This window comes from Manis pentadactyla, chromosome 11, assembly GCF_030020395.1.
Source record: "Manis pentadactyla isolate mManPen7 chromosome 11, mManPen7.hap1, whole genome shotgun sequence".
In the NCBI taxonomy this organism is placed as follows: domain Eukaryota; kingdom Metazoa; phylum Chordata; class Mammalia; order Pholidota; family Manidae; genus Manis; species Manis pentadactyla.
Window position 1 is genome coordinate 13,131,616 of NC_080029.1, and position 531,917 is coordinate 13,663,532.

General features: G+C 45.3%; 4 protein-coding genes and 3 long non-coding RNA genes across 12 annotated transcripts; 4 read left to right on the plus strand and 3 right to left on the minus strand.

The window, feature by feature from the left end:
- The first annotated feature begins 23,555 nt into the window (after positions 1 to 23,555).
- Positions 23,556 to 29,481, plus strand: LOC118910790 (uncharacterized). Its single transcript, XR_005024162.2, has 3 exons — positions 23,556 to 23,724; positions 24,152 to 24,406; positions 26,004 to 29,481. It is a non-coding gene; the product is annotated as an uncharacterized LOC118910790 (long non-coding RNA).
- A 3,347-nt stretch (positions 29,482 to 32,828) lies between these two features.
- Positions 32,829 to 34,110, plus strand: LOC130679642 (uncharacterized). Its single transcript, XR_008992694.1, has 2 exons — positions 32,829 to 33,684; positions 33,765 to 34,110. It is a non-coding gene; the product is annotated as an uncharacterized LOC130679642 (long non-coding RNA).
- A 5,624-nt stretch (positions 34,111 to 39,734) lies between these two features.
- TTC7B (tetratricopeptide repeat domain 7B) lies at positions 39,735 to 285,435 on the plus strand. Of its 5 annotated transcripts, XM_036882090.2 has the most exons (22): positions 39,735 to 39,974; positions 60,018 to 60,172; positions 65,298 to 65,466; positions 101,499 to 101,629; positions 114,110 to 114,231; positions 141,290 to 141,368; positions 154,607 to 154,779; positions 162,408 to 162,471; positions 166,254 to 166,391; positions 184,052 to 184,135; positions 185,121 to 185,225; positions 187,026 to 187,143; positions 189,208 to 189,265; positions 194,757 to 194,829; positions 197,741 to 197,901; positions 217,520 to 217,636; positions 223,830 to 223,927; positions 228,196 to 228,357; positions 230,685 to 230,735; positions 238,625 to 238,765; positions 253,042 to 253,244; positions 284,491 to 285,435. In XM_036882090.2, exons 1-22 carry the CDS (start codon positions 39,854 to 39,856, stop codon positions 284,710 to 284,712), a joined length of 2,745 nt encoding a protein of 914 aa, XP_036737985.2. In that variant the 5' UTR covers positions 39,735 to 39,853; the 3' UTR covers positions 284,713 to 285,435. The 5 variants fall into 5 exon arrangements, with proteins under 5 accessions (XP_036737985.2, XP_036737986.2, XP_036737989.2 ...); XM_036882091.2 differs by lacking the exon at positions 230,685 to 230,735; XM_036882094.2 differs by lacking the exon at positions 228,196 to 228,357 and having other exon boundaries at positions 39,736 to 39,974.
- LOC130679469 (uncharacterized) lies at positions 210,232 to 223,818 on the minus strand. Its single transcript, XR_008992416.1, has 3 exons — positions 217,745 to 223,818; positions 217,074 to 217,145; positions 210,232 to 216,849 (listed from the first exon to the last, which is right to left on the minus strand). It is a non-coding gene; the product is annotated as an uncharacterized LOC130679469 (long non-coding RNA).
- A 97,066-nt stretch (positions 285,436 to 382,501) lies between the features above and the next one.
- Positions 382,502 to 391,430, minus strand: CALM1 (calmodulin 1). The gene is made up of 6 exons (XM_036882017.2): positions 391,204 to 391,430; positions 388,371 to 388,401; positions 387,246 to 387,389; positions 384,155 to 384,261; positions 383,599 to 383,734; positions 382,502 to 383,421 (listed from the first exon to the last, which is right to left on the minus strand). The coding sequence occupies exons 1-6, from the start codon at positions 391,204 to 391,206 to the stop codon at positions 383,393 to 383,395; spliced, it is 450 nt and encodes a 149-aa protein (XP_036737912.1). The 5' UTR covers positions 391,207 to 391,430; the 3' UTR covers positions 382,502 to 383,392.
- A 51,184-nt stretch (positions 391,431 to 442,614) lies between these two features.
- On the plus strand, positions 442,615 to 496,630 carry NRDE2 (NRDE-2, necessary for RNA interference, domain containing). Of its 2 annotated transcripts, XM_036882536.2 has the most exons (15): positions 442,615 to 442,753; positions 455,866 to 455,974; positions 458,106 to 458,339; positions 461,371 to 461,520; positions 466,732 to 467,182; positions 467,993 to 468,398; positions 469,744 to 469,877; positions 471,195 to 471,329; positions 472,291 to 472,411; positions 482,954 to 483,129; positions 485,185 to 485,571; positions 486,385 to 487,313; positions 488,318 to 488,456; positions 493,288 to 493,359; positions 493,883 to 496,630. In XM_036882536.2, exons 1-15 carry the CDS (start codon positions 442,690 to 442,692, stop codon positions 494,006 to 494,008), a joined length of 3,633 nt encoding a protein of 1,210 aa, XP_036738431.2. In that variant the 5' UTR covers positions 442,615 to 442,689; the 3' UTR covers positions 494,009 to 496,630. The 2 variants fall into 2 exon arrangements, with proteins under 2 accessions (XP_036738431.2, XP_036738432.2); XM_036882537.2 differs by lacking the exon at positions 471,195 to 471,329.
- PSMC1 (proteasome 26S subunit, ATPase 1) lies at positions 495,724 to 507,619 on the minus strand. Its single transcript, XM_036882538.2, has 11 exons — positions 507,531 to 507,619; positions 504,306 to 504,359; positions 503,621 to 503,717; positions 501,986 to 502,110; positions 501,576 to 501,761; positions 501,254 to 501,382; positions 500,330 to 500,426; positions 498,461 to 498,650; positions 497,785 to 497,936; positions 497,025 to 497,179; positions 495,724 to 496,084 (listed from the first exon to the last, which is right to left on the minus strand). Exons 1-11 carry the CDS (start codon positions 507,531 to 507,533, stop codon positions 495,950 to 495,952), a joined length of 1,323 nt encoding a protein of 440 aa, XP_036738433.1. The 5' UTR covers positions 507,534 to 507,619; the 3' UTR covers positions 495,724 to 495,949.
- Between the last annotated feature and the right edge of the window lie 24,298 nt (positions 507,620 to 531,917).

A 531,917-nucleotide genomic window follows, 5' to 3' on the forward strand; every position in this document is an offset into this window, starting at 1 on the left:
TGGTCAATATATCCATGATTGAGAATGTAATTGACTCATTGTGAATATTGGAAGTGAAGGGGTTTCGTTTGCATTTCTTTTCTTTGCCTCCTCTTTGGATGGACTTAACAAAATGAAATCAGGCCAAGTAAGAGAAGGGAAGGGAAGGCTAACTCATCAACTGGTGAGCCTCCCTGAACGATCTAGGGTGGGCTCCTGAGAAGACCTCAGAGACACTCAGAGTGGTGCCCTCTCGTCACATTTTCTATCCTTGCCCTCATCAATACCAGAAAGACAGCATTTGGCACCATGTGCCGCAGCCAGGTTGTGTGCAGGCTGATAGTATACTGTGTGCTTTCCTGTAGTCACATCAGAAATAAACTAAGGAATAGTTCATATGGAAATGTTAAATGAAAGGACTCTATTTTAGTATTAGGAGTAAAGCAGAAGTAGATCTAAGACAAACCAATATATACATTAAGTTCTCTTCATAATATTAACTTTGGAGATGGAGCCACATTGTTCCTTCCCTTCTTCCCTTACTGATTTTATTGTGTATAGATTTCGTACCATCATAAATCCTGATTCATGTAATATAGTTCATAACTACATATGGCTGAGAAGCAGGAATGAGAAAAGGAGGAAGGAAACCAATTTTAGAAGACTAGGTTCTCATAATTACTGTGCCAGATCCTATGGCTGAATGAGTTAAATTAACTATTTCAAAATTCATTAATTATTCCAAATCACTATAAAATAATAAATCACTGAACCACTAGAACAGAAAATCAAGTCCCCTGAGTTAATTTCAACATGCTTGTCTTAGAGTTACAAATTCACTTACCCATGAAAAAGCTGCCTTTAATTTATTTTTATATTACAGCCAATTTCTTAAATAACTATGTAAATGGCTACATTTTTACATATAAGGTAAGTTATTTTAAAGACCCCCACTAGGATAGCAGTGACTGTTTTTTTAATGAGGGAATTCCTTTTGTATCCTTTTTTTTAAATTTCTCAAATACTTTATAAAAGTATGCAATTTATTGTCTACTTGTTCACCTTGCCCCATTTCAAATGCTGTTATTGTCATATTTATTAACATCAGGGTACTTCAAAATGGTGAGGATTTCCAAATTATTGGCCCTATATGTGCCTTAGACCACCTGATCACATTGTTATCCCAGTGACCAATAATAAGAGTATGATTTGGGTGTTTGTCTTATACTTGTTATGTTCTTTAAGATCTAAGCAAATAAGTTAAATTCTGACATGACACTTACACTATATCAAAATAATCATCTTATAGATGAGTCACTGCAGCGTAATGAAATATCTTAAAATGATATGACTTTTGACCCCTCAAACATCTTATACCATAGCACCCCAATTTCTGGCCTTTAATTAAGTATATGCCCCACATGCATGTGCGTTTTCTTTTGATACCTTTATCTGGCACTAAAATGGATATAGCAGACCCCAATGCAATCCAGAATTTAAAAGTGACTTGCTGTAAAACTCAAAAAATGGAAAAGATATCATCAGATAACAGAAGTAGTATGCATAAATAAATATTTTAAGTGTAATCTACCCGAAGAGAATAGCTGCTACAGCAACATAAAGGTTTTATTTGCTGTCTTATTAAGGAACTTGCCTTCCAATTGTGGCATTCTTCAGAGAGAATATTTTTCTTAAGAGTAGTTGCTCAGATTTTCTTTTTATGGGAAGAAAGCATATTTTCAAGGGTGCAACATTTTTCATCATAGGAACACCTGGTTAGTCTGGTCTCAGTTCTCACCTTCAGCATTACATAGCTTTGAGCTCTCGCAATATTTCTTCTGAGCCCTTCTCTTTTTTGTGCCCAGCTCCCCATTATGTAATTAAGCTATTGATGCCTCCTGTCCTCAAAGCAATTGTTCACCTGTGAGTTCATGAATTTGTGAATCAAGCAGGCAGCGGTATTTTGTATTTTCTACCAGGACACTGGAAAGGAGTAAGAAACTAAAGTGGCTCCCAAATATATCTGTCTTGACTTCTTCATCCTAATGCAAAACAGGTACTGTTTATTGCCAGCCATTTCTTTTCTTTTTTTTAATTAAGGTACCATTGATATACACTCTTATGAAGGTTTCACAAGAAAAGCAATGTGGTTACTACATTCACCCCTATTATCCAGTTCCCCCCACCATACCCCATTGCAGTCAGACTGTCCGTCAGTATAGTAAGATGCCACAGAGTCCCTATTTGTCTTCTCTAAGCTACACTGTCTTCCCCGTGACCCCACACACACCATGTGTACCAATCATGATACCCCACAAACCCCTTCTCCCTCCCTCCCCACCCCTCCCCTTTGGTAACCGCTAGTCCCTTCCTGGAGTCTGTGAGTCTGCTGCTATTTTGTTCCTTCAGTTTTGCTTCGTTGTTATACTCCACAAAGGAGGGAAATCATTTGGTACTTGTCTTTCTCTGCCTGGCTTATTTCACTGAGCATAATACCCTCCAGCTCCATCCATGTTGTTGCAAATGGTAGGATTTGTTTCTTTCTTATAGCTGAATAATATTCCATTGTATATATGTACCACCTCTTCTTTATCCATTCATCTACTGATGGACACTTAGGTTGCTTCCATATCTTGGCTATTGTAAAGTCCTGCAATAAACATAGGGGTGCCTATGTCTTTTTAAATCTGAGAAGTTTTCTTTGGGTAAATTCCTAGGAGTGGAGTTCCCAGGTCAAATGGTGTTTCTATTTTTAGTTTTTTGAGGAACCTCCATATTGCTTTCCACAATGGTTGAACTAGTTTACATTCCCACCAGCAGTGTAGGAAGGTCCCCTTTCTCCACATTCTCACCAACATTTGTTGTTCCTAGTCTTTTCTATGGTGGCCATCCTAACTGGTGTGAGGTGATAACTCATTGTGGTTTTAATTTGCATTTCCCTGATAATTAGTGATGTGGAGCATCTTTTCGTGTGCCCGTTGGCCATCTGAATTTATTTTTTGGAGAATTGTCTGTTCATATTCTCCACCCATTTTTTAATAGGGTTATTTGCTTTTTGGATGTTGAGGCATGTGAGTTCTTTATATATTTTGGATGTTAATCCCTTGTCAGATATGTCATTTATGAATATATTCTCCCATACTGTAGGATGCCTTTTTGTTCTACTGATGGTGTCCTTTGCTGTACAGAATCTTTTTAGCATGATGTAATCCCGTTTGTTGATTTTTTATTTTGTTTCCCTTGCCCGAAGAGATGTGTTTAGGAAAAAGTTGCTCATGTTTATATTCAAGAGATTTTTGCCTATGTTTTCTTCTAAGAATTTTATGGTTTCATGACTTACATCCAGGTCTTTGATCCATTTTGAGTTAACTTTTGTGTATGGGGTTAGACAATAATCCAGTTTCATTCTCTTGTATGTCACTGTCCAGTTTTGCCAACACCAGTTGTTGAAGAGGCTGTCATTTCCCCATTGTATATCCATGGCTCCTTTGCCAGCCATTTCTTTCCCATGATAACTTCTGACCACGTGGTAAGAAGCTTGATATTTTGCATTTAGAGGGAGACTTGTATCAAAAGACAGGATTTGTGGTAGTTATTCATCAGGCTTTCTGCTGAGATTGGTAGAAGGGCATTTTATAGTATTTTTCTAGTTAGAATGGAGCTTAGGTTATCATAAGGAGTTGAATGCTTCAAATAGGTCAAGTTCATATTTAATGCAGCAAGTTCTTCCCAGAGCACAGGAAACTGGGATAATATTAGCCATTATGTTGTTTCCATTCTTTTCCATTGCATGGCATTTCTAATTTGTATGGTTTTATAAAAATTGTCTCTTCACTACAAAAAAAAAATCCAGTTTCATTCTGGTTCCTTCCCATATTAGAGTTTTTATCTTTTCATTTATGTTTTGAAGTCCTCCTATATTAAAAAAGAAGAAAACAGGAAGAACAAAAATGTGTCATGGCTTAGAAAAGGAAATTTAAGTTGTATGACCAGAATACTACAGATATATTTTCTGGCATTTCTGCTTATAGTTAGATTGGAAAAATCATTGTTTCTCCTGTTCTCTTTGTTTTAAAATCTAGTAAGGTTGAGGAACTTGAGGTACTTAGCTGCAGTTTTGTCTTTCATTTTATAATTCACGTAAAATGTGCACTGTTGAGCTGAAAAGGACGTCTGTCTGACGGTTATCCTCATCAAGGCCTGTTGCTATGGTAGACATTTGCTTTTTGGTAACAGTTTATTTTGGGTACTCCAGTACCGTCTTCTTTGCTCAAATTATAAATGCTGCTGAAAGATTGGATGTACACTAATTCTCATTCTTCTGATGAATAAGAAGGGAACAATACAGGTGCTACATTACACACAAAGTTAATGCTTTAGTTACCAAAGTTTTGAAAACTATCCCTTAAAAAAATCCCCTTTTAAAAAGAAGAAGAAACTACTATATACATACTTAGAAGAATTTTTTAAAGACTGGCATTTTAATGTAGAGTTGTTCTACTTCTGTCTAAAATGGTATGTGTACCCTTAGGCATGGAATTGAAAACTTGTTGAATGTGATGTAAGCTGCAAATCTATGTAGGTATGTGAATTCTACAGCTTTACATAAAAGGTAAGAATTTGTCTTACTAGAAAGAAAATAGAAGATAAAAAGATGAAAAACATTGTCTGTCTTCTGTTCTGTGTGGACAATTAAAAGTACAGTCGAGCCACAATCCATACGAACACCCTTCCTATCTTTGCCGTCCTTGTGTTCATTACCCACAGCAGTTGGACGTTCTCCTGCATTTTGTTCCAGTTGCAGGACCACACACACTGGTGTATTGCTGCACTGATACTGCGCCCACTACTTCTTCATGTGCCCATGGACTGGCTGAGGTTACAGATTATAATTAAGACCAGTGAAATAGAGACATCATTAGAACAGAGAAGGGAAGATTTGGGGATGAAAATTGTGTAGGAATAAGGAATTAATGAGTGCCCTTATACCCGAGACATGAACATTTGGTGTGAACATACAGAGGGCTACTTAACAAAAATACTATTTCAGTAGCCATATAAATAAATCTGTTTTAATAATTTTGCCTACTGTGTGGATAAATGAACTTATTTAACAAGGCTACACAGGCTTTGTAAGGTGGTTAGTTTCTTTTCAGAGGCACACATGATAACTTCCTCCTCTCTGTTTCCCTGCCCCCTCCTCAACTTCTCCTTCTGCCTTCTGCCCAGACCACAGACTATGGCCAAAGAGACTAGTCCAAATGGAGCACTAAGTCTCCATATAAGTAGTAAACTTTTTTTTAATGCAGTATAACGTATAATGCACAGATATTAAGTGGGCAGCTCAATGAATTTTTACTTCATATATACATATAACCATCACTTAGTTCAAAAGGAAGCTCCCAGTCCATACTCAAACATAACCACTGTTCTTTTGTCATCATAGATTAGTTTGCCTGTTCTTGAACTTTCTGTAAACGGAATTTTAGTCTAGTTTTATGTTTTTAATTTTATTTGACCATCACTACGTCTATGCAATTTGTCTCCTGTGTTGCATATTTGCTCTTTTTCATTACTGTGTAGTATTCCACCAGGTGGCTATCACAATTTATTTCTTCATTCTGCTGTTGATGGTCATTTGGGTTGTTTGTAATTTTTAGCTTTGATGTCTGAAGCTGCCATGAAAATTCCTGTACATATCTTTCAGTGGACATGTGTACACATTTCTCTTGGTTTTCTATGGAAGAATGAAACTACTGAATTATAGAATGGATATATATTTAGCTGTAGAAGATATTGCCAGATAGTTTCAACAGTGGTTGTACCAATTTATGCTCCCACCAACAAATGTATGCAAGTTCCCGATGCTCTACTCCTCATCAGTACTGGGTGCCACCATCACTATTAGTTTTAGTTCTGGCAAGTGAATTTCATTTGGTTTTAGCAAATTTCACTATTAGTTTTAGTCTGGCAAGTGTGGATTTTATTGTGGTTTTAATAGCATTTCTTTGAGAAGTAAAGATGTGTGGAATCCCCTTTTTATATCTTTATTAGCCATCTCACTTGTTAAGTGCCTGTTCAAGTCATTTGTTCATATTTATTGTATTTATCCTTTTCCTGTTGATTTGCAGGGTTTCTTGGTATTTTATGGACATGAGTTTTTTTGTCTGACATATTACTATAAATATCTTCTCTTTGGTTTGCTTTTCTACTTTTCATATGGAGTCTTTTGATGACCATAAAGCCCTAATTTTTATGAAGTCCAATATACCAATCTTTTATTTTATGGTTAACAATTGTATATCCTGTTTAATAAAACTTCACCCCAAGATTATGAAGATATTCTTCTTCAAAAAGCTTTATTGTTTTATCATTCACATCAGGCCTATCATCCATCTAGCACTGATATTTTATATGCTGTGAAATAGTAACCAAGAGTTCATTCATTCCATATGGATATTCACGTGGCCTAACACAAGGTGTGAAAACCTCAGTGCCCTCCAGCTGCAATTTTTATCAAGTCTTCACATCTGGTCATGTAAGACCTCTAACTCTGATCTGCTTTCAGATAGTCTTGGCTACTCTTAACCCTTTGTGTTTCTGTATACATTTTAGAAAAACCTTGTCAGTGTGGGGGAAGAAATGGACGTGATCCCTGCTTGTGTTTAATTGGTATTGCATTGAATATATAAATCAGTTTCAGGAGAATTTGTATCTTCTCAATTTTGAGTTTTATAATCCATAGGCATGTTATATCCCTCTACTTACTTAAATCTTCTTTAACTTGTCTTAGTGACGTTTTAAAATTTATACATAGAGGTTAGATTTATTTGTAGGTTTTTGATGTTTGTATTATCTAATTCTTTGCTGTTAGTATAAGAAATATAATGGATTTTTTTTTATTGCCTTTCCATCTAGGAACCTTACTGATAGTTCTGAAGATTCTTTTGTATTTCTTCAAGTATACACTCATACCTTCTGTCAGCAATAATAGTTTTATTTCTCTCTGTCCAGGTTTTCTTTTCTTGTTTTATTAAGCTGACCAGGCCTTTTAGCAAAATGTTGAGTAGAAGTGGAGCAGCAGATCTCTTTGATTTGTTCCTGAACTCAAAATAAAAATTCTGTTTTACCATTTAATATATTTGCTGTAAGTTTTTTATTAGATGCTATTTTCCAAGTTGTGTTTTTTTACTCCTAGTTTTCTGAGTTTCTATTAAATGTTTTTTCTGCCCCTATTGAGACACTCATATGGTTTTTCTCCAGTATTCTCTTCTATCAATGAATTACTCTGATTTTCAAATGCTGCTTTCCTAGAATAAACCCCATTTGGTCATACTGTATTATTCCTTTCATACATCAGTTGATTCAGTGTGCTAATATTTTGTCTAAGATTTTTGAGTTGTCTTTTATTTGGAGTATCTAGTCCATTTACAATTAATGTGGTCATTAATTATTCGCTTAAGGCTACCATCACACAGTTTGTTCTCTATTTGTCCCATTTCTTCTTTGTTCCTTGGTTTCTCCTTTTCTCCCTTCTTTTGAATAAACCAAGAATTCTCTACTACCCATTTTTTCCCCACTATGTTAGCTTTCTGGATTTTTTTAAAAATTCATTTACCATTAAACTTAGAGATTACAACATGCATCTCTGACTTACCACAGTCTATTTTAAATTGGCACATAGCCATGTCCCATCAACAGAAGAACTTTTTCTCAATGGAAATCTGTTTACCCACCCCATCCTTTTGTATTATTAGTGTTATGTATTTTACTTCCATATTCTATATATATTTTAGGTTTAAAAACTACATTTCATGTGTATCCTATAGGCTTTTTTTTTGTTTTCCATTTTTATTTTTCCCTGTTCAATCTTTGTTATTTTTACTAACCTTCTTCCTTATAATGATAAACAGTTCATTTATCCTCTGTTCTATTGGATGTATTGAATTTTCATTTTCATTTCATGTATTTTCAGATCTAAAATATTCATTAACTCTCTTACAGATTCCAGGTCTCTACTGAAACTCTCAATCTTCTGTGTTCTCAAACACATTAATCACAGTAATATTAAAGTTCTTGTCTAATAAGTCTAGTGTTTAAAGTACTCTCTATTGGTTGTTTCTGTTGTCTATATATATTTTCTTTTGGTTTTCGATCTTTGGTCCTGTTCTTTAGAGTGCCTCAGAAGTTTGGCTGAACACTCGCCATTGTGTGTTAAAGATTGTAGAGGCTCTGCATGATGTTATCTTCCTCATGAGACGGTTATGTTCTCCTCTGGCAGGTAGGTAGAGTATAGGCAGATAACCATAACTGATGGAGAGTTGATTCTAGACTTTGGAAAGGCTGATCTCATACTGCTTATTTCTAGCACAGGACCTCTCTGGGTTCTCAGCTGAAGATCCGGAGTGTTTATAAGAGCCACCTCTCCGTGGTGGCCTTTGAGCACCAACCTCCGTCTCCTCAGCACCCAGAGTTGACAGAGTACGAGCAGCAGCTCAGCTCTGTAGCCTCCTCGCTGCTGCTGTTTGCTGGGCTTCTGGAGGCCTCCCTGGTGCACACAGTCTAGGATCAGCAAGCACCTCATGGAGATACTGAAGCAGCATCTCGGGCTCACTTCCTGAGGTTTTCTACTCGCTGGGTGTTTCGCCCATCAAGGCTTGGGTCCTCTGGCAGCCCAAGTTCCAACCTTTGTCTCTTCAGCCAGGTGGGATTGCCGCTTCCTGCTAGGGGTTTGCTTCCCTGTGTCGTGAGTCTGCAGAGCCGTCAGAGAAGCTGCAGTAAATGTGGAGCTCACCCAGTACACTCCCCTCTTTCAGGGATTACAACCCCTTGGATTCTGCCTGCGTTGCTCTGCTCTGTGTCCATGAACAGACGTTACCTACTTCATTTAGCTCTCATAGCTGTTTTCAGTGGGAGAGTTGGTTCTAATCACAAGCTGCTGTGTTGTGGCCGAAAGCAGAAACCTGGCAGTAATCATCTTCAATCCCCATTGTTACTTCCCGGCAGTGGCTTCTCGCAGCGACAGCTTGGCCGCCACAGGCTCACGCGGGAGGGCACCGAGGTCACTCACTCGTTCCTTCGTGCGCTGGACATTGCTTAAGTTCCTGCTCAGGCCGGGTGCTACTCTAGACACAGGTGACAGAGCAGTGAATGAGGGAAGCTCTCGGCCACTGTGGGACTTAGAGCCTCTTATTTCATAAAAAAATACTGAAGAGATTCTGTGTCATATTTGTACTAATTACAGACTTTTACATGTGGATGAGAGAGACAGAGGCCAAGACCTTTTGGATGATGACACCTTCCTACTTTACACAAATAATTTTAGGCTTCTAAAAAATTCTGTGGAGATTAGCCTGGTTCACAGTTCACACACAATGTATCAATACTTGTCCCACCTCTGACAGCTAAGACATTATGCTTAATTCCCTCTCCATGAGTTTCTACATCATACAGACCAGACAGACACATGAAAAACTCACTTTGGAGGACAATTTTATGAAAATTTGAGTTCAAGCTCCAGGAGCTAATTTACAGAGAACAAACAGCTCTGAAATCAGCTCTTTCTGTGACTGTCAATGTGAGATCTGTTAAAGAATAAGCCTACTTGTGGCTTCTCATTTTAAGTTCAGTCTCTAAAGAACATTTCACCTGCTACAAAGCACTTATTAAATGCTTTGAGATACCAAAAAAGTGGTGTGGTGTCCCCAGTCACCCAAAACAGTTTAAATGTCACTGTTATCAAGAGAAAAATGTAACCTGGGCACATGTCACTGTTAAGATACTGTAGCCAAATCAGACTTTTACTCCGCTATTCTTTGTTATTCTTTCTCACTTCAGAAACTTTGTATATTCCAGAGGTGATCATGTGTATTTCGAAGTACAATCCATCTTCATGTTATTGAAGTCAGAGAACTGGAACAACATTGTATAGCTAGCAGCTCTGGAGCAGCTGGGCACACTCAGGACAGGCCAGGAATTGAGCACCTGTGGTTTGGTGTCTTTTGCAATGGTTTAAAAATTGCCAGTGCAAGTGGATAAGGCCAGACGCAAAAGGCCACATATTGTATGATTCCATTTGCATAAAATGTCCAGAACAGGCATGCCCATAGAAACAAAAAGTAAATTAGTGGTTTCCAGAGGATGGTGGGAAGGAGAAATGGGGGAGTGACTGCTTAATGGGTGTAGGTGATGAGGTTTTGGGGTGATTAAAATGTTCTAGAATTAAGTAGTAGGTAATGGTTGTACAGCACTAAAACCACTGAATTGCACACTTAAAATGGTGAGTTTTATGTTATGTGAATGTTATCTTAACTTTTAAACACATACACACGGAGAGCTGCCAGGTAGGAAGGTAAAGTCACTTTAAGGAAGGCAGGTCTAACACCTGCTATTCAGAGACTACCATCCCCAGCCACCCTTATTTTGGCAGCAACTCTGTTTGAAGTGTAATTGACATTGTGGTTGGAAAATCTTCTCTTCCAAACAGAAATTAAGTTCCTGGATGAAGTGAGTTTGTTTCTTGCAGGTAACATGAAGTTGCAGCCTAGCAGAGAAAGGGCACCTCCGCTGATCACATGTTCCCAGGGTTGCATAATGTTTGGATAGATATCACGGTGCCATCTGTTTGAATGGTGACCACATCCAGCTTATGATTGTTTTTCTCTCTGCTCTAAATGTCAATCCCTCGCTTTTATCCTCATGTCAAAGAGGGACCACCAAGCTCTTGATTTACATACATTTATTTTCTTCAGTGAATCCTTTTCTCAATCTCTTTTATCCTACCTGTATTAACTTTCTCTGAGAAGCAAGTTCATTTGTGCAGTTAACTGAAATATCATTTTTAGTCATGAAGTCATTTGAAGCAATTGTCTTTTTCTCAAACATAATACCACGGAAATAACCAGAAAACTATGTTATTCAGGACTTGGCCATTTTACTAAATAGTCAGAGACTATATTGTCTCCCTTAACTCCACCAGTTAAGATATCTTTATCCCTGAGCATTTATTTATACTCATTGAATAACACCATACAGTTAAAATATCTTTATCCCTGAGCATTTATTTATACTCATTGCATGCAAAAGCATTTTCAACATGAGAGTGATTACAGATCTTATTTACTGATTGAGATATCATATGAAATTTTGCTTTTGTTCCTAGCAAAGATGAATTGTATTGAAGAAAATTAGACTGAAATTTTCAAAATACTTTCATAGTAATATAAGCAAAGTTGTTTGAAACTGCAAATTGTTTTACATAAAAACTTATGTGAAGACATATATTACAGCACAATAAAGTCACTACTTTTACACATTTTGAATAGTAAATGTTTTGAAGGTATTTTTAAATAATAACTAGCCACTGAAAATTCTTTCTTAAAATATTTAGAATAAGGCACACCTAAATGTTTGAATTGGTGTATTTTATTGTATTATTAGTCTAATTATATATATGCTTTAAACAAGAATGGGCTAGAAAGAAAGATGTGTTGATACATAAGAGTGATTCTGATATATCTTTTAGATATTTGAGTAAAGTCTTCTGTCAAAATTCTCCAGAAGTTTTTATTTCAGTGCACTTGCTTTTGAGCCTAATATGGCTTTCTAATGTCAGAGTGATCAAACCTGACTCACCTAATACCCAGACAACTTTCTCTAATGATGGATACATTCAGGGAAAAACCTGAGTCTTGAAAACTTCTAATTAGAGTTTAAACTGACTTATTTGGGCCCTATGTATATTATGAAACCTGAAAAGATAACTCTTTGTGACTATTAGATTTAATGTATAATCTTCACTATGTAAGCTTTTTTAAAATTAGTTTTTACACTGGTTTCATGTTAAAGTTTTCAAATGTTAATGGATTATAGTGGCTAGGGTAAAGGATTTCGTTTTAAATCTGGCAGCATGTTTAGGAATTACTCAATTACATTCCAGTTTGAATCTTTATACTTGCATTATTACTTAAAATTAGGTGGCATTAATAATATATTTAAATATGTACCATAGTTTGGAGGAAAATAATATTTTCTACTTACTTAACAATTAATTTAATTGTTAATTAATGAATACATTTCAGTATTGTGAAATGTACCCGTACATGTGCATGTCCGTGTACACACACACACACACACACACACACACACACACACACACATATATTTGGGGCTTATAACAAACACCCATAACACTCATTCCTTAAACTGATTATCTGCCCTGCTGTGGCCCCACCTGTACTAAAGTAATCTCTAATAAGAATGTTCAGTCAGTCAAAGGATGTGAGTGAGGTATCTAGGTAGTTTCTTTTTAAAACAAAGATGTGGACACAAATAGTTCAAACTAGTAACACCAGATTGGTTTCAGAAAGCACTAACCTAGTTGAAACCAGTGGTAAGATTCAGGGTTCCAGGTTTATTTCAGTATAGTTTTAAAGATGGTTAGGATTTTGATTCACTACAAAGACTTCATTCAGAGTGCTATACTTTGGGTATGTAAAACATCCAAAGTAGGAGGTATTGTTTGTTTTTTTAAAGATTAAGGAATGCTTTTTATTTACATGGTTGATTTTGTCTAGACATTATAAATGTGACATTTATTTTTTTTTTTATCAGTTACTTCACTGTTGGTGTCTTAATGGGAAGTTTTAGTTTGATTAATCAACTCTTTCTGGTAGGTTTTGGTTTTTTTAATTTATTTTGTTCGGTTGATTTTGAATTTTGGGGGTGGGAACAATGATAACCTTAGAAGTTTTGCAATAGAGAATACCGTGAAACCACATATGAAGCTATGGCCTCTAGGGGAATTTTCAAAGCCTACGTTGGGAGAGAGGCAAATTAGGCAGAGCATCATAGTGATTTATTTTTTTTTCCATAGTGAATTCATCTTATGTATAGAATGAATGTCAAGCATATTTAGCTCTTTTTGCTAACATTCTGGACTTCTTTTCATCATGACTGGTTTGCAGATTTTTAATGTTCCTCCCTGACAAGCAGCTAACTGACTTTGTTTAAAGAGAAATGTTTTTAATACAGAGAAAATGAGTTGCATGTATGCCTCTCATGGCAAACTAGACGAGTGGTCCTCCACTGCAGCGTTAGATACTAACCATTCAACAATGGGCAGATCTACTGTTTTTCACTAAGCTTGGTGTTTTACATTGAAAGTATTTTCAAATCAGATCTTATTGGAGTGGGTTTCATGTGATTGGACTAATGCATAAATATTTGCTTCTTTGAAGGTAATTTGACAGTGGAAATTAACGGTTTGCTTGTGAACCATAGATTTGAGGAACTATTTTAGAGGAAATTTCCATTCTTAACATTTTTGTAGATGACTTGCTTGGGCATAATGCTGTGTTTGTATGTTTTAGGACTATTACTGAAGAGTACTATTTTATTTCTTTATTTCAACAAACATATTACTAGATTAGCTCTTTTCTGCTCAGAAGAGCAGGGAGGTGACTGGGAACATGGCGTGGAGTTATGTGCAGAGTTGACTGATGCACCGTGAGCCTCTGCAGGGAGAAGCCTCGGCAGGCTGTGAGTAATGACACATACAGCCCGTCATTCTTGTTGAGCTTAGTCAGCCCAGCCTTTTTTCTCAGCATCACGTTTTTAATAATTATACATACCAGCATCTGCAGAAAAGTCCGTTTGTTGTCTGAAAGAAAGCCAGATTACCCAAAAGAAGCTCACTTTATTCCTTGTTTCTTCCCTGAACCCTTGGCTTTCGTCAAAGAGTAAAAGGTATTTTGTGTGACACTTTCCGTGAGTATTGCTGGTAAGTTTGTGAAGAGGCGAGTAGGCGGTTTTTAGTTTTGTATTTCCAGTCTGGCCACAGACTCAGCGACCCTCAGCTTCTCTGTATCTACCTTTGTTCACCTGTAAACTGGCAATATTTATACCCATCCTTCCCTCTCCCATCAGCATACTGAAGGGTCAATTCAAGAAGAGGAAATAATCTGTAAGGTGCATTGATCTCAAAGATGGGCAGAATATAGATGCAGCTGTTGTTTGATAATGAAGACATTCTTTTGTATTGCAAGTTAAGTTCGAAAGTGTCTTTGATTCTGAATCATGAATATCAACTGGCATTTTGAAGTAGAAATTGAGAATAGGCAGGCTTAAAATTAAATACATTTTTAATATTTATTTATGATCATCAAATAGTATTAGTAAAACTTTTACAACATATGTTTATAGGTCTGCATGTGGATTTAAAATATATCATTGCACTCCACTAATTTGTAGAATGCCTTATTATTTGAGCCAGCTTATTTCAGAGGGCTACATAGCTGATTACATCAAACCATAGTCAGCAGTATTTTTAGTATATCCTAGAATCTTAGCATTTAGGAGCCTCAGAGCTCTCCCTGAAATCCCTACGGGAAGCAAGGATCCTTCCTGGTGACATCACTGACAGGTGCTCTGTGGCCTCCTGCAAAAAAGGAGAAAGTACTTTTCCAAGTTTTGGGAAAGTAGTGAAGTCACTACTTTAGTGTGTACCTTTTGTTCAGGAATCTTCCAAAACTTGGAACTAGTCATATGTTACATTAGAAGATGCAAGCATTTTAAATTTTGAATTGAATACCGTCTTATTTAAAGGGCCTATGTTTGTGATATTTCAGGGTGTTGTTTTTTTTTTCATGGTTCCACGATTGACTGGGTTGTTCTCTCCAGTTTCTTAATAATTTGAAAATATGTTCTTCCCTTTTTATTTGTATCTTCTTCCATTTAGCATTAATCGTGGCAAGAAGGGCAGGGGAGCCTACTTTTTAAAAGGACTGAAATCATGACTTCTGTTCTTTTACTATGACAACTGGATTGATTTCAATCTCTTATTTAAAGGTCCTTCAAAACTAGCTGCCACTTCTTTCAGGTAAATGCCTGGTAAGTCATGTCAGGAGCTCTGGGAAAGGAGAAGCTGATGGGACCGCAGAGTAGAGAACAGTATCCAAATATCCTGAAACTCCTTCCTTCTATGGAGCCTACTTGGGAGGGACACCAGTGTTCTAGCGTAGCGCCAGCTGCCAGGTAAGAAGTCTCTGAAACGGTGGGTCAGTTTTGCTTTGACAGGTCGGGTTTGGGGCATCACCTAGCCTGGATGTTTAACTCCACCCTTTGTTCCATCTTTAGGAAATGATAGCACCTCCGTTTTGTCACCGGCCCAAATTTGCATCAACAAAGTAAATGACTTTAGTTGTATCTTTTCTTTTGCTTTTCATTGCGCCCTCGGCCTCTCCCTTCCCTCCAGCTCCCTCCGTCTCTCCCTCCCCTTCTCTCTCCCCCCTCTCTCCTCTCTCCCTCTCTCCCCTCACCCCTCTCTCTATCTCCCTCACCATGCCATTCCTTCTGCTTCCTCCCACTTTTCCAAGGGAAGCCGTGCCTGATGTTGCTGCAATTCCAGTTACCATGTTAAGACGAATCAGCCTTAGACTCTAAGCCCTATAAACAGGGATTAGTTGCATGTAGCCACCAAATTAACTATTTTAGACAGTTTTAAACAGCTAATGGCTGTCGAGTCACGTGAGCCGTGTAGCAGTCCAGGGTGGCCTTTTGAGCAGAAGAAACCCACCACAGTGGATACGTTTCTAAAAGACCTGTAGTCAGTGCTCCTTTTTAGAAATGTGGGTGGGTGCATGTTCATCTCTGGCCAAAACGTCCATCTCCAGTTTCAAAAGGGCTGGTTTGAAGATGCCTTTGTAACCATTTTTTCTGGCTCTGTTAGTGGCCTGATAAGCAATAGCTAATTCATCATTCCCTGACTATGAGAGGAACATCTATTCCTCTCCGCCCCGGGCTGCCTGTGCAGGCTCATCTGACTAGGACCAGGTCCTCTTCATCACCAAGGGAGGGAATTCTTCTATTTGCAGAAGCTTGCTTGCATTTTTCTTTCATTGCTCTTTGCTGTATTCTGCCTGGCTTGATGAGGTGCTTCACCTGCCTATCTAACTTTCTTTCCCATTCTCACCCCCAATTTTACAATATGGAAAATTTATTTTTATTCCAGAAAGAGGCAAAAAATTCTCTTAAGTGAAGTCTGTAGATAGTGTTTACTTGGGAGTAGATGATTTCTTATTCTGCTTGTAAACATCAATTTGGATGGCAATTAAGAACGGGTTTTTAACCTCTCTGAAAAAGCCCTTCTGGGACAAACCTTGGACAAAGTCACTAAATTGGCATATAATTAGAATTTTATTTGCATGGTTTTTTCTTCCTAAATCTCTCCAGAAGAACATAACACATTCTTAAAATGCATGAAATAAAATTATTCTCACATCAAAGATCAATTTTATATCTGCCTTTTATGCCATTTTCCATCATTTTTATTAATATTAATCCAGCATTAATTCTCCCTGGCTTTTTTTTTTCTTTGATGCCTCCCTCATTTAGTAAGTAGTAATTTATAATGAATTTTCCCTCTCCTGAGATTATTTAGAAGAAATAAAGGTTACATGTTTCTTTGTTGCTGTAAATATGCAGTTATTTTAATGTTCTCTGAATGCTTTATTGTAGTGACAATCAGTACTGCCACTGATTGAAGGTAAATTATATGGAGTTAGCAACTTTTATACTATGAGTTATTTATTGAGAAGTTTCAGAACTCCATAGCTACTTGTCTTTAACTCTTAAAAGAGGCATGTACTTTTTCCCTTTGTGGTCTTAAAGTTACTTTTCTCTTTGTTCAGACAGGTCTAAGTGACTTGGATAGACTGAAAAACACACATGTATTAAAAAGTGGGTGCAGTGGGGAACTGGGATGTTTTCTTGCTTTGGGAGTTTGGCCGGGAAGTTTTATGTACAGGTTTTCTTTTTAACAAAGCAGTAAGGGCTTACTTTTTACCGACTTCTGTGTGTGTAAAGATATATTTGTTCAAGGTTTAAGAAAAGAATAAACCTGTGAGTGTACAACACCTGATACCAGATTTGGATTTGTGGGACTTTTTGTGGGGGAGGGGGGGAGTTGTTTCTTGAAATTAGTAAGATTATTAAAGAAACACAACAGTGGACGTTAGTAATATGTCTTAGAATAATGACCCAAATGAACTTGCTTGTATCAAAATCGCCTGTAGGTACTGAATGCAGTTTCCTGTTGAGCTGCTCTGCTCTGCTCTGCAGAGTCTTGACGACAGGAAGCTTTCCTCTGCCCATCATTCTCTAAAGGTCTTGCTTCTCATTGCCCAGCCGTGCTCTTCTCCTGGACCCTTGGCATGTGACCTGAGGGCTCCAGCAGAAACCCACCCAGAGGGTCACAAGGAAGAGTGCCAGGGTCTTCATTATTACCTCAGTCCATGGCTGCTGGTTCCCAGGCTTCTGCAACTTAGGTCCCCCTGACAAATGACTCTGCCTGCTGCTACCTTGGGCACTTGCCCTTTACTTTTATCCTCTGAAACTCACCCATCCTCCATGCCTCAAGGCCAGCTTCCCTCAGTCTTCCAAAGAATTCATGGCCTCATTTGATTATTTTGGAAGGAGCAGCAGTTGACGGAATGAGCCCAGGCACAGGTACTGTATAAGTTCCCTCGTGCTGCATAACAAACAGCCCCCAAACTTAGGGGCTTTAAATAATACCATCTCTTATGTCAGAATTCCTGTGGGTCAAAACCTCAGGAGCAGCTTAGCTGGATGTTTCTGGCTCAGATGAGAGTCCCTCCCATGTTTCAATCAGGATAATGATATTGGCTGGGGCTGCCAACATTTAACACTTGACTGGGGCTGGCAAGTCTGCCTCCCAAGTTGGCTCACATGGCAGGAAGTTTTCCACTCCAGCTTCTCAAAAGGGCTGCTTGAGGGGCCTTACAGTATGATAACAGGCTTCCCCTGAGCTAATGGTCCAAGAGAAGGCAAGGAGGAAGCCACAATTCCTCTGTTGTCCCGGTCTCAGATGTCACAGACACTGCCTTCTCCAGAAGCCAGCAACCAAGTACATCCACACTGACGGGAGGAGTACTAAAGATTTTGCAGACGTATTTTTAAGTCTCCACAGTGTAAAACCTTACTCCCCCATAATACTAACCATGTAATGTTGGGTGAGTTACACTCCCAAGCCTTAGTTTCATCCTCTCTAAAATGAGTATAACACTTTCTCCTCAAAGGATAGTCATATGGACTCAAGACGTTTAAAAGATCTTAGCACGATCATGCCTCATGCATGGTAGGTCTCCCATAAATGGCAGTTTTTGTTATCTAGGCTCGGGAAGAAGAACAAGGTCAGAGTCTCTGCTAATATATAAGTAAAGGTGGAACCCCAGCATGATGGTGAGGCAGTGTTGGGGGAAAGACATGCCGCAGACAGCCGTACAGTACAGGACACTTCCCCTGAAGCCATACCCTGTGCAGGGAATGGGCCGAACTGGGCATTAGTATGAAAGCGCCGGCCTCTGAGCTCCACCACTTTTTCGGTCTCTGCTTCTCAACCTGTAGTAGACGACAGAATAATCTCCCTCCCCAAATGGCCACATTCTAATTGCAGAATGTGTGAATATGGAGACTTCCTGATGGGATTCAGCTAACGATCTTGAGACGGGAGATGATCCTGGATTATCCAAGTGGTCCCAGTGAAATTGTAAGGGTTCTTAGGAGAGAGAAGGTGTTATTAGGCGGCTGGCTTTGAAGAGGCAGGAAGAGCCCATGAGCTCAAGGATGAACATGGTCTCCGGAAGGGGGAGGAAATGGACTCTCCTGAGAACCTCCACAAAGAGCCAGCCCTGCCAACACCTTGAGTTAGAGCAGTGAGATTGATTTGGGACCTCTGACCTCCAGCGCAGCGAGATGGAAACTCCTTTCCAGAAGGCACAGCCAGGAACACAGGGCTCCCTCTCCTCCAGCTCCCAGCTGGAGGGCAGCCTTCCCAAGACAGGCAGGATGTCCACATCTCTCAACCTGCTCCAGCGCCCTATTGCTGCGGCACATTCTGTGCAAGTACAGATGGGAGCTGGGGGCTTCTGTCCTCTGCCCAACCCCCATTTGTGGGATGGAGGCTCAGATGACCTGAGGCTGCTGCCCACCGCCAGCCCCACCAGCACTGAGCTCCTGAGGCAGGGGTGTCACTCCCCCCACCCCACGGCGGAGCTGGGACCACAACTCTGTGAATACACTGAAAACCACTGAATTGTACACTTTAAGAGTGGGAATTGTATGGTAGGCAAATTATATCTGAACAAATCTGTTTTATAAAAGAACCAATAAAAAATAAATTCATGTTGTTAAAGGTCCCTGCATTTGTGATAACAGCAGCAACAGGAAACAGAATCATCCCCCTGTAGCCACCATGGATTTGGCCCTGAGATGATGGCTGACCCCACTGCTTGGCGTCCCCGCTGTGCACGCTCTCCTAGCACAGGCCCTGGTCCTCCGTGGGGGGTGATCAGCACTTGGGGAAGATGCTTTGTTTACTTGGGGGAGACAAGCTTTACTTCACACCAAGATGAACAACACAAAAGGGACAAAGCAGTGCCATCTCCCAGGGCCCTTAGGTGAGCAAACCTCTTCCCCTTTCCACCTCCTTCCAGGAATGGCCCTGCTTGGGACCAAGACATCGCCATCTTGAGCTCAACCAGCTGAAACAAGAATTGGGAGTGAAATACAGGTGTCCTCAATTTAGAAGCTTACGTCAATATTTGGCCCAAGAGTAAAATCTCATTTGCCTACAGCTCATTTTGGATTTCCTGCAGCCAGGCTATGTCCAGTGCACTATTTGTTAATATTTTACATCGAGTTTGAAACTGCAGGACATCTTTTCTAAGGCTTTGTTTTAAGCTAGATGCATCAAAAGGAGCACTGGGTTTTATTTACTGAGAAGAAGCCTGTCCATCGGCTGTTCACACAACTGGCACTTCCCGCACTCAGTCCTTTTTCATTTCTTGAAAATTTTGGCCCAACGTCTTGTTTCTTGAGCCCTTGTTCTCAATTCTTATCCCCTCTCCTCCTCCTCTCTGAGCCCTGAAACCTCCTGACCGAACAGAAGTCTACTTTCACCTCAAAGAGTTCAGAGAGCGGTGGCATCCACAGCTGGGGGCCTGTGACAGGCGGAGGTGACATGGGGTCACACAAACAGAATTGGGTCTTGAGGACCATTCTTAGTGTGTTTCACTCTTTGACCAATTCTCAGGTCCAGCCACAGACTCAAAGCTGGGCTTGCACTTCACAGTTTGTGTCTCTTTAACTTTGGTCAGCTAGGCTGCCTGTGCTGTCAGTGCCAATTGAGGCAGACATCTCTGAAATCTCAGAGCCAACCCCACGGATTAACAGCTAACCCTGGCCTGTGTTTGACTACTTGTAAGACAAAGAAATAATCCCCAGGGTATAACCAGGTGATCCTGAAGGCGGGCTCTTAGCTGCCAGGTGGAGGTGTATCCTTGGACTGCCCGATCGCCTGGGTGGGGCTCTGGCTTGCAGCTCCCCACCTGTGTCCGTGCTCTGCAGCTGACTGGGCTGCAAAAGATGCTGAGCCACGTACTCAGAGTGAGTCAGGAATCTCATTTTTGTAAGATAATGTATGTTAAGCATGCATGGATGTTTCTCGTAAATATTATTAGTGTTTATTCTATCAGACTTTCACAGTCCCAGAGCTGAGCAAAACCACCAGTCATTACTTCCACACTGCACGTTGTGGATATTTGAGCCTGTGGCTGGTATTGATGTGGAACTCACAAGAAACTGATTAGGGTCACCTGGGATCCCACCAATGAACAATGTGATGTGACCACAAGTGACCAAAACAACCAAAAGGATGGATGGACATGTCTGGCCAAAAAAAAAACACCCCAGAATCAGCCATGGTGGAAGGTCTGGGCATATGTCTGCCTCAAAATCCCACCTTCTCCACAAGTTTGATGCTGCCGCTCAATGCTGCCTGAGTTCTGACCAGTGGAGGGTCAGATTCTCTGGGCCTCAGTTTCCACACCTGCAAAATATGGATATAAAGTGATCACCGTCCTCTAGTCACAGAAGACCGGAACATTCTCTGGGGTAATATTTTATGCCATAAAGTCTATTTAAGTGTCTGATACATTTGGAATGCTCAGAAGTTATAGTAGTTATTGATAGATTACAAATACTGGAAGAGGATCTAAGCCACTAATACACTGGGCAGCGTGAAGGGGGGCCCAGGGTGGGAGGAGCACCATGCCCAGGAGCTGCACGGGGTGGCTCCCCAGAGGCCTGGGCATGGGTGATGCTTCACAATTCCAGCCCCATCAGTACCCCTGACCTCCACCGCATGGTTATTATTAGGATGAAACCAAACACAGTGGGCTGAAGTCAAAATTTCAACTCAACCCACAGGCCTGCCCACATTGATCTTGCTACTGGTGGCTCTTTGGATGCAGAAAAATACAGCGATAATGATAATAAGTGTTAGCAATCTTCGAGACCCATAGAGACTCTCCATTATCTCACCAGACCAGACACAGAAGCCATGTTTCCCTGTCACCCGCTGTGCATTGCTGAGCAAGTTGCAAAGCTCTGCTTTAGACTGGGGCTTGTTAAGTGGGTGTTTGCATAGGAGGCTCCAGCTGTTTTTTTTTTTTAATTGCAGTATCATTGATAAACAATCTTATGAAGGTTTCACATGAACAACATTGTGGTTTCAACGTTCACCCATGTTATCAAGTCCTCGCCCCCGCCATTGCCGTCGCTGTCTATCAGCATAGTAAGATGCTATGGAGTCATTACTTGTCGTCTCCAGGTCCAGCTATATTTCTAATGTTTTGCCTCTTGAACTGAATGGTAGTACTCGGGCCTTCATTATAGTGTTCCTTATGCCTTTTTGCATGTCAGAAATATTTCTTGATTTTTTTAGAGGACAATGTAGGCCTAGTCCCGCCAGCAAAGAGCAGTCAGTTCTTGCTCACATGGCCCAAGGAGAGGAACAGGGGTGCAGTGAGAGGAAGCACCATAAGCAGCAGACTGGCGTGCCGCCCACTTGGGCCAACTGGTTTTGAAACATTCCCTAAACTTCCCTGAGCGTGCTGGATGGTGAAAGCAGGCCCCTGAGGATGGGGTGAGTAAGCAGAGGGTACAAAGTTCAGCTGGAGGAGCTGTGCACACACTCATGCAGCCCATCAGGCCTCTGGGGGGCCTGGGCGCTTGGCAGAGTGAGTGGCCTATGGTCTGAATCCACCCACAGGTCCCCCTGTGGGACGTCCCATACTGAGCATGCAGGGGGTAGGCGGTGGGGAGCAGAGAGGAGGTGTTAAGATCTCTGTTCACCCAACCAACACAGAAGGGTTTCTTGCTTTCCATGCTGAGTAGCCTTGCTTCTACTCTGAGCTCACAGCTGCGGGGCCAGCTTCTCTCTGCCGGGCTCTGGGCTCTGTTGAGCTCTCCTGTCCACCTTCCTGAGTGCTGGCCAGGTTTTTAATCTATTCTGACTCTGAGGGACATAGAAATTATTTGCCAGTGTCCCACTCAGGTTCTTTGTTTACAAGCAAGAAGCACAACATCTGAATAACTTTAGTAAAAATGGGACTGGATGACAGGAAACAGAGCCACAGGGCCAAAGCAGCAGAGAAGCCGGCTAAGGGCCGCTTCGTCCGGGCCTCAGTGCTCAGCAGAGCTTGGCATAATTTGGGGGAGTGGGTGTGGGCATGCAAGTGTGTTAGCGAGTGTGTGAGTGTTTCTTTTTCCGTTTATCCCTGTGTCCCTCCAGGCAAGACTAAACCACCCGGGAGGGAGGGTCCCATTCGCCTTGACTAGAGGAGGGTCGGGCATCTCCCCTGACTGCATAGGTGCCAGTTGGGGTCATTCCTCAGCAGCCATCTGGGAGCATGACCAGAAGGCAGGAGACTGGACCCGGAGGGAAACATCGAAGGCTCGCCCCCAGGCATCTGCTCTGCCTTGTTTTCTCGCCTTTTTAACAACCCATCTGTCCCCCCAGCAGATCCTGAACATCAGGAACATTTTCCTCCACTTTTGTTTCCTTGGGAAGGGCTGGAAGCCGGGTGTGTGTGTGTGTGTGTGTGTGTCACCATCCCGAACACTTAGTAGCTGCTTAATGACTACTTAGGGAATTGAACTCAGTAAAATCTGAGAGAAGAAAAATGGAAATGCAGATCTTTTCAGAGTGCTTCTGGCGGTTCAGAACATCTCTGTACCCTAAGATAAAGTGGCAAGCACTGGCTGTGTGGAGCTGGCTTTGTCTTCTCTACCCTGGGACCTACCTTTTGCTCATCCTCCCCTTCACCCACCCCAGGCCGGATGATGCTCTGTGGTGGTGCAGAATAACAGAATGATTTTGCTATATATTGTCAAGACATTGCATCCAACAATGAGGGTTTTATTCTGATGCAGAGTCTGAAAAAAAAAAGTCTCAGTAGATGCCAAAATTAATTTCCATCCTTGAGAAAAAAAGGAATGCAAAGTACAGCAAAGTTATTGATTCAATCAGCCTGTCGATGCTGGAGCCTCCCTCCCTCTACAATTCGAAAGAGCAGGACTCATTGCACCTTACTTTCTGAGACGTGATATGTAGCCACTGGGATTAGGGGCCATTTCTCGTCTCTGAGAGATCCTCAGGGCAAACCCGGGGCCAGCCTTCATGGGAGCAAGCTGATCTGCTTATCACAGTCCATGTGTGAAATAATAAGCTTTCTTATTTTCTCTGTGAAATCAAGCCTACTGAGCACCATCTGCCTCTCGTGTGTTAAACAGCTGAAGGTCATACTTAGACTATTGTCAGGAACATGGAAGAAAAACCTGCAAACTCCTGTGTCATCATGCAGTTTTATACTTTTCATTCCAAAGGTATCTAAAAAAACATTCAAACAAACGAACAGAACTCTATTCCCTGATGACTGCCCTTTGATCCATGGGTGTTTTCCTGGGCCTCAGGCGGGGACCTGAGCCGCTCTGTGATGCGGGGGACAGAGGGCAGCGGCTGGGCAGCTTGGGGCCTGCTCCTCTGCATCCACACGACACACCCCAGGTGAAACCTGTCAGGTGACCGGGAGGCCCAGGGTTTCATGGACTCGAGTTTCTGGACACTGCACATTTGGCCCTGACCAGGCATCCAGACATGCCCTCTCTGAGATAATTTGGTGTCAAAAAAATTTTACAAGAAAACTGAGGCTCAGAAAACTTAAATAAGTCTCCCATAGTCTTGGGGAAAGACCCCCAGAGATGGCTCCACACTAGACATCATGATTTTGTTTTTTTGTGTTTGTTTTTTCAGAAATTTTCCCAAGAGAGACAGACATCCTTCCCAGCCGTATATAGAGACACCAAAATAAACAGGCCATGAGAAAGAGCATGAGTGATGCGGAGCCCAGCTTCTTGGCGAGGGATGGGTCTCAGAGCTGATTTCGTCTGTTCTGCAGCTCTGCTCACGTGGTGCAGACATTAATAATCAAGGAGATGGGCTGAGCTCTGAGGCCTTCTGCCCTTGCTGCTGGACCCCGTGACCTGAGCACTCCACCCTTGTCAGAAGGTGGGTCTATAGCTTTTCTGAGATTTCTGAGAGGTGGAGAGAAGGCCTGGGAGAAAATGGTACTTCTGCCTCCCAGGGACAAGTCAGAGCCAGCCAGCCTGGAAATGCCCCTGCGTGCTCTGGTGCTCCTGGGTCTGCAGCTCAGAAAGGGCCAGACCGGGGTGCCCCCAGGAAGCCAAGGAAGCTCAGGGCCAAGCATGGGCTTCAATGTCCCTTATTAAGTGAATGAAGCTTGAGCTGGGAATTGTACACAGGGCCACTGATCTGCTTGCAGAAGAGGGCAGTTGTCTCCCCCAAGGTTTTCCTGGGTGGTGGCTCCAGGGGTGGGGCCCTGGGCTTCAGCAGTGGGCCCATGGTCAGGGCTGTCACCTTGATAACCATCTGAACATTCAAATCTGATCATGACATGTTCCCAACTGCTCCTGGGAAAAAGCCCCAGAGCCCCGTGCGGTCCCCGCTCACCTCTGCACCTCCTTGTGGGACAGGGCCTGGGCCCTGAGCTCCTTGCCCTTCCCACTCCTCCCTGACCCCTTCCTGGCCAGACCCCGCATCCCCACCCTTAGCTGGGGCTGCAGATGTCTAGCCTCCCTGCGGGAGCCTACCACAATCCCATGCCGGGTGGATAGGCCCGGTTCAGCACCCCACATATCTAATATAACCAGCAGGTGCAAGTGGCTGTATAGCCATCTAATGGACGCAGCTCCTCCCCATGAGGCTACCAGCTCCCAACTGCATGTCCCCACATCCAGCTTTGTCCCCAGCACCTAGCAGGCAGTGAATATGGAGTGATCGCCTGGCTGTGGCAGAGAGGTGCCCTGCAGAGAAAGCAGCCGGGCCCTGGGCTCCTGTCTTCCCTCTGGCAAGCTGACTTCCTCACTGCAGATGCAGATGCCCCGACCTGCTTTCCTCCTCTGTGCAGTTTGACCCTCTGCTCTCTAAGGATTTCCTTCACCTCGGACAGTCTTTACCACTGGACTAGGTCAGGGCTGGTCTCAGAAAGTTAGGATGTCAGTGACGGCGGCGACCCCCACACCTGGCCAGGCCACAAGGCCTCTGCCCTTCCCTCCCTCCCCTGCTCCTCTCACAGCCACCTGCACGCTCCTCTGCCAGGAGCAGCTGCCTGCCAACAAGAGGAAGCGAGTTCAGAAGCAAATGTGAGCTAGTGGGCAGTAGCGTCTGTATTTTCTGCAGACCTGTTTGCACGTTAGTAGGCGCCTGTCCAAGGCAAGACTCGCTAAGGACTGTGGGGGAAGAAAGGTGAGACCTTTGGGTAGAAGCCTTTTTTTGGGTGACCTTCAGACCCTGGGGGTTATTGTTTGCCTGGATAACTTGATCATTTAGGCAACAAAAGTATTTGAGGCCCCACGTGTGAAAGCCAGGTCATTATTGGCTTTGTTAATGTGGTGAAGGTTCCCGAGGCTTTAGTTGGGAGCATTTGATGAACAATCAGGCCTGGGGTGCGAAAGAAGCCCTGGGAAATTGCACCCCAGCTGGGGCCCAGAAATTCTGGCAATCATGCAGAAGATAATCCTACGAGGAAATGGGCCTTCATCCCCCAGAGTCTCAGAGAAAAAGCAAAGCTCTTCTCTGATTTCAGGAACCAAATGCCCCAGGGGCCACTGAAACCCTGCAAATCCAGCTCCTGGGCTGCTTTCAAAAATACCAACTCCACAGAGACTAAGGGACAAAAAGAAGCAAACAGGATGAGATGTAATATTTTCAAGATGTCAATACTTACCAAATTGATCTACAAATTCAAGACAATCCCTATCAAAATCCCAGCTGCCGGTTTTTGCAAAAATGGACAAACTCCTGATGCAAATTTTAATACGAAAATGCAAGGGACCCTTGGTGGTCAAAACAACCTTGCAAAAAGAAAAACAAAATTAAGAACTCATATTTCCCAATTTCAAAAGTTACTACGAAACTGCAGTAATCAAGAGAGTGTGATACCGACATAAGAATAGGCATATAGACCTATAAAATAAACATCAGAGTTCAGAAATAAACCCTTTATGGTCAGTTTATGGTTAGTTGATTTTTGATAAGGGTGCCAATATCATTCAGTGGGGGATAGAATCGTCTTTTCAATAAATGGCGCTGGGACAACTGGATATCCAGGTGCAAAGAATTAATTTGAACCCTACCTCACACCATATATAAAAATTAATTAAAAATGGATCATAGACCTAACCAATAAGAAATAAAACTATAAAATTCTTGGAAGAAAACAGAGGTGTAAATCTTTATGACCTTGGATTAAGCAATGATGTCTATAATATCAAAAGCACAGATGACAAAAAAAATTAGCTAAATTGGATTTCATCAAAATTGGAAACATTTGCAGTTCAAAGGACACTTTGAAAGTGCAAGGACAATCCACAGAATGGGAGAAAACATTTGCAAATTGTATATCTGATAAGAGATTAATATTTAGAATATAGACAGAACTGTCACAACTTAATAATAAAAAGAAAAATAACTCAATTTTAAAATGGGCAAAGTATCTGAATTCTCTAAAGAAGACAGACAAATGGCCAGATAAAAAGTTGCCTAACATCATTAGTCATTAGGGAAATGCAAATCAAAACCACCAGGAGATATGTTTCACATACACTAGAACAGCTAGAATCAAAAGGACAGCTGATAACAAGTGTTGGCGAGGATGTAGAAGAATTGGAACCTTCATGCATTGTTGGTGAGAATGTCAAATGGAGCAGCTGTCTGGAAAACAGTTTGCCAACTCCTCAAAAGATTAAATGTAGAGTTACCATATGACCCAATAATTCCACTCCCAGGTATATATCTGAGCCACACAATATATATGTCCAAATAAAACTCTGCACACAAATGTACATGGCAGTAACCTTCACAACAGCCAAAAAATGGAATCAGCTCCATGTCCACAACTTAGGTGTAAATGAATAAAATGTAGTATCCACACGATGGAACATTATTCGTCATAAAATTGAACGGATGGCTGATACATGCTACAGTTGGAAGAAACTTGAAAACATGCTAAGTCAAAGAAGCCAGTTATAAAAGACCACATATTGTATGATTCCGTTTATATGAAATGGCCAGAATAGGTAAATCCATAGGGACAGAAAATCACTTCGTGTTTGCTAGGGGCTGGATCAAGAAGGGCCAGGAGTGACTGCCAATGGGTCAGAGGGTTCTTTTTTGGGGTGACAAAATGTTCTAAAATTGTGGTGATGCTTGCAAAACTGTGAATATATTAACAACTATTGTTGGATTGTATACTTTGAGATGCTATGTGATTTATATCTCAAACCTTTCAAAGAAATCACTCGTTTTAACACACTGCACTGATGTTATGGGGGGTAGCTGGCCCTCAGGATGACAGTTCCATTCAGTCGATGTTTCTTGATTTGCAACTGTTGCACACCAACCAGGTGCCAGATGTGAGGGTGTTGAAGTGACCAAGACCCAGTCCTGGTCTTTCTGAGACTCACGGTCTGTTCAGAGAAGCAAATACATATACCCAAATGCTTCCAATGGGGGAGGGACTGTGGGTACCTGTTACAGTTAAAGCACAAAATGTGAGAAAAGATGACAAGAGCTGGAAATCCCAACTGCTCCTTCCTCTCGGGAAAGGAAGTGAGCCTGGTGAAGGGGGAGACAGTTCATTGGCACCTTCTCCTTCCTGGGGGGTGGGCTCTCCAGACACCCCCACTGAACAGATGGGTGAACAGATGAGAACTTGTTGAGCCCTGGGGTGGCTGGGTGTCCTGGGGGATACACGGAGAGCTAAGGCATGGCCCAACTAAGAGCCATGGCCTCCCAGGCGGGGACACACAGAGCTGGTGACCTGCAGGAGGGTGCAGGCGGCAGACACCCAGGATGGCAGTGCTGCAGGAGGGCCACGTCCTGCTCCCGCTCCTTCCAGATTGTGCTCCTTAAGCCACCCATCCTGGGCCTATCCACAGGGCCCTGCACATAGGGCTGTGGGACAGTGATGGTTTAAACTGGGGTTGGGGGTAAGATGACAGACCACAGCCCATCCCTGAGAGCAGAGGAGGGAGGCCTGTCTGGAGCCACCTGACTCTGCCCCAGCCTTCTAGAACTTTTCCCTTCTCCTCCTCCTCCATGTCCAAGTACCTGAGCTGCTCCAAGAAAGGACTGGCTCCCTGCCCCACGGTGTGCATCAGCACCTCCCCATGTGGGGTGAAGCCCCCGCTGGGGGGCCCTTAAGCTGCATGGGCAGTGGGCCTCCAGACTGGCCCGTAAGCCGAATGCACACAGAGCGGCAGGGCCCATCTCAGCAGAATGAGTTGCTCCCATCAAAGGCATCAATGTAACAGCCCTGCTGGAGGTGCGGGGTGGGTATTTTAAGCCTTATCTTTTGTCATGAAGTCCACCCCTAGTTAAAATAGTATTTCAGTGAAGGACTGAGCTTTCTGGGCTCGAGGAGGGGGAGCACCCTGAGGCCTCCCGTTGTGCCCAAGAAGCCGCCTGGGGGGATGAAGTAGTGTACACTTGCCCTCCTATCAGGCGAGAAAGCTCGGAAAGAAGCCAGACTTGCAGGAAACTCCTCCCACCCGGTAATGATTCCTGCGACCCTTTGTGACCCTGTGAGGAGCTGAAGGACCCATGGCCGACCCTCTGTGTGACTCACTTCCCTGTGCACAGCTCGTGACTTGGTCTGAAGGACAACAGTGCTGCAGTAGCTCTCCCTGCTCAAGTGCCATTTCCCCTCCCCGGGCGCCGCACCCTCTTCCTGCCCCCCAGCACCTGGCCCTCCTTCTGGAAGCCTCCTCCCTCAGTCCTGTTCTCTGGTACAAGCCACATAAACCAGCCCTGGCTGATTTAGGTAGAAACAGAATTAATCTCAAACTCTTCCTGATCTCTGGGAGGACAGATGCCAGGCTGAGAAGCTGGGCAGCCAGCAGCAGAGGCTGGAAATCCCACTCAGGATGGTCTGGCAAGGATGGAGGGCACTGCTGGGCTTGGGCACCAGGGGTGCCTGGACCAGCTCCGCATACGGCTACTGGAACATCCGGACAAGTGGGATGCAGCTATTGCCAGACTCTGAGTGGTGCCTGCCCAGCAGAGCTGAGGTTAACCAGCCCACTTAGCCAGAGGGAGTCTGGCCTGAGAGTGCCTGGCCTGGCATTTTCAGCCTCTCCAGTGGGAGAGGCTCATCAGGTGGGTGAGGGGGTCTCCAAATATAGGAAAGGAGATAAAGATCCCAGGTGGCCACAAGGCATGACAAATGGCTATTCTGCCTCCCACAAGTAAAGGCATCAAATCCCACTTCTAGCTCCTGGCCTTCCGTGACCAGCACTCTCTGAGTCTGGTAGTAGTCACTCAGGCAGTCATGGCTGAGTCAGCCATCAACCCTTACTTGTTGAGGTCTCAGGCCAAGTCCAAGGTTATGTTTCCTTGGGAAAGATCCTTAGAAGAGTGTTCGGCACACAGTAGTGAGGACTGCGTTTTTCTCTGGACAGAAGGGTCAGATTTCCTGGACTGCAGCAAAACAGAAGCTGTAATATAAAACATAAAGATCTCTTTAAAAAGATGTCCTTTTCAGGGATGAAAATATGGCATAGGGAATAGAGTCAGTAATATTGTTACATCTTTATATGGTGATGGATGGTAACCACTTATTGTGGTGAGCATTTAGTGATGTATATAACTGCCACATCCCTATGTTGTATGCATGAAACCAATATGATATGGTATATCAATTATATTTCAATAAAAAAGTTAAAAATACCTTTTGCATTTTTTTAAATTGAGGTATCATTGACATATAACTTCATATTAGTTTCAGGTATACAACATAATGATTTGCTGTTTGGATATGTTGTGACATGATCACCACAATAAGTCTAGTTAACATCTGTTATCATACATAGTTACAGTATTTTTTATTATGATGAGAACTTTTAAGATTTACTCTCTTAGCAACTTTCAAATATAGTATTATTAACTATAGTTGCCATGCTGTACATTATATCTCCTTATTATATATATAAGTTATATATATATTATATATATAAGTTATATATATATTATATATATATATATAAGTTATATAAGTTATATATAAGTTATATATATATATATATATATAAGTTATATATAAGTTATATATATATTATATATATAAGTTATATATATATTATATATATAAGTCCTTATATAGGACTTATTTATAACTGGAACTTTATACCTTTTAACCCCCTTCATGCATTTTGCCCACCTCCCACCCCTGGCCTCTGGCAACCACTGATCTGTTCTCTGTATCCATGAGCTCAGTTTTGTTTTATTTTTTTAGATTCCTCATACTTGGTACTTGTCCTTCTCTGTCTGACTTATTTCACTTAACATAATACCCTCTAGGTCCATCCATCTTGTCACAAATGGCAAGATTCCATTTTTTTTATGGCCAAATAGTATTCCATTATACCATTTAAAATACATACATGTGTGTGTGTATATTTGTATTTTCCATTATATATATATATGTATATATATATGTATATTATATGTATTACATATTCTTTATCCATTCATCCATCTGTGGACACTTAGGCTGTTTTCATATGTTGGCTTTTGTAAATAATGCTGTAATAAATATGGGGCTGCATATATCTTTTCAAATTAATGTTTTTGTTTTCTTTGGATAAGTAACCAGAAGTGGAGTTGCTGGACCATATCTTTTACATCTTAAAAAAGAAATCCGGGTGGCATGAGGACCAGTGTAAATTCTGTCATGTTCCTTCAGCAAGAGACATTCAAATCAGCCACTCCCTTTATAGTTCATCAGAAAATACAATAACTTCAGCATCTATCTGCTGACCACAGACTATTCTGGGCAGTATTTTGAAAATGAAACTGATTTACTAAAAGCTTGCAACAGGAGGCAAAAAGGTTTGGGGTTGACTTGACTGTCCTGCAACGGGGAGATCCATGTGCTGTGAGCCAAGGTCATGAGGGTGAATCCCCTGGGGATGCAGCAGTGGCCTGAAAGCTTAGTTCTCTTGTACCCACTGTCCCACTCACTGACCACATAACCCTGGGCAAGTTACCTGGATCTCCGTTCCCTTGTCTGTAAAAGAAAGCTGAGCTCCTCAGGAGTCCTTGGGCAGAAAATACCAGGAATGCACGTGAGTCAGCCAGGAGGGGCGTGTGTGATCAGGGAACACAGGCTGAGAGTCTCCTGCAGCCTATGGGCTAGAAGGCAGCTGGGCCTTGGGAAGGTTGCAAAAGTGACCTTTTCTTCAGTAGTGCTTGTTGAGCTACCACTCTACGTGCCAGGCTGTGTTTAAGGCCCTGGAGATCCAGTGATGATCCACAGGGCTGCTGCTCTCAAGGAGTTAATGGTGAACCAGTAAGCAAATGAATACATGGGACAGCTCTGAAGATGACACATGCCATGAAGACTTGAAAGCAGGCTGATGTGACAGAGTGGCTGGAGCAGGGGATGCTTTGGTGTGTCACTGTCGGACATTTAAGAACATTCCTGATTGTCAGAAAGCTGGGAACGAGGGGACAAGAGTTCCAGGCAGAGGGAACAGTGTGCACAAAACCTCAGGCAGGACCGTGCTAAGTTGGCTTGCAGACCAGTGTGCCTGGAGTCCCGTGAGCCAGAGCCAGCAGCCTGAGTTAAGTCTGAGGAGGCGGGGGCCTGGAGGGCTTCTTGGAATGGATTTTCTTCCCGCCTCCCAGCTCTGGGCCTGTCTGTCTGCTTCAGTCTTCCTTCTGCAGACTGGTTTCCTCTGCTCCCAGGCCAGCGGGCAGAACAGGGCTGCCCTTAGGCACTAAGTTCACCCTTTGGTTCTAGTCACTCACAGGGACCATCTCAATATCCAAATGACCGAACTGCATCTCTAATCCTTACCAGGAGCCCTGGTCAATCCCAGCAGGTCCGTGGTGAGAACTAGGCAGGCACTTCAAAATCATCTGCCTCAGAAGCGACTGGACTAGGACACCTCCTTCCAGCCCTAGGATTCTGAGAATGCAGGGGCGAACGGACTGCAGAGTAACTTTTCAGATTTTCAGAATGAAGGTCACAGAAGTTAAATCAGTTCTCAAACGAGTGTGCATCAGGACCACTGGGAGGGCTTCTTAAAGTACAGATGGCTGTCCCTCCACCTCGAGTTTCTGATTCAGTAGGTCTGGGGTGGCACAGCCTGACAATCAATGTTTCTAACAAGTTCTGATGGTGCTTAAATGCTTTGGTTCCTTAAGTGGGCCACATTCGCGGGCCTGCCAGTTCCTACACCCTGCAATTTCTAGAGTCAGAAGGACTGGAGACAGGGGATGGGGCCCCAGTGGGTACAGCCAGCATCCTGGATCCCTCTGCAGACCAGGGCTTGGGAATCATGGTTTTAAAATATTTCAAAACTTCAGAAATGTCTTTGTTCCCAACCTTGAGTGTCACCGTGGGGAATAAAAGGTGACCAAGCCAATGGCTGTTTGCTCAGTGACCTTAAGTAGTTAAAGTGGTTAATTAATCATTGTGTTTGAATTAATACAGAACAAATCCTCCATTTTCACCAAAGGAAAAGAGGGATCCCCCAGAATCCATCCTCTCGGGTGGGTAAGAGCTCTTTATTCTGGGCATTTTCATTTCTCGCTACAGGAAGAGACTGCGTTCGACCCAACGCGTGGCTCGCGGCTTGGGGTGTAAACGGCGCTGCAAGTTTGGAGCCTCCGGCGGCCCGGCCGCCCCGCCCTGCGGTTGGAGCGGGAGCCTCTGCGCGATTCGCCAATGAAACCCCGAGGAGCTCCATGACCTCATCAGAAGACTCTCTCATTGGCTGCCGCTGCCACGCGGCCCTGCCCTTGCCTTTAAGGCGCTGGGAAGCTGCGTGGGCTCCGCTCCCCAGGTGGGTACAACCTCATGGCAGATTGAGTTCCTTACCTAGTCCGCAGGACTGGAGGGCTTCTCTTCAAATGACAGGTCACTCAGGGAAGTTTCTGCTTTCTGACAGAGACCTGCAGGTGCGTTTCCGCCAGCCAAAGTACTGGCTTCCTGTGCTGACCTCTGACCGGTGTGTTATTGGGGGGTAGCTGGTGCCTTCCTCCTTTCCTGGTGCCTTCCTCCTTTACTGTACCTGGCTGATCACACTTATTCCCACTTACTTTAATCACGTGTGTTAACAGGTATTGTCTTGCTTCTCAGTGGATGAATTTCTCAAGCCCGACCTTACTGTGGAAAGCCTGTGATTATCTCTCTCAGTTTTAACCTGGGAATTAACTGACGCCCAGAGAGGGAATATGACTTTCCCAAGGTCACACAGCAGGTTAGTTCAGAGATGAAAATCAGATCCAGGGCTCCTAACTCCAACTGCAATGTCGCACACTTTTTTCTTCTGTTCCTCAGCCTGCTACCTGAGAACTCAGAATGGCGTTGCAGTCCAGGAACCTCACCCTGAACAACCACACACCAGTAAGGGCTAACCTGGGCTTCTTCACGTTCTAGCAGCTGCCTCTCACTTTGACAGGCTGGAGTCACAGACCGGAGCCTGGCAACCTCCTAGGGAAGAGCCCTCGTTTTACGAGTGAGGACACTGAAGGATACCTGGCTATAAACCTCATGGTGATGGACAGAGGCAGGACTTGAACCAAGCCTCCTGCTTGTCTCTTCCAGTAATGATGCCCAAATGCTGGAAGAAACAATGTCCACGAGTCCCCTGGGAAAGGTCTGAGTGATAAACATGGTTTCAGTACTGCAAGTACCTGATTTGGGGTTAAGAAAACAATCCTAAGTGTTGATGTGCTTCTCTGGCTGGTTAACAGGTCAGAGGAGCCCCCCTGTATCACCCTAACAGGTGCTTTGCTACAGAAAAGGAGACCAAGCTGTGTTTTTCTCATCGGATTGTGGGGATGATCTGGGACTTGATGTGTCTGAATGCTATGACTCTATTTAGAGTCCAGGTTTTTGAAAACTCAGGACCACTCTGTTAGATGGAGAGTAGGTGAGCAGAAGTAGACCTGAAGTCCTTTTTCAAGGCTTGGCTCAGAGGATACCTCCTCCAGGAAGACTTCCTGGAACCTTTCCATCCAGGTACTCATCTGAGCCCAACTGCAAAGGCTGTTGTTCACTTTTTTGTCCCTTTTCCCAGCAAGACTGTGAGTTCCCCAAGCTATGGCATCACACTTTGTACAGTCTTGTACTCAAGTCCTAACACCATCTGGCCCATAACAGATGCTCAGTAAGTGGGATCAGAAATAGGAACAAGTCAGCCATGGAGCTTTTCCAGGGCCTGGATGATGACCTTCTTGAGACCTTCCCCTTCCTGGTTTCAAGTCCATGCTCCCCAAGCAACTTCCTAAGAACCACTTCAGCTCTATATGCAGGGAATGGGGAACCGGGTCCCAGGTATGGGACAGTGGGGGAATGGCTTCCAACAGAAATGAGAGCTGGTATGGGGTATAAACAGTGGTCTCTGGTGGGCTTCATTAGTGGGAGTAAGTGGGGCACCCCGGAGCACCCAAGTGTTTTTGGACTTGCAAAGCTGAAGGCCATCCTAACAGCATGGTCCCCACACGTGGGCCGTGCCATGCCCAAGCCTTTCTTGAGCAGCCAGTGGCCCCCTATATCTGCTCTCCCTCTCAGATGACAACAAATGGTAACTTAGAAATAAAAGCCAGCTTTAGTGCCCCCAGCGGAGTTCCCAGCAAGGTTCCCATTGGTTTGTCCCTGCAGTGGGAACTGTGGCACCAGCAGCAGCAGGTGGCCCTGGGGAAGAAAGTCAGGGGTCCCCAGGGTACTTCAAGGCAGAGGGGCCCAAAGCCCTTCTGGGTCATCTTCAGAGACCCAGCTCAAAACACAGCCACTGATGCAGCTTTTATAAACAGCAGCCTTGTTCATAAAATCGAACGTGGGCACCGGAGGTTTGATAAGCCTGAGGAGTGCTGATTCACGTGTGGTACAGTCACGCAATGGAGGGTTACAATCCGGAGGAAGGAAGGACCGCAGCCACATGCAAAACGGACAAGCCCAAGAACAGAAAGAGCAAAAAAGCAATTTACAGAACATGACACCATCTTTAGAAAGTGCAAAACCAGACAATATCATATATTGGATTACATACTATACTCTTATTACAAGCAGTAGCAGAAAGCGAGTTTGGTGATAAAGCTGCTTAAAAAACAAAGCAAGAGTATAATAAACACAAAACTCAAGACGGTGGTTAACTCTGGGATAGTCAATAGGTTCCCAAGTGTTCATTTTATTATTTTATTACACAGGCACCTCTTATCTATGTTTCTGTATGTATATCAAATATTTCATAATTAAAAGCCATCTAAAGGCACTAATGACCCCGCAGGCCCGCAGGTGTAGTGTGGTTTCCAGGTGCCTCACAGGCTGGCTGCTCCCGGCTCACGCCTGCCTGTGGCTCAGGCAGCCGGATGACAGGGTGCTGCCTGGCATGGTGAGGTCAAAGGTTAGAAGTGGTTCTGTTAGCACACCGAGCTCCCTGCCCTTTCCTATGTCTGGATTTCCATCTTCCTCTTTACCCTGACCCCTCTGCTTCAGCAGGCTGATTTCCACTTCTCTGTGGGCCTGTCCTCTAGGATGCCCAGGCCTGGGGTCCAAACCCGGCCCACCACCTCCCGTCTACTCATCCATCCAGTCAATAAATATTTATGGAGCACCTCCTCCGCGCCAGGCAGTGTTTTCAGTGCTGGGGATGCAGCAGTGATCAACACCGAACAAAACTCTCTGCCCTCAGGGAGCTTTCATTCTAGTGAGGGAAGACAGAAAGAAAACACTAAATTAGTAAATATGAATCGGGTGACGGCAAGCAGAAACCCACAGCAGAGTACAGGGACAGGGGGTGAAAGGGAAGGCTTGGATAACAGGTCTGGAACCGGTGGTCGGGGAAGGTCTCCCTGAGGAGTCAGCCTTGGGGCAGAAATGACCTTGGTGCCGAGAGCTAAAGGAAGGGAGGGGATGTCTGGGGAAGGAGCTTTGGGCTGAGGGAGGCATAGGGCAAGGGCCCCACTCCTCTCACTGTGTCCTTCCCCCACCCCACGCTGCCCATAGTCTCTCTCCAGCCCTCTCGCACTCTGCCTCCCCTCCCCCTGTTCTAGGTGTGCAGCAGCCCCAGGGTTTCAGGGGAAGAGGCCTGGGAGGTTTCCAGACCACAGAGGCACTGACCTTTGACACTGACCTTTGCTCTGATCCTACAGCCTGGGTCCACCGCTCCTGGCAAACCAGATTTTCTCAAGGAATTCACCTTGGGGTCAGCTTGGAGCTTCTTCTACGCTTCTTCCTGCCAGGCACCGCCAGGCCTCAAGGATGGATTCAGCCTATTATACACTGTGATTTTTCACATCTTTGTCAAGCCTGTAATACTAATACCTAGAAAAAAGTGCTGGCTTAATTCCTATTATTGGCATGAATGATTTTCTACTCCTAAATTTCCCTGAGTGCCACCTGCAGATAAATTCACCCAGAAAATCGTGTGGGGACCTTCTCTGCATGCAATCATTTGTCCGTCTCTAGGGCTGCTGTGGCAGCTGCCAGAGCCGCCCGGGCAATGGGCAAAGATCAAAACATCACAGATTTGGGAATGAGCCTAGACGTCAGGGGACCCAGTCTTGGGCTCCACACAATGAAAGCCCAGAAGATTATTTCTCTGTGCTGGGTCAGGCTGACATTGTCAGTTTCTGCTCCCAACCCCTGCACCCCAGCAACCTCAGAGCTCAGGCAAATGGTCTCCAGGGCTCTAGTGGGTGTCTGCCACTTGTAGGGTAGCCTGCAGTCAAGGTGGAAGCCTCAAGTGTAGTCACATAGACTTCCCGTGTGTTAAATCCTACAGGAACACATTTGCAGGCTTTTTCTAGACCTCGGATACCTCCAGACTCTCATTCATTCCTTCATTTTTCATTCACCGAAGCTCCTACACTGCACCATGCCCTCCAGTACTGGGTGCAAAGGGTACAGAGACACAGAATGACAACTCACACTTTTTGCGCCCTTATGGTGTACCAACCCCATTCCTAGTGCTTTGCCTGTATTTCCTCATTTAATTCTCAACCAACCCTATGGGGTAGGGGTGGCAGCTGAGGCACTGCAGGCCTGTGAGGCACGAGAGGTTTACTGCCACTGCCCAGGCTCCACATGCCAAGTCAGGGGGAGAGCACCACTCTGCCATCAGGAAGACACAGGCCCTGTCTTGGAACTTAGCAGCTAGGGGGGCAGAAGAGGGGCACCAATAATTTACGTTGCAGTGTGGCAACGGAGGCAGCTACACATTAAGTGAAACATAAGTCATTCCTATGACGACGTTCGTTACTAGAAGCCCCATCACAGGGGGAAATCACACTGCTGTGGGATCCCACAGGATCTGTCGGGTGTTGAGCAAAGCTTCTGGGCCACCTTTGCCCTGGTTCTCAAAGAATACATGGGGATTTCTCTCTTGGACCAGAGGGAAGAGAATATTCCAGGCAAACATGTGCAGTGACAGACCTCCATGCTGGGCTTGAGAGACCAGGAGGATTTGATGGAGGGGGTAGTATCTCCCGGGAGAGTCCTTCTCCTTCCCTTCAGCTTCCCTCTTGGTGCCGCCACACCTAGCACCAAAGGGTCCCCTGTTAGAACTTTAACTTCCTACTTCCCCTCTCCCTGGGCTGTCCACAGTGTCAGGCCAGCCCTCCTCACCTCGCAGGTCACAGGGGTGCCTGAAGGTTTTGCTGGGCATGTCAGATGGCATCTCCTAATGTTACCCCTTCACCAGCTCTGAACGTCTGGGTTTCGGCCTCCTCATTGGTAAACGGGACCACAGCATCTGTTCTTCCCAAGAACAGCCCCAGAGATGCTGAGGGCATGAGAGGTGCACCTGTGTGCAAGAACTCTTGGAAGTCGGAGAAAGGTACCTGGAAGGGATGCTGCTGATGAGCACTGGGTGCCTCCCCATATGTGGCGTTCCAGAGGGCCAGCTCCATTCGCCGTACCGTGACCCTCACCCCCACCACAGTTCTCACCCTGGGCCGTCCACCACCACCTCCTGAACACTGACAGTACTCTCAGCACTGCAGCCACAGTGATAGTTCTAAAATGCAGGTTAGAATATGACCCTATTTTGTGAAAAGTCCTGCATGGACATCCCAGTAAAAGCCAAGTCTTTCTAATGGCCCACGAGGCCACCTCCTCCTACCTCTGAGCTCTCTGCTTCGCCTCCTCTCCCTCACTCCAGGTCACCCTCACTGGTCTCATTGTTGTTCCTCCCACTCACCAAATATGCTCTCACCCCAGGGTCTGTACACTTATTTGCTGTTTCCTCTGCCAAGAATGCTCTTCTCCCAGAGACATACTCACGGCTCTCCCCTTCTAAAAGTCTTTGTCACATGTCACTTCAGTGAGGTCATCCCTGACCATCCGAGTTCAAATGGCAACACCCTCCACCACTCAACTCTTTATTCTGTTTCTACAAATAGCCATTTTCACCTTCTAATTTACTGCTTGATTTTGCTTATTTATTCTCCTGACCAGAATGTAAGGTCCACCAAGGCAGGAGTGTCATCTATTTAGTTCTCTGCTGTGTCCCCAGCACCTAAAACAGTGCCTAGCACACAGCAGGTGGTCGCTGCAGAGATCCCAAATAACTGAAAGAATTCGCAGCTTGGACACCTGCCCCCAGCCCTCAGTCCACAAGGCCAAGACAAGGAAGCCCCACTGGTTATTTTGCATCAGAGGGCAAGGTTGCTGACATCTAGGCTGGCACCAGTTCTTGTCTGGCTCAACCCAACTCAGCAGACACTTATGGGGCCCCTGGGCAGGTGCTGTGCCCGCCTGGAATGGATGCCTCTCCGCCCACCTCGGGCTGGCCGGGGGCTAAGGCTGATCAGGCAGAGGGGGCCTCCTACGGGGCAGAGGCCAACCCAGGTCAGACCAATCAATCTGCTTGAAACCTGAGCGGGCGGGACAAGCTCGGGCAGGCTGCCCCTTCACGCTGGCCGCATACCAGGCCCCTACAGTCCTGCCTGGCCAGTGACCTTCCCCGGGTCACCGCCTTTTTACAGACCCTATTCCGCCCCCCTCCCGGTCCCTCCCTCCGCTCTCTCCCTCCCGCATGCCCCCCTCCTGCAGGCCCCTCCACCCGCACGCCTGCCCCCAGCCCCTCCGCCCCCAGCCCCGCCCCCGCACGGGGGTCCCGCTCCCGGCCCTTCCTCACCCTCCCTGGCCTTCCCCGGGCCTCGCCCTGCCCCAGGCGGCCCGGCCCCGGCCCCCGCCTGCGCTGCGGCTCCGGCCCTGGCCGGCAGGGGCCGCTCCTCCAGGCGCCCGGGGCCCCGCCGCCGCCCGCCTCCCGCCCCTTCCTCAGCCGGCGCTCCCTTTACGCCGCGGAGCCGGGAGCCGCAGCCCGAGCCCGCGGCGGCAGCGGGCGGCGGCGGCGGGGGCGCCCGGGCGGCGGCGGGGCCTGCGGGGCCTGCGGGCGGGCGGCCGGGCCCGGCCAGGCCGCGATGGCGACCAGGAAGGCGGGCTCGCGGCTGGAGACGGAGATCGAGCGCTGCCGCTCCGAGTGCCAGTGGGAGCGGATCCCCGAGCTCGTCAGGCAGCTGTCGGCCAAGCTCCTCGCCAGCGGTACGCGCCGGGCGCGCCGGCCTGGGCTCGGGGGCGCCGCGGGCTCCGCCGGCCGGGCCGCGGCGCGCGGGCAGGGGCGCGGCCGGGATCGAGGGCGCCGCGGCCCGGGGATGGGCGCGGGACCAGGGCCCGCGCGGCGGGGGCGCCCAGCGGGCGAGGGCTGGTGCCGGCGCCGCAGAGGTCCGGCGTGCAGGCGGGCTGCCGCGCACTCGGGGTGTTGGGGGGCTCAGGGAGCCGGCTGCTGTGCCCGGGGCCCAGGGGGTCGGGGGCCGGCCTGGGGGTTCTGAGAAGTTGGAGGCGACGGGCGGAGGGTGCTCCCTGCGGGCCTGGCCGTGAGCGTGCCGGGGCTTACAGGGTGTGTGTATGGTGGGCTCAGGGAGTCAGGCTGTATCTGCAGGGGTCCTGCAAGTGAGGTGTTGAACAGAGACCCCTGGGAAACACGGGTTGTAAACATATGGCGTTCAAGGGGCTCCAGGTGGAAGCTCAGACTTGGAGTGTGTGTGGGGAGGGTGGGAAACAGGTTGAGATGTGTGTCTTGGGGTGCAGAGTGTAGGATGTCAAAGCTGTGGACCTAGAGAGGTCAGGTTTGGGAATATAGGGGAAACAGAGTCAGGAGGGAGAAGTGGAAATGTGGTTGAAGAATGTTGGGAGACGGGATTGGGTGGGCAAGGGACTTGGTGCCTAGGGAAGAAGGGGTTCTGCGGGAGCCACTGAGTGGGGACCTGGTGCCAGGAGTTAGTCCGATAACCCCCACTGACTGAGTTGGTTCTTGTGCCCAACCGAATCAAAATTGCATCCAAAATCCCACTTCAGAGCATAGCTCCACGTGGCCTTATTTGTTTTGGAAGCAAGTGTCGTTAATATTGGCTTGTCTTTTAGTACCGCCAAAACTGCGGGCACCAATGGACTGGCGAGAGGGCAGAGGTTTTGTCTTATTTCATCTCCGGCTTCCTGAGGCTGGGTAAGCACAAGCTGGCTAAACAGATTAATGCAATAATGAATGAATGAATGAATGACACTGCTCTAAGAAAGGACATCGGCACTATTTTTAACCTTCTCACCTCAAACTGAAGCGGGATGCCACGTGTCCTCAAGAATGGTCTATGTTCGTGCCTCTTAGGGCAGTAGTGCCTTGAAATAAGAACTTGGTTTTGTACACGGTCAACTATGGCAGCTTGCTTTGGGCAGGCGTTTCCTGGGTGAATGCAGTGCCACGGGCATCTCAGGGACGTGGAGGAAGCACAGATCTGCCTGGGCTCAGCTTCATCGACAATGTTGACCTTTCTCTGTTCATTCAGAATTTGAGGAAAAGGTGTTCGGTCCCATGGGCCTCCGTGGCAGGTTGACCTTGCCCTCCCTGTAAGGCTCGCCAGCTCGTCTTCTTGCTTCTCCTCTCTTTACCTGCAGCATTTTTTCATTTCTTCCTGGTGTTGGACAGTCTTGGGTCTCCTGTGTCACTTCCCAGCCATGTGGGCGTGTAATACCTTCAGGGCAGGTTGATGTTAGGATTAGATGGTTCATTTGTGAGCTCCTTGGTTCTTTCCTTCAGAACCCACTTTTTTTTCCTGCTTTATTTACTCATTCATTACACCAATATTTGGGTGCCCATCTGTGCCAGGCGTAGAGCAGAGGTGAGCAGACTGACTGATCTCCTATCGTTGGGTTCTCAGCTTCCTCTGAGGAGACAGGTGATAGCCAATATGGAAATCAATAAACGGGGTAGCTGCTGGTAGTGAGAAATGATTTAAAGAAAACGGATGAGGTGATGTGACTAAGGATGACAGGTAGGGTAGGAGGGCTGACTCAAACTCCACCAGGCTCTGGAACGAGAGGATAGATGGGCTGTCTGTGGCATGGGCCCATCTCTCCTTCAGGAACCCCCAAGGCTCAGCTCTCTACCCAAGGCCTGGGCCCTGGGGCCTAAGCCACAGTCATTAATGGGATTTCGGGGGGGGAGTGGGTCCTGCAGGGCACAGTGGTCCATGGTCTGTATGTAAGGTTGGTTCTAGGAAACTCATGGGAGATAGGTTTCGGCCCCATAACCCATAGGTGAGCAGGACCACTGATGGCAGAAGGTCATCCAGATTTGAAAAAGTCAAAGAGATTTCTCAGGGGGGGAGATAAAAAAAATAAAGCAAAGAAAAAAGATGAAACAAAACCAGAATTATTGCGGCTCTTCTTTGGGGTTAAGTGTTTGAAGGCGGGTCCTTCCCTTGCTTTGGCTGACGGTGGGACCTCCTCCTTGCTTTGGAGATACCACCTCCCCCTTAAATCCTTTTGGTTACACTAGACATCAAGTTCTGGGCATATTTGGCAAAATCCTTAAGCTAAAGCATTTGTTTCTAAGAATAAGGAAAGCAAGTTAATGTCACATGTGTTGCACTAAGACAGTTTGAAAGCAGCCACAGGCAGAAAAGACCATCATGTTTGGAACCAGCCAGACCAATGCCTGAGTCCCTGCCTCTTCCTAACTGTGTCCTTAGCCAGACCCTTCACCACTCTGAACCTCACTTTCCTCATCTTAGAATGGAGAGTTAAAGACTTTGTCTGGGTTGTTAGGAGGATCAAAGGAGCTAATGAATCTCAGAGGCAAGAGTCTGATGCCTTAGTAGGCAAGCCATTCATTCATTCATTCATTCGTTCCACAATAGTGAGTACTTGCTATGTGCTAGTCACTGTTTTGGGCCCTGGGAATATAAAAGTGAACAAAACAGACAGAACTGACAAACATCCCTGCCTTATGAAGCACACATTCCAGTGGGAAAGGGGTAGGGAGACAGATAAATCAAATCATTCAGTCAGATTTACAGGATGTGAGATGGTGGTTAGTGGTAGCAAAGGAATAAAGAGGGGAGGAGAGACAGTGCTTTGGGAGTGTGGTGGGGTGGGAGTACAGGACTACTGGTTTAAATAGGGTGGTCAGGAAGGGCCTCACTAGGAGGGCAGCATCTGAGATAAGACCTAAGGTGATGGAGAAGTGTGTTCCAGGGAGGGGGCCTCAAGGGCAGAGGCCTGATGAGGGCAGCGGGGTGGCAGGGCCAGGTCACCTGGGGCCTCAGAGGTCATGGTCAAGTGTTTGGCTTTTCTGTGAGTGAGGTGGGAGCCACGGGAGGGTTCTGAGCAGAGGAAGCACTCAGTCCCCATGCTGCTGCTAGCAGTAGCCGCCCCCCCAGCAGCCTCAGCCTCCTAGGGAAGGGGGCTGGCAGTCCCTCCCCATGAGGGCTCTAAATAGCGGACACTGTCAGAGCGTGCTGCTCCAGCCTGACTCCTTGGAGATAAACAAGTTTAGACAGTTTTGCCAAGAGGTGGATAAGGAAGAAAAGGGCAAATGCCAAGCTGAAAACAGAACCCAGAAATCCCTTCTCTGCCTCATACTTGCCCATGGTCACCCCTTTAATCACTCCTCAAAACACCAAAATGTGCGGCAGCTTTATGCCAGGCCCCGGTGAGTTCCAGCAAGAGTGTCATCACACAAGTTAAGGGGATGGTGGGAGAAAATTCCACTCAAGACTAGGTCCCAGCTGCCCTCTTTCCCCAGAATGTCACCCTCCAGCCTCCCAGTGGCGAGGTTCGTTGCCCTGTGAGAAACTGTATTACTGAATTCCGACTCTACCTATAGCTGGCTGGGTGACCTTGAGCCGGCCACTAAACCCGTCAGAGCCTGTGTTTCCCCATGGGTACCATAGGGTTAGTGATCCTGATCCATTAGGGTGGCTGTGAGGATGCAATGGGTTGATATATGTAAACCTTGGTACATGCAAAATACTGGTGTTTGCTTCCTTCCGCCGACTCGCCGTAACCCAGGCAAGGCAGGCCAAGTCCTGGATGTCATCTGGCTGGGAGAAAGACCTGGCTAGAAGTGACACACCTGAATTCATGCCTCCCACATATTTCAGTAACAGAAACAGGCATCTTGGAGGCCTGAGCCAGCCTCTACAGCCAGCCACTCCCTTCTGAGGCAGCAACTGCTTCTTTCTATCTTTGCCCGTCTGTTAATCTTCTTACAGGAGCTCAGTTAGTGAGCTCCCTGAGAGCAACTAGGCCCCAAATGGTAGTTTCTCCTTTAAGGGATCATTGCCCTTCTGATTAGGCATGATTATGAGACACTTTAATTACCTCTTGGTGATGGGTAGGTAGGGAAATGGTGCCTGAAACAAAGAATATTTCTAGGGCAAAGTTTGGTTACAAAATGTATTTAGACCATTGAGTGGGAGTGAAGTTCTTGCATTTGCCAATAGCTGATACTCCCTATGGCACTGTTGCCAGCCCTGGGGCTCCCCTCCTGGAGGCAGGCTGGGCTCCTGGACCACCTCTGGCCTCACTAAGGCCTCTGGAGCCTTCCCAAAGAGGGAAAAATTAATGGTGGATGGGGGGCTCCCCACAAGCATGAAGGGCTTCTTTGGAAACAGCCAGAGAGTCTGCGGGGCTGAGAAGGTGGCACTGTTGGTTAGAATGGCTTCTGGACCTTCCTGGGCTGCTGCGGACTCCTGGGAGTCATACTGTCCCCAGACAGTGGGAAGGACACCAGTGAGACCTTGGTGGCCCTCCACCCTGGCCTGCCCAGGGCAGCCGTCCTGCTCTTACCCCATGCTGCTGTCCTCTGAAAAACATGTCTTCGTGGCAGACCCTATGTTCTGATTTTTGGAATCACAAGATTCACTTATTTGACAATAACATTGATGGCTCTGAGCTAAGCTTTGGGGCTCGTGGTTGCTGTACGGAGGGCAGAAGGACTGTGAATTTGTGGTTGCACACAGTGGGGCCGGGCTGCTCAACTTGTCTCCTGGCCTCCTGTTTGGAGGAATTTCAGGCTCCAAGTGGTAGGGAAGAGGATTCCTGACATTCATCTGCCTGATCAGCCAACCTTTCCAGCATGTCCTCCTATCACCTTGGCACATGAACTCCCCTGGCTGGCCTGGCCTCCCGGAACCTCTCACACATCTTACTGTCTTTCCACCTGCATACATGCTGTTTGGCTCTAGATTCCTCTCTGCAGGTCAGAAGCCTGTCCGTCTGTCAGGGTCTGTTCAAGTTCTTTCCAGGTGCCCTTCTCTCACGGAAAAGGCTGTTTGCTTCGAGAAGACAACCATATAATGATGGAACCAGATGGCCCCAAAAGATCACTGCATAGCAGTTTTCAAACTGTGCTGTTGAGGAGCCCGTCTGGGAACACGCTTTCAGAGCCTGGGGCTGGGCAGGCCCTGCTCACTGGAGCAGTGGCACTTTTCCTTAAGGTGTCCTTGAAGGAAGGGCTGATCGGCTTTAAACCACATTTGAAAGCCACTTATCCAGTCCAAGCTCCCCATTTTACAGATGAGAAAACAGGTGAGGTCCACAGAGGGGGGTGTCTTCCTTGAAATCACCAGTCGGTGAGTGGTGGAAGCACAGTGGGTCAGAGCTCTGGCCTGTGAGCTCAGTTGCTTAGTTCCAAGTGTGGTTCTGCTGTTTCCTAACTAAGAGAGTTGCTTCACCTTCTGTAAAGTGGTGACACACACCCTCAGTCCCTGTTCTGAAACCCCTGGGGCCAGATGTGTTTCTGAATGCAGAATTTTCAAGGATATGGAACATATACTAGATATTATATGGCACTGCTGGTGGGGTTCAGGGGCTGCACTGCATAATAAAACGTGTCACTATTTCTGCATCAAAACGTACGAGCAGTCATTGCAGAAGGGGTAAATAGATCATAAATAATCTTGTTTTGGTTCAGTTGAGGCTTTGCTGCCCAATAAATTAACAGCAAAATCAGCTTTTGGTTTTTAGAGAGTTCTGGATTTTGAAAATTATGGATAAGGGATTATGAACCTGTAATAACAGTGCCAACATCAGAACATGACTCCTGACAACATCGTGCCAAACTTGTAGGGTGGTTGTAAAGACCAGATGAGAGGAAGGGAAAAAACCCCAACTAGCACCCCCGCCTAGAAGTGCCCATCAGGTGCCTGTTACGGGGAAGGCCTTCAGCCGCCGGCTTGTGGTGGGTGTTGTCATCTCCCATCTCCCAGTTCAGGGCTGTTTCTCCTCCCTGATACCGCCCATCTCATTGTGTGCCTTGTTTCCTCACCCAGGTGGCCAGTGTTGAGAGGACAGAGGGCTGTGTTTGTGCGGTCATGAGCTGTCAGGCTCACACTTGAGGTGCTGTGCTAACTGGCCCACAGGACTTTCTCTAGAGGAGGCCTCAGCCATTGGAATAGGCTTAGAGAAGTGAGGCCGGCCTTCCAGAATGGAAGTGAGGGCCAAAGTACAGGTGGTGGCTGCCCCTGAGAAGTGGTGTCCTGCGAGGGCTGGTGTTTACCTCTGGGGCTGGTGTTGTCAGGTGGCCTGGGGACAGCCACAGGTCCCCCGGTTGTCAGTCCAGCATTTTCCACTGCACTCAATTTCCTCCTCCCTGACTGAGCCCAGGTTTGCTCAGCTCTCAGCCCCTCCAGTTGCCTCCCTTGTGCTTCACTGTAGGTGGCCCTGGGCTCTGGCCTCATGGCTCCACTCCCTTGCCTGGGATTGGTTGATGCACGAGTATGTGACTTAGTTCTAGCCAATGAGACGTTAGAGGCATTTGTGGAAGGAGGGGGCTCCATACATGCCTAAGAGGGAAGAAGGATGGTTTTTCTTTTTCCTCTGGGAATGTTGTTCCCTTTTGGGACCTGGAGCTGCAGCCGTCTCGTGGCCATGTGGGCACCTGGCCTAGGAGTGAGGCTGGTCTGTGGAGGGTGGGTAGTGCAGGGTCATAAGAACATGACTCCTGACAACATCGCTGAGCTGCTGGTGGCCCCATGCCTGGAGCGGTTCCCCCCTGGACTTTCTTTTGTGTGAGAAGATGCCTTCTTGTTGAAGACACACTGAGTGGTATTCAGTCATTATTTGCTGCTGAAGGCACTCTAACTGGGGCACCCCCAGCTGCCAGGCCAGCTTTGAACTGGGCACTCTGTCAGGAAGCACGGGTTAGATGAGGGCCACGTAACACATAAAGGCAGCCACAGGCACAGGAAACCCAACGGTTTTCCTGTCCCTGTCACCCTCCTGTTTTGTCCTTCCCTGTTCATCAGGCATAGCAGAGGGTGCCGGTGTCGGAACTAAGTAGAATAGGTGTTTTAGTCCTTTCAGACGCCTGCCAGGGGTCAGAGTCCATGTGCATTTGCCCTCTGAGTGACCTTGTACGATCACTTGATGCTCTGAGACCTTAGTTTTCCTGACTTCACAGGTGTTAAAATAGTGTCAGTAGGAAAAAAGAATGAGCAAGCATTTCTTGAGCTTTTGCTGTGTGCCATTTTATGGACATGAACTTATACATGATTAATCATCACAACTGCATGAGGAACAGGGTCAAGGTCTTAGTGCTCGGCCAGGGCATGAGCAGGTAAGGCTTGGAGATGTTCTGAGCCGATTCTACCCACTTCCAACTCTAGCACCATTATTCTTTCTACTGCACTAATACTTTCCTAAACTGGTTGGATCCAAGACTCACCAAGCCGGTTTGCTAGAACCCAGATGTAGGGTCACACTGCCTGGGATTCTGATGCAGCAGGTCTGGGGCAAGGCCTGCGCTTCTGCATTCTCAAGAAGCTCCCAGCTGATGCTGATGTTGCTGGTCTATGGACAGGTGCAGAGTAACACCGAACTAAGGGAGCCTGGCCATTACAGTTTCTCAGGCCTCTGCTCTGGCGTGGTGGGTCTCGGGCCATGGTAGGGGTGATCTGCGTCCTTAAATCGAGCCTTGGGTGGTTTATGTGATCAGTCAGGTCTGGAAGCCCTTGCGTTTAATCATAAGCGTGCGTTTGGTGAGCACCAGAAGGAAGCTTCCAGCTTGAGGCAGTCATTCGGCCCCAGGCAGCTGAGTCACCTGACGGCTGGTAAGCAGCTCAGGTTCCCAGGCTGGGCTCAGCTTCTGCCTTGGGGGGTCTTTGTGGGGCTGGAGTTCAGGAAGCAGGATTGTTAACTAGCTCCCAGGTGCTTGTGGCTCGGGGAGTCCCAGGACTAGACCGTGAACATGACTGTGCAAGTGGTGGGACAGAGTGCCTCCCTGAGAGCAATGGCAGTATCGTTTACAGGGCTACAGGGTGCAGCTGGGTTCCTGGGGGGCTAAGGTTTGGGTGGGTTTAGGTGGCAGTGGGTAAGGCCTGGCAGAGCACCAGGAGGAGGGCCCTGGGCAGAGTTGAGGCTTTAGGATGACTGACTTGTCCTAGTTGGCCCGAGACTTCCCCGGTTCTAGTCCTGAAAGTCCTTCGCCCTGGGATCCCCCTCAGCCCTGGGCAAGCTCACGCTGTTGGGTGGATGGAGGCATTGTAGCAAAGGGGAAAGGAACACGGTGCAGGAGAAAACAGTGGGCTTTGTCCTGTTAGACCCAGGCTCCCATTCCAGGTCTGCTACTTACTGCTCGTCTGGCCTTGGGTGAGGTAGGCAGCTTCTCCCAGCCTCTATCTCAAAGGTTGCTTTGAGGAATAAATGAGGTGATGCTGTTTCGGGCACCAGCGTTGTCTGAAGCAGCCTGACTGATGGAAAGGTCCAGATACTCAGTCCTGTACAGGGGGAGGAAGTGGGCAGGGCAGCAATGGCCGTGGGGATGCCAGGGTGGGGTGCGGACGGGCTTCTGGTGCACTGCATGAGGCTTACGGCCTGCATCTGATGACAGTCAGTGTTAGCTGGGCTCAGAACTAGTCAGTGCAGAGCCAGGCCTTTGACCCAAGTCTGAGACCCACCCCCAACAGTCCTCTCCCAGCCATTCATTCTGCCTCAGTGAGCCTGGCATAGGGGGTGGGGGCGCTGTGATGTGTGATGAGGACACGGGGCTGTCAGCCCCAGGAGGGCAGGACTCTTCTGCTCTTTTGCTCATGGCTATATAGCAAGCACCAATAATATGTCCAGCACACAGTAGGTTCTCAATTAATTGTTAAAGGAACAACTCAGTCTCGGCCCTTAAGGACTTAACTTAGATTCATTTACTCATCAGATACCTGCTGAGCCCCCACTGTGTGTCAGCCCCTGTCCTGAGGGCCTGGAATGCAGTGATCGCTAAGACCGTCCTTATTCTCAAGTCTAGGACACAGAGACTGGGCATACATGTGTCAGGGCTGGCAGTGGTAGAGGACAAGGGCTGTGGAGGTCACCTGAGATGCTGGGACTCTTGGTGTCATCCCTAGGGGAGCTGTGTGGGGCCCTGCCCTCCTGGGGCTGGGTGGCTGATGGATTGCTATTTGGGCTGACTGAACACCCATGACCTTCTCTGCTCATGTCTTTTGTGCACTGCGGGGTGGACCCTTGCTGAGCGGCCCTTCCCAGGGGCGTTCTGGGCCTCCTCTCCTCTGCTGACCATCCCTGTCCTGCTCTCCTCACATACGGGTGGCTCAGCCCCTTTGTTGTGAGGCCTGCTCCCTGAGACCTGCCCTCACTGGCCCTTGCAGGTTCCAGCCTAACAGGAAGCGGTGTTTTCTGTCAAGGCAGCTGGGTGTAGTGGGGGCGTCCAGCTCGGTGAGGTGACAGTGCTGGGGGTGCCAAGCCAGGGCCTTGCAATAAACACCACTCCCTTCCCATTGTCCACTGGGCCAACGGAGTCAGCTCTTGAAAGTGGGTCCCTCAGTCCCTTCACAGCTGCCCACATCCTTTGGTGGCCTCCGTCCTGCCCCTGTTCCACCACACACACCACTTGTGTCCAGGCTCCCTTCTGCCTGAAGTCTCGCTTGGAGAAATCCCTCAAGCCCGGCTCAGACCTCACTTACTTCTGACACCCTTCTGAGTGTCCTGGTGGCCTGTCCACACCCTCAGGCCAGGACTTGTTGAGACCTCTCTCCCTGTAGATCACACTCTTTGAGGGCAGGGACTGAACTGGGGCTTTGAGTCTTCACGAGATGCTTGTTGACTCATGTGGGTGTCCATGTAACTTGTCTGAGTGGAGCTGGCTTCCTGAGAGGGCCCTTTCCTAGCCTTCTGGGCTGGCCTGATAACATCCCCCTTGCCCTGCTGGAGTCACTTCCTGCCTTGCTGAGCTCTGGGGACGGGCCAAACCAGCTCCAAGCTAATGGCTTTAAGTTACCTTTTCTTTTTGTAAACTAGGTTTCTCTAGGGGAAGCGTGTGTGTGTGTGACCAGTGTACTTGTCTATTCTGCCAGCTCAATGCAAGTATTGTCTTCTGTTCCCATAGTTTACCCTCCCACCCTGTCCTTCCAGCTTCTCCAGGTGTATGGACAAGGGGGGGAGGCTTTGGCATGAAGCCTGGACTCTGGCTACCAAGGTTTTCCCAGAATATTGTTTCGCTGACTTCTTTTGAGCTCCTTAATTTTTGATGTGTGCCCTCCTTGCCTTTCAGGCAAGAGTTCCAGATAGCCAGGCCCCGTGAACTGGGTCAGAATTTAAATGGAGATCATAGAGGGGGAGCACTGGAGACCCTGAGGTAGGAAAGGGAAGGCCCGTGTCCGGCCCACAGCCGTGCTCTGACTATGTCAGGCAGCCCAGGGGAAAGCCGAGACTCCTCGGACTGAGGTGCTTGGTTGGGCCCAGTCCCTGAAGGGACACGTACTGACTGATTGATTCCCTCCAGAGGCATTCATGGAACACCGACTCTGTGCCGAGCACTGGACTTAGAGCACGGGAGTAAGAGTGATGGGTGGAGGTAGAGCCAGGGGCAGGTACAGGGTTTGGGCTTTCACGCTGGGGTGAGGGGGAGCCACTGGGGGGTCTGAGGAGAGGGGTGACAGGATGCGACTTACATGTTAATACAAGTGTGGGGCCAACTGATCTGTTTCTAGTCGAGGTGTGTGCCCTTCCCTTGTCCAGCCTGTGCCCCTGCCCTGGCTAAACCAGTTCTCCGCCTGCCATGCATGCGGCTGAGCAGTGGCTCGCTGCCCGAGGATGCCTCAGTCTTGCTGACCACCCACACTTGATGACCACTGACCTCAGAGGCACTGCCACTTTTCCAATTCCTGCTTTCCAAGACGTCTAGTGTACCTATTCTCTTAGAACTTGTACATCCTCTGCATGCCATCCCGTTACTCCTCGCTCATGACCTTGCCTCGGACTTTACAGAGGGAACAGAAATTGTTAGGAACCCCCCCAACTTGTGTCCTTCAGCCTTGTCTGGCCAATTTCCCTCCTGTCCCTGTGTGGGAGCTTCAGCTCCTTTCAGGCCTACAGCCCCTTGACCTTTGCTCAGAATCCCTTCCATTCACACTTTCTCAGGACTTTGCTGCTGCAGACATCTCTCTCCTGGATCGTTCCCTGAAGGATACACAAATGCCCTAGGATTTCCTGTTAAACCTTCCTTCACCCTACATAGCCATCTAGTCACTGCCCCATCTCTCTGTTCCCTTCCGGCAGGGCCTCTTCAGAGAATCGTCATCTCCTCAGCCCACTCTGGTTGGGCTTGTGTTCCTCACACGCCCAAGACTTCTTGTGTCAAGGTCACCCTCTGACGTTGCCTCCATGTTGCCAAATCTAATGGCTCTGTTTGTGCTGTCTTCCTTGATACTACAGTTGCTTTTAACACACTTGACCACTCCCTCTTTCTGGAAACTTCCTAATGTTGGTTTCTCTAACAGACACGGTTGTGGTTTCTCTTCCCTGGGTCTTCCTGTGCAGTCCCCTTCAGCTTTGATCTGGGCCTCCACCCACTGATTTGGTCTCTCTATCTGGACATCAAATGTCATTTAACTTGGTCAAAACAGTTTTGTTCCTCTTCACCTCAGTAAATGGCAAAATGGTACCACTGTCCACTCCATGTGTAATTGAAAATCTAGGATTTATCTTCAATCCTTCTCCTCTCTTCACCCTCCTGCATGAGTTTCCTTTTGCTGTTGCAAAAAAAAAATTATCACAAATTTACTGGCTTAAAGCAGCGGGCATTTGCCTTTTTACATCTCTGGAAGTCAGAAGTTGCGAATGGGACTCACTGGGCTAAAATCAAGTGTCAGCAGGGCTGCGCTCCCTCTGGAGGCTCTGGGGAGGAGTCTGTGTCCTTGTCCTTCCAGCCTCTGCAGGCAGCCAGCCTGCCTTGGCTTGTAGCCTCCTCCATCTTCAGAGCCATCGATGCAGCATCCCCCAGGCCCCGTCTTGTTATGACCCTGCTTCTGTCAGCACACCTCCACCCACTCTGACCCCCTCCTTCCTTCTTCTGAGGACCCATAATCCTCCCTGAGATAATGCCCCATCTCAAATCCTTAATCTCATGTGCAAGGTCCTTTCTGCCACATAAGGTGACATAGTCCCAGGTTCCAGCAATTAGGATGTAGTCACCTCTGGAGGCTGTTATTCTGTCTATTGCACCTCCAACCTAATCCATTAGTAAGTCTTATTTATTTTACCTCCAAACTGTGTCCTCATTCAGTCTATTTTTCCCTTCTGCACTGTTTCTTACGTCCCAGCCCCATCTCTGGCTGGACCACTGCAGTAACCTTCCAACTGTTTCTGCTGCCGCCTCACCCTGCTCCGACCCCGAGTTCATTCTCCACATGGCAGACAGAGGGGCCTTTTCAAAACCTAAATCAGATCATTTCATGCCCCTGCTTACACACTCCCCTGCCCTCTTCTGAAACCACCACTTGCACTTAGACTGAAAGCCAGACTCCTTACTACCTAATACGAGAATGTTCTTGGTCTGCCCTGCCCACCTCGCTGACTACCCTGGCTGATCCGCTCCGTCTGCTCCAGCCACATGAGCCTTCTTGCTGTTCCCAGAAGACCCCAGCTGTGCCCGCACCCCAGAGCCCTGACACAGGCTGAGAGAATGCTCTTCCCTCAGCCACTGGCACGCTGACTCTGTCTCATCATCCACATATCAAACGCCTCTCCAGGGAGACTCACTCCCTGGCCTGACTGCACAGTCTCAAGTAATCACCCAGTCACTCGCTGTCATTCTGTCCTGCTTCCATTCTCTTTACATCTCTTACCACTCTCTAGCCATTTCTGGCTTGTCTGTCTGTCTCCCCTGTCTGGAATGAAGCTTCATGAGGGCAGAGACCTCATCTGTCCCCTACTGTGAGTTCCAGGGACTAGCAGGTGCTAAAGAAATGCAGGCAGATGAGTGAATGTGCAAAGCTCTGTGAGGAACGTTAACTCAGGAAGGTTAACTCAGGCCCAGAGAGTGGGGAATGTGTCTCCAAGGTGACCCTGAAATGGATCTCCTACGATGCCTGGGATTTTGGCAGGAGAAGGAATCCTCAGGTGAGACCGAGTGCCGTGGCCTTGGAAGGATGCTGAGGGTCTGGGGGAGTGTGCCTGACACGCTGGTGGCCAGGGAGAGTGGGTGATGAGCTCACAGAAGTAACTTCAGACTTAAAATTCTTTCATTTGGTTCTGAGTGATGGACTCGGTTGCATGACCCCCTCCGTGGGTGACTCTCCACAGTGGATTCAGGGCACACTGTGATGCAGCTGTCCTTTATCTTTTTAAATTAATTGGGTAATGTTTTATGTTGGTAATGAGTGTACATGGTTGCAAAACCCAAATAATACAAAAGGGTAAATGTTGAAAAATAACTGCCTTCCTGCATCATCTCTGTGTCCTGTTGCTCCCTTCCACGGAAGCAAACACTCTTAGGACTTTCCTGGGCATCCTTTCAGAAATGCCATACATCTGTACATTTATAAGGAAGGATAGTGTTGATTTTTGCTTTTTTACCCACAGTGGTTACATACTGTAGGCCCTATTTATCTGTCTTTGAGATTGCTCTCTATTGCTGTGTAACAAACCATCCCCAAATGTAGTACCCTAAAACAACCAGCTTTATAATTTTTCATGAAGCTGGATTTGCCCAGGCTCGCTCCTGCATTTGCAGCCAGCTGTGGGTCTGCTCAGTGCCGTTGCCACTCGGGCTGGGCTCTCTTATATGGCTGATCCTTGACTGAGACCGCCGGCTCTGTTCCATGCGGCCTTTCCGCCTCCTAGTTCCGGGGTCGCCCCGCACATTCTCACTGTGGTCACGGAGAAGCAGGAGGGGAGCAGAAGTGAGGTAGCCCTTTTCCAAGCTGCTATGCACATCAGATTTGCTACTGTGCTGTCAATCAGAGCAAGTCATGTGGCCAAGCCCAGGGTCAGTGTGAGAGGCCACAAAGCATGTGGATTCAGGGAAGCAGGAAGACCTGCAGCCATTTGTGCCATCAGGCTACCATGGAGTTGTATTTAGATCTGTGCCCATGGCTTCTTGGACACACTATGTCCCATCCCATGGGGTACACTGGAATTCATTTAACAGGTCCCCTGTTGAGGACCCTCTAGGTTGTTTTCTATCCTTTGCTATTACCATGAGGACTGTGTGTAGTAAACATCCTTAATGTACATCTTTGTGTTCAAGACTGCATGTATCTATGGGATAAGTTGCTACAACTGGAATTTCTGGGTCAAATGGTACAGGTACATAAATTGCTCAATACCTTCATTCATACCAGTTTATACACTTATCTACGCTATCTGGTAGTGTCCATTTCCTGTCCACACTCTTTGCGAGGTGGACAGATGGCAAGTACTATGAAAGTTAAGCTAACTGTGACTTGGAAAAAGCCAAATAAACAAGGGGGGGAATTCACTGAGGTCATGCTGAGACGAAGAAGCGAGACCCTGGCTGGCTTTGCTATATAACAAAGGAGGCACTGAAGAACCAGTTGCTACTTGAACAGGGGTTTGTTTTTTCCTCTGGGATCAGAGCCACAGCAAGAACAGTTTAAATAGACCTAAATGCTTCTCTATTGTTGTGTAAACCGAGTTGTTGAGATTTTTTTTGTATTGATATCAAGTACTACCTGGACTAGAGTAGAAACCCTAGTGTTTGTTTTTTGTTTTGTTTTACCACTGATCATATGTCTGGGTGTCAGCTGCTTATCCTGCAAGGGAGAAAGAAGGCTGTGAGGAAGGGACAAGTTACCTCAAGAGGCAAAGGCCACAGCCCCTCCCTCCCTGGGGGTCAGGCGGACCAGCCGTGAGGCTCATGGATGTTTGCAGATGAGCCAGAGGACCAGCTAATGCCCCTTACTCTTCTAGGTGAGGGTTCTGCTCTCTATTCGGCTTCAAGCTTTGTCTCTGTATAAATCACTGGGGAGCTGGTTTCTGCAGCCTCATTTAAACCCCAAAAAAAAAACCCCTGGGAGAGGGGAAATGAGCTCCGGGTGTCCCAGAGCCCCTCCTCACTCTGGCCACCTGAGAATCCTGGCAGGTGGAGTAGGAGAGTGACGTAGAAACAGCTTGTTTGGCCCTGCAGTGGACGGGTTAAGTGGCTTGGCCAGGGTCACATGGCTGGTTAGGAGCGAACTCCCCCGCTTCTCTCAAAGCTGATGTCCACATGGTTCATGCCTGGCTTACTGGGTGATGTCACAGGGACATGGCCTGGGTTCAGATGCCAGCTTTAGGACAGACTGGCTCTGTGACCTTTGGTGTGTTGCTTCACCTCGCATACCTGGTTCCCTGTCTGTGAGAGGATAATAATGGTGTCAATGTCCTGGGGTCACGTGGAGAACTAACAGGAGGAGGTAAATTGCTGTGCACACTGCATGGCGTTTAGTAAGAGCTCAGTATGGCTCTGCTAGAAATGAATATCGTACAACATTCATGTCATCCTACAAGATTGTAGGCCTTTTGAACACAGGGATTTTGTCCCATAGAGCTTTCTGGCTCCTCTAGATCCAACATAACAATAACATTCTGGGAAATAGTAAGCCCACAATGAATTAAAGTAACAGTGACAGTAACTAACATTTATTCAGCAACTGCTCAGTAGCCAGTTGAGGAGACTAAGGCTCAGAGAGGTTAAATTACTTGCCCAATGCCGCACAGCTTGTAAGTGAAGGAACTGGGATTCAAACCCAGGGTTGCCTGAGGCCAGAGCTCTTCCTTCCCCAGGGTACTGCTGGGCTTTTCCATTCTGGAAAGTACATGGATAGCCCGACTTTGCATTCCTGCTGCTCCACTGCAGCGGGTAATGCCCAGCTGGACTCTACTCTGTGTCTGGTGAGTGTGAGAAGGTGAGCAGGGAAAGAGACACTCAGATTTGAGTCTTCATGAGGCCTGACTGTGATGTAAGGTCCTGGTTCTGTCTGCAGCCAAAACGCTCAGGGACAGTCCTGGGGCTCAGCCTGTTTGCTCCCCAGTTCTCAGGGATTTCTTTGTTCTGTTGCCTGATGTCCAGTGTCTTAAAAAATGTTTTTTCATATATTCTGTCTTGCTATTGTGGTTATTTCATATAGGAGGGTAAATTCATTCCATCTTGGCTGGTAGTGAAAGTCTATTTTTGACATTTTGATCCTCCTTTATTTCACATTTAATTCTTTAATCCAGCTGGAATTAATTTTCTCATATGCCCCATGGAGCCTGTTGTCCTTGTGCCCCTCTGTCCCAGCACATAGCTGGATGCCCTCTGGGCACTAACAGCAGGTTAGGTGCCAGTGGTTTTTGAATTGGGAGCCTGTGATGTCGTTGACAAGGGCATCCAGTGCCCAGGGACGTTGGCCAGGCTGCCGAGCACCCTCCCTCATGAGGACTGAGCCTTGCAGCCTCTGTCAGATTTCCCTAACCTGAACTCATTGATGTTTTATGATCTTTGCCCTCCTGGTTGGGACAATGAGTGGCAGGGACCTCTTTAGAAGGGGTACAAAGAAAACGTAATTTGCTTGAGGGATAATTTGGAGGCTGGAAATTTAAAACATTTCGAAGGGTATTTTGGAGGCACCATGGCTAAGTTCCAAATTAAATTGGAAGTTCTCTGCTTCCAGAACTGGGGAACTGATCCTTGCCTACCTGGCAGGAAACTCTCCCAACTGTTCCCTTCTTCCTTTCCCTGCCCTTCATGGTTCATCTCTAACAAACTACCTGGAGTTACTCAAACAACTAAGCTGTGTCATGCCTTTGCATATTCTGATCCTTCTTCCTGAAATGCCTTTCCCCACACTTTTCACTTTGCAAATGTATACCTGTAACATAATTGGTGAAGGCTTTGTCTCCTCCTCCATCCATCTGGGATTATGTACATCTCACTAGAGCTGCATCATGTTGAATGATCTTGAAGGACTAGAACCTCCATGAAGGAAGGGATTGTGTCTCCTAATTCTAAGGACAGTGTCTTCCTCCCAGCTGAACTTTGCCCTGCGTCCTCTGGGTTGTTCTGACAGAGCTGGGCTCTGTGTGTCTTGGCCGCATGACTCTGGTTTTTCCCCTCAGTGTCAGGAGATGAATAAACTAAAAGGCTGTAATCCTATGAAGCACTCAGGTGGTGGTTTTACATTCCTCTTTATGCAGCCCTTTGTTTAAATAAACATTTTTGCAAGCCTAGGATGTAAAATCAATGAAATAGGAGAGATGAAGAGACTGGGGGTTGTGCCAAAGCCCCGAGTTGGGTTCTGGGGAATTCTGTTTAGAAATCAGTGAGCCTGAGAGTGGGGGTGGGTGAGGTGTTCTCAGATGGTGGTTCTCAATTTAAAGCCTGTTTCATGTTTGGGAGAACTAGTAAGGGTGCCAGTGAGGCCACGGTAGCAAAGGTCAGAATAACAGGGACTTAAGTAAGAACAAGGTAGAAGTTCACGTTTCTTTCTCATGTAATATTTGATCATAAGCAATCCAGGGCCTGGGGAGACTCATTATGTGTACGTTACGTCTCTCGAGGCTCGTTATGTCATGCTGCTCTGCCATCCTCAGTAGACTGGCTTCGGTCCCGTGGCCAAGAACAGATGTGCCATTTTCCACCAGCACCACCATGTTCCAGCTGGTGGGGTAGGGTGAAGAGGAGCTGGAGGGCAAGCTGGTTCCCTTCCAGGGCACAGCCCTGTTGCTGCACATAATACCTGCTCACATCCTTCAACACTGAGGTTAAATCCTAGGGCCAAAGTCACAGAGTGACAAACTGGGATTTAAATCTAGAAGTCTGAATCTCGTTTTATTTATTTTTTGGAAATTTGAAATATATAAAAAAGAAATTCAGCGTAGACTGGTAGTCTTACCACTCAGAATAACCACTGTGAATGTACTGATATACATCCAGTGTTTAAAGAAGAGTTACAGTTTTTTCTAAAAGTAATATAAATGATTCTGCTGAATAAAAATAATTCAGACTACAGAGATGAGAATTAAATTATCCCAAATCCTATCATTCAGAAATCTGTGTCATTTACTCTATGTAATAGGCATCCTAGAACAGCTTTCTAGGGACATAGACATAAATGAAGATAAATAACATACAGCTACTAAAATTTTTTAAATAACTCTATGTGGCTTGCATATATTTCTATTGGGCAGCAGTCCTTTATTTAAAAAATAAAGTATTAATAAGTATTATTGGGAAAAAAGAAACCGAAGTGCATCTAAAGGAGGAATTGTCAAGCCCCACATAAACACTTTACCACATAACATCATTTCCTAAAAGAATCCAGTAAAGTTGAAAAAAGACTGGAGTCATTTTTTTTCTTTAAACATATATAGGATGTTTTGAAAGATGAGGACATAGCCTTCTGAGGCTCCTGCCAGTTTGGGATACGTTATTATTTTTGCATTGAGTTTGTTTTAATAAGCTGCATTCTGTCTACAGCTGTAATTCTTGTGGGCATGTGTTTTCTGCATGTCAGCTGCTCTGATCCTCTCTGGCCTTGTCTATGCATCCTTCATTCCTGAGTCCTGCGTTTCTTTATTAGCTGGGTGTCATTCTCCAGAAGGGCTCATGCTTCTGGCAGGGTGCTGCTTGCTGCTTTTGTACCTGTGGGTGTTTTGATGGGGTCCAGTCGCTGAGGTTGCACTTTGTGCCCCTGGCCTCTGCAGACATGGCTCTGGGGTCTTCCGGTGTAGCATGCTGCCACAGGGTGGAGGGAGGGGGGCTGCCTGAAGCACTCCTGAGCTTGTAGGTGACTCGCTTTTTCTTCTGGGACAACTAAAGAATCCTTGTGTTCTTTAACTTAACTCAGCCCTGTTTTGGCATTGCTTGGCTCCTCCCAGGACCCAGGTCTCATGTCTAAAAGGTTATTTTAGGCTTCCCAGTACACAGGCAGAGGCACTGCTGAGAGTATAGATTCAGCTGCTTTGGTTCTTGACTGGAGGCCCTGGAGAGGCTCTCATTACAGCTCTCAGTGGACCTGCCACTCCAGATCTCAGTGGGTCCTCCGAGAATATCTTTTGAGTTAATTTTAGATTGCACAAATAATAGGCACATCTGTTCTCCTTTCTGGAACCAAAATATTAAGGATAAAGCTAAAGTCCATTTTCGCCACTAACCCCCTCTGAGGTCTTCCTGCCCTGCATCCCAGCGGTAACTGCGGTCATGGATATGAGGACTATCCTTCCAAACCTTTCAGCATTGCTCTTGTATTTTAATACAATTATGTCTAATCACAGGAAAACTAGACTGGGCTCAGGCTGATGTATGAATTTTCTGAGTTTATTAGGAACATCTGAATGTAGATGTGTGGAATCCAAAGAGCTGCTCCTGGGGCGAGCTTTTTATTCTAATTAACAAACCAACTCAGAAATCAACAAAGTTTTAACTATGAGTAGTATACTCTTAGGAGGAAAACCTTACAAACATTCCCAGTGTTTGTATAAGTGTCTGTCAGGTTTTGACTTTAGGCAGAAACAGACTGCATGCCGTCAGCTCATTTAGACACAAACTCGTTTTGATAATCAACTGTACAAGACATTCTACCAGCTCATATCCGTGGATTAGGCCAGAGATCACAAAAGAGCCAGGTGGTTTCATCGCATCACTCTTAGAAAATACATAGATAGCACTGAGTTTTGTATGTGTTTTGTAAAGATCATACTGAATAAATCATAAGACAACTTTGCTTTTTCAGCCTGACCTTGAGCTCTCTCCATGTTAATATGTGTCCATCTTTCTAGATTCAGTGTATGTGTGACAAAGGAATGACTGAATGCTTGAGTTGCCTCCTGTTTAAGTAATACTCCTGGGAAATGGTTTCCAAGTGAACAGGAGTCAACATAGGATGGTGCCTTCTTGGACTCCATCTAAGGTTATGAAGTTCCAGAAGGGCCTGCTGGTGGCATGGTGCACGAGTGTGGTGGTCCTGACGTCCTCGGGGGTCCTGGCACAGACCATTCCTGGCTGCCATTGAGCTTCTCGCTTTGTCCTGGTAGATGACATGGCAGAGCTGCTTCTTGGGGAGTCGAAGCTGGAACAGTACCTGAAGGATCAACCACTGCGGCAGGGCACCAGTCCGCGAGGCCCCAGGCCCCAGTTGACGGAGGTCCGCAAGCATCTGACCGCTGCCCTGGACAGAGGGAACCTCAAGGTACCGTGGGTGTCTGGGGGGAGGGGGCCAGTGGGGAGGTGCTGGCCTCACCTTGCTGGGCAGTGTGTGGGTGGGAAAGGTGCCCAGCGCTGAGCAGGGCTGTGCTGGGAGCGCGTCTGCACACTGCCAAGGCCTGTCTCCCAGAGCAGGCCAGTGCCTGTGTCCTGAGTGTCAGCCTCTGGGCTGGCTGACTGCCTTCAGGGAGCCTCTGGCCCAATAGGGTCTCTCTAGTGAGAGCCTTCAATGGCACATTATTCTGAAAAGTGGCGCTAATCTTCCTCAGGTGCTTGGAATAAAGCTGTTGTACATACTCCAGACCTCAACCTGACACCTTGTCTCATTGTCAAAAAAAGCAGTTAATTACGAGTGTGACCACACAAGTTTCTGCCTAACATATGCAGCTCATGAATGTCCCAGGCTGCTCTGGTCCAGCGTGGTGTGGGGTTTCATCCTGGTGACGGCAGGCCCAGTATCTTGGTGTGGGAGGCAGCCCCAGCAGGACCTTCCCTGGGCCTGAGCAGTGACCCTAACCCTCACGACACAGGAGACCGTAGCGCTGCCCTTCTGTCCATCTGCCCTGGTCTCTGGTCTCTTGTTATACTCAGCTTTCCGTCCCCCTCTCCCCTCTTCCCTTTCTTGCCTCTTTTGAATCCCGTTTTACCTGGTCTTTACTCCCGGCTGCCCACCTCACCTGCAGCTCACTGCCTCGGCTCTTACTGCTTTCCTGACGTCGCTCTTGTACAGGCAGCTGACTGCATCCCCGCCCCAGGGCCGGGAGCTTCTCAGGGTCTTCTTTATTAGGATGTTTGGTCTACTGAGGATGTGCAGTCTTCAGTGAACTTCTGAGCTCTTTTTTCTCCTTCATTACCTCCTTCCAACTGTGGTAAAGCACGCACAACATAAAATTTACTGTGTTAACCAGTTTTAAGTATTCAGTTCAGTGGCATTACATACATTCACATTGTGTGACCATCACCACCATCTATCCCATAACCATTTCATCATTCCCAAGGGAACTTCTTCCCATTAAACACTAATTCCCCAGGCCCTGGGAACCACCATTCTACTTTCTGTCTGAATGAATTTGACTGTTCCAGGTCCCTGATGTAAGTGGAATCATATGCAATTTGTACTTTTGTGACTGACTTATTTCTCTAGCATAATGCCCTCAAGGTTCATCCATGTTGTAGCATATGTCAGAATTTCCTTCCTTTTAAGGCTGAATAATAGTCCATTTTATGTATAACCCACATTTTGTTTATCCGTACACCCGTCAGTGGACATTTAGGTTGCTTCTGCCTTTTGGCTCTTATGAATAACGCTGCTATGAACATGGGTTTACAAATAGCTTTTCAAGAACCTGTTGTCAATTCTTTGGACACATACCCGGCAGTAGAATTGCTGGATCTTATGGTAATTCTGTTTCATATTCAGAGAAATCACCAAAGTATTTGCGCAGAAGCTGCACCATTTTACATTCTTACCAACAGTTCACAGGGCTCCAGCTTCTCTACATCCTCGCCAGCATTTTTCTTTTTATCCTCTATTTTTTTGTTTTTGTCTTTGTTTTTTTCAGTATTAGCCATTCCAATAGTTTGAGGTGGTATCTCCTGGCGGTTTTGATTTGCATTTCCCTGATGATTGGTGATGTTGAGCATCTTTTCATGTGCTTATTGCCATTTGTGTATCTTCTGTGAATAAATATCTATTTAAGTTCTTTGCCCATTTATTAATTGGGTTGGTTTTATTGTTGTTGGTGTTGAGTTGTATCTCTTTCTGTTTAACCTTGATGGTTTCTCTTTTGTTTTTCTTCTCTTTCTGTCTCAGAATTACCTGGGGCTGCTTCTGTGGACTTCACTCTCACGTTCGTGTACATTTCCCCCAGAGAAGCTATATTTTTCTCAGCTTTCCCTTTCCTCTCCATACCGGGGACTCGTGCCTGTCCCCAAGCTGCTGTGTGACCCCGAGGAGGTCACTTCTCTCTTTGGGGCTTAGTGTCTGTAGGTTTGAATGGGATGGGCCTTGGAGGGCTGGCTGGGACCCTCCCACCTCCTGCTTCCCCCCACACCTGTGGGTTTCCATTCTGAGACATCCTTCTCTGTCATCTGGCCACCTCCAGGGCCCGGACCTGGCCAGCATTGGAATAAGGGAGGTTGGGGCCCGTCAGTTGTGCAGCTGCAGGCTTTTGGAAACCCTGACAGAGAGCCACCTTTCAGATGGCCTTTGTGTGTGTCTCCACTGGCCACAGCCCTGGGCCCCTCAGAGGCTGGCTCGAGAGCATTGCTTTAGTGTAGGAAGTCCAGTTTCTTAAGGACTTGGCGGAGCCTTTGGGGCCTTAAAAATAGTGCTCTCTCTTTCCATTTCTTTCAAAGGCTCCACCATGCTTTCCTCCACAATTGGGGAACAGTTGTCTGTGTGATCTTGGGTCTTTGTCAGCTGGAAAGGATGGAGGGACAGTGGCAAATGGGGCCACGCCTCACAGTGACAGCCAGTCAGACTCAAAGGTCCCTCCAGGAGGTGCAAGGGTGTGACTTTGGGTGAGGGGAGGAAGATGGGGGGGTCACTGCTCCTGACGCTTGGCTAGTTTCTTTCCTACTCCGACCCCCATTTCTTCTCGAGGCTTTAACCTCGTGTTTTCCAGGTACTGGTAGCTGGCTCTCCCTGCTCTGCAGCCCACTTGGGAGTAGGAATGTTGAATTTCAAGTTAGAATTCCTGAGTTTAAGCTCACTCTGGATTTATAAGCTATGTGATTGGGGAAGTTACTTAACCTCTCTGAGCTTCTCATCTTTCATCTGTAAGCAAACTTAGCTCAGGGTTGATTTGAGGCTCAGAGGTGGCAGTTTCTTCACAACTACACAGCGCTAGATATGTGTCATTTATTGCTCTCCTATTGGTTCTACCTGGAGAGTTTGTCTCCTGTTGCCATTTTTAGCCTCCTCCACCTTGTAATGTTCCAGAGTCACAGAGTCACACAGGTGTGCTGTGCAGGCACAGGTGCACTGCCCTGCGACACTGGCTAATGTGAAACTTCCTCTCTTCTTGACCATAAGCTGGGCCCTCACTCAAGCTTAGCACAGACATAGGTGCCCACGAGACACAAGTGACTGAGGCTGGGAGGGCTGGAGCAAGGTAGCAGTGCCCTGGGGCAGAAGGAGCTGGGTTAGGAGTCGGGGGACCTGCTTCTGATCCAAGTCAAGAGAGCTGCTTGTCATGGGCGAGGCAGCGTGGCGCTGCCCTGGAGCTGTCCTCCCAGCACCGCAGCCCAGGGGCCTTGACTGAGCTGGTCCCTCCTCTGCCCGATGCTGCCCATGCTGTGCCCTCACATTTGTAATTTTCTCCAAGCTCCTGCATCTCTTCTATCTGGCCCTTTGGTTCACTTTTTTTTTTTTTAACTTAAATTTATTTTCAAGTTTAATTAGGCGTTTTTTTTCTTTGGTAAAATATATTTAACACAAAGTTTGCCACTGTACCCATTTTAAAGTGTGCAGCTCAGCGGCATTGTGTTCACATTGTGGTGCAGCCATCACACCGCCCGTCTCCAGAACCTCTTCACCCCAAACTCAGGCTTTGTACGTATTAAACCCTAAGTCCCGTCCTCGTCCCTCTTCAGTTTGCTTTTAGGCCAGTGGTTCTCGGTGCTGGAGAGCTTAGGGAAGGAAGGAGGACACTGCACAGTCTCCTAGGAAGCCTTCTCAGGATACCCAAACCTGCTTTGGCCCAGACCTGAGGCAGCAACCCCTTGGCCGGGTGCTTTTTTGCCACTTAATGTCTTTTCTTATGCCTGCTTTGATTTCTCTGTTGTGAATATAATTCTGATTTCTTGCATTGGTACCTTTCCCTCCAGCCACTCATAAAAGCTGTTTTGCAACCTTCAGTCCCTGTTGCCCATCCTACCATCCTTTCCAGTGCTGCCTGTTGCCCCGTTCCCTTTCCAGAAATGCCTGGAAGCAGACCACATTGGCCGAAACAGCTGCTTAGCCACGCTGGCTGCTTACCTGTGTCTTACCCACCCCTCCCAGCTGCAGCTCAGAGAAGAGTGCAGCTCCAGGGCGTGTTTCTCTCAGCTGGGAAATCTAGCCTTGTATAGCTAGGGTTCTAAGGAGCAGGTCTGGGAGAGGGTGATAAATCTGTTTCCTTATATAGATGCTGGGGTTGCCTCTTTCTCGGCTGATGAGTGGTGGGGGGAGGGAGGGCAGAGGGTGAGGCTGGTGGGTGTGGACTGGGGAAGCCAACCACTCCTGGCTGGCCAGCAGAGGCCTGGGGGAACTTGCAGCTTTAGGGGAGGGGGCCAGAGGTCAGCCACCTTAATAAGCTGCAATGGTTCAGTGAGAAAAGTTAGCCCCTAAAAAGAAGGCAACTCTGGCACTTTGTACCGTTAGAAAGCTTCTCTCCTGGGGTTAGGTGGGCTGTAGTCTTGTGGTATACCCCCCAGGGCAGTGGGTGGGACCTTCCAGAATGGCTTTGTTGAGGCAGGTGCTTTGTTCATAAAGCATCCTTCTGTTGTTGGCCCAGGGGTCTGAGGGGAGCCTCAGCATTTTCATTTTGTTGTTTTGTTCTGCAACACCTTTACTGAAATATAATTCACCTATTTAAGATGTACAATTTGGTGGTTTTTAGTATATTCACAGAGGTGTGCAATGGTTACCTCAGTTTTAAAACATTTCCTCACCCCAAAAATAACCCTGTAACCATTGCAGCCACCTCCCATCCCCCACCCTCCCAGCCCTAGGCCAACACTAGTCTACTTTCTGCCTCTGTAGATGTGCCCATTCTGGCCATTTCCCGTAAGTGGAAACCTACAATATGTATGTGGTTTTGTGATAGGCTTTCTCACTTGGTGTAACATCCTTGATGCTCATCTGTCTGCATGGTAGCCGGGTCAGTGCTTCATTCCGCCCTGTGGCTGGGCAGTATCCAGGGTGTGGCTGCCCCCCACACGGCTCACCCCTTCACCAGCTGATGGGCACTCGGGTGGGTTCCACTTTGGGGCCCTTGCAAGCAATACCGCTGTGAACACCTATGCACACAATTTTGTGTGGCTTTGTGGCAGCTGGTGGCTGGGCCCCAAGGGAGCATCAACACCTAATATTCCCGGAAATGTTTTTTCTCTCCTTTTCCTTCTAGTCAGAATTCCTACAAGAATCTAGTCTGATCATGGCCAAGTTGAATTATGTGGAAGGCGATTACAAAGAAGCGCTCAACATCTACGCCCAGGTGGGCCTGGACGATGTGCCGCTGACAGCCATCCCTCCTTCCCGGTTGCGGGTCATTGCCGAGGCGCACGCTACCAAAGGTGAGGCCCGCGCCTGCGCTCCCGCGGAGCACCTTCCCCCCTCCGGCCCCCAGGCCCGCTGTTGGGAGCCAGCAGAGCCTCCCTGTGCCTGCGGTTTGACCCCGGTGCCCTTGGCTGGCGACCCACTCCAGCGACCCCCCGCAAGGCCGCTGCATCCGCCCGCTCACCGATCGGGGGGTTTCAGGCCCAGCCACATGTTGTTTCCACAGGGCTTGGCTCCTCAGTTATCACCCAAGGAATGAAGGAAACACATTTCGGTAGAGCCTGCTGATAGTTAATATGCAACCTAAGCAGGGGTTTTTCTTGGTGATTAAGATACTGCACAGCACATACGGGATTCTTACGGCCAGCTGGCCCATGGCTGACCACTGTTGATTCATTAATGCCACCAATGGGCTAATTAAGGCTGCTTGGTCGCCGCATGTGGAGACACCATAACAGTCAGTCGTCCAGGGTCTGACCATGGGCCTGGGTGCTCGGAGGATGGAAGGAAGTGTGAGTAGCTCCCCCGTTGCCATGAATTTGTGATCTGATGCATCTAGAGACGCAGTCCCATGGGGACACAAATGACAGAGAGGCAGGAGACACATATTATTTGAATTTGCCAAGCTGCCACTTCCTTATCTGTGAAATGGGTATGATCATATCACCTCAGAGTTATTAGAAGGATTAAGTCAATAATGTATATAAAGCCCTTAACACAGTACCTGGCACATACTAAATGCTTACTAAATGATATTTTAAAACATCAGCAAGGCAGCAAATGGTAAAGCTGGGCTGGGTAGCAGCTTTCCAGAGGCAGGAGAGGTCACCAGAGGCCAGAAAAGCTCAGAAGACTTCCTGGAGGCAGACGGACACTTTGAATTCTAACAGCCCCAGTAAGAAGAGCACCTTTTGAAGCAGGTCCTCTTCTTCCTGCCACCTACTGTCCAAACCATGCACTGTGACTGGCTATGGCTGGCGCAGCCGCCTGGGCCCTGGGTGGCTTCGGAAAGCAGTGTCAGTCACTCATGTGCTGCCAGCTGTCTGACTGTCTGTCCACAGCAATGCTGAATGAAGACCCAGTCTGTGGCATATGTAAGAGCTTTGTGCCGGGGCGACATAGTCATCCATTTCCCTGGGGAGCCTTGAGTACTGCCTGGTTCATCTAATTAATCTTCTAAACATCCCTGTGGACTGGGAAAACAGCTGTCCCTCTTGACAGGACGTTCTGGTGGTTTAGTGGGCACAGTCCTTTGAGGCTGTCCCCAGTGGTCCTGAGTATGCTTGGCCTGAGCCCTGGGGTGTGCTGGGGTCTCTGCCCTCCTCTCTCTGGTGCTCGCTCAGCCACCCCATGTGCCTTGGACCTACGGGAAGTGTGAGTGTAAAAGAGAGAGAGAGAGAGATCGAGAGAGAGAGAGTGTGATGTCAGGCCAGGAACAATTCTCCACACAAAGCTTCACCTGGTCACTCCAGTCACTCAACTGGCCTGGGGCCTGGTGGGTTGTAGCCAGGAGGTGGGGTGCTAGCTGGGGTTTGGAGGTGGCTCTGGGGCCTGCTTATCACCAAGAGCTCAGGCCTTTGTACTCACTCGAGACAGCCTAGTAGTGGCAGACTGTCTGCGGGCTGCACCGCTGGCTTGGTCTCTGCACACCAAGCAGGCAAGCGGGACAGGAGACCCGGTCCCTGAGACTGGTCCTGAGTGATAGATGGTTAGCAGTGGGCTCCAGCCATGGAGTGAGGCAGCTGACCGTTGGGACAGGCTGGCTGGCCACGGAGACCTGGCCCTGGAGGGTTTCTGACTTCTGCAGGCATGTGCAGAGTCACAGGTATACAGGGAGAGGGAAGGTCACCTCAGCTAGAGGGAGAGGACCCAGACCCAGACAGCCTGCTGGCCAAGTGAGAGGCAGTGTGGAGTGATGGGTACGAGCACCAACACTGGCCCATCTGCCTGGGTCCAGCTCTCATCTCTGTCATGTACAGGCTGTGTGACCCTGTGTGCAAGCTCTTAACCCCTGCGTACCTCAGTCTCCGCATCGATCAAGTGCTTACTGGGTTGTCGTGGGGATTACATGAGGTAGCACATGTAAAATGCCTGAAACAGTGCCTGGCACGTTGTGAGCATGGTATAAATGTTAGCTTGAAAGATAAGTGGCGGGGGGACCATAAGCAGCCACTTACAATAGCAGAGAGAACTTGTCCCTTTCATTCATGGGGATGCCAGAGAAGGCCAGTTCTCCAAGAAGGTTAAGGGGCTCTTGACCTTGACCCTGTGAAGGAATATTCTTGTCTCTTCTTTCTTCATCAACATCCTTGAGAATTTCTAAGGGGAGGTGGCTGACAAGGACTCAGTGAGTGCTGGTGTACAGGGTGCTTTTAAGTCAGGAGCTGTGAGCCGCTAGCCTGACGGCACCTGAGCAGGGTTTGTTTGGTTGGCTCAGTGTTTCCAGTGCTTCTGAATTACTTGCTAACATTTCCAAATGGGGACCATCCAGTTAAAATTTTGGTGTTCTGGCTTGTCGGAAAGAGGGGGAGAGCTGTCCCCTCATTTCCCCAAGACAAAACCAGGCTGGAGCCAAGCGCAGCTGTCCCCTGGATGGGCATGTGCCCAGCCCACGACCCTTCCCTATGCCACTTGCCTGCTGCCGTGGGCAGTGGAATTGTCTGCACACTTCGAGAGGTCGCCTAAACTTTTCCATGGTCACCTGAGGTCTGACTTGACCAGGGCTCTTGGCCAGAGCCTGGAGATGTCAGTGAACTTCCAGCCATGGCTGGGAGCTCTTCCCCCCGCTAGGTGAGGCTAACTTGGCTTACTGGGACTCAGAAGCTGACGTCATTCAGTTGCCGAGAACCTCCGATGGGCCAATGCGTGGTAGTGCTTTACTGTCTCTGTAATCCACCAAACCCCTAATTTACCAACAAAGGAAATGAGGCTGAGTGAGGTTACTGGAATGATATCAGTGCCTACTGTGTGCCAGGCACTGGGCCCTTTGTTTGGGTACCTCAGCCAATCTTTACAACCACCCTATGAGGTAGGCGCTCTTATTTTTTCCAGATAAGAAAGAACAATATCATTTTACAGATGAGAAAACCAAGGCACAGGTTGACTAGACAAGCTGCCCAGGGTTCTCCATCTGGAAGTGGGAGGGCCTGGACTTGAGTCAGAGACAGGTCCCAGAGCCGTGCTCCCCACTGAGTGGCAGGAGGGCTCAGTCTGCAGAGTGTTCAAGTCCACACCCATCTCCTTATTCCCTCTTCTCTTCTGGCATGTGGATCAGAACGGCTTGGGCCAGTGAGGTTTCCTCAGGTGGAAGGCATTCGGGTCACTGGAGGACATCCTAGATTTGCACTTGTGCCCCTTTTCTCAGCCTCACCCTCCTGATCCCCCACCTTGACCCCTCGCCCTTGCCCACGTTTCTTCCTGAAGGTTCTGTCCCTCATGCTCACATGTCCCATCTTCTGTGAGGCTGTCTGGGACTCACCCAGTCAGTCGGTCCTATCTGGTGCTGTCAGAGCACAGTAGATTAGGATTACGTGAAAATTGTATTGGAATTAGTTGTCCCACTATCAGACTCCACTGCCAGTCTGTGAGTCCCTTGGAAGGAAGAACGGCTTTGTTTGTTTGCCCTCCTCAGAACTGAGCACAGCATCTGGCACATGATTGGTGTTCAATTATTGAACAAAGCTTATAAAAGTTCCCTTGCTCAGATTTCTCCCAAGATGCCCATCATGTAATTCCGGTGATCCTGGGTGCCTTTGCTCCTAGCCTGCCATGGCCGGATGCATTTTCTTTGCTTATAGGTACATGCTGAGAGTATTTCGATGATTCAGAGTCATTCCCTGCTAGTCTGGGTAATACCTGTAAGAGCATGCTGGCGTCACACCTTAACAGAGACCGATGTGGATCTCCTTCCCAAAGGTTGTAATTTCAGTTCATTTCCATTACTGGAGCTCTTAAGTGGATCTCAACTGCCCCCACTGCCCTATGCTTTCTTCCTCTCTCTTAAACCTTAGTAGAGAAACAGAGCGGGAATAGAAGAAATGGAGAAACTCTTGAGTTTCTGGTAGTGTCAGGTTAATCAAATGAGTAGAGATCTTTGCTCTAGGATACAGATTGAGATGTTAGATGAAATCTCCAGGACATAACGTGGCCACAGATGTTCTCTTCCCAGATGGAGAGGCTTGGCAACAGTGAACATATGGCCATGGTCTATTTTGGGACTTAGATCTACTGGTCATGGGTGACTTTCTGCAGCTAGGACAGTGAGAGCTGGCTGTGGCTTGCCTTCCTACAGATGTCCTTATAAATAGCCTTGGTATGTCCCCTGTTTTAATAAAGTAAAAAAAACATGCATTGGCTTCAATATGAAGGAAGTCCTGTAATTGTCCAGCTGGTCAGGGCTAATGGGACAGCTGTGTTCTCTGAGGTTACTGTTCTTCCCCATCCATTAGGGCACAGTCCTCATGTGTGATTGAAGCTGGGTTACTGGTGTGTTGCAGCTAATGGAAGGGGGGAAAGAGAGAGATGTCTGGGGTGAGCAAAAGTAACATATTCATTCTGCTGACAGTCCATTGGTGAGAAGTCACTGTAGGACCATGGCCTCCAGCACCTGGGAGAAAGAAGGGAGTTGGGGATGGGTGAGCCTCTGATGAGACCTGTGCATTAGCAATTGGTCTTTGGCCCAGGTGGGACCTGTTGGAGGGTGCCGAGAGAAAACAGTTGTCTGTACTCAGGTGCATGAAAGGAACGTAGGTCCCGAGGCTTGGGATTGGTGCCCAAGAGGAGGGGAGTGATGAACTGGAAACAGTGGCGTGGTATTAAACTTCCTTTCCGCATTGCATGGTGCCAGAGCGGAGAAACTTGCCTCCAAGAGCAAATGGGGCCTTCACATTCATCTCTCATACACACCTTTTATTTTCCACTCAGCAGACTGTTCCAGACAGGTTAAGGGACCTGCCCTGTGACACACACTAAACTGGAGGCCGGGCCAGGATGAGGGGGTGAGACTTCCCTGTCAAGCTGTGCGACCTCTGTGCCCAGGTGGAGAAGGTGGCACGGTGCTGGGAGCTCTCGGCAGCCTCCTCCCCTTTCCCTGTTCCTCCTGTGCTCCTGGGTTTGTAACTGTGCCTGATGCCCTGCTTAAGAGCACGGGGTTTTGGAGGCAGACTGGGCAGGTTTGAGCTCTAGCTTTGTCACTTTTAGCTATAGGATCTTATGCAAATTACGGTCACCTCGCTGGGGTCAGTTTTTTCATCTATAAAATGGAGATAATAATACTATCTACATTAGAGGGTTATTGTAGAGAGTGAGTGAACACATGTAGAGTATTAGCATAGTACCTGGCAGATCAGCAAGGTTAGCTATTTTTATTCACGTGTATCCCTTGGTTTTGGCCTCGGTGGATAGACCTCTGCAGAAGCCCCAGGTGACATCCATGATGGGGACAGGGGAGAGCTGCCCTAGTGGATCTGCTGTGTCTGGCAGAGGGTTTGGCTCTCAGAGTGGGGCCTGGGACCAATATGTTTAGAAGTGAATCTTAGGGGGAGATGAGGCAAAGATTTGAGGCCTGGAGTGCAGCTTACAGAGGGAGAGCTGGTGGTGTGGTGGCGGACGGGGGAGCACCCAGTGGTCGGGGCAGGTGGAGAGGTTGCCCAAATGTGGTTGCTTGAGGGTGGGGCCTCGGACATACTTCATCATGCATTCACCAGGCTTCCCCGGCTGACCGGAAGGTCAGAGGTCTTTGGAGTTTGGCCCACGTTAAGGGTTCTATCACTAAAGGCCATTCACATGGGAACTGATCCGTTGATTCGAGAGTGTTTAAGAGGCAGGAACAATTCATACAGTTCTCAGACAGCTGTCTTCCTAAGGAACGTGCTGAATACATTGGCTGATAAGAGGGGAGATGGCAGAGGAGGGGAAGCCGTCTCTTGGTCAGGCTCCAGAGAGCAAGGCTTGTCTCTTCGGATGGGACTTCCTTCCTAGCCAGAGCCCTGGGCTGGCCCCCCTAAGGACCTCCCCTTATCTAGAGTCTGCAGAGGTCAGGGGCCTCCCAGGCTTCTCAGAAGGGTGGGTGCCATGAAGAATAGCAGAGGGGAGGTGGTAACTGAATTAAGTAATGACTTCCCAAAAACGTTATATCCTCTTTTGCCTCCTGGTATAAAGGTGGCCCTAGAGCTCTGTTTGGATTGCCTGTCGTGTGTGTCATGAACATCCCATCTCAGGGCACAGTGTCAGAGAAGGGACAAAGACGCCTGCCTTTTGAAATGGGCAGTGGGGAGGGGCAGCGGAGCTCCCAGGGGAGGCTTTTCAGAAGTGCTGCCTGTTCCCCAGAGCTCAAAAGCACTAATCTTTAAGTATAGAACCTATCTCCAGAAAGGTTTGGCTCTTAGCCTGGCTCTCTCCAGCTTGACAACCGAGTGTCTGCACATACCCACAGACCTCAGCTTAGCATAAGCGGTCATTAGGCCAGAGGACGTCCAACATCCCCTGACAAAATGTTTTGGGAAGAGGTACTGGTAATTGCTTGCTGTCTTCTGTGGCCTCTTACAGAGCAAACTTTGGATAAATGAGCATGAGGGACACAGTGCATTGATGGTAGGTGTTGCCCATGTTCCTCCACCATAGTTTGCTTGTCCTGGGAAGCTGGGCAGTATAGAAAAATGCTTGAAAAAACTGAACTGGAAAGTCTTCTGCCAGTGGGGTGGTTATGACTCGAGTATTTATCATACTCCCAAAGGGCTGTCACATATTGAGACCACAGAGGAAGCATATATCTTTAATGAGGGGTTTCTCCCCATGAACTATGAAAGGAGGAGGAGGGTGTATCGCTGTCTCTCCTTCAGGGGCTAATTCTGACAGTGCTGTGTGTCCAGGGGAGGCCAGGCCTGACCAGGTGAGTAAAGGAAGCAGTTTCCTGGGAGGCGGTTTACTTTTCTGCTTCAAAACTCACTTCTCCATCTTGGAATATCGTCTCCCAGGAGCAGCCCCAGTTTCCACCAGGGAAGTGGAGACATGTTTATTGGGGTGGCCCTGCTGGGGGTACCCCCCTGGAGGATGGTAGTTTGCTGTCCCAGGGGAGCCCGGGTGTGGTGGGTTGGCTCCAGGCTGGCTGTGCTGCACCTCAAAGCTTCTGGGGTCTACCCTCACACAGAGGGCCCCTGCGCCCTCCAGGCCGTGGGGTGAAGTCTTCTGGGCCAGGTGGTGCTTTTGCTCAACTGACAGCCTCAGGCCTGGGCTTGCGACCAGAGCCTGTCTGTTGAGCTGCAGGAGGAGGCGCACTGAGAGGGCTGAGGCCACTCGTGTGCTCGGAGGGAGAGGTGTGACGGCTGTGGGGACGCAGGAGCAGGGAGGGGCTGACGAAGTGGCGGTGTGTCCCTGTCGTCTGCTCTGCCCAGCCCTGGCCAGCTGTTCGGCAGACAGAGTGAGCGGATGCGTTTTGGTTACAGAGAGGATGGCCATGCAAATCCAAGCCGGCAGCCACATGTCCATCCAGTGAAGCTTTCTGGTGGTGGGGAAATGCAGACCAGGAAGCTGTGATGGGGAGCTGACCTCCCGCCCCAAGCTGGAGCCTCATTTTCAAATTTTGCCAAGATTTGTGGTTTAGGGCCCTTTCAGTTGTAAGTGAAGGAAAACCCAACCCAATCTAATTTCAGGGGCAGCTGGACTCAGGGCTCAAAGACAGATTCTTTCCTTCCACTGCTCAAGTCGTCTTCTCCTGTGTCAGTTCCCATTTCAGGCTCCAGGGGGCTGGTGCGGCTGCTCACTCTGTTTTTCTTGGGTGTAAGTCTCAGGAATTGCAGCCACTCTCTCATTGTGTTTCGCTGACCCTGGCTGGGCCACATTCCCATCTAGTGACCTGTCGTCCTGTGCCTGGCTTAGGCCTTGCATGACTGTGGCAATGAAGAGGGGATGGTCCCATCCGGAGGATCAGCAGGAGGGCTAGCGTCCATGACAGACATCCCCAGGGGTGGCTCCTCTGAATAGAAGCCCTACTCTCAAAGAGGCCCCGGGGCCTTTATGCCCTTTTCTCCTGGAGGCAGTCTCCTTGCAGGGGACAAGGGGAAGGGACAACTGGGGAGAAGCCAGGCGACCACTGTGTGACATAGTCACAGTGGACTGGAGATGGCCTTGGGACCTGACCACAGCAGGCTGGTAAGCACTGAAGGAGCAGTGCTTTTTGGAAAAGAGCAGTCTCCAGGGATGGAAGGGCCAGCCTCATGCAGGTAGAGGGCTGTTGGGGGTAGAGAGACTTCGCTGGTCTGGCCTGAGGGACAGGGCCAAAGCCAGAAGGTGGAAACTGCACTAAGTCCAACATAGTCCTGTGCCTGGAGGTCTTTCCAACAGCAACAGCTGCCTCCAGGTTGGGCTGCCTGAGAGGTGGTGGGGGTTCCTGTTGGGTTAGCGTTGATGGAGCCTTGCCCAAAGGATCAGACGTGATGATTGGCAATTTACCTGCATGATTGCACTTTGTTCCAAGAGCAGTCTGTGCCCTGGGGATTACCATTCCCTGCAGAATAGAGACAGAATTTCAGAGGTGAGGGGGGATTCAAAGCAAGGCCTGTGGACTCCAGAATCCCTCCTCTTCCTGCTTTATAGAGCTGCTTTTCAGCTGGAGCATAGCTTCTCATTTGGAATGAGAATGCTGGTAAAAGTCAGGTGTCAGATAACATGTGAACCCTTGCTTCTATTTTGTGGTTCTTAAGTAACGTAATCCAAATCTTGCTTTTCTTATCTGCAAAGTGGGGATAATAATGCTTTGATAAGAGTCTCAAGAAGACTGAATGAGACAAAATGGGAAAAGGCTTTGAAATACATCAACCTGAGGTCAACAGAAAGGGGTTTGTGTCGTCTGAGCCCACGCCCACCTGAGTTTGGGAGCAGCCCTGCTGTGAGGCCGTCTGTCATGCTTCTTCGCTTGGGCGGCCAGTGGTGCTTCTGGCTGTCCTGGGGTTGACCCCTGCCCCCTCACCCATGATTTTATTTTATTGTTCTTAACATAGACAAAGTATATGTGCATTATATAAAAATAAGAAATACAGCAGTCAAAAGAACATAAAAATGTCCATCACCTGGTCTACCCAGAGCCAACTTCTGTGAACATTTTAGTATTTCCTTCCAGATCTTCTCCATATTTATATATGTGAATTTGTTTTTATAAAAACAAGATTATACCATATATATTGCTTTTATGATCTGCTTTTTTTGCTTCACTACATATCATAAGGAATTCCTATGACAATAGATGCATTTCTGCAACATTTCAGCAGCTGTACAGCATTTCATTGTGTGGACAAGCTATTATATGTTTCACTAAAAAGCCTCTATTTTTGGACCTGTAGGTTGTTTTCAGCTTTTTACTGTTACACATAAGACAAACGCCTTCTCAGCCTGGTCTTTGTGCTTTTTCCTAATGATTTCTCTAGGAGAGATTTCCAGAAGTGGAGTTTCTGGGTCCAAAGAGACGTATTGTCAGACTGCCTGCAGAATGGCTGTACGTTTGTACCTTCCTGGCGGCAGTGTGTGGGGCCAGCCACCTCATTCTGGCCAACACTGAATAGAGTCTCTTTGATCTGAAAGTGAACTTTTATTCTTCAGTTATGTAGCAATTGTAGGCTATTTGGAAAGTAAAGAAAAATGTAAAGCAGAAAATAAAATCAGTCACCATATTGCCACTGAGCTAGTTAACCACTATTAAAGATAAATATCTTCAACTATATAAAATTTACAAATATAAAAAATATAAATTATAGGTACTTATATATTTTATATAATATATAATATATATTTATATAATATTTTATACACAGTTAAAATTATTCTATATGTGCTATTTTATATTCTGCTTTTTTCACTATGGCATATATGTGCACGTGTACAATTATTTTTCCAGTGTCATTAAGTATTTTTGAAAACAGTTTTAAATAAGTGCACAGTGGTGTGCCTTATGGGTGTTTTTGAACCAGTTGCCTGTGGAACATCTGTGTTGTTTCAGGTTTTCATATTACATAGATGCTGTATAACTTCTAAAAAAACTTTTATTGAGATAAATCACATTCCATAAAGTACATTTTAAAGTGTGCAATTCAGTGGTTTTTCAGAGTTGTATGGCTATCACCACAATTTTAGAGTATTTTCATCAACCCAGAAAGAAAGCTGGTCTCATTAAAAGTCACTTCCAATTACCTAATTAATGCCCCTCTTCCCAGCCCTAATCAACCACTAATCTACTTTTGTCCCTATAGATTTGCCTATTCTAGACATTTTATATAAATAGAATCATATAATATGCGATGTTTTGTGTCTGGCTTTCACTTACCATACTATTTTCAAGGTTCATTCATGTCACAGGATGAATCAGTGCTTCATTCCTTTTTATGGATGAATGATATTCATTGTATAGATGCACCACATTTTGTTAATCCACAGATTGCTTGATGATGGGGTTGTTTCCCCTTTTGGCCATTATCAATAACGCTGCTGTGAGCATTTGTGTACAAGAGTTGGGCTGGATATATGTTTTCATTTCTCTTGGGTATATACTTAGAAGTAGGGTTACTGGGTCATGTGATAACTCTGTTTAACTTTTTAAGGAACTGCAAACTGTTTTCTGAGGCAGCTGCACTACTCTGAAGGTTCCTGTTTCTCCACATCCTTGTCAACCCTTTATTATCTGTCCTTTTGATTACAACCCTTCTAATGTGTTTAAAGTGGCCTTTCATTGTGGCTTTTATTTGTGTTTTCCTAATGAATAATGATAACGGCCATTTTTTCATGTGCTTATTGGCCATTTGTATACATCTTTGGAGAAATGTCTCTTCATATCTCATGCCCATTTTTTAGTTGGGTTATTTGTCTTTATATTATTGAGTTGTAATAGTTATTCACTTATTCTTGATACAAGTCCTTTTACAGATACATTGTTTTAAAATATTTTCTCCCATTCTGTGGGTTGTCTTTTCATTTTCTGATGGTGTTCTTTGAAACACAAAATCTTAAATTTATTAAGTTCAGTTTTTTTTCTTTTGTCACTGTTCTGCATTTGGTGTTCTAGCTATGAAACCATTTCCTAATCAAGGGCACAGAGATTTACTCCTATGTTTTCTTCTAAGAGTTTTATGGTTTTAACTCTTACATTTAGGTGTGTAATCTACTTTGAGTTTTTTGTATATAAAGTATGAAGTAAGGGTACAACATTATTCTTTTGCATGTGGCTATTCACTTATTCCAGCACCATTTATTGAAAAGATAATTATCCCTCCCTCCCCCTGATTGAATTCTTGACATTTTTGTTGAAATTAATTGAACTTAGTGTAAGGATTTATTTCTGGATTCTTAATCCTATTCCATTGATTTGCATGTCTGTCCTTATGTCACTGCCACACTGTGTTTATTACTGTAGTTTCATAGTAAGTTTTGATGTGGGGAAATATGAGTCTTCCAACTTTGTTCTTTTCCAAGATTGTTTTGGTCTTTCTGGATCCCTTACATTTCTGTATAAATTTTAGGATCAAATGGTCAATTACTGCATAAAAAGAAAAAGGCTTGCTGGTTTGATAAGGATTCTGTTGAATCTGTAGATCAATTTGGGGAGTATTGCCATCTTAATGATAATAAGTCTCCCAATCCATGAATATGGTATGTCTTCTTTAATTTCTTTCAAAAATGTTTTGTAGTTTTCAGTATACAAGCCTCATATTCCCTTTGTTAAATTTATTCCTAAGTATTTTATTCCTTTCCTCTCTAACTTGGAGCATTTTATTTTGTTTTGCTGCCTAATTGCATTGGCTACAACTTGCAGTACAATGATGAGCAGAAATGAGCAGAGCAGAGATCTTTCTCTTTAGGGGAAAGCTTTTAGTCTTTTGCCATTAAGTATGATGTTAGCGGTGATTTTTTTGTAGATGGCCTTTATCAGGTTGAAGAAGTTTTCCTTAGTTTCTAGTTTGTTAAATGTTTGTTTCATGAAAGTGTCAGATTTTGTCAAATGCTTTTTCTGAGATACTCATGTAATTTTTGTGCTTTATTCTTTAAAAATGTTTATTACATTGATTTTCATATATTAAACCAGCCCTGCATTCTTGGGATAAATCCTGCTTGGTCATGATCTGTAATCCTTTTTATATGTTGCTGGGTTTGGTGCACTAATATTTTGTAGAGGATTTGTACATTTATATTCATAATGGATATTGGTGTCATTTTCTTGTGATGTCTTTGGTTTTGGTACCAAAGTAATACTGGTCTCATACAGTGAAATTTGAAGTATTCCTTCTTCTACTTTTTGGACAAGTGTGTGAATGATTGGTGTTAATTCTTTGAACATTTGGTAAATTTCACCAGTAAGCCATCTGAGCCTGGGATTTTTCTTTGTAGGACATTTTTTGATTACCGACTCAATCTCGTTACTCTGTTATTTTAACAGATTCCAATAGCCTTTACTTGTTCTCCACTTTCTTCTACGTGGCATCTTGTCATCGAATCCCTGAGCCTCTCAATCATGGCAAACAACCCTAATCAGAAAGGAGTGATCTTTAGCTAGTTAGCAGTTTCAGGGTGGATGACTTACTTGGAGGAATAGCCTCTGTTTCCTTCTGCAGTAATGTCTTGAGTAATAGCTCACCCCATGTTATAAACTCAGTACATGTTGTAGTCAAGGGGAGCAGCACTTCCTATATTTGCAATTGATTTACAAAATCAGCCTAGTGGACGAGTTGTTTTTTCTTGCCAGGAAACTGCCAACCATGGTCATGTTATAAGCAGGAGGAATGACTTAAGTTTATAAGCAAGAAAGATCTTTCTGGCACAAAGGGAGCATTGATTAGAAGAAATTAAAGATTATGGGGAAGGAGACTGGTTGGGAGGTGAGCTAGCTTTGGGCCCTTCCCCTCTGTTGTTCTGCATTTCAGGGGGCCTGACTTCTGCAGGCTGTTTCCGAGGTGTCCTCGTCAGTTGGTTTCTGCCTGGGTTGGGCCAACAGGAAGCATCGGCAGGAAACTGGAGGACAAGAGGAGAGAGAAGCAGGCATTTTTCTGTCTCTCTTCCCCAGGTGGCACCCTTGACAGCAGTTTCATCTGTTCAGTTGCTCCAGCTGCAGTCAGATAAACCTTCCCTGTGTGGTTTTGGCTGCCACGAGGGAGATTGCTGGGTTCCATCTCCCACCCAGCAGCCCAGCTTCTGGGCTGCTTCTCTTCTGTCCTCTCCAGCCCTAGAGATGTTAAGAGGCCTGCTGCTGTGGGATTCTGGGATGTGATACCATCTGTTTGGTTTTTCACCTGTTTTATCCTCCATGTAGACAATTCGATACATTAAGTCTCCTTTATTTGAACGAGCTAGAGGGATTCCTTTGTCCAAATAGATCCTGACAGATCTATGTGTAAAAGCTTGGATTGTAGCAGACCATGGAGTTGGTATGTGTGTTGGGGAGTTGGAATGGGAAGGTGGTTGAGGGAGGAATCAAGGTTTTTAGCCCAGCTAAGTGGGCAAGTAACGATGTGGAGCCAGGTAAGGATTGCAGGAGGAGGAGCCGATTTTCCCTGGCTGGAGGTGGGCGGGGGTGGGTACAGGGTTTCAGCTGAGCATGGTGATACCTCTGTGACCACAAGGGGGTGCTGTGCAGGGATCTATTCTAATTGTTGGGCTGCTGCTGCTCAGCATAAGGGTCTCCAGGCCATGGGTTTGTTGCTTAGGACTCAGGAACTGACCGTGTGTAGATTTAGTGACAACCCAGGAGTGACTGAAGCTAACTCAGAGTCCCACAGAGAATGGGGAGGGCGAGAAGTAAGCCCCAGCAGGTAAGAGGGGAGTACTGTCGTAGGCAGAGTGCTGGCCAGGGCTTGAGGATAATGAGGCGGAGGAGGGACGTGGATGACACAGAGCTTTTTCCTGGGGTTTATAAGGCCTAAAACACCTGAGCATTTGTACATTTGTGGCAGATTTATATTCGTGAAGTATGGTGAAGGCAGTAAGTAGACAGAGGCCTGAGTGTCAGGATGAGTCCGTTTGAGGTTCAATATGCCATGGAAAACTCCACCCTGAGGGGACCAAGAGTGGGCCACCCCTATCCCCCTGCAGACGTCATCTTTCCCCTTACTGCTGAAGCTGGGCTCCCGATGAGTCCTCGGGTCTAGGTATGGCTGAACATTTCTCCCGATTCTGGAGGCTGTATCCTGGTCTTGCCAGGCTGGCCCCACGTCCTGCTCTATCCTAGCCTCGCTCTGCTCCAGGCTGCCTGCGGCCCGCCCGCCCACCTGCCCTTGCCCCTACCAGGCCCATTCCCCACCTCTGCTTGTCTTCTCCCCCCAACTTGGAGTCTTCTCCTTTTCCCCGTGAGGAGTCCACTCTAGGCGACACCTCAGTGACAACCTCTCCGGCTGTTGTCCACTTCAATCTCTCCCCTCTCAGAGTCCGTCTCTGTTTATAGGTGGTATCATCCAAACTGGCATTCAGTTTTTAATTATTCCACATCTGTCACAGCCTCTCTCAAACTAGATCATATGATTAATTAATTCATTCAACCAAATATGTAAGTGCCGACTCTGGGGTGGGCTCTGAGGCTGTGTCATATCTAAGCTGTCTGCTTTGTGTCCCTACATTTGGAATGGTTCTTTAAACATTTCCCCTGGCATCCAGGGGCTCACCATCGGAGATAAACACCCCCTGAGGGACATACAAGTCACTTAGGCAAAAGCTCAGTGTTTTCAGTGTATTCTGAAATCCTCCCCATTTTAGGTGAAAATAGATTTTGTTTGGGGCCTGATAGAAAATAGTCTTGTCTCTAATTCCTCCTGTACTCCAGCCACACTCGGTTGAACTATTCTAATTTGCAGACCGTCTCTCAGGTGGTTTGGCTCTGAAGAGCCCATCTCCCACGGCTCATTTTCTTTGAAAGCAAATGACTATTTGGGCTTCCTTATTAATGCAGTTTTCTTCTTTGCATTGTGTGCTGGCTGCTGTATTTTTCACTCTTAGGATTTGGGTCCTTAACTTCTAGGATCTCCTTGGGGCTAGGTTTATACAAAGCTGGCCAGGTAAGGAAGATCACCTGGTCTGGATTCCTGATGGATAGGAAAGCCAGACCTCCTGACTCCTCACACAGTGCTTGTCCTGCCACCACCTATCACTTGGCTGCTGTCATTTCCAAACCGTGTCTGGTGTTCCTTTTCTTCCCCCAAATGTTCCTGATGCTTTGGGAATGAAAAAAGCATCCATATTTGGAAAGCTCAGAGCTCTCTGGGGGCGGGAGCAGAGCACAGACTGTTCTGTGGAGAAGGAGGGTGTCAGAGCTGGCGCTCCCGGTTCACTGTTGCACTGGGGCTGGTGAAGAGGAGCAGGAAGCTGTGGTGGGCCCTGGCTCAGCCTCCCAGCCCGGGGCCTTGACCCGTCAACCAGGCAGCGGCCCGCAGTGCCCTGCAGGGCACAGCACAGCCTCCTAAGACAGGGAGAGAGGAACTCAGTTTGTTGAATGTCTACTCTGTGCCGGGTTCTAAAATAATAATAGTAAATTATTAATGATTATTACAGTATTAAAAATACTTCCTTTTAAACACCATTCTAAGTACTTGTCCCTTAATGCCCTTAATCTTGACAACCAGCCTGTGGGTTAGAAATGCGTTGAGTCGCCATTTAAGAGGAGGAGTGGAGGGCTATCCCCTGTTCCGTATCCCTGGCCCTTTTTCTCCTCTGCTGCCAAGTGCTGGCCCCACAGGCTGGCTGGCACATCGTTTGTGTAGGAACTCTCAGTACAGAGACTGCCGCAGCCGGACTCAGAGGCTGTGTCGACACTGGGTGCCTTGTTTGTGTTGAGCGGTGCCCAGAGCCAGTGTGGATGTTGCAGAAGGAAAACTTCCTTCTCCCAGAACAACATAGACAGCACTCGGGATGCTTACGTAAGCGTATGGTTCTTTAGTACTGAGGGCACGTTGCTGAACCGGAATTCCACGAAGGCCTCTGAGCAGCCCAGTGCCCCAGGCTCTGTGCTGGGCGACACCAACTGGGACTCTAGGCTCCCCGCAGCTGCCGGCCGCTGCCACCAGGGGGCGCGGAAGCCGCGTCCTGCCTGGGGCCTGTGGGCGCGCATGCGCCGAGCCTCCCCGACGCCCCGCGCGTCCCGCGCGATCCCACGGGGTGGCTCTCTGCCCCGGAGGCCGGAAATTTGAGTCATTCCGAGATTCCACGCGAGGTCAGGGATCGGGGAAGGGCAAACTTGCCAGCCATCATCATTAACCTAAGGTCAGCGAGCCTCTTAAGGACTCCTGGGACGTTTCTAGAAAGCCGCGCTTTCCCAGGCTTTATGCACGGGCCTGGACTGTGCCTAGGCCAGAGACAGTTGCTATTAACGTGCCTTTATTCTCCGCGAGCACATTTTGCAGACCCTTCCGGAATTGACAATGTTTAATACATTAAACATTCAGTGCATGGATCACTAGAACAGAGGAAGGATTTGCAAATATGTATTCTGGTAGGGGGGTTAACATTCCTTTTTTTATGAACCAAAATATCAGTAATAAAGACTGTAGAAGCCCATGGAGGATTTTCCTGGAGTATTCTTGGTAGATAAATGTTCAAGCCTTGAAGTGACAGTCTGATTCTGACCCTTATGAATGGGATATTTGCTGATGACTGTGACTTCTAGGCATCCTGGAGCTTCAGCACAGACAAGTAACCACTGACAGTGTTTCTTTGGCAGAAACCTTCGCCAGTCTGTTGGGGGCTGTGTCCCAACTATGTGGACCTGCTCAGGTAGTTAGCTCATTGGATTAGGGCTCAGAGTTGGCGCTAACAATGCCCTCTGTATGACCTTGGTCAAGTCAGGAACTCTCTGAGCTTAAATTTCCTCATCTGCAGAAGAAGAGAAGAGAAGGGATTCTTTTTTTTTTTTTGCCTGGAAAACTGCTTTTCATTTTTTTGAAGACTTGAGATCTCTCTGGGTTCAGAAAGAAAGTAGTTTTAAAGACAACTCCCCGAGGGAGGGAATAGGGTGGTGGAGGCAGAGCCAGGAGAATCTCTGCTGAGTGGTTCCTTTTGCCAATGGGCCAAACCCAGAAAATGTGGGGCAGGGGTGTGAGAGTGGGAGGAGCTGCTGGGCAAGCCTCCCACCGCTGTGTGTCTCAGACTGATCTTCAGGCCTCTTCCCATCTAGATTTAGCAATTCTGTGAGTGGCGGGAGGCTGGATGCTGCTTTGCATGTAGCCACTCTTCTCAGGTTGCTGGTGGAAGCTTCCTGTTTATATTTAGATGGTGTAAGAAGAGTAAGAGCCCTTTTATTGCCATGACCCATATTCATATTTAATGTTGGTTGTGTTAATAGGCCCCTCATTAGTTCTCTCTATGGAAGCAAAAAGACACTCAGACCAAAGAAAGTTTTGGGGCTGGAGCCTTAGGTGAAGGTCCCTTGAGGTGCTTGATCTTAGTTCTTCTGTGTACCATGTCTGTCTCAGGCACTGCACTTTATACATTGTTTTGACAATGTGTTTCTCCTCCATTCCACTAGAGGCAGAGCTTCTCAAGGGAGAAGCTGTCCTATTCTGTGAAGCCCAGCTCACCAGCACACAGTTGGTGCTCAGTGAGACTTGGCATGAGGAAAGGCCAGGTGCACCTGTTCACGCAGCCCACTCCCAGCTGTAGGTGGGGCAGCCAGGCAATCTTGCACTGTAGGCAGCCAGTAGGGCAATGAGTCCATTATCCTTAAGAGAGAAACTAGAGCCAAGACCAAAGTTTACATGGCGTCATGAATTATTAAGGCAGAGGGTCTGTGCCCAAATGTTAACTGTGTTTAATTCTGAGTGGGAGGCATATGAGAGATTGTTATTTTCTTATCCATGTTTTTCTGTATTTTTGAGATGACATTCAAAAGAATTGATGAGGCTTGTCATGGCCCCCAGGAAAGGTAATGTTGATAATTAGTTAATATTTATTAAGTACTTACTTTACTGTATGCCTGGCTTAGACTATAAGCCTCATAATAATCACTTGGAGTGGGTGCTGTTATTCTCATTTTCCTGATGAGGAAGCCATGGGTCCGGGCTGTTGAGTAACTTGCTCAAAGTAACAGAACTAGTAAATAGAGAAGCAACAATGTGATTGCATGTCTGTTTATTGAAAAGCCCATGTACTTTCACTTCTTAACATTTTACTCAAAAGTTTGGCAGTTAGATAGTAGACGTGATTTTTAGAACAAAGATTAAATATAATATAATATAGGATTACCACATGACCTACCAATTCCATTCTAGGTGTATATCCAAGAGAATTGAAACTGTGCATCATGCAAAACCAGTACATGAATGTTCATAGCAACATTCTTCATGATATCCAAAAAGTATAAACAACCCAAAATGTTCAGCTGATGAATGGATAAATAAAATGGGTTATGCAATGGAATATTATTCAGCAATGAAAAGGAATAGAGTGTTTTTAACTAGAGATGTGGGTTGTACAATATAATGACTGTAATAAATGTTGCTGGATTGTTAAAGAGTGGATAATTTGATGTTATGTGAATTTCACCTCAGCTTAAAGAGAGAGAGAATGAAGCTCTATGCTTGCTATAACAGATGTGACCCTTGAAAACATTGTGCTGAGTGAAAGAAGCTAGATGCAAAAGGTCACATATTGTATGATCCCATTTACATGAAATGGAAAGTGGATTGATTAGTGGTTGCCAGTGGAATGGGGAGAAACTGCTAATGGGCATGGGGTTTCTTTTTGGGGTGATGAAAATATTCTGGAATTAGTTGTGATAGTTCCACAACTATGTGAATACACTAAAACCACTGAACAGTACACGTTAAACAGGTGAATTTTGTGGTATGTGAATAATGTGTCAGTAAAGCTGTTATTAAAATACATATAAAAATAATATAATGAATAAAATGCCCCCCACTTGGAGATCTTCCAGCCTGCTGTTACCTAAAGATAATAGTGATATAAGGAATGATCATGATGGTTACTATTTTTTGAGTACTAACTGTGCCTAGTACTGTTCTAGCACTTAGCATTTTGTACATGTAAAGTCATCTGTGGATTAGAAACCAGCAAGTGTGTCTCCCAAGACCACATTCTTAGCCACTGCATAGTCCTGCCTTACATATAAAGACAGATAAATCAGAGACGTGGGAGAGTGTAATGTAAAGGCTAAGAGCAAGAACTCAGAGTCAGGGTTCCTGGGGTGGAATCCTAGCTCTGCTACTTACTGGTTGTGTGAGTGACTTAACCCTCCAGAGCCCCAGTTCCCTCATCTCTAAAATGGGGGTGATAGCAAATCCCCACTCCTAAAGTTCTTGTGAAGGTTGGATGAATTACCTCAGAAAGGTGGCTGGCCTATAGTTGGAACTCACTACTCTTTGTTATTACTATTATATTACTAAATAGAGACTTAAAGAACATAAATTTGGATTGCAAACTCTCATTTAGGGAGGGTTTCAGGTTGAATTAGCATCTCATTTGCTCACAGCTTTATGGAAGGGACATTGAAAGATCATCAGCTCTAGCAGGTGAATGTCTAATTCAGGGTCTCTTCTCTTATGAGTGGTGTGTGTGTGTGTGTGTGTATGAGTGGTATATGTGTGTGTGTAGGTGCACACCTCCCAAAAGGAATATGCTGACCCTGAAAGGAAGACAGCATTTTCTTCTCTTTTCCTTTATTATTTAAGACCTTTATTAACAGGTGCTTGTCATTTGTTTGTTTTTTTTTTAAATAATTATTTTTTATTGAAGGGTAGTTGACACACAGTATTGCATTACATGAGTTTCAAGTGTACAACACAGTGGTAGAACATTTATATACATAATTCTAGGTTCCAGCTATCACCCTACCAGGCTGTTACAATATCTTGACTATATTCCTTATGCTATACATTACATCCCGGTTACTAATTTATTTTACCATTGGAAGTCTGTCCTTTTTTTTTTTTTTTTTTGTGAGGGCATCTCTCATATTTATTGATCAAATGGTTGTTAACGACAATAAAATTCTGTATAGGGGAGTCAATGCTCAATGCACAATCATTAATCCACCCCAAGCCTAATTTTTGTCAGTCTCCAATCTTCTGAGGCATAACAAACAAGTTTTTACATGTAGAACAAATTCTTACATAATGAATAAGTTACATAGTGAACAGTACAAGGGCAGTCATCACAGAAACTTTCGGTTTTGCTCATGCATTATGAACTCTAAACAGTCAGTTCAAATATGAATATTCATTTGGTTTTTATACTTGATTTATATGTGGATACCACATTTCTCTCTTTATTATTATTATTTTTAATAAAATGCTGAAGTGGTAGGTAGATACAAGATAAAGGTAGAAAACATAGTTTAGTGTTGTAAGAGAGCACATGTAGATGATCAGGTGTGTGCCTGTAGACTATGTGTTAATCCAAGCTAGACCAGGGCAATAAAACATCCACGTATGCAGAAGATTTCTCTCAGAACGGGGGGGTGAGGTTCTAAGCCTCACCTCTGTTGATCCCCAATTTCTCACCTGATGGCCCCCCTGCGACTGTGCCTGTCTTAGGTTGTTCCTCCCTTGAGGAATCTTACCCGTCTCTGGCTAACCAGTCATCTTCCGGGGCCATACAGGGAAATGTGAAGTTGGTAAGTGAGAGAGAAGCCTTATTGTTTGAAAAAGTTAGCTTTTTACTTCTTTGCATATTTATGCCCTGTGGCTTCTATGCCCAGCATTTGTCTTGAGGTATCTTTACCACTTGGAAGAATTATGATACTCGGTAAATTTGATATGAGGCACGAATTCTATTTAAGGGTTGTAATTAGGAAGGAAGAAGAAAAGCTATAGAAGTAGCAGGCGGAAGAAAACATGGGAAGATTGATTATTTCTTTGATATATCTTCTTGTAGAGTAACTTCAGCATGTATAGGTTTTAAGCTACTACTTAAATTGCACACACACATTAACATAATAGGAGTATAGTTACATAACCAAAGCATATCTGTAATTACCAGCCATCTGCAGTGAAACCAAGAAAACCAGTTAGGCACCTTAGGCATTTGTGAAAACTTATCTATGATATGGTGGATATTGTCCAACTGAACTTGAACAGTCTGAGAGAAATCAGACAAATTAAAACAACCCATTCCTGGGGACTGTTCACATGCCATATGTTCTTTTAACAGTAAATAGTTTGTAGTTGTAAGACTTTGGAGCGCTACAATTTGCACTTCTCCAAATTCTTGGTTGAGGTCCAACAGTATAGATCCAGTCCAATTTTGTTGTTTTACTGTATGCACAGGCCAGCTTAGATATCTCCTTCCTCATTCCCATGGCAAGTCCAGGAACTGGTGGGATGAGTGCATCTACAGCTGTAGCAGTGCGTGGATCTTTGTTGGGGTTTTTTGATGATCATCTTCTGGCATGAGTCTTCCAGAGAGTGCAGATGTTGGAAGTTCTTTTTCATATCGTATCTTAGTTCATTTTCGGGGTAGCCCAATTAGGCTTTGATCCTCTGTATAAACACAAACAGACCCTTTGCCTACACTTTTATATGCCCTTTATACCCTTGTGTAGAACTCGTTGGAGGTTACCACACAGGAACTGCCCTTTTTTTTTTTTTGCTATCACTAATCTACACTTACATGACGAATATTATGTTTACTAGGCTCTCCCCTATACCAGGTCTCCCCTATAAACCCCTTTACAGTCACTGTCCATCAGCATAGCAAAATGTTGTAGAATCACTACTTGCCTTCTCTGTGTTGTACAGCCCTCCCTTTTCTCCTACCCCCCCATGCATGCTAATCTTAATACCCCCCTACTTCTCCCCCCCTTATCCCTCCCTACCCACCCATCCTCCCCAGTCCCTTTCCCTTTGGTACCTGTTAGTCCATTCTTGAGTTCTGTGATTCTGCTGCTGTTTTGTTCCTTCAGTTTTTCCTTTGTTCTTATATTCCACAGATAAGTGAAATCATTTGGTATTTCTCTTTCTCCGCTTGGCTTGTTTCACTGAGCATAATACCCTCCAGCTCCATCCATGTTGCTGCAAATGATTGGATTTGCCCTTTTCTTATGGCTGAGTAGTATTCCATTGTGTATATGTACCACATCTTCTTTATCCATTCATCTATTGATGGACATTTAGGTTGCTTCCAATTCTTGGCTATTGTAAATAGTGCTGCAATAAACATAGGGGTGCATCTGTCTTTCTCAAACTTGATTGCTGCGTTCTTAGGGTAAATTCCTAGGAGTGGAATTCCTGGGTCAAATGGTAAGTCTGTTTTGAGCATTTTGATGTACCTCCATACTGCTTTCCACAATGGTTGAACTAACTTACATTCCCACCAGCAGTGTAGGAGGGTTCCCCTTTCTCCACAGCCTCGCCAACATTTGTTGTTGTTTGTCTTTTGGATGGCAGCCATCCTTACTGGTGTGAGGTGATACCTCATTGTAGTTTTAATTTGCATTTCTCTGATAATTAGCGATGTGGAGCATCTTTTCATGTGTCTGTTGGCCATCTGTATTTCTTTTTTGGAGAACTGTCTCTTCAGTTCCTCTGCCCATTTTTTAATTGGGTTATTTGTTTTTTGTTTGTTGAGGCGTGAGAGCTCCTTATATATTCTGGACGTCAAGCCTTTATCGGATGTGTCATTTTCAAATATATTCTCCCATACTGTAGGGATCCTTCTTGTTCTATTGATGGTGTCTTTTGCTGTACAGAAGCTTTTCAGCTTAATATAGTCCCACTTACTCATTTTTGCTGTTGTTTTCCTTGCCCGGGGAGATATGTTCAAGAAGAGGTCACTCATGTTTATGTCTAAGAAGTTTTTGCCTATGTTTTCTTCCAAGAGTTTAATGGTTTCATGGCTTACATTCAGGTCTTTGATCCATTTTGAGTTTACTTTTGTATATGGGGTTAGACAATGGTCCAGTTTCATTCTCCTACATGTAGCTGTCCAGTTTTGCCAGCACCACCTGTTGAAGAGACTGTCATTTCGCCATTGTATGTCCATGGCTCCTTTATCAAATATTAATTGACCATATATGTCTGGGTTAATGTCTGGATTCTCTAGTCTGTTCCATTGGTCTGTGGCTCTGTTGTTGTGCCAGTACCAAATTGTCTTGATTACTATGGCTTTATAGTAGAGCTTGAAGTTGGGGAGTGAGATCCCCCCTACTTTATTCTTCTTTCTCAGGATTGCTTTGGCTATTCGGGGTCTTTGGTGGTTCCATATGAATTTTTGAATTATTTGTTCCAGTTCATTGAAGAATGTTGCTGGTAGTTTCATAGGGATTGCATCAAATCTGTATATTGCTTTGGGCAGGATGGCCATTTTGACGATATTAATTCTTCCTAGCCACGAGCATGGGATGAGTTTCCATCTGTTAGTGTCCCCTTTAATTTCTCTTAAGAGTGACTTGTAGTTTTCAGGGTATAAGTCTTTCACTTCTTTGGTTAGGTTTATTCCTAGGTATTTTATTTTTTTTGATGCAATTGCGAATGGAGTTGTTTTCCTGATTTCTCTTTCTGTTGGTTCATTGTTAGTATATAGGAAAGCCACAGATTTCTGTGTGTTGATTTTGTATCCTGCAACTTTGCTGTATTCTGATATCAGTTCTAGTAGTTTTGGGGTGGAGTCTTTAGGGTTTTTTATGTACAGTATCATGTCATCTGCAAATAGTGACAGTTTAACTTCTTCTTTAACAATCTGGATTCCTTGTATTTCTTTATTTTGTCTGATTGCAGTGGCTAGGACCTCCAGTACTATGTTAAATAACAGTGGAGAGAGTGGGCATCCCTATCTAGTTCCCGATCTCAGAGGAAATGCTTTCAGCTTCTCGCTGTTCAATATAATGTTGGCTGTGGGTTTATCATAGATGGCCTTTATTATGTTGAGGTACTTGCCCTCTATTCCCATTTTGCTGAGAGTTTTTATCATGAATGGATGTTGAACTTTGTCAAATGCTTTTTCAGCATCTATGGAGATGATCATGTGGTTTTTGTCTTTCTTTTTGTTGATGTGGTGGATGATGTTGATGGACTTTCGAATGTTGTACCATCCTTGCATCCCTGGAATGAATCCCACTTGGTCATGGTGTATGATCCTTTTGATGTATTTTTGAATTCAGTTTGCTAATATTTTGTTGAGTATTTTTGCATCTACGTTCATCAGGGATATTGGTCTGTAGTTTTCTTTTTTGGTGGGGTCTTTGCCTGGTTTTGGTATTAGGGTGATGTTAGCTTCATAGAATGAGTTTGGGAGTATCCCCTCCTCCTCTATTTTTTGGAAAACTTTAAGGAGAATGGGTATTATGTCTTCCCTGTATGTCTGATAAAATTCCGAGGTAAATCCATCTGGCCCGGGAGTTTTGTTCTTTGGTAGTTTTTTGATTACCTCTTCAATTTCATTGCTGGTAATTGGTCTGCTTAGATTTTCTGTTTCTTCCTGGGTCAATCTTGGAAGGTTATATTTTTCTAGGAAGTTGTCCATTTCTCCTAGGTTTCCCAGCTTGTTAGCATATAGGTTTTCATAGTAGTCTCCAATAATTCTTTGCATTTCCGTGGGGTCCGTCGTGATTTTTCCTTTCTCGTTTCTGATACTGTTGATTTGTGTTGACTCTCTTTTCTTCTTAATAAGTCTGGCTAGAGGCTTATCTATTTTGTTTATTTTCTCGAAGAACCAGCTCTTGGTTTCATTGATTTTTGCTATTGTTTTATTCTTCTCAATTTTATTTATTTCTTCTCTGATCTTTATTATGTCCCTCCTTCTGGTGACCTTAGGCCTCATCTGTTCTTCTTTTTCCAATTTCGATAATTGTGACATTAGACCATTCATTTGGGATTGCTCTTCCTTTTTTAAATATGCTTGGATTGCTATATACTTTCCTCTTAAGACTGCTTTTGCTGTGTCCCACAGAAGTTGGGGCTTAGTGTTGTTGTTGTCATTTGTTTCCATATATTGCTGGATCTCCATTTTGATTTGGTCATTGATCCATTGATTATTTAGGAGCGTGTTGTTAAGCCTCCATGTGTTTGTGAGCCTCTTTGCTTTCTTTGTACAGTTTATTTCTAGTTTTATGCCTTTGTGGTCTGAAAAGTTGGTTGGTAGGATTTCAGTCTTTTGGAATTTTCTGAGGCTCTTTTTGTGGCCTAGTATGTGGTCTATTCTGGAGAATGTTCCATGTGCACTTGAGAAGAATGTATATCCCGCTGCTTTTGGATGTAGAGTTCTATAGATGTCTATTAGGTCCATCTGCTCTACTGTGTTGTTCAGTGCTTCCGTGTCCTTACTTATTTTCTGCCCAGTGGATCTATCCTTTGGGGTGAGTGGTGTGTTGAAGTCTCCTAGAATGAATGCATTGCAGTCTATATCCCCCTTTAGTTCTGTTAGTATTTGTTTCACATATGCTGGTGCTCCTGTGTTGGGTGCATATATATTTAGAATGGTTATATCCTCTTGTTTGACTGAGCCCTTTATCATTATGTAGAGTCCTTCTTTATCTCTTGTTACTTTCTTTGTTTTGAAGTCTATTTTGTCTGATATTAGTACTGCAACCCCTGCTTTCTTCTCACTGTTGTTTGCTTGAAATATGTTTTTCCATCCCTTGACTTTTAGTCTGTACATGTCTTTGGGTTTGAGGTGAGTTTCTTGTAAGCAGCATATAGATGGGTCTTGCTTTTTTATCCATTCTGTTACTCTGTGTCTTTTGATTGGTGCATTCAACCCATTAACATTTAGGGTGACTATTGAAAGATATGTACTTATTGCCATTGCAGGCTTTAAATTCGTGGTTACCAAAGGTTCAAGGTTAGCCTCTTTAGTATCTTACTGCCTAACTTAGCTCGCTTATTGAGCTGTTATATACACTGTCTGGAGATTCTTTTCTTCTCTCCCTTCTTGTTCCTCCTCCTCGATTCTTCATATGTTGGATGTTTTGTGCTGTGCTCCTTCTAGGAGTGCTCCCATCTAGAGCAGTCCCTGTAAGATGTTCTGTAGAGGTGGTTTGTGGAAAGCAAATTCCCTCAGCTTTTGTTTGTCTGGGAATTGTTTAATCCCACCGTCATATTTGAATGATAGTCGTGCTGGATACAGTATCCTTGGTTCAAGGCCCTTCTGTTTCACTGTATTAAATATATCATGCCATTCTCTTCTGGCCTGTAGGGTTTCTGTTGAGAAATCTGACGTTAGCCTGATGGGTTTCCCTTTATAGGTGACCTTTTTCTCTCTAGCTGCCTTTAACACTCTTTCCTTGTCCTTGATCTTTGCCATTTTAATTATTATGTGTCTTGGTGTTGCCCTTCTTGGATCCTTTCTGTTGGGGGTTCTGTGTATTTCCGTGGTCTGTTTGATTACTTCCTCCCCCAGTGTGGGGAAGTTTTCAGCAATTATTTCTTCTAAGATACTTTCCATCTCTTTTCCTCTCTCTTCTTCTTCTGGGACCCCTATAATACGGATATTTTTCCTTTTAGATTGGTCACACAGTTCTCTTAATATTGTTTCATTCCTGGAGATCCTTTTGTCTCTCTGTATGTCAGCTTCTATGCGTTCCTGTTCTCTGATTTCAATTCCATCAATGGCCTCTTGCATTCTATCCAATCTGCTTATAAACCCTTCCAGAGTTTGTTTCATTTCTGCGATCTCCTTTCTGGCATCTGTGATCTCTTTCCGGACTTCATCCCATTTTTCTTGCGTATTTCTCTGCATCTCTGTCAGCATGTTTATGATTCTTATTTTGAATTCTTTGTCAGGAAGACTGGTTAGGTCTGTCTCCTTCTCTGGTGTTGTCTCTGTGATCTTTGTCTGCCTGTAGCTTTGCCTTTTCATGGTGATAGGAATAGTCTGCAGAGCTGGGACGAATGACGGCTGGAAGGACTTCCTTTCTTGTTGGTTTGTGGCCCTCCTCTCCTGGGAGAACAGCGGCCTCTAGTGGCTTGTGCTGCGCAGCTGCGCGCAGACAGGGTTTCTGCTTCCTGCCCAGCTGCTATGGAGTTAATCTCCGCTGTTGCTGTGGGCGTGGCCTGGCTCGGGCAGCTACTCCAAAATGGTGGAGTCGCATTGGAGCAGGAGCTGCTGGGAGGCTATTTATCTCCGTAAGGAGCCTCCCTGCTCCCTGCAGCCCAGGGGTTAGGGTGCCCAGAGATCCCAGATTCCCTACCTCTGGATTAAGTGACCCGCCCTGCCCCTTTAAGACTTCCAAAAAGCACCCGCCAAAACAAAACAACGACCACAAAAAAAAATAAGAAAAAAAATTTTTTTAATTAAAAAAAAAAAATTTTTTTTAATTAAAAAAAAAAAGGTGGTCGTTCGTTTTTCTTTATTCTCCGGTGCCAGCCTCAGGCCTCTGCTCACCGGTCTTTCTGCCCTGTTTCCCTAGTATTGGGGTCCCTATCCCTTTAAGACTTCCAAAAAGTGCTCGCCAACACAAAGCAGCAAAAAAGCAAAAAAAAAAAAATGGTCGCGCGCTTTTCTTATGTCCTCTGTCGCCCAGCCTCCAGTGCCTGCTCACTGTTCTTGCTGCCCTGTTTTCCTAGTATCGAGCGCCCTGCACTCTGGCCCGGATGGCTGGGGCTGGGTGCTCGGCAGCCCTGGGCTCCGTCTCCCTCCCGCTCTGCCTGCTCTTCTCCCACCGGGAGCTGGGGGGAGGGGCACTCGGCTCCCGCGGGGCCGGGGCTTGTATCTTACCCCCTTCGCGAGGCGCTGGGTTCTCTCAGGTGTGGATGTGGTCTGGATATTGTCCTGTGTCCTCTGGTCTTTATTCTAGGAAGGGTTGTCTTTGTTATATTTTCATAGATATATGTTGTTTTGGGAGGAGATTTCCGCTGCTCTACTCTCGCCGCCATCTTCCGCCCCTCTCCCCATTTGTTGACTTTTTTGAAATAATCAAGTTGTAAAATTTTGAGGAAGACAGCCTTTCCAAAAGCATCCAGAAGGGGCGGACCATGGCTCCCAGCCCAGAGGCCACTGAAAGTCATAGACTCTGGATTGACAGGGACCTAACAGGAGACCTCGGCCAGCACCCCCACCCTTAACCCCAGAGTTTGGTGGTTCCCATTGGCTCTCTCCTCGCTGCACCCTGTGTAGGGGCTTGTCCTCCCAGTAAGTTGACATCTGACACCTGTGGGAGCCCCACCATTCTGGAGGTGACAACTAGGACCAGCCTTCTGGGGCCGCCTTTGCCAGGATTCTGCTTTGAGGATCTTGAATCTCTTTTCTTGAGTTTCTTGTCAGCCTTGGAAATTGAGACCCCTGGAAATTGTCTTACTGTCTTTGAAGTCCATACCACAGGGCTGGATTATCTGAGACATGCTTTTATAAAAAAGGTTTTCTGGCATTTCCAGTTGTAAACTCCCCTGTGGGTCAGGTTACAGCAAAGCATCAGTGTGTACCTGTCCCGGGACTGGCTTCCAGAGATGCGGTTAAGATAAATGAGGACTCAGTGCCCAATGTTGTAACATACAGTTCATATAATTATATTTTACAGCTTCTACCGTGTTGCATAACTTCATAAGAAATTAATTCCTTGTTCATTTTAATGTGATTTAAAAAGTCAAAGTATTTGTTTTGGCTGTTGGTCTCCTAAAGTTGTACAGCTCAGGATGGTGTCCCAGTAGTTCAACCCTTGGTGACACAGACAAGAAGAGGGAGGGCTGGGGATCGGGGGGATTGCCTAGGTGTATGAAGCTCTTGGTGGGAGGGAAGATCAGTGCCCCAGGGCTCTCGGCTTTGATTTCTATTCCTTTATAATTCGAAACTCAGTTTTATGGTCATTACTGTTATCAGACACTGAGTAGGCTCTCAGCAGCTCAATGAGACAGGATATTGTGTAGTCCGATAGACCAGGGGTCAAATGACTTCATCTTTCACTAGCTGTAGAGCCCTAAATTCAGTCTTATCTGTAAGGTACTGTTAACACCCCCTTTGTAGGGTGGCTGTGGGGATTATAAATTGTGCATGTCAAAATCCAGGTATCTTGCTGGGTGCTGAGTGGGGTCTTGATACATGAACCTTTATTATTATTGAAACTGTTCAGTCTTACAGATCCAGATCAGGCTTCTAGCTGAGGGATCTCAAATTTAGACAATCCCGAAAGAATTTGGGGTGCTAACCCCTCCATGATCACGGACGCTTTAGACAATGAGATGTGTAGCTCTCCACTTCCTCAGCCAACCCTCCAAGGATATGTAGCAATTGGGGAAATAAAATGGAGCTCCCTTTCAGGGATGACGAGACCTCAATGTAGAGGGAAATAAAGGGTGGAGAGTCCGATTTGCTATTTTATGTTTTGTAAGTCACACCTAAATAGAGCAATTCAGAGGTGGGTGCATATGAGCTTTTGAAAGTGCCCAGGTCCTTAGCCTGCTCAGCTGTGTAGTGCCCTCCTGCCCAGATGTGATGTCCCCCTGGTCTACTGGTATGTCTGTATAGCACCTTTGCTTTTGACACTCTAACCTGCATCAGACTCAGCAGTCCTTGTTTCTCCTCTTAGAACATTTCCTAGGGCAGGACCGTTTGCCCCAGCTTCTGGGTTCCCTTATAATTTCTAGTTCTGGCGTCTGCACAGACCTTAGGCAAGTCATTTAACTCTTCTGAGACTGTGTTTCTTTTTCCACATGATTGGGAGAGGTAGTGCCATTCAACAGGACCAAACAGGCTAATGCACATGGAAGAGCTTTCAAAGCGATCAAGTGTGATCTAAGTAATTTTATTATCATTAATTTATTAAAATGTGTTACTCTTCATCAAAAGGACCTTTTATCAGTGAGTCTGTCTTTGAGAATTCCCTCTGTGTGGCAGGGAGACAAACTTGGGATCCAGTACCTACTCTGTATTCTTTAATTCACAGCATATGATCAGCAACATTTTTCACCCATGCTTTAAAGTTGGCCTTGGTGATTGGTCATGGAGCACCTACTTTCTGCTCTTTGTACAGCTTTGATTTGAAGATTCAGATCTTACTGAGGTGTTCATTAGGTATTGCTGCCACACCAGCTATTTGTCAGGTCCATTTTTCACTTTTTTTGTCATGCATTTTTCTGGGAAAAGGAAAGTAACTAAAAACATTATTGATGATCGCTTTCCAAACTGACAAGGTGTCATCTGACCTGTTAACGGGGGCCAGTTTGGGCCGTGACCTCAGGATTCTGCTTCTCAGACAGTGCTGATCTGATCCCAGACACTTGAAAATTTATAGTCCTGTCCAGAGGTCCTGTAATCAGCTTCTGACAGTGTACGCTGGGGGAAAAATAAGTTCCCAGCCCAGGGCAAATTACCTTTGTAGCCAAAATCAGTCAAAGGGAGAAATAAAGTGGGAGAAACCTATTTATTGCCTAGAAGCAGTCGTCCACTTCTGCTCACCGGTGTCTCTTGCAACTCAGCTGTAAAAAGGGCCCCCACCAAACCTCTCTGGTCCAGGTACACCCTCGCTCCCCTCACCCTTGCAGTCACCTACTGATATGGGTGATATGGACTACTTCTGTCTACCCCTTGGAAACACCTACTGATACGGAGATGTAGTAAGGTCAGGCGAGAAATTCTGGAAATACTGCAGTTTTACCCACAGACAGAGAAATAAATATTCTGGAACTGAGCTGCATAGCCACAAATTCACTGTGGTAAATCAAGACTCTGCTGTTGCCCTGAGATGTGCCCAGTGGCACACGGAATGAATGTCATAGCATTTGGTAGAAGGAAAGGAACAATATTTACCATGAAGGGCCTCCTACCCAAGAATAGACTCCATGCTGGGGACCCATTTGCTAGACCAGACCTTGGGTGTCCACATGTCTTCCCAATTAGAACACAAACCCACAGGAAACACCAGTCGTCTGTCCTGGCCATGGATTGTAACCCGGGATGACTGGATTTCAAGGACTTCAGACTCACAACACAGTTGATAGACTAACAGTGTTGAACTAGATGTGGCTTTTCTTTCATTCAGTGGGCTTGGCAGGCCCCTGAGGGCCTTTGTCATCTTCCTGAACATTAGGGGTCAGAGTGCAGCCTGCAGTGGTGCATTCACAGTGCCAAAGAATAGACCCCTTTGTTTTCCCGGCTCTTTGACGGGCTCTGGAAAATGTGTTTTCTTTATATTAAATCCCCAGTATCAACTTGCACATTATTTGGTTGCTTCTCATACAAGCAGAAGGCAGATATGAAACTGTTTATCTCTTTTTGTTGTTTTCTGGTGACTTAAACTTTGCACAAGTGAACACTTAAAGTACATTTAGGGAGCTCCAGTCAAGTGCTTGCTTTTGAGTTGTTCTGGAGTTGTTCTACCAAATGGTGAATTTGTTCTTTTTTTTGTTTTTTGAGTATAAGACAGTTTGTTATGATAGTAATATTTTAATAGTAATAACAGCAAATATTTGTTAAGTGCTTTATATAAATAAACTTGACTAGTAATTCTACTGAATTTGTTCAGCTTAACTTGTGGTCTCCTTCAAATAAAATTTTTAGAGGTTGTTACAAGTTCACACTGGAGAGGCTGCTAAGTGACTTTCTTGCAACTGAATAAACAACTTGGACTCTCAATGGAAAGGGAATGAATATTGAGCATCTAGTCCTGAAGGGATATTAGAACAGTCACTGCAAGTATATTCCTTCTGTTTAAAAGGTTAAGTAGAGATATGGAAGATAAAAATAGACCTAAATCAAATTTCTAGAGATGAAAATTACAAGGTCAGATGAAAAATACACTGGATGTGATTAATGGCAGGCTAGACAATGAAGAAAAGATTAGTGAACTTGAAGACACAGCAATAGAAATACCTAAAATGAAACAAAAAAATGTTTTTTAACTGGAAAGAGTATAAGTAAGCTGTGCGATAAATTCAAGTGGCCTAATATATGTGTAATGAGAGTCCTCTAAGGAGGGGGAAAGGTAACATTTTTTTGAAGAAATTATCACTGACCTTCTTTCAAATTTTATGGAAACGGTAAGCCTTCAGGTCCAGGAAGCTCAGTGTAGCCCAGGCACAAGAAACATGAAGAAAACTAAACCAAAACACTTCACAATCCAAATTGCTCACCATCAGTGACAATGAGAAAATCTTAAAAGCCACCAGAAAAAAAGACAATCACATGCATATGAACAAACAAGGGTGATGGCAGATTTATTGTCAGAAACCATACAAGTGAGAATACAGGGGAGCAGTCCCTTTAGAGTACTAGGGGGACAAAAGCAAACTGTGAGCCTTGAATTGCATACTCAACAAAAATATCTTTCAGAAATGAAGGCCAGGTAAAGCCTTTTTCAAACCCACCATGGCTGAAAGAAATCATCATCAGGTGAATTGCCTTACAAGAACTGTTAAAAGAATCCCTTTAGGTAGGTGGAAAATGATACCAGAAGGAAATATGAATCTAGGAATGAAGGGCACTGGAAATAATAACTGTATTAGTGACTATATGGGCTGTTCCTTATTATTTAAATGTCTTGAAAAGATAATAAACCATTTCAATGAAAATAATAACCATGTAGGGTGGGATTTATATCCTATGTAAAAATAAAATGTATATAATAAGAGTAAAGATTGGAAAGAGAAATGGAAGTATACAATTGTAAAGGTGTTATATTATATGAGAGGTGGTATAATATCATTTGAAATAGACTGTGATAAGTTAACCCTAAAGTAACTACCAACAGTTCAGCTCGAAGACTTCAGTATCTGTTTCAATAAGTGACAGAACAAGTAGACAGATGATAAGTAAGGATGTAAAACTCTAGAACAACACGATCTACCAATCTGACTTAATTGACATTTATATGACACTCCATGCAGCAACAGAATACACATTCCTTTCAAGTGTAATGGAACACTTACTAAGATTGACCATATTCTGGGCCAGAAGCAAGTTTCAACAAACTAGAAGGGTTTAAGTATGTCTCTGACCTGCGTCAGGGATTCCCAAGACAATCCTCATGTCAGGGATTCACTAGAAAGACCCACAGAGCTCAGAAAAGCTGTTATACTTATAGCTACCATTTATTACAACAAACAGCTATAGATTAAAATTAGTAAAGTCAAAGGCACTTAGGGCAGAGTCCAGGAGAAACCAGACTTAAGCGTTAGTGGCCTCCTGGTGGGGCCATATAAACTTAATTCTCCCAGCAGTGATGTCGGCCACCACTTCCCAAGTATTGCTAATCAGGGAAGCTCACTTCAGCCTTGGTGTCTAGGGTTTTTATTGGGGGTCAGTTATATAGATATGCAAGTGGCTTTAATTATTCAGTTTCTAACTGGTCAAACTAATATAGTATGGCCCAAGGAGTCTACCATAAATTACACTGTAAATCTACCTGTCATAGATTTTATAAAATCTAACCCAGGCCCAGATGTGTAAAGACATTCTTATTAGGTAGGATATTCCAAGGTCTTAGAGGTTACCTCCTAGGAACTGCTCAAGGGCCAGTCCTTTGTTTAGAATGTGCAGAATTTGAATGTCCCAAGCCTGTTTGGTCTTTACTGTATAGACCATAATGGAATTAATTTAGAAATCAATAACAGAAAAATCTTTGGAAAATCTCCAGGTATTTTGAAGTTAAATAGCACATTTCTAAGAATTAATAAAAAGTTAAGTTAGGAAGTATTGTGAACTGAATGAAAACACGACATATCAAAATTTGTAGGATACTGGTAAAGCAGAACTTAGGAAGAATTTTTATAACCAAATTCCTATATTAGAAAAGATAAAAAGTCTCAGATTTATACTTTAGCTTCCATCTTAAGAAACTAGAAAAGGAAGAGTAAATAAATCCAGTGAACACAGAAGAAAGGAAATAATAAAGATTGAGCAGAAATAAATGAAATAGAAAACAGAAAGACAGTAGAGAAAAACCAGCAAAACCAAAATAAGTGAAATCAAAATATCTTTATTGAGAATTTCAATAAAACTGATAAGCCATTAGCCAGACTATTCAGGATAAAAAGAGAGGACATGAATTGCCCATATCAGAATTGCCTTCACCAGAGATTCTACAGATATTAAAAGGATTCGGGAATATTATAAATAACATGGCACCAATAAATTCGACAACTCAGAAGAACTGAACAAACTACCTGAAAGATAAAAACTGCTAAAGTTCACATAGGATGAAAGAGATAATATGAACAACCCCTTATCAAAGAAATTGAATTTATAGTTTAAAAGCTTCCCACAAAGAAATCTCCAGGTCCATATGGCTTCATGTAAATTGTACCAAACATTTAAGAACAAATAATAACAATTCTATACAAACTCTTCCAGGAAATTGAAGAGGAGGGACTACTTTTTAAGTCATTTTACCCTTGTACTGAAACCAGCCAGAAACATTACAAGGGAACTACAGACAAATAATCCTCATGAACATAGATAAAAAATGTTCCAAGCAAAATTTTAATGAATCCAATCTTACAGTGTAAAAAAAGATAAAACATTGTGGTCAGCAGGGTTTATCTCAGTAAATAAGTTTGGTTTAACATTTGAAAATCAATGTAATTCATGAGATTAAAAAAACTGAAAGAAAAGCCATATTATTCTCATAATGGACACAGAAAAGGGACTTGAGAAAACCCAGCATCCATTCTTGATATACACTTGTAATAAAGTTGGTACAGAAGGGATTTTCCTCAAACTAATAAAGAACATTATGAAAAACTTGCAGTTTACATCCAACTTAATGGTGAAAGACTAATGCTTTCTCCCTAAGATCAGGAATGAGATAAGGATGTCTGCTCTCACCACTTCTATTCAACATTGTACTGGAGGTTCTTAGTGTAGTAAGGCAATGAGGCAATAAATAGAAATAAAAAGCATCCAGATTGAAAAGGAGGAAGTAAAACAGTTTTAATTTGCAAGCAGCATGAAACAGCACGGTAGTCTGTGTAAATTCTGATGGAATCTACAAAGCACGGTAGCAGAAATGATAGGTGAATTTAGCAAGGTTGCAGAATAGAAGATCAGTACTCAAAAATCTATTGTATTTCTTTATACTGGCAATGAACAAAAGGAAACTGAAATTGAAACTACTATTTACAACAGCATAATACATATGAAATGCTTAAGGGTAAATCTGAGAAAAGGTTTGCAAGGCGTGTACACTGAAAACTACAAACCCTTACTGAGAGATGCTTAAAACCTGCATGGCTGAAGGGACATACTTTGTTCATGGGTCAGGAAATTCAATATTGTTAAGATGCCAGTTTTCCCCAAATTGATCTGTAATTCAACATAATCTCAATCAAAATCCCAGCCAACTTTTAGAAATGTACAAGCACATTTTATGCTATGGACTAAATAGCCAAAAAAAGTGAAACGTAAGAATAAGATTAGAGCACTAACACCACTTTCAAGATAAATAAAGATACAGGGGGCTCTTTAGTCAAGACGGGGAATGTTGGCATAAATGTAGACAAACAGGTCATTGCAACAGAATAGAGAATCCAGAAATAGAATCACATGTTTATGCCCATCTGATTTTTTACGAAAGTGTAAAGGCAATTCAGTGGAGAAAGGAAAATCTTCACTGAGCAGTACTGGAACATTTGGATATCTATTTGCAAAGAAGTAGACTTCATACCTTGCAACATATACAAAAATTATTTTAAAACTGATCGTAGAAAGCCTTTGTAACCTTGGATTAGGCAAAGATTTCTTAGATATGAAACCACTGAGATTCCTGAAACCTTTCCATTTTTTTTTAATGTTCAGTTGGTTAAGTGTACATTTCAAGGCAAGAAGATGCTCTGTGCTTAGTGTTTGTGCTATGAGCCTGTCTTTACTTATTGTAAAGATCTTGGGACACATTTGAATGGAAAGTTCTGTTAGGTCTGAATGGGATCATGGTGAAGCACCTAATCAAGTTCTCAACCTGGGTATCGAAGTCCGATGGTGCTCTCTGTATATTTAGGGGCATCTTTCACCTGTAACTACTGGATATTCTTTTTGGTGCTCCATTGTGGTGTTCCATTTTGTCCTTAATGAGAGAAGGCAGAGGGCAGAGAGTCTGCTTCTCTGACAGCTTGTGATATCCTGGGACCATTTTATGGCCCTCTAGAGCAATATTAAAAAAGTAAGCCCCATGAGAAATAACTCACCTGGTTTTTGTACGTTTGATTTTGTTTTTTAGGACTTTGTTTAGAGAAGTTGCCTATTTCCTCTTCTACCAGTGATCTTCATGTGGCCCGGGAACAGGAAGTCATTACGTGCTATGAGAAGGCCGGGGACATCGCACTCCTGTACCTCCAAGAGATAGAAAAGGTAAGTGAGGACCATGTGTTTGTTCTAGTTGATCATCTTTAAAAATTGCAAATCAGATCATAGAGAAGTGGGGTCAGCCTCTGGAAAACCTTCAACCAGTCTGCCTCTGGGCTCAGAGCTTTACTTATATTCTTTAATGCCAAGGAGAAGATGGTGGTGATCATGGCACTTTGTGAAAATAGATGTGTCAGTGTTTAGGACACATTTCAACATCCTGAGAGAGGAAACGATAGTATGCCCTGTAGGTGGCTAATCACTCTTGCCCTCCTGTGCTGAACGGGTTGAACTTCCTTTGCACTTGCATGGACAGTATTCTAACGTGGTGTGCATCTGGGTTTGGGAGGCTTTAGCTCTCTGGTTATGAAAAGGTCTGCTAGGGACTGTCACCGACCTGCTTGGATCAGGTTGTGTGCCTGGAGCCCATCTGGGATGGTGCTCTCTGAGCAGTCAGGGGTTTGCCTTTGGTATGACAATGAAACCAGAGAAAGCAAGTGAGCAAGGTATCCTGAGCTCAGGCACAGGAAGCCGGAGGCCACTTAGAACCCTTATTTTGCACCTTCCTCTCCAACTGTTGTCCTGCCCCGTCACGTTGGGGCTGTTTTCTGCTGCTTGGAAGTAAAGAGATTCGTCTGTTCCGTGTGTCTTTCACGATGTGGGAACTGGCAGATCTGGACGTACTTGTTGTGTTCATTTGTCACCATCTATCCTCCATTGGGTTCTTTAGACTTTCCAAGAGATATATACAGTGTTTTGGGAAAACAGTGACCATAAGATGTTAGATTTTTGAGAAGAAAATGGAGGCCCTAAAAGGGAGGACATACAGGAATTTAGGGCCAAGCTAGGATTAGATTTCAACCCTTCTGACACCAAGTCCACGGCTCACTCACCTCATTACCCCAGGCTGCTGCAAACAAATACAGAATCATGTGGTTTCCCACACCCTTACACAGAAAATGTTCAGGAAGTACTTGACCACATGAGCCATAGCTCTTCCTAGCATGTGGGGGCAGTCTCTGCTTGGGGTTTGATCTGAGGGCATATAGATGACTTCCACATTTCTGGCTCTGGTTTCCAGGATGACTTTTCCGTTATGGGAAACTGCTTTGGGCCTCCCCAGATCCAGCAAGCTGAGATGTTAGCAATGAGAGAGACTGAATGAACCAAACTGTTTTAACTGTTGCAGGTGCTTAAGAAATTATCTGTTGATTGATGAGAAGTCCAGGGGAAAATGACCTTCCTTAAGTAACCACTGGACCTGGTGGACATTCAAGGGTTTTTATGAGGCAGGATAATGGGTGCCATGCAGAAGATACCTGCTTGGCTTCTTTTTTTTAAATTTTGAACTTAAATCACTTCTAAGAATTATGCTAAATTGGGAACAGTCATGTTAGAGAAATAGAAATAAAAGACTGGTACAAGCTTAGATAAATAGGGCTTTGTTTTTCTAGATAGGCAGGCAGCCCTTATAAGTAGAAAATCCCCCACACTCCATTCTTGTACTTGTTCTCCTGGGCCGAGGCAGCAGGTTACCCCCTTGTTTACCAGCCATTCTATAGTGGAGAAATTTCTGGTCACCAGGACCTCTTAGTATTTTATTTATTAGTGTTGACTCTTAACTTCATTCATTAGCGAGCATAAAACTTGGGGAGAACTTTTGAGGACACTGGAGTGCCACGGTACATGTTTTTTCATCATCTGGAACCACCAAATCATGTTCCTGGGGCAGCCCCATTCTCTGAATTTCACTAATAGCAGGTACGTTCAGTGATGTTAGGTTTGTTTCCTTCCTGAAGGGCAGTGACTCTTCAGAAAAAGGGCTGACCTTGGCTTCCCCCGAGGCAGCTAACTTAAGCTGTGGGAGGCAGCAGAGCACAGCAATAAAGCACCTGCCAGTGCTGGGATCCTGTGCTTACCACCTTTTAGCTGTGGGACTTCAGGCGAGTTACTCAACCTCTCTGTGCCACCTCAAGATCCTCATCGGCAAAATGGCAATAATAATTCCTATAAGGCCATTGTAAGGATAAAATGGGTTAACCCCTGCTCTTCCTAATCCATGGCCAGCATACAGTAAATGTTAGTTTTGTTGTCATTATCTATAACTGTGTCACCTGGCAGTGGAATCTTCCCACTGTCAGATGATTTCAGGTATTTAGATTGGAATCTGGAATATTATAAACATACTGTTTTATTAAAAATGTTAAAGAACTTTTAGGGGAATGTTTATGGAATAATTTTTTCAGGAGGATTTGTTTTTTCCTTTGTTGTGCAGAAGCTAATTCTTGCTTGGAGTCCTGATATCATATCTGGGCTCCAGACTTCTGTTCACTCCTGACTGTTTGACCTTGGCCCAATCATTTGCTTCTGTGTATTTCCACTTTCCATTTTCATGGTGCGGCTAATATTGCCTGGCTTGTCGGGGCCAGAGAACCAGTAAGCCATCAGTGTCTTCCGCCCAGTATGACAGGAGCTTTCTATGTGTTATTGTTCCAAACGTGAAATCAGGGCCAAGGAAAATTTGAAAACTTGAAAGCTGTGTCCATTAATAGTTGTTTACTGTTGTCCTTGCTTTATTAGGGTTATACAAAGACATCTAATTTTCTCTGATAGTTTGTCTCAGAAGGGGAAAAAAAGATGCCTCTAATATTGTGCACATAAAAAATTTAATCAAATAAATCTAATTAGAGCCAATAGAATTAGAAATGACAAGGGTTGGCCTTGATTAGTTTATCTTCAGATGGTGGCTTTATACCAACAGTAAATCAAGTTATTTGTCCCTCAAGGAGTTTCTAGTGGTGCAACGATAGAAATAAAGATGACTTCATCCTTGAACATCATAATATGAGCCCTGCTTTTGGCAAATGAAATCATCCTGTCTCTGTCCTTTGCATGCATCAGCCAACCGGCTGGTTATGGCTTTCTTGAGCAGAAGCAGTGCCAGGGTGGAACTTTACCTTCTGCTGACAGTTCATTTCTTTATACCCTATTTTAGAAAAGAAGTTAATGCTAAATTATGGGACATCCATAGACTTTTTATGGGCAGCTTTAGTGCTAAAGTTTTGAGAAGAAACAACTGATCGTCAAATACTGCAGGGCCAAACCCATATTTCCTGTTCGTCAACGAGCTGTTCGCTGGTCAGCATGGGTGTGCCTTGAGTTTATTACATCCTCCCTCCAGGAAGAACTTGCAGTGACACAGCTGAGGTGTTGGATTGAGAGCTGGATTAGATTAAGGTTACTGAGTATCTTGAGTTCAAATCAGATGTCCTAGGAAAAGTACTCAGTGTTGCTGATGAGGTCTGAGTAGTTTGGCTTTAAAATGTGAGACAATATGAACAAGACAGATTCTTCCTTTCTTTCCCCTTTCCAATTCCTACCATGTCACTTGAGCCAAAGCAGCAGGTTACAGTTCATAGCTTAATATAGTATATCTGAGTGAATTACTTCCTTAAAGAAATGGTAAGAGGCTAATTGGCCAGGACGTGTGTTCTGACTTTGAGCCTGCTCTCTAACTAACGGGGATAGGAAACTGCAACACTCTTAAAAGTGAGTTAGAAAAGTCTGGAAACCAGAAAAGAAACATAGCTTGTTTTAATTTTCAATATTCCTGGTCAGTCTTTGCCCTTATAATTTTATAGCACTAAAGGGTTTATATCTGTCTTTTTTCATTCAACATTTTGTCAAAACTTCTGAGTGTTTTCATGGCTATATAATATTTCATTAAGTGGATGGCCTCTGTGATATGATTAATTTATTGTTGGGTCTGAGCTGTAGTTATATATAATCATGCGATGCCAGCTTCCTTCAGGTCACTTCTTCCCTTGTTTTGCATTGTTTCCTAAGGGAAAGTCCCAGAAGTGGGGATATTTGTAGCATTCTTGTTAGTATACATTGCATGTACAATTGTGTGTCCAATTGCTTTCTACCAGTCATACTAGCATCTTGTACCTTTGGCGGTACAAAAGGGTAATAGTTGTTTTGCAGTCTTGACAGAATTGCTTGACAGAATTATGTAAAAGTGAGTTTCCTGATTTGTTTGGTGAAAATGGTCTTGCAGTTTTAGTTGTCATTTCTCAGACTATCAGGTTGAAATTTTTTTGATTTATTTGCTTACTAGTTATATTTCTTTTGTTTTTTAAACAAGTTACATTATTGAGAAGTAATTCACGTACTCTATAGTTCACCCATTTAAAGTGTTTTCAGTTTACCCATTGAATTAGACAATTCAGTGGCTTTTAATATATTCACAGAGTTGTACAACCATCACCAATATTTAATTCCAGAACATTTTTGTCACCCCAAAAGAAACCCTGTGCCCATTAGCAGTCATTCCCTAGCTATCTGCCATATCCCCAGTCTCTATAGGTTTGTATATTCTGGGTATTTCATATAAACAGAACCATACAATATGCCATCTTTTATGCCTGGCTCCTTTGGCTTAGATAATGTTCTTGAGATTCATCCATGTGACAGCAGCATGTATCAGCACTTCATTTCTTTTTGTTGGCAACAGTGTGCCATTGTATGCCTATACCACATGGTGTTTATCCATTCATCATTTTATCATCTAAGAGTTGTTTCCAGTTTTTGGCTATTACAATAATGTTACTATAAATATTCATATACGAGATTTTTTGTAGACTGATGTTTTCATTTTTCTTGGGTAAATACCCAGAAGTGGAATTACTGAGTCATAGGGTAACTTTATGTTTAACCTTGCTACATTTTTTTTTGGTTATAATTTTTGGATGTAGTATTTCTTCTTATAATTTGGTTATATGTATGAATATGTTAACTCTTTATCTTATTTGTTCTGAATGTTTTCCTAATCAGTAATTTTCCATTTTTAAGTTGCTCATAAACTTTAAATCTACATATAAGTAAATCTGATTTGTTTACAGATTTCAGGAGATTAATTTTATTCCCAGATCTTTTCTATTTATATTGCTTTGTGGATAGGATCATTATTTTTTTCATTATATTTTCACATTTAGCAATGCTTTTAATTTTTTAATTTACTTTATTATATTTATTCATTTTAAAGCTGAAATATTTAAACCTCTCTATTTTAAAAGTTTAAGAAGTTTTAAACTAGTTTCCATATTTTTATGGAAACAACTTTTAATTTCCAAATCTTGGGATTTATTTTGGTGTATATTTGAAATGACTCTAAATTAATGTTTTTCCCAAATTTCAGTGCCACCTTAAAATGATCTTATCTCTTTCATATTTTCTTTTGTATATTGTAAGTCATTCCATTAAAGTTTAGACACAACAGTAAGTTCTGACTTTCCTATTTTGTTCTGCTAACCTTTATTTGCATCGGTATGACCCTGTTCAAAAGTACTTCTTTATGATGGGTTTTAGCATCTGTAAGGATTAGTAACTACTTATTACTCTTATTTTTCAGAATATCCTTTGTCTTTTTCTGCTGATACTCCTAGATGAACTTTAGAATAATTTTGATGGGTTTTAGAAAAATCTTATTATGATTTGGTTGAATTTTCATTAATTCTGTACATTAATTTAGGGAATTGTTATTTAGTCTTTTCTCATCTATGACCGTGATATCTGTCCATTTTGGAAGACTTTTTGTTTACAGATTTCAGGAGATTAATTTTATTCCCAGATCTTTTCTATTTATATTGCTTTGTGGATAGGATCATTATTTTTTTCATTATATTTTCACATTTAGCAATGCTTTTAATTTTTTAATTTACTTATGCAAACATTTATTGAGTGCCTTCTATGTTCTGCACACTGTGCTTGACATCGGGGGCAATAGAATGAATATGCCACAGAGCATATCCTTAGGCAACTCAAGATCTCATGAGGACCCAGGTCTCTACCAGTGAGGAGCACTTTGGTGGGAACACTTAGAGGCCAGTGCAAGCCCAGAGAAGGGTCTTAGACGAAGCCCAGGGATGGCTCCTGGAAGAGGTGACACCTGAGCTGAATCTTGGACAAGGATAGCAAAATAGGGTTATTAGCTACAGTGCTAAACTCCTCTATAAAAATAGAGCAGATTTTTCATTTTTCTAAGAATACAAATATATGGTAGAGGAATGATTTTTGTTGTTTTTTCTTCCTTTCTAATATTTTCCATCTTATCCCTGTCTTCAACTTTATAAAAGAGTGTTAAAATATAAAGATGGTGGAAAATATTCTTATTTTGTTCCTATTTGAATGTAACTCATTAATGCATTTCTATTAAGGATTATAATGCTTATATGCTCATTAAGTATCTCATTTGCAATGCATAACAATTATGTATGTGAGGTATATATTGATATCCCATTAGTGTGAGGACAGTGAAGATCTGAGAAATCAAAGGAGTTGTCCTAAGTTCACACTTACTGAGGAGTGTCAGAAGCAGACCTGGACCCAGGGTCTTTTGGCCTAAAGTCTTTGTTTCCTGCTGCCTTGCTACCATGCTTCCTCAGTCACTGGGTGTGTGCATTTGCCAAAGCAGGATGCACTTGTTAAGGATACTTGTTGGCAGTCCTGTGTTGGGGAAGTGCTTATCCACAGAACAAGTGGTGGCTTTGACGCTGCCAAACAATGCTCCTGCCCAGGCCCATGTGTTAGGGGCTGTTTGTGAAGAAGGGATTAATGCAAGGGGCATAAACTTCAGGGTAAACCCTAAGCTAAGCTATTCCCTCGGTCTCCTGCCTTGCCTCCTTCCCATTCTTCCCATTTATAACCTAAAGCCTCATCCTGGCAGCCTCTTGTCTTTTGGACTTCGTTCTGCAAGCAAACACAGACTGACAGGGCAAAGGGGATGAGCTGGAGTGCAGAGTCAGGTGGGCCTGAGTTTAACACCAGCCCTACCACTTGCTAGCCACGTGATTTGGGCAACTCACTCAATGGAGCAGTCTTAGTTGCCCCTTCCCCTTCAGTAAAGAGAGGATAATAGTGTGTATCTGAGAGGGTTTTGGGGGGGGGGAATAAATAAGATAGCTTATGTGTTTATATACTGTCTAATGCATATAGGTTACTTTCTTACTGCTTTTTTCCTGCATTTCTGATTGATCTTGCAAATTTATTCATTCATTCATTTACTACATATATTGAATGCTTACTCTGCATCATACACTTCAGTGGACACTGGATTCATTAGTAAATTAACTAGATGTAGCCTCTGACTCTGTAGAAGTTGCAGCACCATGGAGGGGAGATAGCCAGTAAGCAAGTAAGAACACACCTTGATAAATGCAATAAGGGAATAGAAGAGGATGCAATGAGAGGGAATAATAGAGGCAGGCGTACTTTATCTTTTTTATTTTTTTGAGGCAGGCTTACTTTATGGTAGGTGGTCAGGGAAGGCCCTTCTGAGAAGTTGAAATTAAAGTGATATCTGAGAGGTGAGAAAGAGCATAAGAGTAACATCATCCAGATTGTGTTACAAAAAAAATCAGATTGCTTGTGGAGAGTGGAAGGGAAGTAAAGGAGCAGAAGAGGACATGGAGACTCCATTTAGGAGGCTATTGTAGAACTCTAGCAAGAAGTGATGGTAGCTTAGATGAAGGTTATGGATGCAGAAATGGATAGATACAAACGTATTTGAGGAATAATTAGGAGGGAGGGACATGGTAATAGGTTAGATATGAGAGAGTATCAAGGTGTCAAGGATCACTCCCCAGTGTCTGATTTGGGTGGCTGTGTGGATGACATTATTTATTAAGATGGAATGGTAATAGAGATTTCAGTTTGGGCCTGAATCTGGACTCTTTAGGAGTGTAATCATGCCTGAAGTTTTCCTGGGGGTGGGAGTTAGGTAGCTTTTGTTTCAGGAAGACATTCTAGGAGTTAGGAGAGAGATTCCCAGAAAGGGCTTGAAGATAAGCCCCATCCCTAAGGTCCAGGTATACTGACCCTTCCTAAGACTAAGGCTGGACCAGAAGAACTAAGAATTTCTCCCTCCTGCCACCAGACTTATAACAGACACAGCACTAAGTAACAAGTAATAGCAGAATGGTGCTGGGAAAGGGATATGAGCATGGAAAGAGACTCCCTGTGTAGCACAAGAATACAGGTACTAATGAAAACAAGATGGAATAGAAACACTGAGAAAAACTCTGTGGCATCTCAGGTCCCACAGTAAACACAAGTTAGCAGGCCACTCCTTGAGGAATTTGACATCTATGGTTCATCGGAGGTAATTATAGAAACAACAAAAGTCCAACCTCAACTGCTGACTAGATTGACTCAATCCCTACTAAATACAAAAGAATAAAAATAATAGTTATGGCAGACTAATCATCAGAAATTAAGGCCTGATAGAAGAGGAGGGGTGCCCATTTTAAGGTGTAGCTATTATCTACCTCAGTTGTTTTTCTATACACAATCTTCAACATTAAATTTAAAAAGAGAGATAGATGCACAAACAGGAATAAATGAACTATTGTGAAGAGCAATGAACAAAACCAAACCTAGAAGTGACCCAGGTGTTGGAATTATCAGATAGGAACTTAAAAATATCCATGAATATTATATTACACGATATTGTGGAAAAGGTATAAAACATGCATGAACAGATGGAACGAGATGGGAACTATTTCAGTGGAGAAATGTAAACTATAAAAAAGTAAAACTGAAGTGCCAGAAATAATAAAACAGGACATAAGAGATGAAAAACTTTTTATATGGCTTATTAGAATACTGGACACAGCTGAAAAAAAGAAAAAAAAACTTTATGTTGAAGATAGGCTAATACTGATTATTTGAACAGAAACACAGAAGGAAAAAAAGAAAGAATGAGGGAAAGAAACAGAACAGAGCATACAAAAGCTTTGGAAAAATATCATACACATATATGGTGTCCCAAAAGGAGAAGAGAGAGAAATTGGAACAGAAGAAAAATTTGAAGAAAATGGCTGAGTATTTTTCAAAATTACTATAACAAGCAAACCACATATCCAAGAATCTCAGAGAACCCCAAGCAGGATAAATACAAGCACATACTTAGACATATCATCAAACTGTTGAAAACCAAAGACAAAAATCTTGAAGGCAGCCAGAGAAAAGAAACTAAATACAAAAGAATAAAAATAATAGTTACAGCAGACTAATCATCAGATATTATGCAAGCCAGAAGATACTGGAGAGGTGCCTTTAAAGTACTGGATAAAGAATTCTAAAATGCCTTTCAGAAAAAATGACATAAAGACTTTTTTTTTAAGGACAAATAAAAGTTGAGGGAATGCATTGCCAACAAATCTGCTTTATAAGAAATGTTAAAGAAGTTATTTGCAGAAGAAAATAGATCCATACAGTGAAATCAAGATCATCATAAATGGTGACAATGAGGGTAAACACAGAAGATTTTCTCTTCTAATTTCTTTAAAAGATAATTGACTGTCTAACCCAAAAATAGTAACAATGCATTATGGGATCCTTAACATAGAAATAAAATATTTGACAACAGCATAAAGGGATGGGAGAAGAAGTGGAAATATACTGTTATAGGGTGTTTATACTATATATGAATTTGTGTAATATTATTTGAATATAGGTTGTGGTAAGCTAAAGAGCTATGTTGTATAGCCTTGGACATCCATTAAAAAATAATAATAAAACAAGAGACATAATTAACCAGTCATTAGTAGAAACAAAATGGACTCATTAATCCAAAAAAAAAGAGAAGCAGAATGAGAGAGAAAAAGGAAACAAAGAATGGATGGGACAATAAAAAACAACTAGCAAGATGGTTCCAATCATGTCAAAAATTATATTAAGTGTAAATGGTCTAAACAATTAAAAGAAAGAGATTTTAAGATTGGATGGAAGACTGGTTTGTAAGACCTAACAAAATGCTATCTGCAAGAAAGCCGTTTTACCAATTTTACCAATAAGAAAGCTGAGCTTTAGAGAAGTTGTGACATACTCAAAGTGGTGGAGCTGGGTTTTGAACCCAGAATGGCAGCCTGACTCCAGTGCATTCCTTTATACTACAGATCTGAATTTATAGGTTGAGAGTTCCCCCACTGTGTTCTAAGAACAGTTGACACAGAATGATGACTGGCAGAACAATTCCTGGTAGATTTTGTAGACTTCAGGGGAAAAAGGATTGTTCTTTGCAGATCATCTACAGGGAGAACAGCAAGGCTGGCTTCTGAGTTCCCCCCAGCAACTTTTAGTGTCAGAAGACTGGAGTATAATCTACCATGTTCTGAGGAAAGGAAGTGTGAAATCCAAGTGTCATATTCAGTGAAGTTTAGAGGAATAGAAGCAAGAGACAGACATTCGCAAACATAAAAGAATTCAGGCCTCATAACATCCATGATCCCATTTGGCAATATTCTCCCAACCAAGAAGTGATTCAAAATAAGGAATTCAAGAAACAATAAGTGCATTTTAATACAGAACTGATGTAAAACAATTATGGAGTAGAACATCATTTTTAGGAAACTTGGCAATATAAAAATAGTAAGATAACAAAAGTAGGAGGTTGATGAGAAGGCAAGGTAGAAGGTAGCATGAATGTGTTAATTTCCTCATCTTTATTATGGGTCAATAAATGTTGTATAAAGTTGAAATGTAAAATGTAAGTAAAAGAATGACCTACTTCTCCCCCTCCATTTTGTGTCTCTATCTCTTTCTCTCTTTGTGTATATGCGTACATACATGTATATATATATACATATATACATACATATAATAAATATAATATATTTTTAACTTTAGAGAGACCTTTTATGAACTATGTGCAAAAACTCCACATTTTTCTAAAGTTGAGTGATTGCTTTGGTCACACTTCAGTTTCTCCTGTTAAATTAAAATTAATTTTAATGTAATGGTTTAAATTTAAAACTAACATACATAACACAATTTCACTTTTTGTAAAATGGTATTTATCTTTCTCATCTTTTGGTACATATGCATAGAAGTCACTTGAATTATTGTTCAATACAGGTTAACTGGTTATTTCTGTGGTGGAATTTTGAGATGACTTAACTTTCTTGTACTGTACTGAATTGTTTTTGCTTTAAAATAATCCCGGCATTAAAAAAAATTAAAACAATTTTCAAAAGCAAATGAGGGAATAATTTTTTTAACAGTTTCAGTCTTGAGCCTCAAAGTGGAGCTGTCAAGGAAGTAATTGGATATATGAGTCTGGGATTCAGCAGGAAAGTCTGGACTAGAGATTATAAATTTGGGAGTTGGCAGCACATAGATGATTTTTGAAGCTTAGAGGAATGGATGAGATCATCTTGAGAGAGACCTAGGAGGGAAAGGACAAGTACCCAGGACCGCACTCTGTACGTCTCCAACACTTACGAGGAGGCTGGGGGAGGAGCATGCAGTAGAACCAAAAGTGATGGCTCCCAGGGGTAGGAGGAACACCTCCCTCTTAGCACTTGCAGAGCCAAGTGCTAAGTCGGGAAGGAGCCAGGCTGTTTTGATAAGATGCTGAGATGTAGTCAATTCAAATGCAAGGGTTGCCCACCACTTGGATTTTATTTCACAGCGTCTCGTTCATTGTGTGCTTTCTTCTTTTCTCTTTCCCGAAGCTTGCAAGTTAGAGAAGCAGCAGTTGCTTCAACTCCACTTGGAGAATAATTTCAAGACATCTAGGATGTTGGGGTTTGGCTAACAGCTGGGTCTTTGAAGAGCTGGTGACTTTCAGCAAATGTGGACAGCACGTTTGGGGAACACTTGTATGGTTTTTAAATGGGCCACGGTAGCTTCTGTTTGATAAATGCTTTATTTGGCTTGTGAGTTTAAAGAAAGTAGCCTCTGTAATAGTAGATACATGTTTACACTTCACTATAACCCCTTCAACTTGCAAGTCTTTCTCCTAATTAGCTGGTAGTGTTTGTTGAAGGGCTAAAAATGTAAACCATTAAAACCTTGTTATCTGTTGACAAGAGGTCCAGTTTTCGGAGAGAGTTGCTTAGGTTGTTTTCTGCCAGCTCTCTCCTTGAGGGTAAATGGCTGCTGCGCAGTCCACAGGCCTCAGCTTTGAAGCCTGGAGAGTTGGCTCTCCCTGGTGAATTCTAGGGCCAGTGCCAATCACGGCGGTGCTCAGCTCTTGTTGGAGCTCGCCAGGCTCACATACGGCTGGAGCTGCAGTCAGCCCATGGGTGAGCCTTGGCGAACCTCAGCTGTTGGGGGGTGATGACTGTTCCTGCCTGTGCCCAGGACCTGCTCCCTTGTCACCCGGCCTCTCTGTCAACTCCCCAGCCTTCAGCACAGCCACTCCTGCTCTGACGCCTCTCCTGGTACCAGGTGCTCACCCGTGCCCTTCGCTCCTCAGCCCCAGGGCCAGCAGGGCTGCGCATGCCCCTGGTTGCTTGGCTGCTCCCTGTCTGATCAAAGTCATCCTCTCTGTTTTCCTAACCCTTGCACTTCTGCACAAGTCCTCTTGCAGTGATGTTTGAAGTTGATTTTTCAAGTCGTGCAGCACATTTAGAGATAGGGTTTGAAGGAAGGTGGCTTGGATGTGGATCTGATTAGTTTTCCAATTTTCTCCCCTTCTAGGTAATACTTACTAATATTCAAAACAGAAGCCCTAAGCCTGGCCCTGCTCCCCACGATCAAGAACTAGGTTTTTTCCTAGAAACAGGACTTCAGAGAGCCCATGTCCTCTATTTCAAAAATGGGTAAGCCTTCTTCATTTTTTAAATCAAGTTCCTAAAGAAGGAAAATAGCCTTATAATGCTGTCTCCAGTTTAGTTATTATAATAAAGCAGTTTTAAATACGAACTATGATTGGAATATTTTTAAGGAATCGACATAGGCTCTTTGTCTCTTCTCCACCTGCCCTCCCGCTTTCCCATGAGATCTGAAGGTAGGTGAAGGGAGGGGAGGGCCTCTGTGTGAGTACGAGTCTCAGGTGTGGAGCTCCTGGCCGAGAGGCCATCTGGTGGCAGCCGCACTGCACGCTACCCTTCCTCCGTGGGATGGCATTGCATAGCCCTCCACTTTGTTGGGGGAAATGTTAAGAATTAGAAACTGGTACACAGGATGAGCTCCCTTTGAATGGCTGATCGGTTCAGAGAACTGTATTTGCCAAATCGCAGGTGGTTTTTATGAAAGGAGTGTGGCTATGATGCCACCTAAGAGCATTTTCTACTTGAGCTGCCTTTGCAAGGGGCATAAGAAAGCTTTGTTAGTTTGGCTGTAAGAGCTGGCTGTCTAATGCATTTGATGTTTGTTTTCCTTTTTGTGTTGCTATCTGAGAAATGCCAATTCTGTTCCAAATCTCTTCAGCTGTCCCTTGTTCTGACTTTGTGCTGCAGGATAGATGTACACGAAGACCAACAGTAGGTATTTGATTCCTCTGTAGCTCCTCCTAGGCTGTGCACGGGAGGCCCTAGAGGCCTGTTCCCTTCCTCTAGGAATAGTCACTAGTGCTTTGAATGGCAGAGGGGACCCAAGTCCCAGCCTTTGAATTAATGAACAATGGAGTTGCTCCTTCTTCATTTTTAAGAGCTTCAAACCTTGGGGTGTAGCTCATGGAAGTGGGATTTCATCTCCCTGGTGGCTCGGAGCCATATGCGTGCATTTTCCATTTGTTGGGAGTAAATGCTTATTTTCCAAATCCTATTAAACTGTGGAGAAGGCCTGCTTAGCTCCAAAGGCCACTGGTTCAGCTTGGCACGGCCCATGGAAGGCAGTAGGAATGCCCCCAGGTGTGGGTGGCCTGGTGGCTTTGGCACAAACATACTCTTAAATGTGACCTCATCTACCACGACCGAGACCGTCTGAGCCATACCGCATGATGTCACCTACGCTGAGTTTTGAGTTCTGTTTTCTTTGCTCTTATAAGTAAAGGGAGGGAGAAGGGAGGGAACATGGAATATTTTTCCAGTAATCTTTTTCTTCTCCCATTTCACAATAAATGGTGGTCCTCAGAGAGGAGCCCCAACCTTTGCTGTCCCTCTAACCCGTGCATGTATGTAATTGTGCTCGCTTACAGAAGTACACAGACAGAAATTAGTCCCCTTGGGGCCCCACGGTGCCAAACCAATGCCGTCCATGGAAATTGTTTGTGTGGGATTGGTAAGGGTGGGTTGGATAACTACGTCTACCTTGAAGCCTATTTGATGAGGAAGCAGAGGCAGGGCCATGGGAATGGCTGCTCACTGGAATCCAGCTGAAAATTCATAATGATGAGAGGTTTGCATTACATGACGGATCAAATGCCAAGAACTGCTTATTGGCTCATTTCTTACTTTATTTTACCCACGTTGAAGGAGATTCCCACTGAAGTAACCAAATTTGAGAGCCTGCCTACCTTTGAAGCCCTTTCTCCTTTTTCCTTTTCTTCATGCTCTTCTCTCTGGGCTCTGAAGACCAGTGACGGGATAGGGCCGGCTGCCCCAGAGGGCCCTGGGCAGCTGCAGTGTTCTGAGGCCCAGGCTGTGCAGAGAAGCGAGAAATTTCTTTGGAGTAGGTGGAAGTGAAGGCCAGTTTTGAGACCACAAAATGTGGGTGTACGGAGAGAAGGCAGTGGGAGGGTTTGGACACGCCAAGGGCCGCCTGACTTAAACCAGGGGGTTACTCAAGGCCCGTGGGCCGCACTTGGGGGTCACGTGTCACAGGATGCCCACAGCCGGCACCTCTCAGCCGGCACCTCTGTGGAGTGAGTGGGGACAGAGGGACGTGGCTTCTGTCCCCGAGCACAGTGGCTTCCTAGAGTCTCATATGCTAATGTGTTTGCTCCTGCCTTGCTTTTCTCTTTTTTTGTTTCTCTGCACTTCTAAAAATATGTATCTGGAAGGGTATAATGGATGGGGTTGGACTCATTTTTTAAGGATAAGAAAAGGCATCATAGAAGAGTTTTGCAATAAGAGATGGAAATTGATAAAGCACGTTTTTCTTTAGAAATATACTTAAACATATTCAGCTTTTTAGTTGTCATCCCTGAGGACTTAATGTGTTTCAGTAACTAATTTTATTCTTTTACAATTCTCCGATCTTTTCCAAAAGCGAGTGCCAAACTGGTGAGCTTGGCTGTCTTCGAGGAGGAAGCCAAGCCCAGAACCTTAGAGCCCAGTGACGTAGAGCCCAGTGCCCTGGGGGGCTGGTGGCCGGGGTGCTGCTCTGTGTGTGTAGCAACCATGGCCAGGCTCTGACTCGGCTCCCGCCGCCTGTACGGCTGCCCTGGCAATGCCGGCGCTCCTGGGAGGGGCTCGGCCCCACCCTCAGACGGTGGCCTTGCCCGTTGCCCTGCCTCTCTGTGACCCCCCAGCGCCAGGTGATGCCAGGGCAGTTCCCACTCTTCTCTCCTTGCTGTTTTCTTACCACACTTCTCCTCATGTCTCACCTACAGCGTGTCACACTCATCGGTTTCTTCCTCTCCGCGCCGCCCCCCCGGCCCCTCCCTCCCTCCCCTCCTTTTCTCTTCCTCGCCCTCCTTCCCCTCTGCCTGGCCCCTCCTGCGCTCTTTCCTCCCGGAGGGAGGGAATACCGCTGCACCCCCAGCACCGAGTCATGGGCATGGTCTGCTTGGGAGCACCGCCACGTCTCTTTCACATCTGTTTCTTTTATCCCTCTGGGTGGCAGTAGCAAGCTTGTTAAGGATGGAAAAAACATCTTGTTCAGGCTCTGCAGAGGGTGGAATCAGAGAGCAGTAGCCTGCGAGGGCCAGAGCTGCTGCCTCTAAGGGTTCTCGAGTGGCCTTTCCCAGGCAGGTGCTTGGACAAGGGGCAGCTGGGGCATTGGAGCCAGACGTCCTGGATTTGGAGCCTCCCTTCTCCTCAGAGGTCTCGGTTTCCTTTCCTGTGAAGTAGGGCTAATGCCACCAACCTCACGGAGCTATGGGAGGCACAAACAGGACAGTGCCCGTGGAAGCACTCTGTGATGAGTCAAGGCAAGCACCAGGTGGTAAATTGTAATTTGCAGTGATGGTGATGCACGGCTGACTTTCCAGCTAGACGTGGGGCCAGATGAAGGTCAGACTCCAGTTGAAGTGGAAGTTTGAGCAGCAGGCATCACTCATTTGATCACTGAGCCTCACACCACAGATTTTTCAAGGAAGAGCATTAGTGGTTGAGGTGAGCTCTGCTCAGATGTGTAACAGCTGGTATACCACCCAGTAACGATGGCCATGTCGGTGTTTTAGGGAAGGCAGGTGGGCTGGTGGGCTGACGCAGTAGCACTGGGTGTTATCCATGAGCAGCAGCTAGTGGTGGAGAAATGGCCTCATCCGGGGACTCTCAGCCTTCTAAGGAGAAGAGAAATGTTGCTCCCCACTTGAGTCCTTGCCAGAGAAGCTCAGGTTTAGGACGCCAGTTACCTGCTGCATGCTGTTTTAGAGATATTTAACCATCTCTAGTAAGCCACGGGTAGCAAGCATCCCAAGTAACCTTGCTTCTTGTCAGCCACATCAGGTGTTCAGGGTGAGCAAAATGGATTCCAGTGTGTGCCTCCCGAGCTCTGAATTGGCTTGCTAATTCAGGTAGGGTGAGGATAAATCAAACAGGAAGGCAAATGACCATGACACCTGGGAGAGATGAGCCCACGGGTTGCACTTTGCTAGGGTACATCATGGAGTTCTGCTTGGGAGGCCCTGGCTCAGAAAAAGGCAGGCAGGCAGTGTGGTCAGACTGGGTTCCTCAGAGGTCCTGGGAGCCAAGCCAGGGAATAAAGTGACGGGAAGGGGTTTTTGGAGTTCTGTTCATACATATAGTCAAATGAATAGACCACTGATCACCACTATGCACTGGCTTTAAAAAGTTTCTAGACTTTCCTGGTGATCTTGCAGACTTTTGCAACTGTTCAAGCCTGCTCACTGGAGCCTAGACTTAGAAGGCAGAAAAGGGGGCTGTGAGGGCTTCAGTGTCCCATGGGCTGCTGGGAGGAGGTGCTTCCTGGGTTTACGGCCTCAGAGAGCAGAAACAGCAGACAGGCTCCCATAGCCCATGTGATCAGGGGCGGGTGCTGGCCAGGAAGCGGGGGAGCTTGCCTGATGCACTGGCCTCCCCTGGCACTGGAGCGGCCTGGCCTTGGCCTTTGCATTCTGGCATTCAGGCTGGCTTCCTCATAGCAGTGATAAGAAATTTCACTTTTTATAAACTGCACACCAGTTTTTATATTATGAGTTAAATGCAGTGAACATGAGAGAATTCAGGCACATTTCCAGTAAGCATCTAATATGTATCAGCTTTTTGTACATGACATTCTTCAAGAGATTCAGAGATTTTAAAAAATATGGGCCTGTACTCTGGGAGATAGTAGGAAAAAATAAAATAGGTAAGACATGAACTTTTGTGACTTCAGAAGTGACAATATGGTTGTATAGAAGAGTGAACAGTGAAAGAATAGTGAAAGATTGCCCTAACTGAGCTGATGTTCCCAGGACCCTTTATTCGTTCATTCAGTAAGATCATTCATTCATTCATCCATTCAATGAAGATGAATTGCATGTTAGATACCAGACCCTGTCTCAGGCACTGGGGATATAATAGTGCAGAGGAGGGACAAAGTCCTGGCCTCCTAGAACTTACAGTCTCTTGGGGAATTAAGGTTTAAAACGAGCAGTTTCAGGATAGCTTATACATGTTCTGACAGGGCAAGTCCAGGTTGCCACAAAAGCAAATAAGAAAGCTGCCATATTACAACCACTGCATGATTTGGAAAGGGGAGTAAAGCTTTGGGTAGGTGAGCTTGAAATGATGTAGATGCAGACAGACAGGGGACGAGCCAAGGGCAACGTCCACTTAATGGGTAGAAGTAAGGAGTTAGAACTCAACTCGCTGTTGTCTATATTCTGCACAGTATGAGGAGACCAGTCTGGCTGGACAGAGGGTGTATATAGGAGTCTGTGGATTCTTCTATAAACTTCTCAGCACAGGTCCTGGCAGGCAGTACATTTGGTCAGTCATCCATCCTGTATTTATTGAGTTCTGCTATGTGCCAAGTACTGGGCTTGCTTCTATATGGGTGAACAAGAGACATAGTCCAGGCTTTCAGAGAGGATCCAGTCTAGTGAGGGAGACACACAATGAACAAGGAAGCCAGTGTACATAATTACAAATTGTCCTAGGTGCTAGGACATGAATGGCCGTGAGGAAAGCAAATAATGGTGGGCACCTATATAGCTAGGGTGGTCAGGCCAGGCCTCCTGAGAAAGTGACATTGAGATCAAGACCTGAAGGGTGAGAAAGAGGTAATCAAGCCAAGAGCAGGAGAAGGCGTTCTAAGCAGAGGGCCCAGTATGTACAAAGGCCTTAACCTAGGAAAGCGCTTGATGTGTTTAAGAATCTGAAAGGAGTCCGTGTGGCTGGAGCTCAGTTGGAAGGGGAGAGTCACAGACTCCGTCTGCCGTACCCTGAAGAGGGCAGGTCTACTGTGGAAGTAAACAGTGAGAGGGTAATGATTGTCCAGAGACACATCCTCGAGTCACCAGAACAAAGGGCAGGTGATAGTAGGTGGGTGAGACATTAGATGCTCAGCTCAAAATGACAGTGGTAACAGGGACCAAGAGAAGTGGGTGGATTTGTGATGTATGTTAGGACTACTGGTGTTAGGACAGATGATGAACTGGATTTGGGGAGGGAGAGAAGGGGGAAATCAGGGATGACTCCCCAGTTTCAGTCTTGGGCAACTGGTTAGATGCAGTGGGGACAAGGAAAGGATCAGATTTGGAAAAGGGGAAGTCAAGGATCTGCCTTTGGATAGGTTGTGTTTGGGATGCTTGTGAGATGCCCAACTGGAGGTATGTGAGCACAGAGGGGAGGCTGGAGTTTTGGTATATTAGTTATAGTCAAAGTCCTGCACAGGCTGAGATGAGTGAGGGACAGAAGGGAGAGTGAGAAGAGAAGACAGCCCAGGACCCAGCTCGGAGAGCTGCAGGAGTGGAAGCTGGGCCAAGGAGGAGCTGCCAGAGGTGGGAGGGAAACCACAAGGGGGTGTCCTCCGCAAGCCTGCAGGGGAAGGTGCACGCCGCAGGAGGCAGGGATCACCAGGGTTGAATGCTGCTGGGATGTTAATGAGGGTAAAGACCAAAGTGTGACCCTTGGATCACATAACACAAGACATTTGGGACATTGAGAAGACTTTTGGTGGGATGGTCAGTTGGAGTAGGTGAGGAGCAAACCCTACAGGAGGAAGTGGCAGCATTGTATATAGGTCACGTTCAATAGATGTGATTTCCCTTTCCATTTTCTTTTCCAAGGTAGAGTTCATGCCAGAAGGATGGATGATAGTGGAAGACTAAAAACCAGGCTAAGGAATAGATAATTCATCCCCCTGGGTGTGGAGAAGCCATTGAATCACAGGGTGGGGCTTGGGAAAGGGGCTGGAACAGGGTAGTCTACTGAGCGGGAGTCTGGCACCAGCATCATGTCCACCATTTCAAGGTGGACTTGGTTCATTTTAACTGGCTTTTGGCCACAGGCTGCACTCTGACCTCAGTGGGAACCACTCGAAGTTAAGCTATTACTGAGGGAAGGTGGGGCAGCGGAGGGAGTGAGGGAGGGGAAAGGGGGTCTGTGTTCAGGGGCCCCTTCCTCTATAGCAGCAGCTTCAGAAGGGGAGGTGATGCAACAGAGTGGGCGTAGAGCACCTTCCCACAGCCTGGCCAGGCAGGGCCACGCTGACGATGCCACATATCACACAGGCAGTCATGTGTCTGGAAGACTTCTGATCAGCCTAGGCCACCGTGCTACATACTTCACTTGAGTCATTTCACTACTAAGGAAAATTTTCATAATAGTTGAACCAATCTATTCCCTGAAAATCCTGGAGCTTAACTGTGTTAGATCACATTTGTTTCAGTCACTGCCCTTCATACATGAGCAATATGAGGTCCGGAGAAATCACTTTCATCATTCAATGAATGTTTATCAAGAACCTTACTAGGCTACTTACTAAGGCCCAACACTGTTCTAAATGACCCAGTCAGATGCTGCCTATTGGAGTTTATTGGTTGGAGAAACAGTCAGTAAGCAAGGCCATATGGTCATTCAGGGTCACACAAGCAGGTGGTAGAGCTGGCAGCTGCACCTCCTCCTCTGGACACTCAGCCCAGTTGTCTCACCACTCGGACCATATTGACCAAGCCCCTTCGTACCCTCTTCTTGGGAAGGGAGTGCTGAGCAGCATAGTTCAAGTGAATGCATTACACTTAGAAAATAAGGACTTTGAAAAGCCCGTCTAGATGTTATGTAATAAAAAGCATCAGCCAAATCTTCTCTGTTTTGTTTAACTGTAGGCTAGGTCTGGCTAATTCCTTAATGCCATCAAAACTTCAGTATGGAAACAAAGGAATCTTTGTCAGTTTTAATTATGAAACTTCAAGACCACTTTCAGTGATGAATTACTGAGGACAAGTAATTGCTTTCAGTGTCCTTCCTAAGTGCTAGCTCTTAATGAGCATCGGAGTCCTGTGCCCTGAAACTCCTATGCGCAGTAAGTCTTGTGTTCAGCAAGGTGGGTGCATCCATGCTGCTCTGTCCTTGGCTTCAGCAGGACAGCATAAGTCATTTTAGGGTTCCTAAGGGCAGGGGTGGAGGAGAGTGGCAGGAACTAGTGAGTTAATCGGTAGTTAATTGCATCTCACAAATCCCCTGCCCCACATGGTTTTATTCAGCTGTCTGCTGCCTCCTTTAGCCACCGTTCAGCATTGGAATTCCCTGAAAGATGGACTGGTACAGGATTTTATTCCAGTTCTTCACAACAGATCTTCTAGGGTGATGATTTTCTATTTTAATGGGGGCAGGAGGGTAGGAGAGATTCTTTGTTTATTCATTCACTCATTTATTCATCCATCCAGTATTTGTGTACTTAGAACTAGGGTTGAGAGAGCAAATGAGCCCTCTAGATTTTCTAATCCAGCAGGAAAATAATTACAAGTGGGCTGATCCTTAGGAAAGGGGGAGAAGACAATGCTACTTTTTTTTTTTTTTTTAAATAATTATTTTTTATTGAAGGGTAGTTGACGCACAGTATTACATTACATGAGTTTCAAGTGTACAACACAGTGGTAGAACATTTATATACATAATTCTAGGTTCCAGCTATCACCCTACCAGGCTGTTACAATATCTTGACTATATTCCTTATGCTATACCTTACATCCCGGTTACTAATTTATTTTACCATTGGAAGTCTGTCCTTTTTTTTTTTTTTTTTTTTTGTGAGGGCATCTCTCATATTTATTGATCAAATGGTTGTTAACGACAATAAAATTCTGTATAGGGGAGTCAATGCTCAATGCACAATCATTATTCCACCCCAAGCCTAATTTTTGTCAGTCTCCAATCTTCTGAGGCATAACAAACAAGTTTTTACATGTAGAACAAATTCTTACATAATGAATAAGTTACATAGTGAACAGTACAAGGGCAGTCATCACAGAAACTTTCGGTTTTGCTCATGCATTATGAACTCTAAACAGTCAGTTCAAATATGAATACTCATTTGGTTTTTATACTTGATTTATATGTGGATACCACATTTCTCTCTTTATTATTATTATTTTTAATAAAATGCTGAAGTGGTAGGTAGATACAAGATAAAGGTAGAAAACATAGTTTAGTGTTGTAAGAGAGCACATGTAGATGATCAGGTGTGTGCCTGTAGACTATGTGTTAATCCAAGCTAGACCAGGGCAATAAAACATCCACGTATGCAGAAGATTTCTCTCAGAACGGGGGGGTGAGGTTCTAAGCCTCACCTCTGTTGATCCCCAATTTCTCACCTGATGGCCCCCCTGCGACTGTGCCTGTCTTAGGTTGTTCCTCCCTTGAGGAATCTTACCCGTCTCTGGCTAACCAGTCATCTTCCGGGGCCATACAGGGAAATGTGAAGTTGGTAAGTGAGAGAGAAGCCTTATTGTTTGAAAAAGTTAGCTTTTTACTTCTTTGCATATTTATGCCCTGTGGCTTCTATGCCCAGGACAATGCTACTTTTTAAAAAGTTAGCCTTTTACTTTGCCAGTTTTCCTAAAAAGAGACAGTTGTATAATATGGTGTCTAAAAGTCAAAGTAAACTTTTTTTGTATTTCCCAATACTTCCTGATATGGCTGGAGATTGATCCTTGGGAATTACCGATGTAGACAGCAGTATATTTGCAGAGCCACTCTTGGGTCATGCTCTGGATGCGAGTAGCTGAATAAACAGAAACACAGCAGGAACACACTGTGGTATGAGGAATACCACCACTTCTGTTTGGTTTTAGATGATATGTTATGACAGCATTTGTTCTGCCAGCATTTATTCAGCTCCTACTCTGTGCCAGGCATTCTTCAGGTGCTGGGGAGAAAATGGTGAGCCGCCAGATAGGCTTCTTGCTCTCTGAGAGAAATCAGATCACTACATTCTTGGATGTGTAACTAGAGATAGTGCTCAGGAGGAAAGGTACCCATTTCTATGAGAGTCGGTTTTAAAGTGGAATTGACCTAGATTTGGAGGTTAGGGGAGGTTTTCTGGAGGAAGTAACTATGCAGAAGTCTGGAGAGGAATCAGTGAATGGGAGCTAACTAGGAAAGGTAAGGTGGGGTAGGAGGTGCTCCTTGTTTACCCCTGAAAGGATCCTCAGGCATCTTGTCCAAAAAACCCATTCTTTTTCTCCACTTTATTTTTCTCCTTAACATTTAACTGGCATCAAATACACTATGAACAATGCCTACCAGGTGTCTTCTTAGGTTTAGTTCAACATTCCATCTCATAAGACTCTCCTCAGCCACACTTGACATGCATCTCTTTAGAAAGATCTAGAACCAAACCATAAACTGCCAGCTGGATATTGTCAGGGGTTTCTCCTTGTGTCAATCATGCACTCGACAGTCCATGCAGCCACCCAGGAGCTGTTCTCTTTGTACTTCCCTGCTCAAATGACAGCTTGGGTGCTAGAGAACGAGCCTCACATTTAGTAGGTGTGGGACAGGCCCCGAGTGTTCAGGGTCCCCAAGGGATGTGCTCATCACATTCAGGGAAGCCCAAAGCCACAAAGTCCCCATCAGATATTTATAGTTCCTTCCTGTCCAGATGCAAGTTATCAATCAGAGGTCATTTTTATCATAAGCAATGTTGCCTAGTAACATAATTGACATTTTATCTTCATTAAGTTTTCCAGGGAAACAGAACTGGAAAGTTAACCTAAGGTCAAATTCTCAAGCAGAAGAGCAAAGAAATTTGTTAACCCTTTGCCCACATTGTATTTTTTCTTTATCTAATTTGTTTATTGTCTGTCTCCCATCACTGGAATATGAGTTCCAGTCTAGAAGGAATTTTTGTTTTTTTGCTTGGGGTAGGGCTCTGTTCCTTGAGCAGTATCTGGCCAGGAATTACACAGGAATGAATGAATGAGTGCATTAACTCATTTTCAGCTTAGATGGCTATGGCTCACAGATACCCAACAGTTGTGTGTTTTCTTTAAAATTAGCTAATGCAGAACATACTTGTTGAGAGCTGAATATACTGAGCACTGTGCTAATTGCTGGGAATATAAGGATGAACAAGACAACTTGGACTGGCATCACGGAACTTACTGCTCCTATATGGATTTTTGGTGGTAAAGAGGAAGATGTGCTCTGATCAGGTGGTCTTCCTGCACATGATGTACCTTTGTTAAAGGAGGGGGGAGGGGCCCATGTGGCAAATAATGTCCTTGACCTCAGTAAGAAATAAGTGTTCTCTGAAAGGATCATAGGGACCTCTGCTTTTTGCCTGTTTCTGAGATTGGAGGGTATTTATAGTAGTGGTGGCTTTATTAAAAGAAACTCCTCAAGCAAGGCCTGACAGACCCATTTCTGAGAAGCTCCTAGCTTGTTGGAATTTTGGTGCATGTAGGCTTCCTTGCTTAGCCTAGCATGTACACATCTGGATAGGATTCCAGAGTTCCCACAGCAGGAAAGAGAATTCACATCCTCTGTAGCTTAGTTGTTGAGAACATTTGCTCCCAGAGCCTTCCAGATTTGTGTTTTTTCAAGTATGTAGCTCATCAAGTTGCTCGGGATGAAGTTGGACACAGAATCATGCCCGAGTGTTAAGTATGGCCTTGGTAGGCAGCGCCTCAAAGGTAGAGCATCGAAATGACACAGAGTGTTGGGAAAGAGGAATTCACATCCTGTCTGGTCAATAAGGAAGCCACATTTCACCCTTTCTGAGCCTGTCAGACTGTGGGGGACTCCTGGTAATTTAGTGACGTCTGGCTGCAGTGCCAGCGGGTCCAGATGTATCTGCGGGGGAAGCTGGGTGGATGGGAAGGACCGTGTGAGGAAAGCACGCAGCATCCCTGTCCTGGCTCTTGGCCAGAGCAAAGCTCATTAACCTGCTTTTCCCCTTGCCTGATTTAGGTGACAAATGCATTAATATTTTACATGAGGGCAGGGTGGGCTGTGGAGGCCCCAGCTCTTTTCAAAGTATATTTCCTACCTATTTCTTTATAAATCATAGGTTTAAGAATCTCACCATTCCTTTTTTTTTTTTGTAGAGGTATTTTTAGTTGACTCTTAAGAGTTTCGGGGAGAGATTGAGCTAAAGCCCAGAAAATGACTGAGACATATTTGGAGAATTTACAACTTATCTTAGGAAATACTAGAACCTTCTATTGAAAATGAGCAGGGCCATAAATTTTCTTATAAATATCTGCTTTTATATTTGTATGCCAATGTCTGATAGATCTATACACCAATAAGGAAATCTACAATATAATTGTATGTCCTCACAGCAAAGTCTTGCATTACATTACAAGATTTTTAATAATTAACTAATTATTTTTTCAATTGACATTTTGTTTTTCCACCTTCCTTTCTATTTTAGGTTTGCATTTTTACTTTTTGTTCACAAGTGGCATTGGCAGTAATTCTGTAGGTCTGGCACAGACACGCTGTACTTTCTTCTGCTCTCTCTTCCTTCTGCGGCCTCTCCCTGCTGGCAGGTGCTTGGTTGATGGGTATGGTGGCTGGTTTGCCTTTGAATCTCTCTGGCAAATTAGCATCAGAAGCAGCAATCTCTGCATGTTGGAAACAAGCAGTTAAAATATCAGGAAGAATCTGTTTCTTCTGAAGAATACCCAGAAAAACTCATTAGCCAGACTTAGTAAAACCTCTGAATTACAGATTTTTTTTTTAAAGATGCAGTTATATTGCTTTCAAGTAGATTTTGAGCTAGTTTAAAAAAAAAGAAGCAACTATTGCCTACCCAATTCCATGAATGTTTATTGAGAGCCTCTCGGGTGCCAGTCCTTGTGTAAGCTCGGGGATATGAGATGAATAAAAGAACGTTCTCTGAGCTCATGGGGAAGACAAGGATGTCAGTGAATAATTGTAACACCTGGTGAGAAGCTCCATAATGAAGACCAGGCAGGGGGAGAAGGAGAAAGAAGGGAGGAGGGAGGAGGCAGGAAGAAGCTGAGTTCATCCAGTATCTTGAGGAATTGGCATCTGAGCTTGGTCTTTGAGGGCAGGGTCAGATTTACCACCTGAGAGGGGTCAGACTTCTCCCTCTTGGCAGGGCTGTGGGACGGGGTGGTAGTCATGGCTGAAGGCGACTAGGCCAGAAACACTTTCTGTGCAGTAGGGAGGCAGCATCGTCTCGTGGGTAAAGAGCCCTGACGCTGGATCCCACCGCCTGGCTTTGAATCGTCCCCCTTACACTTATTAGCGCTGTGACCTTGCCAACTTACTTACCCTCCCTCTGTTTCAATTCCCCATTTGTAAACTGGGGGTAACAATAGTACCTACTTCATAGCACTGGGAGGCAGCAAGTGAGTTAGTACTTCTAGTGTGCTTGGGACAGTGTCTGGCACATAGTAAGCTCTATACAGGGTTTGATAAATACATATGTACAATCCACGGAGTAAGGGCTTGTCAGCTCCCCAGAGAGAAATGTAGACATCGGCATCGGCAGCTGAAAAATCTGGGGAGATGATAACAACAGTGGCAGCACAGGGTTTTTGCATCTCTTCATGTATCCACCTAAGAAGATTGAGTAACCAGGCACCAGACCAGAAACCCCAGAACAGCATTTACAGTAAAACTAGATGACCAGGTATTCTCGTGAGCCCCGGAGTCCACGCAGATGGGGACAAACTACCAACAGCTACAGACTAGCAGGCTGGTTGCATCGGTGTGGGAGAAAGCAGAAGGAAGCCGTGGGGCATCTGAAGCGCCTGAGAACGGGGGCCCTAAAATAGCCAAAGACTCACTGGGTAGCTTGTCTGGATACTCTGAGAGTTGAGAATTCTCAGCTGAAATGATTTTACCAAGTAAGGTCTAAGGGGCCAGTCTGGCTCCTTGGAAGATTTGAAACCCACCCACTGGGGCTCTTTACTGCGGCTGGGCCCCACAGTAAGGAGAAACTGCTGAGAGCAGAGTGAAAATTGACCAAGAAGCAGCACCTGACAAAAGAAGGAAAAGGTCGAGAGAAAAGTTGGGGAGGAGGAGGGGGCGAGGCACCATCATAAAGCTAGCTGCTCTGTTTTTATAGCAGCTTTATTCAGGTATAATTTATAGCTCAAGAATTTACCTGTTGTGAATACACAGTTCAGTTGTTTTCAGTAAATCTGTAGAGCAGGGCAACCATTGGCACAATTCAGCTTTAGGACATTGGCACCACTCTAAAAAGTTCTTCCTGCCTTTTTGTGGTCATTCCCCACTCCCACCCCAACCCCAGGCAACCAGTGATCCATGTGTCTCTCTAAATTTGCCTTTTAGAAATCTCACATAAATGGAATCACAGACTATGTTGTCCTTTGTGTCTTGCTGCTTCCACTTAGCACAGTGTTTTTGAGGTTCACTCACGTGCTAGCATCTATCAGTAGCTTATTCCTTTTTATTGTTAAGTAGTTTTTCCATCCTATGCATATACTACATTTTGTTGATCCATTCACCCACTGAACACTTGGACTGTTTTAACTTTTTGGCTATTTTGAATAAATGCTGCAATGAACATTCATGTACAAATCTTTCTGTAGACCTATGTTTTCATTTCTTTGGATAGACTCATAGGGATGGAATTGATGGGTCGGATAATAAATTTATGTTCAACTTTTTAAGAAGCCGCCAGGCTGTTTTCAAAGTGGCTGTACCATTTTACATTCCTACCAGCAAGGTATGAGAATCGCAGCTTCTTTCCATTCTCTTCAATTGGGTTGTCTTCTTTTTGTCAAGCTCGCAGAGTTCTTTATGTGTTCTGGATAGGAGTCCTTTATTAGATATGTAATTTGAAAATATTTTCTGCCAGCCTGTGGCCTGTATTCATTTTTTAAGTGATGTCATTTAAAAAGGAAAGTTAATTTTGATGAAGTCCAATTTAATCAATTTTTATTTTTATGGATCACCCTTTTTGTAGAACAGCTAAGAACTTTTTGCCTAAGATCACAAAGATTTTCTACTATGTTTTATTCCAAAAGTTTTATAATTTTAGCTTTTACATGTAGGTCTTTCATATATTTTGAGCTAATATTAGCATATGTGGTGAAGGAAGGGTCTAAGGTTTTGGGGCTCTTTTTGGCATTTGATATCCAGTTGTCCAAACACCATTTGTTGAAAAGTGGTTTCTCCATTAAATTGCCTTGACACTTTTGTAAAAAAAAATAGTTGGACATAAATATAAAAGTTATTTCTGGAGTTTTCTGTTTTGTATCATTGACTTATGTATTTATTCATAAGCCAACACCACACTGTCTTGAATATGCAGCTTTTTAGCAAGTTTTGAAATTAGATAATGTAAGTCCTGTGTATTCTTTTTCAAAATCATTTTGGTTATTCTCAGTCCTTGAAGATTCCATATGAATTTTTGAATCAGCTTGTCAGTTTCTACCAAAGAAAACCTTCCAGGATTTTGGTATGAATTGCGGGGAATCTCTAGATCAATTTAGGGAGAATTGCCATATTAACAGTGAATTTTTCAATCTAGTGTCTCTCCCTTTATTTAGATTTTCTTTAATTTCCATAAAAAATGTTTTATAGGTTTTATTGTATAGGTTGTGAATTTTTTGTTAAATTTGTTCCTAAGAATTTTATTCATTTTTATACTGTTGTTTTCTTAATTTCATTTTCAGATTATTCTTTGAATAATATAGAAATACTGTTGATTTTTATATATGGATGTTGTATCCTGCAACCTTGTTAAACTTCTTGATTAGTTCTTATAATTTTTAAACAGATGTTAGGATTTTTACATATGGGGGCATGTCATCTGTGAATAAAAACAGTTTTGCATCCTCCTTTCCAAACTGTGTGTATTTTATTTCCATCCGTTGCCTTATTGCACTGTCAGGAACTCCAATGCAATGTTGAATAGAAGTGGTAAGAGCAGAAATTTTTACCTTATTTCTGCCTGACCTTAGGGAGAAAACATTCAGTCTTCCCCCATTAAATAAGATGTTTACCTGTAGGTTTTTCATGTTTGTCTCTAGTAATATTTCTTCACTTGAAGTCTATCTTATCTCATATATTAACGTAGCCTCTCCAGCTATCTTGTGGTTACTGTTTACATGGTAAATTATTTTAATCCTTTTACTTTCAACCTATTTGTGTCTTTGAATTAAAGTACCTCTCTTGTATATCTTGCAAAGATAGCATAAGAGCATGTCGTTGGATCTTGCTCTTTTATCCAGTATAAAAATTTTTACCTTTTTATTGGAAAGTTTAATCCATTCATATTTCTAAGTGTAAAATCTCAGGTTGGTTACTTTTCACAGTTTCTGTTTCTCTTTTGAAATTCCCTGTTTGTTGAGACATTTTCATCTCCTTTTATTTTAATCTTTAAACATAGTTCTGTTAATTCTTTTATCGTACTTATAATAGCTTCTTTAAATATTTGTCTGCTAAATACAACACATGGGTCCATTCACAGTGAGTTTATAGTGACCTTTTTTATAAGCTTAGGTCACTTCCCTATTTCTTTTCATGTCTCATAACAAATATAGTACAAACATACACTTAAAAATGAAAGAATACTGATAGCATATTCAGAAAATAAGTTTTTTTTAACTTTTCAGTAATCGTAATGATGGTGGTATTTTTAGTATTGCTATTCTGAAGCATTTTTGTATAACATAGAATAAAGCAAATGAATACTTAGGGGATGTTCTAACTCTACTATCCCTGTGTCCTTGAGAAACAAGATTCATAGTATGGAGAAAGGCAAAATAGATTTAAGATAGAAGAAATTAAGGAAAAACTCTACTCCTGAATCTGAATGATTGAATTGGAATGAAATCATAAGGTATCCGCATGTGTGTCTGTGTGTTATGTGTGCATGTGTGTATATATACCCATGAATGTGTGTGTGTGTGTGTGAGAGAGAGAGAGAGAGAGAGAGAGAAGGAGAAGGTGAGGCTTGGGAGGTCTGGCTCAGTGACTGACCCAGTAGCAATGAACATCCTTAGTGCCTAGATTATGATCTTGAAGTATCATTCCCCAGTATAAGAAACCTCATTCAAGTTCTGGGATAGGAAACAAGTAAGACAAGTCTGGAACATCTTTACATAACAGATAGCAAGGGAAACTAGCAAAGATTTCCAGGATCATGTTAAAAGAATTCCGGCCAAATGTGGGACCATCTGAATTTTAACAAGGATAAAAATTACAGTAGACTCATCAAATATGTTTAAATTAGAACTCCAACTCAGTATCTAACAAAGTAAACATAAAAAAGAATCAAACATTTTTCCTACCTTTACTATATGAACTGGAAAACTAAATATTAGATGAAAGGAAACAGCTCCCTATAAAGTCATTCCAGCTAATAAGTGAAAAGACAGTGAGAGAATTAGAATATTACCATTTTGTAATTCCCAGTGAATTAATGTATCCAACCATTGAGCTTTCCAAGGTGGCTGACATAAAAAAAAAAAGAGCAACAGCCAGACCCGATGTGCCTCCTGGTAGAAGGGCACAGCACTGCAAAGTCTTGCAAAAGAGTCACATCTGAACTGGTCAAGCCTTGGTACCAAGTTGTCAACTGCAAGTAATACCAAGAACAGAGTAATATGTGGAACTGTACCATGACTGGGTCATTTTCCAGCCATTAGGAAACTCTACAGGTTCAAACAGTTCAGATTCCTTAACAGATAAATTGTAAGGAAAATAAAGTAGTAAAAAGGGAACCAGGAGATGATATGTTTTAAGACTCATCAAGTAAGAAAAAAAAGTGGGCAAGACCAGACTCTAGCACAGGGATGCATACTTGAGTGGCTGAGCCGTAGGAAGCAGAATGAAGTGATTACCATAAAGGTCAGGTACCAGTTACTTTGGGTGGAGGGAGGGGCCTTTTGGGATGGGGTGAGTGGCAGTTGTCTTCTTATCGTTCCTTGTGTGGTAGATGCAAAGGTGTTTGTCTTATAATAATTCCCTAAGTGATGTATTTGTTTTAAAATGGCTTTTGGTGTCTATACATTATGCAATAAAAAAGTTAGAAAAGAATTGGTGGGAGGCAATGAAAGGTGGGAGAGAACAGTGCCCCGCATGGGGCCAGGGAGGAATCCCTGAACTGGGAATCATGAGGCCAGGATTCTAGCCCTGGCTCCACCCATCACTCATGGACTGTTGAGCAGCCCTCTCCCTTTCACTCTCGGGGACTCAGTTTCCCTCTTTGCCAGTTGAAGGTAGTAAAGTCCTGCCTGCCTCAGTAACTTGGCAGGTGAACCATCTGGAATAATGTGTGGGAGGATGGCATGGAACCAGTTCATGTCATCTCAGAAGAGAACGGTGATGGTGAACACTGCTGAGTGATGACTGTGACCTCATCTAAGCCTCGCAACAGCCCAGGAGCAGTACGTGAACAGCTGCATCTTATTCTGTCCTAGTGCTTGAGGATCTTGTCCCTGTCCCGAAGGAGCCAAAAATCTGAAGCGGGCTTTCTTGATGAGAGAGTGGAACAGTTTTCATTATCTTGTCAGTGGTGTATTAATAAATGTCAGCTCTTCTGGATGGCTTCAAGGGGCTTGAAAACCGCTTATTCCCCTAAGCGAATTAAATATTCTCCTCACAGGTCACATTAGCCCTGCTAATGTGCTTACCAAAGCTTTTTTCCTATGGATGGTCCAAAGATATACTCACCATCTGAGTGACTGGCTTTGAATTTTGACTGGGAAGAGCCAAAGAAATGAGGGCTAGATGATGGAAGATTTTAATTTCGAAGCTCGTCCCAATAACCTGCAGACAGACCTGTTTTCTGTTGTCATCATTTTGTCAATGTTAATCTCTTGGATGCCGACTGAATTCGTAGTTCTGTTTCTGCTGTGAAGCTTAGATTGCCCTGCAGTCCTCGTGTCACCCACCCGCCCTAGGGGAGACCATCCTCTTAGGGCCGAGTGTCCAGGTAGAGACTTGACCTGGCCTCGCTGCTCCTGATCTTTCTTGCTTCCCTTCTGCCTCTGTGGTGCTTTTGTTTCCATGTTATGGGAGTTAGTCACAATTTCCAGTTTGTTTGTGGGTTTCTGTAGGACACCGCTGCGAAACTTCGGCGTCTCTGGGCTCTGGAATCAGGTCAGGACTGGATTCACACGCCAGCTCTCCTGTGTGATGGGCATGGGCAGGCTGCATCATTTCTCTGTGCCTTTGTTTCCTCATTTATAAAAAAAAACTACAGATGGTGCTAAATAATACCTGTGGGTTTTAGAAGAAAATTTAAACATAGTATATAATAGAATCACGTTCTGAGTTTGCACAATTTTCTGCTGAACCAAAATACATGAACACACCAGTGGCTGCTTTTGGCTCTTACCCAATGAATGTTTATGTGTGGAATGCAGGGCCACCTGGTGAGTGGTGGGAGGCAGTGGACAGTTGGGGAATAGGAGGATTGGCATGATTTTGAGCACAGGGCCAGGAGCTTTGCAGGTGCCAACTTACTCGGGCACTGGAAGTGGGGATTAGTCCATTTAGTGGATGAGGAAGCAGGCACGGCAAAGTGAAGCCTGTGGCCCAAGTTCTCCTTTCTCAGTGTAGGCCCGGCATCTGGTAGGTTTTCCCTTTGCCATGTTTCCAGATGTCTCACATTCCATTCTCCCTTCTTATTCTTCTCATGATCACTCTCAACCTTTGCTTTCTTTTCTGTCCCCAGCTGCCTCTTCCAAGCCTGAGCAGGTCATTGGACCTGTAAGTCACAAGAATGTGTGACAGTCCCAGAGGGCGCCATGCTGCCTCAGAACGAGGAACACTGTTTTATTTCCTCAAGAAAAACACTGGAGGCTTTTATTTACTAGTTTTATGGCAAAGCTCCTCCTTTCCTTATTGTGTGTATCTAGCCTGGCTTTGCCGAGGGAAAAGGTCTGCCTCCCCCTCCGTCACTGCCACTGCCTGGCCTCTCCTGGCCTTTCCTGCTTGGCCTGAAGGCATTTAGACCCGTGACCCCTGTACATTTAAAAGTCTTTTTTTTTCTAACTGAGTGTCTTGGATTTTTTCTCACTTGTCATAGCTTTTGAAATATTGTCCCCAGAGGTTCTTTTGGAAATGCTTTTGGAAAAAAATAAGAATTCTCCTGACTTAACTTCCAGCCCAGGCATCGCGGTGCATTTGGAAGGACTCTGCTCCCCTCGGGTCCTCTCGGCCCCTCTCCTGCTCCTCAGCCCGGGTGACTGGATGAACAAGATGGTCAGAAGACCTTCTGCCTATGTGACTTTGCTGCTAAGAATTGACTGTTTGAAGTCATATTGTTAGCAGACCATTTCTACCTCCTAGATTGTCTGTCTTCTACTTTATTATTGACTTTAAGATGAATATCGAGTTAGTCTGGTGCGCTGCAGTGTTCTGTGTAATTAATTTGTATCCCTTCTTAAGAAGCAGGTCATTTGGAGCCCCAGCCCTGCCTTCTGTCTTCATGTTAACTGTGCGTGTCTTCCAGCTCCGGCCGGATCTGGAGCACACACCTTCTTCAGTGGAAGAAACTATGGTGGTGCTGAACATCTGTCACGTCCGTTTCTATTACACTCTCCCCAAACTGTAGTGACTCGACCACCCACACAACCATTCTGAGCCACTAAACCACTTTTAGTGGCTTGACCACCCAAGTTCACATTTTTGAGTTTGGCCTGGCCTATGGTGATGGATTCGGAACAATCTCCAAATGTTAGCTGTATTGCCTGAGCTAGAACAAGGATTCCCTTGCCAGCACCCTCAAGCCCTCTGTTCCTTCAGTGTCGCATTTGTCCCTGACCCATCCCCGTAGCCTTTGGGGGAGACGCTGTGCTCCTCCCCATGGACGCCAGCTCTCAGGAGATGCCGCCATCTTTTCCTAGGAAGTGATCACAGAGCCCCAGAGAGAGGAGCTGTTTACTCTCCTCACCTGACATCAGTTATCTTTTGTCTTTGTAGGCACGGTAGGCTTTCAATAAATAGCAAAGTGAATGAACGAGTCATACTGGGAATACCTTTTTTTCTTCAAAATTAAATGATTCCAAAGAGGTAAAATAGACTTTCATGTGCTTCAACTTGGCTGGAAGGTAGAGTCCAGAATTCCAAAAGTTGATTTGAGCAATGGCAGAGTTTTGAGGATAATAGTAGTAATAATGGTAAACACTTAAAGAGACTTAGTACGTGTATTAACTCATTTAATTCTTACAATCAACCTGTGAGCTGGGCACGTTTGTTAGCACTGTTTTACAGATGAGGAAACTGAGGCACAGGCATTTGCCCAAGGTCGGCAACTTGGGAGTTGCGGGGCTTGGATTTGAGCCTGTGCTGCCCGGCTCCAGAGTCTGTGTTCTGTTTAGTCTGAGTTCAAGAATGTAGATAAGTAACTGGATTTCCTGGTAAAAACTTTGAAGAGCACTCTTGGTATGTTAGGTAAGTCCTGGTTTGCTTGCTGAAATGTTGGGTTGAGGAGCCCAGCTCGGTGTGGATGCCCGGCTGAGGGGGCATCGCTCTAGTCAGGTTGGTGGGGAAGCGAGCCGGTAGGCCGGCTCAGGCGTGCATCGCCCTGCTTCTTCCCTGGCGCCGCGCAGGCGCTCAGCATGCTTTCTCAGTGAGGACTGGTACCCTCTGACTCACTCCCTAAGGCTGGAGAGGAAGGAGGACGTGAGCTGGGCATTTCTGATTCCTTGGGGCCTCGGGGCCTTTGCCTGAGCTCCGGCGGCAGGCTGTCTGGCCGTCTGTGGGCCTTCGCAGGCCGTGCTGGAAGGACCTGTCTGCGCGTCCCTGTCCCGACTCCGAGGAGGCTCTTAGCGCCATCTGACATGTACCTCTGCCGCCTAACATATTGCCTGGCACACAGCGCCTGCTCAGCATGCTGCCTGCTGCCTGGCCGGCTGGCCAAAACACCCATCTACCCTACTTTTGTCCCAAGGCAGCTGTAGTTGCTGAGGTAGTTGAAAAATGCTGTTAAGACTAATGCAACCCCCATTACCTTTGATATGAGACTTCAGGAAGCTGCACCTGCGTGTTCACATCCCCGCTTGGATGGTTGTCACACCCTCCATCACTAGGCTGCAGCTGGCTCCCTCTGCTGATCAGAGAGAGTCCTCTGCTAACGAGGCCAAGGTTGTGGGTTTGATCCCTGCCCCTGACTTCAGCAAGCCATCTGTCTTCACAAATGCATGTTACTGGATATGCGGCGAAGAGTGCGTACAGAGGGAGAAGCCGGAATCCATTCTGGGAAAAACAGCTCCCTGACAGCTGGCCAGAAGCGTCCTTTTGGACTATGAAGGATGTCTTTTTCTTCTCTCACTTTCCAGATCTGGATGTTTGTTTTGATTCCAAACTTTTTCCAAATAGATGATACTAAGGGTTATATAAAAGAAGGTGAAGCAATTCCCAAGCCTGAGAACTAAGAGAAACTGACCTGGAGACATGTGGTATATTTCTATTTTTCTAGGGTGCTAAGTTGACAATGTCCAGAATACTGATGGGGTGCATCTCATGATGTAAGAAGTAGCTGCTCTGGTTGTCCTTTTTTGTAATCAAGAAGACTCTTTTAAGTAAGGAGATGGGGAAAGGGATTTCAGAATATAAGACTGTGCTCACTCTTTGCTTTTTTGGGGAGTACATAGCTTACTAAGTGTCCCTGGGTGCCTGGTTGGCTCTGGGCGGCAGTTGGGACAAGGAGAGGTGGGAACAAAGAGGGCCAAGTGTGCCTAGGTATGTTGCTCTGTACAGGCCTGTCACTGCTCCCTGCCACTCCCATGCCACACCACCCCGAGGGCACACAAGGCGCCGTCTGTTAAGAGAGTGCTTTGCTGTGCAGCCGGCCAGGCCACATGCGGGATGAACGAAGGAGACAAGAAACATGGAGAAAATGTATCTGCTTGTGGTTTTGGCTCATTCAGCTCATACTAGTTCTGAATTTCAGTCATTCAACAAATATTGAGTGCTTTCTGTATGCCAGGTTCAGTTTGAGGGGTCTGGGATACATCGGTGACAAAGATTTTGGTTCTTAGGCACTTAGGTTCTTACGGGAGATGCAAAGCCATCTCAGCACCTGAGGTGGGGATCCCATCCCACGCTCACCGTTACATCCCTGGGAATGAGCCTGGAAGCTCACATAACAGTGCTCAAGAACGGTTGAAATGACCCACCGCCTAAGATGTCAGAGTGCTAGTTGGTAAGAAAGAACATGGAAGAAGCCCAACAATTTCTTAACTCTGAGAGATCTATTGTGTTGACGTGTTTTGTAATTGATCTTTAACTATAACCATAGAGAAGGAGAAAAACGAATTTAATCATAGAGAAGGAGAAAAAATACTGAACATACTCTAGTAGGGGTATCTTTTCCTTAATCAGGAATTTGATATCCAGTATAAAAAGTATTTTATTCACATCAGAACTTTGAGTTTGCATGACAGTGACAGTTGATACTGAGTTTAAGTGTATTGGTGGCCTGGGCCAAACTTGGAGGTCAGAAGATAATTCACTAGGATAAGTTAAGAGGAAAAGTTGGTTTTTCCCAGCTTGTTCCCATGAAATGAAAAGAGAAATTACAACAACAAAGAAATGTCCTGAACTTGCTGTTGAAGCGGACCCCGTCATGAGGTGCGATGGTTCTCAAGTCTCCCAGCCTTGGTTTTACATTTTGCTTTTGCTTTTGCTTTTGGAGCTCTGGCTTCCTTCCCAGACCCAGTCCCCCTTGGGATTTGATAGTATAGAGGCACAGGTGACTATTAAAGAGCTGTGAATGGGGTCAGAGTGGAAGGACAGAAGGGCAAAACGAGGCACTGCTGTAGGCTTGTATGTAAGAATGTAAATTTCAGAGACCAGCTTTCAAAACTGCTGCTGCAAGTCCCAAGGGGGAAAGGGGGGCAAGTCAGTGCCCTCCCTGGGTGTCCTCAGGAAGTCGTGCTTTTGCACTGACTTCAGGGCCAGCACACAAGACCTGGAAGGAGGAGGTTCAGAGGGATGAGGGATGAAACCAGACAGAAAAGGGAGAAGAGAAGAAAAAGTAGAAGTAGGTCAAGGGAGATGTAGCCTGTGTCCTGGTGGCAAGTGGGTGGGCTTTCCTGCCTAAGACAGAGCAGCAGGTGCCTGGGTTTGAACAGGAGCAAGGCAAGGCCGTGGGACCCTTGCTTGAGCTCCCCTGCTGGGCTGGGGACAGGCAGTGACGCTGGCAAGTGGAAGCAGGGTCTGCCTGCTTGTCAGACTGAACAGCCAGCTGGTGCTCGAGGGACTGACTGCAGGCCCTTTCTCTTCAGTGATAGCTGAGCTGCTGGGAACCTTTCCATGTGGTGGGAAGCGCTCAGGAAGCTTGCCAGAAAGGTGCACGAGTGAACCCCGAGTTCTGACAGCTGGCAAAGTGCCTGCCAGTCATGGCCTGGCAAGAACATCCATTTTGAGACCGGTTTACTGTGATGAAATCTGACATCACTGCACTCTCTCAGTCAGGGCGCTGAAATGGAATAAGTGACCTAATGTGAAGGGTCTGTAGAAACCCTCAAAACCAGGGAAATTCCTTGGCTCCCTTCTCTTCCTTTGGAGTGAGCTTTTAAGCAACAGTTCATTCTAGGTACTTAAATGGATCTCAACATTTTAAGAATAAATTCATAGTTTAGAGACATGAAAGCACTCATGTGGCTTTTATTTCCCTCAAACTGGAGTGTTTCGTAGCATTTAGAATGTAATCCTTATAAGTTAATTTCCTTTTTTTGTTCCTTTCTATTGTGATTATCATCCAGCTTAACATTTTTTTCTGCTGTCATGGCAACAGTGGAAGTGATTGGTTGAGTAAAATTATGTGACTAAAAAAAGTATGAATGGTATAGGAGTCGCTGAGAATTATGTTTTTGCATTTGGGGACCTTTTTGCCTCATCTAATATTTAAAATGTGTGCTCTCACTGGCAGACCCTTCTTCCCGCGGCCAGACTGATCTGCGGCCCGGCCGCCCACCTCCGTCTGACGAGCAGGTCCCAGGCCCCCAGACGTTCTGTGGCCACTGTGGGTCCTTTGTTTACAAGCGGGATTCTTCGCAGTTTGAGGAGGGGTTTGGTTCTGAATCGTAAGCTGTCTCCAGAAGTAAACTAGAAGCCGTTTGAGGAAAACTTGAGTTTGCACCCAGTTAGTCAGGAACAAGCCCCGGTTGCTGGTTTTGCCTCATCATGCTGCCTCGCTTCGATTGCAGAGACTTCCCCCAGGCCTCCACCAGAGGGCCTCCGTCCTGCGCCGTCGGGGGAGTTGAATTTCCCCAGCCCTCCTTTCCTCTTTTAAGGCAGCCGAGGCATTACGCTCTGACACTGGATCACTTTACCTGTGTTCAACACGATTTCTTTTCAATTTTGAACCGGTTCCTAGGAGTATCTCCTTAGCTGTGGTCACTGGAATGCATAAAACTTGTAGTACGTATATAGTAAGTAGTTTACATATAAGTGATATAAAACATAGACCTGAGTTCTGTATTTGTATTCTGTTCTTTCTTCTATAGTTGCCCTCAGTTATAGAACTTACCTTTCTTCTGCCCAGGAAGATGATAGAATATGGTAGAAAGCTTCCAGCTCCCTTTCTTACTAGGTTTGAAACGGAGCAGGCTGTTTCACTTCTGCGTCATAATGGACTAGATTTGTGTTGGCTCATTTATAGCTAGAAAATTCTGTGCTTCAGTAGCTGTATAAGTATCTCATTCTGCAAGGAGGGCACAGGAGACATTTTGAATGACAGTTCCTATCTTGTAGCCTTTCCTGGGTTGTAATATTTAGATGTGATACCACTGCCTTTTCAAGGCCTAATTTCCTCCTGGGAAAACAGCCCCTTAAACCTGAGTCTCCAATTATGTTGCCTCAGTCCCACACTTATTTCATACAGTTCAAAATGCTATTCCTTTTGCACATAGTAGGAGGTTAATCTGTGGTTCTGGAATAAAATTAGATGACTGTTCATACCCATGCCTTTTTTAGCTGTAGTTATTTCCTGCCCCCCATGTTACTTAAGAGAATCGAGCTTCAGTCCAAAGCAAATATACTTTGTTGCCTGCAAACATGGATCCCTTAAAAACAAATGAAGGGGAAAGCAGAGTAGATTGCATGTCCCAGGGCTCATTACCTAATTTTTATTCACGTCTCTGTTAGCTTTCCTTTAGCACTGCTTGGAGTCCTTGAGCACAAGCTTCTCTTTTTATGCTACCATAAAGCTTCTGATCTGATATCATCTGATATGTGTGGGTGAGAGGGATATGGGAGTGTTTATGTACCTCTGCCAATAAACCATTATCTTCAAGTTCTGGGGCTGTTCTTGTGAATGGGAGTCCTGGGATGTCATGTAGGTTTAAGATACAAATTAATAGCCCTTGTGAGTGCCTGTAACATACAGAACCCACATTCAGTTTGATTGAATATCTTTGCACAATTTAAAATGTCATCCAAGAGGAGAGCCAAATACCTAGAGCATCTGCCACGGGCTGCAGAGGCTGGCTGACAGGTTTGCACCGGCTGACCTGCTCTGTGGATTTTTGGAAAGATGAGATGTGTTCTAATGAGCAGTTTATAAATATCACCGAGTTATGTCATAGGTTGTGACAGCACTCAATGTAAAGGGACTGACTGGGAAGTGTCCCCAGTTGAACGGGCCAAGCACAGCTTCCAAAGAGGACAACAGGGGGCCTGGATATATTGACCAGGATGTTACTAAAGAATTGTTCGTCCCTTAATGAAATGTGCCATCAAGCATGTCTCTGTGAGGGCGGGGCAGTGAGATGAGGCGTGTTCTGATCACAGCCCTGCAGCTCCAGGGCCCAGCCAGGACGCTTTCACTTCCAAAAGGGGCCTTTGACGATTGGCTTCATTTCCTCAGGCAGGGCGGGAGGAGGGGGGTTGCCTGGATGGATTAGTGGGAAGTCATTTACGTTCTCAAAGATGCAGAGTGGTTGCTCCGTGGCGCCCCTCAATTTTCATACCCTTTATCTTTGTCCTGCCTATGTAAATTGCAGGTTTACAAGAAGCCTTTACCCACATCACATGATGCCTTGTTCATACTCCTGTACTGTTTTGCCACCCACCTTTTAAGGGAAAACATAGATTTCAGTACTGCTCCATAGAGGAGGAAAACTACAGAGCCACTGATACACTCTTGCAAGATATTGTGCTTTTCTTTTGGCCTCAGAACTGATTTTCAAATTTTAATTTCCTTGAGGAAATTTGATAGTGGAAGCACAAAAGACCATCAAATCCTAGGTCAGATTTCTCAGACTTGGACAAAGATGGACAGACGTGCAGAATAATTATTTGCTTAAAATCTAGCCAACAGCTTTTATGTAGACAAAATGCATTGAAATATGTGTATAAAATATTTAATGTTAATACACGCCAGATGGAAACCCTGTCAAATTCTGTGTGCACACAGGAACTTGACAAGAGGAGTTGGAAGATTTAGAGAGATCCTCAGAGCAGTAGAAACAAGAACAACTCAAAACCTCCGAATGGTAAGCGTGACTAATAATTGGATTGAAGCCCGCAGGGCACTTCATGTGTTTTCTCGCTCTCTCTCTGTCACATACATATATGAGCTTTATAGAGATATAATTTTCATACCATACGGTTCACCCACTTAAAGCCAGTCATTTTTAGTATACTCACAGAATCATTCAACTGTCACTAATATTTAATTTCAGAATGTTTTCATTACCCCAGAAAGAAACCCCAAGCCTGTTAGTAGTCAAGCCCCATTCTTCCCTTTCCCCTCATCCTCTGGCAACTATTAGTTTATTTTTATCTCTATGAATTTGCCTATTTTGAACCTTTCGTATAAATGGAATTGTACAAGATGTGGTCTTTTGTGACTGGCTTCCTTCACTTAAGCTCCATTCATGTCATAACCTGTCTGAGTATGTCTATACTTTTTATTACCAAATGGTATTCCATCATACAGATGTAATGCATTTTATGCGTCCATTGTCAGTCAACAGACATTTGGATTGTTTCCACATTTTGACTGTTATGAATAATGCTGCTGTGAACCTTCTTATGCAAGTTTTTTTTTTTTTGAGAGGGCATCTCTCATATTTATTGATCAAATGGTTGTTAACAACAATAAAATTCTGTATAGGGGACTCAGTGCACAATCATTAATCCACCCCAAGCCTAATTCTCATCAGTCTCCAATCTTCTGAAGCATAACGAACAAGTTCTTACATGGTGAACAAATTCTTACATAGTGAATAAGTTCTTACATGGTGAACAGTACAAGGCTAGTCATCACAGAAACTTTCAGTTTTGACCCTGCATTATGAACTATAAACAATCAGGTCAAATATGAATATTCGTTTGATTTTTATACTTGATTTATATGTGAATCCCACATTTCTCCCTTATTATTATTATTATTTTTTTTTAAATAAAATTCTGAAGTGGTGGGTAGATGCAAGATAAAGGTAGAAAACATAGTTTAGTGCTGTAAGAGAGCAAATGCAGATGACCAGGTGTGTGCCTGTAGACTAAGTATTAATCCAAGCTAGACAAGGGCAACAAAACATCCACAGATGCAGAAGATTTCTCTCAAAACAGGGGGGGTGAGGTTCGAAGCCTCACCTCTGTTGATCCCCAATTTCTCACCTGATGGCCCCCCTGCGACTGTGCCTGTCTTAGGTTGTTCCTCCCTTGAGGAATCTTACCCGTCTCTGGCTAACCAGTCATCTTCCGGGGCCATACAGGGAAATGTAAAGTTGGTAAGTGAGAGAAAAGCCATATTGTTTGAAAAGGTTAGCTTTTTACTTCTTTGCAGATTTATGCCCTGTGGCTTCTATGCCCAGCATTTGTCTTGAGGTATCTTTACCACTTGGAAGAATTATGATACTCGGTAAATTCGATATGAGGCACGAATTCTACTTAAGGGTTGTAATTAGGAAGGAAGAAGAAAAGCTATAGAAGTAGCAGGTGGCAGAAAACCTGGGAAGATTGATTATTTCTTTGACATATCTTCTTGTAGAGTAACTTCAGCATGTATAGGTTTTAAGCTACTACTTAAATTGCACACACACATTAACATAATAGGAGTATAGTTACATAACCAAAGCATACCTGTAATTACCAGCCATCTCCAGTGAAACCAAGAAAACCAGTTAGGCACCTTAGGCATTTGTGAAAACTTATCTATGATATGGTGGATATTGTCCAACTGAACTTGAACAGTCTGAGAGAAATCAGACAAATTAAAACAACCCCTTCCTGGGGAATGTTCACATCCCTTATGTTCTTTTAACAGTAAATAGTCTGTAGTTGTAAGATTTTGGAGCGCTACAATTTGCACTTCTCCTAATTCTTGGTTGAGTTCCAACAGTATAGATCCAGTCAAATTAGTTGTTTTACTGTATGCACAGGCCAGCTTAGATATCTCCTTCCTCATTCCCATGGCAAGTCCAGGAACTGGTGGGATGAGTGCATCTACAGCTGTAGCAGTGCGTGGATCTTTGTTGGGGTTTTTTATGATCATCTTCTGGCATGAGTCTTCCAGAGAGTGCTGATGTTGGAAGTTCTTTTTCATATTGTATCTTAGTTCATTTTCGGGGTAGCCCAATTAGGCTTTGATCCTCTGTATAAACACAAACAGACCCTTTGCCTACACTTTTATATGCCCTTTATACTCTTGTGTAGAACTCATTGAAGGTTACCACACAGGAACTGCCCTTTTTTTTTTTTTTTTGTATCACTAATCTACACTTACATGACAAATATTATGTTTACTAGGCTCTCCCCTATACCAGGTCCTCCCTATAAACCCCTTTACAGTCACTGTCCATCAGCATAGCAAAATGTTGTAGAAACCCTACTTGCCTTCTCTGTGTTGTACAGCCCTCCCTTTTCTCCTACCCCCCCATGCATGCTAATCTTAATACCCCCCTTTTTCTCCCCCCCCTTATCCCTCCCTACCCACCCATCCTCCCCAGTCCCTTTCCCTTTGGTACCTGTTAGTCCATTCTTGAGTTCTGTGATTCTGCTGCTGTTTTGTTCCTTCAGTTTTTCCTTTGTTCTTATACTCCACAGATAAGTGAAATCATTTGGTATTTCTCTTTCTCTGCTTGGCTTGTTTCACTGAGCATAATACCCTCCAGCTCCATCCATGTTGCTGCAAATGGTAGGATTTGCCCTTTTCTTATGGCTGAGTAGTATTCCATTGTGTATATGTACCACATCTTCTTTATCCATTCATCTACTGATGGACACTTAGGTTGCTTCCAATTCTTGGCTATTGTAAATAGTGCTGCGATAAACATAGGGGTGCATCTGTCTTTTTCAAACTTGAGCGCTGCGTTCTTAGGGTAAATTCCTAGGAGTGGAATTCCTGGGTCAAATGGTAAGTCTATTTTGAGCATTTTGAGGAACCTCCATACTGCTTTCCACAATGGTTGAACTAATTTACATTCCCACCAGCAGTGTAGGAGGGTTCCCCTTTCTCCACATCCTCGCCAACATTTGTTGTTGTTTGTCTTTTGGATGGTAGCCATCCTTACTGGTGTGAGGTGATACCTCATTGTAGTTTTAATTTGCATTTCTCTGATAATTAGCGATGTGGAGCATCTTTTCATGTGTCTGTTGGCCATCTGTATTTCTTTTTTGGAGGACTGTCTGTTCAGTTCCTCTGCCCATTTTTTAATTGGATTATTTGTTTTTTGTTTGTTGAGGTGGGTGAGCTCTTTATATATTTTGGACGTCAAGCCTTTATCGGATGTGTCATTTTCAAATATATTCTCCCATACTGTAGGGTACCTTTTTGTTCTATTGATGGTGTCTTTTGCTGTACAGAAGCTTTTCAGCTTAATATAGTCCCACTTATTCATTTTTGCTGTTGTTTTCCTTGCCCGGGGAGATATGTTCAAGAAGAGGTCACTCATGTTTATGTCTAAGAGGTTTTTGCCTATGTTTTCTTCCAAGAGTTTTATGGTTTCATGACTTACATTCAGGTCTTTGATCCATTTTGAATTTACTTTTGTGTATGGGGTTAGACAGTGGTCCAGTTTCATTCTCCTACATGTAGCTGTCCAGTTTTGCCAGCACCATCTGTTGAAGAGTGTCATTTCGCCATTGTATGTCCATGGCTCCTTTATCAAATGTTAATTGACCATATATGTTTGGGTTAATGTCTGAAGTCTCTATTCTGTTCCACTGGTCTGTGGCTCTGTTCTTGTGCCAGTACCAAATTGCCTTGATTACTATGGCTTTGTAGTAGAGCTTGAAGTTGGGGAGTGATATCCCCCTACTTTATTCTTCTTTCTCAGGATTGCTTTGGCTATTCGGGGTCTTTGGTGTTTCCATATGAATTTTCGAATTATTTGTTCCAGTTCATTGAAGAATGTTGCTGTTAAATTGATAGGGATTGCCTCAAATCTGTATATTGCTTTGGGCAGGATGGCCATTTTGACGATATTAATTCTTCCTAGCCACGAGCAAGGGATGAGTTTCCATCTGTTAGTGTCCCCTTTAATTTCTCTTAAGAGTGACTTGTAGTTTTCAGAGTATAAGTCTTTCACTTCTTTGGTTAGATTTATTACTAGGTATTTTATTCTTTTTGGTGCAATTGTGAATGGAATTGTTTTCCTGATTTCTCTTTCTGTTGGTTCATTGTTAGTGTATAGGAAAGCTACAGATTTCTGTATGTTAATTTTGTATCCTGCAACTTTGCTGTATTCCGATATCAGTTTTAGTAGTTTTGGAGTGGAGTCTTTAGGGTTTTTTATGTACAATATCATGTCATCTGCAAATAGCGACAGTTTAACTTCTTCTTTACCAATCTGGATTCCTTGTATTTCTTTGTTTTGTCTGATTGCCGTGGCTAGGACCTCCAGTACTATGTTAAATAACAGTGGGGAGAGTGGGCATCCCTGTCTAGTTCCCGATCTCAGAGGAAAACCTTTCAGCTTCTCGCTGTTCAGTATAATGTTGGCTGTGGGTTTATCATAGATGGCCTTTATTATGTTGAGGTACTTGCCCTCTATTCCCATTTTGCTGAGAGTTTTTATCATGAATGGATGTTGAATTTTGTCAAATGCTTTTTCAGCATCTATGGAGATGATCATGTGGTTTTTGTCTTTCTTTTTGTTGATGTGGTGGATTATGTTGATGGATTTTCGTATGTTGTACTATTCTTGCATCCCTGGGATGAATCCCACTTGTTCATGGTGTATGATCTTTTTGATATACTTTTGAATTCGGTTTGCTAATAGTTTATTGAGTATTTTTGCATCTACATTCATCAGGGATATTGGTCTGTAATTTTCTTTTTTGGTGGTGTCTTTGCCTGGTTTTGGTATTAGGGTGATGTTGGCTTCATAGAATGAGTTTGGGAGTATTCCTTCTTCTTCTTTTTTTGGAAAACTTTAAGGAGACTGGGTATTATGTCTTCTCTGTATGTCTGATAAAATTCCGAGGTAAATCCGTCCGGCCTGGGGGTTTTGTTCTTGGGTAGTTTTTTGATTACTGTTTCAATTTCTTTGTTCGTAGTTGGTTTGTTTAACTTTTGTGTTTCTTCCTTGGTCAGTCTTGGAAGGTTATATTTTTCTAGGAAGTTGTCCATTTCTTCTAGGTTTTCCAGCTTGTTGGCATATAGGTTTTCATAGTAGTCTTTAATAATTCTTTGTATTTCTGTGGAGTCTGTCGTGATTTTTCCGTTCTCATTTCTGATTCTGTTGATTTGTGTTGATTCTCTTTTTCTCTTAATATGTTTGGCTAGAGGCTTATCTATTTTGTTTATTTTCTCAAAGAACCAGCTCTTGGCTTCATTGATTTTTGCTATTGTTTTATTCTTCTCAATTTTGTTTATTTCTTCTCTGATCTTTATTATGTCCCTCCTTTTGCTGACTTTAGGCCTCATTTGTTCTTCTTTTTCCAGTTTCGATAATTGTGATGTTAGACTATTCATTTGGGATTGTTCTTCCTTCTTAAGTGTGCCTGGATGGCTATATACTTTCCTCTTAAGACTGCTTTCGCTGCATCCCACAGAAGTTGGGGCTTTGTGTTATTGTTGTCATTTGTTTCCATATATTCCTTGATCTCTATTTTAATTTGTTCATTGATCCATTGATTATTTAGGAGCATGTTGTTAAGCCTCCATGTGTTTGTGAGCCTTTTTGCTTTCTTTGTAGAATTTATTTCTAGTTTTATACCTTTGTGTTCTGAAAAGTTGGTTGGTAGAATTTCAATATTTTGTAATTTACTGAGGCTCTTTTTGTGGCCTAGTATGTGGTCTATTCTGGAGAATGTTCCATGTGCACTTGAGAAGAATGTATATCCTGTTGCTTTTGGATGTAGAGTTCTGTAGATGTCTATTAGGTCCATCTGTTCTACTATGTTGTTCAGTGCCTCCGTGTCCTTACTTATTTTCTGCTCGGTGGATCTATCCTTTGGGGTGAGTGGTGTGTTGAAGTCTCCTAAAATGAATGCATTGCAGTCTATTTCCCCCTTTAGGTCTGTTAGTATTTGTTTCACATATGCTGGTGCTCCTGTGTTGGGTGCATATATATTTAGAATGGTTATATCCTCTTGTTGGACTGAGCCCTTTATCATTATGTAATGTCCTTCTTTATCTCTTGTTATTTTCTTTGTTTTGAAGTCTATTTTGTCTGATATTAGTACTGCAACCCCTGCTTTCTTCTCGCTGTTGTTTGCCTGTAATATGTTTGTCCATCCCTTGACTTTTAGTCTGTGCATGTCTTTGGGTTTGAGGTGAGTTTCTTGTAAGCAGCATATAGATGGGTCTTGCTTTTTTATCCATTCTGTTACTCTGTGTCTTTTGATTGGTGCATTCAATCCATTAACATTTAGGGTGACTATTGAGAGATATGTACTTATTGCCATTGCAGGCTTTAAATTCGTGGTTACCAAAGGTTCAAGGTTAGCCTCGTTAGTATCTTACTGCCTAACTTAGCTCGCTTATTGAGCTGTTATATACACTGTCTGGAGATTCTTTTCTTCTCTCCCTTCTTATTCCTCCTTCTCCATTCTTCATATGTTGGGTGTTTTGTTCTGTGCTCTTTCTAGGAGTGCTCCCATCTAGAGCAGTCCCTGTAAGGTATCCTGTAGAGGTGGTTTGTAGGAAGCAAATTCCCTCAGCTTTTGTTTATCTGGGAATTGTTTAATCCTGCCATCATATTTAAATGATAGTCGTGCTGGATACAGTATCCTTGGTTCAGGGCCCTTCTGTTTCATTGCATTAAATATATCATGCCATTCTCTTCTGGCCTGTAGGGTTTCTGTTGAGAAGTCTGACATTAGCCTGATGGGTTTTCCTTTATAGGTGACCTTTTTCTCTGTAGCTGCCTTTAAAACTCTTTCTTTGTCCTTGATCTTTGCCATTTTAATTATTATGTGTCTTCGTGTTGTCCTCCTTGGGTCCTTTCTGGTGGGGATTCTGTGTATTTCCGTGGTCTGTTCGATTATTTCCTCCCCCAGTTTGGGGAAGTTTTCAGCAATTATTTCTTCAAAGATACTTTCTATCCCTTTTCCTCTCTCTTCTTCTTCTGGTACCCCTATGATACGGATATTGTTCCTTTTGGATTGGTCACACAGTTCTCTTAATATTGGTTCATTCCTGGAGATCCTTTTATCTCTCTCTATGTCAGCTTCTATGCATTCCTGTTCTCTGGTTTCTATTCCATCAGTGGCCTCTTGCATCCTATCCATTCTGCTTATAAATCCTTCCAGAGTTTGTTTCACTTCTGTAATCTCCTTCCTGGCATCTGTGATCTCCCTCCAGACTTCATCCCATTGGTCTTGCGTATTTCTCTGCATCTCTGTCAGCATGTTTATGATTCTTATTTTGAATTCTTTGTCAGGAAGACTGGTTAGGTCTGTCTCCTTCTCTGGTGTTGTCTCTGTGATCTTTGTGTGCCTGTAGCTTTGCGTTGTCATGGTGATAGGAATAGTTTGCAGAGCTGGGACTAGTGACGGCTGGAAGAACTTCCCTTCTTGTTGGTTTGTGGCCCTCCTCTCCTGGGAGAACAGCGGCCTCTAGTGGCTTGTGCTGCGCAGCTGCGCGCAGACAGGGCTTCTGCTTCCTGCCCGGCTGCTATGGAGTTAATCTCCGCTGTTGCTGTGGGCGTGGCCTGCCTCGGGCTGCTTCTCCGAAATGGTGGAGCCAAGTTGAAGGGGGAGCGGCCAGGAGGCTATTTATCTCCGTGAGGGCCTCGGTGCTCCCTGCTGCCCAGGTGGTTAGAGTGCCCAGTGATCCCTGGATTCCCTGCCTCTGGACTAAGTGTCCCACCCTGTCCCTTTAAGACTTCCAAAAAGCACTCGCCAAAACAAAACAAAACAAAACAAAATTTAAATAAATAATTAAAAAAAAAATGCTGCACGCTTTTCTTTGTCCTCAGGCACTGGCCTCAGGCACCCGCTCACCGTTCTTGCTGCCCTGTTTCCCTAGAATCCAGGGCCCCACGCACGCACTGTGTCTGTGCTCAGGTCTGGATGGCTGGGGCTGGGTGTTCGGCAGCCCTGGGCTCCGTCTCCCTCCCGCTCTGCCCGCTCCTCTCCCGCCGGTAGCTGGGGGGAGGGGCGCTCGGCTCCCGCGGGGCCGGGGCTTGTATCTTACCCCCTTCGGGAGGCGCTGAGTTCTCTCAGGTGTGGATGTGGTCTGGATGTTGTCCTGTGTCCTCTGGTCTTTATTCTAGGAAGGGTTGTCTTTGTTATATTTTCATAGATACATTTGGAGAGGAGATTTCCGCTGCTCTACTCACGCCGCCATGTTGGCTCCACCCCTTACGCAAGTTTTTATGTGGGCAAATGTGTTCATTTTTCTTGGGCATATATACCCAGGAGTGGAATTGCTGCATCATATGGTAACTCAGTGTTTAACATCTGGAGGAATTGCCGGACTGTTTTTCAAAGTAGCTGCACCATTTTACATTCCCAACAGCAGTTATGAGGGTTCTGCTTTCTCCACATCCTCAGTACGTCTTACTGTCTATCATTTTAGTTATAGCCATTCTAGTACATATGAAGCATTTTGTCGTTTTGGTTTTGATTTGTATTCCTTGATGGCTAATGATCTTGATCGTCTTTTCAGGTGCTTGCGGGTAGTGCTGTCTCTTAAAACCTAAGAAATGCATTCTGTAAGGCGTAGAATGTAGGCCCTCCCAGATGCCAGTGTAGTGAAGGGGTCAGTTGTATACTAATGCTTCATACTAAAACCCAGACAGAGCAAAGCAGATCAGAGCCTGAGGAGCTCCTAGTTGTTTGAATAATTATATTGGCTATAGAGCTTAGATAAGAAATAACAGCTAATTAAATAAACTGGGTGATCAGCAGCTTGGTTCTCCTGTTGACTTGAGTTCTCTCTTCCTTTTAATCCTTTTATTTTCCTGACTGGGGAGTTCATTAGTTAGATCTCCATAGCTTGCCCTGCCTAGCCTGAGCTGTGGGTGACTGGGTGAAGGCCTGGTGCTTGCTAGAGGCTAAGCAATGCCACATGTTGCAACTGATGTCACAACCCCATGTGGGAGTCCCATTTCTTTTGTCTTTTGTCATCCATACTGTTGTCTATCCATTATGTAAATCCTTCAAGTGCTACGGGATGTTCAGTTGGGCAAGGCTGAGAGACTCCTGTCATGGGAAATGAGGCTGTGTCCTCATTTTGGTGTTGCTAGAGTTCTAGGACATGGACATACACCTCATGGGGCCGGATGGGGAGGCCACAGGCTTTCCTCAGATTATGGGTGGGGAGACAAGGTGAGCAGCTTCACACGTACCTCCACCAAGAACTTCCTTGGTCTCCAATATTTATTTTTATTTTGATGTGGTACATAGGTACCTTAAGACTTTCAAACAAAACATTTCAATTTGTAGACTTCTTTAAGGAAGAAAACCCTGAAAAAATATGGATAAAAATTGTTGCCAATTATCTTTTCTCCCAAACTGACCTACTCTCAACAGTCCACAAAACTTCTTAACTTGTCATTCTGAACAGCTTCTTTTAAGATTTGGAAAGACTATTAAAATAACTGATTATATTGGCAGGTGTTCTTGTAATTATTTTTAAAGCACATTTAAAAAGCCAATCTTTGAAAATTGTTTAAATATGGAGAATGTGTTCATATTGTTGACTTTCAAAAATATATGTATTTCATTAAGGAATTAAATGGTTTCTTCCCATTAAAAGGCTCATATGCATTGAATACACTGTGGGTATCTACCTGATGCTTATTTCTACATTATTTTTCAGAATTAGAGAATATCTTTCATTACTGTCTAAGGTTTATGCTATTCAAATTAATATAGTTTACCCCATAAAAATCCTGTAATGTAGGATTCTGAATAGAGGTATGTTAGGAAGGAAAAGAGTTTTCTTCAAATTTGTTTTTTCTTTTTCTGAGAAGTCCAGTAAAGAGGCTTCTAAAGAAGTCTGTGTAGACTGGACATTTTCAGCTACTAAGTAGTTAGTGTGAACATGAGGGGAGTCTCTTCCCATTTTATGCCACACTTGAGAGGTGAGCATACCTTTAGTCTTGGTTGATGATCCTTCAAGTGACCTAAGGTAAACTGTTTCTGATTCCTTGAATGCGTACCTGATTCCAAAGGTGTGCATCAGAATTATCTGAGGAACTTTGAACAAATACACATCACATGCCTGACCTCAGAAATGCCAGCTGAGTAGCTTTGGCACAGGACCTGAGAATCTTATTTCCACAAGTGATTCTTTGCCCACCCTAGCCGAGAAGCACTTTCTAGGTCTTCTCCACTGGTACCTTGGTTTACACTGACCATCAGAAAACCTCTCCTGTTGATGCCATTCATAAAACAGTGTTTTCACCACCTAATAACTATATGGTTCTCTATAGATTAGCTGGTAGTTACAAATTTCTGATATCCTTATGAGATGGAAAAGTTGCTTTGTAAACTCCATCCCGTGTGAGACCATAGCAGAGAAGGATTTAAAGGTATGCTTACAGAAGCCCCACTGCTAGATTAATACTCCAAAGACTTGAAAGCAGGTGTTCAAGCAAAACCTTGTGCATGGATGTTCACAGCGGCACTATTTACATTAGCCAAAAGATGGGAACAATCCAAATGCCTATCACCTGATGACTGGATAAACAAAATGTGGTATATCCATACAGTGGAATATCATTCAGCCACAAAAAGTGATCAAGTTCTGACACATGCTACAACACAGATGAACCTTAAAGCACTATTCTGAGTAAAAGAAGCCAGTCACAAAAAGGCCATGTATTACATGAAATGTCCCAAACAGGCAAATCTACAGCAGATTAGTTGTTCCCAGGATCTGGAAAGAGGGGTGTGGGAGTGACTACCTAAAAAGGTACAGGGCTTTCTTTTGGGGTGATGAAAACTGGAACTGGAGAGTGGTGAGCTTGCACGACTTTGTACATGTACTGAATACCTCTGGATCATACACTTTAAAATGATTAAAGTGGTGATTTCATGTTGTGTCAATTTTACAATTAAAAAAATACATACAAAAAAGGGCATTTAAAGACCTAGTACATACATATAAGTTCAAGTCTTTCAATCCCACTTCCCTCCTCTCCTTCCTTAAATTCTGAATTTGTTTGATAGTTACCAACAATTTTTAAGCAAGCTAAGTAAAACCTAAGCATAAAAAGTAAAAGGCATTGTCGTTAACAACCATTTGATCATTAAATATGAGAGATGCCCTCACAAAAAAAAAAAAAAAAAAAAAAAGGACAGACTTCCAATGGTAAAATAAATAAGTAACCGGGATGTAATGTATAGCATAAGGAATATAGTCAAGATATTGTAACAGCTTGGTAGGGTGATAGCTGGAACCTAGAATTATGTATATAAATGTTTTATCACTGTGTTGTGCACTTGAAACTAATGTAATGTAATACTGTGCGTCAACTACCCTTCAATAAAAAATAATTATCTAAAAAAAAAAAAGTAAAAGGCTTGATAGATATTGGTGCTCTTGCTGGTAATTTCTCATATTTAATCTCCTTTTCTGAACCTCATTTGAGCTTTTCAGTGAATACAACCAAACACCCATCCTAGTCAGTAGTGCACCAGTGAGGTGATACCTTTAAAATATGCAGTCACACTGAAGCCAGCCTCATTTTAAAAGTCTCTCTGGAAGGTTAGTACCCTGCAGGAAAATGAAATCTATCATGAGCTGTCTAGCAGTGGACAGGCAAACTATTTATGGCAGAAATTTTTATGACATCAGAATCTCTCCATGGCAGATATATCCAGAAAATGAAGTTCCTTGTTCATTTTTTACCTTTAACATTTTTTTCTTCTCAGCTATAGACAGTGGAGGTTATTTTTGCAAGTTGAGACTTCCAGCAGAAGTCATTAGCTTATATGACTGCAGTGAGATCAAAATGAAACTATAATAGAAGGTTTAAGAAAACAGATCAGGAACTGTTTAGGTCCTGAAAATTGTGCTCTTAGGAGATCTTTACAGATGGCTCAGCTGGGGATGATAGGAGTGCATTTAATTTCACATTTTTATAGTCATTTAAAGCCAGTGGGTCTTATTTGGGAATAATCAAGAAAATTTGCCTTTACTCAGCGGTTATCAGAAACCACTAAGCTAGTGATTTGGTTGCATTTAAGTTTCCTTGTGGTGCTTTAAGAGATCTCACATGGATGAAAGCCTAGTAAAGTTCTCTTCTGTAAGTTTATTAAAAAAGGCTCATTCTCAGGGAAGATCAGCACCCTTTGTCTGTGACTTCCAAAGACTGCTAGGACCTTGTGGAAAGTTGGTTGAAGTTTTATTTTGCCACCTCTGGCTGGTCCTGGGCTAGCCTGGCCTACCCTAGATGCAGTGCTTTTGTTTGCAGAGGGATTTTTTTGCTGCTGTTACTTCTCTTCTTTGTCACTGGAAGATTACAGGGTAAATGAACTGGTATGCGTAAGTCAACAAGATACTTCTTAGTACAATCTACTCCTCTCCCTCATACAGCATACATGGTACTGTTCTAAGGCAGGGGAGCTACAGAGGGTTTGGAAAGGCATAGAATGTGCATCTAACTTCAGAGGACAAGACCCAGATATTTCTGGGTTTCCACAGTGAGAAAAGAGATACCCATCCAGCTTGGAAACAGGTCTTTTTTCTTATCAGGTCCCCACCTTGCCTTCTGTATTGTGCGAGACCAGTGGGAGCCTTTGGGAGGCTTGGGATACAGCGAGAACAGGGCACTCAGGTACTGAGTCCCACAGAGGGGCTATGGAGGACTGGCCCATGGGATTTCTAAGATGCAAGGCAGTCTCAAAATCTGCACTGGACATCATCTTGGCATCAGTAGAGAGATTTTTTTTCAGGGATGACATCATCTAGGTTGAGTTCTGGCTTTTTGCCAAGTCGGGGCTTTAACAGGCCTCAGTAGGGAGGTGATGAAAATATTTGCAGGTCATCTATTATTTATAAGAGCTTTTGGAAAAGAGCTTAACTGTAAGCTTCACTTGTGTCAAGTAGAAAACATGTTCAGTGCACCAGAGGGCATGAGCTTGTGTTTTCTTGAAGGTCATGAACTTGTTTTTTTTAACTTGCTCAAATATCTTAGTGTATCATATTTTCTTTTCTTTTTTGTCATCAACTGATATAATTTTCATCATAGAAGTAAACATTCTTAATTATGAGTCTTGGAAGAGTGCCCAGCACAAAGGGATGACTGAGAAATGTTCATTAAGTGAGTGAATGATTGATACCAAATAGATTCATGTCTATGCCTTTGCCCCTTTGTGTTCCCAGACAATAGCCAGGCAGTTGGCAGAGATCTTGTTGCGGGGTATGTGTGAGCAGAGCTACTGGAACCCTCTGGAGGATCCGCCGTGCCAGTCACCCCTGGACGATCCTCTCCGGAAAGGAGCAAACACAAAAACCTACACCCTCACTCGGAAAGCCCGCATCTACTCAGGAGAGAAGTATGGGAGTTGCTGTCCCCGTTTGTAGGTTAGAGGATGGGAGGGAAACTTTGGGAAAATTCAAGGATGAGTAAAAGTTCAAGGGCAGTTGGTTCCCCTAAAGGAGAACCAGATGAACAAGTCTCATTTACCAATTTAACAGTGATACCTTATTACTTTTCACAACTTCAGCAAATAACCTGTGTACTAGTGGACATTTTAAGTAGGAAAATTCTCTGATTTCAGTGCTTGGCTGCTGTTCTTCGCCATTACTATTGGTCTTTGGGATTCTCATTCCATTTATTGTAAGAACCCCAGCATGCTATAGGAATTGGTGACAAAACTACTAGTAAACCCGAGTTAACCTTTTTTCTTTTCTTCAGTAATTCCTTGATCCTTCCTTTTCTTCAGTAATTCTGTTTAAAATGTGTTCAAACTGAATTAGCAATAAGAAGGAGACTTAAATAATTGGCAAGTGATTAGAAGGTGATGTCTTTTTAGATTTTCTTAATTTCTTTAAGTTTCGAATTTGGGACTTGATCACCTTTGAGGAAAACCACCACAGTCTCAGCAAGGGTCTGCCCCAGGTCAGGCGAAGGGAGATGGAAGGAGGCCCTGAGAAGGGCTGGGAGGCAGGAGTTAGTATTGACCCAGACTGATTCCTCCTGTCGGAGCCCTTACTTCCCATCTTTGCCTGTTCCTACAAGATCAAGTCATGCTGGCTTTTCAGAGTCTCTCCATGAAGCCCCCTTAGAACATGTATGAATAAATTTGGAAACCCTCTTCTGTTGTTATCAAATGGAAAAATGGCTGAGAGACTGCAAGCTGCTGCTCCTGAGGCCCCAGAGAAGGCACCAGTGGAGAGGGGGTGACCAGATACCACAAGTGTGATTTCTGGAAATGAGTGTTGTATTTTCAAAGGGGACAGTAGTTTTCAAGGCAGCTTCCTCTTAATCCTCTTAAGCTGATCATGGCATTTCTCTCCCTCTTCTTCTTCTTTAGTTTGCATTGTTTGTATGGATTCAGGAGAGTGAGCATATTCTTAACTTTTCCCTTAATAGACAGGTATATTAGGTGCCAGGTATATCGAGGAACTCAATTCTTGTTCCCTCTCCCAATCAATTTGGACACACAGATGGACTATTGTTTATTTGGGTGCTATTCAAGTGTGGATCACCCCTTGAGTGCAGAAAAGGTCACAGTGCTGCCCACTTCTCCTTTATTTCCTGAACCACTCAGACCTTGCCATTCTTTTAACATCAGCTTCCCAACTATACAAGAATTATGGAGGCAACATACACATCTAGAAAATGCAGTTACTAGTTAAAGGCAGCATTCCTATACCAGGACTGGTTACTGAGTCACATATTTCATTTCACACAGATATTCACAATCTGTTGAGGTTTTACTAAACTGCTTTGTTAGATATAATTCACATATTATACAATTCACTCATTTAAAGGGTACAATTCAGTGACTTTTAATATAGTCAAATAATTGTGCTCCATTACCACAATCAACTTCAGAACATTTTCATTACCTCCAAAATACACCCAGTACCTCTTAGCAGTCACACCTGCCATTACCCAACCCCTTGCATTTTTATATGAATTTTAGGGTCAGTTTGTCCATTTCTGCAAAGAAAAAGCAACTTGGATTTTGATAGGAATTACTTTCAATCTGTAGGTCAATTTGAGAAGTGCCATCTTAACAATATTAAGTCTTCTGATCTGTGAACATGGGATGTCTTTCCATTTATTTAGTTTAATTTCTTTCAATAGCAATTTGCGGTTTTCAGGGTGTAAGGTTTGTACGTTTTTTTGTTAAGCTTACCTAAGTTTTGTATGTGTATTCTTTTTGATGCTATTGTTTAAGTGGAATTATTTTCTTAATTTCATTTTTGGGTTGTTCATTGCAAGTATATAGAAATACAATTGATTTTCTACATTGATCTTGTGTAGCACAATCTTGCTGAACTATATCTTTAGTTATAATAGTGTTTCAGATTCCTTAAGATTTCCTATATACAAGATAATGTCATCTACACATAGAGATAGTTTTACTTTTTCCTTTCTAAATTCTATGCCTTTTATTCATTTTCTTCCCTAATTGCCCCAGCTAGAACCTGCAGTGCAATGTTGAATAGAAGTAGCAAGAATGGACATCCTTTTCATATTCCTAATCTCAAGACAGGGAAGCATCCATTCTTTCACCGTTGAGTTAACTGTGATGTTAACTGTGGGTTTTCATATATGCCCTTTATCAGGTTGAGGGAGGTCACTTCTAGCACTAGTTTGTTGAATATTTTTCATTGTGTTTAATTTTGTCAAGTGCTTTTTCTGCACCTATTGAGATGATCATGAAGGTTTTGTCCTTTATTCTATTTATGTGATATATTACATTCATTGATTTTTGGATGTTAAGCCAACCTTGCATCCCTTGATAATTCCCACTAGGTCTTGGTGTATAGTCCTTCTTATTTATTGCTTAGTTTGATTTGCTAGTATTTGGTATGCAGATAGATACTCATAAAAAATATTGACTGGTAGTTTTCTTGTGATGTCTTTGTCTAGTTTACGTACTAGGGCAATACTGGCCTCATAAAATGAGTTGAAAGACTATTCCTTCCTCCTGTTGTTTGAGAGTTTGTGGAGAATTGGTATTAATTCTTCTTTAAATGTTTGGTAGAATTCATCAGTGAAGCCATCTGACTCTGCGATTTTCTTTGTAGGAAGGTTTTTTTATTACTAATTCAATCCCTTTACTTGTTATAGGTCTATTAATTTATTCTATTTCTCCTTGAGTCAGTTTTTGTTGTTCTTGTCTTTCTAGAAATTTGTCTGCTTCACCTAAGTCATCTAATTTGCTACCATACCATATGTTGTTCACAGTATTCCCTTATAATTTTTATTTCTATAAGGTTGATAGTCCTATCCCCTCTTCTATTTTCATTTTGGTAATTTGAGTCTTCTCTCTCTCTTTTTTGGGCCAGTCTAGCTAAAAAGTTTGTCAAATATTGTTGATTTTTTCAAATAATCAACTTTTAGTTGTGTGGGTTTTCCCCATTGTGTTTCTATTCCCTATTTCCTTAATGTTCCACAGTAGTCCTTATTCCTTCAGTTGTCACCACCAGCTTTGGGCTTTCCAGTTTTGTGTGTTCACAACCCTATTTATAATTTATTAGTAAAGAGAGAAAACCTGTTGGGGTTATACTTGTCTTGGGGTTTTCTTATCACCAAGGCTGAACCATAAGATCAGTCAACTCAGGCAAAAAAAAAAAAAAAGTTCACCATTATCACCAGTTCATTTTTGCTGACTGGGGAGTGAAAAAGCAAATCCATAGATAATGATCAAGCCCCATTCAGGTGAACCCCAAACTCTCCCCCTCTCCTCAGTCTCTTATGAGAAATATAAGTACAAAGCAAACTTTAGGGGATCCTTCCAGCTCCAGCAGACCACAAGAACCATTCAGAATAATTGGTCATAATAGAATATAACTGGAAAGTGAGCTCTCCCAGGAAGCCCCTCTCCCTGTCACTACAACCTGGAGATGAAGTGGTGCTCATTCTATCCCCATCTTGAATTTTGAAAGGAAATAAAATGTTGACAATCCCAGATAGAAAAGAAGGGAGGGGTCCCATGCCATGGACCTCCTTACTTCCTTTATTCTAGGTATTTCTGTGTAATATTTTACTGACTTTTGCTTACTTACTTTTTAAGCAAACTTTTTATTGACACATAGCATACATTAAGAAAAACAGGCAAACCAGAAGTTCAAAACTTCTTACCAAGTGAACACTTCCATATAACTAGCATCCTGATCAAGAAATAAACATTGCCAGACCCAAGAAGCCATCTTTGTAGCCTTTCCCAAATACTACCCCCTACCTAAGGGTAACCCTATCCTGACTTCTATCACAATAATTATTCTGGCCTATTTTTGAAATTTATACAAATGGAATCATACATTAAGAACTACCTTCTGTTTAATTCTTTTGTCTAACATTATATGTGAGAAATTCACCCATGTTTTTGCGCATAGTGATAGTGGTTTTTCACTGTTGCATAGTGGTCCACTTTATTAACATACTCCCATATATATTAGACATTTGAGTTTCTCATAATAGACATTTGAGTTTCTCATTTGGGGCTAACTGGAATAGTATGGCTATGTGCATTCTTCTACATATTTCTTAGTGGACATACATGTGCATGTCATTGTATCCCTCCCTGTAAGAAGCATTTGAAGTGGCTTAGATAGTTAAATACATATTAGACTTCATCATTGGCACAAAGTAAAGAAGGAGATTAAAAACCTCTATTGTGGCAGGAAATGGACGATGAAAAGTTGATTGAAAGCTGGGCATGCCAGACATAGTGCTAAACTCCTTGGCAGGCCTGGGAGGAGAAGGTGAGTATCATGGAGTACTTACATATGGGTCTGAACCTCCTGGTAGCCAATGCAGAGGTTATGGTAAGGATGGGGTGCTGTTTAAATACAAAGATAAGGGGTGTTGAAGGGTCAGGAAGACTACTTGATGGCAGAATGGAAGCTGTGTGAACGACCAGCTATACTCCAGTTGCTGCCCCTTCTCACTGCTAGGGTATGTGGTGCACCTTTGAGGCACCGTGGAGAGGATCACGGAGGCCCTTGTGCAAGGTGATGTGCTGTGGGGATTCATCCAATCCACTCCACAGCATGGCTCAGGCGACTTGGGCTGATCTAACTGAAGGACCCTTCATTCTTTGTCATGAGGGGATTTTGACCTTTCTGGAATTGTACAGAGAGGCCTGCGTGAGACGCAGATTGGGCCAGCTGGATCCCTAATAATTAAGAGGCACTCTTAATGCTTAATTTAAATCCTTCCTCTCTCAGAAGCCTCGTCCTCCTGCACAGACCTGGGACTCACAGTATTTTCTGCCTCTGCATGTTTAACGGAGCGGCTCAAGGCAGGGGTGGGACTGCAGCCACAGTTGGCTTGGCTTCTTCAGCTCTTCTCTGGCTGGCGGTGGTCCAGGTGGTGTTTCTCCAGGAGTTCCCTAGGAGTGCCACAGCCAGGCATGTTAAAATTATATAGGCACCATCGCTTGGCCTTGGGGTCGACGTCATTATTTACAAGTCCACTTGCTCATGGTCTGTAGGTGCTCAAGGCCTTCCAAAGCACCTGGAATGCTTTGCCTCCGGGGTGGTGCTGTTGACCTTTAGATGTCCAGCTCGCCATGAGTTGCATAATGGCTAAAGAGGATGGAAAGATGCAATGCAGTTAGATAAAGTTGGATTGATTTCTTTTGTATGATCATTTCTATCACATACAGTGACGTTTTTCACCTATCTGGGGGAAACTTTTTAAGAAAGGGCTATTATATGGAAGCTTTGGCAAGATCATAATCACTATTTATAAATGAGAATCCTCACCCTTGTTCCCTTCCTCTTCTGTAGAATCAGATAATGGGTTGGTAAATTCATCCAAAGTAAGAAAATGAGCAATTTGCCTAAAGGTCAGCCAGTGAGTTAGTAATGTGGCTGGGATTAGAACGCGGCCTCCCGTTTTAGCCAGCACGTCGGCACTGCCCTCCTCCGCCAGCCCGCCAGTCCAGCCCTCGAAAGGCTCACCACCGCCTGCTGATCCATTTTCTCCTTGTCTCTTTATATCCCCCCACCGGCCTTTCAATCCTCTTCCTCTGAGTCTAGGCTCTGGTTTTCCAATGCCACAAGGCTGAGGGGCTGGGAACCTCTGTCTCCTGAGGCTCTTGGTCCCCAAGGGGAGAATGTCACAGAAAGAAGGCCCCATACCTTTGACCATCCACCCTGAGCTCCACACTTCCCAGAACAGGGCAGAAGAAGGAGTGGCCATAAATGGGTCTAGAGAATTCATAATTATGGAGGGAGGGAGGGTGGGTATCGTTTTTTAGGCATGTCTCTGAAAACCACCCATTCTCCCTCCCCCATTCCCCACCTCTTCCTGCTGCCCTGAGAGCTGTGCAGTGCTCCCACGTGCCCATCTTGCTGCCTCGAAAAGAAGGGTAGAGGAGGTGGAATTAGAACAAGTTAATGCACTACTTGTTAACAGCTCTGGTTAAAATAACTCCACCTAGCATTTAAGCAGGTTGGATGGCTCACATGGAATTTGGGGATTACCCGTAGACTGAATTGGCTGGTGTTAAGTCACAATTAGCATGGACTCTCTCTCTTTTTAATTAGTCTGGACAGTGTAGAATGGGCCAGCCGTGAAAAAGAATGGTTAATGTTACTGCTTTACTGGTAAGGTCCCAATTGCATGTAAGCACAAGCTGGGATATCAGGAAATGATTGATGGATGAACACACATGGACAGACCCTCTTAATCCAAAGCCTCTAGGGTCTGTTTCTGAATTTAAGGAAAAAGAAGTGTTCCATCATCCAAAAACCCAGATCGCCTCAAACTACCTCTTTAAGGTAGTCACTGAAAATCCTAGAATCTTGCTCCAGAATCAGGCCAGGCTTTTCATAAAATTTTAGCCGTTAAGAGTGAAAGGAACCATCTTCCAGGTGTTCCCTTATCTCTAGGAACGTCAGAGTCCTAAAAAGAGGACCAGGCACTGTGCTTTTTTGGTCTTGCTCCTCCTGGTCCTGTGGTGCAATACAAAAGTTGCCAGCACTTCAAAGAGAACAAGTATATATAATGATTTGGAAAGCTTTTTTTGGCCATTTTTTTGGGAAATCATCCCATCTCTTAAATGATTGTAATGTTACTTCTGGGAAGATATGAATTTTTTCTTTATTTAGTCATCTCCAAGCCTTCCAGGAGTGTTTTTCAACCAAGTTCCTTTTTATTGCACTCTCCTTTCCTTTCCATGAAAGTGAGTTGAGTTTGGCCCAGTTGGTGATAATTCTCACAGTTCTACACAAAGGATTCTAGAGTTTCAGAACAGGACAAAAAATGCTGCAAGTCCTTAAAAATTCTCAAAGCACAAAAAAAAATAGGATCTAGAGAATGGATATTGGAGTTCTGTTTGGTTTTTATTCTCTAATCCTGAGCAACATTGAGCTTAAAAGCTTTTCTTTTAATCCAAGATGTTAGAGTCCAGCCAAACTCCATAAAATAGGTTGAATATAAGACAGTTAGCCCTTGCATTCTACTCCATAATAAGACATGTGTTTAAGTAAGACAGCTCACTACAGTTTTCAAAACTTAACAGTTTTCTAGAAATTATTCAAACTCTAAATTTCTTCCAGTATCTTATTTCATCTAAAGGGCAATATAAGAAATGCCAATTAGCAAATAAGAGGTAAGAAGAGTATAACTTAGTGAAATGTGTGCAGTTTATACCTCCATAATGGGTTTAGGAGAAAGCTTATATTATTTAGATAATGTCAGTTTGTAGCAATCTAAATTTCTGCCTCTGTAATAGGCATATATGTTATTTGGGCTTTTAACTTGGTTTACAGCTTTAATCTGTTGCCTGCCTTTAAAATGCATAACTAAAATGTATATATTCCACAGATTACCATAGAAATAAGCAAATTAATTCATATGTCCAAATTATGCTATATTTTTCATGGGTTCTGTATAAAAATCTAGAAGTTTTAACATTCAGTTCTGCTCATAGTCATGTATTTAGTGTTATTTTAAGATTGCCATATATCAACATTGATTTTCTGTACACAGCATTTTTTGTCCTCAAGAAAATACTGAAGAAGCCCTGTTGCTACTGCTGATTAGTGAATCAATGGTAAGTCGAATGTGTTTTTACATTTTTCTTTCTCCCGTTCCTATAGTCCCTTTTTTGCTATTGCAACTCCATCAGTATAGTGACTCCTCTTCTTGGGAGGAGAATACTTTGTAGAGGGTACCTGGGTGGGAAAAAACAGTAGAGATTTAGAAAGAGGGGTGTTTCTTAACTATTGGACTGGCTGGTAGTGTTCCATCCATCTGGAGCATGGAGCCTCTCTTCCCTTAGCAATTAGCAGGCATCTGAGTTCTTTCATTTATCCACCAAGTGGTGACTGAACACTAACACAATAGTGCATAATGACTAAGTAATCCAGCAAAAATGACCACCAAAGGAACCTTAAAAGAGAAAGGAGCCCCCAAAAGGTGGGCTTTCTGAGCCTTCTCCGTTTGCTGGGTGGGAGGGAGAATTCGGGGATGAATCACTTGTCGGACATGGGAACCTCTGGTTTTTATGGCAGGTGCCTGATGAAACTGCCTCGTCCGCTTACACAGGTCCTCCCCCTAAGCTCCCACCTGTCCCCCGGACATTGCAAAGTCCCAAGCCTGTTGGGTCACAGAACTTGCTACTATTACCTGGCTCTGCTGTTGGGAGGGAACTTCTGCTAGACCATCAGATTCCTTTGAGATGTTTTCTTAGTGTTTGGCCAGGATATCAAATTTTAGGTCTAGAATTTCATTGCTACCATTTATTGGGTTTCTCCTCTGCATATCACTAAGCATGACAGCCGTAGCTTGAAACTTTTGGGAGTAATGTATGTTGTAGTAGTTAGTACTTTGGCAAGTGAAGGTGTATGCTGAGCACCTGAGCGGAATGGCAAGTTTTTGGAACCTGAAAGGACCAAGAGGGCCTCACCTCCAGTCACTCATTTTACAGATGAGGAACCTGAGGCCCAGAGCAGGCAGAACAAGAGACATCCTGCAGTGGTGTGGGGCTCCTTCTGACAGATCTCACTGCTCCTGCCCTACCTCCCACCAGGCAGGCAGGAGGAGACAGGAGGGGGAGAAGGAATCACAACGAAAGCAAGAGAAGGTGTTTCCCTTCTCCCCCAAGCATATAACTTAATCGAAGGTATGAAGTACACTCAGGGGGAAAAGACAGACACGGAGCAGGAGAAGAAATGTGCATGTGCTAAGTGAAGTGGCCACCACAAAGGGCTGGGGACAGTCAATCAGGGCAGCTTTCTTTCCTGAAGTCAAAGCTTTCTGTTTTCTTGTTCTGCGAAATGGCCCGGAGATGTTCACAGCTGCAAGACTGCTTGAGTTCACTTCTTTTTATTTGGAAGCTCTTTGACATCATTGGCCTTACTTCCTCTGAGGGAAACAGGTTGCCCCCTTGACTGTCAGCTGGTAGCCTAGGACAGTGTCGCTGACATTCTCTCCCCTGCCTTGGCACAGTCAGGGAGGCACATATGTGAATGGGCTGGCACCTGGTGGCACCCCGGAACTGGTTTTCAGGGGAGCAGGTCTCAGTGTGGCTCCGTCGTCTGTTGTTTGGTCTGAGACAGCTTGTGTGCGCCCCTGGCTAACGTTCCCTCCTTCCCAGTTGGACTCTTCACAGCTGGGCAGCTACTTTCCTTTGGGCAAACTTGGGTTGGTTATGCTGTAAAAGTTCTGAAAGAGTGACGCCACACATTTTAGGTTTCCTGGACAATTCTGACTGAAAATGTTATGTTCCATTGTCCGGCCACGTGTTCCAGTTTGGAATTTGGAAAACGTGGCCACGTCTTTACAGTGCTCGCTCTAAGTATAGATATCTCGGGAATGATGTCTTTCATTCCTGCTCCTTAGCTGAAGTGATAGGAGCTAATAATACTCAAACTTGAGATCCCTTTGAGATAGATGTGGCTCTGTGGTATTTAATTCTTGCAGAATCTCTTCAGAGGATGGTGAAATCCAATGACATCATATGTAATTGTAAATATGAAGTAAATGTGAAGGATTAAGTTTCCAGCCAAAATGATTATGTTCTCCCTGTAAATCATTCCTCAATTATGTAGGTAGAAATCTAAATTAAGTTGTCTTTTGGAGCCTTTTTTCATGTCCCTTGACTCTTTGATTTTTCAGCTTTTAGACAGAAAATGAATGCGCTCGATTTCAGAACCTAATGAAAATCGCTCTGTTTTTTGGTGTCTGACAAAAACATATTCTTTGTTGGTTCTGACTTTAATTGAGAAGCATAAATTCGTCCAGTCTCCCCACCTACACAAAGTTATGTGGAACCTGGAGCTTTCTCACCTCAGATCAAGCTGGTTTTCGCCAGGAGAAAGGAGGTATCAGGATGATACTGGACAGCCACCACTGAGACAGTATTCTGGGACCGGATCTTTATTATTTGTGGATCTGTTTGAGGTTGTATATAGTGCCTTTTTAGTCAAAAGATACCAACAGACTTTCTCTAAAAATTAAAGAAAAGTGCATTTGGCATAACCTGAAAATCTCTCTGAAATGGTTATATTTTGTTCTCTTCCAGGCATTGGTCTCAATATGGAACATATATATAGCAAATAAATAAAATGAGACCACGTTTACAGCAGGCCCTGTTTCCCTCAGAGCTTCCTGGCTCAAAAGGCACCCCTAACAAGAAAAACTTAGAATGAAATCTTCAAAAGCAGGCTTGCTTCCATAAGAGATGACTCACTTTGTAGGAAGTGGCCTGTCTTATATATTCTTATTTGTCTTTGACATTTAAGAGCAAGGAGATTTTAAGTGAGTAAGTACTGATGGGTGGCTTAAAGTAAATGCCTTGGACTCACACAGAAAAAGACATTTGTCTCATTAGTGAGAGAGAAGGTGTGTGCATGGCCTTTCTGAATGTCAGGCAAGAGTGTCCACGTCACTCTGCCAGGACAAGTGACCCCGGTATCTCACGTACCACTTTCACAGTGAAAACTGAGGGACCCTGTCTGTGCTAGTAGGGATGGGTAGTTCTGGACACTTCTGTTAATTAACAGGGACAAAAAAGACCGGTAAAATCTAACTTCATGGATTCTGAACTCTGTAGTAGGGAGAAAAAGAAAATGAGCTAGTGGTTAGAGTCCCTAATACATGTGGTATGTCTGGAGGACTCTGTTAGAAAACTAAATTTCAAAAGCAATGAACCCAAGTTGCTGTAAGGAGCATTTGACTTCTAGATAGATGAGATTAATAAGCTTGAATGTGCCTTCTGTATTTCTGTGCTAAGCAGTGGAGATGTGAAATAGGCAAGGTGTTCCCTTGAGGTAGTATCTGTTAAAACAAAAATCTGTTTGCTGCTTGCTTTCTGTTATTTGTTTTGTGCTTCCCTAAGCAAGATTGAATAGCTCTATAGGACTGATGGCGCCTCATTTCACCATTTGATGATGGGAAGTGTGGGGCTGGGAATTTTCTCCTACTTTTTAACATAGAGCAGAAGCAGGGCCTCACTTGGATTATTCTGCCAACCCAGAGCACAGCTGTGTCTGCAGCGAGGCTGGCTGCCTGTGAACCTGAGCCCAGCAGAAATCACAGTGCTTGTGCTGGCTTCTAAAGTTCCCTCCAAATGCCTGCTGACAGAATTAGTGCCCTCTAGGATCACACCTCCAGGCCTTCAGTGTTTGGGTAACACCACGTATCATGGGCTGTGGTGCTCTGGGGAGTTTCAGGCAGCCACTCAAGGTGACAAGCCTCTTACTCATTCCTGCCCTTGTCTCCAGACCCGCTGCAAGCTGGTAGGGGTAGGGTGGCCTAATGGCTTCTCTGCACAGTGAGACCTGTGTGCACGGGCTGGCTTACCATGTGCTTCTCTCTTCCATGTTGTTTCAGGCCAACCGGGATGCTGTGCTGAGCAGGATACCTGAGCATAAGAGCGACCGCCTCATCAGTTTGCAGAGTGCATCTGTGGTCTATGATTTACTGACCATTGCTCTTGGAAGAAGAGGCCAGTATGAGATGCTGTCAGAGGTATAGCCCTAGAGTCTGGTTGCTTCCAGGCAGAGGGTGGTGCTGGTGGTGTAAGCACTGGGTAGAGCTACGGCCCTGTCCTGGCCTTCCCCACCTCCTGTCTCAACTGTGGGTCCATCGCTTAACTGCTTTCCCCCTGTCAGTGGGAACTGAGCTAAATGATTAGGTGGTGGATTCACTGGTGATCACTTCCTACCAGTGGTCCGTAAACCCACTGGCTCTGAGTCTATGTGTGAGGAAGGCAAGCATTTCTCAAGCAGTTTCTCTTTCAGTGTAATTTCCATCATAACCCAAATCTCCCAACTCTGAAACTAATTTCCTTATAAACCAGGTTTTATTTATCAATGTGTAACTCCTGGTGAAATGACAACTTCAGGCACCATGTACTGTCAGGTGAGCTGGCACAGGCTTGCATGTAAACACTGCCTTCATTTAGAGGCTTTGGCTGGTTCAGAAGGGACCCTAGTTGATTGTATATCTTTTGGGAGGTCTGTCATCTCATTCTCTTGGTTTCTAGGATGGAAGCTTGACTTCTCTACAGTCTCAGAAGAAGTTGATTAATCTTGGGTTATGGTTTTGCATTAATTGAATTGCTGCCCAGAATACCAATTCCACCGTGGTGAGGGCTAAATAAGTAACTAGATCATTTTATCTTTCCTTTAGTGGAGTAAAAAGGAAGAAAGAAAACAACTCACTTTGTTAAAATGAACTTTTCCATGTTATTTATCTTTTTCATTCTAAATTTATACACATTGCAACAGCCTCTGGGCATGAGGACAGGGAATGAAATACAGTAACAGATTGGCTGAAATCAGATAAGCTCCCGACTCACCGACTCACCCTCGAGCCTGCCGGCTCACCACTGCGTCAGGCAGGAGCCTTGGAGAACAGATGAGCCTGCGTGGCTTGGATCTTTTTTTAGTCTTTGGTTTGGTGACTATACAGGGCAATGGTTACTCAGTCTTCAAAAAAAGCCCCTCACAACCCAGCTAGGTGAAGCAGTGTGTCCAGAAGTTCCTGTCACCCATGGTACACCTCTTGGGATGCTGGCCAGGCTTGGAATTGGCCCAGATGTCATGCTTGCCACAGGTGCTTTGATTTCCTGGGACCCTCTCCTCCCGGCCAGCTTAGTTCCTGTTTCCTGCAGCCGCCATGCAGCCCATCTGCAGGGATGGTGTCACCCAGCTCACAGCTGAGTTCTTTTAAGGCGAACTTCTTTCCTCCAGACAAACCACTCGGCATCTCCTTGGGTCCAAGGTTGAGTGTAGTTCGCAAGTCTGCTTTCATCCCATCACACAGCCGTGTAGCTTTTCCTGAGCTTGAAATTCACCTACATCCAAAACAGGTGTGAGGAGCTCGAAGTGGCTGGCTTGGTTGACAGGCTGGGTGGCCCCTTCTCACAGACTTCTTGTTATGCCATGAATGACTCTAGGGGGGTGGCTGTCACCCTCCAGCATTCCTCCCCAAGCTGGCAGCTCCCTGGCATGTGCCTCCTCTCAGCACAGAATGCTGGGACCTTGTTTTCACCCGACATTCACCTTGATATCACATGTAGCTTCCATCTGTGGTGATGACCGGATGCCCGAGTCACTGAGTAGTCTGTTGGTAGTTGGAGACTTTGCAGTTTGGAATTTCATTGCACCAGTCACATTTGAAACGATGGAGGCAATGCCAGATGTTGCCTCGAAGTTGCTGGAGGTGGGAGGAGAAAAGGAAATTTATCCCTGTATATATCTCTTGGAGCTCTTTGGATTTTGTCCCATATCTGTGTTTTATCTATTAAAAATATAAATCGGTAGATAAAATATATAAAATGGAGGACATCCATTTCTTGAACAGACATATGTGCAGCCCCCTGTATGTGTCAGGGGCTGTGATCAAGGCCAGGGATACTGCCACAAATGCAGCACGGTGCCTAGCAGTGTGTGGCTCCCAGTCTAGGGGAGGCAGCCAAGCAGCAGGCAGCTGCTGTCTGGTGTGGCTGATGCTGTGGAGGGCTCCATGCAGGGTCTGCAGCCAGTAATAAAGGACTTGAATACTTGGCTTCAGCCTTTCTTGCTCTTTCTACTTAGTTTTGCAGTTGGCACGTCCCCCAGCAAATGTTTGATGGCTGTGTTATCTCACATCTTCTATCCAAAACAGGAGGCATCGGAGGAGAAAGGCGAAGGCCCGCGGCATCTCAAGGCAGCCAGCGCCACCTTTGCGTCACTCTCCCACTGAGGACGGGCTCGGTCCACCCGTGGCTGAGCACAGACCCCCTCCCCTCTGTCTCAAGCCACATCTTGCTTAGACGGTCCTGCTTCTCTAAATGCTGCCATTTTCTTTTTCTTTACTTCTCATCTGCCCTTCCATTTTCTCAGGACTTTAGGTTAAAAGGCTAACAGGGTTATTTTTTAATTGAGGTAAATTCATATAACATAAATGGAATCATTTTAAAGTGCACCATTCAGTGGCAATTATTACATTCAGTGTCGTCCAACCATCACCTCTAATTCCAAAACATTTTCATCACCCTGTAAGGAAACCCATCCCTTTTAAGCAGTCCCTGTCAATGACTCATCTGCTTTCTGACTCTGTGGATTTACCTATTTGGGGTATTTTACATAAATGGAATCATCGAATATGTGACCTTTTGTGTCTGGCTTCCTAGCATGTTTTCAGGGTTATCCACACGTCAGGTGAATCAGCAGTTCATTCCCCTGCTGGCTGAAGAGCATGGTTGGGACCCACCACCTTTGTTTACCACCACCTTTGTTTATCCAGGCGTCAGCTGATGGGCATTGGCTGTGGTCGTTAGTGGGACATGAGTGGATTTTAAACTTTCTGTATTGCTTTTTTGGGCCACACAAATTTCAGTGCCCATCCTCGTTAGCATTTATTTAGGGGGCAGTATTATACTTTCCTGTCTTCATCCCTTGCTGCACCACCAGAGTGAGCCTTCTGAAACACAGGGAAGGGCACGCCACCCTTCTGTTCCGAAGCCTCTGACAGCACTTCCCCTGCCCGCTTCTCTTTTCTCCCTTTTGTTTTGTTTTCCTTTTCCTCCTAAAGAAATTGACTCCATTGTTCATCTTTCTGCCATATGCATTGTCCTTGAATAATCAAACAGTACATACAAATATGGAAAAGAAAACAAATCACTTAGAATCCTGCCCCCCCTGAGATAGTTCACTACCCACTGACATTTTAGACACCATCTTATGTTTCTCTTTATGAATAAATGCATGTACATTTATGTAAGTTTCAAGGAATGGGATAATATCATATGTATTTTTATTGTGAATATTCCCAACCATTCTCCCCTCCACTGGCTCCCTGCCCCATCCCTGCCTCCTCCACCCCCAAACTCAGGTCAGCAACCTAGTGTGTCCTGGGCACAGGCCCCAGAGTCAGGGAGCTTGGGTCTGAGTTCCAGATCTGCCACTTACCAGTTATGTGAGCCTGGCAAGTCATTAACCTCTATGCCTCCATTTTTCATTCTATAAAATAGGGATAATAATCATACCTACCTCAGATTACCATGAGGGTTATTTCTAACCCATGTAACATACTCAGAGCCCAGTGCAGAGCTCATTAAAGGCAGCTGTGCTGCTTGGTTGTTCTCAGCACTGTGGGCACAGGAGTTGCCAGGGTCAGGGGAGGCCACAAGTATACAGAAAAGGTCTTTTGGCTTCCAGAAACTTCCAGTCTACTTAGGGAGATCAAAGAAAAACACATGAAGAGACAGTTAATTGGCGAAGACTGGATATTGCAAGGCCTGTTAACTGCAGGTGAGGGACTAGGCCAAGGGCAGCGGAGTTTGCAGGGTCTGGGTGCCAGCGAGGGGTTACCAACGGCTGATACCTGGATGGGCTCTTCTAGGCCTGGAAGGAATCGACAGGTCTAAGAGCAGAGGGATGCTTTTATCATTAAGGCCGTGGAGGTGCAAGAGCACCAGGCCTTTGGGTCCAGGAACCGAGGGCTTGCTCTCTCAGGATAGGGGTGTGCAGGAGAGGACACTGGATGGGGAGCATGGGGCCAGACTGTCAGAGCCCTGACGTCACGGTGCAGACTGCTGGGCCCCTCGCGGATGTGGTCCAGCCGCACCCCCTTGGGCTGGTCTGTGGGCCGGTTTCCTTTGTCTCAGCAACGCTGCACAGATCTCCCTTTACACGAGGTGGAGCCTCTGCTTAGCAGAAGAGCCAACAACCAGCTGGCTGTGGTGAGAAAAGAGGCCTCACCTCCCTCCCACCCTGTCCTCATACGTCCCTTCCTTCTCCTGGCCACAGCCAGCGCCCGCGCTCCACGTCAGGGTCCCGCTTTCCTTCTTGGGCTCAGCGACTCCATCTTATGGAGTCTTGGCCCCTCAGCACTCCTGCAGCTACAGCGGTGGGGGTCGGGGGGGCTCTGCTGAGATTCCCAACCCTGTGGCTCATCTTCTCTCCTGCCACTGACACCTTTGGGTGTGTTGTTCCGCACTGCGCGGGCCCAGCCTTTCAAGAACTGTGCTTTTGGCGGGAGCAGAGCCACTTTCACAAGAAAATTGTCTCTCTCTTCAGCTGAGTTTATTCAAGATGGAAGGCTCCTCTCCCAACCCAAGGTCGGCTGCCTTTGTGTGCGCCCACATAAAGCTTTTCTTTTTCTCAGGGCGCCATTTGGCCGGGTACAGGCAGGGAGCGTTGGGCAAAGGAAGTACAAACCAAGGGTCTATCAAGCTCATTCTGACAGGTTTCAGTACAGGTACAGTATTCACCATATCTCCCGTGCTGTGAGTTTTCATGGTTTTTAGACTAACTGTGAGCCCTGCTGGAGGTTTGTGTAGGAAGGAACACTTCTTTTTTTTCCCCCTTCAATTTAAACAGCAGCACTAGTTGGCATGACAACCCGCGCTATTAAAAGTAAAGCAACAAGCCCTGCTTCCTCTGCTTTCTAGAACGAACCCAAGCTGCTAGGGAGGTTTGTTTCTTGAATTTGACTATTAATGGCTCCATTTTGACAGAATGTTATAGGGTCCTTTTGGAAGGGGGTATGTGTCCCCTCTACATAGGCATGGCAGCTTTAAAGACAGAAGTGGTATTTTTATTTTTATCTTTCCTGTTTAACTCATATTCATTTGTTTATGGTAAATCTCAACAACATTATACTTCTGTGGGTAGCACTGTCTGGCTAATGCTTGTACCAAAGGGACCTCTGCACATCCCTAACCCAAATGCTGATTTAATCAGGGAGCATGTGAAAAACACTTGAACATCTAAGTCTGCCTAACACCATTTGCTAGTTTATATTAGTGTTTGGGATTTCATGCTGCCTCACTTGTACTGCAGAAGCCCAGCCCTGACCCGGGGCCAAGGTCCCTAGAAGGCATCGGTGTGTCCTGACTAATGCAGCCACCAACTGCTGAGGGATCAGGGCAGAGCATTTAGTTCATGGTAGGTGTTCAATAAAAACTTGCTGAATAAACCAATACTTCAGAGCTAATGTGCATTCTCATACTGCTCCCTGTTCTGTTTTTTAAGATAAACTGTCTCAGGATGTGCAATGAATGTGTCCTCCCCAGGTAGGCCCAAAGGTTAAAGGTCATTTAGTTTGGGGAATAGGCAGCAAAGGAGGCGGTGGGCCCACTATGAGCACAGCACCAGCTCAGATCCAAACTTTGCTGTAGCTCTGGGGGTCAGCCCAGTAGGGACCAGTTGTCATTTTTGCATGACAGGCCTGCCCCAAAGAGTCTCAGCTACTGACATGGCCACTGGAAGCTACATTCCCACCACTATGGAAGTGTTTTTTGAATTAAGCATCATTACTTTCTTCTTACGACCATTAATGAACTTTATACACCATTTTAACCTTTTTTAAGTATACAACTCTGGCATTGACTACATTCACAATGTTGTGTTATCATCATGACTATTTCCAATTTTCCATCACCCCAAACAGAAACTTTTTACCCATTAAGCAATATCTCCTTATTCCCTCTTCAGTCCGTAACTGGCTAATCTCTGATTCACCTTCTATCTCTAAGAATTTGCCTATTCCAGATACATCATTAAATGGAATCATTCAATAATTGTTTTTTGTATCTGGCTAATTTCACCTAGCCTAGTCTCTTTAAGGTCCAGCCATGTTGTGATAATACATCTGATAGCACTGATTGGACTTCGCATATGCCTCTTTGGCTCAGTGATACTCTATCGTATGTATATGCCACATTTTGTTCCTTCATCTATTGATGGACATGTGGATTGTTTCTGCCTTTTGTGAATAATGCTGCAGTGAACATGGGCATACACATTTCTGAGTTCCTGTTTTCTGTTCTTTTTTTGTGTCTCTATCCAAGAGTGGAATTTCTGGGTCATATGGTAATTCTATGTTTAACTTTTTGAAGAACCACCAAACCTTTTTTCATAGCAGCTGCACCATTTTACATTCCGAGCAGCAAGGCACAAGGGTTCTTCTTCACCAGCACTTGGTATTTTTGTTTTATTATAACCATCCTAGTAGGTGTGAAATGGTTTGTGGGTTTGATTTGCGCTTCCCTGATGGCTAATGATGTTGAACATTTTTTCATGTGCTTATTGGCATTTTGTATCTTATTTGGAGAAATATCTATTCAAGACCTTTGCCCATTTTTAAATTGAGTTGTCTGTCTTTTTGTTGTTGAGTTATAGGAGTTCTTTATTTATTGTGGATAATAAACCCTGAACAGATAGATGACTTGTGAATATTTTCTCCAATTCCATAGGATGTTTTTAAATTTTCTGATAATGTCCTTTGATACACAAAAGTTTTTACTTCTGATGAAGTCTAGCATATTGATTTTTTCTTTTTTCACTCATGCTTTTGGTGTCATATCTAAGAATCCATTGCCAAATCCAATGTCATAAATATTACTCTTATGTTTTCCCATAAGAATTTTATGATTTTCACTCTTATATTTAGGTTGTTGATCCATTTTGAGTTAAGTTTTGTATGTGGTGTCTGATAGGGGTCCAACTTCACCCTTTTGCATGTGGAAATCCATTTGCCCTAATAACATTTGTTGAGAAACTGTTCTTTCCCCATTGAATGAACTTGTCTCTCCTGTCAAAAATCAGTTGGCCGTAGATGTATGGGTTTATTTCTGGGATCTCAGTTCTATTCCATTGGTGTATATGTTTGTCCTTATGCCAGTGTCACACTGTTTTGATTACTGTACCTTTGTTATAAGCTTTGAAATCGAGAAGTGTGAGTCTTCCAACTTCACTCTTTTTCAAGACTGTTTTGCCTATTCAGGGTCCCTTGCAATTCCACAGGAATTTTAGGATTGGCTTTTCCACTTCTACAAAAACAGCTGTTGGAATTTTTAGAGAGATCACATTGAATCTGTAGGGAACTTTGGATAATGTTGCCATTTTAACAATACCTTGTGTTTTGATAGCAGATCTGAGTTTATGTGGAAACTCATATGTGGAGTCCCCTTATGTGGAAAATGCAGGTAATAATAGGACCTGCCTCCAAGGGTTATTGTGAGGTAGTGATTAAAGAGATAGTGTATGCAAAGTGCATGCTACTGTTCTTATTGGTGGTGTTGGTAATCTGCTTTCTAATGTAAAAGTCCCCTCTGTAATAATGCTGGCAAATGATCCTTGACCCTTAGTTGGGTCTTTCTTTGTAGAGTATGAAACTTAGCCTTGGAGTCAGGCATATCTGGGTTCAAATCCTGGCCCTGTCCTTCCCTAGCTGTGTGACTTTGGGAAAGATACTTAGCCACTGTGGGCCTCTGCTTAAGTTATTATTGGGAAGCTCAGCAAGATAATAGGTGTAAGAAGGCCAGCACAGCTCTTGGTTTGTAATACATACTGTTCCATTCCTCTCTGGTTATCAGAAAGGATTGATCTAAAATTTGTCTCCTTGCAACTTTCACCTGCTCTTTCTTCTTGGAACAGCAGGGCAGGTTCAGTCCTGCCTCACTGACTGAACGTCAAATGTTTGAAGGCAGCTGTTACATTGTCTTCTTTCCTCCAGCATGAAGTGTTTGGGGATTGGTAAACTTTGCCATAAGGACCAGATACAGTATATTTTAGGCTTTAAGGAACTTTTGGCAAAATTAAGGATATTGTATAGTTATAACAATAGAGGAAACAAATTTCCACAAAATTTTTATTGATTAAATTAAAAGTATAATAGTACAACTTTTTGTAATACAAGTCTATTAACCAGAAGAAAGGGATTGCTTTGTGGGGGTGGGGAAATGACATTTCACTTAATTCGGGTTCAAAGTTAGTATTTCCTCTCATTAAATTAATGACAAATGTTCATCTATAAAATGATTCTTAGCTTTTAAACTCTATGAAAACAGGCAGCTGGGCAGAGTGACCCTTCTGATTAGATGTCATCCCCAGGTCCTTGCCTGTCACCACAGTCCTCACAGCTTGTCTCTGTGGCCCAGCCTTAGAGGAGACCTAAGAGACTGATCTCAGCGTGCGGTCTGTGTTTATTCCTTCATTCAAGCATTCACTGAGCACCTATTCTGTACATGATATAGCCCTGGACCTCTGCACCCTCAACTCCTACTTCCCTCCCTTGGCCCTTGCAGGGGTGAAGCAGCAGCCATGGTTGAAGGGTTAAAACCTTGTGCCCGAAGCCTGGACACAGACAAAGACCACTGGTGAGAGGCAGTTGAGGAGGGAGGAAGTAGAGGCATTAGATATCCATTCCTAAGTGAATTTAGTGATTCATTTTGCAAGAATAACAAAGAACAGCTATAACAGCAAAACAGCAGATGAACTAGTATTTGGTAGGACCCTGGAGACCCAGTACTTCTTGTGCAAACTTGATCAAGTTGGTTCATATAGTTGAGTAGAGAGCACGCCAGAGGATGGCGTCCAGCATTCAAATTCTGTAATAAAGTCGGTGACCTTTGAAAAGCAGCCCACTTCTACTACTCCTACCATGGCCAGAGGCAGGCAGGGGTGCTCTTTAATCTAAGCATCTGCCAAAGCAATAAAGCTTTGAGACTCCTCTGCTTAGAGCAGTATTGCTATTTAACTCAAAAAGAGAAATGGGTTTGCTGTATTTTATTTCTAGTTTAACGGGAGAAAACCTGAGCAAAACTTGATGGACATAGCCTACATTTTCTCAAAACTTGGGTGGGGGTACTTTTTATTTGTAGGTGGTAGTCCTGTAAGCATGCCTCCCGTCTGAGTCTTAGTTTCCACATTTATAAAGAAAGGGTGGGACTCTACGGCCTCGAAGGTCTCAACATGCTCTCTGGTATCACATTCTGTGGGTCTGAGATAATGGTCCAAGAGGTCTAAATTGCTTAGTTTTTCACTGCTACAGTAAAGACATGAAATAGTGTCCAGGTACCTGTTCAATTAAAGAAACAGTTATACATCCGCAAGGAATTAACATTTATTTTCTGACTCATTAAGCATATTAGTAGAAAAGAAAACCTTCCTAATCAATTGAAGGATCTATGTTATGAGGACTTTGAGGTTACAGCCAACATGTCCACAGGTGGATAATGAAGACAGTTGACTCTTATTTGTTCTGTTTTAATCATGATGTATTTTAGACTTAAGCTCCAGGCTAAACTTGAGGGGTAGCTGATTATTTTATTCCTGCCCCTCCCCCATGGGTTTTTGGATGCTGAGTCTCATTCTTCAATTCCAAAAATAGACTTTGGCTTTTCCTTGCTTGTGGCATCGTGCAGCTGTCACTGCCATGCACCCAGTTCGTGTAGTCGGGCTTTGCGTCCTGGGAAGGTAACTGCTAAATCCCTTCCTTTTGCCAGAAGAACTGCTCATTCCTAGGCCCCCTCAGAGATGGCTGAGTTCTGAAAAGCCAAAATAAGTGACTCGGAAGGATAAGCTCTTGCTACCAAAAGGAAACAACATATTTGCAGGTGACATTTTGACTACCATTCAAATGATTAGGATGGCATTTAGTGTCTAATTATTGTTCTACCAAATATTCATGGTATTAAATGAATGTTATCTGGGATTTAGAGAGGTGGCGGTAGTATGTTTACAGCAAATGGGCATATCTTTCCTGGCAGAGATAATACCACTGCCAAATCCATATTCTTTTCTTGTAAGGGGGATGATTTGGAGACATCACGTGCTGTGACTCGGGGATCTGCAGATCTGGATTGGACCCCAGGTCCCTCTCCCCAGACTCACATTGCCATCTCCCCACTGGACACTGGAAGTGTAAAAGGGCCAGCATCTTGCTCTCCTATCTCCCTTTCCACTCAGAGGCTCCCTTTGCTACCCACTGGCACCTCACCCTGTTCCCAGGGCTCCTCTTTCTCCCCTTTGTTCCCCCTTCAGATTGAACCCAAAATCCCACAGGGTCTGCCACTTCTTTGTTTAGTAAAAGTAACATCAGTAGTGACATGTTTGTAGCCTTCAAGACCCTCTTGTAAGCATTTCCATGCATTACTTCATTTCACCCCCTAACTGCCTGATGGCTGGTGAGCAAGGAGTTTGGATTAAGCCTAGGCAGTCCGGCCCTGAGCCAGCACCTTCAACACACGGCTGCCCTCCTCCCGGCCTCACCCCTGCCTCTTCTCTCCCCTTCCCTGCCCCCAGCCCCCTGGCGGGGCCAGGAGATTGAAGCAGCCCCACCCCATGCACAAAACACCTGCATCTTCTTAAGTCCATTTCATCAGTACTTTAGGCTGGAACCGTTATTAAAATGTGAGTTATTTTATTTTATTTTTCTTTATAGCATATATCCTGTTCCCAATCTCCTTACTCCACTAAAACTGGAAATATTTACTCTGTGACATCCAGATATGATTAGGATGCTTGAAACAGATAGTCAAACAGCAGCAGGGTGAACAGCTCCCATAAGGAGCTGAGGTTGTGGAAAGCAAATGCCCCTGTGACAACCCAAGTTCCTTTTTTCATAGATGTGTTTTTTGGCTGAGGGCCTCCTTGTGCAATTGAGGTATGTTGCCCTGGGCTGCTTAGGGACTTAGACAATCTCAATGTTCATGGGAACATAGGGGAGCCCGTGTTAAACATCCAAGCAGTATATGCTGGTGGCCAGATTTCAGAAGCACCTGGAGCTGCCCAGGCACTCTTCCAGAGCCCGTGAGCCATCACTCTGTGTAAGATGCTGAGAGCCCACAGGGAGAAGGACCTGTTGGTTCTGATACCAGAGCGCAAAGACCTCCAATTTGGAGTGAAGGCTGCTTTGTAATTGTGGACTTACTTCCTAATCCTCTTTGTGACACCTCTACGGCCTACTATGGCTGTGGGTTGTTAGAGTTATGAGAGAAAAAGGCCCAGAGGGGTCTGAGGAAGATGCTGCGGTACAGAGAATGCATGATGCACACAAATGGAGTGCCTTTGAGATGGGCCAGGGATGCTGTGTCATCGGCCACTGTGGGGCAACAGGTACCAGGTGGCCTGTGAAGTTTCTTGAAAATTCTGCAAGCTGGAAAGGCCTCAGTCCTCAGGAACCTTAGGGATCCCAAAGAGGCCATGGAAGCAAGGGCCCCATTAGCTGTGAAAAATATTGCTGAATCTCAGAACTAGTTCAGGGAACATGTGGCATTTTTAGGGGCTTTTTATTTAGCTATCTTTTGCTTTCTGCAGCATGTGTGGGCCTGATAAATTAACTGTGAGTGGCATGTCTGTAATTAAAGTCTCCGAAGCAGTGGAGTTTGTGGTTAAGAGCTCTGATTCTGGCACTAGAATGCCTGGATTCAGATCCTGACTCTACCACCAGCTCCCTGAGACCTGGCATAGTCAGGGAGGCTGTCTGGGCTCCAGCTTCCAAATCTGTAAATGGAGGACCACAATAGATCTGTCCAACCTGATAGGGTTGTCAGGATGAGCACACAGGCCAGGCAGTTCTTGTAAGAATTAGAAGAGCTCCTGCTAACAGTCTGTGTTTCCAAAAGCTAGTCATCTCAGTCCATGGGCTGTAACAAAATGCTCCAGACTGGGTGACTTACAACCAACAAACATTTGTTTCTCACGTACTGGAGGCTGGGAAGTCCAAGATTAGGGCCCCAACAGCTTTGATATCCGGTGAAGGCCCACTTCTGGGTTGCAAACTGCTGACTTCCCACTGTGTCCTCATGTGGTCGAAGGGGCCCAGGAAATCTCTTTTACAAGGGCACTGATCCCATTCATGAGGGCTCCACCCTCATGACCTTATCACCTGCCATAGGGCCCCTCTCCAAACACCATCACATTGGGATTAAGTTTCAGCATGAATTTGGGGGGGACACATTCAGTCCCTATCACTTGTTAAGGAAATAAATAATAAACATGTATTCTAGTCTGGTTCCATAAAGTTGTGCACTACTTTCAAGGGTGTCAGACTGAATCCTTTTCTGAAATGCAGAAGCATTTTGTAAAGTAAATGATTATCTGATAGAATGTATTATAAACTTGAATTTTAATGTATTAAATTTGGGTAAAGTAACAGGTATTACAGAATTTTCTTTCTTAATATAAGAATGTTCAGTTTTTTTAAAAAAGGAAATAGTGAACCTTTATTTAGTCCTTACTAGCCTGTTTATGAGGTACTGTTCTTGTTGTTTATATGTATTCATTAATTTAATCCTCCTGACAACTCTCTACATTAATTACTACCGTATTTCCCATTTTACAGTGAGGACTGTGTATGGAGAGGCTAATTGGCCTGCCCTGTTCAATCTGTGGTGGTGCATAGTTCTTTATTTCCAGCTCCTGTTCAGGTTGTGAATTATCTATGCTGGAAGGTTCTCAGGCAGAAGTAGTACAACTACTTGTTGGGGGCCAGGAGGTAGGGGTTGAAGTGTCTATCTGGGTGTGCTTTCAGGGCCCTGGTTGTAGGTAACAGAACCTGTCCAGTTAATGCAAGTAGAAAAGGCATTTATTGGTGTGTCCTGCTCACAGGTTCCACACAAGGCTGAAGAATGTACATGAGCAGAAATTAAGGAGACAAAACCTCTGACCTAGTTTGGGAGGACACAGTTCACTCCGGAGGGCTTCCACCAGCCCTGCTACTGGGGCCCCCAGGCCTGGCCCCCCGGGACGACCTTCCGCGGCCCCTCCACCACCTCTAGTCCAGATGCACAGGCTGGCTGGGCTTGGGTCATGTGATGCACTCCTACTGCCTCTTTTCTGTCTGGGGTGTCCCCCATTCCCAACTGCTGAAACGAGAAATCAGAAGAGTTTTGAGGTGGTAGGCAGCCAAAACGACAAAGGTCCTCTCCTTTTGGGACTCCAGCTGGATGCTTCCCCAGTTCTGTCGCAGCCTCAAGATTCTCTGAGTCTACTGTTTAGGAGGGCTGGTATTTTCCTATAGCACCTGGAACAGAGCTCTATACCAATTAGGCTTCCAGTAAGTGCTTTTCACAGAGTATAATGAGTATGTTAGCCTTTGGCACTCAAGAGAATAAGGATGCACACTTATTTATAGCGTCTAGCTTTTTGATGCAGAGCGGGCTGTTTCAGCTGCTGAGCTCCTTTTGTTTATCAGGAAAAACAGTTGATATTTATCATTCCTCCAAGCAAAAGAAGGAAGAAGCATTTAAACATTTAAATGTTTCTGTGTATATATTTAAGTACTTAGTGGTTATATCACAGTGAATGAGTTGAGTAGAGCTGTTCGAACAAACCTCACTTTTGTTCATCTCCCCCTTCTTTCCACATACTGGCTCCTTTGCCTGGTTCCAGCCAATATGATTATTGCTCTGGCTTCCTCCTCCTTCGTCACCCGCAGCCCCCTCCTTAAATCGGTTTCTAAGACTGTTGGCTTTTCATTGCCTGGTGTTCTCTCCCGAAGCCCTGTCCTCCCGCACTTATTCCCAGCCCATGCCACCCCACACCTGGACTAGGTCTTCCCCCACCATCCTGTCTTGCCTACTTCATCTTTTTATGCTTAAAGCTGCTTTAGTTTCTCTTTGCACTGTGCTTCTTAAAGGTAGAGAATGGCTTCTTGTTGCTTATCAGTAGAGCAGAGCAGTTAAGAGGGTCCTGTCAGGTTCAGACCCCAGCTCTGCCTTCAGGGTCTGTGTTAGTGAGAGGTGTATCCAGGTGTAATTTACAAAACCAGCTTACAGTGACTTAACCAAATATGGGTTTATTTTTTTGCCCTGCAGTAAGAAGTCTGGTGAGAGGCTGCATCCCAGGCAGCTTCTACTTCTCAGTGGCCTCTGGGGCCCGATGCTGCTTCTCTTTCTGCTCAGGTATCCTGGACAGTGGCTTTTGTCCTCATGCTTCTCAATTCTCGGCAGCCTGACCTCTAGCACTGAGTCTGTGTCCCAGGCAAATGGAAGGGCCAGGGCAGAGGGCAAAGTGTGTGCCCCCTGAGGAACCATCTCGGAGTCTCACCTACCAGCACGGCATCGTCCAGGATGGAGTTAGGTCCACTCCCAAGATTTAAGCTAAGCAGGGTGCCATTGTGAGCAAGATGAGGGGCCAGGTGTTCGTCTTACTTGGCATCTGCAGGTACCACCCTCTATCATCCCTAGGCACACAGTCAGTGCTTACTAACTGCTCGTTACTTCGCTCTTCAGCATGTTTCTGTGAGGTCTTCACAGCAAACAGGCTAGCATTGACCAGTAAGTGTGTTAACATTAACTGTGACCGTCTCTGTAAATACCACCGAGGTGCTACGGTTCTTTGCTCTGCTCTCCCACCACCTCACTTCTCCTTTACTGTTTCCTCCAGTGTGTCACCCTCCCTGTGGGTCCTTTGTCTCAGCCCCCAGCCCCCTGCTCCCCCTCCTCGTCCGTCCAGTCCTTCCGAAGATTCTGGCTGTCACTGTCCTCTGCTCCTGGCTGGCCACAGAGCGTGGCTAGAGACGTGCCACGGGCACCACACTGCAGTGGGAACATTCTGTCCCCTCAGGGTGAAGTCTTTGCTGTTGTTTAAAGCTTTTCTGTTCTCTTTAAAAACTCCTGGTTCCATTCTTTTCCTTTTCTCTGAGCAACCACCTCATTCCATCTTCACAGAAAAAACTGGTTGGCCTGAGGGCCCCCCTCTTCATCTTGAGGAACCTGCCCCCTTGAGAGAAGGCCTTACCCCAGGGGCTGCTTGTCCAGGGACCTGGCTCTCCGCTCTTCTGGGCCCTAGTTCATCGCCTCAGTTTCTTCTCTGAGTTCCTCAGCCTGTCCCTCCAAGTTGCCTCTGTAACAGGATGAGTACATGACAAGCAGCCTTCTTCTTCCTGCAGGCCTAGGATCCACATGCCCTTGCTGCCCGGCTCATCTTCACCTTTTCTCTACTCATCTGGCCCCACGGCCTGGCGCCTCCTCCAGCGCAGCCCCCAGCTGCCCTCACAGAGTGCAGCCCCCGGTGGCCTCTGCTGCTCTGACCCTGTGGGTCCCCCTCCTGAAGCCCTGACTATGTAGCCACGTTCCACTGTACCCACGCCCCAGGCGCCCTCAGCTTCCTTTCCTGCTCCTTTTTCCGTCCCTTCTCCTTAAATCGAGATGTTTCCCAAGGTTCTGTCCTCTGCCGTCTCTCTGAATACTCTCCTGAGGTGTTCTGATCTCTTTCAGTTACCTCAACTCTTCTCACATGAATGGTTTTTTTCCCAACTTTTTTATCATGATAAAATGTGCATGACAAAATTTACTATCTTAACCATTTTTAAGCATACAGTGCAGTGGTATTAAACACATCAATAAAGTTGCACAGCCGTCACCACTATCCATCTCCAGAACTCTTTTCATCTTATAAAACTGAAACTCTGTGCCCGTGAAACACCGACTCCCATTCTCCGCTCTCCCCACCTTCTGACAACCCCCTCTCTACTTTCTGTCTCATCTCTGTGATTTTGACTACTCCAAGTACCTCACATAAGTGGAATCAAGTGATCTTTATTTTTTTGTGACTGGCTTATTTCACTCAGCATGTCTTCAGGTACATCCAGTGCTGTAGCCTGTGTCAGAATTGCCTTCCTTTTTAATGCTGAGTGATACCCCATTGTGTATGTGTACCCCATTTTGTTTATCCCTCATCTATAGGTGGACACTTGGCTCATGTCCACATTTTAGCTGTTGTGGGTAACAGCGCTGGTGAACCTGAGTGTACAGATATATGAATCTCTGCTTTCAAGTCTTTGGGGTCTGTCCTTAGGCCAGTACCATGTTGTTTTGATTATTATAGCTTTGTAGTAAACTCTGAAATCAGAAAGTGTGAGTCCTCCACCTCTGTTCCTTTTTAAGATTATTTTGGCAATTTAGAGTCCCTTGAGATTCCTTATGAATTTTAGGATGGGTTTTTCTGTTTGTGCAAAAGATGCAGTTGATTCTGATAGGGATTGCATTGGCTTCTTACATCACTTTGAGTAGTATATTGACATCTTCACAATAATTAAATTTTCTAATCCATGAGCATAGGATATGTTCCCATTGATTTATGTGTTCTTCAATTTCCTTCAGCTCAGTTTCTTATATGTATTTTGTTAGACCTCTCTCTTGAGGCCCCAGATTGTCTCCATCTCCAGTAAACCACCCCATGACACCTCAGACCCACCATGTTCCAAAAACTCATCAGTAAACACCTCTCCTCTCCTTTCTCCTTTTATTCTAAAAAAATCTCTCTTTCTCAGAAACACACACACATGCATACACACACACAATGTGTGTATACACAGGGGCCTACACTGCCATAGGTTTGCTCCCAGGAATACAGGCCAGAGACTTTGGAGGTCTTCTTCAGTGCCTCCACCCCACCAGCCACCTCAACCTCAACTTCCTGGGGTGGCCTGTCCTTGGTGACTCTCAGTCAGACTCCTTTCTTGGTTTGAGGTCCTGGGACCATTCTGTCCACCTTCTTCCTAGTCTGTCTCCATTCTGGTCTTGCACCACCCTCCCCCATGATCTTCAACTCTGATGTGATCACATCATTCTGCAGAAACCAGAGACTCCTCATTGACCGAGAGTGAAGTCCATTTGTAGGTGACCCACATAGACAGGCACCCAGGAGACACACAAGTCAGGGTCTCTGCCCTTGACAGTCTCTCACAGTGGGACCAGGCAGGGCTGGGCCGGAGGGTGCCGACAACCGTGTGAACACACGTGAACATATAGCTATGAACTTTAGGAGCACAGAGGAGGGACAACCAAAGCTGTGGTAGAGGAGGGAGATGGAAGAACTTTGAAAAGGAGCTGCCATGTCCCCAGCCTGTGGCTCCCTTCCAGCCTGGTTCTCCCCATCCCTGCCCCTGTGCCCTAGGCTGGTTTATACTGGACTGCTCCCATCAAAAGTCAAAGCAGACCCTGTTGTGCAGCTGCATCTTTGGCCCTACCCCCTCCTGCTTCCTGCAGCGCCATTTCCAAATCGTAGCTGTGAGTTTTGCCTTCTCATCAATCAAGGTCCAGCTCAAATACCATTCTCCCAGAATGCTGTTTCTGAACCCTGTGGTCACTTTTCCACTGGGCTTTGTTTCCCACACCTGTCAGTTTGGGCTGTACACTTGAGTTGTTTGGGTACCTACCTCTTTCCTTGTACTAGATGAGAAGCTACTTGAAATCAAGGGTTGTGTTTTAGTCCACTGAGGATTGTCCTGGCTTCTGGCCCAGTGCGTCCTGTGTATTTGGGAGATGTTTGCTGGAGGGTTATGCTTGAAGCATTCAAGGGAAGCAGACTTTGGAGGACTTAATGTGCACAGACACAAACTCACCCTTGTCCGGTTGTGAACCAGCAGTTCTCAGATATTTGCCTTTGTTCTTCTTTCCAAACCAGTGCTTGGAAAGAGCCATGAAGTTTGCCTTTGAGGAGTTCCACCTCTGGTACCAGTTTGCTCTGTCACTCATGGCGGCTGGCAAAGTGAGTGGACCTTTGTGACACGAAATGTCTATGTCAGTGGTTAATGTCTTCTAAGTCCAAGGGGGTGATTTAGTATCTTGTAGCAGTCTAAACCATTTAAACTGTCCTGTGGTCATTTGTAAATGAACAATCTAATTCTTTTGGGGCCAACATGGACACCTCACTGAGAAGAATTCTGAAATATTTGCCTTTTTCTAGCCATTGTAACTGTCATGTGAAGTGGCTTACACTCAGCCTAGTTCTTTCCACTGACCCTTTTCACTCATCTGAGAGTATAAACCTATTCTAGGGGGTGGGGGAAAATCCTATAGTTCTCTTTAGCAATACATTATATTAGGCTATGCATGATATTGGTTGAAAGCATTGTTTGTGAAGTCCAGCTGCTGGAGTTGAGGCCTGGGGCTGCCCCTCACGGTTGTGTGACCCAGGGCAGGTCACTTACTTTGCTCTTCAGAAAAATGGATTATCATAGTACCTACATCATAGACCTGTTATCAGGTAAATGAGATGATACTCACAAGGTGCTTAGAACACCAGCCTACATGACACATACTCAGTAAAGGTAGTAGCCATTGTTATTCTTGGTAATTTGGGCCATTTCAGAATCTGCCATTTAGTGAATTGTTAAATCTGAGCTATAAAATTATTTGGGCTGAATGGGAACAGAAATTGAGGATATGCTTTAAATTGAATAGCTTATTTTTCATACTAACATAAGTCTCCACTGTCTTTAAAGGCTACACAAGTAAGGAACAAAATTAAGGGGATTCCAGGGAAGCACCTCCACTTGTTCTAACCAGTTTATTCCCATCACTCCAGAGCCCCAAGCTTTGGTCATGGCCATGCCCGGGCCCCTGCTTGGTTGGTCCCAAAGTTAGAAAACCTCACTAAGAGGACATCTTAACTGGAAACCCCTCTGAGAAGGCTTTCGTGTTTGGTTCTGTCAAAATTTTGACTTCCACTGAAATGATCTCCTTTTGCCAAGTCTGCCCGTGCTGTGAAGGTGCTGAAGGAGTGTATCCGCCTGAGGCCTGATGACGCGACCATCCCTCTCCTTGCTGCGAAGCTGTGCATGGGCTCCCTTCACTGGGTGAGTAGGGCTGGGGCCCCCCCACTCGTGTGCAGGGCCACCAACCTTGTTCTTTCTAAAGCACTGAGAGAAAATAGTAGTAATTCTTCAGCTACAAAGAAGCAAAGCTGTTCAGAGCCCTAGACCCCTGGCCTGGGCCACTGGCCTTCTCGGGCCTGACTGAGCCAAGAGCTGAGGGGAATCCATAGGCTTCCAAGATACTCCAGATTCTTCTTTTTCATGGGAATGTGCTTCCAAAAGGAAATGAGGATTGAAGTGGAATTCATACTCAGATACATCTCGCTGTATGCAAGCGACACAGGACCGAGAAGGTGCATGTCACTGAATGAGTCACTCTTAGCAGAGCTGAGCTTTCCTAGCAAGCCAAGAGTCCCCCTCCACCTCAGCTCATGTGTAACCAAACGTTCTTCATTCCTTTTCCTTCATACAGACTTTCCTTGTGAAATATTCTTGCGCAAATCTGAATGTGGGAACAGTCTGGTTTCAAGCTCTGGTACTTCAAAACTACACCACTTGAGTAGAATATAGAAAACTCAGACTAATCGCTGAGATGGAGGTATCAATAATTGCCATGTGTGATGGAGTTTTAATTTCCTTTCTTTAACTTCACACCAAGAGTAGTGAGAAGAAGACTTTGCTCCAAAAGCCTGGGTGCCTTGCTAAGGTTTTCCTGCTGTGGTCCTTGCTGCTTGCTTTTCCCACTTCTTCTCACCCAGCAGGACAAAAGTGTATCTTGTGAAGAAAGTGCTCTACTTTTGTTAAATTTTACTTGGGCAAATGTGAAAGGAAAAAGGCGTTTTGAAAGAGCAGGCTGTCACCTAAAACACACAGCTGTGAAGGTGTTGTGTGGTCCGTGCAGGTTTCCACAATTTGGTGCCACAAGCAAGGGGCCAGTGCAGCCGGGCTCCAGGAGTGGCCCACACCCTTCAGTTCTGAAAACGCCCGTTTCCAGCAGCGCCATGTTCCTCTCAGCTATGGCATTGTTCGTGACTCTAACATGTGTACCTCTAACGCCTCAAGTAAACCAGATGGGGTTTTTTTAAAAATGAGAGTAACAAATCTTTTCTGTATATGCTTTATTACATTTTTATTATTAAAATTTCCAAATACCACAACAGTAAAGAGTACAATGAACTCCATGTACTGTCACCTGGCTTCAGTAATATCAACATTTGCCATATTTTGAAGGAACAAATCTTATTATTTTTGCCTCTGATGAATTGTGCAAAAGGTCTCGCTGTGGGTATAGTTTACAGGTGCACATTTTGTCATTGGACTCTGCCAGTGCCAGGTCCATGTCCTGTGCATCGTAAAATAAATAGATGGAGTCTTGACATTTTTAACAGCTTGTGGGAGAATCCAAGTCTAAATGGATTCTTTATGTCATTTAAAAAAAGGAAAGCCTTAAACACAAAACATTTCATAAACTCTATTATTTGCATATGTATGTAAAATTCAACTTCTGAGTACCTACTGCAACCTAATAAAACCAATCAGTGAGAAAAAAAAAGATCAAAAAGAACTCCACAAAATTTGGAAGTGACTTTGGAAAAGAAAAAAGCAACAAGGGAAACTTTCAAAAAAAAAAGGCAAGGGGGAGGACCTTTCAAGAAAAGAGGCACCCCGAGGACCGTTAGAGAGGCTCAAATAAAAACAGAACCACCCGAGTGGAACTGCAAGATTTGGGAGTTATTTTCACAGTGACTCATCAGAAATCTGTTTTTGGCAGCAGATGCTTGTGGGAATTCATATTAGAAATTCTGCAGGTTGTTATTGTTTTTAACTTGTCTGGTTTTTCAGTTGGAAGAGGCCGAGAAGTTTGCCAAAACCGTTGTTGACGCAGGCGAGAAAACGTCGGAGTTCAAGGCCAAAGGCTACTTAGCTCTGGGGCTCACGTACAGTCTGCAGGCCACCGACGGTGAGAGAGGCCCCGCCCACGGGAGCTGCCTAGGTCTGCCCCTCAGGGCTCCCAAAGCCCCCTCTGGCTCAGTGGGGTATATGCCCTGGGTCGTTCTGCTGTGCTGTGCTCTTTGCTGGGACCCCTTGGAGAATGGGAGGGAAGGGACGGAGGCCACCTTCCCAGGGCTCCTGGCACTCCTCGCAAGTGCACAGGGCGCCCACCTGGCAGGTGCAGGGCATTGGCCATGAGGTGCCAGGTACGCAGGCCGTTGAGAGGTGGTCCACCCAACCCGGCCTGCCTCTTCCCCAGCACTTGGCTCGGCTGTTCTCCTGTGAAGGGATGTTGGATCTTAGGTACAGGAATGTAGAAGGGTTCAGCCTCTTCCAGGATGCTTCCCTTGATTGGTCAAGACCTACGCCTTCTCCGTTTGCACATTGTAATTCACAGATAGGTACGCAAGCAGTGCAGTAGCTCACCAAATACCGAATACCCACCCAGTGACTCTGCATGTTTGGGATGTACTTAGGGTTTTGGTGGACAGGCTTTTGGCTAGTAAAGAAATTTTTTTAAATTATGTTTTGTATACTTAATGAAGTTAAAATATATGTTTACAGAAAATATAAATTGATAATTATTTTTCTGAACTCTATTATTTCTTTAAGATTTTATTGTTAACTATAACATGAATATAAAAAAAACTGAATATATAATTTAATGAATTAGAATAAGGCAGATATCCTTGTAATCACCACTCTACTGAGGAGGTAGAACTGTGCCAGCCTCCTGGGGGCTCCTATGCCCCCTCCTGATCATAGACCCCCTTGGGTCTATGTAAATAGGTACCCTAAGAAAATAGTACCCTAACTTTTATAATGCCCACTTTCTATTTCTTTCTTTATAGTTTTGTTATAGTTTATTTTACAAATTACACCAAATCTTTCTCTTATCTTTCTTAAAATATCAAAGACCCTGGAGAAGTTTTGCATATCAGTTGATTTTCAATAATGGATTTTTTGCTAGTTTTTCATACACACTTGATACATTGGCAGTACCCACACACTGCTTTAGCTATAGTGGACTTTCAGTGAAGTGTAAATTCAGTGTCACATATTTGTCCATATAGAGTGTTTGTTCGGACTCTGCCCCTAATTAGCCCCGGAACTTTGGGGGAGTCACTTGACCCTGTTGGGCACCATCTTGCCTTCCCAGTTCTGGTGGGTCACCTCTGAGGGGCCCTGCAGCTCAGTCACTGTTGTTCTAAGTTAGCCATGTCTGTCCCCCTGGGGCAGCCTTCCACCAGTCTAGTGTGATGTCAGGATGGCATGTGCCCTCGTGGATTTGTTAATAAGGGCCTCCTTCCCTTCCAACCACAGACAAGTTGCTGTAGGACTTTTTCTCCTCCCCCAGTAAAAAGCCCCTTTTAGTTCCTATGACAGATCCCAAGGGAGCCATTTCTCACATATTCCAGACAGGGGTAGTGGTGGCTCACAGCAGGATGGTTTCGCCCACTTCTCAGCTGATCTAGCATTGGTGCTGGGTGTGCCTGGTCCGCCCCTTGTGTTCACAACAGAGTGTTAAAGATCCTGGCCATTGTCCAGTGTCAATGAAGCTGGCCTTTCATGACATCAGTGCCCTTGGCCCAGATTTGTAGCTTCTCAGTGCCAGAAGGGACGCTGAGGGCCGTCTAATCTAACACGCTTGGTACTTGAATCTCTTCTATACCCTCCCAGTAGAGCCCATCTTCACCCGGGAGTTACATGCCTGCACTAGAGAAAACACATGTGCTTCTCCGGAGTTCCCAGCCAGTCTTTTGAAAACAGCCCTCTAGGTGCATGGGCCCCAAAGTGACCAGCCAACTCACTCTGCCCTCGGCATGTTCACAGTTATGCCCAACGAGTGCACGGGTGTTGGGTTTGCCAGGACTTCATCTCCCGTCTTCTGCGGTGCCCGGACAGGACTGGGCTCACACCCAGAATTTGCTGCTCTTAATCCAGTTGAATGTCTAGTTTTTGTGATGAGCTTTGTATTTGTCAGAAACTCCCTGATCTCCCCTGCCACTGACTAATTGAACCCTTTTCTTAGCTTCTTTGCGAGGGATGCAGGAGGTCCTACAGAGAAAGGCGCTTCTTGCATTTCAGAGGTGAGTGGGAGTTCATCTTTTCACTCGGCTGTGCATACTGACACCAAAGTATGATAAGTATAAAAAGAAGAGATATTTATAAAGATTATGTAAACAGTGTTTTACCTCTGGGAGCCTTTCGTCTCAAATACCGAACCTACAGTGTCAGAACTTGCTGTGTGCCCTGTCGCCGTGTAGATCTGCATTCTTAATCTGTTGATCCACTTGGGCACATCTTACTCATTCCTAATAAAGTGATATCAGCTCTAAGAAGGTAGATACTTTGTATGTCTAGAGATATGATTCCTTTTATTAAAGATATTTGTTATCATCTAGAAAAGGGATCATTCTATCCTAGTTTTTTTTTTTAACATGTCAAGCTGCCGCTATTTACATAAAGAATGAAAAGGGCAGATTTTAGAGCAGTCTCTGAAATGCTATGCTGAGACAATCGGGCCAGGAAGTCCCAGGCCCCCGCCATTCTCCGCAGTACCTTGTGCTCGCCTCCATCCTTCTGCCTTCTGTGACATTAGGAGAGCCAGGGAGTGCTAGCGTGCCACAGCGCTTATTTCCCTCACTCCGCCCCCACACCGATAAGGTAGGCAGAACCAGGGGCCTGTGGACCGCAGGCAGGGTCTGGGATGCAGGAGTGGAACAAGTTGCTCAAGTCAGATAGCTGTTAAATTCCCGATAGAATCAGGGTCTCCTGACTCCCCCCAGCTTCTTGTACTTACTGGACCACTCTGCCCTAATTGTGTTCTTCTTGCAGGTGTAATAACTCGCTGAAATGAATCACTGCCTCAAAGTATGGCCCCCTGATGTCACATCTTGAATTAGTATTGATCCTGTCACCTCAACTATATTTGAGTCACGATGATTTTTTGGAATTGTATCAGAAACTTAGTTACATCTCTGAAATTTCCTGAGGCCCCCTCAGTAGCTACTAGGCTTTGCTTGGTTTCGTCCTTAGACCTCGGGCTGCCTGCAGCTTTGTCAGTGCATCCGGGCCCCTTTCTCCGTGAAATTGATGTTCCTTGGTTTTGGTTAGTCCGAGGTGCCCTCATCTCATTTCTCCCTTTTCATGGCAGGCTTGCTGGTGGCTTGACTCTGCCAGTCCCAGACTGGCTGATGACAAAAAGTACCAAGTGACAGCTGCAAACAGTCGCGGAGTCTCTGTGCTGAGCTTTTGTTAATGTTCCCCGGCACGGAGTGTGGAAAGCATTTCCATTTCAAATGATTTGGAGTTTTAAATTCTCCAGTCCTACTTTGTAAAACCCACACATGGATGCCTAAGAAAGTGGTCATTACATCTGTTTTACTTTTCTTAAAGCAGCACATCTTACTGGCGCTCTAAAAACAGCCGTGGTGGTGGTCTGCCTGGAGCTGCCAGAATTCATAACTCCCCATTATATAACAGCTATTCCATTGGCCTGAAATTCTTTTTGTTCCTTTTTTCTTAGGTTCTAATTCAAAGATGTTTTTTTAAATATTAGTTCCTATGGGAATAAAGATAATAAAATCCTACTAGCTTATGTTATTATACTGGGGAAAGTTAAGCCCAACTAGTATTTGTGTGAAATAAGGAATATTTTTCAAAGGAATAAAATTATTTTGTTTCAAGTGCACATTAACTAGGACTATTCTAGTGCACCATAGACTTAACAAAAATCTATAAGGGAAAGATTTTAATTAAACAAGAATGATTTGTATTACTTCTTAAATGTAAAATGGATCTTTAAAACCACTTGGATGATAACTACTTTTTCTACTATGTATTTTAAAGCTCCCTACAATTCTGTTTATACTACAGTTGGGCAATTTTTGTTTAAAAAGAAAACAGTTTAATTCAAAAAGGGATGGGGTTGCAGATAAGAGTATGTGAAAATTACTCACAATTGTAGGGACCTTTAAAATACATAGTAGTGAAAATTAACTCTTACGTATGACTGGAGTCAGAATTCAGAAACTTTTGTTCTCTAAAATGTTCAGAAAGGCAATTTTTGAAGGCTTCAGTTGCATGACTGCATCTTAATATCGAGACCCTTGGCTGTTTGTACCCTCATAAGCTCAGCCCACGCAGCTGAGCCAATTCATTTGCCCTGAACAAAAGTTTAGTGAAGAAAAGCATAGTATTATTCGCAGAGCTTTTTGAAGATGCTGAATTGATCTAGTGGCTGCTTCTGTGGACTCTCAAATGCTACAGAGAAAAGCAGGCCTGAACACAGTTGAGAGCATGTTTCAGTGACAAGATGCACAGCGGACAGAGATCTGAGCTGCCCCCAAGGAAGAGGTGGCATGGTGTCACACAGTGTGGTATAGGGCACACAGTATCGCCTACTTTTCCTCTTGCTTGAGGTCAGGTTTGAATATGGTATCTTTTGTGTGTGTGTGGAACGACTGGCCAGCTCAGTTTGTCAGGAATGAGCAGTTTCCCAGAATATGGTGCTTTCAGCACTAAACCCAGGAAATCCTGGGCAAACCAGGGCAAGCTGGTTATCCTGTGGACATAGCTAATGGCAGGTTCCTAAGTAATAGATTTAACCAGGGTTGTACTTTTTTTTTGACTTAATAATATACAAATCCCATGCAATCAGGACTGCAGTCAGGACCTAAGGGGGCTTCAAGGCAAACTGGCTCACCAAGGCAGCAGGTGTTAGGTGGAAAGACCAGGCCTCAGGATTTCACCTCTGGCTTTACCTCTTCTGCTAGATGTTATTGGACAAGATGCTTAATCGTAGATGCTTCATAAAATGTAGTTATTATTGTTAACAAGTTATGTGCCTTGTGGACCAGGGCCAGAATTGATCAGCCTTCTCTATATTCTTGATTCAGCTCTAGAGGATGTTGGAACTAGAGTCTAGGAGGGCACTGGGGTGGAACTTCAGGCATTCTGAGTTGTAGCCAGGTGGTCTTGGAGGCCCAGCCCATGTTTTCTATAGCAGCCTGGCCTGCCTCTCTCAGGGCACTGCTCCCATTGCACTGTAGTGATCACTTGGGGTGTCCCCCTCTGTGGGGGGCAGAGGAACTCCTCAAGGAGAGGTACTTGTGTTACTCATCTGCAGGCCAGCACAAGGCCTGGCATCATAGTAGGTACTGCACAATGCGAATGGATGCGTGGATGAGTGGATAGATAGATGGGTGGGTGGGTGGATGGAGGGATGGATGGGCAGCATCAGTGGGCCAGTATAACAGTTCTTTTGTCTTTATGGAAGAGAAATTGAATCAATGGATATGGAGGTTCTTTACAAGGGAAGACCTTATGAATGTTCTCACGGTGACATTTTTAGGTCTCTGGGTCTCCCTAAGCGGCCCCACCAGGTGCTCATCGTACAGGAATGGTGTTTATGGGGATGCCTTAAATTCAAGTACAGAGTCCAGCAGGCTTGCCGTTTTCAGGAGCACTGGTGTCCTTCCGGTTGCAGGCGTTGCTTGACATTTTCTGGGAGCATGTGCCGAAGTGGTTGTGTCCCAGGAAGCCTAGCTGCCGAAGTTGTTCTGCACAGCTGAAGCAGGTTCTCCAGAGTGGCCATGAGACCAACACCATGCACTTTTTAGTATTTGGGGGGCATTCTCCTTATTTCCTTTTTTTCTTTAATAGTCTAAAGTGTTTAGTTTAACTCATTAGCCAAATTATCAAAATACCATTTTTTTTAAATGTATATGTTTAAGTTGTGCCTCATTAGAAATTTGGCAGTTACAGTTAGAGGTCCATTATTAGCCAGGTTGGCAGTTCTTCACATGTTGTTCTAATGCACCCCAGAAACGATAAGATTTCTAGCACTTCTGGCTCGTTTCTTTCACGGTGCTGTGGCTAAGTTAGTCGTCATTGATGAGACCAGGGTGGGGCTTTGGACAGACCTATCCTTACCTGCTCCCTGAATTCACCAAGACCATTGACAGCTTGTCACTTGGTTGGTGTTGGGAGAGGCAACCATGATTTAACTTCATTTGTAAAAATCCTGACTGGGCTGAGAAAATTATAGCTCTGAGGGATTCTTCTTGAGGCTGTAGAAACTTGGCTTTATTAATTGTGGAAGAAGAGCAGAGGAAATAAATAATGCTAAGTAATTCAAAGTCTCTTCATAATTAATGTTGTATTCATTTTTCATGAATAATTAGGAGAGACAGAAACCATGACATCCCAATCTCACTTTTTATGAACACCAAAGAGGAAAATTCTTTGATGTACAAATTCATGCAAAACCAGTACTTGTGAAATAATAAAAACTGGAGAACACTGAGTAGGCCTGGGGTGGAAATAAGACATTTAAAGGGACAACACAGGCACACGCTCAGCCTAGCAAGGTCACTAGGTCACTAGTGCAGATTCTCCAGGAATGGGAGTTTGCTCTTAAGATAAATATAACAGGACACATATTCTCCCTGCTTGTCCTGCACATGAATCCCCCTGTTTGTCAAATGCCGCCCCCAGATTGTTAGACTTAGCAAATTTTCTGGATGGCAAACACCTACAAGACTTTTTAGCCTTTTTCTCCACAGCAGACAGGCAGTTCCAGTAAAGGCCTTATTACTGTCCAAAGCCGTCTGTGACATGTCTGCCACAGAAAGCTATAATGACCTGGCTTGAATTTGTTTTCTGCCAGTAGAAAATCCTCCTTTACTTACAAAACAGCATGAATGTTTGCTTCCTATCTGAGTCCCACTGTTGGCAATTAGTCTGTTCCATAGTGCCTTTTAAAGAAAGTAAAAGTAGGTTTTTTTTCCCTCTTCCCACCCCAGACTGTTAAACACAGAATTATGTCTTGTATGTAGTGACATTTTGAGGTGTTTGTGGTGAAATACAGTTGACTTCCATGTAAAAGCAAGAATGACTGTGGGTGCAGTCAAATAGTAGGCCACTGCGGCCTTCTGCCATCTGGTGTCAAAGGCCAGTTAATAAAACCAAGTCTAGGGGTCTGGCCCCAGAGTCTTAGATGTCACAAGTACATGGACTGAATTATAAGTTGCGTGGAGCTTAGCAGAAGCTTCAGGGCGGAGCATCCTTCTTTTCTCCCAAAAACCAAAACCTCATTTTACAAGCAAAGCTGGGTCTTTGATTGCCGTGTGGTCTCTCTGAAATCCAGAAATTTAGATGACGTAGTATTAGGCCAAGCCAAAGCTTAACCAAGGCAGCTGCCACCTTGCTATGTACAGTCATGGCCTCAGCATGTCCCCACATGACACTTTGACGGTTCTGCTCGGCCAAGGGAGGCATCTGCTGGGAGGGTCAGACCTCAGGGCCTGTGGATCCTTTACCTCCAGGTTCCTCCTCAAAGCCGAGGGTCAGTGGCTGTCATTTCAGACAACACACAGAAACGTGCTTCTGTGGCCCACCTACATGTGGTGGTAGGAGAAAGAATGTGATCCATCCATTAATGGACAATGAAGAGCTTAAATGAAACATTTAACAGTTAAATATGTAGCTTGTATAAAAATCAAATGTGAACACTGGTGGAGAGGGAAGGTGAGGATGGCTTCGCACGTGTACTAACAGCCATGAATGCTTTTTCAGGGCCCACAGCCTGTCCCCTACAGATCACCAAGCAGCTTTCTACCTGGCTCTGCAGCTTGCCATCTCCAGACAGGTCAGTTCCTCAAATGTCCCCTGAGCACGGTGTGCACCCTATCTTGATGAGGCTCCATCAGCATCTAGTAGGAGGCAGCAGCTGGTCTGTGTCCCCCTGGGGCTGACCTGGAGCCAGGGTCCCTTCTCAGAGGATGCTGAGTCCTCATGGTGAAGATCTGGTGTTTTGGTCAGTTGAGCAGCAGCTGTGAAGACACAGGTGTACCGGGCTCTGCTTTTAGGGATCAAATCCACAAATCTGGAGGGCCCAAGCTGGGGTCAGAGGGCAACATGGGGTGCAGCACATGATCTGTACCCTGAACCCAGGATTCATCAAAGAGCCTCTGTCCTTGCTAAGAGCCCAGGTGGGGTCTGGTTGTCATAGGGAATCCGTGATTGACAGGAAGATGGCAGCAGGCGTAGACAGAAGACACCGGTTCCTTCACAATATGTAGAAAAATGAACAGTTACACACAGTGGCTCCTCCAAAGAGGAGACTCCCCAGTATTCTCCTTACTGGAAGGGCAAGCTGTGCTGGCCTTCACCTCTTCTGGAAGCTGCCGTGCCATTCTCAGACCCTCCCGTCCCTTCCCAGCTGTCCAGAGACTCTGGCCACAGGCCTGCCTGCCCACCAGGTGCAAGACACTGGGGGTGACCCCAGCACATTCCTGAGTGCTGACTGGAGGGTGAACCAAGGGTCAGTTCCTCAGACATGCCATTCTCCTGGCAGGCCTGGGCAGTAGGCATGCCCCTGCCTTCCCGGAGGCCTGGGAACAGTGTTGAGAAGTGGCTCCCACTGGTGACCTAGCGACCAAGGAAACCAAGATAACCCCCTGGAAAGGTCCTCCTACTTGGCACGGTGTGGCTCACAGCTGGATGGATCGAGAGCGGCTGCTGCTGCAGCTCGGAGCTGGTGATCCACATCTGGACCCACACCTCCCCTCCACCAGGAACTTCTCCTCACCTTCTCCGTGAAGCCTCCTTCCTGCCACAGCCTGCATCTCGCCTTCCTCTGACTCAGCTCTTTTGTTGAGTATGTCTTTTTCGCTAGACTTTAGGTGCCAGGAAGCAGGAGCCTGTGTCTGTCATCATTGCTTCACCCTGGCATCTGGAACACTGTCTGACATGTGTGAGGCACTCAGTAATACTTGTTGAATGAAGGACCAACTTCGAATCCCTTCAAGTCAGCCAGCCCTGAAAGACTTCAGTTTGAGCCCTGTATGAGTTGGTCCCTGATGGCACTGCGTCCTGCAGATTGACCCCATGCGTATACTTTCCTCTTGAGCCTCCGCCTAACAGCAGGCTGAGCGCTGTGCACCCAGAAGGCTGTCACCCAGAGGAGGGATGAGTGGATGGAACCTTGTGAGTGTGGCATCAGCCTTTGTGGACACACAGTGTGACCAGGCTGGACCTCTGTAGAAGTGTCTCCCTACTGAGCAGGGCTGGGGGTTGAGGCCCTCTTCGTCTTAGAGCCAGTGCCATTTGAGCGGGAGGAGAGGACGGCCGAGAAGTCAGACTGAGAGCCACTCAATAGCCAGGTGACAGTGCTCAAGCCATTTCACCTGTGGACCAGCTCCTCCCTGTAAATGAAGGGGTGGCCGTGATCTCCCTTCCAGCTATGACAGCCGTGATTCTGTGGCTCAAAAGCAGAAAGCCTCTGTCACCAGCATTTATAACCTAAATCCATCCAAAGTGGAATTTCAGAAAGGAAAACAGACAGGTTTGGGAAAGATGGAAGTTGTGGCTTCCTCCTAAGGGGTGAGGTTGCTGCGGGTTTGGGAAGAAGGGGGAGAGCTGTGAAGAGGTCCAGCCTAGGGACTGAGGTTGGGGGGGGCAGGGAGGAGTCCCAGAGCTGGTTGTGTAAGAAGGCTTCAGTCGCAAGCTCAATTTCGAAATCCAGCTTCAGGTTCTCATTCCTCCCTGGTTACTGTTAAACCTGCATGGAATCTTGGGTGTTCAAATATCCACTATGCATGCATTTTCTCAACCCTGTGCTTGGATGATTTTGAAGAAAGACTTGAACAGCTGTTGCATTTTTGAAGGTTACAGTTGTATCTGGTCCTACTTGAGTTCAGATACATCTGTTTGGTATGTGGCATTGCAATTTGTTTCTTGGTTGGAGTTATTTTGGGTGGTAGTTTGGAAAGCTGTTGGGGGGTTTGTTTGTTTGCATATTTCCTTGACATCTAATGGACATGCAGGACAAAGGAACTTGAATCACAGGTGTCTTTGATCATTTGGAAAGCTCTGTATAAGGTTTTGTAACTTAAGCATTTTAATTTCAGTAATACTTTAGAAAAATGAGAACAGTTGACCTAAGGCAGTTTAATTCCACTAAAATACCTCTGGCAGTTTGTATGCATCTCCATTTAGAATGGAATTATCTTGGGTATAATCCCAAGAAGTAGATCAATTTTGTGGAAGAAGAGAAATTATTTATTTAGGGAGCAATCAAAGATTTGGTCTGGGCAGTTACACAGGAAAACAGGACTCTTGTGTCTCCTTCATTGGCTGTACTGTCACCTGAAGACAGCACTCGCTCTCCTGTTGGTGGTTAATGTCACACGGGGCTATCGTAAAGGTGGCTTAAAATCTGAATGTGGCACAAGGCGAAATAAGTCTGGGTATTTACAGGGAATCAGATATCACAGTGGTGGCTGTGTGTGTGTGTGTGTGTGTGTGTGTGTGTGTGTGTGTGTGTGTGTGTGTGTGTGTGTGTGTGTGTGTGTGTGTGTGTGTGTGTGTGTGTGTGTGTGTGTGTGTGTGTGTGTGTGTGTGTGTGTGTGTGTGTGTGTGTGTGTGTGTGTGTGTGTGTGTGTGTGTGTGTGTGTGTGTGTGTGTGTGTGTGTGTGTGTGTGTGTGTGTGTGTGTGTGTGTGTGTGTGTGTGTGTGTGTGTGTGTGTGTAAAGTCTTTTTGGTTTGTCTTAAACCAGATACCAGAGGCTCTGGGGTACGTCCGCCAAGCTCTCCAGCTTCAAGGCGACGATGCCCACTCCCTGCACCTCCTCGCCCTCTTGCTGTCGGCACAAAAGCATCACCACGATGCTCTGAACATCATCGACATGGCCCTGAGCGAGTATCCAGAAAATTTTATGTAAGTGACCCAGGGTTTTTTTTTCCCCCTTCCTCTAAAAGTGGTAAATTGACTTGTTTCCCTTTTCTTCTCTCCAGTCTATCTAATTTAAGTCCATCATGGACATCCTGGGCATAAATAGTACAAAATTCCCTTTACTCTTGTGTTTCCATGATATTGACAAACAAATGTAGTCTGTTAGGTCAAGCTTATTAAGTTAAAATACGTTATCCATTTCTTTCCCAATGTGTGCGCTTGGAGCACACAAGATGATTTTAGATGAATTGTGGATGAACGTTTTTATCTAACTAGTTACACCTTTTTAAATGTGCATTAGAAGAAATAGAACTATATATCAAAGTATGATTTCATATGACTTACTGCTCCCAGGGAGATAAAGAATTCTTTAAATGGGTAGAGTCAATTTAAAGAAAAATATTAAGTAAATACTAATACAGATATACGTGGATATGGCACAAGCTATTTGAACAAACTCCAATGACTGAAATTTGGGCAACATAGCTTTATAGCTTGTTTGTGCTGTGTTTCCGGGAACTTCCACTAGTTCCAGGTAATTATTATATTTGAGGCAACTTTGATCAAGGTGCTGACCTCTTTGTGCCTTGGCTTTATTCTGTAGGAAATGGAATTCCTACATCAATCCATCAGTATTTGTACTAATCTAAGAATTGTCATTAGAAACTACCATATGCTGGAATTATCTACTTATCTTTACATCCTTCCTCCGAATTCCTGAATCCAGGCCTGTTGGTTAGTCAGTGTTGAAAAGGACATTCATCGTCTTTTGGGCTACTCAGTGTCCCTTTTATCCTCAGCGGCGTAGCTTAGTAACCGGTACACAGAGGCCAGAAACAGTAAACACTCCTGTGTGCTGGCAGGTTCTAGCTGTCTAAGCCACAGGGTCGGTGATGGGGCTGGGGCGGCTTGGGGCAGGGAAGAGGGGAAGGAATGTCGCTGGTGGCCTGGGTGGCTCTCTTCACTTTCAGAAACAAGTGCAGTCACTAATTCTAAGTGGATCTGGATCGCTCTATTTCTCTGCCTCCTCACCTTGCTATATTTTTAATCAGTTCGGTTCAGTTGCTCTTCCTGGAAAATTGGTTCACACATTTTCATTACAAACATTTCTTTGTCTTCCAGTGAAAAGGGCACTTATCTTCCCCCATCGAGAAAATTCTCTTTATAATCCAGGAAACGTCTGACTAGAAATTTCTTCTGTAGGTTCTGCTACTTAACCGGAGTGAACTAAAGAGCTTTGCTGCAGATCTCAAACTTGCTCTTTTGCACACCAAGTATATTTCTAGATTTTATCCAAAGCTGGTTATCCCGTGGAACGTTAAAGTGGTGAGAGCTCTTAAAACAAAACAAAACTCAGTTCTTTACCCATCAGTAAAGTACAACCCGATGCAATTGAATCCAGTCTCTCTCATCAGTATTTATAAAGTGGCATTCCCTGCCTCCTACCCCTCAACACCCTCATTAGACTTAGACTCCAGCATGTGGCTACTGGTAGATGGCCTTGGGTGTCATCCCAGAGGGGCTTGTTAAACTAAATAGCCACACCACACAGTAAGCAATAAGGAGCGGTGGCTAATATGGCAATGCCTCTCAGTGACAGCAGCTGACAGCCTTTTCAAGTAGTGTAAGTAAGGAACAGCAGTAGAGATATTTGAGGAATGCGAGCCTGTTATTTTAATGTTAAGCTGTAAGCTCAAAAAAGCAAAGCATATGGCAGCGGGTCTGAGAGCAGCCAATGACTTGTTTGCTTTTGAAATATTTGTATTTCTTCCTTTATGATGGGCAATTTCTTCCTAAGAATACTTTATAAAAAGTTGGGGCCAGATGTAGTCAGTGGATCCCATGGTTTCTTCCCAACCTGGGTGAAACATTTCAACACCAACCTAAACAGGATTACGTGGGCACGTGTCCCGGCTGCTGGGTTGCATTATCTATTTGTTTGTGACAAGCTTGTCTCCAGAACTGTAGGCTCTTGGAAGCCTGGGAATGCCTCAGGTTTCTTGTGTGCAGCCAGCCACACCTACCAGGGCCTGAGTACGTGATCATGTTTGGTCAGTATCTGCGAGACGGAGGTGAAAACACCTCCCATGTTAGAGTCTGGCTTGTCCACTTGCTGAACAGTTAAGCTGTTGAACAGAGAACTGATTTAGCTCTTAGTCTGATGCAGAGAATTACAGATTTTTTTTGTCCCTGTTAAGCTTATTCAAGGTACTTAACAACTTCAGCAATTCCATGGTGACAGTAAGGATGGGCAATACTGAAGAGGCCAGCTGCCCCTCTAAGGACGTTCAGCTGCCTTAACTGAGCATTCTTTTGTTTCCATACCATACATATTTGTACTCCTAAACAATAAAACTTTCTAGTTTTGCATATTAAAAAGATTTTTAATGGAATTGTATCAAATATATCCTTATATTAATTGGTTTAGTTGCCTGGCATTATGTTCCTAAGGTTCATCCTTATGCACATCACAGAGCAGCAATATATTTATTTACACTGATGAATAGTATTTTATTATATAAATGTGTCAAGATGTATATATTTTTCCAGTCTACTGTAAATGGATATATGTTGTTTTCACTTGGGGGCTATCATGAACAGTGCTGCTATAAATATTCTCACACAGGTCTCCTGGGCACATGTGCAAGCATTTCTCTAGGTATGACCTACGAGTGAAATCATTCAGTCATAGAATATGTCCATCTTCAAATTTTTCCAAATAATTCCAAACAGTTTTCCAAGGAAGTTGTGCCAGTTTACACACCCACCAGCAATGCCCAGGAGCCCATGTGACTCCATACACAACAATCTGAGTCAGACTTATTTTGGCCATATGGTTGCTGGCTAATGGCATCACATTGTGAATTTTAAGTTAGATGCCCTTCATTATTAATGAGATTGAACACCTTTTTATTTCTTTATTGGTTACATAGCTTTTCTCTTTTCTTAAGCACATGTAGATATCTTTCTTCTTTCCTAATTGGGTTGACTTTTTCACACACTAGTTTGTAATATTTCTTTATATATTATGGCTACAACTCCTTTTATTGGTAATATGTACGGCAAAAAAATTCTCCCAATTTGTGCCTTGTATTTGCTTCTGATGAACCAAACTTCTTATTTTTAAAATAGTTGAATTTGTCAATGATTTCCTTTCTGGATAGAATTTCTTGTGTCTAGTTTAAGAAACCTTTCCCTGCTCCACGAGCACATAGATAGTCTCTTACGTTACCTTCTAAGAGCTCTCCGATTCCCCGTCACACTTCAATCTAAGGGTCCATCTGGAATCCATTGTTTTGTGTAGGTATTAAGTGAGGGATCCAGTGTAATTTTTTCCTGTATAGATTCCCAGTTGTCCTAGCATCTTGTACTGAAAAGCGTCCTCTCCCTGTCACCCATGGTACCACTTTTGTCTTAAATCAAATCTAAATGGCATTGCGGATGGGGCAGGGGGCACCCGTGTCTGAGCTTTCTCTTTGGTCCCATTGGTTCGTGTGCCCATCTCCATGTGAGGTCCTCTGTCTCTTCAGTGTCACACCTTCGTTATATGTGAGGCAGGTCCATCCCTGTATCTTGCTCTTCAGAAGTGTCAAGGCTTTTCTCAGGCCTTTGAGCTTTCATATAAATTCTTGAATTATTTTGTCAAGTTCCACCAAAAATGCCTGTTGGAATATGTTTAATCTAATAGCTCTGTTTGGGGAAAATTATATATTTATGACAGTAGGTGTTCTAATTCACAGCCATTGTATCTCTAATTATTTAGGCCTTTAAAAAATTCTTCTTAATGAAATTTTATAATTTTTTCATGAATATTTTGCCCAATTTTTTGCTACATTTATTCCTGGTTACCCAAAAATATTTCCATGCTTTTGTATATGGTGTATGTTTGCAGTATTTTTTAAATCAAATTTACTGTCTATTTATTGCTTGTGTATATAAAGGCAGCTGATTTTTTTGTACATTCTTTTTGCTGAAACAGCCCAGTTAAACTCTTATTAATTCTGACAATTTATATGCAAATTACTTTGGAATTTCTATATAGACAATGATTTTTATCTGAAATAATTAAAAATCATGTTTTTTCTCTAATCCTTCAACTCTTTAAAATTGCCTTAGTATACTAGTTAGGACCTTCTGTACAGTTGAATAAAATTCTTCCAATTTTTAACTATTAAGAAGTATGTTTGTTGCAGGTTTGTTTATAAATACTACTTAAGAGGTTAAGGAAATTTCCTTCTTCCTGGTTTGCTAATATTTTTTTTATCATAAATTGATATTTCATTTTATCAAATGCTTTTTCTGTATTTATTGAGATGATTATATTATTTTACTCCTTTAATCTGTGAATGTCATATTAATTGATAATTTTTCATGTTAAATTAACCTTGCATTCATGGAATAAGCCCAACGTGATCATGACATATTAGCTTTTTTATGGATTCAACTTTACTTATTTGTTAAGGAATATTTACATTTAAGTTCATGTGTGAAACAGCTTGTAATTTTCCTTTCTCATCATATTCTTGTCAGATTTTGGCATCAAGGTTAGGACAGCCTCATAAAATTAGTTGGAGCAGTTCATTTTGTGTATTTTGGAATTATTTGTATAAGATTGGATTGTTCCTAGAACAGTAAGTTTTGATAAAATTTGCCTGTAAAACCATCTAGAGCTGGTATTTTTTCTTTTTTTGAATTTTAATGACATGAAAAGCTTAAATATACAAACACTGAGTGACTACTATGTGCAAACACTGTGCTAGGTGCCGTGAAAGATTAGAGCTGGGCTTTCTTCTATGCAAAGACTTCTGATGCTTTTTAAAAATGATTATAGGATATTCAGGTTTTCTACTTCTTATTTTTTTAAGCTGTGTATAACACATAAGCTGTAATATATAATATGTGTATTTTAAGGATTTGTCCATTTCATTTAAACATTTAATTTTATTGGCCAAAATTGTTGATAATGTTTTAAATTATCTATTTGTTGTCATACAGCTTCTGTGGTTAAGGCTTTTTCATCCCTAATACTGTTTTATGTGCCTTCCTTTTTTTCTTAAACAGTCTTGCCAGAAATTTGTCTGTTACATTGACCTTTTCAAAGAACCAGGTATATGTTTAAACTATATGTTTACTTTCCCTTTCATGAATTTCTGTTCTTATTTCTATCATTTCCTTTTTCTCCATTTTCTTTGAGGTCTGTTTTGTTTTACTAGGCTTTCCTTCTTCATCTTTCCAGTTGGATGTTTAGTTCATTCATTTTGTTTTTCATGTTTTTCTAACATAGGAACATAAGACTAAAACTTTCCCACTAAGTATGGCCTTAGCTGTAAAACACAATTTCAATATGTAAATTTTTTGTTATTGTTTAGTCTCAATGTTTTTAAATCTCCATTATTCTTTTTTGACTCATTAGTTATTTTAGAACAATATTTTATAATTATCAAATATATGGGATTTTTTTTTCAACTTTTGTTAGGGACTTTTTATAATTTCATTGAATTGTGTTCAGAAACTATAAACTATATAAATTTAAATTTTATTGAGGCTTGTTTTATGGTCCAGCATGTGGTTACTTCTTGTAAGTAATTCCATGTGTCCTTGAAAGGAATGTTTTCTGCATTTTGGGGGTAAATTTTTATATATTTTATTAGATTTATATAATTTATGTGTAATTTTAATAGATTAAGCTATTATGCTATTCTGATCTTTAATCTTACTGATGTTTTTTGTTTATTTATGTATCAATTATTGAGCAGAGATATGTTGAAATCTACCACTAGGCTGGGAGATTGTTCTATTTCACCACCTAGTTATAGCAATTTTTGCTTTATATAGTTCAAAGCTATGCTATAAAGTGCATATATATTTAGAATTGCTATGTCTTCCTGGTAAATGCAACCCTTTGTCATTATATAATAAGTCACCTAATTCACCTAATTCATTTTGCCTTAGAGTCTATTTGATGTGCTTATACACACACATCCACAACATATATCTACATGTATGTGTACATATACACATACATTTATTTATACTGTGTGTGCTTAGAATATCTTTCTCCATTCTTTTACTTTGAACTTTTTACATCCTTATGTTTTAGATGTACTCTTTTGCCCATTATATATAGCCAATTTTTAAATTCAGACTGACAGTCTTATCTGGAACATTTAGTTCATTTCCACTTATTGTAAATACTGATAGATTTGCATGAGTGTCTCCCACATCATTTGTGCTATTTGTGCTGCCTTTTTTCATATCTTATCCTCTCCTTTCTTGCCTTCTTGTAGATTAATTATGTTTTTATCACATAATTTTCCTTTACTAATTTGGAAAAGAAACATTCTGTTTTGGTTGTTGAGGCTTACTGATTATCCTAGAAATTTTTAGTGAGGGTCTGTTGCTAGAAAACTTTCTCAGTTTGTGTCTAAAAATACATTTGGCTTTACTCTCAAAAGAGATTTTTCAACCTATAATTCTAGGCTCACATTTTTTCACAACACAAGTGATCTTGCTCCTTTTGTAGTTGTTGAGAACTCAATTGTTTAATTTTAGTTCATTTTAATGCCATCTGTCTTTCCTCTCTGGCGGTTTTTAATTGTCATTGTTGCTGATGATTTACATTTCACTATGAAACAGCTAAGTTTGGAAACTGCATGGGATTCACCGGACTTTTAAAAACTGAACTGGTATTGTATAATTTTTAGAAATGATATACAATAATACATATGAGATAGTTGGGTCTTGCTTTTTGATTTAGTCTGATAAGTTCTGCCTTTTGTCTCAAGTGTTTGGTCCATTTACATTTAATATAATCAATGACATGGTTGGATTTATATCTTCCATTTCTAAAGGTGTCTTGTCTTTTTTTGTTCCTCCTCTAGTGGAGGAACCCTTTAACCCTTTAACTATTAAATATGTAAACAAAGGGATGAAAAATTAATATTTGCTGATTATGTATTAAATGTCTAATGCATGGTTTTTCCCAAAATAAAATTTAAGAAAGTACATATTTTTATATTGAAGAGTGTTCATAAATTCTGATAAACTCACTACTGTACTTGACTTATCTACTATACTCCATCTTTCTTCTTTTGAAGTAGAACTTTGCAAGAATCTCCTAAATGACTAATATATTCTACGTAGCAATTTTCCTCATTGGTCCAAGAAGGTAGAATTAGGTGTCAGGTGATGTTTGGAAAATTCTCTCTCCTAAAGACAGTGTGGCAATCTGTTAGCCAGGGCTTTGATCAAACCTTTACACACTTTGTGTTTCTGCCATCAGAAATTCATTTTCAGATAAAATATTGGGATGAGAACTAACAGTTTATTACTGACAGTTTGTCTTTGGAAAATGTATCAGATAGTATCATACTTATTGAAGCATACAACTTTAGCATAACTAAAATTTTTTATTCTTATTCAGCAAGCCTTACAATGGCTGCTAAGGGCAGCCATCACCAGGGTTTAGTTTCTTGCTCTGAACAAATTGTGGTTGTGTAACTCACCTAATTACAGATATTAAATTGATTTGAATTTTTCTCTTTCCAGTTTAAATGGAATACATTCATGTCCTTTTTCCTGGTGTCTCAGAGAGGTCATCAAATCGATAGCATGGGTGGGAAACCATCAAATGTTACCACAAAGCACAAGAAAGTAATTTTTGAAACCTCTAAAGGATACACATACAAAGAGGATCATTAAGGTGTTTGGACAACTCTTCTAAGTGTCTTTTCTGATCCTTAACTTTGAGATACTGAAACAAATCATAAGTCACTTGATTGGAAAACCACAGGCTCTTCTAAATTCTATTCTGTATGTGGTCTTCTATTCTTGTACATGTGCATTTGTCAGATGATCAGATTTCTTTTTACACCAACAGAAACTAACTATGAAAAGAAGTGAACATATGTAATATTCATTCATCCAGTCATTTAGCTAGAATAACCACTAGCATTTTTATACTGCTTTGTTATAGGCACCCCTTATAAGCACTTAACACATTTTTAACTAATTCAGTCATCATGAGAACCACAGTAGCTATGTAGATAATTAATATATTCTATGTAGTAATTTTCCTCATTGGCCCAAGAGTTCTTGGGCCAATGAGGAATTCCTGTGAATTATCATCTCCATATTACAGATAAGGAAACCGAGGCACAGAGAGGTTGAGTAGTTTGTTCAAAATTATGCACCTACTAAGTGGTAGAGTCATGATTTGAACCCAGGCAGTCTGGCTTCAACATCTGTGTTCTTAATCACTACCTTTGAAACACTAAATTCTACCACATTCAGTGCCGTGTGAGGTACTGGGGATGCTGCCATGAATTAGAGAGATGGTTCATGCTCTCTCATAGCCAGCAATCCAGATGAGTGGGATTTTTATCTCCCCTGTTAATTTATCAACAAACTAGAAAATATGGTTAGGATCAATCTTTACTTGAGTGGAGTATATATCTGGTTAAAAAAAAAATCACTACTGGCAAGTAAGACTATGTTTCTGTCTCACTCTGTCTCACTTTCACACACACTCTCTGAGAAACTCAATTTAAGTTGAAATACCACATTGAGTAATGTTTCTATGTAGTAATTACTGAGAGGCCAGGGTTTAATGGGCTATTTTTATGTCTGAGCTGGGTGATGGAGTAATGATCATGCCTATTAAATTTGCATTTGATAGGAAGTTGGGCCACAAGGGAAAAGGCTATTCATATCATTAAGTTAGAGAAACAATCCATGGATACCTGCAGGATGTCTGGGAGGATGAGTGCTAGGTAGCCAACCCAGGGATGCTCGTCCCTGGGGTACAAGTTAGGGAGGGGATCTTTGGGTAAAGGAGAGGGGGTAGCAGCCTGAAGACACCATAGATCAAAGTGGAGCAGATTCAGTGGCCCAGTAGCTTATTTAAAAGCAACTTTTCACAACAACAACAAAAAAACCTGAGTAAAAAATGGACAGAGGGCTTGAATAGAAATTTCTCTAAAGTAGATATTCAAATGGCCAATAAGCACATGGCAACATTCTAGCATCACTAATGATTAAGGAAATACAAATCAAAACCACAGTGGAATACCACTTCTCACATCCATTAGGATGGCTATTATTAAAAAAAAAAAAGTAACAAGTGTTGGCCAGGATGTGGAGAAACTGGAACCTTTGTGCTCTGCTGGTGGGAATGAAAAATGGCACAGCCTCTGTGGAAGACAGTATGGCAGTTCCTCAAAAACCTAAAAATAGATTTCTATGTGATCAGCAATCCCACTACTGTGTAAATAGTCTAAAGAATTAAAAGCAGGAACTTGAATCGATATTGTACAGGCATGTCCATAGCAGCATTATTCACAATAGCCAAGAAGTGGGAGCAACCCGGGTGTCCACGGACGGATGAATGGATAAGCAAGATATGATATATATACACGCAACGCAATATTATTCAGACTTACAAAAGGATGGAAACCCTGTTACATGCTACCACACGGATGAACCTTGAGGATATTATACTAAGCGAAATAAGCCAGTGACAAAGGAGCAAATGCTGTGTGGTTTCTCTTCTATGAGGTATTTACGGCAGAGCAAATCATGGAGACAGAAAGTAGAATGATGATTGCCAGGGGCTGGGGGAGAGGGGAACGGGGAGTTACCACTTAGTGGGGACAGAGTTTCAGCTTTGCAAGATGAAAAAAGTTCTGGAGACAAGTAGAGGTAATGGTTGCACAACAAGGTGAATGTGCTTAATGCCACTGAACAGTATGCTTAAAAATGGTAAATTTCATGTTAGGTATATTTTACCGCAATTTCAAAAAAAATCAACTTTCCAACCTCTACTCATTGGCATGTGTGTGGTGGGAGAGTTTCCCACATTCTTGAAAGGCTGAGGTGAGACAGCGGGACCCTTCTGTCTTGGGACACTCTGGCTGTGGATCAATAGCCACTGTTCTTTCTGGGAGGGACTTTCTGAGCCAAGGAAGCAGCCTCCTGCTACACCAACCCATTTATGTAATCTTTCTATCGGGTTTTGGGTGTGTGATGCCTTTAGTAAATGCAGATGCTTGTCAAGAGACAAAAACATCTCCAAAAGGCAATGAAAAATGGTTTCAAAACTGAAAATTGGGTTTATGAGACAAGGGTAGAAGAACTGGAAGAGAGGAAATGAAGGAGAAATTCACTTGAAGCCAAATTTGTTTATGAGAAGATCCTCTTTCTCCAGGGCCAGCGGCAGCCTTGTCCTCAGATTGGGAGGCCTACTCTTCTCCCCATTTCCACGTGACCAATACTAGACATACATGTGGCAGTTTGTCCTCTGACAAACTGTTCTCTCAGGAGTGCCCTGCTTCCTTTACAAAGAGCTCCCCCTTTCTGAATTATTTCTGAGGATGTTGGAGAGAAAGCATTCAGGGCATGCCTGCCTGCCCGTTAGCCAGCAGTGGGTGGGGGAGCACCTCAGAAGGCCTCGCAGCTGGGAGAGGCTAGGCTGGGCAGCCACACCAAAGCCGTGCATCGCCACCGCGGGCCAGGGTTCTCAGGAGAGGTTTCTGGTGCGAGGACTCATGGTCCCCTTTGGCATCCAATCCCAGAGAGAGATGTGTCCACCCGCTGGTCCGAAAGAGCCGGTTCAACTCCCCGGCACCCTGCCAGGTCTCTTCCTTTCTGGCGCCCTCCCCAGCTTTGAGTGGAGGGCCCCACCTCTCCATCACAGGACTTCTGAGGGTTCCTTCAAGTCCATGTCACATCTGGCCTGGGCCCTTCCCCTCTGGGTCTAGGTGACTGTAGAATTCCCATTCTTTTGACATCTGTCGTTGTGCACTGAAATGAGCCCAAAAGCCTCATTTCCATCCTCAGACTTGGGAATGTGGGGAAAGAAGGGCCATGGGAACTGAGTCAGAAATATGACACAGAAATCCTCCAGAGGTGGCTTTGGGGAGTGGCAGGTCAGCTGATTTACTTTCAGTTCACCCCTCCCCCAGTTTAGAAATGACCAATGGCTTTGTTGTTCAGACAGAATAGATTATTTCTTTTTAGAACCATAGTAGTTCAGTGGGAAGACTTGCTTTCAAATATTACCTGTTCACACATTTATTTCCCAGATGGCCACTGTGCCAAAGGCACTTGCTTGCTGACCTGCTCACCAAACCAGAAGGCAGGCCCTCCACCTCCTATTCACCCTGCACCCACCTCGGCCCCTGGCACCACCCAGTCAGACCACACTCCGGAAGTAGCCCTGCTTGCGTCCATTCTGTGCCGCTTTGTGGATAGCACCAGACACACTGACTCCCTTCATAAAATGTCAGACTCAGGCATCAGAGGAGGTGCTTGAAACACAGGCAGTGTGATTGCAGAAATGTTTTTGCTTCCAGGTCCCTTCCAGTTTAGGTGCTGGTTCCAGGATGCTAATTGAACTTGAGGATAATAGCTGAAACAGGAACAAAAAAATGAGCCAAACTGGGGTTTCTTGAGGTGATTTATTTCAGCTAAATATGTCAGTTGTTTATTTGTTCTAAAAATATCACTAGAAGGATGGGGGAGTATTCCAGATTGTTGACACTTTGACTGAAATGAGAAGCAAAATGTAACTGATACGGGATCTAACAGGAGCTCCTGCCTGTCATAGAGAGGAGGCAGGATTAGGATACCAAGAGGCGCAGCCGAATCCTCGGGCAGCCGGGGACCGTCTGCGTGCACCTCCATCACTTACAAACAGCCTCCCAGCCGAGGCTGAGGGGCTGCTGAGTTCTGTAGAGTGAGGCATCTGCTTCTGATGCTTTCTCTTGCTAACTAAACGTGGTGTCGATTTTCCCAGGAACCAGTAGATTTGGGAACCTGGGCTGCGATAACAGTGATAACAGTGACAGCAAGGCCAGCAGGGGAGAAATATGGGACAACCTGCTCAGACACACCAGCGCACTGCATGGCATCTACTTCTTGAGTAACCAGGGGCCTTAAAAAATAGTCGGCTTTCTAGAACTTTCTCAGTGGTTCAAAACTCCCAAACAGAAGTTTGCCAATGACCACCTGGGTCAGTTCCTCCAGGGCTTATTCCTAGAGAAAGTGAACTTGTAAGAAGAGCCGTACTCTTTAGCCCTCCTTTGGGTGGTTCTGTTGGCAAACTGAGCAGGACTCAATCGGTGCTTCTGGGTTTTGTAAAGGAAATCAGGTACTCAGATTTGATCCCCAGAAAGCTTGTAGACTCGGAGTTTCTGTCTGGTGTCCTGTGAGTGTTGGGTTTAGTTGGGTTAGTGCACATTTTTAAAATGTTTGGTTTTGATTACCAGGCGTGACTCCAGACACACACTGGTGATCTTGAGCCTAGTCCCTGTTTACTTGCCTGGTTCTGGAAGACATTTGAGTTTTCCAGCCCTGAAAAGGATCTCATGGCAGTGATTACTTTGGTATTCTGCAGGCTCAGGAGGTACCCTGTATGTGGGTGACCATGCCAGTGGTGCCCCTGAGTGGGTACACTGACCCTCCCTGGAGACACTCAGGGACAACCTGGAGAGGGGCAGGTATACACAGCCATCAGAGAGGCATCCAGGGAATCCCTCCAGAAGGAAGGGAAGCATCTGTTCATGCCCCCAGGTGGGGTGCCCTTTGTGAGCTTAAGGTAGGAGGTTGGTCAGAATACCCACTGAGTTTAAGAACAAAATACACCCAAAATTCTTACTGGAATGAAATCCATAGGTAGCATTTCCTAAGTAAAGGGGCTATGGGAACTCTTTTTTTCTTGGAGATCTTTAAAAAAAAAATCAGACCATTTAAGGTTAAGATTAGAGAGTGATGAACTCAAGGGATACTTCTTGAACTTAAATTTTGTACACTGATCACCTGGGAATCTTGTTACATGAAGATTCTGATCCACTGGGTCAAGAATGGGTAGTCTGCATTTCTCAGCAGCTCCTGGGGATGCGGAGGCTGCCTGCTCTAGACCACATTCGGAGTGACAAAGCATTGCAGGACCTCTCAAGGCCTTTTCCAGCTGTAGATTATTTGGAAAAATCTGCATTTTTTTTCTAATGAGCTGATGAACTACATGTCAATACAGCAATTAGGTAAGCCAGATGATCAAAAGTGTGTATTTCCTGTGTAACCATTGACTAGTTAGATCATTCATTCAGTTGACACTGATGAAACACTCCCCATTAGTGAGACCCCAAGCAGTATTTGGTATCTAGGGGGAGCCGTCAATATACTCCTTCCATGCCTCCCATCCCTTCCAGCGGTTGTCAGAGGATCCCCAGGGCAGTTTGAAGTCTCAGTTCTGGGTCCCTCACAGCTGGAAACCAGCCTCATCGCTTCCCTGGTGGCAGTCCAGGAAGCTCAGGCCTCTCAGTACTGATCTTCAGCGACATTGACTCAGCCCAGGATCAGAGGCTGTTTTTGCAGAGAAAACCACCTTCTGGGATTGGAAACCTGGCCAGGAGAGCAAAGGTGCCAAGCCTAGCACAGAGGGGGCCATCGGAAATGTTGGGAATAATGAATTGAAATACATTTCCTTCATGAAAGCCACACTGGAACCTGGAAGCCCTCCTTCCCCTTCTGGCGGATCGGCTACCTTTGTTTGATGGCATACCTCCCCTGAGCTGGTGACGGGCTGCTTCTCAATCCTTTCACTCTGTGGCCAGCTGACTCATCTGGTTTCAGATTTCCATCCCTCTTCTCCTGGTTACCACATGCTTTAGGGGCACCTCTTTTGGTTTCTCTTCCCATTCTGATCTGTGGCTGCCAAACCATCTTCCCGATTTAAAATTCCATTTCAGCATGCTTGCCTGCTCACTATCCCAACCTCTGCCTGATAGAGTATTTCTTTTACCTGGTGATAGATGCTTGCTTTCTTTTGGGGGTTGGGCAGCCAGCTCTCAGGTCAGGCTCCCTGGAAGTGAGAGGTGGAGGTGGTATTCCAGGCCCCCGTGGCCACTGCCCCTCTTGGGCAGAGACCATTTGCTTTTCTGCACAGCTGTTTTGCCTCCTTGCCTACATGCAGCAGGTAAACAAAGAGCAAGACCCTGGCATGCTGAGCCCAAGGCACACAAACAGGTCAGCACAGAATACCAAATGTTCAAAGTTCTTATGATTTTATTTCTGAATCATCTGCCTTGAATACAGCATTTACTGGGTCAGTTAGTTAGTGAAGGTTTTGTGTGTTAATAGGTGTGTTTCCTCCTTGCAGTACTTAATGAGTGCATTTTTAATACTGCCAAGTAAGATTGGAGGAAATTGTTACTTCAGTATATCTGTAGGCTTTTCCAATTGATTCTCATTGAGAGCTCTTCATCAGAAAGCTTTGTAAGGTGTATTAGATGTCAGAATTTAGGAATACCTACCCTTCGGCTTTATCTTGGACCCCAGCCTTCTATCCCAGATTCCAGACTCCATTCGTTGAGCTCACTGTGGACACGCAAATCTCTCTGCTGTGCTCGAGATGGTCAGTCGCCCGCCTGCAAGGCTCCTCCCCAGCAGCCCTCTCCCGCCAACAGTGGAATTCCTTTGTCTTCTCTGTTGTCTTCCATGAGCCCCAAGCAGAATCTGTCTCCTTTTTGTGTTGCCAAGGAACTTTGTCCACACATCTGTCTGTGTTCATCACATATCCTGTGTATATAACTCTAGACTGTGAGCTTTTGGCAGGGAAAGACCATGTCTCATTCCACTTTATAGCCTCAGGAGCATAACAGACACTTTTTAAATGATTGACTAAAGGATGAACCAATTCAAATTCATTATTAGGCACATTGATGTATAGGTGATCAACTGTAGAAACATGGGATGAAGAAACATTACAAAAAATATTGTATGCTGGTGAGATGAAGTAGGAGGTGGATTCTGCGTGGGATGGGGGTCATGGAAGATGTCAACAGCGGGGTTGTCACAGTTGGGGTTGTCTTCCAGGCAGGTGGATGGAACACCAGGAGCACAGACAGGGAGCCGTGGGGTCTGCGAAGAGCTCAAGGAGTGGGGTCTGAAGTCTGGCACTCGTGGCAGTAGACCCAAGATAGAGCTAAGCTAGAGCCATGTGCTAGCGATGAGTGACCAGTGACTGGGGGCAGTTTCCAGGGGGTCAAGGAAGTCTTCCTGGAGATGATCATTAGACAGTGAACATGGCCCTGATAAAATGCCACTGAGATACATACCCTAAAGTGCCCAGTGAAAAGCCACAATGCCACATGCCCCAGAGCTTCACCAAGGGTGCTGCGTTTCTTTTCTAAGCTCTACACTTAGCCAAACATGGTTGTTATCTCTAGAGTTATTTTGGGAGTGTTTAAAAAAAAAATTCCAAAAAATACGGTAAAATGTCATTTCTGTTTATTTTAATTAAAAGTGAAACTTTGATTACCTGGGTCGGGTCCTTCAAATGTGCCTGGCTTTTGGGTGAAAGAGGCAACTCATAAAAGCATGGATAAATGTGATCATTTTTCAAAGGGCCGCGTATGATGTGTGCTGGGAATAGCACCCCAGCAGCCCACCTCCTCATTTCCTGCAGCCCTACTCAGGTTGCAGGGCTGTAGTCTGTCCCTCAGCCGGCAGTCCTGCCTAAAACTCATGACCAGGTCTTTTCTTTTGATGGGACAGTAAGTGCTCTGAGGGCAAGGAACTGTATTTTTATTCCACACAGTATCTAACACAGATCTTTGACGTTTTAGTGTTTGAAATATTTGGCGATGGGTTAGATAATTCTGTGTGTCTTCATTAGTGTCAGTAGTGTGGTTAGAATATTTTCTGTTGTTCCCCTTTGTTTCCTGTTCAGTGCTTTGGAGTCAGACGGATTCGGGTTTGCCTTTCTGCTTTACCAGTGGCTGGCAGTGTGAACTTGGGCAAATTGCTTGCCTCTCAACCTAACTTGCAGGGTTGTAAGAATCAGCGATTAAATATTTAAAGTGTCAGGCAGCTGCTGTTGTTACTGTTATTATTTTACTTGTCTTGAAAGCAAGAGTTTCCTGGCTTGTGGCTTATTATTGCACAGTTGAGAGCGCTTGTATTTTTTGGGATTGCATTTCCATTTGGGAGCTTGAGCTCCTATTACTTCAGGCCGGCTTCAGTGAACATGTGCTATTTGACCTGAATCTTGAAAGATGAGTAGATGCTTAAAAAGCAGAAATGGTTGGATGGGAAAGCCATTCCAGACAGAAGGAGTGGCATGGGCAAAGACTCAGGGGCACAAAGGAGAGGGACTTCTAGAGGAACTCAGTCATGGCTTGAACGGGGGATGTCCGTGGTGGGCAGTGGGCAGACGGAGGCTGGGAACGTGGGCAGGAGCCAGATCACGAAAGGCATTGTATCAGACGCTAAGTTCCAGCTGCCCATAACAGTGAGATTGGTATTTGCACAGGGCTTTTCTAGTCATGAATTTCCTGTAAATTTTCAATGAGTCTCTGAACAGAAGTGTTTTAACTAGGTTGATAAACTTTGAGCCAGGGATAGGAGATACGAGTAGACCATTTTCCCAGCATGTGACTTGTGAGTATACTTAGAGAGGCATCTTGATTCATGATTGGACCCGGTGATATGTCAGCAGATGGTCTCAGCCTGGCCTCTCTTCTGCGCTGTCAGGCTGGCAGTTCCTCATGTTGAAAGGCAGTCAGTGCTGATTGGCCCCAGGTCTTTTCATAACTTGTTTTTTGTTTTGTTTGTTTGTTGCCTCGGGGTTTCCTCAGTAGACTGCATCTAGAATATCTGGACATGACCTGCAGCAAATTAATGCTGATCATCGTTTGTGTGCTCTTCATGTCTGTGCTGATGGAACAGACACCCAGCCAGATGTTTTCCCACAGTCTTGCAATGTGTGAACAGGGCTCAGCAGATCTGATGAGGGCATCACTGGGTCTGTTTTCCGTATTGTTCTCCGCCTTATACACAAGGTTGGGGCAAAGGGTGAGAGGCTGCACCATCTCCTTGAGACCCGGACTCCATCCCCTGCTTTTACCTGTGCTTCCCGGGGAGGGTCTGAGTTGGGCTTGTCAGTCTTCCTCCCCACGTGGAAACACCTGACCACGTTTGCGGGGCGCTGCTGTCAGTCCCCTGCCTGTGTTCTCCAGCTTCCTTTCTCTGCCTGCCTCCCTTTCCTGCTGCCCCTCTTGTCTCACTCCCAGGTGCCTTTCCCATCATTTGTACTCAGCACTTGTACTATTGTTCTTCCTGTCTGGCTCTCTTAAAACCAGCCCACACCTTTTCAACTCCATATCCTGAGTCAAGTGTTTGAAAGCTGTTATTTCATGCTAATTAGAAGTTCTTTTTCCAGCCAAGAAGCCTTGCACAGAACTGTTCCCCCAAACTGAGGCATAGAGACAAGCTCTGGCATTTAGTACTTTGGGTACAGTTGAAGGAATCGTTCGTGGATAATTGCTGTCAGCGCCACAGTGCTGCCTGCCATGCAGGGAAACCTTCCCCACCTTCCTCAAGACTGTCCCTGCGGCAGGCAAGCTCGGAGCTTGGCTAAGGCAGAAGAACTCGGTGTGCCTCCCAGAGAACATCTCCACATTCTTAGGTGGGACCCTCAGTGGCCCAAATTGCTTAGCACCCAGCCCTCATCCAGGAGGGTCTCTGGTCTCTGAATACATCTCCCCCAAATGCTGATAGGCAACCCTGTGGCAGCAGCTTCCTCCGCGGAAACAGTCCTCTCTCTCTGGAGGGATACGTATCTCCCAGTTGACCCAAGTTTGGTGGGAGTGTCTGGCGTCAAGCTACCTCCACTGCCTTCTAGCCTCAGGAAGACACCAGCAGGAGCTAGCTTCTGGCTCCTTAAAATCCCCTCAACACACCGGGCATGGCTGCCATTCCATGTAGGCAGCCCTGGAAAGGCCTCAGGGACTTTTGTGGATGTTTTTGAGCAGAATCCACTCCCTGTCCTCATCTGGTTTCCTTCTTTATTCTCACCTGCTAGTAGATCAGAAGTTGCATCCCTTTCTTTACCTGGCCCATCATCCCACTGTCCTAAGCTTCTGCAAAGCCAGGTTTAAGGAGGCGGCAGCCCAGATGCCCCAGGGAGCCACAGCGCCACCTTGGGCAGCATCCTGTGTCCCATTAGGAGGGAGGGGTTGGTGCCAGCCCATCCCTGAGCTACGGTGGTGCGGCCAGGACCACCCCCATCCCATCTCAGGGGGTGGGGGGAAGACTTTCCTCCTCCAAAGTACCTTGGAGTCCTTAAATCACTAGGAATGTATTTCTTCATCTTCCGTAGTTTATAAAGTAGTCCGTGAGCAAATGCTGACTGAAGGCCCATTGACCTCTGAGCACAATTGTAGGCACGGCAGAAGGGAGGCAAGAGGGAGAGGGGTTGGAGCTCACACTGAAGGAGGCAGATGCCGCCTCCTGAGAAGGGCCCTTGCAAAGATGACGCTGGTAGTGCTGGTGCGGTGCCAAACGCCGGAGGCCTTAGTAAGCAGGACCCCTCCCTCTCTTCTGCTTCTTCTCGTTCTTATTAACAACAAACGCCAGCTAATGTGATACATACTGAGTAGAGAAGATGAAGGCCTACAGTGTTATCAGTGGAAGACTTGTTTGATTAGTGGGGTTTTAGCTGAATTAAAAGAATGAAGGAGAGACGTGGATTAGGAGAGAGTAAGATTGAGGACCTGCATACACATTCACAGAGTAATGAAAGAAACACAGCCTTTGGCCAGTGAATCATGTTGGTAGGAATAGGTGGGATGCTCGGACAGAGTGGGGTGGGAAGCAGGAGTGGCCGGCGGGTGGTGCTCTGAGGGACCCAAAAGGAAGTGTGACTTATTGTACAGACAGTAAAGAATCATTGCAGTTTCTCGAGCTGGGAATGAAGATGATTTTCGGAGATCTTTATGTTTTCTGAGAGCTGGGCAAGTCGGGGGACAGGAAGACCGTCAGGAAGGTACCTGGGCTCACACTGGGCCTTTCACACGGGTGGTAGTGATGAGCCCAGGGACCAAGGGAGCTGGTGTGTACAGAGACCCAAGTAGAACTGGGAACGGGAGATCCCTGGAGGGCCAAAAGAGAGAAGGTTAAGCTTAACCCTCAGAAGGTCTGGATGGAGGGGAAGCCACTGGTGGCAACAAAACTAGGGAGGGGATTCTTGGTGGTTTTGGGGGACTTGATGAAGTCGCAGCCCCTGGACTGCAGGGTGGGGAAGCTCAGAGAGGCGAGGGCTTCCTTCTTTACATGCCTTCAGGTCAGGGGTTTTGAAGCTAACGAGATGTATTCACCTTCACTGAGGATCATTGTGGAAGGTTGTTTGTAGATATTTCTATCACCCGAGTCACATCTCTTGTGTAATTCTGTAAATAAATCAAGATTAACTTTGAATGAGGTTTTGAAATTTCGCAAATAAACTGGTTTTGTTCTAAAAAGCACCCCCTTGCTATAATCCCTGTTTTGAATAAAATTAGCCACTCTGATGCTTTTAAGCTGATCACAGATGGCCATCTTGTGCCTGCATTTGCCTTAGTGCCGAGCGAGACTTAGGCAAAGCCATGTACTGACCTAGGAGTTCTGGAGTCCTTGGCCCTGCTGCCCCTGCCTCCCTGGGACCAAGCCTTCAGGCACCCTGTTCTAGAGTGAGTACAGGGCTAAGCCGAGCCATTTTGTCTTGTTTTGGGGGGACTCTCTGGCTTGAGCTGTGTCGTTTGCTCCCTTTGTCTCCCTGCCCCAGACTGCTGTTCTCCAAAGTGAAGCTGGAGTCCCTCTGCCGGGGCCCGGACGAGGCGCTCCTCACTTGTAAGCACATGTTGCAGATATGGAAATCCTGCTACAACCTCACCAACCCCAGGTAAGAGACCAGCACTACCTGTTCTGTGTGTTTTTCACGTGGGTCCCTGCCTATCCGTGCCATGTCTGCTTGGCATTCAGCAGGCATTAACCCTGTTGCCCTGTGTACCTCCAGGTCCTCGTGAGCAGCAGATAGTAATGGTGGAGCCTCACACACTCTGTGTCTAAGGGGACTTTCTCCCAGGGACCAATGAAGTCTCCAAATCATGGGTTCCTTTGACTTCCGCTGCCGCGGTGACCTGTTAGGCTCAATCCACAACTGGTCTCTGCCTGATTTCTCTCACCCAGCAAGCTCCACTGGTCAAGCCCAGCATGCCACTGAAAGACACCAATAAACTATCGTGCCCATTTTCAAGTCTTGGGCAGTTTTTCCTGGCATGTATTTAGATTACTAAGTGTGCCCTGCCCTGTGAGGGAAATAGTTTAATGAAAAGGGACCTAGTGATGCCAGTAAATGCAAACAACTGCTTGTAAACTCAGAGTATTTTTCAAGTTCTTACATTATGCTCTTCAAAGTCAGGCACCTAAAAATGTGCTACTCAAATCATAACTGCAGTGCGGGTGTGGCTTGCCCAGTGCCACCCCCAGGAGGTGGGCGCACAGGCTGGTGGCCCGGGAGAAGAAAGGTGGCTGGGCGTCAGGAAAGTAACAGAGTGCAAGCAGGTTCGGTGTGAGATGTTGTTTTACAAGTTTCTGAACCAGGGCCCTGTTAAGGGGATGGGTCCTTGTGAACTGACCCATCATTAGACAGGCTTGTGACCACAGGCCTCACGGGGCAGGGCAGCTGGAAGGGAGGCAGCCAGGCTGGAGAGCCAGCCCACTGTCCAGTCCCACGTCCAGCAAGTAGCCAGTTGACTCCTTGCAGAGCTGGAGTGGCAGGAATTCACCAAGAGCCCGCCTTCTAACCAGGGCCTGTATTACCATCTTCCTCTTGGTGAACAGATAATCAGGAAACTGGCCTTCTTCCTTTTGTGGGTATGTTCTGAAAATAAAGATCTTTTTTTTTTTTAAATGCTACTTTTCTTAGTCTGTAAGCAGAAATAGAAAATGCCTATATTTGTGCTCCTTAAAAGCCCCCCGCTCCTGGCCTCTTAGCAGCAGCAGGACTTGGGGAAGAGTGTTTGCCACAGGCCCAGCTACCAGGAGATGCTGCGCACGCCAGCTGCTTCCGGCCTGGAGCGCGCTCCTTTGCCTGCACTCCCTTTAGAAATGAGAAAATAAATGCTTTCATGTTGCCAATTTTCCCTCGGTTCTCCACACCTCTCCCACCTCCCCACATTTCCTCCCACTTAGCAACCAAGAATATTGAATGTGAGGAGAAAAAAAAAAATAGCAGAATTGGAAAGCTTTTTAAAAATACTTAACCAAATGCCTGGGCTGTGTCCATACTTCCTCCATTTCCTGCAGGATCTCCCAGGGCCAGAGCGGAGGAACCCCGGCTCCAGGCGCAGTCTGGGAGGGGGGCGGGGGTGGAGGAGGACACACCCGTTCCGAGCTGCTCCCTGCAGCTGCTCCCAAAGCGTTGAGGGAGGGGGTGGTAATGGAGCAGCCCCTTATTAAGGAACTTCCTGCTTGCTTTTTTAACTTTATTTATTTTCTCTGGGATATAAATAAATGTTTCTCCTGTAGCCCTCACCACTGTGCATATTTAGACATCCTCCCATTACAGTCGGGTAAGATGGGACCCTGGCGATGGAATAAAGCATTAGGAGGGCAGGGCTATGCCCTGACCAGGGGTGGCCCACTGGGCAGTGCTCCAGATAAGGCAGTTCTGGATCCAACAGCCTCGAGTCTATAATCAAGCTACACGGGGCTTTAGAAGAGGGTAGACTGCATGAGCAAGTAAGTGAGAGAGGTATCCTGCTGAGAAAAATAAAAACTGAGCAGAGAGAGTCTTGGCAGGAGGCGGTTGGTCTCTACCCGGAGAAGGTCCCCAGTGGCTTCCTGGCTGAGGGCACCCTTGTTTCGGAGCGTGTTCAGGCGTCGGGGCCGGGGCCTCTGCTCAACCTGCCAGGGCTTCCCACTGTCCCACCTCCCAGCTCCATCCTGGGGCTGGCACAGGCCACCAGAGCAGTGACACAGCGAGGGACAGAGGGGGACCGGCAGTAGTGGGGCCAGATTGGGAATAGACATAGCTTCCCACTCTGCAGTGCATCCCCCTCCTCTTTGTTTCTGCTTCAAGGAAAATCTCACTGTGAGCTGGTCGCTGAATTGAGCCTTAGACAACTTGCAAAGAGCGTTCCACCTGCCATCTGAGAATGCATCCCACTTGCTGTGAGCAGAATGGTGGGAGGCATTCTCTCAGGTGTTTGCCAAGGTGTTTGTCATTTCAGCAGCCTGGATTAGTTTCCTGACGCCTGCTGTTTTGCATGTGTTTAGAATAGAAATCCATTTCTTGTTTGGTCTTCCCTCTGTTAGTATAAAGCCCTCTTGTGCATAGTGACTCAGTGCCTCAGGACAGTGTGACTTCTGACCAGAGGCTCACCAGAAGACCCCAGCAGCCTTCCTGAACTGAGTGCTCCAGCGTTTCAGCGGGGGATGGCAGTCCCCTTCCCTGCGCCATCACTGTGCCGGGCCATTTCTATGTTATCTTCAATCCCTGTGTGAGGCTTCCAAGACAGCTAATTCCCATTCTATAGAAAGTAATCAAAGCTAAATATAGCTAAATAACTTGCCTAAGTTTTCCCAATTAAATAAGTAGCAGAGCTATGATTCAAACCCAGGTCTAACATCAAAGCACTCACCACCTGTGCTACCTCTCTGAGTTGATGGCCACCTTCTTTTCCTTTGTTTTTATTTTTTGTTGTTAACCACTTCTTTCCCCTGCTTGCCACTGCCACTTTGGCCATCTCCATCATGTAGCCATATAATTGGAAGAAGTTTTTCTTCCTCAGTCATCTTTCAATCGCTTAACTAAGGAATAGCACCTAAAGTTTAAAAAAAAAGATTTCTTTGCACTGACTTCAGTCAAAAGTTGGAATCCCCACGTCAGTAGTCACCAGCATTTTGGTGAAGCTTTTCTTTTTATATAACATGCTCTCATTTTTCATCTTCAAAGCAGCCCCATAAAGCAGGCAAATGTCTTGTTATATCATACCCATTTTACTGATGAGAAGATTGAGGTTCAGGGATCTTGGGAATTTGCCTTGACTCTTGTAACCCAGCCTGAAGAGGCCTGGAGCAAAACAGATCCCTCTCCCACCTGCCGCTGCTCTGGTTTCCTACCCAAGGCCTCTCTTTTACATCCAGTATTTACTGTGCACCAGGTACTACTGCAGAAGCTGGAGGAGGCTAGGTTGCAACAAGAACTTTAGGGTTCTGACTCCTAGTCCACCACCAGCTTGCCTCTTGTGTTTAACCTGTTTGGCTATGGAAGATACAGTTTCCAAGAGAAGCTTCCAGTTTCCAGTATAACTTTAACCATCTTTACAACTGATGCTGAATGTCTAGTCCTCATAGGGAACAGAATTACCTGGGTGTGTATATCTGCGTATGTGCTTACATCCCGTGGATTTGGGGTCCTTCCAGTTTCCTCCCCCTTAACCCTGTGCTTGCACCCCTGGCCAGGAGTGGTTTGCCTTCCCTTCCTGCTCTCCTTGGGAGGTGCTCCCGGCAGCCCGAGGGCCAGGCAGAGAAGTGAGGTAACTGGACTGTGAGGAGGAAGTGGGTGGTCACCGGAGGCCCCGAAACAGACAGAGGGAGAAAGGGACGCTTCCGTGAGACAGACCAACCAGAGTGAGAGGATTAGGGAGACACAGGGGTTGGCCAAGGCCTCCCTTTGCCCCTTCTTCCACATTCTGTGGGTCATTACAAAGGCAAATCTTGATTAATGAAGACTCTGCATCCTAAAAGTTCCTTAAACATCCAGCAGAATTCTCAGTGACAACATTCAGAGAGGCAGCAAAAGCATCCCCAGTTTGCATAGTTAATTGCTGCTTATAGACTGTTTGCAAAGGAACTATGGAAGGCAACTAAGGAATGTAACTGAGTATGGTTTCTCAACTGGTGGAGAGGAAATAGATTCTGTATAGTTTTCAGTGTATGAGGGTCACAAGTTAAGAATTTGATTATAGTTGGGGTCTAACATTCAGAGGAGGAGGTCCTTAACTCAGCTTTCCCACGCCTCCTATCACACCAGAAGGCTAGGAGTAAGTTGTCTTCAGAACCTAGCCAGTCATGCTCATCTCAGATGCACATACGTAGGTGTATGTATTGATAATGACACCCAAAGCATGCCTAGAAGCCGTAAGTCTTCAGAATGCTCCGTCAACGTGACCTCAGCTCAGCCCTACCCAGCTGACTTACCTGCACCTGATCAGGAAGTCACTGAGGCACAGGGAGAGTGGCCTTGCCCAAAGTGACCTTCTCCTTCAGGACAGATGTAGGATAAGGACCCAGGTCCCTGGCTGCATTCCAGGACCCACCCAGCATCACACGTGGCAGCCAATCCTGGGCTCTGAAACTTGGGGAGATGGGAAACCTGGAGGATTATGGCTGAAACAAACACTTGTGATCCACGTCCTCAGATCCAGCCCACCAAAAACCCAGGCAAATCCTGCCTTTGCAATGCCAACGCCTCATTGTGCATCCTTGGGAATCCCCACAGTGTTGGAAAATGTCACTATATTTTGAGATTATATCCTCTGAAAAACTCCTAAGGGGGAGCCACTGCAATATGCAGATAATAAAGCTTGTAATGTTTTTTTCTATTAAAATACATACATGAACAGGCCAATGCTAGAAATAATCAGTTAGGAATGTGATTGATGAAAATCTGCATGTGCTTTTATGTTGTCTTCTGGGCAGAGACATAATATTGTTTCTCAGTCATGAAAATAATTAATAGAACAGTTTCCAAAAACCATGACTCCAGTGATGTAATAAGTATAGGCTGACAAATGGTCGGCACTGAGGCAAGTTTCCTTCTGTTTCCTGTGGATTTCTCTAACTCCATCACTGGATGTGGAAATTGCAGCCTGCAAACCATATTACATCTCATACTGAATCTTATTTGTACCACTTAGCAACAGCTGCACAGAGGAAGGAAATTGCGTTCCTTTATTGTAGAATTTGAACTTATTAACAACAACAACAAAGAAAACCCCACTCTCAGAGCCCCCATCCTAAAAATGAAATGGATTTTAAAAAGCACTCAAGACATAAACCTCAAGAGACAGCTCTGATTCTTTTTGGAGCTTCTTTGATGGAAAATCACAATAGAAGGGAAAAGAGGAATGTAATTGTTTTTGCTTATAAGCTTCTTAGAATTAAAAACAAAAGCAAAAAACAAGATTCTGTATGAGCTAAGGTCCCTTGACCCTGTTTCATTCCAGTTAGGCCTGATGTGGTCTCCCACGTGGCTTGCCAAGTGAATGGTGCCAAGCCTGTTTTGTAGGAGCCAGCTGGAGAGGGGGATGCCATGCAGGAAGCTGGCAGGAGCGCGGGCGTCGAGGCCGGCGCCAAACCCTGCTGTGTTCTCTCCCGGCCGACTTCTCCCGCCTAGGAACAGTGGACAGGGGCTGCAGCTTCAGCTCTGCCATGACCAGCTCCTGGTGTGACCTCACAACCCCTTTTCCTCAGCTATTAAATAGGGACGCAAACGAGGCTGTGATGGCCCTTTGAGAATAGGGGCCATAGGTTCTCAAATCTGGCTACACATTAGACCCCTCTGGGGAACTTGGAAAAATGTCGACTGTTCCAGAAATTCTGGTTTGTTTGGGCTGGAGCAGGACCTAGGCATCAGTGACTTTTAGAAATTCCCCAGGTGACTGTGTGTAGCAAGGGCTCAGAATCCCTGTGTGGAGTGTCGGTGCACACGGACAACTCCAGGGTGGTGTGTTTATGGACTCGGTGAGTCCTAAGACTTCACTGCACAGAATGCCAATCACTTTCCCCCATAGCATGGATGGAGAACCTGGCTTGACGTTTTTATTTTGGTATCTTGTAATGACACAAAAGAGGCTAAAATTAGCAAGGGTCTATGGATGTGGTTAGGCCATGTTTGTGATACTGAATACTGAAAGGAGTCCCAGGCCGAGCCCGGAAGCAGGATGCTTGTAGTAAATGGAAAGGTGCTGGGGAATGTCGAAGCCCACAGAAGTTGTGACTGCATTTGAGGAGTCGGTATTGGTTGACTCTCTTTCCTTGCCCTGCCCACCCTTCAAATGACTGACATTTGTAGCTGTGTTTTGCAGTGATTCTGGACGTGGGAGCAGCCTCTTAGATAGAACCATTGCTGACAGACGACAGCTTAATACAATTACTTTGCCAGACTTCAGCGATCCTGAGACAGGTGAGAATAAAAAGCCAGAGGGGACGAAATGGTGTCAATGAGAAATGTGGGGCCTGGCCCTGAGGGACGTGGGATGAAGACTGCCAGGGAGCTGGCTGGGGGGGAAAAAACCCTACCGAAACATTAAATTCTTGATAAGGTGCATTTCCTCCTGTCTTTTCAAGTGTGCGTTCACAGTGGGGAAGTAATATTACTTGCCCAATTCAACTCCTCCAAATCTTTCTATTTTCCCCCTTGCCCTCAGATCCCCAAATTGGAAACTAAAATGAGATTGTTCCCAGCCCCATCAAGCTTCGCCTCTGCTTTTCTGTTCCTCTCTCTCTCTCTTTAGATTTCAGACCTTGATGAAATCAAGGTTTTGATTTCTAATCAGTTGCATAAATGAACACACACTGAGCAAAAAGACCCTGTAGGGAGGCAGGTGCATTCTGAGCTTCTGACTCTGCTGCCCCATGTGCAGCCTGCAACACTTAATGGCCTCTGAGCACATATCTACCTCTCTTTGTCATTTGCCTTTACCCGTCTGCCTAAGTACAGAGGAGTGAATGTACCTCTGTAATTCTGTAAACTCCAAACATGCAATTCTAATAGTAGTAACGACTGTGGCTCAACAGACCCACAAAATATAAAGAAATTCCTTCCACTTTGAACCTCAAGAGTAGTAGTTCCGGGGCATCATTTGGAATCTGGTTCTGTTGCCTCTGGCCCCACCCTGCAGGGCCCTGGGGGAGGCTGAACTCCTCTCTGGGTTTGCCTAGTTTTTTACAGGCTGGCTTCATGAGAGGAGCCCCCAGGTCCTTCTCCTGCCTTTGTGCCAGGACCCAGCACCTGGCTGCGCCCCTCCAAAAAGAGTCAGAGAGCCGCCCTGAGGCATGTACAGCCACCCCCTGGAAAATCTCTGCCCTGGTGGGTGGGAGGGGAGAGCCTCCGGGAGCCAGGTGTGGTGCTTGCCCAGGCTCACAGCTGCCCGCAGACTGCATTCCTATGCTAGGCTTCTTACCAAATTTGAGAAGTCTGAGCCCTGAGCCCTGAGGCTCTTAGGTCCAAAGAGTGCTGGGAATTGGAAGCAGCATGAATTGCCAATTAGTGCAGTTTAGCATGGCTGGCAGCCCCTGCGCAAAACACAGCCTGGGCCACAGGGAAACTCTCCCCTGCAGAAGCCCGGGACTGGGGTGGACCGGCAGCCCTGTGAGGGCTCAGCCTGCGAACCAGGCAGACTCTGACTTGGATTAGCCCAGTGAAGTTCTGCTCGCAGGTCCAGCCCTCCCCATTGCTGGAAAGGGAAGGCCAGGCTGTCAGGATGAGCTGCGCAGGTGGCCCGGACACCGGGCTGCAGGAAAAGGTGAAGCTCATTGCCACACCAGCAGCAGCTCTGGCTGATTCAGAACAGTTGCTTGCAGCTGCCGGCTCTGTCTTCCCGTTTTACGCCCTCCGAGGATCCTATGAGGACAGTCATACTAAATTCAGACCCCTTTCCTTCCAGCTGGCTTAGACATTAATTTCCTCTGAGGTCCCAAGGCTTTACAGCCACATCACATTGAATACAGATCGTGGCAGAAAATATTAGGGGCCCTTGTTACTCATTCTTCCCGTTGCCCTTCGGACATTTTTCTAGAGCCCTCGGGAGCCACCCCCTTCAGGTTAAGCCTTCTCAGATGCCATAGTGTCCAAGTGAGGTGTGTCTAGTGGCACAGTTGAATTGGGGGTTCACTGCCCCCCCTCTCCTGAGTGGCATTTATGCCCCACTCTCTCACGCATGCCCCCTGCAAGCCCAGGTGCTTGGAATCTGGATCGCTGGTGCGGGTGCCCTGGAACAGGAAGAGAAACTACAGCCTCCTAGGCACTGGCCAGTGACCATTTCACTGTGGTTGTTGTGCCTCCACCAGAGCCCCCCAACACCTCCTTCACCAGCCCTGCCCCCAGAGCCCCAAATTGTTGGCTCCCACACCACCAGAAATCAGAAAAATGGAAGTCCATGCTGGGAGGCCTTGCCAATTGCAGGCTAGTTATACATGAGGGTAAGACATTCTGAAATAATTTAAATCAAAGATTCTTAAAAATAGGAAGACTCACCTAAAAATGGAAAAGATGCCTCCCTCTTGATTAATAAAACTCAATTTGTGTAGTTCAGCTCAGTGGGGAGTCACAGGAGGGCCAGCACATCCTTATCCGTGCACTATCTGATGGCCTGTCTTGTGAACAACCCACAGATTTTTTTAAGACTCAGATTCAGAAGGTACCCTGAGAAGTTTTGCTTCAGTCCCTGTCCCTCCACCTAAAGGTACCCATTTTTATTAGCTTTTTGTTTGCCCTTTCAGTGTTTTTCTCATGCAAATAAGCACAGATATTATTTCCCATGTCCTTTATGTAAGAAATAGCATACTGTACATATACACTCTGTATGTATGCTGTCCAGCAGCTGGCTTCCTCACTTCACAGCATCCCTGAAGGCCCCTCCTTATTCATCCGTGGACAACACCCTCTTCCTTTTTTCCAGCACGCGTGTTCCATGGTGCACAGATACACATTCTGCACTCGCCCATACATTGTGACCTCAGCCACATTCCCTGCCTTTGCTGTAGTTTTCAGTCCCCGTGAGCAAGGAGGCTGGCTGACGTGGAATATCCACTGCAGCACTGCTCGTTTAGGAAAGCATCTGAACTGTGAAGAAAATGAAAGGAGCTTATCCCAGGTCAAAGCAGTCCCAAATCCAAACAGCCACGGTTGTGTCGGCGTGGGCAGACTCCCAGGCAGAGCCCCGGTGGCCTCCCGCGGTCACCAGCCTGCCCGTTCTGAATCTGTGCAGACAGACTCCTTGAAGCCACAGGCCCCCTGGGGTCGTTTGTTTTTATGGTCCAGACCTAAAATTTATTTCCTTTTATTTTTTTTATTGTCTCTGTGGAAAATTTTCAAATATGCCAAAATAAAGATACCATTATAATGAATCCCCATGTACCTATTGCCAACCTTCAATAATTAGTATTATTTTTTCACACGTATGTTCCGTCCCACACTTAATTTTTATAGTGTTTTAAGGCAGAGCCCAGACATCATATTTCACCTATTAAAATTTCAATATATATGTCAAACAAATAAGAACTTAAAAATATATATAACTATAATACCATTAATCATCTGGGTCATTATAAAGTGCAGGCTCAGTGTTTTTGATTTCAGAAATGGTTCATCAACTAGAATATGGGTTTCCATCTCTGACATTATCCCTGTGCAGTGGAATAACATAAAGGGAATCCCTGTCTAAAAGCTTTGGACTGACCAAGTCCGCTGTGGTTAAGATGTTGGCTTAATTAAATGGATAGCAAACCGAAAAAGACCCCTTAATGAATGTGGTTTCCCTTCTAATATCACCTCTGGCTCCCCCCCAACCCCCACCTCTGTCATTTAATAGGTCCCAGCTCTGGAAAAAGAGGAATCAAATGGAGTGTCAGGCCTAACTTTGAAGTTATGAATCATTTTCTTAGGAATAAGTTGGTAGTTCCTTGAACAGAGGTTGAAAAAAGTTTTTTGTCTTCCTTTTGCCTTCAAAACAAGATGTGGAATAAGGAGAGTTATCTTTAACCATTCGTTGATATTACCAGACATTCATCCAAAGCAAAATAATTTTTTTAATTTGAAAGTTGGGTCCCTTTTGTCTGGGCAGATTTTTAATTGTCAGGTGGTGGTCCCCTATCCCTGTGTATCTCTCCAGCTATAAGACACGAAGATGGCAATTAACAGCTTCCTTTTCAAAGTGCCCGGCCAACACACCCAACCGAAGACAATTTAGAAAGCTTAGCACTCCATCATCCCGATGCTGGGACCATGGCATACTGTTGCACCTTAGTATTGGCACCTAGGAAAACCCTAGTTTTCAAGAAAACTTTATATTCTCTTAAAGAACAAATCTAGGAAGAGTCCATCTTTCCAATTGAAAAGCAAATCATTTCCTCTAGAATATCCTGGATATTTTAAGTTAAAGATGTATTCTTTTCAGTGGATCATATGCTGAATCTGTGCCCAGGTAAATCTGAGTTATTTTTATTCCATGGTGTTGTTGCAGAACAATTAAATAACCAGTGGAAAAAAACAACATATTTGTTTTCTTTGAAAAGCACTTGTATTCTATTGTCCAGTAGAGGAATGATTGTGTATTACATGACCTCATTTTCTTTGCAGCTTATGTGAGTATATAAAAGTTAGTTTTCTTCTTTGTGTTTCTAAAGTTTTTTTTGCCTTTATCCTTTTTTTTTTCTCTTTCACTTTTTTAGTGTCAGATTCCTCCTCCTCCTCTTCTCTTTCAAGAACCGAATCTCCTCTCCACCTGTTTGTATCTTCTCATCTTCATTCTCATCCCAAACCCGACACCTTTGTGTGGCCCCCTGCAGCTCATTCATTCAGTGACCCGGGTCCCCGCCAGGAACCCCCTCTGTGTAAACATGGTTTTTTGGTTTTTCCATTCTTGTTAGACTTGCTACATTTGCCTGATGTTTCGTTTTCTGATAATCTTCCTAACTGATAAGCTGGATAGGAAACTCCATCAAATTTATCTGAGAGAAAATCTTGCTAAGTGGAAAATCCAAAAGCTGTCTGGGGCAGGAGACGTTAGTGCCCAAGTTCCAACATCCTCTTTGAAAAGTAAAGGAAACCTATTTTGATAAGAAAAAAACAGAAGCTTTTCTAGAATAGTGCTTCTAGTTCTTGGGTACATCGTGCTTTCGTTGGGGTTGATATAAATATATAAAAATCCTATTTTTAAAAAAAGACCTATTTAGAATATTTTGCAAATAATAATTTATTCCTAAGTTTTTGTTTTCAAAGTAGAAATTCAACAAGTATGTAGTAATCAAGGTAGTAGTCTAAGAATAATGGCCATATGCCCTATAAATATGTGGTTCTCAAACTTCGCTGTGCATTAAAATCACACAGAGAACTTTGAAAACTGCAGAGCCCCTGGGCCCCCACTTACAGAGTTTATGATTCCAGAGGCCTGGGGAGGGGCCCAGGAATCTGGATTTATAAAAGACCCACATATAATTCCGATGCCAGTGGGTTGTGCACTACATTTTGAGAAACAATGCTATAAATTGTTTTCCATTTGCAAGAAAGGAAAATGTAGGGTCTGTGTCATGAAACTATGCAGGGAAATTAAACAATATTTTAATCCAATCTTGGCTTTTAAATAATATGGAAATTTGAAAGTCTGTTTTCAGGAACCTGTCAATTAAAAAGAAAGAGATCCCTGTATTAAAATGAAACCCTGGTTGATAAAGTCCTTAAATGGGGCCTACATACGGATCTTACCAGTGAGACCACCCTTGTTTTTTTTCACTCATTTATTTGATGTTCATTTTACTGGCAGCATTGCCAGAATATCTAATCTTTACATCCATGATTTATAAGTCTGCATCTTTGTTTCAAATGCTGAGTTATATGCTGAACCAAAGTTCTCAAGGGGAACTGCTGCCAGAAAGAACTCTTTTCTCTAATGTGTTCATCTTTCGGATGACCAACCTGCTCTGTTAAACTCGCACACAAAGTCAGGGCAGGCAGGAAGCTATCTTCTAAAATAAATCATTCAAACCACAAATGGTTTGAATTGACCTTACGTATCTGCATATTAAGTGTTCTGAACTTTGCTTTAATGGCCATCCGCATTTTATGAACTGGGAGATGAAGATAATGTTTATAAACTTTTAATGTTTTTAATTCACTTAAAATAGACATTTTCCCCTTAATACAATGCCTAGGGGTGACTGCCAATTTTGGTTTTTCAGAAAAATCATTTTTTACATTGACTTCTGCCTAGTTTTGTTTTGTTTTTAATGCGATCTTACTGTTCTGGAACCACATTTTATGTTCCCACCGCCCCATCCACTCTTGTCTGGACTACAAAGCCACCTACCTCCCCACCCTACCAGTATGCCTCATGGGGAATCTCAGAGAGCTCCGTGCTCCTTTCCGCCTTTGAAGATTGAAGTCCTCACTCTTCCAGTGGGGCACTCAATCTCAGATTAATTAGCAAATTGTGAGAGTCACCAGCACCCTTGGGCTTTCCGCTGAATGTACCGTGGCCCAAGCAGTGCTCAATTGTTTATTCTTTGTGAAGCTATGAGTCATCTTCCCATCTTCAGGGTGTGCCTGCCTAGCCAGTAACCAGGTGTTTTAACTAAGATGGAAGAGCTCAAGAATCTTTTTTCCCCCACAGATACGACATTTAGAAAAGGAGAAAACATGCCATACATTACTGATAAATGTAGAATTTCTTGATTAAAACTGTAATGGATTTGAATTCTGACTCTTTCCGTTAGGACAGATAGCCAAGACCTGAAGTTTGGTGAATTTCTCCCACTGATCCTTTGACTTCACAGGAATGAAAACTAGCCCAACCCTACACAGGGTTGGAATCATGATTAGATTAATGTGTGGAAAGATCTGAAAACTGCTTGATTCTTTTTCCTTTCCCTTCGGAATTTCCTGCCCTGGAAACAAAGCACATTACACGAGTTGGTCAGCTTTCATGTGCTGGGTGAACATTTAAATGGAGGAGGGAATGCCCAGTCGGCCTTTCTTTGGTTTAAAAAAAAGAAATCATTGTTAGTGGAAAAACATGTGTCACTCGAGTTGAAATCTGATTCCAGACTGCCAGACTTACAGTTGGAAGGTTATTAGAACTCTATTTGCTTTTTTAGCCTTGATTTTGATTTTTCAAATGTTTTGTTTCTTGGTTTTAATTTTTGGTTTGATTTGTTGTTCCAAGGCAACTCTCCAGAAGTATACTTTCATGGTTTTCCCTCCCTTTTTTCAGTTAGTAAGTAGTTTACCAATATATCTATTAATCTTTCTGAGGGTCTCAGAGGCACGCCTCCCTCCACCATGGAACGTGTGTTGTGGTTATTGGTTGTTAAGAATGTTGATATGCGTGGTCATTAAGCTGCCACCTGCTTGCCCACTCTGCCACCTGGGGCCCATCTCGCCTCAGATTCTAATGCATCCCCCACAGCTTGGGTATAACTACTGAGGAGGCAGTACTTGTCTGGGAGGGACTACAGGAGAAGGCACTGCAGGGAAGATGTCAGTGGGTGGGTGGTGGACAGGTTAGCCTGAGACACCCAGCTTCCACAGTGTAGGTCGTTTGCAAATTTGGGGTAGAGGGAACCAGTAAAATCTTGAAATTCTTTTCCAGTTCAACCATTATTGCTGCATAGACGAGCAATTCTAATAACTAATTTTCGTAAAAGCTAAACAGACATCCTCAAACTTAGACTACATCTACCAAAATGTAAAGGCGACTGAGCAATTTCTTTGGGTAGGACTAGTGCTTTAGGTAGTATTCTTTATAAGGAATTAGTGAATTATCATACTTTCTAAAGCATGTTTCCTAGGCTGCTGATTCTCTCCAGCCAAATATTTTGGGAAAATGGTTTATCTCCCTTTTAGTGACTCACAGTTCAAATTAGCACATTAAAGACTGAGAAGTCCTGCAATTAAAAAGACTCTAACCTTTGACCCAGTTTTCCCAAGCTAATTTCATCATTTTTTCTACTCTGAAATCCGTGTTCTAGGGACTGTAGCTTGGGAAATGTTATTGTATATGATCTGGTTTCAAAGGTCAGGAAACCTGGGCTCAAGGGCCAGTTCTACAGAGGAACCCAGACAATTCACTTACTCTCTCTGGGCCTTAGTTCTCTCATCTGTAATGATGGAAGTTTACTAATTATGCTGTTCCCACATGCCTGTATGGTTTGTCAGTAGCTCCTCCTGATTTCAAGCCTCCGTCAGGGACCCTTCTCTCCGAGCTACAGCCGGGGCAGCTAGTGCAAAGTGACTCACCAGGTGGGAACAGCCAAGCTGGAATACAGCTGCCACGGCTCTCTCCATGCTGCTGTCACTCCTTAGACTCGGTCCCCAGGTGCCCCCAATCTTGAGTGTCTAACAGTCGTCACGTTGGAGAGAAACATGTGTTGATGTTTTATTCTCTGCAAGAACGGGCTGAAATCAAGAATGCAACTTGGGTCTTTGGCATAGTTTTTCTTATCACTGGTTCTGGTACACTGCTGTTCTCTTTAGGAATGTATAACCAGGAGAAGAGAATAAACAGTTTATTTCATTTGGGAAGTGTTTTTTCATTAATCTTGAGAAATAAACTCAAGATAGTTTTTTCTTTTATGGCTAGCATTTTGACTTACACATTTTCAAATGTTAGAAAATGTTATGATCAGAAAGTAACTAGTCAGGTGGTATGTTTCACTCCTTGCCCCTGCTTAACAGTAAAATAGTCTTTAAACAAGATTGAATGGACTTATAGGAGACTGATGTCACTAGTCAGTGGCACTCAAAGAAGTTGAGTATGTGTCCAGTAATTAGATACCATCCAAATCTGGGAGGCTTGTCTCAAATGCTGCATTCAAAGACAAACGCAGCCTTCCCCAGGCAGAGGGCACTTCAGTCCAGAGACACAGCCTCATGAATACGCAGTGGGGAGGGTTTCAGAAGAGATGGAAGCATCTGCCTGGTGTAGTCCTCCAGAAGGTACTGTCTCCAGCCCAGAGCCCCAGGGCAGCTCACTCTGACAGCTGGCATCTGCCTGCATGCTTGTGAACGGCTTCCCTCCACGCTTTCCGTGTGACCACCTGGCCCTGCCAACACCTGCCAGCAGCATGCTGGGCTGCCCTGCATGCCCACTGCTGACCGCATAGCCCAGTCTCCCCTGCCTCAGTGGGATCCTTCCCTGGAAAGAACTCTCCCCTTTCAGGGGACACACAACCTGTCAGGTTTAAAGTGTGCTTGGTATTCTGTTAAAGTCGTTTGGAAATTGTGACCTTGTCTTGGGACCGTGGGTTTTGCTGTCCTGATTTACGTGGCTGTTTTGATCTCTTTTCCACTCGGTGAAAAAAAGGAAAGTATCTACTAGGATGGTGAGCAAAGCTATTAGAGGAACCCACAAGCAGGAATCCTAATAGAGGCAGTTGGGCAGCACCAGGCCGTTGCCTGTAAAGCCACTACAACCCCAACACGTTGGTGGCCATGCTACAAAGAGGGCGGCAGGGCTTACGGGATGAGAAATGTGGAAGGGGATCTCTGACGGGGCAGTGCGAGGAGCCCACCACCCCCAAACCAGCCTCCACAGCAGCGCAGGGCTAGGTCAGGTGAGGAGGGCAGGTGTCCTGGGGCCCGAGGTGGTGCGTTTAATGTGAAAGAAAGATACAGATAAATATGCCTAATGGGAGGGTTGAAGCCAGTGGATTCTCCCATCTCCCCACCCCTTGAGAAAATGAGGCAATAATCCCTATTCACTGCCACCTCCTTCGGCCCGAAGCCGTTCTGGTCCGTAGAGACCAGGGGCCAGGTATGAGAAGGTCCCTGGACTGCCAGCAGTCTGCAGGATTGGACCAAATTACTTTCAAGCCTTATCTTGAACAGAAATTATTTTCCTGTTAAACATGAAAAGTTACAAGCAAAGCTCTCTGGCAGGTGCTGAGTCATTCAGATTGCTGCTTAGAATTCAGGGTCTTTACAGGTGGAATTTCTGCTTTTTTTAATTGGGGGATACAGCTTTGAAGAACTGGAGCTGAATAAATTCTTTTGACAGATAATACTGAGTCACTTCATGACTGAGGGAAAATAAGGGTCGAGCTTCTTTTCTTGGCAGTGGTGATTTGTGTGCCCGTTGCTGGAGCGGCTTGGTTTGTGTTCAGAGAAACGGGGGGCGGGCAAATGTCTGCTGCTACAGTATTAGGCAGAGAGGATGTGGGGGGACAAGCAGAGAAATGCATCTTGGGGCACAGCCCCAGCCCCATGCACCATCATCTCCCCGTATACAAGCACGTGGGCCATCCATGAAGTCTGGGCTGAGCGAACACACGTCAGTTGTGTCCACTGATGTATACTTGGTAGAGAGTTTTTTTTCCCCCACTCATAATAAGTTGTCCCTTGTTCCTGGACTGTGATGCTCACAAGTCACTAGGTGGGCAGAGTGTCATCTGAGATCTAGTTTATCTTCACGCTGTGACGAGAGGAGGGGAGAGGGGAGTGGCCATCGTTCAGATTACAGCTGCTTCCTAATGCTACTAGGACAGTCAAAAGGATAACCTGGAATATAAACATATGCCATGCATTCAGTGACCCTGCTTTGTGACAAGACAGGGTTATCAAACATAACCAAACAACACAACTTATTTTGCCTTTTGCTTAACAAAATTATCTGGCTCTGAGATCCCTGTGAATGATGAGCTTTGAATGAAATATGGTTCATAAGTGGTTGCTGCGTTTGAGGTCTGTGTGAAATTAACCACAGGTGTAATGTGCTTTGGAAAACATAATGGTTCAAGGCTTCAGCTGCGAAGGCAATTTGAGCTGGCTATTCCCAGAGTCCTCCTTGTGCAGGGCTTCTCAACAAGCTTCAGCATGTAGGAGCGTGGGTCAGACAACCTCGGGCGGGGTTCAGAGCTTGGACTTCCTGAGGTCCATGGCCTTGACTGCTGGTCCTCCTGGCTCACGGGGAAATGCCTTTTCATGCGGTTCCTGGTTCCTCTCTGCCTTTCCCCCTCCTCACCGCCACACACGGTGGTCCAGGGGACCCCAGATGAAAACCCTGGATGGAGGGCTCAGAGCAGTTCAAGTGGGCATCTTGCCTTTTTTGCATCAAGTGTGGCAGATAGCATTCCAGGCATCTGGCTGGGAGGGAACAGAAAGCAGTCGGCGGGAGGAACTAGAGATCTCACCTTATTGCCCCCTGGGCCATTTGGACCATTAGGTCACAGAACCTAGGATGGATCTTAGGACCTGCTCTCACCTGCCTGGGTCAGCCCGTAGTCCAGCTGGCTTTGCAGTAACGTTTCAGAGCTGCTGTGTCCTGTGGCTGAGGGACTTGGTGGAGCATAATAGCTGCTCAGCCCTCAGGGTTCCGACAGTGATAGGCACTTCTCAAATTAATATAATAAATAAGAGATGCCCAACAGCCAGGCACTTTTCAGCTTTACCTACTGAACATGGTTACTTGGAAGTTTGTTTCTTTAGAGTCCTGAACTTCAAATTAGAAGTAGATCTTACATTCCTCCCTCTGATTCTGTTTTTCAAGCCTCAGTTTGTCTATTTCCCTTGGGCTAATGACCCTCTTCACCGCTCTGTACGCTGTGGGAATACACTTGCTTTGTGAGACAGAAAAAGGGTTACCTTAAAAGCGTATTGGGTAGAACTAGTATTTCTAATTGTTTACCTACATAAACCAAAATCTATTTTGATATAGTATTTGGGCATTTATTTCAATCCTGTGAAGTAAGATAAAGTTGTTTATCTTTTAAATTGATATATCCATTCTGATTCATAATGACTTCCCTTTATTTCCACCAAATTCTAATCCAGTCAAAGAATTTAATTCATTGTTAGTGCTAGGAATAATGAACATTAACTATTAAATAATTTTACCATTAGTCACCTGCTATTAACATCTAAATGCTCTAACATCCATCCCTAGTCCAGAACATGAAGGGTCTCTGCCCTTGTGAAATGTGTGTAAAAAGGGGTCAACCAGGAAGGAAGCATTATTTGATAAACCTGTTATCTTCCACATTTACTGTGGGCTGGTTCTAGAAATGGGGAAAGTCACTAACTGGTACAGTGTTTAACTATATATGCCACTGTCATTTGTAGGCCAGGTAGTTGGAAGTGATGACAGTCGTACTAAGAAGCCCTTGAGATGGAAATTTCTGGCCTCTGAGCTGTTGTAGGAAAGGGCAGTAGAGCAGGCTAGACAGGCTCCCAAAGGAGGGGACCACTCTCTTCCAAATGTTGTAGTGACATGTCTATTGACAGTACTCATTTATTCATTCCAGTTATTTACTGAGTACCTATCATGGACCAGCCCCTGAAAATACCTAAATGAAGGACAGGTTTCTGTCTTCTGGAACCACACAGTCTCATAGGAGAGAAAGCTACATCAACTTTAACATAAAACAATGTGGTCTGTGGTAACCATACCCACAGGGTGTTCTAAGCACTGAGGACCTCAGGCCTAACTTTACAGGGCTGTGGTGGGGAGAAGAAACAGAAGCCTCCCAGGGCCGTCCAGGAGGAGGTGGGGTTGGAGCTGGATTTAAAGGCTAGATTTGGAGTCAGACTAGTGTTTTGAGTCCTGGTTTTGCCACCTACTAACTATATAACTGGGAAAGTTACATAAAATCTCATTAAATCTCAACTTTGTCATCCAAACAATGTAGACAACTTTACCTGCCTTACAGAATTGTGTAAAGATTAAGTGAAGTAATATATATACAGTGCTAATCAGACTGCCCAGAAAAGGCCACATTCACTAAAACTTAGTCACCATCATCATTTGGCTGACCTTATTCACAGTGGCATATATTATGTGAATTAGTTAATTTAGTTGTATATAGACATCGCAAATAAAAGGAACTTGGACAATAGTGCTGATTAGTTCATTTGTGGACCAAAAAAAACCAGTTAACCCAAAAAGCAAAATTTGCCCTTCCCAAAGTCACAACTTCTAGCAAAGGAGCCATAGAACCTGATGGGAAAATTGTAGGTTTTTCTAGCAGTAGTTTAGTAATTTTACAAATAACTGAGAACTGTTTATTTTTTTATGTGGCAAATATCAGTAGATACAACCATAACCTATGCAAGGAAAATCTCTTGAAGGGTCTCAGTAACCTTGGAGAGTCTAAAGATTCTGTGACCAGGAGGTCTGAGAACCATTATTCTGAAGAACAAACTTTCTGGAACTCTGTGCCCCAGATTTTTGCACTAAGGGGATGCCCGAGAGCTCATTGCTGGCTGGCATGTGTGGAATATGCCTTCAGGCTTTCCTTGACCAAATGTTAACACCTGCCCCCCTCCCTCCAGGTGAGCTGCACACTCGAGTCACCTGGGTGATTAACAAATAGGTGCCCAGCCCCACCCCTAGAGTTAGTGATTCAGCTGCTCTGGGGGGTTAGCTATGGCTTCATGATTTTTTAAATCCCCAAGTGATTCTGATGTGAAGCCAGGGTTGAGAGCCACTGTTGGTGAAAAGGTCAGCTGACTTGGTGATGTCAGAACATAGCAACAGCCATCTAGTTTATTTTTAAAAATAGTTGCTACTTAAAATCTCAGGGAAACTACATCAAAACCTTATTAAAGTTAAAATATTGATTTTCCATAACAAGTTAAAAAAACAAGGCTCAAAAAATAGCAGTGTAATCATTTTGCTGTTTAGATTCTTTTTAAAATAAAAAGTCGTCAGACACACCTGGTGTAACAAGGGTCAGTCCTCCTGGATCATAACGGCATTGGTTAGTGTCTTTCAGCTGGGCCTGTGGGCCTCCTCGGTGTCTGTGTTCGCCCTGGAGCCGTACTGCCCTTCCCAGAGGTGCCCTCCTCTTGCTCACCCCGTGGGCACCATCTGTGTATGGGTTACCCAGGGAGACGGAGTCCCAGGCTGGTTTCTGTCCACTTCCCCTATGTCACCTCCAGCAAACCCCCCATAGAGGAATCCTTCATGTTGGAACACACAAAGCACAATATGGATGGTCAGTCTATTACTGCAATTTCTCTTAAAATGAATAAATTATGGTGCATTTCAAAGCCCCAACAGAAATTATTTTTAAGCTCACAGCTTTGTCTTATCCAGAGTGTAACCAACTCAATTTGTTGCACTGGTCTCAGCATTTGTCTTTTTATGTTATCACTGTTTTAAACTTCTAAGTTGAGAGTTACCACTAACAATTGGAATGTCCATCTCCATATTACACTTTACAGTGAACTATAAATTAAGATTGTTGCTATTGAAGATGAATATCAACAGCTTTAAATATGAAATTACCTGAGACTCTTGCTCTGTTCTGAAACTGTACCTCTAAGGATGAGTGTTGGAAAGAAGGGGGAGGAGCAAGCCCTGTGGGGAGGTGGTTTCTGACCATCAGAGGTCAACATGAAGAGGGCTGAGTCTTCAGTTCAGAAATCAGAAGTTCTACCAACTTCTTTTGGCTAGTGAACGCGCCCAGTGGGCTCCTCTCCTTGGCCTTCAGGACAATGAGGTTTCATAGGACAATCGGCTTCTGAGTCCCTGGTGTCATTGTCACTTACCCATCCTTCCTTAGTCCAGTATTAGCCTCCATAACAGCTGCTTAGACTTAGGGCAAAAGTGTGCTTTTTCTGCAGTTTTTAAGTCCTGTCCTAGAACATGGTTCCAAATCTAGGGGTGTTGCCCTTGGGAATGGCCAGGAAATGAAGTGGGAAGTTGCTGGGTGTGTCCTGACAATGGCCTCCATCTACTCCAGATACCCTCCAGGGGGTGAGTGTATGCCCCCCAGCCCCTAATGTCTAGGGTTAGGCCCCAACAAGGTCTCTTGGTAACTTCCCTTTGTAGTACCTCATTTATGTCCCATTTCAACCCATGTTATCCCAGTTGTGTGTGTAGCTACGACCCCTGTCCTGTCCCCTACCCTCACACTGTGTGAGACTGAACTCCTGGAGGGGCCACTTAGCATAGCATGTGCTAAAGAGATTAGCTAAAGCAAGGATGGAAACTAAGTTCCAGCCTATAATGATCGTCTGTATCTCTCTGTGAACAATGAAATTCAAACATCATGGGGGCTGGCGTGTGTGTAAGTCCTGGACTCGTCTGTCTCTTTGGGAGGTGGGGGTTGGTCGGCTGGGTCTGCCCTGTCCCCCCTGATGCCGTCTTCTTGCACACCTCCCCAGGCTCCATCCATGCCACATCCGTAGCAGCCTCCAGAGTGGAGCAGGCCCTTTCAGAAGTGGCCTCATCTCTGCAGAGCAGCACCCCCAAGCAGGGCCCGCTACACCCCTGGATGACGTTGGCACAGATCTGGCTCCACGCAGGTACCATTCTGCCCTCCATCCCCCACCCCCATCCACAACCTTCCACGTGGCCAGAAGCTGTAGGGTCTTGTGGGCACTTGCCTGTTTATCCTGTAACCCTTGTCAGAAGTCAAGGCTTTTGCATTCACACACCAAAATGTTACTACTTCTCTGCAAGAACTGTTAGCTCCTGTGCCTCCCCATCCCTCTCTGGACCCGACACCCTGACCCAGAGCCTGGCAGAGAGAGGGAAAGATTTTCTGAATTGGGATCCAAGGATTCTGGGGAGCTTGCTGTGTGGGTTACAGGGTCTGTGCTGCAGTAGGGGCCAGAGAGCTAAGCCCAGACTTGCTGGAGCACGAGGCTCCAGCCCTGTAGACTTAGAGTGGGGTCCCAGCTCTACTACTTGCCAGCTGTATAGACTTAAGCCTCAGTTTCCTCATCTGTACGGTAGAGTTAATAGCACCTGTCCCCTAGGATTAATGGGTGCAATGCCTGCCACATCCTGACAGTGGAGTCTTAGAGTCCCTGGGAGAGGGGAGGGTCATGTCAACAACACAGGTGTCTTTATCAAAGTCAGGGGAGGGGCCACGTGTTTGGTGTTTCCCACTTCCCTCCCTTGGCGCTCCTGGTAATCCACAGCGGGAGGCAGGGAGCAGCAGCCACAGAACTGGACCCTTGCCTGGAAAGCAGGTATGATTACCCCTCCTCCAGTTTCAACATGGCTCCTTCTGCATCATTGGAAATCCCCAAAATAAATCAGCATGCAGGCATTTTAGCAAAGTGAATCCCACTATACAGAGGCTGCAGCAAATGATGGCTGTTGATTTACTTATGAATTTATATTTCTACATACAAGCTAACTTCTGTTCCTCAAGTGGTATCACTTGATCTGCAAGACCCTAACTGGGCCTTCTCAGGCTTGACTCTCAGGGTGCATGGTGAAAGTCCAACTTGGCTGGGGAAAGTGCTTTTTATTCCCCAGCGTCCATCTGTTTACTCCTTTTTTGCCAAGGCTAATTGCCTGATGTTTGGAACCATTGGCAGACCTTCATCTGTGAAGCATGGTTGGGTTTACCTGGCTTTGGCTCTTGGAGCCAAGCTCAGCCAGCCTCTTCTATGTTGGCATCTTTAATTGAGCCATAACAACTATTGCAAATTAACAAATTATATTCTTCTAAGCAGAAGTACAAAAGAGGGATGATTCATGAATGTGCTGATTGTTCTTCCTGCACAGACTCTTGCCAGCACTTGGCCTCTAGCTAGGTCCTGGGTGAGCTGACTCCAAGGGCCCAGGAGCGGCAGTAAAGCCTTCCTCTGTGGCTCTTACAGAGCAACCCCGACCCTGGTCTGGGACCTGGTGCCTGTCCTATTCGGTCGCCTTCATGAGCAGTGACTGCAGAAACCATAGAAAGGAGTATACTTTAGTCTCTGGGCCAGGAGAGACTGGCTGATCCTGCAGGGCCAGTGTGAGGGCAGAGTTGTCTTTCAAATTGGAATTGAAGTCAAGGTTTTGAAGGGCCAAGTCTAACCCCAGAGGGCTGAACGCAGGCCTTCCAGGCTGGAACTCCGTCCCTGGGCCTCACAGGCATTGCTTCTCTTGCTTGTTTCTTAGAAGAGTTAATGACCTGCATGAGAGCCACGAAGTTCCGGGACCGCTTCCCCACGTAGCTTGCTGCCCCTCGCTCAGTCTCCAGACTTTGTTCCTCTTTGCATAGCCTGCCATGATTCTTGGGAGGAAACTGTAGCTGCTTATTAGAACACTGAAGAACTTGGTTGCTAAAATTCAGTTTGAAACTATCCTGGAGTTTTATGTAACCATGTAATATCCGTGTCTCATTGCCATGGCTTATAGGACAGAATACAGCTCACATTGCTATAATGGCTCTGGCTTTTTTAACATTCTGCAGGTTGGTAGAATTGAGTGATGGGAAGTGAGTGCCGTACTTGCTTTACACACTCTGGCAGAGTATGCTGAAGACTTATGTAATATGAATGAATGAAGCAAATTAGAATCTTTACAGATTTGTGCCACATTCTTTCAAAGCCATGACTTTGAGTCAAGATTTAGAATCATACCATATATTGATATAGTTTTTGAAGAGGTAAATTCAGAAGAGATTCAGAAAACAGCCTCCACTGAACTATACATTTTAGTATATGTGATTTGAGCTCCACTGTTCTGAGAGGCAAAATAAAAGGCCTGCAGTTCTTGACAGCTATGGAAGCTAGGCAACACCTGCTTCCATCATCAGCTCTAGCAATACTGCCAGATTGCCAGACTCTGATTCTATAAATTTTGTAAGCTTTAGGAGAAACTAGTTACGTCAAGGCCTAGCACCCAAGGCCATGGGGTTTCTGTGGCATTTGTGGGTTCTTTCTCTCTTGGTTTATTTTTCTGGAGAGCTTAGAGGGAGTTTATGATGGGAGCCCCTGGTGGAGGTGGCCCCAGATTTGAGGCTTGCTTGCAGGTCAGTACCCTCTGAGATGACCTCCAATTTCCAGCCTATTGTATGAGCAGGTCCCTGGGCCACTTGTATGTCCATTTCGATGGCAAAGTGCTCATGAATTAGACACCTGAGACCCACCAGGTGCTCTGAGGAAATGGGCGAAGGCAGGGAGCCCCCACCCAGGAAGACCAGGTATGCCTGACCACACAGGGCCCCTCCATTCCTGTAGGAGGGGGACCTGCTCCCTGGGTACCCCCTTGCCTCTGTGCCCCTCGTCCTGTCCTGAACACCTCTGACCCCAAGCCTTAGGCCTTTCATTGTGACACCTAGTTACCAGCCAGCATGGGCTGTGCGATTCAGTTCTTTGCTTTGTTTAGACCTGTATGACAATTGTATTTTTTAAATTTTTTACTGACATTAAATTATTTTTTAGTAATACATGCATGTGGTGCACAGTGGAAAAAGTACAAAAGAGAGTGAAAAGGCTCCCCTTGGGCCTCATCTCCCTCACCCACAGGCAGCCACCATCAGCGGTCTCTGCCCTCCAGAGATGCTGCACACACTCGGAGGTCATTGCTTATCAGCACAAATAAGGCTGGCTCATACTTTGACAGCTGAATAATATAAATCCATTGTATGAGTTTATCATAATTTAACCAGTACTCCATTGATCAACATTCAGATTATTTCTAGTATCTTGCCATACAGACAATGCCTCAATCAGTATCCTTCTATATATTGTTCTGTAAGATGAACTCCTAAAAGGGCAATTGATTGATGAAAAGGTCTGTACTCTTTAATTAGATAAATTTGGTCACATTGCCTTCCCCAGAATTGTACCAATTTACATTCCAGTCAACATGTGAGTGTCCATTTTCTCACATCCTTGCCAACAAAACAAATTATCAGACTTCTAGATCTTTGCCAATCTGATAGGTGAAAAGTGGTATTTCCAGTGTCTGTTCATGGCTTCTGCCCATTTATCCTCTTAGATACTGAGCTTTTCTTTTTGATTTGTAAGCATTTATTACATGTCAAAGAAATGTGCCTTGTGTCTATGATATGTGCTGTATTTTCTCTGTTTTTGTGTTTTTCTTTGGCTAGTTTTTAAAAAAAAATACATTTATCAATCTTTTCATTTTTGCATCTGGGTTTGACATATTTTGAAAGTAACTATCCATTTTTTGGTATCAGTAATCTACAATTACATGAGGAACATTATGTCTACTAGACTCCCCCCATCACCAAGCCCCCCACAACCCCCATTACAGTCACTGTCCATCAGTGTAGTAAGATGCTGTAGAATCACTACTTGTCTTTCTGTTGCACAGCCCTCCCCGTGCCCCCCTGCACATTATACATGCTAATCATAATGCCCCCTTTCTCCCCCCCCCCATACCTCCATTTCCACCCACCATCCCCAGTCCCTTTCCCTTTGGTAACTGTTAGTCCATTCTTGGGTTCTGTGATTCTGCTGCTGTTGTGCTCTTTCAGTTTTTTTCTTTGTTATACTCTGCAGATGAGTGAAATCATTTGGTACTTGTTTTTCTCCGCCTGGCTTATTTCACTGAGCATAATACCCTCTAACTCCATCCATGTTGTTGCAAATGGTAGGATTTGTTTTCTTCTTATGGCTGAATAATATTCCATTGTGTATATGTACCACATCTTCTTTATCCATTCATCTGATGGACACTTAGGTTGCTTCCATTTCTTGGCTATTGTAAATAGTGCTGTGATAAACATAGGGGTGCATCTGTCTTTTTCAAACTGGGCTGCTGCATTCTTAGGGTAAATTCCTAGGAGTGGAATTTCTGGGTCAAATGGTATTTCTATTTTGAGTTTTTTGAGGAACCTCCATACTGCTTTCCACAATGGTTGAACTAATTTACATTCCCACTGGCAGTGTAGGAGGGTTTAACTATCCATTTTAAGGTCCCTCTTCCTGAAAGTTCCAAGAGCCTTCCAGTGCCATTTGTATATAAATCATCTTACAAAGAAGGTCAGAAGGGGTTATTTCCCCCACTTAGCAGGAGGGAAACCCAGGCCAAATAGAACTCAGTGCCTCCATGATCTTACTTGGGGCAGGAGTCAGGGGAGCTGAGTTTGAGCATCTGATGTTTATTGCACCTCAAGACATATTTCCTGGGAACCATTCAACTTCCTCTTTAGAATGCAAACCTTCCTGTTGGCCATTGGAAATTCATACATTCACAGTCACTCAGGGTCGCGCCAGCCAAGCAGGGTCCTCCCCAAGCCAGGCAGCTTCTTGGGGCCCATCTTTCACTTTCCCCACTGGGATGGCAGCTAAAAATGACTTTGCGGTAGGTGGTTAATTTCTGCTTGTTACTTACTAATAATTATAGCTTTCACTTTGGCACCTCTCATAGTCAAAACCAACGGCTATTCTTAGATGTGCAAGATCAGATTTTCTGATTTCTGCCGGGAATTTAAAGCTGTGATACTCGCACAAATTCCTTGGCCTTGGCCCGATCTGCACCCTCCCCCCTGCCAGGCTCCTCCCGGCCTCCGGGAGGCAGCTTCAGCAGGGGCTGGGGGTAATCCTGTGGCACGGCCACCCTGACGAGGTGAAGACAGCTCCCAGACAGGTGGTATGTGGGTCACTGCATGGAGAGCTCACAGGAGGGAACACTTGGTTCCCAGGGGCCAGGCCTGGCCCCTAACAGTGCCAGTCGAGATCAGTCAGCCTGCCAGACCTGTCCCTGCTCCTGCCCTGGAGGGTTTGATTAATGGCCTACAACTTGCAGGTAGCTAATGTTTACCAAGCACTCTGCATGTGTCAGACATACTCCAAGGACTTTATATGTCTTAACTTTCTTGGTCCTCATAATAGCCTTAGGAGGTATAAATTCCCTACTCACCCCATCTTACAGATGGAGATACTGAGACAGCTGTCAAATCACTTGCCTAAGGTGACATGGCTAATAAGTGGAGAAGCCAGAATTCAGACGCAGCCAGTGTGTCCTCAGAACTCCAGTCTTCAGCCAGGGTGGGCACTGTTCAACCGCATCTTTGAGCTTCTGTTTCTGTGCCATCTGGAGTACAGCGGTCATGAGACACAGTCCCTGCCTTTATTTACAGTTTACAGAATGTGAAACAAAAAAATTGCAGAAGCACTTAGTTCCCACATTGCCGTGTGCCACGAAGAAGCAGCATGGCTCCTGAGAGAACTGGGAGCAGAGGCCTTGCCAGCCAGGCAGCCAGAGGAGGCCTGGGCACATGGGAGCAGAGACCGGAGGAGGGATCAGCACGTGGTAGGGATGGTGGTGGGAGGCCTGGGGCTGCCCGCAGGAGGGCCTGTTAGAAGTCTGAGGGAGTGTTAGAAGCGGCAGGGGCCTCAGGGCTTGAAATCTAAATAGAAAGCAACACAGTGGTCCGAGGTGAGGCAGGATCAGGCCAGGGCTCCCAGTAGCCATGTTAAGGTCTTTAAACTTAATCCCCAAAGCATTGATATCAAAGGACCTCATGCACAAGAGTGAAAGGATCAGATTGAGGTTTTTAAAAGATCACTCCAGCTAAATGTGCAGAATGGAATGGAAGGCAGCAGAAAGAGCAGAATGAAGGTTAGGGGCACTGGTCCACGTGATGGGGAACGGCTTGGTCTGAGGTGGTGTCACTAGGGGTGGAGAGAAGTGGGTACTGAGAGAGTTCTGAGGTGGAACTGATGAGACTTGTTGACAGATTTGACATGGGGGTAAAGGAAGAGGAAAAATCCTATGTTTGGAGCTTAAGTCAGTGGTTGCCTAGTGAGTCCATCTTCTGCAAGGGGAAGGCTGGGGCCAGACTGATGTGCTGTGGTCAGTGAGGAAGAGAAGCAGGATCCTGTTGGGACTTGGCGGTACGAGGTACCCGAGAACGTGCAAGTGCAGATGTCCAGCTGGCTGCTGGTTATTCAACCCTGCATTTCAGATTTTGGCTAAAAGCAAAATGTAGAATAAGGATTTAAAGCCAGGGGGTATGATGAGAGCACCTAGGGAGGGATGGCGATGGAGAAGAGAAAGGGCCAGGACCTGAGCCCCTCTCACATGTAAAATTTGGGAGGAGAGAAAAGCCAAAGGAATCTAAAGGGAGTGGTCAGAAAGGCTGGAGGGGGAAGCCCGAGAGGGGTGGCGTCGCAGCCAGAGGGCTTTGCAAAGGAGCCTGCGTGCACAGTCAAGGACTCAGGTTCTGGCCTCAGACTAGTTAAGGTCCTGGTCCCACCATGGCCTGGTAATGTGACCTGGGCAGGTCATTCCTAGTCGCTCTGAGCCCCAGTGCTCTCTGCAGAATGAGGTCAGCTTGGCAGTCACCCACATGGTGCATGGAGGGTGCTCAGCAGGTGCAGGCACATAGTAACTATTAAAATAACTATTTTTAAGGGTGATGTGGTTTGTAGGAAATGCTGCTAAATGGCTGAGTAAGGTGGAGACAAAGGCCTTTGCTGGAGGTGGCATGTGGGATTTCCTGGTGATGGTGACAGCTTAGGTTTCGGTGGAGTGGTGGACATGGGGCCCTGCTGATGCTGAGCACATGCAGACAGAGGGGGTACCATCTCTGCAAGAATAGCCCCTGTGGAGTAGAGGAGAGATAAGCATAGCTGGGAGGGAATGTGGGGTTGAATCGGGGGGTTTAAATGACTGACCCAGAAATATGTTGGGTTCAGATGGAGATGATCAAGTCAAGACTGGGACCCTTGACATCCAAGAGAGAGAGGATAGGTGAAGGTGTGAGTCCCTTGAGGAGGCAACAGTGGTGGGGTCAGGGCCCAGGCAGAGGAACAGAGTGGGCGGCTGCAGAGCCCCTGATGGGCCAGTCAGTTTGGGGGTGAGAAGAGGCCTCAGGGCCGCCCTGCTGGCTTCTGTCCTCTTTGCAGGATGAGTCAAGGTCAGCCAAAGGGGTGGGGCTCTGGGGAAGGACCGGTAGGTGAAGAGCTGGGCCAAAGCCGGAAGGGAGAAAGTGTATCACAGATGCAGCTAGGGATGAGGAGCTCATTGCCAGCCCACCAAACCCCTGGGGAAGTAGTCACTCTTGACAGGTTGAGACAGCCATTTACAAACTCAGAAGTACATGCAGCTGGGACCCTGGCGGAGGCACGTGGCCAGGCGCTCAGCGAGGACAGGACCTGGGCTGTGTTCATCTTGGGGAACCACAGGCCCCAGCTTGGGGCTTGGCCCAGAGAAGCTCAGGTCAGGACTGACCCGTGAAAACAAAATCATTGCCTCCTTTCCCTTCCCCACCTTCCCTACCTAAGAATGAAGATCAGTTCCAGCAAGAGCTGATAAGGATGAATGCCTCCCCTGGGCCTTGGTGACTTGGAAGGGTGACAAAAACACAGCAGGACACATGACCCCTTTCTTCTTTGGCCCTTGTGCTGATTTTTGCATGAAAGAAGGAATTTGTGGAAACACTGGAGGGGTGCTCAGGGAACACCTGCTGCTCTGAGCAGAGGCGCCTGCCCACCCCAGGGACTCCTCTGCCCACAGTGGGCTGGGCTGTCCCAGAACTAAGTTGCTAAGATTTGTTTCCCAAGCACAAGTCACCCCCTTTTAGGGAAGCAGTGTTTAGGGTAAAGGAAATAGTTTTGAGGGGTCAGGGCATCTACTAGCCTACCTCCCTGCCTGCAGGCCAGACCTCAGACTGGGGAGTTCCTGATGGTGCATGAGTCTGTTGCTCCCTCACTGCCAGCCCGCAGGGGGAATGGAAGCTCGGACAGCACCCACACTAGGTACAGCCCTTGGGCTGCCTCTGAGATATACTGCTCCTTTGTGTCAGTTTCAAAAGAGGTGTTCCCTCTGGGTAGACAGACCCCCAGGGAGCAGGCTTGACTCCCTAAGGCACCTTTGTGAGAAGAAAAGGGTTTCCTCTGGACAGGCACAGCCCTGTGCCAGGCACACAGCCTGCCAGTGGACTACAGGCTAGATTGCAGACCTGCTCTGCCTAGTGCCTTTGCACAATCCTGAGCCCAGGGCAGGCATATTGTGAGCCAGTTCTCAGCCTTGAAGCTGCCATGAAGCAGGTCCTTGGCAAGCATTAGAGGAATGAATGAATGCCTGAGGAAACTGACCTGTGCGGGATTGTGGGTGCATTTGCTGCCAAGTCCCCCAGTCAGGAGCATCTCTTCCCAGTACAGTTTAGCCCTTTCACATCACATCTAGTTTGGGTCAGCAAACTATTTCAGAAGGCGCTCTGTGCAAGGCAGAGTCGTGCAGGGGACATGGTGCAATGCAAAGTGGAGCAGACTTGATCCTGGCCCTCCAGAAGCACGGCATCTAGTAAGAAAACCAGCTCCCACACAGGTCGCCGTAGTACGAGGCAGAACACACTTACGGGACGGCAGAAGAACCAGAGTGCGAGAGGTGGTTACCCCTGGGAAATCATGTGCAGGGTGGGCTTGGTGGAGCCTAGACTGAGGAGAAGCGGGCCTTTGACAGATGGAGATTCAGGGAACGCTGTTTGAGTAGAAGGTACAGCACAAGCAGAGGTGTGGCTGTAAGCCCTCAAATTGAACGGGGGGAAAGGGAGAGGTGGAAAGGTAACGCACCACAGGTAAAAACATCTGGGTTACATACACCCACAACAGGGACCCAGTGAAGGTTTGCGGTTAGGGGAAGGGAGGCGGATTTTATTCCCAGCATTTTTCGTAGTAATGACAAGCACAAACCAAGGGATTCCAAAGAGGGCAATCAGAGCTTCCTCTGTGCTCTCTACCTTTGGTGGCAGGCTGTCAGCTGCCAGCGACCAGGACAGAATCTGTCCCGTGCCCTTGTCAGAGTGACCTCTCAGAGCCAGGCCTGCGGCAAAGTGAGTTCCTATCGGGAGCCCACGGGCTCTGGAGCCGGCGCTGCTCTGTGTCGCTGTGCCTTCAGTGCAGGCTCCTGTATCTTCCTAAGCTCGCAAGGCCCCTTGTTCACTTACGTTTTTAACTTGAGTTTAGCCCTTGGTGAAAGGGACAGGGAAACTTCATTTGCTGTTGCTTCTCTGACCTTTGGCTTTCTTCATTGACCTGGGCCGCAGAAATGGTTGCCCTCTGACCGTCATCCAGCATTCGTGAATCTCCAGACTTGGCTTGACGTCTCCTGCATGCTAGAGCCTGTGCTAAGCCAGGCCGAGATGACTGGCTGGGAGTGGGTCACAGTTCAGTGGGAAAAACAGCACTGATCCTATTCCGGAAAGAAGTCTGAACAGTACTCCTCTCTCTACCTCCTGAGTTCTGGAACAGTTAAGAAATAGAAGGAGCAGGGGCACAGATGGAGGTCAAGCTCCCAGCTCCACTCGTTACTAGGGGGCTGGAATTGGGGAATGTGGCCTTCTGGTCTCAGTTGGCTCCCCAGTGCAGCACTGCTGTGTTGAATCACCCATCCCCAACTGCTGACCTCCCTGTTGCAAGGGTATAGCTCAGTGACATGCATGCCAGAGCAAAGCAAGAATGCAAGCATCCCAGGTGCAAGGCGCTGGACAAGAGGGCCCTGAAAAGCCCCATGGGCAAACCCAAGTCTCCCAAACGCAGCCGTGAGACAGGACCTGGGAGAGGGTTGGGGGAGGGGCCAGGCTCGGGGCTGCAGCAGATGAGCTCCTGATAGAAACAAGGGGCAAAGAAGGCAGGTCCCCTAGAAAGGTGATGTGATCAAGGAGATGATAGAGGTTCTAGAAGGTGCCATGGGAACACAAAGGAGGGAGTTGCTACCCTCTGGGATCAGAGATGGACATTTGTGAAACTCCTCCAGGAAGACATTGGTCCTTGTTTGAGCTGTGGACTCCCAGGAAGGCAGACTTTGCAAGCAGCACAGGCTCATACTAATTACCCACATGGCCTCTTGCATTCCGGGGGCCAACTGTACACCTGGCATGAAGGCCGCTCTGGGAAGTTCAGGGATCTGGGGAAGCCTCGTGACTCTTTTCCTCTTCCTCCACTAACCCAATCAGATGACTTGATTGATGTCAGAAATCCCACCACTAAGGTTTCATCCTGGAGCCTAAAACTGTATGTTCTGTTAGGATGTGATTTCCCCATAAAGGGGGAATGACTGTTCTCAGACCTTGTCTCAAAGGAGCCGTGGTAAAAGGGAAAGGCTGGCTCTGCACCGCCCAAATGTGCTGATCGTTCTACCTCCTCGTGCCTTAGTTTCCTTAGTCTCGAACAGGGCAGGGCTTGGCTAAGCATTGCCCTCACCATTTGCAGCTCCCTCTTGGAGGCTCCAGGCCTCCGCCACCTCCATGGGTCCTCACCACTGCACAGGAGAGATGTGTCATCTGACAGGTGGACAGACCCAGAGAAGTTGCCTACCTTGCCCAAGTCGGCACACAAGGTCCAGGCCCCGAATCCTCCATGTTCTCGGGACACTGGCTTACAGGCTGGGTGCCCTAGAGCCCTGGAGTCCCCAGCAGTGCTTCAGAGGCCCCAAAGGAACCAAGCCATGAGAGAAGCAGGCTGCCCATTGCTAAGATCTCTGGAAAAAAGAGGCTCCACTGGGGAAAGTGGCTTGAAAATCAGTGCAGAACATTTTGCCCTGTGTCCTTCCATTTGAGCTTAAAATGGACAGATTTGGGAACAGCTGAGGCCATGTGTTTGTTCCATCTACCCCAGGAGCACAGGACTTACCAGAGAGATGGGTTTCCTCCTACAACTTCTGTGCCCTGAAAAGAAGCCCTTGGAGGTCTGACTTCTTTCCCCCACCTTTGTGGTCATGACTCAGCTTAGTCTGTCTTCCATTTGCTCACCCCCTGCAGGGAATGACAGCACCAGACCTAGGCCATGAAGACACAGTCGGCCTCATGTGAGCCCAGGGGCTCGGGCTCAGACCATCTCCCAGAGGCCCTCACGGAACAGGACTTGCATGTACATTGTCATGTTGGTGTCTAAGGCTCCTCCCACCGTGATTCTTATTATAAAAATTCTGGAAGCAGTCAGGCCCTCCTCCCAGGTTGGCCTTTTTCCCCCAGAGATGTAGATGGGAGAGGCCCAGTGAGTCTCACCCAGAGACAGATCTAGGCCCTGGGGATCTTGGAAATGTATATAAGCTCACCCCCAAAATGGAAGCAAGTCAGAAGCCAAGTGTACAGTGAGAGGGACGTTCTGTACAGCTCTCCTGAATTACTGCCACGCTCGGGTAACCCAAGACCACAGTGGGCACCCGTCCGACTCTGGCAAGAGCTTAGAGGGAATTATGTTACTGAAAGACATTGGACAGCCCTGCAGTCATTAGGAGGGTGTGTCTCCCAGGAGGGGCGCCCTTTGTCTGGGCCCAAACCGAAGGACAGTACATGTTGTCTTTGTTTCCATGGAGCCCCCGTGTGTAGTAAGTGCTCAGAAGTACCTGGTGAGCTGAATCTCTGGAGGACGTGAGGTGGGCACAGTGCCAGTGATGCCCCCATAGGGCTCAGTTGTCTTTGAATTGTCCAAGTTTGCATGCCTGACAGGCCCTCAGGCCCTCCCGACAGGTCCCCGGGCCAGCCCTTCATCTCTATACTCCAAGGAGAGGACAGGACTGACAGACAGAAGAACAGACTGGAGGTGCAGGGGCTTCTGTGCCCTGGCAAGGCCTGCTTTCTCAAGGGCTCCATCGGGGCCCGAGGAGTCAGTAACCGGAATGAATATGATCAGGGAAGTGGGGGTGCTTCAGAAGAGGGGCCATCCAGCCTGGCTGAGGGCAAAATGCCAGCAGCATCAACACTGACAGCAGCCTGCCCTTGCCCAGGCTCTGTCCTGGAAGCTGGAGGTGGGCAGATAGAAAGACGGACCCACAGCCGCGCTTGCGGTCCTGAGCACACCCGTGGGCCTTACAAAGACACGCCCAGAGACACAGGCATCGGGTGCAAAGGCAGGGCTGCCCTCTCAGCTAAGGGGTCAGAGATTGCTTCCAGAGGTGGCAGCAAGCAAGCCAGGCCTTGACAGGGTCTGAGGGGGTGACCAGCCAAGGCAAGAGAATGAACAAATGGGAACGGCAGTCTTACCCTGGTAGAGCCAGTGTGCAGGAAGCAGTAGGAGCAGTGCAGCCTCAACCCAAGCGCCCCAAATGCCAGGCAGAGCACCTGGTGCTTGTTACTGGGCAGGGGAGTTACTGTTCTCTGTAGAAGCCAAGGGCACAGGCTTTGAGCCAGGCTCTGTGTCTAACTTGCCCTGGGATCTTAGACAAATCAGCCCCTTTGTGCCTCAGTTTCTTTATCTGTACAATGAGGATAAACTAGTACCTGTGGGATGAACCTATGTACAGATAAAAGGAGAAATTGGAGCACGTCCTGGCACAAGGCCCATGTGCCGTGCGTGTTCCCTACTGTTACTGGTAGTGTTGCCTTTTACTCATTTCTGCATTTAGCACCCATTTCCTGAGCTCCGACCGTGACAGGCACTGTTCTAGTCTCTGGGGGCACAGCAGTGAGTACAGTCCCTGCCCTCAGGTGGCTTATGGCTCACGTTCTAGGGGGTCACACAGACAGTACGTGAGGAATGAGGTAAGCCTGTCAGTTCATTAGGGAAAGAAGGCCAGGAGGGAACCGGGCTGTGCTCAGGGTGGAAAGCAGAGATTTTAATTGGGATGGTCAGGAAGGCCTCTATAGGGGGCTGTCTGAGGGGCAAACAGAAGTCGAAAGACATCAAGAAGGAGTGTTTGGTGGCAGGCAGGTGACCCATCAGGAGCTTTGCCTCACAGGCTGATCTAGCAGCAGCTGCTTGGGTCAGAGAGGCACTGCGGGCAGCCAGAAGGTGAGGGGGCTTGGAGGAGGCCTGTGCCATCAAGGCGGGTTCCATGGTGGCCTCCAGGAGACAACTCGTGAGGTACCAAGGGAAAGAGTAAAACTTTCCTGTCTTTTGTATTGTGTTCTACCATTTCTGCTTTGTTTGCCTCATATGATACATGATATATTAACATATATGTACCTAGGACATATGGGCACAAATGTACTGACTGAGGCACAGAGGCTGGTGGCCAGGCAGGAACAGATAAGGAGGGGCTGCCCTGGAGGCAGGAGAAGGGCCCGGGGCCCAGAGCCCAGCAGCCGCCTAGCAGGGCTCCGGCAGCACTGGGCAGATGCGGCCGAGGAGGCGGGAGAGGAGTCCCAGCACTGGGAAGGTGGGGCTGCCGTGGTCACGGGGCCCTCAGGAGCAGAGGGCGCTTGAGGGCCTCAGAGACAGACAGGGGGCCCTGGGACATGCACAAGGGCTCTTTCAGGGAGGCCAGGGCTGCAGAGCAGTTTGGGACTTGCCATGTGAGAGAACTGAGGCCTGAGTTTGGAGCAAAGGTCATTTTTCTGCTCTTTTGAAAGGGACAGCTTGGCTTGTCAAAGGGCTCTGTCGATGTTATACGGTTAATGGTCCCCAGAGTGCTGGAACTTTCCCTGTTCAGAGGGTAGGGTTGATGGAACAGCCATTTTATTTTGTGCTTATAAGCATGGAAGCCACAGCCTGCTGCCCTTGCCACATGTTTCGGCATCAGGAAACGCTGCCCCAGAAGGTTTGCTTGTCCTTGGGCTCATTCCAGCCCTTTCTCTGTGGTGTCAGAGCTGAGGGCAGGTGTCCCAGGTGCCAGGGTGCTCCAGGTGGGCCCTGAGGGTGGGTGTCCTTGTGGACAGGGCCAGGCAGGCCTCATTCCGCCTCCTGGGTGGCCACATATGTACCCTCCATGGCTCCCCAGCAAGAGTGACCCCAGCCGCTGTGTGACAGTGGGTGGGAAGGGCTGAGCCAGCAGCTGTTTGCACTCAGGGGGAAGGATGGCTGGCTCTGGGCCCTGTCTATTCCAGATGGACCCCTGACAGACTCCCGTGGGGGGAATGTACATGCGCCCAACCAGGGTCGTAGCTGTTTGCAGGGCAGTGACCCAGGAAAGCATCTGTCTTCCACTCTCCTCCCCACAGCTGAGGTCTACATTGGCATCGGGAAGCCTGCAGAAGCCACAGCCTGTACCCAGGAAGCTGCCAACCTCTTCCCAATGTCCCACAACGTCCTGTACATGCGTGGCCAGGTTGCTGAGCTCCGGGGAAACATCGACGAAGCCCGGCGGTGGTATGAAGAGGCCTTATCCATCAGTCCCACCCATGTGAAGAGCATGCAGCGACTGGTGAGTCTGAGAGCCAGGCAGGGATCCCCACTCTTGCTTTGGGGCTCCCTGTGGGAGCAGCAGGGAGCTTATGACCTTTAAGCCTCCTTCTGGTTCCACAGGCCAGATGGGTTAGCCTGCCAGGCTGTCACGTTGCACAAAGCCAGTGGCGCCTTTCCTGTTGTAATTTGTGTGGTGGAGGCCCTAGGAGGTGGCAGGGCACAGCCCCAGGAGGCCTACCCAGCGTCCTGTTTGGTGTGAGGGAGAGTTTGAGTCAGTGGTCTCCTGGGCACTGTTCCTCATCTTGGTCTCTGAGCCACTGTAGCTGCCACCTTGGGGCGTATCCACACCCCAGGGAGACTTCAATACTGAAGTCAGAGTTTTACAAACTGGGGGACTCTTACCTCGGGGGAGCTGGAGACTCCAGCTTCTCTGTGAGGCCACTGGCCCGTAGGGCATCCCACCAGAGGAGAGGAGGGGGCCCTGTTGCACCGAGAGGACCCAGGTAAGTCACCCAGTTCCCACACTGCCGTGTGGGTGTGGTGGCTCTCCAGAAGCGCGCACGCCCCTCATTTGGATGCCTGGGCCAGAGCCTGGGGTTGCCCGGCTCCTCTCCCTCCCTCGGTTTCTGTTTTGGTCAATCTGGAGGGTTCTCATTTGCTAAGGACACATTCAGGCACAGCTGCCCCACAAAGCTGTCAGTCTGCTGTTCTCCTGCGCGTCCACGTCGGAACGCAGAGCGGACAAGGTCTGAGGAGCTGGCGGACAGCACACTGCTTTCCCAGTGCCTGCAGCCCAGGCTGGGGTTCTGAGTTTTCGTTCCAGACTTAGTGGTTGGAGATCTCTGATGTAATGAACCACAGGAAAGAAAAGCCCTGGAAAGAGCTGAGATGCCCTTAGTGTGTGTGGCTCTTGGGAGCCCAGCTTCCGTAATCAGTGGGATGTGAAATGAGGGCTGAGCACTGAACAAGGAGTCTGGGGGCAGAGTTCTGGCCTCAGCAGGGTCACTTGCTCGCTCTGTAACTTTGGGAAAAGTCCATAAGCTTACTTCAGTTTCCCTCCTGTAAAATGAAAACATTCGACTCGATAGGCTGTGAGTTTCCATCCCATGCTAAGAGGATGTGGTTTCATACCTCATAAGGCAGATGTTCTCCAAAGGATCCCAAAGCCTGCATTCTCTTGCCATTTCTCTACTAACATTGCAAAATGTAGAAGGGGCTGAGCAGTTTTAAAAATAACTAACTACTGGTTTTCCATTTTAAAAATAAATCAGACCTTATTATAATTACAGCTACTTATTTTTTTTTCAACTTCCCTTTATGAGCATTTTGTAGCTCCATACAGCTTTATAAATAATTTTATGTATTATCGAAACATTAGTCTGTTTGATTAAAAATATTACATGGCTTTTAATTTTTGTCTCACCATTGTAAGAGGAATTTGCAAAAAGCTTCTCAGATCTCCACACTTTTGCTAGAGCATCACAGAAGAGGTATAATCAACACCATGTATCCGGCCTTTTTATTAAAAAGAGGCAGCATGTTTCTACCTTGCAGCCTATGAATTATTCAGAGAAGTATTTCTTATTCATCCCCTAGGGGAACACATGAGATGAAAGATCAAATAGGAAAATCGCACTGGGAGAGTTTTCTGTTTCACCTTTGGAGCTTTTCAGGACACCTGAGCTCCCTGACAAACGCCAGGTGCTTTCCCCTTGGAAGGAGCGGCTGTGGGCCCAACACGCGGGCTCGGGGGCAATACCTGAGCCTTCCTTTCCAGTAGGAAATAGTAATAATAATAAACTCTCGAGACCTTTCTCAGTGCAACCCGATATATTCAAAAACTATCCAGACCCGATGCAGGTGGAGACCAACAAGCCTACAAATGCCAAGCAGATTAGATTCTTGCTGTACAAAATTGCCCAGTGTGGTCAGTGTGACTCCCAAAGTGCCACTGGGATGGTCCCTTCTTGGTGACCTTGTGAGTGAAGCACCTTGGCCCCCCGCAGTCCAGCCCACACCCCACAGTTCCACTGCAGCCAAGGGCAGGTCCCCCTCTACTGGCACTGCTGGGGCTCCTGATGCCTGTGGACGGGCAGCCCCAGGCCCCCGGCCCTCAGCCCTGACACACCACAGCCCTCTCCTGCCTCGCTCCCCAAGCTGTGCAGGAAAGCTTTGTTTCCAGACACGCCAAAGGCCCAAAATGAGGCTCCAGTCCAGCTTGACCTGGATTAGAAGCCTAGTGCTGTCACCCATTAGCTTTGGGATCTTGGGCAAATTACTCAGCCTCTTTGTGCCTCAGTTTCCTCAGTTGTATGAATGGGATAATATTAGCACCAGACACAAATTATACCCAGAACTAAAGCCTCTTACCGAGTCACACAAGGTCTTGCCTCTCCCCTCATGGAAACCAGACTGGTTTGCAGTCTCCTAAGTTAAGGGGAAAGGGTCAACAGATCAGAAGCTGTCTTTCTACCAGGTTGAGTCCCAGGAAAAGCCAGGGGCACTAGACTTATGTGGCAAAGGGAGGTGGGAACAGAAATGAATGTTGACAGTTGCCTGGCACCCAGGGAGAGGGGTGTGCACGTGATGGTGCAAGCCAGAGTGAGGCCCAGAAGGCCAAGACTAGAAGGAATTTGAAGAACATGAGCACCGGAGACTATCAAAGAACCAAGCACAGAGGTTCCCATTGCAGGAAACCCAGAGGATGGACAGGTGCAGGTACCAGCACTGATGCTCAGGGGAAAGGAGAGGAGCTGAAGGGACCAATGGACAAGCTGCGTTGAAGGAGGGAAGCCACATTGTTACAGGTGCAGACAGGTGACTGGTGACTGCAGAGAACCAGTCAGGACCTCGTGCTGGTTCTGTGAAGAGCCATTATTGGTTAACTTCCAGGGGTTGTCAGCAGTAGCATGTGCCAGATCGCCTGACCCAGCTTGGAGGAGAGGTGTGATATAAGCAGAAGTGAAAACATTAATATTGTTAAAAAGCAATAATGACTTGGGGGCAGACGGTATTCATTAAAGCTAATAGAAAGTCAGTCTGACAAGAGATATGTCAATTTTCACCAGGTTTAACTTATTATATTTCTAATAGTTTTAGCCTTCTTATATGTGTTTGAATTCATGTACAGACAGGAGGTAGAAGAGAAATGATGTGTTTAATATTAATAATGAGTTGGCACAAGCCAAGGGAGGCGGAGCTGACTGCGGGCGGGTGTGAAGGGAGCGGCGGGCCAAAGGGAGACGGCCTGACAGGGAGAGGAATTCATGGAGTGATCAGACTTCTTCCAGAAAACCTCAAGGCCTCTTTTCCTATCATTTTTGCTTGAGTGTATACATCTACATGCCTCTGTATGCTATGTGAAAAAGCCTTTTGCTCCCGGTACCCAAAATGAACTAATGAAGCATAGAGCAACCTTCTCCACACCAGCTATTCTGTGATCTGGAGTAGGGGGAGAGGAAGGAAATGGGGCTCACAGTGGCCTGAGGGCAGAGGGATGGCATCCTGGGGTGACAGTGCCCAGGCCAAGGATAGGGAGAGACTCCGGGCGGCCGTGGCCCAAATTACCAGGACATGGGACAGGCTCTGCCGACAGTGACACCCGCATGCCCTCTAACAAGGTCAGCCTGGGCCTCAGAGGGCAACGTGCAGGACTGAAGGGTAAGAAAGGAAGACGAGCTTTCAGGAGATAGGGAGCCAAGAGGGTTACGTGGAGGGCAGTGGGTAAGGCGAGGAGGGGCAGTATTGCCAAGAAACGAATTATCCCAGAGCACAGCAGCAGGCTGCTCAGGTCTCCCTGTGATCCACCTGACAGGGTGAGGACAGGTGTGGAACAGGAGCTAGTTTCAGGTGGCCCGGGGCTAGTGGAGTGGGCAGCATGTGGCGGGAGGGAGGTAGGCATGCCCGAGGAGCCTGGAGAGGCCCGTGAGCTGGGGAGGGACTGGGCCCGGAGGAGCGTGCGGAGGGGCCAGCGAGGAGACAGGGCTACCCCGGAGCAGCCGCTGAGAGAGAGCCAGCCCCGCCGCCATTGCAGTTCTCACAACGAGGCTGGGGGCCTAGAAAGGGGCAGCCACCCTCTCTGCCACAGGAAGTAGTGGTGACAGACCTTTGGTGGAGCTCCCCACACAAAGGGGAGGATGACTGGGAGGCGGTGGGTTAGCGCTGGCCAGCCGGCTGCTCTGGGATCCTGGGTGCTGGGCTGCAGTGTGGACATGACACCCCAACAGGGCTGGAAGGGGTGCCTGCTCAGTGGGCAGGCAGTTTTCAAGTTCCCATTAAGGGGTCAGTCTGCTAACAGAATAAGCCTTCTATTAGGGGCACGACGGGCCCAAAAGCGCATGCTTGTCTTCCGTGGGTGGGCTGTAAGACATGAACACCCCCCAGTTTGATCAAGATGGCTTCTGGACATTTGAGAGTTTTCTCCATAATCTTACGTTTTCTGAAACATCAGAAGTCTGGAGTGACATTGCATGATAAAACTTCAGAGGCAGCATTGCAGGTGTGTCCGCAGAGAGTACATGTGTAGGGAAGGCTGGCAGAGGGAATGGCTGAGCTGTCTGAAATGTGCATTTTATCATGAAGAACCCAAAGGCCCGCCAAGCTGACAGGCCTGGAAGGAGGACATCACCTGCACAGTGCAGCGGGATGTGTCTCAGGGAGTGTTAACCGCGTTCTGAGTTGTTTTAACACCTCTAAAGGTTGATCCAAAAGTATTCATCGCATCAAGGCTGACTAACAACATTACTCAGAGAAGAGGTGCTTCTGAAGTTCAAAGGGGCCCTGAAGTTGGAGCCTTCTTTAAACTGCCTTCCAGCTGACTTGTCTTTGCTGTGGGGAAAATGCTCCTTCCCCTTATGCACGCTAAGCTGGGAGGATGGCAGAGAGGGTTTGACTCAGGGGCTGGTGAAAGAGGGGAGCTCTTGCTTACTGAAAGCAGCTTGCTCTGCGAAATGATGAGACTTGGGTGTTTTTCTTTCTCTCCCATCTTCTAAAATGTCGGTCTGTTCAATGAGATTTGGGGAAAATTGCTTGTGTTTCATATCTTATTAGTAAGAAGCATGTTTTCCAATCTGCCTCTGTTGGGGGAAAGACACAGCTAAAGTTGGTGAACTTCTCAGGGTTACTTTGGAGATTGGCAGCTGCACTATGTGTCTGATTTATCCATCAGTCTAGTAAGGGGGGGATGGGCCCAAGAGGGTCCCAGGGCACAGACACACAGGGCACAGTTTCACACTGGCACATCTCCACTTTTCCCTTTGGAGAAAACCAGTCTTGAAGAGTCAGGGGGCCTTTGATCCCTCTATTTCTCTGGGTAAGACTCAGGTACAGTTAAGCTAATGAAATACAGTCGAGATAACCTTCGTCTTTCAAGGGCTGATCTTTAGAAATGGATCTCTTTCATCCAAAGTATTAATTTTCTTTCTGTACATAGAATGATTGGCAGGAAACAAAACTACCATCGTCTATGAGAAAGCTCTTTCATCTATTAATTATGCTGTATTTTCTTTCAGGATTAAAAAAAGTGCTTTTAAAATTGAGAACAATTTTTTTCCTTGAAGAAGGACTTATGAAATATTTGATGTCCACCTTTCCTGTGCATCTTTGTGCTTGTTGGTAGGGCTCTTGGAAAAGTGTACAAGCCTTAATTTCTCTAATATCTTTACTTCCTGAAATTGGGATTCAAACTAACAGTGCAAAGAAAAAAGCAGTGCGTTCTTGGATGTTTTGGCCTTTGTTCTTCATTCCGCCTTCTCTCCCTTCTTTTAATGATATACACTGCATTTCAGCTCCTTTAACAGCTTGAGGGCTTTTCCAGAATTAATATTTGGCATGAATATAACCTTAACTTCTACAAGGAAATTTAAAACCTCTGTGCCGTATCCGATGGGTTTGTTCTCACCGTATGCGGTGAAACAGAGAATGTCTTTTTGGCTGTGACAGAGAAAGTGCTCTTGGTGACCTGCACCAGGTTATATGGCAAGTTTAGGAGCAGAACCAGGACTGGAAAATACTAAGGCTGGACATTAGGAGACTCATTTCAGAGCCTACAGCTTGAATGACGGCAGCTCAGGGATGGAAGAGCATGGTGCTGGAGCCAGCCTGCCTGGGTTCAAGTCCCAACTTTGTCACTTACTAGCTGTATAACCTTGTAAGTTCTTTAATCTTCCTAACTTCCATTTTCTCAGCTGTCTTCATAAAGCAGGGATCGTAGTAGTATAGTGCCCCTGGTGGTCTTACTATGTGGGGAATGAGTTAACACGGGCTGCCCAGAGCTCCGTAAACACCAGCTGTATTATTGGCATGCCCTGCCATCTGGGGCACACCAACGGTGGATGCCCCTCCATGTCTACTTGACGGTGTGTGAGGCATCTCCTTTCCAAATGATCTGACCATGGGTGTGGCTTTCCTTCTGAAATACCATTACCAAATTTTAGCAATTGGAAGAACTGAAATAAGAATATATCATGGCACACAAATGGCCAAAAGCATGATTCTTTTGCTTTTAAGTATCACTTTCTGACTGTTTCTGTTGAGCCCATAGCCCAGGCTGTTCGGCTGGAAAGGAGTAGGAATGAGTGGAGCCCGGCTGGCGTCACTTGTCCAGCAGAGACTGAAAGCCTCTCTCCTGGCTGGGCTCAGAGGGGAGGCGGACCCGGCCGGATGCACAGGCCCTCCCCACGGCCGGGATGGGAGTGAGCCCTCCACCGGAAGGGCAGGGGCTGGTCAGGCACCATAGGCTGGCCTGGGCGTCAGGAGGGGCCAGGCTGTCATGGAGCTTGACTTGGCTGTCACCACTTGGGAGAAGTCTTTCCTGACCCCCACCCCCTCCTACAGAGGGGCCTGCAGCCCCTTGACTTCCCTGTCGTGAAGCACTTGCCAAGCCGGTGTGGAGCTCTTTGTCCACAGATCTGTCAGCTCCGTGGGGAAAAGGCCATGCCTGAGGTGGCAAGTGGCCTCTGTAGACCAGAGGTGGTGGTTTGAGGGTGAGGGGACCTTGAACTCACAGATGTCATTATTCCTCCTTCCAATGCAGCTCCCCAGAGGCCTGGGTGCTCTTTCCCTTGGCTAGATTTTGAGCTGATACCATTGGGACATGCTGTTTCTAAATAGGCTGACTCTTTGTGGAGAGGACTTCAGTGTTTGGTGGGTTGACCTTGGCACGGTGCCTCCTGAAAGGGTGCAGGAAATGGTGTCAATGTGGGATGGAGGATATGGCCACATGGTTTCGCATGGAGGCCAGGCCAGGGGTAATTAATGGAACCTTTCTGTGCAAGGGGATCTCAGCCCAGACATATTACAGACTGGAGCGCACAGGGGATGTGTCGGGCTGCAAGGCAGGGCTCCTGCCAGGTGAGCTTGGCACAGCCAGGTCCCCAGGCCGACCTGCAACAGGGGCCAAACATCAGCTCGAGGGCTCTGGGTGGAGGCACTGACCACCCATCCTGCGTTCAGATGCGGTCCTGATGTCCTCAAGCACATTCTTCCTTGTCAGACCCTGCACCCCATTTGGGGAGCATAGTAGTCACCACCCATAGACCAGAGACTGCTGGGGAAACGTCCAGGGGGCCCTGCTAGAGTCTGCAGGGTCTGCCCAGACTGACTGTGTGTCCCCGGCTGCTCACCCTCTGTCCACACAGGCAGTGCTGCAGGGCTAGAGGCCCGGGGCGAGGCCGGGCCAGGCCTGAGGCACACGTGCCCAATGCATTCGGTAGCTGGGGCTCCAAGGCCCTCTTGGTCTGTTCAGAAGGTGGCCCTCTGAGAGGCTGGTTCACACTGACCATGCCTGTGGGAGACCTAGTTCCACGCCAAAAGCTGAAACACTGATTTATGAATATTCCTGTCTTTCCTGGGGCCCATTGTGCTCTCTCTCCCTCCTCCCCAGAGGAGCTCACTCTCCAAACTAGATGCCGAGCCCCAATGCCTGACCCAGAGACAGGTGCCGGGGGCTTAAATGGCCACCCTTGGGTAGCCTGGGCCACCGAGGCAGACACGTGGACATGGCAGGTGCCAAGGGGTTGGGCTGCGCAGACCCAGAGAGCCCCTTCCTGTGGTCCCAGCCTCTCTCACCCGTCACTTGCCCCTTAGAGTCTCCCTGCCAGGGTCCCGTGGTTACCTGGGACATTGTTCCAGCCAAGAGAGGGACAGCCCCAGCCCTCGGGAGTGCCAGGAAAGGCAGGGAGCTTGTCACAGCCGACCTAGAGGATTCTGGTCCTCCCACCCGTGTGTGCCATACAAATATCATTTAGTGTTTGGAAAAAAACAGACACCCCAACCCCACTCCCTCGGGTGAGATGATTTGTCATGGGGCTTCTTCTGGTCACCCCGAGTCCTCTGTTCCCAAGGACACTCCCTCATCCCTTGGTGGTGACTCGGGGCACGTCCTCCGGCCTTCTTACATGGCTCCCTCCAAAGACTGGGAGCCTGGGTCCTGTGCGGGGCATGACTCCCTCTGATCTTGGTCCCAGATTGAGGGAGCCTCTTCCGTTGCCCCCGCTCCTGCCCTACACCCAGACTGAAGCAGCTCCCTTGTTTTCACAGCACCAAGACATCTGTGCTGTCACAGGGGCGGGGAGGCCGCCTTGCTGTGGCTGGGCCTGTGTGGTGCCAGCACCCATCTTTGGGCTGGCGATGACAGTAGGAGCAGTGACAGTGAGCCTGCCGCACTGGGTCAGAGGTGCGGACCCAGCGGAGGGGACGTTTCAGTAGGGGAAGGTATTGGAAATCATTTCAGAGAAGAACCAGGTAATTGGAAGGCTTTTTATGACATAAACCTATGTCCTCACATCTTTTGAAACTGCATATTTTTTAGCTAAAAACATTTTTCTGGTTATTGGGCATCTGCATCCCCCTTGGAACAAAAGAAGTGTCACCTGGGGACGTGGTACTTCTGCTCTACACCCACATGATTCCTGTGTGGCTTATGGCCCTTGTTCTTGCCAACCCCTCCCAAGAAGCCCTCCCCCCACCCCAGCCCCCAAAAAACCACATCATTTTGGTGCAGCGATATCTCTGCAGACCTTTCCTGCTTGGTTTTTGTATCCTCCCTACCACTGCAGCATTTTCACAGGCTGGCCGGGGAGGTAGAGCATCAGGCCAGCCCTGCTTTCACAGAGGATGGGAACCACAGGCCCAGAAGCAATGCAGATGCAATACAGGCTCTGAAATACAAGCCATGTCACTAGGCGTCCTTTGCTGCAGCTTAAGGAAAAAATTCTATGTTTATTTCTATCTTCTGTTTTGGAGTCTTAGATGACTAATTACAGTCAATACAGTTCAGTGTCTCATTAGCAATTATGATCTAAAATTATTTAAAATCTGACATACTCTATCCAAACCATTTATTCTTAGAAATTCTGCCCCATTATTCCACTACAATTTGGCTTTTCATTTCCACTGCCTTCCTGCCCTGTCACGGTCGCTGCTCCCCAGTCTGGACCAGGCTCCCTGATCCGTGTTCCCGCTTACCTGGGTTGCTCCACGTTCTCGGATGCCGTTCCTAACTTCCTTCCGTATTTCAGGCCTCCTGGGTCTCAGCCCTGCTGCTGTCCATCAGATTCCTCACCCCTGCCCACCTCTGCACTCGGCCAGAGGGTGTGGCTGCCACCACAGGAGAGTGGGTTTGGGGCCCCCTGGGCTGCCTCCAACTCGTCTCATGCCCAGACTGCTTCCCCATCATTTGGTGCTGGGCCCAGACTCCCCACTGAGTGTTCCAGGACTCTCTCTGAGCCAGGTGCACCCTATGTATTGTCTGGATTGAGCTTAGAACTCTTCAGCCCCAAGGTCTAGAAGGACAGCCCATGAGACGTCTCTTCCTAGTGCTGTTTGCAGCTTTTCTTCACCAACGTGAAGGATGAGGGCCTGAAATGGGCAGAGAGCAGATGAGAGCTTTGAACCTGACACTCCCCAGAGCACTGAAAGTGTTGCAGGCTTTAGAACGCTGATGAAATTTCCTAATCTAAGCACCCCCTTTTACAGATGGGGAAGCTGAGGCCAGGCAGAGGAAAAGACTTGCCAAGGGCACAGAGCAGAGAGTGGCAGACCCAAACCAGGAATGCTGACTCTGGCACTTTTGAAGTTTTCACACCCACTTTCTATGAAATGGGATCATAGCCCTGCCTTCTTGGGGTGGGGGGTGGGGTGAAAGACCTCACCTCTCTGAATCCTTCAGGGCAGACCCTGGCCCCAGAGACCAGGGTTGTCTGCCTTGCTCCGGTGGGGATGAGTGGAGGTCTCTGCCTGTACCTGCCAAGCTGGCCTCCCTTCCCTCCTGCTCCCAGCTGGAGTGAAGTCTTGGTCTCTCTACTTGCCTCCGGGCTGCCTAGAGGTGCTTCGCCCACTGCCACTGGGTAGCGCCCGTCTCTGCAGGGCCTAGATCAGCCGTGTGGCACTGTCTATGAGCCCAGTCGGGAGCAGGGAAGTTTCCAGGGTAATCTTTGGCACCCTCCCTGTTGCTAAGAGGGTAGGGGTGAGGGTTTGCTTAGGAAGAAGCAGGGACAGATTTACCAGTGACGAAATACTAAAAATCACCCAGTCCCAAACCCTCAGGCTCTGGGAAGGCCGTGACTTAGTGCCAAGGCAGGCCCCTCTTCCCACACAGACCAGCAGAAGCCTGCCTGGGGCCCTGCTTTCCCAACCCAGTGGGCACTGCTGACTGAGGAATGGGGTGCAGGCATGCCGCAGCCCCCCAAGGGACATTTGGTGAGAGCACTGGCCTGGGTCCAGAGGTGGTCTTGTCCCTAGTGTGCCTTCCCAGGGCCCCAGCAGCCTCCTGGGGAAAGAACAGAACCATAGCCTGGGAGCCCACCACTACTTCTCAGCCCCACTGAATTAGGGCCCCAGTTTCCAGAAGGCTCTAGGTTTCCAAGAGCTTTAAGAAAGCACTCTGAGAGCTCCTTAGCTAGAGGGTTCCTCTGCCGAGGCTCCTGGGACTCTGAACTCATCTCTGCCCTGGCAGCAGATTCCCTCTCCCCCCCCAGTTACTGGCCACTCTCACCTCCTACCAGGCACACTGGCTGGCATGGGCTCCCATGGGTTCCCTCCCTCCCCTCCTGGCCACGCTTCCCTTTTCTCATCTGCTGGGTATTTATGTCACACCTGTCTCTTAAAATACCTTTGCAGGTATTGTTTCTTTATAAGCCTTTCAGAACACTAGCTAGTCACCCAAAAGGCTGTAAAACAGGAAAGGACTTGGTATTTGAGCACCTGCTCTGTGTCAGGCATTGCTCCAGCTTTACCTCCAGCCCCACGCACAGTCACTGGCCACTTATTCAGCGCAGCCTCTTAGTAACTGTGATGAGAATTAAATGAGGTGATACATATAAGATGCATGGAACCTAGTTTTGTGATGGATACTGGACCAGATCCTGAGGACTGAAAGCCTGGAAGAGAGTCATAAATCTATATACGTAAATATAAGAAGTCATGGGGACTCCGATAGATGTTCAGGGCACAAGGGCCATATGTACAAAGTGGGAGGGACAGAAAAAGTCCCCACAGGAGGCACGACCTGGGGGCCGAGTGTCAGCCGCTGAGCAGCGGTGTAGACTCCCACAGGCTGGGGATCAGATGGAGCTCAAATAGCTAATAAACAAACCAGCTCTTGGAGATACGTATGGAGCGACTAGGGGAATCTGAATGTGGACCAGGGAGTAGATGGTAGTAAGGAGGTACTGTGGATTTTCTTAGGTGTCATATGGTGTGGTAGTTATATAAGAAAACATCCTTATTTTTTAGAGATTCCTACTGAAGTGTCTAGGGGTAATATGTCATGATGCCTATAATTTACTTTAAAATACTAACCTTTGTCCCCAAAATAGATAAAGCAAATATGAAAATGTTAATGGTTAAATGTAGGTGATCTACAGGTGCTCATTATATTAGCCATTCCACTTTTCTGCAGGTTCGAAGTTTTTCAGGATCAAGAATAACTTTAATTAATGTGATCAGGTTTCCATTTTGGAGAGACCATTCTAGAAGCTGTGGAGGCTGTGTTAGGTGGAAACTGAGAGACACTGAGGACTGGACTCCACTAGTGACAAAGGGGCAGTTCAGGATAAGAGCTGTTGAGAAGGTAGACGCAGTCAGGCTTGGTGAGGGGACTGGAAGGCCCTGGGCTGACTTCCAGACTCCTGGGTGGATAGGATGCTTCGCTGACGTGAGGGGACGAGGAGGAGGAGCGGCCGTGGGATGAAGGAGGTGCAGGTCCGGTCTGCCATGTTGAGATGGGGCAGCCAGTCTGCCAGGAAAGGTGCTCCACGGCACGTGGCTGGTGGGCTGGGCTGGGCTGGGGCTGGAGACTGGAGCCATGGTTAGGGGGCAGGGGCGGCCCATAGGTGGTAGTGGAGCTGTGGGAGGGCCTGGGACATGACTCACAGAGGAAGAGAGAGAGAGCCGGCCAAGGACAGAACCCAGGGAGCACTGACATGTCGGGAGCAGGACGGGAGCCTGACTACTGAGGAAACTTGGGTTCTGGTCATCTGCGTCCTTTTCCCACATCTGCCCATCTCATCCCCGTTGTAGCTGGGATGTAGGCCAGATTCACAGACCGCCTTGTCTCCACTGCCCCGCTCTGCTCTGGGCTTTGGGCTGCGGCCGGCCCTGCGCCCTGCAGTGGTCTGTTGAGGGCCATGAGGCCACCACGCAGAGGAAGGGTCTCAGCAAAGTCACTGATAAGCATCAGGAGCAGGAATGGCATGACTCAGACAAAGCTTCCACGTGGAGGGGCTGGGGTCTCTTCTCTGGGTCTCGCTTTCTCCCTCAGTGAGTGGGAATGATGGTGTCCGTCCCACGAGGCCGTGGGGGAATGAGATGTGATCACACATAGGCGCCAAGACTGTAATGGTGTCTGGCAGTGACGTGTGCCTTGGTTCTTAGGAGCAACGTGAGCCATTCCCTCTTCTCATCTGTTGGACACCTGATTCTCTTGCCAGTTGTCAGTCTCCCAGGCGAGGACGGGTGCCCCAAGCTGATACCAATAGTAACTGTTTTCCACAAGGAATCTCGGAATTCCTTGATCTAAGCCTGGGATCTTGCGTTGCGAAGAGGCCAGTCTTGATTAGAGCCTTTGTTTCTTTGAAACAATGTCATTTCCAAATGAAGGAGAAACTGCTAGCCTATGCACACAGGGGAGCCTGTGGGCTATGACTCTGTGTGTCTTTCGTCATGGCTACAGGAACAAAGCCTGGGTGTTGCAAGGAAGAGCCCCTCCCCTCTAGGGATCCATATCCCACAGGTTTTCCCTCATCCTCTGCACTGGACCAGCGGGCATCCAGACAGATGCCTGGGGCTAGAACCAAAGCAGAAGCAAGGGGTCCCTGTAGGGCTCTCTCCGAACAAACTAGAAGCAAAATCCTCTTCCTCTTAAGGACAACATGCATTTTTCCAGGCCTTTTGAAGCCAGGCAGGTCAATGGAGTTATAATTGGCAATCTAATTAGAACTCCACAAGCTGTTACATCCTTTACCTACTGCCTGGCATCTCATACGAAGGTGACAAACCTGCTTCTGCCTTTGGAATGATTGAAGAAAGCTGGCTGTAGTGTCGTCCTCCTGGCCAGCACCCCCTGCGGCACCCCCACCACCGCACACATGCCATACACCCACCAGTGAGTGTGGCGTGGGACACAGCCCCGTTTACAGGAAGATTGTCTTGAGGGAAATCAGCCTGAGAAGGCCTTGTTGCTGAATGGTTGGAGACTGGGTGGGAGAAGACAGAGCCTCCAGCCCCATTTTCCCGGAGGTATTCTGAGGCTGTTTCACTGGTGCCTTAAGCTTCCCCAAGTCAGGTTGCTCTGTGACAGAAGAAAACGTTTCTCTTCTCTCCCTTTCTGTATCCTCAATCCTGAAGAAAATGTTTCTGTGCTGGCACCGCCTTCAGCCATAGAGAGCAGACCATGCAACACCAGCGTCGCTTGCGTTTCCAGTGGTCCCTCCGCTGTGGTGCCAGGGCTCTGTGCTGCTCCTGCCAGTCAGGAGGGCCAGGCGTGCGGGCCGGAGCCAGCAGGCTCAGTCTGCTCATCTCCCCCTGCCTCCTACAGTGACATCGTGGGCAGCTTGAAGTCGGCCACAATGGGAGTATTTATACCACAGAAATGGGCAAACACTACAAATCAGGCCTTTTTTTTTTCTTTTAGAGAACCAGTTTACCCGCACATCCCTGGACTCACAGATCCAAAGGTTTAATGGGGGGAAAGGAGCAGGAGGCATTGGCAGAGAAGAACACAGTGTCCCTGCCTCAGGACTTCTGGGGTGGAGGGTGCTGGTGGCACAGTACAGCTGGGCTCGCCTTGCCACTCTAGGGGGAGACAGAAAGCAGAGTGGAGGTTCAGCGGAGAGAAAGCAAGTCTCCGTTGCTGGGGCAGGGGGCAGGGAGGGAGGCAAGGGTGGAACACATTTTGGAGCAAAAAGGACCCACATTTGAATTCTGGCTCTGCCCTCCATTGGCAACATCTATGACCCTGGAGGTGTTGTTTAGCCTCTGTCGTGCAGAATGAAGATACCATGCTAGCAGGGCTGTTATGAGGGCCGGGCACAGCTCTGAGCACCTGCCGGGCAGTAGGATCTTTCCAGCAGTTGCCAGTGTTTGTGCCTTTCCTTCTCCCAGGACAGTGTGGCTGCGAGAACCCCATGGGAAGCAGAGCAGCCTCCACGAGGCTGTGTGGGTGGACATGCCCTGGCGGGCCTGCCCTTCCCCATTCTTTGAGAGAAGTAAAGGGCGTACTTCTTCACCAAGCACCCCAGTCAGAGAGCAGGGGCTGCCCAGGTGGGTTACAGGGAGGCTGAGGCCTGATCCCCCCAGCTCTTCAGCAGCCAGAGCCTGCAGGCAAGTCACCCCTGCCTGTGAAAGGCCACTGCTGTGGCTCCCCATGAATTTCCTTTCCTGAGTCCATGCGGTGTAAGAGTCACATGAGCTTAACCACAGGAGTAATATTTGCTGTTTCTTTAATTTGCTCTTCTCATTTCCCCCATCTCCCTCCAAGTGATTGTTTCAGCCCCGGGGGAGCCACTTTGGAGGTTCTGTACAGGCGTCAGTGCCCCTTGTTAGCCGGCCCATTACCCGGCAGGTGGCTCGTGCACATTGGCTCAGCCCCCCACCTCCATTCAGGGAGCAGGCACATCACTGCTGTTCCCAGCAGAGCTGATGGGGGAACTTTGAGGAAATGGCTCTAATCTTGATGCTCATTTATTCCATATTGAAGTGGTCAGTGATAAGAGCTCAGTTGTGTGGGAAAAGAAGCACCAGGCTGAGTCTCTGCTCCATTTCCACAGCAGCCACGCAATTCATACAATTCTCGGATGGCAGCTGCTCCCTGAACGTCCCCAGCCTATCTGAGCACCACCACTCCAGCCCTGGGACAAGATCTGGGGGCCCTGGAAGAAAGTTTATAACAAAAACCCAGGAGGAAAAAAAAAAATCCCCTTTTCCAAGCAAACTGCATTTTTATCTTCCTCACTAAACCTTAGCTGTCCTCAGCTCTGGCGCTCCAGGAAAGCCCAGAGGCGTGAGGGGAAGCGGAGCACAGTCCAGTGAGCCCTCCGCCCCACCTTCCTGCCCGGATCTGTGCTGTGAATTCTCTGGTTATTTGTGGAAGAAATTCTTTCCAAGGCCTCTCAATTCCAGTCCTCCTTCCATCAGAAAGTATCTTATCATTTCTGTTTGTTCCTGTTTAAAAATGGAAAAATAGTTAATGCCAGACCTTGGCAGGGATGGGGAGGTGCGGGCCAAAATGACCACATTCCCTGCAGCAGGTAGTGGATCCCCCGGCATTTGTGCCTCAGTGGCTGTCAGGGAACTGTGCACCTCGGGGCTACAGGGCTGTGGGCAGACCCCGGCAGGGCCTGTGGAAAACCCAGGCTGTGGGAGCACTTGGGCTTTGCCAGCCCGGCGACTACTGATGTAGCTGGTGTTCTCCACGAAGTCCAGGTAGAGGCTGCCTCCCAGGGTGGCCTTCAGGGAGGGGACCTGGAAGGCCTCCTGGCTGAGCAGCACGCCTGTCATCCTGCCACCCGGACAGCACCCTCTCCTCCTAGTCCAGCCTGCCCAGAGGCACAAGTTGGCATGGAGACTGGGCGAGGTTTCCAGCCCTCTCCCGGTGGGCCATGGGCTGCTGCGAGTGGGTGATGTGCAGAGCTGGGGGGCGATACCTATGCTACAGTCATTTGTTGAGTGCCTGCAGTATACTAAGCATGTGCCAGGTGCCAGAATGCCTTTCGGTCAGTAGCATTTACTGGTGTGCACTGGGTCTCAAGGACCATGCAGGTCTCTGGGGATATGGAAATGGGTTCCCACAGCCCCTGCCTCTCGCTGCCCTGAGCTTCTCAGTCCAGCAGCTGGGAGCTCTTCCCCTCTGCACTGTTGGCTTTTTGTAGTTTTCCAGAGTTGCCTATAAATCCAGGAGTCCTCCGGTGCTCACAGTGAGCACACCTTCTGTCCCTGCCACATGCTGGGCCCAAGTCAGAGGGAAAGCCACACAGCAAGGCACAGTGACCCTGCAGAGTCCCACTCCACTTGGCTGCCTGGGACCACACGCTACGCGGGGTCCAGTAGCGCCCACGCAGCTCTCTCCCACCTCTGCTGCCACACACTGGGGAGTGTGGCTCCAGGGCCACTCTTCTGTTTGTGTCTGGTTTTGCTGCTGGGGGACAGCACTGTGCCAGGCCTCTCCTCCAGAAAGTCCTTCGAAGCCGTGTTAGCTGTGCCCCTCACCCCTCACCCCTCACCCCTCACATGCCTGGGTACCTCACCACATATACCAGAGGTGAGAGTGTCTGTCTGGCAGTGTTTTCTGCTTGATTCTCCAGTTGAGGTTTATGTCTTGAAAGAACGGATACACCTTCGTGTACAGTGCGTGCTCCAAAAAAGTACTTGCTGGACAGAAGGTTTTACCAAGCCCTAGAATTTTCATCTTGATCATCTGTTCCACCCCTTCGTCCTCTACGTTGGGAAGGTGAGGCTGAGAGAAGGCTCCGCCAAAGTTGGTCAATTGGTGGCGGACCGCGGAGCAGGCCTGGGAGGGCATGTCCTCCACCAGCAAGACTTCTCCCGGCCCTGTTCTCCTGCCTTGGGGAAGGCCAGGACGTCCCAGGGGAAGTGAAAGCAGACGAGCATTTGTTTTCAGTGTTTGGTGATACGTGGTCAGACCCAAATGCAGGGACACAGCACCCTTCCCCCACTCCCTCTGAGGACAGCTTGAACAGAGGCACGAGGAAGGTCCGTCACGGTCACTGGGAGGAAAGCCAAGCGCTGGGCTTTCAGAGTCCCCCACTGTCTGGCTGGAGGACCCCAGGAAGCCCTTCACCTTGGCTCTGGGGTGGCTGTGTGTGAATTTTTTTTGATGGTAGAGCCTCCCTCTGGAGCTTGTCAGACACTTCCCGCACCAGTGTAGGGCTGTGTCTCTTCCCACCCACCCCCACCACTGTCCCCACCAGTTTCGGGGGGCAGCGAGGCATCTGCCTGGGCCCCTGTTCTCACCTGGGGAAGCAGGCCTGATGCAGGCCCAGTTCACTCAGCACTTCCCAGAGGCCCACACCTCTCCGGCTGGGCCACACTGGCCTGGGGTGGGACGCTGTCTTCCCAAACACCACATCCGCTGAGAGTGAGAGGCTGGGCCTCGGCCTCTGGGGAGTGATTAGCACCAGACTTTCCACTGCGTGGGTAACTCGGGCCTTCCAGGCCGCCCTGCTCTGCGTCCCTGCCTGACTTGTTACTGGGGAAGGCAGATAAAAATAAATAAGTCAACCAGGGAGATGCACAAGTAAGTCAACAGGAGTCTCTTGCCTATTACCAGTGGAAAAGTACGAGCATGGGGAGCCGTGTTAGCACCCCCATAAAATGCCGGCTGGGCTGTGGCAGGTCCACGGCACTGGGCCAAACTGCAGCATTCTCTCGCCTAAGAACTGGTAGCTAATATTCATGTTCACGCCCAGCCCCTGAGCTTACGCTCACTGCAACAACAAAGCATGTAATTTAAATGGCAAATTGGGGGAGGGGAGGCTGGTGATTCATCTGGAATATTACCAAGAACTGTCTCAGGCTTCCAAGGATGCCTAGCATTCCTGCATCTTGGGGACCCCAAGGCTTCCTCCTGTCCCTTCTTCACCCCTTGCCAGGGTCCCTGCTCAGCCTGAGTTGCACAGAGGCAGACCTGAGATTCCTTCCACTGATGTCCTTTGATATTGCCTGGGACTTGCTCAGTTTGATATTTCTGCAATTAGGTCAGTGCACTGTGCGGAGCTTGGAGTGCGTATGTGGTGCCTGTGTGCGTGTGCGTTGAATTTATCAGTGCAGCTGGCAGGGAGCTCACCCGACCCCCCAGAGGGCTTGTCTGCCCATAGCGCTTCCTGTCACCCTCCCAGCCTGGTGTTGGGACCCTGCCTGCAGCAGTGCCTGACACCCGGCCATGCACTGATAGAAGTGATCCACCTCCCAGGCTGGGGGTGGGGTGGCACTGGGGGTAAAGAGAGGGAGCAGTTCCCAGCCTGCCTTTGCACTGTTTCTCAGTGAGGAAGCAGATGCCACCTCATCTTCCCAGGGCTGAGGTGAGAGGGGTGCAGACACACTGATGTTGAGGGGGAGCCATCCTTCTGTCAGGAGCGTCAGCTCTCCCTCTCGTTCCCAGTTAGCAAGGCCTCCATACCGTTCATTCTGGTGGGCAAGCAAAGGGACTCAGATCTCGGCAGCCGGTTGTAGCTGGGGTGGCGAGACTGCCAGGGCACAGAGGGCCGATCTGTAATCACAGATTACAGGTGGGGGTGTTGTAAGATTAGCTCACCAGGCAGAATGCTGCTGGGGCAGGCGGGGGTCACAGGGAAGGGAGCCAGGCCGTCCCAGGTCCCATCTGTAACCCAGAACCCAGGGCGCTGGGTAGGGGGTCACCCTCCTGGCCACCAGAAGAGGGTGGGCTCATAGCATGGGCATTATTCACATTACACAGACATGGGCAACCCCATCCGCCCCTTCAAGCCAGGCCCTCTGGTGGTCACCTGGGCCTTGAGAGCCCACAGTCTGGGCCTCTGGAGTCTGGCAGCTTCCATGTGAAGGGAGGGCCTGCAGTGCCCAGGCAGGCCGACAGAGCTGGACGGGAAGTACCCTCCCCAGAACTTATCCCCCAGGGAGGATTGCTTCTTGGACAGCCCAGCCATGAGCCATGGGGTCCAGAACCAGCTAACCCAGAGAAAGACTCCTAGAATGCTTCTCTTGGTCCCCTAAATGCCTGCCACCCTCTCAAGAGATCCTGGTGGCCTGACAGAGCAAAGAGCCCAGAGCTGGCCCTCAGGAAACCTGCATTCTGAGACCCCACTTGGCCTCCACCTGGCTTGGTAACTGAGTTGGGTGCTTGCCTTCCCAAGGCTATTTCCTCATTTCTTTGTCATCAGTAAGGCTCTTCTCGGCTGTGGCTGCCCAAGAACTAGGCTCTTGCCCCAGACCAGGCAGGTGTAATGAGAAGGGGCGATCTCCAGGAAGAACCAGACCTGCAGGGCCAGACCTCTGTTCACAGGAAGATTTAGAAGCTGGAGGGTCAGATCTGATTTGGATGACAGCTGTAGCTATGTGGCTGTGAGCCAGTCACCCTGACTCCGAACCTCAGCCGCCTTCTTTGTTTAAAAACGCAAGGGAGCATCATGTTATCTCTTCTGGAATATCCTCCCTCGTCCTTCCAATAGGCCTCACTCTGCTCCAGACGCTGGGCCTCCGCTCATGAAAGACAGGCCTGCCCAGCTCAGGGAGCTCTCAGCAAGCCGACCCCTCCAGGCCAGAGGGGCAGCCTGTGCCACTGAGCTCCCAGTGCCCAGGACAGTGTGGTCAGAACATCCACAGCCACTCAGCCCAAGTTTGTGGGAGGGAGGGAAGAACTAGAAGCAGCCCTGGTTGTAGCAGAGGAAACAGCTTCTGCCTGGAACCCAGGCCACTGCTCCTCGGCTCACTGTGATCTTGGCAGAGGGCTTGTCTGCCCAGGGTCCCCTCACCCCTTTTCCTGCCTTTAAAATAAGAAGGCTGGCCCTTTGGGGAATGCTCACATGCCTTTTACCCTCCCTGACCGCCCTCTGGGCGTCTGTCCACAGTAGGAGCAGACTGGTCTTCGGTGCTCCGAAGCGGCTGGTAGACTGGCTGACTGAGGTCTCTCCCCTAAACTCCCACCAATCCCCAATGACTGTTCTCTAAAAGACACCACAGCCTGTGGATATTCGGGCAGCGATGCGGAAGCACCCAGTTTCAAAGAAATCAGGCCAAAGGAAATCCCCTGGAGGCTGGGCAGGCTCTTTGGCTGATGGCCAAACTGTCCGCCACTCCTCACTGCTGGTATTTACTACCTGACAGCCTGTCACTCTGCTGATTGTAGAATAAGCAGCTCCAGAATATTCCAAACCATCCCAGAAGAAAACAGCTTTAAAAGATTCTGCCGATCAGATGTTTACATAAAGAAAAGCCGCACTCACATTTTCCTGGGGCGTGTTGGCTCCTTTTCTGAACCCACAGTGAGGACTCCTTTGGGGCCACATTAAGCAGTGGGGTTCAGTGAGGTTGGGGGAGTAGCGAGGCTGGAATTCACCATTCCTCTAAAGCCCTGGAGTGAGTGTGTGTGTGTCTGAGTGTGTGTGAGCTGTTCTGGAAACTTTCTTCAGCTCCTGAAGAGCTGTTAGGTAGAAAGGGGAGGGGATTTTTCCACATGACTCCAGAGGAATCAGTGAACACCGGAAAGGGGGAATTAGGTAAAAGCTTAATTAGGGCTCTACATTTTTTAACCAACAGTGCAGACTGCCCAGTGTGGGCTGCCCAGGGAAGTGATGAGCTCCCCATCACTGGAGAGTGCAAGCAAGAGCAGGAGGCTGCACGTCATAGAGCAGAGGCCCAAGCCCCCTTCCTAATCCTGAGGGTTTCTGCTTCCATGGCTTGTTGGCTGCTGTCTTAGAAAAATAAGAGGTTTTTGAAAAATTGAGTTTTGTTTCCTTCTGAGTTGAGTTCAATGCTAGAAAGGCCTGTTCCCCAAAAGGCACATTTCTTCAAATAAAATATTTGACCTGGAAAAGGGGCCCCATAAGAGCACAGCCTCCTGAATCCATCAAATACCCTGTGTGAACAAAGGTGCAGGCAGCCTCTGCAGCTGCATCTGGTCATCCCCTGGGCGGACAAGGGGAGCAGCTGGGGCCTGTGCCTCCTCCCTTCTGGAATGCTCAGCACGAATTCCCAGCACAGCCTGAGGGGGAGCTTCCAAGGGTTGTCTGTTCCGTGCCCAGGCGACTGCCCTGCTCCTGGCCCCAGACTTACCCAGTTGTAAGGATGTGAGATTTTCTGGTAATTTCTGTCTCCAGCCCCGTCTCTAGATAGAGAAAGGCTGGCTGCCATGGGGGCCTGGCGTCCACTAGCCTTGTCCAGAGCTCTTCTCAATCCCAGAGCCCAGTCGGAAGGAGCCGCTCTTCAGTAAATGTGCAGTCGGTCACCGGCCCTGCCCAGGAGCCACTTAGCTGATGCACCCTCCTCCCCTTTGTCCCCCAGCCTCTTCCTTTGTGCTCTTCCACCCAGAACCCTGGAACAGGACCTCAGCAGCCCTCTGTCACTCTGAAGGTCAAGTGGCTTCATGAATGTTCTGTCCACACCGGAGCCTGGGGGTGGATAGATGGGACCTGGAGGGGTAATAGCTGCGGCAGCCACGTGGCAGCCCTGTGTCTCTGTGGCTTCAATGGGTACAGGGTTGTCAGGAATAGCTAACCTTGGCCTTTGGGGAAACTGAGTCAAAACTGAGTAAAATAGCCAAAATGAAGACGAGTCCCTCCCCAAAACTTCTGACCTGCTCGGAAGGAAATGGAGTGGCACCAAGTCCAGAGGCACCTCCTCCAGGGCCTCCCTTGACGCCTCTTGACCGACCTAGTGAAGGGCACTGAGTTGCAATGTGCGAACCCCACCCCAATCTGGTGCTTCAGTGGGCAGAGAAATACAGGGGACATTGGTCAAGATGCCTAGAGTCTGGCTCCTTTGCAGCTCCTGGCCTGGATAATCGGGCCCTTCCAAGGCTGGCATAGTTGGCCAGGACCCACACACTTGGCCCCCGGCGAGCCAGCACAATTTCTAAGCACTCAGAACAGAAATGAATCACAAACAGAGCCCAATATAGACCAGGCCTCACCCGGAGCTGCTGAAATCCAGGTAGGGAAGTTGGGCACCACCCCCACCCCACCCTCACATGTTTTCAGCTCCTTTTCAAGGCATCGTTCGAAAGCAGGGTGGGCTCAGGGCTGCCCCCTCAGCTGCACCCACAAAATGCTCAAGCTCAGAACTGACAGTGCCTTTGATACTTGCCAGAAAAGGAAGGGCCGCTCTGAAGGAAGGGAGGCAGGGCAGCCCAAGGCTTTGTATTCCCCAAGGAAATCCTTCCAAAGCCATTCCCTCCTGTGGGCTTCTCAGAGTGGCACTGGTTTGCAGTCTACTTATATTCTGGTTCGCAAGAAAAATATTTTTGAGACCACCACCACCACCTACCTGGCTTTCTCTGATCAAGTGCATCTTCAGGAGAAAAATGCAAATACCTGAAAAGAAATGGTGGGTTTTCTCATTTGATGCTTATACTTCAGTTACACACTTCCAGTCCAACCAGTCGACAGCTTCTGGGAAGAGGCAGGAGCTCATGTGGGGTCCCTGTTATCTCTCTGGTTATGGAAGCCACTCTTGGGGTTCTGGTAGGCTTCCAGAAGGCTTTCAGTCTGCCATGCATGTAGCCACAGGCAGGATAAGCAGAAAGCAGCTGGGTTGAAGGCAGTTTAGAGCACTGTGCTTGGAGTCTAAATTTTGGGGCACTTGCTGCATGCCCTGTGCCACACCAGGGCCCTTTGTCCCAGCACTTCGAGCACCTAGCCCTGCTCTGCATCCATCAGGAATATGGCCTTGAGCAAGGCTCTTGTCTCTGGCTCTGTGTTTCCTCATCTGCAAACGGGTGTCAGGCAGTCTGTAGGTGGCTCTAGAGCTTTCCTGGGAGCAGTGTCAGAAGTACAGTGTGTAAGCAAACAGCCTGAGGGGCAGCCATGGCAAGTCACTGGGCTCCGGGGGGACAGAGCACCATCTCCCATGGGGCTCTCCCACCCTGACAGTGGCCTTGATACCCCTGAAAGGCAGAGGAGGCCCTGAGTGAGTCATGTCTGACTTAGGGGCATGGATGAGGGTGACCTGAGGCCATAACTCTTGGCAGCTAATAGGTGGAAAGCACTGGCAAAAGGCCACGCCCACTTCTCTCCTTGCCACTATCCCAGTATTCCCCACCATGCACTTGTCCATCCTTCCAACCATTCAGCAGATGTTCACCAAGATCCTCCTCTGGGCCAGGCCCACTGTGGGTGCCACACGTGCAAAGACAAATCAGATGGTCCCTGGCCCAGAGGGAGACAGGACTGCAGTGACATCATCTCACTGTGGCGTCAGAGACAGCCCTCCGCTCCCCTCCCCTCCGCTCCCCTCAGTCATTAATAGTAATAATGAAGATCATAACGTTCACATTGGTGATGGCAGCCAGCTACCATAAGTTTACTCTGTGGAGCGCTTGACAGACTCTGTCTCATTTAAACCTTGCGACTCTCCTGCGCATTGGGTTTGTCCCCATTACACAGATAAAGCATCTAAGACCCAGAGGAAGTTGTCCAAGTCAATGGTGGAGCTAGGATTCAAACTCAGCCCCTGTGAGCCTGGGGCCCACATGCTCAGCCTACACTCCCCCTACCCGAGAGCACCAAGCCTTCCGCCTCCAGCCAGGGTGGTCCCCAGCAGTGCCCAGGGCCTGTGTCCTGACCCCCCGATGTGCCAGCACAGTCACAGCTCAGGCCACAGCCAGCTCAGCAGCTCTGTCATTGTCCCAGGGGTCCTGATAACAGGATCCCACCAGGGAAAGGCTTATGTACCTTTGTCCAAAAGCCTTGGAAGTGCCAGTTGGGCTCAAATGGTCCCAGCAGCTCAGGTGCAGGCCAAGCCCTGAGGCCAGTGGCCAGTCTGGTCTTCAGCCCCTACCCACCCCTCCAAGGTGGATCCACCTTGAGGCCCTTGGTCATGGGTGCTGGGAAAATCCTCCACCCTGTTCCAGGCATGTTGTGGAGGGCAGGAAGATGGGCCCTGGGCAAGACAGACCTCAACTCAGGCAATGGTGGCTTTAAACATTATTCTTATTTCTTAGACATTGGGGTTTACTCATTTGTTCATTCTGTCTTGATTACGACCCACCTGCCTGGCATCAGGCCTGGTGGTACAGAGATGACCACAGCTCACCCAGCCCCTACCTTGCAAGCATAACAGCAAAACCTAATGGGGAGCAGAGCTGGAGATAAGCCAACTTGATTAATGCGCCTATTGCACAGGATAGTTACGGAAGTACTTTGCAATCAATATAACATATGGTACGTTAGTTATAATCCCTTGCACGCCAAAATTTCGTAGAGCCTGGTGGATCCATGCATTTGTCCTCCCAGGTTTGTGTTTTTGGAGGAGCCTCCTAACAACCCTGCCCTCGGCCCCCCACTCCCACCTCTACCCCCTGCAGTGTGTGATGGTGGAGTTTCCGACCCTGGATGGGACAGAAAGATCTTAGGCACTCCAATCCCACCCTTAACGTCAGGGGTCCAGCAGCCTTTGCAAAACCCAGGCCAGCTACAGCGAGACAAGAACAGTGTGCTGCTCTCTTCCCGAGAAGCCAAGTGCAGTGCCCACGGGGTGAAGTTCGGGGTAGCAGTAGGCCCAGCGTGGAAAGCATGAGGGAGCTGTTCATCTCCGTCCTGCTGCCATATGTCCGATTTCCAAAGCAGCATGCCTGGGAGAAAGCAATAGCCACGTAGAGACTGCTCGCTCAACCCCAACCAGAGCTGAGCCATGTGACTTCTTCTTAGCCATGGCTAGGCTTTGGGAAGATGCTTTCTTGCAGGGACACTATCTCCCTGAACCTGTACTCCTAGAGGGACAAGCAGTGGCCCACAACATGCCCTTGAGCGCAGCAAAGGGCTGACTTGGCACTTGGGCAGAACAACCATGGGAATGTCTAGTCTCCCAAAGGGGCTTTTGTCCTGCAGCCCTGCTGTTGGTCACCTGAGTCAGGGCCATGGCAGGAAGCACTGGACGCAAGAGCCTGCCCAGAGTTCCTGCGCCGGTGCTCTCAGCGTGAGGTGAGGTGTTGAATCCTTGGGTGTCACTTATCACCAAAAAAGAAAGATGTAAGCAAGAAAGATGTGAATTGTCCGCACACCAGCCAAGTCCATTTTGTCTCATTTGAAATAACGGGTTTAATTTAATCCCTTCCAATTTGGTACAGCACCAAGATCTTATTTGTACAAAACACCTGATTATAATAATTACAAGCTTGGGAGTCTGTCCTCATTTGTGTGTGAAGGAAAGGATGAATAAGTTACCTCTCAGTGATTTCCCTCTTCTTCAACGACCAGCCCCAGCTGGTTCCTCACCTACAGCGGCTCCAGAGACGCCAGGGTTGGGAAGGATGGGAGCCTGTTTGCGCATCCTCTCCAAGTGGAAAGGGGGCCTGGTGTTGTGAGCATGGACTGCCCTATTCACCTTTCTGCACTGCCGCTTACTACCTATGGAAGTGTCTTAGGCAGGTCTTCTTTTCTATCCAACATTATCCGCAATCCCCAGCTTGGAGAGCTGACCGAGTACCGGACAGGATCTTGCTGGCCGAGGGCACCGCCCAGCGCCTGACAGCCATTGCGAGGTTTTGTTGAGATTTTCACTGGGCCTGGAACTTTAAGAGCAGGCTCGTTCTGGCCCTCCATAGCTGGGATCTGAGCAATCACTCAGTGGGTTTTGGATTTTGATAATGAGAAGAAGACAGGTGATTATGGTAATAAAGTATGTTCTTTGAATCTGTCTCCTGCCAGCTGGGAACAGGAGCTGTGCCTCTGAGTAGCACTGCCTGAGGAGGGCGGTGTGGCCTGGCCTCCGGGGGGCATGGGGATCGTCAGGACTCAGAGCTCCAGCAGGAGGGGCCAGGCCAGGGCTGACTCAGGTTGGAGAGGTGGATGGGGGCTAGGGGCTGCATCCTGGGAAGAGTGTGGGCTGTCAGACCAGCCTGGTGGAACCAAGAGGTCTCTGCAGGGCGAGAGTTAGATCTAGCAGATGGTGAGAACGGTTAAACACCAGCCTCAGGAGTTGGGCCTCTGATCTTCGGAGAAGAAAGGAAGCAGGTCCTGTAGCATTGAGAAGGATGTCAGGATTCTAGTGCATAAGAGCACATCACATCAGACCCAGGGAGGCCTTCACAGCACAGGGGGTTGGGTGGTGTGGCAGTCCTGACGGCCAGGCACAGCCAGGGCCCGGCCCGCCTCTGGCCAGCCTGCCGGCAACACTGGCACCCAGCAATGGCTCAGACCCCAGCTGGAGCTTGTTTGGTGGATCCCGTTGTGTGACTGATTTCTGAGCTGCTCTTGGCTTGCTGGGGCGCCGGGGAGAAGCTGATTTTTCATTCCTTTGCCAAGCCTGAGCTGGCAGTCTCCCTGAGCAGCTCCAGCTTGAGGAATTAATTCCACTAAACAGAGTGCTCGGGAAGATTCAAGGTCATCTGGAAATGGTAGCTTGTTCCTACATTAGGAATATAAGTCCAGGTATATGGGCTGGAAATTTCCCAGCCCACAAGAACCCAAGAACGCAAAAACAATCTTAGCTCCCAGGGCTGGGGGTGATGAGACAGATTCGTCCACTGGCTGATTCTCTGCAGGCAGACTTGCCCCCTGCCATATACCCCGGAGCCTCCGGGAGGAGATACACTCAGATTCAGCGCCTGCCACTCTCTAAATAAAACTCCAGCAGAAGCGCTAGTGTCCTTGTCCCCACTCAAGCAGTTGCCGTTGAGAGCAGTGACCTCCAGGTCCTACTGGGCCAAGGCCCTGGTCCTCCCAGGTGTCCGCATCTCGGTGGTCTACCTTCGGGTTAAGAGGCCCTGCCAGGCCTTTGGCGCTTGCAGCCATCCCAAGCCTCATGACCACGGCCAGCATGGGAGCCACCAAAGGGAGGCAAGGAGCCTCCCAGTCCTTGAGTGAACACGCAGGGTGCCCCCAAACAGCAGGCCTGGGCCGGAGAAAAGCTGTGCCTGGAGAGGAGCGATTTCCCAACCGTAACCGTGGGAAGGAGCAACAACCAACCACCCGTGCTTGGAGAAATGAAAGGGAGACATACTGTGGAAGATGCTCATTTGCTGTCTCTCAGGAAAAACTGAGGGGACCTGAGGGGGCTCCTGGCTTGTCTTTTAAAGTGACAGAGGCAGCAGCAAGCAGGCGGGAAGATGTGGGGAGAAGGGGGGCTTTGGCCTCAGGCAGACCTGGGCTGGCCTGCAGCTCCGAACTCAATGGCCCTGCGACCGTGGGCAAGGCACTGGAACCTTCTGAACCTTGTCTCCTTGTATCTAAAGAAGAAGTATGAGATAAGCCATGTATGGGTGCCTAGCATGGTGCCTGATGGGGAGAAAACTGACCATGTGCAGGAAGAAAACAGCAAACAGCACAGGGCTGGTTCTACAGTGGCAGAGCCTGGTGGGACCTACCTGATGTTCTCCACCTGCAGCCACGTAGCCAAGGATACCTCCTATCTTACCAGGTGGCTTGTCTTTCATTGCCCATTTGCCAAGCCGACACAGCATGTGTGTCCTGCCTGGTAGAGCCACCCAGAGAAAAGGTGGTGTGTCTCCAGTAACTGGATACACAGACATCATGACTTAAAGGCATACCTATGATGTGGCTCCTTTTATTACTGTCTTGCTGCCACTACCCAGACCCCCTCCCAGCTCTCATTTCTCTGTTGGTTAAATCAGAATATTCTAGAGTGAGTTCAGACTGATGTCCCCTAGAAGAAAAGAGGCAGGAGCTCATTAGCCCTCACATCCTGTTGAATGTAACTTGGGAAAATGGCCTCCCATTCTTCCACCTGATCGTCAAGGTTGGGAAGTGAGGGTATGGAGCTCAGATTTTCTCTAAAGGAGGGCCAGGGTGGGCAGAGCACCACCCTAGGAGGTGGATGTGACTACTTACTGCCACACCCACGTGGGTTTTGGCCGTGCTCTAATAGCTAGGAGACGCGGGTGCTCACCCAGCTCTGCAGTAGCCAGCAGTGCAGGAGAGCTCCCGGGAGCCCAGTTACTCACCTGCAGAAGGGGAGCAGAATACCTGGCTCGTGGGGATATTTCTCCACCACAGAATAGGTGCTCCTCAGCTGTGGGCACCTTCTCCACAGCAGAAAAAGCAGGCCTGGACCCAGTGTGTACCTGTCCTGGCTGTGCCATGTGACATTGCTTTGGAAGGGTCTCCAGGTGAAGTAAGTGAACCAATGGACATAAGCACCGTGGAAGTGCTTGCTACTGTTACTGCTCTTAATATTCCTCCTGCTAGGAAGCCCGGCCCATGCTGACTATTGGCTCCTGTTCTCAGCCCACGGGACCCGTATCTCCTCACAGCTGTGTGGAGAGGGGGCGCTCTGGGGAGAGAGCTGAGAGGAGAAACCGTGTGGAGACTGGGAAGGGGTCCTCTGCAGGGGCCTTGTGTGCTGACACGGAGAGCTTCACTGTGGTCCCTGCCAACCTGACCCTGACCAGCCTTGGGAAGGCAGCCAAAACAGCAGTTCACCCTGGAGGCCAGGAAGGGCATGGAGTCTGAGGAGAGCAAATTTCAGAAGCCGAGGTGAAGTCCTAATTTCAAGCACTGGATTCTGGCCACCTCTCTCGTTCTAAAGCTCCAGGGAGGGCGCCACCCTCTCAGAGCCTCAGCTCTGGCCTAGGACCTGCACCCTGCAGGCACTCCAGCGCAGACATTGTTAAGGCGTGTCTGGATGTTCATGAGGAAGGAAACGCACACTGTGTCCTTTCAGTTTTCTTCATGGAGAGGGTAGAGCTGACCTTGAAGCCTTCCACACCCTGGACGGGGAGGACAGCTTCTCTGCCTGAGGCCTCATCCTCCTGGCCCAGGAAGGCTTCCTGAGCTGCCTCCCCTCCCAGAGCTGGGGTTGTAGGGAGGACTCCTCCACAGTGTCACACGCTGTCCTGGGGCCATGGGTCTCCTTGGCTGCCACCCTGCTGACCCTGAGCTCCTCCCAGCTCAGCCTCATAGCTCCCGGGCCGGGTACTCTAGGTGCAGGCAGCAGTCAGGCTGCTTCTCAGCCAGCAGACACCACTTTCAGGGCCACATTCCCTGGGTAGAGGTCAGCCCGAGCTGCCTCGTGAAGGCATCTGCCTGCCTGCCTCACAGAGCCCATCTCGGAGGCCAGAGCTCTTCCGAGGAGGCCCAGCCTCTGCCTGTGGCCTGTGGCTCAGGCTGCATGCAGCAGGCCCCTGGACAGCATGTTTGTGCCCTGCTGCTGGCTGGTTCTATTCCTGAGAGCTTATCTGCTGTCCATTGTCCCCTAGTGAAGTTCAGGCATAAGAACACTGGGGAGGCCTCCTCGGTGCTGTACCTGGGCCACAGAAAGGAAATGCCAGGCTTTATTGGGGGATTTAGGGTGATATTTGAAGGGTCAGCAGGCCATGCCACATTCCTGGGTGGGAAGACTAAACATTGTAAAGATGTCAGGCTTCTCCACGTGTGGTTACAGAGTTAATGCAAGTACAATATAACTCCTAAGGGAGTTTTAAATTTATGATTTTTAAATTCATCTGCAATAGTACAAGGCAAGATTGTCAAAAAATACATTAGAAGCAAAGAGCAATGAGGAAAAGCTTAATCCCACCTGTTAAAACATGATGTGGAGTAACAAATCAAAACAATGTAGTACTAATGTGAGAGTGAAGTGTTGGGGCTCACTGGGAAGTTGTAGAAGGCCCGTGTCAGTTAGTAATTCACTGTGTGGCAGGCGGCACCTCACAGGAGTGAGGAGAGGAGGATTAGCTAGTTTATGTCTGGCAAAGTAGAAGAAATCCACTTAGATTCCTCTCTGCCCAGGTAAAAAGCAGACAATGACTTTAAAAAGCAAATCACAATAAATAGAATTGAATATGTGTCAGTTCTTTAAAAGGAGAACTTTCAAGGCTTTGGAGTGACAAAAAAAAAAATAACTGAAGATCGGCTAATTCAATACTGAAAACTAAAAACATTTGTTCAAAGAAAAAAATCTCCAAAGTTGAAGAACAATCTAGACACTATAGCAGATGAGTAGCAATCTTCTACAAGGCTTGTAAACAAAGGCATGGGAAATATTCAACCTCAGTTGTTATTACAGAAATGCAGGTTTCAATAAGGAGGGCCGGTCTGTTCTTATGAAATGAACAAAGATAAAGAGCAGTGATGGTGGCGGGTTGGGGAGGGTGGAGGGTTGGGGGCTGACCACTAAAACTGTTGGTGGCCCCAAAAGTAACATGGCCCTTTGGGGATATAATTTGCAAAGTATTTGGAGAACCCTAAAGAGAGTCTTATCTCCTGAACCAGTCATGCCAGTCTGGGGAAATTTGCCCAAATGGAGGAATCTCCCAGTGCCTGTCAGGCTGGTTCCACTGAGCCTCTTCCAAGGCCTCTGCAGGAGCCTGAAGGGGACTCCGGGTCCCTCTCCCATTGTCCTGCCTCTATCAGTTCCTTTTTATCCATTTATACCCAGAATACATGTTTCTCAGTCAGATTCCATTTCCAGGGCTGTAAAGAATATCTGAATCCGCTACTCTAAAAAAGTGAAAAGACACTGTCTAGAAAGATGTTCTTCACACACAATTTTTAATAGCAAGAGACTGGGTGTGACCCAGCTGTGTCCCCATGAGGAGGAGATGGAGGAAATGAGGGCGTGTCTGTTGCGTGAAAGAGCACCAACATGTCAGCGGTGGGGATGCACAACTTGGAAACATGGTTATGATAAAATACTTGGAGGCCCACGCAGAACACCTAACTAAAGCTGTGCCGGAGTGAGCCTGGGGTGTGCAGGGGACAGTGAAAGCAAAGGCTTGCTTATAGGGGGACTGTGAGCAATGTGAAACTTGCCTGTTCTAATCATTATGATAGTAAGTGCTCCAAATGACATGTCTTTAGGTGCCACCCGCACACGCAGCATGGCCTGTGGGCTCAGTGCAGACTGGCCGTTCCAGCTGCTTTGTGCCTAGGTGTTACGTATTCAGATGAACCATGTAAAGTGCCATTTTTATTGTCCAAAAATGGCTGAGCTGAGTGTGGGCCAGTTCGTGTGGTTCAAACAATTGTTTTGACTATTACGGCAGAGGGGGGGAAGGGCTTGAGCCTGCCTCCCTGTGAGGAGTTGCTGCAACTCGAGGACAGAGATGAGCCCAGAGCTCTGTAGAGTCGCTCTGACGTCTGTCTCTCCAATGTCTGCAGGCCCTGATCCTCCACCAGCTGGGCCGCTACAGTCTGGCGGAGAAGATCCTTCGAGATGCAGTGCAGGTGAACTCGACAGCCCACGAGGTCTGGAACGGGCTGGGGGAGGTCCTTCAAGCTCAGGGCAACGACGCGGCGGCCACCGAGTGCTTCCTGACAGCCTTGGAGCTGGAGGCCAGCAGCCCTGCGGTGCCCTTCACCATCATCCCCCGGGTGCTCTGAGCAGCGCCCGCCAGCTTCACTGCCGCTCAGGCCCGGGAGGCCCCGTCCGCACAGCGGGCGTGGATGGACGTGCGAGTGACCACAGTGAACGAAGCAGACCAGCCCAAGTCCGCCCTCCCCACGCTCTCCTGCTGTTCTCGCCGGCCCAATGATAGTTTTTGAATCTACTGACATTGTTCCAAATGGATTATGTGCCATATTTTGTTAGCTGACATCTGAGTTTTAAGTAAAACGATTATGGAATTAATCAGCAAATGTAGAAGAATATATTCAAAGTTAAAATTCAGTGACAGAACAGATTATTTTTATCAGAGCTGTAAAGAAAACTGTTATCCCCCCCATCACCACTCCTGCCCAACCCTTAGCCCAGAAACCAAATGTGAATTTTCTGTTTCCCACCTCCGTGCTGGTCCAAGCCAGGACACCAGCTGACAGTTTCTTGGTTTTCTTGTCAATAATTGTACCACAGGATGAATTACTGTCCTCACTTAGAACAAAGCCTGAGTCTGAGAATATTTATATTTTACCAATATATGCCTGTTACAAGAGAAGGAAATATGAGTTATTTAAGTTTAACTTTTTTATGTGAATTCAGAGTTTATTTATCGATGGAAATATGTACAAAGAAGCTTCAAATGGAATATTTACCGACATTCCTTATACATGACAGACACTTGGCTAAATGGGAAGATGATGTTAATAATAAAATGATTTTTAAATGGACCTATGGCCTCTGTCATTCGTGAAAACCCACAGAACCTGAGAGAGGTTAAGGCTCTGTTCCTGGGGGCCCCCCTGGACAGGTCAGTCCTGGGCAGTAGGAGGCTCAGCCCTGATTTTAGTGTGGGAATTTACCTTTCGAACTCCCCCCACGTGTCTGGGATTGGAGCATGGGATTCAGGTGTGGCAACCCACATCCTGCATTCACTGGCTACACAGTATCAGGAATGAGCATGTGACCTGAAGTGGTCCAATTAAAGTGGGAACTGTATGTAAGGAAAGGCTCTTACTCTTCTGTTGGACTTAAACCTGAGAGGTGAGGCTGGAACTGCAGCAGCCCTCCTGCCACCACGAAGGGAGGATGTGGGGTGTTGGGGCCAAATTGGAAGCTGGGGACTGAATCCAACAGCAGATAATTAAGACCAAGAACCAGAGAGGCTGAGCAGGCCTCTCCAATCCCCAGGAGCTACTCTGCTGAGCAGCTATAGGGCAGCCCCACCTTGCCAGGGCCCAAGGAAATGTGGAGGGCCGGAGTCCTGATCTTAGGGACCTCAGAGTCTCAAGGCCTCCCCCAAGCTGGACACAACCTTCCTAACTCACTGGGCAGGCAGGTGAGGGGGCAGCTGAGGTCTGGGAAGAGACCGCAGGTAGGAGCCGACCTTGGGCAAAGCAGGTAGGCACCCCAACCTCGGCAATGACCCTGTCAGGTGGGATCTGAGGCTGTAGGGTGGTCACAGGTCATGGAATTTTTAACATGAGATAATGGCAGCAAAGGGCAGGTGCTCAGTGGGGCAGCAGCCTGCCCTGGCTGGAGGGTCAGGGCCCACCCAGGTCAGGACCAGGAAGGCACAAGGCCAGAGCCACCCAAGGATAATGGTCCAGGCACCATTCTAGCCACTATCTCCCAGGCCAGCTCTGTGCCAGGCCCTTGCTTCAGAAACTCCTGCGCACATCAGCCCATGCTGGGGTGCTGGCAAGGACCCCTGCCTGCCTGACAACCATCCATCCCCTCCATAGTGTCCCCTCTCCCTCGGCAGAACCCCCTACCCCATTCTCCATCCACATGGTCAAGGACGGGCTCAGTCTTGCCAGCCAGCCCTCAATTTCAGTGATTGATTCAGCTTGGCCAGTGAGAGGCCCCCCCTAGGACTTGTGTTATGGAAACATTAGAAAAAAAGCCTCTTTCTGTTGGGTTTAGGATGCCAGCCTGGAGCTGCTGTTGGCCATTTTGGCACCATGTGGGGGCAGCCTGCCTGCAACTGATGCCAGTCCAGGAAAAGAGACTGGGTTCCAGGGTTACGGTGGGAGCCCCAGAGCCCTGGAATCCATCGTGGGAGCTGATACATTTCCCTGTTCTGCCTAGAGCAGAGGGAGTTTCTGAAAGGGGCCTGGGGAATGGGGGCAGTATAGTCAAGCCCATCGCTCCCCACCTGGGAACTCTCCCTAAATGCCTCGGTCTCTAATCCCACCCGCCCACGCAGCCCACGTTCTGCCTTTCAGTAAGCCCTGTCCTTTCTACCCCATCAGCTCCAATCCCTCCACCTCCCCACCGCGTGGACCCAGCCCACCACCTCTCCCTGCAGTGCTCTCCCTACTTCTGTCTTGTGCCCTGCAACCTCTTCTCTGACAGCCCTGAGTGTCCCTTTAAAGGTGAGGACGGATCCGGCCTCCACCCTCTAAACCCCACCAGGCCTTCCCCATACGTGGCCTGGAACCAGGCCGGCCGTGTGCTGCAGGGGCCCAGAGCCGGCAAGCGCCCGCGCTCCCCTGGCCCTCCTCCTTGTCCCCCAGCCTGCTGCATGAATGAGGTCGTGCATTCACCAGGGAGCAGAAGCTGCTTGTAAGACACCTGCCTGGGGTCACGTGGAAACGGCCTGGCAGAATCAGGACTGAGACCCGCGCCCGAGGGATAAATCTTTGAAAGGTGCCCAGGGCTGCCCAGGCATGGGTCTCAGTCCTGATTCCGCCCTTCCCCAGTGCCCCCAGCACAGGGGGTACTGTTGGACCAGGCAGCAGGCTGGGCTGAAGCTTAAGGGCAGCAGAAGGGAATCACAAGGCAGGACTGGCCCTCTTTGTGCCCTGCTGTCCCTCTTCCGTGACCCCTACCCCTCAGAGAGCCTCTCAGTGCCCAAAGCCCCCTTTTCCTTATAACCTCCCTGCTCTTCTCCGCTGCCTCTTGTGGCTGGCAGGGCGAACTGTGACCAGTGCAGGGCGTACACGGTGGCCAGCCCTCTGGCACTCTCTTGGCTCCTGCACCCTCCCCCCTCTCCTCTCCAGGTTCCCTCCTGCAGGAGCCTTAGGCCTTTCTCAGGTTCTGTCCCAGGGGACAGACACGGGACAGCAGGCAGGCCAGCAGGGCCACAAGGAGCCCATGGGTCCCCACCACACATACACAGCACACAGGCTGGTCCCGGGAGGCTGACCTCACAGCCGCTGCTGCTCCCACCACCCCTGCAGCAGCCTTCCTCTCTCGCCTGGACGCTCATTTCCTGCCATCCACGCACCCGGCAGCACGCGGAGAAGACCTGGGAAAGGACATCCTGCAAATGTCTCAGACAGGCATGGGCTCCTCTGAAGGTCTCCTGGGGTCAGGCTGAAGCCTCCTCCTTGAGGCCATGCCCTGGGAGACCCATTCCTGTTCTGTACCTGCCCGGGGATGACATTCACTGAGTCATTTACTGTCCCTCTCTGGGCTTCTGGGTTCAATGGAAACAGGCACCCCTGCCTAGCCTGTCTTCCAGGCTGAGACATGAGTCAGCAGGCAGCTGTAGGGGCCCTGGGTGCCAGGCAGGGGACCCCACCCCATGGGGCCACCATGTGAGGCCTCAGGGCCAGGCTGTAGCAGGACCCTCTGAAGGTTGGGCTGCCCACAGCCTCTACAGCCCTCCCTGCCTCCCCCATCTTCTGCTGGTTGGCCCCTGACCTCTGAGGACAATAGCGTTTCCTGGTGACCACTGGGCTGTGGGTCACACAGACCTGGCTGGAATCCCAGCTCAGCCAGGTCCTGTCACCTCCAGGGGAAAAGGGTTTCCAGCAGGTGTCTCGAAGCAGAATGACACTTCCCCTCCCAGGGCTGTTGGGCATGTTCACATAACTTTGAAGAATAACAGTGCCTGAGCCCAGAGGTGTGCTTGAAGGATACCCGTTCTTCCCTGCCTGGAGGCTGGGTCAGTGGTAAGCCGCCCTGGGCTGGGAGCAGGGTGGCGAGGGGCCATGCTGGCTCTCTTCTCCCTCCTCCCACACAGAATGACTTGAAGCAGAGACGGAAGCCACTGCCCAGAAGAGGAGGCCAGGGGCTTGTGCTGGGTGGGCGGAGCCCAGCGGGTAGTGTCACCTCCTCAGCCCCAGAGGGTTGTTCTCAAGCCCGGGGGCCAGCAGAGCCTAGGAGGGAGGTGAAACCGGCCCTGGAGGACGCTGTGGGCGGCTCCCATCTGCAGCCGCTGAGGCAGTGCCTTGGGGTCCGGCTCAGGCTGCAGGGCCAGCTGGGCTGGAGTTTGAATCTGGGCCTGGATGCCCACTCCGAACAACCTTACCGGGGTCACTAGTCCCTGCTGAGTCTTAGCATCCTCATCTCTCAAATGCGCAGAACAGGATCACTGCAGAGATTCAGAACGTGTGTAAAACACAGGCCCAGTGCTCAGCACGCCTATGTGCTCCACCAACAGTGCCTCTTTGAGCATGACTTTCACCGCCAGTGTGTTTATACTCACGGGCTAGAGCCAAGCCTTACCCTCCCTCGCAGCACCCCAGTGGGTCTACTTGCCAAGGCCTGGCAGGAAGGAGGGCATTCCAGCCTGAATTTCAGCCCCACTTCCCCTTGGCAGCACCTGGGAGGGTGGACCCCACCCCCACCGCCAGATTCCCAAGGCTTCCAGTGCACCCAGCCTGGTGTGGAGCCGCATCCCAGCAGAAACTAGGCTTTCCTACCTTCATAAACTACTGTGTATCAAACACTTCATGCGGCCAGACCCAGGGTCCCTGGCCTTAGAAGGTCACAGACTAGGTGGCATCTGGGGAGACAGACAGCGAAGAGAGGTCTAAATAAATCATTACTGGGAGCAAGTTTTAAGTGATGGGTAGAGGCCTGGTTTCAGATCAGGTAATCAGGGGACACCTCTATGAGGTGGTGACAATGACAGGAAGATGCCTGCCATGGAGAGATTTTGGAGCCTTGGGTTCTCTGCCTTCAAGACCCTGTGCAGACTTCCAGAAAGCAAACCACAGCCAGGAAACTTGAGGTTCTACCACTTTCTACTCAATGCCTGGGTCTGGCCTGTGTGCAAAAGGGCTGGCCCCTCCTCAAATGGCAACAGGGATCTGACCACGTGAAGAGGAGAGCATTTTCCTAGTTGAAAATATGTGATCAACTTTAAATTCTCTCAAAGTTATTTTTTTTTAATATGGTTGTTCAAAGATAACAAAGTAACTATTTACAAATATTTTTATTAAGCCAGTGGTGGTCTTACACACAGTAAAATTAAGTAAGAAACCATGTAGAGCTCAAAAACAATGAGACTTTTCAGCACAGTGTTTTGAAACCTCTGGCTTGCGGCTTCATAAAGATATTTTACGAACTTCACCTCATTGCATTTAACATCCCAAACCTGGGCAGCTCCTGTCTTAGAGCCCTGTGTGGAAATGGAATGAGTTCACCCACGGTTTTTTTTAAGTTATGAGCAGCTTTTTCTTTTCTTTTGTGGTTATAAAATACATACCCACTGTATGAGTTTCCTATTGCTGCTGTAGCAAGTTGCCACAAACTCAGTGGCTTAAAACAACACAAGTTTATTATCTTAGAGTGCCACAGGCCGAAAGTCTGAAATCAGTCTCATGGTGCAAAAACCAGGTGTCAACAAATCTTTGTTTCCCCCAGTGGCTTAGGGGAGAATTTGCTCCTTGCGTTTTCAGCTTCTAGAGGCCGCCCACGTTCCTTGGTTCATGACCTCCTTCCATCTTCAAGGCCAGCTGTGAATCACTGACCTCTGATCTTCTTTGCCCATCCCTCGGCCCCTAACTCTTGCTTCCTCTTGCACGTGGAAAGACCTTGTGATTACCTTGGGCCCACCTGGATAATCCAGAATAATCTCCCCATCTCAAGATCCTTGATTCGATCACACCTGCAAAGTCCCTTGTGCCATGTAAGGTAACATATTCACAGCTTCCAAAGATTATTAGGACATGGACATCTTTGAGGGCCGTTATTCTGCCAACTATACCATCATGGGCAGTTTCAAAAATATAAAGACTAAGGTCATTAAATTCCACCATCTAGTGTTTATCTTCTCAGCATTTAGGCCTATTTTCTTCCAGCGTTTTCCTATGAGTGTATATTTTTAATGAAGTGAAATTATGCTATATATAACACAGACATTTTCACTTAATATTCCCTTGTCATTAAGCCCTATAGACAATTTAAAGACAGCATAACTTTCCATCGCATGGATACACTGTAAATTATTTAACCCGCCCCTTACTGTCAGCCACTGAAATTATCTCAATTGTCCTACCACATGCAATGGCATAAGTAAAGCTAGCCGTCACTTATTGAGCATTTACTGTGCACTAGGCATTGATCTAAGAATCCTGCATGTATTAACGCATGTGATCCTAGTATTACAGATACTGATACAGATGAGGAATGAGGCTTCTTCAGAAGACAGAAAAACTTGCCCAAGGTCAGGTGATGGCATGGTAGGATTTGAATCCGGGTCACCTGACTTCAGAATCCATGCTCTTAGCCACTCGCATACTCACATTTTTTTCCCCAGAATCTCTGATTATCTCTCTTAGGATAGACTTCTAGAAGAAACGTTAGTTGGTTCAGACACCACATTACAGGCTTTCTGTGGGTTATGTCATCTAACTCTCACGATCCTGTGAGGTGGTCTGGAAGCCAATCAGAGCCAAGCTGGGCAGTTTGAATTGCTGTGTTCGTCTGGCGGCTCTGTGTGGAGGCCAATCATTGTGGGTAGTGAGGACTATGGGCTCCTCCCAAGCAAGCTCTCCTTGCCAGCTGGTGCCCCAGTGAATGCAAGGTGCAGACAATGGTGTGATCAGCCAGAAGATGCCAAGCCAGGTACATGGTCTGGGCTGACTGGGGTCCCAGCTCTCTGGCACCTTGGGTACTGAGAAGCATCTCATGAAAGGTCTGCTTGAGGCTGATGCCACAGGATTCTGACAACAGGTTTCAGAATCCGGCTTCCCTTCTGGTCAAATCAGTCAGTGAAATAGTCAAACATCTAGACACAGGATGAGATCGAGTCTTTGATCCTGACGTACTCCTGCAGGGGTAGATGCTGCTGGGCATCTTAGAGGTCCTTGTACAATATTGTGGATTGTGCAAATCCACACTTTAACACCATTAATTTTGCCCAAAGAAAAGCACTTTTTATATCCACTGTACTAATTAGCACACCCTCAAACCTCAGGGCCTGACAGAAGATACAGTAGTTGCGTAGATCATAGCTGCCTCTAGACTGTGGGCTTCTGCTTAGACTCTTTCAGATGCTGACCAACCAGCCCTGGAGTGGGCATTCCTGATTAGGCTTCTTTCAATGTTAACTAATCATCTATAGATATACATCCAAATATATATATATACACACACACACACACACATATGTTGCACTGAACTTGCTGGAGTTTATTAAAGTAATTAAAGACACACAAAGGTAGTTCCAGTGATTATCTTCATTTTATAAATGGGAAAACTGAGAGAGTGATCAGGTGCCTTGCCAAAGAGGACAGCCTGTATTCCATCCAGGAACCAGCTGGTTCCATAGCCTTGTAGGAACCAGGGCAAAAGCCATTAACATTTTTAATGCCCTTGGGATGTATTAATAAACTGCCCTGCCACTCTCGCCTGCAGGGTGTGACTGTGTCTGTCACTGTGCAGGCCCTAGTTGCCAACTGACTGCTTGGAAAGTCATCTGTAGCCAGATGAAACCCTGAATCTGGCATCCTCTGGCCTTTCTGTTGTGTGGCTAGCCTGGGGGGGCATTGGGGACACACAGCAGGGGACTGTGTGGCTATCTGCCCTCTGACATCACTGGTTCTTGTTTCCCTAGTTTGTTCCCTAGGAGGAGGCAGGTGTCCTGCATGGCTGGCTGTGTTGTCCACAGATAAACCTTATCACATATGGAAGTCCTTGTCATTCATTCACTTAACAAATGCCCACCACACATAACAATTCTTATCTATTGTGCGTTTCATCTGGGCTGCGACATCCTTCCGGATCTCTGCCTTGGTACAGTGACCAGGGCCCTTTGCCTTCTGATTGCAGTGTGATCCTAAGTAAGTCACCTTCCTCCCTGGGCCTCACTTTCTTCATCTGTGAAAAGGGTAAGAAAAAGAGGGAGGGAGAAGGGGTTTAAGGGGTACTATAATTAGCACTCACAATATAGGTAGGTCACGGGGAAGGCAGTACCGCACAGAGAAGACAAGTAATGACTCTATAGCATCTTAGCACACTGAGTGACTGCAAGGGGGCAGGGAGGGCTTGATAATATGGGTGAATGTTGAAATCACAATGTTGCTCATGTGAAACCTTCATAAGATTGTATATCAATGATGCCATAATAAAAAAAAGGATAAGAAAGAGTTTGGCTAAATAATCGCCAATTCTTTGTAACTTCAAATATTGCCTAGGGCTTATTGGGAGCTCTCCAGGGACAGTGAGGGGAGCTGGGATCAAGTGAAGTCAGAGTGAAACACGTGGCAAAGATTCTCCAACAACAGTGAGGCGTGGGGAAGCCTCAACACTGGAGTGTGGGCTGGACTTACTGACTCGCATCGAAAGAGCAGAGTTTGTAAAGGGGGTAAATAGTGACGTTATAGTGGAGGAACCTGGCAGACACCACCTTAGCCAAGTGTTCAGCGTCCACATCACCAGCAGGAAGTCATGTGCATAGCGGGTACCCCTGATGGGACGGGGTAAGAAGGCACGCCACTTCGGCTTTCTTCCCCCAAACCCATAACCCAGATCTAGTCATGAAAAAATATCAGAAAAAAAAAACAAATTGAGGAACTTTCTATAAAATACCTGATCCATACTCCTCAAAACTGTGAAGAGTATGATCCCTTTTATACTCTCTTATAGTGGAGAAACCTGGCAGTTTCTCGGACTCAAGGAAAATCCGAGAAGCTGACACTGGCCGGAGGAGCCTGCGGAGACAAGAAATATAATGTGATATGGGTTCTGGGGTGGGGTTCTGGAACAGGAAAGGGACAGTGGTGTTAGAAAATGGTGATACTGAATAAAGTCTGGAGTTTTGTCAATAGTAATGTTCCAATGTTGATTTCCTGTGACAAATGTACCAAGTAATATAAGGTGCGAATATTATGGGCCAATATTATGGGAATGCCCCTGGGATTATTGAGAATGGGAATATTGAGGGGCTTATGTATCTGTATCTTCACAACTTTTCAGTAAATCTAAAATTAATTCAAAATTAAAGGGTTATGTTTTTTTTTTAAGTGATATCTAGGCCCATAAACATGGAAAAGATATTCAACATCATTAGTCATAAGGGAAATTGCAAATCAAGACCACGCGAGATTCCATTTTCACACCCACTGGGATGGCTGTAACCAAAAAGACAGTCAGCAGCTAGTGTTAACTAGCATGTGGAGAAACTGGAGCTCTTATATCTTTCTGGTGAGACTATAAAATGGTGCAACCACTTTGCAAAACTGTTTGGCAGTTTCTCGAAAAGTTAAACATAGAGTTACCCAGGAATTCCTCTCCTAGATATTTACCCAAAATAAAAGGATATATCTGTCCACACACAGACCTGTGTATGAATCTTCAGAGCTGCTTTATCTAGCCCCAAACTGGAAACCGCTCATGTGTCCATCAACAGAGAATAGAGATACAGATCGTGGTATATCCACGTAATGGGATATGACTGACGATCACAAGGAATGAATTATTGATACATGACACGGATGGATTTCAGAATAATGGTGAGTTAAGGAAGCCAATCCAAAAAAGAAGACATAATGCATAATTCCATTTACAGAAAATTCTAGCAAATGCAGACTAATCTATGTGACAGAAAGCACACCGGTAGTGGCCTGGGCAGGGGGAGAGTGAGGAGGATGGAGAAGGTACAAAGGGATCAGGACATTTTGGGGGAATGGTGGGCATCCCACTCTCCTTGTTGTGGCGATGGTCATGAAATTGCACACTTTAAATATATGCAGTTAATTGTGTGCCAGATATACTTCAATGAGCTGTTTTTATTTTTGTTTGTAAAAACTGAAACCCGAGGGTGAGGACAAGGACAGCACACCCCCAGTCTCCTCGCCTGCCACGTGGGTGCTCCTGTGTGCCTCACCTCCTGAGAGCCCAGGCTGGGGAGGCGGCCAAGGTGAGCTGGGCCACTGGGCCCAGGCCCCAAGCTCCTGAACCCCAGGGCCACGGCTACGGCCTCTCCAGTGGAGGAGGGTCCACTCACTCCCTTTCCTTTCTTCCTGAAGGAAAAAGCATCATGCTACATGTACTTCGGGGATTCTTTCAACACAATTGTCTAAAAATAGCCTGGGCTACCACAGCCTGATTCCTTCTTAGGAAGGGTTTCGGCAGCCCAGCCTGTCCTGGAGGCCAGCTCGGGAAGTGGAGGCTTGGCCAAGCAGGGCCTGGGGCAGGGGCCGTGGCTTGGGGCCATGGAGACCCTCCCCTTGCTCAGGCCAGGCCCACCTCGTGTCTCCAGGAGCACATGGTAATAGAGCAGGAAACCTCCCCGTCCTCACCTCTCCCTGGGCTGGGCCCCCAGCCCGGTGCCTCTCTGCCCCCTACCAGGTGCAGCTATGGGTCCCTGCATGGCTTCTCTGCACCTTGGTTTCCCCGTCTAGAAAGGGGAGTACACCACTACCTCGCCCTGGCCCCTCAGAGCTGGGCTGTGCGAGCCAGGGACCAGGCTCCAGCAACCCCTGTCTCCTCTGGGTACAGGCCTGTGCACCCCCTGAGCTGTGAGGGTGTGTAAGACCCTGGGCAGATGGCAGCGCCCAGGTGTGCTGGCTGCATTTCATGATTAATGACCCTCACAAGAAACCCACGAGGCGCACACTCATGGTGACTGAATTGTGTCCCCCCTCCAATTCCTACGTTGAAGTCCTAACCCCCAGTGACTCAAAATGTGACTATATTTGAGGAGAGGGTCTTTAAAGAGGTGATGAAGTGAAAATGAGGCTGTTGGGGTGGCCCCAGTGTCCTTATAAAATTAGGGCACAGGCACACACACAGGGACAACCACGGGAAGACAAGGAGGGAGGCCTCAGAGGGAACCAGCCCTGCCGACACCTTGACCTGGGACTTCCCGCCTCCAGGACTGTGCGGAAATAAATGTCTGTTGTCCAGGCCCCCCAGTCCGCGGTGCTTGGTTAGGGCAGCCCCACAGACTGACACGTGCCCTGTGACCGATGAGAAGGCTGAGGCTTCGGAGAAGACGCCTATCCAGGCCACACGGCTGACGCGCGGCTGCAGCAGGACTCGTAGCCAGGACTGTCCGTCCCTGAAGCTCTTGCCACCAAGTTCCCTGGAAAGCCGAGTGCTCCTCACTCCCAGGGCGGGTGCTGGCTGTGAGGGCGGCCCGGCCAATGGGGCGGCCGATGAGGAGGCCGTGGGTAGTCAGCACAGGGCTTGCCAAGTTCTCTCTCCCCAGAGAGCCCAGGCCCTCCCAGCAGTCAGGGGTGGGAGGGCCAGGGATGAGCACAGGAGCCTGGGGACCCCGCCTGCCTGTGGGTGCTCAGCACCCATGGCTTCTTCCCTGCCTCCTCCTCCCGGTGCTCCCTGGTCCTCAGTCCTGTGGGGCCCACACCCTGCCCCTGCCCAGGGACCCACCTGCATGGAGCCTCCTACACAGCTGCCCCCAGCTTGCCCCGGGAGGAGGAGTTACAGGTGCGCCGGGAGCACCAGGACCCGCCTACCAGGACAGAGAGAAACGTGTGATGCGGCCCTGCACCCACAGTGACAAAGGGGGCAGGGGAAGGGTCTGGGCTTAGAGCCAGCAGGTACAGGGGAACCCTGCCTCCCTACAAGTGGCCTCCCCAGTTTCCTCATCTACTAAGTGGGGGGGCGATGCTCCCTGACTCACAGGGCTATTGGGAGGGTTAGCCAGTGCGCCCCCTCCTCTCCCCTGCAGACCTGAGGCTGATGCTCAGAGGCCCCGGGTTCCCGTGTACATACAGAAACTCCCCCCCACCCCCAGCCCCACGCCCTGCCCTCACCCCCCCCCTATTGTGCAGAGGCATGAGGGGGCTGGGCTGCGACTCCCCAGCCCCCAGGCTTCCCTCCTCCTCTCGGCAGTGAGGCCTGCCTCCCCGGGGCTGCTGTTGTCCGGGCAGCCAGCACAGGCGCAGGGCCTGGAGCTGCAGGACAGCTCCCCCATCAGCCAGTGCAGGAGGGGGTCTCTCTCTGGGGGCTCCGGCCATGTCAGCTTTCAGGGAGAGGGCAGACGGGGGAGGGCAGAAGTAGCGCGCAGCCCAGCTGTGGCTGCAAGAAAGGGCATTGTGCTGGGGGTCAAGGAGGGGGCCTGCCCTGCCCAAGACCGCCCGCTCCTCTGGGGTCAGGGGAAGGGGGCCGCCGCGGGGGGCAGAAAGGCCGGAAGGCCTGTGGCTGGGAGGCGGAGGAAGCCCAGGGGCCCAGGGGCCCGGAGGAAGCTGCTTCTGCCCACAGGCCCCGCGCCCTCCAGCTGAGGGCTCCTCCCCCCACCGTTCCGAGACAGACGCCCCCTGCCCCCTGCCCCCTGCCCCCTGCCCCGCTGCTCCTTCTACATTGTCCTGCCTGGTCCCTGCGTCTTCATGGACACCCCCCCGGCTCTCCATTCAGAAGGGCTCCAAACTCAGCGGTGCTCTTTCCTCACAACACTAACGACTGGGTCTGACAGCTGATGGAGTCAGACGCCCTGGGTTAGACTCCCGACTCCACTGTGTGTCAGCGGTGTGGCCTTGGGTCTGTCCCTTCCCCTCTCAGCTTACTCACCTGAGAATGGAGGGTATTCATTTATCAGTTTGTTGTAAAAGCCAAATGTAATCATGTTTCAAAGGCAACAGCTATATAGTTTAGTAGGGCAAGACGTGAATTCTAGGCCCTGTCCCATCAGAGTTCCCGCTTGGGCCTCAGTTTCTCCAGCTGGGGGTGGACGTGAGGCTCCTGAAGGGCATCATCTTTACTGCCTGGCGTCTCCTGGTGGCCAGGTGGAGGATGAGTACAGGGGCCACAGAGAATGCAGCCAGGGATGCCCCAACTGCTCTGCGATGTCAGGCAGGCCACCCGACACAGGCCTCAGACGGTCCCCTGTCCTGTGAGAGGTTCAGGTTAGCGCTGTCCCCTCTCAAACACCTTTGGAAGATGTAGGAATCAACAGAGAGCTCAGGAGACCCTCCTCACTGGGGACCGCTCTGTGCCAGGCCTCCGAGGCTCCCAGCCCTGCAAGGTGGCCATCCCCAGGAGGCCGGCACTCCCTCGAGGCCTCAGCGGGAGTGAAGCTGGGCTCTGCACCCCAACCGGACTGCAAGGCCCGGTCATAACAGCCCCTCCCCTGCCTCCCTCGCTGGCCCCCACCTTGCCTGGCCCTCCCAGAGATTCTCCCTGAGTTCCTGGGAGAGGGCCAGTGGGCCTGGCGTGGGACAGTGTTTGGCTTTGATCTGTCAGAAGATCAATGTTTCCCTCTCCTTGGCTGTACTTTCTTTTAATGACTGTTTGGCTCAGGTCTCAGGCTGGATCAAAGTCTCCCTTGGGGCAGGACAACAGGACAGCCTATTTGTTGTGGAAAACAATGATGGAGGTGAGGCTGTGGCTCAAGGGTGGAGGTGAGCGGTGGGCCCAGGAGCCAGGAGGGTGGAGGTGAGCGGTGGGCCCAGGAGCCGGGAGGGTGGAGGTGAGTGGTGGGCCCAGGAGCCCAGGACCATCTCTGTGAGCTTCTGGCTTCCTGCGCCTCCTTTCTCTCCCACACAAGCCCCCCCCCATTCCGGCCCCCCAGGCTGGTCCTGCTGGGGAAGGCTGAGAAGCACCCCTTGTTTTGGGGTCTTGGCATCAAAGGAGAGGGAAGCTTTCCTCAGGAGCAGCTGCCCCCAAACCGACCCTTGAGGGGAAGTGTTGGGAGCCTGGGAAACACACCTGCTGGCGGCAGCGAGGAGCAGCCCCGGGGGTGAGGTTCCAGCAGCTGGTAAACAGGAGGGAGGTGGCCTTCCCCTGGGAGCTGTCCCGAAGCTGCTGTTGATGTTGTTTTGGAGAAGGGAGCAGAGGACAGCCGCTGAGGGGCCCCAGGGCCCAGGGACTCTGAGGGAGCTGGAGGGAGCACAGGGCCAGCCCCGCTGGAGCCGGGGGATCTGGGAGAGTCTGTGTGACTGGCCTGTGACTGTGAGCATGCACCCCTGCTTGCATACCCCTGCTCACACACCCCTGCACACACATGCACACGCAGCCACTACCACCCAGAGCGCTGTGTGAGGCCACGGGATGGTGCAGAAAGCCTGCCCAAGCCCCACCTTCACCACTTCTTAGCTCACCATTTTCCCCATCGCTGCACCTCTTTAATCCTCAGTTTTCCCAAGTAGAGCCAGGACTCTTGACCTACCTCTGGATTATCCTGAGACTTGATATATTCATTGCCAATTCAGTTAGTTGTCATTGTTGTCCCCATTTAGTTCAAGAAACTGTGCTTCAGGAAGGCCAGGGGCGTGGCCCAAGGGCCAGGGCTATGTCACAGGACTTGGGCTTGAAATCATCTTCTGACCCCAGAGGTCATGTGTGCATACACTTCTCACACCCATCGTTCATCCACATGCGCCCAAGAGAGTGAGCAGCCACGTGCACCGCATACACGATCCTGGTCATGGCCACCGTGCCAGGTGCTTGGCATAAGCCCATGCTGAGCAAGTCACACCTCACTGCTTGCCTGACATTTGGCTACAAGTATCAGAATCCAGCTAAACCACGACGACAGTAATTACTTGTTTAACAAGGACTCTGGGCATAGGGGGCTTCTCGGTGGTTTAGCAGCTTGGTGAGGTTATCAGGGACCCAGGTTTCTCCCGTCTCTCTGCCCATCACCCTCAGTGTTAACTGGGTGCCACATAGTGGCAGGATGGCTGCTGCAGCTCTTGTTGTCAGGTCTGCATTCTAGCATGAAAGAAGAGGAAGGGTAGCCTCAGAGAGCTCTTCTCTCACAGCTGCCCCTTTATAGAGAGGCAAAGCTTTCCCAGATGTCCTCCCCACTACCTGCCCACAGCTTTGCCCTTACAAGTCACTGCCTGGAACTCAGTCAATGGCCACCTAGATCTTCAAGGGACGCTGGGAAAGAGTGAATCTGACGAAGGGCCACAGGATCATCAGTGAGGCAAGATTCATCACCTGGGCTTGGACACTCTGTTATTTTGAACAAAATTGGGATTCTGATGGCCAGAAAGAGGAGGAGAAGAGCCAGTTACAATGTCTGGCACTTGTGCCCATGTGCCCAGGAACGCCATCGTGCATCCCTCCTCCAGGGGGCAATGTGAGGACAGGAGACACAGAAAGCACGAGGGTTTAAACTCCCTAGGCAGCGGGGAAGAGACCCCAAATTCCAGTACAGCTGTGCCTATAAGAGTAGCAAGCCCAGCCAGAAAGAGGCCTGCTGTGGACAGCTCGCTGGAAGTGGGATAGGACGGCTTACCTGGTGTGCCCACCCCAGGCTCCTGAATCTTGATCATAATGTCCTGTGTCCCCCAACCCAGACATCTGACCATGGCATTCTTGAGAGGGTCCCACTCTTCACCAGGCCTCACCCAAACATCTTCCCTCTGCTCACGATGTCACGGGGTACCTGGAATCCCCTTTAACTGTGGAAAAATGGGAAGTCATTTAGAAGCTCGGGTGCGTTAGTGAGATCCCTCCTGATGGACTCCAGGGACCGCTTGGAGCTGAGAAGCCCTGAGGTGGCAGCACTTTACGATGACGACTCACTGGGGAAAGCTGGCTGTCAGGCCCCTTCTGGACTAACATGTCTGCCCCTCGGTTGACAGAGCCCGAGGATGGGGAGCCGCGGCTGAGCCCTGACAGTGGGCCCCGGTCATCAGGGTCCGGCCTGTCCTCTCCAGGGACTGGTGGCATCATTTTCTCATAGACGTGTCCTGTTCTGGTTTTGTCCTAAAGCCTCGCCGTTAGGGCTGTGTTGAAGTCCTGTGTGCCCTGTGAGCCCCCGCCCAAGCTCTGGGCTCTGGGAAGGGGGCCCTTGCGTCCCTGTGCGCACGAGGTCTGGGGCCTCTGACTCTGCGCGTGCTCTGAGCGCTCGTCTGGCCAGCCCAGCCAGGCAGCTGCTGTGCGTTTCCTTCCTTCCACGCAGTCTGTGCCCCGCTGGCCAACTGCCTAACTAGAATGGCTTCTTGATTTTTACGTCTGGCCCTGCAGCTTCCCCTCCAGCAGCAGCTGTCTTTGTCCCAAGCACTGGCAGAAGGAGGTGACAGAATCCCTTCCAGATGAGAGTCTGAGTTGGAATTAACCCCCACCTGTGTTGCTCGTGACCCTGGGAGGCTTGCTGCAGGAGCGCCACGCAGAGCTCCCCGCACGGGGCTGTGAAGGACACAGTGCTAAGCCCACCCTTCTGCTGGCCCCTCCCTGCACATCAAGAGGCGCTTCACCTGTAGCACCTTCCCAGGCTGCTTTTCTGAAAATGTAACAGCCATCAGTGCTTTTGGGTGTCAAGGGTGCGTGCGCAGCAGCCCAAGGAGAGGGAGGCCCCCACCACCCAGCCGGTGGCCGTGTCAGCAGGGCTGTCTTCCCCGTGTGCAGGGAGGGCATGGGGGGGGGAGGGGGCAGTTGACTGAAAAGGTCCCTAAAGGCTGTTTCACTCAAAGGAGTTGGTTCTTTTCATCGTGGCAACTTGGAGGCCAGAGCCTCGGGTGGTGCGAAGACACAGTGGGGCTCTCAGCTTCCTGAGCAGGGCAGGGGGAGCTGCTCTCTGGCGGCCACCGCTCTCCCTGCAGTGGGGGGAGGGTCCGGCCTGAGTCCCCCATTCAGCCATCACAAGCTACTGAAGCACCGTCTGGGCGCCAGGCCTGAGCTGGGGTGTGGGGACCCTACCCAGTCCCAAAAAGGGCTGCCAGCCATGTAGATCACAGTGGGGACCTGGTTGCCAACTGGGAGCACCCAGTTGTGCCACCCGGGGCCATTTGGCAATGTCTGGGGACACTCTGGGCTGTTATAATTGGATGGGGGTGTTTGCTATGGCATCTGGCGGGTAGAGGCCAAGGGCGTCCCTAAACACCCTACAGTGCACGGGACAGCCCGCACCATGTAGAATTATCCCAGCCCCAAAGTGTCAGCAGTGCATCTCTGGACAACCAGAGGAGGGCCCTGGCAGGGAGAACGGAGCAGGGACTCCCTTCGGTTGCCTGATGCCTCCCGGCCCACTCCCTGTGTCACTGATCAGGCTGCCTGGCGTCGGCAGCTCTGGAGAGAGGTGCACGATCTTCATGGACTCCGGGGTGGGAGAGCCGGCTGACCCCAGATGCCTCCAGCCCTTTTCCTCACTCTTCCAAGTCCCAGCAGGCCCACGGGGACCGGCTCTTATCTCCAGTCGCAGGGTGGCCCAGGCCTGCAGGATGAGGAGAGAGTCACAGCCACAGTTCCGGCAGCCCTCAAGCAGAAAGGACTTGCGCCTGTGTGGGACACCAGCTGCCTCCCTGGGATTGTCCCCTCCTTCCCAAGGCTGTCCTGCCTGGGCAGTGAGGCCCGGATGTGAGTGACCAAATGAGGGCAGAGGTGCCAGATCAGAGCCTGTGCCATGCCCCAAACTCCTGGCACCTTCCAATAAGATCCACTCCCTGCCTCCGGCCTTCCAGTCACCATGACCTGGCCTCTGCCTACTTTTCTAGCTGCCCTACCTTGTCTCTCATACCCCTGGACTCCTCCCGGGTCCTGACCTTGCAGGGGGCCCTCCTGCACTGACCAGGGGCCCTCCCCTGCCCAAGGAGGGCAGGCACCTCCGTGAAGTCTTCCAATGCCCTGCGATCAAGATGGACCTTCCTTATCCCATCCCCATTAAGAACCCCCGATTTAACTCCATGCCCTGGCCCATTTCCAGACACAAAAAGTGGGCCTTGATGTTTCTATTCAGCACACCTATAAATCTGTGTGCCCACAATTTCACATAAATGGGATTTCTTTGTATCGGCTGTTATGTGACCTGCATTTTCAGGCATCGGTAGAACATGTAGAACTTTCCGTGTCAATACAAACATCTCCACCCTATCTGATCTAATTGCTGGGCAGTATTCCATTGGATAGATGGATTGTAATCTAATTACTCTGTTCCCTCCTAATGGATATTAAGATTATTTCCAATTTTTTGTTTTTATAAACAATACTCTGATGAATATCCTTGTGTAGAGCTCTTTTCCCACTTGTCTAATTATTTCCTTAGATCTGAAATTGGTGGGCACATTTAAAACTGGGATACGTGTTTCCAAATTGGGCTTTAGAAAGATTGTGCTAAATTGTCCTCTGAACCAACAGTAAGGATAAAAATAAATATTAGCTACATGTTTGAAGCACCTTTTCTTTGCCTGGTACTGCTCTACCCACTTTTTACATAACAACTCATTTAAGCCCTCCCACAAACCTGTGAGGTGGGCACTGTCATTACCCATTTTACAGGTGAGGAAAGTGAGGCACACAAAATTCAGGTCAGTGACCAAGAGTTAGTAAGTAGCAGTGTCTTCACATTTCTGCCAGTACTAGCAGAAACATTTCTAACCTTTTGATCATCAAATAGGAGGGAAAAAAGAAAATCTCATTGCTTTAGTTTTCATTGTTGTTACTGGTAAGGTTGATCTTTTTTTTCTTAAGTGTTACCAGCCAGTCTTTTATGAATTATTTTATGAGTTACTTTTTCATTCTTTTCTTCATTTTTCAATGGAGCCATTCATCCTTTTATTGATTTGTAGTAACACTCCACATGCTGCAGAAACCAGCCCTTTGCCATTATCTGTCTTACTCCCCGTTGAGACAGTGAGGGCCTGTGGGAAGAGGAGGTGCCGTCCTCATCCCTTCACCCCCCCGCCCATGCCTCTCCCAGAGCAGACTTCCAGGAGTGGAGCCTCTCATCACTCAAAGCAGCCTCTGGGAGCTCCTCGCTCTGGACAGGGCCACAAACCATTTATTATCAGCCTAACCCCTGCTCTGCCCCTTGGCCTGAAATAATCCCCTCTGTCTGCCCAGGGGAAGGAGCCATAGAATAAACGTTGCCTCATTTGATGCCCAGTCAGCCAGGTGCGGCAGGGTGGTATGGCCCCTTGTCATGAGGCCCAGAGCAGCTCAGGGCTTCCTAAGGTTTCACGGACAAGACTGACACAGACCCCCCTGCTTCCCTGATCCAGGCCTCCACCTCTGACCAACAAGCCTCATCTGAAATGGGAAGAATGTCCTGCCTGTCAAGGGCAGGGGTCCCTGAGGGCTGCCTTCCGGACATGCCACAGAGCCTGCACGCAGCAGATCTGTCGCCTGCCCCGCCACCCTCCAGGCCGCCTGGCCTCTCAGAGCGCTACCAGCTGGGACTGAGCAGGAGAGGGGAGGGCAGGAGGCCGGGCGGGTGGCATAAGGGCCCTTTTGTGCCTGTTGCTAAGGCCTGGCTGTATTTACTCAGCCTTGGTAAACAGGAGGTGCCTGGAGGCCCGCTGTGTTATGACAACTTACAGAGCATTTTCTTTCCTTCCTGAGGCTGCTCAAGCCCCAGGCTGCTTGAGGTGATTCCCCACATTGGAGGGGCTTCCCTGGGGCTGAGCTGGGTGTCCTCGCCATGCAGGGGCAGGGCTGGAGGACATCAGAGAGGTCACTCGGCTCAGCTCCTTGAAGTGATGATGGATGAAGACATCAAGGCTCCGGGTGGGCATGGAGGGTCCCTGACCCAGGGTCCCGGAGGCGAGGCAGCTGTGACAGGCCTGGCCCCTAAGGCTCTGTCTCCTGCAGGGAGCTGACTTGGGAGGCGCCCACCTGCCCTTGCACACTGGTCATCAGTGCCTGGCTCAGTTCCGACTCCTCACCACCTCCTGCCATCCCTGGGGTGGGTGGGAGGAGGCCTCCCAGCCCACTTGCCCAGAAGTCCCTGAGGCCAGGTCTCCAGAAGTAAAGAACAATCCAACCATGATCTTTCTTAAGGGTCTTAATGTGTTAACATCAAGACAGAGTTGTAAGAATCACAGTGCTATTTTTAATGCTTGCAATTAATTCATTACCACTTTTTAATGTCCCTCCCAGGGCAACATCATAGTGGTAGCTACAAGGTGGTTATAGGATTTGTTTTCCACATACACACTCTTAGCGGCCATGGGAGGTGCAGCCAGCAATAAGATCCTCTCTGGTGGCTGTAAAATGAACTTCCATTAGCCCTGCAGACATCCGTCAGGCCTAAGGCTGCCCCCGTCCTTCAGAGAGACTGTCAGAGGGCTACCTGAGAGGCCCCTGGTGCGTGAGAGGGCTCCCCCCGGGGCAGGCCCAGCCCGAGGTGGCTGGTGGCCAGAGCGAACGTGTGACCTTCAGCGAGGGCCGCCCTCCCTGCCTCCCTTCTTTGGCAGACGAAGGGCAAACCCCTACCTCTCCAGCCCTGAGGTTCCTGTTCAGACTCGCCTCACAGGGAACCCAGGAGGGCTGGGGTTGGGGGCTTTCAGGGTCAGCAGCTGATTCCCAGGGATACCCATGACCACTGGGCAGGTGCCCGATGGACGTCTTCCAGGCCAGGTGCTTCCCCTGGCCGAGCCCCACCCTCCCCTCCTGCTGCACCTGGGCTCCACAAACAAAGATCCTGTGTACCTTGGCCAGCAGGACGCTCACACAGGGAATCCTTTGGAGAACAGAGTGGATTTCCTTAAAGGTGGAGGCGGGCCGTCCTGGGGAGGCCTTCTGACCGCAGGGTCACCCTACCCTGGCAAACAGCCCGCAGCTCAGGGCCAGGCCCTGAGGTCGCTGTGAGCCTGACCCCGCGTTCTGTAAAGGCGCTTACCCAGGCTCTCGGCCTGGAGGAGGAGGATCAAGGACACATGTCATCCCCCAGCGTGGGCAGCTCTGAAGTCAGGGGCTCCTCCCTGGCTCTGCTCTTACCCCTGCCACCCTGGGATGTTGATCCAGACGACGGCAGTGGGGACTTCTGAGCTGGCCTTGGCCAGATGGTGGATGGGAAGGACTGAAGCCTGGACGGGTGTTGAGCTCCTCCTGTACCCAGCCCTGTGCTCCCACAGATCTAACCATTATTGTTCCCATGTACAAATGAAGAAACCAACGCTCACAAGGCCCCAGGTGACCCATGGGGTCGCTTACAGGCTAACAGGGTACCTGGAAATGGACCTAGAACCATTCTGTGTATGGCTCTCAGCTGCTGCTCTCAGAAACACAAAACACAGAGTCCCCCTCTGCCATGCATCAGCCACGTGACATGCGGCATGTTACCCAGCTCCTCCGGGTCCCGGGCCAGTAAACAGTACCCACCGTCTGTAGTTTGTGTCCCGAGTGCACGCATGTGTTGAGCACTTAGCGTAGTCCTGGTATATCATAACTAGTACATAAGTTTGTTGGATGACGGCAATGAGAATGACAAAGCTTACAGGATGAAACCCTTGGGGAAAGTCAAATAGCTCAGGCTGGTAAATTCTAGACATTTCTTCGGCTGAGGTGCCTCTGGGGCTCCAGGACTTTGGGAGGTGGAGAAGCCCTCTGAGTCAGCCCTGCCTGCAGTAGTCGGTGCTGGGCTGCTCCCTGGGCCATGCCGAGGAATTCCCCAAAGGTGAGGTGAGCTAACAGCAGCCCCCCTTGGCCCCTCTGCCTGGGACTCACCCCAAGATGCTGGTTCTCAGTCCCAGCTGGAGCTGTGGGGTCGCAAGTTAGTCAGCATCTGCTCCTCTGACACAGCCTGGTTTCTTTGCATAAGGCCCTGGGCTAGACATGGGCCTCCCTCCCAGCTGTGCTCACAGGTGAATGGTAAATGGGCCTGTACACATGTACCACCATGAGAGTCCTTTTGGGGGTGGGGTGAAAGGGACTGTGGGCCCAGGGAAGGAGAGACCAACTTCTGGGTAGCCTCAGAGAAGGGCCTTGGTTCAACCCAAGCCAGGCAGGCATGCCCAGTGTTCCAGGGCTGGAACTACTGCCCATTTCAGAGTGAAAAGCCTGAGGCTCCTAGAAGTAAAGGGACTTGTCCAAGGACAGCTGTTAAGGGGCAGAGCCACATCTCCCAAACCCTCTGAGGGTTCACACTGCTTCTAATGGCTGAGCCTTGGCCCACTTGATCCTGACTCAAAGATCAGCCTTCAGTGCCCTCCTTTCCTGGACCCTGCTTTCTGTTTTGTACGCAGAGAACAAGAAGAAAGATGGGGGTGGGGGCGTCTGCCAAGACAGAGCTCATTCTGATTTGCTGAAGCCCAAGAAGCAAGCCCCAGGGGATGATGTTTCTGTAATGCTGAGGTCGCTCTCTGGGTTGTCTCCCGACCAGTGGTGACAGGAAGGAGAGGACGCAGCCCCAGGGGTGGGGGCATGCGCTCGCAAGTGTGACACAAGGCAGGGTGCAGTCAGAACTGGATAAAACGCTGGCCATGGGGACACAGGGCTGCCTGTGCCTTGACTGGTGGCATGATCTCAGCAAGCCACCTAACAAAAATGACAGCTGCTGTTTACTGCAAGCCTCCTATGCACCAAGCCCTCTGCAAAGCACATTTTGCGCATTATCTCACCGATGCTCACAACAGCCCCAGAAGGGGCTACTATGACCCCTTTCAGAGATCAGAGAGGATAATGACTTGGCCAAGGTCACAAAGCCAGGTGAAACCTGGGTCTGGTTTACTCCGAAGCCCATGCTTTTAGCCCTAGCCCTGTCCTGCCTCTCAGCACCTTTTTCACCTCTCCTAAAGAAGGCCAGTGCAGGAGAACCTGCCCCAGCCCAGGCCAGAGGGCACTGGCAGGAGAAAAGTGGAACTGGGCGCTCATGTACGGTGACCCCGAATAGGCCAGACTTTCAGTATCATCATGCCGAGATGGTGATGCTGAACTGCATCCCAGACGTGCACCAGGAGCCTGTTTCAGGTGAACTCTGAGTGGCGTAGGTGCTGCCCATCATCTTGGGAGGAATATCCATGAAAGGGGAGTGCTTTGGGTGGCAACGAGAAGAGAAGTATTTTCTCCTCTCCCTGGACTCATATTTTAGCTCCAGGGCCTGAAGTGGTCGTGTTAATAGGAGAGGTTTCCCAGATCACCTGGAGGCAGCTGGGGGTTAAAAAACAAGCAGTGCCTCAATTTCCCACTGCTGCTGGCAGGGGCAGCAGTTGGAACCCAGAGCAGCAAGCTCTTTCCAGGACAACCAGAATCAAGGACAGTGACTGAGGAGCCCTCAGCCTCCATGCAGACATACCTGTTCTGGCCACTCCAGGGAGGGCGGGCAGCCTGAGAAGGGCATGTCCCCACGCCTCCCCAGGCCTGGAGAGCATCAGCAGTGCCCCTGGCAGAGGGCCACGCCTGGGAACAGGAGTCTCAGCAGACTCCAGAGGGGGAGACAGGCCCACAGCCCCCAGCTCCAAGAGAAGCCTCCGGAGAGAGCACAAGGGAGGCAGGGCCCAAGGAAATGCACAGAAACAGTAGAGCCCACCCCGAGGGCACCTGGCTTCCAGCAAGGGGTCAGTGGCAAGGGGGAGCCCAGAACAGTGAGGTGGAGGACCTGCAACTTACAAACAGCACATCAGCCTGTTGGCTCCGAGTATTCTTTAGATAACAAGTCACCCCAACGCTTAGTAGCTTAAAACAACATTACTAGAGCCCACAGTTCTGGGGACTGACTGGTTCCTGCTTAGAGCTTCTCCTGTGGTTACGGTGGCTGGAGCTGGAGTCGCTTTGAACACTTCCTCATGCACGTGTCTGGCGATTGAGGCTGCCTGGCAGCTGGGCCCTCAGCCAGGGCTGCCGGGTGGGGCATCTGCACGTGGCCTCTATGTGGCTCCGGCTGCCTCATGCCGCAGTGACTGGATTTCAAGGGCGACCAGCCTTCTCTACCCAGTCTCGAGAGTCACATGATGTCACTTCCAGTGTAGTAGCAAGCCTGCCAAGATTCAAGGGGAGAGAGCACAGACCCCTACTCAAAGGAAGGCACATCAGCATCACTCTGTAAGAAGAGCAAGTGGGGTGGGACATATGGGGATTTCTTTGAAAAATCCCCCCTGCTAACTTTAGTGCCTATTAATTGAGAACCTACTATGAGTCAGAGCTGTACTGAACACCGGGTATAGCAGTGACCCACAGACAAAGTCCTGCCTCAGGCAGCTGACATTGAGGTTGAGAAGACAGACCATCAGCCAAATAAATGGGCAAACTAAAAGGCCTATTAAGTAGAAGTAAGTGCTAAGGAAGGACAGTGACATAGGGTTTTGGGGGTGGGTAACATAAGAGTTGGTATGGGGAGGTCTGGGCATGAAATTCCAGGAGACAGATCAGTTGGAGCAGAGGCACTGGGGTGGGTGTGGGTCTAGGGACTCGGGAAGCAGCCCAGAGGCCTGCAGGGCAGGAGTCAAGAGGGAGGCAGAGGAGCGGGCGGCAGTAGGACCAAGCGGACATGCGGAGTTTCCGGTCTCTGTGGGGCCTTCGGCTTCTGCTCTGAGCAAAGCAGGGGCCACAGAGTGGCTATGGAGAGTTTTGAGCAGAAATGGAGGACTTCTCACTCCAACAAGACTGGGCATTAAAGAACACCCAGCCCAATGCCCCAGTGTTTGTTTGCATGCCTCTAATGATGGGGAACTCACCCCTTTGTTGTTTATGGGGTTTGTCTTGTCATGAATAAAATAAACTTCCCTTAGCTCCCCCTCATTCTGGCCGGCCCCTGGGGCCACTGAGACGGTCCCTCCCCCACCCCGTGATGTTTTAAGGGCAGGTGTCCAGCTCTTTGCATCTTCTCCCCAGTGAGCCCCACCAGGTTTTTTCACTAATGCACATACGCCTCAACCTCCTGAATGCTCATCATACTGGTCGGTTATGGCTGTCCTTTTTCTAAAGAAAGATTGGCAACATAGAGCCCCAGGGCCAAATCAGGGCCTCAGCCTGTTTTTGTAAATAAAGTTTTATTGGAACACAGCCAGTCCATTTACTTACTTTTTCTTTTTTTTTACTTATTTATTTACCTTTGTCCATGGCTGCTTTGTACAGTACTGAATTGCTGCCCTGAGACTGTGTGACCCACAAAGTTTAAAATGGCCCTTTACAGAGACAGTTTTCCGACCCCTGTCCTAAATGTGTATGCAGTAAGTGTCAACTTTGGCTATGATGCTGAAAACAGACCACAAAGGGTCAAGAGTAGAGGCCAGGAGGCCCATTAGGATGCTGGACTCTTAAGCAGTAAGAATATCCCAAAGTACAGTATTATCACACTTTTGCTATATATTTGTACAATTCAATATTAATTTACACAAACATCTATTTTAAAATTAGACATCATATTTAGTTTTCTGCAAAGTTTCCTAGTACTTATCTCTGGATGAATAAATACAGATATGTGTGTTTTAATGAATTATCAGCATGACAGAGCCTCAAACCTAACTTTGAGTCCCTCTGTTCCACCTGTAAGGGGAGCAGTGGTTGGGAACAGAGCAGGGTGGAATCCTGAGGCGCAATTAAAAACCACAGATTCTCAACTCTGAAAAATAACAACATTAAAAACCACAGCGGGCATGAGGCCCACAAAGAGCTGAGTGTTGGAGGCTAGCCGGCAGGGATCGGCCAACCACGTCTGCACCAAAGGAAGCGAGAAAGCCCACACTCCGCCAGCCAGGCCGGACTCCCTAGGAAACTTGGACTCTCCCAGGATTTTCCAAAGCAGGTTTTTTTCAGTCACGATGGTCATGAAGCATGAAAAGAAAGCCCTGAATTGTTTTCCAGGAAGAAAGCAAGCAAAGAAAACACTAAAAACATGGCTGTTTCAAAAACACATGCTTTGTCCTTAGGCTGCCTTAAAGGAGACCAACATGCAGCAGGATTCACAAAATTAGCCGGAGAAGCTAAAAAAGGGAAGTCTCTAGCTCCCCTTCATAGTACCTTCCAGAATCCAACTGTTAGTAACTAAACTGTGTAACCTCTCTTGACCCTCTTGGGTTCTGGGTCCAAGTCTGTGTAGTAGAAAGCCCGACCCCTCCCATCAAGGGGCTCTGATTAGCCTCCATGGGAGGGTGAAGGTAGGGGGTCCAGGGGAGGTAACCGCCAGGTGTCCCAGAGTGGGGCCATGTGCAGAAGGAGACCAAGCAAATGATAATCCCCGGCATGGCTCTCCTGGGTCTGGGGTGTGGGGATGCAGGACAATGTGAGGGCATCACAGGTATCCAGGCATCTTCTGGAAGCTGCATTAATGAAGTCCGTGGTGAAGAGTTACGAAAGAGAATAGTAGTGAGTGCTATTCAGGGGGACAAGGCTTAGGGGGATGGGGCTTGGGGACACAGTCGAGATTCAGCCTTCAGACCTTGGCTGCAGAGGGCAGGTGAGGCAGGAGCTGAGGGGCCACACATTCCTCCCTGCTCAGGACCTGCTCTGAGTCAGTGAGGGGCACCCTGGCCTCCTTAGTCAGCTCCTCCGGGGGTTCTCTGGGCACCCGGATGGCTCTCTAGTGCTGCCCAAACCTTTCCTGTGTTATGGCCCTGGCAGGGTGCCTGCAGGCTGGCCCTGGACCAGATTCTCCTCCTCCTGCTCAGGAATGTGCCCTGGGTCACGTTTGGTGTGGAAAGGCTGCTGACCCCACTCAAGCCTCCCCCCAGCTCCAACCCCAGGTTGAGCTCATTTCCTTTTCTCATTTGTTCCATGAAAAAACCTCTCCCAGGTTAGCAGACAAGCAGGCGCGCGGCTAGAATGAGGCTCCAGGGAGAGGACCTGAGCAAATCAAAGAGTAGCATGCAAGAGCTCTGCAGGGAGTCAGAAGAGCTGCGTTCAAGGTAGCTATCACAAGACTCGCTGTAACCTGCTCAAACTCTCTGAGCCCATTTTCTCTGACACTGTCTTGAATCTGTTGAACTAACCAATCCCCGGCATTCTAGTTTTTAATAACCACAAATGGATTGTCTAAGGTCAAAATACACAGTGTAAATGTAACAGGTCAGGCAGCTGGGACCGGCTTTAGGGACTACCTGGGAGCTCCAGACGCCCCGTGAGAAAGCTGAGGAGCTCAAGTGGCATAAAAACTTTCATATCTGTCCATGAATCCCATCTGCACATTCACCCATTCGCTCAGCCTTCTTCCATTCTTCCTTTTATCTTCCATACATTCTTGGTCCGTCTTTTCATTCTTCTATCCATCCATTCAACCATCCATCTTCTGTCATTTCATCCTTATTTCCCTTCATTCTTCTATACATCCATTCTATCCAACTATTCTTTTTTCCATTCATCTTTCACACTTCCTTTCTTAGATCTTTCCATCCTTCCTTCCATCCATCCATCCAAACCCTAATCTTCCCCTTCATCCATCCACCCATCCACCCATCCACCCATCCACCCATCCACCCTTCCACCTATATCTCCATCCATTCACCTATCAGTTATCCTTACATCCTTCCATTCAATATTTATCATCCTTTTCTTCCATGCAGCTGTCCTTTCTTCCTGCCATTTTCATTCCTTCAGTATATCCAACAATCTTGCCTTTTTCCTTCCATCTATCCAGTCATTCTTTCTTCCATCCTTCCATTTGTCCACCTGTGATTTGTATCCATCAATACATTCATTGATTACATATTTATGAATGCCTCCCTGAGCTAGATACTGCTCATATTTAAATATTCATATTTATATTCATGTTCAGTCTGAATAAACCATAAGCCTATTCTAGAAATATCACATAAGGGAGAAAGACATCCAAATACTTATGGTACAACATAAGAGATTAATAAAATAGATGTGTTCACAGTAAGTTGTTCAAGTCTTAGGGGAAATTATGCATCTCTGGGGTGGTCAGGATGGGTTTCCCTGGGCACTCTTGAAGGATTTGAGGGATGGATGTTTATCATGCAGGCACATCTCAGACCAAAGGAACGGAATGTGCAAAGTCACAGAGGCATGGAAAGAGCACAGTGGTTCCTAAAACATAAGGGGGTGTTGTATAGGAAGAGGAGGGGAGTATGGACAAGGAGGAGGCTGGGGATCACAGGGGCCCGTTTCTAATAGCCATGCAAAAGCCCTGCTGAGGAATTTCAACTCTGTCCTGAGGCCAGTGAGCAGCCCTAGAAGAGAAAGACCCATTTGGCTGCAGTGGAGTGAATGGAATGGTGTGTGAGGTGCTGGGGAGCTGAGGGGGGGTGACTGAGACAGACCAGGTGGGTCACTCTGGTAAGTAAGAGGAGAGCAAGCATGTGGTCTGGCTTAGGTGATGGAGTTCTGATGCAGAGCGCAGGTGACGCTGAGGATTAGTTAGAACGTAGAGTGAGCAGATGATGGACAGGAGATGAAGGGGGTAATACTGAGGGGGTTCCTCTTTGGTGATCAGGGGTGATGATGTTGCCACCAGGAATGTGGGAGCAGAAGCTGGGGTGGGAGGGGAGACCATGAGCCAGGCTCCACTTACAGAATCTGAAGCCTGACGCCTTAGGAAGGGGTCCACCTGCCGGTGTGAGCACCAGTCCAGAGCATGGCACCAAGCTGGTTTGCTGCCTGTTCACTCATCTGGTTCCCACTACTACCCTCAGAGCAAGCTGGGCATTCAGCCGTTCATTGATTCACTTCCTTGACAAATACTCTCCGAGAATCATGTATCTGGCTCCATCGCAGGCTCTGGGATACACAATAGGCCATAGGTCCCTGGCTCCCTGGGGCACTCCATTCTGGTGATGGGAACTCCCATTGGATGGTTTTGGGGTCTAAGAGGTAAAACAACCCACCCAAGGTACACCGTTAGCTTGTGGCCGGGCTGGAGCAGCGGCTGAGGCTCCGAGGAGCCCCTGGGCAGAGGAATGAAACAGGGTGGGGGCGGCTGACTTGGCCTGCCAAGAAAGCTCCAGGACTGTCCCGGCTGCGGGGTGACCCAGCAAATGGCTTTTCTGCTGCAGCCCAGACCCAGAGCTGAAGCACGAGGGGCCTGTGGGGACCTAATGGGACAGCCAGGTGTCTGCAGCCGGAGTTTCCACTGCCCCTCGGGGGGTTGCCTGGCTTCCTCTTCCTCTTCCTGCTGGAAACTGCCTCCCCAGCCCCCAGCCCCCAGCCCCCAACCTTGCCTGTCTCTTCTGCTTCCTGCTCCCAGCCCCAACTACCCAGCACACCTTCACTTGGACCCTCAGAAACTGCCTCTCTCCTTAACCAGAGCCTGGGCCGCCCACTGTTTACCTTGGACCAGCTGTAAGCTCTGAGAAATGTCCTTCGGGCATTCTGAGTTACCTTCATTTCCTTCACTGTAAAACGGGACCACCTGAGCTCAGGGACTGGAGCAGGCTTTGTGAACTGCAGCAGACCTATTGGGGGTTTGCTGGGCTGAGCAGAAGCTGAGGCCCGGACTGTGTCAGGCCCAGTATAAGAGATGCTCACATTTCTCGAGTGCTAACCACGTCTAGACTCTTCCCAGGCGTTATCCCACTTCATCTTCACAGCAAGTCTACAGAGTAGGTCCTGATATGATTCCCCCTGTCTCTCCATAAGGAGACGGAAGCACAGTGAGGTTGAGGAACTTGTTTGAGGCCACACAACTAGTAGATATGGGGCCTGGATTTGAAGATCTGGCTGTAGTCTCTACATACTTCTTCATTGTGCTATGTTCTCTCCCAAAGCTCTGGCCTGGGCACTGCCGGTAAAGACCAAGACCACACTTGCCATGGAGGAGGGGTGTGTGACAGGAGCTGGGCGTGCTCAGTGTGGAGAAGAGAGGACCTGGGGCCAGGGAATCCCTTTATCCCTCTCTTCATCTGGTTAACTCCACCCACCTCTTAAGACAACTCCACAGTCTCCTTCCCTGCTCAGCACCCTTCTGGATGCTTCTGGAGCGCAGGTGATTATCTCATTGCATCTAGCACGTCTGTGCCCCAGGCACTGGGCTGAGCATTTGACACTCTCTCTTGCTGAGTCCTCCAGCCCCTCTGTCAGTACTTGGCTTGGCTGGGTGGAGGTCTCTGGTGGCAGGAGAGCTTACGGAACCCCGCTTAAGAGAAAGGGAGCATTTGTTGGGAAGCCCTGGGGTGGCTTGGGGAAACCTCGTCTCACAAAGGATTGAAGTCAGACAGGGGGAAGATGTCAAGAACCCCTCTATCTCCTCTACACCTCATTCTCTCACACTGGGAGGCCCTGGGTCTCTTTTCTGAGTTTTTCTCTGTGGTCTGAAGCCCCTTGGACATCAGTCTGCTCAGTGTCAGAAGAACTTCTCTCAGTCAGAACTGTTCGGACACACAGTGGCTGTCCAGGCAGACAGTGACAACCCACCCTGGACAAACACAAGCAGCGGTGGGAAATGTGTGCAGACGAGCCAGCTCTGACAGGGCCATGGGCTCAGGAAGCCTTCTGAGGGTCTGTCCCATATGAGCCTCTCTTGGCTGTGCAATCCAGAATCAAATTCCCAAAGGCCTCCTCAGTGCCTCCAGGGTCTCTGCTGGGACGTCCGATGGCTGTCTCAAAAGAACACACTGAAACCGAGCTCTTGTCCCGTCTCCCCAAACCTGCTCCTCCCACAGCTTCCCGTCCCTGTTGATGGCAGCTCCACCCCCCCCACCCCAGCTGCTCAGGCCAAAACTTCAGTCACCATTGACTCCTCCCTTTCTCTTCCATCCCTCCCTGGATCCTTTCTCAAATCCCATTTGTTCCACCTTCAGAATCTATCCTGATCCAATCTGTTTCCTCCACTGCCCGAGCTACCCACCTGGTCCCCTGCCATCCCTCTCACCTCCTCCTGACGGCTCCTGCTATTCCTCCAACGCACCGCAGTCCCCTCCCTCCAGGCTCCGCACTAGCCGTTCCCTTGGCCTGAGCCCTCTTCCCCCACATATCTGCGTGGCCACATCCTTCCACCCCTTCACATCATTGCACTGAGTGAACCCACTCTGACCTCCATATTTAAAATTACAGTGGACTCCCCACCCAGCCCGTCCTGGACGTTCCCCGTCCCTCGTACCCTGTGAGACTTTTTTCCTTTTCTTCCCCTCATAGCACTTACCACTTTTAATATACCATATAATTTTGTTGTTTTATTATTTTTTATCTGCCTCCATTCACTAGAATATAATCTCTCTGGAGTCACTTGACTACTTTTTCTGCTCACCAATATATCCTAAGCATTTAGAACAGTGACTGATCTGACATAGGTGCTCAATTAATAAATATGATGATGGAGGGATGGGGCTGCAGGTAAGCCAGGAGCCAGAGGCCTGGGGATTCACCTAGCACAGGTCAGGGAGCACGGAGTCCCCCCTCACACCTGACTTGGGGATCCCGGCAGTCTCAGTGCGGCTTCCGTTTTCACCTACTCTCCCACCCCTCCCTGACTCTCACGCACAGTAGGCTATACCTTGGGGAGGGAATCTTTCTTTCCTGTATCCACGGAGGGCTTGGCCATGCTAAAAACCTCTTACTTAAATCATACCAAAATTTTAGGTTCACTTCAGGGTTTTTTGTTGAGGGTCTGGGGGAGAGCACAGGGAGTTTTTCTTCTTCCTACAACATTTATCACCTTCTGATATACTTTAAATTTACTCGTTTATTATGTTATATTCTTTATTATTCATCAGATTCTTAAAGGGCTTCAGATTCTAACCAATTGAGAACCACATATCTCAATCATCCTACTATTTTCCTTGTGGCCAGTTCTGGGCTCCCCTTGGGTCTGACTTTAGCCTTCACCCCAATGGACACGTCAGTCAGTTCCCTGGACTGACACTCTCCTTCACACTCCTTCAGCCAGTCCCCCATGTTCTCCTCCCTCCGCTCCCAGGCTAATAGTTCCCAAACCCCCAGAGATCCTGCCCTCCCCTGTCTCAGGTCTTAGCCTGTGCTATGCCCCTTAGGATTAGGGAGAGAAAATGGCGGCTAGTTGCTGTGGTGCTCTCCGTGGTCCTGAACCACCGCCTGGTCCCGCCTCTGGGTGAGGCTGTTTCTTAGGGAAGTAGAAATTGGGGAAGGAGAATTGTGGGTCCCCAGAGGACCCCTCCCTATCCTGGTTGCACTTATCTTTTCTAGAACTCTGATCCTGCTTCTTTTGTTTATATTAAACCTTATATTTGAGATCTTGGCTAAGTTGTCACCTCCTCAGGAAAGTCTTCAGCTCTGCAAAACTGAGGGTGATCTCCTTTGTTCATATGGCATCCTGTACTTCCCACATTCCAATGTTTGGGACCACCCGTCTGACACCATCAGTCAAGTATATGCTCCTAGTCTGTCTTCTGCACTGCTGTGTCGTCAACACATAAGTGATGACAATAAATTTTGGTTGAACAAATGTGAATAAATTAGTGAATGAAATGAATGAGTGGTGTATGGTCTGGGGAAGGAATGTCCTCATGGCTTACCCTACATTTTGACTAAGCCAAGACTACTATGTCAGGTTCTCTGTGGTATGAATGTGGAAAAAAAGCAAGAGGTTGGCATGGTCCTCTCCCTAAGGAACATAAAACCTGATAGAGGAATTAACAGTGGTTGATAACTTAATTTTACAAATGACTCAGAGAAGTGATGCAAATCTTCTGTAATCACACAGCTTGGGAGTGACAAAGGTGGAACTTGCACCCCTACCCCATCCCTTGCCTATGCATGCATTTCAGTTCACACCCTTGTGTAATGAAGACATTGGGCTAAATCTATCTCTAAAGAAGTTTTCCAACTCCTAGATTCCATGGAAAATTAGGAACCATGGGCTTAGTCTCTATTCTTTGGATAATAGCTTCTGGGACTAGTAAGATTGCACAGAGAAAGCCTTTTGCTCCCAATGAGCCATTTTGCTGTCCAAGTCATATCACTGGGAACAGGGCAGAGGATATTTTTTTTTCCAAGAGCTGGATTCTCAGCAGCAACTACAAGGGCCTTTCGTACATCCAAACTGCCTGGACAGTCAAGGTCCATGGGGAAGTGGGTAGGCATGATATGGCTCAGCCTGGCCTCAGTCTGCTCAGTGGCCAGAGCTCCCAGGACAGCCCACATGCCACCTGGGGGAAATTTCATTCGCGCCAACCTGGGGGCCTTCCTACAGGGTTCTGAGGAGTGGGCAACTAAGCCCTGAGTTAAGGTCAGTTTTCACGTCTTGGAACTGTCCTATATATCCACCCTACAACCACACAAGTCCCATGTCTCGGCTTCTGGGGCAAAGTTGGGTTCTAAGAGACTTTGATGATCAAAAATGGATTAAGGTGTGTAGAGTTACTCAGTAAATGCTTTTGACTCAAAGGACAAAGGTGCTGAAAACACAGGGTCCAAAGAAGACAAATCAAGGAGCTGGGTAGGTGGAAGACAGGAGATCCCTGGTGAAGCCAGGATCTACCAACCCCGGAAGGCGATAGCTGGCCTCCTGCTGGGAACCGAGGCTCAGTCTGGGGGAGGATGCAGACAGAGGAAGCGACCGGGTTGGGGTGGTGGAGCCTGTCAGGAGAGACTAGAGGAAGGCTGCCAAAGGCTGGCTTTGCGATCTCACTTTCTCTGAAAATCAGGGCTGTTGAGAGCGACCGTGGCACCCAGCACAGCCCACTCACCGCCGTGTCTGGGAGCTGGGGCAGTGGTGCTTTCCCCAGGCTCCCACCGTGGTGCCCCTGGCTCAGGAGCTGGCCTGTGCCCTGGGGCTGGCCTGCCGTGTAGTTAGTGTGGTCTGTGATGTCCTCAGGTGCACCATGGCTGCTGGACTCACAGATGAGCCCAGGAGAGAGTGCCCAGGGGAGTCAGAGGCTCGTGTGGCCTTGCGCTTGCCCTGGTCACCCATCACCTCTCTGGCCCAATGTCCCATATCAGAGTTAGCCCTATTCTCTGAGGCTTCTTGGTGCCAGTCATGCCAGGGCCCCCACCCTAGATCCTGTGGGGAAAGGGCTGGGTCTCCACGGAGCATGGTGCTGGCCCCAAATCCTGGCAGCAGTCTAGCTGGCCGCCCACGCACAGGCAGGCAGGCAGGCAGGAGGCAGTGCTGCAGCCTCGTTGCCAAGCACAGAGAACTTTCCACTAGGTCCAGGTTTCCATCACCATGGCAACTGCTGGGGGGGTGGAAGCAGAATTCCGGGGAGATTATACGGAGGAGGGAAGAACAAGAAAGTGAGGGCTGAGCGGGCCTTGAGTGGACAAGGCCAGCACCGAAATGGGCCCCACATTTCCTTTCTATCCTCCTCATCCCTCCTTCTTCTTTTGGTGTTTTTGTCTGTATCCTTCACTCCTTTCTCTAGGTCTCTTTTTCCTACCCCCTTCCCTGATGGCATTGAGAGGTCCAGGGAGCCAGAGATCTGGGTGCCAATCCCAGTAACCCCTCATTCCTCAAGGGGTGCCCTGGGGAGAGAGAAGCTGACCTACAAAGTCTGGCCTACGCCACATCATGATCCTGGAAGAGAGTTACTCAGAATTCCAGGGGATTCACTGCTCTCCTCAAAGTTTTTCAGATGATAGTGAGGGGCTGGTGGGAGGTCAGAGATAAAGATGCGGGAACAGCAAGGACAGCAACCCAGCCAGGCCGTCACTTGGCATGGCCACCATCGTGAGCCACTCAGCCAGGCTTATAAAGGCCAGAATGTTGGGGGAGTAGGGGGCCCAGGACAAACTGGAGACTGGAAAAAATCTGTTTCAGCTACAGGGACAGAGAATACCCTGTTCATGTGGCCAACTCCTCTCTAGGCTGGCTTTCTGTGCTCCTCATTCCCTCGTGGCTTCCTCGTCCTGTGGCTCACGTTCCTCTACTCAATATCTTAAGTGGGGTTTTTGTCTTCAGATTCCTCTAGGGATTGTCCCACACTTCCTCCAACAATCTGGATCAAATCCCCAAGAGCACGATATATCCTGGACCTCTTAATTGCCAGCATCCTAATTGGGCAGAGCCCCCACTCCAGACTCTCCCATTGGCTGCTGGCCAGGGTACTGATTGGCTGCTCTGAGTCTGATGCTTCTCCTTGGTCCAACCAGCTATGGCCAGAGAGGTGGGACCCTATGTTGCCAAATGTTATTTGCTGAGATCATGGTTGTGTTTCCTCATCGTTTAAGCCATTTGGATTTTTTTTTAACCTGGCAGCCACCCCACTAACTTGGACAGCTCACGCCCTTGGTTATGAGTCAGTTACTCCTCTGCTTCAGTATGGCCAGCTGAGTTGGGGTTTCTGTTACTAGCAACCAAAACCTCCTGGCTAGCTCCCCATTTCATAGATTTATCACAGGATTGAATGAGACCTGTTCAAGCTCAGTCTTGACCTTATGGAACTGAGGTGAAGAGATCCAGAATATCGCCTCAAGAAAACCTGGATGACCCACTTCTACTCACAAGTGTCCTCCCAGAGGTCGACCAAAAGTGAGATGGGAGGCTTGTGTTTCCATCTGCAATCAAATGGTGGCTGTGCCCTGGTCCCGAGATGACTGTGCTGAGAAAGGCTAGAGAAATTAACTTATCTAATCCCTCTCACCATCTTGGCCAGGGGAGGGCACAAACCAAGCTCTGAATGCTCAGTCCTAGGCCAGGCCCCTCATTTGAAGAGCCAGCTTTCTGTTGCCCATGTAGGCAGGGGAGCATGTCTGCAGCCAGAAGCCTTGCTGGCCCCCACAGGGCTCACCACGCGTCTCTAATCAAGCCAGCCTTACAGATGCGTCGTTGACTCCTAGAGCCTCACAATCAAAGGGACTGTGGCTGCATCACCAATGTATTATTCATGCCTCACTGTGTGGGCAGGATGTACCAACTCAGCACCGAGTACTGGGAGTGCTGGGAAGACAGGGCTGTCATGGGAGGCAGAGAAGTTCTCACCCCAAAGCAAAACCGAGCATTAAGGAACACCCAGACCAATTCCCACATCCCTCAGCTTCTGCTTGCACACCTCTGATGATGTAAAATCACTCCTTTATTTTTGTAGAGTCTTCTTTGGCATGAATTAAAATAAGCTCTTTGTAATTTTCTCCCATTATTGTTTTCTCTCTGGGACCACTGAGTGGACATGCTGAACTTTCCACCCAGTTCTTTTACCGATCCACATATACCTCAACCTCCAGAACCTTCACCATACCGGTCATTTATGTCTGTCCTTTTTCTAAAGTAAGGGTTGATAAACTATAGCCCAAGGGCCAAATCTGGCCTACCACATTTATTTCTCTTTTGTAAATAAAATTTTATTAGAACAGGGCCACACGCACTTGTTTACTATTGTCTATTATAGCTTTTGTGCCACAAAGACCAAGTAGTTAAGGCAGAGACTATGTGGCCCACAAAGCTTTACACATTTACTACCTGGCCTTTACAGAGTTTTCTGACCCCTGTTCTAAAGCATCAGTGGTCCCCTAAATGGCACAGGAGACCCCAGGTATGACCTCTCAGGATGGGTACCCCCTTTCCCCTTCCTTGGACCAGTATGTGGCTGCTTGGTACAGCCTCCGATGCTGTGGGGGTGGGGCTCCAGCAGCCATAGCCCAGTCTTCGCTCGAAGAAAACCTGTGGTCAGCAAAAATGCCTAGGCCCCTTTTGCACAGCAGAGAATTCCCTCAGCCCTTGAGTTTTGTAGGACTTGCATTTATTTTGGTTCATTTCCCTTTGTTGCCTTTATCCCAACCTCTTGCTCTATGAAGACCATTTTGTGCCATTAGTCTCTCATCCATCTACAAGCCAGCACTCCTGGTTCTGTGTTTTCATATATTTGTTCAGCTTCTTTCTGTGTGTTCATCCAAATTGCTGATTTCTAAAAGAGCCCTGTGGCTGTCACTGAAGACCTCCTTTCCAGATTTATTATTGATCTACAATCAGTGCTCCTGAGGTATCATTAATCTACCTGCCGTGACCCATCTCCACCTACAACCCTCAAGGTTCCATTTTTACCATATTATCACTAAGGATGTTGTGAGGCATTTTGCCAAATATTTGGCTGGGTTTCTATTCTCGAGGTTCGCTGCCCACCTTTTAGAAAAAAAGAATCACATGATTGAAGGGACTTTGGAAATCATCTAACTACTCTTGTATCACAGATGGTGAAACTGAGGCCCAGAAAAGGGCCATCTGGTCATCTGGTCCAAGACGACAGAGAGAATTGGTGGTAAAGCCAGGCGTAGGGAACTCTTTGCATGATGCCTTGACGATTCAGACTGTGTTTTAATTAGAGTCGGTGAACTGCTATAACAAATAGACCCAAACATGAAACAGACTGTTGTAGCAGTGATTAGTTCTGGTCACACTAGTTCTGGTAGGCATTCAGAATGGCTGGCTAGCTGTCCCCCTCACTGTCCTTTAGAGACCCAGGCCCCTTCCATCGCATGGCTCAGCCATCCCATAGGCCTCGTCAAAGGTTCCCTCCAGCCGACGGAAGGAGACGGAGCCCTGGCCTGGTCAGAAAAATCCTACTTCTACTTTGCTGAAATTCCAAATGACTTTTATCTGGCTTTCCCTGCTCCCCTCATCCTGCTCTCCAGCCGTTCCTCCCGACCTCAGCCTTCTCCTGGCCCCTCGGCCCCTCCAGAAAGGGCCTGTTCTGGAATCAGGGCTGGCCAGGTGGGAAGGGCTGCAGTCCAAGCCACCAAGCAGTGGGAGGCTGGATGGACTGAGCTGGTATGTGTCCAATCATCATCCATTCTGCAAGGAGCTGGGGGTGGGGGGCTTTTCCCCACCCAACCCCCAGTCCTGTGGCAGGAGAGATAGGAAGCGGCAGCTGGCAAGTTCACAATTGGAGTCGGCCCACGCGGAATCACAATTCCTTCTCTCTGAATTTAAATGTGCCTGGTGCCGTGGAGAAAGAAGCAGTTCCTGCCCTGAGGAGAGCCAATCAGGCTTAGGGGGTCTGCCGACCGGGCCCCCTAAGAGGTGGCCTCCTCTGTCCCTGCTACTGTTGTAGCTGGGTAAGATCGTGAGCCCCTGGCCCCAATTCTTAACATTCCATGTCCCCCAGGCCCTTTTGCTAACTAAGACTTTTATGGGAATCCATGTTGGTAAAGGGGCTCCTCTTCCTAGCATTCAAGGATTTTCCCTTCAGGCGCACCCCATCTCATCTCTCACTACCATCTCCTCAAGCCACGCCTTTCCTGAGGCAGGGTAGCCTTGCAGACCTTTGGACCATGCAGTTCCTGGCTCTGCCACTTACCAGTGGTGTGGGCAATCGCTCTGTGACTCAGTTTCCTTAACTGCAAAACAGAACTAATAATAAATAGCTAGCAGGGATATTATATGTATTAAGTGAAATATAGGTATGTAAAAGGGCCTACTACAGGGCGCCACAACTATGCCCCCTGTCTGCCGGCGCCTTCCCTCGCCTGTTTCCCAAGGCGGCTTCTTCCTCCCGGCCTAGCCAGCTGCTGCTTACACCTCCAGCTCCGCCCCCGACATCTTCCAGTGACTATCGGAGGTAGAGCTTCTCTGACCCACCCATTCCCCCGTGACCTCTTTGCCGTAGCACTGATTGATGGGGAGCCATTACATATCCGTAACCTGAACAAAATGCAACACTCTATGAGAATCCGTCTTTGCATGAAGTTGTAAAAGACAGACTAGCAACCAAGAGGAATTTTAAAAGACATTTCTATCTTTATTCTTGATTTTCACAAAAACAGATTCATAACCCATAGCAGACTTCCCAGAGGCTCCTTTGCCACCCCCAAGGTCTCTCATTCTGAAACTGCAGCTCTCACAAGCCCACTCCACAAATTCCTCTCAGCCCCCCAGCCCCTAGAGAGTTTTTCTCCCATTTTCTGCCCTCTAGTTCTTCATTATGTACATGTACAGGGGCAGGGGCAGGGGCATGACCACTCAGATCAATACGCTTGTCCACTTCACGTACATCTGGATTTCCCATGGGTATCTCCCTCATCTAATTGTAACCTCCAATAGAAAGGGACTTTGGATTTGGGGGGTTGACTTTTAACTTTATATCATTTCAAACAGACAGAAAATTTATGAGAATACTACAAGGTTCCCCCTTATATTCTTGACTGAGATTCACCAATTGCTTACTTCTTGCTTTCCTTTCTCTTTCTCTCTCTCTACATATATATACCTTTATATATTTTATATATTATATAAACATATTTTACTTTACATGTTGCAATGTTTATATATGTTGCATATGTATATAATAAATACGTAATTTAAAAAAATCTTTTGCAAGTTGGAGATATCTTTTTTTATCCCTGAACACTTCTGTATGAATTTACTAAGAAAAAGAATGTTCTCTTTATATATATATATATATATATATATACAACCACAGTACAATTATAAAAATCAGAAATCAAACATTCCATCAATATACTATTATCTACTCCACAGTCCATATTAGAATTGCATCAGTTGTGTCAATAATGTCCTTTATAGTTACTTATTTTCCCAGCTCAAGATCCAATCAGAAGTTTGAATTGCTTTTAGTTGTCAAATTTCTTTAGGAGAAAATATTTTCTGTTTTATTTTGTTTTCTGACTCCTTATCCCAACCCAGCAGTGCTTAGCACAATGTTGTGACCTTAATACCAATTCGGTGGCCACTTTGAGCTGAATTAGGAGCAAAAGATTTAAAAGTAATAATTGTAACTTCTCATAGCTTATGGCAAACACTGATGGTTAGGTACCCAACAGTCATTCCCTGTTGAAAGACGTAGTGGTGGTTGGATGGAAAGATGGGTAGATAGATGACTGGATATATGGGTGATGGAAAGGATGATGGGTAAACTAGGAACAGTTGGTTAGAGGGACAGATGGATACATGGGTGGGTAAATGGACAGGTAAATGGATGATAGATAGGAGATGGGCGGGATGAGATACATGGTTGGGTATATGGAGGAATCAGTGAATTTACAAATGGATGATAGGTGGTCAGGGACATCAATGATTAAACAGGGGGAACTGGTGGGTGGATGTTTGTACCTATATTCACAGTGACATACTGGATGAAGTATTTGCATGGGAATCACAAGTTCTTTGTTCAAGCTACAACTCTGCCTCCTACCAGCTAGGATTCTCGAAGGGTTCCTTACCCCCTCAGGACCTCAGCAGCAGCATCTGTAAAACAAGGATGCTGGATTAGTTGGCTTTTTTGATCCCTTCCAGTTTGAACTAACTCTTTTCTCAGAAATGTTAAGTGACTCCCCCGAGGTCGTGGAGCTAGTGCACGATGGAGCCCAGATTTGTATCTGGACAATCTGGTTCTAAAGTGCATGCTTTTAAACCGTTCTGCTTTGCTGCCACTATTGGGACATCAGAAGAAAGGCTGGGAGGCCAGCCAGGGGCTCCTTGTTCCCAGTGCCAGCCCCCATCCCCCATCCCACAAAGCCACCATCCTAACCAACTGCTTTGAGGCCCCTGCACCAGGAAGCACCTGGGCTTGTTCCACACTGTTCCTGCCTCCCCCAGAGCCCCAGGGGTGACGCAGGTAGTATTTTCCACAGGCCCCTCCCTGCTTGCTTTTCTCCCAGCTCAGCCTCTCCATTCCCTGCCTGTTCCTGTCCCCAGCGCCCTTTGTCATACCCTCATCCCCACGCTCAGCAGCTTGCAAGACTTCCTGCCTCCTCCGAGCACCACAGGGACTGGGGAGAGGTGCTGCAGCTCTGAGACCTGGCTCCTTTCCAGCCACGTGTGAGGGGAAGTATTAGCACCTACCCACACGGACAGGAACTGGGCTCCGCTCCCACGGGTACCAGGGAGGGACGCACAGTTTTCAAGGTGCTTTAAGATGACTATCGCTTGCCTCCTGGATCCTACAGCAGGTGCTGAAGATGATAACAATCAGGGGCACCAAAAATAAATGAGGAAAAATAAAATATGTTTAAAATATTTTGATATGTGATGTCGTAAAAGCACCATCAAAGTGATAATCATGAAGAGAATCAGAACTCAGTTGGATTACATACTACCAGTATTGTTTTAATTTTGTATGATTTAGTGGGGTGGTGGTGGGTCCCAGAATTTCTTCCAAATACAGGGCCTCAGAAAGTCTTCATGTGACCGTGCCTTTGAGGAGAAGCAAGACAGATGGGCAGAGCTAACTAAGACACGTTAGCTGAGGCCTGGGCCTTTGATTCTGGCTTTTCAGAATCTGCTGACATGAGTGCCACATGGAACCTCAGAGAAGCCATAGGGCTGCTCTGCCAACCTCCATTCCCTGCAGCTCAGCTTCCCTGGGCCCACCCTCAGGGAAGGAATGGACTCCCCCTCCCAGATACAGCTCTCTGAGCCAGGGTGTGTGCGTGTGGGTGTGTCCAAGGCCACATAGCCAGTTCCAGACAGACCCAAGACTTGAACTTCATGTGGTACGAAATGAAGAGCCTATGGAACCTACATCATTTGTACCAGTGCAAAAACAGGAGCTTTTGCTGAGAGCTGTCCCTGGCAGTGTCCCAAAATTGCAACTAGGCCAACAAGTTGCTGAGACTTAAAGTTGTATGAGGTTAATGTGTTATTGCCTCACCCTGTTGCAGACATTAGCCAGCCTTCAATCCTTATTCAGAACATGTAACTGATGCATCTGCATACTACCTACTTATTCCCCATTAAATTCACTAACCCTTGCTGAGTGGCCATCAGCTCTGCACCAGGACCTTGACAAGACATGTAAACAAAGAATTCACAACCCAGCTTGTGACTAGGACAGGGCTTATAGTAAGTACCCTGGGAGCACAGAGACTGAATGACTCATTAATTTCACTTGAAGAGTTTGAAGAAAGTCTCACAAGGGAGCTGGCATTTTGAGCTGGGTCATGAGAGATGAGAAGAAGGGAAAGTCAGAGGAAGATGTCATGTTTATTGAGCATGGTATTAACTAGGGTAATGCAAGCTGTTGTAACAAGCAAACCCTGAAATGGATAATGGGTCAAATATGATAGAAGTTTGTTACTTATCCATGTAAAGCTCAAAACTAGGTTTCTGATTAGCAGGTGATTCTCCTCCACATGGTGATTCAGGGGCTTAGCTCTCTTCCACATTGCAGCTCTACCATCTTCACCTTGCATGTCTGCATCAAACTAGCAGAAAGTAAAAGGCAGTGGGCAATTACATGTGGGAAGTTTTTTATAGACCTTACCTGGAAGTGGCACACATCATTCTGATCACATTCCATTGGCTACTGCATAGACAAATGGTCATATCTAACTGCAAGGAAGAGCAGAAAATGTCATCTAAATCTAAGCTTAGGAAAAAGGAATGCGACTGGTGAACAGTTCTAACAAACTTGTTCTTGTGCTATCTTTTTAATTGTGTTGCTGTTATCAGAAATCCTGTGAAGTAAGGAGTTTTTATCATTCCCATTTTATAGATGAGAAAGCTGAAGCTTGAAAAGATTCTGCAATCAACCCTAAAGTCATGGAGTATGTAAGTGGCTGAGCTGTGATTTAATACCAGGTTGGTCTGTGTGAGTCCAAAGCCTGTTCACTTTCCCAATACCATCAAGCTTCATTGATCCATAGGAAGGAGAAAAAGCAGAAAACAAACATGAGTGTGAATGGAGGAGACTGGAAAAAAACCAGTGGAGAGTGAGGCAAAGAAAGCAAAGAGAGGGTATATCATGAAGGTGATAACACCAGCCAGTGTGGAAGAGGAAGGGAAGAAAAAAGATGCAAAATGAAGTTCACAAGGATCTTTGCATTCAGGCTGTCACCTATGAATGGGTACCACAGAAGTGGTTAAAATCAGTCCCCACCAATCTCACCTATAAAAGCAGATAGAAAAATCTTCAATAAAAATTTAGCAAACAAAAATGAACAAGTGGGACTATATCAAGCTAAAAAGCTTCTGTACAGCAAAGGACACCATCAATAGAACAAAAAGGTATCCTACAGTATGGGAGGACATATTCATAAATGACAGATCCGATAAAGGATTGACATCCAAAATATATAAAGAGCTCACATGCCTCAACAAACAAAAAGCAAATAATCCAATTAAAAAATGGGCAGAAGAGCTGAATAGACAGTTCTCTAACGAAGAAATCCAGATGGCCAACAGGCACATGAAAAGATGCTCCACATCGCTAATCATCAGAGAAATGCAAATTAAAACCACAATGAGATATCACCTCACACCAGTAAGGATGGCTGCCATCCAAAAGACAAACAACAACAAATGTTGGCGAGGCTGTGGAGAAAGGGGAACCCTCCTACACTGCTGGTGCAATATAAATTAGTTCAACCATTGTGGAAAGCAGTATGGACGTTCCTCAGAATGCTCAAAATAGAAATACCATTTGACCCAGGAATTCCACTTCTAGGAATTTACCCTAAGAATGCAGCACTCCAGTTTGAAAAAAGACAGATGCACCCCTATGTTTATCGCTGCACTGTTTACAATAGCCAAGATATGGAAGCAACCTAAGTGTCCATCAGTAGATGAATGGATAAAGAAGATGTGGTACATAGACACAATGGAATATTATGCAGCCATAAGAAAAAAATAGATCCTACCATTCGCAACAACATGGATGGAGCTAGAGGGTATTATGCTCAGTGAAATAAGCCAGGCAGAGAAAGACAAGTACCAAATGATTTCACTCATATGTGGAGTATAAGAACAAAGGAAAACTGAAGGAACAAAACAGCAGCAGAATCACAGAACCCAAGAATGGACTAACAGTTACCAAAGGGAAAGGGACTGGGGAGGATGGGTGGGAAGGGAGGGATAAGGATGGGGAAAAAGAAAGAGGGCATTACGATTAGCATGTGTAATGTGGGGGGAGACACAGGGAGGGCTGCGCAACACAGAGAAGACAAGTAGTGATTTTACAGCATCTTACTACGCAGATGGACAGTGACTGTGAAGGGGTATGTTGGGGGGACTTGAAGGGGAGAACCTAGTAAACATAATGTTCTTTCTGTAATTGTAGATTAATGATATCAAAATAAAAAAAAATAAAAATAAAAATAAATAAAAATAAAAAGAGATTTTTAAAAAATCTAGCAAACAACAAAACTATTAGCAAGTAAAACCCAACCGCATGTTAAAGAGTAACACATTGGGACTGTTTATATGTGTTGGAGGTGTTAGCCAATGCAATTAGACAAGAGAAAGCAGGTAGAATCAGGAAGGAAGAAGTAGAAACAATATCTGCTGATGATATGATTATATATATTTGGAAAAGCCAAATGAATATGGAAAAACTGCTATAAACAATGATAATTTAATAAAGTACTAATAAAATAAAATTAACATGCAGAAACCAAGTCTTCATAAATATAAAATATTATGTTAGAATGAAATAACACAAGAGCAGATTCTATTTATAAAAGCAAAACAAAACATTTGGCATAAAAGGGACTGAGGAGGGTGGGTGGGAAGGGAGGGATAAGGGGATTAAGGGGCATTATGATTAGCACACATACTATGGGGGGGGCATGGGGAAGAAAGTATAGCACAGAGAAGACAAGTAGTGACTCTACAGCATCTTACTATGCTGATGGACAGTGACTGTAATGTGCTATGTGGCGGAGACTTGATAATAGGGGGAATGTAGTAACCACAATGTTCTCCATATAAAACCCAAGCATAAGATTGTATATCAATGATACCTTAATAAAAAAATATATACTTGGCATAAACTTAAGAAATATGTAAAACCAATAGGGAGGTAATTTTTAAGTTCCTGAAATGTAAGCAGTGTACACTTGAACAAGCTGATGCATATACCATGTTTTTAGTGGAAAAATTCAACATTGTAAAAAAATGTCAATTCTCCATAAGTTAATTTATAAATGTAAAGAGATTCCCCCCTCCCAGAATACCATCATTTTTTCCCTGGAGCATCAGAAGTTGATTATAAAATTCATGTGGAAGAAAACTACTAGTAGTAGTCAGAAAAAAAAACTAAAAAATAAGAGTAATAAGGAGTCCTAGCATTATAAGATATTAAACATATTGTAAAGCCTCTGTAATTATAACAGTGTAGTATTGGTACATAAATACGGATGTACCTATTGATGGTACGTCTAGAAATAGACCCAAAACACATTTGGAAATTGAATATATGATAAAGGCAGCATTTCAAGGCAGTGGAGGAAAAGAAGAACATTTTAATAAATCATGTTGGAACAACTGGATAACAATACAGATAAAATATATGATTAGATCTAGTCATACACTGTATGCCAGGATGAATTTCACTTGAATCAGAAATCTAATTGTAAAAACGAAAACAATACAAATAACCTTTACAGCCTGTGGTTGGAAAAGATTTTCCTAACTATGACTAAAAATCCAGAAGCAATAAAGGGAATGGCAAATTTATAATATAAAAAGGTTTTTTTTTAATTTTTCATATTTAAAAAACCCATAAGTACAGGGATAAGATGATAAACTGGGAAAATATTTTTTAACTTCTATCACAAAGAGTTAATATCTCTAACAAAAACTCAAAAACTCTATCCATATAAAAATGGATAAAAGGTATGAATAGACAGTTCCCAGAACAAAATGCAAATAGCCAGTATATCTATGAAGATAGAAAAATGCAAATAAAACTAAACCAAAAATACGACTTTTCACCTATCATATTGGCAAAACTCCAAAATTTAAAAACCTTTTCTATTAGAGAAGCCTTAGGAAAACTAGTACTTTCGTGCAACACTGACAGAAAAACAAAAATATGCAATTTTTACCAGGAATTTGGCAATATCTAGCAAAATTACATAGGCATTTGCCTTTGATGTAGTAATCCCATTTCTAGGAATCTTCCCAAAAGTACACTGAAAAATTACAAAATGATATAGGCACAAGCTAATTCATTGAAGCATTGTGTCTAATAACAAAAAGCTGGAAATAACTCAAATATTTATCAATAAAGAATTGGTTGAAATACTATGTACATCCATTCAATGGAGTACTATGGAGCTATATAAAAGAATGAGGACTGTCTTTAAATGATGGTATTTCCATTTCTGAAACATACTGTTAAAGGAGGATACAGAACACAGTGCATAGTTTGTTGTTTTATTGTGTGTGTAGAACAGGAGGAAATACATATACACATATGTGTATGCACTTACGTTTTCAAAAAGAAATAATTGAAGGAATTCCAAAACTAATAAGAGCAAGGGAGGCAAACAAAGCTAGAAGAAGACTTTTCTGAATGTATCTTGTTTTACAGTTTTGACTTTGGATCAAATAAATAAAAATTTAGAAAAATCAAAGAATCTCTAAAAAAATTTTTTTATTACACGTGAAACTAAATGAACCTAATTTTATGTCATAATGACTATACATCAAGTTGGCACTGTAACCATGAGGAGAAAAACCATATGGTTTCCAGGGATTTTAAAGCACATTTTTTACTATAAATCCTAAGGAAGAAACCACACACAAAGCAATCTTTAACTGAATTCATTTGGTTGCTATTAGTGTCAATGTTGGCATGGTTAGTTTGAAACTAATGTGTGTGAGTATATGGATGGATGTTTGTAGAAAGACAGATGGATATAGATGGGTGGATAGACAGGGCAAATAAGTAGTTGAGTTAGAGGAAAGAGATAAATATGAAGTTAGCAAGTTAAATAAACTTTTACCCTATAGTCTTTAATTAAATTTGAAGTGTCAGGATTGCTTCCCCCCTTCTACATTTTTTTTTCCTTAGCATTGTTCACTGAAAAGTCTTAGAAGCAATAACAACCCAGTAACAGTAAACACACTTAGCATCTAGACTGTGATCTCTAAGCACTATTTCTCATGAAAAGAAACCAGGGTTCCTTGGAGAAATGGCTAATTCTAGGGCTGGAGCAGGAAATGTACAGGATGAATCTGGATCATCTTGTTCTGTGTGAAAGCAAGGAAACAATCAAAGTTACTGGACTCATGTCAAAAGGACATAAGAACCAACTTGAATGAGCTCCCACTAGCCAAAGATGGGAATATCTACTTATCAAAGGTAATGGTTGAAATGGATTAAAACACTTAAATATGTTAAAAACCTACTCATAATGATGCTTTAAAAAGAAAATCCTTATTGGACAACTTTGGAGGTTGCCAAGGTGACACCTCATTATTTTGAAAACTAATAAAGAGAAAGAATCAAGCATTTATCATGCCTTTGATGTAGAAATTCATCTTGAAGATAACCAAATAGCTAATGTGAGAAAGTTCCTCTTTATAGAGAGATTAGAACCAATAAAAGCAGGAAAAATGATAGAAATAGAATATCACCATTGCAACTCCTAATGCAATACTGGACCTGTCTATTCACTGGCTGCTAAGTCTGGTAGAAGTGGTGGAAGACTCATGGAGAGCTTTACAGTAGGTCGGGCTGACAGCACCTGCACTTACTGATCGATTTAACATCACTAAAAGTGAGACAACTGGATAGAACTTTCCTCCTGATGTGATGTCTATGAGTACACAGCATCACCCGTGAAGCCGCTCCTCCCCCAAACATTAAATCTGAATCAAAGTAAGCCACTGGATCCATCTGACAGGAAAATGGAGGAGAGAGGAACATGCCAAACAGCACAAGAACACAATCAGTCAAACACAGAATGTTGGCCATTTTGTAGGGCAAATGTCCAATGTTGGACAAATGGCCATGTTTCTTCAACATATGAATGGCATTTTTAAAAGGAAGGTCAAGTGTTATACGTTGAAAGAATCTTAAATGACATGCCAACCAAATGCAACGAGTGGACCTTGTTTGAATCCTAATTCAAACAAACTGTGAAAAGGCTTGTTTTTGAGAGAACTGGGGGAAATTAAAGGTACCAGAGGATGTTAAACAATTAAATATTAATGTTGCAGCAGTAGTCTTATTACGGTTATATTAGTTACTAATAGATAAAGATTTATGGCTTAATGTGACATCTAAGTAATGTGTGTATGGTAGCTCATTCAACTATTCTCTCTGCTTTTCTGTATGTTCGGAAAATTTTGATAAGAAGTTAAAAACAAAAGAAGGCCCCAGTGGAGGCAGAACTGCAATCCTTCACAGACCCAGCCCCATCCTCCGGGCAGGTGGCAGCCCCAAGTTCAGGCCCATCAGGCAGCTGGGGACTGGGCTCCTGTGGGCTCCAATCCATGCTTCTGGTGGCAGGAAATCCCTGCTTCTGGCAGTGCTCTCCTCTGCAAGAGCTGGGGCACTTCCAGAGAAGGGTAGGAAGAGAGGCTTAGACTTGCCTCCATCCTTGTGGGAACTTGGAGCACGAGTAAACTGCCTCCCAGTCTTCCGACTTTGCATCTGCTCCTTCCATCACTGTGCAAAGCTCAGCCTATGGGAGGTGACCTGGCAGTGCCACGGTACCCACTGGGGCCTTCTCTGGTCTTCCCAGCTAGCCCCTGCAGAGATGCAGCACTAGCCTCGTAGCCCTGCACAGGGAAATTTAGGACTACCTTCACACCCTAGGGGCTGAAAAGTATCTCTGCAAGGCATCAGGGAGCTGGGGAAATCACCCCACTTACTTAAATGTCTCAGCAAAAATGGAGTGAGGAGGCAAGCCTTCCCTGTTTCACTTTGTGCATTCCTCTTCCTCAGATCATCCAGAAGGCTCCGACAGTAATGATGCTTTCTGGATGCTGGGGCCAGTGTACATGCCACCAATTTAAACAAGATGCATAGCTTGAGTCACTGGTCTCAATTTGTCCCTCTCCCATGATAGCATTCTGAGTCCACACCCTTATTGCAGCTTCATAGTGGATGGAGTGTACTTCCTCACCCTTTGGCTTTGGACTTGCCCATGTGACACTGGAATATTAGTGGCCATAAAGCAAGCAGAGCCTTGAAATAAGTGCACCCAGTCGGGCTTGCTCTGTCGAGCTCTGGTGATGGCCATGGAGGAACATGCCCATTCAGTCTGAGGCCTATAATGAAACAAGTGGAGCCAGACCACAAGCCCCAGGGAGACACTGGGCCAAGAAGATGAGCAGGCTTGAATTTGACCAGCAGCCTGGAGCCTGGGGCCCAGGGACTGGCATCTGGAATCAGGTCAGCCTCACTGTACAAAGAACTTGCAGACCTATGAATGTGACCATAACTGATTTTTTTAAGCCCCTGGGCTTGGGAGTGTTTTCTTACACAGCATTACTGTGGCAATAGCTGCCTAATACACCAAAGAGTAAAGTACTTGTCCGTATGCTACAGCAGCTACCAAAGACCTGACTTTCAATCCAGTTCCACAATTGTGTGACCTTTAACCTCTCCAAGATAGTGGTGCTTCCTTTATTAAATCTCTCTGCTTATTTGGGAAATACAAGCCTATCTGAGTCCTCTAATCCTGTGATCACTCCAGCTCATGAACAACTAAGATGCATGCCTGTTACTTTATAAATATTGACTTAACAAGTGACTGATAGGTACGGACTATTTAGAAGAACTGTAAGCCCTTCAGAGCTTTTGTTTAGTTGATGTCTTTAAACCAAGCTTAGAATTTCTACCATGTATAATACTAAACACAAGTCACCTATTTTGAACTTAACACCCACATGAAAGTGTTTTTGAAAACTGTGTTTCTGAGTGTGTATTTATTTAACCAAGTAGTAATCCATGGATATTTTTAGATGTTTATTTGGTCATCCTAAGGCTTAATCTGTGTAAAAATGGCAGAATCATATGTAAGAACTCTGGAAAACTGTAGAAGAAATGCTAGTAAACATTAAAGGAGCAAAGAAATAGACTCTGAGGGCAGGGAGTGCAAAAGCTGATTCATTTGAGTGCAGAAAGGCAATATTAGAGTTTTTCTTTGAGCCTTTATGTAAAAATTAGGAAAGGAATGAAGCTTTTCTAATGTTTAATTTTCAAATTGAACTCTAGATTGTTCTGGGGCAGGTGGCCGCAGTGCGGAGGGGTAAGCGGCATAATGAAACTGGTTATGTGCCAATGGTAGTTCAGCTCTGCTCAGACAATTAGGTTGTAAACTATCTACTTTTCATTAAACCAATTCTCACTAAGTGGACAGATGGTTTTAAAAGACTCCTGCAAAGAATCTATGGGCTGAAGATAGCATTAATCATGGATGCACAGGAAAAAAAAGCAAACAACAAAGCTGACCCTCCCCTCCTCCGAGGACAGCCCTTACTTTCAGCTGCATTGCCATAAACCTGGTGGCAGATCTGATAAGCAATTACCCCTTGCCTCGAATTTGAAATTCTCAAGAAGATTATTTGAATAGTGGGTTTATTTTCATCGTTGTAAATGATGGCCTTTGGCACTAAGTCTATTGGGTCTTGAGCTGTTAATTCCTGTTAGCAGTGCTTGAACAGAATTTGCTGGCACTTGAACATACATATATGGGATGGATGGAGGCTCGGAAATTTTTCCTGGTGGGGTGCATGAGCACAAAGTTTGGAAGCTACTTTATGATGATCAAGGCAGGCATACAACATCGGAGAACTAGAAGCAGGCTGGCGATGAGGTCGGGAGAGGCAGCTTAGCTAAGGCACTTACTAGCAAGTTAACTTAACCTCTCTGTGCTTCAGGTTTCTGTAAAACGTGGATATGAGTACAGCTACTTCGTGGGGCCATTAGAAGCATTCAAGGAATCAATAACACCTCATAGCGAATGCTCCCTAAGAGTTTGTTTTATAAGCTGATTTTGCAACTTACAGGATTTCATTAAGTGGAAATACTGACTATGAACATACAAGATGCCAGAGCATAACCTAGTAAGGGAAGCATGTGTCACAAATGTGCGCTATTGGGAAGGCGAGTCAAATGTGAATGGCAGAATTGTAATCTCTGGGCTCTCCCCTCCCATGGGATGCAAATGATATCATCAGTTCTGTCAAGCCTCACACTGCCTCCTGGGGTGACAGACAATAAAATTCAGCTGCTGTTAGAGCTCCCAGCCTGACGGTGGAGGCATCGATGACGATCGGGGGGGGGCGTGCAAAGCCCAGTGAGAGAGCAGCTGGGGTCTGGGAGGGCCTGGCCTTGGCTAAGCCTTCCCTCAGTTTGTCTGTCTCCCTCTGGCTTGGGTAACTCTCATCCTGACCCAGTCTCCCTCCCCTCTCTCCAACCTGAAGCTCAGGGCATCAGCCAGCATAGCAACCAGGGTCCACAGGGAGAGCTCTGCCCTCAGCTCCTGAGGTCACCAGATGGGGCAGCCACCCTGGGAGGGCCCACCTGAAGTCAGGTGAAGGCAATCAGTCCCCAGGAGCAAGGGACACGGGGAACCATGGAGTCGCAGTACACCTGCTGGGTTTTCCAATAGAAGATTCTATTATATACCAGAGGGGTGTGGGCTGGAAAATAATTTGTTTTACGGGAGCCCAGAGGGCTGGGTGCCAGCCGTCAAAATAATAACTAAGTAATTAGTAAATAACAGAATGGAATTGACTTTGACTTTGTCAACAACTGGCAGTTATGTGGCCCCTTGGGCTGAGTCTATGAGATGTGAAGGCTGGAGCAGCATGGGGCCTGAAGAGGATTGAAACCCAAGAAGCTGGGGTGGGAGAAGAAGGAGATTGTGAGCTGAAAGGGGCAGGAGCCCCAGACCACTCTGCCCACTTCCATCCAAAGCCCATGGGTGGCTGTATGTTGACCTCTCCACATAGGGGTCAGGACAAATGTTAGGAGCAGTTCATCAGTGTGGATCTTGCAGGAGGGGCTGGGGTTCCCTGTGGGGTGGCCAAATAGGCCCAGGGACACTCCAACGAGAAAGCCCCCCAGGCTCATCTTCAAGGCCTGTCTTTGGGCTCTGTCCTGGGCAGTCCTTGTATTCCCAGTGCCCAACCCTTAGCCTGGCTCAGAGCAGGGACTCGTCAAATATTTGGTGGGAAGCACAGGTAAATGAATATTCACTGGCAGAACTAGAGGAGCAATATGGAAAAAGGGTTAATCACACAGTCTGGAGCCAGACCACCTGGGCTCTGTCATTTCCTAGATGCACAACCTTGGATGTGTTATTTAATCTCCAGGTGCCTCTGTCTCTTCATCTATAAAATGGGAGGGAGGATTAAATGAGCTACTAGAATAGAAGTCTAGAACAGTGCCTGGTACATGGTGAGCACGAGCTACAATGATCAGCAGACGCTCCAGACCTGCTCCAGACCTACTGGATCTGACCCAGCATTTCAACCCAATTCCAGTGGACTTATGGGCACATTAAAGAGAAGCATCCAGAGTTGTTCTCAACCCTGGCTGCATATTAGCATCACCAGGGGGCAGTTGAATCAGATTCTCTGGGGTGATGCGTGGCCATCAGTAATGTTTGCAAGGATCCCAGGGTTAAGAGCCACTCACTAGACAAATCCTATTCCTTCACAGAGAGGCCAACCAGGGTCACAAAGGCCACAGAACACTGGTTCCCTTCCTCCTTGCATGACACTGTGGCAGCGTGAGAGCTCAGCTGCTGCTCTGGGCCCTGGGGGAATGCTCACGGGTGACACACTGTGTTGAACCTAACTGGCTCCTGGCTTGGGGATGGAGACACTTGACTGAAGCAACAAGGCAGTGTGGGAAGGGCTGGGGTCTGCGTGCAAAGTCAGGGAACAGGGAAGAGGGGAGGGACCTGCTTGGGGAAGCTCAGAAAGGAAGTATGGGGCAGGTGGCTTCTGAGCCTCATCTTGAGGAGCTGGGAATTAGGCAAATGCAAGAAGGGAAGAACATTCCAGAAAGAAGGACCAGCATTACAAAAGTGTGGGTTCACAGCGGGGCTCCTTGGTGAGTGTGGAAATGGTGGGCAGCTCAGAATGGCTGAACCTAGAGTGCTTGGAGTGCACAGGTTGGTAAGAGATGAGGGTGGAGATGTCAGAGTCAGCCTAGAACACAAGGAAGAGTCTGGACTTTATCCTGAGGACAACACACTGGAGCTGGTTGGAAGGTGTGGAGACAGGCTCACACTTGACATTTAAGATTGCTGGCGCCCAGGAGAGAGTGTTTGGAAGGAAACAAACTAGAGGACGTGAGGGACACGAGACATTGAAGAGGGCATAACCTGGAACAGTGGGAGAGAGGTGGAGAGGAGGCACCAGGTGCAGGTCATACCTCAGAGGACAGATCAATGAGGGATGCATGGGACAGGGACAGCCAAGCTCCAGGGGCTCGGTTTGAATCCCAGTTACTCACCAACTCTGCTCCTTAAGTTCTTTGTCCATAAAATGGGGCTCATAGTAGCACCTCCACATGGAGTTACATTGTGAAGATTAAATGCATGAATACCAGTAAAACTCTTATAATACTGTTTGGTAGATTGTAAGCACTCAGTAAGTGTTGGCTTCTTCAGGGACGACCAACTGAACACCAAGTAATCACGCTCCTCTTTCTTAGTGAAAATGGTGCTGGGAACTTGAGGCTAGTTGGGAGCTATATTTCCCAGCGACCCTGGCCTTGAGATGGGGCCATGTAACTGAGCTCTGGTGAAAAGAATATGGGGAACAATGCCCACCACATCCTGACCCGGTCCAGAAAATATCCCATGCGATGTCCCGCATTCTCCCTTCCCTCTCCAACCAGTGTGGATGTGGAAACTTAGAGTGACCTTGGGGAGCAGGGAGGTCTAAATCATAAAAGATCATTGCTTCCTCCCCTGTGATATTAACTCAAATTCATTTCCATGTCATTTATTTGGCATCATGGAAGGATCAGCTGTTCACAGAAGTTAATTATCCAGTAATGAAAGTAAAACGTGTCAGGAGAAATAGGTTGGAGTTAAACCACTGATTTTCATTGCATGACTTTGCAGGAACCACTTGAATTTTCTGAGCATCATTAAGAAAATGGGGATGAACTCTCTCACAGGAATGTCAAGAAAATTAGATCAAAGTGTAAGTGTAAAAGTTTTTTGTAAATTTATATAAGGATGATTGATTTTCCTTTAAGACACAAAACTTTCTTTAAAATGTAACCATGCAGTGTATCTCATTTAAACAATGGATCTTTAAGAGATCATTTAAAATTTGGATGGCCCAAAATCATAATTTTGGACATTGATTATTGTCCTGATTATGACTAGATAATTCCCTCTAGACGTGTAGAGATCTGGGGGGCTGTTTGCCCCTCTACTGTATGGCCCCAATTGCTGTATAACAGGTCTCTGGTGTGTATCTGACTTGCTATTGCTCATCTTAAGGCTATCATGGGAGACAGAAACCATATATATATTTTCTTAACCTCTGGGCCCGTGCGACTAACCAACATTCAGCCATGGTTGAGAAGACTCAAACTCAAGAAGCTTCTAGGGTCACCCAGGAGGTCAGCACCCTGTTTTGCCCCTGAGTTCCTGGTATGTTTAAACTCCTCCAAAACTTAGCTCTAGGGGGACTTTGAGCGCACCTACTTCCATGTTACCAGAGAACCTTTTGCATCCCTCCTTTAAAGAGCTTAGCACATCATAGTGCACACTTTTTGTGTTGTGTGTGATCTCTGCTGCTAAGTTTAAGCACCTTCCGGGTAGGAACTGGGTCATCTGCATCTTCAACCTGGACCTACCTAGCACAGTGCATATATCTAGCAGGCACTAAGGAAATTTTGCTAAATGAATGACTCATAAAGCCAGTAATTTTAGATATTGATAGGAAATGTATCACCTCCCACTGAAAAATCCATTTCTCTTCATTTTTGAGTCATACTTAGAGTCTCAACTATTTCCTTTGCTTCAATTACATTAGCTAATTAGCTTAATGCTTAAGCTTTTTCTTGGACATTTTCCATCAAAGATATGGTTGGTTTCCATAAATAATTTAGGTGCACATTACATATCCCATCTAGAAGATAATGAGAGCCTCCTGATACTTCTGAATAGTCTAGAACTGCTAAGACAGAGAAGGCATCCACCCTAAGGAGCTTATTAGCAAGACAGGTGTTGAAAAGGAAGGACACTGTGCCACAGTGTAGTTTCCAAAGGTGGCAGCAATAGTGTCTCCCATCTTGTGTGTTTCTGCAGTGTGACCCTGACACTCTTCCCAAGGAGGGGGCCACCCATACCCAGTCCCCCAGTCCCCCTTGACTCTGGTTAGACTGTAACTTCTTTGATCAGGGATGTTCCACTGCAATGGTAACTAAAACACTATCCAGCATTGCAGAGTCACAGTTTCTTACTTCCAATGGTCATCTAGTCCCTTGCCCACCTGAAAACTCACAAATGCTCATTATTGTCTCAAATACAAGAATGCTTCTGAATCTGCCTCTTAGAGGCTTCCGTGATCTGATTCATTTGACCTCTTTGGTGTTATTTCCAATGATACCTTCCAGCCCCTCATAAAACCTACACATGTACACACATACACTCAAGAGAATGTTCTCTCTTCAAAGAAGATATACAGGTGGCCCATAAGCACGTGAAAAGATGCTCAGCATCAGTAATCATTAGGGAAATACAAATGAAAACTACGGTGAGATACCACCTCACACTTGTTAGGATGGCTACTACTGAAAAACAGAAAACAACAAGTGTTGGCAAGGGTGTGGAGAAATTGGAACGCTTGTGCATTGTTGGTGGGAATATAAAATGGTGCGGCCACTGTGAAAATGGTACGGCAGTTCCTCAGAAAACTAAAAATAGAACTAACACATGATGTAGCAATTCCACTTCTGGGTATATACCCAAAAGAATTGAAAGCAGAGTCTCAAAGAGACTTTGTGTTCAGAGCACTATTATTCACAAACTAAAATATGGGAGCAACATTGACAATGAATGGATAAACAACATGTAATACATACATCTAATAGAATATTATTCAGCCTTACAAAGGAAGAAAATTCTGACATAAGCTACAATATGGATGAAATTTAAGGACATTCTGCTAAGTGAAATAAGACCATCATAAAAAGACAAATACTATATAATCCCACTTACGTGAAGTACTTAGGGTAGTCAAAATTGTAGAGACAGAAAATAAGAATGGTGGTTGCCAGGAGTTAGGGGAAGGGGGAATTAAGCAGTTAGTGTTTAATGGGTTTTACAAGATGAAAGGAGTTAGAGAGATGGGTGGTGGTGATGGTTGCATAACATTATAAATGTATTAAATACTACTGACTCCACACTTAAAAATGGTTAAAATGGCAAAATTTATGTTACATGTATTTTACACAATAAAAAAAATTGGGGAAAAAGAGAGAAAATATTCCCATCAGGTCAGGTCAGGTTGATTTACAAGTTCTCACTGTTTATAACTCACAGTGCTTCACTCACCCTTTAAACCTCTACTCAAGCTATGTCTATGGCCTGACGGCCTTCTCCTTGGTTTTCCTTTTTCAATTGCTATTCTCAATCATTATTCATTGTTATCAGTTAACATTGGCTGGGCTAGTATAGGTAGAATATTAAAATACTTCCATAATGTTTGGTAAATATCTTCTACACAGTGTCATCAGGCACCCAGGCTCCTATCATGCTCTGTCATCCTTAGGTACATTTTCTATCTGCAAGGTCAACTCACACTCCATAGTGGATGCTGGAGCTCCAGCCATCACATCATCATTCCAGACCAGAAGAAAAAAATGAGGACAAAGGGACTCTCCTCTGAGCTGAGTCAGATCCTTTTAATCAGCTTTTCCAGAAGTCCTATGTAACACTTGTGATTTCACTTCTTTTGGCCAGAACTTAGGTGGCCATATCTAGCAGCAAGGAAGACTAGAAAATGTAGTCTCAGCTTTGTTACTAAGTGAAAAGGGGAGAATGGATACTGAGGGGCAGTTAGTAGTTTCTGATTCTTTTATCATTGAAGGTTTAATACAATACTTCCCTGTGATGCCAGTTCCCTAGGATATCTTATATCACACATCATCCAAACCACACAGTGTATATTCACTATTAAACACTCAGGGTTTTATGAAAAATAAAAATAGTAGTAGTTACCATTCACTGAGCCCTACAGTATGCCAGACAGTAAGCAGCTGACCTGCCTTATCTTATTTTAATTCTCACAAAATCCCTCTATGTTGGTATTAACTGTCATTACCCCTATTTGCAGGTAAAAAAGGCTGAGGCTCAAATGGAGATGAAATACTCTCCTAAAGCCACAAAGCTATTAAGAGGTGAAGTCTGGATTTGATTCATGAGCTTGCTGAGAAACCATGTCACCTCAAGCACGCAGTACAGAGGCAGCAAAGAGAAGACATTAAAAACAAACAAATAAAACCTTATTGGTTGATGGAGTGATTAACTCAGCATCAAGATAAAAACAAGGGACTTAATGGAATGACCCGGACCTTCTCCCAGTACAGGAAACCACAAGTCCAAAAAATAGGCAGGAGTTGAACGTTGTGGCTCCAAAAGTTGGCAGATTTGCAGGGGCCACAGAATAAGGCAAGGCTGAAGTCCAGGGCGTACCTCTGCCCCTGCTGTGGGGCCTGCTAGCCAATGTTCGGCGAGGATGCCTATGCTCCAGGAATGACCCAGGGTGCCTGCTTCAGCAAGGAACAGTTTCCAGTCTGCTTGTTTGAGTTCCTCTAATTTTTTAATTATTATTCATTGAACAATTACACATCAATGAAGCCATCTTCTTAAACATATGAAGCCGTGGCTAAACATACCCAGGCAGGTCACTGAACATTAGCTGTCAGTGACCAGTAAATGACTATTACTACTTTTATTATTATGAATGTAATGACATTCACCTGTATAAATGTTTTTTTGGTGTGTGACAGTCCTACAGATTTTAGTACCAGCCTAGGATACCTCTTTCCTAGGGCAGAGACTCCTGGGAGAGCAGGCTTGGATCTCTCCTTTTACTCTAAAAATACCTTCTTACGAAAAATGTCAAACATATACCAAAGGGTTAGTTTTCACCATATAAATTCACCGTCTTGAAGGTCAAAAATGATTGAATACTGGCAGTTTCATATGACTCAAATGAATCAGCGTAGCACAGTGACCCCATAAACCCGGTCATCACCCAGCCGCAGCGATCATCAGCTCAGGGCTAATCTCATTGCATCTGAGCCTCCTCTCCCTCCTCTCCACCAGGAATTATCTTAAAGCACAGTCCAGACATCTTATTATCTCATCCATAAATATTTCAGTATGTTTTCCTCAATAATTAGCATATTCCCAATACCATTTTAACACCTCTCCAAATTAAAAATCATTCACTGACACCACTGAATATCCAATGTTCAAATTTCCCCAATTACCTCATGTCTTACTTTTTGTTGTCATTGTTGTTTTTAGTTTGTTAGTAAGAATCAGGACCCAAATAATGTCCATATGTTATAATTGGTTGATATTTCTCTTGTGTTCCTCTGTTAATTTATAAGTTTCCTTCTGTTCTGTTTGGGGTTTTTTTCTTCTTCTTGCAATTTGCTGTTGATGAAGCCGGTAGCATTTTGCCTACACATAAAATCTGGTCACATCCCTGTAACCGGGAGTTACCCAGAGGCATGATTAGATTCAGGCTTGATTTTGGGCAGGAATATTTCATAGGTGCTGTGGTCTTCCATGAGAAGGAGCATAATTTTCAGCTCTCTAACCTTTTGTGATGTTCGCTGTCACTGACGATCACTGCCTAGATTCACTGTATTCAAAATGGTTGTAAATTGGCCTTGGTGACAGGCAAGTGTCAAATTCAGTTAAAGAACTCCTTTTGCTCACCCCTTGTTTCACCCCCTCTAACTCACCACCCTCCCCCCGACCCCCCAGCTGGGCTGTTTAAGAAAGAGTGGGGGTGCTGGATACAGCACTTCCTGGCCACCTCCCCCATCCCGTCCCTGTGGATGAGGCGCACACTAATGGATGGCTGGGGAATTAGAGGCCTTGAGTCTGGGCCTAGCCCTGCAGCTGCCAGCCCCAGAGGTTGCTAGGATACATGGCCCCCAGAGCCTTCTCAGAGTCACATTCTTCTGGAGTGGTGCACAGACACTGGGCGACTGGCTGTGCCGTGGGGAGGCAAAAGAAGGGACAGCACTCAACAGACAGGTCTGTCAAGGAAGGGAACCCCTGGCCCCTCCTGGAGTCCCATGGAGCTGGGGAAATGTCCCCCCAGAAGCATTTCTACATGGAAATTAATTCTGACAATGCATGGTGAAGGCCATTCTAAATGTTCAAAGTTCCCAGTCCTCTCCTCCCCTGATACTTGCATTTCTTCTGCAACATGCCCTTCTTCATATAATTCAGAAAATATAACCTGAATGAATGGATGCCAGCCCTCTCCCCAGCCCCTTTCTACCTGGCAAACTTCTGGTCCACCTTAAGGCTCAGCAAACAGCTGCAACCTCCTCCTCAAAGCATCCTGCAGGCTCCCACGCACACTCAGCCAGCCAGCTGCCCTGTGCTCATACCCACAGCACTTAAGTCATCTTACCTACATACATACATGCAGCACTGCAGTTAGCTGTTAAAGTACCTATTTCCCCATTGAGTTTCATTCTCCTCTGTGCCCACCCCTACCCCTCACCCCCCTCCACTTAGCACACTTTGCATAGGCCAGTTTGGTTATGTGAGTGAAAGTGATCTGCTTGTATGCCTCTGGAGACAGGGAGCTCACTATCACAAGACAGCTCATTCTGGGCAGCTTCAAATCTCATCTTCATGCACAGCTGAAATCTGCCTACATTAAACTTCTACCTGGGATCCTTGGTGAGCCTGTCAGTGCTGCACTGAGCAAGCCAGCTTTCTCTTTCACAAGACAGCTCTTCAGAGTTGAATCTCTCTCTATTACCTGCCACAGCAGCCACCAAGGAAGAGTGGGAAATGGGTTAGACATTCTAACCCAAGCCTGACCCCACAGAAGTTTCCCTAAAGTAAAAGGGATTGGTCCTATTAAGCACTCAGACACCCGCCCTCTCCCTGGTCCCACTAGGACAGCACCCCTCAGGGCCTAAAACTGTAGGACACAGGCCTGGATACCAGATTGCTCAGGGGGAGGGAACAGGCTGGTCTCTGCAGGTTTCCTGGGTGTAAGAGTATCCATTCCACCCTTTGTTGGTGCAGGTTAGGGGAACCCAGGCCCAGAGAAAAGGGACAGGTTTCTCAGAATCGCTCAGAGAATCTGCACAGAGTTCAAACTAGAGCAGCGAGAGATGCAGAGAGAATGAAGAAACAGGCAAAGAAAAGAGGCAGCGATATGCCAGCATCGACTGCCACAGTTGGCATGACGTGAGCCAGCGATCTGTGAGCCATGCACCACCATCCCTGGGGTAGCAGATGAGCTGAGGTCCTTTCTGACAGTCTCAGAACCAGTCCTCAAATCCCAGCAACAGCTCCTCCCCACCACCCGGGCTCACTGACTGTGCACAGTTCGGCACAACAGTCTGGTTCTGACAAGCCGGGCCAGGAAAGGCTCCTGCCAAAGGCTGCCCAGGAGGCTGGGGAGCATCAGCCGGTACACGGTGAGGCTGGCTCCTCCTTCCCCTGGCTTTGGGATCAGGGGCTCTGCAGCCAGCCAGCCTCGGTGCTAATCCTGGCCTTCCCACTCACCAATTTGTGACCTTGGGCCATTGGTTAGTCTCACCCAGCGTTAATGTTAGTGGAGAGTTAATGTTTATAATATGAATTAAATAATACATAAGGCTTAGCACAGCGTCTGCCTATTAGAAAACACTCAGCTAATGCTAACCATTATTATACATGTCCATGACCTGCTGCACCCTGGGATGGAAAGGGCAGTGAGGCAAACACCCTATGCCCCGGGGCTGGTGGCTCTGCGCAGAGGACATCCAAGTGGGTGAAGTTGCGGTGGTGCAGGAACCGGGGCAGAACCTGGTCTGTACCACGGTGGCAGTGGGGGCGGATGTTGGAGCAGGAATCTTCTCTTTCACGTGAGGAAGCTGATGCCTGGCAACGCCGTGCTTCTAATTAGTGCCAGAGCCTGGGCCTCTGGTTCGGTCTGGCCCAGCGCTCTGCCCCACGCGGGTTTTCTCCGCCGGCCTGGCACCAGCGCTCTGGTAGCCCCGGGCGCAGAGGTCCATTGTCAACCCTGGGGTGCGGGGCAGGGAGGCTGTGTTCCCAACCAATGGGAGCCCCTGGTGATTATGTAATACTCTGCCTCCTCTGTCATTGGCTGCCGTTCCGGAGCCCTCTCCAGAAGGAGTTGTGGGTCCAGGGAAGGGGTCGGAAGGGAACTGCGGGGCTGAGGACTGGGCCAGGAGTCCTGGTCCCTCCTCGGGCAGACCAGGGCACAGGCAGCTGCCGGCTGCAGCCTTTGGTGAGCCCACAGATCCTGGGGGAGCGCGGCTGCGGCTTCTAAACACCCAACTCCAGCACCTCCTGGGGCAGCGCAAGCGTCTTGGCGGCCGCAGAAGTGCAAATCCTGGGAGAGTTAGGAGAAGAAATAGGCACCAGCCCAGCTGCCGGAGACAGACGGGTGCCAGGAGGAAGGCGGGCCGGGCTGAGAGTGCGGGGCCTGGGTTCAGCAGAAATAAAGCAGGAGATTCGGATACCTGCGACCGACTCTAATATGTGATGATTTACAGGTCTGAGTCTAAAGCGTGGGACCTGCAGCCAGGAGCTGCCCAGGACTCGGTGTTTGCTTTAAAATCACTGTGCTTTTCTAAAAGGATAGTGTATATGACTTGAAGGAATGGGTTTGGGGATGGTGCAAGGAGCTTTCACTCCCAGAGCAGGGGGTGAGACACCAGTACTAGGAGTACCTGGGGAAGGCCCGCCTCCCCACCCCTGCCCACAGGGCCATTCTTTACTCCCCTCTGCCGCATGAATCCAAAGCGCATGCACAGGCACCCAAGGGCTCCTCCTCCCCCAACCGTATGAGGTGTGGCTCTCCTTATCCTTATTTGACAGACAAGGAGACTGAGGCACTGAAAGACGAGGTGGCAGAAATCCAGGACCTGACCCAGGGCTGCCTGACCCTGAGGCCGGAGTTCTTGAGCTCACACAGGTGGCCGGCTAAGGGTGACCCAAACTGAGGGGAGGGTTCCAGCCTAGGTGTGGCCAACAGCAGCAGGAGTCCCCAGACAGGGGCACCTGCCTGGGAGGGGAGGCGTGAGGAAGGGAGAGTATGCCTGGCAAACCCATTTCCAACTGGAGCCCCAGAGTCAGGACACAGGGAGCATTTCCTCATCCTCCTTCGCAACAGGACAGAGGCCTAGGACCACCCATCCCTCCCAACTAATTTTGCTTCTTGGTTCAAAGGGTCTGAGCTAGGCTGCTTCCCACTTCCTTGCTTCCTGGCCTTTTGCCTGAGCGGGTGTGCAGCTGAGCTAGGGGCCTGGCTCTGCCACAGAGAGCTGCCTCCCCAAACCTGAGACGCAGGGACCAGTCGAGCCTGGACTACTTACTGGCTGTGGAATGTGGGCATGGTCTCAGAGCCTCTCATGGCCTCCCTCAAGCTCCTGGGGATCCACCCAGCAGGTGCAAAGGTCCTCTTCCAACATGCTAGCCCAGGCTATTCACACAGAGGAGGAGGGCTGAGAAACCAAGTGGCAGCATGCAGGGCCTCTTGTGGCTTGGCATATTTCTGCTGCTTTCTATCAGCCAGAAGTGCCAAGGGTATCCCAGATTCAGGGATGGGAAGGAGCTACAAAGTCTCCTTGCAAAAGGCCTGGGTACAGAGAGGTCATTCACTGAAGCTATGAACGCACCCAGCAGTGTACATGATCTCTGCCCCACTTCCCTCCACCTGTTGGCCTGTTGCCTGTTCTCCAAAGACCTAGTTCTTCTCAGTCTAGTTCTTCGAAGCTTTGCCTAAATGTCTGCCTCCCCATGCACTCCAGATCAAATGAGGTGCTGGCTCCTAACATTTTTTTGGTGTCCATCTTGAAGGCCCCAAATCTGTCCCAAAAGCTCAGGGTTGACTTTCCCAGCTTTCTGCTCTGCTAGGTGTGAGCTCTAGAGCCTGCGAGCTGCATTAGAGTCCCCTCCACACCTCAAGCCAAGAATGACAGCAGGTGGGCTGGGAGACCAGCCTGGTGCAAGAACTCCTCGAGTCCTGAGCAGCCCACCCTCCTCTAAGCAGGATGCTATCTGAGACATGCCCACCTCTGAATTAGTACCTGTGTGACCTTGGGAAAACCAGTTCATTTCTCTGAGCCTCCCTGGGAGGGTGGCTGGCAGCAGGTATGACACACAACACCTCTGTCTTCCTCCCTCAGTTGCGGCAAACCCAGACTCCCTAGTTTCCTAGCATGACACAGACCCATGCAGTGACTGTGGGCAGGCCGTGCCCTCCCCACACCTCTCTGCTGGGCTCCTCACAGGCCCTGTGCCCACTTGTGCCTAATCGTCCTCATCTGAACACACAGCCTGGTTAAAAGGGCATCACGCATGCCCACTACCCCTCCAGTCTGCCCAGCAGCCCCTCATCCTGGCTGCGCCGCTCCGTTTCCTCTTTGCTCCCCTCCCCACCCTATTATGTCTCCCCAGCTGATGCTTCTGCAGAAAAGCCCAACCAGGCCCTCCGGACCTTCCCTGGCAGATTTCTTCAGAATGGAGAGGCAGCGGAAGGCTCTCAGAGGGTGGTCTCAGGTGACGCCACTACACGTGTCCACCATCGTGTTCTTCCCCCAGAGCCTCGCCAGCACCCGGCGCTTAGCCAGCACATCCAGGTGGCATCATGGAGAGGAGGGTCCTCTCCAAGGTCAGCCCACCCTCTCTCTGAGTTCCATTTCTGATGCTATTTCTTCTCCTGTTCTGCCCTATCTCTGCTCCTATTTCTCCCATTTCTGAGGCAGCTCTGTGGCCTGCCCTCCTCCCCCAGTATGTGATGAGCCTGTGAAATCCCAACTACAAAAATGACGAGGGTGTCGCAGGGCAGCTCAGTGCTGAAGGATGCGGATGCTGGAGTTAGGCAGTCTGGATCCAAAGCCTCTGCCACTTGCCAGCTGTGTGACCTTGGGCAAGTCCCTTAACCTCTCTGTGCCTCGTCTGTAAAATAGGGATAATAACAGTACCACCTCAAAGAGTGATAGTGAGGAGTCAGTTAATTATTAAGTGTTATTAATGGGACGGGTGCTCAGAAAGACAGTGACGATTAGAAAAGGAATGGTTTTGGTTTTAGGGCTGACTGTATCCTGGTGCCTTATTTCCCAGCTGTATGACTTTTGGTCAGTCACTCAAACACTCTGAGCCTCAGTTTCTTTATCTGTAAAATGGGGATGAAAACACTAACGATTCTGTAAGTTATTGGGAAGGTTCAATGAGATACTGCATGGAAGTGCCAAGCACAGAGCCAGGCACAGCCAGGAGGCCCTCAGAGGATACTTGTTAGATGATGGGAGGATGGGCAGAGGCCCCTGCCCATCCTGTTCAAGTCATAATTTGAACCCAGGCCATCCGGATTCCAAAGTGGGCCCCCGGCCGCCACCCCTGGTCAGTTTGCAGGAGTAGGGAAAGTGTCTCTTGAGTCTGGGGTTGGCTGTCACCCTCCTTGCCCGCCAGGGGGTATGTACTCCCAGAGAGCATGGAAAGGTAATAATCACGGCCTCCACTTACACGCCTCTTCCCTGGGCCATCTAAGTGTCAACCATCCGTGACCCATCCCTGGGTCCTCACAACAGGATGGGGGACAAGTGCTGTCATTACCATCACCCCTCTCTTACAGATGAGAAAACTGAAGCAGAGAGAGGCGAAGCCTAAATGCAATATGGTATCCCAGATTCGATCCCAGAACAGGAGAAGGACATTGGTAGGAAAACTGGAAATATGTGAATAAAGTCCATAATTTAGCTAATAGTAACGTGCCAATGTCCATTTCCCACTTGAGACAATTATATAATGGTAACATAAGAGGTTAACATTAGGGAAAGTTGGGTGAAGGGTATATGGGGCTCTCTTTGCAACTCTCCTGTAAATCTAAAATTCCCTCAAAAACTTTAAAAATGAAAGGTTAAGTGACTTGCCTGAGGTCATACAGCAAGGGGGTAGCAGGGCATCTGGCTGCAGAGTCCAGGCTAGTGACCACCACACTCCACCAACTCAGAGCCCCAGTCTCCTGCCCTTCCACCAGCTTTGACCTAGGTCTTCAGGTGCCCCTGGCCATTATGCCAGGGGTAGACACACCTATGCTCAGGGGCTGAGCAGGAGATTCCAAGGGAGAGTTCCTCCCCAGGACAGCAGGGGGTAATGGGAAGTGGGCATCCCTGGACCCGTGCTCAGTGCCAGCCCTACTCCATCCTAGCCCTGGGACCTGGGTGAGCAAATCCTTCCCTTAGGCTTCTTCTTAAATTATCCAAATCCTGCCCTTCTTCTGATGCCCCATCCATGCTCCATTTTCTCCTTCTTCTCTTGGGCATCTTTTTTCTGTAAGGAACAAAGGGAGTTCCATTCCCCTGGCATGTCAAAAATAAGCTCTGTCCCCCCCATAAGGCACCAGCACCTGCCAGGCAGTGCCCCCACCCCCAGAAATCTGAGTCCCAGTCCTACAGGGCCCTCCTCCCAGCTGGGATGACTCCACCTGTTCTCTCTGTCCCCTAACCACGGGGTGATGGTGGCTTCCCCAGGTGTCTACTTCTGCACTACTCCAGCACCCCCTTTTCCCTACTTCAGTTCTCCAGCACCTGTACAAATAATTTCTTATGTTAAATTTTGTTTGGAAAACAAACCCAGCAAGTGTTGTGTGACCCACAGAGCATTCTAAAGGAGGCAGTCACTTCTTCGCAAGGCCCAAAACCATCCCCATTTACTGCATTGCCTGTGCCTACCTATATTTGTTGCTGTTAGAACGCCTCAGCAAAATGAAATTCCTGTTTATTGTTAGACACATTGTTTCACATGTACATCAAACATGCAAAAAAAATACAAAACCGAACAACTTTATAGACAAAAAAAGGAGGAAAAAAGAAACCTTTTATCTTTGACCTTTTTAACCATCTCATTCCAAAGGCTGACTTTGCAGTTAGACTGGTTAGGGGTTGAATCCAAACTCTACCATATATTAGCTGTGTGACCCACACCTGGTTTCTTAACCTCTCTGAGCCTCAGGTTTTTTTCATCTGTAAAGTGGGAATAATCATACCCACCCCTCAGGGTTATTATAAGAATTCAATGAGACAATACATATGCGGGTGTTCTCACAAAACCTGGCAATAAGAGTTCGGTAAGTGGTAGCTTTTGTTATTGTTAGCATGATTAGTATTGGAGAAATTCTCACAACAAGGAAAGGGGTTCATTTGTTCTTCAGGTATAGCTAACAGCCTCCCATGGAGAAATCCTGCACTTTGTAGCTATATCATAAAACTACTGCTGCATAAAAAAAAGTCACTTCAAAACTCTGTGGCTTAAAATAGCTATCACATTATTTTTCATGTGAGTGGATTGGCTGGAGTCAGCTTACTTAGACGGCATTGACTGGGTGGTTCTATGGGTCTTGAGTGGACTTGCATGTAAGTCTGCAGCTGGCCAGCTTGCGGGTGGTTCTGTTGCATGTGTCCTTCATCCTCCTCCAGGGACCACTAGGCTAACCTGAGCATATCCTTCTCATGGCCATGTCAGATGGGTAACGCAACAGGCCCCTTCATGTAAGCACTTGTCGAGACTCCGCTCTTGTCATGTCTGCTTATGTCCCATTGGCTAACGTAAATCACATGGCTGAGCCCAGAATCAAGGCGTGGGAGAGTACCCCCTGACCACAACAGGAGTGCACTGCAAAGTTGTGGCAAAGGACATGGATACAAGGAGGGGTGAAGAATTGGGTCCATTAATCCAATCAAATCTACCACATTCCACTCTTATCCCAATTATTCAGGTCCTTCCCACATATAAAATTCACCCACTCCCATAGCAAGACTCCAAAACGGCCAACGGCAACAAGCTCAAAGTCTACTTCCTCATAATCTGCATCAGGTCCAGAGGCAGCTCCTCCTGATCCAGAGACCTGTGTGCATCCATCCCCCATACCTCCAACAGGCAGGAGTAAACTGGAACATCTTCAGCAAACACTGCCATTCAAACGGGGGAAGAAAGAGGTCCATAGCAGTCACTGATCCATAGCAATTCTGAAATACTGCTGGGAAAATGCTTCCCATTACCCGAATCCTGGGAGTAGGTAACATTCCTTGAAGGCCCCAAGACCTGCATTCTGGGGGAAGTCCTTTCACCACTGTTCTCAGTGGCTTCTGCTCTAGCCTCTGAGATGTCTTTACTTTTCTATCACCCTCCTTGTGCACTTCTGTGGACATTGTAAAAATATCCAGAGGGAGGAGTAACCTGGGTGCAATGCTGGGTGCAGGGACTTGGGAGCCAGGCTGTATGGGTGTGCAGTCCTGGCTCTCCCACTTACTAGATGGGCTTAACTCATTCGGGCGGTGTACTTAACCTTTCTATGCCTCCATTTTCTCATGGTAAAATGCTTTTGTGCAGTCATCTGTCAACCTCATTGGACTGCGGTGAAGTGTAAATGAACTCACATCTGTCATGGGTGTTGGCTGGTAGGATCACTGTGTCAGGGGTCTGCGAGAGGGAAAGTGGAGAGCTTGCCCCAGGAGCAGGTCCTGGGCAGCTGACCCTTGTCCCTCCTGGCCTGGCAAGGCTCAGCACTGCTGGTGTCCTACTCCTGGGCTCTGTTTCTGGATGGGAAAGCTCTGAGAGCTCAGAGAATGGGTGATGCCGAGTCCGCATCGTGGGAGGGTCCCTCAAACAAGCTCATTTCCAAGCTGCTGCATTTCATGTTTGTCAGCACTGCAGTTGGGACCTTCTGGGTGCTGAGCCCATGTCACTGAAGCACGTGGCTTTCTGAGCTGGTATGAGATGAGAAGTCCCCAAGGTTAAACAGACAGAGCTCTAGCCTTGGCCTTGGGAGATCCCATTTGAGTCCAAGCCCTTCCATCGCTGTGCGAGCTTGGCCAAGTGACTGAAGTCTGGGTTTCATCATCTGTCCCAGGAGGGACTGGAGGAGGGCCCCAAGTGCCACAGCAGCTCCCTGATTCTGCCAGTCAGAGCTCTACCCCAGAGCTGGGGCCAGCTTTTCCCCTCTGACCACAGGGCCTTGTTTGTTTCCGTGGTGACCAGGCAGCTCTTAAGTGCCACCCTCTAGGGCTTATCTTTGCTTTTCTGCATAAGCAGACACCAGAGTTCCATCAGGTCAATAGAAGTGTTGGGTTCCCGACTCTGTATAGGTGGGCCCCACTTTATTACAACCCAGTGTTACCTCACAGGCAAAGGATGAGAGAGGCCCATTTCATTCCCCTGAACTGGCGCTTCTGATTTCTATTACACATTGGACACCGTGCTGGGGTAGCTAGTGGGGTGGCCTGAAAAGATCAGGCCAGCTCACCCAGCATCAGCTTTACAAAGCAGAGCATGACTGGCTCAGAGAGACACAAAGTGCAGGGGAGCTCAGGGGTCCCCTGGGGGACTCGCTTTCCACAAACCACTGGGCAGGATGTGCCCCAGCCTGGGGCTCTTCTCTCATCATCTCATGATCTCAAGGAAGGAAATTGGGTTAGCCCGACAGGCTCATCTCTTACAAAGCCACATGTTTTTCCTAAGGTTTGTTCTATTGCATTGTGTGACCCCAGACTCTGCAATAAAGTTAGCAGAGAAGACCATCAACTATTCTGATGGAAGAATGGGGATGGACCTTGAATGTCACCCTGTGCTAGTCTCTCATTTTTTTGACATTTGTATTTTTATTAAATCAGATTCCAGGGTTCAAATCCTGGCCCCACCACTGGGTGTCTCCAAGCATGTGATTCAACCAACTGTGTCTTGGTTCCCCCATCTGTCAAAAGGGAACAGTAATGTTGCCTTTTATGATAAATTAATAATGCCAACAAAACACGCAGAGTGCTTATGAGTCTTAAATGAGTTATCACATGACATGTCTAGAGCAGTGCCTGGCACACCTTGAGGGTCCCCCAAGTCCCACATGGTGTTTGCTCCTCTGACCAAGGCTGGGGCTTCCCAAGGAGAGCTCTGTGCCCTCCTGGAAGGGGTGAAGGGAGTCAGTCATGAGCCCCAGGTCAGGGGCTGTGCCAGGCCCTGTCCTCTCCACCCTGCCCTTTCCCAAGCACTACCACCCTGGTATTTTGATTTCCAGGGGAGTCCTGCCCTTGTTCCCATGCCCCAATTTCCACCAGCTCAATTCCTTTGCCACTCATTTCTTCTCCCTCACCATCTCCCCTCTCCAAGAGTCTCCGCTTTCCTGAAGTCCCATCCAGATGCTAATATCTTCTGAAAACCTGGAGCTTCCCTGCGCACCAGAACTTTACCAACTTTTCAGGAGCCCCACGTAAGGCCGTATGAGGATGCCATTTTATGCCACTGTTGGAAACTGTTTGAGAGCACTTTTTGAGATGTTAGAGGCTTCCAATGTGAAGGTGACAGGGCCAAGCAGAGGCAGGAACAACCTGAAAGAACAGTTCCCCAGGCAGGAGCTTTGAAAGCTAGTCCTTCGGGCATCTGGCTGCTGTGAAATGCCATGATTTTGTGTCATGTTTGTATCAGCCTCAGGAGCAGGGGCCCATCAAGAGAAAATTCAAGGCTCTCCTGGAGAAGAAATTCAGAAAAACCAATGTTTCTATTATTTTTGTTTGCTCATTGTTGAACTGAGAGAGGAGGATGAACCAGTGGTACTTAGGGGTTTATTTTGACACCTTGTCCTAACTCGTGTATTAGGAAGTAAAGCAGTTGATTATATTATATCGACTTTAAATTAAAATGATTACCTATATTTAGGAAAGGATGACTGAGAAGACATGCATTGTTGTTGACTGTCCAGAATCCATCTCCCTTCCTAGAGCACCCCCATTTCCCTTAGGAGAATTCTCTCTCCTTCATTGCTTATACTTTCAAGGGGAGAATGATTCCAGGCAAGGGACTTCCACCACAGAAGCACAGGGGACAGATGCTCCTCTTCCGGGGCCTGTGACCTTGGTTCAACCATCTCTCCTGTTCTCAGGTTGCCTACTCTGCCATATGGCTGGAAATGGAAGTCACCACCCCCAACCGATCACTCTGGGTAGTGGGCTAACCAGGAAGTGTGGCTTCATGCTCAGCTTTGCTGTGACTAGTTAGGTGATCTTGATGTGCCGCTTTACTTCTCTGGGGCTCCATTTCTTTGTAGGGAAAAATGGACAGATGTTACAATCATGATTTTGAGTAAGAAGTTGCCAAAATAACATATATGAGTCCATTTACATATAGTTCAAAAACAGGCAAGACTAAACTTTATTATTTAGGGATGCATGCATGGTGGCACAACTAAAACAAAGAAGGAAATGATCTTCACAAAAGGAAAGCTATGCGTGCCCATGGGATATGGGCAGGAGTGTGATTGGACAAGGCCACTCAGGGATGCTGGCATCATCATGTCATTCATTCTATCTCGACCCGGGTTATTGGTTACACAGGTGGTTGCTCTACAATTATTACAATTACAATTATTGGTGGCATTTTATGCTTGTTTATGTCCTCTTCCATATGTCTGCTTCAGTGATAATGAAGAAGCAATGGACAGTGTATTTAAAGAGCCTTATAAATTGGAAAGTGCTGTGCACATATTAGGGCTCATGGATCATCTCTTCCTGCCTGTCCTTTTTCTCTAGGTTTGTAATCCAAAATGTTCCAGCTAGAAGGGACCATTCTAGTCCAGCCTCCCATGTCCCATTTTACAGAGTGGAAAACTGAGGTCCAAGAATTATCTCCTCTTCCTTCTCTCTGCCTATCCTCAAGTTTTCCAGCACTGAGACCCATGCTCACCCACAGCCTGAGGCCAGGCTCCCTCCTTGCCCTGAACTGCTGGGGTATTATGTGTGAAGCCAGCCTCAGTATTTAGAACCTCAAAATTCAGAGCTAACAGAGCATTTCCTCTCCTTCTGAACTTGTTCCAACACCCTCCATCTCAGGCTAAAAAACCATTTGCAATTTCCTCCCACCTACAACTCCCCTCAGATGTGCTCAGCCTGGCAACTTCAGTAGAGGACTTCATTATTTTTTAAAGAACTCATACCCTCCCAAGCTCACCTAAACCCTTCTGAGCATCTTTTTGCAAACCTCTCCAAAGGAATAAAACTGGGCTGGGGCGAGCACTGGGCCCACTGCAGGTGCATCCAAGATTTCAACTCACACATTAACAAGCTTGCAAGAGGCTCCCTTGTCTCCCTATCACCTCAGCAGATGTGGCCTTTATTTCCCTTTGAATAAATTGCCTCCAGCTTGGAGCAGCCGGGAACTTTACAAGCAGTCCTGTTCCCAAGGTTGGTAATTTGCCAGAAATTAGTAGTGACTACGATACACCAGCCTCCCATTGTTCTAGGCGGTGGGGACCAACCAGGTGGTCAACCTGCAGTTTTAATTTCCCGCACTGGTCAGAGAGCTGTGCACACAGCCATCCAGAGGCCCAGGCCTGGGGTGGGGGCTGTTCTTTCCTGACATTCGCCTCTGCCCGCCTGGCCCAGGCTGAGGAGGGAGGTACCATTGGCTTTGCATGACATTTGTTCATCTTTGTTTCTCCTCCATTTCCATCTCACTCATCTCCCAGAACATGAAAGAATCAGAGTGGGTGGACAGAAGGCCGTTTTCACTGCCCTGTTCAAAGATTGGAAGTTTTTCCAAGGACTGGTGAGGTTCTCCAAATCCCTGCCCTCTTATAGCTAGAGGGAAAGGCCCCTGGAATTTGTGGACTTGTAAGCTGTCCATTCCTGGGTCCAGCCCAGTAGAATGGCCACAGCAACAGGGTCACCACCTCAGTAAATGCACTCCATTTAATGGAGATCTATGCTAGGGGCCTGCTCTACAGCTTACAGGCTGGGTAAGTTTATGCAAGTCATTTCACCTCTCCGTGGTTCAGTTTATGTATCTGTAGAATGGGTATGACAATGCAGAATAGGCATATTCCACAGGGAATATGAAGAGGCTACATAATTTGCAGGACCCTGTGCAAAATCAAAATTCAGAGTCCCTTCCAGACCAGGCTGCCACATACAGGAGTGTAGATAGTGCACTGCACAAGTGGAAAAGTGCCCCCCAGAGTTGTGCACTGCACATCCTGCCAGGGAGGCCAGATGAGGCAGACCTGTTTCCCTAAATCACTGGTAGATCTCCAGAATGGATAGCAATGGACTAGGGCCTCCACCCCAACATTATAACCTGCTGAGCCCACAAGCTCCAGCATCCTAAATAAAACCTTACCCTGACTTTCCAAGCTGGCAGTGAAGAAAGAGTTTCCACCTAGGGAGGGTGCCTTTTCCCTGTAACTCCTATTGTTGGGAGCCTCCCTGACCCTCTTTAGAGACCCTCACTGATGACCATGCTTCCACCATGCATGTCTGAGGGATGGGGTGCTGTTCCCCCTTTACCATCCTCAGTTCCCCTTGAAACTCTTTGCCCAGCCCAGATCAGACTGAAGCTCTTAATCAAGACTTTATTAGAAGCCCTGGGATGACAAAGGAGAAACAAACAGATGCTTGCAGCTCTGGGGGGCTGTCTGGCTTGCTAGCTTTAGCTCTCTCCAGAGCCCCAGCCCCATGGGATTCTGGGACAGTGCAAGGAATTCAGCCACCACGTCTGCCTTTCCCTCCTGCCTCAGGAAACTTCACCCCAGGGAGGAGGAGACTCCAGAGAGCAATCCAGCTTTTCTTTTTGCAGGAACTTCCTCATTTCAGCCCAGAGAAAAAGAGGTCAGTAGATTGTTCTCTCTCCACCAATATTTTTCTGAAGCTTCCTTCTCAACAGGCTTCAGGGAAGGAGTATTGGGGTTTGGGGTAGAGACCTGGATTCAAGCCTTGACTCTCCTATGAACCAGCTGTGTGACCTCTGGGGAGTCACTCCACTTACTATTCTGGGTCTCAGTGTCCTTCTCCCTAAAATGGGGACAACACTGGCCTCCCTCACAGAGTGGCTGGGAGGACCCTGTGAAGGCTGCAGGAAGATCAGTTCACCTCTTAGTGTTGAGGTCACTGCAGTTCCCCACCTTGTCTGGGGGGGTATTTTGGTTTTGGTTCTCTTTGGAATTGGATGGTGTCCCGAGCAGACAAAAGGCTCAAAAGGCCACCAGTGGTTGCCAGCCCCTTGTTAATGCTTCCCACGGAGAAAACAGCTACTAAAGGCTCCCTTCTGCTCCTATGGAGAGGGGAGAGGAAAATAACGGGAGGTGACGCAGGCCTTGCCCTGAACTTTGCACAAGAAAGCTTCTTTCCACTTGGTTATTGGTCTGAGGTCCTTGTGGTACAATTGGCTGAGGGGCAGCAACTGAATTCAGAGCAGCCAGCTCTGTTCCTGTTAATAAAAAAAAAAAAGGAAGACCATCAGAAATGGAGAGAAAGAGGAAGAGACCGTGACTAGGGAGAGCCAGACGGACACACAGAAGCCATAGGGACCGGACATCCAGGGAGACACGCGCAGCAGAAAAAAGAGCAAGAGACTGGACCACTTAGGCGACAGGGACAAAAAGATGACCAAGAATAGTAGGAGCTGTGTCTAGAACATTCATATTAAAAAGAAAAACAAAAATCAAATTTGCTCTCCACAGGCTCCTGCTTCCACTTTGGGGCAAGATCACTTGCGAGATAAATGAGAAGTAATTTGCTTGGGAAGAGGTGCTAATCAATAATGACACAACTTAAAAGAGGCTCAGTGCTGTCCCACTAACAGGCTCGCCCTCACTCACTCGCCTTCCTGAGGCTCCTGCGGCGGGACTGAAAGAGCTGGGCGCAGCAGGCGGGTGACCCTCCTCCTGGGGACGCAGCCCCCCGGGTCCCACGGTGGACCCCGCGGTGCCAGGAGCGGCCCCGCCCACGGAACGCCTTCCCTCTGGGCCCAGCCTGCAGCAGGGCCCTTGGCGGTCACCAGGGGGAAGTGCCCCACTCCCTTCCCCTAGGCCTGACCCCCCTTTCCAGCCTTGGGTTCCCAAAGAGCCCTCCTTACTCCTGGGCAGAGGGCACTGTGAGGGGCGCAGGCTCCAGGGCCACACGCCTGGGGCTGAATCAGGCTCTCCTTTCCACCTGTGCGCCCCGCGGGCTTACCCTCTCCGTGCCTGGGTTTCCTCATCTCTCAGTGGGGATCCTAACAGTCTTATTGTCATTACTATCATGGGTAGTGGGGACACAGGGACCTCTAATCTGAGGGACCAAGCATGTCTGAGGCACAGTAACGCTCAGAAACTGTTGAGTAGACCCGCATGCCATACATTAAGAATCCAGAGGCTGGTGTTCGCTTGGCTCTGCCCCTTACTCGAGCAGCTCACCCCTCTCCCAGGCTCTGTTTCCCCTAATGTGAAATGAAAGGATCAGTGTGAATGGCAGTGGCTTTCCAACTTTTCTGATGGCAAGTCACAGTGAGAAATAAATTGTTACATCGCAGTCCGGTAAACATACGGGTGTTTATGTAACAGAAACAAAACTGGCCTAAACACTCACCCTGACTGTGTGCCATGCACAGGGTATTCCCTATTCTGTTCTAAGTGACAACTTCTAAACTGACTTCATGATGACTGGTGGTGGGTCATGACTGTATTTTGAAGAGCACCAGGCAAGGGTCCTCAGAGGCATTAAGAGGCCCCCACCTTGGGAAGAAGGGACCCCCATCGGGGAGGATTTCAGGCCCTGCACCCCCACCCTTCCTGCCTCAATCAGAATGGCCCTGGCTTGCTGCATCTAATTCAGAGGGCTTCCCCATAAGGCTTAGTTAGGAATACATGTGCCCTGGTTAGACTCACAAAAAACAAGAAAAGCTCTAAACTGACTAGACTGGCAGGCATTGGGTGATCTCAAGTTTTGATGTTCACTGATTCAGAGGTTTGAAAGGAACTGAACAAGGTGAGTCATTGTAAAGACAGGACAAAACTTTCTGGGAAAAGATGGAGTCAATTATTTCATCCAGAGAGACAGACTTGCTAATTTATTTCAAGTAAATACAGGATTATTATGCACTAAATAAAATGATTACCTTTATCAAGTGACTTCCCAGGCACTGGCATTGAAACATTTACATTACTCAATGTGATCTTCACCACGAACTTGTGAGCAAGGGCTTTTTATGCTCACTGTGTAGATAAGGAAAAAGGCTCAGAGACATTCAACACTTGTCCAAGATCACACAGCAATGAGAAACATCCTTCTCTCTCAAGAGGAGAATCTAAGAGATGCTCCTGGGCAAGAGAAAGCACCATGGTATATCCCTAAGGGGCTCAGTTTTCTCCTTATAAAATGGGGATCCTAGCACCCACCTCTCAGGGCTGTTATGAGGATTAATTGAGATAATCCAAGTGCCTGGCTTGTAATAGTAGCTCAGTAAAAGGTAGCTGTTGCTGTGGTGTGATCTTTCCCTTTCTAAAGCTAAACCAAACCCTCAGAACACCACAACCCCTGCAAAATACACACGCAAACACACATGCACATAAACCATACATTGGTGCTGAAATCCCATGCCATCTCAGTATCCAGGATAAAGGGACACAATATTCATGGCCTCTAACCAAGCAAATATCACCGTACGAGACTACTGGTACTGCTTTTAACACAATTGCTAAAAGGACATGTTCACCACTTCCCTGCCCCACAGCCTCCTCCCCCATGCATGTGACAACAGAGAAAGGGGGACACTTTCCTCCCAAAGCGGGGCTCCAGGGCTCCCTGCATCTCTGAAATGGGAGCCACCATAGAGATTACCCAAAAGTATCCTCCAGTCCATTTTACAAGTGAGGAGACTGAGGCAATAAGAGGTAGCCAAGGCCACACAACATGCTTGTGGAAGAACTGGGCCCATAACCACAGAAAACCAAGCCTTTATAGCACTAAAGATGGGACTCCCCTGAGCACCCGTGGGTTTCCTGGCACGGTCACCTTCATGTGATTTGATACCAGGTTCTAACCTCACTGCCCCCTGACTTCAGAACTTCAGCTCAAGGTTTTGCATGCAGATAGGAGCAGGGCAGATTTTCCTACCTGAACTGCTGGTCTGCCTTTTACTGCCTCCCTGCAGAATATAAACTTGGAATAATAATCATCAGTCCAGTCACATAGACAGGAATGCCTGAGTGTTTGCCATTAATGTGTCCTTCTTTGCCAGACTGTGAGCTTCCCGAGGACAGGGGCTGGAACCTTCCAGCTGTATGATCTGAGGCAAGTTATTTACACTCTCAAAACTCAGTTTTGTCAGTTTCTTCATAGGAATTACCGAAGAATTAAGCAAGATAATATGAAGAGCTAAGCCTGATATCTTGAACTCATAAATGCTTAATGAAAGTTATTATTATTTTATTGATATTTGTTATTATTATTCATATAACCAGAATCTAAGATATCACAGTGCCTGGCAGAACCATAAATATTCAGTAAATTTGTAGGAAATAAATGTGCTGGGGAGGGTGCCATTTATTAATCACCAACTATCTACAGAATTCTAAGTACTTGTAGCAGTCAGCTATTGCCATAAAATGCTGTGTAACAAATCACCCCAAAACTCAGAGAATTAAAATAGTGATCATTTACTCATTTACTCTCATTTAGGGATCCATAGATCAGCAGGGACAACACTGCACCCCATGTGTTCACTTTGGGGCACAGAATCAAGGGGCAGCAGTTCCCAGTGGAAACTCCTCTTGGACATGGCAGAAATGCAGAAGGAAAATGGAAATACACTGTCTCTTATGGCCTAAGCTGAGCACTGACTCACTGTCACTTCTGTCCATTTGCCATTGGGCAAAGCAAGTCACATGGTCAGCCTCCCTGTCTTTGGGATGGGGAAATCTACTCTGCCTCTATGAGTCTATGGCAAAGGCGTGGGTGTGTCATGCAAGCACAGGGGAGTGAAGGATCGGAATCGTCAATCCCATCTGCCATAGTGCCAACCCATCAAGTCAATCTCTAGGTCGCAGGTGACTGAGGGCAGGTCACTCTATGCTGTTTTCCTCCAATCTATACCCAGGAATCACCAGAAGGATGCATCCCCACAAGGATCTTAGGGAGAAAATAAATCTCAGACAGAAAGTGAACTGTATTTGGAAGCATTTTGCAAGAATAAAACATAAAACATAAACAAATAGACAGTAATTCTTCTCATTTTGCCCTCTGCAGTTAGGGATGTTCGAACAAAACCTTCCTAACAGAGCTTAATTTTGAGAAGCTGAAAATGGGATCTGACAATGTGTTTACGAGCAAATTCCAGGGTCTGGAAATAAGAAGAAAGCGTAGTTCAAGCCCTATTTTTCAGACTATTTTTCCCATTGGGATCCAAACCTCCCTTGTCACCAAACCACACCCCTCCTTTCAGGAATGCCTCATTTCTTGCTTCTCAAAGGGCACCAGGCCCAGTCTGATGGGAGTGGGAGAGTCACGTGGGCAGGAGGCCAGGTACACTGACTGATGGGGAGACAGAAGCATCTGGAGTTCCAGGTGTCCCTGCGACTTATCTCTGTGGGACACCCTCCATCCTTGGAGCCTGGTCCTTTCGGGCCTCGCTGGAAGGAAGGGCAAAGGAAGCAGGCTTGTCAGAGCCAGGAATGTGGAAGGAAGTCTTTATTTGCTCCCTTGCAGCAGAGACTGTTTACCTCCAAGCCTGTGTTTTTCAAGGAAGCGGACACCCGCAGAGGAAAAACGCCCTTCTGAAAACATTTCCATGAATTTATGTCATTAATCTGGAGAGGCACAACCCCTCGACGAGGCCTCTGGGATTTGGCGTGGTCAGGATGAGGCTGGACTGCCGCTGGCTGCCTGGAACCCACACCCAGCAGGCTGGGTCTGCAGGGGAAGAAGGCTGGCCTGGCTGGGACGGCACAGGTGCCACCCTGCCCTGGGCTCGGCACAGCCGGGGACAGGTACACACACATCCCCGGGGACCCCTCGGGGAATTTAAGATCTGTCTTATCAGAGGAACGCAGTGGGGTGGAATCAGAAGACCTACATTTGAGGTCCCAGGTCTGCGAATGCAGGAACAGCGCCGAGCCTCAAGGTCCTTGCTGTTAAAGTGAGTTAGAATCTCCTACCTCACAGGGCTATTGTGAGGACCAAATGCCAAAAGGTGGATGATATGACCATTTCGTCTCCTTTCTGAACACGGCAGGGCTGGGGGTGGGGATAGCACCCATAGGCACGGGTCCCTTGCTGGACTGGTTCTGTGGCATAGGAATAGGGTCTAGGACGCTACTAAACTAGGCCAAGGGATGACACTTGAGTTCATGCACCACCTGGGGAGCCAAGTACATTTCAGCAGAGCCAGAGGGGAGACTGGGGCAGTCTGGGCGGCCCACGGGAGGAAGCTTCCAAGCAAGTCTTCCTGGAAGAGGGAGAAGGGCCTTGGAAGATAAGTAGGTTCTTGTCTAAGTAGTACTTAGTGCTTAGTACTAATCTTATCTGCTCTATTCATCTAAATACTACTTAGGTAGTACTTAGTACTTAGGTAAGTAGGGCAGGCACTCCAGGTAGGGAGAGAGTTGTAAGCCACAGCCTGGAGGGTGGATGGATGGCCCGCAGTGTGTTTGGAAAAGGCCGACTGGATCAGTATGCTGAGCAGATCAAGTGTGCAGAGCAGCGAGTCGGGGTGGAGGAAGAAGGGAGAGAAACAGATGGCAAGGAGCCTTGGACAGCAGGCCCTGGGGGTGAAGTCTATACCACCTAGCCCGTTTTCAGGAGCAGAAGATGGAAAAACCACCTCAGATTAGCTTAAGCACAAAAGAGGATGTATCAGCTCATACAAGTGAGACACTGGGGGTTGGGAAGATGGAGATGAAGCTCAATCTGGGATCATCTCGCCTCCGTGCTGCTTTCTCAGTGCTGGCTCCCTTGTCCAGGCAGGTTTTCCCATCTCTGAGATGGAGATGGCCCCCACCACTGCCAGGTTCAAATCCAAAGGGGAAGATGGGAGTCTCTTTCACAACCTCTAAGCCAACATCTATTTACGTATCACTTGCTTGTCCTATAACTGGTCCCTGTGGCCAGGCAGGCCTGTCCCCTAGAACAGTGTGGGGTTAGTCCTACACATGCCTGAGACTTGATGGTGGCATCCTGTGGACACTCAGGGAACGTCCCAGAGGGTAGCAAGCCCCAGCGCACAGACTCATCCTGCCAGCAGAGGGGACCTACAGCAAAGGGCCGTCAAGGCGGTGTCCCTAGGGCCAGCGTGACACCCTGGGAGGCAAGACCTGTACCCGCAGGAGTGGACTTGGCATTCAGGCAATGGCTCCATGGCCTGCACAAAATAGGAAACTAGCTCAGTACCCTCTCACCCACACCAGCCCCATGCAGTTCTGGCTGGGCTGCCTGGTTCTGGGTCCTCAGCTCTCAGGCCCTGCAAGGTGGGGGCAGGGGGACAGGGTGGAGCTGGAATGATACCTGAGCTGGGGAGGAGCAGTGGTGCACAGCCTGCCCCTGACACCAGCACCCAGTCGGCTCGGCTCTGACAGTCCCCCTTCCCCCCTCATATCTTCTCTCCTTTTTAATCAAGCTAAAAGCGTTTACCTTTATTCGCTCAGCCCTAGGATTTAGATCCTTTGCATTTCAAATGTTTATTCATGTTTTAATTTAAGCCCCTAAAACTAATTCTGGGGATTCCATGCATCACATGACCCCCTGAGATCCTGGATCCTGGATCTGTCCCCCATCTCATCAGACTAAGGTAGTACAATGGGATTTGTATGCGAGTGTGTGTTTTAAAGAGAAAAAAATAATCAGCAAGAGGGTTTTTGAGATATTAAAGTGTTGTTTTAGTCTTTTAAATTTTGGGTGGTTTCCATGGTAACTGGTAAGTTTCCTTCTTTGTTCTCTCCAATCTTCTAGAGAAGCCAAGGCAGCTCTCGGCAGCTTCTCAAGTAGATTTAGATCACAGTCCCAGAGTCCTGGCATGGGAGGCGGCAAGCTGCAGCCCCAGTGGTAAAAAGCTGCCCCCTAGGAGTCTATCACCAAATAGTAGCAAGACTGGAGCCAGAACAAGCCCCTGTGTTGACCCCACTCCCCTTCTCACACCTCCCCAAAGCTCAGGTCTGTTCCATCGAGGCCCGAGAAGTCCATGTGCATGCGGGAAGCCCAGGTCAATCCCTGCAGGTCGCAAGAAGCATGGGGTGCGGGAGTAGGAAGGGAGGATTAGCCCACCTTGGCCTTCCAGCTCCGTGCCTTCGTGGGGTGCCTGTCTGCGGGCTCAGACACCCCCCACTACCTGGACTTGAGGAGGACTGTATTGGGCTCTTCCTCCCGGGAGCAAGGCCGGAGCCACCCTCGCTGCGACCCTGGGCTCAGCCGGTTCTCCCACCTCAGTCCCCAGCACCCCAGCTGGGTCTGGGCTTCCGCTAGGCTCAGAAGTCTCAGTGCCCAGGGGAGCCTACTCCAGGTGCCCGCCACCCCCCAGCCCAGGCCCCCAGGGTCCCAGCCACTGTCAGTTCTCTTTAGGCCCTCTCCCCTCATCTTCTAGAACAGTGCTTGTCGACTGTGGGTCCTGACACACAGGGCTGGGAACCCAGCCAGGGTCCTGGCAGGAGATAGAGGACCCCATAAACAGGGGGATGGAGACTGTTTAGGGTCTGTGGGAGGGTGTGGAAATCGGCAAGGGATGTTGAAGCACCTCAGGTGTAGGCACAGCCCCAGCCCCTAAGCCTCCAGGACAAGGGGACCGGGGGCGGGAGCTCCTCAGAGAGAGGAGGAGCTGGCCGGGGAGGGGGCCTTGACCCAGTTCCAGAGGCCACAGGCCTGCTCACGCACAGCCCAGCAGCCGCTCCTGCCCCCCGGCCCTCGGTCTCCCTGGTGCTTCCTTGGGACCAACCCCAACAAGACGCCAATGGGCAAGGGGGTACTTTGATGCAGCGGAGACAGGGCGCCCTCACTCTGGGCACCGGGCAGAGAAGGGCAGAGATGAGACTGGCAGTAAAGGGAAAGCAGCCATGACACGGGCTCCCTGGCTTCCCATTGCAGCCTTCTCCCGTCTGCCTCCTGGCCTCTCCACCAGTCCCCAGACCTCTCCTCTGAACTTCCACGGGGTCCTTGAGGCCTTGCTGCATCCTGACCACCACCCAGCCCGTGTTGAGCAAGTGATTGCCAGTACCCTGAGGTCTGTGCTGCCCTAGGTAGGGGGGTGCCTCCCAGGAGGGCTGAGGAAGGCAGGCCACGTGATTCCAAGGCCTCCTGAGGGAGCCCTTCCGGTGCCTATTCACTCCCAATCCCACAGGCCGCCCTCCACAGCCTCCTCTCCTTCCCGGATGCCCATTCTAGACTGAGCCTGTGAGCTGCATTAGAGCCCCCTCACGCCTCAAGCCAAGAATGACAGCAGGTGGGCTGGGAGACCAGCCTGGTGCAAGAACTCCTCGAGTCCTGAGCAGCCCACCCTCCTCTAAGCAGGATGCTATCTGAGACATGCCCACCTCTGAATTAGTACCTGTGTGACCTTGGGAAAACCAGTTCATTTCTCTGAGCCTCCCTGGGAGGGCGGCTGGCAGCGGGTGTCAGCCTCAGGGCGTGCAGCAGGCATGACACACAACACCTCCGTCTTCCTCCCTCAGTTGCGGCAAACCCAGACTCCCTATTTCCTAGCATGACGCAGACCCACGCAGTGACTGTGAGCAGGCCGCGCCCTCCCCACACCGCTCTGCTGGGCTCCCCACAGGCCCTGTGCCCACTAGTGCCTACTCGTCCTCATCTGAACACACAGCCTGGTTAAAAGGGCATCACGCATGCCCACTTCCCCTCCAGTCTGCCCAGCAGCCCCTCATCCTGGCTGCACCGCTCCGTTTCCTCCCTGCTCCCCTCGCCTCCCCAGTTTTCAGTCTCCTTCAGTGAATGTGTGCCAGGTGCCCCTCCCAAGCCTGGCCCTCTGCTGTGCTCTGCGGAGGAGAGCTCACAGGACCAGCACTGGCCTCCTGGAAGCCCTCAGCCTAGTGTGTTGGGTAGGCATGGGGAGGGCTGAGTTCTAACCGGCTTGAGGCCCACACACACCCAGGAGGGGCATTCCTCAAAGCGCAGCCCTGTGTCTCTCAGCTGGCCGAGCAGGTGGACCCATTCAACGCCTGAGCCTGGGAGACCCAGCCGCAGATGGGCAGGGAGCTTACAGAAGGCAGGCCTTCAGGACGGCCATGAGGCCAAGCTGGAAGGGAAAATCGGGCCAGCCAGGCTGTGCTGTGCATGGGAGCCCTGCCCAGGAGGCAGGCAGAACACTGACACAGGGAACGTCACCTGTGACTTGCTGGGGTGGATGGTGCCAGCTGGGGTATCAAGAGGCCTGGGTCCTGCTGTGGTCTGACCACCCTCTCCACGTGGGACTCCGACAGGCTCTCCTCCAGCACGTGGGACCTGATTCTTCCCCAGGTAAGCGGGAGCCTGCACCAGCTGTCTCAAGCGCCTTCCTATCTCCAAATGTAGGAAAACTTGTCTCAGCTCATCCCAAAGGCCTCTTTCCAGGAAGGACTCTGGAGAAACTCTGTGTGGGGTAGGTTTTTCTCCCTGCAAACATGTTTGGAAGTAGAGGAGAGTAGGGTAGAGCCATGGCCACCTGCAAGACACCCGGGCCAGGAAGTGTGCAGGCCCACTCAGAGCAGAAGACAGCACAGGATGCAGCGGGGGTTTCCCTCAGCTTCTCAGGCCAGAGCTGAAGGAAATATCAGCCGGCTGGCAGTGTGCCGCCTGAGTCAGCCCAGCTCTGGCCTCATTCGAGGAAAACTAACTGCAGGAGGTCAGAAGTCCGCTGTCGGGCAGGGTGTGTGGTGTGTGTGACAGAGAGAAAAGGTGTGTGACCTTCTATGCACCTATGGATGAGAAAATGTTCACAGGTGTGCAAAACTGACATCCCTCTGATGCATACCTGATAAAGACCATCACGGCCTTAATTGTCTGGAAATATTTTAAAACCGCTTTACATGCTGGTAAAAAGCCATTGGTCCAAACACTAGAGTGGTGTTTTGTTGCCCCAGCCCATCCCTGGACCCCTGGCACACATGAACCTCCAACTGAAGGAAGGACTGTCCTGGTTGGTGGGGGAAAGTGTCCTAGTTGGCTTTACCTGTTGTTCAAATAATTTGACGGTCGCCTTGCTTGTGTGTGGCTGCATGAAGATTGTATCTACAAGCTCACAAGAATGGTTTTCAAAGGGAACCTGACCCTCATCTTTCCACAGCGGTTTGATGAAAGGTGTCCCATCTCATTATTTCAGAGGAAGGAATCTGAAGTTTGGGGGCAGGAGAACCAAGTTCCCAGCCCAGCTCAGCTCAGGGGCCCAGGCAGGGAAAGTAGCTCAGAGAAGCTGACAACCTGCCTAAACCAATTAGCCAGAAAGTAGAGGAGCCAGAGTTTGGACCCAAACAGTCTTGGGCACCTGAGGCCAAGTCACTGCGCCAAGCAGGTCTGGGAACCAGCAACATGAGCTTCCTATCTGCTCAGCTTCTCAGTTCACAGAGGCTCCTTGTACCTGCAGGAGCTTCCCAACACACCTGCACGGGGGCAGCACGGGGGTGGTCTGCTCCATTCAGCAGGCGAGGTCCAGGGAGCTCCTGTGGCACAGCCAGGACTCAGACTCACGTAACCTGAGGCTACCAACGAGACTCTTGGCATTGCCCTCAAAGGCAGAAAGATGGGCACAGGACCCCAGGGCACAGCTGTATAGCCATGTAATCTTCTCACTTGTGACATGTGGCACCACACACAATGGGGTAGCATTTTCTTAGGTCACTGAAATACGCACTAAGATACATGCATTGCTGACCAAAACAAGGGGGACCAAAAGATGGGAATCATCCATATGTCTATCACATGATGAATAAATGAACAAATTGTGGTATATCCATTCAATGGAATATTATTCAGCCATAAAAAGGAACAGAGCACTGATAAATGCTAGTGTAGATGAATCTTAAAAACATGCTAACTGAAGGAGGGCAGACACAATAGGTTACATATTGTATGGTTCTGTTTATATGAAATATCCAGAATCAATAAATCATACAGACAGAACACAGTGGTTGCCAGGGGCTGGGAGGATGGGGAGTGGGAAGAGACTGCTTAATGGGTACAGGGTCTTCTTTGGGCTAATGAAAACATTTTGGAGCTAGATAGAGGTGGTGGTTGCAAAACATAATGAATGTACTAAATGCCACTGAATTGTACACTTTAAAATGGTGGATTTTTACCACATTTGCCACAAAATATGAATTTTACCACAATTAAAAAAGAAAAAAATAAGGGAGAAGTCTGGAAGTTTAAGTATGATATCTATTTTTTTTAAAACAGCTAAAACATATTAAATCCTACTGCGTGCGGGCCTATGTGAACACTGCCAGAACAAGGTTGCATTAAAGCCACCTAGGCCCTGGGATCAAGCCCCTGCCTTGGCTCCTTGGCCAGGACCCCAAGCCCTCCAGGGCTGGACCCTGCCACGGGCTTGCTGACCTCCTCACCTCCTCCCATGCACCCCAGATGACAGGAGCCTGTTGCTGAGGAACCGTGTTGAGAAGCGCCTCTGATGCAGCCTGCCTCTGCTGTTTGGCGTTTCTAACCTGTGTAACTTTCCACTGCTTCATCCATTCAACAAAAATGTATTTATAGAGGACTTCAGAGCCAAAGCCAAGCCTCCTGCTGGAGGCTGGGGTGACACTGGTGGACCAGACCAATCTGATCCCTGCCCCACAAGCTTTGCTCACCGAGACAACACACAATAAACAAGAGAGTATTGCAAATCATACCGATGTGAGGCCACCAAACAGAAACCCATGAGTGGCATCTTGCAGAGGGTGGTCAGGGAAGGACTCTTGAGGGGGAAACATCAAAGCTGAGACTCAAAGGCTGAGAAGGAGCCAGCCATCCCAGAGTAGAGGGACAAGCATTGTGACCAGAGGGAACAGACTGAGCCAAGAGGGATGCCATGAAATAAAGACACACTCCTCATCTACAAAGACAGCAGAGTCCAATAGGGGAGGCCAGGCTGGAGTGCTGAAAGAGCATCAGCAGTGGGATTTCAAACTCTGGCCTCCTCGCTGATCCTTCCCTGGCCACAAGTCACTCACTGAGTCTCTAAAATTTTCAGTGCACTACCTCATTGAGTGCCCTAAACCCCATCCCCCCATAATGTACATAGGCAGGTGCTTTCTGGAACCTAAGCATGTTACATAAATGCCTGTTCAACTTCTGAGGGCCTGTTGTGCCAGTCTGAGCTTTCCTTTTCCCGACTCTGCCGTGGCAGGTGTTGTTATGGCTCCATCACAGCCAAGTGTAGAACACAGACCAGGACATAGCACAGTGACAATCCACTGAAGTGCACCTGCCACGTGGGTGTTGATCCCTTGCATGCTTCTGAAGTGTGGTGGTCAGTCCCACATACCAGGCCCTGTGGATTCAGACATGAGTCTTTGCCCTTAAGAAACTCACCATTTAATGGGATGGGGTTATACATGAGGGGACGTGTGAGCAAGCTGGTTTTGCCAGAGCGTCAAGTGGCAGGGAAGGCAAATGGAGAGGTGGGCAGGGCAGCTCATGGAAGGCCTTGGAGAGCATGTTAATAAGGCTGGGCTTTCCCTTGGACTGTGGGGAAGGAACCCTCCACTTAATGGTTTTAAGCAGGAGTAACACATCAGATTTGCATTGTATGTAGGTTAGTTTGTGATGGATGTGTTTGAGGCGGATAAGCCAGAGGCAGGCAGTCTAGTTAGAAGGCAGTGGTGGTCAACCAAGAGAGAGATAGAGGTGGAAGGTAACAGTATTGGGGAGGTGTTTAAAAGGTAAAATTGTCCAGACCACCTTCAGTGATAGTCACCTCAAGGATTGAGTAAGATGGTGTAGGGAAAAGCATGACATTCAGTAAGTGCCCTGTTGGCTAAATAAGGAAAAGTTTCAAGGAGGCACTGCAGGGGGATAAGAGCATGGCCTCTGGAGCCGGTTTTCCTGGGTTCAAATCTTGGCTCTCAGCTTCCTGGCTGTGGACTTTGGACAAGTGTTGGCACTTCTGGAAAATGGAGCTGATACGAGTAACTAGTTCATGGGGACGTTGCAAAGATTATATGAGTGACTGTGTGTCAAGGGCTTAGACCAATGCTTGGCACAGGCTAAGCACTCGTGTTGGGTAAAATAACATAATTGATATTGCATGAGGGATAAGGAAGGAAAGCATCAATGACTCCCACATTTCTAGTTTGGGTGATGATTGAACAGCAATCCCACTGAAGTGGAAACCTTTCACCCTCTGTGCAATGTTCCCATTCTTCTGAGAACTCCCCCTGCCCTGAGGTCCTTGAGGGAGCTGCCCTGACCTCAGAGTAGCTCAACTTCTTACTCTGTTTGAACTGAGGTAAACACCTGCTCCAAGCTGAGCCAGTCGCAGTTGATGACAGACAGGGTAACAGCTCCCATAGATGGCCCCATCCTAATTCCTGGGACCTAGGAATATGTTCCCTTACATGGCAAAAAGAGCCTTTGCAGGTGTAAGTTAAGGATCTTGGGTGGGAAGAGTGTCCTGGATTATCCAGGTAGGCCCAGTGTAAGTACAAGGACCCTGATAAGAGGGTCACAGTCAGAGGGGATGTGACAACAGAAGCAGGAGTCATAGAGAGAGAGAGATGTGAAGGTGCTACACTTGAAGATGGAAGGAGGAGCCATTGCCAAGGAATGCAGGAAGCCTCTAGAAGCTGGAAAAGGCCAGGAAACAGATTTTCCCCTAGGGCCTCCAGAAGGAATCAGCCCTGCCCACACCTTGATTTTAGGCTAATGAGAGTGACTTCAGACTTCCGACCTTCTGGACTGTAAGATGATAAATGTTTGTGGTTTTAAGCCATCAAGTTTGTGATACTTGCTACAGCAGCAATAAGAAGCCAAAACACGGTCCTTTCCCCAGACTCTTAACACCTGGTCCCAGCGAGTGGTCCAAGGGGTTGGGGCGGGGCGGGGGCACCTCATGCAAATATACCAGAATTCTTCCTCCAAAATGATGGAACTGGGACTGGAAGAGATTGTCTCTACCTGTGTAAAACTGTAAGGTGTAAGGCTCAGGGGTGGTACCGGCCACATTTTCTACAGTGGAGAGAGCCAGCCTGTGAGAAGAGGGAAGGAAGACAAGCCACAAGGCAGGAGGGACAGAGGCTTGGTCCCCAGTTCCAGAAGAGCCTGAGGCTCAGGGCATCTGTCCTTCCACAGTCTTCGTTGTTTAGCCGTTCCTTCACCTCATATGACTCTTTCATTCCATGTGAGACAATCACTGGGGTACAGCCAACACGGTCATGATGCATTTAATACACTGCTGGATTGAGTTTAATACTTGTATATTTTTGCATCTATGTACATAGATCAGACTACAATTTTCCTTCCTTCTTGTATTCCTATCTGGTATGGATAGTCAGTTTCAACATAATCTCTTTTTTTCTCTTTTCTGGAGTAGAAGAATGGAAAGTCAAGAAAGGTAGAGTAGCAGTTGTAATACGTTTTTTTCTCCATTTCCCAGAATAATTCTGTATTGTTTTTAGTGTTGCTTTTTTCTGTTACTTCAAAACACACAATTCCAAATATTAGTGGCTTAAAACAACTAACATTTTATTTTATCTCATGATTCTGTGTGTGAGGAATTCAGGTAGGTTTCAGCCGGCTGGTTCTTCTGCTTCATTGGAGGTCAACTGAGGTCACTCAGGGGTATGTAGGTGATCAATGACCTGGTGTGGAGGATCCAAGATGGCCTCACAGGTTGGGCACCTTGGTGGGGACAGCAGTAGGAAGAGTTGGCTCAACTGAGACTCTCTGCTGAAGCCACTGAAGCATCTACATATGGTCCCCCTCCAGCATGATCTCAGGGCTTCCAGAATGTTCCAAGGACAGAATTGGGAAAAGCCAGTTTCTTAAGGCATAGGCCCAGAAACCAGTACATCCCTTCTACTGTTTTCCATTGGTCAACGTAGTCACAGTGCCCACTTATGTCCAGGGAGTGAGACAAAGACCTCATCACTCAATGGGAGAAATGGCAGTTTGACAGTTATCCAGTACAGGTACATATAGGTTTAACTACTGATTAGATTCCCTTAACGGATATTGTTTAAGTTTTCTACTTCTTCTTGAGTCAGTTCTCTAGAAATTTGTCTCTTTTACCTAAGTTTTCATATTTATTGGCATCAAAGTTTTCATAGTGTGCTTAAAAAAGAAATCTCTGGTTTATTTGTGGTTATGTCTCCCTTTTCATTCCTAACATTTTTCTCATCAGCACTGCCTGAGATTTGTCTAATAAGTTTTTTGAAACACCAGAAATTAACTTTTTAAAAAATTAATTAATTAATTAATTTTTTTTGAGAGGGCATCTCTCATATTTATTGCTCAAATGGTTGTTAACAACAATAACGTTCTGTATAGGGGACTCAATGCACAATCATTAATCAACCCCAAGCCTGAAACTTTCAGTTTTGATTACGCATCATGAACTATAAACAATCAAGTCAGATATGATTATTCGTTTGATTTTTATACTTGATTTATATGTGAATCCCACATTTCTCCCTTATTATTATTATTATTATTTTTTTTAAATAAAATGCTTAAGTGGTAGGTAGATGCAAGATAAAGGTAGAAAACATAGTTTAGTGCTGTAAGAGGGCAAATGTAGATGATCAGGTCTGTGCCTATAGATTAAGTATTAATCCAAGCTAGACGAGGGCAACAAAACATCCACGGATGCAGAAGATTTCTCTCAGAACAGGGGGGGTGAGGTTCTAAGCCGCACCTCTGTTGATCCCCATTTTCTCACCTGATGGCCCCCCTGCGACTGTGCCTGTCTTAGGTTGTTCCTCCCTTGAGGAATCTTACCCGTCTCTGGCTAACCAGTCATCTTCCGGGGCCATACAGGGAAATGTGAAGTTGGTAAGTGAGAGGGAAGCCTTATTGTTTGAAATGGTTAGCTTTTTACTTCTTTGCAGATTTATGCCCTGTGGCTTCTATGCCCAGCATTTGTCTTGAGGTATCTTTACCACTTGGAAGAATTATGATACTCGGTAATTTCGATATGAGGCACAAATTCTACTAAAGGGTTGTAATTAGGAAGGAAGAAAAGCTATAGAAGTAGCAGGCGGAAGAAAACATGGGAAGATTGATTATTTCTTTGACATATCTTCTTGCAGAGTAACATAAGCGTGTATAGGTTTTAACAAACTACTAATTAAATTGCGTGCACACATTAACATAATAGGAATACAGCTACATAACCAAAGCAGACCTACAATTACCAGCCATACCCAGTGAAACCAAGAAAACCAGTTAGTTACCTTAGGCATTTGTGAAAACTTATCAATGATATGATGGAGAAATTAACTTTTATTATAAAGCTATAATAAGTAAACATTATATTACTTGTGAAATAATAGGAGAAACAATCAATGAAACAGAAAACATCTACAATATATGCAATTTCCAAGGTGACATTATCTTCCTGTAATGTTCTACTTCCTTGCTTTTTTTAAAAAAATTGTGGTAAAACACAAAAAATTCACCATTTTAACCATTTTTACATATACAGTTCAGTAGCATTTAAGACATTCATGTTGTTTTGCAACCATCACCACCATCCATTTCCAGAACTTTATCTTACAAAACTGAAACGATCCATTAAACAATGATTCGCCACTTGCCCCTCTATTGCATACTCTCCCATTCCATCTTCCATCCCCATGAATTTGTCTACTCTAGGGACCTCAGGTAAGTGGAATCATATATTTGTCCTTTTGTGAGTGACTTACTTTGCTTAGCATGTCTTCAAAGTTCACCTATGGTGCATAATTGATGCCGGGGTTCTTGTTCACAAAGCTGAAGGATGAGCTTCACAAACACTCAAGGTAGGAGAGCAAGGTACAGGCTTTTATTTAGAGATAAAGTGAAAGGACAGAAGCCAGGAGGGGACAAGAGAGTCCGTAGTTGTGTGTCATGTAGGCGTTTTATAGGTAGTTGAGGATTTTTGGGAACCAGATAAAGGTTTGGGGGTATAGACTTGTTAAGTGGTCCCTGAATATTTAGAATTAACACAAGCAACTTCCTGCTCTGATGATTTCTCAGAGATACCAGTGTCTTGGTCTGGGAGCATATCAAACAAGGCCACCTGCCCAGCCCCCAAGGTAGGCTGAAGTATTGTTTGCTAAAGGGTAAGTGAAGAATCTTACCTCTTAACTTCTTGGGTTATCTTTATCTTATCTTTAAGGTGGAATCCTTCCTGCCTTTTACTATGTTGTTTACAGCTGGGTCTGTATGCTAATAAAATAGTTGCCCAGTTTGCAAATCACCTCATCAGATCTGAAGGAGGAAAGACAGCACATAGAGCTGGGCCTTTTAGCATGCTCAAGTGAATCTTACACATGATTACAAATGATTAGCATAAATAAAAACATGTGCTACTCTTCTTTATTTGGGGAATATTAACTGATCTCACTGAAGAATGACTCAAGAGCTTAATGTTTAACACAGAGTTTTGGTAGGGGGATTTCCTTGCATGTAGTTACACTGCTCTGACTGCAAATATCCCTTGCTTTATCCAGAGGCCCTCACCCTATTCTGTCTAAGCTTATGGTCCCTGTCTCATAATGTCAGCATTTCCTTCAGATTGAGCAATATTCCATTGTATGTATAAACCACATTTGATTTCTCCATTCTCCCATAGATGAGCACTTGGATTGCTTCTGCCTTTTGGCTATCATGAATAATGCTGCTATGAACATGGGTGTACAAATACCTGAGTCCTAGCCTTCAGTTCATTTATGTACTCTGAAGTAGGATTGCTGGGTCATATGATAATTCTATTTTTAATTTTTTTACAGACTACCATGCTGTTTCTAATAATCTTTTTTAAGAGCCAACTTTTTGTCTTTGTTGATCTTCCTTTCCGTGGTTATTTTTGATACCTCCCTTCTGTTCTCTTTGGGCTTATTCTGTTCTTTTTCTAACCTAAGTTGGATGTTTCCCTTATTTTTTTTTTGGCCTTTCTTCTTTTCTATTATAGGCATTTTAATGCTATACATTTCTAAGCTGTATTCTATAGTTCTGAAATGTAGAATTTTGCTTTCATTCAGTCCTAAACATATTCAGATTTTCATTATTATTTCTTTTTAATGAATGTGTGTTCTTAGAAGTGGAAATTTCAAACAAGTGGGTATTTTTGAAGTTGCATTTGTTTAATTATTTTTTATTCATTGCATTGTTATCAGATAACATGGTATGAGATTTTTTTTAATGTTGAGATTTACTTTATGATCTAATATGTAGTCAACCTTAATTCTCTAATATCTTATGTATTAATTTCATTATGTTAGCATTATTTGTGTATCTTTATTAATATATTAATATTAATGTTAATTAATACCTAATAAATATCTGTAATGTGAAATCTTTAACTGCTAGATGCAATGTTCTACATACATACATGAGATCAAACTTGTTAATTGCATGCATCAATGCACTGTTTGCTTGATTTCTTAATGATTAGAAGAGGTATGTTAAAATCTCTGTGATGATTGATTAGTTATTCTTGTCAACATTGATTCTTGCTTTATACATGTTTATGCTATGTCTGCATCAAATCTTACATATTCAGATTAGTACATTATTCATTGGCATGGTGCTTGGCCATTGTAGTTAATATTTTTTCTATGAAAAGCCCACAAAAACTCTTCAAAAGGTAGAGCCTAAGTCTTCCAGTGTTTTCAAGTCCTTTAATTCAGAGCTTTGAACACTATAGGCACCAAACCTGAGAACAAACTCTTTTTTTCCTTTTATCAGTGCTGGTTCTCCCACTAAAAAACAGCAAAAGAAGTATGTTCTGAGTTCCTTCCTGGTTTTAAGTGGCAGCCTGGTGGGAAGGCCAGTCAGTTATTTGCAAGGCTGAGTTAAAGGAACTGCCCTGTTTGAACAGCTGCATCCAGACCCTGAGTTCCCTTCCAGAACCCATCAAAGGGATGAGCTCTCTAGGATTTCACCAACCACTGGGTCACTGCCCACCTCTGGGGTTTTGGGAGGTGTCTCTGACCTTGAGTTGGAATCAGGTCTTGGGGGCCCACAGGTATTGTGTGACACCTTCCAGTTGAGGATCAAGACTTTGGCAGAGAAAAGCGGAGCTAAGATGCGCCTAGGCAGTTTCACTTCCCACAGTGTTAGGTAAGTTTGGGCTAGGCCTAGCAGTACTAGAGAGAAGGGCTCCTGGCTGCGGGCAGTGAGCATTTCTCAAGGACTACTCAGAATTCTGATAGAACCACAGGAGTCCCAGAGGAGGAGCAGGAAAAGGCAGGCCTCTGCCAGGGGATGGGAAGAAATGGAATGTTAACAGAGAATGAGAGGGCCTGACCAGACATCTCCCCTATTTGTCCAAGTTTATTAAGACTGGCTTTTAACAAAGTGGGACCTCCCTCGTTCTCCAGAGAAGACCAAGCCGGCAAGTGCCCAAAGATGCTGCAGATCTTCCCACGTGGACACACCCAGGGTGAGGACCACGAGAAGCTCGTGAGCCTGGCCAGGTTGAGGGTCCAGCAGGCCTGCCCATGGGAGCAGGAACCAGAAGACTAGACGTAGTAACTGTCATTAGGATCTCCAAATGGATGAGAAGCACATGCTTAAGCAAGTTTGTGTGCTTTTAACAAAGAAAGGAGGTGGCAATTCCGAAGAACCTACGTGAGCGGGATCAAACTGTAAAACTGGCCTCGTTTTCTTCTGTGCAACTAGAATTCATACTGTGTGGAAGAAGAGTGTTTTCAAGCAACTTCCACATGCTAGACACTATGCTAGAGGATTTCCATCATCTCATTCACTCTTACAACCACTTTGAGGACACTCAAGCACAGAGTTCTCACTTGCCAAAAGTCCTACCACTTAAGAAAGCAGGATTTGAATGCAGAAAGCTGTTTGAGAACAGAACCTGGGTAAATTTCACATCGATTGTTCCTCTCCAAGTGGTTAAAAAAAACCAGGAAGCAAATGTTAAGCCTGAAGACTTGAGGGGTGTGGGAACGTGGGAAAGACCAAAGGCCTGCTTTAGGGACACAGGATCAGCTGTCCAGTGTTGGCACCACTGGGCTCAAGTAGAATCAATGGCGGGAAGCTAAAAGGAAGCAGATTCCAACCTCATAAGAATGTTCTCTTACTTAGAACTGCTCATAATGGAATGGGCCAAATGGCCTTTAGTAAGGGATTGCTTAACTGAAGTATAGCATATTGATATAGCCAGCTCCTAAAAATGATACCCAAGAATTTAAGTATATGGAGAAATGTTCAGTACAAAAAGTGGGGTAAAAAGGATAAAAAATTATGAATACATGATTCCATGTATATGAAGTGTCTGGAATAGGCAAGTCCACAGACACAGAAAGTAGGTCAGTGGTTGCCAGGGGTTGGGGAGGGGAAGAGACTGGCCGCTAACGGGCACAGGGTCTCTCTGGGGCGATGAAAATGGGCAACAATCAGTGCTGGTGGCTGAACAATCTTGTCACTGTATTAAAAACTACTGAATTGTGTACAAGAGCAAATTTTATGGTACATGAATTGTAGCTCTGGAAAAAAGTGTAAGGAATAAAAAGACTGTAATACACATGTATATATATAATACGTAATTGCAGATAATAGGGTATTATGGATAATTTTTTTAAAAACATACAGATCCCAATTTTGTCAACTATTATCTCTGCATCCACATGGTGAGATGAAATTCTGGAAGGAAACACAAAGTGTTAACCGTATCTTATATGGTAGTGGGGTCATCTGCTATCCCAAATTATATACATTAAACAGCATTTCTTTTAGAATCAGAAAAATACTTTTTGCAAAAATGGGGCTGGGCTGCCTGTTGAGGTAATGAGCTTCTTGTCATGGTAGTTATTCCTCCAAATTTAAGAATCACCAGATATGGATGCTTGCACTGGGAGTTTGAATCTCCCATATATGATCTAGTCCTCTTAAGTATGATCTCATTTTATAATTACTTTTTTAAAAATTATGTTATCTCAAGTCTTAAATCTGGTACCAACCATGTGGGAGAAAAAATTCCATCTTTTACTATTAAACACAGTAATTAAGAAAGTCAGAACTTAACGGTATAGTAAGACTTAAAAAGGGAAAGAAAATTAGTTTAAAAGCAAACCGTACATGTTTATATGCAGCCAAGATAAAAACATTATGTTGCAACAAAGTATTTAGGAAACTATTTTACTAGTAGAGGAGGCTCCAGATTTTCTTCATCTTTGTAAAAGTGAAAATAAAACTTTGTAAGGTGACATTTGAAATACTATCTGAATTTGTAAATACCCACTCACACTCCAAAGGTTGCTGACACACAGGCAGAATATAAATAATTCTTATGAGGGAAATCGCCACCTTTTTTCATCCCAAGTCCGAGGATTGTCAATGGCAGTCATGCGCTGGGGAAGCCAGCCAGCTCCTGGCTCTCATCAGCTTTCCTGTGGGGCTCTGGAGCATGAGGTAATCCTCCCCGCTCCCCAGCAGAGGGTTGAGAGTGGTGGGAGAGAAGCACCAAGCTATAAAAAACTTTAAAATTTTATTTCCTTCTAAGGTGTCCTGAGTCATTGGGAGCTCCAGCCCCCAGTGCCCGGGGAAGCTCAGCTCAAATCAGAAATGTTTTTTTTTTCCTGAACCAAAGCTGCTAAAAAACCAGATGATGTTGCCCACTTGGACTGAATCCCATGCAGGCAGAGAAGTGGCTTCCTATTTCCATCCCGGGAGGCGGGTGGAAGTCATTTAATGATTGATTTCTCTGACCCACGTTCCAATATTACATCAGTCTTAAAAGCAAGCTTACCCTCCACTCCATCAACATGGAGCTGAGACTTTAAAAATCCCATTTGTCATCTCAAAGCAGGCAGCACACCTACATTATTCTGCCTCCCACCCTTTAAGCTGCAATTTCAATTTAAACACCCAATGTTGCTCAACTAGGATGGTCAGAATCCTAAAAAGCCACCTAATCCAATAACCTTGTTTTACCAAAGAGGACACTGAGGCCCAAAGAATGTAAAGAACTTGTCCAGTGCTAGAGGGACAGAACCAAAGCTACGAGGCAGACCTAAAGTTTCAGAGTGGAGGGCTCTGTCCCCACGGTGATGTCCACATCCTTATAGGCCCATCTCTTAGACACAGGAGGGGCTAAATGCTCACTGGAGAGGTGTCTCAGTCCTTCTGGCCAAAGCAGGGGTTTACCCTGTGATCATCCCGGCTTCTCAGCCCTCACTGCCTCACTGCTTCTGTGTTGCGTGGGAAAAGAAACGGGCAAGGCATCCTGGAAAAGATCCTTTTGGAAACAGGTGGCAGCCAGATGGCCTTTCCTGCTTGAGAGCCTTGTCTAGGAACTAGGGTCTGGAACAGCACTGATTTAAGGTCTCAGCTCCAGGGTTCTGCATGGCGTTGCATTCCACCCCAACTTCCTCAGCTGCCCTGCTCTCAACATGGGCAGAGGTTATGTGCTTATATAATTCAAAAGTCCCATCTAATCTTTAAAAGTGTATTTCTTTAATCACCTAAAGAGACTTGGAATTAAAGGGAAATCAATCTGTTCTAGTGTGCACTTTCTGCATAAAGCAAACGAGATACATTAATAGGCCAAACTACTATTAAAATGCCAGCTACTAATATCCAAACTTAAGACTCGGTAAGGCTGGAGTGAGATGATGTGTCTTTGCTAAGTAACTCTGGCCCCTCCCACTCACCTACCGTACTAGATAGAGCCTGGGTGGAATTACATCCAAGGGCAGGTGTATCTTATACAATGAGCAAAAAAGGACTGAAAGCTATGCAAGCTAAAAACCTACACAGTTCGCAGTTAGAGATGAAAGGCTGCAGAAATGTTTATTGAATACAGTGTCAGGTTTATAAATAAAACTTATTTACAATTTCCATAGAGTTGGTCCCCCATCAGAGAGGTGGTAAAATCTCCAAACAGCTTCTCAATTTACAGAAATGTTCAAGTACATCTCCTTTTCGATTCACCATGGTGAAGGGTAACTTCGGTAACAAAAGAACTACCACCATCCTTGCTATAGACATGTTTTAATGAACATTGTAATCGATTTGGAGAAAGCACACACACTGCACCCATGCCACTACCTTCTTACTCCAGGGGATACAGAGAGTAAATTTCTGTCTCCTACAGGACAACTTCCAGGGATAAAAGAAAATAATAACTACCAGCTGAAGGGATAGATTATAAGACACATTCATGGAATCTAGTCACTGCCAAAAGGGTAAATGTACATAGGATATACAATAATTAATTCATGTTTAAAATAACTGAATGAATGAAGAGCAGACTTGACCAGATTTACATTCTTTGTTTAGAAAGACGTTCCCAGTATGCTGAGGGGCTAAAAGTATGCTGCTACTCTTGACGGGCCACAGCAGCACAAGGCCTACGGGACAGCCACTCGTTACAATATGGTTGTAAGTACAGTCAGACATGCATTTAGAAAGAGAATATAAAAATATGTACAGTAGCTAATTTTCAATGTGTTTTAAGTTGCTGAAAGACACCAGTTAGAGTGTGCAAAAATTCATTTCTCAAAAAATCAGAAAAAGTCTTCCTTGGCAACAGTGCATCAAATGCCCATCTGAATTATCAAGATACATTTGCCTTGCTCAACACCTACCCCAAACAGACGGAGAACGAAACTATGGAAGTGTTTGCCAAGTACTCAGCAGTTTTTTATGGCAAGTGTCAGGCTCAAGCGGGATGCCAGTTAAACTAGTCACTTTATATATATAAATATATGTATATATTTATAGAGCAGTTAAAAGTAGGGTCAAGAGTTTACAGGAAGATGCTAACTTGAAGAGTATTGCCACAACATCCAGCTACCGCAAATTCCTGCAGCCTGCAAACATCCAATCGTGGGCTGGTTGTCCCCTCAAATGCCAGAGGGAAAAGGCTACCATGGACTCAGCTTCTCCTCTGCACCTGGGACAGGAACTGGAACTCAGCACTCTCTGGAGGAAAGGTTTCTGCCTCCCACACAGGACCCTGGCCATAGAAGAATCTGGTTTCAAAGTAGTCTTTTAGCAAAGACTGTGGGACCCACTAAAATGGAGTCCATCCAGCTTCTAGAAAAGACTTGGCCAAAGAGAAGACAGAAGGTAAAAGTTTTGAAAAGTCCAATCACCCCCAACACTCTGAAACTACCAGGAAACCACCACAGGCTGAGACTGGGTCAATAGTCAGGCTATTTGACCTCCCTGCAAAAACATCCAGGTCAGTAAACTTCTCTCCCAAGAGCCTTCGGTCTTGCCTACCTCACCAGAAGAACTAGCACGGTATTCATAGGTGTTCCTTTCAAGATTCAGCAAATTATGAAAGCCAACTCTATCCACCACCCTAAGGACAAGCAGCAGAGGCAGATGGGTGGGCTCCTCTCCACTGCTCTGACCCACCCCTCTGGCAGGAAATCTAACAAGCTGCAAAATGCCAGAGAGACAGGGAGTAGGAGAGGGAGAAGCTAAGGGTCTCTATAAATCAGCCCCGAATGCACCCATGTGGCTGCCAAGACTTCTCACTGCCTCGGAAGCAGCCTGCCACTGTTCCCTGGCAAATTAAAACCTCCCACACAAACACTCGAAACCCAGATCTCCTTGTTAACAGGTTACAACCAGTTACCACCCTGAAAAATGCATATCCAACCTTCTTTCAAAAAGTTCTGCACTAAATGCAACATGCCTTGCCTTTTAAAGGGAGCTTTTTAAGCAAACCAATCCCACTGCAAAGATCAGTACCAGCACCTCTTAGTTTGGGTTACAGGTTTATAATTAGACACAAAATTCCCCCTGAGCTGGAGTTATACTTTCAAGCTGGGGACTAGCCTAAGTTCTACTTGGGGGTTAAAAGCAAAGTCAAAGTCAACTTAAAAAAAGGAAGCTATGGTTAAATATCATCATAAATTAAAAATCGTGAATCACAAGGTGACTGGTAGTGTCTTTTAGGCATGAGACTGGCTTAGAAAAGTGACTACTGCTCCTGCCACACAGCGAGGATTGAATTACAGACACACTAAATCATGTCTCTTGCACAGATGATCTCAAGTAGTTACATAAAACAGGTAATCAGCAGCACAATTTAAAAGAACCCCTAAATACATGCTTGAAAGTGGTTTTTTCCTTCATTAAGAGCTCTACTGCCTGAATAATCATTAAGTTACCATGATTCCACCCCGCCCTCCCCCCAGTGAAAATACGGAGACCTACATGTCCATAAAAATGATGAAGCAATCAATGTCTGCTTGATTTTAGGCAAGGTTGCAGGCTCAGAGGTTGGTGCTGGGATGTCAAGAGGGAGGAACACCCAAGGCTGGGCTGTGGGCATTTAAAGGTACACTGGCCTCCCCTCCACTGTCTTGTCCCCATTTAGATCTCAGCTTTACAAAGTATTTAACACCACTTTAAGTTAATGGTCTTTTTATTGGAAAAAAAAAACTAGCATTTACAACTTGGAATGGACGTAAATTGTAATTTCTTGAACAGCAATGTTGATGGTTGTGCTGAAGTCCACAGCCACAGCCTACTCTGCTGGCTCCAAGTCCTGGTTGAGAAGGTTTTAAAAACAGAGAGTCCAAAGATGCTCCCTTAGGAAAAGTTTGTTTTTAAAAATTTGTGTGAACAGTGACAGCCTGACACCCATTTCGATCTAGTACAATGCAGACAACGCTAAACCAACACACACAGGCGTGCCACCCACCAGGGTGTGTCACCGTCACCATGGGTCGGGGCACACAGAAGTGCAAGAGGACCTTTCTGCTAGTGGGACTACTTCTAGACAGTTTATCCTTCACCCATTTTCTGCACAGCATTCTGAGGTAAACCAATTTTAAACGTATTTGTTTTCAGTAAACCAGCTATGACAATTTATACTAACAAATTGAACTAAAACCCATTTGAATAGGTTTAGAATTTGTTTTTTCATTTTTTTTTTAATACAAATGCCTGACTGTGCTCAATTGTCAAGCTGCATGCATGAAAAACCAGCCAGCCCAAACAGTGTATCAATCACTAGCAAATGGAACTGCAAGGAGGCCACTAAGTGCTTCCTTGTCATTAAGGTAGTACAAGTATTTATATTGTAAAAGTGATGTGTAGCTTGATCTTTAGGGGACAGGACCACCAACCAATACATGCAGATTTTTTGTGTGTGTGGACAGAAGGTACTGTTGACATTCAGTTTTGCTATATAGAAACAGAATGAGTAAATGAATTTTTTTTTTTTTGCAAGAGGTAAGTAAAAGATTCAATTTGATTCTTCTAGAGGGGGGAAAAAGGAGTTGAAAGTAGGTCTTCATTTTGCAGTCATCATCTGTACGAATTCTGAAAAGACAAATAATCATAACTTTTGATTATCTTCAAAAGCAGCTTTAATGAACACATCTCTACTCTGCATTAAAAAAAGAAAAATCAGTGAATTTCTGGTGAAGCAGTTAACTTGTCTACAGATCCTAAAGTGAAAACTATTAAAAATTAGGCTAAAGAAACATAGTATTTTACCTTCATAGTTGACTTGTCCATCTCCATCAATATCTGCTTCTCTGATCATTTCATCTACTTCTTCATCTGTTAGTTTTTCTCCTAAGTTTGTCATGACATGACGTAGTTCTGCCGCACTGATGTAACCATTGCCATCCTGTGAACATTCAGCAATTGTTACTGATACTAGCTGACAGTGGTTCCGTGTGGGCAAGTAGGTCTGGGACTAAATTATGTCCTCTCAAGTTACTGCCAACTCAGTATGTCAACAATTCACCCATCTCCAATTCCCACCTCTACCTACCAAATACATGCAGTCAGCAAACACAGAAAATGCAGGAGCTTTTCAAAAGCTAACAGAAATTAATGACAATTGGGAAACCTGGTTCAAAATTTCTCTATTTAATATGCTTACCCTCAGCCAATAAGGTTACTGCAGTTAAGTCAAGATATTTGAAAGTGAGATTACAGAGGCTCAGGCAGTTAGGTAAGTGTTCTAACAAGATTGTTAAAGCTTTTAGAAATGATAGCAAAAAGCCATATTTGAGTACCATCTGCAATGTAAACACAAGATTACCTTGTCAAAGACTCGGAATGCCTCACGGATTTCTTCTTCACTGTCTGTATCTTTCATTTTTCTAGCCATCATAGTCAAAAATTCTGGGAAGTCAATGGTGCCATTACCTCAAAATTAAAAAACAAAGCTGATGTGAATTAAGTGCCCTGGTAACACTACTCTGCAGTGCTAATTTTAGAACCATTTTACAGAATGGTAAGTGCTTGCTAGGATAAACTAGTAAATTATTTTATTAGGTTGAACCACTATAGATCTAAACTATTCAGATACTTCACAAGGCAATTCACATAACTCATATAATTCAAACTTGTAATCAGTGTCCAGGATAGCATTTAATGATGCAAAGGAACCTGCACATACAGATTCTTCAACACTGAAGGGGGCTGTACAGTTCAAGAGAAAAAGGGCACAAAGCACTACAGGCTGAATCTTTCTCCCAAGGAAAGCACTCAGGTCGCCTCCCCCACCCTGGAGTTAGGGAGATCACAAGGATCTAACTCTTCCTCGGCTGGTGATGCCAGTAAAGGCCTGTAACTGGGCCACTAGGAGTAAAAAATGTTTTTAGGGAAGATGATGAGAAGGGAAAAACTGACTTTGTTATGCCAGGACCATGAAGCATTAGGAAGTCTTCTCCAGAAGGTATTTCTTAGTCACAGGATGGTAAGTCACCTAATAGTTTTCTTCCCAACTCAGTATCTTTATTTCCCATTAAGGGCAAGACTCAAAAGTATTTTCACAGCTCAGGCCATTACCATTTAGGCTACTGTGTCGGAATAATCTGTTCTGTGGCCAGTATTCCAAACAACTCCTCTAAAACTAAAAGATGACCACCCCCCATGACAAGCCACCAAATTAACAGTTCAACTTGAATTAAATGGGAATAGGATTAAATTTAAAGAAAAATACCTTAAGTCATTCATTTTCACCAAAACCTTTAAATCAATATACTGACTCAGAGATCCCTCCTGAGTCCTTCTGGCCTCCAAAATTTTTTTTTGGAGATTTACAAGTGATATTTAATAAATGCTTGCCAACTTCTTTAGGTTATAGGACATAAAGGCAATGATAATATTTGTACACAGTAGCCTGTGATTATGTGAATTATAATAAACATATATTTTGGCCTTCAGCCATGGTTCCTGGCTCACAGCTTCCAAAACCCTGGAATTTCCTAAGCAGTAAAAGCAATGGAGCATCTTTTGTTGTATTTGGTCTCTTGTCCTCAGTTCCTGAAAATGCCTCAGAGCCATAAGGTGAAAGGAGTGTATGATTCATCACAAGCCCCCTTAAACCATAATTGAGTTTATGTTAATGAGGTTTCAGAAATTCTGTGCCGAATGGGGGCTGGTTGCCAGGGAACCAACCAGTGATCAGAAGGTTATAACTTTCAGTCCCACCCCCTGACCTCTACTGGAGATTGAACCAATCACCAATGGACAATGATTTAATCAATCGTGCCTATGATGTACTGGAGCCTCTGTAGAAACCCAAAAAAGGGGTTCTAGAGAGCTTCCAGGTTGACAACCCAGAGTGCATGCACATGCAGAGACCCCAAATCCACAGGTACAGGGGCCCCTGCGTTTGGGACCTTACCCTACTTATCTCTACATCTGGATGTTCATTAGTATCTTTTAATATCCTTTGTAATAAACCAGTAATCCAGTGAGCAAACTAGCTATAAATTGGAGGCTCCCATAACCCGCTCCTCAAGTTCAATAACTTGCTAGAATGGCTAACAGAACTCTGAAAAACAGCTTACTGACTAGATCACTGGTTTATTACAAAAGGATACAACTTAGGAGCAGCCAGATGGAAGAGATACATGATGGCCTCCAAAATTTTAAAGCATTATCCACATTCATGAAAGACACAATAAATTACACGAGTGCTGTCTCACAGCCACACAGAGAAGATGTAACTAAGCATCATAATAGATTCTGCAAATACAAGATTCTGTGGCCTGAAACAATTTCCCTTCTTGTTCCATTCATTCTGAGGGCCTAATACACTTTGCCAGTCCCCAAGCAGTTTCCCGGGGTTTACACAAAACCGGGGAGAGCCACCTTATGTTTCCACATGGCCGATCATCTTAGCAGTCAAACTAGAGAGACAACTAAGAACCATTTTTTCCAAAACAGTATCAAAGATGGAAACAATCTTTAGAAGTAGCCTAAATAGGCTGAAACTATTATTAAAGAGCTTACCCAAAACCCCTGACTTTCACTGTTATGTGACCAGAAAAAAAATGATTCTACTTTAATCACATAATGATACAGTTTTTTAAATGGCCACTATCAAGCCAATCACCTAGAAAGTAGTCTAGATCCAACTGTTTATTCCTAGTTCATCTTTTAAAAATTTATTATGTTCCACAATGTTATAATAGTACATTGGTACTTATATATGGTTTCCAAAAATACATTTTTTCCTCGGAGTGGGGGGGTGCTCAAAAAACTGATGGAAGGGAGCAGTAAAAGGCCTACTGTCCATTGTTCTAGAATCTGGAGAAACAGATGACTGATTGGCAACCAATGCTATAGGGGTTACTTTGTGTTCCTCCTGGCTCTGCACCTCACATATCTTCCCCTTCTGTTAGGTTCTATATCTCTATTCCTTACACTCATCATATATCCCAATTCTGATTCTCAAAAGTCTCCTCAATAAACATATCTATAGCTCACACTGTACTCTATATGAAGGCCTAAAAGTGTTGTTCCCCTACTTCACTTGAGATTTTTCTCCTCCTCTTAGAGACAATAAGCTTATTAAAAACATCTATTGCTATTTATTTTTACTTCCCCCACAGGAATTGGTGCCGACTCATGGGCCAGTTGATAAAAAGATTGAGCAGTAGGTCACGTCAAGTAGGAAAGAACAATACAGTGATCTAATCCAGGAAACGTTCTAGACAGTGAACAGGGTGAAAGGCAGGCCCATAATCTACTTATTTTTATTGTCAATGACCATAAAGCAACCACAGAAAGGACCTCTGCACATTAACTTGCTCTAAGGACCTGAAAGACAATCTTGTAACATGTCTGAACTTGAATTACACAACACTGGTGCTCATTCATAGTTCTAAAGCCCTTACCATCAGCGTCCACTTCATTGATCATATCCTGCAATTCAGCTTCTGTTGGGTTCTGACCCAGTGACCTCATGACAGTTCCAAGTTCCTTTGTTGTGATGGTACCATCGCCATCTTTGTCAAATAGGGAGAAAGCTTCCTTGAATTCTGAAAACAAAAGTTTACTTTTTAGAATGAATATCTTTCCCGACTGAGCCACAACAAACAGTTCTGTTGGGCTTTCCAAAGCAAGCCATCCAAGTTGTACAAGTTAGCAGAAACTGCCTGGTCTTTATCTACTGAAATAAAGACCATAGTAGTTCTTTTGGACTGGCCTTCACACAGTAGTCTCTGTAAAACTAACATTGCTCCTGGTAACCAGTTCCATAAAACCACAATATTCTCACCTTTTTTTAAGAAGGCTAAGCTTAAATATGGTTATATTTATCTGTTATATATTAAATATGGTTGGTGTATCTGACAAATGAAGGCTGGTCCACATATTCCCTCTTAAGGCCCCTTTCTGCTAAATTTCTATAACCATTAAGAACTTGTTTCACAGCAACATGAAGAGGTTTCTAGAAATATACATTCCCAGGTAACCAGTGTGATGTATTTACATGGCATTCAGAATCTTTCAAAGGCATTCCTGGTTTCCTAGAGAGAAATCATCTCAACAATGTCCTCCAAGGAACATTAAAAGCTAAAATCTAAACCAAAATAACTCCTTTCCCAGTTATTATAAGGGTCCTCCTAACACTCTTTTCACCTATTCCCATTTATTTTAGAATAGCAAGCACAAACTGCCATGGTGAATTAGAAAACTTTAGACCTGTGGCATAAGAATTCTAAACCACAGTTTTGAGTAACAGGCTCTACAATCTCAATACATGCAAAGCCCCACACACCATGAAGCATAGTCAAATAATCCAGTATGTTAAGAAATGGGCATTCTTAGTTCTACTTCCTGCTACATTTCCAAAACACTGGCAAGGAGTAACACCTGACCTAAATATTTCTGCTTGTTTTCATTTAAATAAATTCTTAGGAAACTGCTCAGATTATATAGGGGGAGGGGACAAAGGAGTCACCAAAACTGGGCTATGCCTAGTTATGGCCTATTGGGACTCTCTGAAGTCATCAACTTACCAGCAATCTGTTCTTCGGTCAGTTGGTCAGCCTACATTGAGAAAGAAAAGGTTATAATTCAATCCAAAAGAATTTGCCTGAGATCAAGTTTTTTCCAATTATACTTTTAATGGTCATCTTTCAAAATCAATCTTTAAAAAATATCAACCATATGAAAACTAGTACTGTTATTTAATGAAAACAATTAGAATAAAGGCACCCTTCTGTGCTATTTTAAAAACAAACGAGGACAAGGAAGTGCTCGCATCTCACTTCAGATTTTTCTCTCTAGACCTTTGGCTCTGTGCTAAGGTCTAACTAGGAAAAGGTCAGTTCATAATTTGAAAAATGGCACCTCTAGTGGCAAAAGGCCTCATAGCATCAGCTGCAGCTGCAGCTGCAGGCTCTGAGAAAGAAGAGCGCCACCTATTGCGCGAGGAACGCCGCAGTCCCCGCTGCCATCCAAGAAGGGACCCAGCCTGACGCTGTTTGTCACCGCAGCTAGGATTGTGTCCAGGGGCAGGCTTTTAGCGCACCTTGCGCATTGCTGCGGGCGCTCCAAATCTCCAAACTGACATTACATAATGGCATTCAGTTGGATTAACAGGATTTATATCTATTTTATGAGATAAGTGGGAAAAATAAATACACAGCAATGGTTTACCCCACCAACTTCATTTCCACCTAATAAATGCTTTCCAGTCATTTAAATTAGGCAGTTATTTGTTAAAAGCCTACTATTGGCAATGGCTAATGACCTCAGTCAAATTATCCTATGATTCAGAAACCAGGAAAAAATGGAATCATCCTACATCAGAGCTGTTACAAAACTGCAAACATTAAGTACACACAAAACTACATAGTAATTATACCACTATGCCCTCTCTTTTCTGAAGAGGAGGAACTATTAACTTTGTTAGAGGATATTTATTTACCCACCTTAAGGATGACATAAGAACTCATAACAAACACACTTTACTCAAGTTTGGTAAAAGCCAGGAAAGTAATTCTAGCTTGCATTTTGGTCTCCGCAACACTGAACCTGTGCCTCCAGCTAGGGGAATTCGAGATCTCGAGGAGAGCTAATGTGCATTTTAATTTTAATGAAGGATGCCTAATGAAACCAGCTACAAAGTCCTCATAGAAAGCTGATAGCATTTACTTTATTCTCTTATATGAAAAGTTTCACAATAGAAATGGTGTTGCAATTTTTGATTTGAGGGAAAAACTTATTTTTTCAAATTAGAACTGGGTTTTCCTTTCCACCCCAGTCACTGCAAGCTGGTTTTCTTTATATCAAATGAAGGAGACACGACGGTTTACGTAACGCCAGGGCAACTACTGTCTTGTACAACAGGAAGCGCCGCCACACCTCACAAAAAAAAGCTGTCACCTTACCAAGGAGAACAGTCCCACCTCGCTACAAAACTGTGTTAGAGGAATATGGAGGGCATCAGCCTTCCTCTAGAAAGAAATGCCACCATCATCACCCCCAGTCGCACTTGCTTTGGGGTCAAAGGTGCTCTGAACCTGCCGGGAGCCACCTCCCCACCAGACCAAGCCAGAAAACGCTGTGGGTGATGTCAGCCCGCCGCGGGAGGAAGGGGGCTGTGGAACACACACCCAGAGGGATGCACAGGCGCATCGGGCAATCCAGAGGCTGCAGAGAAAGCGGAAACGTGGAGAGCATCTCCCTGGGAGGTAGCGTGGGATGGTGAAAACGCTGGGCGAGGGGTCGGCCAGGGGTGCGTGCCCTGGGTGTAGGCGGGATCCTGAGGGCAGAGGCGCCCCAGGGCGGGTGTGGGGGCGCCACCCTTCCCAGGCCAGGGCGACCCTCCCAACTCCACCCCCATTTGGGGGCCGCGAGATGGGCGGGCGCCCAGCCCGCCCCGCGCCTCCCACCCGCTTCTGCTCCCCCAGGCGGCGAGCTCGCCGCGCCGCCGCCTCCTCCCCAAAGCAGAAACTTTGCGTCTCTAATGGAAACCGAGCCGCGCGCCACCTCCCTCCTCCCCCGCCCCGCCGCCCTAATTAGCGCGAGCCGAGCGCCTCCCGCGGGAAGGGACCTCCCGGTGTACCCAAGACCAAGCACGCCTTTACTGCCGCACTGATTGGGGGCTGCAGGGGTGCCAAACAGTGAGATTCGAGTCCCGGCCACGCCGCACGGCCCCGCCCGAGCTCAGAGCAGGCGGCCCGCCGCTTCCGCACTCTCCGCCCCCCACCCCTCGCCTTCCTGCCCCCACCCCACCCTTCCCCGGCTCCTTCCTTCCCAGCCCACACCCGCACCGCGCCCCCCGGGATGGAGGAGGGGAGCGCCGCTGCGAGGGCGCCCAGCCGGGTCTGCGAGGGAAGAGCGGGCGCTCACTGAGCCCCCCACGCCCCGACCGGAGCAAAGTGCGCCACCGGTCGTCCGTCCCATTCATTCTCTGCGCACCTTCCCTCCCGCCACCTTTCGCCGGGGGGTGGGGGGCGTCTAGTGCCCGGCCCCGCCCGGCTCCCCCGCCCCCCCTGCCCCGGCGCAGCGCTGCGGTAAGCCGGGTGCTGCACGCTGGATGCAGTGGTGCGGGGCTGGGGGAGGGGGTGATGCGGAAGGCCCTGATGCAGTTGCGGCCGTGGCCCCTGCCGCGGACAGCCCTCGGCCAAGTCAGCTTCGAGACGGACCAAAATGTAAGAGATCCTTGGCCGAGGAAACCGAGATGCAAGTCCCGAATGCATTGTTCATAACCGCAGCTGCTGCGTAACACCGGAAAGGAGGAAAAAAGCCACACACACCAAAAAACCAGAATAAACGAAAAACCTGGTTAGAAATCATGGGCAGGCGGCTGCTACACGCCGGCGTTTACCACTCCCGACCTACCATGGTGCGAGCGAAGGGAGGAAAAGCAGAGGTCGCGAGGGTGGCTGCCCAGCGCAGAAGCTCTGACGGCCAGGGAGCCTCAGATGCGGCTGCTGCTAAGGCGCGGTGTGCGCTGAGCGCTCCGCCGCAGCCGCTACCGCCGCCGCCTGCGCCGCCGCCGCCCGACTGCGAATAACGGCGCCGCGTCCGCGAGGCTTACCGCACCACTGCTGAACTGCGAGCCTTCGCTCCACGGTATATATACGGCGCTCCGTATCCCTCCGCCGCGGCCGCGGCCGCCGAGCTCGAGCGGCGCTGGCGAGGGCCGGGCCTCGCCTGCTTGGCCCCGCCCCCGGCGCGCCCGGCCTCCCGCCGCCGCCCGCGCGCCCGGCGCCGCGAGCCCAGGCCCGGGACCTGGACCAGAGGAGTTCGCGGGGCCGCGGCGAGGAAACCCCAGAGACGCCCCTCCGGGGTCAAGGCTGTCTTGAGACCCAGCGTCGGCATAGCCCCGATCTGGAGCGTTCCCAGGCTTCAGAAGCCGTCAGACCCTCACCCCAGCCCTACCCCACCTGTGGGACCCCTTCCCTCCCCATCTCACTGGGGCGCCCAGCAGGAGGGCTCCCTGGGGTACCCAGCTGGCAGCCTGCTGTTCGGGGAGCTGCGGGGGTTCTTGGGGCGGGCGGCGGCCGCGGAGAGCTGGCGGCAGAGGAATTGACCGCACATCTTCAGCCGCCCAGGAAGGGGGTATGGAAGGGGCAAGGCAGTTTCCCTCGTGCAAGAAATTGGTCATTTTTCTTTTCAAAATTTGAAGCACTATCTGAGACAAATTATATGTGTTCAGTTGCGAAATCTGTGTCATGCCCATATTCTTGACAATCTTACTTTGTTTTTATGTTCCTACTGAATTTGTGTGTGTGCCTGAATAACCTCTCTCCCCTACCGTTTTGTTCTTTCTCCTATGGAAAATACTATTCATCCTGGCTACAGCCTTACTGAAATTAATGTACCTCTGCATCTCCTATAAACCTTAAAATTCATGATTTGAATTTTTTTCCTTAATGTTCCTTTCCTGAGAGAGATCAGATCTTTATTCATAAATCCATAGAAAAGAGAAAAAAATAGATACTTAGAATCTCCCAGATGACTGCTGGAACATACAGCCAGTTGACTCTATGGAGTAGACCACATTTTAACGTACAATCTTGATTATATGCCTTTTAAAATAGTATTTTAATCTTGAAATTTGCTGTTTTCAATTTTTCAGTAAACTAGAAAATGGACAATTTCAGTTATTATTTTGAAGCCCAGAACTTGTAAAAAAAAAAATCTTGACAAAATGCTGCAGGTTTTTTTCTTGCCAAGGCAGAACACAGAATTTGATCTTTTGTTTACCGGGCCTGGGCAACAGTTGCAAGTTACCATCGCTTACTCTTTCAGAGAATGTAGCAAAGTGGGATGGAGGAGCTCTGCTAGAAAGGGCTTGGCTTGACGGTACATTCACCTCACCACCACCGTCACCATCCTGTGTTCATGGGAGCAAATCCCAGTGGGAATAAAGCATATATATTAATGGGATAGTTGTAAATAGGGAAATAGAAGAAAAGGGATTAATACATCAATTTAAAGAACATTCAATAATCCAGTGAGATGCAAGTCTAAATGGCCAAACACATTAAAACTGTTCAATTCCTTTGGGAATTTGTATTCTTTTGTCAGGCTTTTCATATAGTAATTAGTTAAGTACATTTTAAAACACAGTATACATTGTAAAAGTAGGGGGAAATAATGACCTGGAAAGGAAATGTGTTTAATTATTAAAGACTCATTAACTTCCAAGTCTTCCATTCCTTATAATTATTTCGGTTAGGTTGCTACGATCTATGGTTTTGAAAACCAGGCATTCTCTAATATAATATTTCTTCCTCTATCATTTAACCTGTTTCACCTAAATAAAATACTTTGAAACTTTTTCATGACTTGCTAAAAACTGTATATTTCCAAATCATTTTACTTATATTAAAATTAATTATTGTGTTTCTTCATTCTTTACCAGCTAGAGTTCTCTTTTGGTAATTCTTTAATGTATAAAGCACATCTTAGCTTTCAAGTCTATTGAGTTTGTAATGAGGTCACGCTTTGCTGTATTATTGCTAGTTTGACACAGTGAAATATAAGGCAAATGATTGGCCCAGGACCTTACTGTGAGTCAGTGATGGAGCATAAAATAGAGTGTGAGCCCTTGCTCAGGGCTCTAATATTAGATTATATATTAGTGAAATCAATACCTGAAAATTCAAATGTACAATGCAAAGTATTTGCCTGTTTCATGAAGCAGATTCTTCTGACTACCTGGGTCATTGGGTTTTCACTAAAGTCAAATAGACTCCTCTAAATGAATAAACTTGTAATTTATAGAGAGCTCAATCAGGAAAGTAAGCCACAATTATTGTGATATCATCATTTATTGAGACCCAAAAGCCTATCAAATATTTCATGATATTGAGAGGAAATGGTTATGATTATTTAAATGAAATAATGTTAAGTGAAAGAAAAGTAGAAAGAATGCAGTCCCAAGCCAGGAATCTCAGGTTTGCATATCATTTCTATTATCACTAACCAGTTCACTTCACCATTCTGAGCCTGACAGAAAGAATACAAATGTAAAAACTGTACATACAGATAAAACGATTAAACTGATCTATAAATTCCTTCCAGTTGTCAAGCCCCGTGCCTAAAATTACATTATAAAATATACATATGTACATGTATCACACAGAAATGTCATGCATGTGTACACACAAATACACATATGTGGCAGATAAAGAGGGCAAATGGAGAAATGGAAATAATTTAAAAATAAAAATAACATTTGCTTAGCTTTGACTCTGGACAGGCCCTGTGCTGAATGTATTATTTCATTTTCTTGCCCATCATGTGAGTCAGGTATCATTACCCTTATGCAGAAATTGAGGCACTGAGAGATTCGGTGATTTGTCTAATGTAAGTGATAGAGCCAAAAAATCTAACTCAGAGGACCAAATGCTGAAGCATTACACTGTAACTATCTCCTATGATTTAATAGAATTTTTATTTCTGATTTAATTTGGGGGGGATCACTGTGAATAAGATTAAAGTTTGTTTTTTAAAGAAATACTTCTTACCCAAGAATTTAAAATTAAAATAACATCACAGGAATGTAGTATAGCTCTACCCCCTGATGAGGAGCAGAGTGTTTGTGAAAGAAAACTCAAAGCAAAACATCCACTTCTGATGCTTTCTAGCTGGAGGACACTGGCATTCCTTACAGATGAGGCCTAAGGTGTGCAGACTTGCTCACTGTCAAACATTCAGTTGATGACTCTGAGCTTCTGAGAAATATCTGAGGACTAGCTGTTCCATGCTGTATCTCCAGGATTTGGTTTTTTAATTTCTCTTTGTAACAAAATTATCTTGGAGCAAAGCCTGATTTTAAGACATTAATTAATACAAAAACAGAAATACACCTATGATTTTGACTACTATATGTTCAGGGAATATATTACATATTTGGATCTGCCTCCAAAAAAGGCTTTTACTTATTTATTGTACCCCACTATCTTCTAGGCACCATGAATACGGCTGATACATTGGCAAATCAGTGGTTAGACAGACCCCTTTGCTTTTATGGAGCTTACATTCTTTTGAGAAAAACAATTGTGTGTGTGTGAGAGAGAGAAATAAAGTTGGCTTGATGGCTTTTTACAAAGCAACCAGTCTAAATTCATTCACTGCATATAACTATAGTCATTTGTGTCTTCATGGATGGTTGATCTAGTTAGAGGAGTTTCCTCAAGAAATTTGTAATGCCAACCTGGAGCTTCTCTCCTGAGCTATCTCACAGGAAAGAAATCTTGTATTCTACCTCTCCACCCTTCTTCCTCCTTCTCTGCCACATAGTATGTTGGTGATTATCCACTAAGGATTCTCTGCCTCACTAATCAAATTATCTCCAACAGCCAGAAGAGATTCTTGCTGTTTGTGTGTGGATTTACATTACATTAAATGTTATACAGGATTATTATAAAGGCTTTACTATCTCTATCAATGAATAAAGTGTCTCATTCTTTTTTATTTTAATACTTGCTATTATTATTATTTTGCTATGATCATTTATGAATGACCCTTATTTAGGTAAAGAATACAGGGAAGATTCTAACAGTCACTAACAAAAGTGAAATTGTAAAATATGTTACCATCAGGACATAATAAATGTTAGGCCATGACTTTGTACCTTGAGAAAAACTATCAATTTTAACATATGTCTATTTAGTGTCCCCTAATTTTAAGTGAATCATAATCAGACTAAATGTCTCACTGTGTATATAGCAGCTTGTAATGTTCATCAATATTTCTATTGGTCTAAAGAAAAATATTGTTTGCAATATTTCCAAACAACACCATTAACCATGCATGTTTTGGTGTTTTTTTAAACAATGCTTTCCTTTGTATGGCAGAGGACGAGTCTTGCCCTCTGTTCACAGGGTTTGTGCTTGTTTTGCTAGTAGCTGTGGTGATGGATTTGCACTATTCCCTCTCTGGCCTAGTCCACCCTTGTGACCAAGGTCATGAATATGCAACACAGCAAGCTGGGGTCAGGGACAGAAAACAAAGCAAAATAATCAGCCATTAATGAGGCTGGACCCATGACTTGGGCCTCATTAGCTCTGGGCTTTCACCAACTGAGCTCTTAAGTCAAAAGCAGCCAGTGGTTATAAAGACCTAGGAACCAGGTATGTGAATTCAGATTCTAAAATGCCCTGTAGGATAAGATCATAGTTTTGGTGCTTTTGTTGTTTACACTAACTTCAAGTTGTTGTGGGTTTTTTTAATGCAGCTGAACCCACTAAGCAATGTAATCTCTAAGTCATATCATTTTGGAAATTCTTGAGTCACCCTTTTCCCCATAAATCCAAAAGTCAAGTGCAAAAGTAACTTTCATCAACATCTAAACAGTAACCAGCAATTTCTCAGTTCTGCTATATGTGTTAGACTGGGCCATGCCTCCTCAGGAACACACTGGACTGCTCTGCCTAGATACCCACCTACAACTTCCTATGGCCCTGAGCTTGCACGTAACTGGACTGACCCTTCCTTCTTTGGCAATTCTCTCCCCATTTTCACATAATTGGATCCATTCCCTGCTTCCTGTAATGGAAAAAATACAGCCAAAAGCAAGCTGCACTTGAACAGGAAAACTGGACTGTCTCTGTCCAAGTCCAGCAGGTCTGTGACATCCATAACAACAGTGGACATTTAGCAGCTTACAAAAGAGTTAACTATTCCATTGAGGGATATGCGGCCACAGTGGTAAATTGGAATGGCAGGTTTGGGGGTGACTCAGGATACCTGAAGAGCAGAACCAGTGATGGGAATAAAATGGTACTTTCACTGAGGTCTTCATATGCAGAAAACTGGACCATAATGATAAATCATATAAATTGATGCTGACTGGACTATACCAAAAAGCAGGCCTCACCAATTCCAACAGAGGGAAAGTTTAGTTTGATAACTATGTGGTTAGCTTTTGAATCATAATAAATAGCCCTTGTACTGCCTTCTGGAGAGGGGTTGTCTAGTACAAGTAGCCACTAGCCACATGTGGCTATTTAAATCTAAATCCATTAAAATAAAAAATTCAGCTCCTCAGTTCCAGCAGCAACATTCAAGTACTCAATAGGCCCACATGGCTAGTAGTTACCATTCTGAACAGCACAGAACATTGCCATCACCACAGAAGTCCTACTGGACAACACCAGCCACAGATTTTTAAAAAGGAAAGAAACATCCATGTTTGCCTGGATCAAGAATGTTGAGGATCCCAATTCTTTAATACATCATGATTCTTTGTTCATCCTAGTGAGCTTGTCCCCTTCTGATCCATCTGCCACATAGCCACTAGATTAGTTTCATCATGTCACTTTCCTGCACAAAAATCTTCAGCGGCGTCCCAATGCTTGCAGAAGATAAAATGCTAAGTCCCTGTGTCTGACATCCAAAGCCCTTCATCAGCTTGTTAATCTTTTATAGCATTATTTTTGCTATTCTACAAATATGAATTCTGAGTCAAATTGGTATAGTCTCTGTCCCCTGAGTACACTTATGCCCTCCCAACTCACTGCATTTTCCACTCCATTCCCAGTATCTACATGCCTGTCCATAACCCCACCACTTATCTAAATACCTTCATGCCCAGTTTAAATCCCAAATCTTTCAAACTGTCCTGATTTTAATAGCTCCAAATGAATTTCCTTTCGCCCAAATCCCTATATATCTTTTTCATTTCTACCTGAGATTATCTTTTCATGTATCTTATATCCTCAACCATATAGCAGCAGAAGCTACCATCTTATATTCTTTGAACTCAGCAAGTACATAAATTGATAAATACCAATAGATTATTTGATTAGTGTTGAGCTCAGTCCAATCCTGGGGACTGGAGAAGATATTAGATGTGAATTTTCCAAAGTAGAGAGAAAAACAAAAGGAAGTCCATTGCTTTAATGCTGAACTGTACCACCTGAAACCAGTCCTCCTAGCTGCCACACCTCGGCAGGAACACGCTGGACTGCTGCTGCCTTGTTACCCTTCTATGGCCCTGAGCAAGCATATACCTGGACTGACCCTTCATTGTCAGTTCTCTCCTCACTTGCATATAACTGGATCCATTCCCTACTTTCTGTAATGGAGAAAATATGGCCAAAGGCAAGTCGTACTTGAACAAAAAGAAAAACGGGACTGCCTCTGTCTGAGTCCAGTGAAGATGGCCCTTGAGTTTTATTCATTCTAAGTAGAGACTCTGAGTCACTGGTAGTAAAGCAGCTCCAAGCATCACCACAGGATGAGTGGATCGTTTGGTCACTGAAAAGATCTGCCTTCTGTAGAGTATTCAAGTTATACAATGACCAGTGTGCCCCTTCCCTTCTCACATTCTCTTCCAATAAACCAAGAGGAGAGACAGAAAGTGTGTCTTATTTCAATTAAAGTTTGTTCAAGATTTGTTGTGGAATATTATTTGCTAAAGTCTGTTTCCTTGGCCACTTAGCCACACAGGCTCAGTTATCTTATCTGTAAAATGGGTATAATAATAACATACTTCAGGGGCTTGTATGAGGAAAAAATTGAGAAAATGAAAGAAAAAATGGGAGAAAGAATTTGAATTAGTTTGTAAACAATAAAACTCTGGACAAATACAAGGTGAGGTTGTTTATGACGTCTAAAATACTAGTCAGCTAAATATGGCCAAGGTCAGGTAAGAAGTCAGTTCAGAGCCAGTCAGAGAATCTAAGGCAGTTGGTCTAACAGCTCAGCCATCGGGGGAAGATCCAAGAAGGTTTCCCACCGCTTGGCACCCCCAACGGGTTGATGCCTCATTTCCTCCACCACTCCAACAGAACGCTGCTGAGTCACCACCATCTTTAGAGCAGCCTAAGAGATTTGTGACTCAGAGAACTGATTTATAGTTTCAGGTTTCACTGCTCTGGCTCTTGCCTGCCACACAAATTTTCACAGTTGCACCTGTTTCACACCAAGTCTGAAACCGAGGAAGTGACCTCAAAATCGAATGGCAGCAAAACATGTAACCCACATCTTAAACGGCCTATTGACACAGTGATTCTGAGAGAGGTATTTCTGACTTCTAAATCCTAAAGAAAGGCAGAGAATCCATGAAAGCTATTCAGCACTTTGTACCTGTGGGGATTTTGTATTTTGGGAGACTTTGAGGTTTGAGCACGCATTTCCATCTGTATTTTGTATGGTGACAATGACATCAGAGCCTCACACTGTGCCATTCCTACTTTCTAAACTCTTTTCACTTCTGAACATTTGCTAGACAGCCAGCTACTTTAGCGGTTGGTGCTGCTGGGGTAAGGGGACAAGTTTTTCTTTCTGTGAAAGGTCACCAAGCTCTAAATAAGTCCAGCCATACCTGTTTCAATCAACTAAAGACAAATCTTTAGGAAACAGCCTAAAAGTTGCATAACCAGGAATGAAGTTATAACCATGATTATTCTTTATTAACACTTGGTAATACCCTAAAACATACTTTGGAATGTTACAAAATAAATAATTGTGTAGCTAACTACGTTCCTGGTCTTTTGTTTGTTATTCATCTAAAAAAAATCAGCTACTCTGAGCTCTTTTGGGAGTAAGAAAGGGAAACACTGCTAGCCTGAAGAAGACATAAGCAAAGAAAATACAATAAGGCTTAACAACAGGAAAGTGTCAGCAATTTAAATGAAGGTCAAAGATTTTAAACAAGCTGTACAGATTAGACCTAAGAACAATTCGGGACAACCAATCCCTAAAGGGCATCACAAAGTCCAAAGCAAAGTCATCTCAAGATTTTCCACCGTCAGTTGGAGGCCTTATGGATGATAACATTCCTCTGCTCCCCTTATTATGATGTAATCTTTGATCACATTTTTGTCAAAGGTCAAAGGAAAGCTCATTCTATTGAGATCCTGAAGCCTGCTCTGTCCCTAACCAGTCACTTCTCAGAACTTAGTTTCCTTATCTGTAAAATGGAAAAGGGGGACCAGATACACTTTCTCTGGTTCCTCTCATATTTAGAATTTTATGATTCTAAATATTTGCTTGTGAATTTTGAGAGGAACCTGTGCAAAATACCCTAGTAACTGGGAGACCCCTGGAGATATGGACAGAGAGCAAGGTCATAGTGGACTTGACTCCAGTTACATCTTTTTATAAAAATTAAAAATTAAGCTCACTATAGAATTCCTACTTTGTTGAATTAAAATACTTAGAACAGACTTGGCCAGGCCTATTCAAACTGACTGATCAGTCATGACTTTTATTCCCACAACTTACCCAGAAAAAAGATTAAAATCTGGGTAGAGGACATTATTTCTTTACAAAGACCAGAAAAGCAACAATATGAAGGGAAAATGAGCGATTTCGTTTAAATGAGTCAGATTTTTAAAATTTTCCTCTAAATCTTTGTATTCCTCAAAGAACGTACATACAAAGGAAAGCTTGGCGATAAGCCCTGATATTTAAGAAGGTGTTATTAATGTCCCATAATGATATAGCCTTAATTTAAAAATAAAACGTGGAGACAAATTTGGAGGCAAATTTTCAAGGAGAAAAAGTAGTATGGTGGTGAAAAAAGAAACTATACTTCTCCATTGTGGTTAACTCTCAGTAAGTATTCTCGAAATTCAAAAAAGACACCTTCACATCTGGATTCTTCTACCATTGCCCTAATTATTGTTCATGTACTCCTTCAATAAATCTTTATTGATCTTCTGGAGTGTAAAATGAAATTCAGTAAGGTCTGAGAAAAAAAGGATGGACTGGATAGGCCCCGTCCTTAAGGAGCTCACACTTTAATGAGGTAATTTGCTGACCACCAAAAAGCAGCAGGTTTGGTTTGCACTAGGATTGAAGTAATTGGCCCAAAGGAATAGTTTGTGGCACATTGATTCACATTTAAATCATGGCAGGACAGTCTTTATAGTAAGCCTAACTTCGTAAAACAGAGACTCTCCCTCCAGAAGTATTGCAAAAAATTAAACAGGAAAATAATGCAAAGATGACTTAAAAAGTCTAAATCACTGTAAGCCTAAATACAATGATACAATTAAGTTATGGTCCAACTTCATCACAGCAGCATCAAATGTTAGAGCTGGAAGGGAACCTGGAAGTCATTTAATCCAATCTTCTCACTCTACAGGATAGAAACTGAGGTCTCAAGAACAAAGGGACTTACCCAAGAACTTTCAATTTGTCAGTGGCACGGTCAGATCTCTTCTTACCTCATAATTTGATCTGATACAAAGAAATCACAGCACATATTTCCTGTATCATATACATTGCAAGGAAGTATGATGTATTGTTTCTTTGGGCAGGTGTTTTTATGGTGAATTGCTCATTTGGAAGTTCAGATACTTGCTCACTTGGCAAACATCTTTGGGAATGACTACCAGCCACCCACAGAAAGAAAACCACAGCTTTCCTCCTTTTCGAACAAGGCTTTGAGCAAAAATTTAAGAAGCAGCAATAAACAGCAACTGGCAACTACAACTTTAAATCAAAGAACAACCTTTACATGGGTACAGCGCAGACACCACTAATGTTGTAAAACCTCAGCAAAGATCATTAATAACATAATCTTAGAAACAGGATGTGAATACAGAACAGCTCAATCACAAAAATCATTAGATCATCCAAGCCCTATTGTGCCAAAATCACAGACGGAGGATGTGACATGAAATGGATGATCTAAGAAATCCACAAGACTTAATTTTCTTCGCTAGATTCTTAAGAGTAGTGAGAATAACTAAGTAACATTTCTTCTCTGCAAGACACTGAAAAGACTATGCCTTTAGTTCCTACACCTTCCTTCAGCTATACAATAAAGTTCCTCAAATGCTTGGACCATCTCACAGCTACAGCGTCAGCTCTAGAAGATGGGATACTACTATAGCAGAAAAAACGCAGGTTTAGGAGACAGCCAGCCTAGATTATATTCTGCGCTCTGCTACTAAATTGCTGTGACTGTATGTAGTGTGCCAATTGATCTTCTCGGGTCTTCATTTTTTCACCTTACCACGAGGGCTTTGTGTACCTACTTGCACTAGACAGATTATGGTACCAGATGTGGCCTGTTTGAGAGGTTATTTCCCTAAACCGTGTCCTCCATGCAGGAAGCCCTTCCCGCAAAGAATAAGGGGATTTCCACGGGAGAGGGCACGAGAACCTTGCCTGTCTCCCCAGGAGCTCGCGGGTGGCTAGCGGCGGCTCTCCGGCCACTGCCCGGTAACCCACCCTTGCCGTCCCGTGGACCCCCGGCCGGCTCCTGCCCGCCGACCCCGCCAGCCCCCTTCCCCTCGGACTGGGCGGAAAACCCGAGCTGGCGGGAGGAGATAAGGAAACCACATGAGGGAAATGGAAACTGGCCCTCCTGAGACCAAAGTGCCACGAGGTTGCTTTTCGGGAGGCTGGGCCTCCACTCGTAAACAGGAAGGGTCGGCCTGGCGGCCGTTCCAGTTGTGGTTTCGCGATAAGGGGAGGTTTTCTCTTTTCTCTGGTGGAGACTGTTTTTACAAATCTTGCTTGATGAACGGCAACGGGAGCGGCCTCATTGAGCAAGGGGGCAGGGCGAGGGTGGTTTGAGTTCTCCCCTCGGAGGGCCACGGGCCACGGCAGAGGATTTAGTATTGTTCCTGAGCCAACTCTTCGTCTCGCGGCTCTCAGAGAACGAATGAACCTCGCGCCTAAGCCTTTCAACCGCGCGCGGGCAATCGGGGCGGGGCACGGACCAGGGCACTATATGTTCCGGCGGAGGAGCACACGGTATTCTCACAACACACGCCCCAAAAGCGCGTTCTGTTGCCGGTTGCTTAGTTGGCGCTGCTGAGGTTACTCTCAGTGTTCGGTTTGACAAGGACGTTCTGATAGGCCAGCGCGACCCTGCAGTGGTTGGCCGGAAAGCGTCGAGCCGTCTGATTGGCCGTTCTGCACCTGCAATGCGTCAAGCCTCGGCGGGCGTGAAGGGTTCCGCGTGAATGATTGTGGCTGGCGGGGCAGCCTGCGGCCTTCGGAAGGAAGCGGCTCCGCCTATCGCCGCCATCTTTACTAGTGGCAGCGAGGGTGGGCCCGAATGCCGAAGGTTTTTCCAGCGCCCTTTGCCCAGTAGAAAAAGGTTCTATTACAGAAGTGTTGTTTGTGGTTTCTTTTCCTTTTTTCCTTTTTTTTTTTTTTATGCGGACGCTGTTTTGTTTTTGCTCAGGTTCCAGGAATCTGGTGGGCGTGGAATTTGAGGGCGCCGGATTCGGAGCTCAGAGTGGAGTGGCCACTCCGGAAGGAGTGGGTCTGACCAGAGTTTTAAGTGCCGCTCAGTAAAACCGCTTGGTTTACGTTCTCCCGGGGTTCGCACGGAGGACGATTGATTCCTGTCAGTTTCTAGAACCAAAGAAGCGATGTGCTTCCTGGGCATCTTCCTGGGCATCTGGCTGGAGCTGGAAAGCAATCTGGAAAGCTCTCTGGAATACGTCATGGTTCTTGATCGCGCTGTGCACAGCCCCTCTCGCACGGAATGCGTTTTTGTTTTTTAGAACTGTAAATGAAACAGCCGTCTTGAAACCTATTTACCGGCTCCGGAGACAGTGGCCTGCAGGGGCAAAGCTGAGCTTGCCTGACAGACATGCTGCCAAACGGCTGAAAACTATTTTGATCGTAAATCAGCTTATTTGCCTTTTTTAGGCAACTGTTCTGTTTGTGTGGGCATCCGGTTTTCATTCGCCAGTGATGTCCAACTCCTCGAAAAAACTCTCTTCTTATCGCTTACTGTATCTAAAGTGGTTATTGTTCCGCACTCATACTCCTGTCAGTGGATATGGGTGAAAAGGAATATATTCCCTGGACGAGTTAGAGATGGGGAAACAAATAATTGTCCGGGTTTAGCGGGAGGTGATGTCTTTGTTGGTTTAGTTTGAGCTGCAAGTTCGTTTAAGCGTGGATATCCAAAGGTGAATTCTGGAGCTCCTGTGGTGTGGGTGTTGCCATGACTACAGGAAGAGAGGTGAATTGCTGGGCCAATAAACCTAGCAGGGCCTGGCCTCGCCCATGTGTGAAGCCTTGGTACTAATTGACTACCCTGGTTTATGTACATATACACTACCCTGGCTTTCACTGTTCCCATCCCTGTCCAAGATTCCTGGATTAATCAGGGCAGGCACACGTGGGCGTGTCCATTCTGTATGGCTTCGTACGGGTGCATTCACTGCCTTGTGTAGGTTTTCAGATTAGATGCTGCATATGAGAACATAGTTTGGGTACCGCTTTGATTCGCAAGTTTTGCTACTCTTACCTATCTTACCAATTTTGACCATTTAAACATTGGCTTTTATGCCCTTTTCCATAGGTAAACCATCACTTTACCCCAGGGTGCCATCTACCTAAAACTAATGCTCCATTTTACCATGTAACAAAATAATGCCAGAGCGCTGAGTTCACTGATGTGGAAAAAAAAAAAAAAGAAAAAAGAAAATTGCAGTTTTGCATAATCTCCGTATAGCAGCAACCACTCGTTCCTCTGTAGAACACACAGTAATTCAGTGTTGTTAGGCAGCTGCAGCGCTAGGAGCCACTTTGTTTGCTGTGTGAGGTAGAGCAAAGGACTAGGTCTTCCAAAGCTTAAGTTTCCTCTGTCACATGAAGAAAATCAAGTCTGTCTCACACAGTCCTTGTGAGGATTGCCTGAGATGTGAGTGTGCCCCTGCTGTAAATTGTAGAACTATTAGTATAATAGTATTTAGTTAATGAAGCATTAGTTGAGTGCCATAACCGTCTTACCTTTTGGGAGGAAGATTTTCCTTTAAGATTTTCTGCGTTTTGGGAAGAACAGATGGACAAACTTAGATCCAAAGTAAATCTTAAATGGCATAGTTTTTCTTAATTGAAGGCATGGAATTAATATCACCTATGTTAGTATACAGTGCCAGACTTGAGGGCTCTTAGAGTACCTAGTTCATCACGGTTTGCGTTGGACTTTTCTGGCTTTAGTATCAAAGGCCCATGTCCTAGAAAGCCCCTGTTCTAGGCAAACGAGGACATTTGGTCACCTTTGGACCGGTTTTGGTGCCACAAGGTAGGAGGATGAATAGAATAGGAAATGGTGATTTCTACTATAGGTGGGTGATTAGATTTCCCTGCAGCTGGAGGCTCCTAGACATAAGAAAATGGATGTCCTTGCAGAAGATAAGCATGGCTGACACCCGAACCTAAGTAACAGTTTTTTCTTGGTAGAAGAAAACAAGTATTCCAAGAGTCCAGAGGGAGAACTCACTTTGCTGGAGGGATCAAAGAAAGCTTTGGAAGATCAGCCATGCATGTGGATATACACAGGGAAGGCATTTCATGCTGAAGGAATACCAGGAGCAAAGGGAGGAGGCTGAAAAGAGCAGGCTGTGCAGGAGAAAGGGAAGAAGTTCATTCTGTTATTAAGGGACCTCATGAGAGACCAGGCTAGTGTCAGGTTGGATAAGGCTAGACAGAGAAAATGGCCACACTTTCCAGGCAAGAAGATAATATGATCCTGTGTGCCTGGAATCCATTGAAGAGTTTTGACAAGAGACTGACAAAATCAAAAGTGATTTAATGATAATTATGTGGCAGCAAAGTGGGAGGTGAATTTTACAGAGAGACTGCAGAGAGGGAGACTAATGAAAGCAATAATAAGAATAATGGCAAATATTTATTGAGTACTTATGAAGTGCCATGCAATATCTTTACTTGCATGATCTCATTTACTGTTCATAAAACCCTATTAGTCACTCCTTTTCATAAATAAGAAAATTTAAGTTTAGAGAGGATAAATAACTTGCGCAGGTTGACCTATGGTGACAGAGCTGGAAGTTGAGCCCATTACTCTCTGAAGAAGTTGGTCCACAAGTCAGGTATCATCTGAAAGTGTTAGCTGTGGAATTAGAGAAGATCAAAGAAATGATAGGCTTTTTAAGTGATAATATTTGTACTTTAAGTTTGAGGTGAAGAATGAAAAAACAACAAATACTACCATGGCTGGACTATCTTCTCCAATATTGGTCTCATTATGTATCTCCAACATACTTCTTTATAGTAGAGAAATAAGACACCAGTAAACAAAATATATTGCTATGGTTTTGCCTCACTTTACAAAAACTTGTAATACCAAAATGGGGAAAGGATTTAAGTTCCAGCTGGGCCTGGCCTTCTCCATGGACTCTACCAAGAAAGGTGGCAACAGCACTGGCTTGCAGGTGAACCAAGTTATGCTTCCAAATATTCCTGGTGGGGATGTTTCCCGGATGTGAACAAGAATTTTTCAAGGCATTTGCCTCTTGGTGAAAGATCGTTCTTAGACTAGCACCTGTTTAAAGATGTTTAATGGTTTCGGTTCACAGGAAGAGTGACTTTTCTATGTTCTGGTCAAGTCCGTCACCTCCACGCCCTCCTATACCACCCCCAAAAAAGTAGCAATAAGGAGGAAGCACTAGTGAGTGAGCCATTCAGGAACTACTGTATTGGTTTGCATTCCCCTTTGTACTCTTTTCCCCGTCACAGGAGCTGAGAGGGGCAAGTTGCATTTATTCCAATTCCTTTTATTTCATCTCTCCCTACTCTTTATACTTGTGGTTTTTTCCTGATTGTAGATGAAAAAATTAAGACCTGTATATGTCAAAAATCCTTTAACCTAGGAAAGGCTTTTCATTTTCAAAAGTTATGGTGTACATTTTATGACACATTGACTACCTTTTCCCTTTTGCTAATATTCTTACAGCATTTTGTGTATGTCTTATTCTGATTAGATCATAAGTTCCTTAAAAATAAAAATTACTGTGAAAAAGAAAAAACCTCCCACCGTCTATACCATTGTCCTGGATATAATAGTCACTCTGTCTTGATTTGTCCTTTTTCTTCACTTTTTTCTTGATTTATCTTTTCTGTCCAACACTTATCTCTGATGACAGCATTAAAAAGTCCAATGATACTCTAGAAAAAGGTTATTCATTCCAGATTCAGCAGTTTTTATTGAGTTCATTCTGTATGTCAGGTACCTTTGAGTGTGAGTGCCAGTCACTCTGTCCTGGGGTCATGGCTCTTAGTGTTTTTTGGGTCATCAACACCTTTGAGAGTCTCGAAAAAGCCATAGAAAACTTCTTCCAGAAAAATATACATACATAAAATAATTCTGCAATCTCTGTCATAGAGTCTAACTTCCTGAACCAATCAAAACCAAAACAAAACACATTATTTAAAAATCCAAAAATCCTCTTCAGTGTGATGTTTAGAGTTTATCACTGTATGATCACATATGACCTATCTATAGATAGCTGTAAAGGAGGCATTCATATGTAGTTGATCAATCATATAGCACTAAGGGACTATTTCAATACTTGAACTATTTGTTGTTTAATTATAAGACTCTAGAGCAAAAAATGGCCATCTTTCTGTTACTAGAATTTGGAAGACAAAATACATCATAGTGTCACTTTTTCATTAAGGTAAGAATTCTTAATTCTTCACTGATAAAAGCATTTTTCAAATTGTAATGTGCCATATTGGTAAACTAGCCTTTAAGAATTTTCAGTCCCTTTTGTCTTAAATTTTGTGCCACCTGAAACATAAAATACTTAAATTCAACTAAGAACTGAAATACATAAATGAGATATATCACAGAACATTTTCCCATGAGATTTAGTACAATTGATGTTTCAATCAATGTTTATCTTGAAAAAATATTTGTCTTTTTCAGAACAGTTTATCATTGGGTTTCTTTGTATTACTTCCTTTGTGCTGCTTTTCCTAATTAACATCAGCACTTGCCAAATTCTACTGCTAAAATACTGATAGGAACCCTGTCATCTGGAACTGAGATCTATGAATTTGTGTGAAAGTTGTATGTTTATCAGGTACAGAGAGGGAATGAAACCTGTCATTTGAAAATTTCTTCTCTATGTGAATAATTGGACACTGATCAAAATTTACAAATGTCCACAGCTCCTTACTTCTACATGGAAACTTGTTGCAATGGTTACTATTTCAGTAAGACACGGCTATTAAGATTCCCAAAAAGAATGAGATTCTAAGTGGCTTTTAGGAATCCAGTATAGCAGATTTCTTTGTTGCTGGATAAAGTCTATTTAAAATGATACAATGATCTGATTACAATATAAAGAATCTTGTACCCATAGAAAAAAATCTGTAGGCAGTGCCAACATCATCAATACCATCAGTGAACATTACTGAGATTCTTAGATGGGCAAGGCATTCTGGGAGGTAAGGAGCTTCTAAAGAATTACACATACTTCCGCCCTTCAGGTGCTCACAACTAGACCGTAACCCACATACTGGCAGGGACCAGGTTTTTATTTATGTTGGTTTCTGTTACATTTGTATTGGCTTGTACCCTCAAGACTTACAACCATGTCTGGCATTCAGTAGTTGCTAAATAAATATATGTTGAATATCTGAATCAACAACTATTAGAATAGTTAGCCAAGAAAGAAAAAAGAATGAAAGAAGGAAAGTTTCTATTTTGTAGTACAGCTTCCAAAAGGAAAACATGTTGTTTTAAAACCCCTTGATTATGTGATAATGCATACAAAGTAATATATATAGCAAATGTATATTATTAAGCATAAGCACCAGTGAACTCAGCACCTATTCAAATAGCTAGAAAATTACCAATACTATGGAAAAAACTTGTGACTTCCCCATGTCATCTTTCTGCCTACCCCTCCCTCTCTTGCTGTCCCAGCCTGAACTGCATTCTCAATTCTGGAGAATTTCATCTTTGAGATGTATAATTCAGAAACAAGTTTTTATGGAAGACAAATCTGTAACTCTTTATTAAGAATTACACAGTAAACAATTAAAAAATAAACACATTGATTAATAGTCATGTGGAAGATGATTTATTACAGGCCCTTTGAGTATCATCAAAAAATATTAAGCAAATATACTTCTATGAGCTAAATTCTGGGGATATCAGAACAGTCTACCTGTGCACACATGGAAGGCATATACTAGAAGTCATTTTCTAGTGTTTTGTTTTGTCCTTCCTTCTTGGTGTAGAATGATTTTTGAAATATCATTTTTTAAAAATGTGCTTCAAATTGCTTTCCTATTTGTCATGCATATTTTTTATTTCATAGTCTCAAAACTGGGGGTTCGGGGGATATATAGATATATAGATATGAAACCCTTCCTGTGAGTTGTCTGTGAAGAGATTTTTAAATTATAACACTGGCTAGAAGTAAAAATTTACCAAAGTAGAACATAAAAGAAAAGAAGCAAGCCACAAACAGAATGGCATTATAGCAACATTTATCTTATTAAATGAGAATTCTCCCACCAGTGTTTACTAGAAGCATCCTTTTATACTCTACAGCACAGTGTATAATGTCTAGTGTCATAAACTCATAAATTCCAAATAAATATATTGCAAATGAATAGGCTTCCTTTCCAAATAATTTCATCCTTCCTATTAAACTTTCTATAACTGGTTTCCATTGCGGTTCTATATGAAGGCATCAAACAAGCTGTCTTTATGATCTCTTTTAATTTTTTATTTTGACAGAATTTCAGACACAGAAAATTGACAAGAGTAGTATAAAGAATTCCTGTGCACCCTTCACCCATATTTCCCAAATGTTACCGTTTCCCACATTGGCATGCTCTCACATGTTCCCTTGTGTGCTCTTTCTCATGGCGGCAGACATGATGTCCCTTTGTCCCTAAATATTTCGGTGTGTGTAATTACAAAAACAAGGTCATTCTATGACATACTACAATGATCAAATTCAGGAAAATGACATAATACCATTGTCTAATATTGTCTAATCTATAGCCCATTCAACTTTTTCAAATTATCCCAATACTGTTTTTAATAGCAAAATAAAATCCCAGCTCAGGCATTGCATTTGGGTGTCATGTCTCTAGTCTCACTGAATCTGGAATCGTTCCTCAGTCTGTCTTTGTTTTTTCACAACACTGACAAATGTACTGATTTCTAACCAATCAATATGCTGAGAATTTTTAAGAAAGTAGGTGTATTTCAAGTAACTGAATTAATCACTGTCAAGATATACTGGAAAAGGTTTAGGTGCTAATTATCTTATGTTACATTCATTAAAAAAATCATGCCTGAAGAAATGGTAGAGCAAAGGATAAGAAAAAACATGTAGAATTCTCAGCGTTTTCCCCCCATACTAATCCAATCCATTCTTTTACAGATGAGAAAACAGAAAACAGACAAAGGTAGGTTAGATAAATAATCAAAAGTGCCGCAGTTCTCCTAGTTACTGGGTCTCTGAACTTTCCTCTATAGCATATAATGCTTAATGGAAAGAAGTCATTACAAAACCATGAAATTAGTACATTGGTTTATTTTTATTAATTCCATCTATTGTGTTTGGTTGGCCCGTGATAGTTTCACCTCCAAACAGTCCCTATCTCTTACATATTTGTCCTATACAACAGTTGTAGAAATAGTTGATATTTGATTTATGTTATAATGTTTATAATGTAATGCTTGTCATATAGAAGTTAAATTTATCTTAGGACCATCTGCACAGTATTTAGACAGCAGTACAACAGTTTGCCTATGACACAAGTGCAACAGGACCTATGGACTTCATGGAAGACAAGGTGGGCTCCAGGCTGTGTTCTGAAGGACAGGAACCTTTCCACCAGTCGCCACTCTAAGCTTTCCACCAAAGTCTGGATAGGGGACCGAAGAGGTTTATTGCCACAGACCTGAGGGTGTAACCCAAAGCTACACATTTCTTTGAAACATTGCGTATTTCATGTTTAAAATTCATACATATTTTATGTTTCTATTAATTAAAAAGATATTGCCCGCCCCCCCCCAAAAATCCAAGAGTTAGAACTCATTTTTCCTGTAGCTTCAAATACGATTGTATATCATCACACCCTAGTTTGAGAAACACATGCACAAATTTATGAGGAGAGTCGTGGAATTCTGTGCTTGGGATCCAGACGGACAAATGTGGGAATTCATGAGTGACACTTTTAAGGGGAAAAAGGCAGTCTAAGGAGAAGTGCAGAAGTTGGACTGGGGAACAGTAAGGTGGTGTGGAGCAGTCATGTGGGCCTGATGCCAACACGAGGAGTTGGAGAAATACAGGGAACACAGGATTAATGCCCATTGGAAGGAAGCGGACCAGAATTCCGGGTCTCTCTGCTACTCCCTTTGCCATTTGACCATGGGCAGAGCACTGAAATCTGGACCCCAGTTTCCTCATATGGAGAAAGGCAGGACCAAACTAGGTGATCCCAAGTTCCTTCTGGTATAATATTTTGTGATTCATTGTGAACTAATAGAATACATTGGCTTGTTAATAATTCCCATGTTTCACAATTTTATACACCAATCTGACAGATGTCCTTAATATTACTAGCCACATGCTGCTGGTGATATACAATATATTTCAAGGCAACCAGGACATTTACACGTTAAGAACATCACCGAAACCTAGGCCTGACATCTTATGGATCCTAAATGGTACTACCAAAATGAAGGGTACTCTGTCTGGTAGTGTGAGGGGATGATTTTTGCACAAATTAAGAGAATTCCTACTTATGTATATGTAGTTTATTTCCAGAGGAGTTTATGTAGTATATTGAGATTTATTTTCTTTGATAATTCTTAATTTCAACTCTCCAGGAAAGAATCTAAGTAAATCTAAGATTTTAATTGTTTATTGATCACAATAATTATTTTCTAGGCAATGTTTCATTTTCTAAATGGCTATAGGTATTTTGCTTTTGAAATTGTTTGGGACAAGAGAATGGTTCTTTGAAGTGGCTTCACAGAAGTGTTGGCATCTGTGATCTGCTCATTCATGATTGTGAAATATAACAGTCTTCCTTTTTTCTTTTTATATAGCTGAAAAAGAACAAGAATAAGATGGTTTTCCACTGCAACTAGGATGTGTTCACAGAATTCACTCCTTCCATCCTCTACTGATGCATCTTAGCATCTATCTTCTGTCACATAAAGGATACAAAACACAGAACCTTTGCTCACAATAAATGGGGGAGTTAGACAGTAGTTAAACATTGATCAACTCTTCCAAAACTGTAACTTTAAAATATTGCAAATGAAAGACCAAGGAAAAAAGACTCTGCTTCCCAAATGAATTACGGCTCTAATTAAGTACTATTTGGTCCAAAACAGATCTAAACAATATTGTTTTGTCTCTCTTTCCACGAATATAATTTGAGACACTGAAATGTTCTAAGGATTGCTTTTGATGGGCATCATGAAATTTTATCTGGGGCAATAATAGTAATTCTTCTGTTAAAGCTGTTGATTTCATAAAGCTTTTAAAATGGTTTTATTCCCCACTGGCTTACAATTTATTTTCAATATGCTTCAGTATTTGTGAAGGTTTTAATCCCTTTTGAGCTGAAATGTGATTATTACATTATAGTAGATGGCAGCATTTGAACATGGTGGACAGTGCAAGCCCTTGCCGTAATTAATTTTCATTGGCATAGATCCTTACAACTGAATCAAACATCAGCAGCACATATCAATCAAAGAGAACTTCAAGGGAGGTCTGTCCAAACCATTTTAGCTTCTTTTTTGCTGAATGGAGATGTTGGCTGAGATTATTTTCTTCCTGCTGCCTTCTGGAAGGTCAATGCTTTCTTTAATCATCTCATGATTTAATTATCAGATCCTTTCTTTAGAATTCTCCCTTCTTGGTTGGACTAAGTCTTATTATTTATTTCAGGAAACAGTATGAAGTATTATTTCCACATTGAGCCCAATCAGAAGGTAGCAACCTCCATATTTTTCTGTTTATTTTGGTATGCATTTTAAGACTTTTACAAATATTTAAAATATTTTAAATTTTGGTCAAAGTTTAAAGTATTTTTTTGTAGTCTGACTCTGATAGTGAAAACATATTTGAGAAAGCCTTTAGTTTTCACTTACAGTTGCTCAATTCAAGTTTCAAAATTTCTAGATCATCTACATTTGCTTTACTTATAAAATATGCTGTCATAAAAGTAAATGACTATACCAAGTGCCAACAATATATTTCATAGAGATGAAATTGTTCACAAAAATAAATCACTATAGGAAAGATATCTCACAAATCAATGTTTTGTGAGGTTCAAGTTTCACTAAAAAAAGGTAACGATTGAATAATTCTAATGCTGAAATCTGTTTTCAGGGAAGGAATGCAAATGTATAATTTACATGCTGAAACATAAGTATATAGCAATCTATTAAATTTCAAAGGTTGGTTTACTTTCACTCATGCACAGTAATATTCCAGTGGTCATAAATCCAAAAATAAAATCACCGCCAATTCTGTGCATTTTACTTAAATATGCAATTCAGATCTTTTTCTTTAGGCAATTACTTTTGGAATAATAAGGTGCCAGTGTAAAATTTAAATTGAGCCAACTGGTTTTATAAAGACCCAAGATATATTTTAAAAGCTTATTAAGTAGAATTACTTAATAATGGAATAAGTTGGCTGGAAAAGAAGAAAAGTAGGTCGTTGTTTTGTGAAATCTCAAGCATGCATTGGGGTCATTGTTGGAGGTTTTGTAGAATATGTTTTTTCACTGGAGGGAGGTTGGACCAGATATACTCAGAGATCCTTTCTAATTCTAAAAGTATAAGATTTTTAATAAACTTTAGACTAATCTTTTATACAATTAACCTTAACAATTTCAGAGATTATAAATAGGAGGCATTTTGGGGAGCATTTAATCATTATTCTGGAAACATACCCTGAGTTGGGGCAATGGAGAAAAATCTGTTTCTCATTTTGTTGCCAATAAAGGCATGTTGAAGAGAAAAACAAAACTGGAACTCCTGTAGTTCTAAAAGTGCTTTATAATAGCAATTATCCATTTCAAGTTTCTCTTCTATTTCTGCTGATCTTCAGCAAATCCTTTTTAACAGAATGTGAGGATCATACCCTGGTTTTGGAGTTTGATCTCCCTGAGAAGAAGACTGTCTTTGATAACTGGCAGTGTGTGGTGGCCAGTACCTTGTAGGATCTGGATGTTGATGAATGGTGAAAATATTTCCATTTTAATTCCCACAGAAGAACCTTGTCATCAGAGCCCAAGGTCATGATTCTTCTCCTGTGGGTAGGTGTCAGCTTCATGGCCAATCACTGTCCCCCAAGGGCATATCTAGCTGAAGAGGAAACAGTTCCCAGGCTGCTAGTCCCTGCCAACTGCCAGGGAAGGACTGACTGTCAGAATTCCCTGGGAAGGGCTCTCATTGACCCTGGATAAGTAGCAATCTGGCAGTTTGTTTCTGACCAGTGGTAAACTAACCCTTAGCAAAATGATGACATAAAAAAGGTTATTTTTCACACCATTCACCCTGGTACCCATTCTTTTTCCTCCCTGGCTATCAACTCACAGTTTCCATCTCTAGACTTTTGGAGTCTTGATTTAGTATTAAACACCCTCAAGCTTACTTTCTGGAAAGGATGTATTGTTAATAAGCCAATGCAAATTTAGGTTAATGTTTTACCTCTCACAGGGATATGTGCATTTCAAACCTTTGTTCTTATGGAATGATAGCATCAGCTGATAGCAGATGTATTTGGGGTCCTTCTGGAAAGCATATCATGTTAACCTATCTTCCAGTCTGCCTCCCTTTAAGGTCTTAACCACCTCTCCAGCATGCCCATCATACCTCTTCCTCTCATTCATTCACTCAGCAAATACCTACAGAGCTCCAGGATGTGTCTGTCATACACAAGGCTAGGCACAGGGCATACCAGGGCAAGCTAAAGAAAGGCCCAGTCCCTACTGTCATGGGCTTTTTAGTCTGATGAGAAATTCTGACAATCAAGTAGCTATATAAACATTAGGCTATAATTGGCAAAACGCTATGAATGGAGAAACAGTGCTACATGTAAATGACAGGGGATTTGACCGAGCCAGAAGGTCTAGGACATATTCCCTGAAAAAGTTAGATTGAACTGAGGGGGAGTTAATGAAATGAAAGGAATGATAGGACCTGTGGGTTTCCCAGGATTGCCATAATAAAGTACCAAAAATTGGGTTGATGAAAACATCAGAAATGTATCATCTCACAGTTCTGGAGGCTAGAAGTCCAAAGTCACGGTGTGAGCAGGGCCCTGCTTTCTCTGATGGCTCTAAGGGAGAATCCTTCCTCGCTGCTTCTATCTTCTGGTGTTTGCTGGCAGTACTTGGTGTTCATCGGCTTATAGATGCATCACTCAAGGCACATCATCTTCCCTCTGTACATGTCTGCCTTTGTGCCCAAGTTGCCCCTTTCTAATAGAAGCACCGGTCACACTGGATCAGGACGCACCCTAATGACTTTGAATTATCTTGATCACCTCTGTAAATACCCTATCTTCACATGAGGTCACACCCCAAGGTACTGGGGGCTAGGACTTCCACATATCTCTTCGGAGGCCACAATTCAACCCACAGCAGAATAAGGAGTAGAGGAGTAAAATAGTGTTTATTATAGAGCACATGCCAAGGTCCTTCGGTGGGAGGAAGCACATCAGGAGGAGTGGACATCGAAGGGAAGTGTGGTGTGAGAGGAAGATGGAGAGGCAATAAAGATCAGTTGTTAGGCCCTCAGTAGGGATTTGGGTCATAATGTAAAAGCAGTGAAAAGTTAATGGGCAGTTTCTGCAGGAATAAGACACAATCATGCACTTTAAAGAAACCATCCTGGCTACAGTGTGCAGAGTGGGTTGGTGACAGCAGGAATAGATGCAGGTGTACCAGTAAGGAAGCTACTGTGATAGAACAGGTCAGAGAGGTAGGGATGTAGATGGAATTGGCTATAAACAGTAAAATCACTGAGCCTCGAAGGTAGCTTAGATCTGGGATGGAGGAGGGAATAGTCAAGGATGATTTGTTCCTAGATTTCTGGTTCATTTGTCTGAGTCAATGTAGAAGGACATAGAGAAAGAACCAGGTTGGGGCAAAATTGTGAGTTTAGTTGGGACATGTTGGGCTCATGGAAACGAGCATTTTGCAGATCTGGAGCTTAGAGGGAAGGTCCCAGCTTAAGATGAAAATTAGAGTCATTGGTACATAAGTGATACTGAAGATGTGTGCTCTGAAGGAGAGTTCAGAGGGAGACAAGAAGAGGTTCTAGGGCAATAGGAAAAAATAGGCCTGCAAAGGCAATGGAGGCAAGCAGCCACACAGGAGACGAAAATCCAGGGATTGTGGCTTTGTGGCTTTGCAGGTATCAGGGGAAGAAGGAGCGGTCAGGTGTAGCTGAGAGATCCAAAAACATCCATCGGCCGTAGCAATACAGAGGTGATTGGAGACCTCAGGGGGAACGCTTTGGTCTAACAAAGAGGAAGGATGTCAGACTGGAGGGGATAGAGGAGTGAATGGTGACGGTTGAGGAGGTGGGGAACAAGACAGTCTGTTTGAACACTGCCACTTTCCAGGAACTTGGCTGTGAAGTGGTGGAAGGAGAGGTTGCTGGAAGCAGGGCATCAGACTGTCTTAGCTCAGGCTGCCATAACAAAGTGCCACAGACTAGGTGGACTAAACGGACATATTCTCAGACTTCCATAGGCCAAAAGGCTGGTGTCGGCATGGTTGGCTTCTGCTTCGAGCCCTCTTCCTGGCTCGTGGGAGTACGTCACCCTCTTGCTGTGTCCCCACGGGGTGGGAAGTGAAAGAGAGCACACGCTCTCTGTCTCTTATCATAAGGGCACTAATCCCTTGATGAAGGCTCCACCCTCCTGACCTTATCTAAGTGTCATCACCTCCCAAGAGCCCTTCTCCTAATACCATCATATTGGGGGTTGGGGCTTCAACACATGAATTTGGGGGAGACAAAATTGAGTCCATAACAAAAGAGAGTGTTTTTTTTTTTAATGGGTGAGCTTTCACATGCTGAAAAGTCACAGTTAAGGGAGAATATTGAATATTTGAGCAAGAGAAGGATAATTGAAGACATACAGCAGAAGTCAGAATAGGAAACGTGGCCTTATATAGGAGACACTTTCTCACTCAACAGGCTCTTAAGGATTTTGTCCTTGGTGGGAATAACAGCAAGGGGTGTGGAATTGCACAGAATTCCTGCACCTGTGAGGGGAGGGAAGGGCTCCTCCACATGTTCTAAACCCTCAGGCTATCTATCTCTCCTTAGCTTTATTGTTGCCCCACCCTGCTATGTAGAAGAGGAGCAGACTGTCAGTGTCTGCATATTTTAATATGTTTCAAGTTTCAAAGCAAGTTGTTTTTTGCCTTCTTCCACCTTTGGGCAGAGGTGGGAAGTAAAATGAATTTTTTTAGGAAAAGATCTTTAAAAGATGGTGGTGGCAGTTTCCTACTAATCCACTCTCTGTGCGTCTCTCCTTCCTGTTGTTTGTTTCCCGTCAGCAGAAACCAGCATCTGAGAAGCAGGTTCCTCAGACTCCTTCCTGTGACACCGGACTGGGAGGGGAGGACGGTGCCCCACCCCCTCCCTCCCTGGCTTTCCTGGGTGCAAAGCACAGTGGGCCTTCCCTACACCCCTTCTGTCTCGGATGCTCCTCAGAACTGGACGGATACTGCAAGACGTGCACCTGTTTTTGACTCCAATCTGTCAGCTGCTATAAATACAGGAGGATCCGAAGGCCTGGTCCTTAGTATCTCCGTTTGGTAATCTAATTAGTGAATCGTAAGATATGCCACAGCAGCAAAATAGATGATCAGTTCTACTTTTTAAAATAAAATTTTGTGATTTTCTTTCAATTCAAGACAAACTTTTGCTTGTTTTCTCATCTGAGGCGGGAAAAAAAAGTTATTTGATTTTTTTCATGCTTTGGCGTGGTCAGGTCCAACCCAGAACAAAGTCCATCCAGTTCTCTCCATCTGCATAACGACTCATTTAGTTGCATTCATCATTTTTGGCTCCTTTTATTCAGGAGCCTGGACTCTGGATTCAGTTGGTCCTTAATATAAGCGTTCCTTAGGCTCCTCTGTCTTCTCCTGTTCTCACGTATTCCCACTGGCATCTCCTATATTAAGCTTTGTGTGCCTGGTATGTACTCATGGGCTGGACCTCAGCTGAGCCTGCTCTGGCCTGTTGATACTGCTGATAAGGAAAGACTGAGCCCTAGCTGGTAGGCAACCTAGGAACATTCTAGCTCATACTGGCATCGGTGGGCTTAGGATTTCCATGAAATTGTCCTTTTTTATGTTTTTATTTTTTGTCTTTTAAGAAAATTGTATAAGCATTTCCTGAAAAGATTCTTACTGTAAAAGATTTTTAAAATATAGGAGTATTGAGTGCAATATATTAAAAGCAAAAATTTATCTGCCATCTCTCTTCCCAGCACTCCCCCTATCAGTTCCATTTACTATTTCCTAAGTGGAATTTGCAACTTTTCAATACCTTTTCTGGATACATGTACCTAAATACTGTAAATAAACATATACTTTACATGTTTATGTATATGTTTATTTACTTTCCATACATTTATATATGTATATATACATATGCACACACTTAATATATTTTTACATTTATATATTATATATCATATTATACTTTATATATTTATATGTGTATATATACATATATATGCATTTATGAGGCGCTTTGTTTTATATTAGCAAGCTCATATCATACATATTATTCTATGACTTGGTTTTTCTTTTAATATGTTTTGCAGTCTTTCTCTTCCCCCTCCCTCTCTCTTATTCTTCTTAATCATTGCAAAATATTCCATAATGTAGATGTATCATTACATAACCAATTTCCTATCCATTTTTATTCCTCTGATATACAGAGGACAGTGTTACTCCTGCATCTTTGTCTATATGTGGAAGTATTTCTTTAGGTCAGATTCAAAGAAGAGGTTCCCTTGTTGCTATTCACGTTTGCAACACCCTTTCTTCCTCTGCAGTTCCCCCAAGCAGTGCTGCCCTGATGCTCCCTGTTCTGGTTTGACTGTCTTCCTAGCTCCTGGATGAAGGAGCCCGGAGGACTGGGGGGGAACCTGAAGGCTGGGAGGCTGGTGGGCAACCACTGCTGACATATTTCTTTGGGTCAGCGAATCCAGAATATTTGGAAATGTGATAAAAGCAAAGGGTCTGAGGAGAAGCTGCAAGGCCTGTGTTCCTGGATGTCCACAAGCATGGAGAGATGGAAGCAGAAATCTAAAATTCTGGACTTTGAAGGACACAGCACATGCTGCAGCCTTAGTTTGCTTAAATGGAAAGTAACTTCTTCCAAGGCTTTTCCCAGGGTTATAAGCTGAGACAATTGGCTAACTTAAGTTTAGGAAAAAAAAAAAGTTTGATTTCTATCCTACATCATACATCAACATGGAATTTCAGATAAATATAAAATTTGGATGTGAAAAATGAAAATTTTGGTGACTTATTTATAGATTCTAGAGGTGGCCTTGGTTTTTCCAAGCATGACACCAAAGCTAGAAAGCCACAGAACAAACTGATTCGGCTGAAAGGAAATTATAAGAACTTTTGCATGATGGGAAAATCCATTGTAAGCAAAAATTTAAGGTGAGTGAACAACCTGAGATAATATATTTAACACACTTATGTAACATGTAATCGACCTATGTAACATCCTATATTCATATGTATGAAGAATTCTTACAATAAGAAAAAGACAAAGTCTCCAATAGGAAAATGGCCAAAGGTTGTGATTAAGTAATTTACCAAAGAGGAACTATAAAGGAACATAAATATTTAAGTATAAATTGGTACAATATTCTTGGAGCTAATCCAACCCCATATACTAAAGTATTGTATTAAAAGTTTCCAATCTTATCCCCTTTGAAACAGAAATTCCACTTCTTAGAATTTATCCTAAGGAAATGATGATGGATGTGCACAAAGATTTAATTCATAGATATTAGTTTCATTCTCATTTATGATATTGTTTAAATGGGATACAATCTACCCAAGAGAATGACCCATGAATCATGGTGCAACAACATAATTTTAATGGGTTTGCAGTATGTTGGTGATGTAGAGATGATGACAGGCAAAGAAACTCACTGTGCACAGTGAAGTGAAAAAATCAGATTTTGAAGCATCATGTACATTACAACACCTCTACTTTTTGTTTTGTAAAATATATTTATTCATGGTAACTAAAATTTTAATAATAGTTTCCTGGTTTGAAAGAGATTATGGCTGACTTTCATTTTATTGCTTTTGTTTGTGTATAGTTTCTAAATATTTCATGTAATATTAAAAATTATTTTTAAGGAATTTCATATTTTCCATCTACCATTTCTAATTCATTGCTCCCTCTTCATCTCTTTATATCAACATACTAAGTTTATATATTTATATCTATTATATATTTATATACATTTATATCTACATTTCTTTATATCATATATATTACCCTCTTTTGTGGAGTTTCCCATTTTGGGGGCATTTTTTGAAAATCTTTAATGAGTAGAGGTGCTAAGTCTTGCATTAATAATATGAAAGAAAACACTTAGAGGTAAGAAAATAGACTTAAATACCTCAAACTTTTGCAATAAAATTTTATTATGATTGAAGACATGACACACATTGTATAATAAATGGCTCATAAACGTGCTCCTAGAAATACATTCTAAGTATATTTTTCTGGCTCATTTTTTATTATGTGTGGATAAGTACTGTTGCAGATATTCAGGAATATAACAAATATTAACACACTACTATTTTAACTTCCCCAAATATGTATGGATTATATAGTGAATTAAGAAAAATTACATCACTTTTGTTGTTAGCACTTCTTAAACTGGGAATTAGTTCACTCGTGCAGTTTATTTTTAATTCACTTGGTTGTACTGAAAATTATTTTCCTGCAAATTAAAATGTAGCTCTCCTTGCAAAATGATATCACTCAGACACCCTGAACATGATGATTTGCTTCACCTCTTTTTTCCATCTTTGATCAAAGCTGCTTAACATGGTTTCCAGTGAAGACGAATTTGCTTATCAAATCTGCTACAGAAAAGTACCCACGTAGATGAATACTCAGTTTTAATTAGTTGATTATCTTGAGTGTGGTGATACACTCTAACGGATATATGAGGTCACTCCGCAGAGGGGGATGGTTGGATATTCACTTACTCCTTTATTCAACAAACTTTTATATAGGGCCTACCATGTGCGAGGCCCCATTCCATCCCTGCCCTCCTTCACCCTGCTGCATGCGGAGCCAGTGCCCATCTATGAGGCTCCGCTCTTGAGAGGGGCAAACCTGCCGCCTGCCCTCAGGGGGTCGGCAGTCTAGCTGAGACCAAGACGCCTATACAGAGGAGTGCAAACTGTAGCGTCTGAGAGAAGTCAGTCATGGAATGGGACTGGGAAAAAGGTCAGAGAAGGGTTAGAGGACAGCAGTCTTGCTGAGTCATAGAAGATGAGGAAATGCTGGTGGGGAAAGGGGATTCGTCACTCCGACAGTCACGTGGGACAAGAGAAGAGAGAAGCCGGACTCGGGGAGGGAGACTGGGGGAGTGACGGATGGTAGGAGCCGGGCTAAGGGCGCAGCAAGCAGCCAAGGAGGAGAGGTGAGAACAGACACGAGAGATGGTAAAGAGACAGAAACACGGGCCTGAGGCCTGGATTTTAGGGTAAAATAAATACAAATGGCAAGGAGGACTCCCAAGGCAGGAAGCCTTGGAAGATACCTGGGAGGGTGGATATTGGTACTGTCCCTGGGACACGGGACCAGGGACAGGAGAGACGGACAGTTTGAGGAACCTGTGAGCCCTGGCTGTGGGTGTGTAGGTCTGAAGGCAAGGCAGGGTCTGGGCCAGAAACAGACTTGGGAGGCATCTGTATCTAACAGTGACACTTAAAAGACAGCTAGAGAAAAAGCCTAATGTTTTCAACTCTTGGATTCTCATTTTAATTATTAAATTGACAGTGCCATCCTTTCATTTCCATTATTTCAAATTATTTATCCCATAAAAGAATACTGCCTGTAGTAGATAATAATCACAGTGCTGCAATGGCTAACTAATAGGGAGTTTGAGAAAGCTGAGTTCTGGATCCCACCCCGAGAGACCGATTCAGGAGGTGAGATGGAGACATTTAATGTGCACCTAATATTCCCTCTCCTCACCCTTTTCGCAGCCCCTGGCCGTAGATGGGATCATGTGTCAGGTTCTGGCCAATGAACCTAGTCAGCGGGTAGACGCTTTTCTTCACCTGGCACATCAACAACAAGACGCCTTGTCTGCACGGTGGAACCACAGGAGAGAAACAGCCTGTGTCCCCGAGCCCCTGCTTAAAATGAGGTTCCTTGAATGATCCTCAGAGCCACAGTGGACTTGGCATGAGTGAGAAATGTACCTTTCAAGGTTAAATCACCAAGCTTCTTGGGTGTGTCTGTTACTGCTGCATAGCCTAGCCAATACTGACCAGAATAGCCTGCCTTTCAGACAATCCAGAAACCAGCTTTACAATGTGCACTGTTGGTGATCCTGGTGCACTAGCCCACTGGCCACACTTTGTGACTATTGACCAGACTGGTCTTTCATGGTAGTATAGGTCTCATGAGTACCTTAGCATCTGTCTTAATGCCCAGAATGTCAGATCTCCCATAAAGTAGGTTTGGCTAGCAAATGGCATGCCCTCCATTCAGAAGTATTAATGAAGGAAGCATGATTCTTCTGTATAGACAATATGTTCATCACAGTTTGTTGAGCATTTACTGTGTGCCAGACACAGTACTAAGTGCCTTACTTACCACCCCTTCCCCCAACCTCGTAAGGTAGATATGATTATATATAAGTAGGATAGAGAAGTGGTAGAGTAGGGTTTGAACCCAGTGAGGTCTGATTGCAAATTTGTTGACTCTATGCTCTCAGTTTGCAAACCTTACTCCCCTGATACTTAGGTCCCATAGTTGTGGGTGACTTTAGTGCCCCCACAAGAATGACTTGCAAATGTTGTGGTGTACTTAAGGTTGTGTAATAGTAAATAGTAAACATTTTCTTAAACCTATTTTATGATTTTAATTTAAGCACATTTCAGGCTTTGAGGACAGCTCTGCAGCATACTTTCAACTTTCCTAACAATAAATGAAGGTTTTTCTATTTCTAAAGGCTGTGAAGGAAGTTTGCGATGGGGTTACAATTCTTTCTCTGGGGATACCAGACTCTAGTAAATTTGCATATCAATAAATCAAACTGGTAGCACAAATTACTTGTAATAAAATTTCTTTACAAGCTTCTATGCATTGACCGTATGTCAAAAAGTCTAAATAAATAGTTTCTACAGAGAAAGACAAATACTGTCTGATCTCACATATAGTGGAATCTAAAGAAGCCTAATTCACAGAAACATAGTAGATTGGAGGTTCCAGGGGCTGGGGGATGGGGAGGTGGGGAGGAAAATGAGATGTTGGTCAAGGGTTACAAACTTAGAAACTTCCAGTTATAAGATGAGTAAGTTCTGGGGATCTAATGTATAACATGGTGACTACAGTTTACGATATTGCATTGTATATTTGAAAGTTGCTAAGAGAGATCTTAAATGTTTTCCACACACACACACACATACAAATGATAACTATGTGAGGTGACAGATGTGTTAACTAATCCTGTTGTGGCAAACATTTTGCAATAATGTATGCATATCAAATCATCATGTTGTATGATGGCAACTTAAACTTACACTACAGTTATATGTCAGTTGGATCTCAATACAGCTGAAAAAGAAAGTCTCTTGATGAACACTGTATCGTTCATCTTCTCTCAACGTCTCAGTGATCTCCTGTGCTTAAAAGCAGAACTATCATCTCTTCTTGAGGTGCTAGATTTAAATTAGGCCCAGTCTTCTCCCAGTCATATGATTTTGCATTTGCTTCTCCTGGACAGACACCAGGACAGAGGCCAACTCACAGATACAAAGAGAACAGTTATGACCCACTCAGAACCGGAGTTCAGCCAATCGGTGGATGGCAATATGGAGGGTGGGGATGTTGTTAGGTAATCATATGAACAACACCAACCATAGCAGCAAAAATGCCTCAAATAACTTCTCAGTAAAAGAAACTGCTGTCCCAGCAGACCGTGGATGTGCTATTTAAACTCTGTTAAATGTCAAACCAGCTGGTATGGACAAGGATTCGAAAGGGCTTTTTCTTATCAAATAGAAAGCCTTGTTGCAAAATCATTATGGACAGTCTACGAAGATAGTCTTGTTAGAAACCTTGACTAAAAGGCCCTCCGGGTTTATTTTCTCCTTAATTTCCCTTCAGAAATGGGTAGCATTGCAGGAGGAGTTACCCTGGGATACCACGACTGGGAAAGCAATTTACCCTGTTAGTGCTCAAAAGGTTGGTCGGTTGATAGAATTTAATGCCAACTCCCACGGCAGTTAAAAATCAGAAGAATGATTAGAGGCAAGCTCGTGAAATCTCCAAGCATGATTTGCTCGGGTCCCATTTTTCAAGCAAAGGAGCCTGGAAGTAAAATGTCCCTTCAGTTCCAAAGTGCCTTACCCAAGAACCCACACCTCGCCTGCGGAGGCAGGAATTTACCCTGGGTGGAAAGGTCACTGAACATGCTGCGCCGACTATTTGAAAATTACTTGTTCCAAAAGCCCTTCAGAAACCAGTAATCCTATAAGTTTGGCTTCTGGAACAGTTACCTACCTGCAGTAAAAAGTAATTACAACTGTCAGCCAGCAAATAATTGCTCCAGTGTCTAAGTGAATGGGGAATCTTCTCTGGAAGGAAACTGTTCCTAAATGAATTCGCTCAGCTCTGCTTTGGTTGCTGACAGATTGGACCATCTGCCTAAACCAATGAGGAAAGGGAAAGGGGCGAGGGAGCTTTGATCAGTGGAAACAAGGCAGCTCAGGGGCTACCCATGATTCTGAGCCATGCAAAGACGAGGGCACCCAAGGCCGGTCTCAGGTCCCACTGGCTGCATCATAAAAACCTTGAAGCTCTGACCTTTTTCTCCCATTCTTCGCCAGTGCTCATGAAATTTACAAGGGAATCTAGTTGACCGGAATCCCTGTGCCCACAGCTGGGTAACAATGTCAGGGGTTGTCAAAGTAGACCGTTTCAAAGGAAATGAATGGGAAGGATTTGGCGAGGGCAGGGAGTCCATTTGTAAAAGAAAAAAAATTCTGTTAAGTTGGGACAATGCCTTTGCCATAATACTCAAAAGCCCCAGGTGCTCAGGACTCCCAAGGGACCCCACTTCTGCTTCCTGAAAAGCTAGCTCTACTTTGTTTGGTACGCCCCATGTCACTAACCTCCCAGAGCACTGGGATCTGGCAGAGCTGGTGCTGGACTAGAAGATGAAGTGCTGGGCCCCGCCGAGCCATGAGCCAGCTGTGCAGTCTCGGACCAGCTCTTGGATTCTCCAGGCCTCCGTTTCGTCGTGGGTAAAATGAGAGCATCAGCTATTCTCAAGGGCTCTCCCACTTAGAAATTCTCTAGATTGGGGGCACAGTTGGGCTGTGTGGTCTGAACATGGGCAGAATGCTTTGGGTAGCCAGCTTTGAAGATGAGGGAGCTCTCAGGAGCTCAACTGAAAGATTTTTAAAAGGCTCCTGTGTGTGGAGGACCAAAGGGCATGGTCAAGTCCTGGGGGAAATTTATAGATAAATCGCTGCCAATCCAGGCAGGGGTAGCTTGTCAGTTACAGGCCTGGCTCCTCGGTAGCTGCGTGCCTAGAGGCTGGGCCCTCATGCATGGGACCAAGCTTGCTTGGCCTTGGTGTCATCCATCATCCTCAGCAAATGAAGAAGATAAAGTGCTGTGGGAGCATTATTGTATTGGTGGGTGCTGTGGTCGTGAAGGTGAGCCTGCTAAGCCACCAGCTTCCAGCTTGGTCTTCCAGTTCAGTAACACTGAATTTGGCAGCTCACTGTTGCCTATATAAATAACAGACCATTGCATGCTTATGCAGCTAGGCACCTGCCCCTGTTTTTTGTTCTCTGTGCAGCCCCAAGTTTAATATTAATATTGACTCATAATATTAAACACCTAACTTAACTGCGGACGCATTTATTCCTTAGTGACCAACAGTATTGGTTTAGAAAGTGTTGCTAAGAAGACATGAATTCTTTCCTAAATAATTTATGCCTGGGGTTAGTTGCATAAGTAACAGTAATTAAGCAAATGCCTGAGATAATTATTTACTAATTATTAATTCAAAGTGCATTTTCTTTCTCTCCACTTTAGATTTACTTTGTTATCATATCTATGAAAAAGGTTAATAGAAAAATGTATATTTAATGTGCACCTATTCAGAAGGTCATGTGACTTTTAGTGCACTGTTTTAAACTGCTTATCAACTAACTATAAAGCTTTTATAAATAACAATTTTTGATGCGAGAACTAGGGTAATAATTCACCTATTTTTCACAAAGGACTTTGTTGGAAATACTTTGCAGACAAATGTTGACCCTGTAAAACACCCCCATGCCAGATCTGCTTAGTTTTTTTTTTATTAAGGTATCATTGATATACAATCTTACGAAGGTTTCACATGAGCAACATTGTGGTTACTACATTCACCCATATTATCAAGTCCCCCCACCCCCACCCCATTGCAGTCACTGTTCATCAGCAGATACATTTAGTTTTGAACATAACATTCCACATTCATTCTGCAAGCATTTGAGAGCTACTCTTTTTCTGAGGCATTGGACCGGGCATCTAAGTGCTGTAGAAACTGAGAAATAGCACTTGACACTTAGGGCTTTTATTTCCTTTGGAGAACTCTTTCACTGCCAAGGTTGAAACCTTGGAAAACTCGTTGGTTGTCAGGATTCTGAACTATGCAGACAACCTCCCAGGGACATTTCCAGCCCCGCAGACCTCCAGGCCACATCCCCACTCAGGTATTCTGTCATCTGAAACCAAACTCTACCTCTGGGCTGGGCTTAGTGTGGGAGGCTGCTTTACTCTGGCCTTGAAGTATGGGGTGTGGGCAGGGGTGGAAAGAGGGGCAGGGGAGGCGGTTTTTTAGGTAGGAGAGCGGCAGAAAATTAGGACTAAAACTGGTGTGGTGGCGCCACTGTCAGGCTTTTGTGCACATTGCAGGTTGGGAGAGAACCAAAGCAGTGAAACCAAACCGCGCGTGTGTTTGATAAAAACAGCGGGGTGGCGTGGGTGTACAGAATGGACTGGAAGGAGACTGGAGGCAGGGCATCAGCCAGGAGGCTATTCTGATAATACAGTGTAATGATAGGACTGATTAAAATGACAGATCATTTTGAATCCTTTTGAAGGCGGAGAGAGTCATGGACCTTTGAGGACAGAATGAAAGTTATGGGTAGTCTCCCCAGAAAAATATGCACAGATGTGCCACGTATTTTGTGTAATTTTGGGGGTTCATGTGTCACAGGGAATGGTGAAATAAGTGGATTTGGGATTCCCAAAAGACATGGGAATATTTGCATAGTGTAACTGGTAGAAGTCAATAGAGAGACTTGGAAGTCGTTTGGGAAAGAAAGGAACAGGTTTAGCTTCATACAGCAGGACACCTGGAGGTGCGCTGTGGGCAGCCAGACTTGTGTCTGGGGCTGTGAGGAAAGCCCCTGCAGCGTGGCTGGAGAGGGAGATCCGAGTCATTTGATTCAATTGCAAGAGTTTACAATTTGAGAATGAATGAGCCCCTTGAGTTAATCAAAACCAGAAAGCAATCAAGTATTTCCCAATCTAAATAATGGAGGCAATGAATATGCAGGTAGTATTCCTAGAAGAGTTTGGGATTGCTGTTACAAAAACCATACATAAAGAAATAGACACTATGAGAATTCATAAGTAAATTATTTCATTAATATTCATTATAAAACTTAAAAATTGAATGGAAGTTATAAGACTCAAGATCAAGATAGAAGGTGACCATTTAAAATTACACTTATTAAGATAAGCTTAAGATGAGTAGATACATCAAGATGTCTAAACTTTTCCAAATCATTTTCATGTTGTCTATCTGCTGCAGAGGAAGTAATATCTTCCAAAACAGCATGCCTCTGCTATTACAGGGTCTCTGCCTGCATCGCCCCAGGCTGGTAGCTGAGGTGGCAGCATCTTTTGACCCTGTGACCAGCACTCAGGTGAGAGCGGATGTATGCAAGTGGCCTGCTCTCCCAGAAGAGATAAGGAAAATGACATGGTTAGTCCCTGAAATATCCAGGGCTGTTGGCCACTCTGTACAAGAAACCATTCCTCTGACATCTGGATTTGGGGGATTCACTAGCTCTCCTGACTGGGCCTTGAAGTGTGGGGTGTGGACAGGGTGGGATACAGGGGACACACCTTTTCCAGAAACTGAGGTAGGGCCTATCCCTGAATCTTGCCTCCGTCACACTCCAAGGTTGTTTCCACCTTCCCTGAAGGTCTGCTGGCCGTTGGACAGGCCATGCAGAGCCCTGCATGGGTCTAGGCTGGGACTGACCACACTGGACCCAAGAGGGACCACCAAAGTGAGTACTGGTCATGACTTTCTTAGAACCTACACTTTCTATTCTCTACAACCAGGTAAAGCAGGTACTGTAGAATGAGTTATCTGGACATTCCTGGACAGAGTGACTTACTGACTAAAATCACTGTGGCTGTTTCAGAGGCCCAAAGTAATCTTTACTTGCCAGGGGCTACATAGGTTTTGGGACCCACTCTGATGGTTATAGTATAACAGACCTAAAAGACTTCCACTCCCCAGAATTTGCAACAACCGGAATCCTGTTGCTTATTTACTTTTATAACACTTGTCTCATCAGAAAGCATCAAATGGCAAGAGAAGTGACTTGAGCCAAGTGTTCCGGTGCCTTGTCCCATTAGTTGATTAGTCCATGAGCCATATAACTGAGTGAAGCATAAACCTGTGTAGCCTTTACTGATGTTTGGAATGAGGAGCCTGAGATACACACCATCCCTCATCATTGAGGAAGGATCAGGCAATAACACTACTAGGTCTTTAGAAGTGTTATTTACGGTAAGAGTGGAAACAAATGAAGATTTTTCTCCTTGGCCCCTAAAAACAAACTATCTGGAACTGCCTTGCTCTGCCCAGCTGGAGGGGCCAGGGCAGCTGGGTGGGGATTTGTCCTGGCAAGGGGCTCCTAAAGAGGCTTATGCAGACCTCATCAAAGGGATGGCCTTAAATCAAGGAGGAAGTGGGAAGAGGGTGAAGAGCCAGTGCTCTTCAGTGCATCCTGAGCATCAAGTCCAAGGGTCAGGAAAAAGGCTGTAGCAAGAGAAACAGGTTGAGGGGCGAGGAGTTGAGGGGTCAGGCCAGACAGACGTTCGTATGACAGGCGAGTGAATTGGGACCAGCCCTGTGACTGAGGGGCAATGGCCCTGGAGAACGACCTGTTCTAACTGGGGGTGGCCAAAGGGGTAAAAGCAGATTGCCCAGCTAAGATATGCTAAGCAAAATTCTAGAAAACGGAGGTTGTATTTTTGATACAGAAATAAAATTCCTAAAACTAGAGTATGAAGTGTCCTTGTGCGATGGAAATTTGGCATAACTGCAAAGGACTAAAGAGTACTTATCTGTTACACAGCTATTCCCTTGTCTCAAGCACAGAGTTCCTTGTGACATTATGTGTGATCTGGTCTCAAATAGCCTGAGTAGCCAAGGGGACTGACTACGCAGCCTCCAGGGTATCAGTAGAGCAGCCTTTTATCAGCAGGCCAATTTTCCTGTGGGGATAACAGGTCTTTCCTTCCTGCCTTCCCCCTTACCTTTGAATTGTAAATCCGTTGTGCCAAGGGAAAAGCTTCGCTTTCCACTTGCACATCTGAAATGCCAGTAGATTTAGGGTCACCAGGCAGAGTGGGTTGAGCTGGCTGGAAGAAGCCTGCGTGGTTGTGTGTTTACAGGACCAGCCGGCTTGCAGGGTGCTGAATCTGGACTCCCACTGAGCCCATTTGCCGCTTTTGTCGCCTTGCCAACGGCTTCTCCTCACTCCCTACTGCTCTTCTAGTTCTGTGATTGTGGGAGCAGCTTGAGGAGGGCCCCTCTAACCTCTCCTTGCCTCAGCCTCACCTCCCTGTGAGGTTTTCTGCAGGGACTATGTTCTGCATAGGGTGCCCTTCCTGGGAATGACACAGGTTTTCCAGGAGATTAAAAAACCCTGGGGGAATGTCTTCTCTGTGTTCTGTTTCCTCAGCCCTTAGAGCCCAGGGCAGCACTAGGAATCTTGTCAGTGCTCACTAAAAGAAATAGTCAATCAAATACATGGACACATTTAGGTCTTGGTGCAAAGTGTAACAATCACTTCTGATGGTTCTAAAACTTTGTAGGATGATAAGACGTGTCAGTACTTTCAAAAACTCAGTTGCCTCCTGCTAATACACTGGATCCTATAGACTCCTGCTTTTGAGCTCTGAGGAGCATGGTGACATGCCATGACTTTCACAGTTTCTCAAGGGCAGGAGACCAGGTTAACTGAGCATTCTGATTCTGAAAAGCTCACTTCTGGAAGGTTAGTCACAAGCCCACCAACATGGAGGCCACTACTGCTGGCTGGCATATTAGACATGCTAATTTAGTCTTCTGCCTTTATTACATGATTCCATTTAAAAGAAAAACTCCCTAGTACCATTCATCTGATTGCTTAGGGTCTCATGCTGTGATGTATAAAGTTCTACAGTAATTGAAAAAGTAATGAATAACACCCCAGGTAGTAAATGAATCATGAAGTTCATTAAGTCAAAGCACCGAACGTCAATTTGTAGAACACTACAGCACAATGTAAAATAATATCACCTACAGTGGAAGAATGGGAAAGTAGGAATTAATTTTATTTTAATTTTTAACGCACTTTTGACTACTCAAAGAAAGATTAAACATTAACATAATTTAATATATACACTGGCATTTATGGACTACTTCATGGACAAATTAAACACCATGTAGTTTTGAGTATTAAAGATTTAATAGTGATAATTAACTTGAATGTCAAAGAGGAAAGTGTTATCAGCATATTCTGCAGAATGCCCCAGAGGTTATGCAACCTAAATGCTAAAGAATTGTGAAAAGTTGCGATCAGCTGCTTGATAGTCTCAAGAGAGGTTGAATCAAGACATTACGCTTTCACTTGTTCTTATTAATCAGTTAGCCAAACATATGAGGATAGTGAAAAATCAGGAGATGGATTTCCATTCCTTGATGCCACCTCTCAGTCTAACAGAGAAAGAGGTGTTTCTCAGGCTTAGGCAAATCCAGCCTTATGTGGAGATTCTGTCTAGCACATAAGCATCACTAATGGTGCAGAGTAGAGACCTGCACTGGGGGAGGTTGCTTAGTCTGAAGGATCCTCACCACTTTGTGACCTTCCACTGCCAAGGGCTTTGAATTTGAGGGACATGACTTGCATTTTGATTCTTTTTTTAAAAAAAGAAATCCTAACCCCAAACAAGTAGCAGATTGAGATGACTCCTCACCAAAAGGAAACAGTTGTCCTTCTGGGAACTGAATTAGTTGATAAACCGGTTAGGTCCTAAACCAACAAACTGTATACTGTAGCACTGGTATTTTCCTAGTTGTAAAAGTGGATTTACCTGCAGAATTCCATCTGGTTGATGTTGAAATTGCACCCAGGATTCCAAGCTGCTAAAAAAAAGAATTTATTGTCTTTTAAATTTGTCAGTGAATTCGTCCACTCTTACAGAGCCTGTTGGCTTAAATTATCTAGTTCAACAGCCTACAGTGATTGCTAAGGTAGCCATGAAGCACACCCACAAATTCTATTGGTTAATTCATATTTATTCAGGTCCGTAATCTTCCTGTAAATGAATCACTTCCACTCAAGACTGTAATCTGCCTCACGTCAGTGGCCTCTGCTGGTACACCCTGTAGAGCCACTTCAGCTCATAACTTGCAATTATTTATGCAAAAAATCAGCAATCAAAAATTGAAACTTATTTAAATAATTCTGGAAGAAATAAACCTGGGGTTGAACAGTCCTTTTATAAAGAACTCTTTTCTCCTTTAATATAAAGGTAAAAATATAAAATTGAATGTGTATATTTCCCACAACTCCACTACCCAGATGTTACCTTCTTTCCTTTGGGGTGCATTTTTCAGATATACATATATATTTTTCCCCAAAGTGTGGACATACTAAGTAAGCCTCTTGTTTTAAAACCTTTTAAGAAATGTGTTATATATCATGGCAACATTCCATGTTAATAAATGTAAACTGATTTCATCACTTTTAAGGCTGCATAATATTTTACTGAGTGGACTTGTAGGTTGTTTCCAATTTTTCACTATATTTTATGGACCGAATTGTGTTCCCCCTGAATTCATATGATGAAGCACTAACCCTTAATGTGACTGTATTTGGAGATAGTATTTGGAGATAGGGCCTTTAAAGAGGGAGTGAAAGTTAACTGAAGTCATAGAAGGCGGGGCTCTAACCCAATATGGCAGGTGTCCTTCTATGAAAGGTCATGTGAGAACACAATGAGTAGGTGGCCCTCTGCAAGCCAAGGACAGAGGCATCCTGAGAAACCAAACCTGCTGACACCTTGATCTTGGACTTCCAGCCTCCAGAACTGTGAGAAAATTAATTTCCACTGTGTAAGCCCCCGAGGCTGTGGTATTTTGTTATGGCAGTCCTAGCGGACTAATACACTATTATAAGCACAATAGGTACATATTTCAGGTAAATTCCTAGAAAAGGACTTGCTAGTTCAAAAGTATTCCCTTCATCTCCTCTTCCTTTCAACTGGCCTCTCTTTTTTTTCTCTCCTTTGACCTTTTTATACATATTACCCAATTCCCACCAGGAGGATTTCTACCTGGGTATCTTCCTACACCACTGGTTATAATAATGCCTGCTTTTTACAACACTGTTGTTTTCAGTCTTTTAAATCTTCACTATTACTTTGTTGTGAAATTTGCATTTCTTTGACTATAAATAAGAACAATAACTTTCCACATAGCTATTTGCATGTCTTTTTTTGTGAACTGCATTTTATTTCATTTTCTCATTTAACGGGTCAGTTACATTATTCTTATTCATTTATAAGAGCTCGTTATGTGTCTTAAGAGTATTAGTCCAGATGATGTAGTTTTTAAGAAAATTTGTTTTTGACAGTTTTCTGTAGTTCAGAAGTTTTCAATTTTAATCTAGTAAAATCTGTTAATGTTTTCTTTTTAGAATTTCTAGCTTTTGTGTCATGTTTAGAAAGATCTTATTTGCCCCAAGACTTTAAAAATACCTATATTTTCCTTTTAGTTTTTGCATATGTTGATTTCATCTTTGATCCAACTAGAATTTATGTGGTATTAAGAAGAACTGGGGATAGAATATAATTTTTTTTCTCCAAGTTAAAATTTAATTCAAGATTATTAATTGAATAAGCCACACTCTATATGCTGATTTGAAATACCGTACTTAGAATAGACAAAATTCTGTTTCTGTACTGTCTGTTCTATTATGTCTACCTAGCTTTGAACCAGTGCCACACTGTTCAAATTATCATGGGTTATTGTAGCAATATATTTTAAATCTGGTAGGGCAAGTTTACTTGACTATTTTAATTTAAGTGGCGTTCTCAGTTCTTATTACAAGATTATAAACCATAGTTTGGGTGTGATGAAGACAGGTGTTTCTATTACCAACTGAGTTTTTCTTTTCTGCTAGCAGTTGTACTGAAAAAATGTCTCTTTCATTGTCCCACCACGTCATTTTATGAAACTTATCTGCTAACTTGTGTTGCCTCCTCTGGATTATGAGCACCTTGAAGGCATCTTAAGTGATATTTACCTCACCTGAAGATATTTTATCACCAGTGTAGAGCATAATACTTAGCATGCAATTGGAAGATATTCATGCTTTTTTTAAAATAAAAAATAAGGAGCTATTTTTTGTTCTTCACCTTTTGGGAACTTTTTCACTTACTTTAGTTGATTAATTTTTTTGCATTGAAATAATTTCAATATTAATCCAAAGCTCCTGGGTTAATTAACGCACAATTCTTATAAGTTGTTTGTAACACAGACATTGGTTGTAAGTTGTTTAGCAAACTATGATTTGAATTAGATCATCTTTGCTTAATAAGCCTGCCTTGGGCGACCCCATTATGATAGCACCCAGTTCCAATTCCATAGATGGTATTAAACCAGTATATTCTGTAGAAGGATCAACCACATGAACTTGCAGGATGGACTCCTGGTAGCAGTGTCCGAGGAGACTGAATGAAGGAGGTAATATTTACTGTATCATGTTTTGGTCACGGCTGCAACATGTTAAGCCCTTTGCCTAATCTTACTTCTGGTTCTGGTTCTTCTGGTCTTGTTTCCTACCACAGTAAATAATGGAGAGTCCAGCCCCTCTCCCATTCTCTGGTGGGCAACCCAGGGCAGCAGACTGAGCAGGGCAAGAGGATGGATCTGGGAGTATGTGCACAAGCACATGTGTGTGTAAAGGACTGAACAGACACTACCTTCACAGTTGTACTTCTTTGATGGCAACAGTGGTGACTATGCTGGGTACTTTCACCCCTGTAGCAGACACAGAATTAACTAAAAATTCCAAAGGGTTGAACCCTATGAACTCAGCAAAAGAAATTGTGAAAAAAAAGATCACCAAAAAAACTCTGTCCTTATACTTACTTCATGATAGTGGCTGAGGAGAGGGTGGATGGGAAGGGGGTTTGGGCTTGGGGAGGAGCACACTGGGACTTGAACTTTCTTTCTTTCTTTTATTTCTTTTATTTAAATCAGGGTTTTTCAGCCTCATCACTATTGATATTTTGGGCCAAATAACTCTCTGTTTAGCAGCGTCCCTGGCCTTTATCCATTAGATGCCAGTAACACTCCCTAATTGTGACATCCAAAAATATCTCCAGACACCACCAAGTGTGCCCTGGAGAGCAAAATCACCCCTTCCCCACCTCAAGAGCCACTGATTTATAATACCAAACAAACAAATACAAATAACACAGTGAGAAAAAAGAAAATTATGTTAACGCATTTGCCAAGTTGGAGGTGGGGAGGTGAGCACACGATCATTTGTGGTGTTATTCTACCTATCTTTAAACTTCCCTGGCAGACTTAGGAGGAAAATGTATCTTTTTATTCTTTTTTAAGAAATTGAAATCTTTCAGCTTGTTGATACCTGAAAGTGATGTTTCCAATAAACTGCTTTCTTTGTCCCACCACAGACTGGACACAGCCTTGCGGAACCAACCCCAGAGAATGCTGTTCTTGGATCAGCCACTTCACACCTCCATTACACAGATTTTGGTAATTCATCCTGACTCCTGATTGCATTACATTTGTCTGTTTATTACTCCTGGCTGATTTCCTGCACTAACATATTTCCTTCATATTCTCCCTGTCTAATCCATTCTTCATACTACCACAGAGTGATTTTTCTAAGATGCAAATATCTCATATTCCTTTACTTAAAATCCTCCAAAATAAAGTCCAAATTCCTCAGGCTGGTGCAATCCTGCAGTGTGATTCCTATGCAAACCACCTGGAGTTAGCACAGACTTACAGGTCAAGGGCATTGTCCCTAATGAACTGCTGTCATTCAGGATGCGGACCACAAGTTCAGGGGTCCCCAGGCTACCCACACTTCTGAACAACTGGCTGAAAATTCAGAAATTCCCTCAACCCCCTAAGGTATGATAATTTGCTAGAATTCATGGAACTGTCAGGAACGTGCTATACTTATGATTACAGTTTTACTATAAAGGAGACAAATCAGGACCAGCCAAATGAAGAGATACAGAGGGCAAGTGTACTGAATGTGGGGTTTCTGTGCACTTTCCCTGTGGGATCAGGAGGCACCACCTTCCCCACACATGGTCGTGTTCATTTACCAGGAAGCTCACAGGGGCCTTAGCATATCAAATTTCACTGGGGTTTCATTACATAGGGGTGATTGATGAAATTATGGGCTATGTGTTGAACTCAATCTCCAGCCCCCTCCACTCCCTAGAGGTTGGCTGGCTCAAAGCCCCAATCCTCCACTCACACAGGTGGTCTTCCCAGCATGGCTGGCCCACGTCCCAGTCCTCTTGTTAGCATAAACTCAGATGCGATCAGGGACCCCCCATGAATGATAAAGAATCATTCAGGACATTCCAAGGATTTAGTGTTTGCCTCTGAGGAAGAACCTGGGACAAGGATCAGACAAACTGAATTCTGCAAGACACGGCGGCAGGAGCCTTTAGGACCCGACTGCAGCCTCTCTTACTTCACTGCTGCCCCATAGCCCTGGGTGAGTGTCCTTGAACACACCTTGTTGTTTTATAACTCGGACTTCTGCACTATCTCCTCTGCCTACATTTGTTTTCTCCTTGGTCAATCCAGGGAACGCCTCCTTCCTTCTCTGTCAAGCCCCAAGTGAGCAGCTCCACCTCTGTGGAGGCCCCCGCAAGGCAGGTTAAACCCCACCTCCCCAGAGCTCCAGTCCTCCTCCTTGATCTATAGCTTATCTCTGCACTTATTTCTTTAGACTAGAATTGTTTGTTGAGATGTAGGTGTGTACTGTTGGCACATAGTGTAGTGATTTTCTGAATGAATGTTTTGTGGAGCTTTGCTTTTATTTGAAATTGTATTTGTCTTTTTTGGCAAGTGTCTTCCTTGGCTGCCATCTCTGCCCCACCACTCCTCACTGCAGCATGTCATTGCAAACATCCCTTGGGGCTGTTGGTGGGTGAGCTACGATTTGTGGCAGACAAGCCTGCCTGGCCACTTGCGTTCTGGAGAACTCATGGATGAGACTGAAGAGAGGAAACAAGTGAGGCTTGCTACACATGTGGCAATGAGGAATGGCTAAGTGTATTGCAATCCCATCCATCAGATGAAATATTATACATCTGTTGCCTGTGTATGAGATTTGTAGAAACAGAGAAGCGCTTATGGAGACTAGTAGGAGGAGAGGAAATCAACAACTATGATGAAAAAATTACCCATAATCTAAAACACCAGGAAACACAAAAGAAAGAAAGAAAAGGCCTGTGTAGAAATATTCCACAGTCGTATTTGTCTTTGGGTAATGGAACTACAGATGATTATTCCCCATCTGCTTTATACTTCCCAGTGTTTAAAACTCTTTCTGTATCAAGCATGTATTGCATGCTTAAAATTGTAGGAGAAGGTAGTTTCTCTCTGCAGTCCTAAATAGACAAAAGGTGAAACCAAATTAATTTACTTTCACCCGCAACTAGAAATTTACAGGTAAAAATCCACACTTCTGCTGTTTCTGGCAATGAGAGGAGGCAGTGAAAAGAGAGGTGCAAGGAGAATAAAAGGTGACGGGGATTAACCAGCCACTTCTGCCCCATACTTAAAAGACATGTGACCAGAATGCCAGAAAACAAAAGTCAACAAAACAAAGGAGTTTTTAAGTGGAGACGGAGACCAAACCAGTTCTTAAAACTGTCACTTTCATAGTCAAAGAAAAGCAGCCTGAATACTTGGGACTTAACTATTTGCTTATTAAAAACTTACTTAAAAAATAAAAGGTTTATGGTTTGATTGATCTTTATCATTATCAATATAATGTATAAAACATACATCACTTTCCGGAAAGCTCTAATCACAACAAAAGCTGAAAATTCTTTCAGGGAATTCTGGCAAGAGGGGCTGGTTTAATAGTAAGCCGTCCAAGAAAACTTGTGTAACCTTTCAAAAATTGTTAAAATCCCTTCTATCCAAGGCTTTTAGGAAACGCCCTCAGCCTGAGCACACAACCCTCCTTATAGAAGAGAAAACCTAAGTGAGGCTCATCCCAAAGGTTATTTTAAAAGATAACATCATTATCAAATACTATGGCTGACGTCCTCTAATTGCTGCACTACTTCTCAAAACCTTATGTATTTCAGGTTCTTGAGTATGTGAAGTGTGATTAGACATACATAGGCTAGTTTAGCTATGATTGGGAAATTATTGCTTGGGATTGCGTCCATATATCAAGGCGTTTCCAACCTAAGACATTCCTGTCCTCCCCATGCCTCCCCGCAAAAAAAAGAGAGCGGATCACACCAGTAAATTGGTTCAGGCTCTTCTCTTTTACTTCCTTGCTGATATCTCTGGTTTCCAAAGGCACATTTTCTTTCTTTTACTTCCTGAGGACTACAAGAAAATTTCTTAAGATTGAGTAAGTTGATAGACCTGTTGCTCCAGTTTGCCTAAATTAGTGAGTGAAGATTCTTTCCATCTTAAGATGAAAGGGGTTTGTTTTTTTATATGTTCTAGGTAGACCAGTTTAAAAGTCTCATTCATCACTGAAACTAATTGGAACACCTCCAGGGATTATGACCTCGAGTATGGAAAAGATGTCGTTCACTCACTCATTCTGCATTACTTAGGACTCTTGATGTGAAGTTAACTCGAACCTGTTTAACTGAAATGGGGAAAGTATAGGATATTGGGCTGTTTCCTAGAATCCAAGCCAAGGAATGGGGCTCAGTGACTAGCATAGAGTTCTCAAATTCTGGGACCCTCTTCTCCAACTCAAACCTGCTTTCATTCTTTCCACAGGCAGGTTTCTTCTGCTCCTCCACCAGCTCTGGGCTGTTACATCTTACAGTTCAGACGCACAAAGAGATAACAGCTTCTCCTTCTCAGTTCTAGATCCAAAGTTCCTAGAAAATAATATTGCTTGGCCTGGCTTGGGTCAGAACTGGGATGAGCACCTACCAACTAAAGACTAGGCCAGGTTTGGTCACTTCTTACCCTGACTGACCAGATGAGACCAGGATAGTGAGGCTCCGTTGTACCAACACAGCCACCTTGTAGATTCCAAAAAGAGGGTGCTAATTAAAGAGGAACCAAAGGTGCCCACTAGCTGTCTATAATATCCTTCTCCAAAAGTAAATAGGAATTATGTAGGTGCTATTTTGCCAATAAACAAGAACTGAGCACCTACCTACTTTGCATCTAACTGCCTCTAACAATCCTTTTGCTCATGTTGTGCCTTTTATGGCATTTGCTTAAAGGCTTTTTTCTATAGTTTTCTGCCCATATGCATGCTCATTTCTTTTTCATTCCTCATGGCCAAGTCACATCTCTCTTCCAAGTCCTTTGCAACTAAAATAAAGCCCCTTTCTCTGATCTCTCTGGCACAATTTACCCCCTTTTCCTTCACATACCTTTTTTTTTCCTCCTAGCTGCAGAGAAAAAATTCACTCTTGTCAGTGTCCAGAGGTAATCAAAATCTGTGACATGGATGCAGGCTAAATAAGAATATACTAGAGAGTGAGATAGATGAGAACACCAACCTACCAATCTAGACTGAGTAATCTCCGCCATGAAGAATAGAAACACTTAAAAGTGGTTAAGTAGTGCATTCTCATCCTTTAGTCGTTACATACAAAGCCAAATCATATTAACCATGTTTGGCTTGTTCTAAGAAATCCCTGCCATAGGCATTATAAATACCCAAAGTCTGTGGAGTACAATAATAATAATAATAATAATAGTAATAATAATAATAATAATGTGTTGTTTGTGCCCTCTGGGGTGGTTATTTCTATGCAGAAAATATTCAAAAGTTTACTTTTAGTTTTGTCTAACAATAAAAAGTTTGCAGAGGTCCAGTCAACTATGTCCAAGGGCCAAATTGGCCCACTGCTGATTTGCATGGCCCACAAGTTGAAAGTGCTTTTTATGTTTGTAAATGTTGGGAAAAAAGGAAAGGGGAGTAATATTTTGTGACATTTGAAAATTGTGTGAAATTCAAATTTCAGTGTAGCTGCCACACAGACCATATGTTCTGCTAACTTTAAGTATTTACCATGTGACCCTTTTCAGAAAAACTTGGCTGACCCTAGTTTAAAAGATTAGTGTTCAATTTATTAAAACAAATTGAAAACTTTAGTATGTTCTTAAGCTTTAAAAAACCAGGTATTAATGTGAAGCTACCAACACCACAATCAAGACAAAGAACATTTCTATCACCCCCAAGGGATTCTCCATGCCCCCCTCAGAACATCTCTTCCCTCTGCTCCCAGAGCCAGGAAACCACTTTGCTCTGCTTCCTGTCACTATTATTAATTTGATCTTCTAGAAATGTATGTAAATAGAATCATACAGTAAGTACTCTTTTGTGCCTGGCTTTTTTTATGCAGCATACAGATTTTGAGATTCAATCATGCTGTGTGTATCAATAGTTTATTCTTTTTTATTGTTAAGCTTTTTAAGGTATAGTTTAAAATTTTTGTATTATGGAACATTTCAACATACTAACAAAAAAGTCCAAAACAGTGACTATATATATATTACCCAGCTTCACCAGTTTTCAACTCAGGGCCACTCTTGTATCAGCCATACCTTCACCCATTAACTTCCTTCCCTATTTGAAGCAATCTTAGGCATCATACTATGTCACTTGCGAGTAGTTTAGTATGTACTTCTAAAAGGTACAGACTCTTTAAAGCATATATAACCACAACACCATTGTCATGCCCATAAAAATTTAACAATAATTCCTTAATTTTATCAAATATCCAGCTAGTATTCAAATTTTCAACTTTCATAAATGTCATCATTTTACTTACACGATTTGAATCCAATCCAAATAAGATCCGCACACTTCTATAGGTCGTATGCCTTTTCAGTCTTTTAAAATATATGTCTCCTTTTGGTTCTTTTGTTTTACTTTTTTCCCCATGCTTTATTTGCTGAAGAAGCCAGGAGTTTGTTCAATACAGTTTCCTACAATCAGGGTTTTGTTCCTTGCATCCCCTGATGGAATTTAACATGTTCCTCTGTCTTCTTCATTTCCTAAAAACTGGTTTTTGGATATAAAGGAATAAATGTTTTAACTAAAGAACAATGTTTTTAAACGTTCAAGTTCAGCTTACAAATTTTATTTTACATATAAGTCTAGCTAATTTTAGCAATAATTTTAAGGGTTCTTGAATAATGTTTAATTTATTAAGATAGTACTCAGTTCTGCCACTGTATTGGGAAAGCAGGCATAGATAATAAATATATAAATGAATGGGCATAGCTGTGTTCTAATAAAACTTTATTTACAAAAACAAGTGATGAGCCCACAGGCCACAGATTGCCGACCTCAAAGGGTCCTGTTTTACACTAGGCAGTGTTTAATTAGCTACCTTTATAAATTAAAACAAACTGTAGCCCATAAAAAGCCTAAAATATTTTCCTTCGGGCCCTTAAAGAAAAGATTTGCTGACCTCTATTCAGCGTTTATATGTTTCATATAAATTTGTAAATTTAACACACTTTATTTCCTTTTCAGCTACTTTAGTTACCTGACCATATATCAATTTTCTTCCAGTTTTAATTTTTATAAAGCTAATCAATTATAAATATAGTAAACTTTAAATTATCTTAGATGTTCTGAAACTGTGTCTAAATTTCAAAAGATGTAAACTGAAAAGCAGGAGTCTCTATCAGTTACTTGACTGCAAACTTTTTGTTCTTATAAGGAGTATCTTAAGTCAAATTCTTGTATAAATTTGTATTATAGAAAATACTTAATGTGCCCGGATTACCTTTTATTACTTACGATTGCTTTTTATTAGAGAAACATTACTATTATGGTTTTGGTTCTCCTAAATCTTCCATATGAATTATTTTTCTATAGTAGAAAGATATGAAGCCCTGGGCAAGTCTGTCCACCAGCCTAGTTATCTGAAAGGACCTGCTAAAGGAAGTGTATGCTGCCTCAATTAATTGAGGTAACTCAGAGCCAGAGATTTTGGTAGGACCTGAGTTTTAAAACTGCAGACATGCCGGGTTTTCCTGTCCTTACTGTCATACTAAACCCCCTTCTGTAACTAGTATGTACACGCCTTCAAAGCTTAAAGGGTGTTCATTTTGGACTTTTATGGGACTGCAGCTTTCTCAAGTCTGTTCATTCCTTGATTAGATTTACATATCTGGTTTCTAATACATTTCCTATCTATCTCTCTGCCAGTTAGACACTTTCCTATTTTTGACCCCCCTCAGTGGAAAGAAATATTATTTTGATTTATCTATTTTCACCTGCAAGTTACAGACACAGATATGTATCTATCTCCGCTATATAGGGTATGTATCACTAATGCGTAAGAACTTTAAAAGTAACCTTAGTGCCATTAGTTCGTCTAACAGAATGAACAAGAATTACATGAAGTCATTTAATACTCTGTCCACCTTCTATTTGCCCATCTTTTTACAATTTGTTCAATCAGAATCATAATGAAGGTCAATATGTCTCTAGGTCTTTTAACCTATTGCAATCTTTTATCCCCTTAAAGCCACTGATTTGTAGGAGAAATTGGGTTGTTTTCCATAATTTCCCACATTCTGGATTTGACTGATAGCTTCTAGGTGGCATGAACCTTTTAAACTGTTCCTTTATCCTCTATATATTTCTGGTAGCAGGCCTGATCAGATTCAGATTTTTTGTTTGTTTTGGGTTAAGAATACATCATAGGCAGGTAAGTATATTTTCTAACTAGCTAAGACCTTTGAACTTGATAGGACCTTGCATTCTTTTAAATTCCTAAGATATTTTAAATAGTAATTGATCAAAATTTGAGTATCTCACATGGCTTTTTGCGTCGGACTTGGAATCACAACTCACGTAACAGCTTTTATTAAGTGCTTTCCAATGGCCAGGCACACTGCTACCTAAGCACCTTACCTATATGTTCATTTAATCTTCTAAACATTTTGCAAATGGGGAAACTAAAGCTTAGAGAGTTTTATTAATTTGACCCAGTTAGTAAATGACGGTGTGAGTTCAGGGGCAAAACTGAAATCCCAACTTCCTAGCACTTCCGGGTCTGAACAGTTTTACCTCCCGGGCTCCGCATTTTCCAGCTCTCACAGAAGAGTTCAGGGATCAATTACTGAGAAGTGGTCCCGCCCCACACCGCCCGGTCCGGGTCAGGCCCCCAAGCCCTCCAGGAAAACCACACTTCCCAGAGTGCACCGCGAACGCGCCGGCAGCGCTACTGGTGTCCGCTCGCCCGCGCCATTTTTGTCGAGGGGAACGGCGGTTCGGCCTGCGATCATGGCGCTGTTCCCGGCCTTTGCAGGCGTTAGTGAGGACCCCGATAGTGGGAACCCCAGGAGAGGTAAGCAGACAAAAGGGACGGGGAAGGCACTCGGCGGGCTTAAGACGCAGTTTCTCGGTCCCAGGTCTTGGCCTTACTTTGGATTTGTTTATCCATGTGTATCCCAGAGTTCTCCGCGGCGCTGCAAAGCCTTCTGGGAAGGGCTGTCCTCGTTCTGGCTTCTGGGCTGGAGTTGCAGAGTTCTGGTAGAAAGAAAGGTGCCAATCTGGAGAGGAAAAGTCCTGGACCTGGAACTTACGTATTATAATATTGTTGGACCCCATTATTTTATGAGTCTCAGTCACCTATAAATTGGGGATAATGCTACTCCCCATCTCAAGTAGATTCCTGATGCAAATGCTGGGTGTTTCTATTACATCTTTCTTCCTTTCCTGTTTTACCTCATTCTGAAATGCTTATTAGGTTCATGTCTTTTGGCAGACCTAGAGCTAGGGGATTAGGATCCAAAGCTTAATCAAACACAGTTTCTCTCCAGATGGGCACAGTTGCTGGGAATAAGAACTAACATCTATGAAGGGCCTACTTGTGTGCCAGGGATGGCATTACGTATTTTTTTTAAGCCTTGAACAGTCACAAGAGATATGTGTTGTCAAAAATTAAGGCACACTGAATTGTAATTTAAAGTAATCCTAAACCATATACTTACAGGGCAGAGTTCAGTTGTGTCTTCGTATCCTGTCATAGCTCCTACACCTCTTTTTTGATAACACTTCTCATAATTTTGAGTAATTTTTTAAGTAAGTGTAATTTTAGTCATCCTTTACTAGTCTGTTACCTCCATGTAGTCAGGGACAATGTTTGTCTATCCATTGTAGCATACTTAGTCCCTAGCACAGGCCTAAGATACAGTAGGTGTTCAGTATTTGCTGAATGTATAGAGCCATAGTAAGTACATACCAACAACAAAATACAAATCTTACCGTATAATACAACAAATACAACAAAAAAATCTTACCGTATAAGGTAAGATTTTATACATGTGTGGATAAAATGAAAGTTCCTGTGGCCAGGATTCTCACCTAGCCATGGTTGGTTAGCTCACTACACATGGTGGGCAATACGTTGCTATTGACTCTGTATATAAAGAGCTCTGCCCAGTGGTCTGGGTGACAGGGTGGCACGGCTGCAAGAGAGCAGAGGCTGGAGTGGTGGCAGTGCCAAGGACAGAGGTCCCGAGGATGACTGTGCAGGCAGAGAGGCACAGAGGATGGCTGTGCAGACAGAGGGGCCCAGATGACGGCTGTGTGGGCAGAGGGGCCCAGAGGCAGCGACTGGCTTGCTGCATGCAGACTCGCTCTGAGTGGACGGGATTTTAGTGATTGACCTGCCACTGCAGAAATAAAGTTGGATATAACCCTTTCACCCCAAGAACGTTTTACTGTCATTTCTTTGGTCACATTGAATCCATAGTGAACTTGCCGGGGGCTGAAACCCATTGGCAAGACAACATGTCAAAGGCAAACTAGAGGAATAATGACTTCTGATGGGAGGTTCAAAGAAGTCTTCATATAGGAGCTAACTTTTGAAATGAGTCTTCATTAGAGAGATGGTGGAACGGCATTCCAGGGCCATCAAAGGTATGCATGAGACCTGTACAGAGAACTGCCAATAGTCCAGTTTGGAAATAGAGAGGCACAAAGACGAGCCTTGGGAAATACAGTTGGGACTGGTAGTGAGGTGATGGAGGGTAGTGATTTGAATAATAGGCCAAGGGTTTATCCTCTTATTTTGGGAGCGTGAAATGGAATGTTTACAGGGGAGTGTTGCTCCTATCATTTGTCTTAACTAGTGTTTATTGGACATCTTGTGGGTGTCTAGCATTAGTATAATGTTTGTAAAAGAGCCTGTCTTGCCAAGGGGTTTCAGCCCCAGACAAGTTTACTATGGATTCAAAGAGACCAAGGAATGATAGTGGAATGTACTTGGGGTAAAAGGGTTTGTACCCAACTTTATTCCCACTGTGGCAGGTCAGTCACTAGAATCCCGTCCACTCAGAGCAAGTCTGCATGCAGCCAGCTGGTTTCTGCCTCCGGGCCTCTCTGCCCCTGCAGCCATCTCAGTCTCTGTCCTGCCCCTGCAGCCGTCTCAGTCTCTGTCCTCAGCACTGCCACCACTCTGCTCTCCTGCAGCTGTGCAGCAGTGCAGCCGTGCCACCATGTCACCCAGAGCACCGGGCGGGCTCTTTTATAGAGTCAATAACAACGTATTGCCCACACGCGTGTAGTGAGCAAGGGGACAAGGGCCAGGTGAGAATCCTGGCCATAGGAACCTTCACTTTCCCCACAGAGCCTCTTATAAAATACTGTATTTTTGAAATTTAAACACAGTATTATTGCTCATAATGAAATTAACTATAATTCTCTGTATCATCCAATTTTCAGTCAATGTTCAAATTTCCCAGGTTGTCTCAAAAGTGGACTTTTACATTTGGTTTGTTCCAATCAGAATCCCAAAACATTGCATTTTGTGGGTTGTCTCTTAGGTCTCTTTTTAATAGAAAACAATTTCTCCCTCCCTTCCATTTTCTCTTGTTTATTTGTTGAGGAAGTTGGGTTATTTCTATGGTAGGCATTTGCTACTAAATTATCACCGTGTCGCTTTAACATACTTCTCCATCCCAGCATTTCCTGTAAACTGGTAAATTAGATCTAGAGAGTTAATTAGATTTAAGTAATTTTGTTGTTGTTGTTATTGAAAATACTTCATTGGGGGTGTCTACACTTGCTATTGAGTCAAATCAGGGGGATGTGCTATTACTTTTACCACTTGTAGTGATAAGATTGATCAGTGGGTTCACGGTCAGCCTGATTGATCCATGATGAAGTGCCCACAGCCTTTTACCTAATGATTTTTGCTTAGATCCATTATTTCATTGGGACCACAAAATGGTTATTTTCCTATTTTAGCATTCCTCTTGTATTAGCATTAGTTTTCTATAAAGAACTTTTTCTCAGCACTGTTGGGATACGGTGAAATACAGTTCAGGCAAGACAGACACGATGGATGCTTGATTAGTTCCCTCTTTCAGTTTTCAGAATAATGAATTGGCATCCTAGCACCTTTTAGAGGTGATCAGTGGGGTGTTTCTCCCCTTCCCCTTTTCATTATGAACTCATGAATTTTAAACACATATTTTCTATTGCAGACAGTGTGTGTGTGTGTTTTTTTTTTCTAATACCTCAAACTGTCCCATGTTTGACTAATGGGAGCCTAATCAAGTTGACATTTCTGTCATGACCCAGTTGTCTTTAATTGCTTCCTTGCTTTCTGGCCAAAAAAATGCCCAGAGCTTATCACTTTTGAGTTCTGTTATGGCCTGGAATTGGCCATTTCTCCAAAAACCCTGGTTCTTTAGTGGAAAATAGTATGGGTATGTTAAAAGCCCAAATTGGATGTTAGGAGTACACATTGTGCTGAGTTGTCATTATTTCTCGACATTTTCAGTGGTCAGAACCAAGAAGACAAAAATGCATCATGAATTCACATTGCTATTTCCAGTCCAAATTTAGGATTTTGAGATTTTATTTAATTTCTGTGATTTAATATTTATCTTTCCCTCTATGAAAATCTTAGTTCCCAGCACCATTTATACAGCTATGTCTGTGTTCAAAATAACAGTAATATGACTAATACTAAATAGTTCAGTATTTCTTTATTATATTTGTTCTTAGGACAGATCTTAAAATGGATGTGAGTTTAATTGCTGTGTTTTAAAATCACTTGAAAAAATTCTCTGTGTAGTTTTGTCATCACCTTGATACCCAATTAGGTATATTTGTTTTCAGTTTTAAAGGATTGCTTTTCTTTTTGATTTGATCGTGCTTTAAATTGTTGTGAAACATTTACATGGTTCTGAAGTTGAAAATATAAACTCAAGTATATTGAGAGGAAAAAAAGAGCTTCCATTCTGTTCCTCCAGCCTGTTAGTTTCCTTCCCCTACAAGTTAGAGTTTCATTAGTCAGTGATACTCACCTGTTTTTTTCTTTACTATGAGCAGCTACATATCTCTTTCTTAAATGAGTACTGTCTGCATTTTACCCTCAATCCCAGAGATCCCTCTGCAGCCCAGTAAAGGGCTCCTCATTTCTTTTGATTGCTACATAGAACTCCATAGTGTGGATGTCATGTATTTTCTTCATCGTGTCCCCTATTAAGGACATTTGGTCTTTTGCTGTTATAGATAGAAGCACTGTACTTTTTGCCTTACTCTATAAAATGTTATAAAAACGTAAGATAATGTTAGTAGTAGTGGGTGCAGAGTTTCCATTTAAAAAAATTAAACTGCTGGACAGGAAAGACAGGTAATACCAAAGCAAGCAAGAGAATCTATACTTTCTAGGTGCTGGTAAAGTTAGGCCAGGATTTAAGTAGACGTCGCATTCAGAAAGGGTCTAAAGTCAGCAACAGCATTCTTTCAGCAAACAGGTATACAGTGCCTCTGTTATGTTAGGAACAGCAGAGAGCGCCCAGTGTCCAAGCCCTCCAATTCTCAAGCTTTTCTTCCTGTACATCAGATTGTTTATTAAGATTGTATACTCTAAAACACTGTCAAATTTTGGACAGAGTCGGGATGGAAGATGGCATATCAGTTCATTTAAACCTCATAATAATTTATAAAGGAAGTGTATTATCCATATTTGGGGAAGAAACTAAACTCACTATCCTTGCCTCTTCCTGTGTCCACATATTGGAAAAAGGCACTACCATTCCCCACAGCCAAAACTTAGACCCATGCTTTGACTTCTCCCAATCGCCCATTCAGTTCTTCATCCAGTGGTTCCAAGTAACTTTTTTTTTTTCCTGAAAGTTTGTACATCTTAATGCCATTCACCTTCTTTGTGCACACTCCCCAGCTCCCCTCCCTCTGGCAGTTTTGACTCCCCTCTGATAGTTTGTTTTCTGTATTTATGCATCTATTTCTGTTTTGTTATTTTAGATTCCACATATAAGTGAAATTCCAAGGTTGTGTCTTTCTCTGATTTATTTCACCTAGCATGATGCCCTCTAGTTTCATCCATATTGTCACAAATGGCAAGATTTCATTCTTTTTTTAATGGCTGAACAATACATATACCAACTCTTCTTTATCCATTCAGCTATCAGTGGACACTTAGGTTGCTTCCATATCTTGGCTTTTGTAAATATTGCAGTGAACATAGAGGTGCATGTATCTTTTCAGATTAGTATTTTCATTTTCTTTGGATAAGTACCCAGAAGTGAAATTGCTGGATTGTATGGTATTTATATTTTTAATTCTTTGAGGAACCGCCATACTGTTTTTCCATAGCAGTTGACCCAGTTTACATTCCCACCAACGGTGCATAAGAGTTCCCTTTTCTCTGCATTCTTGCTAGCATGTGTTTTTTCTGGTATATTTGGTACTAGCCACAATGAGACAATAACCTCATTGTGGTTTTGATTTGCATTTCCCTGATGATCAGTGATGTTGAGCATCTTTTCATGTGTCTGACAGCCATTGGTATGTCTTTTTTGAAAAATTTTCTATTCGGGTCCTCTGCCCATTTTTTAATCAGTTTTTTTTGTTTGTGTTGTATGAGTTCTTTGTATATTTGGATATTAACCTCTTGTCGGATGTAGCATCTGCAAGTATCTTCTCCCATTCAGTAGGTTGCCTTTTTGTTTTGTTGGTTTCCTTTGCTGTACAAAAGCTTTTTAGTTTGGTGTAGTTCTAATTGTTTTTGCTTTTGTTGTCCTTGCCTGAGGGGACAGTTCCAAAAAAATATGCTTAAGAGCAATGTCCGAGTTTACTGCCTATGTTTTCCTTTAGGAGTTCTATGATTTGAGGTCTTCATTCAAGTCTTTAATCTATTTTGAGTTTATTTTTGCATATGGTATAAGAAAGTGGTCCAGTTTCATTCTGTTGCATGTAGCTGTCCAGTTTTCCCAACACCATTTATTGAAGAAATTGTCTTTTCCCCATTGTATATTCTTGCCTCCTCTGCTGTGGACTAATTAACAATATAAGTCTGGGCTTATTTCTGGGTTCTCTATTCTTTTCATTGATCTGTGTGGTTTTTGTGCCAGTATCATACTGCTTTAATTACTGTAGCTTTGTAGTATAGTTTGAAATCTGGGAGTGTGATGCCTCAAATTTTGTTCTTTCTCAAGATTGCTTTGGCCCTTTTAGGGGTCTTTTGTGGTTCCATAGAAATTTGAAGATAATTTGTTCTAGTTCTATGAAAAATACTATTGATATTTTGATAGGGATGGCATTGAATCTATATATTGCTCTGGGTCGTGTGGACATTTTAACAATATTCTTTCCATTCATGTTGTGTTCATTTTCTTCAATCAGTGTCTTACAGTTTTCAGAGTATGGGTCCTTCACCTCCTTGGTCATATTTATCCCTAGGTATTTTTTTCTGTTAGATGAAGTTGTAAATGGGATTTGTTTCTTAATTTTACTTTCTGATAGTTTGTCATTAGTGTATAGAAATAATAGATTTCTGTGTATTTTGTATACTGCATCTTAACTGAATTCAGTTGTTGGTTCTAATAGCTTTTTTTTCCTAATAGTTTTCAGGTTTTCTGTATATAGTGTCATGTCTTCTGCAAACAGTGACAGTTTTTCTTCTTGCTTACCATTTTGAATGCCTTTTATTTCTTTTTCTTGTCTGATTGCTCTGGCTAGGACTTCCAGTACTTTGTTAGATAAAAATGGTGAGAGTGGATATCCTTGTCTAGTTCCTGATCTTAGAGGAATAGTGTTTAGCTTTTCACTGTTGAATATGTTAGCTGTAGGTTTATCATCTATGGCCTTTATTATGTTGAAGTATGCTCCCTTTATGCCCACTTTGTTGAGAATTTTGGATGTTGGAGTTTGTCAAAAACTTTTTCTGTATTTGTTGAGATGGTCATATGATTTTCATCCTTCATTTTATTAATGTAGTGTATCAGCATTGGTTGATTTGTAGATATTGAACCTTCCTTGTGTCCCTGGAATAAATCCCGCTTGATCATAGTTTTTTATCCTTTTAATGTTGAATTCAGTTTGTTAGTATTTTGTTGAACCAAATAACTCTCATATTCATTAGTTGCCTTCTGTTCTCACTGCCACTGTGTCATTGTTGCCAACATCATCCCCTGGATTATTACAACAGCCTCCTAAATCTCCCTGTTTTTAGTGCTGCCTTCACTCCCTGAGCCACCCTTCAAACTATAGGCAGAATTTTTAGATGGATATATTTAAAAGCACTATTGCCATTCACTGGTCTAAAGGCTTTACAAATATTAACTCATTGAATCATAATAACCTTGTGAAGCTGGTACTGCCAATCTGTATTTTTAAAGAGGAAAAAATTGAGGCACAGAGCCAATAAATAACTTGTTTTTGGTCACATTGTTATTAAGCCTCAGAACCAGAATTTTAGCTCAATCTAGCTTCAAAACATGTGCTCTTAAACACCACTCTTTGCTGCTGATCTTTTGAACACTAGGTGTGATTTTGTCACTCCTGGCCAAAGCTCTTGAGTGTCTGCCTGTTGGCCTTGGGGTAAGCCCAAACTGTGACATGATTGTTAAGGCCCCTAATCTTTCTGACTTCCTTTTGGTCCAGCTTCCTCACTCTCCCAGTCGTAACAGCTTCCTGCTGTTTCCCTGAGTCATGCTTTCTCACTTTCAGGTCTCCGTATAAGCCATTTCCTCTGCCTACACTCTTAGGAGCATATTGCCTAACTCCTCATGCTTTAGTATGTCTTAATTGATTCAGCTTTCTCTGATTCCATACCTAGTTTGGATTAGGGAACCCAATTAGGTGCTCTCATTATGTCCTCTATATTTTCTCTATCTTGGCATTTTTCACATTGCATGTAAGTGACTGCCAGGGTGTCAGCACCCTGAGGGTCATTTTGGGTTTGTCTGGTTTGCTGTTGTGGGGAAAATTGTAATATTTTCAGAATATCTTGCCTGGCTTTAATGCATCTGCATATCAACAGGCATTCCTCAGGTGGGGAGAAGTTCCTCTCCATATCAGTGGGTAATTACCTGGGCAACAGAGGGCTTATCTGAACCTGAGAGGTTAGGGGGAGGTCTTGCTTGCTTTTGCCCAAGCAGGAAAGAGACGGCCCTGGACTGCAGTTTGTAAGCAATAAACGGGTTTTAAACTTTATTTCTCCCTTTGACTGATTTTGGTTTTAGAGGTATTTTGCCCTGGGATTTCCTCTCCCTGCAGTTACAGCTGTGTATTACTAGTGCCTAGAACAGTGCCTGGCTCTAAGTTAAAAAAAAAAAAGTGCTGAATGAGAGAGACTCTGAATGACTGTTTTGCTCAGAGTTGCACAACTAATAAATGAGAAAGCCAGTATTTAAGCATAGGTCCTTCTGACTCCAGAACTTGTGTTATAAACCACACCATGATACTAGAATTTGGGGATTTTGCAGACATTACCTTTGGGATCCCTGGGTCTCTTCAAATTGTAAGTTATCTCTGGAGGGGCTGACTTTGCTTAGGTTCTCTGTCATGACCTTAAATGTGGTTATTAGCTGTGTTCACTGGTGCTTCTCATACAAATGTTTATGCTCTCAGATTCTTTATTAAAATAAGGTTTGATTAAAATGGAGAGTTTGGCGCATTCTTTTAAAGGAACAACCCCCTTCCCAAATATATATGCTAATTTATTTATGCAGTCAGCCCTAGAAATGCCTTTTGAATTATTCTCCCTGGAGGAATGAACTCACCTGAGTACACGTAAGCAAACTAGTGATCAGTGCTATTTTGTTATAATAGAATGGGGAATGGGTGTAGAGCTTGCATACTTTATCTAATTGTGATTCCCAAACTGTTTTTAAAATTTAAATCTATTCATAGCAATTTCTTCCCTCATCCATAGTGGAACTGAATTAAAAGCATTTTCACTTGTGATAGAGAAATAAAGTTATCTAATAAACTTAATGACAAAAAATATTCCAGCTTAAAGTATTCAGTGATGATTCATTATATTTCTTTCTATAGTATTACACGTGCTGTGATTCTTCCAGATACCTGCCTGGTTTTTGTTAGGTAGTAGTTCTCAAGTGGTTTTTCTGCCTAGTACTTCCATCCTTCTTCCTTTCTTAGCTGTGTATATGTGTATGGCAAAGTGCTAATTTCCAGACAAGCTTCAGCGTTTGATTTATTTACTAAACTGCAAGGATAGAGGTTTGTCAGCCAGTCAGCTTCTTTATTTTAAACCCTAGACGTGTGGCATCCTGCTAGTCTTCCCTGTAATAAGTTACATCCTGTTTAGTATTGACAAAGTTATCTAAATACGTATTTGATTTCTGTTAAGGGCACTTGTAAATTATGTGAGGATGTAAGTGAATATAGAAAAGGACTCTGCAGTCTGTTCAATAAAGCTTCTTTTAATTTCAGATAACTTTCTCCAGGATTCTGTGTAACTGAAATTTAATTTAAGAATCTAAATGTATTACATAAACAGTTAAGGTTATGATCGAGTATTAAGCACCATGTGAGCAGAGACCTGGCCTGTCTTATTCACCACTGTGCCCCTAAAACCTAGAACTTTAGGCCTGAGCCTATAGTAGGTATTTGATACGTTACTCTTTAATGATTAAATCTCTATTTACAGTGAAAACTGGAAGAATTATTAAAGTGGTACTTTATACCTAGATAATGGCATGCTTTTGACAAACTCAAATTCCTTAATTTTGTTCAGTAAGTTGAGTGCTAGAGATACAGAAATGCAAAGATATGGTTCAGATCCTTGTTCATTTTATTCAACAAATACTGAGTCCAGTTACTTCATGCCAAAGTACTGTGCTAGGAGTTGGGAATACAGGAGTATGTAGTCATGGCCCCTGCCTCTGTATTTTTTTAGTTTGGGAAGAAAGGATGGGAGGAGAGGAGTCAAGCTGGAGTCTCAGATGCAAGAGTTGTAAACCAGTTGATGTATTTGTTTGGCTGGTAAAATATTTTGTTTGTCTTTTTTTTGTGTTGTCACTCCCCATAGTGTCACAGTAATCATAACTAATCTGGTCCCTGTAAAGATTTAAGGTGTTTACCTTTGGCTTAGAATACAGTGGGAAGAATGACATGTGGGTAATGAGATTACAATCTGAAGATTGCCACCACGGCCCCATGTGCCAGCTGCAAGGAGACTTAGGACAACCAAGTCCTTTGTTGAGGAAGTGCAGAGTAGCCCCTTGGTATGGAGAGAACTGGGTGGAGAATTCAGAGCCAGGTTCAGATGGGTGCCCTTGGCCACATGACCTAACTTGCACCTCTAAGCTATTGGTCTGTAGTGAGAGCGTGTGTCTCAGCTGTGTTCCAGAGTCCTCTCAGACCCACCCCCTCCTTCTGAACCCCCAGCAGGAGCATCCCTGTTGCTTCTGTCTTGCATGAGGGACTTTTGTGAAGGACTTGTTTGAACGGTGTTTTCCTTGGCTAAAAAAAGTTTTTAAATCTCAGGACTAGATGATCTAAAGGTCCATGCATGTTCACTGTTAATATGCTGCCCCCAAAAAACAGCAACAACTTCTTGTCAGGTAAAAATGCCTTTTGCCCTGACACAAGGTCATTTGATTGAGATGAAGGTCACATAGAAGGTCAATGATGATTTGAGTTGAGAACCCAAGAGTTTTCGTTCTTCTAAACTACTTTTTCCACCAGTGGTCTCATATGACAAATCCTTGATTGAATTCTTAAAAGCCTTTCTTGCATCTTCTGAAGGACTTTGGAGAGTCACAGGCTTTCTATTGTTTTGACATCTGTATTCTTTACATTTTCCTCCAAGCGGTCATCATTTCTAGAATATTTGTGTAAAAATATACTGGAATTGAGGGCATCCTTCTTTGCATATAGTTTGTTCCATCTTTTCCACTTTCCTTTTACTTGGTTCATAGTAGAATCTGATTATTGTGGAAATAATTGAGATCTCAGTGAGCAACAGGAACTATTTACACTGTACCTCTTGCCGGGAATTAGACCCAAGGGAAGGGAACCAACCTCAGAAGGAAAAGAAGAAAGATTGCATGCAAAGTTGTTTAGCACTTACTGGGATGACCTTACAAATTTCTTTATCCCTTTGAGCCTTAGTTTTGTCTTCTGTGCAGTGGAGATCCTAATACCCCCCATTGAGGGTTTTTGTGAGAATTAAAGGATGTAAAGAGGTAAGGATGTGTTTAACTTGGTGTTTGGTCTGTAGTAGGTACTTAACAAGTTAGAATCCATCTCTTCTTTCCCTTTTTCTTTCTTCCTTAGGAATTTCCCTTCCTCCTTCCATCCCCTCTTTTCCATAAATGTTTATTAAACTCCTACTGCTGTATGCCAGGCCCTGCTCTCGGTGCTGGGGCTAAAGCAGTGAGTAAAACAAAGTACCTGTCTCCATGGAGCATGTGTTCCAGTATCTCCTCCTCACTAAGATTCAGCTACCGTCAGGGACTAGGACACAGAAGTACCTTCCAACTCAATAATAAAAAGACAACCCAAATAAAAAATGGGCAGAGGATTTGAATAGCTATTTCTAGTCGATATAAGTGGCCAATAAACGCATGAAGAGGTGCTTATTTTCACTAGTCACCAGGGAAATAGAAATCAAAACCATAATGAAGAAAACACATCACACCCATTAGAATGACTGTGATCTGAAAGGGAGACAGTAACAAGTTGCCAAGCATGTGGAGCAATTGTAATTCGCATACATTGTTATTAGGAATATAAAATGGTGCAGCTGATTTGGAAAGCAGTCTGGCAATTCCCCAAAATGCTAAATGAGTTACCCTTCAACCCAGCAGTTCTGTTCCTGGATATCTACCCAACAGAAATGAAAATATATGTCTTTATAAAAACTTGTACAAGAATGGTCAAGCAGCATTATTCAAAATAACCAAAAAGTGCAAACAACCTAAGTGTCCATCACCTCATGGATGGATAAAAATGTGGTATATCTGTAAAATGGAGTATGAGTTATTAATAAAAAGGAATAAATTACTGTCACATGCTACAGTATGGATGAACCTTGAAAACCTTATGCCCAATAAAAGAAGCCATTTACAAAAGACTGTATGTTATATGATCCAGTTTATAGTAAATGTCCAAATAGGCAAATATATAGAGACAGATAGTAGATTAGTGGTTGCCTCTGGCCGGGAGTGGGGCTAGGAGAGCAGGAGGTGAGTAATGGAGCGGTAGTAGGTGTGGGGTTTGTTTTGGGTTGATGAAAATGTTCTAAATGTTGCACAATTCTAAATATACTAAAACCATTGAATTGTACACTTTAAGTGGGTGAAAATTGTGGTATATAAATTACATCCCAGTACAGCTGTTAAAAATGCAGCTATCCTTTTCTGATCTAACGTCAACTATTTTGTGGATTCTTTCTCCTCAGTGTATGGGTGTGCTCTGCCTTCCCATCCTAAAGCAAGCAGGACAAAATACAAACCCCACCTGGGCCCCCAGCTGAGGCTTCTAAAGGTTAGAAAATAATTGAGAAATAGTTCATTGTAGAAGAGTTAGAAATTAATGGATCACCAGAAAGGAGAAAAATTTGGACATTTAGTCCCATTATGCAGAGATAATCATTATTACCATCTTATGTAATTTTAGCATTAATTATTGAAAACTTGACACCTTGTGTTTTATTTTCAGAGAGGAGTACTGTTATAAGGGAAAGTTTATGTTAAGTTACTATACTAAGAACATTAGAATATCTTTTAAAAAAATACCTTAATCTTTTGTAATAATCTTAAGCATGGTGGGTTTTATGCATGATTTGATTTAACTTTTTGTTTGAAATTGTCAAAATCAAAATTGAGGTCATTAAAACCTAATACTTCAGAAGCATTCATGCTCATTAGAGCATAGATGGAGCACGTAAAGCCTCGTTACCTTTTAGGCTACACTTGCTCTCTGGCTTTTGCTTAAGCAGCAGCCTGCTATCACAACAGGATTTCAGTCTTTAAGATTTTAGGGTGTGTTAAAGCCCCATGCCCTGTACAATACAAATGTCATAGATGTCGTATAGCTTCTGTGGACTTTTCAAAAATCTGGCTGACATTGGCTGGAATTAGAATGTCAGCTGGTAAGATGGATGTCCTATTTTAGAAATCATATCGAGCTAATTTCATTGATCTTTTTTCCCTTTTGAATGTGCAGAATTAGACTGGCTGAACAACCCAAGCTTCTCTGTTGGAACAGAAACATCTCTGAGCCAACAAACTGAAGAGGCTCCAGCCCTTGTCTCTGAAGGGCCACCACTGACAAGGTAGTTACTTTGATAGATGGACTTTAGTCTTTGTCAGTGTAGCTTGAATGATGCACCTTAGAAAATCCTGTGGTAAAAGAGCTAAGTTAACGTCTTCTTTTTATTTAAAGTAATGGGATGATCTTTGACCATTTTCCCTTACCTCGATTAGATAGATTATTCCCTTTTGCCCCTTTGCATTGCAGTGGCAGGTACATGACAGTTACTGGCAATAATTAGGCCATGAGGGAAATGGCATCATTGCAATCCTTAAGTGACTTTGTTAACCTTGTTAGTAACTTTTAGAATATTGTAGCTCAGCTATTTCTTTAGTTGCATTTTCAACACTTTGTAAAAACAGGAGCTTGTATAATATAACATAGGATAAAATCTCATGAAAACTTCGGGGAAAGCAAAATGGCTCACATGTCTACCCAGCTTTGAAAGGATTTTGTTGTAGATCATTGAATTGTGAAATGAGCTCTCTTGAAAATGTAGACTAGGTGGTGTCATTAATATGATGATCCCTGCGAAGCCATGTTCTCTAAAAGTGAGAGAAGCGTTTGGAAATTGCTAATAGTTGATGCATGAAAAGGAGTTGTTTATAGATATTTCAGTAATGAGGAAGAACTCATTGTAACCTTTAAAAACAAGGACCAGAATTAAAAAAAAATTTTTTTGACATAAAGCACATGCTGACATAATATGAGGAACTGAAAATAAACCTTTTAAAATTAAAAATATATATACTACGTATGATAAAACAACTGGTAGGTTACTTTCATTTCAAAATTTATAGATACAAAAGTACAGATTTAGAAGCTTTTGAAATTAGAATTTCTTTACCTGGTGGTATTTTAGGTCCAACTCTTAAATCTTAAAGGTGAGTTGTAACCCCGGGAGGTACTCTACTGTTGAATATATGAGCAAATAATGAAAGTCTGTGAGGACATTTATAGAATTTTACATATTTGCTTTCTTATTTTTTTTTTAGATAATTATTTTTTATTGAAGGGTAGTTGACATACAGTATTACATTACATTAGTTTCAAGTGTACAACACAGTGATAAAACATTTATATACATAATTCTAGGTTCCAGCTATCACCCTACCAAGCTGTTACAATATCTTGACTATATTCCTTATGCTATACATTACATCCCGGTTACTTATTTATTTTACCATTGGAAGTCTGTCCTTTTTTTTTTTTTTTTTTTTTTTGTGAGGGCATCTCTCATATTTATTGATCAAATGGTTGTTAACGACAATAAAATTCTGTATAGGGGAGTCAATGCTCAATGCACAATCATTAATCCACCCCAAGCCTAATTTTCGTCAAAGTCTCCAATCTTCTGAGGCATAACAAACAAGTTCTTACATGGAGAACAAATTCTTACATAATGAATAAGTTACATAGTGAACAGTACAAGGGCAGTCATCACAGAAACTTTCGGTTTTGCTCATGCATTATGAACTATAAACAGTTCAAATATGAATACTCATTTGGTTTTTATACTTGATTTATATGTGGATACCACATTTCTCTCTTTATTATTATTTTTAATAAAATGCTGAAGTGGTAGGTAGATACAAGATAAAGGTAGAAAACATAGTTTAGTGTTGTAAGAGAGCAAATGTAGATGATCAGGTGTGTGCCTGTAGACTATGTGTTAATCTAAGCTAGACAAGGGCAATAAAACATCCACGTATGCAGAAGATTTCTCTCAGAACAGGGGGGTGAGGTTCTAAGCCTCACCTCTGTTGATCCCCAGGTTCTCACCTGATGACCCCTCTGCGACTGTGCCTGTCTTAGGTTGTTCCTCCCTTGAGGAATCTTACCCGTCTCTGGCTAACCAGTCATCTTCCGGGGCCATACAGGGAAATGTAAAGTTGGTAAGTGAGAGAGAAGCCTTATTGTTTGAAATGGTTAGCTTTTTATTTCTTTGCATATTTATGCCCTGTAGCTTCTATGCCCAGCATTTGTCTTGAGGTATCTTTACCACTTGGAAGAATTATGATACTCGGTAAATTTGATATGAGGCACGAATTCTATTTAAGGGTTGTAATTAGGAAGGAATGCTTTCTTATTTACATACCCTCTTCCCTAATTTCACTTCTGAAAGTTATTCTGATGTTGATTTTTCCAAACAGGAGTCCTCTGAAATCAGAGCCTTCAGATGAAAGTGATACCAACAAACTGCTCAAACAAGTGAGCAGAAGAAAGAAGAAAGAGAAAAAAAAGAAAAGGAGGCATCAGCACCACAAGAAAACCAGGCGGAAACGCTCCCAATCGAGGAGCACCAGCTTGGAGCCAGACAGTGATTCTGAAAATGACTCATCTTCCAGAAGCATCAGTAGCAGTAAAAAGGAATCCAAGAAACCAAAGTATGTTTTCTATTTTCAAATACCTATGATTTTTTTTATGTTGAACTTTTTTCCCCTTAGTTATTGCCACTGGTTAGACATTTGAATGATTATTTAGCCAATCAAGATGGTGTCAATAAATATTTCAGTAAAGCTTGGATAAAAGATAGATGGAACTCTACTACCAGATCAACATAAGAAAAAGAAAAAAAAAAACTTCCATTAAAAAAATTTGGCGCCATGATTTTATTTGAGAAATGTTATTTAGACACAATAATGACTTTATCAAAATCTGATTAAGGCAAAAAGTCTTTGGGATTTTTGAAAGATGGCAAATGTGCCACCCAGTGGGGATATGGGCCAGTTCACTGTGTGGTTAAGGGTTCCATCTATGAGGGGCTGTTGGCCTCCATGCTTATAAAGAATAAGATAAATGTCTTAGTTCTCTTCCTTGATACATCTTTTCTCAGTCACTGACATCGACCTCTGTGTGCACACGCGCATGGACACACACATGCTGTTCGCATGTACGTGTGCTCGCTCTCTCCAGTTAAAGTTAATATAGGTTAAATAATAAGATAAATAGGGTTAAAATAATTATTGCTTATGTCCTCTCTTTCTTCACATTTGTTTAGAACCAGTGCCTTGAAGCTCATGGCCACAGTATCTCCGTTCCTTTGGGGCTTTATTTCTCTCCACATTTCACTCTGCCGTCTTGAGCTTATTGAAGGCATTTTGCAGAGTGAACACAGCGTAGATACTTGATGAGGGCTTCTCCCTCTCTTTGCAGTCTAATGTCCTCCTCCACAGGCAGGCACTTTACCCATATGTGGGACAGGTGGAATTCAGGTGAAACTACCTGAATTATTCCTCATTTAACTTTTTTCTTTGTTCATATGGTCTAGAAGAAAGAAAATTTAGGTACCTACCCAAGACATTTTTAAAAACTAGTACTATAAAGATTTTTGTGATTTTCATAGACTGTTTGCTTGTTGTGCGCTTAGAGGGCCACTGGTGTCAGTGATCGTCATTGCAGCACATCTGGGATCCGCCCTGGGGGGGTTGCCTACAGAGAGGCTAACACCGGGGTCGTCCAGGGAGAACACTGCGGGCTCTGTGGCTCAGGGGACCCCTGTTTTCTTAGCCCCTTCTGTATCTCAGGGGCTACACCTGTAACCTCAACTTGCTCTAGGAGGGGAAAATGAGCCAAGTGAAAAGGTTCTGGGTGTGACTGCCTGTGTGTGGGCAGGAACCCTCCTTGCCATTGAATGTCCCCAGTGGCTGGCATAGGGCCTGATACATAGTAAGCATTCAATACATTTTTGTTATGTGATTGAGTAAGTAGATTATCGAAATCTTGTTTTTTTAGCATATCTTCAAGGCAAGATACAGTAATCATTTTATCTTCTGAAAACTCACCTTTAGCTACTTGTACTTTTTTTATAGCTGAGGAAAATGAGTTTTAAAGGATTTCCTTATTAACCCACAGAGGAATACCATTAGAACTTGAGAGTTATTTTCAGCCTATGCTTATAACCATATCAGAGGTGATCTTTTCAGCCTCTTGATAGGTTTATGATCCAGACAGACAGCATGTTTAAGTTTGTTGATATTTTGCAGACTGTCTCCACTAGGATCAAAACAGATGGTTCTAGTCCTTCTGTTTCACTTCCTTATTATGAACTTCTGTAGTCTCTCTTGGGAAGGTGCCGTGGAAGAATTGCTTGTTTTCATATAGACAGAGACTAAGATGTTTGCGAGTTGTGAGAGTCTTTCCGTGATGTCAGGAAAGAGAGTCCCTGGGGGTGGGTGGGGGCACCGTATGGAACTCTTCCAGGGCCATCAAGGGGTGACTTCCCCAGAGGCTGCAGCTCCTCATTGACCTTCATTTCCTCGGGTGAACTCTTCTTCACCTTCCCGGGGAGGCAGATCCTTGCTTGCACACCGCCTCAGATACATCCTGCTTCTTGACCTCACTGCCCAACAAGGAAGGGAGAAGGGCTTGTTTCCTCCCCCACGGTGGTCTGCAGCTGACCTTCATTCTGTTTTCCCCATCTTTGCATTTCTTTCTGGAATGCATCAGTCTCTCCTCCCTTTGCTGCCCCTTATGGTTTTTGTCAACATAAAGCCTTCCACAGTTCTGAAGGTAGAGGTGTTAAAATGACCATATATTTTAACTTGAGACGTTATTTAGCCAATATTTATTGAGTAGCTACTTTGTGTCCCTGAAATACCACTCCCTTGTATTCCAAGCCAGGAATGATTTAGAAGTCTCCAGAACCTTTATTTCCATCTGGGCAGAGCCAAAAAGCAAAGAATGGAACAACAGTTAATGGCTGTTTGACTACTTTGGCAGCTTCTGGTGTCAGCAGCATTATGGACTGATTTTCTTTAGAAGAAGAAGAATGTTAGATGGCAAAAAACTTACCCTCCCTCTCCCTCAACTTCTAGGGAAATGGTTCCATTTGTATCTGAGCTGAAAGTCTGCTACCTCACATTGGCTCAAAGGGGTAAATTAAGGTCTTATCTTAGAGGACTCCCTCTGCCCTTTATGTAGGAGGTGGTACATGTAGGCAAAACACCGCACGCAAAGCCCAAACTATAAAAATGAGGCATAGACCAAGCCTGAACCAGTCAGAACTGTGGCATTTGTTGTTTGAGTTGGAATAAGTTATGTGAACACTTTCACATAAATTAAGGGCATCCCACCATTTTTAAAAAAAGAAAACTTGTTTATAAATACATTTGAAATCCAGGTGACAATTAAGTAAAATATTTTAAAAGAACACCTACATCAGTTTAAGTTCTGAGACAAGATGATTTTTTTTTTGGTAAAATGACACTAGTGTTGACCGTTTTTGCTTTATATTTTAAAACTTTTCCTAGAGCAGGAGTCCTCATCTCTGTGGCACTTAGAATTTCGTGTCCTGAGTTTGATGTTGTGTGGAGTTTGAAATGTTGAACTTCTGTATTTCTGAAAATGTGAAATACATATCTGGAAGATTTCTAAGTGCTGCTTCCCTTTTCTTCTTCACCTTCCTTTGTTCCACAGTCAAGAAAATAATGCTGCTGCTGTTCCTGGGCCTCGCTTTGTTTGGCTGGAGGACATTCAGGCTGTGGCAGGAGACACCTTCAGAACAGATAAGAAACCGGATCCTGCAAACTGGGAATATAAGTCTCTCTACCGAGGAGATATAGCAAGGTATCCATTGCCAGGTCTTTGCCTGGTTTTCGCTGATGGGAAGTAATTTCTTTCTTCTCAGAACTCTGCCAGCACTCTGTCTGTCTGACCCCTTCCTTCCCTTATAGATTGTTGGGTTTTAGCCATTCGTAAGTTGTTGAGGCACTTGTCTTACTTCACATTCTAAAATGAAAACTTAAACCTTGAGATCAAGATCCAGGTTGGATTAATCTCATTTATCCGTGGTTTTTGGCATATTATCTGGAATAGTGGATGTTCAATAAGTATTTGTTGAATGAGTGAATCAAATAATACCTTGAAGTAGTTAATAATGACAGACTATCTGAAAACCATTTGGTCTAATCTGTATGCCATTTAAAAAAGTTATGAAAGCCTTTTATTAATCCACCCCCTCAGTATGCCATTCAAAAAATGACATTAAATGGCAATGACTTCTTCAAAATGTTTCCAGCATTCATCAACAGATAATCATAAAAAAAGGTGATGGTATTTGCTTCAGTAATGAGGTTAAATGTTTCTGCTCTGTCAGTCAGAAATATTTGAATACCTGTTAAATCCTTTAGACACTTAGTACTTTGTTAAGATGCCATTGAGAACACAAGAACAGCCACAGTCAGCTTGCAGGTAATGAAAATGAAGGTAGAGGATCACGGACTGTGAGACCAAAGGCAACCTTGAAGATCATTGCATTCCTGTAGGCTAATTGCTTTTTTAAATGAATTTCAGTGTCCATTTTTGGCACCTCCAGGTTTTAATAATTTGACTCATCATTGTTCTTCACCACAGAAGCAGTTCCAACTAAGATTTCCTTTATGATGAGTTTGTGTCAGTTATTTTTTAGTGCATATTTATATCTACACAGTGTCTACTGAAACATCATGGCTAAAAGTAAATGACTATCATTTAAGTTTAACATTACATATTTAAAATGTATTGATGTATTCTTTTTTATTACTTTAATACCCTCTGAAGTCTTGTTAGGTTTCCTATGCACCGTAGAGCCGTAGAGGGGAAGAAACCCAGTAGAGAATGGGGAGGCCAGCAGACATTGGTTGGTCATGAAGTGTGTACGTAGTCCTGTCCTTGAGCTAACCTGTCCTTGCAGCTGCTCTGAGGGCAGAGAGCACTCTTATTTTATGAATGAGGAAAGGTTAAGTAACTTCTCAAAATCACATTGCCATGAAGCAGCTTTTTTTTTGAATCTGTGTGTCTCTGACTTCAAAACTTTCTTTCACTGAAGATGAGCCAGGTGGTATAGTAGGATGTTTTCTAGGCTGGGAACAGTTCTGACTTTGCCTCATTCTGCTTTAATAATTATGTAATCCCATGTGTGTCACTTAACCTGAGCCTCCATTTCTTCATTTGTTAACTCCTGCTGGGCCTTACACTCAAATCAGATATATATGATACCAAATAGAATCGGTGTGCAAAGATAATGGATTACTATTAATAGATAAAAAAAGAAAAAAACAAGTGTCTTCCCTTTGCTAGTGAATGGCCTAGACTTTAAGGAGAGAGTAATTAGAAACAACCTTATTAATCTAAACTGCAGAGATGTCAGTGTAAAGGGCTTAGGGCATTGGTGTGATTTCCTGGTAATTTACTAGAGCTCAGGCGAGGTTAAGTCTTGCATGGGTTGATAGCCATACACCTGCTAGTGTCCAGATCTAGGAAGATAGTGATTGCATGGCACTTTGAGCTGGTCGGAGGACAGTGGGAATACTGTGTCAGGACTGCATTTTCACACTTTAAGGGGGACCCAGACGAACCAAGAACACTGAGAGGAAGGTGAGCACTGTCATGTGAGAACGAGATGAGGGCTTACAGGCATTTGCCCTGTATGGGGATCTGGCCACTGTCTTTGAAGCTTTGTTGGACTACCTTTTGGAAGGTAGACTGGCAGTGTTCCATGTAACTTGGAAAGGCAGAAGCGAGACCAATGAGTGGATACGCCAGGAATTCAGGTTTGGCTCAGTATAAGAGCAGATCTTCTAACAGTGTGACCGTCCCAGCAATGACATAGTGTGTGTGAGAGTACTGTGGTAAATGGGTTCATTTCTAATGTTAGGGTTTAACAGAGTCAAAATTACACTTCAAAAATTCCTTAGGAATAACATACTATCAGTGAAGTTTAGCTCAGTTTCTCTCCATTTTTGGAATGGATTGTTGTTGTTTTTTTTGGTTATGCACCAGGTGAAATAGTTGGTGTATGTTTAGGAGCCACGTTTTATAAAATAGTAATAATAATTTAAACTTTTTAGCCCTTTATGGCTGAAGACTTCATATATATAAAACCTTTTTGATCATACCAGCAATTCTATGACATTGGTACTATTATTATCTCAGTTTTACAGATGAGGAAACTGAGGCCCAGGTAGGATTGATTTTATTTTTGGTTTTATTTAAATAACTGGATCAGGGTCAGCTGGTTAGTAAGTAGTAGAGTTGGAGTCTGGATCCAGGCAGACTGGCCTGGTGAGGAGTGTGTGTGAGCTGAAGCCGCTGAAGGGGAAGGGCACGTTGATACTGGCTAGTCTGGCCGCTCTGGGGCCCAGGCCCACGGGCGGGTTCGGAGCAGAACTGCATGCTTAGTTTAAATATATTCTCTTCCCATCCCTCTCCCTCTTTCTTTTCTTTTCAATGGCAAAATACCTATAGCTGACTTCATTTAAAATAAATGTCTATATGATTGTCATTCACTGAACCTTCAGGGTGGGGTCCTTACTTCTAGAATTATTCAAGTGAAGACTAGCTGATTATTTAATAAGGACTTACAGGAAAAGTTCCTTCATTTAGGGGCAAATTACATCCTAGGTTCCGTCCAGTTACGAAGATTCTATGGTATGTTGGATACAAATTAAATGTCCAACAATAGGGAAATAGTTAAATTATGTCACACCCCTCCAGTGGGTCAGTTTGAAGCCAAAAAAATTACATTTTCTAATATTAATGGTATTGGGAAGTGCTTAAAAGAAGGGAGGAAAGCCTGAAGCTATATATCAATTATTTTAAAAAAGATGTGTGTGTACCACATGTGTCTACATATACACATACCTGAAAGAAGGTACAATAATATTGATCAGTAAGATTTTTTCCCCTTTATCATTTTCATCTAATTTGTTACAGATGCAGCTGTTAACATCAGTTTACAGAATGCAGTTTTGAAGTCAGAAAACTCAGTAAACATTTTTTAAGAGATTATATGAATAACCAAAATACTATTCATTTTTAGTGAAAATAAACTAGTAATTAAGGAGATCAAAACCAGTTTTTACTTAAAATCTGTTCCTTAGGGAGTGACAGGCTTACTTAGAGCTATTGTAGCATTAGTGTATCTCTTTACCCCTTTGCTATAAAGTTCCTGACTCATGAACGGACTAGAGGGAGATTGCTGAAGTGATCTCTTACTGAGAATTGCTGAGAAGTTCTTCCAGGCAAGCAGAGGACTTCTGGGACCTGTTGACTGTGGGAAGCAGGAAGTGATGGGGCTGGAGGTGAGGTGGGGGCAGTGCTTTCTCTGAGCTGACAGAGGATGGTGGTGGCTCACTCTGCTTTTTTTCCCCTACAGCATTTTATTATGAAAATTTTTTAAAATACAACATCAGTTAAAAGAATTTTACATTGAACACACCCATATCTGCCCCCCATATTCTACCTGCCATTAACGTTTTACTATATTTATCATGTCTCTTTCTGTTCATCCATCCATCAACCGATCTTATTTTTTTGATGCATTTCAAAGTACATTGCCAACATCAGTTTACTACCCCCTAAATATTTCAGCATGCATGTCATTAACTAGAGTTAAAGATTTGTGTAGTTTTTTTTGTTTGATTTTAAATTTCCCTACAATGTAACATGCAAATCGTCACTTGCTGAGTTTTGACAATTGCGTATACCTGTGTAACCCAGACCTCTATGAAAATAGAATATTACTCTGACCCCCAGAAGTCTCTTCATGTTCTTTCCAGTCTACACCCCACTTCCCGGGGCATTTCTGTTCTCATTTTTTTCCCACCATAAATTAGTTTTGTCTGTCCTGTAATTTCTTATAAATGGAACCATATAGTGTATGCCCTTCTGTGTCTGGCGTCTCTCACTCAGTGTAATGTTTTTGAGTTTCGTCCACATTGTGGCATTTATCAGTCATTCTTTGTCACTGGTAGTATCCCATTGTGTGGCTGTTCCACTGCTGGTTTATTCATTCTTCTGATAAACATCTGGACCCTTTTTAATATTTGGCTGGTATGAATAAAGCTGCTGAGAACATTTATGCACAAGTCTTTGTGTAGACATGCAGTTTCCTTTTTCTTGGATAAATAACCTAGGAATAGAATTGCTGGGTCATGGGATAGGTATACAGTTTTTTTTAAGAAACTGCCAGACCTTTTTCCAAAATGATTGCACCAGTCTGTGTTCCTGTCAACAGCATCTCAGAGTCCCAGTCACTCTATCTACTCACCAGTATTTGGTATTGTCAGTCTTAATTTTAGCTGTCCCAATGGGCATGTGGTGTATCTGTCTGAGGCTTTAATTTGCATTTCCTTGATGACTAATGATGTTGAGCACGTCTACTATTGGCCATTCATGCCTTCTTTTGTGGATTCGTGTGGATTCTGTTCAGCTCTTTTGCCCATTTTTAAATCTGGTGGTTTCTGTAATATCCATACAGAAAAGTGCCATTTCCTTAGCTTTTGTACATCCCGTAGCCTTTTTCTTTAACAAAGAAATCTTTGACCTATTTGTTATCATCTTATGTGGGGACACAGGACATTGAGGAAAAGGGCCCAGCCTAGGAGACAGATGACATAGTGTCACCTAAGGTCTCAGTGTCCTTATTTAGGAATAGTGTGAGTGGGGCTGATGATTTCCACCTTGCCTGTCACATGACTATGATGATCGAGGATATAATATATGTGACAGTACTTTGCAAAGCTCCAGGAAAGTAGAAATTGCTATGTCTGGAAGACAGGCCTGATCTTAAATTCTTGACATGTTAACAAAGAGATGAAGTATTCAGAGGAAAAGTCAAAAGGGCAGAAAGTTAATTGCTAATCCTCGTATTTCTCTAAATAGAAACAATTTGAAGGAAAGGGTAATTTGAATGGATGCAGTTAACTTTCATAACAAGGGTCGAAGTCTGATGAGCCTTCACTCATTCACAGCTGGTGCACATATCCTCTCAGTGACTTTTTCTTTTTCAAATCTAAGATACAAGAGGAAAGGAGACTCCTGCCTTGGAATTAACCCTAAAAAGCAGTGTATTTCCTGGGAAGGGGCTTCCACAGAAAAGAAACATTCACACAAGCACATCGAACGTTATTTTACAAAGAAGAATGTGGGATTAATGAGCATGGACGGGGACGCCGTTAGCAGGAAACCTGAACCTCTGTCCTCGGAGCCAATCTCCTTTATCCCAGTGAAGGGCTCAGATGATGGGGTTCCTCCTGCTGCAACCTGGTTGAACCCTCTGGGGATTTATGATCAATCCACCACACAGTGGTTACAAGGCCAGGGTCCTTTGGAGCAAGAATCCAAGCAGCCAGACTCACAGCCAGACAGAGAGAATGCACTTCTCAAAGCCAAGGTGGAGGAGTTCAACAGGAGGGTCCGAGAGAATCCTCGGGATATTCAGCTGTGGATGGCATTCGTTGCTTTTCAGGTAAGTGTCACAGTTCTCTTACCTTAGAATGACAGTCCTAATTTTGGGTACACCAATTTACTCTGCAGCAGTTCTTTAGTTTCTGTGAGAAAGATCATCAGAATATAGCCCTTGCCCTGAGTTTGCTCAGAGTCCAGTGACGAGGACCAGCGTGAAGACTAACACCATCTGGGTAGTAAGTGCTCTGCTGTGTAACTCAGGGTTGGAACAAGGCAGTGGCCTGTCACTGGGGAGTAAGAGAAGGCTTGCAAGAGAAGGCGAAATTTGAACAGAATCTGAAAGGAAGAATAGCAGCTCGCCAGGCAAGGAGAGCTATTCCTGACGTACAAGCAGAACATGCAAAATGCACCGAATTGCAAGAGAAGGTACTGCTCACTAAGTCCCCCACTAAGAGCTCTGTGCTCCCTGGCTAATACATATGGATTGGTCTTTGTCCCACTTACCTTTTTTGAGCCAGTTATACCATTTTGTCCCATATTTGGCTGTTTTAATGAGTAAAATTGGCTCTTCAGGAAAGGTTTTCAAGGCATTTTATGCTAGTCATCGATACATAAATCTAAAATGGGAGAGAGTAGCAGGTGAAGCAGGTGAAGTAAACACAAGATCAAAGTAGTCGGTGACACAGGCACTCTAGGAACTGAATTTTCATTCAGAGAAATTGTGACAAAGAGTGGTTATCAAGAAAGTGAATAACGCTTCATTTTAAGGTGAGAAACGTGTTGGGCTTGTAAGTAACTCTATAGCAGTGTTGAAATTCTGAGGACCCCCTAGTTCCGTTTGCATTTGTAAATTGGTGTTCTTCTTGTTGAGGACGAGGTCATGAGAAGTCCTGGGCTGTGTGCCATCGAGGAAGGAGAGCGGGAGGAGCGGAAGAGGTCCCTGCAGCTCGCCCTGGAGAAGAAGCTGGCCGTCCTGGAGCGGGCCATCGAAAGCAACCCGAGCAGTGTCGAGCTGAAGCTCGCCAAGCTGAAGCTCTGCACAGAGTTCTGGGAGCCCTCCACGCTCGTCAAGGAGTGGCAGAAGCTGATATTTTTACATCCCAACAATACAGCCCTTTGGCAGAAATACCTTTTATTTTGCCAAAGCCAGTTTAGCACCTTTTCAGTATCAAAAATTCATAATCTTTATGGAAAATGCTTGAGTACTTTGTCTGCTGTTAAGGATGGCAGCATCTTATCTCACCCTGCTTTGCCTGGCACCGAAGAGGCCATGTTTGGTAAGAAGATGATGATCTGATCTATTTTCTTGGGGAGGTTTTACTTTCTTTTGGCTTTAGTTGTAAATGAAGATTTGTTTTTTTTTGTTTTTTTTTTTTAGGAAAACCTAAATTGATAAAACTGACTAAGAAAAAAAAGTATCATGACTCCTTTTGATAACAGATTCTGTCTCCCAGCTTCTTGGTGGGTGTAGGGGGTGGGCATTAGAGCCAGTAGAGTTAGTTTTCACTGGACTAGAAGTTCCAACTTTTCTACTTATTTACCAAGGAAACAGTCCCATTTCTTAACAGTTTTGGCTGTTGGCCTTACAGCTGAGGTTCCTGTACTACTCACTTGATTCGGCTGTAGGATCGCAGGCAGTAATAATCATGGGAAGCCCCAGCTGACTGGACATCAGTGCACAGATGCAGGTTATTGGTGCTACACGGTTGACATTTTTGGTGTGTCCCAGAAGAGCCTAGAATTTAACTTGTATCCAGAGTGAAATACAGGACTACAGGAGGCAGAATGTTGTGCAAGACTGAAGAGTCTCTCTTGACTTGAACCCTGGGTATGCCCTTCACTAGTACTGCTGTGACCTTGGATGGGTTCCTTAACCTGTTTGAGCTCCAGTTTCTCCCAGTGGCAGTAGTGTAATACCTGTTTTATGGCGTCATCGTTCACATTAACTGGGATAGTACCTTGTGTCTGGCGCACAGTAGGCATTCAGTTGATCAAAACCCCACTATTACTATTCTGAAGATAATACTGCTCTAGAAATAATAAGCATTCACCACACTGCCATGAAAAGTCTCATATTTGATTATTTGTGATATGCTCAAATAGCTTAATGGTATTTAGTAAATGGGATTGTACCACAGTTAAAACAAACTGACGTTTTCAAACATGGAACCTTGATTTGTTGACAGCAGACCTGGAGTATATGATGGAAATTGGTGATGCATAATGCTGTCTAGTGATCATTTGGGTACAGATGTTTGCCTTCTGATAAAAAACCACTATGCCCATCCTTTTCCTAGAACTTTACTTACCATGGGCTTTGAGTATTTGATACCCAATATTCAGACCAACTTCTCTCACCTGTTTTTATGTAACATAGTTTTTATTGTTAATACTTAAATTCTTTGATAGTTTCATATAAAAACTAGAATAAATATACTTTGATTACAGTACGGTCATGAGTGCTTTTAAGTCAGGATATGTTTGTATTGCAGCTTTGAAAATATAGCAGTAACTGACTTCAGGGAAAGATGTTCTTGGCGTTAAACTGTATGTTTTTAGAAGTTACTTTCTTCCTTTAATGGTGGTAACCAGGATCTGTCCCCTTGGCCCCCCTGTTTGCAGCGCTCCTCCTCCAGCAGTGCCACTTCCTGCGGCAGGCTGGTCACTCTGAGAAGGCCGTCTCTCTGTTCCAGGCCATGGTTGACTTCACCTTCTTCAAGCCTGACAGTGTGGTGGAGCTGCCCACCAAAGGACAGGTACAAGTTGTGCCATGTGATCGCTCATTCTCGCTCCACCTGCCCCTCGCACCCTCCCTGCCCTTCTCTCTCTCTTGGGGAGGAGGTGTGTGGATAATGGGAGCTGGTGTTACGTATTTAAATACCACCTGCTCCTTTTTATCAGTCCTGCTGAGTAACGTTTCTCAGAATATTCTGGTGCCACAAGGAAAATTCCGTAGTGAAAGAATGAAACATGGAGAGATGAAAGATTCTCCCTTTTCCTCCCCATGTATAAGAACTCACGCACACCCCCTTTTGTTTCTTTCTTAGAGCCTTGTTTAAATGCTAGTTATGCCCACCAGCCAGGGAAGCAGTTGTCACGCTTTAATCTGCATGGCACTCTCTGGGTCTTGGGTCGCTTCCCCAGTTAACCTTTCCACCACCTAAAATCTTTGTGGGAGTTGCAGATGAAATTACACGTTGGCATTTTGTCACATCAATCCTTATTGGGAAGGGGTTAGTCATTTACATGACAGATGAATATTGCCAATATTTGTGACAGAAGCAATAAAAAATTCTTACCTTAGAGCCATCCATATAAGAAAACCTTCTTTCCCCTTTTTCCACTGAAAAAGGATACTCTGCAAAGAAGGCCTGGTGAAAGATGAATCAATCGTCTGTCTGTATTTATGGTAAATTTGCAAAGGTCTTTCTTGAGCGACTGAGGTCTCCCATCTTGTGCAATTTCTATGAACTGCCTGTAAAAACATTTTTATCATCATTATTTGTATAGATACATATTTTTTGTAGACAAGGTTGGGTTAAAGAATATTGGTCAGTGTTGGTATAATTGACCATTAGCCTAGTAAGCCAGAGAGCAAGGTTATTTTAACACGTGCTGTGCCACAGAAGTGATGCTTGGCTGCCTGTGGAGCACTGGGTGTGTGGCTGGGGGTCAGGGTTAGAATGGCCCTCACCCCTTCTTGGCTGCCCCTCGCTGTCTGTGATAGAGGAGCCACCATGGGGCACAGGCCAGGACTGTGGGCGCTGGGGACCCCTCCTCTAAAATGTCGAGGGCATCTGATGCACACTCAAGAGTTTTAAATACTGACAGCACATGTAATTTCAAAGCATTCACATGAAAACTTTGAAATGAGGCTTTTTACTTAATGACATTCTATATCTTTACAGCTGAGAGACATTGTTACCATAAACATAGCTGTTTAATAACAAACGGAGTCTGGCATCATTCATCTGTGTTTCTGTGGAATAAGCAAATTGGTTATAGCCATTCCTTGCACTTTAAAAAAGAGTACGCTTTTTCTTGAGTGCACTTTCTTCCATCTTTCTTCAAAGAGCAAGACCTGGGAAGGGGGAGTGTGGTCTTCCCAGCTGCCCTTCCTGAGGTCTGACCTACACTCTGAGTACAGGGCCCCCGTCAGGACGTTCGCCTGGCCCTCTCTGGGCTCTCCTGGACGCGGCCCCTGCCAGGTGTGTGCCGCAGCCCTGGGGGTCAGGCCGAATGATCCTGTGGCTCCTGGCCCAGGATGGGAGCCTGCTTGTCCTTTTCAAAAGGTTTCTTAACAAACGCTTTCATTGAGCAAGCTTTTGGCTTACTTTTAAAGTCGTTATTAGTGGATAACCCAGTCACTTTCCTGTTCAGTGTTATGTTCACATTCTGTCCTGAAGGGAATGATTTACTGCCACTGAGCTGGTTACCCACACACTGCAAGCTAATGCCCAAGTGAATGAGCACAAGGGTGTGATCGCAGGGCCAGGCTAAAACAGGCAGACATCTTTGCTCACTAGTTGTCTGCCATGCTCAGCTCGGTGCCAACAAGCATTAATTGAGTCCCTACTCTGCTTTGGGCACTGGGCCACATGTTAGGAGCATGCATTTAGTTGAGGTACGGTCAGGCCCTTAAGTCTCAGTCTGTCCTGTCAAAACTCTGAATCCCCTTTCCCTCAAAAGGTCTTGAAAGCAACATGACTTCAGGTATTAGTTGGGGGCCCAGTGTCTGTGGGCACTGGGCATGCCACCGTCCCAGGTTAGCCTGGCCTGCCAGGGTCAGAACTGGGAGTCTGTTGCCCTCCAGCTGAGCTTTGGGCCCTTCTTGGCGACTTGGCCTGTCTTTTTGTAGCCTGCTCTCAGAAGTGTCATCCCATTGCTTTTTGCCGTATTTTTTGTTGGAAGTCACTAGGTCCAGCCCATACTCCAATGTGTGAATACCACAAGCAGGGGTAGGATACTGGGGGGCTACCTTGGATGCTGGTTACCCCACTAGTTAATTATTTTTTCTGTTTCGGGGTGTGTATCATATGTACTTTAAAGACTGATGACAAGATCTGAAGAATCATAAGCTCCTCTTCTGCCGGTCAGCGCTCACTCGGCCTAGTGATTAAGCAGTTTTGTTACAAGTTAGACTAACCTCCACATTCTAACCCTGGACAGGTGGAATTCTTTGAGCCCTTTTGGGACAGTGGAGAGCCCCGGCCCGGGGAGAAGGGGGCTCGGGGCTGGCGAGCGTGGATGCACCAGCAGGAGCGCGGTGGCTGGGTGGTCATCGGTCCAGGTAGGGTACCTCTCAGTCGGGATGTGTGTGCCTTTTCCTTCTGGAACTTGTTTTTACATCTTAATGATTATTTGTCTATATATGTGAGCTATTATTAGTAACTTAACAACATTGCACATAATCAAAATGTCAAAAATATATTAAGTGGATGTCCTGGGAGAATAGACTGTTTCTTCCCCTTAACCTTTAAAGCTGTTGACCCTTCATTCCTTCAGTACCCAATGCTTTTGAGGTTTGAATTTCACTCCAGAGGAGGTACTTTTTGTTTTTCCTTTTATAGGTTGCTCCTGAAGGAGCAATCTTGTTTCTGATCCTCTGCCCACTCATTTCAGTGTGTACTTAATACAGTTTTTGTTTTCCTGGCAATGCACCGACTAACAGATCCAATGAAAAATACTTGCCTTTTTAGGAAGCCTATAAAATAATTATTAACTAGCATTTATATAGCTGTCACTCTAAATGATCCCAAAGTACTTTCCAGATTTACTCTCTAAGACAGAGCCATCCAATTGGAAATATAATTCAAGTATGTGACTTCACATTTCCTAGTACCACATTAAAGTGAGAAGACAGGTGAAATTAATTTTGGTAATGTATTTTATTTAACCTAGTATATCAAAACATGAACATTTCAACAAGTAATCACTGTTAAATTAATGAGATATTTTGCATTCTTTTTTTTTCATATGAACTCTGAAATCTGGTATGTATTTTATACTTAGAGCACATCTCAATTCAGACCAACCCCTTTCGAGGGCTTGACAGCCACATATTAGTGGCTGCCGTTGAGGACAGCCCGGCTCTTTCCCACTCAGGAATTGCTTCCCTCCACGGCCTTGCTGAATGTGCAAAGGAGCAAAGAGGCCTGGGCTCTTCTCACGGCTGTGACCTTCTTAGGCCTTGTTCTCCTCACCTGAGGAGTGAGCCTTGGATTAGCTGCGCACCGCGTGGCAGTGCAGAGCTCCAGGCTGCGCGGCAGCTCTGTCACCACGGAGGCGGGGTGGGAGCCTTTCGGGCTGCAGGGTGACTTTGTTCTGGCAGTGCCGGCTGGTGACGGTCATTCCTCACCAGGGCTGCACGAGGCCTGGATGATTTTACTTCCTTTGAGCGTTCTGTGCTAAAAAGAACTGGAACTGTTCTTTAGGCTGACTAGTGGTGAAGGATGAAGAAACATCACCTGTGGTGCAAAACACAAGCAGGTGCTGCATTTTTAGCCCCTGGGTCTGCAAGACCGCATGAAGCAGTCTTTTTGGCAGTAGCTCTTCTTTCTCTGAGTGACCACCTCACCATGGTTCAGTTTTCAGGTGGTTCTGTTTGTAACGTTGTGTTTGTTAGTGAGCAAGACCCTTCCAAAGCATAGTACTTATGTTCTGAATTTTACCATATTCTTCATGTCTGTGAGGATAGAGTTCTTACAGCAGTGTCCAGAGGCCAAGTTCACATTATTTCTCAGATTAAGTGTTTAGATACCTAGTAGTCACTCATAATCAGATGTAAAGTTAGTTTTTTGGTGCAAGCGTTGAAACCTTGATTTTTAATATCAGGTTAGGGGGATGTGTGTTGGTGCTTGCATTCCCTGCAAGCTTTCCAGACATTTCCACTATAGAGAATCTTCTACTGAATTTAATGAATTTATTTCTAATGAATTTAATGGGAGTCCCCCCAAAATGCAGCAGAAGAAAGGTTGAAAGCTTCTTATTTCCAGAAAACTAGTTCATTAACTGTTACTCGCTTTTAAGTTCCCTTGTCCGCCCTTACAAGGTTGGCATTTAGAGAATAGTTGGTATTTATCACTGATTTGGAATGATTTTGAATTCCTAATGTAATAAGGAATTCTTATTCTTTTGAATTCACATGTAATCTTTTGAATTCCTAATGTAATAAATCAAGGTGTCTAAGTTATTTATTACTCACAGGGGTAATTTCTTTATGGTAAGAGTGTTTTAGTCTGGCTAAAGTGTTATTTTAAATATAGATCTTTAGAAGAAGGTAATAGTTAAATTTTAGTGTTCTTATTTAAGAAATTCAGAAGAGCATTTAGATGGAATATGGGGTTTACAATACGAATACACATGCATATAAATTGGGGGTTTTGCTTGTTATTTAATTGTCTTGAAATATTTATAGATTCACAAGAAGTTGGAAGAGCACACAGGCAAGTTTTATTCACCCTCACCCAGTTCCCCCAGTGGGAGACTGTGCTGTACAATATCACAGCCAAGAAATGGACACTGGCCTCCACATACAGCGTGTATTCAGATCTCACCAGTCTTACTGCATGCAGTTGTGTATGTGCTGGTATAGTGCTGTATGCTGTTGCCACGGGTAGCTTCGTGTAGCCACTTCCACAATCAAGGTGGAGAGCTCCCATCACACAGGCTCCCTCCTGCTTCACCTTTTTAAGCCGTATCTGTCTTCCCCCTCCACCCTTAGTCCTGGAAGCCACCGTGTGCTCTCCATACCTGTTGTTATGTTGTTATTCCACATATGCATATGATGACATATGGCATATAACTTTTTAAACTTCTGTTGTAAAATATACATAAAATTTATCATTTTAACCATTTTTAAGAGTAGAGTTCAGTGACATTAGCTGTGTTCACACTGTTGTACACCATTATCACCTCTATCTAGCTCCTCAACTTTTTCATCGTCTCCAGCTGAAACTCTATCTATACCCATGAAATACTAACGCACCATTCTTCCTTCTTCTCCCCAGCTCCTGGCAACCACCACTCTTATTGTCTCTGTGAGGTTACTTAGTAACCTCATATAAGTGGAATCATACAGTATTTGTTGTTTTGTGACTGGCTTATTTCACTTAGCATAATGTCTTCAAGGTTCATCCAATACGAAGCATGTGTTGGTATTTCCTTTTTAAGGCTGAATAACGTTCCGCCATGTAAATATACCACATTTTGTCTATCCAGTCATCTGTCAATGGACACTTGACTGCTTCACCTTTTGGCAATGGTGAATCGTGCTGCTGTGAATGTGAATGTACAGAAACCTATCTGAGACTCCGCTTTCAGTTCTTTTGCATACATACCCGGAAGTGGAATTGCCAGATCATGTGGTAATTCTATGTTTAATTCTTTATTGTTTTCCATAGCAGCTGCACCATTTTGCATCCCCACCACCAGTGCACAGTGGTTCTAGTTCCTCCACATCCTCACCAACACTTGTTTTCTGTATAACATTTTAAGATTTTTTTCCCACTTAGCCTGATTCCTCTGAGATTCATCCAAATTGTCACGTATGTCAAGAATTTGTTCATATTTCTTGCTGACCAGTGTTGGGTGGTATAGATGTACCCCAGTGCATTTCACTGTTCAGCTGCTGCAGGACATTTAGATTGTTTCCAGTGGGGGCTACTATGAATAAAGCTGCTGTATATAGGGTTTTGTATGAACATAGGTTTCATTTTTCTGGGATCAGAACCGATGAGTTGCCTGGTCTTACAGTAAGTGCAAGTTTAGTTTTATGAGAAACTGCCAAACTATTTTCTGGGGGGTTGTGCCATTTTATATACTGTTTATTTTATTTATTTATTTATTTTTTATTAAGGTATCATTGATACATACTCTTAGGAAGGTTTCACATGAAAAACATTGTGGTTACTACATTCACCCATATTATCAAGTCCCCCCACACCCCACTGAAGTCACTGTCTCTCAGTGTAGTAAGATGCCACAGAGTCACTACTTGTCTTCTGTGCGCTACATTGTCTTCCCTGTAATCCCCACACACCATGTGTACCAATCATAATACCTATCAATCCTCTTCTCCCTCCCTCCTCATCCACATTTCCCTACCTCTCCCCTTTGTAACTGCTAGTCCCTTCTTGGAGACTGTGAGCCTGCTGCTGTTTTATTCCTTCAGTTTTGCTTTGTTATTATACTGCATAAATGAGGGAAATAATTTGGTACTTGTCTTTCTCCGCCTGGCTTACTTCACTGAGCATAATACCCTCTAGCTCCATCCATGTTGCAAATGGTAGGATTTGTTTTCTTCTTATGGCTGAATAATATTCCACTGTGTATATGTACCACATCTTTATCCATTCATCTACTGATGGACACTTAGGTTGCTTCCATTTCTTGGCTATTGTAAATAGTGCTGTGATAAACATAGAGGTGCATATGTCTTTTTCAAACTGGGCTGCTGCATTCTTAGGGTAAATTCCTAAGAGTGGAATTCCTGGGTCAAATGGTATTTCTATTTTCAGTTTTTTAGGGAACCTCCATATTGCTTTCCACAATGGTTGAACTAATTTACATTCCCACCAGCAGCATAGGGAGGGTTCCCCTTTTTCCGCATCCTCGCCAGCATTATTTGTTGTTTGCCTTTTGGATGTTGGTCATTCTAACTGCTGTGAGGTGATAGCTCATTGTGGTTTTAATTTGCATTTTCCTGATAATTAGTGATGTAGAGCATCTTTTCATGTGCCTGTTGGCCATCTGAATTTCTTTGGAGAATTGTCTGTTCAGATCCTCTGCCCATTTTTTATCAGGTTATTTGCTTTTTGGGTGTTGAGGTGTGTGGGTTCTTTATATATTTTGGATGTTAACCCCTTGTCAGATATGTCATTTAGGAATATATTCTCCCATACTATAGGATGCCTTTTTGTTCTACTGATGGTGTCCTTTGCTGTATAGAAGCTTTTTAGTTTGATGTAGTCCCATGTGTTCATTTTTGCTTTTGATTCCCTTGCCTGAGAAGATGTGTTCAGGAAAAAGTTGCTCATGTTTATATTCAGATTTTTGCTTACATTTTCTTTTAAGAGGTTTATGGTTTCATGATTTACATTCAGGCCTTTGATCCATTTCTAATTTAATTTTGTGTATGGAGTTAGACAATAGTCCAGTTTCATTCTCTTACATGTACCTGTCCAGTTTTGCCAACACCAGTTGTTGAAGAGGTTGTCTTTTCCTCATTGTATGTCCTTGGCTCTTTATCATATATTGATTGACTATATATATGTGTGGGTTTATATCTGGGCTCTCTATTCTGTTCCATTGATCTATGGGTCTGTTCTTGTGCCGGTACCAAATTGTCTTGATTACTGTGGCTTTTTAGTAGAGCTTGAAATCGGGGAGCTTAGCCCCCCCAGCTTTATTCTTCCTTCTCAGGATTGCTTTGGCTATTCAGGGTCTTTTGTGGTTCCATATGAATTTTAGAACTATTTACTCTAGTTCGTTGAAGGATGCTGTTGGTATTTTGATAGGGATTGCATTGCATCTGTAGGTTGCTGTAGGCAGGATGGCCATTTTGACAATATTCTTCCTATCCATGAGCATGGGATGTATGTCCATTTATTGGTGTCTTCTTTAATTTCTCTTATGAGTGTCTTGTAGTTTTTGGGGTATCGGTCTTTCACTTCCTTGGTTAGGTTTGTTCCTAGGTATTTTATTCTTTTTGATGCAATTGTGAATGGAAGTGTTTTCCTCATTTCTCTTTCAGCTAGTTTATTGTTTGTATATAGGAATGCAACAGATTTCTGTGTATTGATTTTGTATCTTCCAACTTTGCTGAATTCTGTTATTCTAGTAGTTTTCAGATAGATTCTTCAGGGTTTTTTTAATTTGCTGAATTCAGTTATTCTAGTAGTTTTCAGATAGATTCTTTAGGCTTTTTTTTATGTTCAATATCATGTCATCTGCAAACAGTGACAGTTTAACTTGTTCCGTCTGGGTGCCTTTTATTTCTTTGTGTTGTCTGATTGCCATGGCTAGGACTTCCAGTACTATGTTGAATAAAAGTGGGGAGAGTGGGCATCCCTGTCTTGTTCCTGATCTTAAAGGAAAAGCTTTCAGCTTCTCTCACTGTTAAGTATGATGTTGGCTGTGGGTTTGTCATATATGACCTTTATTATATTGAGGTACTTGCCTTTTTCGATTTTGTTAAAGAGTTTTTATCATGAATGGATGTTGAATTTTGGCAAATGCTTTTTCGGCATCTATGGAAATGATCATGTGGTTTTTGTCCTTCTTTTTGTTGATGTGGTGGATGATGTTGATGGATTTTCTAATATTGTACCATCCTTGCATACCTGGAATAAATCCTACTTGATCATGATGGATGATCTTTTTGATGTATTTTTGAATTTGGTTTGCTAATATTTTGTTGAGGATTTTTGCAATAATGTTCATCAGGGATATTGGTCTATAATTTTCTTTTTTTGTAGTGTCTTTTCCTGGTTTGGGTATTAGAGTGATGCTGGCCTCATAGAATGAGTTTGAAAGTATTCCCTCCTCTTCTACTTTCTGGAAAACTTTAAGGAGGATGGATATTAGGTCTTCACTAAATGTTTGATAAAATTCAGCAGTGAAATCATCTGGTCCGAGTTTGGTTCTTAGGTAGTTTTTTGATTACCAATTCAATTTCATTTCTGGTGATTGGTCTGTTGAGATTTTCTCTTTCTTCCTGGGTAGCTTTGGATGGTTGTATTTTTCTAGAAGGTTGTCTATTTCTTCTAGATTATCCAGTTTATTAGCATGTAATTTTTCATAGTATTCTCTAATAATTCTTGGTATTTCTGTGGTGTCCATAGTGATTTTTCTTTCTCATTTCTGATTCTTTTTATGTATGTTGACTCTCTTTTTTTTCTTGATAAGTCTGGCTAGGGGCTTACCTATTTTGTTTATTTTCTCGAAGAACCAGCTTCTGTTTTCATTGATTCTTTCTATTGTTTTATTCTTCTCGATTTTATTTATTTTTGCTCTAATCTTTATTATGTCCCTCATTCTACTGACTTTGGGCCTCATTTGTTCTTCCTCTTCTAGTTTCATTAATTGTGAGTTTAGACTGTTTTATGGAAATGTTCTTCTTTCCCGAGGTAGGCCTGTATTGCAATATATTTCCCTCTTAGCATGGTCTTCGCTGCATCCCACAGATTTTGTGGTGTTGAGTTATTGTTGTCATTTGTCTCCATATATTGCCTGATCTCTGTTTTTATTTGGTCATTGATCCATTGATTATTTAGGAGCGTGTTGTTAAGCCTCCATGCGTTATTGGACTTTTTTGTTTTCTTTGCATAATTTATTTCTAGTTTCATACCTTTGTGGTATGAGAAACTGGCTGGTACAGTTTCAATCCTTTTGAATTTACTGAGGCTCTGTTTGTGGCCTAGTATATGATCTATTCTTGAAAATGTTCCATGTGCACTTGAGAAGAATGTATCCTTCTGCTTTTGGGTGGAGAGTTTGGTAGATGTCTGTTAGGTCCAGCTGTTCTAATATGTTATTCAGTGCTCTTTATCCTTACTTATTTTCTGTCTGGTTGGTCTGTCCTTTGGAGTGAGAGGTGTGTTGAAGTCTCCTAAAATGAATACATTGCATTCTATTACCCCCTTTAATTCTGTTAGTATTTGTTTCACATATGTAGGTGGTCCTATTTTGGGTGCATAGATATTTATAATATCTATGGTTATATCCTCTTGTTGAACTGACCCTTTATCATTATGTAATGTCCTTCTTTGTCTCTTGTTACTGTCTTTGTTTTGAAGTCTGTTTTGTCTGATACAAGTAGTGCAGCTCCTGTTTTCTCCCTTTAGTTGCATGAAATATCATTTTCCATCCCTTGACTTTTAGTCTGTATGTCTTTGGGTTTGAAGTGAGTCTCTTGTAGGCAGCATATAGACAGGTCTTGTTTTTTTATCCATTCAGTGACTCTGTGTCTTTTGATTGGTGCATTCAGACCATTTACATTTAGGGTGATTATCAAAAGGAATGTACTTATTGCCATTGCAGACTTTAGATTCGTGGTTACCCTTTATTGTCTGACAGGCTAACTTAACTCTTAGTATGCTATTACAAACACAATCTAATGGTTCTTTTTTTTTTCTCTCTCTTTCTTCCTCCTCCATTCTTTATATATTAGGTATCATATAGTGTAGTATTCTTTTGTCTATCCCTTAACTGTCTTTGGGGGTAATTGATTTAATTTTGCATTCGCTTAGTAATTAATTGGTCTGCTTTCTTTACTGTGGTTTCATTTTCTTTGGAGACAGTTATTTAGTCTTAGGAACACTTCCATCTATAGCAGTGCCTCCAAAATACATTGTTGAGCCAGTTTGTGGGAGGTAAATTCTCTCAACTTTTGCATATCTGGAAATTGTTTAATCCCTCCTTCAAATTTAAATGAAAATCTTTCCAGGTAGAGTATTCTTGGTTCCAGGCCCTTCTGCTTCATGGCATTAAATACATCATGCCACTTCCTTCTGGCCTGTAAGGTTGTTGTTGAGAAGTCTGATGATAGCCTGATGGGTTTTCCTTTGTATGTGATCTTTTTTCTCTCTCTGGCTGCTTTTAATACTCTGTCCTTATCCTTGATCTTTGCCATTTTAATTATTATATGTCTTGGTGTTGTCTTTCTTAGGTCTGTTGTGTCGGGAGATCTGTGCCTCTCCATGGTCTTAGAGATGACTATATCCTTCCCCAGATTGGGGAAATTTTCAGCAATTACCCCCACAAAGACACTTTCTATCCCTTTCTCTCTCTCTTCTTCTCTGGTAACCCTATAATGCAAATATTGTTCCGTTTGGATTGGTCACACAGTTCTCAATATTCTTTCATTCCAGAGATCCTTTTTTCTCTTTGTGCCTCAGCTTCTTTGTATTCTTGTTCTCTAATTTCTATTTCATTTACCATCTCCTCTGCTTCATCTAATCTCTTTTAAATCCCTTCATTGTATGTTTCATTTCAGATACTGTATTTTTCAGTTTCTCTCTGATTCTTGAATTCCTCCCTGAATTCTTGAATATTTTTCTGTACCTCTATGAGCATGTTAATGATTTTTATTTTGAAATCTCTTTCAAGAAGATTGGTGAGTTCAGTTTTTCACTTGGCCTTCTTTATGGTATTTGTGGGATTTTGGTTTGAATCCTTTGACATTTTATATGTGTAGGTTGTGCCCTCTAGTGCCCAGAAACTCTACTCTCTGGAGTTGCTAGGCCACTGGAGCGATGGTGGGGGTTGCCAGCGAGCAGCGCTGGTGCCTGTCAGAAGGGAAGAGCTCTTTACTGCTTCCTGGCTTCAGTGCCTGCCTCCACTGCCAGGGCCAGTGGGCCGAATGTGCAGGGAGGACCCTCTGTGCTATGCACTTGTAGCTGCCTTAGGCGGAGCCACCCTCTGGCTGGCCTGTTGCAATGGTGGGGGCAACTGGTTTGCAAGCAGGTGCCGGCCAGTAGGAAGGAGCAGCAGGCTGTGTATCGCGGTGGGAGGCCTCGTAGCTGTGTTGCCAACCAGGGGGATGGATCGCCTGAAGCTCCTGAAGGTTCCCAACCAGCTGGGCAGAGTGTGCCGCGACTGTCCACCTGTCCTTTCTCCTGAGCAGCAAGCTGTGCAGTCTTTGCCCCTTTAGCAGCCCTGTCACTGTTAGGAAGTCTCTCAGAGTGCCCACCTTTCTTTTGACCCAGAGCAGCCGGTTGTGGTACCTGTTGTCCACAAGCGGCTGGAATCTCAGTGTCTCCAGTATTCCATCTATCTTAGCTTTCTTACCCCACTAATCTCCAGAGCACCATGTAATGTCGGTTTGTGCTCCCAGAGCAGATATCAGGGCTGGGTGTTCAGCTGTCTCAGGCCTCCACCCCCTCTGTGCTCTGTTTCTCTTCTTTGCACCAGTGAGCTGGGGTAGGGGAAGGGCTTGGGTCCCGCCAGATCACAGCTTTAGTACTTTACCCTTTTCCATGAGGTCTGCTCTTTTCCCAGGTGTAGGCAGTGTGCCCAATCTTCTTTCCTGTTGTTCTTTCAGGATTAGTTAGTTGTATTTGCTGTACTTTCGTATTACATGTGGGTTTGGGAGGAGGTTTCTATCTCACCTCTCATGCCACCATCTTTTCTGTTTGTTTATTTTTAAATACTGAACTTTGTAGAAGACTCAGGACTTTTCTCAACTTCCATGCTCCATGTTCAGAGTTTGGGAAACAAACTGAAATAAAGTAAAGGCTGTTTGAATTGGTGCTTTTTTTTTTTTTTTTTTAAGAAGTGAATATAGGTTATAATAGTAAGGCCACTAGTTAAAATTCTAATGGCTTAAGAAAATCTAAACCAATACCATCATTAAACATTATTTAGCATTTTAGAACTGTGTTGTTTGATATAGTAAGCTCTAGCCACATGTAGTTATTTTAATTAAAATTAAATTAAAAATTCAGTTCCTTTGCTGGCTTCATCTCAAGTGCCCAGTAAGTCCCATTTGGCTGGTGGCTGCCCTGAGTAAGAGCACAGACACAGAACATTCTCCTCATCACAGAAAGTTGTGTTGGATAATGCTCTTCTACAGTATGTTTCATTCTCATTTTAATTGCTGGGACAGCATTAACTATCTGATTTCATCAGCTAATATGCCATTTTTTCCTGGGAACTTGACTGATTATAGGAGAGCCCCTAAATGCCACTGAGTGTCCCAGAACACTGGGCCTGGGTCTCTCATCTTGGCAGTCCAGGGGCCACCATAGCAGTGGGCACTGCTGCCCCTGGCTGGGTGTCAGTGGTGGTTCGGTTTGCTGGCTGAGTGAGCTCAGGTGTTGTTCATGTCTAGATGATGATGACGACGAGCCAGAAGGCGACGACCAGGAGGTGAGAGATAAGACTCTGCCCAGGTGGCAGGTCTGGCTCGCTGCTGAGCGCTCCCGAGACCAGAGGCACTGGCGGCCGTGGCGCCCCGATAAGACTAAGAAGCAAACCGAGGAAGACTGTGAGGACCCAGAGAGACAGGCAAGTACCCCACCCCAAGAGGGACACTGGCCATGGGGTCTTTGCTTTCTCCCCATTCCCTTTGGGTTTTGGTTACCCAAGGTCAGTGGGCTCTCTGAGCACTTGCCTGGCTGAGGAGATGCTAGCCTGTTCCTGTGTATGGAAACTTCCGCCTTCCTGAAACAGGGTAGGACTCCATTGGCTGCTGATGATGTGGAGCAGAGGCACTTGGCCTGCTCTTCCTGTCCCTGAGTAGGAGGGGAGGCTCCCATGGTTATCCTGCTGGAGATCGTCTTCCAGGTCATTCTAGTTAATTTTTCACATGGAAGCCCGAGGGCTCAGGATTAAAAAATGCATAATCACTGTCTTCAGTTCTTTGACCGGGTCCACTTTCCCACCCCACTCTCGGATCCTCACATATGTAGCAGACAGGTTTGGCTCCAGAAGACAAAGAGTGACTGGGTGTAGAGGCCATACGGGGACAGCCGCATACAGCTTGTCATGCTGGGGGAGGACCTCGTAGTTACTGAATCCTGTAGTGTGCTTAGGCACCACGTATCTTGTTTACTGCCATTGTGTGACTCTGTGTGTGCTACTCTGGCCAGCAGCTGTACATTAAATAAAAGAGGAGATTCTATTTTGATATCTGGAATTGACCCAGTTTCACAAGATACCATGTGTATTGCTTGGCATGCAACATGTTACAGATACAGACCTAGAGTTCTCATCACAGCGAGCCTTGCTAGCTCTGGCATGGTTTGTCGTGTGACCTTCCCTACAAGTCATGTATCTGGAAGGTGAAGATTTTCGCCTGCTTCTTTACGGCCGAATCGCAGTGCCCAGACGGTGCTTGTCCTTTCGTGAATGCTCTTTTCATACCCCCGGATGCTGGATGAGTAGCTGATGCCAGAGCTTCTGCTCTAGGCAGAAGAATAAGCATGGGTGAAGGCCCCAGAGTTCCCAGAACATTTGAAGAGTGGTGAATGGGGCGGCCAGACTGGACTTAGGACGAGAAAATTGGGAGTAGAGAAAGAGGTGATCCCTGGGCAGGAAGGAGGAGCCAACTTCCTGGGAAACCTCAGCTGCCTGGAATGCGTGGTGAGGGACTGTTGTGAGGTGAGTCTACACATGAGGTCCCTTTCCTGGCTGAAGCTGAGTGTTTTTTAGGGAAGAGTGGGGTGTGCTTTTGTGATTTAGGGTTTTACAGAGTTCACCGTCACCCTTCAAGAAGCTAGTTCTCAAGGCTCGGAACTTTGGCCATCTCCTGGAAGCCAATTTCTGGAGCTAACTGCTGTGAGCAGTTTCTTGTCGCTCTTCCTCTAATCAAAGCCTGGAGGAGAAAACCTTTCTGATTAATTGATGGTGTTGATGAGTTGAATCACAAGTAGCCCGTTTTGTTGTGCCCATGTTTTGATTTCCTCTTTGCCGAGAGCCACAAAGACCAGTCTGATAAGCAGCACCTTGAGATGGAAGGTAGTCTCTGGGGCCTTAGGTTTTGAAGTTATTGCATGAAACCATCTATGAACATTTATAGTTGGTATTAGGCTCTTTTAATTGCTTCTACCCTAGTCTGTTGCTCCTGTGTTTCCTTCTTACCTTGCTGCTGTTTATCTAATTTTCGGCATATTTTTCCTGAATCAATTTTGTGCAAAGAAACCACAAATTAGTAAAGTCCTTATTTTCTATCTTGAACAGTTTTCACGATTGTAACCTAATTAAAGTTGCAAAAGCAGGTATGTGTGCTTTATGAATAGGCTTCTAGATTTTCTGTGTATCCATTAGGCTACTTTGAAAGTGTTCTGGCTTAAACCTGCTCATGGCGCTCCCTCATGCCAAGAATCCATAGGAAGTGCAGAAAGGGCTCCCCACAGTTACCCTGCTCCCAGTTGCCTTTTGAGGCCTCTAGCTGTTTTGCATCTTGCAGAAAACCCAGCTCTTGTCTAAAATTTAATTAAAATAATGTTGACTCATTAGCGTACCAAACAGAAAGAGTTATGGTGAAAATAGCAAGGTTTTTGTTTGTTGCTAAAAAAACTGAACTTATGAGTCAGCGGTTTGATTTTTGTCTCATGGCAGGTGTTGTTTGATGACATTGCCCAGTCTCTGATTCGGCTTTCCAGCCAAGATCTGCAGTTCCAGCTGATTGCGGCCTTCCTGCAGTTCCTGGGTGTGCCTTCTGGCCTCAGCTTTCCAGATTCCTGCCTCTATCTGGCCATGGATGAAAACAGCATCTTCGATAACGGACTCTATGATGAAAAGCCATTGACTTCTCTCAATCTTTCATTTTCTGGCATCAGCTGTATTGGCCGCACGGACCAGTTGGGCTGTCGGCGCTGGGCCAGGGGTCACAGTCGAGAGGGTGAGGAGTTCATCCGCAATGTCTTCCACCTTGTGCTGCCTTTGTTCTCAGGCAAGGAGAGGTCTGAGCTCTACTTCTCCTGGTTACGGTACGAGATCGCAAAGGTCAGTCTGGCCTCCCCGCCACCCTGTGTGGGGACCTCATTTCTTTTCAGTGTTTATAAGTGGGTTCTCAAAGCTCTTGGTGTTCTTCGGGACACTGGGCCACAGAACCTCCTTCTTCAGGGACTGTGAAGGCCCCTGGTATGTGGCTGACCCTCCTGAGGGGCCGCGGTGGAGAGGAGGAAAGGACTGGGTCCAGCTTCAGTGACTTGGATCTGTTTACTGTGTTCATTCTTGTAGTACCGATGTCTGTGATTGTATGAGCAGTTAGGTAAGAACCAAGCTTAAGCTGGTTCTTAAGGGTTAGTAACTTAAGGGTTAGTGGATTTGAGGGCTTACTAAAATAGATAAGCTACTTACCCTGCTCTTTGTGTGTGTCTGCTAGAATTCGTCAAGGACTGACTCTTCTGCCCCCTGTTGGCCAGCAGTTAGTATTGCGTCTTAACCTCCAACGTTGTGACGCTTAAAACTGCACCAGGTTGTTAAAACTGTGACGCTTAAAACACACCAGGTTGTATTACTAAATAATGTCTGAGAAAAGTTGGTGGCCACCTCTCTTTGGAGAAGAATTATTGGCGTATGTAAACCTTGCTTATAGAGGGTTCCAGTGGAAACCTGGATTATGGTCATTTGGGGGCACCTACGGCTTGTTAAAAGTACTGATTTGCTTCCTGGCTCAGAGAGCCTACATGCTTACCAAATGTGTGATGAAGGAAGGATGTGTAGATGCCTTATGTGACTTAAAGTTGATGGCACAAAGGGATTGCTTTAAAATCCCAGAGCACTTGGGATTCATTCTTTCCTTTTTACCTCTAGGTCATTTGGTGTCTACATACTAAAAACAAGAAGAGATTAAAGTCACAAGGAAAGAACTGTAAAAAACTAGCTAAGAATCTTCTCAAAGAGCCAGAAAACCGCAACAACTTTTGCCTGTGGAAGCAGTATGCGCATCTGGAGTGGTTGCTTGGCAACACAGAGGATGCCAGGAAAGTTTTTGATACAGCGCTCAGCATGGTGGGGAGCAGAGAACTGAAGGATCATGAACTCTGTGAGCTCAGTCTACTGTATGCTGCACTGGAGGTGGAGCTGTTGCCAGACTTGGGAGGGGCCACCACAGCCCGAGCCGTCCACATATTAACCAGACTGACTGAGAGCAGTCCCTGTGGGCCCTACACCGGGCAGGTCTCGGCCGTTCACATTTTGAAAGCTCGGAAGGTTTATGAGCACGCATTGCAGGACTGTTTGGGTGAGAGCTGTGTCTCTGATACGGCTCCCACCGATTCTTGGAAGCGCCTGATAAGCCTAGTTAAATGCTTTATGCTTTTCCAGTATCTGACTGTAGGCATCAATGCTGCTGTGCAGATATATGAGCAGGTGTTTGCAAGAATGAAGGGCTCTGTTTCCCCAGCAGGTGCCAGCCTGGAGGACAGTGCCAACCCCCTGGGTCTGAGCAGTGTTCTCGAGGCCGTCACCTTGATGCACACGAGCCTGCTCAGGTTCCACATGAAGGTCAGTGTTTACCCGCTGGCTCCTCTGAGAGAAGCACTCTCTGAGGCTTTAAAGTTATACCCAGGCAACCAGGTTCTTTGGAGGTCATACGTACAGATTCAGAATAAGTCCCACAATGCCAGTAAGACCAGAAGATTCTTTGATGCAATCACCAGGTCTGCCAAACCCTTGGAGCCTTGGTTGTTTGCAATTGAAGCTGAGAAAATGAGGAAAAGACTGGTGGAAAGTGTCCAGAGGTAATTACAGGTCATCTTGTTCGTGTGTCCACAAACCTTTATGGAATGTTTGCCATGTTCCCACCACCTTGCTAGGCCTTAAGAATACAGAAAAGAATATGGGCCAGTGCCTAGAACATCTGCTGTGGGTTCTAAATATAGAATAGCACTGAAAGGAATGAGAGACTTGGAAGTAGCCACAACTTTCATTAGAGGCTTTTGTCACTAAATTCCTGGGCCATGGTTTTGGGGATCCAGACTGTTGCCTCTGGTGCATGCGTGCTGTCTCTCCAGCCTTCAGGTACCTGAGAAGTTGTAGTGAATGCATAATAGGGAAGAACACAGTCTCTGGAGTTGGACTCTGGATTCAAATCCCAGGTCCCCTTATCAGATGCATGACCTTGGGCAAATCACTTTACCTTAGTAATAGGTTCCGCTTCTATAAAATGGAAATAGTAAAGAACCTGCCACAGGGAGTTGATCAGACGGCTCAGTGTGGTGAGTGCTGAGTACCAAGAATGTGAAATAATTATTACTTTTGTTGTTATTGCTGATGTGTCATGTTGTAAATGTCATCTTTTGGTACAGTATTTTATATGTGAAGGTAAATGAGTCTCAGAAACATATAAGCCTAGGCATCATTGTTCCTTCCAGATCTTTGCCTCTGAATAGTATTTCACATTACTTGGTTTTTACTTCTTGCATTGAGATTTTATTCACTCTACTTTTTCTACTTTAAATTGAAAAGTATTTCCTTCTCATAAAGTACAATTTGCATTCTTCTGATTAAAGGGTAGGTTTTCTTTAGCAAACTGAGAGGCAAGTAGTTTGTGTGTGACTAGTAGGCAGACTGGGTGATGTAAAAACTGCAGTACCCCAGGCACTGCCTTTCTCTGGCCTTGGAGGAATCACATTATACCTGTACTCCCACCCCAGCACCCCCAGCCCTGAGGGACAGCTCTGCCCCTGCTTCAATGGAGGGTGTGCACACTGGCCTCAGAGTTACGTGAGCCTTTGTCTTGCAGGGTAGATGGTAGAGAGGTACATGCCACAATTCCTGAGACTGGCTTGACACACCGGATCAAAGCCCTGTTTGAAAATGCGATGCAGAGTGACAGCGGCAGCCAGTGCCCCTTACTCTGGAGGATGTATCTGAATTTTTTGGTAAGAATATCAAGTTTTTGTCTTCATGCAGAGCTCTGTTTCTTCCCTGGTAAATGGGGAAGCGCAGGTGTCCAGTCGCCACTGCGGGGGAAGCTGGGAGGGGCTGGCTTCCCCCTCACACTTTCTTGGCCTTGGTCAGCCCTCAGGGGAACCCCGTGGGGTAATGCCAGCTCTCTCAGGCCGTGGGGATGGGTCTGCTGTTGCCTTCTGCTCGGGGCCTTGCAGAGTGACAGTGAGGAGTGACTACCGGGCTCTAGGGTGTGGCTGAGCTCCCTGTGGGTGTCCCCGAGGGCCTGCATCCCTTCGACAGCTTGGAAGTAGGCTAAGCGCTTTCATTTGAAAAAGACCTGAATTCTTTGCCATTCAACTTATAAAAATGTATAGGTCCTGATTCTGTTATGTTACTACAAAGAGAAGATTTGATCTAGAATCTGGTTTTTAAAAGAAACATTTCCAAAGCAGCTGGTTTCTCTTGAAAGTGCCAAAGATACTGAATGTGGTGAGATGACACTGCATTTTATTAACACGATGTGCTGCTGAAAGGTGGTTCTTGGGCTGCTCGGACTCTGAATGTTTTTTAGAAACACAGTCTCCTGGGCCACTTGAATGTTTTAAGTCAAGGCTGCTAAGTCATACGAGTAACCTCCAGTGAATACTGTGCCTTTCAGAAGCCGGGAGTGGCCTTTCTTGTGCATAAATCTTATGTATATCTGATTATTTTCATAGGATAAATTCTCAAAAGTCAATCAGAGTATTTGAAAATTTCCAGCTGGCGTGTGACAGAGTCAGGTGTAAAGAGATAGAGAGAGTAAGTCAGGGGCTAGAAGTTTGGGCCTGCCTCTGTCTTCTTAGATTCCAGAATTGGTGTGCTTCCCCTCTGGAGGGCCTGAGTGGCAGCAGGGGGACCTTATCTCAGGACAGCAGCGCAAATAGGCACCCTCAGGACAAACGGACATATCCTTATGGGCACAAATTGACATCGACATGAATCACTACAGAAGTTTGTATGTTTTTAACCTTTATTCTTCAGACCCAGAAGCTCAGATTTCATGTCTGGACTCCTGATGTGAAATGGAAATATAGAAGCCCGGCGCTGGTGTGGGAAGGCGCATTCACAGCCCACCAGTAGCTGCTGCCAGTCAGTCAGAGGTGGCACCTTGGGCAGCAGCCAGAAGTGGGTTTGGTTGAACATCCACTCCGGTTGTTAGGCCATTCACCCAGCAGAGCAGATCACAGTTTCCCTAATATTTCTAGTGCTGATGTTACGCGGTCTTTCTAAGCAAATGAAATCCTTTGAAGGTAAAAAGGGAGAGCAAGCAGATTTGCCAGTTTAACTGCTCCAGCATTCTGTAAATACAGATGGACAGGGTCAAGAGCAGACTTAGAGCATTTCTACTGCAGTCTACATGAGTGTCTTGCCAATGGGTTTCAGCCCCGGGTAAGTTTGCTATGGATTCAGTGTGACCAAAGAAAATTGACAGCAGAACGCTCTTTGGGGTGAAAGGGTTATACCCAACTTTATTTCCACAGTGGCAGGTCAGTCACTAGAATCTCATTCACTCAGAGCGAGTCTGTATGCAGCAAGCTGGTCTCTGCCTCTGGGCCCCTCTGTCCGCACAGCCGTTCTCTGGGCCTCTCTGCATAGCAGTCCTGCACAGCCATCCTCTGGGCTTCTCTGCACAGTCGTCCCGCACAGCCATCCTCTGGGCTTCTCTGCACAGTCGTCCCGCACAGCCATCCTCTGGGCTTCTCTGCACAGTCGTCCCGCACAGCCATCCTCTGGGCTTCTCTGCACAGTCGTCCCGCACAGCCATCCTCTGGGCTTCTCTGCACAGTCGTCCCGCACAGCCATCCTCTGGGTCTCTCTGCACAGTCGTCCCGCACAGCTGTCCTCTGGGCCTCTCTGCACAGCAGTCCCGCACAGCCATCCTCTGGGCTTCTCTGCACAGTCGTCCCACACAGCCATCCTCTGGGTTTTTCTGCACAGTCGTCCCGCACAGCCATCCTCTGGGCTTCTCTGCACAGTCGTCCCGCACAGCTGTCCTCTGGGCCTCTCTGCACAGCAGTCCCGCACAGCCATCCTCTGGGCTTCTCTGCACAGTCGTCCCACACAGCCATCCTCTGGGTTTTTCTGCACAGTCGTCCCGCACAGCCATCCTCTGGGCTTCTCTGCACAGTCGTCCCGCACAGCCGTCCTCTGGGTCTCTCTGCACAGTCGTCCCGCACAGCTGTCCTCTGGGCCTCTCTGCACAGCAGTCCCGCACAGCCATCCTCTGGGCTTCTCTGCACAGTCGTCCCACAGCCATCCTCTGGGTTTTTCTGCACAGTCGTCCCGCACAGCCATCCTCTGGGCTTCTCTGCACAGTCGTCCCGCACAGCCATCCTCTGGGCTTCTCTGCACAGCAGTCCTGCACAGCCATCCTCTGGGCTTCTCTGCACAGTCGTCCCGCACAGCTGTTCCTCTCCACTCCAGCCTCTGCTCTGCTCTCCTGCAGCCTTGCAGGCCACTGTGTCGCACCCAGAGTACTGGGCGGAGCTCTTTTTATAGAGTCAACAGCCATGTATTGCCCACAGGTGTACAGTGAGCTAGTCAGCCATGGCCAGGTGAGAATCCTGGCCATGGAACTCTCATTTTATCCACAATGAGCCAAGTCTGGGTTGGAGACAGAAAAAGTTCTTGTTGAAATGAAGGAGATCAGAGCCCTGTCCTTTTGAAAAGGTTAGATAGCCCTGGACCAAGGATTGACTAGAACAGTGGCTTCCCCAGCAGCCCCTGAGGTACCTCTGTGGGCACAGAGAAGTGAATCAGATCTTGCAAAAGCCCAGAGACCTTCAGCTGCGTTTTCTTAGAGATAATGCTTCCCCCATGTGGAGGTGGCACACATCAGATAAGAAGATACAGAGCAAGTGATTACTAAGCACTAAACAGCTCTGACTGGAGAGCTGGAACACCTGTTCTGTTACGGAAGGTGGGCCACTGTGCTCCACACGGCAAGACCCTCCCCTCCCCACCTGTGTGGGCAGAGTCGCTAACTCAGCTCAGCTCTGGGCACAGCATGAGGGCTCACCAGAGACTCCCCTCCTCTGTTCACGAGGGGCTTGTGTGCTGAGTCCTGCACGTGGTGCCTGAGAGACTTGGTTCCTGGGGCTTGGTTCCCGACAAAAGAGTGGCTTCTGAAACGTCCGCTCCTGCTTCTCTCTGGAGGCTGTCCTCAGTTCTATGCATGGACCCAGTTAGTGCCCAGTGTTCCCAGTCTGCCCGAGGAGCCACGATACTGTGGGGTGAGGGGCATGCATGCGAGTCACCCACCTGTTATAGTTCAGCCCTGACTTGGGGGCTTTAAGTTTAGTTGGGGAAATGGAGGTGAGAAAGGAGGACATAGAGAGCCAGGGTAGCGCTCACAAACTTTTCTTCCCTTTGAGGCTCTGCTCTAGGGAGTGGGGAAAGATAGTACAAGGCCATGTCCTAGCTTATGAAACCCAAGGGGGAAAGACCAGCAGTCGCCACCATGCGTTCACCGGGCACCGAACCTTTCCGTACCTGCTATAGCAAAGGCGTTTTCCAGTGGCTGCTTGATGAAGGAAATCGCAGATAGCAATTCTCATGTTAGACCAGCCAACTGTGTACCTGGATTTTCTGGGTTCCAGGATTATCTGTGAATCTCACAAATACAGTGGTTGAGAAAGTACAGGGATAAAAATTTTTTTCCTTCTTCAAAAACAAGGAAACAATGTCCCAACTGTGCCTTGCAGAGCCCAGGTCTTAAGTTTAGTCAGTATTTTAAGAGAGGACATACCAGTATTTTGGCATGTGAAGCAAGGACAGTTCACACTGCTCCTCAGGTGTGAATTCAGAGGTCCAGCCTCAGAATGGCCGAATCTCAGGCCAGGGAGGGAGGACGGGACCGTAGGCCACACTGCTGGCTCTGGGTGGCACTCAGAGGGGCTGGGGAAAGCCCGAGCCTTGCCTGCTCTGTGGTGAGTGAGGCCATCACAGGTGTGGGAGTTAACCCGAGGCACGGGAAAGGCAGTGAGGCCGTCCTCGGGTGACGGCGCTCCTGCGCCGCAGGCGGGTCTCCAGGATGCTGGTCCGCAGTCCTCCCTGGTCCGCGCCTGACGCTGTCTGTGGAAGGCTCTCCTGGGGATGGAAGTCTGGAGGAGGGGCGGGTGGGACGCCCAGATGCAGCCTTCAGCTCCAGGAGTCACTCGTGCCCGCTTGCAGCTGCAGGCGCCCTGGCTGGGGGAGCTGCCCGCTGGCCTACAGTGCCCTGGAGGAGCTGCTGGGGGATAGATCCTGGGATGCGGGTGGTGGGGCACACTGGCTGCGGTTTCCACAGCAGGTCTGGGAGACGGCGCGTGTGTGTGTGTGTGTGTGAGTGGACACTAAGGGTTCTCTACCTAGGGAGAGAACCCGCTGGCTACCTGCATGCTGCGGACTGAAGTTCCTGACCGAGAGTAAACTTGATGAGGTTACTGATCCAGCAATCCCGGTTATCCCGTTTCTCTTGACAGTTTTCGGAAAATGGCTTTTGTGTAGTCATCAGGCTCATCTCACACACAGTCTCACTCTAGACCCCGTAAGCAACTCAGGGCATGATGGCCCACAGTAGAGGAGGAGACAGAGACAAGGCAGATCAGCACTCCGGGCCCGTTGGTGGACGGAGCCCTGAGGGGCCCCAGGTGCACACCAGCAGCCACTGCGGCAGGCCGCGCCACCCCCCTGGCCCGCTCACTGCGGCTTGGGAGACCCCCACTGTGGATTAGTACAGGGGTGGCTTCTGTAGGCTTAGACTGTTTCAGTTAGTTATTTTTGTATTTTTCCTCACTTCAGGTTTCCTTAGGAAATAAAGAAAGAAGCAAAGGTGTGTTCTACAAAGCACTTCAGAATTGTCCTTGGGCAAAGGTAAGTTCTAGAGACCCTGGTGTTCCCAGATTCTCAAGGACATTCTGCCAAGCCTCCATCCACTAGGGTCTGCCTGGGCGACCTGTGTCATGAGGGCCAGAGCACATTCCAGCCTTTTCATAGTGAGACTGTCCCCTAGGGAGCTTGGGCCTGATGGGCAAGTTTCCTTTCCCTGCACTGGAGCTGGTATTTCATGGGTGACTTGCTGAGGGCAGCTGGTTTCCCAGCATTTGCTGAAAGCTCTGCACAAATGCTAAAAGCATTGGGATCCATGTCCCAACTCTGCCTTGCAGGGCCCAGGTCAGGAACCAAGTTGATGGTGGCTGCCATGTCTGCCAACAACTTCTGGCCCCCCTTTGGGAAGAAAGGCCTTGGCGTTCCCCTTGCTGTGCCCTGCAGTGGCAAATTGTCCTTCCTGAAGCATGCTGGCATGCTGCTGAGCTGGGACAGCTGCAGAGGCGGCGGCAGGAGGGTGGGCTCCCTAGGAAGTGGAGGGCTGACGGGCGGTGGCCCCCTGCCCTAGGTGCTGTACATGGATGCTGTGGACTATTTCCCTGATGAGATGCACGAGATCCTGGACCTGATGACCGAGAAGGAGCTCCGGGTGCGCCTGCCGCTGGAGGAACTGGAGCTTCTGCTTGAGGACTAGAGACCAGGAGCAGGGCCGGGGCCATGCCTCTGAGGCCTCATCACGGACTGCCACGAGCCAGGATGGACGAGAGACTGTGACGCACGTGTTTGAGTGTGTGTGCAGCCCTCTGCTTTTGAAGGTTCCCTTGGTAATTTGTGTCTGGGTTATCAGTCTCTCACCTCTTGCACATTTTTTTTGATGTGCAAATGACACAAAAGCTATCAGTCTGCATATTATATATGTAAATGTTTACATGGACAGAAAACAATCATGCCATGTAGTAACTAAACCCATCGTGCTTGGTGTGCAAAATGTCATCTGTTCTATTCTTCCTCTGCCCAGCCAGCCCCAGCCGTATGTACCCCATTTAACATCCTTGGGTCCTGCCAAGTCTTCTGGGTCTTGCCATCACAGTAAGAAAGCTCTTGTTACTCAACACTAGGACCTCCTCCCCTGGGCTGTTTGTTAGTGAGAGATTTTTGCCCTTCAAAACAGCAGTGGGGAGTCATTTAAAACTTGGTGTCCCAGCCTGTGTCAAGTATTCAAAGTTTTTCATGATTCTCTAAGCCCTACTCAGAGACGCCTGTCCGTGGACCAGCAGTATCACCTGGGAGCCTAGTAGACAGAGCACCCCCCAGCCCTGCCAAGACTAAATCTGCACTCAAACAGGCCCCCCTGGGGACTGTGTTCACACCACAGTGTGGGAGGCACTGCCTGGAGAAGTAAGGGCCCCCGCTGCAGGGAAGCGTGCGGGAGAGCAGCCTCTCAGCACGGAGCCTCTCAGCCCTCCTACCAGACCAGCCCTGTCCGTGCCACGTGCTCCAGGTGCATGTTGGCACATCAGCACTGCCTGGTATGGAGGCCTGACAGGTTGTGCTCTTTTGATTTCTGAGGGCCATGAAAGGAATGAAATGGAAGTACCCCCACTCAGGCCATTTATCGTCACAAAGAGATTTAGTGCCATGCAGTCATTTTCACCACTAATAACAGTTGGGAGGAAACTGCTTTTTCTTCTTTGAGGCCCTGCTCTAAAAAAAAACCTGCTCTGGCTTTTTAAAAAATGGTCTAATTGCTGAAGACATATTTCTTTGGCACTTCATCCAGAAAAGCTTGTGTTGTGGAATAGAATTTTGGCTAGAAACCAGACACTCATTGGGAAAAAGCAGGGAGGGCAACAGAGCTACTGTACTTCCTGGGATGGCACCTCAGAGCACCCAGGAAGCTGGCCAGCCAACCAGGTGGACGCTGACCTTGATCTGCCCCGCTCACTGGCTTTAAGACTGTACATACTGTACAGGAAGGAAAGGGAAGCCAGGAGATGGAGAGATGAGGACGCTCTGACACTCCTGAGAGGGATGAGGCTTCTGAGCCGAGGCCAGGGGCAGCAGGCTGGCTGAGGTCTCCAGCCCTGACCCTCTGAGACTTCTCTTAGGAACCCTCAATCTCTAGCAACACCAGCACTTCTTTCCCACTCCGAGTGCAAAGAACCCCATATTTCACAGACCTTCCAAAAGGGAAACAGCCTTTGTTGCTTAAGACTTTGTGGTCATGACCCTCTTTTCCCCATCAGCTGCTGCTGTACGAATCTACCGCTTGCTCTGGGGGTGGGCAGGGTTGGGGGGCAACAGGCATTGATGTCTGCATTCCTTGTGATCGCCCAGAACTTCCCAACACCCGGACCTAGCTGCTAGTTAATGCTGAGCAGCAGGTGTGGAGGCTCCAGAAATAGGCTGAACAGTTTGAGAAGGAGCATGCTTTACTGGGAGGAGAGCACCGCGCTGACCCACAGACCAGCGCGGCCCGGCCGGCATCCTACCATCATGCTCAAAGAGGTACACGGATGTTCTGCTAAAAAAGATCGACTGGAACGTGGATTATGCCAGGCAATTTCTCTGACCTCATGTCTCTGAGGGGAGTCAGGAGACTCCCAACCATTTCCTTATAGGCAACTGTGGTCCACTAGAGATAGAGCCCCTCAGGGGTACCTTCTTGTTTTTTATAAAGAACATTTTCTTTAGATTTTTTGAAGTCTTCATTTGTTACTTTCATTCTTCGTTCCCTCAAGGCCATCAGACCAGCTTCTGTGCAGATTGCCTGTAAGAACAGTATGTTCAGAAAGTGAAGTAATTTTTACTTTTTTTCTAACTCAGAGCAAGCTATTTTGAAATAAGGTATAAAACACCCAGACTAAACACCAATTACTTAAACCACTTGGGAAAAGATGGGACTTTTTATAATGTTTTAAACATTCTAACTATTTTCTCAAAGGATGTGAGGTGATTTAACCTGGGAGTGATTAAGAAAGACTGGCCCAGGAATTGAGGCTCTGGGTTCTGACCAGCTTTGTGGCCTGGCAGGTCACTAAGTTCTCACAGCTCTGCTTTCATTAAAGGGAGTAGTATTCCCAGGAAATAGATGAAATTCAGAAATTTAAGGCAACAGAGACATCCATTTCATTTACTTATAGGAAACGTACTATTTTAAGTTTCGGCACAGTATTTATTTTCTCGACAATTACTTGCAAAAGTAAAACAACCTATGGAACATGATGTGATAAAAACATTAAAAACTAATTCTGGTCCTGAAGTTTCTATCTTGTTATAGCCCTCATGATAATTATTTCAAATGGTTTAGTTAGAATAAAGTGTGTGTGTGTATACAGAAATCAGGTAAAATGGCAACATTCTGTAAATCGAGGTGATGGGTATATGCAACTATTGTGCAGGCTTGAGATTTTTCAAAAACTGGAGCAAAATTTTTTAAAAATTTCAATTTTGAAGAGTGATTTTACTCACCAACTAAGATACTAACCTAGTTCTATAGATGCCAACAACATGCAGTTCAGTGCAGGTACCAGGATGAACAGGCCCAGCATGTGCTTTGCCTTCCTAATGATAGCATTTACGCCTGCAAACTCAGGGCTTCCCATGAAAAGCAGGTTATACCATACTCAGCGCTGTGTGCCCTGCTCTAAAGTCCTAATTATACACAAATGTGATGACAGTAGGAGGTACAATCCAGCCCAGGTTCTCACCTTGATGTCAGCACCTGAAAGATCATCTTTAGCCATGATCAAGTCGTCCAGGGTTACATCATCAGCCAGCGTCATCCTGCTTGTGTGGATCTGAAAGATGCGCTTCTTGGTCTTCTCATCAGGCAGGGGGAACTCGATCTTCCTGTCAATGCGGCCTGCAGGTGTAAAAGGTTTGTCAGTCACACCCATGCAGCCCCCAGACTCTGCCCTGGCTCAGGAAAAGGCCTTACTTAGCCCCTCTCTTCACACATACTGTTTCAGACAGTATCCTGTGGGAAGGTTGTCCAAATCTTAAAAAGTGGGCATTCATCTTTGTAGTTTGTAAATGTCTACATTTGAGTTCATCCCACTTAAAATCCTCTATGCTCGTACCTTCAGAAACAAGTGGAAGTAGTTTCCGACTGGCATGGTTAGTGGAACAGGTCAGTTGTGTTAAAAGTAAAAAGATTAGCTACTGCTTCTTTTGGTGTCACCTCAAATGTAAAAAATGAACCTGAGCTATCATAATGAATTATTTCTTTAAACAAAGCTCTTGAGGCTAAAAATGGAATGTTCATTATGGGAAACAAAGACCCTGATGTAAGACTGGAATTCAAAACTGCACAGACTACATCAGAAGGAAGTTTTGGTCAACTTATTCTAATGTTCAATATAGTATTTGTCTTCGTGTGTATCATTTTATAATCCCCCCTCCAAAAATGACTTAAACACAAGTACATACAAGCACATGAATTCTCCGTGATGAAACAGCAAATCTGACCTGGTCTGATTAGTGCTGGATCCAGAGTTTCTATTCTGTTTGTGGCCATGATAACTTTCACATCTCCCCTTGAATCAAATCCATCCAGTTGGTTCAACAGTTCCAACATTGTTCGCTGAATTTCTCTCTCCCCACCAGAATTTGAGTCATATCTTTGGAAAAGACAAAGAGAAGGAATGAAGACCTAATTGATCTGCTCAAGGAGAAGAATTAGAAAAAACACCTCTATCTCAACTCATGTTACACCCTCAACTATTCTAGCAAAAAAATCAGTATACCCTCCCCATGGCCAAGATATATATCACATTATTTTCTTCATAAAAGTTTGAATAAATGACAGAATTTCAGGCATGAAGTCTCCATATTTGGTGTCTGATCCAACTTGACTGAGCTCTGTGAGGGGAGACTCCTGCCCCCCAGATGTGTCCCCAGAGTCCAGATGGTACCTGGCTCACAGTGAGAGCTCAAGGCTCAAGAAAGTCACAGCTTCTGGGTAGCTGCTACCCTGCAGTTTGGGAGAACAGAGCCTAAAGCATCCACAGAGAAGCCATGTATGGTAGAAACTGGCAAACCAACATACAGGCCATACAGGGAGTGCCAATGAGCGTTCATTCTCAGAGAAGAGCTATATGGTTTTTACCTTTAAATGACACAAAATAGGTAAGAGAAAGTTTACCTTTTTGTTCCAATTGCATCAATTTCATCAATAAACACGATGGAGGGTGCATGTTCCTCAGCAACTCGAAACAATTCCCGAACAAGTTTGGGCCCATCGCCTAGGTACTTCTGAATAAGTTCAGAGCCAACCACTCTCAAGAAAGTGGCTGACGTCTGGTTTGCTACTGCTTTGGCTAATAAGGTTTTGCCTATTTTAGATTAAAAAAGAAAAAGAAAAAAAACTTCAAGTTTTAACTTAAAAACTGTCACTGCCACTTAAATGGACATCAAAAAGGACAGCTCCCTATGATGAAAAGGTATGCTACCAGATGTCTGGACTTTGTTTCACAAAGCAGGTAAGAGGAAATTTGGAAAAACCTAAACATTTTGATTATTTTTAAGTAATTTCCTAAATTCATCATGATGTCAGAAAATACTTTTTGTTGGGTTATTCAAAGTTGCATACAATATTAACCTGACCTACACAGCCAGAGTTAGAGAACAAACCTCAACTCCTACGAAACTATCAGTGATGCTAAAGGGTTTGGGAATTCCAGGTTTGACCTAAGAAAACTCAGTGTGCTGAGCAGCAGGCCGCAGTAGGCCCCAGGGATACCGGAAGAGGAGCTGTTGGGCAGGCTTACGACAGGCTGAGGACTGAGACAGGCCCAGCTCCAGATGCCCACAGCTAGGCTGCTGACTGCTCAGCTGGTGGTGTGCCCTTACAGGGAAGTGCCTCTCACCAACGTTGGGGAAGATCTCAAAACATTTCCAGTTCTGCTCTATTCCCTAATATTTCTATTTCAGATCAAAAACAACAGTCAGCAAAGGGCACCGAATTTGAGAACTTAAGAGCTGGAAGACCTTGGCCCTTTTGGTGGCAAGTGAGGATGTGGGCAAAGGGGTGGGCAGTTGCCTCAGGACAGAGGCAGAGCTAAAGGACCAACCTAAGGCCTGCAGGGGAGAGGAGGAGGCTGCCGGTGAGTGACACACAAGACTGTACGAGCAGGGAGGAGGACAGGGTGCTAAGCTTTCCAACAAAATGGGGCAATGATGTTCCCTTTTGCCGGGCAGGCAGGTGGGCAGGTGCAAAGACTCCGAAGGCTGGACTGTTCCCTGAGAGCATCACTTAAGGATGGTAAAGAGAAGACAAAGGGACCTTCTATGTGGATGACTTCTTCAGGTATAAAACAGCCAAGTCCAGCTGCCTGGAGACTTCAGTAGCCAGAGGGATCACTGAATCAAGCTCTTCCTCCTCCTCCTGGTGAGCCTGCCATCCCGTGCTTCACCCCAGCTTCTCCTATTCCAGTGCACATGCCCCAAAGGCAGCCCACAGCTGCCGGTCGGAAGGCCGGCATTCTAGCTCCAGTCCTGTTACCAGCTCAACTCCCAGAGCCACTGGGGCATTCGGTTAGTCACCAGTCTCCCTGAAACTTAATTTCCTGAGCTGTACAAAGAAGAGCTGCAAGAACAATGTGCTCTGAGTACAGCTGTTTCCTGGTCCCTCCAATGTGGGCAATCCTATTATCCCAAGATTCTCTTTGGAACACAGTTTCAATTCAAACAACTGCTCTTCCTTTGGAATTTACATGGCAATGAACTGCCAAGTCCTGGGCTGAACAATTTAGGTCAACTTACTGCATGATGACCCAAATATGTACATGTTTTATCTTCATCTGTTTATCCAATATTAGGTTCACTCACTGCCAGTGAACCAAACAATGAACCTAATCTGAACAGTTTTTATGTCAGTGGTTGTCCACCATGCCTCTGATGCTGGCCACACTCTCAGATAACTGTGCCAGAATCTTCTGGAATGGGACCAGACAAATGCTGCTGAGAGAGAAGGTGAATGTCAGGAAACGTGTCAAACACAGAGCATACATACCTGTACCAGGTGGACCATAAAGAATGACCCCCTTAGGGGGTTTTATACCCATCTCTTCATAATATTCTGGATGAGTGAGAGGAAGCTCCACAGATTCCTAGAGAAAATAAACACTTGGTACAAATGACTTTCTTAATGAAATTATTATTATGGCATCCTGAGTACATCTTATTTTCAACAATAAGCTATAATTTAAATTACTCTTATTAGAGGCAATGTGCTTGACTTCAGCTAGAGGCAAGGATACACTAAAGAGGACCTCTGTCTACTTGAGCTCCCTGCACCCATCCCCATTTCCCTTTCACTTTCCAGAAGTCAGCCTTGAGCAACTTTTAAGTTCTTCCTCAGTAAAGGAACTTAAGAAAGCTAGAATTCACCCTTTTCAATTAAACTACAAACAAGAGCTAGCAATATTCTGACTATTACCATGGAAGAACATGATGGTTTTTTCCCAGATGTCTGAGAGGTCACCTATGGAGACTGGTGATATAACTGAATGATTTTCCTACAGATGAATACATGTGCAGAAGCCTGACCCACAGCCACCCTGAGTGACCCACTGCTCCCCGGTCCCCAGGGTTGGGATTATGTTCTGGATATCACCACTGTGTGTGTGCATGCCACTCACCCTACCCCCACGCAACACCGGACATTTCCAGATAGCCACTGCTGAAGTCAACAAAACTGGAAACATTACATATAAAAAGTAGGCTGCAGCTGCTGCGAGAACTAACATACAATTTATTGTTCTTTCTCATACCTAACTCAGTATTAACAAATACAGACACCACAACTGGCAGGCTCTCAGTTACTGGTCTGTCAATAAAGAAAAAGCAAAACATGCAAAACCACTCTGAGCACCCTAAATAAGACAGCAGTAGGACACCAAAAGCCTAAAAACCCAGAACTGTTTCCTAGACATACCTTAATTTCTTGGATTTGGTTGTCCAACCCACCAATATCAGCATAGGTCTCCTGGGGGGCCTTTTCCACCTTCATCACTGTTACCAAGGGATCTGTGTCATCCATCAGCACCCCTATCACAGCATGCACCTAACATGAAACAGTAAGCTTTGAGGCACGAAGGTGAGGTTCACACAATCCGGTTACAACAAAGCAATGCCAATCATACAATTTTCTTTACCACTCGGAGTGCTTTGGCAATTTACTTCTACCTGCCAAGTGGGCAAGTCTAAGAGGAAGGAAAATGTACTCCTACAGGCTTTCTTAGAGACAATCAACTTACCTTGTGGTTGAGCAGGACCGAGCAGCCTGGTTCCAGCAGATCCTTGTCTACAAACGAAAGAATGCTGACGTAGTGTTCTGAGCCCACAGATGTAGACACGATGGCATGATTGTCATCAATGATCTCTTCCAAGGTTCCTACTGACATCGGGGTACCCCTCAGATCATCCACCTTTGATCTCTCCTCCTACACAACAGTAGGCCGTGCAAGAAAAGCAGATTAGGCCTAAAATGTAGATGGCGCTGACAGTTCATTAGGTTTACAAAGCAGTTGGTACTTTTAAAAGGCAGCTAATAATGATCTGTAAGAGCCTGAAAGGATCAACTACTTGAATTACATTTATTCAGTGACAGTTATAGGTACTAAGAATTATTTTTTTACATGAATGTTTCAGTAATTTTTCAGTTTACCTCTTGTTTTTCTTCTAAAGGCTTCATTTGTTCCTGATTTCTAATGAATTCTTCCTCCATGAGAAGGTAGTCTTTAATTCTCTCTAACTTCAGTAATTTTAACCGGCACTGAGTGTGAGGTGTCACTGTAATTTTAAAAAGTTGCATTATACTTGGAGTTTGAAGTTTGCAATTAATTCAGTTCATTCTTTAGTGAAAAAAAGTTAAGACTTAAAAAGTTAAGATTATTTTACTTGGAGAGACTAAAAATTTCAAAGTTTGGTGCAGGTACCCAAATGCAAAAGGAAAAGGGATTTTGGCAGTTCTAAGTGAGCATGTAAAAATGAGGATGAGGTCGGTGACAAACAGCTAATACAAAATGACATGTTCACTGACCTGTGTATATATAAAGAAAAAAACCCCACTGACCAAAACGTAGTGCTTTTCAGCCCTAATGCACTGTTGCAGACTAGTGGTAACACATCCATTTGTTGAAGGATTGTGAAATACTAGGATTATTAACATGCCTTGAACATTTTTTCCACTCTCTTTTGTGTCTTTTCTTTTGGTTTGAAGTCTTATCCAACATAGATAGGAATTTTAATATTTATGTAGGCAAATCTGTCAATCTTTTGTGGCTTCTGGGTTTCCTGGCTTCAAAAGGTCTCTCTGGTAAGGCTAAATATATTCCTGAATTTTCAATTATTTATTTATTTTCATATGTATATCTGTAATCCATCTGGCAAAAAGGGGTCTAATATTTTCTTTCAACAGCAATTATATTAATTGACCTATCTTCTTCCCACAGAACTGAAATGTTACCTTAACCATATATTTACTCCATGTAACTGGACTCTGGTTTTAGACTTTCTCTGCTTTTCTGGCAACCTGATGATCTATTCTTTACTGGTATAATGCTGATTCATAATGGTAGATTAATGGCACCTTTTTTACTGTCTGACTCCTTTCGTCCTTAACTAAGTATATTTTAAAGATTATTTCACCTAAGCAGGAAGGGATTTATTTAGCTGGGGATGGGAGGTATGGCACTGAAGCCTGAAGGGATGAGAAGCAGGCAGCCACAGGAAGGACTGGGTAAAGAACATTTTCAAGTAGAGGGAAGCAAAGGGCAAAGGCTGTAATGTGTAGAAGAGTCAGAAGAACAAGAGGCGGGGCAATGTAAACGACAAGAAAGGAGAGGGGTAGGCGCTGAGGGTGGAGGTGGGCTGCGTCAGGTCACCTGGATGAGTTTTATTTTGTGTTCAGTAGAAATCCACTGAAAATGTTTATGTTCAGGCATCACATGATGTGAATTCCAACGAAGTAGCATACCATTTCCTCATGACCTAAGTGTGTTTCTAAGTTATTCAAGCTCAATCTGTTTTCTAATATAAACTCTTTTAAGTCACATGAGGAGCTGGTTTTTAAAGGAAATTAATGGAACTTCTCAAAGTGAGACACAGCATATACTGTGCACTGCTAAAACCAAAATAGAGCTTTTGTTCCAGCCTAGAGGAATGCCCCACACAAGAGTTAGAGAACGCAGTCACAGAGTTAGAGCCTCAACAACCCGTCTCCTAACTCAGAACCCTAAGTTATGTACAGAGCTGGTTCCCCTAGGAATTGGGAGACAGCAAAGAGGAACCAGGTCATTACCCAGTGGCAGTTTGCTGGCAGCATCCGGTCCCTTTGTTTTCTTCTTCTTTTTACCCACTCTAGTTGGTACAGGAGGTTCATATTTCTTTTTCTTGTCCTTAAGTTTTTAGAAGAGCAGGAAAAAAAGTCACATGGAAGTAGTATCAAAACAAAAACTTATTTCTGTGGGACCATCACCTATTTTGAGGTGGTATAATTTCGCTTATCTCTTAGGATGCCATTAAAAACTCATTTTAAAAATCTAGGTTTTAATTTCCTGCAATTTTAACAGGTGAATATAACTGATCTTTCTTTTTACAAAACACAATATAAATTATTCAATAAGGAAAAGAAATCGGAATTCAGAATTATATACCAAAAGCTTAAGCTGAAGTAATGTGACACAATTCACATCTCAGGATAGTAAACACTAAAATTACAGGCAATTAATTTTAACACTGTAATGTTAATTACTTTTACACATTTAGAAATCATTAATTCACAATCATCTACTTGACAGTTAGGTTAATAACCTTTCCTAAAAACATGAAAAGGGTACTACTCGATCTGTAGGCCAAGCTGGTTACATAAGCATGGGATCGTTTATTTTACATTTTTCAATTCATGCATCTCCAGAGAGCTCAGCTGGGAGCTGCATTTCTCCACAATTTACTCACATCTCAGAGATATCTGGCTTCTTATTTACCTTGTCATCCTTCTTGCCACCTCCCGGACCATGACCACCGCTCTGACTTTGACCCTGAAAAAAAGAGAGAGGTATAAATTCAATATGATCACTTTAAAAGAACATCCTTATTATTTTTCTGTGATTGTGAAGCTATTTAACATGGTAGAATTTTTTTTCCTGAAAAGCTGCTGGATCAGTCACGTACCTTGCTAGTGACTGCATCTTAAATCAAGGACAACTCTATTAAGAAACAGATATAATGGGTGTATCATAATGAAGCTGAAATTCTAAGACCACCCTTTCTTGTGGGGAAGGTATAGAGCTTGACATTCTTTAATAGAAAACTACTTGACTGAGGCCACCAAGAATGTATTTCATGAATTTAAGCCATAAAAATTCAATCATTTTACCTATTCAACAATCATTTGTCAGTCATTTGCTCCTTACTAAGATCACACCAAGATCCTGGAGATTTTCAAAAGCAACTTATATCCAGAAAGCATGGAGCCCTTGGGCAGGCCTTTCTTTCCAACCTGAAAAGCTGAAGCACCTTAAGGTATCAAGAACTTAAGTGTATTAAGAAGCCCAGTGGGATTTCTGACTTACAGATAAGACCCTTCTGTTACAGGACAATGTTTAACACAGAGCAATGTTTCAGAAATGATGGCATTTTAAACAAGTAATAGTGTACTTGATTAGAACCCTCTCAGTCCCCTCAAATCACTTTCATGTAGGCACCTCTAAATGAATATACTAAAAGCTTCATTATCAAGACAAAATAACATATCATGGTTACCTGTAAGAGTTAAGGTCAAATATACTTCCCTACATGCAAGATTCTTAAAACTTTGTGCTTTATTTTGAAAAAGCTAATAAAAGGCTCTGAGAAATTTTGGGAAACTTATATTGCAAAAGGCTATCCAAGTTATAGGCCTTTAATAATTACTTATACTTTGTAAGGAACTCTGTTGGTTGGGGCAGCGAATGTTTGTGAGATGCTTACTATGTGCTTAAGTTTGTGCTAGACATTTTCCTTTTCTGTGTCATTAATTCCACATAGTCCTTCAAGGTGGGGTTCATTATTCCCACTTCCTAGATGAGGAACTGTAACAAGCTTAAGAACATGGGCTGTGAAATTAGATGCATCCAGGTTTGAATTCCAACTCCATCATGAGGCTGTGTGACCTTGGGTAAGTCAGGTCACCTCCCTGAGCCTGCTGTCCCTGACTGGAAAACACGATTGATACCACCTCCTATCTGTTGCTGAAAATGAAGTAAACCCCTTGCACTTTGCATGACTCACAGTAACTACTCACCAATACAGCATTATTGGTGAGTAAGAAATGTTAGAGTCAGGATTTTAATTGTCAGTCTAGTTACAAAATCTGGGCTCCAAACAAATCCATTCTGGTTCAGCTCTTCACTCTCTTTTGTCTATCCCTATCTCTGTTTTTGTCCAGGCCATCATATCTTATTTGAATTCTAGCCTACCAACTGAGATTCCCAGGTCCAGTTTCTCCCCTCAGCAGTCCAGCTATTATCTTCTAAAACAAAAAGCTGATCCTTTAATTCTCTTCAAAAATCTTCAACTGCTCCCAAGCATTTGTAGTTAATGTCCAAACTTTAGCATGGCATGCCTGGCCCTTGCCAATCTGGTTGCAACTAACCTTCCCTACTTACCTTACCCATCATTTACCTTTCTCATGGTCCTGCAAGTCTGGCCCCACTGAAAAACATTTTCCTGAATAGGTTCCAAACTTCTTCATGTCTGGGGCTTTTTACATGATGTTTCTCTGCTTCAAATAGCATTTAACAAGTGTACCCATTTTTGAGCCCTTACTATGTCAATCAGTGTGCCAAACAATCTCAGGATACCATCTAGTTTTTAGAGACATTGTGAAATTGGTACTACTATTACCACTAGTTTACAGATAAGGAAACCGAAGCCCAGCAAAATTAGGTAATTTGCCTATTGTCATAAAGCTTGCCATAGATATAGTCAGGAATCACTCAGATTTCTTGGGCACTAGTATCTGTGTGTTTCTCTATTGCATGGGTATCTAGTACATCACAGCAAGGATTCTAGAAAAGACAGGTTTGTGTTCTAGCACAACCGCTTACTGTATCTCAGTTGCCTCTTTGGTTAAAGTGAGGATAATACTTCTGTCAAGAGACTTGTGAAGAGTAAGAAAACGCTGGAAAAAGTACCTGGCACATGCTTACCATGCTTAGCATATTACCCGAAAGTTCTTGTAAGACCTATAAAATTATTTTGTCCGGCAGCCTTGCTGTTCAAGAGAGGCTGAACACGTTCCCACCTCAGGCGCTCTGCACCTGCTGTTCCTTCTGCCGGGTCCACGTTTCCCTCAGATATTTGCAAAGGCTACTCTCCCAGTTCGATCTCAGCTCAAACCCCGCCCCCTAAGAGGCTTCGCCGACACCCTACGTAAAATAGTCATCCCGCCCCATCTTATCCCTCTCTACAGAGGCCCTATATAACAATGGTTCCCCCATCCACCTCTGTCCCGCTCTCCGACATCGTAATACATATTTCTTTTTCTATTTTGTGTCTGCCTGCTCTGGAACGCAAGCTCCTGAAGGCATAGATTTCGTCAATCATGCTCATCCCCTGCACCCAGAGCACAGCCTGGACAAAAAAGAAAAAAAGTGCTGTTGCTCAATGAATACTTTTGCTAGTGAACTAACGAATAAACGCTAGTTGCCTTTACTATCACTAACGACTCCCGAGCTTTCCTTCCGAGTTCCACCTGCCACAGGAGCGTCACTCTTTAACGCTTCGTCCAAGTGCCCCCGCGGGAGCGGCCTGCCGCGCCTGCAGCCCTGCTCCCCAGCTGAACGAACCTCTCCCCCCGTAGCTGCGCATCCCTTCACCGAGCGGCTCGGCACTCGCCCCAGGAACTTCCCGCGCAGCTCGGCGGAGCCCGCCCGGGTCGGCGGAGACGCAAAGTCGCGCGGCCCGGCCCGCTCAGCGGCCCCCAGCCACCCGGAACGCCCTTCGCGCCGAGTCCCGGCCCCAGATTCCCAGGCCAAGGCCCGCCGGTCGGCCCCGGCCCGCGGCGGACCTGAGCGCCGTCTCTGGGGGCCTCCGTCCCCCCAAGAAGACCAGGCCGGCGGGCGGGGAAGCGGGCAGACCGCGTGCCTCGGCAGCTGCCCGTTCTCTCGCCTCGGGCAGCTCAGCCTCAGTCGCACCGCGACCATCAGCCGAAACCCTTAGTCACTCACCATGTTGCTGCGGCCGCCCCAGTCGCCGCTGCCGGAAGTGCACTTACCGAGACGGCCCCTCAGAAGTGGAAGTTGCCAAGGGACGCTACGGAAGCTGATAGGAGCCAAATCCCGCGTGAACGAAGTCGTGCTCCCCGGGGCCATTGAACTGGCAGGTTGCAGCAACGATGAAACTTACAAGCAAGCTGTGAACCTTATACAAATATTCAAAGAACAAAGCGATTGTGAAAATATAATATATTTTAAATAAGCAAAAATCATAATTGGGAAGAACTTTACTTTGGCTCCAAGAAATGGAATGGAATTGGAATTGTGAGGTTAACACATACTTTTGCATTAACATTCAAGTTATCTGGTTTCTGAAGTTAACCTGCTCATCTAAGAGTATTTCTTTGTCTAATGAATCACCTAAATCTGTTTCTTTTTTTCTGACGCCTTGTGATTTATGATGATGCCAAATATCGTCTTAAAATCCCTCTTCTTGCACGTAGTTGGTAAATTTCATCATTTATTACATCTGCCAGGATGTTGGAAAGATGGCAAGCGTCCCTTTGGCCTCTTGCAGCTTCCATTAACAGGTGTCCAAAATGCTGCATCTTGCTAATTTAGACGGATTTGTTTGATTTTTATTTTGTTTTGTTTTGCTGCTTCTGATTAATTTATGCATCTTAGATTGTGGGAACACTAAAAATGACGCTAATTAACACACAATAGTTACAAAATACATACAGGAAATTACCTCTACCTTTTCATCATCACTAAAGTATTGCAATAGAAAGTCCCGACACTGTCGACCTCCACTACCAAATCTGGCTTCTATATGGGTTCAGGAAACAGTATGATAAGTTAGGAGAAAGACAACTCTTCTTTCTTGAATGCCGAAAGCAGTGCCAGAGTTGTGTGGAATGTCTAGACAATCTGTGTATACCGGAGAAGTGCAGGGTTCCTGATACAGTGTCACAGTCAAAGAAAAATAGGCTGATAATCAGAACTTAAGACTTAAATTCTGGATGGCATGCATTAAGAAGTGCTTTAAATGCACAGAAAACATGTTCAATTCTTTCATAACCCTCTCAACATTCTCCACCCAGCTGACAGCCACTTCTGCAACAATTTCTCTTGCAACTTCCAGTCCCCCCCAGCACCCAGTGCTCCAAGCAGTCTTTCTGCCCCCTCCTTGCTTTCTCTTAGCTATTCTTATCTAAACCGAACTTCTCTGCTCTCCTTAGATTTAGCTACAGATTACCAATTTCTTGGATCTCTCTGAGAAAGGAGGCACAGGAACTGACCCAGTCAGGTAATATACTTCTGCCTTAGAAATAAGGGGTGGGGTTGGGAAGAAGATGGGAGATTTTGAAGAGTCACCTTAATTACCTTTGTCTTTGGTACATGCGGAAGTCTTTTTTTTTTCTTTTTTGTAATTTGCCTAGGCTTTGTTTAGACTATCCAGGAATTTAAACATAGTATCATATTTCACAATAATGTATACATATATTTATAAATGTATAGTTGTATATGTATTTACACATATGCTTGTGTCTTGAGTATGTATGTATATCTATTCTGTCTCTTTCTGTGTACACATACACGTGGACAACCTACAAATATCCACAACTGAACTTAGCCATCCTCCCTTAGGACCTGTTTACCCCTCATGTACATTCTGTTCTGGCTAATATACAACAGGCAGAGACCCAAGCCAAAAGCCCCCTCTTCTCCCTCTCCCGTTCCCAGCCTGCTCAGTGGTTAAGTCTTGTCACTTAACTCCACCATGTTTCATCCTCCCATGTCTCTTTCCATCACTGCCTAGTTCAGATCTCGTTATCCCATCTCACAGTTCATTCAGCAAACAATTTCTGAGCACTTACCAATGTGCGAGGCTCTCCTCCAGGGCCCAGGGATACTGCAGACAAAAATCCTTTCCCTAATGGATTTCACAATACACAACTAACTAAGTAAAACATATAGTATGCCACATGATGATAAATGCTTTGGGGAAAATTAAACAGGGAAGAAGGGGAGGAATAGTGCAACCATGGTGGGTGGTGGTTCTGACTTTAAATAGGAAGATATCTGAGTTAAAACGCTGAAGGAATGAGACAGGGAGCTATTCAGATATCTAGGAGAAGAGTTTCCGGGGAGAAAGACTAGCCAGTGCAGAGGCCCTAAGTTGGGAGCAGTGAAAGTGGAGACTAGAGACCATGCAGCAAAGCAGTAAAAACCAGATACATAAAACTCCCGATGGAGTCAGGGGCTGGAGTCAAAGCAAGAGACTAGCAGATTTGGGTATCAGAACACCTGGGTCTGAATCTGGACTCCATCACCTACTAGCTGTATGGTTTCTTATTGCTGCTGTAAGAAATTACCACAAATCCAGTGCATTCCTTTTTGGAGGCTCACAAGGAGCCTCCCTCACTTTTCCAGCTTCTAGAGGCCACCTGCCTTCCCCGGCTTTTAGTCCCTTCTTCCACTTTAAAGCCAGCAACGTTGACCCCACTTCTGCCATCACGTTGCTTTCTCTGCCTCCCTCTCGCACTTTTAAGGACCCTGGCAATTACAACAGGCGCACCCAGGTTATCCTGGAGAATCTCCGGTTCTTCAGGTCAATTGATTAGCAACCATAGTCCGTCTATCACAGTTCCCCCGTACAATGTAATCTAACATGTTCACACGTTCCAGAGACGAAGACATGGACATCCTTGGGGAGGCCATTATACTCCCAAACACACTAGCTATTCAAACACAGGCATGTCACCTTCCTGTCTATGCTCAGTTCCCTCGTATGTTCAAGAGGACACCAACAGTACCTCACATTTGATCCTTGCCTTCCTCAGGCCACCGTGTCAATGAGCAGTGCTGGTGGGAGAACAGAGAGCCGGAGATGGAGAAAGCTGGAGCATTTCTCCCTGCCTTTTGGCCCTGGTATCCAGGGCGGCAGCTGCATGTCCATTGGGGCACCAGTGCTCTCCCGTCAGGACGGCAGCTCCCAGAGTGACAGAGCCCCGGGCTCAAACCTCCCTTTGTCCCCACCAGGGGTGACAGAGACTTCCTGCTCTTGCTAATAGCCAGGCTGCCTCCCGTTCTGTGAAGGCTTCTCATGACCAGCATTAAGTCTCTCATTGCAAGTGCGCAGAGTGGCTTCTGAGGTTCTGGCAGGGCCCTGGCTGAGGCAGCTTCCGAGAGGAGGCAGGACTCTGGTCCTGGAAACCCCGGCTTCAGTGCAGGAAGCTGCCTCAGAGGTCTTCTAGCTGGGCACGTGTTAGGAGCTCCTGCAGTATTTGCTGAATTGGGCTGATAGTCATGTCTTCCCCCATTTCATCTATCTATGGATGGATATGCTGTTGTTAGAAGGACAGGGTTTGGCATTAATTCTTTCCTTATTTGTTATTTTATAGATGTGTGGGCTGAAAACTCTTGTCTGCATAAATGGGAAAGAATTTAGTAATGGAAACTTGATTCTTTTAAATCCTGAGTCATATGCTAAAAAATGACATAATGATCCATTAGCAAAAACTACTATTAATGATAGCTTGAAGTCTTTCTCCCACGTGATTGGAAAGAACTGGAAAACACTGGATGCACAGAAGGATCTGTTATCAAGTCAGGAGAGTCATTCACTTTCACGCCCAAAGTCTTTACTACAAGGTATCAAAACATGATCCATCCTGCCTGTGATCCTTTATTCCGAGGCCCTTTGTTAAATAGTTTCAAAAAGGGTTGGGAAATTTTTAATATCATTATACTTTTGATAATCGAAATATTTTTCATAAGGTTTTTTAAAATCACATAACCTCCTTTAAACATTTTTTGTCAAAAAGGAGCAGCAAGAGAACCAAGATGGTGGCGTGAGTAGAGCAGCGGAGATCTCCTCCCAAAACCACATATATCTATGAAAATATAACAAAGACAACTCTTCCTAAAAGAGAGACCAGAGGACACAGGACAACATCCAGACCACATCCACACCTGCTAGAGCCTCGCGAAGGGGGTAAGATACAAGCTCCGGCCTGGCAGGACCCGAGCGCCCCTCCCCACAGCTCCCGGAGGGAGAAGAGGAGTCGGAGCGGGAGGGAGACGGAGCCCAGGACTGCTGAACACCCAGCCCCAGCCATCCGCACCAGAGTGCAGACTCAGTGCATGCGTGGGGTGCTGGAAACTAGGGAAACAGGACAGTAGGACCAGCGAGCGGGTCCCCGCAGCCGGCAGCCGGCGCACCTGGGACAAAGAAAGCGAATGCTTTTTGAAAGTCTTAAAGGGACAGGGACCCCACAACTGGATGGAAGCGTCCCGGGACACTTAGCCCAGCAGCAGGGAATCCCAGGGAACTCCAGGCACCCTAAGCCCCTGGGCAGCAGCACAGCTTGAAGGCCCCTCATGGAGATAAACAGCCTCCCTACCGTTCCCCCTCTGACGTGGCTCCGCCATATTGGAGCTCCACGCCCACAGCAACCGCGGAGCTCCACAGCGCCAGGCAAGAATTAGAAACCCCGTCTGCATGCAGCTACCCAGCACAAGCAGTTAGGGGTCACTGTTCTCCCAGGAGAGGAAGGCCACAAACCAGCAAGAAGGGACTTTCTCTTAGCCAACACACTGCCAGCTCCCCACAAATACCTCTATCACCATGAAAAGGCAGAAGAATCTGATACAGACCAAGATCACAGAGGCAAACCCTGAGAAGGAGATAGACCTAACCAGTCTTCCTGAAAAAGAATTAAAAATAAAGCTCATAACCATGCTGATGGAGCTGCAGAGAAATATGCAAGAGCTAAGGGATGATGACCAGAAGGACATTACAGAAATGAAACAATCTCTGGAAGAATTTATAAGCAGAATGGATAAGATGCAAGAGGCCATTGATGGAATAGCAACCAGAGAACAGAAATGCACAGAAGCTGATGCAGAGAGAGATAAAAGGATCTCCAGGAATGAAACAATATTAAGAGAACTGTGTGACCAATCCAAAAGGAACAATATCCGTATTATAGGGGTTCCAGAAGAAGAAGAAGAGAGAGAAAGGGATAGAACAGAAAGTGTATTTGAAGAAATAATTGCTGAAAATTTCCCCAAACTGGGGAAGGAAATAATTGATCAGACCACAGAAGTGCACAGAACCCCCAACAGAAGGGACCCAAGGAGGACAACACCAAGACACATAATAATTAAAATGGCAAAGATCAAGGACAAGGACAGAGTTTTAAAGGCAGCTAGAGAGAAAAAGGTCACCTACAAAGGAAAACCCATCAGGCTATCATCAGACTTCTCAACAGAAACCTTACAGGCCAGAAGAGAATGGCATGATATACTTAATGCAATGAAAGAGAAGGGCCTTGAACCAAAAATACTGTATCCAGCACGATTATCATTTAAATATGAAGGAGGGATTAAACAATTCCCAGACAAGCAAAAGTTGATGGAATTCGCCTCCCACAAACCACCTCTACAGGGTATTTTGGAGGGACTGCTCTAAATGGGAGCACTCCTAAGACTAAATAGATGTCACCAGAGAAAATAAAATCACAGCAAAGAAGGCAGACCAACCAAATACTAACTAAAGGCAAAAAATAAAATCAACTACCCACAAAAGCAGTTAAAGGAAACACAAAAGAGCACAAAAGAGAATAAAACAACCAACGTTAAAGAACGGAGGAGGAGGAATAAGAAGGGAGAAAAATAAAGAATCACCAGACAGTGTTTAAAATAGCTCAATAAGCGAGTTAAGTTAAACAGTAAGATACTAAAGAAGATAACCTTGAACCTTTGGTAACCATGAATCTAAAGCCTGCAATAGCAATAAGTACATATCTTTCAATAATCACCCTAAATGTAAATGGACTGAATGCACCAATCAAAAGACACAGAGTAATAGAATGGATAAAAAAGCAAGACCCATCTCTATACTGCTTACAAAAGACTCACCTCAAACCCAAAGACACGCACAGACTAAAAGCCAAGGGGTGGAAAAAGATATTTCATGCAAACAACAGGGAGAAAAAAGCAGGTGTTGCAGTCGTATCAAGCAAAATAGACCTCAAAACAAAGAAAGTAACAAAAGATAAAGAAGGACATTACATAATGATAAAGGGTCAGTCCAACAAGAGGATATAACCATTATAAATATATATGCACCCAACACAGGAGCACCAACATATGTGAAACAAATACTAACAGAAATAAAGGAGGAAAGAGAATGCAATGCATTCATTTTAGGAGACTTCAACATGCCACTCACTCCAAAGGATAGATCCACCAGACAGAAAATAAGTAAGGACACAGAGGCACTGAATGACACACTAGAACAGATGGACCTAAAAGACATCTATAGAACTCTACATCCAAAAGCCACTATTTACAATAGCCAAGAAATGGAAGCAACCTAAGTGTCCATCAGTAGATGAATGAATAAAGAAGATGTGGTACATATACATAATGGAATATTATTCAGCCATAAGAAGAAAACAAATCCTACCATTTGCAACAACATGGATGGAGCTAGAGGATATAAATAAGCCAGGTGGAGAAAGACAAACAGCAAATGATTTCACTCATATGTGGCGTATAGGAACAAAGAAAGACTGAAGGAACCAAACAGCCGCAGAATGACAGAACCTAAAAATGGACTAACAGTTACCAAAGGGAAAGGGACTGGGGAGAATGGGAGGGAAGGGAGGGATAAGGGTGGGGAAAAAGAAAGGGGGTATTACGATTAGCATGTAAAATGTGGCGGTGGGGGGCATAGGGAGGGGTGTGCAACACAGAGAAGACAAGTAGTGATTCTACAGCATCTTACTACGCTGATGGACAGTGACTGTGAAGGGGTATGTGGGGGGGACTTGGTGAAGGGGGGACCCTAGTAAACATAATGTTCTTCATGTAATTGTAGATTAATGACAATAACAACAAAAAGGAGCAGCAGCAATTTAGAGGATTCTGCTTATGGGAAATATCCAATTGCAAATAGTACTCAATGTCAAGCCAACTTCAAGCAAAGCCAGCGATGCCACCAGCCTCCATATTTGCCTCTCTGCCCACCTCTCCTCTTCCCTCTTTGGCCTCCCTCTCCTGCCTTCTTCCATCCCCGCATTCGTTGTGCACCCCAGGCCCTGTGCGGTGTCAAGCCCGCCTCCTGAGCACGCCTGTCTGATACACCGGCTGCCTCTGTTAAGCGTTCATGCCATTCCCCGTTAGGTGGCACAGCGGGATAACGGTCTGTAAATTGTAAATGCTAACTGCTGGAGGTTTTGTGTCCCAGTTCCCGCCATCTCCGTTTACCTATTGTCACCTCCCCCATTCTGCTGGGCTGTCCTGGAAAAGGATAGCAGGTTGTCACAATGCAGAGGAAAAGGAGCCTTCGGCAGCTCTTGAGTTTCACAAGCAAGCTTCAAGGGGTCAGGAAAGGTCTCAGGACAGAAAATAGAGGTGGTAGAAAGCAAAGGAAAAAGAAGGAAGCTTCACCTGAGGCTGGCGGGGATGGGAGTAGGTTTAGCACAAGGATCTGGAGGGAGCAGTGGGGCATGAAAGCTGGGCTTCCCAGGGGCACTGCCACCTGAGAGGACACTTAGGAAAGTTGTGGGGCAGCTTCTGGTTTTCGTGACAATGAGGGAGGCGACTGGTATCTGAGGGTAGGATGGACACCTTGCATGAGTGATGGTCCCACACAATGAAATATTCTGCATTCTGCCTGATTTTCAAATATCTTACCACCAGGCATTTTTTCCTGCATTTGAAAAAACTGTTTATGATGATCAGAGCCTAGAACCTCACTCTTTTTGCATTAACCATGAACTGCAACCTTTAATGTGAGTACTTTTCTCTCTTAAGTCCTGGTGTCAGGCAGAAGCCCCTGGAAAGGTTTAGTGTCATTTACACCTTTGTGTGAAAGGAAGTTCTGCACCTGGGGAAGGAGGAGGGAAAGAAACTTGGTGAAGGCAGAGGGAAGCAGGGGAGGGGAAGGGGCAGAATGTGGCAAGGGGCCTCCCAAGCCCAGGACCTGCTTGGAATGGGTGAGTCCTCCTGCCCAAGAGACAGTGTGGTAGAGTGTGATGGGCACTGGCTGACAGTCAGAGGCCTGGGGTCAGCTTCTTGCCTTTTCTTTACCTTATTGTGTGACCTTGGGCGAGTCCCTTCCCTCACCCAGCACTACTCAGTGTTATTGTTTAAAAAAATTTTTTTTAAATAATGAGGGGAGAAGTCTGGCATTCCTCAAAAGGTTGAACATAAGAGTCACCCTATAACCCAGCAATCCCACTCCTGGTTAAATACCCGAGAGAGGTAAATATATACACCCAATAAAACTTGCACATGAGTGTCCACAAGAGTATTGTTCCCAAGTGCTAACAGAGTGTAAACAACCCAAACGTTCATTGACTGATGAAAGGATAAACACAACGTGGTTTCTCCATACAATGGAATATTGTTCAGACATAAAAGGAAGGAAGTATTGATACATGCAACATAAATGAACCTTGAAAACATTGCAGTTAAGTGGAAGAAGTCAGTCACAAAAGACCACGTGGTATATGCTTCCATTCATGGGAAATCCAAAATAGGTAAATCATCGAGACAGAAAGTAGATAAATGGTTTTATTAAAGCTGACCTTATTCTTTCTCCACCCCTCTCACACCTATTTTTCTGCCTAACAGTTTCTTGGGGTTAGGAGAAGGGGCTGGGGAGTGATTTCTAATGGGTATGGGGTTTCTTTTTGGAATGATGAAAATGTTCTAAAATTTACTGTCATGGTGTTTTTGTGCATATTTATGACTATACTAAAAATATTGAACTGTACACTTTAAATGGGTAAATTGTATGATTGTGAATTTTATCTCAATGAAGCTGTTGTATTTTTTTCAAAAGAGCGTGGTGTAGCATAACGGTTAAGAGCACACAGACTGAAGTCAGCCTGCCTGGATTTGATCCCCAGCTTGCGCCTAGCACGTCAGTGTGACCCAAGGCATCAGTTTCCCCATCTGTAAAACGGGTGTGCTAATATACCCTACTCACAGAACTACTTGGAGTAACAAATTAGGGGACTTTTAAAAAAGTACTTAACAAAGTGCCTGGCATGTAGTAAGTGCAACTTATGTTTAAGTAATCTTTAAATGAAGCGTTTGGGTGAAATGACTTGAATTTTGATAATCTGCCACCAAAACTAACTGCCAGCTTTAGCAACCAGGTTGCTTGTTACTGGCAGTGCGTCTTCTATGCTTGATGGAAAGAGGAACGAATAGTGGCCAGGTTTGCCATGGCTGATAGGTTCATGCACTTCAAATACTTGCCAGCAGAGGGCAACACACAACCAAATACTGCTCAGGGGCGAGCTCCTCCACTCAGCTCCTAAAGGGCCCCGGGCGGTCTCCCCCTGCGCCCCCTCTCCAGAGCTGGCCCTCTCTCTCACTCAGCAGTGGCCCTCGATCCTTTTGGCCTGGGAATTGTGGTATATGGCTTCTATAAGGCTCAAATCTTGGCCCCTTAGGGGGAGCAGAACTTGTCACCCCAAAATACGACCTCTTTAGCACATTGATTATTTCAAGCTGGTTATTTTTAAGAGACTATTGACAGAGGAGAAGCCCTGAACACTGTGAAGTTACCCTTTTGTAAGAGACAGTTCTATGTATAAGGAAAATCTCCAGCTGTAAGGCTGTCTCCCTCAGTACCGGGCAGAGGAGGACGGCTAACTCTCCAGCAGATCTAACCGGTGGGGAAGGCGCGGCTTAAATATGCACGAGCACACCCACGTTGACGGTGTTTTCCGGTGGTAAGCGGCTGCCGCACCCCCAGCATCTTTTGTCGTTAGCTGAGGATGGTATTTAAGGGGATGGTTTGGGTGTTTCAGAGAGTGGCTCGGTGTTCCTGGGTAGCTCCCATGTGTACAGGTGTACATGTTATTTAACTTTGCTGTTTTCCTCCTGCTCGTCTTTTTTACAGAGTGGTCTCAGTCAAGAACGTAGGAGGGTAGAGGGGTAGTTATTCTTCCTCCCCCACACCCCTCGGCATGGTTTCGGGGATCTTCTCCCTGGCACCCCCCTCGGGCCACCTTCCAGCCCTCTGTCCAGGCTCTGCCCCATCCCGAGCTCCTCTTGGTGCTGGACGCAGCCCACTCCATCGTCACCGGGTCCCCAGCTGCATCCTCCTCCTCATCTCTGCCTCCCTGAGCGCTTGATCCCAAGAGACGAGCTAAAGCTAAAGGCTTCAGGTCCCACTTACACTTGCCCGGTGCCCGTTAGACATGGGCTCTCATGACCACACAACAATGCTCTGAGTGTAGTGCATTATCCCCAGTTTGCAGATGAGAAATCTGGGCTCGGAGACATTAAATCACCTGCTTAAGGCCATACCACAGTCAGGTCTAACTTAGAGGTTCTGGCTCCCCACCTGTGTTTCCATCGCCTTTTTGTCTCCAGAAAATCCAGGGAGTAGTAGGACTGGAATGTACCCTGAAGTTCACATTCCACAACTTCCCATCCAGTTGTTCAGGGCCTCAGACTGCCCCGAGGGGGCCCCTCCACCTTTGCTTTGGGTACGTCTCCACCTGTTTATTCCTACAGTCAGGTTTCAGCTTAAACACTGTGGGGACCACTCAGAAACCCAGTGTTCACTCTTAAAATGAAGGTTATTTTAAGCTAAAAACATTTGAGATTCTGCTAGGGGGGGTGAGTTTATTTTCCTTGGTTCTTATCCCCACTGCAACAAAAAATTGAAGGGCAGAGACAAACAGTAGTGTTGCAGAATAAAAGTTTTATTTGAATGCACTCCAAAAGAGGAGCGGGCCAGAGTCAAGGTAGATAAAGGCAGGCTTATTTGAATAAAGCAGAGAGGAAGGAAAAATGGAGGGAGGAGAGGGAAGCTCATTCAACTGCTACTCGGCCTAAGGGCATAATCCCTCGCCAACTCCTGAAGCCAGTGTCGCCTGGCATCCAGTGTCCACTTGGATCTGCACAGCGCAGGAACTAAGCCCCTCCCACCCCAGGATTTGGGGGAGCCGCAGAGCACTGGATGGATTTGAGATTATGTTCTGAGAACTTCGCAAAGGCAAAGAAAAGAGATTTTCAGGCAGGCTACTGAAGAGCATGATCGTACAGCTGCAGTTCCATCTGGGTCACCCAGGCGACGGGAACTTGCAAGCCCAAATCAGAGCTCTTGGCAGCCCCTCCCTACTTATCTGAAGTAGGACAGAGAGAGTGACACGCCCCAAGAAGGCTGAGTGTGGGCAACCTCAGAGAGGAGGCATGCTTAAGGGTCTGGGGTTTTATAGGGCCTTTTTTGGGTAAGGGTCAGCATAAGGCATGATGAATACAGGTGATTCATAATTCCTTTGAAGTTTTGTTTTAAGGATAGGGTTATTTAGGTTGGTTTGGGACTTAAGCATTCTTTGTCCACAGAGGTTTATTTACCCTTCTGAGATCTGTCTCCTGCTCTGGTTACAAAGTTACTTGATTAGGGGTTGGAGGAAGAGGGAAAAACAGCATATAGGTTAAGCTGGGCTTTTTAGCAGGCTAAAGTAAATCTTAAAAGGCATGATCTAGTTGATACAAGGGAGACAGGGGCTGTGCCGGGATACTTTTCTTTATCTGGGGAATATCTGGACATTCCAAGTTACTCCTCAGTGAGTCTTTTCTGGCTCTCTAGTTTTTATCCAGTTAACTCTTTGAGTCTCTTTCAGTGGGCTTTACTGGCCTCATTCTCCCTCCACCCGCTCATATCTACATTTCTGCCTAACAGTTCAACAGATGCAGAAAGAAGCCTTCTCAGAGCTTCCCTTACCTGACTAAAAGCAGCAACTTCTGAAGAATGAGGCTACCGGCAAATCCCTCTTTGGGGCAAGCCTACTTCCAGGAGAGAGACTGAGAGTAAACCTACCATAAATTTCCTCTCCGGGGGAGTCTCACGGCCCAGAAGAAGGGCAGAAAGCATCCCCGTAGCTGCAGAGACAAACAGCACCACAGACTTTCTTGTCTCCCATTTCTTGTCTGTCCTAAGAAACCTGTTTGCGTTTCTCATAGCAGCCTTTTCTCTGCACTCCCTTTTCCCTACTAAGTTAGGTATATAAAGCCTCTAACTTTATCCATTTATTGAACTACCTATTTCTTTGATTCGGTCTTGGATGCATACAAATAAACCTTTTTCTTCCCCATTATGTCACTTGTCCGTTTAATTTGCATGTCTCCATAGACCGAACCTAAGAGGGTTGAGGAAATGTTTTTCTCTCCAACACCACCATTCACCTCAGAACATCTTCTCCCCAGTCCTCATATCTGCTCCCTACCCAGGCCGTATCTCCTCATCCTTCTCTGAGCACTTATCCCACAAGAGTTCAATGATTATTACTGGAAACAAAAGTCTGCGGTGCTCAGACACAGTCTTCTGGATGCCACCTCTACTGCTCACCCCTGTATCCCCATATCTGCCCCAGGCACTGTATGGGGCCTCCCTGACTATACCGGTGGAAGGAATGGGGTGTCCTGTTCAGCCACAAGTATCTCTGCTATTCCGCACTGTGTCTGGCCAAGTGCAGAGACGTTCCAGTTGGAATCACTTCCACCTCCCTCCCAGCGTTTTCAGACCTGGTTCCTCAGCCCTCATCCCCGCTTGCCTTCAGGCAGGTCCAGGATCCTCACCGCTTTGAAAAAGTCTCTCCCGAGCCAGCTGTGCCCTCGTTTGTCTGATTTCTCTCCTTGAGAACCACTACTCCATGTCCCTTGAGTTTATTTCTCCAGAAGCTGAGATCCTCCATTGTCCTAACCCTGCTTATCATGCATAACTTGTTTTATTTTTCTAAATCTGGAAGTAACATGTGTTCATTACAGGAAATTTAAAAGTACAGGAAAAAAAGTTTAAGAAAATATAAGCCCACCATTGCTCTACCACTCAGCTATAAACCCCAGTTAACAGTTTGGTGTGTTTCCTTAGCTTTTTTTTTCCTATGGTAGTAAATAACTAAGCAAAACTGGGCCCATACTGTATATTTAGTATTATATTTTCCCTCTTTACTTAAAATATTATCACAATCATGATGAATATTTCCCTCATGCCATTAACTACCCTTTGAAAACTGATTTTTTAATAACCCATAATATTCTGTTACAGGCTTATTTCTTCATTCAACAACTATTTATTGAACATCTACTATGTGCCAAGCACTGTTTTAGGTATTGGGGAACAAATCAAAGTCCCCACCTTTATGACACTGACTTTCTAGTAGGAAAGAAACATACAGTAAAGCATACTTTGGTGGTTGCATATACCGTAATTTATACCAGGCCTGTAGTTTTCAACATTTACCCTGCTCTCACATTTGGGAGCAGGGGCTGTGTGTCAGAAAGACCTGAGCTTTCCCACATATTATATACCTTTGATAAGTTACTCAACCTTTTATGCCTCAGTTTCCTCATCTGTAAAATGGGTATAGAAATAGCATTTGCCTCGTTGAGGTAAATAAGATAAAGCTCTTAGTACCTGGTAATCATGTAACACAAGTCAGCTTGCTATTAATGCAATGAATGTACAGAAACCTGTGTGCCCACACTTGGCAATATTTGTAGGATAAACTCCTGAAGTAGAAAGAGTGGATCAAAATCAGCATTTTTAAAAAGCATCAGCATATTGCCAAGTTTCCTTGGAGGAAGGGTGCACTCACGCCAGCACAGTATGGGGACATTGGTGGCACGTGCCCTGGAGAGCTCCTAAGGACCTCATTTGGTGGCCTGTGGGCTCCTGGTGCTTCTACACTGCTCTGTGCATTGACACTGCCTATTCACTCCCAGGACTCACCTCTCACCCAGTGGCTGCCCCTCCTCCTGCCCCTCTGACTCCCCGCAATTACAGCGTCCCTAGAGTCAGCCCCAGGCTGCTGGGCTGCTGCCTGCAAACCCTCCCCTCGGAGAGTCCCCGTGACTTCGGCCAGCACCTCACGAAGACAGCTCCCAGGACTTCTTCCACCTTCTCTCCTAAATTATCTTACCTGGAGCTCATTAAATTTCTTGTTATCTGTAAGTTAATGTTTTTCATCAATGTTGAGGTGTTACCAGCAATTTATTTTTCACAAAAATTTTTTTTGTCTCTTTATTCCTTTCCTTCTGAGATTGCAATTACGCACATGTTTAATACTTGATACTGTCCCAGATCTCTGAGGCTCTATTCATTTTTCTTCACTTTTTTCTTCTCTGTCTTTTGGATTGTTCATTTCTATTCTTCTTTCTTTAAATACACTGACTCTTTACTGCCCATTGAATCCACCTGATTTTTTGTTTCATATATTATACTTTTCAATTCTAGAAGTATTTTTTAAATATAGTTTCCACTTATTTGTTGACAGCCTCTATTGTTGGCTCATTATTAACACATTTTCCTTTAATTATTTGAATATATTACCATAAACACTCTGAAATCTTGTTCAGCTAAATCCCACATTCCCACTCTCAATCCCTTTCAGTTGACTGCTTTTTTCCTGAGTGTAGGTTGTGCTGTCCTACTTCCTTACATGTCTAAAAATTTCTGATTGAAACTGAACATTGTGGATAATATGGTGTATCATTGTATCATTTCTGGGTTCTGTTTTGTTCTTCTGAGGGTTTCTGGTATATATATATATATATTTTTTTAGTTAATTAACTTGCTATATTCTAACTGCAAAATCTTTCTGTCTGTGATAGGCAACTGCTGATGTGCCTACTCAAGACCTTTTGTTTTCTGTTTTAAAGACCTGGTTCCCTAGGAGTGTCCCTTGCATCTGCATATTTTAGTGGTCAGCACATGTTATGTCCAAGTTACCTCCGTCCTATAAGGCTCCTACCCGCCGTGGCCCAAGCTGTGTGTAGATGAAGAAATGCACGCAAAGGTACAGAATTTCATGAGTCTCTTCAGGCTGTTCTGCTGGGCCCTCCGGGCTGCGGCCCTCCAGGGATACGTGAAGACTTTGTTCCTTCAGGCCTCCTGTGACTTTCTCTCTTCTAGTATCATCATGTTAAATTTACAGCTGCTCTGCCACGTGCCTCGAACCGCACACCACCTCTGGCTGATAAAACTGCGGGTCTTGCCACCTGAGCTGGGGAGAGGAGGAACACTCCACTCAAGAACGCCTCGAACTTGTCTTCTTACTCCAGGACAGACCTGTGCCTTACTGAGGACGCGCTTCTCACATTGTTGTCTTCATCTGACCACGTACCCTGAAGGGGTTGTTTTTGTAATGTTGACCAGTTTCACACATTTTTTTTCTGCCGAGGGTGATCACCCAAATTCCCCGTTTCCCCATTCCCAGAAGTAGAGTGTCTTTTGTCTCTTTTTCGGGCCTGAGACTTAGTCTTAAATCTCCAGCTACCTCTTGGACATTTGAATTTCTTCTGGAGCTTCTACCTGCCTCGCATGCAACAGGTGCTTGCAAGCACTTGGGCTTTTGAGCACTCCTGACCTTTGAACAACACGGTTTTGAACTTTGTGGGCCCACTTGTATGTGGATTTCTTTTTCAATAAATATACTGGAAAATATTTTGGAGATTTAACAATTTGAAAAAACATTTTTTCTTGAACTTTATTGTAAAAATTGAGCATATCCTATGTATAACATACAAAATATATGTTAATTGACTCTTTTTATAGGTAAGGCTCCCAGTCAGCAGTAGGCTATTAGGAGTTCAATTTTGGGGAGTCAAAAGTTACACATAGATTGTCAGCTGCCTGGGGGTTGGTGCCCCTAACTCCCACGTTGTTCAAGGATCAACTGTAATTCCAGCTTGGGTTCAAATATTGATCTAAACCACTTTTTAGCCAAGTCCTCTTAAGCTATCTGAACCCCAGTTTCCTCATAAAATAGGGGTGATAATATCTTTTTCTCAAATTTTAGTGAGAATGAATGAGATAAAGTGTGTCAAATGCTTTCACATAGTAATCATTCAATCAGTGATGACAATTTGCTTTTTTAAAAATGAAACTTTCAGCTTTGAGATATCAGATTCACATGCAGTTGTTAGAAATAATACAGAGACAGTCTTCTCCCTGTGGTGACATCTTGCACAGCTGTAGTACCAGGTCACAACCAGGGCATGGACACTGATGCAATCCGATGCAGAACATGCCCTTCACCAACAGAGTCCCCTTGGAGCCGTACCAATTCTGCTGTCAACCTTAATCCCTAGCCACCACCAGTCTGTTCTAGTTTCTGGAATTTGGTCATTTCAAAAATAAGAATGCGATGATGCAGATTGTAACCTTTGGGATTTTTTTCACACAGCATATGTATTAGTTTTCTAGGACTGCTATGGTTGCAAGGTACCACAAGCTGGGTGGCTTCAAATAACAGAAATGTATTTTCTCAAAATCCTGGAGGCTGGAAGTCCAAAGTCAAGGTGTTGGAAAAGCCATGCTCTCGTGAAGACAGTCTGGGCCATGCCTCTCACCTTCTGGCGATGCCATCAATCCTTGGTGTTCCTTGGTCTGCAGCTGCAGAACTTTTGTCTCTGCCCCCACCCCCACATGGCACTCTCCCTCTGTGTCTCTACCTTTACGTGGTCATCTTTTTCTAAGGACACCAGTCACACTGGACCAGAGGCCCACCCTACTCCAGTATGACCTCAGCCGAACTTAATTCCTACAATGACCCTATTTCTAAGTAAGGCCACATTCTGAGGTCCTGGGAGTTAAGACTTCAAAAGATCTTTTTTGGAGGGGAAGGTAATTCAATCCATAATAACATAATTCCCTAGAGATTCACTATTAGCTACTTATCTGTTCATGTGCCTCTTTCTTCTACTAGATTGCGAGCTCTGAGGACTCTCCACCTCTGTGCCCCCTGCACCACTTCTGGCATACAGTAGGCACTCAGTAAATGTAGATCAAGGCATGGCTGAGGCCTCCCCAGGAGCACCGTGTCTGTGCCATGCCCACCAAGCCCACCCTCACCGCCGCCAGAGCCAGCGCCACAGCTTTGGTCAGTGGCGCTCTCCAAGCATGACAGCGAGGGTGCCTTTGCCTCTACCTTCATCTCTCCAGGCGAGCTCCTCTGTTCTTTCGCTTTCCCCTGGACTCCTCCCTCCCCTCAGTCTCTTCTCTCCTTCCCAATCCTATCAGTCCCTTAAAGCAAAGACTGGAATGGAATAAAAAGTAGAAAGAGACAAAGTATGGCTGAGGCTCAATTTCAAAACACAGAACTAATAATCATGAAAATATGTGTAAGGACACTTAGGGTGTAATGGCACCGTGCATAAATTCTAAAAGTGCACACAGAATGAAATCGGATGGTGATTGGGGTTGGCTTCTTGCAGTGATTACTGTGACAAACTTCTACGATAGTTTTGTACCAAATATTTCATCTCCCAATTATTTTCATGGCACAACCCAGAAAGGTCACTCTAGCAAAAATGTCTGATGGGCTCTCACAGTCCAATTGTTCTCTTCTGTCATGTTTCACCTCCTTGTCGAAACTCTCGGCTAGTCAGCTGGTCTGTCTTCACTACACCCTCCTGGGGCCAGGCTTTTGCTTGTGACCGAGCAGCAGTTCGGTGCCACTGGCACAGACTCCCCAAAGTCCTGCTTTGTTGGCAAGATTCACAGTTCTACTATTGCATCTGGATAGCAACATCTGACAATCAGACATCAGCAACTGACCAAGGACAAAGCTATTGACCCAATATTCTGGGAAGAGGCCATGTGGGGAAGGGGCGACTGAGAGGGGCTGGTTTTATAAGGGCTGAACTCATTAGTAAAATGGCAGCTCTGCATCCCGCAGCCTGGGACTGGTGGTGGTTGGGATAACAAACACTGGCATAATGAAGACCCTCCACAGGGCTTTGTGGTCCAAGCTGCTGGCAGGATGCATCTGCCTGGAGCCTCACCTTAATCAGAGCAGGAGTTCAGAGCATGGCTTTCCCTGGACCACCTTGGTTCACAGCCCAGCTGCTCAACCTCCAGTTTGGTGAGTTGGGCAAGTCACCTGACCTCTTTGAGCCAGAGTTTCCTTCTCTGTATAATTGGGTTTTAAACGAGATAATGCTTGGAAAGCCCATAGGGTAGAGCTTAGCACATAATAAACACTTACGCATAGTCCACGATTCCAGCTGATTCATTTGCTCTCATCTGCTCTAGATACAGCCTGACTTCCAGGCTCAGAGAGCCACTTATGGTTCCTCAAAGAACTGTGCCGCTCACTCACTTGCAAGGGGGGGTGGGGGGGGTGGGAGGAGACATTTGTGGCTATTTAAGAAGTTAGGAGAAACCCTAAAACTGAGAACAGCAAACAAGGAGGTCTTCCACCTGCTAAGAGATGTGCCAGATATACCCCTGCAGGGCTCAATCCTATCAGCTCCCACCAGCTGCCAGTGTGGCCCCTGTAATGGAAGACTAGACCTTGGAGACAGGAGGGCACACAGGGAAGCAGGAAGTGCTTTGGATTTTCCCTTCCCCCTCCCAAGCCAAGTGAGCAAAACTCAAGTAGAATCACCCCTACTCAAGTAGAACCCTCTAGACAGGGGGTTCCCATGAGAAACAGACACTGGTGTCTTGTTCCCTGGCTGCAAGTTTGAAGCATGTGAGAGAGAAATTCTGGTGGGAACTTGGCTTGTATGCCTGGAGTTACAGATCCACATGGGAACATGAGTGGAGCAGCTTGCTGTTGCAACTGGAAAGTGAGGGCAGCCTCTGGGCAGCTGGTGTATCTGTGGCTCATCGTGGGACAGGTGGATGCCCAAAGTAGTCAGCTTGAGCCTTTGAAGGATCCTGACCAAGAGGCCATCTGCCAGCATGAGAGAACCCCAGGGAGGTTCCCAGCATGAGGGAGAATGTCTGTGTGGCAGACTCCCAGGGGCAGGCACTGGAGGGTGTCACAAGAGGTCAGCTGGAGAATGTGAAGCCAAAGTCAAGGGACAGGGCAATGTGGAGGTCCCCACAGGGAACCTCCGCAGAACTTCAATGTACTTCATGAGAGAGCTGGTGTTTTGACCAGCAGTGTCAGCCAAAAGAGCATGACAAATTGCCCCACTAAGACTCAGCTCCCTAAATAAGATAATATCATTCTCTTGGGGAGCATTGTAAACATGAAGAGGAGGTTTTTGTTGTCACAATGCTTAGGGGGGATTTACCCTGACATTTAGCGGTCAGGGACACTGCACATCTTGTGATGTATGAAACAGTCCAGCACAGTGGAGAATGACCCCTCTAAAATGCAACACACTCTGGAATCACCACAGACCCCAAATAACCAAAGCAATCTTGTGAAAGAAGAACAAAGCTGGAGAAAAATCAAGCTCCCTGATTTCAAAATATATTACAAAGCTATAGTACTCAAAATGGTATGGTATTGGCATAAAAACAGCCTGTAATTCAATGAAACAGAACACATTGCCCAGAAGTAAACCCACACTTAAATGACTAATTAATCCACAACAAAGGAGGCAAGAATATACAATGGGGAAAAGATAGTCTCTTGAATAAATGGTGTTGGGAAAACTGGAAAGTTACATGCAAAAGAATGAAATTGGATTACTGTCATACAGCACACACAAAAATTAACTCAACATATGTTATAGACTTGAATGTAAGATCTGAAATCATAAAACTCTTATATGAAAAGATACATAATAAGCTCCTTAACATCAGTCTTTGTGGTGAGTTTTTGGATTTGACACCAAAAGCAAAGGCAACAAAAGAAAAGTAAACAAGTGTAGGGACTACATCAAACTAAAAAGCTTCTGTACACCAAAGGAAACCATCAACAAAATGAAAAGGCAAACTGCTGAATGGGAGAAAATATTTATAAACCATGTATCTGATAGAAGGTTATATCCAAAATATATATAGAACTCATACACTCAATAACAAAATAATAATAAGAATAATCATAGGCAGAGGACCTGAATAGACATTTTCCCAAATAAGACATATAGGTGGCAAATAGAACATGAAAAAATGCTCAACATTATTAGTCATCAGGGAAATGCAAATCAAAATCACAATGAGATATCACCTCATACCTGTAAGAATGATTATTATCAAAAACACAAGAAAAAACAAGTGTTGGTAAGGATGTGGAGAAAAGGGCATGATGGTGCACTGTTGGTGGGAATGTAAAATGATGCACCTCTATGGAGGTTCCTCAAGCATTTAAAAATAGAACTACCCTATGATGCAGCAATTCTACTTCTGTGTCTTTTATCCAAAGGAAATGAAAACACTAACTCAAAAATATATCTGCACCCCCAAGTTCATTGGAGCAGTATTTACAACGGCCAGGACATGGAAACAGCCTAAGTGTCCATTGATGGCGAATGGATAAAGAAAACGAAATCTTATTCAGCCATAAAAAAGAAGGAAATATTACTAGTGCAACAACATGAATGGACCTTGAGGGCATTGTGCTAAATGAAATAAGTCAGACAGAGAAGAGCAAATACTATATGATATCACTTACACATGGAATATTAAAAAAACAAAACAAAATAAAACCCAAACTCATAGATACAGAAAGCAGATTGGAGGTTGTCAGAGGCAAGAGGGTGGGAACTGAGGAGTGTGAAATAGATGAAGGTGGTCAAAAGGTACAAACTTCAGTTATAAAACAAATAAGTGCTAAGGATGTAATATACAGCATAGCAACTATAGTTAATAATACTCTATTGTATATTTGAAAGTTGCTAAGACAGTAGATCTTAAAAGTTCACATCACAAAAAAATTTATAATTATATGTAGTGATAGATATTAACTAGACTTATGGGGTTAATCATTGCACAATACATACAAATATAGAATCACTATGTTGTACATCTGAAACAAATATGTTATATGTCAATTATACCCCCAGTTAAAAAAACTAAAATGCAACACACTCCATTGAGGAGCACAGATTCAATAAAATATTTTTGTAGTATCCTCTAAACCCTCATACCCTGAAGGAGGGTGTCGGAAGCAGCAGAGTGGGAGGGGGAGGTGGGCATGAAAGCATAGGCTCCGCCCCTTACCCTCCATCGGGTCCTGAGTCATGAAATGGGTCTGGGTTGGGGGACTGGCGATGCTTTGGACCAAAATGGACTTTTTAATTAGAGGGAGTCTTCCAAAAATGTGACTGTCCTTGAAACTAGAAATGATTAAAAATGCTGGGATCTGTCTAAGATACCATCCAGGGGTGGGAAGGAGAATTTCTCAAGGCATCAATGAAATTGGAAAATAATTAAAACCATTTCCAGTTTGAACTCTCCCTGAATTTTAACAAATCAGTTGTTCATTTGTTTACTCACTCACTCATTTATTCACTCATTCATTCAGTTAGTATTCATTGAACAACTACTACAGGCTAGGCACTGGGCCTATTGACAAATAGACAAACTTCTGCTCTCATAGAACATACATCCTAGTTAGTTTGCATTTCATTCCTCTGTGCCTTTGCACAGGCTGTTCCCTCTACCTGGAATTCCTGGCACTCTTCAGATCCTTCTGCATGTGATGCGATTCTGCCAAGACTCAGGTCAGGCTTCACTCCTTTCCATTGTCAGGAGCTCCTCCTTTCCATTCCCTCAGTTACTACAAGCACCAGTTTGCTCTAATCACAGGCTTCTGTGCCAGTTCCTCCCCTAGCCAGAAATCACCTCGTTATTCCCAGCACTTTGGTGAAAATATGCATTGAACTGTTAAACTAAACTCTAAGATGACTGTAAGGTCACTGGAAAAAATCTGCCTCTCTTTATCTGCCATCTTTTCAGCACTTCACACTGTGAGATCCTAAGCATGTCCACCTAAGATGTTCCGCATCTGTGAAATGGGCTTATAAACCTAGCGTTCTCAGGTGCTGTGAGGATGAGTGGAAAGCCCGTTCCAGGGTCTGGGCTGCTGGGTGCTTCACCCCTTTGGTTGCAGGCATGTTCTAGCCACAGTCATGCTGAGTGAGCAACTATTATGGCTCCTCAATCATCCATCCCATTGCCAAACCAGGATCCTGATGAGCTAGGAGGCATTCTCCAGTGCTTATAGTTTATGGATTGATTCCTTGGAGGGGATTATTATTGTTGTTATTCATCATCACCTTTCTAGTTGCTTCTCCCACAGTTTCCTGCTTTTCAGCCAGATTGGACCATTCTTGCTTCTTGTGCACACCCTGAAATTCCCACCTCCTTGCTTTTACTCAACTTCTAACTCTGCTACTAGCCATTGAACTCCTACTTAACCTTCGAGGCCCACTCAAATACCACCTGTCAAAGCTTTTCTTGATCCCCCATGCCCTCCTTTCTTGAGGCCTTTCATTCATTGATTTAATTAGGAGGTTGTTCATGTCTCATCTCCTTTCTGAGCTTGGAACCTCCTAGAGTAGGGACCATATCTGTTTTGTGGCTGTGTCCTGGGACCTGTGCCTGACTCAGTGGCTTGTGTGTAAGAAAGATGCAAGGGAATTCACAGAGAATGGAACTGAGATCGTGGTGGGCACAGGTGAGGCCTGGGACAGGAGCCAAGCAGACTGTGTCTGAGCTGACCTCTGCCCACATCATGCCAGCAGAACCGCTTACCCATGCCTGTCCCCGCATTCCCACAGGCCTCCCCAGCTCTGAGGAGGAAGCCGCTTTGCGCCCAGGGAAGCACTTGTGGAGGTAGGAGTAGGTACAATTTGTTAACAAGAGTGTTCACCAAATGTCAAAACTTGGCTTTCTCTGTCTCAGCAAAGCCTTCCTGACAGAGCAAACTCCTTGGGGACAGGCAGCAAGCAGTAAGTCTCTGTGGCATCTGAACAGCTAAAAAGCCAGCTGCTGGAAGGATTCCAGCCGAGGGGCTGCCAGCAGTGGATTGACTAATTTATGGAATCCAATTTGCAATATTAATGGTAAACAACATGACCAGGTATATAGTCCTACCCATTAGGCATAGAGCAATGGAACTGAGAGCTGACTTCAAAGACACCTAAGAGAGAAGGGAGCCAGCTTGTGGGGTGGAGGTAGAGAAAGCCCAGGCAGTCACAGGGCCCAGATCCAGGCCCCCCAGATTCCTTCTCCTTCCAGCCCAGAGTGATCACATTGCTCCATGGCTGGGTATATGCCCTCGGATTTCAGGTTGTTGTCATGGAGCATTTATGGAGCATCTACTGTATGCATGGCACACTGGCTCGGGAATTAAAGAATCAGGCTCTGCCATTCATTGAATGACAACCAATGAGGATGACAACCTCATTCCCTCAACTGTAAAGTGGGGACAATGATGGTGACAGTGATAACGACAGAGTCTATGTGGTGAGCACTTCCAATGTGGCAAGCTCTGTACTAAGAGCTTTCCAGCTCCATCTCACCCAATCCTCATAACAGTCCTAACATGAAACCTACCTAACAGGACAGTTTTATAGATGGGAAAGGAAATGCAAGGTTTAAAGTCTGTCCCGGGTTGGATGTGTTCCCCCTGCACCCCCATTGTGTCCTTCCTGGAATTTCAGAGTGTGACCTTGATTGATAATTTGGAAATAGGGTCATTGTAGATGAAATTAGTTAAATTGGGTGGATTAATCCTGGAGCTAACCCTAGAGTAGGGTGGGCCCTGACTCCAGCATGACTGTTGTCCTTACAAAAAGAGGACTTCTGGCTTCCAGAACTGAGAGAATAAATTTCTGTTGTTCTAAGCCACGCAGTTTGTGGTGATTAGTTATGCCAGCTTTAGAAACTAATACAGAGATGTTAAGTTAGCTGCCTAAGCTTGCAGAGCTGGGAAGCAGAACCTCTGGGATTCCAAAGCATATTCCGATTTCAGAGCCCCATTGATTATTGATTCTGTTTATTAAATGAGTCAGTTGTATAATTCAGTTCTTGGAACAGAAGTACCAGTCGCTATTACTGCCACTGTCATTAAACATGATCATGAGCTCTCCCCCTCCTCTGCACACTTCACAGGGTTGATGGCAGGATCAGGAAGATAACAAGTGCCCCATAATCTTCAAGGGCTAGACAACTGTTAATATCATATTGTTAATATTATTAGAGACAATGAGGTAAAGAAAAAAATACAGCTGATTTTTTTTTCGCAATCCTTGAAGTGTGTTTAGTCAAAGCAACACCAGTTCATCCTAATGAGAGGTAAGCAGTCAACAATTCTCTGGAGAGAACTTGAGATTTTCCTGCTCCTTCATTTATGTCACCTAATGCTGCCAGGTACAGGGTAGAGGGAGAAAGAATGACCCCCCCTACAAGCTACACCTTTTGGCACATGACTTTGCAGCTCCCCTCACTTCCTTGGGGGGCGCACATATTTCCCTGCTCTTGACTTTGGGTTGGCCATGTGACTTGCGTTGGTCAATAGAATGAAATGAAATGAAGGCTTGCTTAACCATTTGCGTTCCTACCCGCCCTCATGTGCCTCTGCTATCACCCTGAGAAGAATGTTTGGGGCAGCTTGCTGATTCCAGGGGGTGGCTGATTCTGCGGGGAGCAGAGCCACCCCCAGG

What these genes read in the sequence shown, in the direction of transcription:
- CALM1 (XM_036882017.2), bottom strand. An exon ending in CATTCCGAGTCTTTGACAAG is followed by an intron (nt 383,735 to 384,154) that starts GTAATCTTGTGT and finishes GAATGTTCACAG; the next exon opens with GATGGCAATGGTTACATCAG. An exon ending in TGGACAAGTCAACTATGAAG is followed by an intron (nt 383,422 to 383,598) that starts GTAAAATACTAT and finishes TTGTCTTTTCAG; the next exon opens with AATTCGTACAGATGATGACT.
- TTC7B (XM_036882090.2), top strand. Translation starts at nt 39,854, where the DNA reads ATGGCGACCAGGAAGGCGGGCTCGCGGCTGGAGACGGAGATCGAGCGC. An exon ending in CAGTCTGCAGGCCACCGACG is followed by an intron (nt 187,144 to 189,207) that starts GTGAGAGAGGCC and finishes CCCTTTTCTTAG; the next exon opens with CTTCTTTGCGAGGGATGCAG. An exon ending in TCCCTCCCTTTTTTCAGTTA is followed by an intron (nt 230,736 to 238,624) that starts GTAAGTAGTTTA and finishes ACACCTCCCCAG; the next exon opens with GCTCCATCCATGCCACATCC.
- PSMC1 (XM_036882538.2), bottom strand. An exon ending in GTGGCAAGAAGGATGACAAG is followed by an intron (nt 503,718 to 504,305) that starts GTAAATAAGAAG and finishes TAAAAACTTAAG; the next exon opens with GACAAGAAAAAGAAATATGA. An exon ending in TTATGGTCCACCTGGTACAG is followed by an intron (nt 498,651 to 500,329) that starts GTATGTATGCTC and finishes AATCTAAAATAG; the next exon opens with GCAAAACCTTATTAGCCAAA.
- NRDE2 (XM_036882536.2), top strand. Translation starts at nt 442,690, where the DNA reads ATGGCGCTGTTCCCGGCCTTTGCAGGCGTTAGTGAGGACCCCGATAGT. An exon ending in AAGGAATCCAAGAAACCAAA is followed by an intron (nt 458,340 to 461,370) that starts GTATGTTTTCTA and finishes TTTGTTCCACAG; the next exon opens with TCAAGAAAATAATGCTGCTG. An exon ending in CTGGACGCGGCCCCTGCCAG is followed by an intron (nt 471,330 to 472,290) that starts GTGTGTGCCGCA and finishes AACCCTGGACAG; the next exon opens with GTGGAATTCTTTGAGCCCTT.